The sequence below is a fragment of the Mustela nivalis genome, assembly GCF_964662115.1.
Source record: "Mustela nivalis genome assembly, chromosome: 8".
NCBI lineage: Eukaryota > Metazoa > Chordata > Mammalia > Carnivora > Mustelidae > Mustela > Mustela nivalis.
This window is the reverse complement of record NC_139027.1, coordinates 5785976-6293133: the sequence shown is the minus strand read 5'-3', so window position 1 is coordinate 6293133 and position 507158 is coordinate 5785976. Positions and strand designations below refer to the sequence as shown.

At 48.5% G+C, this 507158-nt stretch overlaps 6 protein-coding genes, 7 long non-coding RNA genes and 1 pseudogene across 34 annotated transcripts; 8 read left to right on the top strand and 6 right to left on the bottom strand.

Moving 5' to 3' along the window:
- The first annotated feature begins 7811 nt into the window (after window positions 1-7811).
- LOC309871994 lies at window positions 7812-11015 on the top strand. The gene is made up of 3 exons (XR_014315604.1): window positions 7812-8228; window positions 10326-10593; window positions 10810-11015. It is a non-coding gene; the product is annotated as an uncharacterized lncRNA (long non-coding RNA).
- Window positions 11016-94868: 83853 nt separating this feature from the next.
- On the bottom strand, window positions 94869-103971 carry LOC309871064. Its single transcript, XR_014315001.1, has 7 exons — window positions 103887-103971; window positions 102999-103188; window positions 102285-102418; window positions 100324-101305; window positions 99788-99994; window positions 97966-98071; window positions 94869-96845 (listed from the first exon to the last, which is right to left on the bottom strand). It is a non-coding gene; the product is annotated as an uncharacterized lncRNA (long non-coding RNA).
- Window positions 103972-124530: 20559 nt separating this feature from the next.
- On the top strand, window positions 124531-163449 carry YWHAQ (tyrosine 3-monooxygenase/tryptophan 5-monooxygenase activation protein theta). Its single transcript, XM_082743667.1, has 6 exons — window positions 124531-124791; window positions 125182-125539; window positions 157224-157347; window positions 159979-160142; window positions 160350-160445; window positions 162373-163449. The coding sequence occupies exons 2-6, from the start codon at window positions 125246-125248 to the stop codon at window positions 162430-162432; spliced, it is 738 nt and encodes a 245-aa protein (XP_082599793.1). The 5' UTR covers window positions 124531-124791; window positions 125182-125245; the 3' UTR covers window positions 162433-163449.
- On the top strand, window positions 145333-149962 carry LOC309871023. Its single transcript, XR_014314953.1, has 2 exons — window positions 145333-148146; window positions 148357-149962. It is a non-coding gene; the product is annotated as an uncharacterized lncRNA (long non-coding RNA).
- Window positions 163450-181564: 18115 nt separating the features above from the next.
- On the bottom strand, window positions 181565-188917 carry LOC309871019. 2 transcript variants are annotated; one of them, XR_014314948.1, is made up of 3 exons: window positions 188665-188917; window positions 182164-182324; window positions 181565-181887 (listed from the first exon to the last, which is right to left on the bottom strand). It is a non-coding gene; the product is annotated as an uncharacterized lncRNA (long non-coding RNA). The 2 variants fall into 2 exon arrangements; XR_014314949.1 differs by lacking the exon at window positions 188665-188917 and adding an exon at window positions 184426-184962.
- ADAM17 (ADAM metallopeptidase domain 17) lies at window positions 185012-238080 on the top strand. Of its 7 annotated transcripts, none has more exons than XM_082743660.1 (19): window positions 185012-185164; window positions 197421-197553; window positions 201888-202018; window positions 203422-203510; window positions 210863-211031; window positions 212341-212474; window positions 214280-214369; window positions 216764-216877; window positions 218420-218564; window positions 218672-218760; window positions 220309-220461; window positions 225203-225402; window positions 226444-226547; window positions 230468-230602; window positions 232101-232231; window positions 233059-233137; window positions 233870-233958; window positions 235832-235882; window positions 236342-238080. In XM_082743660.1, the coding sequence occupies exons 6-19, from the start codon at window positions 212382-212384 to the stop codon at window positions 236687-236689; spliced, it is 1821 nt and encodes a 606-aa protein (XP_082599786.1). In that variant the 5' UTR covers window positions 185012-185164; window positions 197421-197553; window positions 201888-202018; window positions 203422-203510; window positions 210863-211031; window positions 212341-212381; the 3' UTR covers window positions 236690-238080. The 7 variants fall into 7 exon arrangements, with proteins under 7 accessions (XP_082599786.1, XP_082599784.1, XP_082599785.1 ...); XM_082743658.1 differs by having other exon boundaries at window positions 185130-185386; XM_082743659.1 differs by having other exon boundaries at window positions 185138-185473.
- Window positions 238069-247744, bottom strand: IAH1 (isoamyl acetate hydrolyzing esterase 1 (putative)). The gene is made up of 6 exons (XM_082743666.1): window positions 247609-247744; window positions 246334-246386; window positions 242691-242839; window positions 241358-241519; window positions 239717-239838; window positions 238069-238533 (listed from the first exon to the last, which is right to left on the bottom strand). Exons 1-6 carry the CDS (start codon window positions 247687-247689, stop codon window positions 238351-238353), a joined length of 750 nt encoding a protein of 249 aa, XP_082599792.1. The 5' UTR covers window positions 247690-247744; the 3' UTR covers window positions 238069-238350.
- Window positions 247745-248412: 668 nt separating this feature from the next.
- Window positions 248413-251881, top strand: LOC309871022. The gene is made up of 2 exons (XR_014314952.1): window positions 248413-248969; window positions 249302-251881. It is a non-coding gene; the product is annotated as an uncharacterized lncRNA (long non-coding RNA).
- On the bottom strand, window positions 250123-294263 carry CPSF3 (cleavage and polyadenylation specific factor 3). Its single transcript, XM_082743665.1, has 18 exons — window positions 294049-294263; window positions 289534-289597; window positions 288297-288394; window positions 283867-283995; window positions 282482-282659; window positions 280791-280880; window positions 279090-279240; window positions 273291-273466; window positions 271893-272051; window positions 270946-271092; window positions 267922-268074; window positions 266059-266167; window positions 263416-263514; window positions 262205-262299; window positions 260094-260181; window positions 255248-255317; window positions 252645-252741; window positions 250123-250585 (listed from the first exon to the last, which is right to left on the bottom strand). The coding sequence occupies exons 1-18, from the start codon at window positions 294096-294098 to the stop codon at window positions 250484-250486; spliced, it is 2055 nt and encodes a 684-aa protein (XP_082599791.1). The 5' UTR covers window positions 294099-294263; the 3' UTR covers window positions 250123-250483.
- On the top strand, window positions 263528-271162 carry LOC309871021. Its single transcript, XR_014314951.1, has 3 exons — window positions 263528-264255; window positions 266922-267025; window positions 269111-271162. It is a non-coding gene; the product is annotated as an uncharacterized lncRNA (long non-coding RNA).
- A 66-nt stretch (window positions 294264-294329) lies between the features above and the next one.
- ITGB1BP1 (integrin subunit beta 1 binding protein 1) lies at window positions 294330-306522 on the top strand. 7 transcript variants are annotated; one of them, XM_082743670.1, is made up of 8 exons: window positions 294330-294491; window positions 297558-297667; window positions 298667-298770; window positions 300992-301070; window positions 303008-303144; window positions 304906-304998; window positions 305696-305845; window positions 306283-306522. In XM_082743670.1, the coding sequence occupies exons 3-8, from the start codon at window positions 298699-298701 to the stop codon at window positions 306352-306354; spliced, it is 603 nt and encodes a 200-aa protein (XP_082599796.1). In that variant the 5' UTR covers window positions 294330-294491; window positions 297558-297667; window positions 298667-298698; the 3' UTR covers window positions 306355-306522. The 7 variants fall into 7 exon arrangements, with proteins under 7 accessions (XP_082599796.1, XP_082599797.1, XP_082599794.1 ...); XM_082743671.1 differs by having other exon boundaries at window positions 297558-297709; XM_082743668.1 differs by having other exon boundaries at window positions 297555-297667.
- Window positions 306523-307133: 611 nt separating this feature from the next.
- Window positions 307134-474003, bottom strand: ASAP2 (ArfGAP with SH3 domain, ankyrin repeat and PH domain 2). 8 transcript variants are annotated; one of them, XM_082743651.1, is made up of 28 exons: window positions 473491-473982; window positions 415177-415249; window positions 395331-395476; window positions 378966-379040; window positions 377220-377269; window positions 374687-374816; window positions 370220-370305; window positions 363710-363785; window positions 363356-363442; window positions 355738-355841; window positions 355577-355646; window positions 350302-350389; window positions 345625-345673; window positions 345376-345542; window positions 343112-343245; window positions 335083-335177; window positions 328952-329141; window positions 327567-327652; window positions 325731-325846; window positions 324781-324848; window positions 323409-323522; window positions 321164-321416; window positions 318634-318768; window positions 317226-317397; window positions 312732-312781; window positions 312210-312301; window positions 311639-311761; window positions 307134-309623 (listed from the first exon to the last, which is right to left on the bottom strand). In XM_082743651.1, the coding sequence occupies exons 1-28, from the start codon at window positions 473614-473616 to the stop codon at window positions 309549-309551; spliced, it is 3030 nt and encodes a 1009-aa protein (XP_082599777.1). In that variant the 5' UTR covers window positions 473617-473982; the 3' UTR covers window positions 307134-309548. The 8 variants fall into 8 exon arrangements, 7 of the variants coding, with proteins under 7 accessions (XP_082599777.1, XP_082599779.1, XP_082599778.1 ...); XM_082743653.1 differs by lacking the exon at window positions 473491-473982 and adding an exon at window positions 459463-459481; XM_082743652.1 differs by lacking the exon at window positions 318634-318768 and having other exon boundaries at window positions 473491-473981.
- LOC309871020 lies at window positions 364332-371447 on the top strand. Its single transcript, XR_014314950.1, has 4 exons — window positions 364332-367654; window positions 367956-368113; window positions 370300-370417; window positions 370887-371447. It is a non-coding gene; the product is annotated as an uncharacterized lncRNA (long non-coding RNA).
- On the bottom strand, window positions 408249-408787 carry LOC309871018 (large ribosomal subunit protein uL24 pseudogene; annotated as a pseudogene). Its single transcript has one exon. The product of its transcript is annotated as a large ribosomal subunit protein uL24 pseudogene (transcript).
- Window positions 474004-507158: the final 33155 nt, after the last annotated feature.

The following is a 507158-nucleotide window of genomic DNA, read 5'->3' as shown; positions in this document are numbered from 1 at the left end:
TCTCTTTCTTTCATGGGTGTGATCAGTCCTGAGGATCATTGTCCAGATCTGTTAATTCACGCAGAAAATGCTGCGTGTGTTCATTAGTCTTCCCGGGCTGTGATAACAGGATACCACAAACCAGTGGCACCTGGATGGCTCAATTCTGGATTTTGGCTCAGGTCATGATCTCAGGGTCATGGGCCCGAGCCCTGTGTCAGGCTCCCACTCGGCACAGAGTCTGCTTCTTCCTCTTCCTCTGCTCCTCCCTCCTGCTCCTGCCTGTGCTCTCTCTCTCTCTCTCTCTCTCTCTCTCTCTCTCTCTCCCTCGAATGAGTGAATGAATGAATGAATGAATGAATAAAATCTTTAAAAAAAAAATCACAAACTCAGTGGCTTAAACAACCGAAATGTATTTTCTCACTGCTATGGAGTCTGGAAGTCTGAGATCAAGGCCCTGGCAAGGTCGGTTTCTGGTGAGACCTCTCTCCCTGGTTTACAGACGCTAACTTTTTCAGTGCATCCTAAACTTTTTCAGTGCATCCTCAGGAGGCCTTACCCTCTGTGAGATGATAAAAGAGATCTCTGATGTCTCTTCCTCTCCTTATAAGGACACTAGTCCTAATAGATTAGGGCCTCACCTTAATGCCCTCATCTAACCTTAATTATCTTCATAAAGGCCCTATCTCCCTGAAGGCCAGGGCTCCAACATGAGAATGGGGGGGGGGCAAAATTCAGGCCACAGCAGTGATATTTTAATTTCTATCATTCCTTATTTGTTTATTAGTTGGAATAAGTAATTAAAGAGAAACATTTCCTCGCCACCTATTTGGTTTAACTCTGAGGTATAAGTCATATCAGGAAAAGCAGGAAAAATTCTTCATTCTTTCCCCTTCTTTATCCATTTTCAAAATGATGAAGCAGTTTCCTAGCATTGTCTAAGCGGGAATCAGTACTGTCTTGGCATGTTTGTTCTTTCGGTATGATTATAAACTCACGAATATAAACACATCGGATTGTTTTCATCGGTTGCAGTGATCAACCTTTTTAATGTGCACATCGTCTTATCTCTGGCCTGTAGGGGTTTCTTTAGGTTGGATGCCGTCCTCTAACCTGAGTGATGTCTTCAATCGCTTCCTTGTGATCTGACCTACTTCGACCTGGAATCCATCGTGACCTTCCCCAAGGACGGGACCATAGGCAAGGCTGCAAAGAACATCCTTGTCCAAGGGGAGGGCTGGAAGGCCTGGGTCATACACTGGGTTAACCTCATGGAGAATTAGGTTAAATGATTCGATTAAAAGTTTCCAGTTCAGGGGCACTTGGAGGCTTAGCCCAGGTCATGATCTCGGGATCCTGGGATCCGAGTCCCACATCTGGCTCTCTGCTCAGCAGAGTCTGCTTCTCCCTCTGCCCCTCCCCCTGCTCATTCTCTCTCTCCCTCTCTCTCTTTCTCTCTCTCTCAAAAAAATAAATAAGTAAATAAAATCAATCTTGAAAAAAAATGTTCCTGATCATTCCAGGAGATGGCCGCACGAATTCACACTCTCGCCAACAGCATAAAGAGCCTTTACCCACTTCCTGCCCTTCCCCAGCGCTTGGTTTTTTCAGCCCTTTGGTGTGGGAAACCAAAATTTTGTTTTTCTGGTTTCCTTTTCTCTGATTGCTGATGAATTTAACAGAGTAAGCTTGCTCGCCTTTCAGGTTTCTTTCTTGTAAAGTGCGAGTGCATCTTTGGAAAACATTATATGGAGTGAGGTAAGCAACGAGTTTATTTATTTTTTTCCCTGTATATAGGGAACCAGTTTTCCCAATACCATTTACCTAAATACATATATACACACACACACACACCATATATATAAAAATCGTTTCCCTATTCATAGTGATGCCAGTTTCTTGAACTAGGTTGCCAAATATTCATGGGTCTGTCTGAGTTTCCATGCTTTTCCCTTGGTTTATCTCTTTTAGTGCTATTTTTATTAAAACGGCTTTGTGGTCTGTCTTAATTTCTGGTAAGGTCAATCATCTTTCTTTTTGGTTTTAAAAGTTGACTGACCCAGTTGTCTAGGTGGCTCAGTCTGTTAAACATCTGCCTTTGGCTCAGCTCATGATCCTGGGGTCCTGGGATCGAGTCCCACATCAGGCTCCCTGCTCAGTGGGAGTCTGTCTTCCCTCTGCCTGCTGTTCCCCCTGCTCGTGTGTCATGCTGTCTAATAAATAAAAATATAAATAAAATCTTAAAAAATAAATAAAAGCATGAGTTCATTCTGATACCTTTCCTCCCCATTCAGTATCACAAGGTTCTTCACTACCGTTATGGGTTTAACTATTTCCCCCCAAAAGATGTTGAAGCCCCCAGTAGTGAATGTGACATTATTTCGAAAGAGGGTCTTTGCAGACGATGAAGTTCAGAAGCAGTGGTTAGGGCAGACTCCAGTCCAATAGGGCTGGCATCCTTACACAAAGAGGAAATGTAGACACAGACCCAGAGAGAACACCACGTGAGGATGAAGACAGAAATGAAGGAAATGCTTCTATAAGCCAGGGAATGGCCATGACGGCCAGCACACCACCAGAAGCTGGGCCAGAGGCCAGAACAGATTCCTTCTCTCAGCCCCTTAGAAGGAACCTTGATCTTGAACTTCTGGCCTCCAGAACCGTTAGACAGTATATGTCTGTTGTTCAAGCTCCTCGTCTGTGGTACATCATTCAAGTCACCTGGGAAACAATCTGCTGACCTTTCTCCATTCCTTACTTCCAGCTCTTTTCTCCCACAGTGAAAACTCCAGCTCCTGATGTCAACGTGTTTACCCATGTTCTCAGTCTTAAGATACACAGAAATTGTTGCAGAATTGTTATGTTTGTATCTCTCCCAACCACAAAATTAAGTAAAATTCAAGATTTTTTTCCAGTTCTTTTTTTTTTTAAACATATTTATTTATTTGAGAGAGAGAGAGTGCAGTGGAGAGGAGCAGAGCAAGAGAGAGAGAGACCATCCCTAGCCGACTCCCAGCTCAGTGTGGAGCCTGATGCAGTGCTCGATCTCCGACCTTGAGCTCATGACCTGAGCTGAAATCAAGAGTCAGACACTCAACTGACTGAGCCACCCAGGTGCCCCTCCAGTTCTTTTCATATTTAGATTGAGGGTATAAAGTACTGTGTTCAAAATTATTTAAATTAGTTCTTTATCTTGTGTGGTTATGATATCCATTTGCTATAGAGGTTAGTTCCATTGTTTTGGCTTTATTCAATTTGAGGGCTGACCTCCCCATTCATACCGATTGAATCTTTTTTGCTGAATGTGTTACACATTAACAAGTTTGCAAAGTTTGTTAAAACTATGAAGTCAGAGAACTATCCTTCTCTCTCCTTTCCCTCCCACTCCATTCTGACCCACCCCATTAGGTCATTTGTTTTATTAGTTTCTAGTATAACCTTCCTGCATTTATTTTTTGCAAAAAGAAGCAGATTTATATCTATATCTTCTTATTTCTCTTTCTTACACAAAAGCTAGCATTTCACATAGGCACCTTTTTTCTACTTAATAGATTCTGGAAATAATTCCACGACAGTTTTTAGAGGTCTTTCTCATTGTTTTCACAGCTGCCTCATACTCCATTTAGTGGGAATGCCACCTTTAATTCATGCCATCTTAGATTATGGGATTAAGGCAGTTTCTAGGGATTTGCTGTTACATATAATGTTGCAATGAATATCCAGGTGCATATGTATTTTCATGTTGTTGGGAACATATGTTCAGGATAAAGTCCTAGAAATGGGATTGCTAAGGCAAGGGTTAAATACATACCTAGCTTTGCTTGGTATTGTCAAATCATCCCAAAAGTCTTTACCATTTTGATTTTCACCCACAACGTATGAGAACACAACTTTTCCATGGCCTCTCCCATACAGTGTGTGCTCAAGATTTTGAATTTGTGCCAGCCTGGTGGGTGAAGATGCCATTTTATTATTATTATTTTTTAAAGATTTTATTTATTTATTTGACAGAGAGAGATCACAAGTAGGCAGAGAGGCAGGCAGAGAGAGAGAGAGGAGGAAGCAGGCTCCCTGCTGAGCAGAGAGCCTGATGCGGGACTCGATCCCAGGACCCTGAGATCATGACCTGAGCCGAAGGCAGCGGCTTAACCCACTGAGCCACCCAGGCGCCCCTGAAGATGCCATTTTAGCATTGTTAGAATTTGTATTTCTCTCATGATGAGTGAAGTTGAACATTTCTTCATGCCTTTCAAGGGCCATTTTATTTCATTTTTTGGTGAATCGTATGTTCATGATTTTTTTTTTTTTTTGTCCAGTTTGCTATTGGAATTTCGATCTTTCCTTCAAATTTTAAACTTTTTTTTTTTTAAAGTAGACTCCACACTGGGTGTGGAGGCCAGTGTGGGGCTTGAGTTCACGACCTTGAGATTAACCAAACTGAGATCAAGAGAAAGACACTTAACCACCTGAGCCCCACAGATGCTCCTCTTTCAAATTTTAAAGAGTTCTTTAACTATTAACCATATTAATCTTTTATCTTTGATATATATTATAAATACTTTCCCCCAGTATGTCATTGTGACTTTCCTTATACTTGTCATATAAAACTTTCTTTTCTTCCTTTTTTGCCATTTATGTAGTTGGATTTATTGGATTTTAAGACTGCATCTGGATAGTATTTGGAGTGTTAGTTAATAACATCCTGGTTAAATCCTTTGCAAACAAAATGCTGGCTTTACTAGATTTTGTCAAATGCCAATAATTCTGGCCTGAGCTAATCTGCTCCTCTGCCTAAAATTATTATGGCAAATAATGAACAAGAAGACTTCCTCCAAATACAGTTGCCTTTGTAAGAGGCAAATATTATCGGTCTTAGAGCTACAGAGGCAGAGTTCTGAGCTGGCCTTGATGAAGATTTATCACAGAACCCTGAATAAGTGACTTCATCTCATTGAGCCGCAAAATGGTCCCTTGCTCTGGGTTCAGACTATAATCCGCCGTCCAGTTTCAGGACAGGATCTGGGGCAGAGCAGAGCTGAATGCTGACAGCAGGCCAGCTGGTCAACATGCTGTCCCCTGTGAATTAAGCAGGAGATGGCCTTGGGAACCAAAGAGTCCTGGGGTCCAAGGAAGCTGTTTTTATTGGTGACTCTGTGGGTCTCTTTCTCTGATAGGATTAGAGGCACTTCAGAAGGCTTCTAGCTTCCACAGCTGGTCATCCCCCAATTGGGGTCTGCCGTCCTGCCTGATATTTCATTATTAGGTCACTGCTTTGGACTAGAACACTGTACACGGGGGGCTAAAATGCCTGTTAAATGGCTCCCATCCCCAGACAGTGCTGTGTGTGCCTAACTTGCTAACACAGTGGCACAGACTGACAGGAGGGCTCGTCAGCTTGCTCTTAGGAGAGCTCTGAAGGAATGGGAAGTATGGAGGACACACTTTGATGGGAAGACCAAGCATGGGCTCAGGACTGGAGAGGCACTGAATGAGGCAGTGACTGGGGAGGTTGTGTCCTTGTGCGGCGATCCAGAGAAGGAGGTGGGCAGCAGTATCAGAGAGCTGGACCAGAGGGCATTGGGAAAAGAGGGATGGGTACAGTCACTGCTGACTTCTCTCTGCCCCCTTCCTCACCCAGGGCCCCAGTTCAGGACACAGCTTCTTCCACAGTCCCTGCCTTTCCCCCTCATTCCCTCACATGTAGCCTTTCTGAGGCTTCCCATACGGAGTTTGGAGCAAACTCCATACCCTGGCCTGTCAAGTCTGTCTGTCTAGGATCTTGTCCCTCCAGTTTTGCCCACAGACCTAGGACTAGTCCCTGAACAACACTGAGGCATGTGAAATGACAAGGACATGGACAATGACTGGGGAACTGTGGTTTTAAACTAAGACCTTTCTCATGAATCCAGGCTCAGTTCCATCAGCCTTGGGAACTGTTGAAAAGACACACTTTCTCAGTCGTAGGTTCTCACAAGGCTCCCTTGGCTTTGAGGATCCTTTCCCCCATCACTGGGCTCACTGAGCCCCAGCATTCTGAGGTCTCAGCCTAGAGCCCCCAGGCTAGTCGCCCAGTACAGGTGGCCCCAGTTGGCCCTGGTTGGGGGGACGCGGGCACCACCTGGTGGCCAAGCGCTGTCATCACACCAAATCCAGACAAAACCCACTGGTCTGTGGATCCTGAAGCTTGGGGTCCCAGGATACTGGGTGGGAAGACCCACCCTGCCAGCCCGCGTGTCCTGACACCCCACCCCTATCAGGACAGGCCACTAGGGGTGCACAGGGGCTCCTTCCAGGAAAAGATGGTTTTAGCCCTTGGAAGGGGAAGGTCTCATTTGTTGGTCCTGTTCCTGTAGGTGGTGATGCCTTTCCCTTCTCCCCACCCTCTCCCCCCACCACAGCTTTGCACAAACTCTGCAGCCACCAGTTAGAGTGCAGTGTGGGTGGGACTGCAGTGTGCAGTGGGAGACGAGGGAGAGCTTGGGAGGCAGAATCTGTCCGTGCTTCTAACAATCTTCTGACTCTCCATCCTCGGCCTTCTGTGGCCTTCTGCTGTCACTCCGGTCTCTGCCACATGGCACTGTCTCCTTGTGTCTCTGTCTCAGATGGCATTTCCTCTTATAAGGACATCAGTCACATTAGATTAAGGGCCAAATTTCATGGCCTTATCTTAACCTGGACTACATCTAAAAAGACCCTATTCTAAATAAAGTCATACTCATAGGACAAGAACATATCTTTCGGGAGCAGAGGGCACAGTCCAACCCCATAATAGGGAAGAAACTGAGCTGTGGTGAGATCAGGCACAGAGGTTGGAGCTGTGAGTTCCAGATCTGATGTTTCTTTGAAGTCTCAGTTTTTAATCTTAAACATCCCTATATTTTTAACACCCTTTGCTATTATAAGTTCATGTTTGTTTTGATATGAAATAGTATCTCTTCAGATCTTTGACATTTTGGTGAAGGGACTTGTTTAGCTATGGCTTCACAAGCCTTCAAGGCATTTCTGAACTTTTTCAAGTGAATTTATAGCCCAGTTGGAAAAGTATAAACCAACATAAATTCGCTTAGTTCCTGTACAAACCCAGCAAGGCCAGTATGTTTAACTGAAGAGGAAACTGGTTCAAAGTGGTTAACAAGCTGCTGAAGTCACATCCTAATTGACCAGGGGCAGGATCAGAACTCAGTTCTCTGGTTGCCTGATCTGCTTTTCTACATCTGACCCAGGGGAGATAAGAGGACCATAGGGAGCACACGTGCCCGGCCAGCGTTCCCACACTGGGGAGAAGGATTTGGGTACTTGTGGAGAAAATCAATTCTGTGAAATCCGAAATATAAACACAGCGTTCTGCCCGGCAAAACCCATAACATTTTCATTAAGATAGAAAAAAAAAAACAACCCACTCACACCATATTCAATTACTGTATTCCCAAATACTCACGTTAGAAACGCCCTTCCAAGTGTCTGTGTGAAAGGAGGGGGCGCATAGTTCCTAGTTCTGCTTGTTATTTGGAGGTTGCTTAAAAGATCGTTAAGTGGGCTCTTTTTAGAGAGTGGTTTCGGGTCACTACCAAGGGCGTCTCTACCAGACGTTCCATGTAAGGGAGGCGCCATCACTACCCTAACCCCGTCCCCTCCATCCACGCAGCAAGCCTCCCCTGGGCACCTAGCTGCACCAGGAGGTTCGCCACCCAATGACATAGACCCCTGCCCCTGCAGGAAGCTCATACACCAGGACAAGCATCCCGGTGCCTTGAAGAGGAACAAACGTGCAACCACGTGGAGGGGGGAGGCGCTGGGGAAACTGTGAGGCTGGGCAGCGTGTGCGCACATGTGCATGGGAGTGGGCGTGCCCCCCGCCCCCCATTAGCCACGTAACCGCTTGTTGTCCTGCCGGGCCCCTCGCATAATCTGCTTGCTTGGGGTAGGTGAAGCCGGGACACCTGCGGTGGACGTGAGCACCTGCCAGGTTGCCGCGCGTGCGCCTTTCCCAAGCCAGCCCCCGGGGGGAATCCAAGCTGGGACACCTGGACACTCTCCGCTCCCTGGGGGTTTGGGCAGCCTCGTCCCGTCTTCCTCCGCATTGCCAGGCTGGGGCCAAGCAGTCTGGATCCCTTTTTGCTCCCCGAAGCCGTCAACCTTTGGGGGTTGTGGGAGCCCCTGGTTTTCACCCACAGGTCCAAGGGGTCTCCAGGCGGGGTTTGCTAAAGGAAAGAGGTAGCTAAGGCGGCACCCATTCTGGGAGGATCCCGGTGAGTTTGTGGCCTGTGTGGGAGGCTGTTGTTTCTCAGTTACACTATCTCGTCGGACGAGGGAACATCAGCTGCTGGTTCTGAGTGCCTGTGTGCTCGCCCACTGCGGACACTATTGCTAACCCAGTCAACAGGAACCGCAAGCAGGAATTACCTGTTTGGTTTCGCAGAGAGGTGGAGTCCCTTGCCCGATGTCTCCCCGCCCAGGAAGTGGTGAAGCGGGGCTGCCTGCTGTACCCTGTGGCCTCTTGGCGATTTCAGCTCCCCGGTCCTACCCTGGGAGAGAACGACCACTAGCCAGAAACCAGCCAGTGGCGACCCTGGGGACCGAGTGTCCATCACGTGGCTTCTGGAGCCCAAGGGCAGGGTTCCCAGCTGAGTGGCAGGGGCAAGCCAGGAGAAGCACGAACAGCAGATGCCAACGAGGGGCACCCGGAAAGAGTCCAGGGGACCCAGGGGCATCTGGATGGACCCCAGATGGTGTCTATTACAGGGAGCAAAGCTGTGGAAGGAGCCAGGGGCCGGCCAGGCTAATCTTGGACCTCAACGGGCCCCCACTCTGACTTGATCCCCTTGTCCTCCCCGCCCATCTCCAAGCCTGGGCCTGTTGGGCTCTCAGGGGACTCTTACTGGGGACTCCCACGGGAGGGAGGGGAGAGTCTCCCGGCCGCTGTCCTGCTCTGGAGGCCCTTATGCGACACTTTGGTTTTACGTCTGTCCCTTTACCTTCATTTGCTTCTAGTCTGTGAACGCTCACTCGCTGTTCTCTTTGTCTCTGTGTCTCTGCCATCCTCCGGGGGGCTGGGGGAACCGTGGGTGATATGCACGGGGCCAGATCCGTGGCTGCACGGGGATCCAGTGCCCTAACTCGGCTCCCATCAGCCTGCCTGGGAGCAAGGCCCATCCCGGGGTCAGAAGCAGAAGCAGAGTTGGGGTTTGGAGCCAAGGTTCTGAGTCAAGCCGAGACAGGGCTTGAGGGAGAAGTCAGGGTGGACGGCCGAGTCTCCACGTGATTGCTGGACCAGCCCGAGAAGTGGGGAGGCCAGGCTGGCCAGCACAGAGCCCACAGAAGCTGGGGCAGGGCTGGGCAGGGCCATCCTTGGAGGCCAGGCCTCAGGCTGTGGGGTCAGGGCACATCCTGGAGGAGCGTGCCTGAGGAAGCTGGAGGGAGGGGGATCAGCCGTGGAGGTCCAGGCCCTCAGGAGCCGAACGCAGGAAGTCAGGGGAGACAGGAGAGGTGGAGGTGTGCGAGCGGGTTGGGAGGCCTGGCAGACAGAGTCCTGGCACTACGGCAGAAGCAGTGCCCACTGTGGTCAGGACTGAGGGCGAGCTCTGCTTTGGCACAGAAGCTGCTGGTCAACAACCCTCCACGATGGCTCCCGGTCAAGGTGGGCTGTCGGCACTACAGCCCGAGGGGAGGCTAAGCGAAGCCCGTGGGCTGGGGAGAAGAGGCCCGTGGGCACTGGGTCACAGAGCAGGAAGAAAGTGAGACGGATCCTCCCAGGGCTCGAGGGAGTGTCGCTCTGGAGGAAGCCACCCAGGGACATGTGGGTAAGAAACATGGCAGGCTTTCCTTGAGGAAGCCTGGAGACCAGGGTCTCTGCCCCTTGTGGGAGACCGAGTTAGAGTTCCATTAAGATTCATCTTTGACTGCACCATCGTGGGGAGAGGCAGCCCGTGGGCCCAGCCACACAGCCCACAGTGGGACCCTCTGCAAAGCCCATCCTTAACTCATCCTACGGTGTGAAGGAGCACGGAGCGAACAGCCAGTGCGGGCAGGTCAGGGACGGGCAGGTCAGGGACGGGCAGGGCGCCGCGGGGACAGACAGGCCTGCTCCGTCCCAGAAAGGCTGCTGCAGAGCCTGGCCCTCTCAGCCGTCCAGGACTTCCGCGCCAGAGCCTCGGATGCCAGCCTTGCAGGCTCAGAACCAGATCTGCCCACTTGCCGAGATGGATCCTTCCCTCAGAGGGGGAGTCCAACTGCCCCCGCTCACGGGACTGTTGTATCAAATGTCAACACATCCTGTTCTGGTGAGAAATGAAGGTCCTGAAGACCCGTTTTTGGCATAGGCGCGATTAGTGCGTTCTTATTTCTAGGACACAGAAGTGCGCTTGATGAGACTGGAATCAGAATGTGGGACTTGGACCGCCTGGACATTTAACAACATCAGACTGTTCAGCCGAAGGAACAGTTTCTCCACCGGGAGGGCTTTGCCAGCCAGATAGTCCCGAGCTGGGTTAACTAAGCCCCTTGGGCAGTGTCTAAGGGATGTGGCCAGCCCAGCCGCTGTTGTTTCTCTTTTTCCTGTTTCCATGCTTGAATAAGCTCTTCGCCCTACCAATGAGCTCTTTTAAGAAATAAGAGGTGAGGGGCGCCTGGGTGGCTCAGTGGTTTAAGCCTCTGCCTTCGGCTCAGGTCATGATCTCAGGGTCCTGGGATCGAGCCCCACATCGGGCTCTCTGCTCAGCGGGGAGCCTGCTTCCCCCTCTCTCTCTGCCTGCCTCTCTGCCCACTTGTGATCTCTCTCTGTCTATCAAATAAATAAATAAAAACTTAAAAAAAAAAAAAAAGAAATAAGAGGTGAGGGCGCCTGGGTGGCTCAGTTGTTAAGCGTCTGCCTCCAGCTCAGGTCATGACCCCAGGGTGCTGGGATCGAGCCCCACATCGGGCTCCCTGCTCAGCGGGGAGTCTGCTTCTCCCTCTCCCACTCCCCCTGCTTGTGCTCCCTCTCTCACTGTGTCTCTCTCTGTTGAAGAAATAAAATCTTCAAAAGAAGACAAAAGAAATAAGAGGTGAAAGTTCGCTTAACATAAGCAAAAGTTAATTTATCGGAAGGATATGTGAGAGACTGTATTTGGGTTCTCCAGAGGAGCAGACTGAGGCTGGTGGGTGGGGGAGAAAGAGATTTATTTTAAACAATTGTCTCGCGGTTGTGGGGGTTGGCAAGTTCAGGTTTTGCAGTTCTCTGTGGCAGTCTTTTTTTTTTTTTTTTAAAGATTTTATTTATTTGAGATAGAGAGCAGCGGGGAGGGGCAGAGGCAGAGGGAGAAGCTGAGCAGGGACCCCGACTCCGGACTCGATCCCAGGACCCCAGATCATGGCCTTGGCTGGAGGCAGACGCTTCACCGACTGAGTCCCCCAGGAGCCCCTCTCATGGATAGCTGAGGAGAATTCCTTCCCGTCTGTGTTGTTCTCACATTTTAAGTTCTGGAGGCCGGAAGTCCAAGGTGAAGGTGTCAGCAGGGTTAGTTTCTTCGGAGGGCTGAGGGAGAGTCATGTACTCCGGGTGTCTCTGCTTGGCTCGTAGACGCTGCCTTCATGCTCGTTCTCGAGGTCTTCTCCTGATGCCTGTGCCTGTGCCCAAATTTCCCCTTTGATGGAGATGCCCATCCCAGTGGACAAGGATCCCACTTAACTAATTCTATCCACCATTACCCCATGTCCAAATAAGCTCGTATTCTGATGTCCTGGGGGTTAGGACTTCAATATATGAATTGGGGGGAACACAATTCCACCCATCACAGAGATAAATTCAGAGGAGAGTAGAGAATCAGGCTCGGGCAACAGCCAAGGCGGTTCTAGAGGCTTTGGAACAGGCCTCCCATCTGACTGGGAACCATCAGGGTAAGGGAGCTAAGAGAGCTAGGAGGGCGAGCAGCTTCCCAGGAGGGCTGGCCCACCATGTCCAACAGTTTTGTCCCTCATTCAAAATTCAAATCCTAAGGGGAGCAGGTGGCTGGCCTGGTTGAGGCAAGAGCCTGTCCCCGAGGCTGGCGGGAGGCAGTGGGGCGATGCCTCCAGGACGTGTCCTGTGTGGGAGACGTCACACCCGTCTTGCACACGGGGGAGCTGTGAGGAAGAGGGAGTGGGGGCAGGTTGCGACTACGCGACTACGCCCAGTCTTGTCTCCCTTAAGAGGCTGTCACCCCTCTTCTCGGTCCGCGTATGTTGACTTCATGGCCTGGTTCTCAGGTTGCCCAGATGTGGACTCTGAGGCTCAGAGGCGCTCGAGCGGCCTGCGGTTTGAGCAGCCAGAGGTCTGGCTGGGAGCCAGCAGGCCCAGGGGGGCCGAACGTCCTCCGGTCAAGCCCTGGACCGGGGCCAGGCCTCCCTCACAGGGAACATTTGGGCCAATGAGCTCTCAACACCTTCTGGTCTGAGTATTGACACTTGCAGTGTGTGCGCAGAAAGCTCTGGGCCGTTGCTTTAGCTGATGAGCCCCCCCTTCCCCTTTCCTAATCTCTTACAAAACGAAGGCAGCACCCCTCCTGCTGGCAGGGAGGGAGCCCAGGCCCCATTCCAGGGTGGTCTGGCATGGTGAACGCAACGGGCTGTCAGGACTTCTCTGCCAAGACCCAGGAGGACCCAGCGGGCATCCCTCCTGGAAACCCTCCACCTGCTGGCCCAGGCCAGGCCTCCCGCGGAGCCCGGCCCCCTGTGCTGCCCGGGCTCCCCTCCGGTGTTTGACGGGGACATCCAGAGCATTTCTGAAAGTGGCCTGCTGCCGTGCAGACCGCCCTGGAGATGGAGGGGTGACTTTGCCGCAGAGAGGTAAAGCAGAGACCCCAGCCCCAGGCACGGCCCCACCCCCACAGCCCCCCCCGTTGCGCCAAGAGGACTCTGCCCGCAGCCAGCCTGCCACGCAGCCCCTCCGGACGCAGCCACAAGCCTGAAGCCCAGTGTCCGGGGGGCCGCAGGGCCCGGGATGCGTCCGAGGAATCCCAGAGGCAAAGACGTCCAAGCTGGAGGAGGACAGGGGTAGGCACTTGGGCAGCGGGCAGACGCCAGGCTCGTCCCCAGTCGTCCACTTGCGCTCTCTGCACGTTTCTCAAACGGGGTCCTCCTGAGTCCATCTGAGGGTCCAGGAATTCTTTACAAAGAATTTGAACTGGGCGCTTGTACTCCAAGAGAAATCTAAGAAGAACATCATTTCCATGTTCCAGGCCATCCAGGCGAAGCTCTTATAATGGGTGCTTTTGGGGGCTTGGGGCGGGGGCCACCATGGACTGTCAGGGGCCCCCACCCTGCACTGAGGGCACTGATCAGGTGCGGCCGTTGGAGCTGTGGCAGGCTGACAGGAGCGGAGAGAAGCCCGAAGCCCGATGATGTCATGGCCCGAGGGCGGCCAGCGGGGAGGGCAGGGGTGGGGCGCGAGCCTGACGGAGGAGGCTCCGAGGTCTGTGGGTTCTGGACAGCTTCTGGCCACTCCTCAGCATGTAGTTTCACTGACACAACCCTGTGACTCATGGCTCATCCTGGCTCAGCTACTGGAGCCCCAGGCCAGAGGCAGAATTTTCTAGGCTGTGTGGCAACAAGATCAGCCATCCCGAGAGAACTGGCTGTGCTGAGGTTGGGGGGGTGGGGTTGGTTGCGGCAGAAATGGGGAGGCTCTGAGTCATCCCAGGGCAGCAGGGGAGCAGGAGGACGGGGGTGGCGGGGACTGGAGGAGTCACGAGGAAGAACGGGCCCCAGACACAAACATGGCACCCTCCATCGCAGGTTCTTAAATTTTCCATGCCCCTAATGCCTCTATGGGGTGCTGCCCACTCCCTACTCACTGAGAAGCATCTGGCACCGACTTCTTCATTCGCTGTGCTGAGGACAGTTTGGGGGGCGGCGGGGGCGGGGAGAGACTGAGCCGGGCAGATACCAGAAAGCCTGTGGCCACGCTCTGTGCCCCGTGTGAAGCCGGACTCCTCCGGGACAGGTAGAGGTGCTCCCGTGGCAGGCTGCGTCTCTGTGAGGTTGGTCACGGATTCTCTCTGGGCCTCTGAGAAGCCACGCTTTGCCCTGCCCCGGAGGTGTTGACAGAACGGCCTGGAAATCTGGGTCAGCAACGGGCAAGTCCCTACAGGTGGTCTCCGCTGCCGGGAGAGAGACAGGCCTGGCTCTAAGGAAGCCGTGAGCTCAGCTGGGGACCGAGAACCTGCTGGTGTGACACATCTTGTTCCGTGCCTGCCCAGAAACCCTTTCTGTGGAGGCAGCACCAGGAGAGGACAGGAGCTTAGCAGTCACCAGGTCTGACTTTGTCACGGAGTCCTCCATTCCCTGGGGTTCGGATTAGAACATTTTAGGGTCCCCACTGGCAGCGACTTCCTCTGAATCTGGCTGGCTCATCCTGCAGCAGGACAAGTAAAACCTCATAGGTCTCAAAATTCTTATCCTCAGCCTCTCTAGGACAGCCTAGACCACAGCGAAAGGTTCCCTAGGGCTGCTGCCCTTGGGGGTCCCACAGAGACAAGGAGCTTCAAAAGAGGAACAGGCCCTGAGTTGACTCCAACTGAAGCCAAGCTCCAAGAAGTTTAAGAAGTTTAAGAAGGCTTTAGGCACTAGGCATGAAAATGCCTTTGCTACCAATAGAATGCTCTGAACAACTCGTGAATTTTTCTCTCGTGTATACCTCTATCCACCTGTGTATTCCTCCTGCTCCTTGCTCGGGGACAGCAGACCCAGCTTTTGTCCTCGAGTGGCTGCAGCAGCTCCCAGTTGAGCCAGGAGGGGAGTGGGAGGCCTGTGCTGAGGGTCCCAAATCTCCAGGGGGGAGAGAGACGCATGTTATTTTCCCATTTTACAGATGAGAAAACTAAGAGAGAAAGGTGTCTGGCCCAAAGGCACGCAAGGTCACGGCTGAGTCAGGAATCTGGAGGGCAGAGAGGCAAGACAGGAGGGAAGAAGGGAGGCCGGTGGAGCTGCGGCTGGGATCGGCACAGGAAGCGCTGACATGCTCCCCACCCCAGACTGGGCCCACCTGGCCTTCCTCCCTCCAGAGGGCTGGGGCCTGGATCCTGGGGTCTGAGGCACCCACCCCGCCCCACCTTGTCCCCTGGATCTGCGGGTGCGCCAGCTGCTGTGTGCCCCTGCCCTCTGGTGGCAAGATCTGGAAACGTCACCACTGCACAGCAACGTGAGTGTCTGATGGCAGCAGGATTCAGGTCCGTCCAGTACCTTCTGTGTGCGGGGCGCTGAGCTCGAGATCAGAGAGAGAGGAAAATGGCCTGTGTCTTAGAGCGCACGATCTAGAGAAGAAGCAGACCCTGACAATACAATGAGGAAGGGGCTCGGCTGGGGTGGAGTTTGGGGTGTCGCTTGATGGCACTGTTTTAAAACAGTGTAGCCCCTAATCCATGGGTAGGAGCCTTTCCCTGCCGAAGGTCCCACCGGATCCAGGAACGTTTTGTCAGCCCTCGCTCTGGAGCCCTGGGCCGCCCAGCAAGGGTGGGAAGGGCCCAGGAGTGGGTTCCAACGCCAGCCTCTAAGGCCAGAGCCCCAGAGCCAGAGGGGACATCTGAGTGAGGTTTTTAGCTGTGTCTGCCAAGGAGCCTCAGGGCCCGTGGGTGCACAGGCTGGCTCCCACTCCTCACCGTCTTAACCCAGCCCCACCCTGCAGAGACCAAGGAACAAGATGGTTAAGGGCCTGCTGGAGCGGCTCGGGGGGAAGGGGTGTGTCCCCCGGGGACGCGGTGCGAGCTGTGGCCGAGCCAGCCTGGAGCCCGAGAGTCAGAGTCAGCACTTTACCAAGAGCCTGGCCGATTGGGGTGCACGTTACGGACGGAGGAGTGGGGGTGTCTTGAGCTCCTGGACTACGGCGGGCGATGACCTTCAGGGTGATGTGTGCTTTCCCTGCGCAGCTACTGCGCCAGGGTCTAGAAAATTCGTGGGGTGTTGATCTGGGCCTCCCCGCAGTCCCCACGGCACTGGCAAGTGGGCACTGAGATGGAGGCAGGCTCCAGTTCCCTGCGAGCGTCCATCCGCCCTGAGGAGTCAGGAATTCAAGCTGACACTCGAGGGGACAACTGGAACTGACCAGGCAGACCCATGCGCGAGGCCAGCCTGGATGGACCAGCTCCCAGGCCGCTGTTTCCAGAGGACGGAGTTTTGCAGACCTTACCTGAACACTGTCAGGACCCAGGGCCATTGGAGGCCCACGTACTCAATGTCTACACGTTCAAAAGTTTTAAAGCAAGCTCACAGACTATTAAACCATGTGCCAGCCTCTTACCGTGACAAATAAGCTTCACGGGGACCTCTCTCGTCCACCCCTCCATGGGGGAAGCTGACTGGCCAGGGGGCCTCTCCTCTGCCCCGCCAAGCTGGAGGGAGGAACAGGGATGTTCAGGGTCAGGGAAGGACTGTCCCGGGACGGTTCTCCATGCAGGCCACAGGCAGGGAGGGAGCCTCTTTGGTGTCAACAGTGTCCTCTCCCCCAACCTTGGCTGCAATGAAAATTCCTGATTCCAGGCCCCACATCCGACCATTTCAAGCTGTACTCCAGGAAGCAGGGCTTGAAACCTGTGATTTTAAAGTGCAGAGGTGAGGCTGCAGCCGGGCGGGGAGCCCCCGGGCTCGATGTTGAGGTCAGGCGTGCGAGACCGGCGGGAGGCGGGGAATGGAGTCCGGACCTTAGACCCACGCAGACCAAGCTGCCGTCCTGGGTGTGAACCTTGGTTCTGTCTCCCAAGTTCTATAACCCTGGACACTTCGCGGCTCCGAGCCTCGATCTTCCAATCCGTAGGATGGAGACAAGGACTCCAACCTTGAAAGGTGCGGTCTCTCTCCTCTGCTTGAGTCTGGACTGGCCTGTGGCTGCTTTAACCAGGAGGGTGCAGCAAAGGGACACAGAGGCAGCTCTGGGCCTAGAGTTCCAGCTCCTCAGCCTCTTCTCTGACTTTTACTAAGGGGAGTAAGACTGAGAGGCCGCTCGCCCGGGGAGAAGGGGGAGCAGCGTTCGACCCCTCGCTGCTTTCCCAGCTCTGAGGGAGGAAGAAGCAACATCTGGAGCCACAGACTGGGTCAGGATTTCCACGTCTGAGTCGTGGTTCTGCCACTCCCCAGCTGTGTGAGCTCGAGCTGGTTCATGAACCTCTCTGTGCAGATGCCTCCTCTTTTTGCGAAGAGATGGTAATAATGGGCTGTCGTGGGGTCTCACTGGGAATGGCACCCAGCTCCTTAAGCGCTCTGTGTTCGCTGTTAGGCTCGCTGACTTCCGCGGGCTCCTACAGGCACTGGGGGGCAGGGAGGCCTGCTCTGGTTGGGGGCCCCTTGGCTCGGTCCTGATGCCGAAGCTGCAAGGTATTTGTAACTAGGAGGCTCTGCCAGCCCTTGAGGTGAGGTTATTTGGGGTCTAGCCACAGCTGTGCAGGTCTGTTGGCTTGTTTTTGAGGGGGAAGCCTGGAAGGGCCTGGAAAAACCCTCTATTTCCCACCGGTCCCCTCTTTTCCCCTCTGGAAACCACAGAGCCATCCAGGGGGTGTCAGGGTGGGGCAGGATTTCCCCTCTTGGGGAACCTTGGGGATCCTACCCCTCCAAGTGAGTCCTGGCCTTTCTCGGAGCTTCTGGCAGGGGAGGAGGCTTCCTGAGCAGCTCAGACAGCTTCTGCCTAGAGCCCTTCCCTCCCCACCCCTCCACCTCTCCACCTCTCCAGCTTCGGTGTCTCCTCTGTTTACCCCGCCCCCAGCTCAGGGGGCTCCCCTCTCTCCCCTCCCCCAGCTCAGGGGGCTCCCTTCTCCCTTCTCTCCTTTTCAGAACTAAAATCTCAAATCTCCCCTCTGTCCTGCTCAGAACAACTTCCACCATCCTGGAGGCCCTGGGGCCTGGGGTCACTTGAGGTAACCCCCCCCCACCACCACCAACAAAGACAGTCCTTCCCCTTTGCCAAGAGGCATTATGATACCCGTTGCTAAAATGATGTTAAAAAATCCTTTTCACCTCATTTTGTAATATTTGCATTTAGCCTTTGTATGTATTTCCTCCTTTGACTTCTCTCTCTGTGGGAGACTGTGTTTGGAGACCACGAACCCTAGGGGAAGAGCTGCTCTCTAGTGTTTAGTGAAAACGTCCCCTTCCCTCTGTCCCCCCCAGTTTGTCCACTCTGGGCTGCGGTGCTCACCAGGGACCCCGGACTTGGGCAGGCCCTGCTGCCCTGTCTAACCGCGGAATACCCGCATGGCTCCAAAGTGCTCCGCAGAAGGGGCCCCGGGAGCTTGAAGGAAGGAGCACAGCACAGCAGACAGCGTGTAGAATCCGGTGCCGGAAGGGGCCTGGGAGACGATCCGACCCAGCAACTGGTCAGACCGCCTATTATGGCAAACTAGAAACAGGATTTACCGTCTTAACCATGTTTCAGTGTACTGTTCAGTGGCAGTGGGTTTTTATAGCTAAGGTAACATTTACGCAAATGAAATCTTAAACACAAACCTGATAGGAAACCATTAATGGCCAGCGGCCCTGGGGAGCGCCAGGTGCTGGAGCAGGGACCGGCAGCCCCTCCCGGGCAGGGAGGGACCGGGTGAAGGGCAGGGAAGGGAGGGCGCGACTGCCCCCCAGTCAGATATTTGACCCCCTCATCCCCTGCCCTCCAGGCATGGTCCCACCCTGGGGCCCCGTATCTACTTGGGGATCTCCAGCCATAGGCAAAGGCACTTTGGAGAGTGGCTTATGGTGGATTTGGGTGATGGACAAGAAGGTACTAGGTCTAAGTCTCCCAAGGAGAAAAGAGGACCGTGAGATGCTTCTGAAGCCCATTTGGTGAGGAAGGACTGCTGCCAGGCTGAGCCCCATAGAGGCGCACTTGAACCTGGCCCTGGGTCACTGCTCCCTACCCCCCACCTCTGCACCTGGGAGTCCCATCCAGGAGTGTTGGGCCTGACCAGGGCAAAGGGGCTCCACTGACCCTTCGTGCAAGGTTAAGACTTTGCCTGCTTGATGAGTTTCTCCTGACGTCCTCCAAGTGGAAAGCAGGTCAAAAGTGAATCCCATGGGTTGGGTCCTTCAGTCCTCTGTCCGTGCCCAGAGGAGGTAGCAGACATGAACCAGGGAGGAGCCTGCAAGGACGGAGAAGGAAGCCCCATGACCTTGGTGGGCAGGTTGGGCTTCCAGCTGCTGGAGGCATCTCTGAGCCCGGAGAAGGAACCTCAGGAGGGAATGTGGTACATTTGTCCTCCTGCAGTGCACACACCACACACCCTGACATGCTCACCAGCAGCGCCCGGGTCTCGGTGTGGCCCTGCTTTGGTCCCTAGGCTTCCCAGAGGGCCGGTTGGAGCTGGAGGTGGCTGAGCTGCCCCATCCACCACCCTCATGCACCAGACACAGTGCTGCTCTGTTTGGGCAGTGACCAGGGCAAAGGCAGAAGGCCCTGTTTTGTAGAACCTGGCCTTCGCTCCCCAACCCACCAGGGGTCTGTCTGAGTGTGGTGGGGGGCACTTGTCTGGGTCAGAGTTCTAGAACATTCCTCAGGGTTCCTTGTGCTCAGCTATTATAGAGAGAGATACGGCAAACACAGCTGCAGGGCCCTTTGGAGCTGAGGGGAGCCTGATGACAGCCCCCAAAGTCCCTTCGCTCTGGTCCTGGAGCCGGTGTGCCGTGATCTGCTGGTTTGAGGCAGGGGTCAAGACTCTGGGTTTCCCTGGGAGCTTCTGGTAGGCAGCGCTGTAACTGATTTTACAGTAAAAGAACCAACATACTTTAAGGAGGGAAAAGAGCCAGCCAAGAGGTTTTCTGCCCGAGTTGAAAGCTGTGGTGAGTCAAGGGGACCCTGGAAGCCACCTACTACACGCTTGGCAGCACTTTATACAGATGCCAACAGACCCAGCTCTTCACCTGACACAGTCGACCTTCTGGAAAAAGAGCAGAAAAGTGACCCCTGAGGCTTTGTTCCAAGGACCGATGCTGGCTGCCTTCACACACAGACGATGCACTGAAATCCCTCCCATCCCGAGGGTCTGATGCCAGAAAACTTCCTGAAAGCCTCTCAGAAGAATGTAGAACAACTTCAGAGACAAGCATGTGGAGGTTTGGATGAAAACGCCCATCTTCGGGAAAGCCAGGAGACAGCAGGAGGAGGTTCTGGAAGAGAAGGCGCACAGGGAGACAGGGTCTCTGAGGGGACGTAGGCTGAGGAGACACCTTTTCCTGCTCGCTTGGGAGAACGTCCCACCGATGCTGCTAACCTGCATCCAGACAGAAAGAGTGAAATGGGGAAAGGAGACCAGAACTTTCTGTCAGAGGTCGGTTTGCAGAAACTCACGGATGCTGTCAGCTTGACCGCTTCCGCTGAAAGGCTTGGGAAGAGGAGCGTGCGGAGAGTTTTCTGAGCAAAGTGCTTACAGCTGGACAGTCTCCAAACTGAGCGAGCATTTCAAACAGGCCAAATTTCAAATCCTGCCTGAGCTTCACTGAGAAGGCGTCAGGGAACTCAGCCGAACGGCCGTCGAGGAGGGAATGGGCCGCTGAGCAAGGGAGAATGTCTCTTCCACCCCCTCCCAGCGGCGTGGCAAGGTCAGCAGCCCTCAGCAGGGCGCCTCCCGTGGGAAGACAGCCGAAGACCTGGAGGGAGATCTGGAAAGAGCCACCTCCTTCAATGACAACTCTTGTTCTCTCAAAGGAGAAGAAAGCTCCAGAAGGTGGTGGGCAGCCCTGCCCAGCTCAACAGGTAAGATCACACTGACACAAGTTGGCAAAGGCAGACGTAAGGCCCAGTTTTTCCCTCGTGGCCTCTGCACCCCCAACTCAGTCCAGGGCAGAGGTCCCCAAGGGAGGAGGCTGGCTGAGCCACAAGGGCTCAGGGACCAAGGTCTTATGTGGGTACAATTCACAGCAGCAGGCCCTGCATGTCCACCCAGCAGAATGTTGGACTCGGTTCTCTCTTAAAAGCAATTTTGATCGGGGCGCGATGCTCAGTCAGTTGAATATCTGACTTGATTTCAGCTCAGGTCATGATCTCGGGGTCATGAGATCAAGATGTACTTCAGGCTCCGGCTCAGCCCAGAGTCTGCTCGCCCCTCCCCCTCCCCCTGTGTTCCTCCCCCGCTTCTCTAAAATAAACAAATAAATCTTTAAAAAAAGTAATTCTGATCGGTATTTTTAGTTTAATTGCTGCCATTTAATTGATGCCACACTTGCTCTTATTGAAGACCGATAGAACTGTATTTCCTAAGATAGCATTCTTCAAGTATAGTATAATTATTATGAATGTGTTATTTCTACTCTATTGGTCCCTCTAGAATTAGATGGGATAAGTCTTGTATTTTGATTGAAACCAAACGTCCAGCAGTGTCCTGCCCACCACTCCCTTGCAAGGTACTCAATAAACTATCTCCTTTAGAAGGAAAGAAAGGAAGGAAGGAAGGAAGGAAGAGAGAGAGAGAAAGAAAGAAAGAAAGAAAGAAAAAAGGGAAAGAAGGAGGAGAAAGAAAGAAAAGACCCACTATTACTTAAACCATATTGGAACTTGGACGTGCCCAGATGGAGAGGAGTAAAACAATAAACACTGTTTCAATTCACTATGAGCTTCTAGAAGAAATATGTAGGCACCTCAGTAGATTCTGATGAGTTTTAAAAGCCACGTACCTCTCCCCAAAAACCACAATGACATCCCCAGCTGAACCTGTCAATCATTATAATGGTTTCGCTGCAAATTCACAGACTAACTGAAGGGAGTTAACATTTTACCATCATCAGCTCCTCGTGTTTGATTTTCTTTCAACCTTCCTTATTCTATGCAGGATTGTGTTGCTGCTGTAGGGCTTCTACATTTTATGCGCTCAAAATGGAAGTTTTTTGCTTTCCCCCTTGGGAGAAAAATGGATGAAAGTCAGCCTCACGCCCATAGTGCCCTGTGAGGGGGGGCTCTGAAAGCCTGAGGACTTTTCCACGGACACCTCTGACCCCTCGTGTTGCGGGCGGGGAGACAGAGAGGCAGTGACTTCTCCCATAGCTGAGTGACATCCATGGCAGCGCAGAGACGAGAAGCCAGGTGTGCTGCCTGGAGGAGGGGGAGAAGGCTCCTCGGCTCCCAGCTGTGATGCTGAGAAAATTTAGTCAGCTTCCTGGTGATTTCCAAGGTAAGTAAGAAGAACCAGCTCTTCTACCTGTTTGCAGCCTGGCCTCGTGTTACCTTGGCAACAGCAGTCAACAGGAACATGGCCTCCCGTGGGGCGGTGGGTCCTTTCCTCCAGGAGGGTGGTGCAAACTGGTGTGGGCCTCCCAGCCCCAGCGTGCGGGCTCTCTTCCGCTGAGGTCTGCTTATTTAGAACCCAAAGGAAATTTGCCCAAGAAACAGGATTTCCGCACTTGCTGACTAATTTTTCTTTTTATATTCTAGAAGAACTTAACAGAGAGAATTTTGCCTCTTGAAGAAATTGCTTATTTTTAACAGGCAGTATGAGACCAGAGAGCCTAAAAATGGGATGTTTCCAGATCCGGGAGGAAAACCCACTTCCCCTCATTGCACAGAGGAGGAAATGAAAGCCCAACAGGCGAGCTGATTTGCCCGAAGTCCGCATCATTTATTGGCAGGGTAGGACTTGAACTGGCTGCCTTTTATGGGGTAGGGATTTCCGCCGATCTGGTTTGCTAATGGTGCCTTGTGAGAAACATCCTTCAGACGGATGGGCACAGGCTACTTTGTGGACTTTATTAGCGGTGGAGATCAGTCTGGGGCTGCTGGAGACATCTCTCCATTCTCCTGCCTCCCCACCTCTCCTTCTCTTGTCTGCCAACCGTCCACCAGCTGCTGGAAACCTGGAGTCTGCAGGGTTGGGTCAGAGGACAGAACCGAGTGGACTGGGCTGCGTGGGGCTGGCCAGCGGGCTCCTCTGTCCGCTAGCGTCACACCCCACCCCTGCCTGCCCCTGCTCGGTCCGAGTGAGGCCAGAGCCTGGAGGATGTGCTGTCTGCTCTCTCCCTGCTCAGCCAGGGCCTGAGGTCTGTCCTGGTGCCGAGGCCCCACCTGGACTTCTGCAGGGGTCCCATGCAGCCCCTGTGGTTGGTCTGTGTCCTTCTGTGGGGGGAAGGATTTGACCTCCCCCCCTCTCAGGTCTTCAGCAGGGCCTGAAAATTAAATGGATCTACAAGGATTATGGGAGAAGAGCACACTGATATTTGTAGGTACATGGGAGCCCCGTAGGGAAAAAAAAAAAAGCAGCAAAACCTAAGTAGTTACCTGCGGAGTAATGTGAGGCAAGTAGGGAAAGGACAAAGGTTACGGGGGACACTAAAGGCGGGCGGTCCTCCTCCCGGGGTCTGCCGCACAGAGTTCTCTCGATCTTGGTCCCCGTCTCTCACTCCTGGAATGGGGCGCTGTGCTGCCCCCCCCCGCCCGCGCATCATCCCATTCTGATCCACAGGCAGCAGGGACCCCTCGGTGGGTTGGGGGCAGGCCACAGGTACCACTCCTGAAATGAACGCTGAAGTCGACCTCCCAGCTGTCCTTGCCAGAGGAGAGCTGGGCCCCCCCGCTCTGGGCCAGGGGTGGGAGCTGCGGCTGGCCGGCCCATCTGCCACCGTGGTCCTTTGTTTCACACAACACTGCCTTCCCCACCAGCCCCCCCACACCCCTGACCTGCGGTGACCTGCTGGGTGACACGCTCATGTCTTTAAAAAAGCAGTTGAGACACGGTGTCCCCTGTGGGCTGCCTTGCTCTGAGGGAGGAGACGAGCTTCCAGAGGCGGGGGCTGGCAACCAGAGCCGCACCGCAGGCCCCTCCAGCCCTCTCCTGCGGGCTGTTCAGAGGCGCTCACTCCTATCACTTTACAAGGACTGTCTGAGCACCTCCCCCCTCTCCTTTTCCTGGAAAAATTGTGTTCATTCTCCCAGAACCGGTCACTGAGGAGCCTTTTCTCCAAAAAATGTCCCACCAACTAGAGTCAGGGTCCAGCCCGGGACTGATGTTTCCCTCCGGGCTTTCCGTCACCGCTCCTCGTGCCCGGTGGCTGTCCCCAGCACCTGCCTGCCTCCTGCTATGGGCACGGGAAGGCAGAAGTCCCCGACTCCTCCTCCAGCTGCGGGGGACCTGCGGTGTGCCCCAGGCTGCCATCCAGTGGTGGCCGTAACCGTGACCGTGACCCAGAAGAAGAGACCAAGGTGTGACAGCAGCAGGGCCCAGCCAGGTTGCGGCTTCCTCTGACTGATCTCCCTGGGGCTCCCTCGATTTCTGCCTCTCTGTGACCCCTCTACGGTCCTAAATGGCAGCAACAACAAGGAAGCAAAAAACCAAAACCAAAACAAACCACCCAACCACCCCCCACACCCCCCACCCCCGCCACAAACACACAGACCAGCCCTTGGCGGCAGACGACCAGCTTTGGTTCCTAGTTTTGCAGCCAAGAGCCCCCGAAGGATGAAGAATCCTGCTCTGGAGAGTCTCTGCTTGGCCCTTCTCCGATGTGGTGCAGGCACTGTGATGCTTCTACCAGAAACAGTGGCCATGACTCCTCGAGCTGAGAACGGGGAACTTGACAGATGTCCTCACATCGCCCCTGCAGGGTCTAAGACCTAGAGCGAAGCCCCCGGACTTGGGAGGAGCAAGTGGAAACGTGCCGGCATCCCCTGACGGCTCGTCACGTAGTCAAATGCCGCCTGCCTGCCCAGACCCTCCGTCGGGCCCCAGCTGCCGGGACCTCAAGTCCCACTCCTGGGACAGCTCCGTCTGTGGTGCACCAGTGATGGCCACACATCCTTTGACATTCTTTCCACTGAGTGAGGTGTGTGTCCCCTTCCCTGGAGTCTGGGCGCGATGCTCCAGCATGGCTTTGCCCATGGAACCCAGCAGAAGGAGAGCGGGTCTGGTGTCTGGCTGGGCCTGGAGAGGCCAGTAGCTTCCATGTTCCCCCTCTGGGTCGCTGTCTCTGGGAGCCCCGAGTTACCCCAGAGAAGACCACCCACCCCGGGGCTGCCGTGGACGTAGTCGTCAGCAAACAAGAAGTGTGTATCGGGCCGTGTGCTAGTGCCTGTTTATGATCCCCGCAGTGTGTCTGGGGAAGCAGGGGGCTCCGCAGGACAGGGCGAGCTGTCTCATTAGGAACTTGGTGCGGCATCCGGCCTCTCCTTGCCAAAGCAAGTGTCAGTAAGATATGTCTCCAAACTCGCCGGGAGTGCCTTTCTCCCAGGTGTGAGCCCCAGGGCGTCTCTGCAGCCCAAAGCAGGCTCCCCGCTCCCAGCCCAGAGGAAGGCTCACTGAGCTAGGCCTGGGCAGAGGGCTGGTCTGGGACCCCTGCTTACGCTGCCCCTATCTGCTGCTCAAGCACCTTCCGCTCTCTGGACCTCAGAGTCCCCACTTCTAATCAAAACGGTTTCTGCGGCTCTTTGTCCTCCTGCTGCGCCACTCGCCCCGCCCAAACCTGACACTTGGGTGCACTGCCCTGGGGTGGAGGCGTCTTTTCACATCAGCCTCTACTGATCTTCCCAGTCACCCTGGGGAAGAGCTGGAGTTACCTCCACTTTCCCAGATGAGGGATCAGGGTTGGAGAGAGAATGTCATTGCCTGAAGTCACTAAGTTTGGAATCCCCGAGCCCTCCCTGCGCACGCCTGACGCCTGGGACCACGGGCAGAATGGTGGCTGAATTTTCTCAGGTTCATCTCTGAGCTCTCCCGTTGTGCCCCCCTGCCCCCCAGGGAAAAGGCAAAGGGGCCCCCCCTAAATACGTTGGAAAGACTTCTCTCTTCCTCTCCTCCAAACCCCGCGTCTAGGGGTTGGAGCCCATACACAGCATCTCTGTAGGGAATTGCTCTGTTTTGGGGACCAGCTGTGGGTTCCCACACTACCATCTGTCCCAGGAAGGAAAACTCAGGCTCACTTACAACCTGACCTCATTTTCAGGAGAGGGTTTTTTTTTTTTTTTTTTTTTTCAACCCAGAGAAGCTGAACCTAGCACGGAGGCATTCTTAGTTGGGGAAGCAACTTTGTGGGGTCAGACTTATGACCTTTGTAGTAGCTTCTCTGGGTGGAAATCGGGGTGACCACGACTTGCCCCTGGCTAATGACCCGTAGGTTGCTCCAGAACCTTGGGCACATACATGACTTTGCTAGGTTTCTTTATCTATAAAGTGGGGTAACCATCTCTCCCCAGGGCTGTCCAGGTCCAACTGGTTAAAGGAGGCCAGGAGAGAGTGGGAAGGGTGTCGGGTTCTGGTGGCAAGGCAGACCTTGATTCCTGCCCTGGTTCTGTCACTTACGAGCTCGGTGTCCTGAGAGAAGTTACTTAATAATACTGTTTACCTCCCAGGATTAGTGGGGGTGGGGCTAACTTGATAGAAAGCATTTTAAGACGGCAGAGCTCCAGGGGCGGGTGGGGGTGCTGGGTTAGGGGTTATTGTTACCTACAGACCCTCGCAGCCAAATGTACGAACAAGGGAAGCAATGAATGCCCCAAACAGGCTGAGGGGTTCAGGGCCAAAGGCTTAGGGCCTGACGACCTTCTTGGAGGGAGACGCGGGCGCTCAGGCCGGGAGTCTGGGCGGAAGGTGAGGGAAGCGGGCGGGGTGCATGTGGGTGTGATCCGGCTCGGGAGCGACACCTTGAGCTGTGGGTACCCTCCGGGGAAGCTCCAGGGAGGGGACCAGGACGGGAAAAGTCCGCTGAGCACGAGGGATAAGTGCACGAGGAGGTTCCTGAGCCCCTCGGAGAGCTGGTCTCTCTGGCTGCCCCCAGGGCCGTGTTCTGAGCCCTCCGCTCGGCTGCTTCCCCTAGAAAAGACCCTGGTCCTTTCCAACCTGCAGCTTTGTGAGATGGCGAAGGGACCGCTGGGGGCTGCGGTGGGGGAGAGGAGGCCCCCGGCCGGTGGAGATTTAGGGAGCTGATCCAGAGGCCATGGGATCTCGCTTTCCCCCAAGCAGTTTCCTTCCTTCCTATGCCTCTGGGTCATTTGCTCCCCTGCCTTTTCTCGAAGACCTGTTCCCGAGGGACAAACATTCCGGTAGGTTGTGGGCCAATTGTGTGTCAGGTCTGGGCAGAGACAGGACCACTGCGGTCGTGGACCCGAGGAACTCTCCTGGTAACTCTAAAAGGACGGTGTCGTGACCCCGTGGGCCCAAGGGGAAAGGGAGCCTGGGCGAGGCCGGGGACAGAGGGTCTGACCATCGCCTCTCTCCACGGCACCAGGGCCCCAGGCCTCTTTGTCCAGCTCTCCTGAGGCTTCAGTCCTCTCACGCAGTCCTTCCGGGGACAGGTGGGGACTGACCAAAGCCAGTCTTGGAGGCTTTGAAGGAGGAGGCTTGAAGGGAGGGCCACTTGTCCCTTTTCCAGCCAGAGTTTTGGGGCTCAGGGACTGTCTGAGGGGCGCTGCTACGACGAAACTAAGACCCTTCCCTCAGCCCTTGCTCCCACATACGACTTTAAAAAGAAAACTGGAATCAAAAATGAAGAAAGCTTCTATTTTTGGTGAGGCGCCAATGAAATGGAGGTTTTTAAATTATTAAGATCCTGAAATAAATTATTTATTTGGGTCAGATATAAAGCCTCCTTTAATTTCCTGAACACCAACCTTGCTAGCACACTGCCACTAATTTGCCGTGTGCCCTGGCAAGTCTGGGCCTCCGAGTTCTCATCTGTAGAGTGGGTGGGGACCGGGCAGGGGGCTGGGCTGGATGGTCTCCACGGATTCCAGATGCTGGAGGAGCCTCCCGGGGCCCCTCTGTCTCTGTTCTCTCCACCCTATCTCTCTTCATCCCACACGCTTTGCACTTGGGCTCAGACTCTCCCTCCTGCTCACACCTTCTCTGAGCAGCTCAGACAGCAGGAAGGAGGCCAGTGCTTGTTGACAATCATATCACGATGGGCCAGGCCTGCACAGCGGTGGACACAGTCCCACTTCTCCTCCAACAATCCTGAACAGTGGCTAATGTTATGATTTCCATCTTACAGATGAGGCACCATAGAGCCAAGCGCCTTGCCCAGGGTCACCCAGTTGGGAGTGACACAGCTGGAGTTCAAGTGTGGACAGCCAGCTGGACTCCCAAGCTGACCTCTGCACCGCAAGGGCCTCAGACCCACCTCCCCCCGATGATGCAACTTCCTGGAGCTGTCTGCGCCCCCTTTCCTCTCTGCCTGCGCACTTGCTGTTTCCTCTGCCTAGGGTGCTCTCCCTGGAAAGGTCACCTCCTCCAGGAAGCCTTCCCACTTTCCATTAGCATTCTCCTACTTCCCTGTGAAAGTCTTTACTCTGCAAATCCTCATCGTTTACACACCTGTCTTTTCAGCAGACCGTGACCTCCTTGATGAATTTCCTTGATGAATTTCCGCATCCTCAGGACCTAGCACAGTGCCTGGTGTGGACCAATAAGTGGTTGATGAGTGAATGAGTGAGGGAGGGAGTGTTTGAAGGGAGGGGTGTGGGAGGAGGTTATTGGTTGCTCTAGGGCTGGTGCCCAGAAGCCCCTAAATTTACCCATTCCTGGCATCTCTGAGATTATTCCCCTGAAAGTCACTTAGGTTGGTAAAGAAGACATTAGGTTGCCATGGTGACAGAATTTTTTTCCTGCCACAGCAAACACTTCCACAGAAACCCCAGTGGATGTCTGCGAGCGCACTGCCCCCTCCTCGCACAGCACACCCGCCTCCCCCAGCACCTGAGTCCAGGCCAGCGCTTCTCCCACCGTGGCCTTTGGCTTGGCTCAAAGCTGCATTCAGCCCACTTCTCCTCACCCCTCCCCTGCGTAAGCAAGGGGCACCCCAGCCCCAGGCTCTCAGCACTGGGGAGTCAAGCCCTGCCATCCTCAGCCAGGAAACATTCGCCCAGAAAGGGGAAGGTGCAGGGCTCCCACGCCCTGCCCAGGTTGGTTTCACTCTGCTGCCTGCCGGCGCCTGATGCCTTGCTTTGCTTCCCTTTTCCCTCATCTCCCAGGGACCCTCTGGACTCTTGTGACAGAAGCCAGGGACGGGCACCTGGAAAAGGACAAGGTCTCAGGCCAGGGAGGAACAAGGGGAAGAAAAGGCATCTGTTGGTGGAAGCTGAGAGAGGTCCAGCAGCTTTCCCAAGGACACACAGCAAAGGAGTGGCGGAGACAGGATCGGAACCCTGCTCTCTGTGGAGACGAGGCCCAGCCTCTACCCACTATCCTGCCAGGCGGGACTCCACCTTCCCTGGCACAGAAAGGGGAGATGGACGGCCCCATCAGGAAGTTCAGACAGAGCCCCTGGTTGTGAACGTGGGGTGCTGACTTGGGCAAGGGTACAGCCCATGGTGTCCACACCTCCCCATATGTGGACCGAGGAGCTCATCAACCCTCTTGACTCTCAGACCAGAGAAGAGGCGAAGTAACTTTGCCCAAGAGGGGCCAGAAAGCAGGGAGCTGATCTGTCAGATTCTGAACACAGCCTCTGTCCGTACCCCTGGACTCCAGCTCTCCCTGCCTTGGTGGAGGCCGTCAAGGAGAAGGGAACGGGGCAGGTGGAAGTTGCGGGGGCGGGCAATGGCCCAACCCAGGCCAGGCCAGGGACCAGCAGCCAGGAGAGCCCCTCTCGTGCAGGCAGGAGGGCCCTGCTGGCTCCGCAAGCTCTTCCTAGAAGCAGCGGGGGGGGGGGGGGGCTGGGACGGTGAGGACCGGAGAAGCTGATGGGCAGGGACTCTCGGGCCCTACCAGAGGGGAGCTGAACCCCAGCTGCACCCTCACCGGGGGTGGGTCTGAGTTTGGGACGGTCATTTACTGGTTCTCCCTGAACTACTGTTCTTCTCACCTGTACAATGGGGGTAACGGAGACTAAGGGCCCCTGGCTTTGTACAACAGGTCAGGATGCATTCGGGGGAGGCTCCCCAGACTATCATTGTTTTTCTCTGTGTTTTGCTTCCCACGGAACACCCGAGTGTCTGCGGCTGCTCTGGACTCTATGTATGCATGTGGCGCTTAGCAGGTGCTCACCAGGAGCTGCTTAAATAGGCTGACACCGGAGTCCATTTAAGCTGCCTTGTAATCTGTTACTGACGTGCTGCTCTCCCCTGCTCTTTGCTGAGAGTGATGAGAGCCGAGCCCCGCGTCACTCTTGTCTGCTGACTCCCGGGAGCTCCGGGCCGCACTGGCTCATAGTAGGTGCTCATTGTCTGTCAAGTTGAATTCACTGGGGACCAACCACAGGCTCTGCTCAGGGCCACTGATGGGCCCCGCAACTCTGGAGGTGGGGGTCAGTGTTCTTCACCCCACCTCACAGCTGTGAAGTCTCGGGCTCAGCAGCGGTGGGTAGGTCGGTCACTCTCAGAATCAGTTGGCAGCAGCTGTCCGCGGAGTTGTTTCCCGATTCTGACCCTGTGATTTCCATTCCACTGGCCTGCAGGAGGGAAGACGACAGAGAGGCTGGGGAGCCTGCCAGACCCTCACTGCATTGCTGCTTCCCCAAAGCTAGTTACTACCCTGCCCTTCTAAGCCCCTGCTCTGATCTCGCTGTGGGCTTGGCCTTGGCATTGGAATCCGCATGACTGCCGTGAAGGAATGGGGCCAGGGGTGGTGTGACACCGAAGGGAAGACAGAGGCCCCCTAGTCTGGCTTTGTGCAGCTGGCCAGAGACCCGCTAGCAAGCTCCATCCAGCCTATGACTCAGGCAGCTGGTCCTGCCATCCCAGAGCACCGCAATACCCCCGACCCGGCCCCCAGGACCCCACCTCCATCCCCGCCCAACCCCTCTGAGCCTTGCCCTCCCTCCCCAAGACCTGCGGATCTGTGGTGTTCTGCCGCCTACACAGAGCCTGCCTCCCAACGCGGCATCTCTGGCTCTCATCTCCATGGCAACACTCGCCACCCCCGCAGGACCGCAGGACTGCTGTGCGCTGCCCGTTTGGGTCATTTGGGTCGAGGGGACACCCACGCACCTGCTCAGGCCAAGACTGGGAGTTCACTTGTGCACCCACTCCCTCCCCCACGGGGCAGAGCGCTAGTGTGTGTGTGGAGGGGGGTGTATACATCTGGGCGGGGCTGCTCACAGGTGTGCGTGTGCATGTGCGTGTGTGCGTGTGTGTGTGTGCCCTGTAGGCGCAGGTGCTGTTATCCGGAGCCCAGGGGCGGTGGGCAGTGCCTCACTGTGTGTTGTGTGTGTGTCCTCTGTGTGGGTTTGTGTCTGACCATGTGCCTGCGCCCCTCGGGGTTTGGGCACTGTCTGTGGGTCTGTGTCTCTGGCAGAGGCTGGGAGGGGCCAGTCCCACTGCCTGTCTGTGCCAGAGACTCGGGGACCGCAGCTCCTCTCACCGCACCTGCCCAGTGGCAGGAGAAGGACCCCAGCTCCGGCCTGTTCGCTCAAAAGTCCGGGGCCCCGCAGGGGCCAGTGGGGGAGCCCACTTGCCATCTTTGCTGTGCTCTCCCCCAGGGCCGGGAGTTCATCCACAGACACAAGATGCTGGTCTTTGGCCCTTAGACTCCACACTGTCCTCTCCTGAACCACCTCCCGACTCCATCTTCCAGTGCCAAGAATGAAGCCATGGAAAGGGCCATGGTCGTGTGTCAGGAGAGAAGGGACATGTCGTCTTGGTTCCGTTCACAACTGGCCATGGGACTTTACACGGGACACGGTCTCTCCGGCCCTCAGTTTCCCTGTTAATGATTTCTCATGGACTTTCTAGTTCTGACCACGCAGAACCCCGTCAAATGACAATTGTCTAAGTGCTCCACTCTCGATGCAGAGCATCTCCTCTCCCCTTCATGACAGCAGCCCTCTGGCTTGTCTGTCCTCTCCAGCCGATGAGGAGGACATGAGAGCACAAAGGAGTGAGGTCACCCCGGCGGCCTCGGAGGCAGGGGTCAGCCCCGTCAGCCTGACCCCGAGCCTTCGCTTCCTTCTCCCACCTGCTCCCCGCGCGCTCTGCCCACAGGCGCCAGGGCCAGCCCGGCCTCTCCCTCCACAGATGCTCGGCCGAGGGACAAAGGGCACCAGCCAGCTCTGCTGGGAGGCCCCTGCTCACCCCTGCTGGCGACAGGGCCATAAATCAAAGAGGGAAATGTCAGAAGGGAAAGAAAAAAGGCAGAGCCATTATGCCCCTCCAGGCTGATGCGTAATAACTCATGGAGTCACGAGATCAAGGACTTCACTGCAGGGGCCTGGGGGGGACAGGCAAGGTTCAGACTCAGGTTCAAACTCTGTGTGGGTTTGTGTCTGACAAAAGTGCGGGAAGCAGAAGCCTCAGAGCCAGATCAGGAGGTGGGAAGGGGGTGGGGGTGTGCTGTGTCAGGGCGAGAGGAATGAGGCTCCTGGGCTCCGAGCAGGGGTGTGGAGCTGCGGTGCTCAGACTTCCTGTGCACATTGGTCACTGGGACTCTCGTGTGCGTGTGCTTCCTGGCCCAGCGGGTCTGGGGGGTGCCTGAGCTTCTGCATTTCTCACAAGCACCCAGATCATGCTCCTGGCCTGGTCTGGGACGTGCTCTGAATTCCACGAGTGAGGGCTCAGCCGTCCGACCGCCTCGGTGTGAACTTACATCTGCCCCTAAAATTGGTTGTGAGTCCCAAACCACCATGCCTTAGTTTCCTTACTTATAAAATGGGGGTAATCCTGGTAGCTGCTTGGAGGAGGTGGTTGTGGGGGTTAAAAAAATGAATCCATGTTAGCACACACGAAAGCCTATAGATAGTGATTGGTGAGCCGGTTATTCTAGAACGCTGGGCTGAACGTGAGCTTTTTGCTGAGGATAATGGGCTGCTGTTGAGTTTTAAGAGAGAATGACCTGACCGAAGTCTTATTTAAAAGACTTTCTCTGGGTGGTGTTGGGAAATGAGTGGGAGGTGCAGGGCAAGCCCAGGACAGAGCTGAGTCAGGCCTGTTCCAGGAGGGGGTGAGGGCTGAGGTGGGGAGAGAGGAAGCAGCAAGCGAGTCTGGAACAGCCGCAGGATGGAGGGAGAGAGCAGCAGGAAGGACATTTCTGAGTGGCTCTAACTCGAGTCGGCCAAAGGCTACCCTGAGGCTGTGCCCAGGCCAGGCAAGGAAGCTTCTGGACCGAGCCGGGGGCTCCCAACCTGCTGGGCTGCTCGACCGTCCTGATGCCCCCAGCCCAACGCTTGCCCTCCGCTGCCTCACCTGCCCGCAGGTTCTCAGGCCCCCAACTCAGCTCACCTGCCGGGACCCCAACCCCGCTTGCTCCGCCAGGCACGGTGAGAGGGCCTATGCGCCCCGCGGCTGTGTGCGTGGGATTGTGGGGCGTGCTGCCTGCATGGGGGCCGCCCCGTGCCTGTGGTCTGGGAGAGGAGAAAAGAAGGAAAGGCCGCTGCATTGCTCAGGTGAAGAGTGCAGGGAACGAATTAGGAGTATCCGTTCTGTCTATAAAGGCCTTTCATGAATGAGCTTGTTCCTTAAAACGTTCCCAAGGACCCACTGACTCATTCATTCACAGGCAAATGAAACTTTGACCCTGCTCACCCCCAGATCCCACAGTAGGACGAGGAGACCACATGACCACACACGACCACACACACATACGCCAAAGTCCTTAGAAGACGGATTCTCAGACCTCCCTGTACTATTGACCCCCTGGGATTCTGTTAAAATACCGATTCTGGTTTGACCCATCAGGGCAAGGCCCGAGAGTCTGCGTTTCTAATGGGCTCCTGGAAGATGTTCCTGCTATTGAGGGTTCAGGGGAGACTTCATTTCTAGAAGATTCTATCCCTCTCTGCTTGTGTGGACTTTGAGCCAAAGGAACCCCGTTCACAAAGCAAACTAGTTCTATGGAAAATAGCATGCCGTCCTTCTCTGGACAGGCGCACTTCCCCACCCTGAGAGGACCTGGGAGACATATGTCTGCCTCCCTCAGGTCTCCATCCAGCTGGGGACAGTCACAGAGGCCTGTGCACTCTGCTCCCAGCTGTTGGAGAGGAGAGCCGCTGCGCAAGGCCCCTCCCTTCAGAAAACGCCTCCTTTCCTGCTTCAGCTGGGGGTGGGGGGCATCTGGTGGGCTCAGCTGAGCGTCTGCCTTCGGCTCGGGTCATGGTCCCAGGGTCCTGGGATTGAGCCCCGCATCGGGTTTCCTGCTTAATGGGGAGGCTGTTCCTCCCTCCGCCTCTGCCTCTGCCCCATTCTTGCTTTCTCCCTCTCTCTTATAAAGGAAGGAAGGAAGGAAGGAAGATTTGCAAAGGAAGAGCCCAGGACAAAAATTTTAGTCCAGGGACTTCTTCCTCCCCCTTCCTCCCTCCCTCCCTTTCTTCTTTCCTTCATTCCTTTCTTTTTTCTTAAGTCGTCCCCATGCCCAGCGTGGAGCCCAGCGCAGGGCTTGAACTCAGGACCCTGAGACCAAGACCCGAGCTGAAACCAGCGATCCGTCAGTTAACCGACTGAGCTCCCCGGGTGCCCCCCAGGGATTTATTAACCATCTGTTAACAAGTCACTTGTGGGTCTAGAGAATGCGGGGAAGACCCCAACTCTCTCGCTGACGCCAGAATCGTGGGGCTGGAAGGACATGTCCAGCTGCCTCTGTTCAGTACGCCCCTCGCTCAACCTGTCCCTTGTCGCTGGCCTTTCTCTGCTAAGTAAACTATTTGATAATGATTAATCATACTACAGAGCACTGCTCAGTGGGGTTCTATACAGTTATGCTTCACAAATGACAGGTGTGGAAATTCTGTGGCATTATGGAAAATGCTTAGCATATGCCAAGCGAGAAAAGCGATATGCAAGATGAGATCATCGTGTAAATATGCGTATGGAGAAAACAAGGGGAAAGGTAGTTAAAAGGGTAACCTTGCCTCTCGTTGGGTGTGACAGCAGGCAGGATTCTGGAAGAGGATTGTCTATGGCTTTCAGCTGTTCTGCACACCGTGACCTTGACTCCAGCTCTGAGGAAGAACCAGCCCGTGAAGAGATCTTTCTGTAACAACCCCTTGCAGGGGATTCATGGGGAATGCCTGAGCGCGGACTCCAGAAGATGTAGGTCGAGTTTACGCACCAGTTGACTTGGCCATGAATATATACAACACATCAAGAATATAAAATACAGCTAATTTTGTTACTAATTCCTGCTTTTCCCCATGAGACAATTAAAGACAACTGTGACCAGTAAGGTGAAGCAGAGAACTTCTATTCGAGTCGCAGCCTGTTCTTACCTCCCAAATATTGCTGATCCTTTCCGTCGGTTTCCTTTTCCTTATGTCATGGCCCTAGAGAGCCCATAGGATCCTTTTGTGTGAATTAGGGAAGGACGGGGCTCTGGACAGCCCCAGGGCACACAGCGCAGTGAGTGGGAGGCCGGCCGGATTCTAGCCCCACTTGCCAATATCACGCAGTCACCATGGGGAGCGGGGACTGTGGGGGACGCTTTTTTCTTTCCCCCACACTTTCTAGAACGCCATGCCGCTCTTATCACCTGAATTAGAATTGACGAGATCAAACAAAGTAATACAGAAACCTCTTTGGACTGGGGTTGTTCAGCCAGAAGAAATCTACCTAACCACACCGGTGTTGTGTCCCGCCAGACGACCTGGGACCAGATCCCAGCTCTGCCACTTATTAACCGTGATCTTAAGGGAAAGTTATTCAACCTCTTGGTGCCTCTGCTCCCTCATCTAGATAATAATAGTAACTACGTCAAGGGGTTGTTAGACTCAATAAATTGATATATGTAAAGCTCTTGAGACAGGTCCCAGTACATGGCCAGTGCTACGGACCCATGATCTCTGGCTCCGGTTGACCGGATGAGGAAGAGAAACTTGGTCAAGTGCCTTGTTCATATCCAGATTCTCTCCTCTCTTCGGCCTTCCCTGGTTCCTGCGCTCTAAAGAAATTCCTGTGTCTTTGGGGTATCTTTTACATTGTTTTCTGGTTTGTCTTTCACAACTCCTGGGTCAGTGTCCCTCCCTCTGTGGCTCCATCAGGTCGCCCTGTCTACTGGCCGAATACAGGAGCTCCTGGTGGGCAGGAGCCATATCGCCGTCCATCTTCATACCAGCGCATTCATTAGCCCAGTGCTCAGTCCAGGACTGCGGGAGTCAGGGAGGGCATGGCCAAGGGCGTTCTTGTCCCGTCCCCGCCCCACCCCTACTCCCATCGGGCACTGGGAGGTCTTCAACCCTTCTCTCTGACTCAGACTGAATGTGTTCTGGAAGTTCATGACCAGACATCCTCACTGATTCAGTGTCCTGGAGACCCCTGATGACTATGAGCTTTTTCTTCCCCAAAGGGTGCGGTAAAACCCTAAAGGAAGTGGTCGTTCCTGCCCTCCCAGATCCACTGATCACCTGATAGAGATGCGGCCAGGGCTGCCCCACCTACCCCAAGGTGTCCCCAAGGGGTTGGCAGAGGTGTTTCCTGTTCAGCTCACACGCTGCCCCGATACCCACGGCCTCCCTTTCTGGAAACACTTAGGGTTTCTCTCCGGTGCATTGTTCTCCTGGATGATAACTGTAGAAACCCATTCTTCCGCCTTTTACCATAATAACCCAATTCCCGGGAGTCCAGATGGAAAATAGCAGCTTCAAAGTCCAGACTGCTGGGGCGGGGGAAGCCAGACCGAAGTGTCCAGCTCGGGGGGTGGGGGTAGTTCTCCCTGTGCCCGACCAACTGCATCCAGCCCAAATGACTGCTTGAAGCTTTATGGGAATTCAGGTGGCCCCGTCGTCACTACGGTCTTTGAGCAGGGAGGCCGTGAAACAATAAGGCAGATTGTGCCTCGTATGCGGGAGCTGGACCTGGGAGCCTCCGAGCTGAATTACAGCTGGCGAGCCTGATGTCTGGGAGCTCCCGGGGAAGCACTCTCTGGGGGAACCACAGACCAGTCTCCCCAAAAGGAACTAAAGACGGGCTCCATTCCACGGTGCAAACAAAAGTAATGCGGCTTCCCAAAGGTCTTTCTGGCCAAGATAAAGCCGGGTTTCTATTAGTCACTGAGGGCCACTTGCCTGGAAGCAAACGGCCTTACTGGACTGGACGACTTTAGTACAACCTCTGCCTGGAGGTTTGGGGAAACAGACAGCCCCCGGCGGTGTATATGATAAGCATTAGGTCTCTCTCCGGTGGCTCTGAGGCTCAGCCCATTATCCAAGGAACAAATGGAATCTGAAAGCCGCACCAGGGCTGCCAGAGCCCGTTAAGAAACGTATTATGAAACAAAGTCCGTGCATGGCTCCGCGGCGCAGGAGCTGGAAGCAGAGCCGTGCAGGGAAGCTGCCCTTCTGTCCCCAGCACCTGTCACATGGCTCGCTCTGTGATTTCCTGCAAGTCCCCATTCAGTCCCCTCGCCTTTCCCCATCACCCAGCGCTCAGCCTGAAAACAGCGCCTCGTGGATAGAATTTCCGAAGGCCCCCCGTGGCGCAGAATCATTCCCATTGAAAAGCAAGACATTCAGTGCCTTTTCTCTGACTCCTGATCAGAATAAACATCCGGTTGTTTCTGTTTGCCTCACCTCAGCTCCCTGAACAACAAAGAACCAGCTGACGTCTTTCTTTCTTAATTCACATGCCGCACACGTGAGCAGAGCATCTTCTGACCGACCTCCTTCTCTGTGCTGACCCTTCTGAGCCTTCTCTCCCTCCTGTGTTCTCTCTCCCGAAGCCTTGAGGTCAGGAAGCCCTCCCTCCCCTCCAGGGCTTCTCCAGCCTGGCTGTACCTGAGGGTCCCCCAGGATCTTAGGAGAATTACCGCTGCCTCCTGCACCCCAGACCAACTCAGGAGGACCGAGAGTCCGGTCTGGGCCTTGGACCCCCTTAGAGGGATCGTCTGCTTCTCCTCACTCACCCGCCCAGCACCAGGGGGTGTAGATCTTCCCTGCTCGGCTTTTCTCAGTTCTCCGTCCCCTCCTCCCCACCCCAGCCACTGCTTTCAGACCACTGCCCCTGTCACTTGGGTGATGACAAAGACACTGTCACCGGTACCTCCCCACCCTGGGGCCCCGACAGACCCTCTGCTGGCTTTCCTCCATTTGTGGCCAGGACGATCTTTCTCAGACGGCTCGCACAGCTCGTCCCTGCCTTGCCTTCCCTCCCTCTCTTCCTCCCCGATTTCCCAAGCATCCGCGATGACCCAGCGCCGCTCTAGGTCTGGAGAACTGTAGGTCTAGAGAATTAGTCTCTGCTCTCGTGGAGATGATACTCATTTGCCCCAGGGAAATACTGACTACCAAACTATGACAGTAACTGTCTAATGACAGCTGTGATTTGTGCCTGGAAGAAGGAAAAGATGATATGAGAATGTTTCCCCTGCTGCAAATGTCCCAGTGGTTCCTGGAGTCCCAGGGCTCTGGGCGGAGGGTTAAAGTTCAGTTGTCCCCACTGTCACTGTGCTCACCACTGAGGTCCCTTGAGTACACAGTGCTCTCAAGTCTCCAGCCTCACTCTGCTGCCTGGACTTCTTTCCATTCCTTCCCTTATCTTTCTTAAATGTCACCCCCTCCAGGAAGCTTTCCTTGATAGGCCCAGCCTGGATTAGGTGTCTCTATTCTGTGCTCCCAGACCACCTCCTGCCTTCCATTGTCAGTCACAGCATAGATGTCTGCTTTGACATGGTCCCTGGTGCCACCTCCCAACCACGCACTGGACTGGGAGTACCCCACAACAGGCCAGAGTCTTGTAACTATAAATGAACAAATGAAGAATAAAGCTAGTTAGTGGGAACACTGAGAAAATTCTAGAAAAATGAAAAAGCTTATTTATTTACCATTGAGACTATACTAAAGTTCTAGAAATTGAGAGACTGAGTCTCCGGGCTCCTGCCTCTCATAGAAACGCTACATAGAGTTGAACCCTGATAGGCTCTTCACCAGGATATGGAGGAGTTAACACAGCAGAAGAGAGCAGCATTTATAATCTGATATTTGTGACTTGTCTCATTTCCTACAGGTTGTATTTATGAAAAATAAATGGGGTTATTAAAAATCACATCCTAGCCAAGTATGTTGGAAGCCTTGCTCCCTGGTTTCAGAGCCCTGTTGATGTAAAGAACGCCCTAAAATGGGAGTTGGGCTGTCCTTCTAGAATCATGGCCCTAACACAGAGGTCACGATTGTCAGTGCAGAAGCACTTTATAAACCACTGGTGCTAAATAAATGCTTAATGTCATTCACAAAATTCCGTCCTACAGCGGTGAGCACACTTCTTTTGCAAAATACCCATGTTTAACCAGAGGAATTGCTTTCGGCCAGCAGCACTGAAGGAGCAGGAGGCTGGCTGAGGACAAAGCAAAAGCTGGCGCCTTGCACCCCCCCTTCACCTGCTCCCCTCCATATGTGTGGCATTCCTCAGGCACCCCTGACTGCCATAAAATGATAAATGGTTAACTTGCTGAGACATTTCAGCACCAGGTGCCTTCAACAGCTGGCAGGTAAGTCACCCCACCCCTGGTTTTGAGGCTTACGGCGACATCTGAGGGGCTGGAGGCAAAAATGAGTCTTTCCTAAGAAGGGCGGAGTGAGGTCTGTCTGGGAAGGAGCTAAAAGCAGCTGGGGCTCAACAGTGGTCACTCCATCTCAGAGACCAGAGAGGGTGAAGGGAGGCGACGCCGCTGACCGGAGAGTCAGCTCCACACTCTGCTTCCACCCGAATCCCACACCTACCGGGGACCGGGGACCTCCCGCCTCAGGCAGCCCCACCGTCGACGGAGACCAAGGGATCAGAGCACAGTTTCTGCACATGGACGAGACCATGGAAAACCTGCTGTACTTCAAACCTACTCTGGCTTCCTTAATTTTTATTTTTTTAAATTTATTTTAGAGAGAGCATGCGGTTGGGAGGGGCAGGGGGAGCGGGACGATATCAAGCAGACAGCGCTGAGCACGGAGCCCGACGTGGGGCTCCATCTCAGGACCCTGAGATCATGACTCGAGCTGAAATCAAGGGCTAGACACCTAACCGACTGAGCCACCTGGGTGGCCCAAACAGGTGTTTATCTTGCCTGTAGCTCTGAGTTCGCTTCCGGTGCCCACCCTGCTTGAGCCTGTCTGGAGCAGAGAGGAGGCAGCCGGCCAGAAGGCATGGGCCTGGCTTCGAGTCCCTGGCCCTCCGGTCCCAGTCCGGGCTCCTATATACATCCAGTGCCTCCATCTCCGCAGCCCCCCTCTCTGCAGTCCAGTGGGCCCCACACCATCCCTGACCTCAAAGAATTCAAGGGGGGGCCTAAAGACACAATGTCCATGGGCGGTAAATTGAAGATTATTTAACCAAACTAACTTCTACAGGTCAAAAGGAGTATGAACCAAGGGGCCCACATGGGGCCACAGAGGGTGCTGGAAGGATGCAGGATTCCCAAACGGAGCCACGGAGGGAAGGGCCATAGGCCTTGGCCTGTGTCTGGCTGAAGAACGTTAAATGGGGTCACAGTGGAAAAGGCACTGCTGGGGGAGCGGGCAATGCGCGCGTGAGCCCCGGCAGCACCCCACCCCAGGACCTGCTCCTCGGCTGTGGGCAAACGGCCGGGCCTCCGTTTCTTCATCTGTGATACAGAGAGAAATAACATTGCCTACGTCCTAGGGCCACTTCCCAGTGAAATGAAGGAACGGGTGTGGAATGCCTGCCCTCGGGGGGGCAGCAGCCCACGGCCCCATCTGTCTGTCTGTCCCGGAGAGAGGAAGGGGGGTACCGCCGGGCAGCCTGAGGCTCAGGGGGGCCGTTTCACTGCGCTCCCGGGGAGCCGCCCCGATCCCGGTCTCATTTGACGGATTCAGGGGATGTTGAGAATTGGTCGCTATGGTTTCCTTATTTTCTCTTCAGCAGAGAACAAATGCGCGAGGTTTAGGAAGTTCTTTTCATTACGCCCCAGGGGAGGAGACAGAATGAGGCAGAGGCGGTGTTCAGAGCAGGAGACGCTGACAGGAAGAACTCCGGGAACCCACCCCCGGCCCCCGGCCCGGCACCCCCACCCCAGCCGCCCAGAGTGACGGCGACCCCACTCTGTGCGTTCCTGTCATGGGTCCCCCCCCCCTTCTCATGCCGTCCGGACCGGATCCCACCGCAGGCCATCGTGTGGACATCCGACGGAACCCCCGCTCTCAGACCGGCTGCTCCAAGGAGGAGACAGGCCACAGTCAACCAGTGACAGAGCACAGATGGGACACTGGAGGGAAGGGAGGGATGAGGATGTACGTGGGACAGGTCGGACAGGAAATGTGGGTGGCGGGGGCAGGCCGTGGCGGCTGAGTGCGGCCTGAGGAAAGTGGAAAGCGGACCGTGGCCGGTCCTGGGCATGGCCTTGTGGAAGGGCTGCCTTTCTTCCCTGCTTCCTCTTTGCCTGTGTTCTGGCCGATGCCTCGAGCTAAGCCCTTTCACACGTCACAGCCCCTGTAGCATCTCAGAGGTTCCTAAGACCCTGCGGGGGTAGCAGCGTCCCAGAGGAGAGGGGCTCCCCTTGAGCTGGGGTCCCCTCCACTGAAATGTCCCCCCAGAGCAGGGACATCTGTGAGTGCAGGTGTGGATGATGAAGACAGAGCATTGGCTGTTTGGCCTGTGAAGCCTCATGTGGTTAGGGAGGGAGGCACAGGCTGGGCGGGCAGGGTGGGTTTGACCTTGACCGTGACCCAGGGCTGAGGGAGGAGCAGCGGGCACTAGGGTGAAGGAACCACAGAGCTGAATACAGACTGGGGCCCCCCACTTTCTCCCAGTACGGGGATTCCTGGAGGGGGCCTGCACTTTGGGGGAGCCTGGGGGACCGTGGAGTCACGACTGTGAGCACTACTGAGAAAGGGCAGACGAAGGTTCAAAGTGTGGAGACTGCGTAGACCCCACGCTGACGAGCTCATATCCAGATACCCTGGCGGGGGTGAGCCTGGGGCGAAAAGGGCTGGTGTGGGAAGCGCCCACATACTGTTGGGGCCCTGATGAGACACAGAGGGCAGCCCGCGGAGCTGTAGGGGGCATCCTCCGGCCCACGTGGGAAGGCTGGGCAGAGCGGTCGGCCCCAGCTCTCTTCCCACATCGACCGGGAGGCCTGGGCTCCGACCTCCCCTCCGCCCTCCCTCCTTTCCTGGGAGCTGCGTGTGGACAGGTGTGTAGTTGGACAAGGAACAGCGAAGGGAAAGAACAGAAACCAGCTGTGGATGGCCACTTTGGGAACTACGAAGAAGGTTCAAAAATTTGGCGTCGAGGGCTTCGGGACCCACTGAGAGCTGGGTGGGTCTGGTGGAAGTTTCCCGGAGATGCCGTGTTTTAGGAAGCTAGCACAGTCCTCGGCAGACAGAGCTCCGCGGGCACCAGTATTTCCTGAGCCCGTCTGGGGGCAGAGCGTGGCTCTCGGGGCACGCCCGCTCGGGCCAGCGCGGGGGAACGTAGCACTGAGACAAGCAGTGACACAGAGGGCGGCACTGGAAGCTCAACGCCAAAAATCTGGTGTGGTTCCCAGAGTTTTGTGTTGCGGTCGGCAGAAAATCCCTTGCATCCATGAACTTGTAATAACATAATCCTTTGGGGTTTGTTTTTGTTTTTTTTAAATCTCCATCCTGTGTCTCCCAGGGCTGCTGTAACAAAGCACAAACTGGGGAGCCTCACACAACAGAAGCCCGTTGTCTCCCGTGTCTGGAAATAGGAAGCCCCCGAGGGAGCGAGCCCCCCTCACCCTCACGCAGTGCTCTCCCTGTGTGCCTGTCTCTGTCCAAATTCCTGTTCTTATAAGGACACCAGGCGGCCTGGAAGAGGGCCCAGCTTGATGACCTCATCTTAACGAACTCAAGCTATCAGGACCCCAGCTCCAGATAAGGCCACACTGTGAGGTGCTGGGGGTTAGGACTTGGTGTCAGTTGGTCTAGACTCAGAACCAAGCACCACAGACCGGGCCATGCCGGTGACACACTGCTCCTTTCATGGTTCCGGGAACTGGCGATCCCAGGTCAAGGTGTTGGCAGGTTTGGTTTCCCTGGAGGCCTCTCTCCCGAGCTCGCCCGTGGCCGTCTTCTCCAGTGTGACACTCTGAGTGTCCCAATCTCCTCTGCTCAGAAGGACATCGGTCAGGCTGAAGTAGGACCCACCTTCAAGGCTTCATGTTAACCTTATCAGCTCTTCAAAGGCCTCGTCTCCAAATACAGTCACAGGAGGCCCTAGGTAGTGGGGACAAGGACTTCAATATGTACATTTTGGGGCACAACTCAGCTCATCACAGACTTCAGCATATCTTTTGAGGGTTTGGAGGGGGGACGCCATTCCACCCATGCTCGTAGCGTGTATATAGCGTGTTTTTACCTTCAGGCCTCAACGTCTTCTCAGCCCTCGCTCTGCGCCAGAGCCTGAGGGGCACAGGGAGAAGCCAACAACGAAAGTGCCGTCCTTCTGGGAGCCCCCGGGCCACGGGGGAGGCAGACCCATCCTGATCACCGTCAAACGAGAGGCTCCATTGTGTAAGGACCTTCCAGAGCCGAGAAAGGGCCCAACTCGCTCTGCCTGGGGAGGGGAGGAGGGCTGGAGTGGGGTGTGTTTCAGATGGGGCTGGACCCCCAGATGCTCACAGCACCGGGGAGCCTGGAAGGTTCTGGCAGGCGTAGGTGGCGATGTGACTAGCGTGGGGGATGCGCTCCAGGCAGCGTCCAGCTGTTGGGGTTTGACGGGGAAATGTGGGGAGCTGGTAGGACAGTGGACATGGCGGTGCATTGGTCAGACGGGAGAGGTGATTGATGAGTGTTTGAATGCACGGAGGAAGGAGTGACTCCATTAGTCACGCTCGTGTGCTGTGCTAGACACAACAGATAAATCAGAACTAGTAAAAAGCAACGTCCAGTCCCCCAGAGGCCGGAAAGGTTAAATACTTTGTCCAAAGCCACCTCACTGGGAAGTGGCAGAACCAAAATAAGAAACCAGGTCTGCGGGACCCTAGTGCAGCCCGCTGCACTGCGCCCCCCACGCTGTCTCATTTTCTACACTGATGCGCTCAAGAAGACCCGTTCCTGGCACGAAGGCTTTGTCCTGGATCCCAACAGGACAGGTGGGTGTGGGGGGTGGAGGGGAGCCAGGAGGGAGCCCCCCCCCGTGTGTTTCTCGGCCTTGCCATTCCAAACCAGAGCCCTTCCCTGCCTCCGCTGGGTTCCTAAATTGTGTCAAAGGCCTTTCTCTGGGGCCTTTTCAGGTTCTACGGCAGCCATCCGCCACCAGCTTTCCTTCGTCCCTCCAGCACGCCTTCGCATGGACCCCCTCCCGCCCGCCGGCCTCATCCTCGGGGAGGCCCAGCGGAGCAGCAAGGCTGAGCGCGCTGCTGGCTCCCGTGGGGGCTCCCTCCACCCGGACGGCGCCTCTGATGGGTTCTTCCCACCCCAAGCATCTCTTCTGGCTCTTTCCCTTCGGGACCATGTCCTGGTCTCCTGTCTTTCTCTGGGCAGAGTGTGTGGAAGGACCAAAGACCTCCAACGTGCCCCCCGCCCCCAGGGCTGGCCAGACTTCCCCCTTTCCCGAAGGTTCTTCCATCCTGTGCCCCCAGAACTTCCTCTCTGCCCAGCCCTGCTTCCTCTTCCTTTATCCTCCACAGGTAGCTGGCATCTAGCAAAGGAAAGGGATTCCTATGTGCAGCAATTACACCGCACGCGGGTCTGGGCCCTAGAGTTTCCACAGCTCAGAGGAGCCTCACCAGACTCGCAGGCCCACAGGGTAACACGTTTTCTGTGTCTGCGTGCCCATGTGGGGCGAGGAGGAGTCGATGTTTATTGAGTACCTACTATGCGTTGGGTGCCAGGCAAAGCCCTTTGCTGCATGTTTGTGTGTATGTGGGGGGAAGGTTCTAGTTTCAGCCAGAAGGGCACACCTGCTATGCTCAGAGCTCACTTCAGGGACTAGAGCAATGGCTCCAACGAGCACCTGTGTTCCGTGAGGGACTGAGGAGCCCCCTAGATCCTGAGGGAAAATCCAGCAAGCCAGGCAGGCTTGGCCTGAAAGAGAACCTAGTCTTGGGGAAGGACTGAGTGACTCTGCGCCAGAGCTCAGAATAGCCATTCGACGTGTCCTCCAGCCCAGCCTTTGTGGGCTCAGGTCTGAGTCCCGAGGAGAGAGAGACCGCAAGGAAACCCAGAGGTGCTGTGGTCACTAACAGCCAGTACCCCGTAGAATGTCGAAGAACAGGGGGGACACACCTTCCACCAGCAGTAGACAGTGTCCAGAGGGGGATGGAGCCTGGTGGGGGAGGGAGATCCAAATCTGAGCCTCAGAGACAGGGACCAGGCCCCTCGCACCGAGGAGACAGAGGAAGGCCTCCTGTCAGTAAACATCACTGTGGACAACCTGAGTGGGGGCAACAGGGCTCGTCAGAGGCTTCTGGAAGATGAGGGACCTGTGAGGTTTCCAGTTGCTCCACGGCCTGGTTCAGACTTGATGTGGTCAGTCTTTCTAAGCGTTGACCAGCCCAGGGAGTGTGGGGAGTTATCTCATCGAACACGATTTGCATTTTCTGGTGACTCAGGAGTCTTGCTTCACTTCTATTGTCTGGTTTGTTCCCACAGCTTCCTTATGAGGTCGGAGGATTAGTCCCATTTCCTTTCGCAAAGAGGAACTTGGATCAGAGCCCTCGAGGAACTTGCCTGAGGTGACCCAGCTGGTGAGGAGCAGAACCGGAGTTGCCCCTCGCTTGAGCTCTTATTCCCGGAGCTGGCAAATGCTCCGCGACCCCATTAACTCTGAGCGGCTGCTGGGCCTCACTTGGGCTGAGAGCCCAAGAGCTTCTGGAAAGGGATGTGTCTGAGGTGAAGAAAAGTCAGCCGGGCCTTCCTCTCAGCTCCATCCCACAGGCCCCATGTCAGCACTTAGCATAGCACCTGGCAGCTGCCTCTTTCATGATGTTGAACCCACCTCTGGCCGCTCCCTGGGAGAGCTGCCTCCACCTGGGGCTTTCCCGAGTCTCTGCCCAGGAAATGCTCCCTCTGTGCCCCCAGTTTCCTCAGAATCACCACCCCCTGCTCCTGAGGCAGTTTTGCTAGAGCGCTGGCTGTTGGCTGCCTCTGGCTGTGGAGAATCTCTTGACACCGTGGGCAAGAGATTCTTGCCTGTTGGGGCCTGTTGACTCCTCGGGGGGCCCAGGTCTCCTGGGGGCGGGGTTCCAGATCTGGCTTTGTCCACTTCAGACATATCTCAGATTCTGCTGCTGGACAAAGTTCTTCTGAGTCGGTGGGGAGGCCACCTGAGGGGACGATGAAAAGACAGACAGCTCCAGTAGTCCCTTGGACACCCCCACCCCGCCACAGCACACACACACACACACACACACACACAACAAGACTAGCCTTCTTAGAGTACAGTTGTCTTCTCTGGGATAAACTATCCCCCCAAAGTCATGGGGGTCAAAATCTAATATAAGAAGTTTCCAGGCCCACCAACAGGACTGTCCCAACAATGGTCTTTCATGGAACTGCCTCTTCTTTCTCTCTACCTGTCCTTGACTCACACCACCCCACCCTGGCCCAGGGCCCAGGCCACCCGTGAACGGGTCTCCTCGACTCCCTGGCAGGAGACCCCTGGAGTGTGTCCTCTCAGGGCCAAGAACACAGCTGGAGCTCAGTAAATGCTCCTGGAGCGTTGGCCTTGTGCTCACCTGAGTTTCCTTTTCAGCTAAAAGCTCCGTCAACGTCCAATGGTCAGTTTTGGACCCTTGGCAATCGAGGTCTGAGGCCCAGCCCTGCGAGGAGTTCTCAGCAATCCCTCCCGTCCCGTGCCCGAGTGATCTCTCCCCACGTCTCGCTCGGGTCTTACTTCGCATCTCACTAGGTTGAGGAGGGAGGGATGCATCCAGGAGCCTTGGAATCAGCTGGGCCTGCATTCTGGGTTTGAACACTATTTCCCGTGTGCTCCTGGCCGGCTACCTAATCCATGAGTCAGGTTTTCTGGATAACAGGCCTAAGAAAGCCTGCCTGAAAATCTGGCTTGATGAATAAATTTAAAGAGCAACAGTGTATTTAGAGCCCATCTGGAGCCTACGAGATGGAGTTATCTACAGATTTTGTCCCCCACTCGGCCCGCTTCCTTGTGTCCCACCCCTGCCCCAATGCGGTTCTGGAAAAGTCATTCTCAGCAGAGGCTGAGGGCAGTGATCGGGGAAGCTGTGCCTGGGGTGAGCCCCAAATAGTGGGGGGGCCTCAAATGCCGTGCCGGGAGTCCCACCTTCAGGCGGCCAAAGCTGGAATAAATGGGCAGAGAAGAGCTCCAGGGGTCCTGGGTCCCATCTCTTCTCTACTCCTGTTAGAAGGGGTGGGGTGGGGGGCCCGGAAGCGGACCGCTGTTTGACAATCATCAATCAGAAAAAGGTTCAGGCAAGTGTTCAGATGTTGAAACAGCTGACCTGCTCTAGGAATTCTGTAGCTGTTTTGACCAAAAGCAGGGTCACACCCCAGTCCCCATCGCCCCCCAGAGCAGAGAGCACTGAGGCCACGCACAGCCGCAAAGTCAGAACCCAAACCCTCAACCACACAGCCCTCCTGCTGCCCTGCTCAGCTCTTTGAAGGGAGTGATGTGGGCAAAACCCCGAGAGATAGGGCTGGGGGTGGGGGGCAGCGGGGGGGCGGGGGGAGGGCCAGGAACTCCCTCCCTCCCCTCCCCAAATACTGGAAAGGGCTGTATCAGAAAGTAACCAGAACAAAACCATCGTCTTTCTTATCTGGATTTTTCCATTTCACATACAAAACAAAACACCTCTGATTTTCTCCCTTGGAATTCTTCCTTCTAAAACACTCATCCATTCCACACCTAGTTATTAGGCACCGACTACATACAGACAGGAGCGGCACTAGCCGCATGGTTCCACTCACTTAACCTCAACGGTTCCTTGCCAGGGCCACAGTATTCTCCCCACTTTACAGAAGAGCAAGCAGAGGCCAGTTAGGTAGGTTGCCCAAGGTCTCCCAGGGGGTCAGTAACTGGCAGACCTGGGATTTGAGCCCACGTTCTGGGGCTCCAGAGCCTGAAGCTGCACCTTTGCCTTCCGTTGCACTTTCTTTTCTAGAATCTTCAATGTGATTGGCCACTTGGAAAGGAGGAAGAAAATGTGCCTGCTGCTAGTATTATTGCCTGCTGTAAATGGATGTGACACTTCCCCATGGGTGAGGCAGGCCCTCAGCATTCAACTGAGCCGCGGCAGTCACTGCCTAGCCAGCTTTCCTGTCCCCAGTCTACTGTCACATAAATCCTCTGCCACTTCCCAATCCATTTCTTAAACTGAAACTCATTATAGCGTTTCCCCTTCTCTAGAACCTTTCATGGCTCCCCAGTAACCCACTGGGACGAGTGTAAACTCTGCAGCCTGGCCATGGGGTTCAAACAACCTTCCATTCCAGGCCACCAGCCTTTTCTGGCTGGCCCCCTTCACCCCCCCAACCGGTTCAGCCTGACTTCCTCACTGCCCCCAGCCCTGATGCCCAGCCCCCCAGCTTTCTTTCTACCTCCCTGAGTATGAATCTGTCACTGCCTGTCTCAAGACTTCTTAGACCACCCTAGAGGAGAGCAGTCGTTTGCTTTGAATTTCTGAGGCTCCTTCTGTTGACGACAGGAATGGGTCACCCTTGCTATACCTGCCTTATCTGATGCCCAAACAACCCTGAGTCCCACCCAAGGTCACCCTAATGGTGAAAACACCCGAGGTCACCTGGCGCAAAGTCAGTGAGGACAGTGTTGCTTTGGGGTCAAGTCCTAGCTCTGTGGCTTGCAAACAGGATTAGCTGGCATCAGTCCCTTCCCGGCCCCGAGCCTCAACTTCCTCACACGTGAAATGGTGATAGGAACCACATCTTTGAGATGCGCGTCTGCTGCCTTCCCGGTGGAATGAGCAGTGGGTGTTCCATGCAACTGATGAATCACTAAAGTCTACCCCTGAAACTAACAATACACTATATGTTAACTAACTTGAATTTAAATAAAATCTTAAAAAAAAAAAAAGAATGCCCAGCCCCTCCGCTGGGATTCTATACTTAGAGTCAGTGTTCAGAGGTGCAAAGGGTACGAGAACACCTTGTACCCCTAAACAGACCAGGTCTGGCTATGCACTGCCGACCAAACTCAAAGGCAGAGAAGCGAGCACTGATGCAACAAAGGAGTTTTCATGAGGCCGACCCCAGGAAGGCAGCAGACTCACATCTCAAACACTGTCTCCAAAATGTGAAAAACACCTCCACGTTTATACAAGGAAAATGCGGGGCAAAGGACAGTGGGTCCGTGTAGGTAGGCAGTGAAGGTTGGATCCATCCTTGTCTTTGAGTTCATCTTGCCGGCTTAGGGCAGTCCTTGTTGCTTGAGGGGGTAGTTTTGGTTCCCATCAGGGGATGCTTTGCCCTCAGGGTCTTTCGCCTGAGCCAAGAGCCCAGCTGGAAAGAAGAACCCAGCTGGAAAGTTTGAGGTCAAAATGGTGGCAGACGAAGTCTTCCTTCGTGCTCAGTAGCCATGGGAGCCAGACTCCAAGATGGCGCCCAGTGATTTTGCTTCCCAATGTAACGCCTGTCCTTGAGAGTGGACTAGATTTAGTGAGTACAGCAGAAGTGATGCTCTGTCACTCCTGAGGTTAGGTTAGAACGTTATAAAAGACACTGTAACTTCCATTTTGGCAGTGCTCTCTGTCTCCCTCGGTCTCTCTGTCCGTCCATGTCCGTCTCTGTCTCTCAGATTACTCACTCGGAAAGAGCCTGTTGCCCCGGAGGGACCCAGGTGGCGGCTGCAGGTGCCCAGGGAGAACCTGGAGGCCCTCAGTCGACAGACAGTGGGGAACAAAAGACTCCAGCCAATAACCATGTGGGTGAGCTCTTGGAAGCGACCCCTCCAGCCTTTTCGAGCTCCCGATAATGCACATCTGGCCAACAGCTGGCCTGTGACCTCACAAGAGATCCTACTGTCATGACCAGCTAAGCCAATCTCAGACCCCCGACCCTCAGAAACTGTAGGAGAGAAAAAATGCTTGTTGTTTTAAGCTCCTAGGTTTTGGGGTACTGGGTGTAGATCAGCAGATAATACCTCAAGCTTCCAATTTCTTGCTGCTCACCCCGGGGGCCCGGAGCACCCCAGAGAGCCAAGGCACCCTCTGTGCCCCATGGCACCCCGGCACATGCAGACATCTGTAAGGACTTCCGGTAGTCACCGGGGACGGCTGTCCTTGAAGGGTGCCGAGCCCCCCAGTGAACACCATTTGCTCCAGGAGACTGTGATCATGTTCTTCTCCTTCCGGTGCTCTGCCCGGGGAATATGTGAATTTCACGTCCGCTGAGTGCACCTCTCAGTGTAAGTCCTCCCCAAGGTAAATATTATAAACTTTTAACACGATGCAGTTTCATCTAATATTTACGAAGCACTTACTAAGTACCGGGCACCTGATCCCGCGGAAAGCCCAGGGAGCCGGAATTACACATCTCATTTTCGGATGTGAGAGGTAAAGGAATCTGCCTCAAGTCTCAAAGCTAGTGACAGGCAGAAGAGGAAATGAACCCCCATGTCCTGGGATTCTAAGTTCTCGTGTCTTTCTACTGCTTCCCTGGGGTGGGGGACAGAGAGAGAGGGTGGGCAGTCCGGAGCGGGAGGTGTTTCTGGATTCATGAGGGTGTTGGTTAGCTCCGTCTGGAATCCTTTCTTCTCCTAGGTCCCTTGGTGGGGCTGAGGGAGAAACCGGACAGATCACAGCAGGGAGGGAGGGTGGGACCCTCAGGTATGTGACCGGAGGCAGAGTGAGACGCAACGTGACTTCAGGCTTTCCAACAGCCAGAGCTGACTGCCCAGCGGCTGCCTCCGAGGACGACGGGGTGGGGGTGGGGAGGCTGTCACCCCCCAGTAAGACCGGCCCCTGACATTTTGAAGGTACTCCTACAGTACGTTTTGTAACACTGCTTTATGGCAAAGCCCCACATGCTGGTAGCTTTGCTTTTAGTATCCCTCAACTGAGAACGTGGGCAAGGATGAAATGTCATGATAAATTTAGTGATGCCTTTAAAAGGTTATATTTTATTAAACACGACAGCTTCTACAGATGTGTTTAAAATAATCCTAAGGGCAGAGCAAAGCTTGGAAACAGGCCGGCCCCTCCATGGGGCTGAGGGCCTGGGGGCAAACCTGTCACCCGCCCCCCCACACCAACCAGGCGCCATCAGACCGGAAGTCAAGCATCTCGGTGCCCACGTCCTGCGGCGGTCCTGAGGTGGGTCCAGACCTGCTTCAGTTCCTCTCCCAGTGCTGAAGGGTCTCTCCACGGGGCACTAATCCAGTAGAAAGTTTCAGGTTCCCAGGGAGCCCCCAACTCACGCAGGTCCCTGTGGATACCCCCACTCAGCCTGCCTAGCTGGAAAGAAGCCCATGGCCCGTGGGACTGGCCAAGACCGGCCGTGGCCCTGACACCTGGCTCACTGGGGCAGCATCCCTGCGGCCTCCTCTGATGCTCACGGGGACTCCCCAGAGGTCCCTGATAGGGCTGGGCACACTAACCTCTCCTGAGAGCTCAGAAGCAGGTGCACGAGGCCCACAGGTATGAGGGTGATCTGACCGGCCCTGGAAAGATTTAAGAAATGCTAGAAAGGCAGAGCCCCTTCTTAAAAATAATGGCCCCTGCGTCCCTGTGGCATGGTGCCAGAGAGACCCCCACGAACTTGCCCCCATTTGTGGATTCCTTTTCAAGAGACCCCAGCTTGAGCACGAACAGATGCCCACGGCGAGGTTAGAACCTTGAACATGCATTGGTTTTGGTGTCTGGGGGTTAGTACTGTGGTCCCGTGCCCACCCCACAGCTGGGGCTCCGTGCGCTCCAATGAGCGGACCAAGGAATGAGCGCATGGACCGGTGAGAGTGAAAAATACACGAGTAGCGGGAAGAGGAAAGTCAAGGTCTGTGTCCTTGTCTGTTTCTGAGAAAGAAGCGCATTGTTCTTGACCCACTACCCTGTTTGTGCCTGGGAGGGGGGTCCCAGGACCTTCTCAGTGGTGCATGCATGACCCCACCGGTCGGAGCAGAGGTCAGGGGAACGTCCGGCTGCCTCAGGCTCCCGAACACCCTCCTCGCCTCGGGAGTGCCTCCACAAATGGCGGAGATCACGGCTCTGAGCCTGGGGATGGGAGAGGGAGTAGGAATCCAGAGACCTGGGGCACCAAGTCACACCTTTCCTGGTCCTAGTGGGAGAGCGCGCCCCTGCTTTCAGGAGGAGGGGGCGTCCGGGTCAGTAAGGGGGGCTGATTCCTTCTGGGGGCTCAGAAAATCAAAAGGGCCAGCATTCCTAAGCAAAGTCGAAACAGAGGCAGAAGGAGCCCAGGTCCATGGGACCCGCCTCTCCACAGGAACATTCTGGAATGGGACGCAGGACCCAGTGCAGAATCACCTCTGATCAACGGCAATGAGAGAAAACCCCGCCCTGAGGCCCTGCCTTCCCGACCACAGCTGCCTGGAAAGGGAGGCCAGAGAGCCACCTTGCCCCTGCCACGCCGCTGGGGGCCTCCCCCTTGCCTTGCAGGGAGAGGAACCACTGCGTGAGTGTCTCCCCAGCCAGTAAACCATCGTCGGGACATGCAGTCGCCCGAAGGGGATGGTGAGAGCCACCTGACAGGACCATGAATCTTCCAACACCATCAGCCTGAGACTGGCAGAGAGAGGCCTTAACTTCCAGACTTGCCAGGTGGCCTGGGGCCGGGGATGCAGGCCTATCCATCACTATTAGCTGAGCTTGGCCAAGGAACTCCTTGTCTTTGTCTTAGTTTTCTTATTTACGGAATGATAATAGCCTCTCTGCTGTAAGGTCACAGGGAGAGCTAGAAATCACACGGGCCTGGCAGGCCCGCACCCCTCCTGGCTGCCCTTCCCTGCCAACAAGTCAGAAGCTGGTTTTATTCAGGTTCTCAGGCAACCTTAGGCTTCAGGAGAAGCAGCGACCCTTCTTCCCAGGCCCCCAGGGGTGGGTCTTCATGGGTCTAAGCCAGTTATGGCGACCCCATTCTTCTCAGTTTATGAACAAGTGTGTCACTTCATTCTGGCTAAGGGAACATAAGGGCAAGTCTCTGGGGGAATTGGGGGCTTCCCTCATCTTAATAAGAACCATAAAGAAGGGACTTTCTTTTACTGGCCTTTGGGAGTTGCTGGATGATGATGTGATACTTGGAGCTGCTGCAGCCCTGTTGTGACATGGAGGGATATGCTGCGCACAGAAGCCAAGAGGCTAAGGATTGGCAGGGCATAAAGCTCATGAAAAGAACCCCAGTTCTTGGTGATGAGGGAATTGCCCTTGGCCTGTCCTTACCTTGGGACATCTTGTTAAATGAGAGAATTCTAATCTCTGGTTAAATTCATCATATGGTGGCAGTCAAGAGCAAAGTCTCTGGAGCTGGACTGGCAAATCCAGGCTCCACCACTTATGCCTTTTGGCAGGTTTATTACACCTCTCTCTTCTTAGTCTCCACATCTGTAAAATGGGCATGGAGATAGCACCTAGGTCTACTTTATGAGATTGTTGCTGGGATTAAAAAGTGGATGCATGGAAAGTATTGCAGATAGTCTCTGGCACCCTGTAGTGTCCTGTACTTGAAACCAGGTACAGTGAGTTGGGGAAATATTCTGACTTCCTTGGGAAGACCGTCCTGATGGATGTGAAAGCCCAGCAGTGCCTCTTGTGGATTGGGAATTGCCCAATGGCAAACAGAAAATTTCAGAGATTCTGGAATTTTCAGACCATGCTGTTCCCCTGAGTCATCTAGCTTGATACCTTCGCCTGCCAGGAGGGCAAAGAAAGAAGAGGAGTTTCTCAGTGAATCTGAGTCATTCGGGGGCATTAGCCCCACCCTCTCATCTTACAATCAAGGAAACTGAGGCCCAGCCAATGTAAATGACTGGCTTCAAGCTGCTTGGCAGCCTGCGTGAGTATGACCCAGTCTCCACATCTGATTCCCTTTCTTCCTCCTTATTTTCCCATCCCCAAACTACCGACCTGCCTGTATCACTGGGAAGCCAACCCGCAAGTGCCTGTGTCGCCTTCTCTGTCGTATCCAGACGATGTTCCGGACTGTCACAACCTAGCATGACACCCCCCCCCCCCCAGTTCCCGGAGTGAACTTTTCCATGTTTCCAAAACTCGCCTTGATGTGACGGTTTCACAACAGCAGAATTATATGTTTTCAAGCGCAGCTCTTGTAAAACATGCAATTTTGAAAAGAACATTGGTCTCGAGCTTTAACAATTATTCCCTATTCAATTAGGAAAGCTGAGTTCGGCTCCAGAGCAAGTCAAGAGTTTTAAACGTTCATGACAAAATCTGCATAAACACTCATTTCAAGTAAAAAAGAAAACCCAGGCCTCGGATGACAGGCTTTGCTTGAACACAAACTTCCCTGAATTTTGGCTCTAATTTAATTGTTTCTCTTTGGAAACACAGGTTTCTGGGTCCTTCGGGCTATACCAGCTCCTTGCGGAGATAAAGAGGAGGATTTTTGGAGCCAGAGCTGGCTGTGGACCAGAAACAAATCTCAGATTCTGTCTTACACTGCACCAGCCCTTTGGGGCGCCTGGAATGACCCGGGTCAGTGGATTCCGGGCAAGGAAGAGAAAGGACCACCAAAGACTTGCCCTGAGCTTCCCCGGGGTAAGATGTGGGGTGCGGTGACCAGCAATGAGTTGGCCAATGTTTTGAGCTTATCCAGGAAGGAGCTGTACAGAGTTGGCAAAAGACAGGAGATGGAGCATGTTCTCTGCCTTTATGCAGACCGAAGCTCAATGATTGACCCTGGACATGTCACTTACCCTCCCTGAGACCTCTTTTAGTTCACCTGTTCGGCGGCACGCACCATGGATACGACAAGCATGTTGTAATAACGAGATGGTAGAGACCCTGCCCAGAAGGGGAGAGGACAACATGATTAGGGGAAAGTGGGGAAGCTAAAACCCTCAAAGCCTGGAAATGAGTGAATTCTGCTGTGGTGACACCAGAATTTTAAACTTGCTCGTGACTTGACCTGAATTGCTCTGCAGATGGATCTGAGCTGACGCACTCACTGCCAGGCTGGGCACCACTTTGATGTGGACCAGATATAAGGCTCTTTCCAAGGGTCTGGGGGTGGGCACAGGGTATAGCAGTGTATTGGATTAGAAAGAGCACTGAATGTGGGTGTGAGGTCCACTCTGGTCTTAACAACTATGACAGCTCAGACATTTCCATCTCTGGGGCTCATTCCCATCTCTCTGGCCAGAGCAGTGGGCGTCAGCCCTGGCTGCATTTAGAGTCACTTCAGGAACTTTAAAAGAATATCAGCACCCTGGCCTTCCCCAGAAATTCTGATTTATCTGGTCTGGGGTGGGGCCCACACATGGGGATCTCTGGGTGAGCATTTGGGCAGCAAGATAGAGAAACCCCAGACCAAACACCCTCTAAGGGCTGTGCCTTCCAGGAGGCACCTTCCTAATGCCAGGAAAGGTATGATGTAGAACACAGGGGAGCCGGCCCACCTGGGAGTCAGCAGGCTTCAATCTCATTGTCTTGCTGTGTGGCCTTGAGGAATACATCCTCCCTTTCTGGCCATCAGCAGCAAAGTGGAGAAAGGGGAAGACTGGGGGGTGCTGATTTCAAATTATGTGGGTCTAGGAGACCCAGACACCCTCTACTAAGCAGATCCACCAGGAGAACTGAACTCAGGAGGTTCTAGCTCCATTTTCCTAGAAACTTTGGCCTAAGAGGTTTGGTGGACCACACGCTCTGTGTCTTCCAGGGGCTTGAATAAGAACTCCTGTTGTTTTTCCTCTTGAGTCCAAGAGGACAACTGTCTGGGTCTCCCATTTGGGGATCTTGCATAGTAAGCAATTTAAGGTATAGATTTCCCTGTATTTGCCGGCATTTCTTGATGAAGAAACCCAGTATTAAGGATCTCTCCATATGCATGCATAGGAGACCAATAAAAGAGAAAGAAAACCCTGCTTGTTCCCTACCATGGGCCCTTGGAGAGCTCACCTGTCCCAGTGTCCCCCGTGGAACCACAGGGAGAGATCTCTAGCTACCTCCAAGCCCGGAAGGAGGTACCATGGGTAAAGCACTTAGCACATAGCAAGTGCTCAACGGATCTCAGCCATCTCTTCCATTTGGGGAAGACTCCCATGTTCCTTGCAGCAGGCACCCTCCAACACACGCGCAGGTGTGAACTCGGCTAATTCTCATAAAGTCCAATCAGGGAAGTGCTGCCATGATCCCAATTTTCCAGATAAGGAAGCAAGCACAGAGGGGCTTAGTAGCATACCTAAGATCACACAGCAGGAAAGAGAGGGAGCTGGGATTCAAGCTAAAGAGTTGGATTCAGGGCTTGCTTAGCTCTATTACCTCCTTGGGTGGTTGAGAAAGTACACTCAGCTCTGGAGGGAGCCAAGAGGAAAGGCCAGGAGGCAGGGCCGGGCACCTCTCCTGACGGCGCCTGGGCCCTCTGTGGGACTCTGGGTGAGATTCAGAAGGAGGTGCTCGTGTGACTTGAAGTTGAATCATGAATGCTGCTGTTAGAAACCTTCCTGTACATGTCTTTGGGTGAACAGATGAAATGTATGAATATGTGCGCAATCGAGCTTGTATCCAGAAGCAGAACAGCTAGGGCATGGGAGATGCTAACACTCAGCTTTAGAGCTGGTCGGGAAAGCCTGCGGGAGGAGGTAGCTTGTGAGTCAGGGATGGGGGAAGGGGGCTCAGCCCTGCGCCATCCACCAAAGATGGGCTCAGAGAGGAGAAGCCAGTGCAGGACCCAGGCTTTCGAGACTAGGAACGGGCAGGTGGCCGGTGCCTTGGGGTGGGGGGAAGGCAGAGGTGGCGGGTGGAGGAGGAACCCAGGAGACTCCAGGCTGCGGGTGGGAGAGGAGCCGGGCAGGAGCCCTTGTGCGGGTCTTAAGGACACTGTACACGTGAGCCTGGAGTTCAGGGAAGGGTCTGGAAGGGGATCTTGAGTGTAGATCCAAAAAAAAAAAAAAATGCTAGTGCATGTCCACGCTACGGGGAATAACCCCCGGAGGGAAAGCCGACGCAGGAGGGAGGCGCTAGGTGGGGTTGTGCACACCGAGAAGGGCTATGGACAGTTCATGAAATCAGGCTGGGGGACGAGCTGCTGGAGTTCTGGAGGGACGACAAGGGCTGAGATGGTCACCGAGGAGAGTGAAGGAACAACGGTGAGTCGCCACTTGAGTCTGGCGGCTGTGGACCACCTCTGTGATCACCCGGAGTCGCTGTCACCGCTAGTGACAAGGTTAGGTCTGATGGCTACACTGGATCCTCTGACTTATTTAATCCGACGCCCATGGACGCTGAAGCTGTCCCCACCTGTCTGCAGACCAGCAGGGCTCCAGGGCTGCGACGAGCGCCTCCGGCAGGCACGGGCCTTCTGCAGGTGCGGACGCAGCTGGAGGACAGATCGCAGGGGCCTGGCGGGTCCACGGGCTGCGCACTTGCACTCGAGGTGTGACGGGTGTGCCCCACGGATCTTCTCCGGTGTGGGATCCGTTCACACAGTCACCAGAAACCCAGGAGCTGGCGAATCTGGCCCCTCCCTCTGCATCGTGCTCTGAAACCGTTTGCTCCCCATCTGTCTGCTCCGCATCCGTCTGGTAGCTGCGAATGGTGTCCCCGGTAGCCTGACTTTCCATTTCTCTCACCATCAGTGAACTGGCGTCTTCTCTTCCATTTGTGGGCAGCCCTTACCTAGTTTTGTGCTGGTTGTTAAGTCTTTTTTAAAGTGATTCGTACGTACTCTTTATTTATTCATTATGGCACATTTTTAGTTAATACTTAAGTCTTTCTTGCTGTAAATAATAAAAACGGTGCCCTTCCTTTTAAAAGCTCTGCCTGGGGCGCCTGGGTGGCTCAGTGGATTAAGCCTCTGCCTTCGGCTCAGGTCATGTTCCCAGGGTCCTGGGATCGAGTCCCGCATCGGGCTCTCTGCTCAGCAGGGAGCCTGCTTCCTTCTCTCTCTCTCTGCCTGTCTCTCTGCCTACTTGTAATCTCTCTCTGTCAAATAAATAAAATCTTTAAAAAATAAAAAAAATAAAAAATAAAATAAAATAAAAGCTCTGCCTGCTGTGCTGCTTTCTTTTTCTTATTTCTTTAGAGAGGGAGAAAGTGCGAGCGAGGGGAGGAGCAGAGGGAGAGGGAGAGAAAGAAACCCAAGCAGACTCCTTGCAGAGTGCAGAGCTCCATCTCCTGACCCTGGGATCCTGACCCTGAGCCAAAACCAAGAGTCAGACGGTTAACGTACTGCTGCATCCACGTGTCCCCATTTGATGCGATGTGCCCGTTTGTACGACAAGGACCGGAGGATGGCACTTGTCCCGCCTGGGGGCACCACACCTTACTAGCCTCTCGATAACAATCCTTTTCTTTCCTTGGCTCCTCCAACTGCTCCCTTTCCCTTCTGTTCTTCTAACCCTTCTGACACCTTCATATCCAAAACCCTATATTCAAGTCCCTCTGAAGTACAATGGTTCCTGTTTCCCCAGACCCTGGACTTGACACTGACCGTCTTAGTTCAGCTGTTGTAATAAAACACCGCACACTGGGGGGCTCACGAAGCAGAAATTTACCACCCACAGCTCTGGGGGCTGCATGTCCGAGCTGAGGGGGCCAGCCAGCCGAGTTCCGGTGAGGCCATCCTCCTGGCCTGTGGACGGCCACCTTCTTGCCGTGACCTCCCATGACGAAGACCAGTGAGCTCTGGTCAGGCACTAATCCCATCCTGAGGACTCCTCCCTCATGACCTCACCTAGACCCCATTACCTCCCAAACACCTCACCTCGGAATACTATCGCCTTACAGATTAAGGCTCCAACCTGTGAACTGCAGAGAGCCCAAACATTCAGCCCGCAGCACTGACCGACACACCTACTGTGACCTAAAGGTTCTTCATGTCTTCCTCCTAAATTCACCTACTGCCACTCTCCTCCCCACTCATTCTACTCCAGTCATATGGGTCTCCTTTTCCTTCCTTGACCATGCACACCTTTCCTGCCCCAGTGCCTTTGCACGTGCAATTCCTCCTGCTTAAGGTGCCCTTGCCCCTGTGCCCTGCCCAGGGGACTCACTGTAAGCCTTCATCTGCTCTGAGAGAGGCCTGTCCTCACCACACCATCTCAGTAGGTGTAGCCCACAGACATACTAATCTCTCACTCGGTACCCTGTGTGTTTCCTTCACAATGCTGGTCAAAATTTGCAATTATTTTATTTCCTGTCTGAATATCATGGACGATTCTGATGTTGCTTTTGTGGTGATTATTGTTAGCCTTGTATTATTTCTTTCCACTCCTGCCATGGCGTCCTGGGCCCCCCACCGGACTTCATTTTCACATAGGCCCAGCCCTCACTGAGCTGGAGGGAGGGCTGGTGGCTGCGAGGTTACCATGACAACGGCTTGCCGGTGAGAAGGGTAATTAGAGCCCCTCCGTGGCCCACCTGCCGTCTGTGGCGGAGGGCAGGGCAGCTCTTGGGTACTGGGGGGCCTTATTCACGGACTTCGTGGTGGGCCCATAAGGGGGCTGCAAGTTCCCCCAGGAGAGTGAGACCCAGGCCTGTGGTCTCCACAGCTGGGTGGCCAGGTTGCTGACAAACAAGGACAAAACACCTGTGCTTGGCAATCAGGGAGTGATGAGCAAACAGACAGAAGCTGGTGATCTGGGGTCAAGTCACCTAAGAGGCAGCCAGTTCCCAGCAGAAAGTCAGGAGTCCCCGAACGCCCCTGGCCAAATCTCACCCTGGCCCGTTTTTGTTAATAAAGTTTTATTAGAAGAAACTGTAACCTATTATGTACTGCCTCTGGTTGCCTTTGAGCTTCAGTAGCAGAGCTGGGTAATTGGGACCAAGACTGTGTAGGCTCCGTAAAGCCTGAAATATTTACTGACCTGGACCTTAAAGGAAAAGTTGACCAAGCCCTGGGTAGGAAGGGTTTGAAGGCTGGGAAAAGGCCAGAGATCGTGTATACAGCCTCCTATGGAAGTCTGCGTTTTCATGGTTAACACTCATTGAAAGTTATTTTATCCTTTAACGTATTACTCCCATTCCTTTTTACAGCAGCCCTACTTTGGCCTTTTCCCTCTTTTAATTCAAAGAATCATTACAATTGCCAGGTGTCTTATTCTGCTCTGGCTGCTACAGCAAAATGCCAGAGGCAGGGCAGCTTAGAAATAGCAGAAATGTATGCTGCCCGGCTCCGAAGGCTGGAGGTCCGAGCTCAGGTGACCCGCAGCTTGGAGTCTGGTGAGAACCCACGTCGCGGGTCACAGAGGGCTGGTCTCTGGTACGAGGGCGCTCATCTCATTCATGGGGGCTCTGCCTTCCCGACCTGCTGCAAAGGCCCCACCTCCCAGTCCCATCACCTTGAGGGGTAGGATTTCGGCACTTTGTCTATAGTACCAGACTTAGCAAACATTTCCTGGGACATACTTGTACTAAAAAACTATTTGTTGTTGGGGCGCCTGGGTGGCTCAGTGGGTTAAGCATCTGCCTTGGGCTCAGGTCATGATCTCAGGGCCCTGGGATTGAACCCCCTGTCTGGCTCCCCACTCTGTGGGGAGTCTGCTTCTCCCTTTCCCCCTCCCCCACCATTTGTGCTCTCCCAAATGCATTCTCTCTCTCTCTCTCTCTCTCAAATAAATGGATAGAATCTTAAAAAAATAAAACTGTTGTTTATCTGAAACTCAAATTTAACTAGGTAGTCTACATTTTATCTGGACACCCTATTAATAATAAATGCTCTAGCTCACACAGCCGGTAAGTGGAAAAGATGGTTTTTCACCCAAGGCTTAAAGCCCTTGCTGAAAAATATCATCGTGGGCAGGAGCAGGCCAGAGAAAGTCCCCTGACTTAGAAGGCAGAACTGGAGTTCTGGTCTACCACGAGCAAGCTATGACCACAGGCAGGTCATCTACCTCTCCACGCCTCCAGCTGTTAGGCGCATAGAATGAAATAAGCTCCTTTTCCCTATCTTGTTGATTAAACAAACTAAAAAATAGAATTCTCATGGCAGTGCAGCCGTGTAGAAGAGAAAACACCCGGGAGCCCACCGAGGGTTTAATGAGGAAGTCTCTTGTCTTTCCAAAGTGGCTCCTGTTCTCCAGAAACATCAGGAAAAAACCTTTCCCAGAGAGAATTTTCCCTCTCCCAGATCCACAGGGCTCAGCGAGGCTTCTGCTCACCGTGCAGGTGCTGGCCTCACCCCTCTTCCCTGGCCACAGTTGGATTCCTAAGTGGAGAAGGGACAGGCTGAGATGACCCCTAACCCTGAGGTCATCACGGCGCTGACTCGGGACCGGAGAAGAGTCAGATGCCGCGTGCCTCCCCACCTGCTGCTCCTCTCAGCCAGAAGCTGCTCTCTCCAGCGGAAATCCTGATTCAGGCTCTGCTCGCCACCTGCCGCTGAGACCCCAGTGAACCCGTGGGTGGAATGAATCCCTTGGGATTCTGCTTGGCAAAATCACCTCCATGTAAATGAACCGAAGTTTCTTAGTTTGGCATTCAAGGCCTACACAGGATAGAAACCACCGTCCCCATTCTGAAACCGGAGAAACTGAGACTCAGTGAGACAAATGGGCTTGTCCTTGGGTGGTCTTCCAGCTGGTGAGAGCCACAGGCAGGGCAGGCCAAAGGTTCCACCCACAGCTCAGCCCCACAGAGGACCTACAGCCCCGCAGAGTCGCGTGTACCAAACTACAGCTCCCAAGGCCTGGGTAGCTCTGAATTGTTGGAGGGTAGGCTGCTTCCTCCGGGAAGCCTCCCAGACACACAGAGCTCCTACAGGGAGATGTGTCTGATGGGTTCTGATGAGCCTGGTTTACAGTGGAGAGCCAGAGACATGCCAAAGACCCTCATTGACACTTACTCCATGCCTGGCAGAGAGGCATCTAGAAGGTCCATTCTCGAGGAACCAGGGAGAATACCCCGTTCTTAAAGGTATGCTGCTTCCCGCCAGCCAGTCAGGAGCACACAGTGGATGCAAACAGCACCAGCTTTGAGAGTGAGAAACCTGAGTGCACACCAGCCACGGCACCCTTGGGATCACCTGACCTCTCCTGACCTCTCCGTTACTTCCGTGAGGATCAGAAAAAGGCAGGTAGAGAGGCCACTCCACCAATGAGAGCGTTCACAAACTTGCACTGATTTTATATACTTTACATATTTATGCAGAGGAAAGTATAGAAATAAAGATAAGGGGAAAACCCCATAAAAAACACCCCTAATCTCACCACTTGGAGATAAACCACATAACACGCTCGCACCCACCCGACTGGAACGGGGCGGAGGGTCCTGTCTTCAGGTCAGATTAAATAGATTTCATTTTATTTTATTATCATTATTATTATAATTTTTAGATTTAACAGATTTTAAAAGGCAAATACAAAATGAGACAAAACTCACTCTACCATGCATGCTGGTGATTAGGTTCAATCATACAGTGGCGTTTGCTTTCCCCACTTGTTTTTTTTTTTTCTTTTTAAATCATATCTTCACTGGTTGCACACTTTAGGTTTCCTGGTCTTTCATCTAATTTGCAGACCTCAGATAAAAATATAAAATAAAATCTGCATATGAGAGAAATCTTAATGATTTACAAAAGCTTTTCATATATATTCTTTTTTTTTCCCCAGAGAGAGAGAGAGCCCACAGCAGGAGGGGGAGAGAGAGAGAGAGAGAAACTCAAGCAGACTCTCCGCTGATCACGGAGCCTGACGCAGGGCTTGATCCCACGACCCTGAGATCATGACCTGAGGCGAAACCAAGAGTCGGTCCTTAACCGACTGTGCCACCCAGACGCCCTCCCGTATATAGTCTTTTTTGTCAGAACATGTTAGTGAAGTAACCTGGAAGGAAACTGTCCCCATCTGACGTGAGTGCTGAGTCTTCAGGGAGAGAAGTATGACACCAAGTTCCCCAAGGGGTAGAAACCACACTCGAAACCAGATATCCAGACTTCCGAGTCCAGAATATTCTCCACGAGCCCCATGGGCAGAGCAAGAGGTCAGAAACTCGGCCTTTAGAGCCACGGTGATTGAGCTCCTCGGCTCTGGGTCTCGGTTTCCCATCTGTGTGTCCCTGCAGCATTAGCCATGAGAGACCCACGTGGACAGAAGGGATTGATGACGTGTCACTGCATCTGGCTCCGTGTGGCCATGGCAGTCGCCGTCGTCAGCAGGGCGGGGAATTGCCTGCTCTTGAGCCGATGCGGCCGACATCCCCGGCCTCAGCTTCCCAGAGGCCTCCCGCCGACACTCATCCCCACGGCCCCTCTCCACGGGGACAGTGCTCCCCTCTTCCCCATGTCGCTGCACTTCCATCACTGTGCGTTTGTCAGCAAGTGGCTGAGTCTTGGTTCATCCCTCGAAACGTTCTCGAACCTTCCCTGTGCCGAGCATTTTGCAGGCTGCTGGGGACAGAGGCCAGAAAGATGGTGAGATTCCTTGTTCTTTGGAATCCTTCCGCCCCGAGAAAGACCCTTACGAACAGGACCCCCGGAGGGATCCCGAGGGAAGCACAGAGGAGGTGGCAGGGGGCCGACTCGGCTTCACGGAGGGAGGTGACGTGGGACCCGGCCATGGCAAAGCCAGGAGGAGCTGGGCAGAGGGAGGGGGAGGGAAAGGCTGGAATAGCTCAGCCCCAGGAGCAGGGCTCAGGATGACGGGGAGAAGTGCGTCAGACTGTGAGGGAAAGTGGGGTGCCCAGGGTGCAAAGAGTCTCGGGAGCCGGGCCGGGAAGCTGGTGTTACCCCGTCCTCCTGCCGCTTGAGCATGGTTGGCAGTCAGATTTGCCCAAGCCCCTCACTCTGGAAAACACCAAGCGGAAGGGGGAGGAAGAGCCAACTCCCAGAATCCTTGCAGGGGACTGGCATCCATGCAGAGCCCGACTCAGGGCTTGGGCCGGGGGTGGGGGCACCGTGGGGGTGGTGATGCCCAGCCTAACACACCCAGCCACGCAGCTGATTTCCATTTCCCTGGGCCTTCAAGGTCACGGGCAGAAGGTGCCCACAACATAAACTGGAGGGCTTCCCCTGTGGGTTGGAAAACCCTCTCCTCTGCTTTGGGGTTGAATTTTTCCAGCCAGCGTGTCATCTTACTGCTGCACAAGTCCTATAAAGCACTTTCCTGCCCTGGTTAAGGCTACATTAGACAGTGCTCGATGTTCACGCCCCTGCCAAAATGACCTCAGTAGCAACAACAGTAATAGTAACAGTAACAGCCACCATGTACCAAGGGCAACTGATGCGTCAGGCACCGCCCAAAACCCATTCGCCTTGGCTCCCTTGACCATGAAACTATCTGCTTGTCCATCCCTCCACGCGGGGACGCCTTCACACTGATGTGGCTTTAAATGAGGCCCTTTAAAGTGCAGAGTTTTGCCAACTAAGTCCGGTTCGAATCCGAGTCAGCTGGGCAACCACGTAAGTGCGGCAGCCAGCGCTCCGAGCAGCAGTGACTGAAACCGGAAGCGAGTCGTTCACTCCCACATGGAAGTCCAGCAGACCTGCTGCTCGGCTGGGCTCCGCAAAGCCTTCAGGGGTCCAGGTTCTTTCCGTCCTACTGCTCTGCTCCCCCTAAGGTGTCACCTGCTTCAGAGGACCTGTGGTGGACTTCCCTTTAAGGACACAGCACGGACGTCCCAGGGACCCCCTGCCCTCAGATCCTAGAGGCCGGCCCCTGGCGTGGGGCTAGCACAGCAGCGAGGTAGCATGGAAGGCTAGCGCTGGTTCAACCAGCAGGCCCGTTTTTAGCTGTGTGCCTTCATTCCAGTCTCCACACAGCAGTCACCATGCACCAGCAAGACTAGCCGTGCTAGAGATTTCTTAGGGCGATGCTGGTGAGGAAAAACGGAGCGGGACTAGGGGAGGCTGGGAGAGCTGTCAGACCATGAGGCAGGGGTGAGTGGGATGAAGGGGGGTCTCGGGTACATTCTGACAGGGTCCAGCAGGGGCCAAGGATTCGGAGCCAGAGGCACCCAGCGGAGGAAACCCGCCTCTCGCAGTGTGCCCCATCCCTGGTCAGCTGGTGCGGAGCAGCCCTGGGCAGCCCGGCTCACGGAAGCAGGTGTAGGGGCGGCTGCGGGCCGTTGGCACAGAGCTCCCTGCGTCGGAGAGCTGAGAGAAGTGCAGGTGCGTGGCCCCTCCGGTAACTCTGGGCAAGCAGCTTAATCCGCAGACCCCCATGTCCCCAACTCTAAATTGAGGATATGGGCTCTCACATGGGGTGGGCGTGAGGATGAGAGATGGAATCTGTGACAAGCTTATCCCTGTGCCTGGCACCCGGGAGGCTCCCACTGTCGTTGTGTCAGTGCGGATGTCGTCGTAATTCTTTATTCTGGGCTTCCAGGCCAGGGGCCGACGTGAGCAAGAGCTGTGCCTTAGAAAGTTTCGGGCAGCAGAGCACTGCTGCGCCCGCCCCCCACAGGCCTCTGAGAATGTCGCTAAGCACTTGCAAGGAGACATCCCTCTCCTTTCTGAAATGACCGAGATGACAGGCCAGAGAGGGCCCACGCGGAGGAGGCACAGAGAGGACCTGGAAATGGGAGCCGTGAGGCGGGGCAGAGGTGGCGGGGGGCAGCAGGCAGGAGCTCTGGGCAGCCTGGTGGCCACGTCCCTGTGGCTCCGTGTGCTCCGTGTGCTCCCTGGCCCGTGCCCCGTGGCCCCATGACTCCGTGGGCTTGAGCAGCAGCCCGGCCTCCCAAGGGCCACCTCCTGCCTCAAGGGTGGGAGGGTCACATGCTTCTGCGGGACAGTTTGTCTTTCCAAAACTGCTGACTAATAAGGCACTTTTAAAATAAGAAGCCTGTTTCTTAAATATCCAATTCAACTCTATTTGGGAAGTATTTGCCCTTGGCTCTTTGGACTTGGGCCCTGGGAATCAGGGTGAGCAAAATAGAGTCCGGCCCTGGAGGGACCCCCAGGCAAGACAGGCAGCAGCAACAAACACTGGACAGCAGTGCCTTGTGATGATGGGCCTAAGGGACAGGGACATACAGGGGACGAGGAGTCCCAGCCAGGTGGTTAGAGAGCTAGCAGTCAGTAGGGAGGGAGCCAAGAGGCTGTGAAAACACAGAGGGCGTGTCCCAGAGGCAAGGCCCTGGCCGGGTGTGGGCTGCTGGGAGGAAGCAGACATAGGGTGTGGTCTGCAGGGCCCAGGGAGCCAGCACCAAGGGCCTGAGGTCAGCAAGGGCTTTCCGGTGAGGCACTGGGGAGCCACTCGGAATACAAAGAAGAGTGGTGGGGTCGGGTCTGCATTTCAGGACTGTCGTGCCAAGGAGCGCGGTGGGCTGGGCAGGAGGCACGTGCTTCATCTTACCCCCTACCAGATCTCGAGCCCCCTGAAGCTGCCTTTCCTGGTTCCCCACTGCCAGTTCGCTGACGAATTCACGTGTGGATGCGGAAGAACACATTCAGGCCAACGCTTTCAAAAACAGTCCCAAACTAACACAGGACTAGCTGATAAACGTCTCAAAGGAGGGACCAACTTGCCTGTTATCTACTTCCTGCTACTCCAGGCCAGGCCCTCACCTACGTGATCTTGTCTGTTCGGCACTGACAACAGCCCTCCCCCCCCCACGAGGTCACCACGAACACTGAGACTCAGAGTCGCTTTCCTGTGAACTTGGACCGGCAGAGACAAAATCCGAAATTAGCTCTTCTTGTATTAAATTCAATGTTCTTTCAACCAGAGGGCATATACCTGCATGAGAATAAGCACAGATTCAGGCTTTGTAGAAACGCAAATTCTGTATCTTCTGTGAGTGCGTGCATGTGTGCGCATGTGTGCGGGCACACGTGTGTGTAAGTGCATGTGCGTGTGCGCGTCTGCCAGCCATCCTCTGAGATCCTCCACTGAATTACTGTGTGAACGGAGCCCCCCCTGCTCAGGACAGCCCTGCTAGGTTCCCGGAAAAACCCGCCCGAGCTGTCCATGGAGATTTCTGGAAACCCTGGGCCGCCCGGGTTAGCTCACCCAGAGGCCGTGCAGCTGAAGGGAGAATGGAGGGCCCTGGGGCTGTTTACAACTGCGTTCCAGCAGGAATGCTTGTCTGTGCAATGATTTGCCTTCTAAAGCCTGATTCTCGGATTAATCCCCCTTCCCAGCAGAATGAGTCCCCTGCCGGGATGATAAACCACAGCAAGGGAAAGGGTTGCGCAGGCCCCTCCTGGCCGCTCTCGGGGGCTGTCCTGTCAGGGAGGCTGGAGGCTGGGGTCCGATGGTGCCCCAGTTTGGGTCAGCGCTGTGGGGACAGCGTGGTGACCAGAGCGGCCCTCTGCTGCAGGGAGCAAGCCTTTGTCTGCCAGGGAGACAAAGCTCCTATGGAGCCTGAGGACAGGTTTGTAGCCTCATTGCTTGCCATCTGCCCGGGTTCTCAGAGCACTTTCCACAGAGCTCCCCCACCGTAGTGGTGTTGTCAGGGCCCAAGTGAGGAAACTGAGGTTAGCTGAGCCAAGAGCAGCCTCTGGCTCTCGATATTGTCACCAATCCCCACCACAGCCCCAAATTGGCTGTGGTCACTGCCTTTTCCACAGGAAGAAACCAAACACTGCAAGATTTAATTACTTGCCCCACGCCATGCGAGCAGGAAGTGACAGAGCCAAGAGTTGAACCAACTCTGGATCCAAAACCATGGCTTCTGGAAGCCGAATTAGAGGGTTAGGCCTGTGAGGTCCAGTGCTGAGTTCACCTGCGAGATAATCACACTTTGTGGACATGTGTGGTGTGTGTGGTATATGTGTGTGTGTGCGTGCACATGGTATGTGGTATGTGGTGTGTAGGGCCGTGTGTAGTGTGTGGTACATGTGTGTGGTGTGTGATGTGAAATATGTGTGTGCTGTGGTACGTGTGTGGTGTGGCATGTGTGTTTTGTGTGGTGTGGTGTGTGAGTGGTGTGAAGTGTGTGTGGTGTGTAGTACGTGTGTGGTATGGCATGTGTGTTTTGTGTGGTGTGAAGTGTGTGAGTGGTGTGAAGTGTGTGTGGTGTGTAGTACGTGTGTGGTGTGGCATGTGTGTTTCGTGTGGTGTGAAGTGTGTGGTATGATGTGTGTGAGTGGTGTGTGTGTGGCGCATGTATCTGATGAACAGGCTTTAATGTGACACCTGCGTAGGATGCACAAGCTGGAGGGCCTCCCGGGACACGCTTGGCCCCCCCTAGAGTAATTAGGTGCGCGAGAGTCACTGTCTCTCTGGCTCTCTGCTGTATCCCGAGAACCTAGAAACATTCCTGGCACTTGTAGGGCCTCAATACAGATTTACTGAACGAAGAGCTCAGTAGAGAGTCATCATGTTTATGGCTGTTCTTGTCACGAGGTAAAGAGCGTGGAAAGAGTCGAGGTGTAAGGCGCTTGGTTTTCCAAAATCCCAGGGCAGACGAGGGAAAGTGGGGAGCACACATCGGGGTCTCATCCCTGGGACTCTGATTCACACCCTCCTGAGTAATAAGGACCTCCTTCCCCCAGAGAGAACCGGAGGCCCCTTTTCTCAGCCCTGCACACTCTCCTTGACCTCGTCCCCTGAGCAAGCCCTTGGGCTCCCACCACCCAAATCTCTCCAGCTTCTGAAGACAGCTCCCCGTCTCCCCCTCACCCTGGTTTCCCCTCTCCTATACCTGAAGGAAGCTTCTGCTTCAGACTCCCCGCACAGGTGCCTCCAAGGCCCTGGCACAGGCAAGCAGTGTGTTCACAAGGTCAAGGGTGTTTGTAAAACCGGCAAAAGTAAGCTGTTTTAACCCTGGTGGGCTCAGGCCACTGTTTCTTTCCGCTCTGGCTTACCCTGTGTACTGGGTTGAAGAGTGTCTGTGCTAGTCAAGATATAAACGATGTCTGTGGATATATCAGAAGGGGAGATGTATTGTAGGAATTTTCTCACACAGTTACGGAGGCTGAAAATTCTCACCATCTGTCATCGGCAAGCTGGAAACCCCAGAAAGCTGCCAGTGTCACTCAATCCATCGCCAAGGCCTGAGAACGGTGGTCCTGATCTGAGTCTAAAAGCCAGCGAACTGGGAACACCGATATCCAAGGGCAGGGGATGGTGGGTGTCCCTACTCGAGCAGAGGGTGAGCTCACTCCCTCTGTCTTGTTCTGCTCAAACTCTCAGTGGACTGGATGACGTCCACTCACGCTGGCGAGAACACCTTCTTAGTGCATTGATTCAAAAGCTCCTCTTTTCCAGAAATATCTTCATAGACATACCCAGAAATGTTTCACAAGACGGCTAGGCATCCCTGAGCCCTGTGAAGCTGACACACAAAATTAAGCATCCTGGTGGTCCCTGCTCTCCCCAGATTTCATGTTCTTCCTAGAACTTCAGAATATGACCTTATTTGGAAATAGATTATTTGTAGATGTAACTAGCTAAGGTAAAATGAGGTCACACTGGGGTAGGTGGCCCCTTAATCCAGGATGACCGGTGTCCCCATAAGAAGAGACGAGACACAGGAGAGAACACTGGGACAGAAGCAGAGATTATAGTGATGGGTCTACAAGTCAGGGAACACCAGAGGCTAGAAGAAACGAAGGATCCTCCCTTAGAGCGCTCGGAGAGGAGTGCGTCCCTGCTGACACGTTGACTTCAGACTTCCAGCCTCCAGAACCGTGAGAAAATGTTACGTGGAGGCACCCAGCTCGTGGCAGTTTGTTACGGCAGCCCCAGCATCAGGTGACATTAGAATAGCCATGTGGGATCCAGCTAAGAGGAAGTGGAGTGGGGGACACTTTCAGCTCAGATTCAGTGGGACACCTTTATGTGATTCATAGCTGCTTCCTTGTAAAGTTTAGGCTTGGGAATAACATCCCGTTGTACAAACTCTCCCAGCTTGCAGCATGGAAGTGAAGGACAGGAGGTCGTATCCTGAGGTCCGCCGGAAGTGGGTGGCGGTGGAAGGAAACAACATAGGATATGAGCGGAGCCGGAAGAGAAGCCCTCCAGCGATCTCACGTGTCACCTCCCTAAATGGGAAATCTGTTCTCATGAAAACTCAGCCAAGACAGAAATTCTCTGCCATCGAGAGCAGAGTCCATTCACACGTATAAACATGCCATATTTTTTTTTCTCTGTTGGTGGGAATTGCACAAAATAAAGTTTATCCAAATTTTTGCCTTTGTAGAGCACAGACTGTAGTAGTTCTATAAATAGCGAGTATGACTTGGCGTGAAGTCACATGCTTATTCCAAGCCAATTACGCATCCCTGTCTCTCTAGAAAACAATACAAAACCATCGTCCTATGAAGAAGCATTCAGAGAGAACAGGGCTTAAAAATGATGCAGAAAAAGTATTATGGAAATGTGTCGGGCAAGGAATTAATAGAAATACGTTATTTTTTTGGATTTTGTGTGATTTGTGATATTTATCAGCTTTTAAAATTTCGTAATTCTCGGGGCGCCTGGGTGGCTCAGTGGGTTAAGCCACTGCCTTCGGCTCGGGTCATGATCTCAGGGTCCTGGGATCGAGTCCCGCATCGGGCTCTCTGCTCCACAGGGAGCCTGCTTCCTCCTCTCTCTCTGCCTGCCTCTCTGCCTACTTGTGATCTCTCTCTGTCAAAAAAAAAAAAAAAAAAAAAAAAAAATTTCGTAATTCTAAATATTACTATCACACCCAATTTTGTATTTCTATTTTGTTCTTTTCTTCATAGAGGGCCTCCCAAGGCTGGACCCACCACGGCTTACCCCCATTTGGAAATCTCCGAATCCAGCTTGAACGCCGAGTGCCTTTGGACTCTGTGTCCGTCAGGATCTGAGCAGCTGTGAAATCACTTGATGGCAAGGAACTGAGAGTCAAAGGACCCCTATTATTGTCACAGCTCCCCGTCTCTGTGACAAGTCACTTAACTTCACTCTGCCTCTGAAAATGAGAATGTTGGTGCTTTGTCCTCTCTACTTATCAAAGCAGAGGTGGGAAATGAATAGTGTGTCCGTCCCAGTGCGGAGAGTGCCCAGAAAACTGGAAAACAGGACAGGAGAGATGTTTAAAACCTCTTGTTTAGTCTAGAAAAATGAAGGAAAGTCAGGGGGAAGCCCACCCGTAACTCTAACACTGAATGAAACCACTGTTAACGTGTGGACATATTCCCCTTGAGTGTTTTCTGTGTGGTCTTTCTCTGTGTGGATCATGCTGGTTACACAATTTCACGTGCTATTTTGCCTTTGAACACAGCATTGTAATCATCTTCCCGTGTCACTGGACATGCTTTGGGACCCATGAATATCCCTGTGATGCTTAACTTCTGGGAGCCCGAGTTCCTCCATCAGTAAAATGGACACACCAGGCAGCTAAGCCAAGTCAGGACAGGCCCTGTCTTCAGTCCTCGGATGGAGAGCCTTCTGGGGGTTCGGAGTAACCTGGGCACTGGTGAAGTCCTTGAGGTCTCAGTTTCACGGACACTAACACTGGCAACGGAGAGGAGGCCCCAAGGCTGTTTCCGGGCAGGCAAAGGATGAAGAGGCCACACCCACTAAACCCAGCTCCTTGAGAGATTGGACCCGTTCCTCTTTGTAGACCCACAACAGAGCCCAGTGATGGACAGACCAACAGACAGATGGACGACCAACCTAAGGGACCCACGTGGCAGACCTCATGGGAGTTGGCTGGACAAGCCACCCAAGCAAGGCTGTCCTGTGGGTTCAAGGCAAGGCTTCAGTCTCCCACTGAAAGCCCTGCAATGCGGGCCTGGTTCTGGGCAGAGAAAGACTTTCCCTCAAGACCCCTCTGGCCCCACCCGGGTGTCCAAACAAGACACTGAGAAAGGGAAACCCTTAGCTGTGTTCCTACAGCTCACCTCCAACCCCTCCCTAAAGGGGACATGTCCTCACAGGATGCGGCCCACCAGCTGCAGGGCGGCCGGGGTCAAGGTTCTGGGAAGAGCACAGCCAGGTCCTGCTGGCCTGATACCCCCGCGTGAGCTCCGAGCCCCTGGCGGTGTGAGGCTCCCTGTCCTCCCACACACCCCCCATGAGGGGGAGGTGCTCCAGGACGCGTGACCTTCCCGAAAAGTTTGCTTCTGCTCTGACAGGGAAACCGGAACGGGGGAGACACCGCCTCCAGCGAGCACGAAGGGAGCGCTGACAGAGTGTGGGGCGCCGAGTCTCAGGGCTCCTTCAACATGGGATTCTTATTACCCGCTTCACAGATGAGGAGCCCGGGGGGCAGGAGGGTGGGGAGCAGATGTTGGCCCGGCCCCAAGTGGAGGCGTCAGAGTCCACCCAGACCAGAGATGGTGGCAGCCCGAGGGTGTCCCTCCCGGTGTGAGGGTGTTAACACCCCCACAAAACTGTGGGCTCAGCAAGAGGTGGAATCAGGTCTCATCCGGACCTCCCTACTACTCGCCCAGCGCCCGGCACAAAGCAGGTGCTTCGTAAATGTTTGATGAATGAATGAATGACCGAGCACTCGGTTTCGGAGGCGGGAAAGGTTTGATGTGGTCAAATCTACAAGCAAGTCGGGGAAACGTAAACTAGAAAAAATAACCACCTGAAAACACTTCCGCAAACACTGACCCTGATGCCGCCACGGAGTAGCCCGTTGTCGGGAGTCCGCTGAGCCCCTGCCGCACCCCCCCACGCCTCTCCCCTCCTTGCCGAGCCCCTGCCAGCAGCCTCCCCCCAACCCTGGCTGAGCCTCACCTGGCGTCTGGCCCAGGCAGGCCACTTGGCCACTGTCATACCAAGTGCCCGCACCTGCCACCTGCAGAATGGGAGTCCTTCAGGAAGTCCACTCCTGGTTTGCGGGGACAAAGTGAACTCGCCGCAGGGGGTTCCGAGAGGAAGGCGCTCTCGGCCCTATTTGGGTCAGTGAGGCGTTGGGTCGGGCGTCAGGGAGACGGCGGGAGATGGAACGGAGCTCACGGGGTCCATGGAGGAGAGACCAACCCAGCCTGATCTCAGACCGCGAGCCTCATCCTGGTCCCCCTGGCCACCAAGGTGACCCCCCGTGGGCCCTGGGGACAGTGCCCCACGCAGCGCTTGAGGCCTCTGCCCGGGGCTTGTCTGCCCCTCCCTGAGCTGCCCTGAGCGGAGCCCGACACCCTCGCCTGCCCGTCCTGCAAACGGTGCCTCTCGATTTTCCAGCTGTGGTCACTCTGTTCTGTCCCCTGCTTCTCCCCCACCTAGTGAACTCCTACCCACCCCTCCGGGCCCAGCTCAAATGTCCTCCTCTCTGCCACGCTTTCTGTCCTGCAGGCAGTCGGTGGCTGTGTGCCCCTCTGTCCCAGTCTGCATCCCGCAGCATCACGGCTGTTTCCTCCTGTGTCCTCTATGCAGCCTCATTTGTCCCTTGGCCACTGAGCTCAGACTCAGCAAGCGGCTACTGAATCACAGGGAGGAAAGGTCACAGGAAAGGGGAGCCCAACGGGAGGCTTGTCCCCAGGACTTTCCTTCCTGTCACTGTCCACACCCCCACACGACCCCCGCTACCCCCCTCATTGGCTGATCCTCACTTGCTTCCAGAACCCAGCAGGAAGCAGTGTGGGGGTTACACTGCAAAGAGCCCCTCTAGGAGCCCAAGGCCACAAAGGCCTCTGGCAGTGGGCCAGGACTCAGACCTAGGACTCCCTGGCCTGGCCCCTTTGGCTGCCCTGGCCTTGACTGTGCACAGCTGTGGTCACCCCAAAAGTCCAGTGCATGGAGCCCAGTGGGGGTGGAGGAGAGTTGGGGAGAGTTCTGGGGGGTCCGCTGCTATTTACACTTCCCAGCTCAGGCAGGCAGGCTGTGGTCTGTGGCCCTGGTGGGGAGACAGTGGGGCGCCAGTGCAAACAAAGGGCAGGAAGGGGAGCTTGGGGCCCCTGACACCTGAGCGTTAATCGCCAGCCATCCACAGCTTCCCTGGACCGGGCCGCCCAGAGCTCAGAGCCAAGAGACATGGCGTGGGTGGGGGGGAGGGTGGCAGGGGCGGGGGGCCCCTCAGGAAGCTGAGGTCCTGCTCTCAGGCCCCAGCAGCACCCCCACTCAGGGCAGAAGAGCTGGCGTGCGGGTGACTCTGGCAGAAAGGGCCGACCGCAGCCTCGGTGCCGGGTGTGGTGGGTGTCGGCGGCCCAGCTCGGGGAGTGGTGCTGACGGCTGCCTCGTTTCCCTGGCAACACAGTGGGGACCGGTCCACAAATACCAGCCGGTGGGCGCCACGCGGGGTGGCCCGGAGGACTGAGGTCTCAGATCTGAGTCTGCCCAGCTACTGCCGGAAGCCTGCGTCCTCGGAGCCCCTCTGGCCCTGGCCCCCTCCCCGGGGGATGCCCTCTGCCGTGGGATCTGCGGGGATTTATCCTCTCATCCAGAACATTCCTGCCATCCACCCACGAACCACTGCATGGCATTGTGCCCTCCCTGCTGGGAGTGTCCTTTCTCTGCTGGCCGTGAGCTCCTTCCCTAGCCTCAACGTCCACTTCCAAGAGCCCCTGCCGTGGTCACATGACTGCCTGGCAGTCAGCTCAGAACAGTCAGTGGAAAAGATAAGCCTTATCGAAAAGGCTTAGAGGAGCCGTAGACGAGCAGATCAGGACCGAGAGCTTGGGTGAGGTGAAGGCGCAGACTGCCAGGGTGAGGAAACCATCCCTCTCCGTCAGCCATCTGCAGAGGCATCACGGAAGGAACTGTGTCTTTCTCGGACCAGCCTGCGACAAGCCCCTTTACCTCTTTGAGCCCCAGGATCCCCTCCCCTGACATGGGGACATTGAAGGGGACAGTTTTCAAGGTCCTCCTGGTCTGACAACTTCAGGTCCCCTCTCCCCTCTCTCGGAGGGTTATCTCTTTTCCCAAGGAGCTTACATGGCTCCCATCCGACTCCCGGGCTGGCCTTGTCCTGTTGGGCTTAGCCCAAGGCAGAGTTCGCTCTGCTTGGCTTTCTAGCCTGGGATCCCCAGGCTGGGGGCTCCCTAGAGAACCCCACAAGTGTCCCCAACCTATCTGGGACTCTCTGCCACTCCCATCTGCGCCCTGCCAGGATCTTCCCAAGGACCTACAACAGCAAGTCACTTGTTTTCTTCTCTGCTTCTCTCCAAACACTGACCCCCAGTCTGAAAAAGTTCTCACCAGCTCTGCGATAGGAAAAACACTGTGTATTGATGGTGTGCACCGATGCTCGGAGGCCTCTGGACTTCACACATACGGCAGACTGAACAACTAGATTGAATTCCTTGCAAAACCCTCCTGGAGGTACAGTAAAGAGGTTCATGTGTGTGCATATGTACACACACACACACACACACACACAGAGCAAAACAGACCGTAACAGTGTTTCAGAGACTGGAAAGCAGATGGAAGAAGAGCAATGGACTTAGAAGACCCAAGAAAGGAAACTCTCAAACCCACAGTGAAACTCTCAAACCAGCAGTGGACACCTCAAAATTCTCAAGGAAGCTCTGGGACTCGGGACAATTGAGGAGGATTAGTTTAAAGAAAAAGTTGGGTCTCCTGGTCCCTTCTATCCCCTGCTCATGGGCATCCTGGGTGAACACCGGAGATTTACACCCTGGAAAGGGGTGAAAAGTGGCTCTTGGGATGCCAGAATGCCAGGCAGAGCTGAGGGCCTACCTGCTCCCCACGAACAGCGGGGCTCAGTGAACGTGGGACTTCCGAAGCCAGGACAGCTGCCCCCACACCCTGCCCGAGACCAAAAAGCTATGTCTTCACCATCTGGAGACCTCTAGAGAAAATTCAGACCCCATCAGGGCTCATCACTGTGGTATTTCAGAATACCGTGGACCAAGGGTGGGTCCTGTAAGCTTCCAGGACAGGAAACAAGTCACATTCAAAAAGCTAGACATGGGGACGCCTGGGTGGCTCAGCTGGTTAAGCACCTGCTTCTTGATCTCAGCTGAGGTCTTGATCTCAGGGTCGTGAGTTCAAGCCCCATGTTGGGCTCCATTCTGGGTGTGGCACCTACTTAAAATATGTACATAGATTCTGTGACTCAGCACAGAAGAGCAGCAGAGGAAGGTCCCCAGAAGAAGCAAAAACAGATGCCGGGTGACAGCTGAGCCCCAGATGCAGAGTGACAGGTCCAGAAGGTAAGAAGGAGCCAGAGAGATGGACTTCAGGAAGACAAAACTGAAAGAGCTCCTGATGCTTCTGAAGATCTTCAGAGGACATTTAGACAAGTGCAAGCCTGCATGGAATTAGTGATAAGTATACAGAAAATCAGACTGTGAAACTGAGATGATAATTAACCTCAGGGCTAACGAAGTCCATAGAGCAGGAAAAGGATTTGTAATTCACTCTATTTTTTTTTTTAACTGTAGGAAGTGTTTCCCTGGCTTACTATCATGGACTTACTCGATCTAACCAAAGTTGCATCCTAGTTCAATAGGGAGGAAGGGCGGTCCTCACGTCTGGGAAGAGCAGGGACGGCAAATGCGCTCAATTTGCATCTTCCTATTGGGAAATCAGTAGATAGCGTCCACACCGAAAAACTGAGGAGTGCCCATGCAAGCGTGTTATCTAGAGATGTGGAAGTCACCCCAGGTCATAGGGTGGGGGGGAGTGAGAGTGGCTACTTCAGGGAGGGAAGGATGGGTGAGAGGGGCAGGGGAGTCCCGTTGTGCTTTCACACAGACCTTCTAGACTATTTGACTCCTTAATAGGTCCTAGTCCATAAAAGTAAAAGCAAAGGAGAAAAACGAGTGGTGTGGCTTATTATTACTGTCTTTGCTCTAGCAAGCAGTGGCGTTCCCGTGCGGAGACGTGAGGCAGCACTGAGGGGCAACAGGCGGTTGACTAGAGTCTGCTTCTTTTTTTAATTTTAATTTTAGGTCGTTAATGTACAGTGCAATATTGGTTCCTGGAGTAGAATCCAGTGACTCATCATCTACGTACAACCCCCAGTGCTCACCATCTACGTACAACCCCCAGTGCTCACCATCTACGTACAACCCCCAGTGCTCACCATCTACATGCAACCCCCAGTGCTCACCATCTATGTACAACCCCCAATGCTCACCATCTACATGCAACCCCCAGTGCTCACCATCTATGTACAACCCCCAATGCTCACCATCTACGTACAACCCCCAGTGCTCACCATCTACGTGCAACCCCCAGTGCTCACCATCTACGTGCAACCCCCAGTGCTCACCATCTATTTATTTTAGAGAGCGAGCACGAGCAAGAGGGGCAGAGGGAAAGGAAAGAGCATCTCAAGGAGACTCAGCACTGAGCACAGAGCCTGACGTGGGGCTTGATCTCACGACTCTGAGGACACGACCTGGGCCAAAACCAAGAGTCAGACACTTAACCAACTACACCACCCAGGTGACCCTATTTTTAACATTTAAGGATCGTCCATACTGTTCTCTGGAGTGGCTGCCCCGGCTTGTTTTCCCCCCCACAGTGTAAGGGCGCTCCCCTTTCTCCACATCCTCGCCAACACCTGTGGTTTCTTGTGTTGTTAATTTTAGCCATTCCGACAGGTGTCAGGTGGTAGCTCATCATGGTTTTGATGAAATCCCACCGCATCACTTTTAATGAGTGATGCTGAGCATCTTTTAAGTGTCTGTTGGCCGTCTAGCTAACCCTTTATTGGATACGTCATTTGCAAATCTCTTCTCCCATTCTGTAGGCTGCTTTAGTTGTGTTGGTTGTTTCCTCTGCTGTGCAGAAGAGGTTATCTTGATGAAGTCCCAACAGTTCATTTTCACTTTTGTTTCCCTTGCCTTTGGAGACATGTCTATCTAGAAGTTGCTGCGGCCAAGGTCAAAGAGGTTGCTGCCTGTGTTCTCCTCTAGGATTTTGATGGTTTCCTGTCTCACGTTGAGGTCTTTCATCCATTTTGAGTCTATATTTGGTGTGAAAAAATGGTCCAGTTTCATTCTCCTGCATGTGCTGTCCAGTGTTCCCAACTCTATTTGTTGAAGACACTATCTCTTTTCCACTGGACATTCTTTCCTGTTTTATCAAATATTAGTTGACCATAGAGTTGAGGGTTAGGGATCTGTTAGATCTGTTCCACTGATCTCTGTGTCTGTTTTTGTGCCAGTACCCTACTGTCTTGATGACTACAGCTTTGCAAGTTTGTTTTGTTTTGTTGTTTTGTTTTTTAATTTAATTATTTTTTCAGTGTTCCAAGATTCATTGTTTATGTACCACACCCAGTGCTCCATGCAATCCATGCCCTCCTTAATTCCCACCACCAGGCTCCCCCAACCCCCCACCCTCCTCAAAATCTGGAGTCATGATGCCTCCAGTTGTGTTTTCCTTTTTCAGAATTGCTTTGGCTATTCAGGGTCTTTTGTGGGTCCATTCAAATGGTGGGATTGTTTGTTGCAGCCCTGTGAAAAACGCTGGTGGTGTTTTGAGGGGAATTGCACTAAATGTGTAGATTGCTTTGGGCAGCACAAAGCCTGAGCTTCCTGGAGGCAGCCACCGGCAGAGAGGCCCGGAACCAGCGAGAAGGCCTCTTGAGTCAAGCCAGCCCTTGACCGTGATGCACTCGTGAGGCGGACATTCTGCCTCAGTGCTGGGCAGTGGTGGAAGGCAGTCACACACCGTCTAATGCCACTCTGCCTTCCGCCCCTCCCGCGGCCGGGCACCCAGTGGGCGCTCGGATGTTTGTGGAATTCTTGTCATGGACAAAACATTGAGCTAAATTTGATCTCCAGTCTGGTGTGGATGCGCACTCAAGTCTTTCAGAGACTGTCTTCGGGCTATAAAAAAAAACAAAACAAATGCATATATATCTATATTGTGCTCCCAGAGGCCTACCGCTTCTGACTCTCACATCCTCCCAGGAGGTCTAAGGGAGGCGTTTTGATTTTTCTCTTTGGGAAGAAGACAAAACAGAGAGTCTGGGAAGTCAAACCAGGTCAAGGTCAGAGGGTTCCTTGTGCTAGTGGCTGACTCTCCCCTGTGGATGGAGCATCGGATTTTTATTCTTTTATCCTCCGCTTGCAGCCAGCCTCATGGAAAGGGGGAGGTGGGAGGTAGGAGGCCTGGAGCTTGTCACCCTGCGGCCCTGACCTAGGACAGGGCGGTGACATGTTCGGACAGACGGTCCATGAGCGGCTTCTTCCCTGCGGTGACCGTGCATGGTTCATTAACGAGGACCTCAGGAAGCAATGTGGGGAAGAGCTTTCCTTCCGCAGCCCACATGGGAGTCCGAGGGGAGGGACGAGCAGCAGGAGCCCGGGTCTGCACCGTTGTGCGCCAGAGCCCTCCCTGGAGTACCAAACAGAGAGGAAGGGTCTGGGAAGGTAGGAACAGACACAGCCTGAGCCCCTAGTCTGGGTTATGCGATCTCATCGACTCCTTCCAGTGACATTATACCTGGGAATAATTATCCCCAATTTCCAGATAAGGAGACTGAGGCTCAGTGGCTCCTGACACGCCCAGTTCAGCGGCTGGGAAAAGCGACTCAGCAGGAGCGGGCCTCTCCCCTCTGACCGCCCTGACGAAGCAGGTGGGGTGGCTGCGAGTCAACACGGCCAAGTGTGGCTTGTCCCAGGCCCTCATGTGTGGCACCTGGAAAATGAAGTGATTCAAGGCAGGGCGTTAGCCGGGTGTCGGGCCCGCGGGAGCCCGATATTTTTAGCCATTGTGTCATTCAGACCAGGATGGGAAGATGAGAAGCCACAGGGGCTGGCACAGGCCTCGGGATGGACTCATGAGCCCTGCACGGGGGAGCCAAGGCCCTCAGACGCCGGTCGCTGCCCAGCGTTGCTGTGGCTTCTTCCTTGCTTTCCTCAGAGCCCTGGACTCTCTTAAGTCAAAGGCTGTGTGAGCCAGCAGCAGCCTTCAAATTTAAAGAGTCGAATCCCTCTCCACACTAGTGCGGGAACTGAGGCCAAGAGAAGGGACGTTGCGTGGAAGCGAGTGGAAGAGCCGTGACCCCATCCGGGTCCCCTGGCCACATCTTTGCCCCGACACCCTGCTGCCTCACCCGCCAGCCCCCACCCCCCAGCTGCCATCCAGTCTCGGGGTGCGGGATGAGGCGGGGCGTGGAGACCAGAGCTCCACACCAGGGCTTAGAAAGCACTGGGCTGATTCAAGCCCGTCGCTTACAAGCTTAGCGACCGCAGATCTGCTGCCTCACTTTTGTGGGGATGCCCATTTCCCAAATCAGGATGTCCCGGCTTCTTGGGGAAGTCCACAGAGACAGCATGTGGACGTGACTTCCTGTCCCACCAGCTTCAGGGAATTTCTGGGAGGAAGGGGGTGGGGAGCTGGTGCGGGAGACCCTGCTGACAGCTTCCCAGCAGCTCATTCCTCCTTCCCCCCTTCTAGAAGGACCACACAGTGTCTGGTACCCACTCTCTGGCCAAGCGCCCCAGGGCGGGGGCAGCCCCTGGCACCAGGGCATTGGGACAATTGTAGTGACGTCATTCTCTGGCCACTAACTGTCCTGTCCAGCACAGGCTTGTGACACAGTTCCGGCCAATACAAGGGAAAAGAAGTCTGCTGGGGGCTTCCAGGGAAGCTCCCTTCCTGATTAAAAGGGGGAAAGGCTCACAGGAGGAAATGGTCACTGTACACTGTCCTGGAATGTGGTTGCGGGGTCTGTTCGGGCTTTATCACCACCGGGGCTTTACCTGAGGGCAAAGGACCGCAGAGCAGAAGGACAAAAAGAATCCGGGTGCCCCCTGAGCGGCCCGCCCTCTGACTGCTGGTCAGAGGTCAGATTTAAAGATCATTCCAGCCGCCGTGAGGGGTCCCAACGGATGTACATGGTGATTGTACTTTCAATGCCAAGCCTGACTCAGGACTTGACTCTCCTCGCGGCCCTTTCAAAAGGCGTGCAATCTCATTAATCCAACAAAATCTCCCTCTTCTGTGTGAACTTCCTGACACAGCCCTTCATCTCCTGGCCTGCTCCCAGGGCCTGCGCTTCCTGGTCGAGGCGGGTCACACCGAGAGCATGAGGTCAGGGGTCATCACGATGCCAGCACACATGGTGAGTGCTTGCACGGACGGCTGTTAACCCAGCACGGCTGTGCATCCTTGGGGAGCTTGGCACCAGGACATCCCAGGACAACTCACAAGGTGGGCAGATCTGTCTTCTGGGTCCCTGCCGGCGAGGTCCCCTCCCCTGGCAGCTCCCCTTCTGCCCTGCGGGTCCCACATCCTCCTTGCGCTCCATTCCTCACCTAGCATCACCCTCAGACGGTGAGCAGGGTCAGGCTCTGGGTGGCCATTGCCAGAAGTTCCTAGGGAAGGGCCAAAAGCTGGATTATAACAAGTCCTGCTTCAGCCAAAAACAGTTCTGCGGTTGTCTACCTCTGGGTTAGATCTTGTTTCTGGTCAAAAAAATTAAAACCCAGGGGACAAGATCACCTGTAAGGGTCCTTCCAGACCTATGGCCTTTCCTCCCCTGGTGGGTGACTGGGAACTGTCAGGCAAGGTCTGCAACACAAATATCCACAGGGCAGGACAAGGGGCAGGATGAATATCCATCGATGGGAACAAGGGAAGGGGCCCAAGGCAGGCGATAGGGTTCGGTGTGGACTATGGCCAAGCGGGATACGCTCATACCTCCATAAAGGCCTGCTGTGTTTTAGCTATTGCCTTGAGAGAATTCACTATCAGGGCTCTCAGAGGTTCTGACTTTTTAAGAGGAGCTGGGAATCTGGAAATCTATCGGAAATACTGGGAAATAAGGTGAACAAAGCAGATCCAGCCTGCGAGCTGCCAATTTGTAATCCCCTCTCTGACCGACTCCCACACAGAAGGGCCTTAGGGCCGGGAGAATGAATCAAAGCATAAATGGAGGGAGTCAGAGTCTCTCGAATGCCAGGCCCTGTACTAGGAGCACATGGTTCCATGCCATTCATTCTCTCCACCCTCCTGGCAACTTTAGGGGATACCATAGCCCTCCCTTGTGGGTCCTGGTTTGTCTGTTCCTCCTGGAGGAGGCCAGCCTTGTGCATGACTCTCAAACGGCCTCCCCTGCACTCTGCCCTTGCAAACAGAACCAGGGAGTTAAATTGGGGAGACCACAGGAGAGAGGCACATGAATAGGGTGCCTGGCCCAGGAGTGTGGGGCCCTACCAGCAGGGAGAAAGAGCTGTAACCAAACTGTCAGTTCCTGCTAGTCTTGACTCTATTCTCTGCCCTCAAGGCCCAGGTGAGTAGTGTAGTGTGGAGATGAGAAACCAGGAGAGGAGAAAATCAATAGTTACCGAGCAACCACTGCGTCCTGGGCCCTGTCTTTCGTGCATGGTACTTCACTCCGTCCTCTCGACTGAAGGAGGCTGATGTCCCCATTCTACAGATGAGAAGACTGAGCTCAGAAGGTGGAAAGCATGGCATGGAGGCCAGGAGTCTGGTCCGTGTATCTCCAATGCCTGTACTTCTGACAGCATCCATGGCTCTTGATACCACGTTGAGGACAGGCAGTGCATTTGGCCGGGCGAATTAGCAACAGCTCCCGTGCTAGAGAAATTGGACTGCCCTTGGCTCTTCAGAAAAAATAAATGTGCTTATTCCGGAGGTCTGGCCCCTAGGAAGAGCGAGGCTGCCGGCTGCATCTCAGAGCCCCTGCTTTTCTGGATGCACTGGGGAAGTACGTTTCTTTCCTCGGTTCTTGGCCTCCAGCGGCCCCAGTCCGAGCCTGCCGGTGTCATTCCCAGCCGGTTTCCCACGATCAAACCAGCAGTGGCAGGTGCTCAGAAAAGCAGAAGAGCGTTGCTGTTGACGTACTGAACTCTGGATGTGCCTGTGTGTCTGTCTGTCTGTCTGCATGTAGGGAGCACCTGACTTGGTGGGAGGTGAAACTAAAATGTGAGTGTGTGTTTATTTACATGGTTAAGTCCCGAGTGTGTGGAGGGGGTGGGGGGGGGCTGGGTTCCCGCCAGGCCCCTGTGGCGGGAGCAGCCAGGCCCTCGCAGCCGACACTGGGAGGGCTGGCAGCCCCGCGGGATTCCTGGCGGAATCTGCCAGACTCGCCGTGAAGCTACACAGCTTTCCTCCCAGATGGGTCTGGACAGGTCTGGATGAATCACAAATTCTGAATCCCCCGCGGCCGCCTTCCCTTCTTCAAATTCCTTTCCGTCTGCTGGAAGGAGCGGAGGAAAAGCAGATGGAGGCCGCATGGGTAGAAGCTTCCTGAGATGAAGTGACCTGAGGCCACCCCAGAGCGTGCTGTGTTCCTGGGGTGTCGGGGCCACCGGAAGGCACCCACGCTCTTCCTGGAAGGTGGCCAAGGTCGGACCGTCACCTCCTCACACTCCTCTCTCCTGCGGCCCCAGCCGGGAAAGACACGACCACACAAGCGCGCAGAAGGCACCAAGGGCCACCACGGGGCCGCACAACCTTCTGTCTTCCTATTTCTCTCTCCCAGTGGTGTTTGCTAAGGGACTCTGGAGCTGGTGCCTACCTCACTCTTGCCTTCCTTTAATTTAATTTAATTTAATTTAACCTTATTTTATTTTACTTTATTTTATTTGGCCTTCCCTTTTAAAGACCCTAACCCTCCCACCCACCCGCACCCACACCCCAAGCTCTACCTGTCACCGGACCCCAGACCTCCACCTTCTCAGTGGATTTCCAGCCCCTCCCCCACCCCAGGAACCCCCACACCTTCTTCTCAGGCCTCGTGAAGCACCATGGCGTGTGGAGGGGGTAGTCATCTGGGTGTTGGGACCCTGACCTGGAGTCCAGACTCTGCCCCTCACCAGTGGGGGGGTGGGGGTGGGCCGCGGGGGAACCCTGAGTCAATCAGCTTCCAGAGCCTTCTTTCCTCATTTGTAAGTTGGGTAAGGGCTCCTCGTGTCTCAGGTGAGATCAGCACTTCTATTATTTATTTTCCACATTCCTAAATCTTTATGTTTTTGATATAAATAGCATAAAGTGAGATTTTGTTTCTTATCTAGTCTTACAATTTTTGTCTTTAACAAGACTATTTAGGGACACCTGAGTGGCTTAGTTAAGTGTCTGCCTTTGGCTTAGGTCATGATCCTGGGGTTCTGGGATCAAGTCCCAAATCAGACTCTCTGCTCAGTGGAGAATCTTCTTCTCCCTCTCCCTCTGTGCCGTCTACCCCACTCATGCCCTCTCTCTTTCAAATAAATAAATAAAATCTTTAAAAAAAAATCCATTTATGTGTAACATAACTTCTGATGTATTTCTATTTAGCTATACCACTTCCGTGAGAACAGTATTGTGGTGCCATATTTTTAAGTCCTTATCTGATAAAGATACATATTAGGATATTTATGAATGAAATGATGTGATGTCTAAGATTTGTCTTATTTTTATTTATTTATTTTTAAAGATTTTATTTATTTATTTGACAGAGAGAGAGCTCAAGTAGGTAGAGTGGCAGGCAGAAGGAGAGGGAGAGACAGGTTCGCCATTGAGCAGGGAGCCCAATGCAGGGCTCGATCCCAGGACTCCGGCATCATGACCTGAGCCGAAGTCAGATGCTTATCCACCCAACTGCCCTAAGATTTGTTTTAAATTATGTTAGGAAAAAAAAATGAAAGAGGGAAATGTAGCTAGAGCACTAAGTGCTAGGGTGATGGGGGCATGAGTTCTATTATACTATTCTGTTCATTTGTGTACATTATCTAAATTTTCTATAATAGAAAGTTTTAAGAGGCACCTGGGTGGCATCTGCCTTTGTCTCAGGTCATGATCCCAAGGTCTTGGGATTGAGCCCCACAGTGGGCTCCCTGCTCAGCGGGGAGTCTGTTTCTCCCTCTCCCTCTGCCTCCCTTCCCCACCCCCCAACTCGTATTCCCACTTGCTCACTCTGCTCTCTGTCTCAAATAAATAAATAAATAATATGTTTTTGTTCTGCCCATTTTGTTTCTTCTTCTCTCGTATCTTGCCTTCCTTTAGACTGATTATCTTTTAGCATTCAACCCCCCCCCCCATTCATTTAGGAGTTACATATTCTGTTTGAATATATTCAGACTTTACTTTGAAGTGACAACATGCATGCCTAGCCTAACCAAGTCTAAGTTCAGTGAATATTCTTTCCTTTAACCCCATTGCCTCCACCCTCAATTTCTATGCAGTTGTCACCTATTTTATTTTATTTTTTAAGTTTTTTTCATGGGTTTCTTTCTTTCTTTTTTTTTTTTTTTTTTGTAATCTCTACACCCAACCTGGTGCTTGAAATCAGGACCCCAAGATCGAGTCGCCTGCTCTTCCGACTGAGTTAGCCAGGAGCCCCGGTTGTCACCTATTTTAATTCTTATTTTTCAAATCGTACAGGACATTATTAAATTGCCTAATATAGTCCATGTGACATTTAAATTTATTCATACATTTTCTAGTTTCTTTGTTCCTCATTTCTTCTTGCACTTCAGTCTTTCCAGCTGGGGTTCTCTTTCTTCTACCTGAAGTACATCTTTTAGAATTTCCTTCAGTAGAGGGCTTTGTGTGACAGATTCTCTTGACTGTCCTTGATGTGAAACTGTCTTTATTTTTACTTTGATCTTGAAAGATGTTTCTATTTGTGTGTAGGAGGCAAAGTTACAATTATTTTCAGCGTATGGGATTCTATTGTCTTCTGGCGTCTATTGCTGCGTTGAGATGTCAACTCTCAGTCCAGCTGTTGCTCACGTGACGTTTCCTTCTGGCTGCTTTTAGGATGATCACTTTTGGTGTTTTTCTGAAACTTCACGACAATATATCTCAGAGTAGATCCAGCATGAGATTTATTGCAATTCTAAAATTTGTGAATCAGTATCTTTTATTTGTTCCAGAAAATTCTCGACCATTATCTCTTCAAATATCACTGCTGCCACATTATCTTACTCTTCTTTCTCTAGGTCTCAAATTATATACATTTTATATATATTTTATACATCTAGACACGCACTGGACTTTTTCACTCTTTGCCTCTTGTCGTTACAACCTGAAATTTCCATCTTTCTGTCTTTCCGTGTTGTACTCGAGAAGAATTTCTTCCTACTTATCTTACAATTCACAAATATTCTCTTTAGCTATGTGCAGTCTGTGGAGCCCATCCTTTTAGCTCTTTTCTTCTTTTTTAAATTCCAATATAGTTAACATAAATGTTACATTTGTTTCAGGTGTACAATATAGTGATTCAACTATATATTCAAGTATATATTCAACTATATATATTCAAGCTCACCTCTCTATACATTACTCAGTGCTCATCATGATTCAGTACTCTTAATACCCTTCAACTATGTCCACCACCCCCCTCCCACCTCCCTTTAAGTAACCACCAGTTTGCTCTCTATAATTTAAAGACTCTGTTTGTTTATTGTGTTTCTTAAAGTTCACATAGGAGCAAAATCATACAGTATTTGTCTTCCTCTGGCTGACTTATTTCACTTGACATTATACTCTCCAGAACCATCTGTGTTGCTGCAAATAGCAAGATTTCATTCTTTTTCATGGCTGAGTAATAATCCACTGTATGGACATACCATCTCTTCTTCATCCAGTTATCTGTTGATGGACACTTGGGCTGCTTCTTAGTTCGACTATTGTAAATAATTCTGCAATAAACATAGGGTGCTTATATCTTTCTGAATTTTTTTATTCTTTGGATATCCCTTTAGTTTTTATTTCAATTACTGAACATTTTTGTTTCTACAAGTTCTATTAGGTTCTTTTTCTCATTGGCCCTATGACTCTTGTTAGCTTTCTATTCTCTGAGGACATTTCCAAGCCTACCTTTGTTTTGTAAACATAACATAGTTCTCTTACAGTCTGGTCTTGTTCATGGAGCCTATTTTCCTTGGGAGCCTATCTGTGACTGTTCCAATCATTGCATTTAGAAAACCACTTGTGGGAATAATTTGTCACCCATGCTAAAAGATACCTTCCTCAGAGAGGATTTCCATTTGTTTTTCCAGGCACCTGGGAACATTACCAAGTTCAAGGCTTGAGAGTTTCTGACTCAGGGGCTTTTCCACTTTCAGGTTTTTATTCTCTATTTCTCACCCTGAGAATCTGTCAAAACTCGAGTTCTAATTTTCCGGATTTACCAAACCACTTCAGGGGAAAAAACTTCTTTAGTTCAAGCTCACCTCTCTGAATGAATGTGCCCTTCATGTTGAGTATGGTAGTTTCTTGCTGTTTTGAAATCTTTTCAATGCGTTAATGAAGATAACACCTTACCCATATTTTAGTTTGTCTCAGTAGGAGAATTAATCTAAGTAACTTGGCAACCATACTGGAAACTGGAAGCCCTTTTGAATTTTAGACTCTGATTCTGAAGTGCTTCTCCTAGAGCCGGGCCTCACGAACTTTAATGTGCTTACAAATTACTCGGGAATCTTCTCAACATGTATATTTTGACTTAGTAGTCTAGAAAGAGGATGATGAATTTGCATCTTTAATGAGCCACAGAAAATGCTGAGGCTGCTCTGCTGGTCCATGGACCACTACTCGGAGTAGCAAGTCTATAGAAAAAAATTCCCCAAAAATAAAACAAGATGAAATCAGAGATGGAGAGAGACTGCAGGAGACTCTTAATCCTAGGAAACAAACTGAGGTCTGCTGGAGGGCAGGTGGCGTGGGACGGGGTAACGGGTGATGGGCATGACGCAGGGCACGCGATGGAATGAGCACTGGGTGTTACATGCGACTGATGAATCACTGACCTCTAGCTCTGAGATGAATAATACAGCATATGTTAATTAACTGAATTTAAATTTTTTGAAAAAAGAAAACATTTTCCCAGAAAATACTGGGAATCTATACATTCCTAAACCAGGGCCTGTGAGTTTTCTAAATTAGTGTTATAAAATTGAGAACCTAAGTGAGAAGAGAGAGAGAAAAAAAAAAAAGGAGGGTCTTTACTCTCTCTTCTTGCTTCATTTAGAACCTATTGATTCAAATTTATACTTAAGTTTAACAAACCTGAAAACCAGAAGTGTGTATGTGCATGTGTTGGGTGTTGAGACTCTGCCAGACATGGGGACATAGATCATTTGCACAATGGATCTTTGGTTCTTTTTTTTTAAAGATTGTATTTATTTATTTATTTCTCAGAAAGAGGGAGCACAAGCAAGGAAAGCAGAGCAAGCTGAGGAAGCAGCAGGCCCCCCGCTGAGCAGGGAGCCCGATGCGGGGCTCCATCCCAGGACTCTGGGATCACGACCTGAGCCCGAAGGCAGACGCTTCACCGACTGAGCCAAACAGGTGCTCCTGATCTTTGGTTCTTGAATGACCTTGAGCCTCCTGTGTTGTCCAAAGTAGGTCAAGTATAACAACGAGGCTCCAGGTCCGAGAACTGATTATCTAGAGCAGCGATCTTCGGATGCTTTCGTCTCAGGACATCTTTACGTTCTTAAAAATTATTGAAGAACCTGGGCTGCCTGGGTGGTGCAGTCGGTGGAGCCCCTGGTTCAGGTCGTGATCTCAGGGTTGTGAGATCGATTCCCACGCCCAGCTCTGTGCTGAGTACAGAGTCTGCTAGAGTTTCTCTCTCCCTCTGCCCCTCCCTGCCTCACTCTCTCTCTCTCTCAAATAAATAAATAAATCTTTTAAAAAATTTATCAAAGAACCCCAAAAGCTTAAAATTCTGTGGGCAGTTCTATCAATAGGGACATATTGGAAAGCAAAACTGATTAAATTTTAAAATACCTATTGGGGCACCTGGATGGCTCAGTGGGTTAAAGCCTCTGCCTTCGGCTTAGGTCGTGATCTCAGGGTCCTGGGATCGAGCCCCGCCCCATGTCAGGGTCTCTGCTCAGCAGGGAGCCTGCTTCCCTTCCTCTCTCTCTCTTCCTGCCTCTCTGCCTGCTTGTGATCTCTCTCTCTCTCTCTCTGTCAAATAAATAAATAAATAAATAAATAAATAAATAAAATACCTATTAATGAATTTAAAATAATAATTACCCATCACATGGAAACACAAATAATATATGTTTGTGAAAAATAATTATACATTTTAAACACATAAAAAACTTAGGAGAGGGGCGCCTGGGTGGCTCAGTGGGTTGAAGCCTCTGCCTTAGACTCAGGTCATGGTCCTGGGGTCCTGAGATTGAGCCCCGCATCGGGTTCTCTGCTCAGCAGGGAGACAGCTCCCCCCTCTCTCTGCCTGCCTCTCTGCCTACTCGACATCTCTGTCTGTCAAGTAAATAAATAAAATAAAATAAAATAAAAACTTAGGAGAGCAACACTGTCCTAGACTCACAGCTGGAGTCCTACACCACACACTTTGAATCCATCGGGATATATTGGGGATATATTGGTTTGTTTGAAGAACGGCTGCACTTATAGACAATGTAGTTTAAAAAGGGAACAGTATTGAAGTAGCCTTTTTCAGACTATTGTAAATATTCCTCTTCGACAGTATTTCTCAGTAGTTTCTCGAAGATAGTTGCAACGTGGAATCTGCATATCCATATCCATATCAATACTCTTTTTATACCGTTACATTAAAAATCTGTCGTTTTGTCTTGAACTTTGAATGGATCTTTTATCCATGCATGATTTTGTAACATAATGCATTTGTTGTTTGGAAAATATTGGTTCTCCGAGTTATACAGCTTCCAACTGTTGACACATTTCATCACACGATATTAAAAAACATACACTCACTCATTAATTTTTAACCACGTCTCATCAGTCTTTAAGTCCTGGGAGGCTACCGAGCATACGGTGGCAGATAGAAGGTTTCCAAAGTCTAATTTTTTGCTTGAAAACTTGAATCTTCTCATTGGCAACAAACACTGTCAGTTGTTTTGCTTGAGGAGACAGTTCACGTCTTTCATTCCGTGGAAATATTTGCCAAATATCAAGTCGGAGTCATCGTCTTCTGCCTATCAGCTGTGCTTTCCGAGCCAAAACGATGTTCTATGGAAAATGCAGCTAGTTCTGCTCGCAAGCTGGTCCCGCTGTGCCTTTCTTCCCCCACCATGTTTCAGGATGTGTAGATGTGCTTTACGGTCGTTTTCCAGTTTCCGACACAGAAGATTGAAAGGCTGTGTATTTAAAATTTGAGATTTAATAACATTAGTAATTTCTACTGCTTCATCAAAGACATTCTCAAGTGAAACTGGACTGTTTTTCCATTGTGGGGAGCGGGGTGCTGAAGACCTCTGTGGCCACTGGAGCACTATGGGGGTCCCTGCCTGATGCCTCACTGAGGCACCAGCCCTTTGCCCACCGTGTTCTCGAACCACCCACAGAACTGTCAGCACAGTGGCAAAGGCAGAGCGGCTCAGCGTCGGTATGAAAATAGCTTTGATTTCAGGGACTCCCTGAGGATTCCAGATTTCCTGAGGGGTTTAAGGACCATGAATATTTGAGAAGGTTTCATGTAACATTTTTTAAATGATGGTTAACCCTAATGCCAAGGGGCAACTGGGTACTGCAGTCAGTTAAGTGTCTGGTTCTCGGTTTCCGGTCAGGTTGAGATCTCCGGGTCGTGGGATCAAGCTCCATGTCAGGCTCCGTGCTAAGGGGGTGTCTGCTTTTCTCCCTCTCCTTCTGTCCCTCCCCCTCCGAAATAAACAAATAAATCTTTCAAAAATATCCTACTGGGGCACCTGGGTGGCTCAGTTGGTTAAGTGTCTGCCTCTGGCTCAGGTCGTGTCAGCCCCACCACCTGCTGAGACCCGGGCTGCTCAGACTCTCCCGGTCTGGGTCCCAGAGGGGTCCTAGCCTGGGCTGGGCTTCTCCCTGCTGCTCAGATCCCTGTGCATGGAGGAAGGAGGCCAGAGCTGGTGCCCAGCGGGGCGGGTCCCTCAAGGTCTGTGAGGCCAGAGAGCCAGGCCTTGGGGCCTGCGTGGTATCTGGGCAAAACCTAAGCACTTAGTGTTAGTGCCTTGGGCACTGTGGGGGACGGAGAAGCAGCGACAGCGAGTCTAGCTTTCGATGTAGTTGGAGACATAACATCACACATGAGAAAATAATAATGTAGCGTGTAAATTCTAAAATGTGGTACAGGCACCCCAGTAACTTGTTTATTCTTCCGTTTATTTACTTCTGTGTAATAAGCCCACGTTCCCAGAAGCCCCAAGAACGTTGATAGAGTTACCTACTGACTTAAGACTTGGGTGTGGGGGGGCGCCTGGGTGGTTCAGTGGGTTAAGCCTCTGCCTTCGCTCAGGCATGATGTCAGGGTCTTGGGATCGAGCCCCGCATCGGGCTCTCTGCTCAGGAGGGAGCCTGCTTCCCCCTCTCTCTGTCTCTGCTTCTCTGCCTACTTGTGATCTCTGTCTGTCAAATAAATAAATAAAATCTTAAAAAAAAAAAAGACATTGGTGTGTCAAAAATAAGCAAGAAGCAAGAAGAAAGAAAATTAAACAAAAACTAAAAAAATTCACTGCATATATGAAAACAGACTAATGTCCTTACAATAGGAAGGACGGACTTCGACAGATCAATAGGAAAGTGAGAAATAACCAAATATGACAACGGACAAAGGACATCATAATGACACAGTTCATAAAAGAGAAGTGGACATGGATAAAGTGCCTGGAAAGTCAACCTCCCTCATCATAAATGAGTGCGGGTCGGGACAGTGAGTTACATTTTTCAGACTGATAAAAATTACAGTTTGATCAGACATCCCGCTGGTCCGGGTTTCTAGAGAAAGCCACTCATACTCCATACCCAGGAATTTAATTAGCTGCCGTGTTTCTGCAGAGCATTGAGAAATTCCAAATACCTTTTTTATGTCTTGGGAGTTTGATTTCTAGAAAGGCATCTGATGACTATCCCTGCCCCGGGGGCAGAAAGGTACATAAAAATACCCTCCCTACGGCCTTGTTTTATATGTGAAGGGAAAATGCAAATCCCATCTTCGCGAATACGGGATCCCGTAAACATGTTTCCTTACGCTTACCTTACGGTGTGTTATGCTATCTATAGAAAGAATGAGGCTGATCTAGCCATACTGACATGGGAGTTATCTAAGATACACTGATAAAAAACAAAATGGGAAGCAGCGAACCGCGTGTGTCATGTGACCTGCGGGGTGCACGTTGGCTCGTGAGGTCTGCTTGTCCATACAGCGAACACCCACAAATGCCTCTGAGGAGTGGGGTGGAGACCGGACAGGAAACAGGATTTATTGTTTTATTTATTATTTATTTCAGACCCTTCTGCAATACTGGAATTACTTTTCAAACCAGCTGGAAATAGGTGGTGAGCGCCATTCTGTACCTAGCACTCTGTCGGGCCCTGGGAGAACAGAGAGGAAGGTCACACGTGCTGACCTTGAGCAGCCGCACAGATAAGACAGGAATATAAACAGACGGGGGGGGGCACCTTTTGGGAGTGACAGAGTGGGCAGGGTCTGCAGCGAGGAAGGGAAGGGGGCTGAAGGGGGAGAAGTCTACCTTTGGAGGAGCCCATGTGTGAGTGAGAGCTGAGGACTCAGTGAGGGCAGGTAGCGGACCCTAGGCTGGGAAGGAGAACGTGCACAAGGGCATAGAGATCTGCCTGCAAGCGGGGTGCTTGGGGGGTACTGTGGCTTGTGACGGCAGGTGGCCATGAGCACGTGAGGAGAGGCATTGCTGTGGAAGGAGGCCAGAGCACATGGGCCTGGGACTTCCTGCAGGCGGTGGTCAGCTGCTCACACCCCAGGAGTTCTGAGTATGGAATCATTTGGGACTGCAGCAAAAATGGAGGCCACTTGGAGGAAGAAGCTTCTGGTAGCTTCTAGAAACTTCTAGGACTGTCTGAGCAAGATCCCAAACGCCATCTCCTTTGTTGTTGGTTTTTTAAAATCTTGCTGTGATGGGGAGAGTGTGAAGGGCCGAGCAGAGAGAAGCCAGAAGCTGGGATCAGGTCCTCTTAATCACTCCTTTGTAGAGGACGTGTTTCCGCAACTGACTCTAGGCTGCTGTAAGTGAAAATTGTGGAGAGAGTTTGCAGGTGGGTGTGTGGGTAACAGTTCCCCCAGAGGCCTGGCTGTGAACATGGCTGAGGTCCTTCTTCACAGCTGTCCAGGATGTCCAGGGCTGTGTGGCTTCTTGAAGCCACCTCTGTGACCTCTCAGCTGTGGAGGAAGGACGGGGGAAGAAGAGCAGGTGACACGTTTGTAAACGTGTGGTTCCTTTTCGTTCATCTCTGCCTGCATTTATATCCAGACTCTCTGAGGGAATCAATTGTGGATGACATCAGCAAGCCCGAGGAGTGCGACTCCTGAGTCATCCTCAAGGGAATGGGGTATCTGGTTAATTGAATTCTATGGCTCCAACTGAGTTACCACAGTGACAAAGGATGACAGATGTGCCAGAGCTGAGAGCATTAAGACATTAAGAGTGAATTCAATGCTCCTGCCCCACGATGGGAATTCAGTCTTGCTGTGGGAGTTCAAGGAACCCCAGCGGTTCACAAGGCCTGACTCATGGGCCTTGTGATGACGGGCATCAGTTTTCATTGCCCAAAATTCTAGACCTAAGAGGTGCTGGAGTTTGGACTGAATCAACAGTTTCATGTATGTCTTAGCTCAAACCCCTTCACTGGCTCCCCGGTTCGGATGGCCAGACTTAGCAAACAGAAATGCAGAATGCCTGGTTCAGTCTGAATGTCAGATACTAAATGAATAATTGTCTAGTGTCATTATGTCCATGCACGTGTTAGTTGCTGTTTATCTGAAACTAAATTTAACCAAGCATCCTGTATGTCATCTGGCAATCCTATTCCCAATGGCTACAAACTAAAGCCCAAATTCTGGCATCCAGTTCTCCAGGATTTAGCCTCGATCTGACTTTGCAACCTCATTTCCCACACACTGTTCCCCTTCTGGTCTCCAGTTTAGTTTCTAGACAAAGCTTACTACCTCCTATGTGTTGCTTTGCCTTTTGTTTCCTGCCTCTCTAACTTTGCCAACACTCTCCCTTTGTTTTCCATCTTAAAGGTCATGTCTAGTCTGCCATCCCTAATCGCCAATGGGGCAGAACCTCTCTCCTCTTTAAACATTCTTGGTATCCTTTTGAGTGAGCATCTACAATCGTAGAGGACACTTACGGCTTCATTGGCCTGGTACCTCTTCCTTCACCTGGAGAAAAAATCCCTACTTTTGACAATTGTTCCTCTGACTCCAACCACTTGATTCTGACAGGAGTTTCCATACTCTCCTTGACTGCGTCCTCTGGTCACAGATCATTGGCCCAAAAGTGGAAACATGATCCAAGCTGGGCCAATGAGATCCTTCCCTAGGTGATGTTTATAGCTCATCTTGTCAGGCACTCAGCCCAGACCCCACTCCAACATCTGAACTGAGCACTGAGCCAGGAGTCCCTCTGAGGTCAAGGACGTCATCATTTCACCTGTAATGATCTATAGTCCTAGCTGCCCTGTCACCTAAGGACACTCACCCCCATGTGACCCTGGTGATGGAAGAGGATGTAATGGGAAAGGCACTGCCCCAGGAGTCCAGAGGGAGACCTGGGCTCTAGTCAGAGCTCGGCTACTAACTCCCTGCAAGAGCCATCATCGCAACAGTCGGCAAACCCTTCAAGAGCAAGACCGCACCTTACTCTTCGTAGCGTCAGCTACGTACACTCGGCAGGTGTTAGATAGATGGCAGAGGACGGTGGGGATGATAGTGACGGTCACAACGACTGAGCAAGAAACTGCCTCCCTCTGGGACTCCGCTCTCCTGGCTATCAAACTGGGGAATTGGATTTGATGAATCTTAAGAGCACCTCCATTTCAAAGAGTCTTGTCACCACCAACACCAGCCCTGGAAGACCCTGATGACCGCCTCACAACACCTACAGGCCACTGACCCACGACTGACGTGGCTGTCAAAGACAGAGCCATCTTGGGGCCTCTGGGTGGCTCAGTCTGTTAAGCATCTGCTTTCGGCTCAGGTTACGATCCCAGGGTCCTGGTATCGAGCCCGGCGTCGGGCTCCCTGCTCGGTGGGGAGTCAGCTTCTCCCTCTCCCTCTCCCCCTGCCTGCTACTCTGCCTATTTGCGTGCGTTCTCTCTCTCTCTCTCTCTCTCTCTCTGTCAAATAAATAAATAAATAAATAAATAAATAAAATCTTTAAAAATAAATAAATAAAATAAAACCCGCATATCTCAGCAAAGTTGCACTTCAATTGAACTTCTGCTAAGGCCAGACGTGTAGTGGTGTTTATGTGGCATTTAGTCCTTTTAAAAAAAAATTAAAAATGACAGGGCCTGTGAGAAACCCATCAGCCATTTGTGTCATAGTCAGAGAGTCACTAATGGCTTTGCCCCCCTGGCTATGGCTGCCCAGAGGGTATCGAGAAGGATTAGAAGGTATCAAGGGAGTAATTCTAAGTTGAGACTTCAAATGCCTTTAATATGTCACGGTGAGAAAATGAAAGAGCTTGTACATCTCTGTGCTGACCAGAGGGCTTTGAGACACATTGTCAGGAAGAGCCAGAAATCCCAGGTCAGGGCCGGGAAGCTGAAGTAGGAGCCAGGCTGAGGCTGGGGCGGGGGAGCTGCCTGTGGGAGGGGGCGTTGCCCACAGCAGGTGCAGCAAACGCCAGAAGTCCAGAAAACTTGGGCAGAGGAGGCTCCGAGGCATGAGGAGGGGCTCATGGTTCCTTCTGGAAAATAAGATCATGCAGCTGAAGAGTCTTCCGGGCCATCCCAAGAGTCGGGAATGTTCTGTCAGTCGTCCGCTGCCTAAAACGGTTTACTTTGTAAGTAGAGTAAATATCTACTCTTCATTCAAGGAAACAAAGCTGAGAAAGTCAAAGGCAGCAGAGTGTAAACTTGCTGACTGTGGTTTCAAATCTACACATTGTAAGCCGAGAGCCGTCTCCAGGTGGCTATCTCGTCCTCAGGCTCAAGTCACCAGGACCTGGACGCAGTCCCGCCAGAAACTGCCTCAGCTCCTCTACCCAAGCCTCGGGGTCTCCAGACAGCCCCCGAGAAGGACCTGCCAGTCAGCAAACCAAATCCTCCAATAGGGTCTGGCCCCAGCCCAAGGAAAGCAAACGCAGGCCAGGCACGAGCAAGGACAAGACAGAGGCCATCCCAACAGACTGCCCTTCCCAGGCTCACCTCCAGAGAGGACGCAGTGGCCACGACATGTATTTTCCCAATCAATTCCTACAGAGGGTCTCATACTTTGTACCTTGAGAGCGAAGAGGGTAGCTGCAGAAAATCGTCCCCACGCTCTAGAGTGGACGGGTCAGGTGCGTCTCTTTACGCGTGTGTGTTTCTGATTACTCAGACGCAGGAACATCCACAGAGAACGGCAAGGTCACGCCTTCTGCCTCGTTGTGTCTGAGACGGCAAGATGGGTCCCCGGAGGCTCTACTGGGGCGCCATCCAGGGAAATCTGGCCAGGGTTCTTGCTCTTGCCGAGTCTGCTCTAACCAGCTCAGTCTGAGCCAGTAACGAGGCCACAAAAGATGCCACTGGTATTTCCATCAGGACGCAGCGGACACAGGCTGCGTTAGGTTGGATTAAACGAATTTTCTTGAATGGGGTCATCCAGGGTCCCTGCCTTCATGCTGATTCATTGTACATAAAATACAAATACTTTAAAAAAGATTTTTAAAATTATGAGTGTATTAATGTGAAAAAATTAAATTTAATTTAGAGGTGGCTCCAGATATAAAGGTCCATATAAACACACAAGCAGAATAAAAGTATGACCGCAGAGGGAGTCTGGCATGACCAGCCAGGATCACCCCGGTGGGTGTTGCTTAAACCCCCAGTGGGCGGCATTGGGTGCCGTCTCCCAGTTCCAGCCCAGGTCAGTTTTTCTCATCACCGTCTTGGTGTTTGATCCATTCCAGCCCCAAAAAACCATGACGAAACAGGATCTGTTGGTGTCCATGAACTCTACAGAGAGGTCTCCTTCTTTCTGTCTGCCAAGTCCCATCTGAGCGGCCGCGGCTGTACCCGCCGTCCTCCTGCCTGGATGTTTCCCTTTGTCCTGCAGGATCTGTGTGTGGATCCGAAGCTGCCGTGGGGACGGCTGTTCTCTCCCGGCACTTCCTTCCAGGGGGAACAATTCTGAAAACCTTCCTCTCTATATGTCGGTCACAGCAGCAGGGCCTGGGGGATGTTTTGTAGACTGCCTTTCTTTACGCAGGAAGACAAGTTCTAGAGCGGAATGGAAGACCTCCCTCATCCATGGCTTCTTCTTGTGTTCCCTTGTTGCGCGGTCCGTTAGTGGGAACGGTCAGGGTTCAGCACGGTCCCCGTTCTAGTCCCTCCTCTCTAGGGCTTTGCAATATGGCCATCTCAGGCCCGGATCACCTACGGTATCCTCCCCGCAGTGACCCATTAGTCCCTGCAAAACAGAAGACCCTGATTTAAAGCTCCCTGTGGAAGTCTCGTCCAGAACCCCAAACCCACCAGGGCATATGGGGAATCCCCTTCTCCTCCTCCTCCTCCTCTTCCTTGTTCTTCTTCTTCCTCCTCCTCCTCCTTCGAGAGACAGAGAAAGACAGAGAGTCAGAGAGCAGGGGGACAGAGTCAGAGAGGGAGAGGCAGAGGGAGAGAGAGAATCTGGCTCCATGCCCAGTGCAGAGCCTGATGCAGGGCTCGAATCCCATGACCCTGAGATCATGATCTGGGCCAAAATCAAGACTTGGATGCTTAACCGACTGAGTCACTCAGACACCCCATGGAGTCCCTTCTTTTTCACTCAGATGAGCCATTTCTGCCAAACACAATGGTTGCTAAAGTTGTACCCAAGTAAAATTTGTGTAAATTGAAATTCTAACAGCAACCCTGCAAATAATCTATTATTTTCAATTTAGTGTACTTTGTTGTACAATTGCTTAATACCTCTATATTTTAGGTTTTGTGAATTGTGTTTTTCTAAGAGTGTGTAGTTTTAAAGAAGAAACTATCTCTGGAGACAAGGTTTCACTAAACAGTAATCAAGATAGAAAGGGTTAACGGCAGAAAAATTAAGTAACAGAAGAGCATTGCGTCTTGTCCCCTGGAAGCAAGACCAGGTCCCAGCTGGAGGAGGCAGCCTCAGTCTGAGGGCAAGGGAATGAGGGCTGGAGCAAATGTATGCGTGAGAGAAGAGGTACACTCCCAGACCGAGAGTGGGGGCCTGCGGGACCTGCCAACAACCCGAGTCACATAGACAACATGAGGTGGCCTGTCCATGGCCTGAGGGGCCTGTCCTCAGCCTGGGCCTGTCCTTTACGATGGGAATGTATCCTGGTCAAATTTCCTCCATGGTTCTTTGGTCTTGAATTCTCTGAGCCACTTTGGGTCCCTGGCTAGAGACTGTTTACTCATCAGTGCACTTCTGTTGGGATGCAAAGTGCCCCATGAGCATTGTTAAATGGAGTTCCTCCAGCTTGTCCAATAATTTTCTCTCTTGCTGGGTCACATCCCTGAGGACACACACGGCCATCCTAAGGCCCACACTTTGTCTTTATAGGTCTTACCTCCAGACCAAATTGTCCATTGCTACTGCTGTTTCGGGACTTCAGCAAGTTCCTTTTCCCGGGGAGGCAGCTTCTAAGGTCTGTTCAGCAACTATTTCCTGGATGCCTATAATCGAATGCAAGGGCGTGGGACACCTGCTACAAAGGCACACACCAGTAGCAGGTACACTTCCTGCCCTAAACATCCTAGAACAATTACAAAAACAAGACAGGTGCTGTATTTTGTTGCAGAGATCTTCCCCGGGCAAGCTGACCACAGCCCACACAAAGCCCCCAGCAGACATGATATCGACATGGTCACCACATTCGGTGTCTGATCTCAGGCAAACACCTGAGACTGGTTCACACGACCAAGCTCCTGAGACTAGCAGATTAGCTGGTCACCCGTGTGTGAGCTAAAGACCCAAAGACGGCTGTCTAACATCCCAGAATGTTTGGATCAACTCGCCAGCACCCCTGAGGGTGTCTACATAGGAGGCAGATGCCAGAGGAAGGTGGAGGAGTGAGAGACTAGGCCAATGTCATCAGCAATGTTTGTCACACATCTTCATTTCCGCTGCAAGGCAGGCTGTCGTGAGGACGCTGAGCTCATGTCACCTGGTCAGGGCCAAAGACACACTGCCTGTGATGGCCTCTCTCACCCCTGCTTTTCTATAGTCCGTGTTCACTTCCACTGAAACATTTATTTTTATTTCATCCATTAATTCCACTGAATGGATTACAGTCAAGTCATGAAATCATGCTCGTCCTGCTCCTTTCCTGAGAGAGGTTCTTCTGCCTAGGAGATGATTCTGTCTTTCAGTCGCTGCTTTAACCAGCTTGACTCTGGGACTCTGACATGCTTCCCTGTCACAAATAACCACCTTCACGGTACAGACTCCATTGTGCCAACTCAATGAAGCAGGCTGGGTTAAGTGTCCAGCAGGAGAGCTATGGAAGGACAGAAGGGAGAGGGTCACCGAGATGCTCTGAAGACCATCACGGAGGAGATGGTATTGGCAGAGGGCTTTGGGAAATGTTGCGATTTCAAAAGGCAGAAGGGGGGAGGATGTTTAGATGAGCAGAGACTTGGAAGAAAGCAAGCAAAAAGTTTTGGTGGTATTGCTAAAGAGACAGTTATAAAGGAGAGTCTGGGGAGATGGAGATATGGAGGGGCAGAGCCCCAGGAGTTGGTTCCAAGGCAAGGAGAAGCCGTTGAAGGGTTTTGTACGGGACAGTGACACGATCAAAGTAGAACTTTAAGAAAATGAAGTCAGCAATGGGAGAGGAAAAGCCCAGTTTTAGACAGACTGAGTGCCAAATAAAGGATTCCCAAAATAGAATTATGGTGTTTTCACAAGTACAAAGACCTTTGCCCAGAGGGAGTTTAGAATTTGTTACAAATGGAACCACAAAATGGGTAATAAAGTAATACTGAGCTTCTATATCCAAAAATAATCTCTGGCAGCAGGAAATTGTTTTGCAAGTCAGGCTGTTATCTAAGGAAAAGATTTTCCAAATTCCTTTATTCCTTTGGTGTATCAAATATGGGAGCTTGGAGTTCTCCCCCGTGGTCTACAGAGTTCCCATGAGGCTTGTAGGAGAGATCTAGTTCATCACTGAAGTTTAGCTGGAGGGTCAGTGAGACAGATATGAGGTAAGGGAAGGACAGGAAAAGTCCACCCTTTCCCTGGTTTCATGGATGGAAGAAAGAGAGGGAAGATAGTGAGGAGAAAAAGCACATGATATGCGAGTCCCAAAATCCACTACCCAAGCTCAGACATGGACAGGGAAAGAGAGCACCCAACCAGTTCAAGGTGATATCAAAGGCAGAAGGCCTTACCTAAGGAGGTTGTCGGGACAGGAGGACAAGAACCGTGGCAGAACTTGGGGAGGGAAGCCAGGCATGGCAGGGTGCCAAACAGGGCAAACACTCAGGGATCTGCAGTCAGGGTGCCCGGCCAAACCCGTGCCAAGTAGGCAGAAGGCAGGTAGCAAGTTCCATTAGCTTCAGACTTCGGCAAACAGGAGGAGTCCAGGTAGACCAAACCTATAAGCCAGGGACAGAGAGGAGAGGACACCATCACTGGGCATCCCAAGTCCCCACTGTGGCTAGAAACAAAGGTACAGTCTTCTCCATACACCCATACACCATCTCAGAGCCCGAGAGGCAAAAGGAGAAGAGTCTTATCAATTGACCATCTTTATCCAAACAGAAGTTCCCTAACAGGTCCAGTTAAATGGACAGATCAGACCATGTTTAAACAGGATTCAGTAGTAAATTAATTGTTGTCATTAATCAGCAAGTGGAGGGTGGAGGAGAGAGGGTACCAGGAGGAAGACCATATTAATTATGGAAAATCTAAAAATTGCACTTACTTTTCTCTGCACGTCTAAGTGAGTGATACCGAGTTACATTTTCCACCTCTCAAGTCATGGATGAAACAGGAGAGGTAGCCGCTATGGGGCTGACTAGAACTTCGAGACAGAGACAGAGAGCTTACATACAGCCAGTAGAAGACGGAGGGCCACCTCTTGGAAATGCCCTCTGACTGTATCTAGCAAACCCCGTGACCTTGACTTTAGTGATCCTGTGCGTGTAGTTGATTCTACCAAAGCCACTGTTAATTGAAGCCTCTGCCTGTCCAGCCTATATGAAGTGGGCTTCCATGTGGCAAATTCCCAACAGCGACTAGCACTTGGCAATAATCAGTTTACCGCCTGGAGGGCCAACTGTACGTATTGCAATGCCTTGTCTGTCAAAGAAACAAGGCCATAAGCTGGGGGCAGCTCAGCACTTCACAGCCTGTGTTATTTTGAAGTTCTTATGTCAAGAAGACAGCATCTCTTTTTCTCCTGCGGAAGTCAGGTCTGTTGGCTGGTGGGTTCAGAGGCAGGATGAGTGCTGGATCATGGTCTCAAGAGAAACAGAAGTGGACAAATTAGAAATAAGCCTGTTTCTAGCCAAGAGCGCAGCATTCTCCTCCCCTGAGGACAATTCACACAAATAGGATCAGGGATGGGGCACTGGATGAGGAGACTCGCACTGTAAAATCTGGCAGAAGAAGGGTGAAGGAGTCCTAGCAGCAAAGAAACATTGCACAGGGTTTAGCAATGGGCCACTTGCTAGAGTCTTGGGAATCAACTTTTCTGAAGGCAGAGAGAGAGAGAGAGAGGCAGGTGTCCACATTACCAGCACCTCTGACCTGCATTTGCTTCTTCCACTTTGCAACTGGATCCTTCTTGGTGTAGCACACGGAGATGCTGGTCAGGTTCTGGGTACTGTAACATCATTCCCTGAGGAGTTCTTGTTTTGCCTGTAAGTATGTATCTCAGAATCCTTGCTGCATTTCTTAAGTTCCTTTCAGGGAAAAGTGTTTATAAATAAAAATCACCTATAATCCCAACCCCAAATAATCCTTTTCTATTTTGCACATTAGTTCCCAGACACACAATTCTCTTAAACACTTCTAATCAAGCACGGATACAAGTTAGCCTGCTCCTTTGCTTTTCATTAGCATATATCAAAAGCATCTTCCCACATTTTCATCAGAACTGTTAGTAATGGTTACAAATGACTTCACTCTGTGGCATTCCATTGTTTACATGATTTCTGTTTTAGAGCAGAAATGATCTATGTCAGGGCACCTGGGTGGCTCTGTTGTTAAGCATCTGCCTTTGGTTCAGGTCATGATCCCGGGGTCCTGGGATGGAGTCCTGAGTCGGCTCCCTGCTCAATAGGGAGCCTGCTTCTGTCTCTCCATCTGGCCCTCCCCCTGCTTGTGTTCCCTCTCTTGCTATCTCTCTCTCTCTCTCTGTCAAAAAAAAGAAAAAAGAAATGACCTATGTCCTGTCTATTATCTGGCCACCATGATACACAGCCACTGTCGTTCCTCGACAAGTATCTGTCAGGAAGTCTTGGTCAATAATCAATAATCAATAGTATGACAGCATCAGTGTTTATTTTGGCCTCCATCAGCCTCCCACCTCATCCCACTGGTGCTCCTGCTTATTGATCTGGGAATCTCCTCCCTCAGTGTTTCCCACCATGGACATGGAGACACCAGTGGCCCACAGACCCAGCTTCCCACAAGGGGGCACAGACAGTGACTGGGCCCCTCAGCAGCCCACCCAGATGCTGGCAAAGGAACAGGGCCCACAGAGAACCATCTGGTAGCAAGAGGTACCAACTGCCCCAGGACACAAACCTTTCATTCCAGAGCAAGCGGCACCGTCCCGAGCTCACAAGTGGCCATGCCAGTGTCCCAAGTCCATAGCACGGTCTTGGCCATGACTGTGGTCATTGCCCAGAGCTCCTCCTTCCTGATCCTCAAACTCACCTGTCAGGTCTGAAAACCTCTCGAGAGACTGTTGAAAAGTGTCTTGTCTCCTTCTCTTAGGCTGAGTCTGCTCCTGTTGTTCGCAACTAAGCACCCTGTCTGGTTTGATCTCCTTCCTTTATTCCTATCAAAACCTGTCCGAGGAAATATTGAAAATCCACCACTGAGACAGGAAAATATCCCCGTTTGTTCATACAAGCTTTTACTATTGACAGTATTCTTTTTTTCATAATGCACTCTCATTTCATTTATTAAGTTAAAGTGTTCTAACACATAGTTTTATTATACCCAACTTAAAGGGAAGAAAAATCAAGCCCGTAGTGGTTCAGCGACTGCCCAGGGTCACACAGTGAACCATCAGCTCGTCTAACTCAAAATCCCATGCTATCCTCCCTACGGAGCTACCTTCTACCTTACCGTGTTCCATTTCAGGCATTTTGCACAGGGAGGGGGTGGATACTTGGGGCTAATGAGTGGAATAAGAAGGGGGAAGGCTTTTCAGAAGGAAAAACTATTCTAAGTAGGGAGTGATCTGTACCACCCAAGGGGAAAGAGGTCTTGTGTGCACATGCACCCGCACGCGCACATACACGCACTCACACGCCCACACTCATGCCCTCGCCCGGCCACCGTAGTCCCCCCTCTGCTTTTCCATTACAAGGTGCTAAGCCTCCCATGAATTGGTTAACAGCCAGACAGCTGAGCAAAACACACCTTGGATGAGCTTCTATTTTTGTGATACCAAGTGTTCCGTCCACGAGGACTTGAAAACACACAGACCCCCAGCAGAAATGACTCATGCACGAAGGCTCTGTGGAGGGGGGGGGGGACCAAATGCTGCTGCTTTGAGAGACACATGAGGGGGCTGGACACGTCACCTCCTGTTGAACGGAAAGCGAGCTACCTAAAGGCAGAAAACATCTATCAGCAGTGGAAGAGCTTAGCTATAAATGCAGGGGGAGTCCGTCCAGAATGGTTGCAAGGTAAGATCAGAGGAAGGCTCTGGAAGCTTCCCGCTGGATCCCTGATATTCTAAGGCACAAATACTAGCAGGACCCCATCGGACACGCTGCCGGGGGCAGTAAGGGACAACAGAAAGCACACTGCAGCACCTGAGACGCCAAACTACCAAAAAGAGAAAAAAAAAAGGATCCTAAATCTGGCCAACCCTCTAGAGTCACCAGAGGAAGGGCTTGAGACGGGGGTTTGGGGCAGAGGGTTTCACTTGGGAGATGGTCCCCGGAAGAAGTGAGGGAATGAGGAAAGTGAAACCTGGGGGAACAGAAAACAAAGCAGTTGGTCACCCTTTATTAATACATTAATAACAAGACCAATCAGGGATGGTTACCCCTGGGTGACTGGGCTCAGTCCGGCTGGGGGCCTTCTGAAGAACCATCTAGAACAGGGCCCACAGAAGGTGGGGAAGCTGGGGAATGTATCTGTCCCTGGTGAAGGGTTCCCAGGAGTTAGTCCTCCCTGTTTCAACATGGGGCCACAACTTTTGTCATTTAAGCTACTCTGAAACAAGGCAGGCCCGCACCAGGAGGCCCAGGGCGGCACAGACATCTGGCATCCTGGGACGGGGGACCTGCCAAATGTTACCATGCAGGTGCAGCCGGCCAAATCCGAACCATGGGAAATATCCACGGGAACCATGACCTGGCTTCTCCTACCAAAAAAACGGCATCTAAAAAAAAAGGGAGAGAGAGAAACTTAGAGATGAAAACAGACATAGAGACATACCAATCCAGTGTCACATGCACTCTTTTAGGGTCCTAATTTGAGCAACACAGCTGTAAAAAGAATCTTTTCAGATAGTTGAGGAAAACTGTATCTGGCCCAAGTATTAAGATGATATTAAGAAGGACACCTGAGTGGCTCATTTTGTTGGGTGTCTGCCCTCGACTCAGGTCATGATCATGGGGTCCTAGGAGAGAGTCCTGCATCGGGCTTCTTACTCAGAGGGGAGTCTGCTTCTCCCTCTGCCCCTCCTCCCACATAAGCACATGTGTGTGCTCTCTCTTTCTCTCTCTCATAAATAAATAAAGTATTTTTTAATCCTGTCCTATTAGAAGTCTATACTGAAGTCTTAAAATTTCATGATGACTAAGATTTGCTTTTAACTACTCCAGCAAAAAAACAAAGCTGTTGCTGCATATGTCGATGAAACAAGAAGAGCAAAATGATCATTGCAGAAAGGGGGTGATAGATTTTGGTGGTCCATATGCAATTCTCTCTACTTCTATGTAGAGAAAATGTCTATAAACAAAAGTGAACTTGGAAAGAAAGGCAGAAAGCGGTAATAGACTCAGGCAAGCAATGATCCCTCCACTGCTTTTCTACTGGGCAGCTGTTCTGTCCAAAAATGACGGAACAAATCTCTACCCTGTGTGAGTTTAAGAAAGGGAAGCATTCAGAGGCATCCGGGTGGCTCAGTCGGTTAAGCGCCCAACTCTCAGTTTCGTCTCAGGTTATGATCACAGGGTTGTGGGATCGAGCCCCGTGTCTGGCTCTGCACTCAGTGGGGAGTCTGCTTGAGACCCTCTCTCTTCCTCTGCGCCTCCCCCTACTCACAGGCTCTCTCTCTCTCTCTAAAATAAAAATCAATAAATTTTTATAAAAGAAAGTAAAGTACTCAAACGTCACATGGGCATTCAGTGATTAAGTGACAATACCAGACAACAATAGACAGTCCCTTCACATTTGTGATTCATTAACTTCTCTAGGAGCAACTGTGCAATAAGAAACATATATGTATATTGTCCCTGGTTCCTGACACAGAGCTACTAAATCCCTTGGGATTTCCTGCCGAGGGGAGCATCTCTTGTTCTGATGAGACGACTCTCCCTGGGCTTCACGGTGGCTTCGGAAACGGTCTGGTCACCAGGAAGAACCAAACCATGATTAGAAGTGTGGAACTTTCGAACCCAGCCCCCATCCTTCGTGGAGGAAAGAGGGGCTAGGATTAAGTTAATAATGGATCATTCCTACATGACGAAGCAGCCATAAAAATCCCTACATTATGCAGGTCAGAGAGCTTCCCGTTTGGGGAACACACCCTCATGTGGGAGGGCAGAATGTCCCAAGGCCACAGGGACAGAAGCCTCTGCACTTGGGGCCCTTCCTGACCTTGCCCTGTGTACCCCTTTGCCTGGATGTTCACCTGTGTCCTTCCTTATCTAGTAGACTGGCGAGTGGTGTGTGTAATATTTCCTCGAGTTCTGCGAGCCATGAGAACGGATTATTGAAACTGCGGGTGGGTATGGGAACCCTCAGCTTGTAGCAATATTAGAAGTACAGGCGAAGCTGGGGCTCCACTCCTTGCTGTTGGCATCGGAAATGAAGGCGGTCTTGTGGTACCCGCCCTTCGTCTCTGCGATCTGCACTAACCACAGGGAGTCGGTGTCCAAACTGAATTAACTGTAGGAACCCAGATGGTGCCGAGTGTTGGGAGAATTAGTTAGTGTGGGGTGAAAACCCACACATTTTGCACCAGAAGTGTAGGTGTGAGTGTGAGTAGAAGAAACAGGGGTTTTTCTTGTAGTAGCGCTGACAGCAAGTGCTGGAGGAAAGCCAGGCTGAGAAAGAGAGGAAAGTCGTGGGGCCTCGTGCCTTCCCCCAGTCAGGACCTGTGACTTAGTTGCCCATATGGAAACCTCCCTTCTAAATCCACGTTTTAAAAAGATCCCAACCTATTTCTGATTTTTAATTTGATTTGATTTTCTGTGCATTCTGTTAGCTGATATACTCAAGTGGTGTTGTTTAATGTCTTTAGATCTCCTGGGAAAAGCAGAACTGGGTGGTGGTCAGAGGTTGAGAAGAGAGACAGGAGATGATGGGGAAGCTGGAAGTGGGTAGCTTGGTCAGAGTTCCACAGGGTTCATTCGGGACGGGGCCCACACCTACTGAGAAAGGAGGGACCAGGCTTGCAGGGTGGGGTGAGAGTCCTGTTAGGTTGTATCTCTGTAGCCCACAGACTGAAAGGGAAGTCAACACCACTAAATTCCACCCGATGGCTTTGAGACCTGCTGTGTGTTTGGCTGCTTACCGTATCTGGGGAGCACGAAGACGAAGAAAGCACCATCTTTGGTTGGGTTCTTTGACTGTAAGAGGTGGAAGGGCCCTCTGACTGGGTACCTCACAGTGTTGACAGAAGAGCTGAAGAGCCAGCTTCTCAGAGGAGAAAACCCAAGGAGCCAGAGGACGGGCTCTTCAAAACCTGGTTCCAGACATTTCTATCTTTTTGTCACCAAGGACCAAGGAAGGACAAGGCCCTTTGATCACAGTTCCACCCAACAAAGCCCGGAGGCCGTCTCAGAGGAGGGAACGGAGGCAGAACCGGCAAACAGCAAGGTCTGGCTCACATCCTAACACACAGGGCCTGCCTTCACGGAGCTTGACCCAGTGCGGAGTTGGATGCGCAGAGGAAAATGGCGCTGGGTAACGTGTGGCAGTGGCGGGAAGGAGCCCAGGGCCCGCACCAGGGGAAGGCGATCAGCAGTGTGCTTCCTGGCGGATGTGTTCCACTCCAATAAAAAAGTCTTGAAAAGGGAAAGGTTTGAGCACCCCTTGGCTGTTGCGTCTCTGGGTTCTGGAGAGTGTGGGGCTCTGAGCAGGGGTGGGGGGCAGCCGAGCATGGGGTTGGTGGGGGGGGTGCTGGGGTGTGCGGGTGTGAGCCTTGCTTCACATCGCTCATGGAGGCTGTGGTTTCTGTTTACAGTCAGCTGTAGGTGAACTGGGGTCAGGCCTGCGGTTCTCACTTCAAAGTCTGAGATAATTTGCAAATGGTTTTCTCCCTGGTTTCCTTTCCCAGCAGTAGTTAACCAAAAAAACATAAAATAAAAAAATTTTTTGCAGGAAGGGGGAGGGTCAAAACTTGATCATTGATTTTGCTTTGTTTTACAAGTTTCTAAACAATGTTTAGAATCATGCAGCAGATCCCAGCCCACCGAGGGGGCTGCCAGTTGTGTCTGTAGGGCCCAGTGGCAGGAAGCATTGTGAGATGAAAGAGGAAAGTGGGTAGAGGAGGGAGGAGGGAAGGAAGAAAACGAAGAGGAGAGGAAAAGCCAAGGAGGAAGGGCAGGTGACTGTCAACCCCCACTTCCGGTCAGGTAGGTTCAGCTGGAGCTGTGCCTGCCCCACCCCCACTCCTTGGGAGGGCTGGGGTGGGCTGGGCTGTCCTGGGCCCATTACCCCCCCTACCCTGTGCACCCACTTACCTGCAGGCTCTTTGAAAGCCTGGCTCTTGATGGAATCCGCAGCTTCTCAGCTAAAGCTGCCCAGGAATGGGGCCCCAGGGAAAGGGCAGTGTACACAGATGACTAGGGGAGACTGAGGCAGCTCAGACTTGGAGCTGGGGTCCAAGGACAGTATCTTTGGAAGCTGCTGGCCCTATCCAGTCGGTGGCCACTGTGCTGCCAGTAGGAGGACACACTTCTGAACTCATCCCGGGACTTGCTCACCTCATTCTGGAGCCAAGGGAGAACAGATACATGATGAGTAGAGCAAGGACCAGACGCCATTTTAATTAACAAAGCACTTTCGTATTCATTCTTTGGTCAGTTCACTGGGACTTGTATTTCCCCATTTCACATATGCACCAACTGAGGCTCCGAGAGACTTGCTCAGGGTCCATCACAGCATCACACGGGGAGCGTCGTCCCCTAGTCGTACAGACCACACGCTTTAAGGGCCAAAGCCCAGGCTGTGTCTCCCATACCTTCTCTCCCAGCCCAGGAAGAGGGACGCTCCCGTGCCAACTTTAGCAGAGAATTAGGTGAGGGACCCAGGGTCACACAACGAATGAGTGACAGACTCCGGATTCACCACCAGCTCTGTGTCTACTTGATTTATTGGGAGGTTTCCTCCCATGCAGATAGAACACCCTATTTAGATAACAATACAAATAATCTGCATGAAAAGTCTGTTCTGTTCTGCTCTTGTGCTAACTCCCTAGTCTGTAGAGCTCCAGAAAACAAAGCGTTTCACAGACATCCAATGCAAGCAATGAGAATGTCCTCATTGTCTTTTCAGTGACGTGCTCCTAAGAGGAAAACTGATGGGCCAACAAAGATTGGCCCCAAGCACAGAATCTATATGAAAGAACAAAGGTTTAAAAAAAAAAAAAAGGCTTTGTAAGCAGAATGCAAAATGGTATGCTCAGTGTGAGTACCACTGAGTGTAAAAAGCGCATGCATACAGACAAAGGCTGGAAGGGAAATGCAAAGATTGAATCGTTCTATGGTAAAGAGATGGTATGCTTTTCCTTCCTTAAAAATATATGCAATGTTTTTATCCTACTGGTGCAATAGCAAAAAGACTGCTATCGTGCGTGGAGATTCATCACGTGAAATACGAAAGATCTTCATGCGGTGCTATAAAACCCAAGAAACAGCCACTGGAGTTCCTGGGAGGACTGATGCTAGGTTGACCACATTTGACCTTGACCAGTCCCAGTGATGGTCACTATAGAGATAGACAGGAAGAGAGAGGGGAGGGAGCTGCCTTTCCACCCAGCCGGTTTGCTGATTGCCTGTTAGCCGTAACATTCTGAATGCAGACTGTTCCCCATGTATCCATTTCTGTAGCGCTTCATGGCCAGGTCAGAATCAACTCATTGCTGTCAAGTGCACCTACTGTCTACTGAGCCCGGAGAGGTGCAGACAATATAGGACAGGATCTCTGCCTTGTGAGAGCTCACACCCAATTCAATTCTAGTTTTTGGAGCCCGTGGAGGGGGACCTGTGTGGTCATCGTATACCCCTTCCTCCCACAGCCGATCTCTCCCTCGTCCCCAAGCAGAAGCCCTCCAGAGTTCGAGGCTGTCTCTCTGCATCTGTTGTGTCGAACTTTCAGACAATGCCAGGCACATGGTAGACACTCGGTATGTATTTATTAAACAAATCTCAGCTAACACCTGCCCACTGGAGGCATGACCTAGGCAAATCTCCTGAACCCGTGCATCATTCTATATACAGCTAAGTTATGAAGCGGGCGCCAGGGTGGTTCGGTTGGTTAAGCAACTGCCTTCAGCTCAGGTCATGATCCCAGAGTGCTGGGATGGAGTCCGCATTGGGCTCCCTGCTCAGCGGGGAGTCTGCTTCTTCCTCTGACATGGGCTGTGCCCAGAATCTGAGTGGCCTCCGGCTTGCCTCCCTTTCCCTGATCCCATTTTGGTCTCAGAACTTGTCTCCCTTCTGGGTGGACCAGAGAATGATGGAGGCCTGGCTCCGGGCGCCAAGGAAGAGCCATCCTCCCAGGATATAGTAGGTGGCATCTGGCCATCTGGGAACCTTTTTCAGAGGGAGACGTTGATTATTTAATCTGGTCTCCTAGAAGACAAACAAAACATTTTAGAGCCAAATTACTTCAAAATTAAAAAAATAACAGAGTGCAGAAAGTACCTCCTAATCCCTCTCCAAATTGTGCTGAGTAATTCCCCAGGTTTTTCTTTTGTTCTGCCACTGGATACAGAGAACTATCAGGGAAGGGAGTAGATATATTTTATCCGTATCTGTGGACTATAATACCGGCTTCTGGAGAATAAGCATTGTGTATTATTTGCTACATTCTTGGCACAAGACCTAAAGCTGGCCACAGCCAGAACCACAGTGCTTAGTGTTTGCTGAGGTTTGAGCATCCACAGTGAAATCTGCATGTGCAGAGCAGAAGGGGAAGGGAAGGGTGGTCGGATGGATGGATGGATGGATGGATGGATCATGAGTGAACGGGTATGGATGGACAGAGAGGTGGATGGTGGGAGGACAGGTGCATGGATGGATGAATGGAAGGCTGGCGGGGGGATGGGTGAGTGCAAAGGTAAATGGATAATAAGGCACATCCAGAAACAGAAGCACAAATTGGGAAACTGGAGAGAGTGTAATCAAGAGCTGTTTACAAAGAGGTGGACAAGCGTTTAGGGAAATCAACAAGATAGGGACGCAGTTCCAGGGCAAAGGGGAAACGTAATTACCAGAACCCAGGAAGAGTAGCTGACAGGAGAGGAAGCTGTGGCTGCCAGTCGCGGAGAGCAGTGAGATTGGGGAGAAGGCAAGATCTTGATTTCAGCTCCTGCTGAGGTACGACATGTTGAATTATATCCCCCAGAGGGAGCTATTGAAATCCTGACCCCAGTACCTCAGAATGTGACCTTCTTTGGAAATAGAGTCCCTGCAGATGTAATTAATTAAAGTGGGGTCGTACTGGAGTAGAAAAGCTCCTTAATCCAATAGGGCTAGAGTCCTGGTAAGAGAGGAAAATGCCACGTGAAGACAAAGACACAGAGGGAGAGGATCATTTCCACCGAACGATGCGCTACAAGCCAAGGAGCATCTAGTGGCAAAACAAAAAGCAAAACAAACAAAACAAAACCTAAAAATCAAATAGCACCTGGGGAATGACTCAGCACCAGGGGCCTGGCCATTCGAGAGACAAAGAAGTTTAGGTTTGGAAAGAAGGAGTAGCTGTCTCAAGTCACCCAGACTGTAGTGGCAAAGCCAACGCCAGAAGATCCTGCTGCATCCACAGTCTACACCCAGTGCTCCCCCAGCATGGAGCCCCGGGGCCCGGGCCAGGTGTGGGAAGACGGCATGCTCTCTCTGCGGCATGCCACCAACAGCCAGTCCAGCCGAGTCTCTAGTCCCCGCTGGAGCCAGCACGGGAGGGAATCGAGTGTGTCTTTGAGTTCCAGCTCCCAGTCAGGACTAGCCACAACTCAAGGGTTGAGTAGCCACATGTGGTTCGTGGTTACCATAGTAGACAGCACTGGTCTACACCTATTTCAAAAATAGAGGCCCAGAAAATACAGGTAAACTTTCACAGTCACACAGCAAGTAGAGCTGAGATATGCGCTTTGTCTATGTGACCCCAGACCAGGGCATCGCCCACCACCCCGCACAAGCAGGACGTCTCAGGGTGCACACACCCAACCGGTCCTGAGCATCCCACACTGGCTGGGCAGAGGTGCTTCCCACTGCCTACCAGGTCAGGAGATGGCCCTTGAGATGGGGTGGGGGGCCCAGAGGAAGGAACCTGGGGCAGAAGTTGCAGTCCCACACCTGGGCTGCAGGGAGGAATGGTATTAAAGCATCCCAGGAGTATTTAAGGAATGAAGCTCTCAGCCAGAGACCGCCCCCCCCCCAGGAAAGGCCTCCACAGACCCTCAGCCCAAGCGCTGGCCCCTACCTCCTGCTTACTTCTGTCCCTGCAAACCCAACTTGGTTGCAGGGCCTGGCACCTTCCAGGAAAAACCAGGAGCACACAGCTTCGAATCTCCCGTATTTGCTGTCTCTGCAAACCAGCAAGGCCGCTGTCAGCAGAGAATGCCGATGGGGAGGATGGCAGGAGAGGGCGACTTTGGGAAAGAGCTGGCGGGGGTTTGAGGGCACAGCCACAGGTCATGACGTCAGTTTGGGACCCAGGAGAGGCCTCACACCGTGCAGGTGGACCGCGTGCAGGCCAGCAACAGACAAGCCAGCCTCCAAAGTGGGCCTCTAAGGGAATCTGGAAGGAGGCGCTTGCAAGCAGAAAGATGCTGATGAAATGGACATCTGTTCAACAAGTCATGGACTTCAGATTCCTGAACCTCAGATGAGAGTCTGGATTTCTTTGCCCTGAGTGTCATTTCATGGCCCTTTTCGATTCCTAAAGAAATAAGAAGCAGTTTCAGCCTTGAGGGGCTTGCTTTGTCCACCAACTATAAGGCACCGGGAAATCTGGAGATCTAGCTACCAGTCTTGGTTCTGCCACTAAGCCATCGGTAGCTCTCCGATGTCACACTCCCTAGTTGGAGTTCAGTTTCCTCATCTGTAGAATGGGTCTCGACTGTGTGGCGTCTCAGACATCCCCAGGAATTAGCGGCAGAGGTCAATGAGGACGGAGAAGGTCAGAAGACAAGCAACTTGCATACAGAAGGAGCTCAGTAAATGACAGTGAGCTGAATGAGTGCGGCGTGTAACTCACAGATCTCTCTGCAAACATGAAATCTGTTGACGGTCTGTCTGGCTCTCCCTCCCGCCTCGGTCTCCAGCCCTGCTCCTCGTCCCCCTGCCCTGGATGTGAGGCCCCCACCTGTTCATGCTTTCCCGGGGCCCACTGTGTTCCCACATATGATTCTCTGACTTTGCATATGCTGTTCCCCCAGCCTGGATTTTCTTCCCCCCCTGCCCAGGCTGGGCTGCATTTATTCATTCTTTAACACCCAAGTTAGATGCCATTTCCTCTAGGAAGTCCTTCCCTCCTCCTTCCTTCCATATTGCTTGGGGATGTCCTTTCCTAGAGGGCATTCATCTCTTTCTCTTTCTTTGGGGCTACCGCAGTGTCCGGGGCAAGCTTTTTCCTCCCGTACACCCTGTATTGCACTGTAGCAAGGTTTACGCCCCCCCACCCCAGACCTGGGAACTCCTCAGGGGCACAGGGTCCCTGTTCTCCTCTGTGGCCCCTGCTGGGACAGGGCTCAGGAAAAGTGGCCACCACTCTGACAGGCCCTTGGCACCTGTTTCTCTGAAGAGACCTGAGGGTGTGACAGACACCCTGTCTGGGGAGGTCCCTTCCTTGTCCCTGAAACCCTGAGACAGGTCCCCTGAAGGGTCCCCTGTCCCCAAACACACCCTGTGAGACGTGAGCCTGCACTGAGTTATGCTCTCCCTGGCCCGACACACAGCGGAGACCGTGGGGCTGGGCAGGTGGAGGCCGGGTGAGGAGCCCTCCTAGCGGCCAGGAACCCCTGAGACTCCCCCGGCCTTCGGCTGTGTCCACTGCTGCCCTCCTCCCTCCGAGGCTGTCCCTGTCTGGAAGGGGAGCAGGGCTCCCGGGGCGCTGGGGACCTTGGGGTGTAGACTCTTTCCTTCCCCGCACCCCTGGCCCTGGCCCTGTAGTTCTCTTTCTCCTTGAGGCAAACTTTTGTGAACAAGCCGCCATGTGGCCCCGTCTCTCAGCTAGCTGCCCGGGGCCCAGAAACAGACACTGTAGTCCGCGGCTTTGGAGAGGCCACAAGAAGGAAACCACGACTGCAACAGAGGGCGCGAAATGCAATGCCCGCGGCTTCCAGGGCCTGAGCACGCCGTGCGGGGTGATCGATCAACAGGGCCGCTGTGTCCTACCAGGCCGAGGCTGGGGGGGACAGGGGAATGGCCTCCCAGATGACCTGGTCGGGGCTGCATCAGCAGGGACTCTTCGCGGGCTGTGTCTTCCTGAAACCTTGCAAAGACACCACCAGGTGCGTGGTGGCCATGGGCTCAGGGAAGTTTGGAGAAGAGTCCAGGTAAGTTTGAAAGAGGAGAATATTGGTTTTAGAGGATAAATGGATCCTCACTGGTCACAAAGGTGGCAGATGCTGGAAGCGGAGGAAAGGCACAAGTGCAGGGAGGGAGGCGGGCAGGAGGAGGCCAGGAGCAGGAGGAGGGCCGGGAGGGAGGCAAAAACCAAGAGTGGGGGCTGGGTGCCTCACCTGGAGGTTCAGAGGTATCCTGTATCCTGCGTGTGAAACCTCAGAGAGGGGGGCGCCTGGGTGGCTCAGTAGGTTACGCCTCTGCCTTCGGCTCAGGTCATGATCTCAGGGTCCTGGGATGGAGCCCCGCATCGGGCTCTCTGCTCAGTGGGGAGCCTGCTTCCCTCTCTCTCTCTACCTGCTTCTCTGCCAACTTGTGGTCTCTCTCTCTGTCAAAAAAATAAATAAAATTAAAAAAAAAAACAAAACACCTCAGAGAAGTTTCCGCTGGGGAGGGTCCTCATCCTGTCCTTCCCCCGGTCTCTCTCTCTAATCACTTCTCGGCTGTGCCATCGCTTCTCAAGGACGCCAGCTGAGTAAGGGTCAGCACGTGAGTCCCCAACCACCTGTTGTCCCATCATGAGGTACAAGTCCCTTGTAGCAACTGACATCCCGCTCCTGAAATGCTCATGGGCGTGGCTCCCTGGCGCATCAGCTTTAAGCCCACGACCCAGCGGTGATCGCCAAAATATTTAACCACCCAACGCGTCTGCCACCAAATGATACACTTAAAAATGGTTAAAATGGTCGCTCTTAGGTCCTATCTTTTTTACCATAATAAAAATAAATAAATAAAAATAGGGGTGCCTGGTTGGCTCAGTCGGTAGAGTATGTGACTCTTTTTCTCTTTTTAAAGATTTTATTTATTTATTTGACAGATAGAGATCATAAGTAGGCAGAGAGGCAGGCAGAGAGAGAGAGGAGGAAGCAGGCTCCCTGCTGATCAGAGAGCCCAATGTGGGGCTCGATCCCAGGACCCTGGGATCATGACCTGAGCTGAAGGCAGAGGCTTTAACCCACTGAGCCACCCAGGCGCCCCGAGTATGTGACTCTTGATCTTGGCATCATGAATTGAAGCCCCACATTGGGCATAGAGCTTCTTAAAATTTTTAATAAAGAAAGAAAGAAAGAAAATAAAGAGAATCTGGTGATTCCTAGTGGTCTCAGGATGCAACACCCATTCTTCAGAAAGACAGGCAAGTCTCCTCAGAATGTGGCCCCGCCCTTCATTGGCGATCCAGTCTCCCACTTCCTTGCAGGCGGCCACACCCTCACACCAAGTCTCGCCCACTCTATTACCCAGACACACTGCGCTTTCTCGGTACTCCCTGCCTTTGCCTACGCTTTACTCCTCTCTAGAGTGTATTTCTCCCCCTGCCCCCAGTGATCAAGATCATCTTACTCTCCAAGACTCATTTAAACCAGGTCACCTCCTCTGGGAAGCCTTCCCACCTCGACACACCTGGCACAGATATGACCTTCTTCTCTCAGGCACAGGCCCTGCCTTTGTCCCCTCAGTCTCCCCAAGGCCGAGCAGACACTCAATAAATGTTTGTTAACTGTTTAATGAATAAGATTTTTGTCTCCATCCTGGGGGAGCTTTGCAAGACATACATAAATGAAGTGATTCATTTCTTAAAAGTATGATGCAATCTAAATGTGGAATAGCATCTTCCATGAGAGAGAGAGAGATCTTTGTGGATCTGGGAGGAAGCCAAGTTTAAGTGGGGACAAGGCTTCCAGGTGGAGATGTCAATGACAGCAAAGCCCCGTCTCCTTCTTCCGGAGAAAGATGGGATCCAAGCTAAGTCTTTTCCCAGACTCCAACTTTCATGTGCCCCCAAGCTTTTGCCCAGTATAACTGCAAGCGACATGGGCCGTTTCCAGGCTGCCCAGCATTTGGAACCCCTTCTGCTGCTTGAGGAATTCCTCACTTTATGAGTTTTAGTGGGAGGTAAAGCCCCTTTTCCTCCCTGGAAAGTCAATATTCCTGACACCTCCTTCCCCACCTCTGCCTTACCCAGAGTTGTGGTGCCTGACTCTGGCTTGGCCAGACGCCCTGCCCAGGATTTTGATTCTAGAATGAAAGACCCGAAGAAATGGGGATGGTGGCGAACAATCCCTTCTGGGGCAGCAGCAAGGCTGCCTTGGATTTCAAATGAGGACGGAGCCAATGCAGGGTCTAAGGCCCAGTGTCTTATGCCCATGTCTTGTTCCAGCAGCAGGGGCGGGTGTCTGGAGTCCAGTGGCTGGAACAGCAGGGATCTGAGCAAGGTCTGCAATGTGATTTGGCCTGTGGTTCCAGCTACGTACCTGCCCCAGTGCCCGGCCATCCTAGACGCCTGGTTTGCCAGCCTTTCTCATGATCAGTAAGAAATAAGGTAAGTTGACGTGAGTCAGTTTCTATGACTTGCAGCTAAGGCCTCTGATGTAATAATTAGCTGGGTCCCAGGTCTTCCGGAAGGGGAAGGGAAACCTGAATTTCCTGAGCACCTTCTAGCTTATATGGCTACAGATGCTTTTCTCATTGAGGCTTTAAGGGTCCTTCGGATGCTCTGATGCTCTGGTCTGGGCCAGCCTGAGCATCAGCAGGATGCCTCCCAATCCCCCCATACAGGCAACCAGAACCTTCCATCAAAGCCCCAGCCCAAAGGCTTCTGCCTGCCGTTGGTGAACAAAGTCTCATTTCACTGACTTGCTGGAGGCTGGGGTTTTTTAAAAATCTCTCTTATTTTGGTTTCGTGTTCTAAAAACATTGGGTCAAGAAACGACAAGTTGCTGCCTTTCCCCCTTTATTTCCAGAAGCTGTGGGGCAGCTGTTGCAGCACTGAGCACACGGGCTGGCTGGCCAGTCTCCGAGCTTCAGGACCAGGAGCAGGGAGAGGACCTGTGCAGCCTTTGTCCGCTGGCATTGATTAGAGCGATAGTGGTCCCCGGGCCCCTCGTGGCATATTCCGGGGGGAGCGGGGTGGCGTGGGCGCCTTTCTTCCAGGGGCTGCTTTTGATGGAACACACTTTCCTGTGTTTCGTTTCCATGTATGGAAACAAATTTCTTACCTGGGCTTATGCTGGCTTTCAGGAAATCCAGAAGAGAAACTGTCCAAATTAATCAGGGAGTTATTACATTCAGAAGAATTCCTTTTTCTGCCAAAGGCTGCTTGCCTGGGTTTTCTTTGTTGGCCGCGCCGGGGCAGTTGGGAGTCAGTTTACAGAGCTGGAAGGGACTGCGGGTAAGGGGCGCCCTAGGGGGCTGCTTGGAGCTTCCAGCCCCTCTCGCCTGGAGTCATGGGTGCCTCCGGCTGGGGGCTGGACCCAGGCCAGCCTCAAAGCCTTCCTGAGCAAGCAGCCTCAGCTCACCCTGTCCTGTGGCCTTGACTTCTCCCACCATCCATCGTTGGTACATGTGTCCACTTGGCCGTTGGTGTCTCGGCACCCAGTGTATCCATCGAGCCCTCTGCCGAGCGCTGGGCCAGGCACCAGGGCTACTTAAGCAAATCGCAGAGGCATAATCCTGCCTTCCTGGTGCCTCAGCCTGTCAGGGGGTCGGACCAGGAGAAGGGATGTTGTGGGCTTCACGCTCAGGGAGCTCACCCAGCTGGGAGGGGAGAGGAGGGTCATTTCTGCTGAGACCCTGGAAATGGGAAGGTGAAGATGTAGGAAAGAGGGTATCAGGGGCAGAGCTCGGAGGGAGCAGAGGCCCAAGAGGAAGAGAGGAAAGCCAAGAGATAAGGAGAGGGGCTTCAGGAAGATCCCTGGGGGCTCGTGAGTCCCCGGAAGGATTCTGAGCTAATTCGATTTATCTCAGGAGCATGTAAATGGCACTGTTCAAAGCGCTTGATTGATATGAACTCATCAAATCCTCCTATTGGCCCATTTGAAGAGGTATTAATGTAATCATCATCCCCATTTCACAGATGAGGAAACTGAGGCATGGACTCATTCGGGGAACTTGCCCAAGATCACACATCTAGTGAGTATCAGAGTCAGGACTCAAACCCAGGCCGTCCCAACTAGGAGCTGCTGCTAAGTGCTGCCGAAGGATTTTTCAGCAGGAAAGTAATGCAAAGGTCTGACTCGCATTTTTTACAAGATCCTTTCTGGGAAGAGGCCAGGAGGTAAGGGTTCCCACCTCCCCAGTGTGACTGAGCTGGTTATGGTCGAAGGAGGTAAAGAGGCAGAAGAGATTCTAGCTCTGGATACCGAGCTCCCTGGGTGGTCTGCGTTCCAACACGCTGTCCAGAGCTACCTTCTTGGGGCCGGCCCTGTCCAAAGCTGACCCCACACAAGGAGAAGCAGAGGAAGCCTTTCCGCCCTTCCAGAGGCATCCACTGGGGCAGCAGACAGGCGGGAAACACAGACCTGCCGCCTCTCCGTGGCTCCCCTTTTCCTACCGGGACCCTTTTTCTTCCCAAGCTTTCTGATGCGTGACATCTGTCGGCGCAATCTCTCCAGCCCACGCTGGAGTCTCCCTTCTCTCAACTCGCACAGCACTTACTGTGAGAGCCACACAATCGATGCCTGTGTGCATTGTTCTCGAACTGTTCTGTGTTCGTTCCGCCGTTCAACTGTCCTGAATTGTCTGCTGATGAGTCATAATTTGGGAGACGGTGAAGATTTGTTGCTTTGTGGACCAAAACTCAAATACATAGATATAGATAGAGTGTACATAATGGACTTCTTCAACAGCAACAACACGAGAACATCATGAACATTTTTGTGTGATGATGAAGGCCCATGGTTATACCCCTCAGCCCTGTCCAAGTTATCTTTGCCCTGTGCCCTTAGACTAATGGGTACCAACCTCTTGAGCTTTTTCATGTGTTTTTTGTGGGTTTGATGTCTCCACCCTGACAAGTGATTGCCTTGCATAGAGGGAATTCCCAGTCAGCTCCTGGGGACAGGCCTTCTAAAGCCTCAGCTGTCACTCTACTTGAATCATCAGGTGAGAAGGTTCAATGGATTCGGAGGGACTCCCAGGCACAGTTCTACTTCTGCCTTCTAAACAGCCATCTCTAGACCCCACAGGCTTGAAGCCGGGTAGGCGAGCACGTGAGAACCGGAAAAGGGAGGACGAGCCTCCCTGCTCCTGCTGAGCTCCAGGTTTGGCACCCGCATTTGGGCTCTCCTCCAAGGTCATCGTAGGCACAGGTTGTGTCTTAATCATTTGGGGGAATCCCAGCCTCTAGGACAGTATCTGGCGCGTGGTAGCCCCTTCAATACTTTGTTGAAAGATCCAGCAAGAAACTGATCCTGACTTAGGAGTGTAGGGCATACAAGCGTGTTTGTGCGGGAAGTTAAGGAAGGATTTCTGATGGCTCAGCGACTTTCCGTGCTAACTTCAAAGCTCTTCATATACTCTTCATAGCGCATGCAATCCTGTGTTTATGGCATTTGTGAATATCCTACCATTCTAGTGATTTCATATATGGTTTGGTGCAAACAATAGCTGTTATTGGAAATGTCCCCTTGATGGCCTTGATTCACTCACAAAACAAAACTTCGCTAAATACCTTCTGGGTCCGTCAGACACCAGGGACATGGAAGGCAGAGGAAGGCCTGCCCGCTGGAAGGCCATAGGCTAAACGGAGAGATGGGCATGTAATTAACTAAAGGGAACAGACAGGACGGAGAAGGTGCCCTTTCCCTGCAGATGTGTTGAGTGTAAAAACAGACTTCCACCCACCAGCGTCAAATGACTAAACATTATTCCTGGGCTGCAAACATCACAGCTTCTGTCTTCTTCCATCACAGGTGGCTCAGAGTCTGGTTTATTGTGGCAGAAGTAGATGGAAATCAGACAGGCCTGTTTGTGAATCTTAACTCTACTGCTTACCAATTTGGACAGGTAATGTAGCCTCCCAAAAGATCAATTTGTTCAACCATACAGTGGGAATTATAATACCTGCCTTTTGTTGAGAGGATAGTAGACATACAAGATCAAAAAAGAACTCTTGGGGCACCTGGATGGTTCAGTCCTTAAGCGTCTGCCTTTGGCTCAGGTCATGATTCTAGGGGCCTGGGATCAAGTCCTACATCAGGCTCCTTGCTCAGCAGGAAACCTGCTTCTTCCTCTCCCACTCCCCATGCTTGTGTTCCCTCTCTCGCTGTCTTTCTCTGTCAAATAAATAAATAAAATCTTAAAAAAAAAAAAAGAAGAAGAAGAAGAAAATGTTGGGGGTGCCTAGCTGGCTGGCTGAGTTGATAGAGCATATGACTCTTGATCTTGGGGTCATGAGTTCAAGCCCTACATTGGGCATAGAGCTTATATTAAAAATTTTAAAAGTGGGGCGCCTGGGTGGCTCAGTTGGTTGGGTATCTGACTCTGGATTTTGCCTTAGGTCATGATCTCAGGGTCCTGGGATCAAGCCCCAGGTTGGGCTCTGCTCTCAGCAAGAAGTCTGCTTTAGTATTCTCTCTCTCCCTCTCCCTCTGCCCCTCCCCTGTTTGGGTATTATCTCTCTCTCTTTAAAATAAATAAATAAATCTTAAAAATGAAAGGAAGGAAGGAAGAAAGAAGGGAAGGAAGGAGAGAAGGAAAATTCTTACCCTCAGGAAGCTCATAGTCTTACTGAGAGAAATCATTATGTCATAGACATATGCTTAAAGGTGTTTAAAAATCTCATATCATTTTTTGGGTAAAAAAAGAAAGTTATTGGTTGTAATAGTCAAGATTCTCCAGAGAAAGAAAACCGATAGGATGTGTATACATACAGAAAAATACTTATTGCAAAAAAAAAAAAATACTTATTGCAAGGAATCAGCAAATCCAAAATCTGTAGGGTGGGCCTATGGCCTGGAGACCCAGGAGAACCAATGTTTCTGTCTGAGTCTGAAGGCTGTCTGCTGCAAACTGAAGAAGAGCTGATATTTCAGATGAAGTTCAAAGACCATCTGCTGGAGAAGTCTCTCTTGCTCAAGTGAAACTACTCTTTTGTTGTTTTCAGGCCTTTGACTGATTGGATGTGGCCCACCCACAGTACACAGAGCACAATCTGCTTACTCAAAGCCCACCAACTTACACGTTAATCTCTACCCAAAACACTGTCACAGAATAATGTTTGATTAAGTACCTGGGCACCCCATGACTCAACCAGGTTGAGCCATTAAATTAGCCATCACACTGAACAAAGTGAGGAATGCCATCTCATTAATGTAAAACCACATACATGTATCCACACAAAAAGAGAGCTCTAGAAGGCGATCAACAAAACACTAGCAGCGGTCACCTCTCAGAGTCAGGCTCTCAAGATCTTTGGATTGTCCCTTCAACATTTATGTATTGTTTCCTTTTTTGGTAGAATGAATGCTATTTCATTTTCAGTTAACATTATCGTCACTATCATCATTACGAAAGCGATCAAACGTTTTAAAAAATACTCTGTTGCCTGGCACATAGGAAATGCTGGGGAAATGGCAGGGTACCGGGACCCTTCCCCAAGAGGCCAGGTGACCAAAAGCTGCTTCAGGAAGCCTGACATCCTACCAGTGAAGTTTTGTTCTTCAAATGGAAGAGCTAGCTTACTCTCCTCTTAAAACACAAGTCGTGACAGAAGTATTGTTTGAAGACTTACGTGTTTGTTTGTTTTTAAGTAGGCTCCACACTGTACTCAATGCAGGACTCGAACTTAAGACCCTCGGATTGTAACCTGAGCTGAGGTCAAGAGTCAGATGCTTAACCAACTGAGCCACCCAGGCGCCTTTAGACTTACATGGTTTTTAATGAAGGAATGACCTGGTATATTTTTTTCCTTAAAGTACACAGTTATGTGGCCCCAGGGATGTCCAGGAGATGCCAAAAATGGGGTAACTATGGGCACAGAGGAATGCCTAGAGATGGCAGGAATAAGCTTCTCCCATGGCAGGCCTGATGGGAAACTGAGTCCTGACCTTAAGCCAGGGAAAGTCTGGAAGACTTCCCTGACCAAGCTCCCTTGATTTCTCTGCCTGTCTGGGCTCTATGTGGATCTCATTTAGTGCCTCCAGGTAGAGTGAACAGAGGGGGCAGCTCTTCAACAAGCCACTAAACAGAAATATTGATCATGATTACACAGGGATTCAGGTGAAGAGTCTTACTCAAATGTTTGTTTGTCGGTAAAATATCCGCCATATGGCGGGAGAGGAAGAAGTTCCTCTGAAATGACCTACTGCTCTGTGCAAATAAACCACCGAAACAATTTATGAGTAAACTCAACTGGGAGGACTCATTCATTCTGAAATGTACACTGACAGTGGCCATTCTGCAGGCCATTAACTCCACTAATTAGGCAGTGATTCAAGCGATGAGGCTCCTTGCTGTGGGCGGGCATCTTCCTCCTCCTCTGTGTCCTATCCCCAAACAGAGGGAAGGAAGGAAGAAAACTAGCCTTTACTGAACATTTGCGATACGCCCAACATCTTCCTATGTGATAGCTCTACAACAATCGTGTGATGCACCATGATTTTTGCGGGTTAGGGAACCCTGGAGGGGATCAGGGTCAGACTGGAAATAAATAGCAGGGCTGGAATGTCAGATCTTCAGGCTTCAGAATCAGTGTGCTTCCTCTGGCTCCAGCAGCTTCTTCTCACCAAGGAATTTAGTGAAAATAACAAGAACATCAGACAAATAAGTAGTAAATTGTCAGTACTTTCTTTGCGAGCTGTCTGTTCCCTAGAGGGCTTGCCAGCACGTTGGATGTGAAGGTTTAACGTATTTATCTTTACAGGAGGTGAAACTCCTGGAGGACAGAGAATAGTCTGGTCTTTCCTCGAGTCCCGACAGCACCGAGCAAAGATCTGGCAGACCGGAAACAGAAATGGGCTTGGGTGCCCAGATCACCTGCAAAGGTCCACATCCAGCTAGGAGTTCTGCACATAATACTTAATCTCTCTGTGCTTCAGATTCCTTATCCGTGAGACAGAGGGGATGATTAGAGTAGTGTGGACTTCACGTGGCATTAGGCAGATTAAATGAGTTAATACAAAAGACTTAAAATGGTGTCTGACGCATGTATTCACTCAGTAAGTGTTAGATTTTTATGTGTCGGGGAACCTGAAGTGCCCAGGGCTTTAATTTTCTCTTCCCAAGTTCTGTCCGTGTAGAGGTGTTCAGGTATGCCCGTGTCCCTCGAGACCCCCATAAAATACTTTGTAATTTCATAGTGTGCCATTATTTTGAAGCACATTTCACCCACGATTGCAGATGATTGTAACTGTATGAGCTGGTGCTCAATGAATATTTGATGATTGAAGGAAAGCAGACATTTTAGAGACTGAGTTACAGAGAGCAGCAAAAACTTGCCCAAGGTCACCCAGGGAGATGGCAGCACAGCCCAGACTTTCCAACAACGAATTAGTGTGCTTGCCCCTTCCCTCCCTGCCTACCACAGAGGGCCAGTCCCCTGACGATTGCCTTCAAGCGTCTCTGTCCCCTGTCTACCCCCACCGGTATGTCCCCTTGCCTGTGCTGTCTCTAATTTCTAAGCTTGAAGTTCACTGGTTATACAGAAAGCATTTTATCTGACCTTCCACATGCACATTCTTTCTATTGGGATTTCTTGGTGTCCGGCTCCATCCCAGCCCACATGGCCATAAACACTGTGTGTCTGCAGCTTGGCCCCAGGAATTCCAGAAATAACAGCAGGGCCCTATGTTAGAATGCTAGGACATAGTGAGGCATTTTTGCATTGACACGGGCCCTTTCCAACCCAAGCCTCTCCTGTCCATCAAAGCACAAAGCAACCTTTACAAGTTAAGACAGGGAGGGGCACATAGGAGGGAGTTTACATTTCTGGAGAGTCTGTACCTTCTCCTGCCATCTGTGCGAACTCTCAGATCATCCATTCTAGAGATTCTCCAGATCTGCTCCAGCCGCCCTAGTACCATTGGATCTGAAATTCTTTCTCTGCTGTGGCATTCTTTGGCTTTCAAAGATCCATTCCCTTGGACTCGCTGGAACTGAAATCACAGCAGTGTGAGCCCAGATGGCAATTTTCATCTTAAGATGGCACAGAGGCCTCTTCCCGGATACCCGGGGACAGGCACCTGAGTTGTCAGGCCAGGAGAGAAGGGAGTGGCTGGAGGGGTGTGCCTAGTGTAAAGAGAAAAGAAAGTGCTAGTGATGACCCCGATAAAAGGCATCTGGGGCAAACTTTCTCACTTCTGAAGGGTCTGAACAGGAAAAGTCTAGGAGAGTCTAAAGCGAGCATCTAGAAGTCTAGGTTTTCCAGTGTCGCCTCAAAAATAACATCAGAAAATAAAATCCATTTACACATAAAACGATGTGGAAAAAAACATGTATTTAGACAATAACCTGGAAAGACTAGACGGAGATATAAGAACAGCTGCTTTGGGCGGGCAGGGGAGTTTAATGCGTGCTTTACTCCGGATTATCCCGAGTGTCAGAATAAAATCAGAATACCCGGCCATTGCGGGAGAGACCTGCCTGGAGTTTCTTGGGAATTTTCCAAGGGAATTTTTGGCTTTGGGTGCCCGTCTGAAAGCTTGAGCTGATCCTAAAAAGTCGTTCTTAAGCGACTTTCTCCAGGGACGAATTCCTCTTCAGTGGGGATGGGATTATTTCTAATTCGGAGCTCCAGTCGCAACGTCATTCAAGGCTGGGTTCAGGGTATGGAACTCCAAACCTTTGTCACGAACGGGAAGGTGGAGGAAAGAACGGAGCTCGTGCGACCCGCAGCCGCTTCTGTCACCATCCCGGGCCCTGCTCAGCGGAGCCGAGGAGAGCCGCAGCGGCCTTAGCCCGCAAGATGCACTGCACCATCTGCAGCGGTGCGGCAGCAGGGGACGGAGCCACCGCCGGAGAGGTGGGGCGAGCCTCCCGCTCCCGTGCCGCACCCACAAGTGCTGGGGGTGGCGGGGAGGATGAGGGGAGTTGGTAACAGCATCGCCATGGCAACAGTGACGTCCTTTTACCCTGGATCTAATTGGAGGAAACCCCGTGGCCGAAGCCGCAGCCTGCCGGCCAACCGAACTTGCCCAAGCCGACCCACCCTCCTAGCCTCCGCTTCCCCTCCCGCCCCGCCCTCTTTGCCCCCTTCCGCGCGCTCAGTCTTCATTGGCCAGCCGCCGAGCTGGAGGCGGGACTCTCGGGAGCAGCGCGGCGCGTCATTGGGCGGCAGGAGCGAGGGCCGCGGCGCGGCGGCCCGCCCCTCGGCTCCGGGCTAGGCTGAGACGGGAGGGTCCTCGGCTAAAGCCAAAAGCGGATCAAAGTGGTGGGACTCGCGCCGCGGCCGCGGAGACGTGAAGGTGAGCGCCGCCGTCGCCCCTGGCCCTTCCCGGGCCTGGCCGGGCCTGAGGGCAGGGCGGGAGGCCGGCCCCCGGGAGCGGCCGGCCTCGACGCCGCGCTCCTCAGGGACGGCTCTGGCGGCAAGGTGTGGGCCAACGGCCGCTTCCATCTTGGGCCGGGCGGGCGCGGGAGCGGCCCTTCCTCCTCCCCTGCCGCGGGCCGCCTCCGCGGGGCGTCCCTCGGCCTCCCGGGCGCCTGCGGGGAGCGTGGGCGGGGGAGGGAAATTCAACTGGGCGGCGCGTGCGGGGACGGACAAAAGGGGCGGCTGGCGGGCGGCGGGCGGCCCGGGGCGGCGGGCGCATTGTCTGACGGCGCCGCCCCCGCCTTTCTGTCTGCGCCCCCGCCCGCAGGCCGTCCGCACGCCTCCTCGCGATCCGGGTCGGTGCTCGCCCTCGCTCTCCTCTCCGCGTCCCCATGGAGAAGACGGAGCTGATCCAGAAGGCGAAGCTGGCCGAACAGGCCGAGCGCTACGACGACATGGCCACCTGCATGAAGGCCGTGACCGAGCAGGGCGCCGAGCTGTCCAACGAGGAGCGCAACCTGCTCTCGGTGGCCTACAAGAACGTGGTCGGCGGCCGCAGGTCCGCCTGGAGGGTCATCTCGAGCATCGAGCAGAAAACCGACACCTCGGACAAGAAGTTGCAGCTGATTAAGGACTATCGGGAGAAAGTGGAGTCCGAGCTGAGGTCCATCTGCACCACGGTGCTGGTGAGTCTCCTGCACTGGTCCGGGCTGGGGAGAGACCGGGCGGCGGGAGCCCGGGAATTGTGCGACCGGGGCGCCAAGGCCCTTTTGTGTGTGAAGCCTTTCATTGAGAATTTCGTGGGAATGGGAGAGAGACGTGTGCGCCGGGGCTTGCTGAGTCGTCTGCCAACGTGTGGAGGGTTTGACAAGCTTAGCCTTGGCCCTCCTGGATGTGTCGTTTCAGTTCTTAACACTCAAAAAGCTGCTTTTCCAAACTGTGTAACTTTGAAACATCCAAGTAGGTTTGTGCAAGACTGAAAATCCTTTTCTCAGGCGTACTGAGGCGATCTGGGAACCCCTTTAAACGAACGGAATCAACTCACAGGCTCCCGCCTGTTTGAAAGAACGTGCAGGCACCTTTTCGATAGAGACAGTATGTGTGTAGTAGGTTTTCGTCCCAAACCTAGTAATGGAAATCTACTTCGCAAATCTGAACAGATAACTTCATTTTTCAAGTAACAGTTATCTGTTGAGCTTTTCCGTGCTAAGAGGAGTGGAGGGGATGGGGAAAGTTCGGTAACTGTGAAAAAGGTACAGATAAATCCGAAGGACAAAATGTCCTGATAAATTTCAGTATTTGGTAACATTGTCTTGCTGTTACTTAGTTACACTTAAATACTAATGCGTGGAATCAAATTCATTTCTGGTGTGGAGCAGGCAAGGAAAGCTTTCCAGGTTTTGAACTGTCCAGTCTTAACAAGGGCGGCTATTGGGTGGAGTAGGTGATCCCTCTGATTCACTCTTACTAGTGGGAGAGAATATTTTTAGCTTTGTCATGGCATTGGAGCTTTTGATCAGTAACTTAAGTTTTTAAATTTTAAATTCCAGCATTATATCCTCGAGTGGTTTTTATTTTTTTTAAGTACCATTTTTACAAAAGGCCTGTTGATTCTCGGCATTTTAGGTGGGCTTTGAAAGGCAAGCGTGCTAGATTGGTGATTATTCAGGAAGCAGTAGCAGAGAAAATGCTTCTTTCCCAGCACTCTCTTTCTTGCCCCATCAGATAACATGTGGCAGGAAATTTTCCTTTTTACTTCTTTAACCTCGTTTTTTAATACAAATAATGGGTGATCTGGTCAAAATTATGGCTAATGGAGCTAGCAGGTAAAGGGGCAATGCACAGAGTGTACTTTATGTTATATTTATAGGTCTTAGCTCCACTCGGGCTGGCATTGAAGAGGCACTTTAAAAGCTTTTCAAACTGAATTGCTGCAAGTTGTCTTCAAGAAATTTGCCAACTTGAAAGTGATGGCAAACTTCAGTAGCATATTGTAATGGTTATACATACCACTGACTCTGTTAGCAGATTCCCTTATGTTAAGGAGAGGCTTCTCCCTGTATGTCCTACTTTGGTGGCTCTCACAGCGTGTTTCAGTCTCTTTCTCTTCAGTTTTATTACTTCGCATTTTATTACTTACCTTGCCCCCATTCAGAATTACCACAGAGCTTTTCCTGTTCTCCCGCAAGTGAACTTTGGGCCAAAGGAATAACCTTATTTTGTGGTTCTTAGAAATTTAGTTTTTATGATGGCATGAGTAGAGAAGAGTTGTGTTTAGTTAATAAGTGATTTGAAAGAGATGGCAAGTAGAGGAGAGAACCCCTGAAATGAGGACAATTTTTTCCTGCCAAGTGAAAAAGAATGGAGTTTGATTAGAGATGCCAAGGGTGTCTAAAATATTTTTACTAACAAAATGTGGCTTCAGAAACTAGTTGCTACTTGATGTGCAGCCTATAAAGAAATCCCAGGAAAGCCGATCTTCAAGTTGGCAGCTGTATTTGAGAGCTATGTGCAAGGCACTTTGCTAAGCAGTATGGGGAAGAACAAAACCAAGAACTGTAGATTTTGTCCTCTAATAATTGATAATACGGAGTGCCTGTGAAAAATCCCAAATAAATAATTCCCATAGGGTGCTCATGAACAAAATGCTACATAGTTCAAAGGAAATTGAAACCCTCAGGAGAGGCTTCACAAAGCGTGGTTTTTGGAGTGAGCTTTGTTGGAGGAGAATGAGGAAAGGGAGGTGGGAACCATACAAGAGAAGGTCAAGAGTGAGATGTTTTCATTTGGTTGACAGTGAGGGAGGTGAGGATTTTTGAATGGTGTACATGTTGCCGTATCTAGAATTCATGGTTTGAGTGCTGATTACCTGCTGGTAGCCTTAATTGACAGACAAGGAGGAAGTGATAGACTAGTGAGCAAGAGTTTGATGATCGGTAAGTTAGTAATTTAATGCAAAGTCTACCAAAATAATGAGGAAAGAAGAGTGAGATTTCTGAACCTGGGTGCTAAAATGAGGTTTTCTCTTTTTTCCTTTGGTGAGCAGGAAGATGAATCTCGTGCAGAGAAAGTGAGTACAACTGACTTGTTACAGAAGACCAGTAAAGAGTAACCTGAAGGATGGGCAAAATTTTCGTCCTAAATGCCAGAGATTCTCAGCCTCTTTCTCTGTTACAGAGCAGTGGGTCAGGAGTGGGGTTATTTGGACTGTTTACTCAAAATGACCGTGGCGGGTGGTCACTGTACTGAGAGAGGATACTGAACGGTAGAGGCAGGGAAAAATGTTAAAATCCAAATGAGTAAGCAGAAGAGCAAAGCAGATTAAGAGGGCCCAAATGGCCAAGACTAAACTCTTTTTATCTCCAAGAGTTATCTTAGGTTAGAGATTTCACACAGTTACCCGCATCTCAGTGTTCTTTGTAAAACCAGAGTGTTGGGCTAAATTTCTGGGTCACTTTTCATTCTCATTTTGGAGGACCAGAAAGTTCTACATACAGGTCCTAGCCATTTGACCCCTGTTCTGACTTTCTCCCAACTCTAAGATGAGTAATTTTTAAAAGTCCAGGTTGAAGAACATGTCATTGACAGTGTATGTATGTAATGTTGGAAAACTAACAACTATAGTGAAACGGTTTCAGGAGAAGGAGGTGATGCACCAGTTGTTGGTTTATGGGGAGGAGCAAAGTTGAAGCAAGAAAGATTAGTAAGTTACATGACGGCCAGCCAGAGTAATAGCATGTGTGGCGTGTTTGGGAGTCATTAAGGACTTAGGTGTAAGATAAGGGCAAATCAAAGAAATCCAGAGTTTCACCAGAGCCTTCTGGGACTTGGGAACAAAATCTGTCTTTACAAAGTCAGTGACCTTGGAGTAAGAACAGGATACTTAGTGAATGTATACAAGATAACCTCTGACTCAGACAACCCTGTGTTATCTTTGGATGTTGATGGTCTTTTAGTAGACTAATTTTAATAAGCTGCTTTGGTATAACATATAAATAATGTCTGAAACTAAGGTACATATAAATAAGAACCATTTAAAATGGGATAACAAAACTGAACTTTGTCTATGTTCCTGTATAAAAGCGGTGTGACCTTAATTCAGTAATACGCTAGAATTTAGTTAAGGGTTCTAAATTAATCTTTACTGGAAATGTCTTGTGTTGGTTATTTTGAAGTAAGACTGATCTTGATAGTTAATGAATCTTAATGTAGTTTTATTGACATAATGGAAAAATTATGGACCCTGGAATCATACGGACTGTTTTTGAATCATTGCACCACAACCTTACAGTTTTGTGACCACAGGCAAGTTTCTTAATCTCTTGGCCTGTTTCTTCAGCTGTAAATTGGTGATCATGGTGCCTGCCTTAATGGGCTTCTAGTTAAAATAATACCAAATCACTGATATTTATTGGGCACTTACTAAACACTAAGCACTATTTTAAGCATTTTATATTCACCTTGTTCCCATAAATTAAGTTGACTGTTATTACTTCTGTTTTAAACTTGAGAGATCTGAGGCATAAGGAAGTTAAGTAACTTGGTCAACATCATGGAATTAGTAAATGGTAGAGCAGGGATTTGAACCCAAGGGGTATGACTAGATGAAATTAAATGAAATCCATTTGGCCCTAAATATAGGGTCGCTGACTGAAGATGACGGTGTGAATCTCTGTTTCAAGGAATTTGTTCAGTTTAATATAAGCCATTATATTATGTCTGTAAGTTGTGAAGGAGGGAAGATAGGTCTGTGGTGGGCAAAACTCCTAGAGTCTTTAATTTTAAAGCCCTCCTTATATACAGGATATTGCAATAAAGTTCTAAAAGTTCTTGACTCTAGCATCTTTTGCCTTTAGATTATTAACTCCTTGAAGCCAAGAGTTGTTTTTTGAAGAGTGAGATGGAATGGAATGTTGTGCATACAGACATACAAGTGTAAAAGTTAGATGAGTGGTTCTCAGCCAGGGTGAATTTACCCTCAGCAGACATTTAGGAAGTTCTGGAAACCTTTTTTGCTTGTTGAGAATGGGAGGGCTACTACTAACATAGGATGTGTTAGAGGTCTGAATGCCTCTAAGCCTTATCTTATGCACGAGAAAAGGCACAACAGTAAAGAATTAGCCCAAAGTGTCTGTGATGCCAAGCTTGAGAGGCTCTGGGCTGGATCATGGACAAAGTGAGCGGTATTGCATTGTACTAGATTGTGTAATGCTTCCTTCGGGTTCTTCTTCTTCTTCTTCTTCTTCTTTTTTTTTTTTTTTGAAGATTTTATTTATTAGAGAGAGAGAAAAACAGGGATAGAGAGAGAACAGGAGCAGGAAGGAGAGAGAGAGAGGGGAGCCCAAGGCAGACCCTTAACCGACTGAGCTACCTAGGTACCCCTCCCTTTGAGTTCTTAGTAACATGCTGCCATCTTGTCAGAACGCTTTGTCTAGATTTCATTTTTTTTTTCTTGTTATTATTGTGTGTATGCTATTTTAATTCTAGAGTTCACTTTTCTGGAACTTAATCATTGAGTCCTGTATTTTCAAGGATGTATATCGTGTGTATCCAAAACTCTAAGCTTTGCTCTTTGAAAAATTTGGCACAGATTAAGAAGATGCAGCTGAAATTAAAATGAAATTTATTAGATAGAGGTAATTAAAATTGATGAACAGCAAGTGTTCCCCTCTCATTTGTAACATGTATGCTATTTTTATGTGCATATGCATATGTGGTTTTAGGCATTTAAACCCTTGGTGTGTGTTTATTTGGATGTTGCTTAATTATGGTAATTCCCTGTTGAACATTTACGTTGTAAACAGTTTTTCTCCACTATAAACAACACTGGGAAGAACATCCTTGCTGCATGCTTTATGCTGGGATTTACTTAGGTTAAGTTCTTGGAAGTGAAATTTCCAGATCAGAAGATGGGCTTTTCTTTTTTCCACATGGCCCTCTGAGAAGATTGTGTGCATTCCACTGTCAGCAGCAGTCGTGGAGAATGGCCATTTCTCCTTATTTCCAGCACAGATAGGTTTTTAAGGCTAACAAAAATCTAGTGACTGGAAGGGTTCAAATTTTACCTCCTTGTTCAGTATTGGAGGTAATGAGAACTACCTTTGTTCTTAGAAAGGGATAGTTACCAGACTTTTTTTTAAGTCTCGTGTATAGTTTCACTTATAAAATGGTACCATAGCATGGGTTAGTTAATTCAGGGTGCTTAACAGTTGGGAGATCGGCTTGATCATACTGATATTTTTATGTGATATTTCTCAATACCAGGTTTTGTGTTTAGCTCTAGTTGTTTAAGAGTAAGAACAGAATATATCTTTGTACTAGTCACTAGGTATTAAGGAGGGGTGGTAGAGAAGGCATCATTTAAAAGGTATGAAGAGAAGAAAAATTGTAGTTTATCCATTGATACTTTAAACTCTTAATTCATATAGGTAAATCAATGATGAAAGTTTCTTGACTATTTCATGAAAAATAATCTGACCAGATTTGAAAACATTGTTTGCATATTGAGGTATTTAAAGAAAAAATGTTGTTGATGCTATCTAGGACCTCCAAAAAATGGGTGGGGGCAAAAATGAAACAAGAGGGTTTCTAAACCAGTACAGGGGGAGCTGGCTTCACTAGGAATCCCTTATACTGTTCTCTCTCATGCATATGTTTGAAATTCTCCATAATTAAGAAGGTTTTTCCCTCCTAGAAATTTCACTCCTAAGTATTTACACAAGAGGGATGAAGGGACAGGTCCAGAAAAAGACCTGGACAAGAATGTTTATGACAGCTTTATTTTAAGAACCAAAAACTGGTGACAGTCCATTAATAGTAAAGTGGGTAAACTGTGGTATATTCATATGCTGGAATACTACTCAGCAGTAAAAAGGAATGGACTTGGTATACACTATGATATAGATGAATTTCAAAAATATAAGTAAAGGCAGCTGTGCAGAAAAGTACACAATGGGGGCACCTGGGTGGCTCAGTCGGTTAATTGTTTGCCTTCAGCTCAGGTCATGATCTCAGGATCCTGGGATCAAGCCCCCCATTGGGTTGATTGTCTGCTTCTGACTCTTACTCTGCCACTTCCCCCTCTCCCCCGTTGCTTCTGTGCGAGTGCACTTTCTCTGAAATAAATACAATTTTTTTTTTTTTAAGTACATTATGGGGATTCCTGGGTGGCTCAGTCGTTAAGCATCTGCCTTTGGCTTGGACCATGATCCTAGGATCCTGGGATCGGGCCCCATATCCAGCTCCCTGCTCAGCTGGGAGACTGCTTCTCCCTTTCCCACTCCCCCTGTTTGTGTTCCCTCTCTGGATGTGTCTGTCAAATATATAAATAAAATCTTCAAAAAAAATAATGACAAAAAGATAAAAAGTATGTTATGTAATTTCATTTATATGAATTCTAGAGCAAGCAAAAGTAGTCCATGGGTGACAAGTCAGAAGAATGGTGGCCTCTCTAGGGATGGAGGCAGAGATTAACTTGACTGGAGGGAACTTTTTGTGGTGATTGTAATGTTCTTTATGTTGATACGGGTTTGAGTGCCACAGGTGTATGCATTTGTGAAAACTCACCAAATGTACATCTAACATTTATGCCTTTCATTTTATTTAAATTCTGCTTCAAGAGGGAAAAAAAAAACAGTGATGCACATACTGGTGTGTTCAGTTTACACGAAGACTTAACAGATGGTTGGGTATGTGATAAAGCAAGTGTGGCAAAAAGTTAATAGTAAAATCTTCGTGGTGGGTATAGGGGTGTTCACTGTAGCTGGTGGTAGCCGTGAATTAGGGATTTGACATTTTACACTGCTGTGATTGATTGTCTTTAAAACTTATGGCAAGTAAACAGTGAAATTTAGGTCTTACCGATGTCAAGATAATAAACATGTATATAGAAAGGTATCAGTATCCACCTCAGAGAAAGGACTGGTTGGTAGATTTGGCACCAAAGCTTTTGTTTTATTTGGTGATGAATGTTAATTGGATTGATGGAGTTACGGGTTACAGTGCAAGACTTCCTAACTGAGTATTGGTCAGTGTTTTTTGTGGCAGTGTCTTTTTTTTTTTAAGATTATTTATTTATTTATTTGACAGAGAGACATCACAAGTAGGCAGAGAGAGAGAGAGAGGAGGAAGCAGGCTCCCTGCCGAGCAGAGAGCCTGATGCGGGACTCGATCCCAGGACCCTGAGATCATGACCTGAGCCGAAGGCAGGGGCTTATCCCACTGAGCCACCCAGGCGCCCTGTGGCAGTGTCTTTTTGTCTTTGTTTTGTTCTTAGTAAACTGTATGCCCAAGGTGGTGCTCGAACTTACCATCCCAAGATCAAAAGTCCCATGCTGGCTGAGCCAGCCAACCCTACCTCTAGGGCAGTGGTTTTCAAACTTACTGGACTCAAGAGACATCTTTACAAACCTAAAAATATTGTGGAGCCCGAAAGCTTTTGTTTGTACAGATTATACCTGTAGATGTTTACATTAGTAGAAATTAAAAGTGAGAATTTTGTAATCCATTTAGAATATGTTTAGAGTAATAAACTCATTAGAAATTAACATACTGTGTGGCTTTAAAAATTGTGGTGAAATAGGGGAGCCTGGGTGGCTCAGTTGGTTAAAACCTCTGCCTTCAGCTCCGCTTATGATTGCAGGGTCCTGGGATCGAGCCCCGCATTGGGCTTTCTGCTCAGCAGGGAGTATGCTTCCCCTTCTCTCTCTGCCGGTCTCTCTGCCTACTTGTGATGTGTCTGTTAAATAAATAAAATCTTTTAAAAAAATTGTGGTGAAATATACATAACCTAAAAATTTACTATTTTAAGTGTGCAGTTCTGGGGCATGAAGTACATTTACTTTGTGCAACCATCACCACCGTCCATCTCCAGAACCTTTTTGTCTTCTCCAGCTGAACTCCTTATTCTCCCCTTCTGTCAACCACCATTCTCCTTTCCATCTCTAAATTTGACTACTCTAGATACTTCATATAAGTGGAATAATAACTTTTAAGAGAAAAGTAAGTATCGGTGTTGCTTTATGTTAGTCTATTGCAGTATCCCATCTCTTACAGCTTCTGGAAAACTCCACTCATCTAACAATGACCATGAAAGAGCAAATAGCATCTTAATATTGTGAAAATGGTTTGACTTCATGCCCCTTCCCCAAAGAGTGCAAGAGAGACTCCTAAAGGTCCCCACATCACACTGAAAATTGCTACTCTGTGGGGATTCTGCACTGAAACTTGCTAATCATTGCCTATCATCACCAGGTGTTGGAGCAGTTTTCTGAGTAGTTGTCATTCATTATGTGGTGATAATGAAATTTGTAAAGCCTCCTCCCTTCTCATTGCCCCATCCCTTCATCCCTTAAATTATTTTAAGAATATAGGTTTGGGGACCAGGAAAAGTCACAGACTTGGTAACAAAGAAAAAGGAAAAGTTGATTTTAGATATCGAGTAATACCCTATTCCTGAAAAAAAATTAAAGAATTGGTATGTTGGAATGACTTCTGCTTCCTTATATTGAGAATGGTAGTAAAAGATTAAGATGATCTCTCTCTCTCTTTTTTTTTTTTTTAAAGATTTTATTTATTTATTTGACAGAGAGATCACAGTAGACAGAGAGGCAGGCAGAGAGAGAGAGAGAGAGAGGGAAGCAGGCTCCCTGCTGAGCAGAGACCCTGAGATCATGACCTGAGCCGAAGGCAGCGGCTTAATCCACTGAGCCACCCAGGCGCCCCTAAGATGGTCTCTCTTTTTACTCCTGAATTACCAACCCCAAAGTAGAGTTGGCATGAATGAAATATGTAGGTAATGATCTTTTGCAGTTGGTTTCATTTAGGTTTGAAAGTTACAAAGCTTTTGGAGATAGGTCTGCTATTAGCCAGCACGACTGAAGACTGAAGTGTCTCAAGGAAACTTGTCTTTCACACAGATCTTCACTGTCTATTTCACATGAGCTGTTTTCCATGATTTTTTGTCCTCTGGACCTTTTATTCCAATTGGATTTGGTAATAAGCATGTCTCATGTATTATCCTTAGTTTACTAACTTTAACTGAACATTCCTTCCCTCTCCTGTATGTTTACATAGGCTTTACTTGGAGAAGTGGGGAAACAGTGGTACAGGTGGTAAGAAAAAAAAAGTCTAAGGACTTTTTTTTTTTAAGGTTATTTGTTGGAGAGAAAGAAAGGAGAGAGAGAGCACAAGCAGGGGGAGCAGCAGGCAGAAGGGGAAGCAGGTGTCCCACTGAGCAAGGAGCTTGATGCAGGACTCTGGTATCATGACCTGAGCCAGCTGGGCACCCCGACTATAAGGGCTAATATAAACTTAACGTAAATGCTTGCTTCTTTTTTTTTTTTTTTTTTTAAAGATTTTATTTATTCATCAGAGAGAGAGAGAGGGAGAGAGAGCGAGCACAGGCAGACAGAATGGCAGGCAAAGGCACAGGGAGAAGCAGGCTCCCTGCCGAGCAAGGAGCCCGATGTGGGACTCGATCCCAGGACGCTGGGATCATGACCTGAGCCGAAGGCAGCTGCTTAACCAACTGAGCCACCCAGGCGTCCCTAAATGCTTGCTTCTTAAAGGGCAGTCTTAGATCACTGTTTATAAATATCTGGGTAACCATGCGAAACGAGTGGGGAAGTAAGTGAAAATGCTTTAAAACTAATGATACTGATGTTTAGATTAGACTTTTCACCGGCCAAGATGCTCTTGCTGGCGTTACTCAACTCGTATTAGTACTCCCATTTCCGGTATTGTTTTGCTTATTCACCAAGCAGCATTACTTGAATACGCTCAGAAAAGTTTTGTTCTTTAAAGGACTACTGTATTAGACACCTGCTAAGACACACACATACACACACATACACACAGAGAGACACACTGAGAGCATTCTGATCTTTCAGCTTGGTACTATTTCCAAGTATTTAACAATATATTATTTATTTATTTATTCAAGGATTGTTTTAAAAAAGTACTCTGCATCCAGCGTGGGGCTTGAACCACAACCCCAAGGTCAAGAGTCACATGCTCCATCGACTGAGCCAGCCAGGCACCCCTAGCAATATATTTTTTAGATCTTCTATGCACGTGTTCCCCTGCCATTATTTGATGGACTAGGGATGAGGTTAGAAAGGTTACGGTTAAGGGTTTATGCATCCTTTAATCAGGAAATAATTTAGATTATTCAAAGGCTCATTACAGAGACCAGGTATTGGTTCTTGGTGATGTCATAAACTTGACATCAAGTTCGGCATGATTGAGTGTCAGTTAATATAATCATGCTATATGAAAGTTATTATTAATGTAATTTAGTTTTTACTGTATTTAATTTTTAAATAATAATTAAACATCCAGGACTGACTTTTGAAGTGGGAAATGGTGCTATGTTGAAGTGACTTCAAATGGAGATGGGACCTTTATCAGATACTGATTTTCCCCGGAAAGTTTTAATTTCTTCCTCCTTCCCCATACCTGCCAAGATATTTGAGGTAGAAGAAAACTTGGGAACCATTTAATTAGCGACATGATCAGGAGAATAACAACTTCAGTCGATGGCGGAAGGAAGTAAAGGAGTGTGCATTGGCTGTGTTCAGTGGCAAAGTTGAAGAGTAAAGAAAATACTTAAATAGTAGTGTTTATTTGTTTGGCAAATATCTTTTCTATATCCAAGTTTGCATTTCATTTATTTTGCACAGAGATGAGCTTTGTCAAGAAAATGACATTTTTAAAAATTATTTCTTGTTACAATTTTTTGTCTTTAATTATTACTGTGTTTAAATATGCTGAACAAGGTGCCTGGTTGGCTCAGTTGGAGGGGTGGCAACCCTTGATCTGGGGCTTTAGTTCGAACCTCATGTTAGGTATAGAGATTACTTAAAAATAAAATTTTTTAATTTTTTAAAAATTTTTTTCTTTTAAGATTTTATTTAGGGCGCCTGGGTGGCTCAGTGGGTTAAGCCGCTGCCTTCGGCTCAGGTCATGATCTCAGGGTCCTGGGATCGAGTCCCGCATCGGGCTCTCTGCTCGGCAGGGAGCCTGCTTCCTCCTCTCTCTCTCTCCGCCTGCCTCTCTGCCTACTTGTAATCTCTGTCTGTCAAATAAAATAAATAAAATCTTTAAAAAAAAAAGATTTTATTTATTTCTTTGAGAGATAATGAGTGAGAGAGAACAAGGTCAGAGGGAGAAGCAGACTCCCCAAGGAGCTGGGAGCCCGATGCGGGACTTGATCCTGGAAGTCCAGGATCATGACCTGAGCCAAAGGCAGCTGCTCAACCAACTGAGCCACCCAGGTGCCCTAAAATCTTTTTTTAAAAATAGATTAATATATAGTGTGCGCAGAGTAACCTGGTACAGTTTGAATAACTAAGCAGGCTGTATCTCTGTTTTATTTATAACCAGCTGTACATTCTTGGGAAGAAAAAAGGTGATCCTCTTTATGTAGATATCAGAAAAATGCTTCGTGATTCATTTTTGTCTGACAAGACTTCTGAGAATTTCTGCTTTTAATGTAAATGGCCTGGCAGATGTTTATAAAACTTATTTCGGCTATTGATGGAAATAATTTCCTTTCAGTTTTCTTTGAAGATACCAAAGCAGCATATCCCCGAATCTTGAGTCTTTGGAGGACCTACTAAGAATTGTTTTAAAATATTTTTCTATAGGAGGCTCCTGGCTGGCCCAGTTGGTAGAACATGCAACTCTTAATCTTGGGGGTCATAAGATCAAGCCTCATTTGGGCATAGAGCTTACTTACAAAAATAAAATAGGAGCACCTGGGTGGCTCAATAGGTTAATATCTCAGGTCATGATCCCAGGGTCCTGGGATGCAGTCCCATATTGGGCTCCCTGAAGCAGGGAGTCGGCTTCTACCTCTGCTCCCTCCCCGTACTTGCACGCATGTGCGCGCGCTTCTTGCACGCATGCTCAAAAATAAAAGTTTTTTTTTTTAAATAAAATAAAACACATTTTTCCATAAGATACAATACTGTCTTTCCTGCGGTAGAACTTATGATTAGAGAGTTTATGGGGAAAACAGGATTGAAGGGATGGATGGAAGTTAAAAATTAATCTCTAAAACTCTGAACAGAATTTAACAAGTGTTCTCTGATCATCTGATCCTGTGTGCTACTGTTGTTTGTTCTGTTTTTAAATATTTCCTAAAATAAGACAAAGACAATGCACTCAAAATTTTAGTGATATTTTACTTCTATTTTCAAGTTATAATAATGAGTGCTATACAAGTAATTTCCTTTTTTCCCCCCTATTCTTCCTCTAAAGACACTTAATGATCTTCCTCTAGTTTCGAAGAAATGCTTGCAAAGTAGTTTGTCTTAGTTGCAGATACTCTTTATATTAGAGAAGTTTCTTTCTCCACTATCTTTCTTTAATGACTTGGGAGTATCCGTTCATATTTATCCTTTTTTTTTTTTTTTTTTTAAATTAAACTCCATGCCCAGCATGGGGCCTGAACTCTTGAAGCAAAGATATCAAGAGTCTTATATACTCTATTGACTGAGCTAGCCAGTTGTTTTAATTAAATATAACTCAAATACTCAAATTCACCTATTTAAAGTATATGATTCAGTGGTTTTTAGCATATTTACAAAATTGAGCAGCACCACTATTCTCTGATTTATTTTCATCATCACAAAAATCCTATGCCCATTAGCAGTTATCCCCTCTCTCTACTTCTGCCAGCCCCTGACAACTACTAATTTACTTTCATTTTCTGTAGATTTGCCTATTCTGGACATTTCATCATATAAATGTAATAATACACTCTATTATCTGTTTGACTTAGTGTAATGTCTTAAAGATTCATCCATGTTGGGACACCTGGGTGGCTCAGTGGGTTAAGCCTCTGCCTTTGGCTTGGGTCTTGATCTCAGGGTTGTGGGATGATGGAGCCCTATGCCAGGCGCTCTGCTCAGCGGGGAGCCTGCTTCCTTGCCTCTCTGCTTACTTGTGATCTCTCTCTGTCAAATAAATAAAATTAAAAAAAAAAAAAAAGATTCATCATGCCTTTTTATGCCTGAATAATATTCCATTGTATGGATGTACCACATTTTTTATCTAGTCATCTGTCTTTGGACATTCGGTTGCTTCCATCTTTTGACTATTTGAAATAATGCTACTATGAGCATTCATGTACCCTTTTTTCTATTTTTTTTTTTTGAAAAATTTTAAAAGATTTTATTTATTTATTTTAGAGAAAGTGAGTGCATGAGTGGGGGGAAGCATAGAGAGAAGCAGCGAGGGAGAGAAAGATGATCTCCAGCAGACTCGTCGCCAAGCACAGAGCCGGATATGGGGCTTGATCCATGACCCATGAGATCATGACCTGAGCCAAAACCAAGGCTTAACTCACTGGGCCATCTAGATGTCCCTGAGATTTTATTTTTAAGTAATCTCTCTACCCAACGTTGGACTCGAGCTAACAACCCTGAGATCAGGAGTCACATGCTCCACCAACTGAGCCAGCCGGGGCCCCCCCAGGTACGTTTCTGTGTGGACATCTTTTCATTCTCTTGGTCCTATCCCTGGGTCATATGATAACACTGTTTAGCCACTTGAGAAATTGCCATAGTGCCAGAGTGCCTGCACCATTTTAAATTTCCACTAGAGTTCCAGTATCTCTGCATCCTCACCAACAGTCATAGTGGATATGAAGTGCTTTTGATTTGCATTTTCTAGATGATTAATGGATGTTATGCATATTTTCCTATGCTCACTGGCGATTTGTCAATCTTTGTAGAATTGTTGATTCAAATCCTTGATCATTTTTTAATTGGGTTGTCTTTGTTGGGTTGTAATAGTACTTTATATATTCTGGATACCATACATTTATCAGTTATATAATTTACAAATATATTCTCCCATTCTGTAGGTTGTCTTTCACTTGCTTGATAGTGTCTTTCGAAACACGAAAGTTAATTTTGATGAAGTTTGGCTTTCTTGTTTTCTTCGGTTGCTTGTGCTCTTGGTGTAATATGTAAGGAACCATTGTCTAATCCAAAGTCACAAAGATTTACACTTACGTTTTCATCTAATATTTATAACGTCTTGGGTTTTACGTTTAGGTTTTTGGTCCATTTTGAGTCCGCTTTTGTATATGGTGGGAAGAAAGGGATCCAACGTTCGTTCTTTCCATGTAGTTATTCAGTTGCCTTGCACCAGTTGTTGAAATGTTAATTAGTATATCCTTGATCTGCAATTCTCAGTTTATGGAAAAAATAATCAAATGGTTTGGCATAAAAATTCACTTAAGGAAAACTTGTGGCTACACCATCCTAATGCTCCAGCCAATTGTTTGCCCAAAACACTCTGGAGCTTGTTTCCATCCCTCTGCTTACTGCTATTCTCACGTGTACAGCTTTCCGTCTACTGTTTCTGTGTGTTAAAATCACATGTGTCCTGCAAGATAATTTAGGTGCCCCTGCACTTGTTCTGTAGTCAGTTACAAGTTATAGCTTATTAATACTTTCACATCTGTTATCTTAGACTATTCTGCGTGCAATTATGGATAAATGAGATGTGTTTACTTGTATGAGAACTGAGGCCAGTTAGCTGTGAACTCAAATTCAGTTTGTCTAGAGAAGTGCTCTTTGGGGCGCCTGGGTGGCTCAGTGGGCTAAAGCCTTTGCCTTTGGCTCAGGTCATGATCTCAGGGTCCTGGGATTGAGCCCCGCATTGGGCTCTCTGCTCGGCAGGGAGCCTTCTTCCTCCTCTCTCTCTGCCTACTTGTGGTCTCTGTCAAATAAATAAATAAAATCTTAAAAAAGAAAAGAAAAGAAAGAGAAGTGCTCTTTCCGTTTCCACTGCCTTTGTTGTAAAGCCTCCTTCTGCAGACCCCATTCTTCGGAAATCCGCTCTCCTTTCTCTGGATTCTCTTATGTGGAAATAGGGGCAAAGTGGGGCCTTACGTAAGCACGTTCTTCAGCTAGAACAGCTGCCTTTTATCTCTTTCGATATATGCTTCTATTGCTTTAGAAGACTTGGGGGAGGAAATAATCACTGACTGTTAGAATTTTGTAACTATTACCATGTCAGGAGGAGTCCAGGTTCCTGAATGGGACTTAGGAGACTCTTCAGCCTCTTTTCTCGACCTTCCTTCCCTCTGCTCCAGCCACAAGGAACTACTTCCTGTTCTATACTGTGAACTTGCTTACCTTAGTAATTCTTTCCCTTGTGTAAGAATGTGTTGTTCTGTTAATGTAACATTTTCTTTCTCACCAAGCCTTGTCGTGAGGCAAAATTCCGTATGGTTTGGAGTTTACCGATGTCCTGAGTTCCTCTTGTGGCTGCCCCCAAAACAAATTACAACCAATTCAGATCAGTATTGGTAAGCTTTAAGGGTATGTGGGAATAAGGACTTCATCTTTCTTTTCTCCTCTCTATACTATAAGCACTACTTTATTTTTCAAGGTTATTTTTTGTGCTGTACCCAGTAGTTCAGTTGAATGTAATCAGTCAACCATACAAATTTGGTTCCAAATGCAGAATAATTTTCTTACCACAGTTTCTTTTTCTTTCTTTCTTTTTTTTTTTTTTGTAAGATTTTATATATTTGTTTAATAGATCACAAGTAGGCAGAGGCAGGGGGGAGGGCAGGCTCCCTGCTGAGCAGAGAGTTGATGGTCTGGACCCTGGGATTATGATCTGAGCTGATGGCAGAGTCTTTAACCCACTGAGCCACCCAGGTGCCTCCTTACCACAGTTTGTTAAATTCCTTTTGACTCTGTTCTTCTCTTTGTGCCCTGTAACAGGGCTGGTAGACTAGAGCTCTGTGTACGTGTGTGTGTGTGTGTGTGTGTGTGCGCGCTTATGTATATATTGCAGAGGTAATTGTATGTGGTATAGCTTAGCCACAGATGGAAAAATTAGTCTGCAAATAATTATATAATTTCTGTAATGTAGAAATGGCTTAATCCATTTGTCATAGACTTAACAAAAGACAAAGTTCATATGAAAGTATACTGGTATTTTGCTAGTGTAAGCTATTACCTTTTTTTTGGTAGTTTTCCTAGGATATCTCAAAACTTGACCCATACACCAAGTTAGCAAGACAGTTTTAACCTGTTTTTAATTACTAGAACAGCTTTCTATTAGGTATCAGGATGTCTGTCAGTACTAAACTTACAATTTGACTTCCTGTTTTGTTTTGTTTCCTTTAAGGAAAATTTGTTTTTTCACTGTCATTTTTCTTTTTCTTTGCAAATCAGTGGCTAGAGTAGTTTCTGGATACCAGTAAATTACAAGTTCTCTAAGGGGAAGTAAGTACAGACAGTGGTATTAGCCTTGGTTCTTTTGGGAGCACTGATCTGTAAATGTTGGTTGTCTTGTGGTTGTGTATGTGTAATTGTTTTTCTGTACAGATTGACAAATTTAGAAAGTAGTGTTGGTACTACCAGTTGGGTGTATTAAACTGTCGTTCCAAACCTGCATATCTTGGCCAGAGAGTTGAGAATCTTTTTTTTGTTTTTTTTTTTTGGAGAGTTGAGAATCTTTGAACAGAGAGTCTAACATCCCTATTTTGCTGTTAAGACCACTAATATGTGAGGACATACAGCAGATAGGTCAGAGATCAAGGACTGAGCATGACATTTGTTTCTCATATCTGGAATTGGGTCAGCTGCTTTGTGTGAAGTGAGGGTACAGGGACAGTGATTTTCTTTGATGCTGGCACGTGGGCGTCCATAGACACCCCTCTGTGTGTTAGAGTCTTACACTCTGGTCTGTGTCTTCAACACCGTAGTCATAACAGCTCTGTAGCCGAGTTGGAAGAAAGGGTGAACATTCTATACAAGAGCATTTTATTCGTTTTGGGTTTTGTGAAGGACTAATTGTTGAGGGGAGCAGAGGGAGTGCTCTGTGTCATAGAAAGGCCATCTTCGCCTAATATGCTCAATAAACTTTGCTTTGCTGCCCAGCCTTCTTCCCCCACCCCCTGCCCAAATGGGGAGGAGGCAGAGAAATAGATAAAGCTTTTTCTCTCTTACTGAATATTGAGAGCTTTGGATTTTTTTTCTGCCTTTCCTCTCTGCTTGTTTATCGTGTGATTGATTGATTGATTGATTGATTTTGCTCTTTACTTTCTTTTGCCCACAAAAATAATTAAGCACTTGATTGTATAAACTAATCTGGCTTACTTTTTTACTTTCATTATAACTAGAGTAGCACATACCCCTTTGGGTCTGCAGAATCCATATTTATTCTCTAACCATGATGACAATTTATCATGACACAGTAGTCATATTGATTTGTAAATTTGACAAATATCCCAGCCAGTGTTGAACTTTATGTCTTTGTTACCTTTAGAATTATGTTTCAAAAGTTTGAACATAAATGGTGGTTTTTAGTCTATTACTAACAATTCTTTCTCCCAAGAATGCACATGCACATTCATGAGTACCCTGGAGTTGTACGAATTTTAGTAAATAGCGACTATTGCTGTAATGGCCTAATAACACTTTTTCAAGGATTCCCCCACTGCCACCAATGTCAGGATAAAGAATTCGTTTGTTTGGTGGGAGTGCCAGATCACTAAAACAACAGTAGTTGTAGTGTCCAGTTATGGTCCAGGATTTGTCCCCTTAGATGGGCTCCACATCTAATTTGTTGGTCCAGTGAGAGTGGAACTGAGAGTATGATGGTCTAGTCATGTTTATTGCCTACGGATACATTTACAGGAGGAATCGAATTTAGCATTTGGAAATTGGTGAGCATAGAAATCCAACAAAAGGCAATAGTTGGATAATCTCAATGACTCATTACTCTGACACCTGCTGCATTCAACCTCTGTAGAGGTAATCTGCTGTTACTGTGTCAGTGGACTGTGTTCGTGGACCTAAGTACCGTCTCTTCAGAATAGTGCTAGAGATTACTCCGTGTTTGTTTTCGCACTCCCTCCAGTACCTGCTGTTGCCAGCTTCTACTGCACCGCTTGCCGGTACTCTTTCCTTCTGGCATTTGGGAGGCACCTCATTGTTGCTCCGTCCTCTCCCTGCTGTGGAAGGAATGGTAAAGGTCGGGCATCAGTCAAGACAGTGCTACCCAGTATATATGATACAGTGGAGAAGGTGGATTTTTCTCCCAGCTTCACCTTGCTCGTGCGATGGCAGCGGGGATGAGTATCTCTTTACCATTTATGTGAGTTGGAGGCTGTAGGTTAGAGTCTGATTCTGGAGGATGAGAAATGTGAGCCTAGAAATTTATTCTTTCTTTAACCAGCCCTTGGGATTTTTGAACAGGAGATTATTAACAAACCCAGAATGGAATTTAAGGTTAATCTGGCAGCAGGGTATAAAATGGATTAGAGAGAGAAGACCGCTAAAGCCTGGTAGATCAGTTAGGTGATTGGATTAGTTGAGGTGAAATGATACGCTTAACTTGGGTAATAGAAATAGGAATGAGACTGAGAAGATAGATCGACGCACTGCTACAGAGGCAGAATCAGTAGCGCTTGACATCAGGTGGTGGGATGGGGAAAGGAGAGTGAAAGTCAGAGGCATTGCTGGTGGCTTTGGGTAGCTAGGAGAGGGAAGAGGATGGTGGAATAGTAAAGTAGGAATAAGGAATGTAAATATAGAAACAGGTTTGGAAATAAATTTATTTCTGTTGAAAGCATAGTGAGATCTATTAGATCTAATAGAAAATCATTTACAAATGTACGAGGATACTCAACTATGTAACGCTACAGGGAAGTTGGGAGTGTGAATGGATTGCTGGAGGGGTTGTATTACCTCCCAGAGTTTCCTGCACTTCAGAGTACAACCTTTATCCTTGTGGATTCAAACACACTGTGGTTGGGGGGGTTGGTTCAGGGGTAGATCCCAAACAGTCAAGATGTTGTGACTGGTATATAAAACCAAAAACATTATTCGTCTAGAGTAAGGGATAACTAGCACAAAACTTGACAGTACCTGTGTTGGTATGACCAGTATGTTCTCTTTCAGTAGGCAGATAGACTCACCCAGAAATCTAGTCATCATCAGGAAGTTACTTCATAAATGTGGCCTCATGATGAGGAATTCTGTGGCTGTTCAAATGTGTAATGGCCATGATGTCTACAGCAAGGCATGCGTTTGCCAGTGGGTTGATGGACTGTGGCTCACACTCCTTGCTATATATTGGATTGTTTTCTTCATCCTCTTCTGTTCCATGTCTCTTTCTGTTCTTTCTGATTGATTAATCCTTATTTTTAAGGTATATTTACTTTCCATTATGTCAGATTATAGTCAAGTCTTGCATTTTTATTAATTTGCTATACAAATTTTCATATATCAAAACTAGAAAGTCTTTTCCTTCAGTGGGTTACAGTTCAGGAGAGGAAGATGCATGTTCCCAAAGTATACCATGCTTATTGTTCTGAGGTTTCCAAGTGAAATCTGGACTTGGATAAAATTACATCCATGGGTTTGGGTCGCTGAATATCAGAGGGCTAGGGGAGTAAGGCCAAAGGAAATATCAGGATGATACCCATGTTTCCAACCTAAGGCAACTGAGTGCTTTTTCTAAGAAAAATTGAGTAGGGGAGGAGAGTCAACACATTGTGTTCACAAGGCAAATTTTATTTTTTAATGAGTAAAGTTTAAAGTCCTAGTGGCCCATCCAGGGTGTTCTGTGTGTGTGTGTGTGTGTGTGCCCGCGCACAAGTGCATGTGTTGAGGAGCCCTCAGTCTAGTGTGTGAGAGAAAGATGTGTGTGTTGGTATATGTTCTTTGAGGTTTATGTACAAGCAGTATTCTGAGTAATTTGAATTAATTCACTTAATCTTCACGACAGCCCAGTGAAGTAATAGTGATTGGCATTAACTCTGTTTTATAGATGAATAAACTGAGGTACAGAGCTGTAAAGTAAATTGCCCAAATAAGCAAGGGACAAATTTCTGAGTCATTAACATGTAGATATTGGTTAAAGTCATGCCAATAAATACCTCAAATTAACCTATACCTTGTCAGTTACTTTAAAATGGATGTGAACTCTTGAAATATTTGAGATTCTAGGTTATTCTAATGAAACATTTCTTCCTGATAGCAAATTTTCATAGTCATCAGAGTTTTGAAAGTGTAGTCATAAAGGCAGACACTTGTTTAAAAAAATTACTATACTTAAAAATGTAGATAATCCTCTAAAAGAGAGTTGGGAGACACACGTCCTTTTATAGCCAACTCAGTTCTTTGCACATACAACGTTTGAGAGAATTTCTGTCTTTCTAGGTAATCTGAAATACTACCCACTACACACATTATGTATCACACATGTATTGTTATTCAGAATCTTCACAATAATGCTGTGTTGTTACAGTTTTAGGAGTGTGGAAACTTCACAGATTAAGACCAGGAATTTTTCAGTTACTTGAAATTTTAGTTACTGTAATTATTCTAATTGGTGCCTTCTCTTTTATTCCATTACTTCTTCCTTCCCACTCTAAAAGGGTTCTTTCAGTATAGGTCTGAGTGGGAACTTCTGTCTTTGTCTGGATAGATAATTTATTTTGCAGCTGACAGTTGCTTTTCTCAGCACTTTGAAGATACTTGTTTTCTGATGAAAAATCAGTCGTCAGTCATATTGTTGTTTCTTCCTTTATAGGTAATGTGTCATTTCTCTGGTTGCTTTTAAGAATTTTCTTGTCTTTGGCATTCTTCAGTTTTACATGAGGGTCTAGGTATGAGTTTATTTTTATTTTCTTTCTTGGGATTCAATGTGTGTTTCTACTCGGAAGATTACTGTCTTCTGTAGTGTTACTGGGAGAGCCTCAGCCTTACTCCTGCATTCGTGAATAGCATCTCTTCCTCATTCTTTCTCGTCTCTCTAGAATTCCTATCACATATTATCTTAAACATCTTTTTTTTTTTTTTCCTTGAGAGAGTGAGACAGAGTGCGAGGGGAAGAGGGAGAGAGAATCTTAAGCAGACTCCATGCCCAGCTCAGAGCCTGACCCAGGGCTCGATCTCATGACCCCAAGACCTCTACCTGAGCCAAAATCAAGAGTCAACGCTTAACAGATGGAGTCACCCAGGCGCTCCTAAACATCGTATTTTAGACCTCTGTTTGCATCTCTAGACTTATCCATAATTTTCTCATCTTGTTAGTTATTTGTTCTGTGTTCTGATTAGTTTCTTAAAATGGGCCTTCTATTTTACTAATTTTTTCTCTTTTCTTTTAATTCTAAAAACCTTTTCCCCTACCCCTTCACTTCCAGACTTCCCCTTTTTAAAAAAAATTTATTGTATCATGTACTTCCCCCTAGCTTCTTATTCCTTTTTTTTTTTTTTTAATCTTTTTTGGTTATTTTAATCAAATAAAAGTGTCAGACTTCTACAGAAACAACGAGAATGTTCTAATAACTCATAACCCAGCTTCAGCGATTATGAATTGTGTTTTCTTTATATCCCCACCAGAAACACTCCTTCCCATCCACCCCTCTTTTGAAGCTAGTCCTGGGCAGTAGCATCTGTTTAATCCGTAACTACTAAAATGTGTATCTTTAATCATTTTTAACATGCTTATTTTATGTTTTGTTACACACTCATTTTCTGAGTTCTTGGGTACTAACCTCTTGTTTGCGTGCTGATCCCTCATTATGATGAGTTTGTTATTTTCAATAGCAGGGATGTAGTTTTTTCCATGGAACTTGTGTGTGTCTTGGATTGTGGAAGCGTCTTTGCAGTGGTTTGGTGATTCGTTTCTGCGGGCACACTAGGCTTTGCCCCATTTCTGTGTACATGTTTAGCTTGTGGACTCACACGTCATGTATGGAATAAAACTCTGAATAACACCTGCACGGGACATGGGTTCAGGTTTCACTTTGTTATGGGAGACTCTGCGCACCGGCCTCAAAGCCCAGGAAATAGTTTTCTTGCTATTTCTCAGCGGTGACAGACGGAAGTTTTTCTAGGCCCCTACTCCCTGTACACAACCATTGTCATTATTATAAACTGACACTTTTAGCTCTTTGTTTTATCTTTCTGTCCAGCACCTCAAGATCTCCCTTTCTTCTTTTGGAGCTCTGTTACAGTTTTTCTGTTTTATTTGCTTCTCTTTGGGATTTTGTTTATTTTTTAGAAGGGAAAGTCTGCTCAGTCTCCCTGTGCTGCCAGAATCAGAAAGTCTTGTTTTTGCCCATCTCTTTGAAGATAATGAGTCACAGATTTCTGAAGTACTCCATATTAAATTGATCGAGGTATGTTCTGTCTCTCTGTGTGGAGGTATTTTTTTCTGATATACTGCCATTTGGGTAGCAGTTAAAATATGTTACCGTTTGGTGAGGTCAGGTGGACAGCACAGTAAACCTGCATTCAGACTTGTATTTTATTTTATTTTATTTTTTTTAAAGATTTTATTTATTTATTTGACAGAAATCACAAGCAGGCAGAGAGGCAGGCAGAGAGAGAGGAGGAAGCAGGCTCCCCGCTGAGCAGAGAGCCCGATGCGGGACTCGATCCCAGGACCCTGAGATCATGACCTGAGCCGAAGGCAGCGGCTTAACCCACTGAGCCACCCAGGCGCCCCTCAGACTTGTATTTTAGTTAGAAGTCTTCTGTTCGTGAATTTTGTGTTCAAATTGAATAAGTCCCATTAATTTGTGCTTCTCATATTGGTCAGAAATGTTGGTAATATGATATATGATTTAATATAATAGAAGATATTAACAAATGCTGTTTAATTGCCAGTCTTTAAAATACATGAGATTTATATAAGATACATCTGGGAACTGAACTCATATCATGAACTTATAAAGAGTTTCTACAAATCAGTTTAAGAAAATAGCAAATGATGTAGATACAGTGTTAACAGAAAAGGACATTCAACTGGTTTGACTTCATTTATAATAAAACTACAAACAAAACTCTAATAATATATTTTTCCCTTACAGACTGGAAAAAAGAAAAAAGAATGTTTTTTTTCTGAGTTCAGAAGATGTTGAGAACTAGAAACATTCAGAACATTGCTAGTGGGATTGTAAATTGAAAACGGCCTCCAGGGAGGACAGTTTATCCTTAGCATAAAGTGTACATTTGGTGCATTGTGGGAAATATCAAAAGTTGCCTGTTTGGTGGACTACTATGCAGTCATCTGTGTACAAAGAGGCAGTTATATGGATATGGAATGATTCAGAGGGGTTATTATATGGAAAAAGCAAGGTATAGAGCAGTGGTATAGTATGGTGACATGAGGGAGGGAGAACATGGATTTTTAAATGTATAAAATATCTGGGGGAATGTACAAGAAAGTAGTAATGATGGTTTCCTTGAGGGAGGGGAAGAACTGGATGGCTAAGAACCCAGGGAGAGGAGAGAAGCTTTATCACTTTCGAATTTTCTGTGATGTCCATGTATTATGCATTATTTTAATAGAAACCAGAGTCTTACTGTGCTTCGAGAAAATACAGATAAGGAAGGGAGAATCCTTCCCCTAAATCTAAAGATTTTATTTCTTTGAGAGAGAGAGAAAGAGAGTGTGTGAGTGCATTGGGGGGGGGGTGTGGAGCAGAGGAAGGGGGTAAGCAGACTGCTGAGCAAGGAGCCCAGTGCAGGTCTTCCCTGTTCAATTATTCTTTCAAATAACCCCATCTATAACTAGTATTTTCTGTGTCCTTAACTAAATTAAAATGAAGTTAGTAAGTAATATACCTACACATAATTTTAAATATACATTAAGACTAATGGGAGAAATAAAAGGAATTTGTAGTAAAACAATATGTATTTCCATATGTAAGTGTATACATGTCTAAAGTGTAAAGCCTAACAAAGTCAGATGTGCCCCTAAGAATCACCGCGAGTGCAAGAACCTTCAAATACAGATTCCAGTCTGTACTAGAGTCTCTCCCTCTGCTCCTCCCACCCGCCCCTCCTTGCACACATCACTCTCCCACTCTCTCATAAGTAAATCTTTAAAAAATAAAAATAAAAGCTGTTCAGGGGTGCCTGGGTGGCTCAGTCAGTTACGTGTCTGATTTTTTTTTCAGCTCAGGGTCATGATCCTCAGGGTTGTGAGATTGAGGCCCAAGTCAGACTCCTTACTCAGCCAGGAGTCTACTTGAGATTCTCTTTCTCCCTCTCCCCTCTGTCCTCTCCCCCCAATAAATAAATCTTTTTAAAAAAATAATAAAAAACCAAAAATTTAAAAATGTTCAGAGAAAGAACCGTTACTATTAACATGACTTCACCTTCCATTCTCAGCACATGCCTAAAAATGTTAGCACCTTCTATGCGAATGTTAAGTGGTAGAGCAAGAGATGTAGTTCCTTACTTTTTAGTATTGAAATAAAGCTCTGAATTACGACTGATGCCTTATCTTGAGAAGGAGTATTTATCTTCTGAAGTGGGGTACTTATTAAGAATGAAATATGTAGTGGCGCCTAGGTGGCTCAGTGGGTTAAATCCTCTGCCTTCGGCTCAGGTCATGATCCCAGGGTCCTGGGATCGAGCCCCACTTCGGGCTCTCTGCTCAGCAGGGTACCTGCTTCTTCCTTCTCTTTCTCTCTGCCTGCTTCTCTGCCTACCTGTGATCTCTGTCAAATAAATAAATAAAATCTTAAAAAAAAAAGAATGAAATATGTAGCATTAGTACTACACTGGGACAGCAGGCTTAAGCTGGGGCCGTCCTGGGCTAACCAGGACATACTACTCCTGTGGTACAATTTACTGTTGAAATTTTGTTTGTTTGAAGAGTCTTGAGATTTGATACAAGCTTTCAAGTAAAGGAAGTAAGGACCAGAATAGGCTTTGCAACTTGAGTTTGAACTGTAACTGATCTCATCTGCTGGTGTGATGTCCACTAAATCACACAGCCCTTGGGATCTCTCACATTGGTCATTGACCTCTTATTTCTGAAAAGCTTTACTACATTCTTTTTTTTAGCCATCCACCAGAGTTGGAGTTCAACACTTGGATTCCAAGACTTGACAGTTCTAAATCAGTAAAATTTTTGAATAGTGCAAGAGCAATTAATTGTTCAAGGCATTCATTTTATTAAGGGTAGAAATTATTTCCATGGATTAATTGATGCTGTGAAATCTGATCAAGTTGGATCATGTTTTGGGTGACTTGTTGCCTTTAGGCAACTCAGCCCTAGCCTCCTGTACTTAAAATGGTAATTTCTGAGAATGGAAGGCCTTTGGATCTTAATACTCATTATATATAAAGAAACAGAGTTTTGAGAAGCTGTGATTTGTGACAAGATCAAAAGCTAATGACAGAAGTCACTTTCATGAATGATAATCTATTTCTAAAATCATACATTCTAAAATAACCTAAAGTTACTCTTGTCCTTTATCTTTGTCTGTCTTGGATCCACCCTGTAATTCCAACCTGTCATGAGCAGCTTCTGAAGGATCCCCTTGGCCCCCTCAAATCGGGGTGGTTATATTTGCATAATTTCTTTCTGGATGAAATATGACTTCCTTCTTGAGTCTTGAGTTTTACTTTGATTTCAGTGTCTTCGATTAATCAACCTGAGCAAGAGACAGTCACTGTCTAGAGACTGTTCTTCATACCTACCATGTCAGTGGCTCTTTGTACCGTATATAATACTTAAAATTAGGGTGTTAGAAGTTTAGCTTTTACCACTTAGTAAATGTTCCAGTTGTTAAATAATTATATTGCCCTCTGCACCATATTCTTTTGTTTGGTTTTGTTTTACTAATTATATATCTAACGTATAGCCAAATGCTCTTAGATATTTTGGGCTATATTAATCCTTATTTTATAGGGTACTAATTAGAAATACTGGCTCTAGTTTCAGATTCTGGCTCCATTTAATTTTATGATTTTGGACTTATTTCTGGACTCTAGTGTTTGTTTGTTTTTTTTTAATTGTCAGTGGTTGTTTATATGTAAGTGATACAGAGAGTGCTCAGGATGGGAGTTGGCACATGAAGGACACTGGGATCTTGCTGAGTCAATAGACACAGTTTTTATATGGTAATGTGTGCTGATTAAGCTGATAAAAATATGCAGATGATGATTAGTATATATGCCCTAAAGTCAGAGATCCAGTGTGTTTAGTAGTGTTTTATTAATGAATTTCAAGTTACTAATAGGAAAAAGAATATTTTTTGTTTTCTTTTGATTATTTTGTTTGTATTTTAAGGCTTTTCATCAGTTAACCTACTCTTCTCAGTAAATCTGTTTATTAAGCTATATAATGAGGGACAGAAGCCAGTTTATTTTGTCTGTAAAACAGAAACCACTTAAATGAATTTAAGGTAAAGATACTGTTTTAGCTTGTTGAATTCCAGGGAATATTACCATCAAAGCCTGATGAATTGTTCAGCAAAACTGTTGATACTGGGTGCCTGGGTGGCCCAGTCCCTTGGGCCTCTGCCTTGGCTTAGGTCATGAGCCCCGGATCGCGCTCCCTGCTCTGTGGGGAAGCCTGCTTCTCCCTCTCCAACTCCCCCTGCTTGTGTCCTTTCTCTTGCTGTGTCTCTCTCTGTCAAGTAAATAAAATCTTTAAAAACAAAGTCCAAAAAACTGTTGATGTGATGGTAGGATTATTATATGCCAAAATAATTCACTCTTAGAGTATGAATGAAGTTTTGTTTTCTTCCTAGCCTTTTCTTCAAGACATGGGGTTGAAGAGGAATGGTTACTATGACTAAATCTGCGTCAGTATTAGTGCTGGACATTTTCATTTCTTACATAGTTCTTCACAGTTTTTCTGATACAATTCTCTTTTTTTTTTTTGCCATCCTATCTGTATGAGATTAAGCTTATTCTAAGGTCCTTTAGCATCTCTTAAAATGAGCTGTATAGGCACTGATAGTTTTTCCTCTGACTTTGCTCAGGTTTGAGTTTCTGTGGTCTGGAACTCAGTTATTAGTCCGTCTTGTAATTAGGGCAGTCCGTCTTGTCTGACTCTTGGTTTCATCTCAGGTCATGATCTTGTGGGTCATGGGATTGTGCCCTGTGTCGGGCTCCATGCCCAGTGGGGAGTCACCTTGAGATTCTTGAGCTCTCAAATAAATAAATAAATCTTTAAAAATCTTAAAAAAAAAAAAATCTATGGGGCACCTGGGTGGTTCAGTGGGTTAAAGCCTCTGCCTTAGGCTCAGGTCATGATCCCAGTGTCCTGGGGTTGAGCCCCACATTGCATCTGGCTCTCTGCTCAGTAGGGAGCCTGCTTCCTCCTCACTCTGCCTGCTTCTCTGCCTACTTGTGATCTCTGTCAAAGAAATAAATAAAATATTTTTTAAAATCTTTAAAAAATCTAAAAAAAAGAATGCATCACTTGCCTTCTACCCAAGTCATTGTCTGTGTTGGAGGGAACTACCAGCTTAGCTCCCCAGACCTTCCAGGATCATAAAATCTGTGGGTTGAAGATCTACAAAAGGGATCTCAACAAGAGTAACACACAGGAGAAATTAGCAGGGGAGCTTTTAACTGTGTAGATGTGGTTAACAGATTCCCTTTCTTGTGACTTCTTACAAGTGACCTTATGTGGAAAGATTTCTTATGCATATTGAGTTTTTTTAATGATTTTTTTCTGAAGTTGTATACTTAGGCTATATATCTTAAATATTTATAGTCCTTATTCTATCTGGCATTAATAATTAATACTGGTGTTGATACTACTTGATAACAGCCATGATCAGTTTGGTAATACTGAAGCAGAATCCAGTCTTTTGGGGCTAAAATACACACCTGTGCTACTGATAGCATGTGGAAAGACAGAAGTGTTCTGTAACTGTTGTTTTCCTTCACAGCGGGCTAGTGGCAGATGATGAGGAACCACGTGACCTGGCTGACCCTCCAGGAGGGAAGTGATGTAAAGTCACTTTACAAAAGCCGGTGTTGTCAGTCACATGTAAATAGGGAAAGGAAGAGTTTAAGCTCGAAAGTGGCTGTAGTTACTAGTGCAATAGCTGTTAAGCAGCTTTCCAAAAATCTTTGCAAGGCCAGGAAGCCGTCGTCATGAGCACGCGCACATCTGGCTGTGGGACCGAGAGCGGCAGATAGTGCTAGAATCACATCTCTCCTCTCACCCCTAGTCCTCACTCCACTCGGGCTTTCTCAACCTCTTCTCCCACGTTTAATCACCAAGTGCTACGTGTTAAAGGTACCGAGTAGCCTTTTTGTGTGACTAAATGTCTTCACCAGAGTTGGCACCTTTTTGGAGATCCTCTGAGATCTTGTCTTAACAGACTGACTCACTTGGGAGAAAAAGAAAAGTGAGAGGCACTTTGTTTTATGTTACAGTTTCTCAGTTTGGGTACAAGCAGAGGTGGTGATTACCATAGAATAAATACTGTGTTTGCATTATTTTTTTTTTTTTTAAAGATTTTATTTATTTATTTGACAGAGAGAAATCACAAGTAGATGGAGAGGCAGGCAGAGAGAGAGAGGGAAGCAGGCTCTCCGCTGAGCAGAGAGCCCGATGCGGGACTCGATCCCAGGACTCTGAGATCATGACCTGAGCCGAAGGCAGCGGCTTAACCCACTGAGCCACCCAGGCGCCCTGCATTATTATTTAATACAACTTCTCAGAATCCACTCTTGTTTGGTTTTTCTTTTAAGATAGGGGTGACTAGGGCACCTGGGTGGCTCAGTTGGTTAAGTGTCTGCCTTGGGCTCAGGTCATGGTCCCAGGGTCGTGGGATCAAGCCCCACGATGGCTTTCTGCTCATTTGCTCTCTCTCACTCACCAATCTCTCAAATAAATAAATCTTTAGGGGCGCCTGGGTGGCTCAGTGGGTTAAAGTCTCTGCCTTCGGCTTGGGTCATGATCCCAGGGACCTGGGATCGAGCCCCACATCGGGCTCTCTGCTCTGCGGGGAGCCTGCTTCCTCCTCTATCTCTGCCTGCCTCTCTGCCTACTTGTGATCTCGGTCTTTCAAGTAAATAAATAAAAATCTTTAAAAAAAAAATAAAATAAATAAATCTTTAAAAAGAGAAGATAGGAATGACTGTGAGTCAGTTTGAGATTTGAGAACAAGTAAACTTTTTTGGCAGTCTCACAGGGTTGTCCACCCTCCCTACAAAAATCCTAAATTCAGGTGTTCCCCAAAGTAGTTTTTGAACTGAAAATCATCTGTGATAGATAAAAATGGTATTTGAGTAAAAAGTTAAAGTTGTACAAATTTCTAAGATTCTGAGAAAGAGTTTCTCAAGTTTATTTATTTGACAGACAGAGATCACAGGTAGACAGAGAGGCAGGCAGAGAGAGAGAGAAAGAGAGGAGGAAGCAGGCTCCCTGCCGAGCAGAGAGTCTGATGTGGGGCTTGATCCTAGGACCTTGGGAACATGACCTGAGCCGAAGGCAGAGGCTTTAACCCACTGAGCCACCCAGGTGCCCTACATTTTAATAACTGTTAAAATTGGTGATGTTGAGCAGAAGAAATTCTTACAACCCAGTCTTTTGAATCTTGTCTCAGTTAAGAGGATGGTGGTTTGGAGGCATTAGTTTCTACACTCGCTGCTCTTGTTTGGGTGTGGCCCTTCCTGACCTCTATTGCTGCGTTCCTGGTCCAGCAGCTTTCCAGACTGAAGCCATAATTTTGATAAGAGTTTGCCAATTTTATAATATATAGCCTTCAGGGGCTTTGTGAGCTAATTTTAAAATTAAGAATTTTTCCTGAGCTTTAGACTCTTTTTTAAAATATCTTTATGTAAACTGTTAAAATTAAGAATTTAAAGTATGTTTTTCTTTTTTAACATTTTTGTTTATTTTCTTCAAAATAACTTACGGATGTAACCACTGCATTTTGTTTAGGCCGTTTTTAGATAAACAACAGGGAAGTTCTTGAGTTAGAACTACATTTTCTAAACTTTTCCTTAGCCTTTTTTAAAAGTCTGTAAACAATCTTTTACTTCTTTGGTAATATACTTAAGTGAATTTGAAAGTCTTAACTGAGTTCCTCCAAACTTGTAATTCTGTATTGTAGTTGGTATCTTTATGTAATGTTTAGTTGATAATATGGGCGGCTATTTTTCCAGAAAGCAAGCATGGCTGTGTCAGTGCCTTGCTTATACTTTGTAACTAGTGTTGCATTGTCTAGATCAGTACTTCTCAAACTTTGCACCTAGGCAGAAGAGTGGGAGCACCTGGCTGGTTAATCACTAACATTGAGTACTTAATATGCGGAAACTATACCATGCTTTCACATCCATTTATTGGTTTTATTGCCCAAACAAACCTGTGAGGTACAGGTATTAGTATCTTAAAATTTCTATGAGAATTTTATTTTCTTCCATAATATTTTTCATTACAAAACAATTTTTACTTACCATCACATAAAATCGATAGTCCAAAAAGATCTGTCATATTTGACTTCTGTGACTTTATTGTTTTAAGTGATCTCTACGCCCAGCGCAGGACTGGAACTCAAAACCCGGAGATCAGGGCTGCATGCTGCACTGACTGAGCCCGCAACTTTTTATTCTTCTGCACACCTTGTGCATATCCCTCAGTTTGAGAGGCACTAGCTCACTGGTTCAAGGGTACGTTTCTTTGAATAAAATAGAGAATGAAGACGTACTTAATTGCTAACCCGATTTTTTCAAGTAATTGATTTGACATGACTGTCAGATTGCTCTGTGTGTCTCTAGACTGCTGTCTCTTGGTCCCTGTACTTAACCTTATTTCGGATGAGTATTGCTCTGCAGAAGACCTTGAAAATAGTCAGTCCTGCTCTGGGCCATGCTGGCTGACTTGTTCTGTGCCTACCCTGTTCTTCATACTTGATGTCTTTCCCCAGTCTGAAGTGGCTGGCTGGCTCAGTCAGTAGAGCAGGTGACTCTTGATGTGGGGGTTATGAGATCAAACCCCGTGTTAGGCCTGGAATTTTTTATATACACACACACACACACACACACCCTAAAAAAATATGACTGCACATCCCACTTTCAAACTGCTACAATCCTGCTCTCTCCTTAACAAGTCAAATATTTCTTTAGGGGCAGCCTGTCTGCGGCAGCCATCACCAGCACAGCCAGATGCTCTCTCTGTGCCACCATTGTCCCTTAGTCACATATCTCTTAATGCCTGGCGTATGGTAGTGGTGTACTTACTGCTTTTCTTATTAGACTGTGAGCTCTTTGAGGGCAAGAACTTTGTTTTCTTTATATCCCTTCTGGCTAATACAGCGCCTGGTCCCCAGCCAGTACCAAGAAATGCTTGAATGGAGGGTGAATAGACTTGACTTTTTCTGTTTAGTCTTTGATGCACCCTGGCTCTACTGTTGGAAACTGTGCCTTGCTGTGAGCCAGACCATTCAACTCATGACAGCCACAGGGCCCCTGCTCTCGGCCCAGGCTTCAAGTCCAAGGCGGGATGGTTGTAGTTACTGTGGTAGTTCATGATTCAAATGCATATCGTTGTTCTTGTCTGTAATAAAATAGCTTTTTATTAGTACCTGATATTTTATCTTCTTTCTTTCAGGAATTGTTGGATAAGTATTTAATAGCCAATGCAACTAATCCAGAGAGTAAGGTCTTCTATCTGAAAATGAAGGGAGATTACTTCCGGTACCTTGCTGAAGTTGCATGTGGTGATGATCGAAAGCGTAAGTATGTTTGGTTTATGGGTGAAATTGAAAATAAAAAAGGAAGGGAGGATAAGTGGGACACTGTAACAGTAATCTCTGTGTAATCTCCAGGCCCTCTGTAACTTTTTAAATATCTTGAAATCCTTAAAAAAAAAAAAAAAATCTTGGAATCTTTGTAAAAGAAAATTAATAACGTTACCTTAATGTTCTGAAAAATAAAAACAGTCTCAATTTACATTATGTGCTGTTTTTGAAAAACTCAAAAGCTCTTTGATAATAATCTGCTAAGATATTATTTAAAGGAGGCTTACTCTTGGCAGCCTGGGTGGCTTAGTTGTTTAAACACCTTTAAGCATCCTACTCTTGATCTCAGCTCAGGTCACAGTCCTGAATTCAGGCCCTGCGATGGGCTCCACACTGGCGTGGAGCCTACTTAAAAAATAAAAGAGGGGGGGCGCCTGGGTGGCTCAGTGGTTTGGGCTGCTGCCTTTGGCTCGGGTCATGATCTCAGGGTCCTGGGATCGAGCCCCGCATCGGGCTCCCTGCTCCGCGGGAAGCCTGCTTCCCTCTCTCTCTCTCTCTGCCTGCCTCTCTGCCTACTTGTGATCTCTGTCTTTGAAATAAATAAATAAAATTAAAAAAAAAAAATAAAAGAGGCATAATCTTTTATACCTTAGAATTTGGTTCAGCATTTTTTTTTTTTTTTTTTTTTTTGGTTCAGCATATTTTTGCCCCCTAGTCATTTGCATATGATTTGAGAGATTGTATTATAACATGGCCCTTTGTATCATTGTACCTTGAAACTTTTTTTTTTTTTTTTTTTTAAATTTTGTTTATTTGACAGAGAGTGAATACAAGTAGGGGGAGCAGCAGGCAGAGGGAGAGGGAGAAACAGTCTCCCCACCAAGCAGGGAGCCTGACGCGGGGCTTGATTCCAGGACCCTGGGATCATGACCTGAGCTGAGGGCAGACACTGAATAACTGAGCCCCCCAGTCACCTGTGTACCTTGAAACTTAATTGGAAGTTACAATCAGATTAAAGAAACAGGATGTTGTACTTCTTCTGTTTGACACTGTTATTTATTAACTACTACCTACCTATTTCGAAGGATCATTACGTGTACTGCGAATTTTATATAACCAAATTTCTGAGGAAGAGTGGTGAGATGAGAGGATTGCTGGTATATAATTTGTCTTAGAAAATATAGACACAGGGAAGAGAATACCTTAATTGCTGGACTTGATTGTAAAAAGAAAATCAAAGTGATTTATTAGCAGTGGACTCCGTCTCCTGGAGTTAGCAGTAGCTGAGGTCCTGTTAAATATTGTGTATGTGCCTGCTCATACTTACAAGTTCTAGGTAGAAGTTGCACCTAATTCCTTATTTCCAGTAAGCTCATTATTCTTGTTTTTAATCTTGCCCCATCCAAAAAGAGTGTGTATTCTCAAGGAGTTACCGTGGCTTTGTGCCCTCACAGAGGTACTAACAAGAGTGGAACAGTTTTACCATCCCAAATACCAGTGTAATTGTGAAGCTACAAAGAGGACACTGTCGTATTCTTCTGTGATAAAATTTGTATACTTAACTTAATGATGCCTAATTTCTGTTGCCTTAAAGATAGCAAAACTGAAAGTGACAGATATTTGCAAATCATAAGGGATGTCTCTGGAATACTTAGTTCCAGCATTAATCTGATTTAACCTTCTCTGGCTCATGGCATTTCTGTTCCTATCCATAGAATACTCCAATAGTCTGGGTCTATATTTACAGCCTAGGAGCTGAGACACCTTACTGTTACTCATGATAGTATTTCCTTCTGTGCGAAACAGCAAGAACTCCTTACTATGTGAGGGCTGTACCAGCTATATTTAGATCAATAAATGTGCCACTTCGAGGGAAGAAAATGCACATATTCACACCATAAAAGGCTCACTTTACATTTCTGTTTGGTCAGTATTTCTAAAGCTGTATGTAATGGGCCAGTGGTCTCTCCTTACCCTTTTGAAAGCATGGGTACAATCAGAGTAGTATTGGTCATACTTATTGAACAGTTTTTTCAGGAAGGTGACATTTTTGTCAGGCCAGTATTCAACCTCTGGTCAGAGTAGATTTTGTTCTTTATACTGACACTTTTATATGGCCTTTCACATAATACATCTTGATAGCAAGGATCAGTATTGTCTTCACAAATCACAAAAATAGAGATTTTGGTGGTGGTGATCTTTGTAAAGTGTTTCTGTTATTTTTAGAAGAGGTATTAGAGCCAATTTTTTTTTCCTAGCGTTATTGAGATATTATTGACATGTATCAAATTTTTTTTATCAAATTATTTTTAAATTGATGCATTTCCAGTTAGTAAAATTAAAAGATACCAAGAAAGAAAATTGTTTTAGTCACAGATTTCGAAAAATCGATTGAATTGTCTCATGTTGTTGGGGTTTTTTTAAAAGCTGAAACAAGCAACTTGTTAAAGTAGTTTCTCAGTAACCCAGTAGGAGGTACTGTTTTGGTTTGCTGCTATGCTTTTAAAAGAAGGCCACAGAAAAATCTAGCTCTGCATGAGTTAGTAGCATAGTTTAAAGGCTAATACGCTCTCTGTATACTTGACGGATATTTTCAGTATTGTGCTTTTATTTCCCCCTTCGCAGAAACGATAGATAATTCCCAAGGAGCTTACCAAGAAGCTTTTGATATAAGCAAGAAAGAGATGCAGCCCACGCACCCAATCCGCCTGGGGCTGGCTCTTAACTTTTCTGTATTTTACTATGAGATCCTTAATAACCCAGAGCTTGCCTGCACACTGGCTAAAACGGTAAGTTTCAGGTCATTCTCAGAAATTCTTTCCCATACTGTTAAGATCGTTATCATAAACTGTGAAAATGATTCCACTGAATTTTGTTTTTAATTGATAGTAGAACATAAAGTGGATGCTTAGCTATTTTATAAAAATGGTTTGTAATTATAATCAGTTTGTGTTGACACAGATACTGTTTACCATGGGTATTACGATTTTTCTCAGGCTTTTGATGAGGCCATCGCAGAACTTGACACACTGAATGAAGATTCCTACAAAGACAGCACCCTCATCATGCAGTTGCTTAGAGACAACCTAACAGTGAGTTGCTCATTCTTTTTAATTTCATTTCCTTTTTAAGAAAAAAGGTATTTACATTCTACTTCAGCCTTCCTGTCTTTTGAGGTGGGTTGTGTAAGAGCTATACTCTCTCTCAGAAAATGAATATAGAGATATGCAAGTAAAAGTATTCAGTGCTTGTTAGTATATTGTATTGGCCAGCTGTTCTGCGGGCCGATTTCCAAGTTGAATGGGCATTTTATCAGACCTAGCCCTTCCCGAGAAGGTACTAAGACTATAGGAACTCTTTTTTTTTTTTTTAAAGATTTTATTTATTTGTCAGGAGCGAGATCGAGCACAGACAGACAGAGTGGCAGGCAGAGGGAGAAGCAGGCTCCCTGCCAAGCAAGGAGCCCGATGCGGGACTCGATCCCAGGACACTGGGATCATGGTCTGAGCCGAAGGTAGCTGCTTAACCAACTGAGCCACCCAGGCATTCCTAGACTATAGGAACTCTTAATAATCCTCACTATATCATTGGAACAAAAATGTTGATAAATTATGTTAATATAGAAAGTTGTTGTGGTTGCAATATTTTCTTCCCTTGGGTAAATTAGCTACAGCAAGTTAGGCACTATAAGCTTTCCTAAAATCACTTTGAAGTGCTTGGTTTTAATAAACATTTATCTTGTGAAATCTACCATGTCTTACAGGCATTTGATGGGATTAACCCTTACCCTCCATTTATCGCACCTATGCCTCTGGGACAAAACTTGTTCCATTTAATTGTCTTTGTTTTCTTTTGTTTCTCTCCCTACTTCTTGGATGGGCAGATAATGAAGGGAAAAGTAATGGAGAAAAAAAAAAAAGAATTTCAACTTTACTTAGCTTCTTTTATAGGTGCGAATAAATTTGATATGTCAAAAATTTTAGACAACATGTGGCAGAGGGCACTGTGCCTTTTAATGTGAGTGTGATTCCCCACGGCCTCAGTTTGGACCTTTATCTTTCGCTGGAAAGGATTTTTTTTTTCTTAAGTTAGTATCGTATCTGTTCAACTTTGCTAAACAAGGAAATTGTGACACTTCATTCCCAGCCATTAGAATTCCCGGTGCTCGTGGTGACAGCAGAACCATGAGCATAAACCACTTCCATAGAAGAAAAGCTCTGAGCCAGTACCCCTCGGGAATACCGTGGAGCTGCTGTCTCTCTTAGCTGGCTTTGTTTTATTTCTCTTTTACACTGCTTTAGAGATACTTGTTTTTGTTTTTGTTTTTAAATTCATTTTAGTACATTAACAATAACTTAAAGATCTATAAGATTCTAGCTTTTCTAGAATGCTGGAAATACCACTAGTCTCCTGGTGTTGCTGTAGGCTGTGGTCAGTAGCTGTTGATGATTCCCTTCTTTTGCTTCGTCATTCCATCCTACAGTTGGAGAGTTCCTTGGAGATCTTAACATCCTGGCTAATGCAGGAAGGCTTTGTGCATCTGCATGCCCGCTGCTCCTTTGTTCTCACTTCGTCACCTGCTGCCACTTAACCCTCGGCCAGAGGTGCAGTAGGTCTGCCCCTTTTCCATACGGTGGACTTTCAAATATTTGGAAACTGCTATCATGACGGTAGTTCGCCTCCCCCTTAAAATTTTTTTTTGCCTTATTCATCTCATAAATTATATTTCAGTAGTGCTTTCAGAAGAGCATTGGGCTGCTGCAAATGGAGAGAACGTTAAATTCTAAGGATATTGCCTTTTTTGTTGTTTTGAAGTTACACTTTTTTAAAAGAGAAAGCTTGAAAAAAGTACTCAAATAGTGTATGATTGTGTATCAATTTTAAATACATAGTGAAAGGTTTACAAAGATACACTTTGGAGGAGTTGGTGGTGGTTGAGATTTTGAGAAATCTTAACATCCGTTCTTAGTCACGGTCTCTGTTGTCTGGATAACATTATGATTTTTTTTTTTCCCCTAGTTATGGACATCAGACAGTGCAGGAGAAGAATGTGATGCGGCAGAAGGGGCAGAAAACTAAATGCATACAGGGTGGTCATCCTTCTTCCCCTCAAGAAACCTTTTTACTCATCTCCATTCCTTATTCCATTTGGATTTCCTATAGCAAAGAACCCACTCATGTGTATGGAATCAACTGTTTATAGTCTTTTCACACTGCAGCTTTGGGAAAAACTCCATTCCTTGATTTTGTGTTTGTCTTGGCCTTCCTGGTGTGCAGTTACTGCTGTAGAAAAGTATTAATAGCTTCATTTCATATAAACACAAGTAACTTCCAAACACTTCTATAGAGGACTAAAAATGTATCTGGTATTGAAGTAATCTGAACCAGTTCTGCAAGTGACTGTGTTTTGTATTACTGTGAAGATATGAAAATGTAGTCATTACAATTTACAAAGTGTTCTGCATAACTTCCTGATTTCTACATTCCCTCCTTCCCTCTTCAGGGGTTTCCTTTCCGTAAGCAACTTTTCCATGCTCTTAATGTATTCCTTTTTGGTAGGAATCCAGAAGTATTCGATTGAACGGAAAAGCATTTGGCATTTCTGCGCTGGGGGTCACAAATTAAAATGCCTCCTGTATCATATATGATGGAGGTCTTGTGTATCTGTGACAACAGGAGGTTTCCTTATTCTTCATTTGCTGCTGTTTAAGTGGACAACTTCCCTTCCCAATAAAAATTCACTTACACCTTCTGCCTTTGTAGTTCTGGTGTTCACTTTACTGTATAATAGAAATAGCACGTTGCTGCAAGTGTACAAGCATTGCTTTTGGCAAATGAAAGTGCATGTCATTTCTTACTACCCTAGAAAGGGGAAATCAAGTATACAAGTCCAGGTCTAAAACGTTACTACTTTTCCAAGCAGATTTATGCACATACGAGAGGGTGTCTGGTTTGTCTAGTGCCTGTCGTGTAGAGAGTTGAACCACAATTGTGTGTTGCTGATCATTGACTGTAGTCCCAAAAAGGCCTTGTGAAAAATGTTATGCCCTGTGTAACAGCAGAGTAACGTAAAATAAAACTACATTTTATAAACCATTCACTATGGCTTTGTAACAGTTGCACACTCATTTTAAGGGGCAGATGAATTTACTACTTTATGAAGTTTATTGATAACTTCCCTTTTATCTTACGTAAACTGTAGTAATGATTTGTACCTACTTTGTGATCCACTTGTCTAGGGATGCCTGGAAATGTGTAAAATTGGACTACATGTCTTAAGAGCTAGTGTTTTACCAGAGATCGGTAGTGCGAGCCATCTCTTCTTCAGATGTAAATGATGCCTAGTTACGTGTTATAGGGAATAAAGTGGAGATTTTGAAACTAGAAAAGTTAATTATGTGAATATGAGTGCTTTGGCTGGTGTTAGAAGTATGTTTCAGTGGGTATTCAAGCAGAATGCCAAAATTTGAGAGTATATTGTTTAGCTTTCAAGTAATTCAGTTTTTGTAAACATTGAGTTGTACCATTAGAGAGTTTCAGATAATTTTGGTTTTATAATATTACATGGGCTGTTATACTAACCTTTCTTAAGTATTGTTCTGAGAATTTAAAGTTACAGTTTTATGTAAAGCTGTATAGCTTTATCTCCTAAAATGTGACCATGAAGAGAATTTAATGGGACTTGGGGGAATATCCATTTAAATATGGACTTCGGTCCCCAGAAATCTAAATCAGTAATACTGCTTTTTAAATAAAAATTTCAGTGAACATAGGAAGAACATTGTGAATTAGAAGAAAGAACTATCACATCTTAACAAGTACTGGTAAGTACTGTGTAATCACTGAGTTACAAAAGCAGCCTTCCTTCTTCAAGTTTTGTTTTTGTTTCTGTTTTTTTTTAAGATTTTATTTATGTATTTGAGAGAGCAAGCATGAGCAAAGGGGGAGGGAAGAGCAGACTCCCTGCCGAAGAGGGAGCCCGAGGCAGGACTCCATCCCACGACTCTGGGGTCATGACCTGAGCCAGAGGCAGATGCTTAACCAGTTGAGCCACCCAGGTGCCCCCAAAGTAGACCGCCTTCTTAAAAAGCAGATTATTCTCAGCATTTAGTCTCATTGAAATCTCTCCTTGCTTTAGGAGAAAGTGGCATCTTTAGAAGGAATGCAGCCTTGTGGTATCTCCTCTGACCCTCTGATTCTGGGACTTGCCTGCACTAGATGTAGAGGATATTTGTAGATCACTGCTGAAAACTGAGTAGGAGAGAAAACACCTTTTCACAGGGGAAGGGAATACGTGAGCAAAGTTTCTGGTGGAGGGAAGGTTCAAAGTCGTGTTTGTATTTGAACTTTTTAAATCACTTTCAGACCTCAGAAATGTTAAATGTTAACACCTATTTTGTAGTTTGAGCTTAATTGGCAGGGTGGTTTTTTTTTTTTTTTAATGTCCTTTCGGTTTTGATAACAAAATAATTTGGGGGGGTTGCATTCTGACATTGACTACCCAAAATAGAAACATTTGGAATTTCTGTTCCAACATACAGTGTGAGCTATGATTTGTTGGTTTTAGATTGGAAAAGAAAAACTTTCGTTGTGGGGGCAGAATTGGCCAAATATATGTAGGTATATAACTTTAAATATTGATCAGTAGAGATTGTTCCTTTGGTTTTTTTAAAATCACGAAAACTCCCTAAGGGGGGAGCTGTGTAAAAATTCTAGTAGAAGAGCAAAATAATTTGAGAAAATCAGAACTGTAATTTTTTTTTTTAAAGATTTTTATTTATCTGACAGAGATCACAAGTAGGCAGAGAGGCAGGCAGAGAGAGAGAGAGGAGGAAGCAGGCTCCCTGTGGAGCAGAGAGACTGATGTGGGGCTCCATCCCAGAACCCTGGGATCATGACATGAGCCGAAGGCAGAGGCCCTAACCCACTGAGCCACCCAGGCACCCCAGAACTGTAATTTTTAAACACACTGATTTTTATGGAGTTGAGCCAAACATTGAAAAACATTTGAGGCCTATGACAGGCATGGACATGTGATTGTTACTGTCACATTGTGAGCTGGATTTTATTTGGACTGATTATGGGTGAGTGCCATCTGAATATATTAAAACTAACACTTAACCATACCATCATTCTTTACATAGTTCAGGAAGATTTTCACTTTAAAGTGGTGAAGGCATTTACACTGTATGTTTTCTTCTGACATGCATCTGTTGTCTTCCCTTCTCAGTTTGTATTTGATGAGCTTTGCAAGAGGTCATCATGTATGTATGCCATGTGTAGTACTATGGAATTTTGATGACATTGCAGTTAAGTTCCAATATAAACGACAGTGAACTTTTTTGGATCCCTTCAGCGGGAGCTAAGGTAAGGGAACCCACAGTAATTGAAGACACGAAGATCATCATCATCATCATCATCGTCGTGAAATCCAATTTGAAGCAGACGTGCCATTTACTGCTTATCCACATTTTACTTGTCAGTGACTATATGCCTTCATAACTTAGGTTTTGAAGGGAGTAAGTAGGAATAAATACCCAGGGAAGAAAGCTGGAGGATTCCTCTTCACTTTAAAATTATAGCTCCTGGAGCATTTCCGTAAATGTTCCAGCCCTTTTGCCTTACAGGGAACCAGTATTGACTAAGTAGATTCCGGCACCTGGTCAAGTGCCATGCACATTGATATTTAATCCTGTCAACCGCCCTGCCAAGTGCATTTCCCCTTGACTGATGGGACATCTGATCAGAAAAAAAATGAAATTATTTGTCCAAAATTATGTGTGTTTATTAAGTGGTAGACCTAGAGTTTGAACGCAGATGTCACACCAAGTTCATTTCATGCCACTGTTCTGCTCTAGGTGCTTTGGTTTGCAGAGTGAATAAATGACAGTGTTTATCCTCCTATCATATTTGGAAGGTTGGGGATTTTTTTGTTTTTGTTTTACCTCTTCCTCAACCCCCACCAGTCCCCTTAATCTGTCAGTTTTGCCCTTTGAGTAAAACTGAAGAAGCAGCTTGAGAAATTGTGGGATATGTTAAACCTAACTCATGGTATGGAAACATTCAGAAAGACCAACTGACTTACTGAGGACCCAGCAACTAGCTAATGTTTGGCCTGAAAATAGAAGAACTAGATGCAAATAAGCAAATTCTCCGTAATTCTGTACTGGCTAGGTTGAAAAGGATTTTCAATGAAAATTACTCTCTTCTGGTCACTCAGATTTAGAAAATGAAGGCTTTAATGTACGTTTCTCTGATTTATTTTTTAAGGTGTGAGCCCTTTGACAATCTTCAGAAAAGTAAGGAAATAACATTCATTGCCAAGCATTATTTGTCAAATTTACAGTTTAGATATGTTGTTTGTTGTGTATGCTTCCCGTTGAAGGCCCTTGAATAATCAGTCTTCGTCATTATTCGGTGAGTACAGTGGGAGGGCCATCAGGCCGTTCCAGCCCAGGCTGCCGTGCCTGCTGCTACATGTGGTCTGGGGCCAGCCTATTGAGGCCTGACTTTCCCATCTCAGCAGTTTCCGTTTCTTAAGCATCTTAACAGATAAAACTCTGTTTCATGAGATTTGGAGGTTAGATTTTTCTCCTGATTTTTGGAGGAGAAAATTGAAGCACAGACGCCAGGCAAGGTAGTGGTGTCAGGATTTGAAATGGAGTAGCCTACTTTCAGGTTGGTGCTCAGCTGCGGCACTACCTTGCCCTTTTTGGAGTTTAAACCAATGATAGTAGATTGCTACTTATATCATGTTTTAGATGATGTCCAGGTGATGGATCGTGGGAACTTTGTCACTGGCAAGTTTTTTGTTGTTGTTGTTTTGTTTTTTTCTTAAGGGTGGAAAATAGGGTGCCTGGTTGTCTCAGTAGATAGATCGTTGGACTTCTGATGTTGTAGTTTTAAATTAAAACTCCCCTTGGGGCACCTGGGTGGCTCAGTGGGTTAATCCTCTGCCTTGGGCTCAGGTCACGATCCCAGGGTCCTGGGATCAAGTCCCGCATCGGACTCTCTGCTCAACAGGAAGCCTGCTTCCCTCTCACTCTCTGCCTGCCTCTCTGCCTACTTGTGACCTCTCTCTCTTTGTGTCAAATAAATAAATAAAATCTTAAAAAAAATAATAATAAATTCAAGCCCACCACTGGGTGTAAAGATTACTTAAAAAAAAAAAACTTTGGGAGGCGCCGGGGTGACTCAGTTAAGCATCTGCCTTTGGCTCAGGTTGTATCCCAGGACACTGGGATCCAGCCCTAGAGTCTAGGTCCCTGCTCAGCAGGGAGTCTGCTTCTCCTTCCCTCTATTTTCCGCCTCCCAAGTCATGCTCATGCACCTGCGCACTTGCATTCTCTCTTGAATAAATAAAATCTTTAAAAAAAATCGTTGAGGGGTGCCTGGGTGGCTCAGTGGGTTGAGCCTCTGCCTTCGGCTAAGGTCATGATCCCAGGGTCCTGGGATCGAGCCCCGCATCGGGCTCTCTGCTCAGTGGGAAGCCGGCTTCCTCCTCTCTGCCTGCCTCTCTGCCTATTTGTGATCGCTCTCTCTCAAATAAATAAATAAAATCTTAAAAAAAAAAAAATGGGATGCCTAGCTGGCTCATTTGGTACAGCATGTGATTCTTGATCTTGGGGTCGTGAGTTCAGGACTCATGCTGGTTATAGAGCTTACACTAAAATAATAGGATAGAAAATACATGACATGTTAATAAGGGTAATAGTTTGTAAAAATCAGTTTATGTAAACAGTGGATTATGTAAAATTGATTTCAAATGAGTTTGGAAACCGTGTCTTTTAGGTGATCTTACAGGGTTTTTTTTTTTTTTTTTTATCCATGCCCTTGGACTATAAATTCATAATTTTCCTGTAGTGAATAATACCAGTTTTTAATAGTTGGTCCCTTCCATTTACAGTATTGTGATCATGGCAACACTTTCTACTTTAGAATGTGCTGAGCAATGAGTCCCTTAATGCCCTTTAGAAAAAAGAGGATACCCCCTCTTTTGAAAGTGATGCTTTTATTCCACATTACGTGAATGATTATGGAAAGCTTAATTCTTCTATCTTTCCTTTGTCCTCAGATACCGTTTCTGCAACATGTCACAGCCTTGGCCTGAGATTCCCAAGGAAGTACTTAGATGCTGGAAGGAGGGCGGGGTTAGCATTCACTCCACTAGCAAAGAGGCTTATCCAGGGCTTTCCTGCAATATGAATTCTAAGTGCGATCCCTTTGAAACTCTGGGTTGAGCTCCGAGTTTAAAAAAAAAAGTCCAAGAGACCTTACAATTCTAGGCCCTTCATTTCCTTTGTGTGAGCTGGAATACAGCTGTTCAGGGATATCTGGGGTTCTCACTCAAATGCTTATCAAAAGGGTTAAGTACTATAATTTGAACTAAAGGTTTAGTAATTTCCTTGCTAATTCAGACATAAAATTACATGCTCTAGGCTCATCTGTTTGAGATGCTGGGCTGTGGGAGGCTGGCTCCGTTCTCTGCTTTGCTAGGGCATTTGCTCTGCTTTTCCTTGTGATAATGTGGATAGCTGTCACTGTCACCTCGGCTATTTAGAAATGCCCTGTTGTTATTAATAGATACTTGACTATATAGACAAAAATCAGTTTTCTGGGGCGCCTGGGTGGCTCAGTGGGTTAAGCCACTGCCTTCGGTTCAGGTCATGATCAGGGTCCTGGGATCGAGCCCCTCATCGGTCTCTCTGCTCAGCAGGGAGTCGGCTTCCTCCTCTCTCTCTGCCTGCCTCTCTACTTGTGATCTCTCTCTCTGTCAAACAAATAAAATCTTTGGGGAAAAAGGTCAGTTTTCTTTCTGTGACAGCCTACCGTTGTTTCCTAGATGTCATTGGTGAAAATGTGAAGAGGTTTGTTTAAAGCCAACTGAAATTTAACTTAGAGGGCAACCTCTATGGCGATGTAGAAGAACTAAGGAATTAAGTTGATTCAGTGATGCTCAGGTTAACCTCATTTCTGAGTATGCGTGGTTGTGTATCCTGGAAGTTGGCATTTATTGTAAAAATAAACTTGTCATTCAGGACGCCTGGGTGGCTCAGATGCTTAAGCGTCTGCCTTCAGCACAGGTCATGATCCCAGGATCCTGGGATCGAGTCCCACATCATGCCCCCTGCTTTCTGGGGAGCCTGCTTCTCCCTCTGCCTCCCTCCCTCCCTCTCTGTCTCATGAATAAATAATAAAATCTTAAAAAAATATATGTGCCTTTCATTCAATAATACTCTCTGACTTGAAGAACTCAGACACCTGGCAGAGACTAGACGTCCTGTTTCTCATTTTCAGCCGACATCACAAGGGTGTTTTTTAACCGTCTGGACTTAGTACTTCGCTCTCTTTCTCCATCCTAGACCTGAGGGTCTTCAGAGGAGGCCCTACATTTTGGCCATTTTGTCCTCGACAGATGGGTGTTCTTTCAGCTATTCTGGAACTTGATAAGAACCTTGGAGGATTCACCGCGAAGATCTCCGAAGACTTGTGTTCTCTGATTGTTGGCAACACGGCAACTTAGAGCTGGGACAATGAATGGGACCAGATTATTAACTCCTCCAAGACTTGTCTGTTCCCACAGTTGCATAATATGAAAGACAGTGTGACCTAAGTGGAAAGAGTAGCAGCCTAGAAGTCAAACGGTCTAACATGTTCATTCAGCTGTTTATTCATTCACTATTGAATACCTACTATGAGCCAAGGACTGTACTCGTCCTAGAACTTGCAACTCTGCCACCCTCCGGTTGTAGGCTTAATCTCTCTCAGCTTCAGTTTTCTTACCAATGAAAGGTAGACACCTGTTTTGCCCATGAGCCTATATGTGTATTTCCAAGGGTAAAGGGTTGTGGAATATATGTATGTGCAACACTTACATGGGACAGAAGCCTAATTTCAGAATTGGAAAGATCTAATAAAATGAAAACAGTCTTGTGGTTCAGAAAATCAACCACACTTTGAACAGACCTATTGCCCTAGATTTTCAAGGACGTAGACACAAAAAGAAAATGACAGTGTAACTTGGGAATGCAAAGTTAAAAAAAAAAATTTAAGCAGTAGTTTTGCTTCTAATTAGCATTCTCTGGTGGAATAAAATGGGGAGAGGTCATTGTGTTAAAATTAGAAAAATCAAGACCCAGAGAGTAGGCATATATAGAAATGCTTCCCTTTCTCAAGAGTTAACTGATAAGTGATTGATGGTGGCTCCAGGTCGTAATGATCAACTTCAGGCAGCCAGAGTACCTGGAGGGCGTGCTGAAATAGTTTTTGATTCAGTGGGTGTGGGAGAAATAACGTGCATTTGTAACAAATTCCAAAGTGGTGCTGATGCTGGTCAGGGCTTGGTAATTCTGAACCATTGCTTTAAGGAAGCTCGAACAATTATTTAACACCAGGGAAGTACAAAGTTAACAGGATTCTGGGCGGAGCAGGACACTTGAGATCTGTGCTCCTCTGAAGCTGATGAATGAGAGGATCGTCCTTTCAGCAACTGAAATCGATTGGTTTGTATATGCAGAAGAGCACCAGAGACTGGATAATTCTGTCTCGGCCCCCAGTCATTGCCCAGGTCAACAGTTTTTTATTAAAAGTAAAAATAAAATACAGCTTTACACTTACCCTGACCAAGGAGATTTCATGATACAATGTTGAAAACTTAGTGACTTTATCCTTAAGAACACAGGTAAGGAAGCCAAGGATCTGGGTGCTGGGTGAGGCCAGAAGTCTGTATTAGGTGTTAGTGGGAGATTAGTGTTGATGGGAAATTGTCCCCAAGCTTGAGGCAGAAAGCCAGGGATGTATCTCAGCAATGGGCAGGAGGCCTAGAAACTTGTTAGGGCATTATGTAAGCTAATGGTTCTGTGGGTCATCAGGGCCAAACTGGGGGCCCAATATTCCCTTTAGAAGTAGAGCACTTGAGTTCCTCTATATGTATTCACCAATCCTTCCTGCTTCTCTTTTTAAAAGATCTAAAAGAAGAACTAATATGTAGGCATATAGTGTTGTGTTCACATATTTCATTTGCTTCTTAAGGTGCAGGGCTAGAGTAAAAGGATTAGAAAGCTCTATCAGGCTGGGCCACAGGTGTTTCCTGGAGGGGGACAGATCCCGAAGTGAGCTCTGCAAGTTTTGCTTAAGTTTCTAATAGAGGAAATAAGGAGGACGTTGCTCACCTGGTATGTTTCCAGTCCTGTGTTTGGCAATAGGATTTGATGATCTAAAAGGGCTGGCTTCACTTCTCAAATGTTTGGTCTGAGGGGATGTGTGTCATAAACACCTCGGACACCAAAAACCCAAAATGATGTCGCACATAGTGGCTCAGTAGATCTCCGTAAATGGAACGTGTGGAGTGTGCTAGCAGAAATGGTTTGAGTTTGGGCATGGGACATGAGTGCAGCCGGAAGAAGTGTGGAAAAGTAGGCTGATCTCCATATTATAGGATGCTGGTTAGAAGGTTTTACCACCTGCTAATAGAGGTCGCGAACTTATGCCAAATTCTTCAGGTGTTTGTTATGAAGGTGAAGTCAAATGGCTCTGGATTTCAATCTTGCGACCTTGGGTGAGTCACTACCTCATATGTAAGATAGGGATAATGCTTCAAAGGATTACTAGAGGATTAGATGCAGTAATTTATGTATCTTGCATGCAGTCAATATTTGATTGTGACATGCCAGATTTTTTCCCAGATAAACAGAACAAGGACCTGGTTTAGGCAATAGTAGGAATCTGGTAGATGTCTCCATAACATACTGTGTTTCATGCCACTATATCATTTTGCTTTAATTCTCTTTTTTTTTTTTTTTCTAAGATTATTTATTTATTTATTTGACAGACAGAGATCCCAAGTAGGCAGAGAGGCAGGCAGTGAGAGAGGAAGGGTCCCCGCTGAGCAGAGAGCCCGATGCGGGGCTCGATCCCAGGACCCTGAGATCATGACCTGAGCCAAAAGACAGAGGCTTTAACCCACTGAGCCACCCAGGCACCCCTATTTTTAAATAATTTATTATCCTTTGCTGAAGTATTTTGAAGCAAATAACAGACATTCTGTATTTTTACTACTACATAATTCAGTGTGCAGCTCTTAAAAAATAGAGCGTTTTCTGTTAATAACAGCCATTTTCACACCCAACAAAATCACATTCATGCTTTGACATCGTCCAGTCAGTTCATAGTCCTGCTTCCCCAGTTGTCTCAAAAATACGTTTCTAGTGGTTTGTTGGAATCTGGGTGCAGAAAGGGACCACATGTGTTTGTTGGCAATGTTCTCTCTTAATCTAGAGCACGCCTCTTTTTTGGGGAGGGAGCATAGGTTTGCTGCATAAGCAGGGGTAGGTTCCCTTAGAATGTCTCCCATTTTATTAAGGTTCAGCTTATATGGCAAGAAATCTTGAGCTGTACTGTGTGCCTCACTGTGGCCCATCAAGATGTGCCCTGTGCCTGTGGGTCTTTATCAGTACTGTTCCCTATGACTAGAATGTCCTTCCTTTCCCTTTCTACCTCGCAAACTCATTGGTCCTTCAAAACCTTGTTTCATTGGAGTAAAGCTAGAGAAAACCCACTGTAAGTTATTCAAAGTGAAGAAGGTTCCTGATGATTCTGGGGAGATGTTACTTCTTAGGTAGAAATGGAATACTAATCATTTTCTCCTCAATTCTTTAGGGGTTAAACCAGAGTAAGAGAGATTACAAACCCAAATTAGGCTGCCCTCCCTAACTTTCTCCTCTTCTTCTTCTTCTTCTTTTTTTTTTTTTTTAAGTTTTATTTATTTATCTGACAGATAGAGATCACAAGCAGGCAGAGAGGCAGGAAGAGAGAGAGAGGAAGGGAAGCAGGCTCCCTGCTGAGCAGCGAGCCTGATGTGGGACTCATCATGACCTGAGCCAAGGCAGAGGATTTAACCCACTGAGCCACCCAGGTGCCCCTAACTTTCTCTTCTTAAGAAGAATCTTAAGGGCAAATATCCCCCTACCTCTCCAGGAGCTGAGAGCTCCTAACTGTATAAAGAGAACATTGTACCCTCTTGCATCTCCCAAAACTCATTTTAATTTTGTGTAAAGCACTTAACTTTGCCCTGTTACTAAGGCATCAGAGGTGACAACTGGTGAATAATTGGCCTTCCAGATGTTCTTTTTGCATATACCGTGCTGTGTGGATGTCCCTGTTACTACCAGTGTTGGACTGCACGCTCATCCTACAGTTGGCAATCAAAACCTAACTCCTCTCAGCTGGGACCCAATTTTAGGAATCCTCTAAAGAGTTAACCAGTGTTTAAACGACAGAGCCCCCAGACTGGAGATCAGAGGCCTGAGCTATTATTCCTGCTATTAACTTTCTGGGGACTTTGAGAAAATCCCTAGATTTTCTCTTTCTGGAGCCTCTTTCTGGAAGTTTCAGGAAGGCTTAGGGATTCTATGAAGATGTTTTGTGAGTATTTCAGATCAAAGGCTCTGCTTTGGTCTATATAAAATGGATTTTTGCATTGTTTCTGCAAAAGATTCCTTTTGGGGAGAGAGTGCTATAGCTAAAAGTAACAACAATCCAAAAAAAGGGGGGCTTGAAAACATCACTGAACTAGATGACAACCATGACCCCTTGTATATTTAAAAATCACATCCATGTCATTAACTGGAGGTTTGTTTTTTCAGTTTTCTGTTTGCTTGTTTTTTAAGTACTCTCCACTCCCAACATGTGGCCAGGTGCCCCATTACCTGGAATTTTTTTTTTTTAATAGAGAGGACAGAATCTTTTTTTTTTTTTTTCTTCAAGATTTATTTTAAAGAGAGCAGTGGGAGGGGCAGAGGGAGAATGAGAATCCTGAAGCAGATTCCTCACTGAGCACGGAGCCTGACACGGAGCTGGATCCCAAGACCATGACCTGAGCCAAAATCAGAGTCAGATACTCAACTCACTGAGCCCCGGGTGCCCCTACCTAGAATTTTTTTTTAAGTTTTTTTGAATTTATTTGAGAAAAAGAGAGAGAGATCACAAGTAGGCAGAGAGGCAGGCAGAGAGAGGGGAAAGCAGTCTCCCCGCCGAGCAGGGAGCCCGATGTGGGGCTCGATCCCGGGACTCTGAGATCATGACCCGAGCTGAAGGCAGAGGCTTAACCCACTGAGCCACCCATCTACCTAGAATTTTTAATGGATACCTGCTTTGAAATTATTTCTAGAATACTGCAGACTGTAAATAAGTCAATATATAACTAAATTGTCATACTGATGAAGTATTAAGGGCTGTACATGATGCCGGAAATAAGCTAGTGTTGTAATGCAGAATGAATTTACTTATCTGGTCTACGTTGTTCTGAGTAAGCCAATAAATAAAAGGTCACTCCACCCCTTCAGGTCTTAATGTTCTGGCTCTTTGGTGTGATCCGTCCCTCAGAAGCAAAGTACAGGACTGCGCAGTGACCACATAGATCAGAATCAAGGAATTACCACACTGGAGACGCCTGGGTGACTCAGTTGGTTAAGCGTCTGCCTTTGGCTCAGTTTGTGATCCTAGGGTCCTGGGATTGAGTCCCGCATCACGCTCCCAGGAGCCTGCTTCTCCCTCTGCTTGTGCTCTGTCTCTCTCTCTGTCTCAAATAAAAATAAAATCTTAAAAACAAAAATAGAAAAGGAATTCCCACACTGGAGAGAGGCACCACTAGACCAACAGTTCTTGCTGGTTTTCATGGGCAATCTGAATGGCATGAAAACAAGAGTGTTCCTTTCTGTTATCTAGATGCTACAATGGTTCTATAAGCGTAGCTCGCTGATCAAGATCCCAGACCCTGACCTCTTGGCTCCCTGCAGTGATGCCATGGTCAGATGTGTGCACTGTGCACTGCCCAACTCAGGACGCCATTCACATGGAGTGTTACCACCTTAGAGCAAGGAGTCGGCAGCACAGACCCCCAGCCCTGTGACCTCTTTCTCCTAAACCACATGTTGGGTAAAAAAATCTGCTTTTGTATAAAAAGGACAGACTCATTCCTAATCAGAATCATTCCTAATCAGAACTCGCTGAGCCTAAATTTGTTTCTCTCTTTAATAAACTTTAATTGAGCACCAACTGTGCATGGGGCTCCTCTCCTCTGTCCCTCAGCTGACCTGGTTTATGGAAAATTATTGAGTTATTTTAAAGGTGTAAAAAGCCCTCTCCTAAGATCCTGACACTTCTCCTTCAGGACCTACTTACCTCCAGCTTTGCTGCTTTCCTCTCAGTCTCCTGCTGCCTGATGTCTGGGTTATCTTAGTTACTCTCTACCAGCAGGCCAGCCAGGGGGAGGGGAGGGGCAGGAGGCCAGGCACACAGCTACTTCTTAGGACTTTTGGCAAGTGGGTGAGGAGATTAAATTGCTGGGCTAGGTCAAAAAATGTGGGAGTGTGCTGTGAATTGTATTGTTTACCCTCAAGCAAGAATCAACTGGAATTTTCCCAAAAGCAAAGAACAAATCATTCAAGACTGTTAACCAGTTATTTTAGTTTCTGGGAACAGATGCATGAACCAAGGTTCCTTAAATGGAGTCAGTCCCCATGCCCACTAAACGCGTTTGCTCTGAATGGTGTATAGACAAGGACAGGGACAGCTTTCCCCCAACTGGGAACAGAAGCAAAGAGCTTGGGTCCATACGGCCCAGGTGACCTGGCCTCAGGGATTCTTAGAGAGCATGGAATCAGTTGAACAATGATGATTAAGTCACAAGAGCTTTACTATTAAAATTTAGAAGAAGACAGGGAGGAGTGGAAAAAAATGTAAATTTATTCTCTTCATTGCGGCTACCTGTCATTGTCATCATCCTTCTGTCCAAATGGCTTTGAAAGACCAAATATTTGCATAATGTACGGCTTTTTTGTTTCTGCTTTGATCGTGCTACCACCCCAAATTGCTTCCGAACGCTACAGTTATTTTCCTGTGTCCCTCCCAGACAACACCGGCCTTTCATTTAAACCCAATGAGGCTGGTTCTCTTAACTCCCTGTTTTATATTTTTTTTATTTTTATTTGAGAGAGAGAGAGTACATGTGTACACGAGAGAGAGAAAGAGAGAGAAGTAGGCTCCCCGCTGAGCAGGGAGCCCCACATGGGCTCGATCCTAGGAGCCCTGGATCATGACCTGAGCCAAAGGCAGACGCTTAACCCACTGAGCCACCCAGGCGACCCTTAACTCCCTGTTTTAAACATGAGGTGACTCGTCCAGTTGCCAAGTGTTCAAGCCCAGACTGTGTGGCTGCAAAGTCCATACCCTCCTTTCTTAGCCATAATGAAATCGTCAAAGAACAGAGCAGAAACTAGAGGTAAAGTGTAAACAAAGGATGAGACCTAGCTCCTGGACCAGACAGCATTTGTCCTTCTGCACCTTTTGATAGGAGGGCTGCCATGGTTGAAAATGACACAGTATTTAGAAAAACCCTGGGGGGGAAATACTGAATAATGTTGAAATTAATTAAATCTGCATGAAAGCTTCACTTTGGTTTGGATTAGGGGACTGACTAATTCTCATGGACACTTTGTGTCCAGCAGAAAAATGTCTCCTAAACTCCCCTGGTTAACTGTTCTCTGCCTACTCTTTTTCAGTTACCATGGAATCTTCCAAAGGTGAAAAGTACTGAAAAATGGTCCAGGAGATCTGGAATCTACATCAGTATCTTAAGTTGGCCACTGAAGTGTAGTTAAGGTTTTTTTTTTTTTAAGATTTTATTTATTTATTTATTTGGCACAAAGAGAGATCACAACTAGGCAGAGAGGCAGGCAGAGAGAGAGGGGGGAAGCAGGCTCCCTGCTAAGTAGAGATCCTGAGATCCTGAGGCGGGGGCTCGATCCCAGGACCCTGAGACCATGACCCAGGGTGAAGGCAGAGGCTTAACCCTCTAAGCCACCCAGGCGCCCCAAGGGTAGTTAAGTTTTTGATGGCCAGAAATACGTTCTAGGCAAGAGGAATTCCAGAAGAAAAGGCAAAGGGGAGGAGACATCCCAACCCCCACCCGGGTGTTCCATGGAGGTCTGTGTAACAAATAATCACAAACTGGGTGGCTCAAAACAACAGAAATTTATTCTCTCACAGTCCAGTTGGCCAGATTCCAAAATCAAGGTGTTGGCAGAGCCATTTTCCCCTCTGAAGGCTCTAGAAGAGAATCCTTCCCTGCCCCTTCCTGGCCTCTGGTAGTTATGGGCAACACTTGACATTCTTGGCTTGGGGCTGCATCACTCCAACTCTTTTTTTTTTTTTTAAAAGTAAGCTCTGCTCAATATGGGGCTCAAACTCATGACTCAAGAACCTCATGTTCCGCTCTGAGCCAGCCAGGTCCCCCTACTCCCAACTCTGCCTCTCCATCATCATATGGTGTGTGTGTCTCTGTGTGTGTGTGGCTTCTCTTTCACATGAGCTCTAGTCATGGGACTTGGGGCCCACCTAATCCAGCATGATCTCATCTCAGCTTGATTACATCTGCAAAGATGTTCTTTTCAAATAAGGTCACATTTGTAAATTCTGGGGGTTAGGACTTGAACATATCTTTTTGGGAGGACACAGTACTACCCACTACAAGCATTAAATTACTTAATTTGTTTGATTAAAATGGGGAAATTGAAACATCTGGCTATATGTCAGATAACTTATTCATTATTTAATAAACACCATTGACTTCCTTATGCATAGCAGTGTTACTTGCTATGGAAGGCAGCAGGGTCCCTCCCTTTGGAGCTTTCGCTCTGATGGAGAAAAGTGAGATACTGTCAGTAGACAACAAGGCAGTTAAAAACAAATGGACAATAAGGGCACCCCTGGGTGGCTCAGTCGATTAAGTCTCCAACAGTTCAGCTCAGGTTTTGATCTCAAGGTCATGAGTCCCATGTTGGGCCATTGCTGGACCTGGAGCCTACTTAAAAAAAAGAAAAAAACAAATGGATGATGAAAGCAGCAAGAAACAGGCCACGAGGAGAAGACATTTAGCCAGCCCAACCTAGTTAAGTTGGGGTGTCGGTAGGGAGCAAGCGGAGGCAAGAAAGTCCCATCAGAAGCTATGAGAGCAGTGCAGAGGGGAGGTGGTGAGGGATCACACTGGACAGTTTCCTTGAAAACCAATTAAGCAAATTAACTCCTGCTTCTCTACAGAATGAACTATTTAGAAAGCGTTTATGAAACCTAAAGAGTAAAACAGTGTTACTGGGACACTGGGGGTACCTGGCTGGCTCAGTTAGAAGAACATGGGACTCTTGATCTCAGGATCATGAGTTCGAGATTACTGCAAAAAAAAAAAAAAAAAAAAAAGGTCAATGTAACTAGACGCAGCATGGTATCCTGAGTTGGACAGGGAAACACAGAAAGATTATGAGTAGCCAAACTGTGTGATCCAATTAGGCTTGCTAGGTCCTTGGAGGGGGTAATGGAGAGTGATTTGGGTATGGAATTTTCTTTTGGGGTGATTAAAATGTTCTGGAACCAGATAGTGGTAAAGGTTGGACAAACACTATGAATGTACTGTCCCTAATGGTAAATTTTGTTATGTGTTTTATCACTGTTTTGAAAGGCCACAAAAAGACACAATATCTTAAAAGTTATGAAATCTGGCATTAACTTTTTAGTTTTGACAAATACTATGATTATGTTAGATGTGAACATTAGGGGAGGCTGGGTGATGAGTGTGTGGGAACTGTGTATGAACTTTGCTACTTTTCTGTAAATCCAAAATTATTCCAAAATGAAAATTCTATTTTAAAAAAATATGAAAAAAATGCATGTGTCCAGGGTTTTTTTTTTTTAAGGTATCACATTGTGTGTGTTTCTGTTTCTATGCACCTTTCATCTTCTGAAATAGAAGTCCTTTTGAGGGCAAATGTACAATGTGGGTCTTTTTGGTATAATTTTTCCCCCAGCTTTACTGAGGTATAATTGACAAATAAAAATTGTGTATATTTAAGATGTACCATGTGATAATTTGATATACCTATACATACATTGTGAAATAATTTGCACCATCAAGCTATTTAACACGTCTGCTACCTCGCACAGTTACCATTTGTATGTGTATAGTAAGAACACTTACTCTCAGCAAATTTCAAGTATAGAATACAGTATCATTAACTATAGTCACCATACAGTACATTAGATCCCCAGAACTATTTTATTCTTAAAATACTAGTAGAATTGCCAGAGTTTAAACATTCAACAAATGGAGTTCTGCTAAAAAGTGCTAAATAGAATGGGTTTTCAGTGAGGGTCACTAGCCACTGTAGAATCTGAGGAAAATCAATGGCCTCCTCTCTGGGGCCTGTCAAACTAATGACTTGTGGCCACTTTAGACCTGAGGTCATTTCAAACCAGCACAAGTTTTTTTTTTTTTTTTTTTTTTATCCAGTCTACTGTCCGTGTTTAGTTATTCATATAGCTTAATTACTCTGAGATCTCAAGGGCGAAAGAAAGGATTGAAGAACATAAAGAACCAACCCAGCTTCCTATTTTCTACGGCATACAATATATAGGAGGTGTGATTTCTCTGCTCACCATGTCCAGAGAGTGGCTGCAAAGAATCCTGTGATAAAGATGCCTGATAAGAAAAAGGCATTAAGGGGCACCTGGGTGGCTCAGTGGGTTAAGCCTCTGCCTTTGGCTCAGGTCATGATCCCAGGGTCCTGGAATCAAGTCCCACATTGGACTCTGCTCAGTGGGGAGCCTGCTTCCCTTCCTCTCTCTCTGCCTGCCTCTCTGCCTACTTGTGATCTCTGTCTGTCAAATAAATAAATAAAATCTTTTAAAAAAATGAAAGAAAAGACATTAAAAAAGTGTGTGTGTGTGTGTGAGAGAGAGAGAGAGAGAGAGAGAGAGAGAAACAGTTACTAAAATTTTATAAGTGAATCTCCTTGAAATAATATTTTCAATGAAATGGCTGGGTTCCTTTTCTCTTTGAACTTGGGGGGGGGTATTATTCAATTTTCAACTAGGCCTGGCTATTTCCTTTCCCAGTTAAAAAATTTGCAAAAGAGTCATCTGTTGATTGGCGAGGACCCTCACATATTATGCTTTGCCCCACGCATGATTTTCCACTTTTCTTTCTGAAAGAATCTGAAATAGGTTACCATTTCTGACCTAAGATCTCAGAAACTAGAGTTCTTGGTCAATGATTTTGTAGATAGTTGTATTTCAGCAGTGGAGTTTGTTATTGGATGGAGATTTATGAATGGGCTCATGTTTCTTTTTTTTTTTTAATATTTTATTTATTTATTTGACAGAGATCACAAGTAGGCAGAGAGGCAGGCAGAGAGAGGAGGAAGCATGCTCCCTGCTGAGCAGAGAGCCCGATGGGGGACTCGATCCCAGGACCCTGAGATCATGACCTGAGCCGAAGGCAGCGGCTTAACCCACTGAGCCACCCAGGCGCCCATGGGCTCATGTTTCTTGAAGTGCTAGCTTCACACAGACTTGTTCACTGGCAAAACAAAAACAAAAAACAAAACCAAAAAACAACAACATACAGATGCAGCAATAATCTGCACTTTAGAAATGGAGGGAGAAAGGCACTATTCATCTAGAAGTCGTGGCAGGACTAGAATAGGACTGAGAGCGGCTACGAAGAGAAAGAGAGCTAGGATGACAGGAAAAAAGCCCAAACTCAGCCAGAACCAAAGAGCTATTTCTCTGATCAGTTATACCATCTTATCAATACTTGTACAGATCTGGTAGTTAACTCTAAAACCATATGTGGTGATAGGTGTTTAATCATTGTAAATATTTTACTCTTTGTAATTTACTTTACTCTTTAGTTCACTTATAATAAGTATATAAATGATAAAAAATTCATTTTTTAGCATGAGATTGGTGAATCCCAAGAATCTTTTAATTACCTTTATTGAATCCTAAATTAAAAGAACCACTTCTGGTGTTAAGAAGAGGATCCTAGGGGGCGCCTGGGTGGCTCAATGGGTTGAGCCTCTGTCTTGAGCTCAGGTCATGATCTTAGGGTCCTGGGATCTAGCCTCACATCAAGCTCTCTGCTCAGTGGGGAGCCTGCTTCCCCCCCACCCCTCTGCCTCCTTGTGATCTCTGTCAAATAAATAAAATCTTCAAAAGAAAAAAAAAAAAAAAGAGGAACCTAGGATCCAGCCAACCCGCTCATGTATTATTATTATTTTTTTTAAGGAGGTGGTATGCCCAACATGGGGCTTGAACTCATGACCCTGAGATCAAGAGTTGCACGCCCTACGGACTGAGCCAAGCAGGTGTTCCTGGCTGGTGTTTGTTTGTTTGTTTGTTTGTTTAAGCAGATGATAGTGGCTGTGTAACAGATTACTTCTAACATAGTAGTTTAAGACAGCATTTATTCTCTCCTACAGTTTTTGAGAGGAATCAGGGAATGGTTTTGGGTCCCCAGAGGTTGCTGCCAAGTTGTTCCGTTGGGGAACTAATGTCACCTAGAAGCTTGCCTAGGGCTAGAGAATTCACTTCTAAGCTCACTCATGTAGTCTTCTGTAAGTCTCAGTATTTGCTGGCTGTGGGATGGTGATCTCCATTCCTGTGGGCCTCTCTGGAGGCTTCCTGAATGTTCCACTGAGTGTCCTGTGAAAGCAAGCAAGCAAGAGAGCGCCACAGATGGAAAAAGTAGTCTCTTAAAGTCTTGGAAGTGAAATATGATCACCTCTGCTCTATGCTATTGGTCCAATGTGTTAGGAGACTGACTATACGAGAGTGCAAATATCAAGAAGCAGGGATCATTGAGGGGGGTTGTGTGGGAGCTGGTGACCACCGTGGTTACCAAATCTCTCAGATATTTATATCCTATTTGGTAAACTTAAAAGAACAACCTCTAATAATTTCAATTTTAAATGTACTTACATTATACATTATGCTGCAAATTTCATTCTGATCAGTTCTTTTGGCGATAATGTTTGAAGATCACTGGACTAGTAGTTCTTCTATCCAGTGTGTCCCTCTTCTGTTCCTCTTGTCCTTTATCTCTCCCACGTGGTGTTAATTTATCTTGAAGATAGGGACTGCTGATAAATGAAAAGACAAATCTCAAATTGGAAATCCTAATCTGAGTATGTATTTGTAAATGGGAGAGACTGCTTCATATTGGACTATCCTTGAAAATCTAGGACTTCTGGATATAAATAAGAAAATTACTTTTAAATAAACAGCATTTATTGTGTCTTCTGGCTGGCTCACTGGGTGGAGTATGTGACTCTAGGTCTCAGGGCCATGAGTTCAAGCCCCACGTTGAGCATGGAGCCTTCTTTAAAAAAATTAAAAATGGGGGGCGCCTGGGTGGCTCAGTGGGTTAAGCCGCTGCCTTCGGCTCGGGTCATGATCTCAGGGTCCTGGGATCGAGTCCCGCATCGGGCTCTCTGCTCAGCAGGGAGCCTGCTTCCTTCTCTCTCTCTCTCTCTCTGCCTGCCTCTCAGTGTACTTGTGATTTCTCTCTGTCAAATAAATAAATAAAATCTTTAAAAAAAAAAATAAAAAAATAAAAAAATTAAAAATGGGGGCGCCTGGGTGGCTCAGTGGTTTGGGCTGCTGCCTTTGGCTCGGGTCATGATCTCAGGGTCCTGGGATCGAGCCCCGCATTGGGCTCCCTGCTCCGCAGGAAGCCTGCTTCCCTCTCTCTCTCTCTCTGCCTGCCTCTCTGCCTACTTGTGATCTCCGTCTTTCAAATAAATAAATAAAATCTTTAAAAAAAAAAATTAAAAATGTCATTTATTAAACAGCTAAGTGCCTCCTATGAGCAAGACACCTTAGGGCTGTGAAAGACAACAAATGAATATAATCTAGGATCTACTAAAGTTACAAGCTACAGAGTATGGTGCCTGGATGTTTGGGAGATGATATTCTAATTGTGTTTTAAAATTGTATACAATGGTCACATTTTTATAGGATACAATTGATACAGTTTTAAAATCTTCTATCTTACTTTTTTTAGGTAGGCTCCACACCCAGCTTGGAGCCCAAAGCAGAGCTTGAACTCACAACCCTAAGATGAAGATCTGAGCTGAGGGGAAGGGATTAAAAAAAAAAAAAGATGAAATCAGAGAGGGAGACAAACCATAAGATACTTTTTTTTTTTTTAAGATTTTATTTATCAGAGAGAGGGAAGAGGGTGAGAGAGCATGGCGGGGGAGGGGCAGAGGGAGAGGGAGAAGCTAACTTTGTCCTGAGCAGGGAGTTAAATGTGGGCCTCTATCTCAGGACCCCGAGATCATGATCCAAGCTGAAGGCAGACACTTAACCCACACAGCCACCCAGGCACCCCTCATGAGACTCTTAATCATACCTCAAATTGAGGGTTGCTGGAGAGTATGTGGGTGGAGGGATGGGGTAACTGGGTGATACGCCCTCCTTAATGCCCATGGTATAATGCGCACTGGGTGTCACATGCAACTGCCGAATAACTGAATTCTACCTCTGAAACTAATACACTGTATGTTAGTTAGTTGAAATTATAAAAAAAAGTTTCTACAAAAGCCCCCCAAAACAACAACAACAACAAAACTGGGCTGAGATCAAGAGCCAGTCACCCTAAGGAATACAATTTTTTTTAAAGCTGTGTGCAATTTACAGAGATGAAATCTGCTTACGTTTCCATTAGGTAAGCCACGTGTTTATATTTAATGAAGGCATAGCTCAGATGAACGTACCAGGTTCACTTAAGCCAAAAACGCAAAGCCAGTAACTATGGGTAACAACTGTTGGAAAGATGCTGAGATTTTACTGAGGCAAACCACAATAAACCTGTTTAAACCAGTTTGTGTATTTTATCAGGAACTAGCCTCGAAAGTTCACCGAGCAAGGCTACATTCTAGTCCTAACAATTTACCACTTCATAGTGGAGAAAAGGCAGTTGCACTCACTTTTAAGTGGAAAATGTGCTATGTCCTACTTGTATAAATCTTAGTTGAACCAAAAGAGCAATAAGCATCCAACGCTGTTAGAATGTTTTCTTCAGTACTATAAACACTCTCACTCAACTACACGAGCTAAAATTATGGAAAGGATTGCAAAACAAAACACAAACTGCTTTGGGAAATCTCCAGTCGAAGCTACACGAAGCAAGCAGAACTTTGTAAAAAGCCGGCCGAAGAGTCTGGCTCCCGCGCTCACCGGATGAGAAGTTAGGGCTGGGGTTCTGGAATCTTTGTTGCGTTTGCAGACCCCCTGCCTACAGCGGGGCCGACAAGAAAACGCGCGTGCAGACAGCTCGCGATCATTTCCCTCCGCCGAGCCCGGCTCGCTTCGACGGACGCCGCCGGTGGCCGCACGCTGGGCGCGGACAGCCGGGCGGGACTCTCCACTTGGGTCCGGGAGGCTGGCGCGTGCACGGGCTTCTCCGGGGTCAGGCGCAGGGCCTCGGCTGTCCTGCGTCCCAAGAGCTTCGAGGCTGGGTCGTTCCCCGGAGCACAACGGGCCAGGCGCCCCTCCCCGTCCGCCCTCGGGCGCAAGGTGGTACGATAACGGGGATCCTAACCAGAAGGAGGACCCAGACCACGGAGGCGGGAGGACGCGCCTCTGAGGGCCTACTCCCGAGCTCCCGCCTCCTTCGTGGCGGTCACCCGGGGACACACGCGAGGCCACGATGGGTCGAGTCAGGACGTTCCCGGCCGCGTCCGAGCAGGCGCCGGCCGCACCCAGGGGGGACGAAAGGGGAAGGCGGAGGGGCGGTGAGGGGGCGGGGCGCCAGCAAGGGGCGGGGCGAGCGAGGGGCTCCCGGCATGCCGCGCGGCGCCCGGCTTCCGGCTGTGGGCGGTGCGGGGGTCGGCGGCGGCCGGAAGCTGGCTGAGCCGCCTTCTCGGAGCGCTCCCTGCACTTCCGGGGGCCTAGAGCCGGGCTCTAGAGTCTTCCGGTAGGCGGCGCGGGAGGAGAAAGGCTTGAGGGGCAGGGCCGGGCGGTTCCCCTTCTCTCCCAATGTGAGCAGTGTCCCGAGCCCCCGTCAGGCGAAAGGCTGCCTAGAGAGGTGGAGCCGGTGGCCGGGCCGGGAACATGAGGCAGTGTCTCCTCTTCTTGACCAGCGTGGTTCCTTTCGTGCTGGCGCCTCGACCTCCGGGCGATTCCCCGGAGCGACTCGGTAAAGACCCGGGAGAGTTGGCTTAGGGCCGGCCGGGCGCCTGGAGCGCGCTGCTTTCGGGGAAGAGCGGGGGAGCAGAACTTTCAGGTGTTTAGGGGCGGGGTATTGGACGGTGGCGCGTCCCAAAGTTTTCGGTGCAGAAAGGGGGTGTGGCTGTCGGAGTTAGGGAAGGCCGGGAGAAGGGCTTGTCCTTCTGAATGGGAGAGGGATACGGGCAGGGCCCCCCGGTGGTGACTGAGGGCCTGGGACGGGTCCGCCTCCAGAGTTGGTGTTCGGGGAGTGTGTTTTGGAAAGCGGTAAGGGGGGGGTGTGGTCCAGGTCCCTGCCCTACCAAGGTGTTCTGCCAAAGCCGGGACTTGGTGTGTGTGGGGGTGGGGGGCTGCGGATAGGAAGGGCCCAAAGCTCCACAGCTCCTTCTGGCTCTGCAAGGAGCGAACTAGAATTTCTGCTGTAGGAGGTTCTTTATGTAGTAATCTGGTTGGAAGGCGGTGACTGGAGAACTCATCTTGGACTGGGTTTTGCGACCTTTGTAAGCGTGTTAATTTACTTAAATTGCAATTTATGGGGGTGCTGGGAGGGGGCGCTTGAACCTACCAGGCCAACTCTTTTGATACTGCTTGAATGGCTTCCTTGCCATTTTAAACAAAAACATTACCGGGATGACCAGTTTGAACAGTTTTGAGCCCAGGAAGTAGAGGGTTCTTAGATTTTCTTTCTTTTTAATTTTTTTTTTTCAACTGACACTTTTAAAAAAAATTTAAATTCACTTTAGTGAACATATACGTTATTACTAGTTTCAGGGGTAGAATTTAGTGATTCATCCGTTGAGCATAACACCCAGTGCTGGTTACGTCAAGTGCCCTCCTTAATGCCCATCACCCAATTATCCCTCCCCCCCCCTTACTTAGATTTTCCGAAGAGATTGGATTTTAGGATGGACATACATTAGAAGATGTGCAATTTGTGTAAGCTTACAAAGTCTTAAGATTCTTTGCCTTACGGAAGTTGACATATAAGACAGTTTAGTAATTAAGAATGAATCACAGTATATTTTCCCAGTGTTCAGAGTTGATGTTTTACGGTTGTATTGGTCTCCAGATCCCACCATGATTCTGTGCGTCGTGGTGTGTTGGTTGAGACACCATGTGGGTTTTCTTTGTAGCTAATTAAAACTTTCACATTAGTTTACCTGGCAGCTTTTTAATTTAATGGACAGAAATGGTAAGTGACTGAGGGTATTAAAGCTGTTGAGTGTTCTCACCTGAACAACTGCTTTGTGGTTATCTCGAACTGAAATGGATTACAGGTGACGAGTGTAACAAAAGGCGAGGGAGCTTGTTAGGAAGGGCTGAGATGTGAGAAGTCAGTACATACTGAAGGGAAATTTTGAGGTAGTGATGGTCAGGGTGGAGGGATCGAGTAAGGATCTACTTCATAAGAATATATGTTAATATAAACAAATGTACTTTGAGATACTAAAATTATATTTTTACTGTAGCACAGCTGTATCATTTTTATCATCATGCTCTTGTTCACAGGTGGAAAAATAGGTAGCAGGAATCCTAAGGAAGCACATAGTATAAAGGAAAACCTTACTTTCTAGATGAATCCTCCACAACATAGAGGTTTTTTTTTTGTTTTTTTTTTGTTTTTTTTTTTTTAAGATTTTATTTATTTATTTGACAGAGAGAGATCACAGTAGACAGAGAGGCAGGCAGAGAGAGAGAGGGAGGGAAGCAGGCTCCCTGCTGAGCAGAGAGCCCGATGCGGGACTCGATCCCAGGACCCTGAGACCATGACCTGAGCCGAAGGCAGCGGCTTAACCACTGAGCCACCCAGGCGCCCTAGAGGTTTTTTTTTTTTTGTTTTGTTTTGTTTTTTTGGCTGTGTTTTTAATTTGCAAAGTGCTGACCACAAGTGCCAGAAGAAAGCATAGACTTACCATGTGTTCACGTAATGTTAGAAGAGACTAGCTCTTCTAACCTGAACCTAGCCTGGGAAGGTTATCAAAGGCTCCCTGAAGGAGGCGGAACTCAAGGCCAGACTTTAAGTTTAGGTAGGTGAAGAGGGAAAATAAGAACACTCCTGGTGGGGGCACTTAGATATTGTAGTGTTGAAATAAACCTTGTAGATCATGTTTTAGTTTTTAAAATAAAACAGTAGGAAAAGAGTCTCAGAAAGGTGTACTGAGTTGTCATATTTTCACAGTGATAAATATATGCCTTATGAGTAATTTTTTCTTTTGAAGAGTGACTGTGTGTGTGTTTTTTTAAATTTTTTTTTTAAGATTTTTATTTATTTATTTGACAGACAGACATCACAGTAGGCAGAGAGGCAGGCAGAGAGAGGAGGAAGCAGGCAGGCTCCCTGCTGAGCAGAGAGCCCGACGTGGGGCTCGATTCCAGGACCCCGAGACCATGACCCGAGCCGAAGGCAGAGGCTTAACCCTCTGAGCCACCCAGGCGCCCCGACTGTGTGTGTGTTTAATGGCTCCAGATGTGAATAGTTGCTTAACTTAACCTTACCATTATTTAGATGGTCAAGATCAAAAAATAGTTTTATAGTTAAAGAGCATAGTTTATTATAGCCTACTGGTCTTAAAATGTTATTATAATTTCAGTATTAGATTTTTTAAAAGTAAACATTACCCACCATGTGGGGCTCAAACTCACAACCTTGAGATCAAGAGATGCATGCTGTACCAGCTGAGCCAGCAAGGTGCCCCTCAGTACTAAATATTGATTAGGGATTTGATAACTTTTTAAAAAAGATTTTACTTATTTATTTGAGAGACAGAACAAGAACAGGTGTAGGTGCAGAGGGAAAGAGAGAAGTAGGTTCGCTGCTGAGCAGGGAGCCTGCAGTGGGCGGTGGGGGGGACTCAATCCCAGGACCCCGAGATCATGACCTGAGCTGAAGGCAGATGCTTAACTGACTGAGCCACCCACGCCCTCCCCCGGCCATGGATTTGACAACATTTTTCTGAAGGATAGAAATATATACTAGAATCCTGGCTTCTGGAGTACTCCTCAGGACACCCAAGATGATTTCAATTGAACTGTTATGAATTGCATAATTCAGGAAAGTTATGAGTCATGTGAACTTAGTCATGATGATATCTTCTTGAAGTTGCAGCTGGGGTGTATAAGTCTCACTCTGATTTCAAAAGTGTTTTCCCTTTGTGTTACTTTTAATAAAAGAGGATGTTGTGGGTGGAGGGAAAAAATATAGGTCACAGATGAGGGATGAAGGTTTGAAACTTACATTTTGAAACTTACCTTGAGGTTATTGGTGTGGGGATTCTCCACATTGCAGTGCTTGTTTTTCATTATTGACAGCCCCATTTTGCTCAATATTTTGACATCTGGCTTCCTCTTTTGATGTTAATTTTGCTTACAGGCTGCATTCTTTTGAAACTGAAACACTTAACCACCCTGACTGTTCCAAGGGAGATTTCATGCCAGTCTGCTTGGAACTAGTCAAAGAGAAGACTCTAGTTCTAGAATAGAATGAAGAGTTAAGCAGAGAGCCATGGTGGAGACATTGGGAGAAATTCTATAACTTTTACAGAGTTTCGAGAATATTAAGTGTCAAGTGTCATTGAGGCCAAGTGTCATTGATTTTTGGGTTTTGTACCATTTTTGTATTTGTGAGGGATGGTGTTTTCAGTTGAAAGTATAATTTAAAGAAAGTCTGAAAAAGATTGATAGAGGAAAGGAGGGACTGGAATAGGAAGTGGGTTTTACTGAGGTAGGGAAGTGAAATCAAGTGCTCTTTCATATATCCCTTAACTTAGCCCTGAAATCAACCAAGGGCATTGGTATCTACCTGCCCATACCGCTTCTTTCTTTCCTTTTTCTTTTAACATGAGTTGTAGGCCTTGACATGTCCCATCTGCTGCCCTGGTTTCACTTACATTTGACTGTATTCTGATAACTGCTAAATATATATTCTGATCTAGACTTGTTCTCTGAAAGGCCAAACTCATGTATCCAACTGTCCACTTGTTTTTTCCCTCTCTGTGTTCGCAGGCACTTCAGATACAATATGTGCAAAATTACTTCCTGTCTACTTGTTTGATGAGAAGGAAGTATAGGATACAATGTTTAGTCTAGGAAGAGACAGAGGTCCTGGAAATTGTGGAAGTAGCCTCAGTGCCTAACTGGGATTTGTGTATGGACCAGTCTGTTTCCTTAGAGGGTCCTTTGGACTGTGCTGATTTTTCTTGGGCTCAGCATTTCCATGTGATTGGTCTTGCTGGGGAATCTTGTCCCTGCTGAAGAGTTCTTGGTGGGGAATTACTGAGGTAGCTCATCCTCCATCCCCCACTAACTGGTGTAAACCCAGAAAATTAAGTTTTTAATTCCCAAGCTCCGGGTCCACCGCCTAGCAGAGAGCACTGCTCTCCTTTTTCTCATCCTTTAGTCACAGGGAGGGATTCCCCTACATCTAGGGCCTAATTCACGGTACCCTGGCCAGGTCACTATCTTCTCTTGCATAATTTGGGGAGTCCTGAAGGACATTCAGGTCCCATGGGTCTACTGCACAAACATACTGAACACTTTACAGCGGTCCTGGCTTTTTCCTTCTCGTTTCTGACGCCAGAAGTGGGAACATGGCACTGAGAGTGTCATCTTGGGAAACTGCGTCACACAGCAGAACAGTGGAGAATGAGAAGAGGGCTACTGGGTTTCTGCATTACACTTGTAAGTTGTATTCCAAGAATATTCAATTTATTGCAAAAAGAAAAGAGAAATTAAGTAAAAAGTCCACAAATGTTCCTGGACTTATTTTGTACAACAGTTGATTGTTTTTATCCTGGGACACCTAACACAGTGGATTAAGTATCTGCCTTTGGCTCAGCTCATGATTGCAGGGTCCTGGGATCAAGTCCGGCATTGGGTTCCCTGCTCAGCGGGGAGCCTGCTAATCCCTCTGCATTCTGCTCCCCCTGCTTGTGTGTGCTCACTCTCTTTCTGACAAATAAATAAAATCTTAAAAAAAAATTTTTTTAAAACCCTTTAAAATATTGGTTTTATCTTAAAAGTGTTAACTCTGAGCTTGACAAAAGAAATATGGATATAGTTTGTCATTGTAGAAGTCAGTGGCGGTAAAAACATATCCCAGCGATGAAACAATTTGGGTGTGAACGAAGGGTGGAGTGGCAGGTTTATCAAATCTGTAGGCCACTTCACACCTCCATGGAGAAAGCCAATTTATTGCAGGCCTGGAGCTCCAGCTTTCTCCTTATTCTTTGAGAACATATAGAAGGAATGAAGTAGGAGCTGCTTTTTACTGCTCATGTCAGTGTTGAGAATCGTACAAAGCACATTTGATTTCTTCCTGCTTAAAATCACTGTACGACTTATCAGTAACATAACTGCAAATATACGTTGACTTAATGCAGAAAAGTCCTTTGTAAATGAACAGTGTAATTGCACACTATATAAAGAACAGGATGTAGTTGGGAACTCCAGAATCTTTGAGCATCCAGCTGTCCCCTTCTGTCAGCTCCTCCCCCCAAACTGTTCCTACACATGTGTCTTTTTTTTTTTTAATCTCAGTGAACGTGGTGCCACTATCTACCCACATACCCATGCCAGAAACCTTGGGGGTCTTTGGGTGATCTCTGCCTTCATGGCTCGGGTGCTTACGAGCTGATTTCCCAGACTCTGGCCTTGTTCCTCTCTAGCCCACGCTCCACACTGCGGTCCCAGTGAAATTTCTTAACAGCTGTTGCCTGTCCACAGTCCAAAATCCTTAACTTAGTTCCCTGGCCCGTTACAACTGAATTCTGCCTGCCTCCAGTCTCACACCTCTTCCGATCTGTGTGCCATTGCCGCCTCCAGCTTCAGTGAGTTGCATTTTTCTTTGAAAATTATGCTCTGTTTCTTGGGAACCTCAGCGAATGTGTTATGCCCTCTACTTAGAACCCTGTCCTTTCTTTCTCTTGGCGGTCTCCTCATCCTTCTGGTCTTTTTTTTTTTTTTTTTAGTTCAACTTTATTTATTTATTTATTAAAAAAATTTTTTATTTATTTGCCAGACAGAGATCACAAGTAGACAGGCAGGCAGAGAGAGAGGGGGGAAAGCAAGCTCCCTACTGAGCAGTCAGCCCGATGCGGGGCTCAATCCCAGGATCCTGGGACCATGACCTGAGCCAAAGGCAGAGGCTTTAACCCACTGAGCCACCCAGGCTCTCTATCATCCTTCTGGTCTTAACTTCAGTACTGTTTCCCTGGGAAAGCGTCCTTGGCTTGCCAGGTGGGGCCCTCCTCCTGCTCTGTCCTTCCATAACTTCTTACAGCTTCCTCTCTCTTGGTACTTTACATACTTTACGATTTTTTGTGTGGTGTTCTTTCCTCTGGTGTCATAATATCAGAAATACATTTCTCTTTCTTTTCCATTATATCCTTGGTGGCTCGAAGGTGGAACACTTCCAGTCCATGTTGAAGAAATGACTAGGTAGAGTGTGCTGGAAGGGAGGAAACAGGTGCAGGATGTGTATGCAAAAAGGGAGCGGTGGGGTGGCAAATTTACAAGAGCAGTAAGGGAGGGCAGGTCTCTAAGACTAGAGGAGGCCAAGGGAGGGAAACCATGGCATGTGGCAGAGAAGAGTGGGGAGGGTTGGGCAGGGAATACCTAAATAAAGGAGTACTCTAGTCTAGTCTGACCTTTTGAATTGTGTCTGTTGTTTTCTAATTTTGTGTTTGTAGCCAGCTAAAATGAGAAAAGCTCAGTTGTTTACAGGACTCCTGGGACAACTTGGAGAAAGCACAGAAGGTGTTTTCATTCTAGAGAGTGCTGGGCAGCCATTGTGGAGTGCTAAGAGAGATAATAAAGTGGCTTATACTTAAGTTTATTGAGAGATTTGGATATAGATAAAAGATAAACTCCTGGGAAGTGTTTCACATTCTGTTGAAACAGCTGTAGAAAGTTGAGATTACCAGTGGTTGGAATTTGGAGGTGAAGTACAGTGAGGTGGCTGAGGGGGTCCTTGCTCGTGAAGGGCAGTAGTGAGCACGGACTCTCCGCTTGTTGCAGGAGGGAGCGCCTGTACCGTGTTGTCTGGGATGGCTCCAGGGCATCCAGTGTGCGATATCTAGTTATTATAAGAGGACAAATTACAGTTGAAACACATTAGTTAGGTATTTTGAAGTGCTTTAGCAAGCTACATTTTCAAAGTGCTTATTACGGAAAATACACTTAAAGATAAGCAGTGATGTTACTATCGTGCTCTTTCTTTTTTCTAGACCTATTTTTTTACATAGTTAAGATCATGCAATACATGGGGCACCTCGGTGGCTCAGTGGGTTAAGCTTCTGCCTTCAGCTCGGGTCATGATCTCAGGGTCCTGGGATCGAGTTCCGCATCGGGCTCTCTGCTCGGCGGGGAGCCTGCTTCCTCCTCTCTCTCTGCTTGCCTCTCTGCCTACTTGTGATCTCTCTCTGTCAAATAAATAAAAAAAAATCTTAAAATAAATAAAAAAGATAAAGATCATGCAATACAAAGAGTTTTTTAAATCTACGCTTGTTTGTTTAATATGATAGTGTAAGTATTTTCCCATGTTCTTAAAAGCCTGTTGTTACCAGCATTTTTAATGACTGTAGTTTTTTTTTGTCATTTGGAAGTGGCATATAATTTATCTGTTTCTCCATTATTAATTTACCTTCTTTCTGATTTTTGTTCTTGAAAATAATGCAAGGCTGAATAAGGACCATCTTTGTGCCCAAAGCTTTTATCTTCACTCTGAGCTGCTTCCTTGAGCCTAGTTCAGTGGTTCTCAAACCTGAGTGCATCAGCATCACCTGGAAGGCATTTTAAACACAGATTGCTGGGTCTTAACCCAAGGATTTCTGACTGAGTAGGACTGAGGAGACCTGAAAACTGGCCTTTTTAAAAAAAAAAAATCATTTTTAAAAATTATTATTTTTTAAAGATTTCATTTATTTATTTGACAGAGGGAGATCACAAGTAGGCAGAGAAGCAGGCAGAGAGAGAGAGAGGGAGAAGCAGGCTCCCTGCTGAACAGAGAGCCCGATTCGGGGCTTGATCCCAGGATCCTGAGATCATGACCTGAACTGAAGGCAGAGGCTTAACCCACTGAGCCACCCAGGTGCCCCAAAACTGGCTTTTCCCAGGTGATGTTGCTGTGTGGGGACCACACTTCAAGAACAACTGGCCTGTGTTATTGACAATGACACTACAGTATTGAGGTTAAGTTTTTCAGGCAGTAGGAATGATTATGATCTTGAATGAAACTGAATTCATGTACCAACTTGTATCAGGGAAGTTGAAGAGCTGTAAAGGGTTGTATCAGCATCTCAGCCTTGAGGATTTGTGCGGCTTGTACACACGGCAGTGCTGTTTTTTGCAAGGTGCTGTGCTAGGTTTTGTGAGATAAGGGTACTGTGAATAATGCAACCCAGCTCCCTTTTGGCTGTTTTACAGTCTGTGAAATAAGACAAATAAAACAGAAAGCCAGAAAAAAGGTATTAACAAAGGGCTACAGAATTCAGAGGGAGAGGAGATCATGTTTGGTTAGCACATCAAAAAGTAGGAGGTCAAGAAGTAGAAAAGGTCCAAGAAGAGCTAGGATTTTTTTTTTTTTTTAAGATTTTATTTATTTATTTTGACAGAGAAAGTGCGAGAGAGCAAGAGTGCAAGTAGGGGGAACGGCAGGGGGAGGGAGAAGCAGGCTCCCCTCTCAGTGAGGAGCCTGATTTGGGGCTTGATCCCAGGACCTTGGGATCATGACCTGAGCCAAAGGTAGACACTTTACTGACTTGATCACCCAGCTGCTCCTAGAATATATATATTTATTTAACTTAAAAAAATTTTGTTTAAAGAAGGCTCCAGGCCGAATGCGGGACTTGAACTCATGACCCTGAGATCAAGAGTCACATAGTGTACTGACTGAGACTTCCAGGCACTCCAGAGCTAAGATATTTTTAAGGAATTTCGGAAGTATGATGTCAGTGAAGCTTGGGGTTTTCAGCCAGAGAAGCCCAAGTTCAAATCTTGGTTCTGTGCTAAATTAGCTTTGTGATATATTTCTCCTTGAACTTGTTTCTTCATCTGTAAAAAGGGGATACTATACCAGGTATGTTGGTGTAGCTTACCTGACAAAACACACACTCAAAAATTATTGAATAGGGGCACCTGGCTGGCTCAGTTGGTAGAGCATGTGAATCTTGATCTTGGGTCCATGAGTTTAGCCCCACATTGGGCATGGAGCCTACATTAAAAAAAAAAAAAAAGTTGAATAAATGGTAAGTTTCTTGAAGGTTTTTCATTGGTGCTGCTAAGTATTGTAATTAACAAGGCCAAATCACCAAGGCCCATCTATTGGCATAAAAGTGATTGATGCCTTTTGAAACAGCCTTTCTATGGATTTTTTTTTTTTAAAGATTTTATTTATTTATTTGACAGACAGAGATCACAAGTGGGCAGAGAGGCAGGCAGAGAAGAGGAGGAAGCGGACTCCCAGGACCCTGAGATCATGACCTGAGCCAAAAGCAGAGGTTTTAACCCACTGAGCCACCCAGGTCCCCAGGATTGTATTTTAAAGGAAATCTTATTGATGAAAAACTAGCGGTAGCAAAGAAGTGTGAACTTGCTGTCATTTTATTTAATATTATCTTGAGTTAGAGACTTGGATGGCTTTTTTTTTTTTTTTTTAAGATTTCATGCATTTATTTTAGAGCGAGCTCGAGCACACTGGGGGAGAGGGAAAGGGAGAGAAATAGACTCACCACTGAAAAAAAAAAGCTCCACACAGTTCGATCTCATGAGCCTGAGATCATGACCTGAGCCAAAATCAAGAGTCAGTCGCTTATCCGACTGAGCCACTCTGGTGCCCCGACTTGGATGGACTTTGATGGAATTTACTTTTATCGTATAACTGCTTGCTTACCTATTGTTTTCCTCAGGTTTGCCCAAATATCTTTCTTTTGACCACTCTTTATAAACTGGCCCTGCCTAGTCCCTGTCTTTGCTATTCTGCTTTAATGTCCATGGCACTGACCTGTATTGTGTATCGCCTGTCTGTGCTACTGACGTGAGTGCTGCAGGAAGCAAGGACTTTGCTGTATTTAATGCTGTATCCGCACTGAGACCAGAGTCTGGCATGTAACAGTGAATTAATGATTGGGTGAATGAACCAATTGAGGATCATATTTAGGAGAAGAGGGAAGAGAAGAGTATTGGGTCAGTTCTTTTAAAAGTGGTTTTATGGGCATATTTAACCTCAGTAACAATATACTTGTATTTTAAGCTCCTGGTGTTATATTTTTAAGGCCATTCTAAGTCCGGTGGAATGATTTTGAATACCATTCCCTCTGTAGTGATATTTGTTGAGAGAAACGGAAAGCATCAGTTCACATATTTTTAAGACAAGTTTGTACAGAGACTCCAGTCACCAAAATTGTCTTCCAAAAACCCTCCTGGTTTTGGAAGAGGTAGCAGAGTTGCTGATGAAAAGTGACTTACATTGTAGCATATGCTTTATGGTGTTTACTTTTGCTCTGTACCAAATAAAAACATTTTGTTTTATCTTTGGGGCAGCACATCTTTGCTTTCCTTGGGTTCCAAGTCAGTCGGGTAAAATAATTAATGTTGGTTTTTATTCAGGGATTAGTTTGGTCATATCACTTCTACTTTCTGATGTCCAGTGGATTGGTTGTTTTGCTGTGTCTGTTGAAGGCAGCAATGATTAGGATATTACCACTTTTTTGCTCTTTAATTTGGAAAATGTAATTTTTCTGTAAAGATTTTACCTTTGGTTTACTGAGGTCATTAATACATTTGTTGCTGTTTCATACTACACATTAATTGATAAGGTATTGATACAGCCCCAAGTTAGCAGTGGTCAGGTCAAGTTGGTCACCTTCTTCTTAGAAATTCTAAGCAGGCAAGCCAGAAATGCCTTTAATTTAGAATTTAGCTGATTGTGTAATATGATGTAATGTGATACTCCGAGATATCAAAATTATTACATCTAGTATGGATATGAACTCATGATTCCCTAATTGTCACAAGTATCTTTACTCATTGATTTGTTTGATCTAGGATCTAGGTTCACACATTGTGTTCTTGTCTATAGTAGTCCCTACTTACCTGTGGGGGATACGTCCCAAGACCCCCAGTGGATGCCTGAAACTGTGGATAGTACTGAACCCTAGGGTAGAATGTTTTTCCTTTACATACAAACCTATGGTAAAGTTTCATTTATAAATTAGGCATAGGAAGAGATTAATAACAGTAATAATAAAATAGAACAGTTATAACAATAGACCATAATAAAAGTTACATGATTGCGGTCTCTCCCAGAGTCCTTTTTTTTTTTTTTTTTTTTAAATGAGCTCTCTGCCCAGCATGGGGCTTGAACTCACAACTCCAAGATCAAGAGTTGCATGATGTATCATCTGAGCCAGCCAGGCAGGCGCCCCTCCTAAGGTCTTACTATACTTACCTGTCTTGTGATGATGTGAGATGATAAACTGCATAAATGTTGAGATGAAGTGAGGTGAGTGATACAGGCATTTTGACCTAGTGTTAGGCTCACATACTGAGAGCCCACACTGACAGACTCACTTCTGATAGACCACAGCTGACTTTCGGGAACTGAACCCTCTCAACTGGAAACCGCAGATAAGGGAGGACCATTGTATTATGTCTTTGCTTGTCCCTTCTTTCCCAGACCATTTATTTCTTGACGAAACTGGGTTGTTTAAAATTTTGTAGGGATTCTGACATTCTGGATGCAACTGATTGTTTTCTAAGGTTGTTAGTTAATTTGGCAATCTAATCCCTTTGTGTCTTAAAAACTGGAAGTTAGGTCTTGATTAAATTCAGCTTAATTTGTGTTTTTTTTTTGCTTTTTATTTATTTTGGCAAGAATGCTTCATAGGTTGTGCTTAGCACTTCAAAATGCATTATGTCAGAAAGAGTTTCTTGTCAGACTTTATCATTCTAGTGATACTACAATTAATTAGTAAGTTTAGGTGTTAATAACCTTTTTACCTTTGTTTCAGAAAAGCTTGATTCTTTACTCTCAGACTACGATATCCTCTCTTTATCCAATATCCAACAGCATTCAGTAAGAAAAAGGGATCTACAGGCCTCAACACATTTAGAAACACTACTGACTTTTTCAGCCTTGAAAAGGTAATTTGGATTATTTATAGAAAACTTTGCGGGCAATGGGGGCTTAGTTTGGCAAAAGTAGAAGAATAAGGGTGTTTACTGGGGTCTTAGGAAGTTACATTTTAAAAATTTGTAATATAATTACAGTCAGTAATAATTCTTATATTGCTTATTGCTTATTCCAAAATTTATAGTGATGATTATTAAAAACAAACAAATGGGTGTTCCAAAGGTATTAATGATGGTAATGATGTTTATGGTATTCTAAAAAAGGATTTTAATTAATTGAATGGTTTTTAATACCCTAAAATATTTTTTTCTACTTTAGAACCATCAGCTGTGTACTAACTAATATCTTTATTTTATGTATGAAGACACTGAGGTTTAGAAATCAAAGATTTGTTCAGGACCCCATAGCCTTGTGGTAATAAATTAATATAGTGCCATAAATCGATATGGTCTCTCTGGGTAGTAATTTTGCTTTCTCTTAGTTTTGCAGATGTAAATCTATTAGATAATTGCAGGTCTCGTTCTAAAGTCTTTTTAGGGAGCTTTACTAATATCAAAACACACCCTGAGAGAATGTAAATGGGCTGAATCACTCTGTATTTGAAGGCGAGGCTACTTCCCCAACAAATGATGAAGGCCTGTTTTTACTTTTTTAAATCTTTTTTTTTTCTTTAAGATTTTGTTTATTTATTTGAGAGAGAGTGAGAGAGAGAGAATGAGCAGGGGGAGGGGTAGGGGAGAAGCAGACTCTTTGCTGAGCAGGGAGCCCGATGTGGGGCTCAGTCCCAGGACTCTGGGATCATGACCTGAGCTGAAAGCAGTTGCTTAACTGACTGAGCCGCCCAGGCTCCCCACAGCAAATATTTTAAAAAAAGAAAGTAATACATTCACTTGGTTTAAAAAGCGAACTACGGAGGGTATAAGAAATTTTCAGGTGCTCCTCAAACTTTGCAAATGCATAAGTTTCCCAAATTTCTAAAAGATTTTAGTGCATATTTTTTGCATATAGATCTGTGTACATGTAGGTAATACAGGTAAGTAGATTTATCTCCTTTTTAACAGCTGCATAAATATTTCTATTTCATAGAACTGTAATGGTTTGTTCGCTAATAACCCATAGATACATATTGTTTAACTGAAGTGATTTTTGTTTTCTATAGCAAACAGCGCTCTGATAACTATCGTTGTGACTATACCTTATTTAGGTATTTTTATAGGATACATTCATGAAAGGAGAATGAGTCAAGGGTATACATACTGTAAATGTTTACTGTTGTTACCATATTTCTTCCTAAAGACATTAGCCCAGTTTGTTGTTCTAGCAGCAGTGTATGAGCTTACCTATAACCTGTAAGGTTATCCTTACAGGATATATGTAAGGATAAGGATATATCCTGTAAGAATAACCTTACAGGTTATAGGTAAGGATATACCTTACAGGTTATAGGTAAGGATATATAATCCTTGGCAATACTCGTTTTTATCAGCCCTTAATTTTTGTCCCTGTGAAAAGGGAATAGAGTCTCATAGTTGTCTTGATTTTCATTTTGTGTGAAATTGAGCATCTTTTCATGTGTTTGTAAGTCATTTATTTTTCTGTGTCTACCTTTTTGTATCCTTTTATCATTCTTCTGATTGGTTTATTCTGTCATGCTTAGTATATTTATCATATGTATAACTGATATTTCATGCAAATATATTTTATAATATCTTTTTTGGCTTTTTTAAAGTTACTGCCATTATCCTTAGATTATTTCTGAATAATTTCTTTCTATCAGAGTTCATAAATTGTTGTGTTGTTTGTTCCAGATCTATAGTAAATTTGAGCAGTGATGATATTAATCATAGTCCTAGTTTGTCCGTTACTTTGTGTAATTCACTTTGTGTGTGCTATCTCTAATTCTCATTGTGCTCCACAAAGTTTTCGTTCCTCTGCTTTTGGGGGGAAAAAAATTGAGACTCAGAGAAGTTGGGTAACTTGCTCAAGGTCACTCAACTAGTAAGTGGAAGATAAAGGATTTGAATTCAAGCCTGTGCTATTTTAGCTGTGCTGATAGGGATTTTGGTGAAGGAGCAGGTATAGTAGTAAAAGGTAAATAGGAGCAAAGGATAAGGGGAAAACTGCAAAATAAGAACTCAGAAGTTAGCTTTCTAAGTTTCTTTTTTCAGTTTAGGTTGGAGGTGTCTTGTAAAGTTTTTTCTATGGGGGAAATACTCCCATAACCTCACACATTCCTCTCTTCTGGGTCTTATAGATGTCACTGATTTTTTTTCTTTTTTCAATTTTATTTATTTGCAGGGAACACAAGCAGGGGGGAGTGGGAGAAGTGGGAGCCCAATTCAGGGCTTGATCCCAGGACCCTGGGATCATGATCTGAGCTGAAGGTAGACGCTTAATGCCTGAGCCACCCAGGCGCACCAGATGACATTGATTGTTTAAGAGAATGTTCAACAATATCTGTGTATTATCTCTCTGTGTAAGGAGGCAGGGAGGTTTGTAATTTATCTTACAGAGTTTCCATCAAGTTTTTTTTTTTTTTTTTTAAGGTTTATTTATTTATTTGACAGAGAGAGGCATAGCAAGAGTGGGAACACAAGCAGGGGGAGCGGGAGAGGGAGAGGTAGGCTTTCTGCCAAGGCGGGAGCCTGATGTGGGGCTCGATCCCAGGAGTCTGGGATCATGACCTGAGCCAAAACTAGATGCTTAACCACTGAGCCACCCAGGCACCTCCTCTGAAGTGTTTAAATGGAGATGTATCTAACCGTGCAGGAAAACTTTGGACCAGGTACTTTAAAATAGTTTATTTCATTTAACCCTCCAAAACTATTCAGTTAGTAGGTGGTATTATGGTATTATTTTCATTTGTAGATGAAAATACTTAGGTTCAGAGGTAAAGGCCAAGATCAAGCACTAAGTGGTGGAGACAGGATTTGAGCTAGGTTTGTCAGACTCCAAAACCTTTTCTGTTACACTGTGTTGTTAAAACAAAGCGGGATATTTGAAATGATCAGTTTATATAGGGCCGAACTTACCAATGTGAAGATGCTCATTACTAGATGGTAATTGTAAAAGATCAGATTTTCTGGTTTCTGAAACTGAATAATGCATTTAGAATAGGCTTGCCTTTTTTTTTTTTTTTTTAAAGTGTAACGGAAAAAATCGTAGCTGTGAATGTGTGGGAAGATATGTTTTAGGAGAACAGGAGAAGATGGTCTAAGGAGTTTTGAAATAATGTTCTATTGTCTCTTTCCCTCTGACCATTAAAAAACCACCAGCGAACTAAAATTACCTTGTTTTGCTCAAAAAGTTAAAAATACTTGTTGCTATGGAGACAGCCCCAGTCTAGATTCTTTCTGGCAGTGTAGACTTAGGCAAACCCACGGGAAGTAACATTTCATAGTTTCAGCCTCACAGTTGACAAAATTTGTTCCTGTGGTTGAGATGAAAAACATACCTTTATCTTTGGTATTCATGGGCACATTGAAAGGGTAAATAATAATTGAAAAATTCTTGCTCACCACACCCAGATTTATGTCAGAACTGAAACTGGTAGAAAACAAAAGAATATTAAGCTGACTAAATAACTAAGTATGTATTTTAATGTCTATGTTGGATATCTTACATTTATTTTCCTTGTAGGAATTGCGGATTAATTTTTTTAAAGAGACGTTCTCTTTAGAAGGAGAAAAAAAGCATGAGTGCTTTTAAATATAGAAAGTAGCAGTGATTAATTTTGCAGAGCAATAAAACCGGCTTGATTGCTAGAGCAGCACTGTGTAGGCTTTTGAAATACAGCATTTTGGTTTCCAGGTTCATCCTTTACTAGCTGTGTAACCTTGAGTGTGTTGATTGACCTTTAACTGGCGATATTTACTGTGTGAAGTGGAGACAGCATAAGCAGAGCATGTAGCACTGAGTAGGTGTTCAGTAAGTCATACCTAATACCAGGCATTGGTAAGTTTTTTAGACAAGCAGGATTTGGACTTAAACTATCCCTGTGTGTTTCCTTATTCTTCAGTCTCCAGGAAATATGAACCCATAAGCTGTTTGAATCTTTTTCCTCCTAATTCTAGTCTTTTGTTTTGCTGAATTCTTAACAGCCTAAAGAAATTTGTCAAAAAAATTTTTGTCTATTCGTCTTTGTAGGTGACATAATGCTAAGTACCTAGTAAAACAGTGATAACTTGCATAGTCTTTTATTAATGTCAGCTCTCAAGTTATTTTTAAGTAAACTTAATTTTATGTGCTTAGAATAAAATTTTATGTGAAAATTTTATGTGCAGTAAAATTTTATGTGAAAATTTTATGCGCTTACAGTAAAAAGTGGATGCATGTTTTTCTTTAGGCATTTTAAATTATACCTGACATCAAGTACTGAACACTTTTCCCAAAATTTCAAAGTCGTGGTGGTAGATGGTAAAGACGAAAGTGAGTACACCGTGAAATGGCAGGACTTCTTCAGGGGACACGTAGTTGGTTAGTATGAAGCTTGTTTGTTTGCCCTTGTGTCTGGGGGTATTAGGTGCCCAGATCTAGTTTGATTCATATTCTTTTTTGGTGGGAGGAGGAAGGGGTGTCAAAGGACTGCTTTTTGTTGTATCTAAGTTATGTAAGTTTGAAAGGAGGAACATTCAAACAGGAGGAAATGAGGATTATCTTAGCATGGATACTGATTGTCTATTTTAATGATTACAGTGAATTTCCTCCTTTTTTTTTTTTTTAAGATTTTGTTTATTTATTTGTGAGAGAGATCACAAGTCGGCAAAGAGGCAGGCGGTGGGTGGGGGAGGGAGGGAGCAGGCTCCCTGCTGAGCAGAGGGCCTGGTGCAGGGCTTGAACCCAGGACCATAAAATCATGACCTGAGCCACCCAGGTGCAGTATTTCCTCCCATTTGATAAGAATTTAACCTCTTGTCTCCAGGGAAGGATCGTAGGCTTTCTTTATGAGATTTTAAACAGGGAAGCTAGGAGGTAAAATAATTGACTTTATGGTTCTGTTAAGTACTTATCTAAGATGATGTATCAAATGAGCAATTGTGGGCTTACTTGTGGAACTTCCTCTGCAGAAAAAGAAATGGCATTAAAATCTGCAAATAGGGCGCCTGGGTGGCTCAGTTGTTAAGCATCTGCCTCCACTCAGGTCATGATCACAGGGTCCTGGGATTGAGGCCCACATTGGGCTCCATGCTTGGCGGGAAGCCTGCTTCTCTCTCTCCCACGCTCCCTGCTTGTGTTCCGGCTCTCTCTGTCAAATAAGTAAATAAGATCTTTAAAAAAAAATCTGCAAATAGAGCAAGCCCTGTGTGTTCCAGATTATGCTTTCAGCCCTCCTCTTAGTTTATTTGTGTTCTCTCTCTCTCTCTTTTTTTTTTTTTTTTTTTTTTTTTTTGAGGAGGGGGTGGAGGGGGCAGAGGCAGAGGGAGAGAGAGAATCCTAAGTAGACTCCACACCAAGCGCAGACCCTGTGGGGGCTTGATCTCACAACCCTTAGATCATGACCAAGCTAAAATCAAGAATTGGACGCTTAATCAACTGAGCCACCCAAGCACCCTTCTCTTAGTTCTTTCTTAACCAGTAATAAGTGATGTTATTTCGGAAGAACATCTACACGTTTGTTTTTGGTTTTGTTTTATAACACACTGGGAAATTTTTACAGGAAGATTGAGGGAAAGAGAAAGGTTTCAGATGAGTTGAGGCTACTCGGAGATGTGACTATCTTGCTGCTTACTGGGGCCTCTGTTTCTTTGTGGCAGATTTCTACAGTACCTAGGCGCATTCCACTCTGATGAAGGACTCTGTTGATTTTTATTGATACTAGTGCATAGTTTATTTTTTGATATAAGTATTTCTTAATGATGGATTTTTCTTTTTCTCTTAAGGTGAGCCTGACTCTAGAGTTCTAGCCCACATAGGAGATGATGATATTACAATAAGAATCAACACAGATGGGGCAGAATATAATATAGAGGTAAATCTATATGTACATTTTGTTGGGGGTAGAGGGAGCTGTTAAAAAAGCCATTTCCCAGTTGTTTTAAGAAGACAAAGGTCTTTAATTATACTTACTTCTTTTTTCCTTGTGTTTGAAGTTTTTTACCAGTGAATTAGATGATTTTTTAAAATAATTAAAAAAAATTTTTATAAACATATAATGTATTATTAGCCCCAGGGGTACAGGTCGGTGAATCGCCAGGTTTACACACTTCACAGCACTCACCATAGCACATACCCTCCCCAGTGTCCATAACCCCACTGCCCTCTCCCTACCGCCACCCCCCCACTCCCCAGCAATGCTCAGTTTGTTTTGTGAGATTAAAATTCTCTTACGGTTTGTCACCCTTCCGATTCCATCTTGTTTCATTTATTCTTCTCCTACCCCGCAAACCCCCTATGTTGCATCTCCACTTCCTCATATCAGGGAGATCATATGATAGTTGTCTTTCTCCGACTGACTTATTTTGCTCAGCATAATACCCTCTAGTTCCATCCACGTCATCGCAAATGGCAAGATTTCATTTCTTTTGATGGCTGCACAGTATTCCATTGTATACATAGACCACATCTTCTTTATCCATTCATCTGTTGATGGATATCTAGGTTCTTTCCATAGTTTGGCTATTGTGGACATTGTTGCTATAAACATTTGAGTGCACGTGCCCCTTCGGATCACTACGTTTGTATCTTTAGGGTAAATACCCAGTAGTGCAATTGTTGGGTCATAAGGTAGCTCTGTTTTCAACTTTTTGAGGAACCTCCATGCTGTTTTCCAGAGTGGCTGCACCAGCTCGCATTCCCACCAACAATGTAGAAGGGTTCCCCTTTCTCTGCATCCTCGCCAGCATCTGTCATTTCCTGACTTGTTAGTTTTAGCCATTCTGACTGGTGTGAGGTGATATCTCATTGTGGTTTTGATTTGTATTTCCCCGATGCCTAGTGATGTGGAGCACTTTTTCATGTGGCCATCTAGATGTCTTCTTTGCAGAAATGTCTGTTCATGTCCTCTGCCCATTTCTTGATTGGATTATTTGTTCTTTGGGTGTTGAGTTTGCTAAGCTCCCTATAGATTTTGGACAGTAGCCCTTTATCCGATATGTCCTTTGCTAATATCTTCTCCCATTCTGTCATTTGTCTTTTGGTTTTGTTAACTGTTTCCTTTGCTGTGCAAAAGCTTTTAAAAATATGGAACGCTTTACAAATTTGCATGTCATCCTTGTGCAGGAGCCACGGTAATCTTCTCTGTATCACTCCAATTTTAGTATATATGCTGCCGAAGCGAGTACTAGATGATTTTTTATAAAAAAGAAGGTAATATTTTCTACACATCTGAGAAGCCGTCATAAAATGCACCCTGTATTTCTAAATGCCGTAACTGAAAGAAGGTCACACGTGGAATGGATAATGGGAGGAAAAACTTTCTTTCTCTCCTGATTCATTTTTTAATTCTTTCTTTAATAATTCTACTGTAAGTATAAATGTCTTAAAGCCAAAGTCAGGTCTTATTTCTCCTGTTCCCTCTTAGATGCTCAGGAAATGCAAGATCAATAAAAGGTGATAGTTCGTATTCTGAGAAGTTAAAAGAGGAAACTAAAACTCAGGCTCTGGGCTGCGCTTGCACTGAAGTACTAGCAGTAGAAACCAAATTAGCTATTTTGTACAGGCTGTATAACCCTGTGTCCTACACTAAGCCAGAAAACAAAATGTTGCCACAGATTTGTGGATTGAAGCTTCTGTTTCTAGGAAGATGCGAATACTCTGGGTGGTCGTGACTCTGAACCAGCAGCTATGGGGAAACAGTAATTACGGTTGGTCAGATTGAAAGTTTAATGTGGGGGCGCCTGGGTGGCTCAGTGGGTTAAGCCACTGCCTTCGGCTCAGGTCATGATCTCAGGGTCCTGGGATCGAGTCCCGCATCAGGCTCTCTGCTCAGCAGGGAGCCTGCTTCTTCCTCTCTCTCTCTCTGCCTGCCTCTCTGCCTACTTGTGATCTCTCTCTGTCAAATAAATAAAATCTTTATAAAAAAAAAAAAAAGAAAGAAAGTTTAATGTGTATCTGAGTGCTGATTGGGTTAGGACCACATGCTGGTGCTATAAATGCTGTAAATTTTTTTTTTAAGATTTTATTTTTTGACAGAGCACAAGCAGGGGGAGGGGCAGAGGGTGAGGGAGAAGCAGGCTCCCTGCCGAGCAGGGAGCCACATGCGGGGCTTGATTCCAGAACCGTGAGATCATGACCTGAGCCAAAGGCAGATGCTTAACAATGGAGCCACCCAGTGTCCCAATACTATAAATTTTAATAACATCTAGTTTGCATGGCTGCTAGTCATTTGTCCATCCTTGTGAAAGAGAAGTCTGTCTCTGGCCTTGCCGTCTATTTTGGTCTGCTAGTATGTAGACCATCTAATGTCAGTGTTATGGGGAGCCTAGCTTACCAGAAAGAGTCAGAAAATTAGCACAAATTAAATGAGCATTTACTTCAAAATAGGCGAATTAGTTAAGTCTTAAATTTACTTATTCTTTTAGTTAGTCCATTTTTAAAATGTACCTGTATTTTAAAAAGTGCTCCCAGAAATTTTCAGAAAATATATCTGAAATCTTACTGAGAGATGGAACTACTGTTATCATTTTGATGAGTATCCTTCTAAACTTTTTTCTGTACATGTATGCACACTTAGGTGTTTGTACTTTTTCCTATAACATTAGGACCATACAGTATGTACAGTTTGTTGTCATGCAGTTTTTTAAAAAGATTATTTATTTGAGGGGGGAGGAGAGAGAGAGAGAGTGAGCACCAGCAAGGGGGTGGGGCAGGGAGAGAGGGTGAAGGACGATCCTCTCTGAACAGGGAGCCCGACACAGGACTTGATCCCAGGAGTACACGGTCATGACCTCAGCAGAAGGCAGCTGTTTAAGCAACTGAGCCACCCAGACACCCCTGTTGTCACATTTTTTCTAAATTTTTTTTAAAAATTCAGTTTAGTTAACATATACTATCATGCGTTTTTTAAAAATTTAAGTATAATTGTGAACATTTTTTCGTATTAATAAATGAAGATCCAAATTAGGGTCGTTAAAAATATTTTATTTATTTATGTGACAGCAGACAAGCTGGCAGAACAGCAAGCAGAGGGAGAGGGAGAAGCAGGCTCCCCGCTGAGCAAGGAGCCCTAGGTGAGCCAGGACCTTGAGATCATGACCTGAGCCAAAGGCAGATGAGTCACCCAGGAGCCACTAAAGTTTTTAATAAATGCTGCCTGTTGGTTCCTTGAAACATGGTACTGTTTATTCAACCAGTCTCCCATTGATGTTCATTTTTTTGTTTGTTTGTTTCTAATTTTTTGAAATAAAAAATGCTACAGAGGCTCCTGGGTGACTCATCGGCTAAGTGCCCGCCGTTGGTTCAGGTCATGATCCGGGAGTCCTGGGATTGGGCCCAGTGTCAGGCTCCTGAGCCTGCTTCTCCCTCTCCCCCTGCCACTCTCCCTGCTTGTGCGCACGCATGTGTACGTGTTCTCTCTGTCAAATAAATAGTATGTTAAAGTGCTCTAGCAAACAGCTTGGGCACGCCTTTCGGTGCATGTATTTAGGTAGGACAGTCTTGGTGATCGGAAATCCTGTGGGTTTGGGGAGGACACCGTGTCGGCTGAGCCAGGGTTCCATATTAGCCGCTCTCACAGCTAGGCAGCTGCAGAGCTTTGTTCCGTCCCCTCACCGAGGTGGATGTGGGTCGGGTCATCCTTCTCCAGCTTGTAGCTCTGATGTCTGGACACATCCTTCAAGGTTGCCACAGATTGGAAGTGAAGCTAGAGAATCCTGCAGGGGCTTTTAAGGGCCAGACCTGGAATTGGCTACATCACTTCCACCCAGGTGGGACTGGAACTCTTGTCTCTGACTTGCCTACAAAGCAGCCTGGGAAATATCCTCTTGTCTTGTGCTCAGAAAGAAAACAGTGTAGGGAATGCTCAGCATTGTTTCTGCCACTGTGCCTGTGTCTGCTTATTTCCTTAGAAGAATCTATTCCTTTTTAATTCAAAATGTGTACATGTAGGATCCAAGTTAAATTTACTCAGATTCCTCACTTTTCCAAATAATTTCTTGGGGAGAATTAGCAATTCTGTTTCCATCCATATCTCCTTGTCTCACTAAATAAAAAAAAAAAAATGGATATAATTAATATTTTATTGTGTGATGTTTACTTAAAAGTAAACTCAGCAGATTTATTGAAGGACTTCTACATGAGATTAATAATCTTTTAATAGAAAAAGTGGTTTACTACAATGGCAGTTTTCATATCCTTTATTATATAATTCTTACCTGCACTTAGCCTGATACAAAAATGATAAAATCTTAGACATCAGAGTCAACAGGAAAATGTATATATCTTATTTTTAATATTTCACTATTAAAAATTTTAAGCCTTTACTGATTTTATCACCAAAGTTTGCTATTTATATAAATAAGCCTAGGTTAAACTTTAATCATAAGATTATTTTCTCATTTTCTCTATTTCAACTTGCTTTGAAAATGTTCAGATTTACAGAAGAATTATAGAATACCCTATAACCCTTCATTAACTAATAATGTAATACCATGTTTGCTTTATTGTCCACCCCCACCACCAATCCTTTGAAAATAAGTTATAGACATCAGGACACTTCACCCCTGAATGCTTTAGTGTGCATCTCCTAACGGTAAGGATATTCTTCTACATGGCCACAAAAACAATAACATACTTAAGTAAACAAACATAATCTAAAAATGCATGGTCAGAACATCTAGTCATCCTCAAAATCTCCTTCATAGTTATTTCCCCCGCAGTTTAGGGTCCAAGAGGTTCTTGCCTCTTACTTAGTTATTCATCAGATGACTTTTTCTGGCAAATTGTTAATAGTGGTGAAAATAGGATTTGCTTTTATTAGCAGTAATGGTAGCTACTCTTATCTTGAAATCTTAGTAAGTAACTGCATTCATTATTTTACGTTATCTTCAAGATAGGTGTATTAGTACTTTACCCAGTGAGAAAAGTTATCTTCAGGTAAGTTACTTGTTGAAGATACACAGTAGTGGTATGGTTGAGGTTTAAACCTGGGTATCCCTGATCCCAAATCCTGAAGTTTTTTTCTGTGTCATACTGACTATATCAGGAAACTTAATATGAATTTAGAAATGTTCGTCCAAAAAAACCATTTTTGTCTTTTACTATTTGTAGGCCAGACGAAGGTCCCTACAGCCAAGGTGTTGGTTAGGTAACTTTCTGAGGTTTCTGCTAGCTCTGCCGCTCATTGTTTCTTAAATCTACCTCATGTGGATTATGAAAGAAGATCCACACACATACCTTTGACCTTTGAACAACATGGATTTGAACTATAGGGGTCCACTTTATATACAGATTTTTTTCAGTAAATGTATTGAAAGATTTGTGGAGATTTGCAACAATTTGAAAAAACTTGCAGATGAACCATGTAGCCTAGAAATAATGAAAAAATTAAGTTAGGTATTATTGTAAGAATATATTGTATAATACATCTAATGTACAAAATATGTAAATTGACTGTGTTGTTGGTAAGGCTGTGGTTAACAGTAGGATGTTAGTATTGTTTTGGAGACATCAGAGTTACATATGATGGATTTTCAGCTGCATGGGGGGGGGGCGTGTCAGTTCCCCTCACCCTGGGCATTGTGGAAGAGTCAACTATATTTAACAGCTTTATTGAGATAAAATTCACATACTATACAGTTCACTCACTGAAAGTATGAAATTCATTGACTTTTAGTATATTCTAGAGTTACGGAAGTCATCACCACCATCCATTTTAGAACACTGTTCTCACCCGCAGAAGCAGTACTGGACCCTTTAGCAGCCCACCGCTCTTTGCGCCCACATCTCCAGCCCTAGGACCACTGATCATGGTCTCTTCAGATTCGCTTGGTCATTCACAGAAATGGAATGGCACTATGCGGTCTTTTTTATCACTGGCTTCTTCCAATGCTTCTAAGGTCCATCCACGTTGTAGCCTGTGCCAGTGCCTCATTTCTTTTTCCTGCCGAACACTGGTTTGCTTTGTGGTGACGCCGCGTTGTGCTTACTCATCAGTTGGACGTTTGCGCTGTTTCCCTTTTTGACTGTTAAGAAGAATGCTGCTGTGAATGTTCTCGAGCAGGTTTCTGTGTGAGCATGCGTTTTCAGTTCTCTTGGGGTTATACCAGGAGTGGAATTCCTGGGTCATATGGTAACTCTATTTTTAACCTTTTTTTTTTTTAAACCTTTTTGAGGAACTGCCAGACTGTTTTCCATGCTGGCTGCACTGCACATTCTCACCATTTTACATTCCCTAGAGTGTGAGGCTTCTGACTTCTCCACATCCTCACCAAAACCTGCCATTACTTGTCTTTGACTCCAGCCATCCTGGTGGATGTGAAGTCACATCCTTGTGGTTTAGATTTTCATCTCCATGATGGATATGGAGGGAGATTGCATATATCCATGTATATATAAAATACAGGGGTGTTTGTATGTGTGTGTACCTATGATGTCTTTTTTGTACTTTCCTCACAAGCTCCCTGGTTGGATGAGACCATCATCCTCATAGGAACTTGGTTCTTGACTTGGTTATCCTTTCAAATATGTTATTTCTGATTTACTATGACCTTGCAACAGGGGAAGTGAAGATTTTTTTAAGTGCTTTCCCTGAAAGAGGTACGTTTTAGGCACATTGCTGCAAGTTTTCAGTCTTCTCTCCTGTTTATAAAACCTGTATGGCAAGAAGATACTAAGGAAACCAGAATGAGAAGTGTACAGGGACAGAAGGCTCATCTCCCGTTTGTTGCTATAGGTCGTCACCTGGAGTGCGGTTGGTGTGCAGCAGGTGTTACATAAATGTTTTTGAGTGAATGGAAAAGGTCATGTATTTCTTTTTCTGGATCTTTTAAAAGATTTCCTAATTTGTACAAAATAATGCTTTTTTTGTATACAGATATAATCAAAGGGTGAGTAACCCATGTATTTATTTATCAGCATAGAATCTAAGAGAAATTGAAATGATTTATTTATTTTTAAGATTTTATTTGAGACAGAGTGTAAGAGAAGTGTGGGGGTCAGGGGAAGCGGGATCCCTGGATGCTGGGATCATGACCTGACCTGAAGCAGATGCTTAACTGGCTGAGCCACCCAGGGGCTCCTGAAATGATTTATTTTTGATAAAATGACGAGTTAGTTTACTTAACTTGGAAATGAGTGTTATTTAAAAGCAAAGGATGTTGTAAGAATTGAGTATTTAGGAATTCTTATATTTTGCATCTCAATTATGTATGTTTTCTGTTTTAGCCACTCTGGAGACTAATTAATGATACTAAAGACAAAAGAATTTTAGTTTATAAATCTGAAGATATTAAGAATGTTTCACGTCTACAGTCTCCAAAAGTATGTGGTTATATAAAAGCGGATAATGAAGAGTTGCTTCCAAAAGGGCTGGTAGACAGAGAGCCACCTGACGGTAAGACTTAAAAATATATATCAAATAAGAAACAAACATTATGGCTGTCTTCAGTAGGGGTGGTTGTTAATTGATGCATAATTACAGTATTTGACTTGAAAATAGAGTATTCAGAAATTTCTTTAATTATTTTGCCTATAATGTAAGAACTGAAAGATACTAGAAAATAATGGTAACAGTAAAGATTGGAAAAAGTCTACAGAAAAAGGAAATTGAATAATCTGAGGGAAATTTTCTTTTTTGGTAAATAGATATTAAAGAAGGATTGATAATATATAGTGCTTAAGTGGGTGAGGAGAGGAGGGAAAAATATTTTTCTTGGGTATTTAGAAATGACAAAATAATACTGTTGGAAGACAGTCTTTAGGTTAAGTTTTTAAGAAATTAGTTGGTTCAAGGAGAGGTCTGTACTATTTAGAAAGAGGTTTTCAGTCTTGGGACAGATCGCTCTATATATTTGTATAAATATATGTTTTTAAGATTTTTTTTATTTTTAAGATTTTATGTATGTATTTGAGAGAGAGAGAGAAAGCGTGTGCACATGTGTGCACGCATGTGTTGGGGGAGGGGGAAAGGGAGGGAGAGGGACAAGCAGACTTTCCGTAATGCGGGGCTCCATCACAGGACTCTGAGATCATGACCTGAGCGGAGGTCAGACGATTAACTGACTGAGCCACCCAGACACTCCCAGGATTTATTTTTAAAGTAATCTCCACACCCAGTGTCAAGCTTGAACTCACAACCCTGAGATCAAGAGTCACCTACTCTACCAACTCTGCCAGTCCAGTATCCCAGGGCCATTAAAAAACTAACCATCTGGGAGAAGTACTCTACTCTCCTGATTTTTGAAGACTTAGAAAATATGACTGACATTTTTGTATATAAATAAATTCTCAGTTGAATATTTGATAAGAAAAAGGACCTGTTACCATAAACTAATTTTAATGTCTGATTATCTTGATAGTTTTATCCCTTTGCATAAATTATAAACTTCTAGAAGAAAAGGACTGTTTCATAGTCCAACAATAAATTAGATGATTGTTTTACTTTAAGTACTTTTTAAGTTTCCTTATTTTAAAAATTAAGGAGGCCCTTTTCCTTGGTTTTGAATTCTATGATTTTAAAACCTCCTATTACTTTTTACTTTTCTGTCTTCTTCCATATGGTTTTTTGGTTGAAGATAATTTTTAAGGATACTAAGCTCAAATAATGTTTGTTTCAAAAATGTGCTAGATTTAAAGTGTTACTATAAAAAAAACTCCTTGTTTTGGTGAATTTTGATTTAATAGTGCATACAAATTCATATTAGAGCTTGTTCATCGAGTGAAGAGAAGAGCCGAGCCCAATCCCATGAAGAACACATGTAAATTGTTGGTGGTAGCAGATCATCGCTTTTACAGATACATGGGCAGAGGGGAAGAGAGTACAACCACGAATTACTTAGTAAGTATCAGATATTGGATCAGGTCACTGGACACAAAATCGAGGTAGGTAGGCATATTCCATTTAAGAGAAGACTTCTGTGTTGTGAAATGTAATGAAATGAGATCTGTTTCAGTTGCTCTGTTATTTTCTAAGATAACAGAGAGCTCTCTGAGGTCTTACACTACTCAGTAGAGAGTCTAGTTTCCAATTTTTGAAAATCCACTTTACCTTTGAACTAGTGTTTTCTGCACATTAGAATTTTCATGCGTATTAAGGTTTAACATTTTTTATTGAAGTGAACTCTTCGAAAACATCACTGCTGTAGTAATGGCCATGACACATGGATGGATGTATGCTCCAGAGCGAAAAAAAGTATTAGTCTGGACTTGTGTGTGTTCTCTGCTTATAAGTATATTTCAGAGAAGATGGTCAGTTTGGTGTTTATTGTATAAAATAGCTAATTGTTGGAATATAACTTCGTGAGTAGATGGGACTCTTATGGTCATAACTAACTGTAGGGCAAAGATTCAAAGGAAGGGCTACAGAAGTACTGACGCTGGGTGTTTGTGCCTTTGCTATTATAATTTGAAAAACCAGGGAATCCCATTTCATTGACATTTTTTGTTAGTATGATCTCATTCGTCATTATATCTTTGTACTGACAAAATGTTGCTGTTGAAGGAATAAAAGAGAATGCAGCTATTCATGAACCAAGAGCACAGGCCCCCAAAGACGTCTTTCTCATGGCCTTGCTTTTTCCATTCCCTGTGTTTTATTCATACTCTCCCTCACCCTGCTTTCCCTCCCCTTCCAATGTCAAGTGAAAGAATTTCTTATGAGGGTAGTAGGAGTAGTGTGTGAAATCACTGTTCTTGTTCCTAAGTAGGAGAGATTCTTTCTTGAAAATGTTCCTTTCTTAATGCGGGTTTTGTATTAAGGGGTCTTAATTTACTTTTTTGTTCATTACCCCACAAATATGAATATAACAAGAGGCCTAGTCTTAAAAATTGCATTTCTTAGTTTTACACTTAGTATAAGTAAAGAACAGTTTTTAGATCACTGATATGCTTCACAGTTGCTAGAACAAGCCTCATGCAGTGAGTTTGTGAACAGTGGACTGGTCCGTTCGAGGAAAAGATGGGTAATGAGCATTTTGTTTTTATGTAGTTGGGGTCACCCTTGTTCCTCCTCCATCAGTATCCTGTCTACCTTACCTCCCATCTGAAAGCAGAGGACGGAAGGAAGGGGGACCAGTGGAAGCTCACTCTCTCCTTCTCTCTGCCCGGGCCTTGGTGCTGGACTTTGCCCAGTGAGGGCTGGGGGTAGGTTGAGCAGCATCTGTCCGTGCCCTTCCCCTCTTTCTGAGGAAGGCATCTGAGGCTCTTGCCGAGAGATGGAGTGGCATTGGACTGCTTCTTAGAAGGGCAAATTTAAACAAAAACAAAAACCAAAAAAAAAAAAGAAGGGCAAATTTTAGGTACACCGGTTGACTTTTAAATTTCATTTTTATAGTTGAATGGCAGTTTTTTAGAAGCTGTTATTGATATTTTGGTTCATATGCAATTGATATCCTAAAACTTGAAACAAACTATCCTGTTTCTTGATTCTGGTAATAATACTCTAAGCTCGAGGCGAGGAATAATTCTTTGTTTAGTGTCATCAGTGATGAAGAATACCATCTTAATGCTAGTTTTGTGAATCAGTGGAAACTTTTTACAGTGGTGTTTTCTCTAAACTGACCATTTTAATCCCTGCAGAATTTATTTCATGTTGCAGAGCGGTAAACATACACGTCTTTCTCTCATTTTCTGTTCTAAACGCAGATAGAACTCATTGACCGAGTGGATGACATCTATCGGAACACTTCATGGGACAACGCGGGTTTTAAAGGTTATGGAATACAGATTGAGCAGGTATTTACCAATGGATGTGGCTGTGGCTGTATAACTCCGCTGAGTGATGCGATGCAAATATGTGTCACTTGTATTCAGAACCCAAAAACTGATCTTCAACTCTAATCTTAAAAATTTTCAAATGCCAGTGATTTTCATCTGATTTGTATAGTGTTTTTGAATTATTTACAGATTGTGACGTTTTTTGTTCTTAGGCTCATTGAGGCAGGAAGGCTTTTTAGGCTGCTTTGATCTCTTCTTTTTTTTTTTTTTTTTTAAGATTATTTATTTATTTATTTGACACAGAGAGAGAACAAGTAGGCAGAGAGGCAGGCAGAGAGAGAGAGAGAGGGAAGCAGGCTCCCTGTTGAGCAGAGAGCCTGATGCAGGGCTGGATCCCAGGACACTGAGACCATGGTCCGAGCCAAAGGCAGATGCCCAACCCACTGAGCCATCCAGGTGCCCCTGCTGTGATCTCTTCTTTCTCTGAAGTTATGTTTTTATCCCCCTTCACTGTTTTACTTTTTTGATTATGCTTTATGTCTTCAGTTAGAATGTTGGCACATATTGTTGAATCCTTAGAAATTTACTCAGAAATACTGTGTGGGGGCACCTGGGTGGCTCAGTGGTTTAAAGCCTCTGCCTTCGGCTTGGGTCATGATCCCAGGGTTCTGGGATCGAGCCCCATATCGGGCTCTCTGCTTGGGGAGCCTGCTTCCTCCTCTCTCTCTGCCTGCCTCTCTGCCTACCTGTGATCTCTGTCTGTCAAATAAATAAATAAAATCTTAGGAAAAAAAAAAAAAAGAAAGAAATACTGTGTGAACATTTGAAAGGAATTTATGCATATAGAACCAGTAGATCTCTTTTCCTCAGAATTTTCTGGTTTCTTCTAATCTGTGAATAGAACATATCCATTGATGGTGTATTGATGTCATTTTAATTATATCTCATAGTAAACATTGTTTGAAAATTATAAGACTAATTAAAAAAAATTCTGAAGTTGGGTATTGCTTTGGACAGATATTTAATATACAAATTATTATCTCTTGTTTTTTCCAGGTTCTTTGTGCTAAATTAACCATGTTCTTAAAGGTTTTATAGTATAGAACTTAGAGGTTAAGAAACAAAATTTTTGAAATCATGCATATTATATAAATGTTAAACTTTTATAGTACTTGTATAAAACTAAGAGAATTATTTTTCCCTTTTCCATTCTCTTTTACTGTTTTGCATTTTCTTTTAAGTTATTATTTGACTAGGTAATATATACACATGGTACAAAAGCCAGTGAAAAGTAAGTCTCTTCAACCTCTACTCTTGTCAAACCAGTCCCTTTTCCCAGAGACATCCATGTCACAATCTCCTAAGTACCATCCCGGAGAGATTTGGTGCATGTGTAGCATGTGGATGTGTATGTGTATATTTGACACATGGTGATGTGCTCTACTCTTTGCACCTTGCTTTTTCATTTTGTGTATATGTTGATGGTTGTTCCATTGTGGTACATAGAAAGCTGCCTCACTTGTCTAAAACAGCAGCATCATGTTCAGATTTTAGGAGACCAATAAATAAAACTCCGTTTTGCCGTAAGAAGTTGGAGCTACTTGGAAGAATGGTGCAGTGTAGATTTGAAATGCCAGCTTTGTAATAATGATCATAGGTGGATGGGGGGGGTGTGATTTAGATGTGCAGTCACGCTGGGGTTCCATCTGTTTCATCCCAGAATTGGTCTTGACCACCCGCCACCAAAGCTGCAAAGCCCTCCCCTGTGAGCATGCCACGTGGTGGCCGAGCGGACCAGATTACACCCCCCCAGGCAGGCACATCCAGAAGAGAGGCCAGAAATGGCTAAGCAGAGCATGGCTTTGTTCTTTTCCTTAAACACACTCACTGGTTGATACGTTTCATCTCCTTTGGAGGAAAGCCCATTTGTTCCTTTTTGTATTAAAGCAGGATTAACATGAATTTTTACTGTATGTCCAAGGAAAAGCCCCTGTTCTTTATCATCTTTTATTTCTGTGGGGTGCAGTGACAGACATCTAGATCTTTGTCTCTGAATCATTGACTGTGGTTGGAGTAAATATTTTAGGCTTAGGAACCCAGGTTCTCATTTTATCAAACTAAATGTAGAAGAAATAAGAGTTTAGGAATACATTTATAAATTGATCAGTAATATAATAATAAGTAATAAGCCATTGACATACATGTTTACCATATATCATACCAAGCATATTATATACTCAGTTTTTTTTTAATGAATATTAGAGCTGAAGAATTTTATGGAATTGTAGTTTTAAAACATTTTTTCTAGAATGGTGGATGATCTTATTTTGCATAGCTAAAACAGTGCAGTATTGTTTCAGTCTTTTGACTTTTTTCTGAAGTGTTCTAAGTATATTGTCTCTTTAAGTATAGATCCGCATTCTCAAGTCTCCACAAGAGGTGAAACCCGGTGAAAGGCACTATAACATGGCAAAAAGTTACCCAAATGAAGAAAAGGATGCTTGGGATGTGAAGATGTTGCTAGAGGTAGGTGGTGGAGTCCCGGATGTGGTGCTGCTGATAGCACGCTTGGTGGTTTCTCTAGCACATGGGGCATATCTGCATCAATGAAGGGGCGCGCTGAGAAAGGTCACTGAGAGCCAGGAGCAGTGCATCCCAGTAACCCAGCGGTGACTCTTTAGCGGGGCTGACAGCAAGACAGGCCAAAAGGTTGTCAAAATGAAAAATGCTAGAAGGCGGTTCTTCTTGACCTTAATATCTTCAAGAATCCAGTTGAAGTATCGAGACTTTAGAAAATGTATACTCAATATAAATATTTTTTGCACACCATTCTGTTCAGGTTTCTTTGAAACTTATCAGTAGATCTGCTAGGTCAGTAATTGTCAAACGGTATGAAGATGAATCAGTATTAATATAACTTGAAGATGTGAAAGTTTTCTACAGGATTTAAAAATCTTCATGACTATATTCTAGTTAGAAATCTGAAGATAGCCTAAACATTCTGTGCCTTATGAGTCTTGCCTTGATGGGTATGATCGATCCTTTTTGCCACATATTTCAGGGTCTTGAGTTTGTGTATGCAATTGCTTTGTCGTAGAATTGCCTTCCGGGAAGTGATAGTGATCTTCTGATATGTTCGTGCGTGTGTTGGTTTCCTCTGGCTGCTCTAACATGTTACCGCAGATTTGCAGCTCATAACAATGCGACTTACCCAAGTTGTTCCTGTGGGTTAGTCCACGTACAGTGTGGCTTATGTCTCACAAGGCAGAAATTAAGTCTTCAGAGCTTAGAGTTAAAGGATATTGCCAGCTCTTCATCCAGGTCGAGATGCGCAGGGTGCTGCCTGTGTTACCTACTCTCCATGTCTTCTGGGCTGTGACCCGCTGCCCGGCCAGGTCACTTCTCAAGAGACTCGGCCAGGGGAGCGGTCCGTCAGGACTGCTGGTAACGAAATGCTGTACACTGGCAGCTTAAACAACGGAAATTTATTTCTCACGGTTCTGGAGGTTGGAAAACCAGAGCAAACTTAAAATGAACAAAAACCCTGGGCACCTGGCTGGCTCCGTCAGAGGAGCACACGAGTCTTGATCTTAGGGTTGTGATATCGAGCCCCATGTTGGGTGTAGAGATTACTGAAAATAAAAAAAATAAATAAAATAAAAAACAAAAAACAAAACCACGTACAAAACCAGTGGAGTCCTTGAAATACTTCAGGGGGTTCTGTTTGGTATTCGGTGCTGACATCCCGTGGACAGAATATCCAGGCTCTGAGACTTACGGAATTGGAATGTCTCCAGGGCTGGGCTGCACGGCTTCACACCAGCCCTCTTGGTTTTGAGCTGCTCGAAAAAGCCCCCAAGTTTTTCCCTGTCCTGTCCCCCACCCCAACTAGATGGTACTCCTCTTCTTTCCTGTATCGGTGGGTGCAAATTGTACGCAAGCGTTGTGCCGTGGGTGTGTGTTCTGATGGAGAGCTGCAGTCAGTCACACGGCAGTGTTCTCCAGGGTCTGGTTGAAACATGTGTGATGTAATTGTTAATCTAATTAAGAATACTTTTTTTCTTAAAGCAATTTAGTTTTGATATAGCCGAAGAAGCATCTAAGGTCTGCCTTGCACATCTTTTCACCTACCAAGATTTTGATATGGGAACCCTTGGGTTGGCTTATGTCGGTTCTCCCAGAGCCAACAGCCACGGAGGTGTTTGCCCAAAGGGTAAGTTTTCTGTTCGTTGTGCGATGTGTGAGAACGGCAGGCTGATTAGATTATATTGTTATCCTGTGTTCAATAAGCAATTCGTCTCCGTCTCCTTTGTCCTCTAGCGTATTATAGTCCAATTGGAAAGAAGAATATCTATTTGAATAGTGGCTTGACCAGCACAAAAAATTATGGTAAAACCATCCTTACAAAGGTATGTTCTCTTATTTTTTAAAAGGATAGATTTTGAGTTTGTTTTAGTAGAACCTTAGCTGTATATATTTATGTAGGTATCTTTTTAAAAAGTGGTATATACTTCTGTTCGCTTCTGCTTAAAAAAACACATGTGTTTTGGTGGGAAATGTGAAAATAAAAAATATAAAGAAAAAGATAAAAAGCTACCTGTGAGATTTCTTTGGAGACTGGTCAGGGTCCTTGTTTTTCGTGACGTCACCCCTCCTGGAGCCCTTCGTCCTGTGCTTTCTCTGGGCTGCACAGTTCCCAGTCCTGCAGTGTCGCTGTCGTTAAAAGACTTCCCAGACTCTCTCGTTTCCGGACCTCATGTTCTTTCTTTTTCTTATCTTAAGATATTTATTTATTTGAGAGATTGAGAGGGAGATAGCACGAAGATGGAGTGGGGGGAGTGGAGAGGAGGGTCAGAGGGAGAAGCAGACTCCCCACCAAGCAGGGAGCCTGACGCGGGGCTTGATGCTGGGACTCTTGGACCATGACGTGGGCTGAAGGCAGATGCTTCACTGACTGAGCCACCCACGAGCCCCTGCTCATGCTCTTTTTTGATTTATACCGTCGTTTTGGTATAGCATATCTTCCAGGAGTTTCCTAAGAAAAGGATACATGAGAGGCAAATTGAGATTTTTACATATCTGAAATGTCTTTACCCTACACTTAAATTTGATTGATAATTAAATTTTTTCAGCATTTGCAGGCATTGCTCCATTATTGTCTTCTAGTGTTTTGTGTTACCCTTAGAATCTGAAATCACTCTGTTTTCTCATCCTTTGTATGTAACCTGATTTTCCTTTAGAAAATTTTAGGATCTTGTTTTTGCCCAGATACATCCATTAGGAATGTGTTAGGCACATTCCAGCAAATTCATAAACTGAAAATCCAACAGTGACTTCTAAGAGGTGTATTTGCTTCAGTCAACCACAGGGTCATGGCAGCGTCCTGTGGATGCTGAAGCAGCTTAGAGATGCTCCCTTGGGGAACCAGGATCTTCCCGGTTTTCACTCAGCCCCTCTGAGCACAGGCCTTTGTCCTCATGCATATCCTCTGCTCACAAGATGGTTCTCTTCTGTGTTGCAAAAAGGAGGACAGAGCCTCATCTGTCCCTTGTAAAAGAAAAAAACTCTGGAAGTCCCACCCCCTCTGTTTCTATCTCACTGGACAGCCTGACCTACCTTCAAAGAAATACGGGAAGGGGATATTTTAACAGTACACTGCCAACCTGAGCAGGATTAGGATGTTTTAAGGAAGGAAGAAGGGGAGAATGGGCATTGATGGGAAATACTAGTTTCTGACACACTGGTAGTTTGGCTCCAATGTTAAACGTGCTGTAGGTTTTTTATCCCACTGTGCGGGGCCCTTCAGTCTGGACACACCGAACTCTCACAGTCCTGCTGCTGTCCTGTTGTTGATCTGGTTCATCAGTACCCCATTTAAGAAAAGCAGGGCCTCACTGGCCACAGTAGCGTATGGTTGGATATTAAGTTATAGCGTTTTCTTTGCACGATCATTTAAGGAAGCTGACCTGGTAACAACTCATGAATTGGGACACAATTTTGGAGCAGAGCATGATCCGGATGGCCTAGCAGAATGTGCCCCAAATGAGGACCAGGGAGGAAAATACGTTATGTATCCCATCGCCGTGAGTGGAGATCATGAGAACAATAAGGTATGTATCTTCTGGAGCTTTTTTGGGTTAGGAAGGAAAGAGGCTATTCCGTTTAATTATAATGAGAGCTCAGAAGAGCCTTCCATTCCAGGGATGGGATTGTGAATTACAAAGTACCCTCAAACTTGGTTGTGTGCTTTAGAGTGAGGTGTGGTGTATCGAATCTGGTTTAAGTTATCATTTGGACTGTTATCAAAGTTAATTGTGTTGATGGGACTATATGGAAAATTAGTGATAGTAGTGGCTCATGTTAGAGGTTTGGATGATAGGGTCTGGTGCAGGTTAAAAGTTTCATGTCATCTCTTTTTTTAAAGATTTTATTTATTTGACAGAGTGAGAAAGCACAAGCAGAGGGAGCACCGGGGGTAGAGGGAGAGTGGGGACTCAGTCCCCAGACCCCAGGATCATGACCTGAGCCAGAGGCAGACATTTAATCAACTGACTTAAGTCAGGCTCCCCCAAAATTTCATGTCATTTCTTATACAAGCTGTTGTTCCTTTTAACTCTACTTAATTTGCATGTTTTCATCAACTTTTGCAACAAAATACATAATTTGCCAGATTATAAACCCCTTTGGGAAAGGCCCATGCTTGTCTTGTTCACAGCTCTGTCTCTAGTGCCTAGCAGGGGGACCTGGCATGTAGTATATTTGTTGAATAAATAAATGAAGTTTACTGCCAGGGGTTTCTGAGAGTATACTAATCCCACGGGAGAAAGTAAGCCTGGCTATGACTGACTCTTAGATTTCTGGCCTGCAGGTGTTCACAGGTGTCTGTTTTGTGCATTTTACTTGTTAGGCAGCACAAAGCGTCAGGAGGAGAACACACTGGCGGTGGTGCCGAGTTAGAGAGGGCTGGCTCTAACTGGGAAAGATGGTGAAGTATTTCTCCTGCTTCCATTTTGGAGCCAGGCCCTGGCTGTAATTTAAAGCCTGGCAGGGAGGTAGACGAAGGGATTATTTTTGCGTTTCCCTGGCCCTGACCCTGCTTTTGGAAGTTTCTTTCTTCTATTCTTTTTGTCATCTTTTTCCTTGGCTCTTACGTATAAACGCTCTCTTCCTCTCTTGTTTTTTGCACCTTAAGCTCCATATTTCCTCTGCCGGACAGCTTGTGCCCCAGGCGCGCTGCCCTCCCTGTCGCACTGTTCCTCCTACTTGCCACGTCCTCTGTTTCTCAGCGTTGTCTCTGCATTTTATTTATTTTTTTTAATGATTGATTTATTTTTTTTAATTTTAATTTTTTAAAAAGGTTTTATTTATTTATCAGAGAGTGAGCGCAAGCAGGGGGAATAGCAGTCAGAGTAGGCAGAGGGAGAAGCAGGCTCCCCGCTGAGCAAGGAGCCCAATGCGGGACTCAGTCCTAGGACCCTGGGATTATGACCTAAGCTGAAGGCAGCTGTTTAACCAACTGAGCCACCGAGGTGTCCCTGATTTACTTATTTTTAAAGAGAGAATGCATGCTCCAGGGGGACGAAGGACAGAGGCAGAGGGAGAGAGAGAATCTCAAACAGACTTCCTGTGGAGCCCAGCACAGGGCCTGATCTCACCACCCTGAGATCACAACCTGAGCCAAAGCAAGACAAGAGATGCTTAACTGACTGAGCCAGCCAACCGCCCTCTCTGCATTTCTAATCGTGTACATTGTACTTAGCGCTGTTCAGTAGAAGGTTCTGGGATGACGGAAACATTCTGTGTTAATACAGCAGCACTGGCCATAGGTGCCCGTTGAGCACTCCAGATGTGACCGGAGAGACCAAGTAACCGAATTTTAAATTCTGTTTATTTTATTTTATTATTCTTTCTAACTTCTGTTTTATTTAAATTCAATAGTGATTGCCTAGGGCTGGAGCTGGGAATGGGAATTAACTGTAAAAGGACATGAGGGACCTTCCTGGGACAAGAACATGTCCACAAGCTGATTTGTGGTGATGGCTGCCCTGCTTGGTAAAGTTATTGGAAATCACTGACTTGGACACTTGAAATGGGTAAATTTTGTGATATATAAAATATGCCTTAAATAAAGCTATTAAGAAACAAAGAACAACAACAACCCAGCGTGAGCGGAGGTGGTGAGGGCGCAGAGGAGGGGGAAGCCGTAAGGTGATGGTTGTTGAAGCTGGGGAGGAGCATGTGGGCATTCATGATACCATTGTGTCTACTTTGCAGCTGTGTGAACATTTCTATAATTAAAAAGTCTGAAGTATGTGGTGAGGAAGAAGAAATTGAAATAGCCACATTTGGCTCCTGGCTGTAGTTTGGACAGTACACTCTCTAGTCATTTGCTTCTTTGTTACTGAGGATGGTTTGAGTACTTTGGGGGAAATTGTCTTCCTTTGTAGACTTGTACTCTACAAGTTCTCCTTGTGAAATTTCCCCGAGAGCTCTAGCTCTTCCATGGCCTTGTAATGACTTCTAAGGAGAATAGTGCCTGGCTAGAGACTTTTTTTTTTTTTTTTAATTTAGGGAAGTAGGGGCACCTGGGTGGCTCAGTCAGTTAAGCATCTTCTTTTGGCTCAGGTCATGATCCCCTGGAGTCCTGGGACTGAGCCCCATATTGGGCTCCCTGCTCAGTGAAGATTCTGCTTCTCTCTCTGCCCCTCCCTACTTATGCTCTCTCTATAACTCACTCTCTCCAACAGATAAATAAAATCTTAAAAAAAAAAAAAATTCAAGAAGTGCTAGTCATCCACATTGGGCATAGAGCTTTTTTTTTTAAAAAAAAAAAAAAACAACGAAAAAACACAGGCAACTCTCGGGGCACCTGGCTGGTTCGGTCAGTAGAGCATATGACTCTTGATCTCAGGGTTGTGAGTCCAAGCCCCATGTTGGATGGGGAGCTAACCTAGATGAAAAGTGAGGGACAAGAAAAGAAGGTGCTAGTTTATCAAATAAGAACAATTTATCCATTTATTTATTTTGTCCTAAGCACATCATGTTTAGTGTATTTTCTGTTAGTTTGGTTTTCCCAAGAGTGATCCTCTTATAAAAAGATACTGGGTGGGTCGCCTGGGTGGCTCAGTGGGTTAAAGCCTCTGCCTTCGGCTCAGGTCATGATTTCAGGGTCCTGGGATGGAGTCCCGCATCGCATCGGGCTCTCTGCTCAACAGGGAGCCTGCTTCCCCCACCCACCCCCTGCCTGCCTCTCTGTCTACTTGTAATCTCTGTCAAATAAATAAATAAAATCTAAAAAAAATTTTTTTTAAAAAGGAAAAAAGATACTGGGTGTCTTCTAATCTACATTTTAATTGAATTTCTTAATAAAAATGTTTGTAGCTAGGTAAAAAGCGCTCCCGTTTCCTTGACCTCAAAAGACAGGGCCTGGCACCTCGCATAGGCAAGCTGCTGAGGCCTCAGGCCTCACTGTGCTCACGTGGCACAAGGGGGGTGAGTTCGTAGGAGGGTTTGTTGGCACAAGAGGAGAGGGTGTGGGAAGGGTGCAAACAGAAGGCCAGAGGTCTTCAGGCAGCATGAAAATTGTTCTCTGAGCTCTTAGCCCAAGGGCCCCGGCCCTCGAAGTGTAGCTGTGGCAGGTTAGTGAGGAGGCTGCTTCCTGCTTCAGTGTGAATTTGATTGCCTAGCATCTGGTCTCACATGCGTGCACTGCTGAGTTCGCGAATCTGCAGTACTCGTGAGTAAACCTAGCAAATTCTAACTGCCCGAGGCCTAGACTGAAATAACCAGACCCCTTAAATATATCTTCACCATAGAATAAATAGGAAGATCCTTAAAAAAAAAAAAAAAAAAAAAAGCAAAACAAAGATCTGGTTAATATTTCTGTTAAGGGTGATAAGGTCTTGGATATCATTCTAAAAATAATCCTTTCAGTATCTGATTCAGTGATCACTATTCCCTTGGGAGGGTCCTGTGCCCTCCGCTCCTCAGGGGCTCCATGGCTGTCATCTGGGGCAAAAGGGAAGCCATTTTAGCAACTGTGCAATAGTTGTGGAGACCCTGTCTTGAGGAATCACTGCACAGGTTTTCCTTCAGTCTCTTACTCCCTTTCTTGCTAATTGCAGATGGTTTGGGAAATGGACTCCATTTCAGAGCTCCTGGTAAAAAAACCCAGATTTATAAGGAAGCCATTTCCCTGGTTCTGTATTGCAAGTAGAGAAGTGAGGGTAGAGGCTTCCTGTGGAACATTGCTCACCTGTAAAAATCTCAAACTTAAAATCCTGGAGACCCATGTGAATGTTTAGGTAACAATTTGGATTTTTATCGTTTAGTAGACTGTATATCCTACCTCTTACTCTGCTCATCTCTTTAAAAACCTGAAACATGGGTCATTGGTACACACAGCCCTGGAAAAGGAGGTGAATCAGAGATAGACTCCATTTTGCCTTTCTGAGTCATCCTGTGCAGGAAGATGGCGGCGTGTGCCGTGTTCCCCCGGTCACTGCCGCGGCGCTGGGTGCCAGCGGGCAGTTTGGGGGGTGGGGGTCAGAGCGTCGGCCCTCTGGTTGGGACTGGCCGGGATGTGCGCTCTCCGTCTTTGTACAGCCTGCCTGGGGAGAAGTCGGGCTCCTAACCAGACGCACGCCAGCTTTAGTGCACCCAGCCAAGGGGGACTGCTTGATTCCACGTAGCCGGCTTTCTGAGGTGACCGTGGTGGAATGTGGCAGACCTTCGAGGTGGCTCTGCAAGTGGCTCTTACAGTGAGAGTTTGTCTCCAGAGAAGAAACACAAACACTGCTTGGGAATGACGTGGTGTCATTTTGGTTCCTTTATGGCCCTTCCTCTTGTAAGATGTTCTCGAACTGCAGTAAGCAGTCCATCTACAAGACCATCGAGAGTAAGTCCCAGGAGTGTTTTCAAGAGCGAAGCAACAAAGTGTGTGGGAACTCCAGGGTGGACGAAGGAGAGGAGTGCGACCCCGGCATCATGTACCTGAACAACGACACGTGCTGCAGCAGCGACTGCATGCTGAGGGCCGGCGTGCAGTGCAGGTGAGCGCGGGCGGCCGTGGCCCAGGGCGGGGGGGTGGGGGTGGGGGTGGAGGGGGAAGGCTCACGGGCGCCATTGTGTCCTTTTCTCCTTAACAGCAAGGAATCTGCTTTCTGGGAGGCAGTATGACTTTGGGTCACAAAATCTCTAATCTTGTAGACTTTTTGATTCAGGATCCCATAGCTCATAAGGAAACGAGAGAGGTGATTAAATGAGGATGTTCACAGCTGCATTCTGCTTCTTTTTTTTTTTTTTAAGATTTTATTTCTTTGACAGAGACACAGTGAGAGAGGGAGCACAAGCAGGGGGAGTGGGAGAGGGAGAAGCAGGCTTCCCGCTGAGCAGGGAGCTCGATGCAGGGCTTGATCCCAGGACCCTGGGATCATGACCTGAGCCAAAGGCAGACACTTAACAACTGAGCCACCCAGGGGCCCTGCTGCATTATTTTAGAGTAACAAGATATTAGACCCAGGTGACAGTCCTGAGATCTAAATTGTTGTGTTTCTATGCAATAAAACCGTGTGGAAAACTGTGTTCAGTGGCATACACTAAATGCAGAGGAAGCAGGTTACAAATTAGAAGGTACTGTGTTTGCATGTTGCGACGGGTGCCTGGCTTAGCATAGAGGAGGAGACGTCGAGTTGGTGGTGAGTAGCAGATGTGAACGATGTACGGTGCTTACTGCGGCAGAAATCCTGCTGGGACTTGGACTCCGGCTGCCTCGTTTCCTCCCGTTGAGGGCCTTGCAGGCATAGGTCTTCCTTTTTTTTAAATTAGTGTATCAAGTTAATGAAAACCAAGGACACCAAGATGTTCCGAGGTCGAGTCCCCTCGGACTTCTCTGTGCTCCTGCTTGATGCCCCCGCAGGAAGGGCAGACAGTGTGTGCAGGCGGGCCAGCGCCCGGGAAGGCTGACTTTGCAGGATCGGGCGGCCCAGCCGAGGGGCCTTCCCCGCCATCTGCAGGGCCCGCTGACATGACCGTAGTGTTTGCTGTGGGGCTGACATTCGACTGGAACTGTTCTGTCTGCTCTGCCTCTGCAGTGACAGGAATAGCCCTTGCTGTAAAAACTGTCAGTTCGAGACTGCCCAGAAGAAGTGCCAAGAGGCGATCAATGCTACTTGCAAAGGCGTGTCTTACTGCACAGGTGAGTCCTTCTGCTGGTTCTCTTGGGATGCTTTTGCGCAGGTGAGCATGTGTATGTTTGAAACAACACTGTATTTCGTTCAGAGGAAAACAGCCTTCAGAACCATACTCCTTCATTTGAGATGCACTTACCAGTGGCCGGCGCCAGGCCCGTTGTGCTTGCTTGCTTATTGTGTCCGCTTCATTCCCATCACCTCCTCCTCTCACGGGCAGTGCTGTAATGCGTCTAATATTTGCCTGGGTATGTGTATTTCCTTGACGATAATATCGTGTTAGTTTGTGTATATATGGGTTTTTAACATGCCAGGATAATACTCCACTTTAGATCTTTTTTTAAACTCAGTGTCAGTTTTTATGAAGTATCTCTGTCATGCCATCTGTGGTGTGTGTATCTGTGTCTGTACATGGTCATTGCTTGGACCCCTGCTGAGTTTACTTGTGTGCTCTAGGGTATCGTACTCACCTGTTCACTAAGTGGCGGCTTGGACTGCCTTCATCTTGGGGGTACCGCAGATAGGAGTTCGACAGATGTCTCCCACCTGAATCCCAGGTGCTGTAAGGGTTTCCTGGCTGCACGTGGAGGAACAGAGTTGCTTGGTCATAGGAAGTGGCCCCGTGTCGATCTCCCTAGAACAGTCATCATGCACCTGTAGTATGTGTGGATTCCTGTGTCCCAGTGTCCTCATCAACCCTTGCTGTTACTCAGATGGTCTTCTGTTTTTTGCCAATCTGATGAGTATAAAGTGATCTCTCATCCATATTTGCATGTTTCTTGAAGGTACCTGTGTCTCCTTTTATCTGTTAGCTATGCAAAGTTTTTCCTTTTGTCAATAGCCAATTCATATATTTGGTCCTTTTTAAAATTTTTTTAAAGTATTCTTCATGCCCAACATGGGGCTTGAACTCACAACCCTGAGGTTAAGAGTTGCATGTTTTGGGGCACTTAAGCAGTCCAGCTCTTGGTTTTGGCTCAGGTCACAGTCTTTGGGTTGTGGAATCAAGACCCATGTTGGGCTCTGTGCTCAGCGGGAATTCTGAGATTCTGTCCCTCTCCCTCTGCCCCTTTCCCATATCACCTCTTGTGAGCTCTTGCTCTCTCTTCCTATTAAATAAACCTAAAAAGTCGCATGCTCTAATAACTGAGACATCAGGGTGCCCCTATATGGTTCATTTTTAAAAATTTGGGTTTCATGTCTTTTTGATATTATTGACTTAGAGGAGTCATTGTATGATAATTTGATTGGTTTATAAGTTGCATATACCTTCCTTCTATCTGTTGTCCATCTTGGAACAGAAACTTTAATTTTTCTTTTTAAAGATTTTATTTTTATGTATTTGTCAGAACAAGTAAAGGGAGCGGCAGGCAGAGGGAGAAGCAGACTCCCTGCCGAGCAGAGAGCCCGATGTGGGGCTCCATCCCAGGACCCTGGGATCATGACCTGAGCCAAAGGCAGATGCTTAACCCACTGCGCCCCCCAGATGCCCTGCTCACCCATTTAAAGCGTACAGTTAGTGGTTTTTAAGGTGCTTGCATTTGTGCAGCTGCCAGCGGTCAGTGTCAGAACGTTTCCATCACCTTAAACCTGTGTCCCGTAGCCATCAGGTGTCCTCATTCCCCGCCGGCCCCAGAAAACCAGTGATCTTTTTGTCTCTGTGTATTTGCCTGTCTGGACATTTCATATAAACAGAATCCTACAATACATGGCCGTTTGCAGCTGTCTTCTTTCATTCGGAATCAGGTTTTTGGGACTCCTCGTGTCATAGCATGAAGCCGTCATCGTCTGTCCTTGTCACTGAGGGATCGCCCGTTGTGTTCCTCTGTGCAGCATTTTGTTTCTTTTGTTCATCAGTTGATGCACTTTGGGATTATTTCCGCTTTCTGAGGACTAACACCGCTGTGGATATTTCTGTACAAGATTTTGTGTGGTTGCGTGTCTGTCGTTCCCCAGTCGAGACCCAGGAGTGGAGTCGCTGGGTCGGATAGTAACCGTACCCTCGTTTGAGGAGCCTTGGGGCTGTCGTGCTAGCGGTATCGGTGTCATTGCGGGCCCTCGCTCGAAATGGACGCTGTTGGTCCCTCCACCGCATTCCTCCAGGCCCAGGGCCCCAGCGGCTTTGAGGACAGGCGCAGTGACCTGTGCCACCTGCTCTGTCTACCTGTGGGATCCGATGCACCCAGAGCCTTGGGAGCCTGGGGACTAGGTGGCTCTGTGTGTTTAATGCTTGTCCTCTGCGTATGGTGCCCTGACGTTAGTCTGCTGAGAACACGTGCGCAGTGGATACTTGTAGGACATTTTGCACGTGTGTGTTCAGGGCAGCAGCACGCACTGAAAATACCGGGGAGTGCGGTCTCCCTGTCACTGACAGGCTGCCCTGTCCGCATGGCCTCCTTTCAGCAGCCGCACACTTGTTACGTGTCCGTCCTGTTGACCCCGAGTGCCCAGCAGCATAAATGGTTTCGTCAGACCAGAGGCACAGGTGATGTGCCCGCGTCAGTGTGTACTGGGTACTTCGTGGAGGGCTTCTTTTGTTTGAGACAGGACAGGTTCCTCTGAGTTTCCTGTCACCACTCCACTGACTTGCAAGTCCTCAGTTCTTCCGGACTCCGGGCTATGGTCCCACTTGTCAGGGGAAGGGCCAGGCCTCTGGCTCTGGCCACCGTCTGCCGTCCGCATGTGGTCATGTTTAACTGCGTGTGCTGCTCGCTTTCTAGAAGGAGCCCCTCACCCCATCCTCTCACTTGAATTTAACATCCTTCTGTGGCTTTTCTTTTGTTTGGAAGAATCATTAATTCATTTAAGAAATACTTGTGGGGTACTTACGGCGTGTGATAGGGATTAGACGTAAGTTGATTTATTCCTAGTTTTGATCTTTGCTCTCGTGGAGCTCACCAGTCTGAACCGAAACCACATCCTCACATAGACGTCAACTGAGGGGCGCCTGGGTGGCTCAGTCAGATGAGTGCCTGACTCTTGATTTCAGCTCAGGTCATTTTATTTCTTTATTATTTATTTGACAGAGAGAGAGCGGGCGAGCACACAAGCAGAGGGAGCGAGAGAGGGAGAAGCAGGCTCCCCACTGAGCAAGGAGCCCAGTGCAGGGTTTGATCTCAGGACTCTGGGACCGTGACCTGAGCTGAAGGCAGACGCTTAGCCGACTGAACCACCCTGCTGTGCCCTTCAGCTTAGGTCTTCATCTCAGGGACGTGGGTTTGAGCCCTACTTTGGGTTGCCCACTGGGTGTGGAGCCTACTTAAAAAAAAAAAAAAGCCATAAATTGCAAAACGTGTGCTTGAAGTAGAGAAGCAGCTGTAGGGAAGGAAGCAGTGGGTGAACGTAGGGCCGCGGGAGGTCTGAGGGAGGTCTTGGAGCCAGATCTGAGGGTGAGAAAAAGCCCGCCAGGGCCCTCCAGGGCAGAAACGAGAACATTCCGGGTAGACTGAACAGCATATGTTACAGTTCCGAGGGAGAGACCTTGGAGAGGGGAAGACACTGGAGGCCGGCCGAGGGCTCGGGAGTGGCCGCTGGTGAGGTTGGAAGGGCCCGGCCGGCCGCTGCCGTGAGCCTCCCGCAGAGCTTGCTTCTCAGGCCGTGGCGGCCCTGATGTCTGCTCCGCAGTGCGTCTGTGCTCCTGTGTGCGTGTCCTGTTACCTGTAGTTACGTTTCACAAGGGAAAGGTAAAAGCAAGTTGTTAAATAGTGGCTGAGGGGCGGGGTGGGAGCGCCGGGGTGTGCACCGCACGGCGCTGGGCGCGCAGCCAGGTGCTCGCGGCTCGTCGGCCGGCTGGGCCCGGGCCGCTGGCGTCCTGCCCCCGGGCCACTTTGTGCCCTTTGTGAAGCGCGGTGCCAACTTCTGTGGGCACCCGAGGCCGGCTGCTGCTGCGTGACTCACGGCTACCTGTGTGCTTCCTGCATGCTTGCAGGTAACAGCAGTGAGTGTCCCCCGCCCGGCAACGCCGCAGACGACACAGTGTGCTTGGATCTCGGCAAGTGTAAAGATGGGAAGTGTGTCCCCTTCTGTGAGCGGGAGCAGCAGCGGGAGTCCTGCGCGTGTAATGGTGAGTGCATGTCCGTGCCGCGTCCTTGCAGCCGGAGCGTGGCCCACCTGCAGGGCCACGCTGGTGGTGAGATCCCAGCCGGGGGCGGGGCGAGGCAGCGGGGTCCGGGGGCGCCCTCCAGCTCCGCGTCTGGTCCGCTGACTTGTCTGTGAGAGCCGCCTGTCGCCTGTCGCCGTCCTTCCTGCTCCACGTTCAGGCCGAGTGGCAGGCTTAGGGGTGGGAGAGGGGGGGGGGTGCGGCTGAGCGCGTGGGTGGAGGAGTGTCCTCGCTGCGCCCGCTGCCATGTGGTACCCCGCGTGAGCGCGGCAGGAGCCCGCTGCGGCCACCGGCCGGGGACTCCTGCTCCTTGGGACTCAGCCAGAGGGAGCCGGTCCCAGGGTCTGACCCTGCCCGTTAGGGTGTTTGCTCACCAGGGCTGAGCCTGCTGCCTTCTGCTCCCTGCCTGATGTCTGGGGGAGGGGCCTCGCTTAGCGATGGTTGGCGACATCACGCCGGCTTCTTAGACACTTGTCCTCAGGTTTCCACCTTCTATTTTTGGAACTCCCGAGCCTGAGAAGGGACCGACTGGGTTCCAGGCTTCCTGCCCTGTCTCACCTCAGGAGGCTTCTGTTGCTTTCAAAACCATGCAGAAGTCGGAGCCAGTGGGCTGGGAACCCCCAGGCGCACGGTGTGGGGAGCGACTCTTCTGGGGAAGCAGCAGTAAACACCGGGGATGACACACGGTAGATTCCAAGCCAGTCATTTCCCGAGGGAGCGGCAGGGGACCTGGGATGCCTGGAGGGACCCATAGTAAACGCCCAGGAAATGCTTGCCCGCCGGACGAATGATGGAAATGTATGTCTCTTTTCCCATTCGAGCGCTTTTGCTGGGTTTTGTGTTCTAGTTGATTCCAGGTTCTCCCACTTAAGTGACCAGGGATTCCTCTGGGTCATATACTGTCCCGAGTTGCGTTGCCAGTTGACATTTTGGCCATTTTTGCTGTTGGTGTGTGTGCCACATGGCCTGTGTGGGCCTAGTTGGTTCCGTGACCCACATGCTGTGGGCGGTAGGTGTAGACGGAGCTTCAGCCCCTGCGCTCATGTCACCCCGTAGCTCCCTGTGGCCCGCACCCAGCTGTTGTGTCACAGTGGTACTGGCTCTCGCTGGAGGCTTGGTTCTCTCGGGGTGTTTTTGAAACGGCGACACCGAGGGTTGAAGTCAGCAGTGTAACAAGAATGTTGGGATGAAGAGAAACGTTGAGAATCATAAAGGATCTGAAGGAGAATCTTTCGGCTTTTACTCCGTTAAGGCAGGCTCTTTGGTGTAAATTGTTCTTGTCTTGTGGCCTGAGGACTGAGGAGCCTGAACTCAGAAGTTAGTCTTCGGGGTGCACGAAGGCTAGTTCGCTGTTGGAAAACACAGCATTTCCTTCCCCGTGGGGAGCGGGGTGGGGAGGGAGGAGGGGAGGAGGAGCGAGTCCGCGGTCCGGCTGCCCATGACCTCCCCGGTTCCGTTCCAGAAACTGACCACTCGTGCAAGGTGTGCTGCAGGGACCCCTCGGGCCGGTGTGTGCCCTACGTTGACGCCGAACAGAAGAATTTATTCTTGAGGAAAGGGAAGCCCTGTACGGTGGGCTTCTGTGACATGAATGTGAGTATTTACTTCCATACAGCTTTTTCTGTGACAGCCAGACGGGCAGTTTTGATACTATGAGGACTTGATTTTGCCAGGGGAGAGAGTCCTGCTGTGCCTTGTCACCCGCTGCCTGCTCTCGGCTGTCCGGGCAGGCCGTGGGGATGACGCGAGGTGAGGCGCCGGTGCTCTCGGGGAGCTGGAGCACGCTCTGTCCCGAGCAGGGGGCCTTGAATCCAGGGACTGCGGGGAGGGAGCTTTTCTAGTAGAGTCAGCTCATTTTAGGCTGTTTGTGTTAATGACTTGGTTTTCTAGATTAATTATATAATTGACTAAGATTGTGAAATTGCAAGTTTTGATTTAAAACCAGTGCTGATAGAGGAAAGACCCAGAGTGGCTCGACGCACCTCCTTAGGCCCTCTTACCCTCCAGTGAAACACATTTCATTCCCATGGAGTCACAGGCGTGGATTTAAAGGGGTTAGGCCGGCTTCCCAGGCGGTCTGGTTAGGTTTCTCCTGGTGCGTGTGTTTGCGCGCGCGCATGTGTGTGTGTGTGTTTGTGTGTGTGTGTGTGGTCAGTGCAGCCCTTGCTAGAGGGCCCTGTCTTAAACAAAATTGGTTTTCTCAAGTTTTGTTTCCTGGGAATTCTAAATTCACTTATAAAAATGGGCTGATTGTGGAAGTGGAAGTGACAAGTGTCTCCTGCTGCATTAGTTCCCTGTGTCCAAAACTGGGCCCCTGCAGCTGTGATTTCCTGAAGCCTTACATGTCCATCCCTTGTACCCAGCTGTGCCACTCCTGACGCAGTCCTTTTCGGGCACTGCTGTGTGTTCTGTGTTCACAGGGCAAGTGTGAGAAGCGAGTACAGGACGTCATCGAGCGGTTTTGGGACTTCATCGACCAGCTGAGCATCAATACTTTTGGTAGGTGATTTCCCCGGCATCTGTTTGCTTGGAAGTGAGCAGAGTTTGGTGATGACACGAGGAAAGTGTGCTGTTGGGTTAATACGTCGGATCCTGAAGCAGATGGAAATATTCACGGCGTTTGCTGACGCAGCTTTGTCAGTTGAGATGAAGCACACACCCGGCTCTCCCGCTGTGGCGTGCGGATGCGCAGGTTTTCAGACAAGGGAAGTCCACACGTTGTTGAAATTCTGGCATCTTTAAGAAGTGGACACTGGAACCGTAAGCCTGGTTCAGTCCTGTAGGTGGTAAATCTGAATCCAGTTTCATGTGAGCCTCAAGACAGACAAAAACTGGGCCTCAGGTTTTGCAGAAGCAGCAACATATTCTGTCTTGCAGGGTTGGAATTCACTGTCAGAAAAATAGTACCCGGATGACAGTGACTTTGTCCTGTCACGCATTGTCGCAAGCAGTAGCCTTCCGTGTGCTTGGTCCCTGACACCAGCACTCAGGGGTCGTGTTGAGCACCGTGTGATGCGGTCACGAGGGTCTCGGGGCTCTGTCCGGAGGAGTGTTCGTAGCTCGGGGGATGGTGTGGGCTGGCACAGGGGACACTGACGCTGCTTGGGCTGCCTTCGTAGTGCCACCTGGCCGGCAGTTTGTCGCATTTGACACCATGGTAATCTACTAAGAGATTTAATTTTGTGTCTAAAGTACTTGATCAGAACACTGACTGTTTGGAATTGTTCACAGGGAAATTTTTAGCAGACAACATCGTCGGGTCCGTCCTGGTTTTCTCCTTGATATTTTGGATCCCCTTCAGCATTCTTGTCCATTGCGTGGTAAGTCACCAACTTGTAGATAATGAGACATTTGATTAGAATTTTGAGCAATTGCAATCTTACAACTTTTGGAAAAGATAAAATTGGTTCTTAGCAAGATCTGACCTGATGTTTCCAGTGACATTTTTTGGTGTTATTCCCTGGGAAAGCTTATTTATTTATTAAAAGATTTTATTTATTTATTTGACAGAGATCACAAGTAGGCAGAGAGAGAGGCAGGCAGAGAGAGAGGAGGAAGCAGGCTCCCTGCCAAGCAGAGAGCCCGATGCGGGGCTCGATCCCAGGACCAAGGAATCATGACCTGAGCCAAAGGCAGAGGCTTTAACCCACTGAGCCACCTAGGCGCCCCCTTGGGAAGCTTATTTTGTGAGAAGTTTAGCTAATCGTTTTTTAAAAAGAATTATGCTTTTTGTATGTGGATATATGTTCTCATGTGTAATTGGAGGAATGTTATACTTCTGAGCCCGGGAGACTGTTTCACTGGACTTGCCTAGGGCCTCCGAGTGAAGCTTTGAAACAAGAGCGTTTCAGGCTTTGTTAGAGCAAATATCAAACCTCAGCATGCCGCAGACGGCGCCCCTCTACCAAGTGGTTTCTTGTTTGCTTTATTGCTTCCCTGTCTGGTAAGAGGGAGCAATCTTTATCATCTTTCTTCGAAACAACTAACCACTAACGAGGTGCATTGGGCTTTCCCCCGTGAACTCCATGTGATTCATCAACTTGGAGACTTTAAACAACTCTTACAACTTCATTCACCTGGCTTCTGTGGGAAAAAGATGACTTGTCTGCTATCGAGACGAGAAATCAGATCCAGGCTTGCAGACTTGTGTTCTGGAACTCTTGGGCATGCCTCCTCACATGAGCACTTGGAACATTTGGGCGCAGCTCCGTCATGAGGCGTTACTCCTCTGCTCCGCTCTGGTCTTGCCGGGGCCTCCCTGAGCAGCTCGTCCCGGTGGTGCGCGTGGTGGCAGCCAGAGAGTGCCCCCACCCCCGCTCCCCCGTTACCATTGTTTGACCGCGAGGCCAGTCTGCTTTGTTTGCCTTGAGAGTTGCCACTGTGCACCGTGGCCTGACCCTGGGTCTTGGAGCAAAGCCGCTAGATAGGCGGGAGGCTGGTGCCTGGTCGCTGACCACAGAATGTGTGGGGGCAGCTGGGCTGGAAGCCAGGCCTAGATTTTCGGGCTCCGCGTCCTGCCTTGCCCGCTGTCATCTGTTCCATGCCGGGCAGGCGCGGGGCGGCGGCGGCTGGAGCCGTGTGTGCAGCAGGCGCTTCGGGCTCAGTTCCTCTGAGAATTTGGGCGACAGTGAACTCTGGGAACAGCTGAGTGTTGAGGCGGGGCGGGCTGGGGCATTCGGAGGCCAGTCCCAGGTGGGCGAGCCCGCAGCATCCCTAACCCCCGGCAGCTGGCCCAGCAGTCAGCAGTGCCCTGGTGTGACCCTGCCCTCAGGGACCTGCCTCTGGGGAACTCCCCCAGAAGAACCATACTGAAGCGTTTCTTGACTAGTTGTTTACTTGACATCAAAACACCGATGGCCCCAAGGGCAAAGGAAGCACTTCCAGGCTGGTGGCAGAACTCACAAAGTTGATGTAAGAAATTCTTGTCACTGGGGCACCTCGGTGGCTCAGTGGGTTAAGCGTCTGCCTTTAGCTCAGGTCATGATCCCAGCGTCCCAGGATCGAGTGTCTGCTCCGTGAGAGCCTGCTCCTCCCTCTGCTCCTCACCCTGCTTGTGCTTGCTCACTCTTTCAAATAAATTAAGTCTTTAAAAAAATTCTTCTCATCTACTGGCCCTGCTGACACTCAGCACACTCGTGTTCCGAGGCAGTTCATCGCTTAAGGATGACCTTTCCCTGCTCCTTTAACCCCTAGGATAAGAAACTGGACAAGCAGTACGAGTCCCTGTCCCTGTTCCACCCCAGCGTAAGTACCCGCGCGCCGGTCCCGCAGATGCTCGGGCCCCTGCTGGAGCCAAGGCTGCCCGTTGGTCGCCCCAGCGAGGCCCTCGGCCTCTGCAGCCGCGCGTCTCTGCCTGTGGGACGTCCTGCAGTGGGAAGGGTCCAGGCTGGAGCCGCCCTTAGTGGCGGGAGGGAGGCTGAGCGGAGAGGGAGGCTGTACCCGCCCTGGCGCGGACTTAGCTGGTCAGCACTGACCTGGTTTAACGTTTTGACTTTCCCTGTCTTGAGACCCTGACTTGAGGATTGTTTCTTGAGCGCTCTTTTGGGACTCACGTGGCCAGTTGTAGGACACGTGGAAGGTGGGGGAGCCTCACCTCTGGCTTTGTTTAGCGGGAGGGGTCACGGTGCCCGAGGGGACTGCTACGTGTGCGGGACGGGTGGATCTGTGGGACCTGGGTCGGTGTCTGACTCGGGCTCTTCGCAGAACGTGGAGATGCTGAGCAGCATGGACTCCGCCTCGGTGCGCATCATCAAGCCCTTCCCCGCGCCCCAGACGCCCGGCCGCCCGCAGCCCCTGCAGGTCGCCTCCGCGCCGCCGCCCCCCGCCGCCCCCAAACTGGAGCCCCAGAGAATGGACACGATCCAGGAGGACCCCAGTACGGACTCGCACGCGGACGAGGACGGCTTCGAGAAGGACCCCTTCCCCAACAGCGGCACCGCTGCCAAGTCCTTCGAGGACCTCACCGGCCGTCCGGTGACGAGAAGCGAGAAGGCCGCCTCGTTCAGGCTGCAGCGGCAGAACCGAGTGGGCAGCAAGGAGACCGAGTGCTAGGCTGCGGCTCCCGGCGTGGGGCGGCGGCCGGCGCACTGGGGAGCCCCGGGGCCGTGTCGCCGGGGGACGAAGGGACCGCGCAGCGGAGGCCGGTCGCGGGTCTGGACCCGTCACACTCGGGAGTTGCTTGTGTGCCGAGGCCCCTGTCCTTTGGAAGAGGTGAAGTGAATCTGGCTTATTTTGAGGCTTTCAAGTTTTAGTTTTTTTTTTTTTTGGTTTTTAAAATACCCTTCAACCTGTGGTGCAGAAGCAGAAAATACAGCTGGATTAGGTTTATGAATATTTACATTTTTGTAAATTTACCTTTGTATTGAGAACAGCACTGATTAAGATCAGTTTTGGGGGTTTTTTTGTTTTTTGTTTTTTAATACACTGTAATGATCCGCTGACCCTTGGGAGGCATTTAGCAGTTACTTGTGAGGACAACTGGAACACAGAGTTTATTTTTTGCCTTCAGGGAAAGACAAAGGAGAGAAAACGGAGTTACAGGTTCTTTCTAAACCGTGGGTTCTGTCTTTAGGCATTCTCAGAGCCTCCAGCAGGGAGAACCACCCAGCTTCTTCCTCAAGACAGATGTGTGAACACGGTTTCCCAGATTCTGAGGTTAGCACTTTCTAGAATGAGAACAGTCTAGCTTACAAGTAGCCAAACTGAATGTACAGACTCCTGCCAACTGTTTAGGGCCCCAGTTCGCCGGGAAGTTTTATATTTTCTAAGTCTGTCTAGTACCACTGCTGCCCTTAAAACGAGCGCCATTCACAAAACCTGAACGACTTCGAAACGAGAGCGTGGTTTCCTCTTTGCAAACACTAGTGGCCACGAGGTACGTGAGCTGGTTCTCATCAGAGAACAGTGGTCGTGAAAGGCCGAGCTGCTGTGCTGAGCAGGGAGGGCCCGCTGCTTCCCTGGGGCCTGCGGCTTTCTGCCGCCACAGCTGGCTCCTGCACACCCTGGGTGGGGACCGCAGGGGACACTGCGTTACTTCCTGCTTTAGGGCTTCAGGGCTGTGTGCATTTACTTTGTGAAGGATAAAAATCATCAAACTGAACTCTGATTTCCTTAAAATTAAGACTTAAAAGCTCCCCCCGCCCCAGTACTGAAATGAGCTCGCAGCCGACACATTCTAACAGAGATAATTTGTAAATTTTGAGGGCAATTAACTGAACCTGTGACAAATCAAATCTTTTCTTCTAAGGACGTTCATTACGCAGATGCCTGTTACACTAATACTTGAACTGATACCTTGTGGTGTTTGCTGTCTTAACTAGTCGTCATATAGTTTAACTACGCTCCTGGAATCTGATAGGTGAGTGGGTGTATGTGAGAGTGAACGGTTCCCAGCTCCATGTAAGAAAATCGTTTTTTATAAAAATTAAGACTTTTTAAACAAATCTTGTCTTTACTTTTTTTTCCATGTATACAGTTAGCAGGCGACCCAGGGTTGCTTCCGTAGCTGGGCACCGAGGACACTGCCTCAGGCAGCTGTCACAACACAGCACACCGAGGGGCAGAGCTTCCCTAAAAATTCTAAGGCTTTTATTGATCTTGGTGGCAGAGGTTCCGTGTTCCAGGGTCACGAGCACAGATCTGACCACGCATCCTGGGATCTTTGTGGCACTGTCCGCGTCTGTAAGTCACCGGGCAGACTGGCTTTTCTGCGGCTAATGGTCCCCGTCTCCCAGGAGACTCCGTTCCGGCCGGGCTTCCGCTATGTCCCGCCAGTACGGGAGCAGCAAGGGCAGACAGGAGACTCGCTTCTCGATGAGAGGCCAGAGGTGAGAGAACAGAAACTCATTTCCCTTTGGCGACAAGTGCAGCCCGTCGGACAGGTAGGATGAGAAGTCCTGCAAGGGAACAGGGAAGTTAACCGCGGGGGTCCGCTGCTCCCCAGCCCTTCGTGGGCTGCCGGCTCACTGTCCTGTGCACACGGAGCTCCGTGACCCCGCGGGCCGTGCAGTGCACCCTCCCCCCGCCCCGAGCCATTGTTCCGGCTCCTCAGACGGAAGAGGCCGAATGAGCCGACACGGTGCCTTAATGTCAAAACCATGACCTGTTGTTAAGAGAGCTCCGGGCCCGAGGGCCACAGTTTCTGACTCCCCTAGTCCAGGCAGGTTTCCAGGTGGAAGGAACTTGTACCCCCAGGCCCAAGCAAGAGCCGCTGCTCCTGGGGAGCAGGCTTTGCCCAAGCCCACCCCTGTCCCTGCTGGCGCCGGCTGGGCCACAGCTCGCCCAGACCAGCGCTTCCCCAGGCCTCGGTGCCCCCCCCTCCATTTTGGAGATCTCAGGAAAGCCCCCTCCCACCCCACTCTAGAAAATCTCGAAGAACCTTGTAAGAGCCCCCCACGGCAGTGCACGGTTCCCTCCTGGAGCAGGACAGCCGCCCCGGACCTCCTGGATGGACGTTTAACCCAGACGAAGCCAGGACTCCGGCTGCTCCTGGCCTGCGACGCCCCAAGCGGGCCAGGCCCAGCCGAGGTCTGGGAGAGGCCTGGAGGCCCGGTGCTGGGCTCATAAGGGAAACACCCAGCACGGTGGCTGCCGGGTCCTGGTCCTGGGGACACCAGATACGGGGACGCGTCCGACTGCCGTCCTGGGGCTGTACTGCTCTGTGGGGCCAGCTTTCACCTTTGATGGTTGCAAGTGGGCTTTCCGGCTTCAAACAAAAGATTTGGAACCACCTCCCTCCAACTATGAATTTTAGCTCCCCACCCCCGGCCTGCTTAAGTTCATCCTTTTACCTTTTAATGAGTTTTTTAATAGGGGTTGGGGCAGTACAATAATTTGTTGGCCTGCATGTCCTTGAATGTGAACCATTTTTGGCTCATTTCACTCTGTGCTCACTCCTGACTGTCCCGGAGATGGACGCCAGCCGCTGGGTGCAGCCGAGGAACCGGGCTGGGGAAGGGGTTCCCCCGCCAACCCCGGCTTTCTGGTTTAAGTGGTGACAGTGACAAGGGTCGTGCCTACTCAGAACGGGGTCCCGTCTGTGGGCTTGTGCTCACCCTGAGGCCCGAGCCAGCCACGTACCTGAGTGTCTTTCTGCATCAGGGTCCACAGGTCCAGCACGTCGACCCCGCAGTCCTGGGCTACCTGTACACAGGCGCCCGCGTATTCGCCAACAACCGAGTTCAGACGATTTAATTTGCAGCCTGTTGAGAGCGAGTGTGTGGGTGGCTGCTGGCCCTGTGCCAACCCGCTGACCCGGATGCCTCTCTGGGCACGGCCATGGCACGCTCCGACGGCCCCAACTGGGGGAAGATGGTCCCCGCGTGCTGTGCTACCCGACGCGGGACCAAGGACTGTGGGGATGAGGGAGCCATGGCTGGTCCCCACAGGGGAAGCGGACCGGAAGTCAGAGGCAGGAGAGCCCTGCTGCGGCCGTCTGCTTGGCTGGAACGCAGGCCAGAGGTGGCCAGAGGGGGGCCGGAGGCCAGCAAGGGGGATGCCAGGCAGAGACCCCAAGTTGGGGTATGTGAGGAGAGACCCTGGCACTGGTGTGAAGCTCGCTGGGGTTCAGCCAGAGAAGGGAGTGGGGAGGGGCTGTGGACATGTCTGCAGAGGGCTGGGCTATGACTGTGGGGACTGTACAGGCAGCTCCCACCCGCCCTTGCTCCAAGACCACTGTGGCCAGGAAGACGCCTATGGGCCTGTCTTCGGGAGAACTTGCTCGTAGCCTGTGGCTCAAAACCCAGCTGGTGAACCTCTGCGGTCCTCCCAGGCCTCCAGCCGCATTTACAGGAGCCGAACGCGTCTCACAGAGCGAGGCCTACTATGTCCCAGATGCGGACTTTTTTCTGTTCTCAAAAAATGTCACGCCCAGTTTTGGGACCCACGGATGGGTTGCGACCGGCAGTCTGAGAAGCGCTGACGTAGCTCTAACTGGCAGCCTGCTCGTCCAGGCTTAGCACGAACCAGCTCCCAAGCCATGGAGGAGGGCCGCTGGGGGTCCCCACTTCACCCTCCAGAGTGAACGACCTCGATTCAGCCGCTTCTTGGGGCTGCCCTTCAGATGCCGTGGACAGTGGAGGCCCCTTCCTCCCTGTCTGCCCTCTTAGGGTAAACTTGCCCTGTTTACCTCCTTTGGGGAACTTTCTGGACATCTCTAGATTCTGCTTCCACACTGTGAATGACGGTTTCAGTCCGTCCGTCAGACCCCCACTCGCACTGCTGCCCTCCCTACTGCCATAGGCAGGAACCGGATTCCGGTCACTTCTGTGTCCAGAGCACCTGGCCAGGTTCTGACTTAGCACCTAGAGGTACCAAGACGAGCAGCGGTGGGGACAAAGTGCCTCCAGGTGCAGCAGGAGAGCCACACATGGTCCCCTCTACCCCAGGAGGACAATAGCGCCTGCCCGTGCCCACCAGAACGCAGAGCCACCTTGGTCCAGGCGCAGAAGCGGTCCCGCTGCCAAGGGCGGGGGCACAGGCGAGGCAGAAGGAGCCACGTTCACACACAAATGAGCAAAGCAGCGGCTGCGAAGTCCAGAGGCCACCCCGTGTGGGGACATCAGGGTTCAGCGCCGCTGCAGGCTCTTGGCCACGTGTGCATGTGGGCTCCTGCGGGACCAGCTCAGGCCCCGCAGACCCGGCGCAGCCAGAGACCCGTGGCAGCTGTGGCCTGAGCCCGGGACCCCCATCCCCCCGCCGCCACCGCGGCCCGGCGCTCACCCTGCAGCAGGCACTCCTGCTCCCACGCGGCCTCACAGAGCGGGGGCGGCGTGACGAGGACCACGCGGCTCGCGGGCACGCCGGCGGCAGACAGCTGTCGCACCATGGTGTGCAGGTTCGCTGCGTACTCGGCCAGCGGGACGTGCTGCTTGGGGTTCTCGTCTGTTGGGGTGGGGGGACACACACAGACACTGCACACACGCGCCTGCTCCAGGTGACCGCAGTGAAGGTGGAGATGGGGTCACAGATCCCGGGACTCCTGACATTGCTGGTTTGGCACAAGGACAGAAACCAGGCCGGTGTGGGCGGCTCTTCACGCCGCGGACCCCCAGACCCCCGAAGCCCTGGCTGGGGGCCCTGCTCAGCCTCTCCGCGCTCACATCTCACGGGTCACACGAGGGGGAGAACCGGGTCCCCCCATAGGGACCGTGGAAACGACCTTCACGAGGCGCGTGGCGCACCGGAGCCGGGGCCGCGCGCTCACTGGACACGCGGCCACTGTGGAGTCCACTGTTTGGGCCGTGCAGGCTCCCCGCCGACCCGGCTCCCGTGCAGTGTGCGGGGACTCTCACGGGCCCCCAGCAGGCCACACGTGGGTGCAGTGACAGGAGCAAACCCAAGCACCCGTGGTTCCCCCACGCAGAGCTCCCCGGCGGCTGCCGGATGCTGCGAAGCGCTTCGTGTTGACCCAAGCGCCTCCAAACACAGAGAGGACACGGAGCGCGCGGAGCCACCCTGTTCTCCTCTCATGGAACACGGGGGCACTTATGTGTCCGTGAGTGGCCCTCAAACACGGTCGGCTGCTGGGGGACCAGCTCGGCGTGGCCACTTCGCCACGCGACTCCCCCGCGTTCACTGCTGGGGAGGCTCCTACGGGTGTCGCGGCCGCCTGGCCGCCGGAGTGTCAGGCTGCATTTCTAGGTAGCGGAAGTCCTTTGACGCATGCCGCCAGTATCTTTCCAGAAAGATCCCAAGTTTCCCCACCAGTTCCGTAAGCGTGTGCCCATCTCACTCCACACTCGGCAGCTCCAAGTATGAGAGCTTTGGAAATCCCTTCCAGGGCACCTGGGGGACCCAGTCCGTTAAGCATCTGCCTTCGCCTCAGGTCATGGTTCTGGGGTCAAGCTCCACGTTGGGCTCCCTGCTTCATGCAGAGCCTGCTTTTCCCTCTGCCCCTCACCCCACTTGTGCTCTCTCCCACATAAATAAAATATTAAAAAAAAAAAATCTCCCTCTCTGACCCCGCCCCCCCAGACGTGCGTGCTCACACACATGCACTTTCTCAACACAAAATAGCTAAAAATTAATTAGAAAACCCTAAGAATGCCTTTACCTTTCAGCGCACTGTCATTGGCACCAAAGAAAATTGTAACTGCTGCTGGGCTGTCCAGACTGTTCCCTTTCGTGATTAATCTTGGAAGAATGATTTTGGCCCATCGGGTATTATAACCTGAAAATCCGCGATTCAGAACATCACATTTTCTGAAATGAAGAATTTAAAAAATGAATTGTGGGCAAAGAACAGTTTCTAGCGCCTCTGCAATGAGCCCCCAGTATGCACCCTCCAGGCCGTGGCACCTGCTGATGTCCCGTGGCTCTGAGCGGCTTTCACTTTTTAAAACTTTAAGTCCCCTCAACACCCAACGCAGGCTCAAACTCATGACCTCGAGATCAAGAGTTGCAGGCTCTCTGGACTGAGCCGGCCGGGTGCTCAGAGCAGTCATGTTGTCGAACGTGGCATCCTTAAGTCTTTCCAGAATCTAGGTTGTCTTTCCTTGACGAGAAGGGTGATAAGTAACAGCAAAGGGGCCAAGCATCTTATCTGCTGACTCGCAGACTCATGTCGGGGGTGGGGAGGGAGGTCCTGTCACCGGGAGGTCACAGCAGACTGGTGTCAATCTGAGCAATCCTGGGCAGAAAGTCAAAAGCTGGGGCTTGAGGCTAACAGTGGTTATTTGGGGACATCATATATAGATTTCTGGGACTTTTTTACAGACTATTTTTTGAGAGTCATTTTAGGGGTGCGGCAAATGCAAAGGAACAGAGTTCCTGCACACTCCTGCCCCCCATATGCACAGGCCCCCCTCACCCCCTGGTGGCACAGTTGTTGAAAGTGATAGACCTACATGGACACATCATCATTGGTGTCCCCCCCCCCACCCCGTGGTCTTGAGTCAATAATTTTAATATATATACTTTTATGTACATGCCTGTAGTGTTTGTTTTGCTTCCTTAAAGACATGGTTTGGGGGCACCTGGGTGGCTCAGTGGGTTGAAGCGTCTGCCTTTGGCTCAGGTCATGGTCCCCAGGGTCCTGGGATCAAGCCTGGCATAGGGCTCTCTGCTCAGCAGGGAGCCTGCTTCCCTTCCCCTCTCTCTGCCTGCCTCTCTCCCTACTTGTGATCTCTGTCAGTTAAATAAATAAAATCTTAAAAAAAAAAAAAAGCAAACAGCAGGAGCTTTAATAAACTGAAAAAGCTGAGTTTATTCTAACTCCTCCAAATACTTCAAGTGTTTTTGGTTAAAGAAATACTGACATACGGCTAAAGAACCCAATGAAAATATATCAGTAAAATTTAAAAGGATTTAAACAGATTTAAGAATTATTAGAATGCTTAACGCTAAAACACAGACGATGTCCCTGTGGGACACGATGATGTACTTGAGTTCCTGCTCTCCATGCAGCCAGCGCACGGACGGGCACTCACAGTAGCGCCTAATTTAACTGTACAGCTTGGAAACTGGGTTACATTTAACACTGAATCAGTCCACCTGAAACTAACATAACAGTGTATGTTAATTACACTTCAAAAAAACCACCAAACCAGCCGTGAATCAGTTCAGGGCTGTGCAAGCGGCTGAAGCAGACACTGAAAATTCACCCCGAGGCGCCTGGGTGGCTCAGTGGGTGGAGCTTCTGACTCTTGGTTTCCACTCAGGTCCGGATCTTGGGGTTGAGATCCACCGCCCCCCTCCTCCCTCCCCTGCACTCCGCGGGGAGTCTGCCTGTGCCTCTCTCTGCCCCCTCCCCCATCCACTCATTTTTTTTCTCTCTTCCTCTGAAATCCTTAAAAAGAAAATTCACCCTAACGGCTTGCATAGCTAAAGATGGAAATGCCCACCTAAGTGCCAGTGGTTTGGGTGGACCAGAAAGAACGCGGTTCTGACGCTAAAAAGGGAGGGGGGAGTGGAACTGCCTGGCCTCTCACCCCCGCAGCCCCCCATACCTGTCAGCACCAACCATAGCCCCCCGGTTCCCCCGGTGGACCCAGGGAAAGTACAGGGGCCCCCTACGCCTGGGTTCTGCTGCCCCACTGTGGCATTTTAGTTTCTAATACTCCAGTGAACAGGGCCGGGGTGCGCATGCCCAGCAGAGGCGGGCACTCCAGGCAGGGGTGGGGTGGCGGCGGCGGGTGTGGAGCCCAAAGGGGTAAGAGTTCACTGAGGTGCAGCCTCTCCGTGGGCTCAGCCAGCAGCCACGCCGCCCCGCGGGCCTCAACAGGATGCTTGTCCGCAGTCGGGAGGCAACAGGCCAGACCACACACGGTCTCCGACTGTCTTTTCTTGTAATTGCTCTCAATTCTGAAAAATAACTTCTGAGTGGTCTTCTAGCAAGCATAGGTGTAAACTATCAATTCTCACAGGATTTTAGTACTAAAATTAGTCACTAGGAAACATTTGGTTTCCTGGTAAAAATTATGTGTTGGTAAAACATTTGAGATGCGCTTTCCAGGCTACTTGAGTTATTTAGCTTTTCAGAAAAGGTTAATAGGCCAATTAAACAGTTATGGGATTACTAAATGTAAAAGCTACTATTTAGTGAGCACTGCCAAGTCCCAGGTGCCCAAGCGAGCTCACATTAGCATTTCCAATAAGAAAGCAGGTGACCTTGTCTCCGGAGGCTCAGGACCCAGGGCTCAGGAGCCACACCACCTGCCACTTCTTAGCTGTGAGTGACCTTGTTAAAACCCTCTCCATCCCAGGGTGGTTATAAAGATTCAATGAGTTAATGCACATGAAGCATTTTAGTTTCTGGCACTTGGTAAGCACTCAGTAAAACTTAGCAATTATAACTCTCCCATTTTACAAAAGGGAAAACTGAGTGATAATTCCATGTTTCTAGATTAAGCCCACTTAAATAGGGTGGAACTTGGGAACAGAAAAAGTTGGGAAGGTCAATTTTTTCATTTCTTGTTTAGGGCATAAAAATGAAGGAGAAAGTGAAGACATTTTAAAACACATTTCACATTTGGAAATAAAATACATTTTCATGGTATATTAATTATACTGGTGAAAATTTTCAAATATTAATAAACTGGTAGTACATCCTGCTTATTTCTTCTAAAGGAGAAGACAAAACTCCGATCTGATCAGTGGACCGATATTCTAAATAGTTGTGTTTAGTGTTTTAAATGTGGAAAATATTTCTAAGTATTTTTTAACCTCCTGAATTGGGGCAGTGTTCCCTGTTTGATGACTTCCTTAGCACAAGCTTACACTACGTCTGGCAAACAGAATGCCAAGATCATTACTATTTCTGACCTATTTTATAAAGAGAATCTGGGGGGACAAAATCCTCTACCCAAAAATGACTCTAACTTTGGTTTATGAATATACTTTGCTTTCTTTCAGTTGAATTCCTCACTACTTGTTTAAATCATACCCCACCCACAGTAATAATTGAAAAAGAACTTGTCTTCTTCAGATGGTCAATAACTGTGTTTGGCTCCAAACCCCCAGTATCTTTTCTACAACTTTTAGGGTTTGATTTCATATCCACAAAACTTCTGCTGAACCCCGAGCACCTGCCCTTCCCCCTTCCCTTCCCCAACCCTGTATATACTAACCAGGAAAGGCCTGCAAAGACAAAGGAGGGATTTACCGTTTGAAACGCTATCATTCACGCTCTCTTCTGGGATGCAGCTACAGCTTTCCATCAATAAACACTCGATTATCAATCTAGAAACTATTCTCACCTGACCAGCTTGTCAGCCAGTGATGCTCCCCATCCACCCTGCTGGAAAGAAAACTGAAAAAGGAAAAGTCCATTACTACTTATGGATGTAATTGGCACATGTTAGAAAGGGATATTTTGGTCAGCAGCTCCTTTTGTTTTCCTCTCCTCCTCCCAGACTTTCTGTCCCTATCAACTGCATCTGAGACCGTCGTCTGCATTTTATTGAGAACTAACATTGGTCATTTTTACCTAGAAAAGCTACTTAAAATTATGTATGAGAGAAAAAATCGATTGTATGTTCAGTTAAGAAAGAGGGTCCAGGCTGAACTGCATTTCCGTAATCGAAAAGAATCAGGAAGTTAATCACAGAACTCGGGGTGAACCTTTTTTAAACATACATTCTTATAAATCTGGAGAACCCTTATTGCTCTATTTGCCTAAAAAGTGGTACATACACAGGAAAGTGGTTGAGGAAGTCATATTTGAAGAGCCAAATAAGGAAAAAAAAAAAAAAAGCCGCCGCGGGAGTCATTTTTGAAAGCGTCCTTCCTGCCCGCAGTAGAACGTGTCCTTTTCCTTAACCGGACGGGGTGAAAACGGGGTCCGCCCCGTTACTCCGGAGACGCTGTAGTCCTCCCCAGCTTGCTCCGCCAGAGGAAGCAGAGGCGAACCTGGCTCCAAGTGTTTTCTGCGAGGAACGGGCTGCACGAAACCTCAGCAGGGGACCCAGGCGCCCCCGCGCCCCCGCAGGGAAGCTGCGCGCAGGACACAGAGCGCGGTCCCCAAAAGACAGACTCTAAGGTGAGCACAAGGCGCCCCTCCTCGGACCGGGTCTCCGACTATCCCGAAACCTGACGCAAAGCAGCGACCTCGGACTTTGACACTCCGAGGCGCGGCGGGGGCGAGTCCCCGCACCTCCCCCCGCCCGAAAAACAGGCTCAACCGAACGGCCGTGCAGGTCCCGCGCCACCCGCCCCGGCATCTCGAAGGCGGGGGCAACCAGAAAGGGGACCGCTGCCGGGGCCCCGAAGGCGCGCTGGAGGCGGCGGCTGCAGGAGGCTGCAGGCGTCCCCGGGCGGATCCCGGCCCGGGGGCGCTCCGCCTTCCGGGCAGCCCGTGCGGGGGAAGCGGGGTGCGGGGAAGCGGGGTGCGGGGAGGCGGCCTCGCTAGCCGCGGGGCAGACGGCAGGACGGGGGCCCGGTGCGGAGCTGCCCGGCCCGCCGCTCTCTCAGCGGGGCAGGGCGCGGCCGTGGGCGCCCGAGGGACCCGCCACGTGAGGACCGAGCGGCGGTACCTGGGTGATGGAGTCTCCGAAGAGCAACACCCGCGGCCAGGCCAGAGAAGCCCCGCCGCTCGCCGCCTCGCACAGCGCCATATTGCCGCCAGCCGAGAGACGGCGCCGGGCCGGATATCCGGGGCGGGGCGAGCGGCCGGGGGCGGGGCCGCGCGCGGGGCTCCGTCGCGGTAGCGTCGCCCGCGGGGTGACTGCCCTCGGGGCTCCCGGGGCAGCACGGACTGAACCCCTTTGGCGACCGGCCGTGCGCTGGCCGTTGCCCCGTGGGACGCTCGTTTTTGTCCGTTTCCCAGTCGGACTCGCTGCTCGTCGTTCGTCCTGTCAGGCGCGGGGCGCCCGCAGCCCTCTGCCCCCGGGAGCGCGCAGACCCTCCGGGCGGGGCGGCCTGGGCCCGCACCTGCCCGCGCCCCGGCGGGGGGCCCGAAGGGGGCGTGGCCTGGCGCCGCCCCCCGAGCCAGCGCCGACCCCACGCGGGGCCGGAGGTTTCCGCCAAAGGCCCGCGTGTGGAGACCGTGGGGAAGTGCTTCCGAGGGGCGCGGCCACCGCACGGCCGCCGCGTTCAGTGAACGGACTCGAGCATTTATCGAGGTTTTGACCTTAAAGAACAGCTTGAGACGTCTGTAGAAGGCGGACCGGTCAAGGACGAAGATGGGGTTTGCAGGAGCGGGGAGACATGAGGGAAGGGGGGCCGCAGCCGACGAGCAGGGTGAAGGGCAGAAGCATCTACGATCACTAGGAACCGGGTTCTTGCTGAAGGCGGGCCGGGGCAAGATGGGGGGCGGGGGATTTGAGCAGGTGCCCGGCCGGACGCCCGAGGGGCCAAGGACCGAGCCACGGGGCGGGTGGGGTCGGCGGCGGCTACTTCGAAGACCCCCAGGAGCTCCAGGGCTCGAGTGTGCTCAGAGCCCTTGTCGCCCCAGCTGCGGCCCGCAGGACGACGGCCGCCGCTAGAAAACGAGCCAGAAGCCTGTTCTGAAACACCTGAGCACGGAGAACCCGGCGGGCACGCGCCGCGGCGCCCCGCAGACCTACCGCGCCGCGGCTGGGGCGTGCGGGGCGCCTGGCGGGAGCCGGAGAGGCGGGAGGCGCGACGCACAGCCTCAAGTCTCCGCGCCAGCAGCTCCCCATCTTCCACTAGAATCGTGGGGAGCTTCCGAATGTGCTCGGAGAGGACCCTCACTCCGGACCAACGAACTTGACGTCCGATGCCGCGAGGTGCGCCTCCGTCAGTTTTTACTGCCCGCAGGCGACTCCCGCAGGTAGCCAAGGTTGAGAACAGCTGGCTTAGCTAAGGCGTTTGGACTTGACCCTAAGGACAGCGAAGCTCTGGCGGGCCTTCAGCAGGGAGGGCTTGAGAGCAGGTGCGTGTGTTTCCGGAGTCCAACGGAGGGTGTGTGTGTGTGTGTGTGCGCGCGCGTGTGCTGTGGCTGTGTGTGTGTGTGTGTGTGTGTGTGTGCGTGCGCGCGCGTGCTGTGGCAGGAACCGGAGGGGCCAGGCTGACTGGGACTCGGAGCCACCTTGAGAAGACGAGGGGAGACTTGAGCAGTTTAGAATCCTTAAATCGGTCACCTCAGGGAGAGGGACTAGGGGGAAAGGCACATTCCCTTTTTACTGTACATATTCTGTCTTATTAAGATACATAGTTTTTTTTTTTTTTAAATTAAAATCTCTCGTTTTAAATCTCTCAAAACAGGGGCGCTGGCGAGGCTCTGTTGGTTGAGTGCCTGACTCTGGATTTCGGCTTAGGTCGTGAGATCGAGCCCCGCTTTGCACTCCGTGGTGGGCAGCGGTCTGCTTGGGATTCTCTCCCTCTCCCTCTGCCCCTCTTGCTGGTTCTCTTGCTTTCTGTAAACTAAAATCTTTTTTAAAAGTCTATCATAGCAAAATCTTAGGTGACACAAAAGGTGACCCTTAGAGCTTTGGTTTGGGCCAGAGACAAAAGTAGGGTATCTTACAGAAATAAATAATTAAAGTAAAATTTCGGATTTGTGCACTCAAGCTTGTCACAGCAATGCAGAGAAGGAGCGCTTGGTGGCTGCAAGTCACTAACAGGGTCAGTGGAATTTAGAGACTGTGGCGAAGACCTTCAGCTTGATGGTGCGTGTGACCGACTCTCAAGGTGGGCGTGAAGGTGAGGGCAAGCTTCCGCGCGTGCTCGCTCCCTGACAGGGCAGTCAGACCTGTGCGTGTAAGCGGACCCCAAGGAACACCCCGACTGACTTGCTCCCACAGCACACCGCCCCCCACACTCCTGTGTCCAGTTATCACAAGTCTGAATTACAGGCGCTTCAGGAAACTGGCCTAGTGATTTAATTTATACACAGAGCAATTCCACAACTCACACCTGAATCCCCTGGAGCTTGAGGCATAAAAATAATAGCCTGAGTATTTCTGAATTGCATGTGTAGATACTACACAAAGAAAGTATCACTGAATCCCAAAAGCCTTAATTTTTCAAATGTAAAAATTAAGGAATTTGCCAAGAGTATCAGGAAGGAAGAAACCGAAAGGCACTTGAGTGATAATCTCTATTCCCACTCAGAATACAAAATTGAAAATACAAGCCATCATGCGTTTTCTTAAAAAGGACACCAAGACATTCTGATTGGGCTGCTACAAGCAGATCTGGAAGGTTTCACTGGCAGCAGCACACGTGCCTAGAAGCAGAATCAAATTCTAAAATAATAGTTTATTCAGTAGTTCTGGAATAACGGACACATTAGTTGCTAATTTAGTAGCACTCCAGCTGCTGGAATTGAGGCTATTCGAGATCACAGGTAACTAGGCTACTCCCAAGAAACTCATGTATTTTAAGTAACAGAAGTGGAGTCAAGCGTTAAGAAAAAGCATTCTGGGATCCGGAGCCGTCTGGTCGTCAGTGAGCGGGGGTGAGCGCCTCGTAGAGCCTCCGCGCCGCCAGCTCCACCATTTCCCGCAGCGACTCGTCGTCCTCGCTTCCTTCCTCGCAGTCCACCGTCTGCAAACGAAAGCACAAACGGCCCCTTCGCCCTAAGTGTCTCCCAGGGCTACGTGGAAGACAGGCTGATCCTCTTCAAGAATCCTCTCCCCACAGGGTGGGGGTCACAGAGGCCTGGCCCTGGGGGACCCCAAGCTGCGGCCCTCGGGCCTGCAGGCCTGCGCCACACACGTATCCCCGACAGCACCATCACCGGTCTAATTAGGGACGCACTTTGGGAAAAGGAATAAATGGACAATCTATATGTACTTCAAAGCACATACTCTGACCCAGTAAATCACACTAGGAACTCAGTCTGTGTAACACAAATCACTTAGCAAGCGATGGGTGTCCTCGCACTCAACATTTGCTATTAAATCTGATTTAGACCAATAATCTAGTTATTTCCCAGCTACAAAACACTATATGCTGTTTAAAATTTTTTTTTTATCATACTGTAAATACTGCTCATATAACAACTTAGGGAAGAAAAAAATAATACCCTTAATTCTAGAACCTACTAACTCCTGTGAACATGTCCGTGTATAACCTTCTAGACTTTGAGCTACACATACGTATTTCTTTAAAACCAAAATAGGGCAATTTATCATACTTGCGATCTAACTTCTCTTGGCCCTCACTAATGCCGGGGGACAACTGTGCCCGTCAGTGATGCATACTGCCGCCTTCCCGACAGCTGGCTGTATGGGCCTGTGTCAAGGTGTACAACATACACATAATCTGTTTATTCAGTGAGTTACTGTCTCATACTCTTGCACAATCTGGTCTCTTGCAGTTTTGTCGCTATTATAATCGATGCTAGAGTAGAAACCCACGTACATATATCTTTGCTCCAATTATTTTATCATTAACTTGCCTATTCGATTTTACCTAGTGAGTGGAATTGTGGGTAAAGGTATTTACTTTTCTGGGCCTTTCCAGGCATTTCACCAAACTCCCCTGCAGAAAGAACACGCCACCTCATTTACAGTCCCCTCCCCGCCCCAAAATGCCCTGAGAATAAATGGCCCGGTTTTCCCCGGCGCCAGGTCCCCGCACTCTGGTTCATCTGGGTCTGCGTGATGAGCAACAGTGAGGCGGTGGCCTTTGATCAGTATTTCCTCTAATTATCAGTGGATTGAGCTGAACATTGGCTTTGTGTGCTTGCTGGCTGTCCAGATTTCTTCCCTAGTGAACCACTTGGTTATGTTCTTAGCATATTTGTCTAGTGGGATAAAATCAACTAGTATCTCCTCAAAGAATATAAAAGAAATTTAAAACCTATGTTATTTAGTAGAACTGTTTGAATCTTCAAAATCAAGCCTGAGAGATATACATATTCATTTATGCTTAAATAATGATGCAGGGTTTGTAGTGTGAGAACAGGGCAGGCCCCACGATCCTAAACCCTGCCGTCTGGAAAAGGTACTTGGACCTTGCTGGTAAAGCCAGGAACAGCTTTTCGGAAAAAATCTGGAATCAACCGGAAACCAAACAAGAGAAAGGCTGCGGCGGACTGAGGCCTCTCGTGGAAAAGGGAAACGATAGAAAGTGCACATGGAGACGCCCGCGCAGACGGGGAAGGGGCAAGAACGTGCGGCGCCCGGCTGGCTCAGTCAGCAGAGCAGCCGACTCTTGATCTTGGGGTCATGAGTTCAAGTCCCACACTAGGTGTAGAGATTAATAAAAAAATAAATAAGCTTAAAAAGCAGGATTTGGGGCGCCTGGGGGGTCTCAGTGGGTTAAGCCTCTGCCTTCAGCTCAGGCCACGCCCCCAGGGTCCTGGGACCGAGCCCCCACATCAGGCTCTCTGCTCAGCGGGGAGCCTGCTTCCTCCTCCCTCTGTCTACTTGTGATCTCTGTCAAATAAATTAATTAAAAAAAAAAACAAAACGCAGGGCTGTGTAACTTCACATATAATAACAAAGAGCCTGTAAAGAGCAAATGTAGGGGGAAAAAGCAAAGCTGGAAGGAAATGTCAAAACGCTAAAGTGAGCTGTCGGATGGGAGACCAGAGATTACTTCTGTTTTCACTTTCTCTTCCAAGTGCCCTGAAATGTGGGAAGAAGCGGCTACATACCCGAGTCTCCAAGTTGATATTAGCAGTTTTCCCATCCACTGTGACACTGAGGACAGAACCATCTTTCACACTTACACAGTCTTCTCCAAATATGTCCCTAAGGTAAACAAAGACGCCAGATTAGTGCAGATGCATTAACATGTAAGTCAAGTACATTTTTATGTCCTGGGGGAAAAGTGATATTGAAGACGGCCCTTGTTCTTTAGTAGAATATGTCTACCTGTTCCTGAGATGTACTTAATTTAAATTTGCTTATTAATTTTATAAAATGGGTAAAATACACAGCTGTCATTAAGACTGCTTTCTTCAGGGGCACCTGGCTGGCTCAGTCGGTAGAACATGTGATTCTTCATCTCAGGGCCAGGAGTTCGAGCCCCACGCTGGGCCAAGAGCTTACTTTAAAAAAACCAAATAAAACAAAAAAAACGTTGTTCAGCTGGCCTTATGCATGCACTTCATACAAACAATCTGAACTTACAGTAACTTACTGAGAAGCCCCGTCCACGCAGGAGGAAAACAAGACACAGGGAGCCCCTGCGAACAGCCAGAGGCCGTGGGGCTGGTGCTGAAATCCGGGTATCGCCACTGAAAGGACTCAGGCCACGCTGTCTGCCCCCCCCTGGATGGATTTCAAATGCCTCTTTTGAGTTAAACTCTTTTCACTGAGCATCTGCTATGTGCCGTCTTCTCGGGGATGGACGTCACTAAGACCCTGCGCCTGTCACCGAGGAGCTAGAGTTTAAGCACTAATTTCCACATCCGTCCCCGTCAGGTACACAGGCACCTGCCACCGGCGTCCAGGCAGCAGGCTGGGCACAGGCCGGGAAGGGCAGCCCGCAAAGCCGACAAGGCAGCCGGTCAGCCCCCGATGGGCCCTCGCTGTCCACGTGGAGGTCCACTGGGCCGCGGGGAGGGCCGGCCAGCCTCCTGCTCTCTCAGGTAATAACGGTAATCAGTTAACGGCAATCTGAGTAAAACTGACTGGGGAACCTAGTTACTAAGGAAAAATGCTGTATTTTAACCAGAACTATATTCAAAAGGTAGGGAAAAATATTTCATGTTCATGTAATCAATTATTGGTTTGTTTAAAGAAACCAATAAACGTATTCCTATACAATCCTAAGTCCTAAGGATTTAAACAACTGGAGTTTTTATTTTATTTTTTAATTTTCTAAAGATTTTATTTATTTATTTGACAGAGAGAGAGACAGAGATCATAAGCAGGCCGAGAGGCAGGGGGAAGCAGGCTCCCCACAGAGCAGAGAACCTGATGCAGGGTTCGATCCCAGGACTCTGAGATCATGACCCGAGCCAAAGGGAGAGGCCTAACCCACTGAGCCACCCAGGGGGCCCTAAAGAACTAGAGTTTTTAGATTATGATCGACTTGGGAGATTAAGTACGCTGGTATGGCACGTTCAGGAGGTCAATGTAAGCTTTAGCTCTTTAGTCCACATTCCTGTTTGTCACAGTTCGAGGCTGTGAGTGGAAGTGTGAGGAAGACGGCCGGGGCGGTGGGTCTGGGCGGGGCGGTGGGTCTGGGCCGGGGCAGTGGGTCTGGGCAAGCAAGCCCTGGGAGCTGCTTTCCGGTCTGTACGACGGAGAGGCTTTTCAAAATCAAAATGGCAGCAGCAAGAACATTTTTCTGAAGCCGTGTGGTAGCTTCTTCTAGCAAGGTCACCCTTGAAAGCCTGTCCATTTTTTAAAAGCTGCTAACTGGCTGCCTTAAAAGATTGTCGGTGAGGAATCTGGCAGAAAGAACAGAAATGTTAACGCCAAACCTCCAAACATACAGAGCACCTTCTTTTTTTAAGATGTCTAGTCAGGTAATTCTCAATTTAAAAAATAGAGGCAGTTAGTGAAAGTGGAAAAAAGTAGAAGCAGTCACTTATTCAATAAGAATGAGAGATACTATGTTCAAGGAACTGTGCTAGATGTGGAAATTATAAAATTAAATTCAAATCTTTTAATTTTCCTTTTCTTGGCATAATATATAGCTTAAATGGTGGTTATCCCCTATGATGCAAATCATTATTTTACCTGGGTAAAAAACCCCAAGTCAATATTTGAAAGTTTTTTTATTTTAAGGAGGCTCCACACCCATTGTGGGGTTTGAACTCATGCCCTGATTGAGCCAGCCAGGAGCCCCCCAAAATCAGTCTTAAAGAGTACTACATATCTGGTATTTAGAAAAATACTGAGTTTAAAGGTAATTCATAGTTTGCAGACTTATTATCTGAGATGAGTCCAGAAGAAAACCACTCTTCATGCAGAACTGACACTTGAGGAAAATATATATGTAGTAATTCTTAAGGGCACAGTAACACCAGGCGAAGAGTTCAGTACTTGTCCTCAGTAAAGATGGGTGAATCGTGGTAGACTATGCCAGAAATGGCTAAGCAAGGTCACAGGTACTTGGGACTAACTAAAGTGTTTGCTGGAAGGATGTGGCTCAAACCACTTTATGGACACAGACACAGACCCCCAGAGCAGCTAAGTGACCTGCCCAAGCTTCACCGCCATCGGTGAGCCAGAACCCAGTCCCGGCCTCCCCCTACCCCCACCCTCGCCACCCCTGGGGGGCAGTCATGGGGACAACACTTACTGCAGCATGATCTCCAGCCTCTTGCTATAAACGTGCATTTCTAATTTTTTGGAAACCTTCTGCACCACACCTGGGGGAAAGAAAGCCACAGAGTTCAATTTCCAAATTCTTACTGAGATGCGTTCCTGAGTGGATGATCAGAACACAGACCGCCGCGGAGAAGGGAAGGCGGCCACCGTGGGATCCTTGCAGGGACAAACAGACCACCTTCTGGAGGCAAACCGCCGTTTTCTTCGCTTCGTCTTTTGTTCTTGTTAAAAACAGAACCACAAGATGACATTTATTTTTGTAATGTTACATTTTACACTTTATTTGCAATGTTCCTCAAAACTTCTCTATCTCATTTTTGAGCGGAAGAGAACTTGTAATTCAGGATTCCCAGGGGCATGTCTGGGCTCTCCAGAGCTTCTGTCTTACCTACAACACGGTTTAACTTTTGCATTCTCCTCTATGTAACGCACCTCTAGTGATTTTAATAAGAGTACTGTTTAACACCATGCCCCAGATAGATTACTTAGCTTCCCACCCCCAAACACAGGAAGCTGAGAGTTCAGGAAGGGGAAGTGGAGTTTCAAGTGTGCCCCCGGGACATCAGGAAGTGCCTCCCCGCCCATCACCAGCAGCAAAACTGTGCAGAACTGTCTGGCAGGTCCTCTGTTAGCATGTGACCTAGCATCTCTACTCCCACATGCAGACTAAAAGAACTGAAAACACGTTAACACAAAAACACGTACGCGAATGCTGAGAGCAACGTTATCCATGACAGCCACATGGGAGAAACAAGCCGCGTGTCTATCAACTAAGGAAAGGAGAAACAAACTGTGGTACGTCTACACAATGGAAAATTACGTTGCCACGAAAAGGAATGAAGTCCTGAGTCATCCCACAACAAGGATGAAACTTGGAAGCGTTACGCACAGTGAAAGATGCCAGTCATAAAACCCCACGTATTACAATTCCATTTTTATGGAAGGTCCAGAAGAGAGAAAGTCATAGAGAAAGTGGGAGGGAAAAAAAAGTAAGCAGATTGGTCGCTCTCTTGACTGGGGGCTTACAGCTAAAGAACACGACGTTTCTTTGTGGAGTGATGTTGACTGTTTCAGGTTGATCGCAGGGAACCTACCCTGTGGGAAAGAGCCAGGCTGTCATTTCTCCTCAATTATTCTGTTGACTACAGGTACTCTGATTGCTTTTAATTCATGATGTTTTTCCTTCTTTTTTAAAAATGCAGATCTTAGTGGCATAGGACATATCAGTTTCAGGTATACAACATAATGATCTGATATCTGTATATACAGCAAAATGATCACATGCGCAGTTAACCATCCATCACAACACAGTGTTGCGGCAGAAAGGTTTTTTTCCTTCTGTTGAAATAGTCTGAGTTTTAACTGAATATACAATGAACCAGATACCAGCCAAGAAAGCTACATAATACAACTTCATGTTTTAACTGTAATCATTAATTCTATTAAGTATTAAACAAGCATTTAACTGACATGTAAAATCTCATAAAATACACTAAAAACATCAAAGTTATGAAACTCCTGGAAGGAACTTTCCAAACACATTGCTCATGCCTGCCTATCTGCTTATTTACCACTGATCTTTGCAACACACTCCTGAGATCCGCACGATCGGAAGCGGACTGCGTGAAATCAGACAGTTGCTATGCGCGCCTGCCCAGCGGGGGTGCAGGTCAGCACCCAGACGTGCTGAAAACAGGCGCAGGGCCAAACAGAAGGACGTAATGCAACAGAAGAACATAAAAGAACCCATTTAGAAACTGCTTCAGCTTGGCTGTGTGTCCTTGACGAGAACAAGGGAATACGGAAATTGAAACTGGGGCTAAACACACACACAGGGACAAACACAACTTGTGTTTCCAGAGTCTGGACCCAAGTCTTGGCAGGATGAGAAAGGAAAGGGGAAAGGATGCTCGCAAAGCAGACTCGGCCCGGTCGCAGAGCGCGTCTCTAGAAGGGACCCAGCCGAGCTCCGAACGCAGCCCGATCGCATCTGAGGCTGGTGAGCCCCGCGGTCTCTGCTGTAAGCAGCCGGCTCGGCTCCGCTCGCGGGACAGCAGCGGCAGGCGCGACACACACATCACCGTCTTCCCATAGGACTTTACAAGGCGGGGAGGGCTGGACTTGGCTTGTGGGCGCGGGTTGCCGACTCTGTTCTAGGAGTTCAAAGACCGAGTCTGGATGGGAGAAAGTTCGTTACACAACAAGTGTATGTGATGACCGTGCTCCACTCCCTCACATGCGGCAAAAGGAAAGGGAGTGTGTCAGCCTCGTGCTGTTTTTCATCTTCTGTAGAAGCAAGTTCTACTTATTAAAAACCCTGTCACGTCGTCCCACGGGTGACAGCTTTCCAGGCTCATGTAGCGTGAACACTCCTCGGGTCACTGTCTCCCCTCTTTCAAATTCATCTCGTCTGCTCTCTCTCGCCCTCTGTATCTGACCCAGCAGGAAAGACTGCGGGCTCGACCTTCCACCTAGCTCCAGAACCCAAATACTCTTGGCCAGCCCCTCGCCCGCCCCGCCACGAGCGCCCCGGGATGAAATGCCTGCCTCCTTACTCGCCCTCCCAGTCTCTTAACGAACGCCAGCCTAATCCTTTAAAAACCTTACAACGCAACCCACTTCACTCAGACTACAAGGCCAAAGTCCTCAAAGTGGTCCATAAAACCCCCCGCTTCTGCCCCCGCTCCAAGCCCTACGAAGCTGCCCCAGCGCTCACTGGAGCACCAGCTCCCTGGGGGCAGCCACCTGCTGTGTCCTCTGCTGTGCCCTAAGCACCTAGAAATACCCCTGCCCAACAGAAGGTGCTCGATAAATATTTGTCAAATGAATGTCAGCTCTGCAAGCACCTCGTTACTCCAGAAGAACAGACTCTCCTTTGCTGAATACAGCACAAAGCAGCGAAGAACTAGGGAACCCAGGGCGGCCTGCTGATTTAGCACAGTTAGCTCGGGGACCAACCCTCCTCCAACCTGCGTGCACGGAATCCCTGGGAAGTGCCCAGAGGCCAACCTCAGGAAGCCATGTCTGCACCGTTACTCTGTTATTAAAAATGATCACTAAGGATAGAGTAGCCATCGTCAGCCGGCACAGAGCAGGGAGAGGGCGCCCTCCCCTCGCACCCGAGTACGAAGAGGCAGCCAGGCCGCTTCATGGCAGCTCCGCACTCGTGTGCTCCGCCCGGACAGACACGTCTGCTGACGTCTGTTTTCGCTTTCCAGCACAGTCGCTAAGCGGCGGCTTCGTCACGGCTGCAGGCGGCATCAGGACAACACAGCGGACGGTCCCAAGCCCAACACGCCCCGTGGTCCCTGGCCCCCCTCACGGTGAGGCACGGGTTCAGGGTGGCTAATACATGACTCGGCCCAAAGACTCCCCAGCATCCTAACCGGCCTAGAAACACACCATTTTTGCACAGACGTCTCATTTTTCAGAAGAGTAGCCACATATCTGACAAGAATACTGACATCAGGTGTTATACCACAAGACAGACTTCCTCTTACAAAAGGGTTATCAAAGCGCAACGAACAGAAAGGAGCCCGGGAGGTTAAAGCGATTCAGGTCGGAGCGATCGGGCTGAGCGGACCGCATCCGGGTCGGAGGGAAGGCCGTGCTCTCAGGGAAGCGGGCGTCCGTCCGGAAGGGCGCACCCCGCAGAGCTCTGGGTTTGAACCTTTTCGTGTTCTCTGCCCTCCGCTCTGTCCCTCACCGCGCCACCACTCACGGGCTGGGACAGCCGCACAAGGAAAGCCCGCCCTCCCACACACGCCCCCACCTGGTGCTCTGCCTATTCTATTTTTATCACCTAAGAAAAATATAAAATAGTAAATAAAATATGAAAAACCTGACAGCCACCCTTGGAGCTGTTCTGTCACGTGTGTACTTTTGCGTTCAGGGGCACAGACTGTGACCCTGAGTGAGACTCGTGGAGACGCACCGCTCCCTCCGCCACGCAACACGCACACGGGGGTGTCTGTTCCCCATGAGCCAATTCAACGAACACAACTCATCAGCGGTGTCCACAGGAACGTTTTCACAGTTTTACTATTCCTCAAAACAAATTCGAACGCTTACCAGCACCTCAGATGAATAATTTAGATTTGTCTACGTATTTATTCATCTCATTACGTAGATGCAGTCACAAGACGATGGATCATGGATCCAGTGAAACGTTTTCTCCTCCTGCAATCAAACACTACCTATTTGTTTATTTTTTGCAATTTCACGACAGAAAACCGTTCTCTGGGGGACAAGACCTGGTACGAGGAGGAGGGTAAAGGCTGCGGGGCTTCCGCAGACTCTTCAGGGGTTAGCGTCCGTCCGTGCCACTGAAGCCTTACCCTGAATTATGCATAAAATAGCACAGCTGTAAAGAATCACACACCTGTCTTCACTAGTGTCTTCTGTGACTGAAAATGATGACTTAGAAAAGGAAACATAAAGTGACTGCGAAACTGCCCTGAAGGGAGATTCCACTCTGTTCCATAGGTTTCACCACACCCCCAGAGGGCCGCAGATTCTCTTACTAGACATGCTAGCTCTGTTCAGCAGTAGTTTGGAATTTCTGATTAAAGTGGTTTTGAGAGGACCATGACTAAGGAATTTTATCCTAGTGTTCAGGGCAACCAGATTTTGGGCAACAGCACAAATAAAAGACCCACGACAAGAAATAAAATGTAAGTGACATGCAGTGTTATGCACATATTGTATCATGAAGGCTACAGGACGAGAACAAGCAGATTTCAAGTTCTAGGATTCTGTCTTCGCAGACCATGGGAGACATGAAAGAATCAACTGATCAAAATGCAACCATTCCGTACCTTTCCTTATTTTCGGGTTGGACTGGACTTCCAGTATCACGGTTGTTACTGTATCTGCATACATATCATTGGAAGGGTTTGCCAGCCACTGCAAAGCAAAAGGCAGAATTAGGAAGGCGTGAATAGGGCTAACCACAAAAGCCGTGAGTGCTCCCCGCTCATCCACGGACTGTACACACGTGACTTCCGTTTTGTGCATTTTCTCTATGAAACTAACCTGAAATTAACAACGCTGGGCTTTTCTGCGATCTGCTGAGCACAGCATGAGCACAGCCTTTGCGGCAAGGACTTTGTGGGCATCCCCTCACCTGACCCTCAGAACACCTTCCTTTTTCAGAGGTCACGCATGAGCTAAGCCAGCAGTAACTCCGGTGCTGGGACTCAAGAGCAGATCCCTGAGCACTGGGCCTCATAAGCACACAGCAGTAGTTCTAAACACTTCCTCTGGATTTCCACACGAAGCTTAGGACCCTTTGCTCCTCCATACGCCCAGGGCTCCATGACCATTTTCCTCGGGTGGGACCAGGTGAATTACTTCAGGAACAAACGCCTTCCTTAATGTGTAAGGGTGCCTGAGGACTCAGTCAGCTGAGGTTTCGACTCTTGATTTCAGTTCAGGTCGTGGTCTTGGGGTTGTGAGATCGAGCCCTGCACGCGGGCTCTGCACACAGGAGGGAGTCTGCTTTAAGAATTTTTCCCTTTGGGGGCGCCTGGGTGGCTCAGTGGGTTAAGCCGCTGCCTTCGGCTCAGGTCATGATCTCAGGGTCCTGGGATCGAGTCCCACATCCGGCTGTCTGCTCAGCAGGGAGCCTGCTTCCTCCTCTCTATCTCTGCCTGCCTCTCTGCCTACTTGTAATCTCTCTCTGTCAAATAAATAAATAAAATCTTAAAAAAAATAAAAAAAAAAAAGAATTTTTCCCTTTGTCCCTTTCCCAGCTTGCACATGTGTGCTTTCTCTCTCCTTCTCTCTAAAAGAAATGGTTAAAATCTTAAAAAAAAAAATGTGTAAGAACAGAACAGTGAACCATCTGGATGGGGCAGTTACATCAGATTCTACCCCAAGGCGGAGAAACAGAGGAGGTATCTCCCTGGCTCATTTAGTCCCAGGATTCACTCTGAAAGTCCTTCTCCAAACTTAACAGGTGCCAAGTTATCAAATTCAACCATCAAATTAATCTGGTGTCTGGGTTCCAAATTCTACCAGTAGGAATTTAAAATTCTAATAGTAGAAACCATACTCAACGGTTTCTAGCCTTTGTGTATTTGGGTCACCTTACTTTTGCTTATTTGGATTTTTAAAATTCCACTCTCTAAAGAGTGCTGCATGACCAGTCTATTTGTTTCAATGTAATAGAATTTGATTTTTATCTTGGAACGTGGGCTCTTTTGATAGAACTGAAGATATCCTGGGCGATCTCAGAATTAGTTGAAACTTCTCACATGAGACCTATATTCACTACATAAACAAAATATTAAGCCTTAATTTAATATTAATTTCCTTTCTTTTCTTTTTCTTTTCTTTTTTTTTTTTTTTAAAAAGCCCGCCAGCGAGATGAAGTGCAGCGGTTTCTTTTCTTTTCTTTCTTTCTTTTTTTTTTAAGATTTTTTAATTTATTTGACAGAGATCACAAGTAGGCGGAGAGGCAGGCAGAGAGAGAGAAGGAAGCAGGCTCCCCGCTGAGCAGAGAGCCCGATGTGGGGCTCGATCCCAGGACCCTGGGACCATGACCCGAACCGGAGGCTGAGGCCCTAACTCACTGAGCCACCCAGGCGCCCCCTTTCTTTTCTTTTCAACCAGGTTCCACACCCAGTGTGCAGGCCAACGTGGGGCTTGAACTCATGGCCCTGAGATCAAAGCCCGAGCCGAGCTCTACAGTTGGATGCTCAACGAGCTGAGCCACCCAAGGTGCCCCTGATATTAGTTTCTATGTTATTGGAACTCAGAGAACATGCCCAGCTGTGTCATATTTTAAGCTGATTTGGGCAAGAAAAATATGCACACACACATTATATATTTTTCTGACTGAGAAGAAACAAATTTTCTCTACAATTATATGTGAAGTCTAGAAATTTTTTCCCCCTCCTAGTTAAGGTAAATAATCTTATCTTACTTCTAACACCACCATTCCTGGCTCCTGTATGACAGTAATATTCTTGAACACTTTCAGAGCAGGCTTTTCTTGAATTTCTAATTCTTCCACGTCACCTGAGAAAAAGAAGTAACATTAAGATGTATATAATTTTCTGATAATCTTCCAGAGGCATCATTATTCCGTTTATAGACAGTTGAAATAAATTTGATATACAGTAAGAAAGTTAATTTACTCATTTATGTAGCCAGATTTCAAATAACTAAGCTTTATGTGAATGTTTGTAGCAACTGAAAGATCTCAACATGTATTAAAAAAATAACAAAGCAGGATTTACCTCGGACCTTCAACATTTTATCAGTCATTAACTTTGGTGACTGTCAAACATTTGCATTTATATAAGAGATTTACCCACTAGCACCTTAAATTTAATATGAGACTAGTCAGCTACTACCAACTAGTCACTTCTGCCTTCATCACTCTATAGGAATATTCTGCTATGAGGAGACTTTTCTGGTCCTCCCAGGAACCTTTTAATTAAGGGTTAATTCAGACATATTTTATTAACTTTCTGTGCTAAGACCTATAAATTCTAACAGGAGGATGTGAAGTTAAAAAAAAAAAAAAGATTTTCTTTCTACTGGTTTATTTTATGGTGGTATTTTGCTACCTGAATTATGAAGAGCATATTAATAGAAAATGTAACTTGTTACTCAGAGTTCCTGCTTATTAGAGGGAACCCACACCCTTTGACTTAGTCACTGCCCCTCATTATGTCCATGCACAAAAATCTCTAACTCAGAATAGTCTAGTATGAAAACAGAACAGGTTTACTGTTCTACTGGCCTTTGGCCAGTGGTCATGTGTTCTTGCAGAACCTGCTGTGTAGACTGGTACTTGATGGAACCAGGAAACTTATTTTCTGAATAAGAAATAGATGAAATTTAGCAATAGTTTACAACAGCAGATTTTAAACACACGGGGCAAAGATTACGGATGTTCTTAGAATTTTCAGTGAATCAAGGATTAAAAAGTATAACATAATTTAACAAATTTATGAGTACATTTTCAAAAATTCACCTAAAGCTGATAACATGTCCAAGCAAAGTGCAAATAAAATTTGTACAAATTCTTGGACCATTACCCAAATTAAATAACATCCTTTCCCAAATATATACCTATCTTACTCAAAAGCAGAAAACAATTTGGTGCATTTTAACAAGTATACACACCTGTCAATTTCTGTAGCTGGTAACAGAGCAAATTAAAAGGGCCGGTATAGGGAATGGCTTGGGTCTGTTTCACAGTGCTCATGGCCAAGTCAGTATAATCTGAAGAGGAAATCAGAATAAATAAACTTTAAGTAACACTACGAGTTGCACAAAATATAATCTGCAACGTACAATTTGCATGTATAGGGACGGAGGGGAGTTAAACAAGGTAAATCCGAACATGTTTCTCAGGAAGCGCATGAGGTGCTCCTTAATTTGTTCCCGCCCTACATTTCCCCCCTGAACTCCCATGGCCCCCCTGCTCCCTGACTTATGCTTATGCTTCAGCAGTACGACAGCAGTCTCAATTGCCCTGGAAACATCAGGTCCCTGAGGGTCTCCCGGCCAGCGCGCCAGCTGTCCTCTGCTGTCTTCTGGGCTTGGCCACTTCCGACAATCCTTCACTGTGAGGTGCAAGTGTTGCCTGGTCTGCAAAACCTTTCCCGACTCTTCTAGGCCGGTTCTCTCCTCGTATACTTAGGCACTTCTCTGTGTCACTCATCAGCACGGTGCCGAGCTCTGGACAAGAATGCTTCTCCCAGGAGGCAGCTTTCCAGGGGCTGGAGCTGGGCTTTGTAACGCATGTCCGGTCCTCCGGCACCCATGGCTCGGAGGAGGCCTGCTCTCACTGCTAGAGCGGGGAACAAGGTATACCCCACCGCGGCATGTGCCAAAGCTGACGGCTGGCCCAGCTCACAGAGGACTACCTAAATGCTGCTGTTCCTTGTCCTTCCACAGGCCTGGTCCAATGGTGGAGGAGCAGGAGGTCTAAATTTCATCTGGGCCCAGAATTTCAGCAAGGTAGTTATCAAACCATTCTGAACACCTACGACCTCCACAGGAGACGGAAGAAAAGAACAGCAGCAATTCTAGGAACAGAAAGGCGACCACTTTCTGGAAGGTGGGACGTGCAGAGAGGTGAATCCGAGGAGATATACGGGAAGACAGACCGTGGGGCCGGCGGGGAGAGCCTCGTCAGCTGGCTGCCAGCAAGCGAGAGAGGAGCAGAGCACAAAACTGGAACTTTTAGAAGTCCGCTCCACGGAGGGATGTTGCTCTAGAGGCTAGGCAGGGAGTGGAACCCTTGCTGGGACAGTGTAGTCTCAGGACCCTTAGGGTGACAGAAAGACCAGGGTTGTCTGAGGGTGGCAGAGCCCCCAGGTGTTGGAGCAGGGACGCTGGCTGTAGAGGTGGAGCCGAGGGGGGCTCTCAGCTCGGGGTTGCCATAAACCACCATCCGAGGCACGCTCGGGCCACTACTCTTCGAGCAGGGACCCCACAAGCGGCAGATCCGGAGAGACCACCTTCCTCCTCCGGGAGGAGCAGCATAGCATGGGAACACGGCAGGAATCTGCTGGGTTTGGAGACTCCAAAGGGGGCCGAGCGCCAGAGACAGAAACGCTTGGTCACAGGCCGGGTGAGCTCGGAGCGCGGCCGGAGACCAGGGAGACGGGAGGGACTGACTGCTTTTCTCTGAGGGCGCAGTGAGGAGTAGGGCCCCGAGCTCTCAGCTCTGGGACAGAGATGGGGAGGCTGCCCATTCCCCGCCTCTAAAGCTGTACAGAAAGGTAAAAGCATTCAGGGAACAAAAGCTCAGGAGAGGAAACTTGAGCAGATTGCTTAGCCTGGCCCCTGGGAAGGGCGGGGCAATTCTGCCTTGGGCAGAGGCACTGGAGAATCACAGCAACAGGCCCCTCCCCCAGAAGATGGCGAGAACACCCAGCCAAGACCACGTTCACCGATCAATGAGAACCACAGAACTCCAGAGGGAGGGGAATCCGGCACAGAGAATTCATGGGTTTCCCCCATGATTCTTTAGTCTTCCAAAGTTGAATTTTTTCTTTATTATTTTCTTTCTCTATTTTTTTCTGAATTTTTCTTCTTATCAATTGATACTTCTTATCAATTCCTTTTTAAAAATCTTTTCTAATTTTCATTTTTACAGTCAGATTCTATCATTTCATTGTCTTTAACCTTAGTTTTTATATGTGTGTTTTTCTTTCTTTAAAATTTTGGGATGTAGTTTCTTCTAACAGACCGAAATACACCCTAAATCTAGTGCATGGCTTTGTTCTATTCACCCGACTGATCACATTCTCTCCTTTCTTTCAATTTTTCTGTTTAGTTTTAAATTTTTCTTCTTTCTTTTTTCTTATACTTTCATAAAGCACTCACACTTTATTAGCACTGTATGCATAAAACGGAGCACAGTTATTTAACCTAATGCCATATGTACTGCAAAAGTAATGGCCCCCAGCATTTACACAGGCACACGACATAGAGGCCCAGCAAGCGATGTGGAAGTCTAGGTCTTAAGAATCAAAATGGACATGTGGGGAGTCCACAGTTACTTCAGAAAATAAAAGTACAACAACTCCATTGTGAAAGGTGGAAAACAGGCTTGTCAAGGGTCAGCAGGAGCGGTTAACCTTGGAGGTGAACGTATGCTCCCAGTTAAGAAAAATGTTCACCAAGAACGGGATTATTAACTCAATTCTATTACTTGGCTGTTACTTAAGATTTGGCCATTAGGAAGAGAAGTTTTCATAGCTTTTCTTTCAATGTGAAAATCAGTTTATATTTGACATTTAATAGTATACTTACTGGAGAGGTCACACGGAGAAAGTATGTGATAATTAAAGTTTCTTTTAACAAGTATTCCCGAGACCCGCTGGCCTTGTTCTGGTTTTTTGTCGGCTAAAAAGCCCATGACCTATTAAAAAAAAAAAAAAAAAAAAAAAAGGAGGAGGAAATAGAGTTTTGGAAAATGCAATTATTCAGATAATCATAATAATGACCATTAGGCATTTGAAAAGTTGGACACTTAACCAATTGTGCCTCCCAGGTGCCCCTCTAGTTAAAAAAAATGCAGCTGGGTGGCTCAGTCAGTTAAGTATCTGCCTTCGGCTCAGCTTACGATTCCAGGGTATTGAGATCGAGCCCTGTATCAGGCTCCCGGCTCCGTGGGGAGCCTGCTTCTCCCTCTGCCTGCTGCTCCCCCTGCTTGTACACACACTCTGTCAAATAAATAAATAAAATCTTAAAAAAAAAAAAACCAACTCTGAAAGTCCTGCTCTAAAGATATCAGCTTAATTTTGTTCAACTCCGCCTCTCCTAAATTTGTAAGACTATAAAATAGTCGCCCCTCCCCAAATCTCAACCAGCAGGGTTGGGGAAATTCAATTCTTAGATTCCTCACTAAATACATTTTTCTATAGGTACAGGGTCGCTTCCATTAAACTGGCTGCTAGAAAGTTTTGTGAACAGGAGTTAACTGAGGAGGAAACCCAATCATCTGTCCTTCTTTAGCAACAAAAGCCTCACATCTTAGCTTTTGCTGACTTTTTTTCCTCGTGAACTCACTGCAAGGAAAGATATTCGTCATTTAGCCTTCTCACATCTGGCTCACTATACAAGAATTGCTGTAAAGTTGCTCATTAATACATGTCTGATATTTAAAACTTCAGATAAATCGTGAAAAAGTTTTCCTTAGACGTTTCTTGAAAAAAAGTCTTAACAGGAAGGACAAATACAAATACAGATACCTTACAGCGTCCCTCTAAAATCTCAGGTAAGATTTTTTTTTTTTCAAAGATTTTAAAAAGAGAGGGAGAGTGAGAAAGAGAGAGAGCATGAGGGGGAGGGTCAGAGGGAGAAGCAGACTCCCTGCCAAGCAGGGAGCCTGATGCAGAACTCGATCCTGGCACTCCAGGATCATGACTTGAGCCGAAGGCAGTGGCTTAACCAACTGTGAGCCACCCAGGCACCCTCAGGTAAGGTTTTTAACTATTTTATTTTTAAATCCTGAAAACACTGTATATTGCATCAAAAATGGACAAATTTTTTTAGTTTTTTTAATATGTTCCATCATTCCACATTTATGTTTAAACACATGAGCCATCTTTAGATTCTTCTGGAGAAACAGCAGTGGACAGAACACTATTAGATATAGTAGGAAAACAGTAATAAATATTTGTTTATTCTCAGACCAGGGAAGAAAGGGAAGTAGAGATGAGGATTACGAAGCTAACAAATGCAGGGGCGCCTGGGTGACTCGCTGGTTAAGCATCTGCCTTTGGTTCAGGTCATGATCTCAGGGTCCTGGGATCGAGTCCCACATTGTTCTCTGCTCAGCAGAGAGGCTGCTTCTCCCTCACTCTCCCTCTGCACTCTCAAGAAGTCAATAAAACCTTAAAAAATAAACAAAAACAAAAGCTAGAAAACAAAGCTATCAAATTCAACTGCCCTAAGATCTAATGTACTTGAAAACTTTCTGTGTAAAGAAATGACTTAGTAGGACCAGAAGACCTAAAAAAGCATATGGATAAAATTCTTTCACTATACTAAGTAGACAGAAATCATCATTAAGGACATTATCTTGCTTTGATGAAAAGAAGACTATTATTTTTAAGAAGCATACATTTCCTTTTAGAAAGACCTGGATAAGATTATAAACCACCTTTTTACCTTGGCTAGTTTTTCTCCTCTGAAATTCAAGGTCACAGCTTCTGTATTCCGAGGATTATGAACCTCTATGTGAACTTCATCGTTGTCCTCATATTCTCGAATCAGGGCTGCTTTCAATCTGGCCATTTCGTTTTGTTCTCCATGGACTAAAATCTACACAGAATGAATGTAAGAGGCCATAGGGAAACATCCTGAGTGCGGCTTCACGATGGCCCCCATCTGACTTCAGTACGTGAAACAGACATATACTTGACGTTATTAAACTTAACAACTTTGAGGGCCTCCTGTCAGTCAAACTTGTACAGTTATTTTCATTCTGTTTGGCTTTAAAAATCCTGAAGCGGAACTATTTTAAGAGAGTAAAGACCCTTCTACTTCAGGTGTTCCCACTAGTGAGATACACAACTTTATGGAAGCTGGACTTTTCCCCCAGACTTCTATGCTCAACTGTAAAGGACTGTGCCCGTGACGTCTGTAACCCCCACCGGCTTCAGACGCAGGATTCTTGCACGAAACCATTGCTCCTCTTACTAATGCAGAGTTTCCTTTAGGTCTCTTAATACAAGACATTCAAAAGAAGCTTCTTATGGGGAAGAAAAAGACTTCTGGTATTTTCTTCCATTTATTATAGTAATACCAAATAAGATATTTCTGAACCAAATGAAACTGTCTTTGAGGGGTATTTACAGTAACTGTATTAGATACCAGCCTCTTTCCATTCACTTCTATAATCTGTATTTGACAAGACAGATCATTCTTAACCTACAGACTCCTGGTCGATGATTTCTCGCCTGGGCTCACAGAAGCCTCTCCGGCAATCACTACCGGGCAGAGGCGTTTGGCCAAGTAAGGAGCCCCGACCTTGAGGTCTGGCACTCAAACACGAATCCTGGCTCCTTAAGCACTTCTGAGCTACGTCAACTTGGGCAAGTTACTTAACATCTCAATTTTCTCATCTACAAACAGTTGTTGGTTGTAAGGGGTAAGCAAGTTGACACACGTAAACCAGAGTACAGGCTGCCATGTTGACTCAGTCGGTAAACCCTTGAGCTCAGGGTTGTGAGTTCGAGCCCCGTGTCAGGGGGAGAGATTACTTAGAACATGGGTACAGTACCTGGCACATGGTAAGTAATAAACACTAGCTTTTACTTGTCGTTACCCTTAACACTACTATTACTCTAACATGCAGATCATACTGTTGCTGACCTGGTTACTGAAGGAAAGCAAGCATCGAGTTCAATCCAGGAATTTAAACTGTCGGCAGAGAGCGAGCCTGGAGAGCAATGAAATGGGACTGAGGAAGAGGCGGTGGAGCTGACAGAAAGGGCAGTGCGGTCCCTCCTCGCCGGCGTCTACACGTGCAAGCGCATCCGTGACCCACACACAGGAGGGGGCCTGGGAGGGGCCCACACGTCACGAAATCCACCAGTTCGCCAAGCTAAAGAGGAGGCGAGAAATCTTTCTCCACCCAAGACTTTGCTTACTGAGTGAGGGTCACTGGGAAAGGCCTGCAAGGACTTCCAGGCCAGAAATCACTCAAAAATTAACACACGAGCACAGGAAAGGACGCTCAATACCACGAGTCATTAGGATAGTGAGAACCAAAACCACAAGATGCTGCTTCACGCTCACTAGGAGCAGCGGTGATTACAAAAGGCAAATGGCAAGTGTTGGCGAAGATGCGGAGGAATGGGAGCACTTGTGCCCTGCCTGGGATGCGGGGGGTACGCAGAATGGCGCAGCCACCTCGGGAAGCTGAACGAGCCTCCGAGCCGGCGAGCCCACTCCTCGGTTCATATACTGAAGGAGTGAGGACAGGGCCTCACACAGAGGCTCACAGGTCAGGCTTCACCGGGGCGTGTGTACACCGCGTGCCTGCGTGTGATCTATACGGACAGCGCAATGTTGTTCACCCACACAGAGGATGGGAGTCAGATTCGTGCGACTATCAGACCAACCTTGAACACATTCTGTGCAGTGCTGTAGGATTTCACTGACATGCACTGTCTACGCCAGGCAAATCCAGAGAGACAGAAAGTAAACTGGAGATTACCTGGGGCTGGGGAGGAGGAAATGGGGAATTTTTGCTGAGTAGGGAGTTTCTGTTTGGGGTGATGAAAAAGTTTGGGAATAGGGGTTGGTGACGGTTGCACAACACTGTGAATGTGATTCACACCATGGAACTGTCCAGATAAAAATGGCAACTTCCATGTCACATATATTTTACCACAATGAAAAAATTTAAGGAGAAAAAGACTAGCAAAAGGCTGTTTCCTCTAAACTACTTTTCAATAAATCTAGGAAGGGCACTTCATCCTTTCTTCCCTGTCCCAAATTCCCAAAGTGTCCTGTTGATTAAAAATACTTTTTTTTTTTAAAGCTTTCCCCTTATCCCTCCCCAATCCCACCAAAATAGAATTGTTACTTTTGTATTACATGAAACTTACAAATATAAACAAATCACATCAGTAAGGAGCTATGTGATTTTGTATCTATTTGGATCTTTAATTTTTACTATTAGATGATCTTTCTCTTCTTTTCATTTTACTAAGCATTTACTCCCTGCCAGGCACCATATTACATGCTTCAGATCTATGTTCTCTCATCCCTTCTTCACAATTACCTTATGAGGTATTATTATCCCTAATTACTAATAGGGCACAGAGAGGTTAAGTAACTTGCCCAAGGTTACCCAGCAGGTAAGAGATGGAGCTGAGATTCAAAACAAGCAGTCACAAGCAAAGCCTGTGCTCTTAGGTTATGGGAGAGGCTGCAGAAAATGACAGAAAGAGCACTGGAGTTGGGATTAGGGGATCTGATGAGGGACTTTGGCTAAATGGAGACAGAGTGCACAGCTTGCCTAACTCAGAAGGGAGCTGCAAAGGCCAGGTCCAAGTGCTCCCAGAAACACTCTGTGAAAAGGGCCACCTTAATGATAGGCAGTGTCTGATTTGAAAACCAGCTGTGGTTTCTTGGGTATGTTTTCTTCCTCTTTAATGTTATAAGTCAAAGTCATAGACTAACCACATGAGGCGGTTTCAAAGCACGAATAAATTCACTGGTTTGCTGGTAATCTGTGTGAGCAGAGAAAGAAATGTAATCAACAGACATTTTCAGTGGTAACTTCTGTCCAGACATGGTAGTGATTTCTTCTGGCTCAGACATGATATGCTGTTAAAAAACAAAACAAAACAAAAATAAAAGAAACAAAGCAAATAAACTACCCAATCAGAAGAGAAAAGTACATTTTCTATTTGTTAATGCAGCCACAAACTCTTACGTTAAATTTGGGACCTTTAGCACGAAAAGCATTCTAACCATCGACTTAGTAAATATCAAATACTTATTTTCTTGGTCAAGCAAGTATTTAATCAGGAAAGTAAGCAGGTTAACTAAAATTCAATGTACTTAGAGTACTGGAAGTGGCAATTGTAACTTATGGCCAGAAAGGCAAACTTGGATTCCCAGCTATTGTCCTGCTCTAAAAAGTCACCTTTCAAACAGATGTGTTTCTGTTCTGGAAATCTATTTTAAATACATGGCCAACATTGTGTGACTTGAGAATACCCTAAAGTAATAAAAAACGGTCACACTGGGGAATCACAAGGTATTTTAAAAACTAAGGCAAATTCTACAAAGAGGAGCTAAGAGGATGCGAGGCTGGGATGTTCAGAAACGGCTTCTGGAGCTCTGCACGGATTTCCCACCACGTGCACATCCCCGAGCTAGCATCGACTGTGTATCAGCAGGAAGACAGGCAATCGACCCAGACACCTCCTGTGACTTATCAAGAGGACACACACTGGCAAACTTCTTCTTCAGTGAATGAGGGCATCCATGGTTTTGCATCTGTCTCAGATCGGTTCCTTCCCATAGTTTTTACTGAGACCGATGGGCGCTTCTCAGGCTTTAATGTGCCACCTTGGCAATTCTGATTAGGAGTAACGCAGTGGTCTAAGACCATGGCTGACCTTGGCAAGTGTCCCTTCCACACAGTACCCTGCTATAATGACGCCGTTCCTCTTATCCGTGCACCAGCTTTCGAAGAGCTCCCTGGATAAGCCGCTCTGCATCATGCCTGGGGAGGCCATGACGACGCTGGGACCGATGTCGTCGAAGTGGTCCATGCTCTGGGGGGGGAACAGGAAAGGCAGACGCATGCGGAGTACCAGCGCTTGGCAAGGCATTCCTCGTTTTTAAAGAACAAAAAGCTAGGTAAAAAGATGAATCACACTACTGAAAGGGTCTCGGCGAGACTTGTAAATATTTTAAGTCCAGTTTCTAAGACCCTAAACAATTTAGGCTAGGAATAAAAGGGGGACAAAGTGATAAAAGGCAGTTAGTTCACAGGGACCTTTTCAATCTCCTGCTGGTATTAATGGGCAGTAATAGGATCATTTTCATTGCTAGATCTGCAGGCCGGAAAAAAGCAAGAGTCAAATGGCTTTCTATCTGCCCAAGATAGAACCCGGAAAGAATTTTCCCCGCTCACAATGGCCTTGTGTGCTTCGTGAGTGTTTTGAGCTGGCCTAGAAATCCAACCAAAAGGTTCAACGTTGTTTCTAGGGAAAACTTGGCTCTAATTCTTAAAAATTAACTTAAAAAAAAAAAACAGTATTTTATGAATAGAGCCCATTTATAACTAGAAGATGACTTATAACCTCAATTATTTGGAGCATTATTTCTAAGATTAAAGCATTAGTTTTAATAAAACAGTATTTTTCTAAAACTTTTTTTTAAAAAAGATTTTATTTACTCATTTGAGACAGAGAAAGAGAGAGAGCGCGTGCATGAGCAGGGGGAGAGGCAGAGCAGGGGGAGAGGCAGACTCTTCCCTGAACTGAGAGGCCATTGTGGGGCTCGATCCCAAGACCTGGAGATCATGACTTGAGCTGAAGGCACACGCCCAACGATCTGAGCCACCCCAGAGTCCCTAAAACTATTTTTTTAACTAAAGAAAATAAGGTTTTATTGTTTATTGGATGCTCTACAAAAGTAAACATGAAAGTTTTCATACATGGAATGGGTAATGGGAATCGGAAAGATGATTAGTTAGAGCAAGAATAGAAAAACTTGATATATAACGTAAGATATTTTCCTCATCAGGACTTCCTGTTTCTACAGCAGAGAGACCCAACTTAATCAGTAGAGTAAATACTGAGAATGTATGCAGATTTTGAGCAAGGGGCAAAAACTGTTGAAGCAGGAAAGAATGCCAATTGCTAAACTATTGTCTTCCTGCAGAAAATTGGGGCCGGCTAGAGAAACAGCGAGACCTCAGCACAAAGGACTGGGCCCCGGAACTGACGGCAGGCAGCTGTGAGAGCTGCTGACTCACCTATGACCCCGGGTCCCTCCCCAGCACTCACCTTGAGGTTACTAATGTGCTTGAAAACAAAGGGATTATTGATGTTGATCTGTTTGCGGATTTTGTCATTCATGGCATTTACATACGTCTGGTACACGGCCATGCACTTCTTGGCCAAAGAGGATGCGTAGTATATGGGAATGTCATGGAGTTCTGGGTGATTCTGCCAGTACTCATCTAGACAGATTTTATAAGAAACAAATTTCGTTTTGTTATGTGGGGTAAAAAGTTCAAATAATAAACGACAACCAAGAAATAAAAGCATAGAATTATGTATATATGGATTTACAAAAGTATATTATAAATACTTACGTATTTATACAACTACATATATCTATCTCCCTCTCTCGCAATTTCTATAAATGACTAATTTATGTGTTAATAGCAAAGATATCAAGGTTTGGAACCCCCTGTTGTGTTAGCAATACAACTGGTAATTACGAGCTCACAATTTCTTCAACATGCCCGCTGTCTGCAGAAACTGTCACCCTGGTTAAGGGTGAGCCACATTTAAGACACTGCTGTGCACGGGGATGGAAAGTGGGGGGCGGGGCTGCTGGTCTTGGAACTTGGTTGTTTTCCGTGAGGCCATCTCCTTTCTCCGGTCCCTTCTGGGCCTCTCAGCAGGAGGCCTCCTCCTTGTGGCTCTGCACCTGGTAGGCTTCTCACAGGGCCTGGCCCGTGGCCCAGCCTGTGGATACCAGGTAACAGTAAGTGGGGGGGTCCTTCCTGGGACACATTCCTAGCGGATCTCGCCTCCTGCCCACAGGAGAGGCCCTGCTCCGTGCCAGCTTCCCATTTTTCCTGGACAGTCTGGGGACACGCACACCTTCCTGTACATTCAGTCTTGCTTCGGTCAGGCAGCTTGCTATAGGCTGCTTGTAATCCAGGCTCTAACTCCTGCCCCTTGGTTTCCCTAGTGGCCCTGCAGCTCGGAGGCAGGGAGGCGAGCAGCACAGGCAGCGGCTGCCATCCACTGGGAGTGCGGAGCAGGGTTCCCAGCGTGTCGGCACCCACAGACCGCATCTTACAGAAGGAACAGAGGCTCAGAAATATAAATCCCTTGCACGAGATGCACAACCAGAATGTGGGCAGCTAGGATTTGATACCCACGGGTGGTCCAAGGCTCTGGGATGCAGCCTCTGGTTGGAAAGGATGATTCTTCATTCAACACATGTTGGCCTCTCTTGTGCTCTAGCTCTGGGGCAAGGGGTAGGGGCTATCATGGAGCCAAGGGAAGGATTTCCAGACTCTGAAGGTTTCCTATGTGCCCAGCCCTGGCTAACATTTTTTTTCAAATTGAGGTACAATTGACATATGATATCCTACTAGTTTCAGGTGTATTTCACAGCAATTCAGTATTTTTTATACACTACAAAATGATCCCCATGGTAAGTCTAGCTATCACCGGTCACTAAAGTTCTTACAATACCACTAACTACATTTCCAATGCTGTGGACCGCATTTCCGTAACATCTTTATCATCTAACTGGAAGTTTGTACATCTTAATCCCTTTTACTTATTTCGCTCGACCCCTAAGACCTCCCTTGTCTGGTAACTAACAGTCTGTTTCCTGTATCCAAGAGCCTCTTTCTGTTTGGTTTGTTTGTTCATTTGTTTTTTAGATTCCACATGTTAAGTGAAGTCATACAGTCTTTCTCTCTTATTTTGCTGCTTAATACCCTCTAGGTCCACACGTGTTGCAAATGGTCAGATAGTTCTTTATGACGGAGTAATACTGTCCATTGTCTCTATGTACCATAAATTCTTTATCATTCATTCATCAGTGAACACTTAGGTCATTTCATGTCTTGGCTACTGTAAACAACGTTGCAATGAACTATGTCTTTACACTGGTGTTTTCATTTTCTCTGATAAAAACCCAGAAGGAGGGCTGCTGGGTTGTATGGCCTTTCTAGTTTTTATTTTTTTGGAGCCTCCAAACTGTTTTCCAGTGGCTGCACCAATTTACATTCCCACCAATAGTGCACAATGGTTCCCTTTTCTCCATATGCTCACCAACATCTCTCTCTCTCTTTTTTTTTTTTTGGTCTTTTTGGAAATAGCCATAGCCAATCTGGCAGGTGTGAGGTGGTATCTCACTGTGGTTCTGATTTGCAGTTCCCCTGATGACGAGTGATGTTGGATATCTTTTCATGGGCCTGTTGGCCATCAGGAAGTCTTCTGTGGAAAACGTTTCTTCCAGTCCTCTGCCCTTTTTTTTAAAATCAGGTTTTTTAAAATTTTAAGTTGTGCAGGTTCTTTATATATTTTGGTTATTAACCCTTTATCAGATGTATGATTTGTAAATATCTTCTCCCATTCAGCAGGTTGCCTTTTCATTTTGTTTAACATATTTTAGAGTTCAAGAAAATTAGCCTGGCTCTAAATTAAGCTTACAAAATCAAAACTTATTTCCTGAAAAGAATATTGTGATCACATGGAAGCTTTTAAAAACAATAGAAGTTTACGGTGAGTAACAAATCATAATTTATTACCCTAGAGGGACCCTAAATTCTGGCATAGCTTTAAATAGAAATGTACTCTCAATATTTCAAAGACTTATCAAAATTAGGCTTTTTGTAGTCAGACTTCATTAGTTACAAAATAGGACTGCCAGAGTTAAAATTGTTACAGAACACTTAAAAACAGGATAGTCAGGGCCCCTGGGTGGCTCAGTGGGTTAAGCCTCTGCCTTTGGCTCAGGTCATGATCTCAGGGTCCTGGGATTGGGTACCGCATCCAGCTCTCTGCTCAGAAGGGAGCCTGCTTCCCCACTCTGCCCCGCTCCGCCCCCCGCCTACCTCTCTGCCTACTTGGGATATCTCTCTGTCAAATACATAGATATAATCTTTAAAAACAATAACAACAACAAACAGGATAGTCACATTCTTGTTTGACTATATTTTTTAAAAAGCTGCCAGTTGCTGATTATAAAGGAAAACTGTATGGGCAATACACCTTTAAAGGAAGTCTCATTTTAGAGGAAAACTCTCATTAAATTCCAAAATATTATAAGAGTAGAATGACCAAAAGATATAATTTATTCTCCTAGGCACACCTGTATTTAGGAAATGTATTAAGTGCCTAGTATCCAATTTACATTTATTATTTCCTTTTTTTTTAAGATTTTATTTATTTAATTGACAGAGAGAGACACAGCGAGAGAGGGAACACAAGTAGGGGGAGTGGGAGAGGGAGAAGCAGGCTCCCCACTGAATAGGGAGCCCCATGTGGGGCTCGATCCCAGGACGCTGGGATCATGACCCGAGCTGAAGACAGATACTTAATGACTGAGCCACCCAGACATCCTACATATTATTTCTAATTTTTAAAAACAACCTTATGAAGATTCATCTTCATCCTATAGATTAGGAAACAGGCTTAAAAAAAGGTTGAAGAGTTGGGAATGTTATTTTTTCTACTTGTCTTATTAGTGAAAACTCTGTAGAAGGACAGGGACTTTTCCCGTCATACAACGTAACAAATCTATTTCCTGCTTTGCTCTCTGGTTTATTCTGCTCATGTTTTTACAGATGTAATTAAAGTTAATAGTGTCAAAGTTTTCTATACACTTTCATGTATTTCTCAAATACCTTGCAATGCATACTACATCCCAAGGTCATATCACTTCTCATATTTTTTTTGTATTTTTATGGAAAAATTTCAAATGTCAAAGAAAAGTTAAATTAATTTGGCTTCAAGATCATATGGCTAGAACACAGAAGAGGTTTGAAACCACTCGTCCCAATGACCATCCTGTCCGTTATGCTACATCGAAAGGGAGAATTTAGGGGAAAAGGAATAAGCAACCGAGTAGAGCAGTCCTGGTTCAGAAAAGGAATCAGAACACACGCCTGACGGTAGACTCGCCAGAGAAAAATGCTGAATGCCAAGTTAAACTTGAATTTTACAGAAAAGAAAAAAAGGTTTTCAGGGTAAGAACATGTATTAAATATTTGAGACACTTGTGCTAAAATATTGTTATTTATCTGAAATTCAAGTTTAGCTGGCTGTCCTATATTTTTATGCGCTGAATCTGGCAACCCAGTGTGATGGTAACAACATGGTTTCCCCTTCCCAGTTTCCTCTGTTCTTTAAGTTACTTTGTTATGGAGAATTTTCATTTATTAATTTACCTTATTTTTAAAAAGATTTTATTTATTTATTTCACAGAGAGAGACACAGCGAGAGAGGGAACACAAGCAGGGGGGAAGTGAGACAGGGAGAAGCAGGCTTGATCCCAGGACCCTGGGATCATGACCTGAGCTCAAAGCAGGTGCTTAACGATTGAGCCACCCAGGCGCCCCTATTTAGCTTATTTTAAAGATTTTATTTATTTTCAAGAGAGTAGGAGCCAGGGGAGGGGGAGAAGGAGAGAGAGAATCTCAAGCAGGTCCCCCACTGAGCACAGAGCCCCACGCACGGCTCGATCTCACCATCAGTTCAACACTTCTAAGGATGAGTCTGACGTGCAGTGAGAAAAAAAGGCCTGGAGAAACCCGGAGTGGCTAGCGATGCCAGAAATGCTGCTCCTACTACGTCCTATCGCTCACAGATGATCCTCCCCATTTTTCCTTTCCAGTGTAATAGGGACAGACTTATCTTTATCATCCTACAGATGGAGGTGAGGGCAAGAGCTTGATGTCACCATTTCTAGCTCTTCAAACTGAAGCTGCCAACACAGTCTTTAAGGGGAGTGCTTTCCACAAACAGCGTCACAGAATGTTCTAGTTAGAAGGATCATTAAGTATAAATATACGCAGAAAGCGACACCCACTGTCCTCTGGTTACAAACAGTTACATATGCTCATTGAAGCATTTGGAAAATAGAGAAAAGCAGGAAAAAGAAATCATCCACTTTCTCACTGTCCAGATTTAACATCTTTCCAGTCATCTGTATGTTTTGTTTTTTTTTTTAAGATTTTACTTATTTATTTGACAGACAGAGATCACAAGTAGGCAGAGAGGCAGGCAGAGAGAGAGGGAGGAAGCAGGTTCCCCGCTGAGCAGAGAGCCTGATGCGGGGCTCGATCCCAGGACCCTGAGGTCATGACCTGAGCCAAAGGCAGAGGCTTAAGCCACTGACCCACCCAGGCACCACCATCTGTGTATTTTTAACTAGGACTGGAGTATATACTGTTTTGAACCCTAATTTTTTGTGCAAATGATACCTTATGTGAAAGTATACAATTACTCAACTGTGATAAGACTTTTTTCCTACAAGGTGATATTTACTGGCATGATAGTTCTTTAAAAATACTAAAATGATGGGGGCTCCCGGGTGGCTCGGATGAGCATCTGACTCTTGGTTTCGGCTCAGGTCGTGACCTCATGGGTCATGGGATTGAGCCCTGCATTGGGCTCCTCACTCCGTGGAGTCTACTTGAGATTTTCTCCCTCTGCCCCAGCCCCCCAACCCGTCTAAAATAAATAAATAAATAAATAAATATTTTTAAAAACTACTAAAATGATGAATACCCTTACTTATAAAATTTTCTTTGTATCATTTATTCCCACAGGCAGTATTGCTGGGTCAAAGGGTGACATATTTTTAGGACTCAGCTCACTGCAGAGTTCTGAGGCTGTTGGCAACTTCCAGTAAAGGGCACCACTTATATTCCCAGTAGAGGTGCCCAAGGGTCACTGTTCCTCTGGGCTTTTATAGCATTACATATTTTTAGATGCAGAAACTGAAGCCCAGAAAGGCAGAATGACCTATCCGAGGCCAGGCAACTACCTTGATAGAAAAGCAGTCCGAGATTCTGAGAATCGCCCCCGCAAAAGGAAAAGGCATACCTAAAATCAAGAGCAGCTCCTGAGCCCTTCCAAGAGCAAAGACGGGAATGAGACCTCTGCCCCCTCTGTTCACAATGTCGTGGACAGTGTTACAGAATCTTGCTTCTCGCTCCTCACGCTTCTCATGGATATGGGTCCCATAAGTAGATTCCTAAATGACACGTCGGAAGTAAGAGACCGAGAATGACGACTCCCAATGAATATGAAAGTTAAACATCAGTAAGATGCAGCGACAAAGTGACTCATTTGTCCATTAACATGCCATTTACTGAACACACTGCTATAATACTAACTGGAAAGAAGAGCAACTAAAAATGTTAGAATTCAGATCTGCCTCCGCAGTAAGAAATTTTTAGAAAGAGGAATCAGGAAAAAATTTAAAACTGAATCTTCCCTGTTCAAGATAATTCTTTTTTAAACCATCTTGCTTTCCATGGATGGGAAAAGGGGTATTTCTCCCATCTTTGATAAACCAGAGCCTGTAAAACACAAATAGATATTGTTTCTAATAGTTCTGTTTAAGAATATCCCTTAAACCTCACTAGGTCTGGCCCACTGGCCAGCAGCATGGGTGTCCCCGGGAGCTTGTTAGACGTGCTGAATCTTAGGCCCCAGCCCAGACCTACTGAATCCAACTCTGTATTTTAATGGTAGGACCAGATGATTCATATGCAACATCAAAATTTGAGAGGTACTGCTCTAAAGTACCAGATATAATGAAAATAACTTTTTTCTGATGGTTAATAAAAGCAACACAAAACTTCCCTTAAATTAAGATCAATTTATATGTGGGGTACCATTAGCTGAGTGAAAATGAATTCCTTTATGTGTTGCTTAGGGATAGCAATATGCTGGGGTCTCTCATACTTGGGCCATTGGGGGATGTTACAGGTGGTGAGGGAGAGACAGACAGTTCTTCCTTCTTACTAAATATATTTGGTGTATATATACATATATATATATACACCATATATATATATACCATAGGCCCAAAAGATCTCTCTCCTAATCCCTAACCTCACTGTCACCAATACACATTTTTTAATTTGTTTCTCATCAGCCGCCATCCTACCGCTCACCAAAAGCTCTGGGCAGTGACTTGCAAACTAGCAGGCAGCTGGACGACACACACAGAGAAAGTTAGCAGGGGCGAGGAGCTGAAAGACAGCGACCATGGAAAAGGCAGTGGGGTCACACCATTTCTATACAACCCCCTTAAGATGTTCTATGAATTCGGGGAAATTCTCTTAGACGAAAATACTTAGTCTTTAGAGGAGGTGGCCTATCATCTCTGATAGGAGACCAGAGTTAACACATTAAACAGCAAGAAGGTGGAGCTGTGCTAAGAGAAGAAAAAAAAAATTAAAAATACTAGTAGGGGCGCCTGGGTGGCTTAGTTGGTTAAGAGCCTGCCTTCGGCTCAGGTCATGATCCCAGTGGAGTCCTGGGATCGAGCCCTGCATTAGGCTCCCTGCTCAGCAGGAAACCTGCTTTTCCATCTTCCTTCACCCCTCTCCCTGCTTGTGCTTTCTCTTGCTCTCTCAAATAAAATCTTAAAAAATAAATAAAAATAAATTTTAAAAAACACTAGTTCATTTACATCTGATAACTAGTATTATGAAAATGGTATCATATTTTTCCCCCACTGGAAAAAATCCTGCTTCCATTACACTAATTAAAACAAACAGCACAAATACTTACAATAATAAGAATATCAGGTTTAATATTGGGAATTTCAGCTGCCATTAAGTGTCTGTCTTCTTGTCTTGAGAAATCACCTGTATACAAAAGCTGTGAAAAAAAGCTAGACAGTTAGGATTTTGGAAGGTTTTGTTTTACTCGTGAAGACATTAAACTCATAAAATCTAAAGGTGAGGTTCAGTAGAAAAAACAGCCTACAACTGATGAAATTTAGATGCAATACTTAATTATGTGTAATTAAAAGTATTTATGTATAAACACAAGATGTATCTCAGTTCAGTTACACAAACCGTGCAGTGTTTCCATTATTCACTCTAACTTGGGGGAATGATACACTCCCAGACGCACCCAGCACAGACAAGCCGTGCATTAATAAACCCAAGAAGTGCTCTGAACACCGGGGACAAAAAGGGCATGATGAGGAAAGAAATCTACTGAGGTATATGGAAAAACCATCTAAAGCATAAGAGAAAAACACAGGGTATGCATCAAATTTCACACGGGAGTTCAGATCTGCATTTGGGCTCTCTGCTTATTTTTTGTGCCTCTGAGCAAATGGTAGGGATAAATGATTGAGTAGTACTTAGTACAACTGGATGTGTAAACAGTTCAAATCAATGAGCAGCTGCTAACAATTCAAGGCAATATTACTCCAGAGCATTGACTCTCAGCTCTGCCTACACAGAGGAATCACCTAGGAAACTTAAAAAGGAAGGAAAAAAAGACCAAGGCCATACCCTCAGAGTCTGATTTGATGAGTATTTTTTTTTTAAAGATTTTATTCATTTATTTGACAGAGAGAGAGAGATCACGAGTAGGCAGAGGCAGGCAGAGACAGAGAGGGAAGCAGGGTCCCCGCTGAGCAGAGAGCCCGATGCGGGGGCATGATCCTAGGACCCCGGGATCATGACCTGAGCCGAAGGCAGAGGCTTTACCCACAGAGCCCCCTAGGCACCCCTTGATGAGTATTTTTAAACAGGGTCTCTAAGTGTCTCCAACATGCAGCAGACGTAAAAGCTGGTGCTGTCCTCCATCTACGTTTTACAAGGATGGTGGCAAGGATTCTGATGAACACCTGTCACTCATGCAACGCCCCGCCCCTTTCCGGGGCTTCCTGGTGAATCCCAGAACACCAAGGCCACAGGAATGCCCAACGAGGGTTGAAAACAAGTACAGCCACAAAGAAAGCTCTGCCCTCATCATTTTTCTAAAGGACCCTGGAGAAAATCAATCCTATGGCACTGTGAAGAAACTTTAGTCTTTTGAGAAGCTTACTTTACTCTTTCTAATTTTGATACAGGAAGTCTTACTGTGGGGGTATGAACTGTGATATTTAAAAGGAAAAAGCAGGGGCGCCTGGGTGGCTCAGTGGGTTAAAGCCTCTGCCTTCAGCTCGGGTCATGGTCCCAGGATCCTGCAATGGAGCCCCACGTCGGGCTCTCTGCTCAGCGGGGAGCCTGCTTTTTCCTCTCTCTCTGCCTGCCTCTCCGCCTGCTTGTGATCTCTATCTGTTAAATAAATAAATAAAATCTTAAAAAAAAAAAGGAAAGGAAAAAGCATCATAGGATAAATTTTATCCTATGTTCAGTGTTTGACACCTTGCAGTCCTAGGGAATTTCCTTCAGTGTTACTTCGGGGCACAGAGCTCTCGCGGATTTCTCTCGGGGACGGAGCTGTAAGAGCAGGAGTACCTTCACACCCGCGATCTCAATCATGAACATGGCAGCTCCGAGGACGTGGCCCGCGTGGTAACACCAAAACTTGATTCCTGCAACTTCTTTAACTTCATGGAAGTTGATGGTTTCAATTTTGTCCATGCTCTCTTCCAGATCTGTCTCCGTATACAGCATGTCGTCTGCTGATATATTACTAAATATTTAAAAAGGCCAACACAAACAATTAAGGGCAAGATTTTTTAAACTCTTTGAACTCGAAGAGACTGTCTGTGAACGGAACAGCCACAAAAGTTCTTTCACTGTATGGATTATGCAACTTAGAATCTCTTGGACATTTTGGGTATTTTTTGACTCAGTAGTTATAATAAAAAGGTTTGGTGTGTACAGCTATAAAGTGTGATTTTAAGCAAAGTGCATAGTACTCTCATGATGGTATTTCTCAATGTTTTTGTCTGCCCCAACACTCCTGAGATAAACTCGCTCAAACACTCACACATACTGAACCACAGCAGAGTTTCCCATCAGGATGTGAAAAGACTTCTCTACAAAATGTAGTGTAAGTTTTCTCCTGGAAATTATGCTAATGTACTTCTAAAAAAGCAAAAGGGAGTAGTGGTTAAGGCCACAGAGTCTAGTGCCAGATCGCCTGCGTCCAAATCCCAGCTTTGTTTCTTCCTATGACCATCACATGCAAATTACCTAATCTCTCTGTGTCTCAGTTTGATCACCTGTAAAACGGGATTCGTAACAGAACCTACAGCATGAAGTCAAGATGAAGATGAGTTAACATATGTTGAGAAGTGAGGACTATGTCTGCACATGGTTAGCATTATTTAAGCGGTAAGCAGTATAATTACTAAGGGTAACTCTTCCATTCTTTTACATTTATATGTGAAGAATAACAAATTACCTCTGAGCTACTTTTGGAATACACAGATGTAAACTTTTGAAGGCTAATAATTTATCCCGTAGGTATCACAAAAATGCTTCTAATTTTTCTTATCCTCTTATAACTAGAAAAAAAAATCCTCATTTACGATAGTAATCTGCTTTGATCAAATACTCTAAAATAAGATTTCAGTCTCTTATTAGTATATCATACACTTGATCTCAAATTTTAATAAAATAATAAAATTCTGTTTACAAAACATTGTTAGCATACATTGTAATTCACCCAAATTACAAAAATTTAAGGATGTAGAAACTTCACTAACACTTTATGGTCAGGAAGGTGCTGTGTTCACAATGGGTATTTAAGGAGTTGAAACTGAATGACAAATTAATGACAGCCTTGTGCATAAAAAAGAGTGTCTCACTTCCAAACACAAAACGGTTCATAACTTGAACTTTATGTATCCTGCAGAAGCAAATTCCTGTATGAATCCAATAAAGCAATTCACCTGACTTTGACGTAATCTGAAAGAAGCCATCTATAAATAGCTTTCGTGGCATGAGTCATAAATGTTCTTCCTTTGAAACTCGTCTTCTGTAGAAACCAGGGCAAGGCTCCGCAGTGATCCAAATGGAAACTTAAAGAGAAACAAAAAGATTCAGTCAATTCTTAAAATACTACCCATCATGTACCATATGGAATGAAACTGCTGCTCATTGTACAGAAAAGCCCTATGTAACAGTTGCATATGAATACTTTTGGAGCATCAAGAGGAGGTTATGTACAAAGGAAAGGAATGGAGCACCCCGTTCTGCAGGGCTGGTGGCAAAGGGATCCTAAGACCCAGATCACCACCCCAGCTGCAACTAAGAGCCAGAAGCTCAACTGACTGTTCTTTTGGTTTCTATTTCCTTGATTTCTGCTCTGATCTTTATTAAATCACCTCTCTTGCTGGGTTTAGGCTTTATTTGCTGTTCTTCTCCAGCTCCTTTAGGTGTAAGGTTAGGTTGTATATTTGAGACCTTTCTTGTGTCTTGAGAACGGCTCACAGTGCTATGTACTTCCTTCCTAGGACCCCCTTTGCTGCATCCCAAAGGTTTTGAACAGTTGTGTTTTCACTTTCATTTTCTTCCCTGAATTTTGAATTCTTCTTTAATTTCCTGGTTGACCCATTCATTCTTTAGTAGGATGCTCTTTAGCTTCCAGGTATTTGAGTTCTTTCCAACTTTCCTCTTGTGATTGAGTTCCAGGTTCAAAGCATTGTGGTCTGAAAATATTCAGGGAATGATTCTAATCTTTTGATACCAGTTGAGACCTGAGCTGTGACCCAGTACGGGATCTATTCTGGAGAATGTTCCCTGTGCACTCGAGAAGAATGTGTATTCTGTTGCTTTAAAGACAATGGAATGCTCTGAATATATCTGTGATGTCCATCTGGTCCAATGTGTCATTCAAACCCCATTTCCTCGTTGATTTGTTAGACTATCTGCCCATTGCAGTTGAGTGGGGGGTGTTAAAGTCCCCCACTATTACTGTATTATTATCGATGTGTTTCTTTAATTTTGTTGTTAATTGATTTATATAATTGGCTGCTCCCACATTAGGGGCATAAATATTTACAACTGTTAGATCTTGTTGGATAGACCCTTTAATTATGATACAGTGTCCTTCCTCATCTCTTATTACAATCTTTGGTTTAAAATCTAATTTGTCTGAAATAAGGACTGCCACCCCAGCTTAGAACAGATCAACGAAACTAGGAGCTGGTTCTTTGAAAGAAATAATAAGATTGATAAACCACTGGCCAGACTTATCAAAAAGAAAAGAGAAAGGACCTAAATAAATAAAATCATGAATGAAAGAGAGATTACAACCAATGCCAACGAAATACAATTATAAAAACATATTATGAGCAACTATATGCCGACAAATTAGGCAATTTGGAAGAAATGGATGCATTCCTAGAGACATTTACATTACCAAAACTGAAACAGAAAGAAATAGAAAACCTGAACAGACCCATAACCAGCAAGGAAATTGAAGCAGTAACCAAAATCTCCAAAGAAACAAGAGTCCAGGGCCAGATGGCTTCCCATAGGAATTCTACCCAACATGTAAAGAAGAATGAATACCTATTCTTCTGAAGGTGTTTCAAAAAAATAGAAATGGAAGGAAAACTTCTAAACTCTTTTTATGAGGCCAGCATTACCTAGATCCCAAAACCAGGCAAAGACCCCACCAAAAGGGAGAAATTATAGACCAATGTTTCTGATGAACATGGATGAAAAATTCTTGCCAAGATATTAGCCGGTAGAATCCAATAATACGTTAAAAGGATTATTCACTATGACCAAGTGGGATTTATTCCTGGACTGCAACAGTGGTTCAACATCCACAAATCAATTAACATGATATACCACATTAATAAAATAAAGGACAAGAATTGTATGATCCTTTCAACAGATACAGGAAAAGCATCTGACAAAGTACAACATTCTTTCTTGATTAAAACTCTATAGTGTATGGCTAGAGGGAACACATGTCAATATTGTAAAAGCCATCTATGAAAAGTCCACAGTGAATATCATTCTCAATGGGGAAAAACTGAGAGTTTTTTCCCCAAGGTCAGGAACACAGCAGGGATGTTCACTCTCACCACTGTTATTTAATATAGGACTAGAAGTCCTAGCCTCAGCAATCAAACAACAAAAAGAAATAAACAGCATCCAAATCGGCAAAGAAGTAGTCAAACTCTCACCCTAAGCAGATGACATGATACTTTATGTGGAACACCCAAAGACTCCACCCTGAAATTGCTAGAATCATACAGGAACTCAGCAATGTGGCAGGATATAAATCAATGCAAAGAAGTCAGTTGTGTTTCTATACACTGAGACAGAAGAAAGAGAAATTAAGGAGTCCATCCCATTTATAATTGCACCCCAAATTTTAAGATGCCTAGGAATAAACAAAACACACAAAGACACAAAGACACTAACCAAAGACACAAAGAATCTGTACTCAGAAAACTATAAAGTACTCATGAAAGAAATTGAGGAAGACAAAAATAAATGGACAAACATTCCCTGCTTAAGGACTGGAAGAAGAAATGTTAAAATGTCTATGCTACCTAGAGCAATCCATACATTAAATGTATGTCCTCTCTCTCTGCCTGCCTCTCTGTCTACTTGTGATCTCTCTCTGTCAAATAAATAAATAAAATCTTAAAAAAAAAAAAAAGATGAAATCTTACCATTTACAATGACGTGGATGGCAACAGAGGGTATCATGCTAAGTGAGATAAGTAATTATCATATGAATCACAGAAAAGTAATTATCATATGATCTCACTCATATGTGGTATTTAAGAAACAAAACAGGGGAGCATAGGGGAAGGGAGGAAAAAACAAGATAAAATCACAGGGGGAGACAAACCACAGAAACTCTTATCATAGGAAACAAACTGAGGGTTGCTGGAGGGGAGGGTGGTGGAGGGATGGGGTAACCAGGTGATGGATATTAAGGAGGGCACGTGATGTAATGAGCACTGGGTGTTGTATGACTGATGAATCACTGACCTCTACCTCTGAAACTAATAATATATTATATGTTAATTAATTGAATTTAAATAAAAATTTTTTTAAAAAGCTCTACTGATATGAATAATGGTGAAGAAATAGGTACTGGTTCATCTGACATTGCATTATCTTAATGGATATATGTTAATATTTTATGAGGAAGATGAATTCCATTTAATTGGAAATTGTTATTGCTTCAAAATAATCAGTGTAATGCGATACTCTTCAATTTTAATAACTGGTTTGGTGTTTTTTTTTTTAAGATTTTATTTACTTATTTGAGAGAGAGAGAACACAAGAGGGGGAAGGCCCAGAGGGAGAAGCAGACTCCCTGATGAACAGGAAGCCCAATGTGGGGCTCGATCCCAGGACCCTGGGCTCATGACCTGAGCCAAAGGCAGATGCTTAACCAACCGAGTCAACCGGGCGCCCTCTAATAACTGTTTTAACACAGATCTTTAACGGAGTTTTTAACACAGTTATTGAAATATGAAAGAAACAGACAACAGTGTGTAATACTGTCTTTTTATAATAAAGCCTTACCAAGTGTCCACTCATGGGGACACAGTTTTTGAAACTGAAGAAAATGCTGCAGTCAAAGAATACGTTGCAAGAAAAAACAAACAAATAAACTAAAGCCTGACCTTTGAAAAATAAGTGGTGGAAAATGGCCCAATTAAAAAACAATAAAAAAAATTCAACCAACTGAGCCACCCTGGCGCCCCTAAAATTCTTTTTATTAAGCCTCCAACTCTTGGTGTTGGCTCAGGTCATGACCTCGGGGTCGTGAGACCAGCTGCACAATGTCAGGCTCTGTGCTCTGTGGGGGGAGTCTGCTGGAGAGTCTCTCTCCCCGTCTCTCTCTGCCCCTACCCCTACCACTCTCGTGTGCTCTCTCTAAATACATAAATCCTAAAAAAAAAATTTTGTTTTAATTAAGTAAACTCTACCCTCAATGTGGGACTCAAACTCATGACCCCGAGATCAATAACCACATGCTCTGCGGACTGAGGCTGCCAGGTGTCCCAGAAAACACACTTCTAAAACACCAGAATCAGGCGCCCGAGTGGTTCAGTCAGTTAAGCGTCTGCTTTCGGCTTGGGTCATGATCCCAGGGTCCTGGGATGGAGTCCCGCATGGGGCTCCCTGCTCAGCCGGGAAGCCTGCTCCCCCGCCACCCCCTCTGCTGGCTGCTCCCCCTGCTTGTGCTCACTCTCTTGTCCAATAAATAAATAAAATCTTAAAAAATAAAATAAAACCTTAAAAAATAAAATAAAACACCAGAATCTTAAAATCTGATAATGATCTTTATAGCAATAGTTCTTGAAAAAGAAAGTCGTTAATAAAGAAAATAACTTACTGACTGATTAACAGGAGATCAATCTCAGCTGGGTCAATTAAATCGATATAAGGAAGAGCGTCCATTCCTTCTAGGCCAGGGTGGATCCCGCAATCCAGCTGAAGGAGCAGAGAGAACAATCACAATCCCCTACACGTTTTATTAACACTTGCTTAATAGCCAGTATTCATAACAATCTACCAACACAATAATCAAGAAGGACTGTATACAGTAACATCCGCGATGCAATTCTTATTAAACATTTCAAATATGCCATTAACAATTCTCAATTTCCAAAACAAATAGAAAATACAGATCACATTAAAGCCATAGGATGCAAGATAAAAGATACCTTCTCTTCAGCTAGTTTTTGTGGTCACTCTAACAATGCGTGAACTCTTGTTCAAAAACTTTGGTATCAGAAGATGGTGAGCATTTTAAGTTTATGGACTCACTACTCCCAGATCTGGCTCTAGTGAGAAGAGTAATCAGAAATGGGAAACTTACCAGAAGAGAGCAACTGAAGTATTTTAAGGCGATGGGGAAGGAATTCTTAAAGTCAGCCATTCATGACTTACCTGTTCATTCCGGGGACATTACTAGCACAGTAATACAATAAATGACTAAAAAACCAACGGTACCTGACATCTGCCTGTTCTGGAATGATTCAGAGAAGCAGAGAGGTGGGACCACAGGAACACCATGAGCCTTCGAGCCTTCGAAGTACCTATCTCGCGAGGACTATGTCATCATCTCTTCTAATCCCTCTGTCTCTCAGGGAAGGAAATGGGCTTAGAGCCCGACTGCCTTGCCCAAGGTCAGGGGCCCTGATGCAAACTTAGGTATCTAAGCTGCCGAACCAGGGCTCTGTCACTCCAGGCTGCACGGGGGTTGCTGGAGCTCCCCATGGGCGTGGGCACCCAGTTCCTTGGTGCTCTGCCACTGGGGGTGGGGGCACCTGGGAGGGCAGTTAGGTTGGCTCGACCCTCCAAGAGTAGAAGAGGGACCTCGAAGAAGCAATAGTTCAGGAGACTTGGTTGACAATTTTACAATCTTGGGCTACATCTTCTCAGTTTAATGCTTTGTTAAATTACTAAGTCGAAGTGTACACTATTACTTACATTCACGTTACAGCACAGACTACATATACCGACTATGACATTTTTCTGGGAGCTAAACAGAGAACTACAGTTCTAGAAAAGATCGAACCCCCCAACCAGAAAGAGCCGTACCATTGTCCCAACTACAACATAATTACCATTATTTTTCTTCCTTTGAACTCCAGGATAATACATGATCTTCCTACTTCCTGCCCAGCTCCACTGCAAACATTCAAGGGGAGAAGAAAAGATGATTAAAAACAATCAAAATCAAGCCCAATAAATCCAAACATTTTTACAATGTAAATTATGCCCCATTTGATGAGAGCACTTATCTGAGGCAGCTAAGAGTTTGAGAAACTTACACAAAGACAGAGAAGAACATGTCTAAATGGGAAAAGATGGAAAGTGACCCTTGGGAGTTGAGGGATTTTACAGCTGCTAAGCTGGTGAGAGGAGATGGCACAGATACAAGAAACCCAAGGTTAAGCTCAGTCTTCTGAAGGTTAAGGTTAAATCATGATGTAATGGAAATCTGGCAGTTATGCAGACGATGGGCTCATACTTCCAGGATTAGCACTTAAATGTAAACCTGTAAGCACTTCAAAATTCTTTTGTTGCCTTTAAGAGCATAATATGTATTTACATTTTACATTATAGCTTAAATTTAAATAGACATTTTATTCATAGCCGTGCATCTCAGTCCCTTTGCCCTCTAACTTCTTATTTCAAGACACTGGATGCCAAGCACTTCGACAATTTTCCTTTCTTCTTAAATGAGTACAACAGCCTTAAATTCCAGTTATCACAAGATGCACCTGAAGTTCAACCTCACCTGTTTTTCCAGCCCCTCACCTTCTCTGATGTCTTTCCCCACTCATCTAGGTAACATTTCACTCACTCATTCAATACCACAGTGCAGCACATGGAAACGCCGTGATCTCAAGGAACCTGGGCCCCTTCCTGGGAGACACACACGGGGTGGCTCCCCAAGCGGAGATCCTAGCGCGGGCACCATGTGATACAGAAAATCAACCAACCGCGGCGCTACCCTGAATTCCTCGCCTCCCGCTCTCACTGGCCCACCAGGCAACCTCTTAAGCATCCCGAGCTCGGTTTCCTCTTCTGGTTTCCATAGCAACTATTGCAAACTTTGTCCCCGTTCCCCATTCTATCTTCCTCTTCACTCCAGGCAAGAGCCTTCTACAGCTCATCTTTGCCTGTTTCCTCGACTTCACTTACCAACCCAGCAGCACTGTGTCTCCCTCCACTTTTCCCGGAGTGATACGGCGGAGCTCGCTTACTGTCCCAGGCCCATCTTGCCACCATGTTCTCCACTCTACATGCTCTGTCCTCCTGAGGCCCCGGACGCCGCTGCTTCACAGACTCTGCCCTTCCCATCTACCTTCGCCTCACAACGGACACGTGCTACTGCGTTCTTGCCTGAAAATTAAAATCCTTCCACTCTGATTTCCTTTAGTCCTGTAATTCCTTTCCCCGGCCCCCTAAGAGCTGTGCTCGCTCCCGCTGCTGGTTCCTCACCTCCCGTCCCTCGGTTCCCCGCAGGCTGGCTTTGGCTAACCTCTCCCCTGGATCTTTGTTGCCAAGTGCAAATAGCCTTTCCCGCCCTTCCCTTGCTCCCTGCGCAGCCCGTCACCCCTTGCTGACATCCCTCTCTGAGAGCTTCTCCCTTGACATTTGAGTCGTGACCCTGGTTTTCCTCCGGAGTTTCCTTCATATTCAGACGCCTCTGCCCACACTTCAAATGTTAGTACTGCGAGGGGCTCTCCTTGGCCCACTTCTCAGGCTTTGTGATCTTTGGTCTCAGGTTTTTGACATGCTGATGACTTCCCAGTCCATATCTGTAGCCCAGACGGATTTCTGAATTCCAGACCTCTGAAATACACTTGGCATTTAGCTCTTTCTCCTGGGCTATCACACAGACACCTTATGTTCAAATGTGTCAAACCAGTTTTCACCTCAAGTCCCTTTAACTTGTTTTTTCCCCAGAATAGCCCTCAGATATTGACACGATTGGCTCCTTTGTTTTATCTGGGTCTCAGTCCAAACGTCACCTTCTGAGCCTCCTCTTTTTCTTTTTTTTAAAGATTTTATTTATTTATTTGACAGAGAGAAATCACAAGTAGATGGAGAGGCAGGCAGAGAGAGAGAGAGGGAAGCAGGCTCCCTGCTGAGCAGAGAGCCCAATGCGGGACTCGATCCCAGGACCCTGAGATCATGACCCGAGCTGAAGGCAGAGGCTTTAACCCACTGAGCCACCCAGGCGTCCCTGAGCCTCTTCTTGACTACCTTCTCTCGTTTGCCCTTCGCACAACTCTATCATAACATAACTACATGAAGTTACTCCATCTACGTGCTTACGGTTTGTTCCTCACTATGAAAATGAAGATGCCGTATGAGCAGAGACATCGTCTATGTTGTTAACTACTATTCAGCTGCAGCACCTGATATGGAAGAAATCTCAAGAAATACCGACTAGAAACTCCCAAATTATAAACTTTGGAAACATTATGCTAAGTGGGAGAAGCTGAAGCCAGTCATAAAAGGTTACATATTATATAATCTCATTTAAGGGAAATGTCCAGAATAGGCAAATCTATAGAGAAGGAGAGTGGTGGCCAGGGGCTGGGGAAGTTGGGGGGAAAAGAGAGTGACTGCTGACGGGTTCAGGCTTTCTTTCTGGAATGACAAAATGTTCTGGAATTAGACAGTGGTGATGGTTGTACAAGTCAGTGAATATAGCAGAAATCACTGAATTGTACACGTCTAATGAGTTGTATAGTATGCAAAGTATATTTCAATAAAGCTGTTATCAAACAAAAGAATTCCCAAATTTATTCCAGACCTGCCCCAGCTCCCGCACTCCTCGCGTGAATAACACAACCTTTTACCAGTTGCCCAACCCAGGGATCCAAGGCATCCTAACACTCCTCTCCACAAATACCCCTTCCAATATATCCGACGAGCTACAAAACTATAAATAAAGATTTCACTTCCTTAGTTTCTGAAACCTACTTCTTTCCGACTCACTGATGTTCGTTTCATTCATTGCAAGCTCTCACTGCTTTTCACCGGCATTATTTCAATTTCGTCCTCCTGGATTCCCACCACCAAACCCACTCTTAGTCATCTGCTACACTGCTGATAGCAGTGATCTTCCTAAGCACAGTTCCTATTATATCCCTTCAATGCTTAAGCCCTTCATTGGCTCCCTAGAATGGACATGATAAATACACAGACTCCTTAGTATATATTCAAGCTGGTCCCTGACAGCCTCTCCCACCTCATCTGCTAATCTTTCAGCCACAGCCACGAGGAAACCAGCCACAAAGTGTGACCACTCTCATTTTCACCTGTGCCACTTCTGCTGCCTGGAGCATCCTTGCCCAGCACTTGACCTGTCTTCAATTCCTACTTGTTCTTTAAGGTTCAGGTCATGCACTGTATTTTCCAGGATGCAGGAACTAGCCTTCTCTTCTCAACTTGTAGAAATCCCTTTTCCGTAACTCTCCCAGCACTCAGTGCATGCCGATGTGTACATACACTCAAAATACACCACTTACTGAGCACCTACTATGATCCTCACAGTAAGTGAGACCATACTAATTTCATGTGAGAAAAACAGGTTTGGGGAAGTTGCTGTCCTAGCAAGTGAGAGAGTAGGGACTGAATTCCAAGTCTGACCTAAAGTAAGGGTCTCCTATTATTCCAAACTGTCCTTCCGGAACTTTTCACTTTGCACTGCAATTCTTTCTGAAAGGGTGAATTCAGTTAACTTGGCGCTGTCTTATTCACATCTCCAGTGCTTAGTGCGGTGCTGGACACTTGGCCAGTGTCTGCTGAACACAGGGAGAGAGGGCGACTAGGCAGTGGGAAACTTGCGGTCGGTTCCCAGGAGGTGCTCAACTAGTCCTCACGAATGGATGAGCAGACGCCATCTACCTTCTGAAAAATGCACAAGTGAATGAGAGGCTAACCTGCATCTAATTATATGTCTGTGAATTCAAATTGCTTGTCTATCAGGAAAGGTTCTCCACGGCTCTTTCCCCCTCTTAGCCCACTTCCAGATCTGCAAAGCGTTTCCCGGGCAGAAGGCCATCGCCCCCGGAAGACGAGCCTTCTCAAGGACCACCGAGAGCTGAGTTTTTGTCCTTAACACCTCTGCTCTTTCCCTCTCCCGTCTGTCTTATTCTGCTGGGGTCTGAAGTCAGAACGCCCACACTCACAGCTAACCGATTCCCTCTTTCGCACCTGGCTTGGCAAACGTCAAGTCCTGGAGGAAATAACGAACAGATTTAGTTCTCCACACCGCCGCAGCCTAACCCGGGTCCTCCTCTCATCCTGCCGCCACCAGCATCAGCGCCTTCCCAGGCTCGCCACTCTGCAGCGCCCTGGGGCCCCGACTGTTCTTCCCGCCCCCGCGGCATCTTCTGAGATCGAAGAATAAAGCCAAGTCCCATTCCCCCCAGCCGGCCCGCTCCGATCCACCGCTCTCCAACCCCTTCAGCCTGAGAGGCCTGGCCGGCAGCTGCGGAACGCGGCCGGCTCCAGAGGCCTGCCGGCGAGGGGGCGACCTAGAAGGCCACCACCCGGCCACCCCGCCTCGCCTCCCACAGCCCGTGGCTCCGTTCCCTCTCTCGCTGGGCCCTTACAGGGGTCGGATCAGCAGCTGGTCACTCTCCTCAGCAGGAATCGCAGACATCTCGGAAGTCTGAAGGCGACGCGGGGCTGAGGAACAGGTGGCGGGAGTCTTCTAAGTAGAAAGCAGAGCCACGGGGAACCAATGGCAGAAAAACCCCATCTACCAAGGGCACAGCTTCCGGCACTCTGGCGCCCGCGACACTAGGCCCCTCCCCCCGACTTCCGGTCGCCGACCCTAGGGCGCGAGGTTCCTCCCCCAGTGGAGCCCGGAGATCTGGGGCGGGCTCAGACCGCGCCTGCGCGATGTCTCGGAGGCGGGGCTCGGCGGGCGGGGCCGGGGGCGCCGGAAAAGCTGGCGCTGGAATTAGAACTGGAGCGGCTGCCCCAGTGTCGGGTCCCCTGGGTGTCTGACCCCGACCACAGGCGGCCCCGGCGGCGCGCCGGCGGCCGTGAGGTGAGAGCCGGGCCCTGGCCGAACCGGGTCTGAGCCTGGCCGGGAACGCCGGCTCCGGAGGCGGCGCGGGTGGGGAGGCTCGCTGTGGGGCGGATGGGTGGGGCCGCGGGGGCCGCGGTCTCCCCCGGGACCCGCCTTCCCGGGGTCCGCGACCCAGGCCTCGAGGCGGCGCGGCGCGGGCCCGCGGGAGGATGCGGTGCCCCCGGCGCGCCGTTCCTGGCTGGGGTGGGCGGGCAGCTCCTGCGACGACAGGTGTCGTGTGTGGTTCTGCCCCGTGGGACTCGGCGGCGGGAGCGGGAGCTTCCGCGCGGCTGTTTCCCGAGTCAGGCTGTGCCCTGCGGGGCGTGAGGAGCACTGCCTTTTCGTGCTGTGCCTGTTGGTTTCTGCACCCTCCCGCCCTACCCCCTTCCCTCGCCGCGAAGGGCCGGGGTGGAGTGGGTCTTGTTTGCTGTCACCGTGCGCACCTGCACGTGGCAGGCGCAACAGAACAGCGTGGACTAGGTGGGAAGCAGGATGGGGTCTCTCTAGGTGCCGAACTTGGCCCTATCCATGAGTAGCCTGGCCGACCTTGGCCAAGTCCCTTGGAGTTTTGGCTTCTTCGTTTGAAAGGGGCTGTGCCACTGCACCCTTGCTGGTCGTTAGCGAGGGTCAGGGGTATCTGGAGCACCTGGCACTGGGCAGTACACGGTAGGTGTTCAAGACAGGAAGTTCTTTGGATGTCATCTTCCCAGAAGGTTCTTCAGGTCATTAAGCATGTCCTCTGCCAGCCTGTGCCAGGCATTGGGGTCACAGAGGTGAATTACCTCGCCCCCATCTTTGAGAGCTCACAATGAGATAGTTCTAAGGTAGTTCTAAGTAGGCAACAGCAGGCTAATGCTAGGGTCCGGGTATATGCTCGAGGTGTGGAGTACCAGTCCTTTAGCCCAAACCAGAGGTCCAGCCAAAGCTTTCTAGTTAAGAAGCATCCTGAACTGAGTCTTGGAAAGTGAGTAATTAGCTGACTGCGTAAAAGGTGCAAGGGCATTCCGTCCAGGCAGTCGGGATGGCAGGAGCAAAGCATGGAAACAGAGCAGAGTGCATGTTCAGAACCTGGAAACGTTTTGCATTCCTGAGAGAATAAGGTATGAAGCTGCTTGTGGAAGATGAAACTAGAGAGGTAGATAGGAGCCCTGTCATGCAGGACCTTGTGGGTCCTGGCAGGGCGCTTTGACTTTGGTCTCTAATGTTGGTGAGCCAGCGAAAGATTTTAAGCCCGATAAGGACATCAGATTTGAGTTTGAAAGAAATCATTTTAGCTGGAGCTTGGTGGTAGATTTGAAGTGGCAGGGGGTCCCGTTGGGACACGAATTCCTTAAATGGCACGACAAACTGTGTATCTGTGCATTGTTACGGGTTCAGGATCCAGCCACTGCTATCATCAGCTGATGAAAAAGTTTCCTACACAGCAGTGGTCTAGTGATGGCAATGGCCTGTTCGAGGCGTGGATGAGTGAACTGTTCGGGTGGTAGAGTCAGTGGATCTTGGTATTTCATTCCACGTGGGGCCTGGAGGACTTTGCACGGTTGGTGATTTCCTGGCTTCTACCAGAAATGCTAGAATTTCCTGAAAGGAAGAGAGGAGAGGTGGAGCAGATATGGAAGGGGAGCGGAAGGGTTGGCGTCAGGCATTTTTGCATTTGACAAGTTTGGAACATCCAAGTGATAATCAGTATCTTTGGCCTCATTTTCATGCATGAATAATTTAGAGACAAGAATGATTTGCTTAAGAATATGCATCGAAATAGCAGCAGATCTCAAAGACTTTAATAAAATGCCTTTCCCTTCCTCAGCTCCTAGACTGGTGATGGAAAGTCTTAAGGACTTGCAAAGACATGATAATACCAATGGGGTGATTTTCAAAGCATTCTAGTATTCTGGGGGCTTATAGGGATGCTTCAGGATTTCACTAGCAATAGAATCAAATTTTATTTTAAAATCGCATTTAAAATAATTACATATATTGAAACATACATATATTGAAACATACATATATTGAAACACACACTTAAGATATAATGTCCTTAAATATAATACATACCAAGATTTTGACCAATCAGAGAGTGCTAACATGTCACTTTATGCTGCTCGGTTAACCCAGTTTGTGTAGATCTGGGAATAAGGCTCTCTTGCCATCTCATCCGTCTGAACATGGTCCCTTGAAGGCTAGGTGATCGATGGCAGCCAGCGATCCCCAGTATAGCCTGAGAATTCATCTCCCTCTTTTTATATCCCATGCAGCGAGTTCTCTACCTGCAGCTTATCATCTTCCTGAAACAGAAGTCTCATCCTATCACTTAATTGCTTTTTAACAGTACCTTTCTGTCAAATGCAAAACAAACCCCAGACTTTTGTTGCGGTTTCCAAGAGCTTCTGTGGATCTTTCCCTCTCCCTCCTTCCTGCTCCAGTGAAAGCCACATTGGCCTGTCGCTGTTTCTTGCAGCTGGCGTGTGCCCTCAGGACCTTTGCACTTGCCCTACTCTCTGCCAGAAGGCTTTTCCTCTGCACTTATGTGGCCACCCTCCCTTCCTTCTTCAGGTCTCCTTACTGTTCACTTCTTCAGAGCATCTTTTTTTGTCTAAAATGCTTACCCTTCCTTGTATCAGTTGCAAATCCTGAACTTGCTTCTCCTGAACTCGCTTTTGCTTTCCTTGTATCAGTTGTTTCTAGCCATGTGTTTGGTTTTCTCGTTGGGCTGTCTCATCCCTCTGAGAATGGGCTCCCTGAGGTCAGGTCAGGGGCGTTATCTCCCCCAGCACCTAAGAGATGCTCACTCAGGAATGAGTGAACAAATCAGATTTTCTTGCTACTTCACGAATCAGCAAAAACCTAGAAATAAGTTGTCTGATGGAGCTAAAGAAAAAGAGGCAGCTTGGGCTTGGGGAGTCAGTCTCGGGCAAGTGGCCTAAGGTCAGACCCTGGGGAGTGGACTGAGAATGGGGTGTCCAGATAGGGTGGGAGAAACTTCTGATGGGAGCAGGGACATTCAGTGACTGCCCCATGGTTGACTCATTCCTTTTCCTTCAGCAGGTACCCCGTTTTTCTGAAAAGAATTGACCATGTCAGAATGAGAGGAGGTTCTCTGTGCACACTGCCAGCTGTGGGACCTTTGAAGACAATAAAGTAGTATTCATTCTACCGTAAGCAGATTCCATCATTCCCGCTGTAGGATCTGATCTTCGGTAAAAATTTGTGAGGTTATCTTACTCGTGACGCCTCCTGAAAAATGGGTGACAGGTCTGTCATCTATAAAATGCAGATTATAACCTCCCTTCCAGAGGCCCGCTGAGGCTAGCGGCTAGGAGCCGCCAGCATCATATGCAGCGCAGGCGAGGAAAAGCCTTAAAAAAAAGAAAAACATCTGGAGCACCTGAATGTGTCACCAGGTTGTCGTGGGATAAAAGTGACATAATATCTTTGGAAACATTTGAACAATGAACTATTATGCAGCTTAGTCAGTAATTTTTCAAGTATAATAGATGTGCTCCTGTGAAATGCGCAAGGATAAATTTTGTTTCCGGGGCATTAACAATGACTTAGAAAGGGATACATGTAAGACTGACTCTGGACAACTTAAGGTCGCCTCCTTCGCTAGCCTTGTGGGAGAGAGGTGGCGCGTGGGAACATTTTTGTGTCAACTTTTAACTTAAAGATCACTCAGGACATTGAGAAAAATGCCCCTTTCTGAGAGGCAGCCATGTCCTCTGTGCTAAGTGCCGTGACTCACAGGATGCCAGCCCGAGACAGCAGCTGAGTGCCAGGATCTCGGTTGGTCAATGAGTGCGGTACCTCTTTTGCTCATTCTTGAGCTGATTAAAGAGAAGAAAGGTGCTTGAGTGTTCCGAGTGTGTCTGTCACTTCCGAGAGCAATGAAAGGCATTTCACAGCCTTTCACAGCCCCAAGTTCGACAGGAAGGTTGCTGTCCTTTTGGTACATTGGGTTAGATTTTTGAAATCTAAAAGGAAAGAAAGAATGAAGCTGTAGCGTCCAGATTCGGTGGTCAAGGAAAAGATTTCTGTATCCAGTAGGAGGAATACACCGCGGCCAGGGAAGGAATTGATGATTTTTATTCCTGTTGCGCATAAAGTGATCTCAAGTTGGTTTTCTTGCTCTGACTAACCACCATTTGTTCTTCTAGGGGAGCTCGTTGGGATCCAGCTATGGTGAAAAATGTTTCGGAAAGGCAAAAAGCGACACAGTAGCAGCAGTTCGCAGAGCAGTGAAATCAGTACTAAGAGCAAGGTAGGGGGTGAAACCAGGACCGGAATCGTGACCCAGTGAGCATTTGGGTTCTCTTGACTGATTCTGCACAAAGCATACTAACCACCTTGGACTCGGTGTGTTTTGACATTCATTTTTGGCACTAGAGACACAGTCTGTGCTTAATTTAATTTTCTTTTGTTCTGGAGAGTTCCCGAGGTGATTAAATTCACGAACCCGGATGGCACAGGGCGTGTGAATGGTCTCACTGAAACACTGATTTTTGAATGTTCTGCATGATCGGAACTGTAGGCCTGTGCAGGGGCCAGAGCTCTTGAACTCCGGGGTGTGGGGTGTGTGCGCACCACCAGAATTCTGTTTACTTAATAGCGAGTGAGTTGGATCGTGAGGCAAATGCCATGTTTAGGACGCTAAAGAAGTGGGCTCTGTGACTGCAAAGGGACCGTCGAGGCCTGAGTCCTCATCCCTGGTCCCGGTCCGTGGTTCTCAGTTTCCACCCTGAGAGCATGCGAGTGCCAGGACGCCACGAGGCCGGGGAGGAGCCCGTGGGCACCACCCCGGGTACCCGTGGCCACACCACAGGGAGTGGAGACGCACGTGACCGCCACTCGGGACTTTGGCTGAGCAGAGATGCTCCTAGCCAGAACCATAGAAACTTGACGCTGTAGGAATCCTGCCTTCGAGTGGAAAGACGGAGTTTTCTTGAAGGGTTTTGAACTAAAGGTAGTCAAGGCCCTCCCTGCTGTTGGCTGTGTAGCCTTGGCGTGAGGCCCTCAGCCTGGGAAACTGGTCAGGCCCACTTCCTATTTTCCAGACCAGAGAAAGGATGAAGGGAGACTTGATGGCTCGCTGTCGGCGGAGTAGATTTTCGGATTCCCAAGGGAACTTGCTGGTAGCTTGAGATGGTAGCTCCAAGGCCTGGGTTCTCCGTTCTGGCTTGGGGGCTGGGGGCTGGAGAGGGGCAGAAGGGGCCCCCTGCGCGGGAGGACGCCCCCCGGAGATGGTGGTGACCCTCCGTGTGGTCTCCAAGCCAAGTTGTGATGGTTGGGTTTGTGCTTTAGGTTGAGGTAAGCTTTCCTTGCTGTCTGTTCGGGACGTGGGAACAGCAGACCAGTTTCTCCCTTCCTGCTGTGCTCGAGCAGAGAGAGGTTCGCTGGGGCCGGGTGGTTTCCAGCGTGGGCGAGCAGATCCGAGCACAGAAGCTCACTGTTGCTCAGTCCGCGGCGTGAGCTCATCCCGGACGTCGGCGTCGGGCTGTAGCAGCATCCTCGTTCCGGGTCCCTCCCGCTCCCGTGGAGAGTGTGCGGCGCCGCCAGTGTCCGGTCCCGCGTAGCGTTCCGGGGAGCGTCTCTGCCTGCGGCTCTCCTCTCACTGTACGTTTTACTCTAGGAAGGGCCGTTACCGGAAAAGGGAAAAGACGGGTTTATAAGACCTGATGCATTTCGCATTCGCCTCGATGCACTTCTTGAACATGCAAAAAATCTGAGTATCTTGCTCTTCTAATATCTAATTTTGACTTGAGGTGCAAAGAAGTGAGGGACTGTGAAATCAAAAGTTTTCACAGAATGTCGTTTCCAAAGGAACAAAGCCTACCCCGAGCACGGTTCTGTGGAAGCCGCGCCGGCACGCATGAGTCTCCGTGTTTTGCTTAACAACCGTGTTGGTTTTCCTTCGCATCTCGCCCTGGTCATTGTGCTCCATCTGTCGCGTGGTCTGCACGTGACCGAGCGGGCCAGGCACCCATGGGACCCAGGGCAGAGGCACGTGGGTGGGGAGCAGCAGACCTTGAGGGGGCTGGGCGAGTTCCCTGATGTAACCTCGGGTAAATCGCTCACCCGCTGGCCAGCTCTGCTCGTTTTATCGTGTAGAATCATACTCGCCGCCTGCATGCCACGCGGGGTTCCTTTTGGGCATCACGTGGAAGCAAGGTGTAGATTTTCACACCGACCCAAATACCAGGGGCCTCACGAGGAGGCAGGGGTAATGGCTTTGCTCATGCTGGGAGTGTCCACACCGCAGTTACCTGATGTTGTCTTCTGGCGAGGGCAGGTGGGGCTACCTGGGTTTTGAAGTTTGCTGTAGAATTTGTCTTTAGAAAAATCTGCCCCAGTCCATTAGTCTGCCCTGCTTTTGTCGACGCTGATGCAGCTGTCCCCGTTGAGTAATGCGAATACTTGGCAGAGAACTCGCGAGAAGACGTGTCTAATTCTCTTTGCCTTTGTGTGTGTCTGCTGCCTCTCAGTCTGTGGACTCCAGCCTCGGCGGGCTCTCCCGATCCAGCACCGTGGCCAGCCTCGACACGGACTCGACCAAGAGCTCAGGTGCGGAGAAGCTGAGACGGCTCCGTGAGGCTCACGTCCTCACCGAGCGGCGCCGTGAATCCCCGCGCACTTGAGGTTTCTCGGTCTCCGCCGTGTCTGGCGAGAGTTTAGAAATGGCCCAAGATCTGGTGGGACGTGGGTTGGCGGGAGGGGGTCGGCCACTTGCTGCACGGGGGCGATCGGCTCTTCATGGCGCCCGGAGCACAAACGTGTGGCCAATGTCGTGGTGATAGTTCAGAGGTTTCAGACCAGCTTTTTAGGATATGGGGTAGCAGAGTGTGAGTTCTACAGGAATTGCATGGCTCGTGGGGTGCAGGGGAAGCCTCTTGCGGACTGAAAGGGTGGAGGAGCTGCTTCCGCAGAGACGCAGCCGCTGGGGGCCCGCGGGAGCTCACAGTCCTTAGGGCAGCCCCGGCCGCGGACCTTTGCAAACGTGCGTGCAGCCTCCTGAGATTAGTAGCTCCCTACAGGTCAAAAGGTGGCTTCTAACCCAGGCTAGAGAACAGCTAGCATCTAATTGGAAATACAAAAAAATATTCCTTTTCTTGTCTACAAAAAAGTGTCTTTATACTTTTCCCTTTAGAATCTAGACTCGACAGTCTGTGGAAAGTGGGGACAACAGAGGGTGGCATGAAGACAGGAACCATATCGCGTACGAGGGAGCACGGTAGTGTCAGGTCTAGAGGCCTTAAAAATATTAAAAATGTGGGCATCTTTTTTTTTTTTTAACCATAAGCATAACCTAGAAGTAGCCACAGAGTATCGCTTTAACGTGGCAGATACGGGGACGCATGGTGGCCGTGTTGGCCCTGGATCAATTTCCTCGCACACGGTTCTTCAGCCTGTTGCCTGTGTCATGTACCCTAACATCTGTTCGTGTGAAGGGACTTCCTGTCTGGCATTATTCTGCAGGAAAAAAACCTGTTATTATTATGTAGACCAGGTTTGCTGAGTCAGGAAAACAAGTTAACAGTGAACATAGTAAAGAGGGACAAAAAAAACAAAAAAAGCTTAAATATCTTCATGTATCGTGAAGGTACTCAATCATTATCTAGTTGACATTTTATTTTTCTCCTGTTTTAATTTACTCTTTTTTTTTTAAAGATTTTATTTATTTATTTGACAGACAGAAATCACAAGTAGGCAGAGAGACAGACAGAGAGAGGAAGGGAAGCAGGCTCCCTGCTGAACAGAGAGCCCGATGCGGGACTAGATCCCAGGACCCTGGGATCATGACCCAAGCCAAAGGCAGAGGCTTTAGCCCACTGAGCCACCCAGGCGCCCCTCTCCTGTTTTAATTTACTCTTTTTTTTTTTTTTTAAAGATTTTATTTATTTATTTGACAGAGATCACAAGTAGACAGAGAGGCAGGTAGAGAGAGAGAGGGAAGCAGGCTCCCTGCTGAGCAGAGAGCCCGATGCGGGACTCGATCCCAGGACCCTGAGATCATGACCCGAGCCGAAGGCAGCGGCTTAACCCACTGAGCCACCCAGGCGCCCTTAATTTACTCTTATTGAGATTTTTTTAAAAAAGATTTTATTTGAGAGAGAGACAGACAGAGTGAGAGAGCATGAGAGAGGAGGTCAGAGGGAGAAGCAGACTCCCCACGGAGCTGGGAGCCCGATGTGGGACCTGATCCCAAGACTTCGGGACCATGACCTGAGCCGAAGGCAGTCCAACCAACTGAGCCACCCAGGCGCCCCTCTTATTGAGATTTTTATATGTCTAGTATATTATGAGTCACGGAGGAGGAGGTTAAATTCCAAGTTCTTTCCTATTACTTCAAGTAATCCTGCATTAGATTTTTTTTTTAATTTTCATTAAAGGTTAAGTTCTGATGACACAGTGTTTTTTATTTGTGAAGGGATTGAGGATACTCTCTAATGTAGATATTTCTTTTGAAGTCTTACTGTTAACAGTTTTTCTTTCACCTTTAGGACAAAGCAACAACAATTTAGATACCTGTGCGGAATTTCGGATAAAATATGTTGGTGCCATTGAGAAACTGAAATTCTCTGAAGGAAAAAGTCTTGAAGGGCCTCTAGACCTCATTAATTACATAGATGTTGCCCAGGTAAAAAAAAAAAAAAAAAAAAATTAAATTTTAGAACATTCTAGAGAATCGCTTTTATCACTGTTAAATATTTACCAAGCACTGTGATCATAGGTGGCACAGGTGCCTAGAGATGGGGAGTCCCACGGGAACAGAGAGTTCTTTCTTTCAAAAATAGCACTTTTTACTCTGTTGGGGCTCACTGCCTTGTTTAAATGAGGAGCTGAGCGCGGTGACGGGTTATATGCACCGTAGGTCTGTCTTTGAAAACTTCTGCCGGCCTTTCCAGATCTCCCCCCAGCTAGCCACTGCCCCTCCAGTAACGGGTCTCCTAGCCGAGGTGACGTGTTCGGGCCCTCACACCGTTAGCAACCAGAGTTGAGGGGAGGTGGGCTTCCAAACATACCCCGGTCAAGAAGTTCAAAAAAAGAAATGATTATGAAGGAAAATTAAGAATGAAAGCGACGACCAAGCCAAGGTGTGAAGTCAGGGCCTCAGATACTGTAAGATCTGTACCCCTGCCAGTGTGGGAGTAGATGGGCCGAAACAGTAGTGCTTCCTGAGTTTCCAGAAAATGCCATCGCAGGTCTTTGTGTTTGTTTAAGCGAAGGGTCATTACCCCAAGGGAAGATTCCCTCGCCCGTTCTTAGAGCGCTGGTTACTCTTCGGGTTGTGTGGCTGGTGACTCACGGAGGAACAGGTCACTAAATTGGAGGCTCCGTGTCCTTGGAGAGCACAGGAGTCTCTCCCGTCTGAGGGGAAGCAGCCGGCAAATGTGCGTCCCACGAGACCTTTTGCTGGTCCGGGTGCAGGCAGTGTCCTGGCGTTTGGTTTGCATCTGTCATCCCAATGGGTGCAAGCAAGCCCTCCCCGAAGTATGACACTGAAAAGGTCGCTCATGACATCTGCGCCCCAGAAGCGCGCCAGGATTAGCTTCCTGCCGTCAGGACTGCTGAGCTGCTCAGGGCCGTAGACTTCGGGCCTGTGAAAATCCCCTCAACACACTCGAGTTGGTGTTATCCCAGCTCTTGATTCTTGGAGTGCTCGAGCCCTCCTGTGAGAAACCACTGGCCAGAGGTTCCCGTAGCCACGTGAGGACCCAGGAATCGGGGCATGTGGGCACGGCTGCTTTACTAGAATTTCTTCAACGCGGGCAGGTGGTTCCACACAGTTGAGCACGGACATGGACTGATGGCCCGCTCTCCGTTCTGTTGTGCATTAGGCAAGTTAAGCAGCGTTCTGGTTTAGGGGATAAACCTGGATAATCTGCTAGGGAAGCCATCAGCTGTCACCTGCCGCTTTGTTTCCCAGGAACCGCGCATCAGGCTCACAGCCCCGGGACGTGGGGGCAAGCAGACGTGCCTGCCGACTGGGACGGATGTAAAATGGCCTTCAGGAGTGGGTCCTGCAGCCCTCTTTCCTGATGGTTTCCTGTGCTGACGTCAGCACAAGCCTTGAGTATTTTGACAGCTAAATACCTTTATTTTTCTAATGTGAATATTTAAGCCTGGCTGGGATCTGTGAGAGGGATCGCCATTTTAGATTAGGGATAACATCAAGACAAATGGCTGTGAAATTTGCTCAGGTCTGTGGACTGTGAAAACAAAACCAAACCAAATCCTGGTGACAGTTTTTCTGCTTCTTTGAGGAACAGTTTTTGCTGGGCTGTTGTGAACCCACGTTCTTGAAAGGGTTTGGATTTGTGATAGCCAGATGTTAAACTTGATTAGTCAGATTTATGGATTTTTAATGTAGCTCGCATGATTTATTTTTACTTCAAAGCAAGATGGAAAGTTGCCTTTCGTTCCTCTGGAGGAAGAATTTATCATGGGAGTTTCTAAGTATGGTATAAAAGTATCATCATCAGATCAATATGTAAGTAAGAAAATTTATTTATTTAAAATATTTTATTTATTTGACAGCAGATTACAAATAGGCAGAGAGAAAGGTGGGGGGAGGGAAGCAGGCTTCCTGCTGAGCAGAGAGCCCGCTGTGGGGCTCGATCCCAGGACCCTGAAATCATGACCTGAGCCAAAGACAGAGGCTTTAACCCACTGAGCCATCCAGGTGCCCAGTAATAGAATTTATTAGGGGAAAAGGGGGTTCCAGGCTGGGAGTCTCTGCTTATTTGCATAACTGTTGGTTGGTAAACAATCCTGGCAGCTGGTCTTAAAAAAATGATCGATTTCTTAGGGTGACTGAAGAGAGGCCTTTGTGCTGCTCCTGGATGGTGGGGCCTCCCCAGCCAACACTCCCCACTGTGGGCCCCTGATGCGGTCTTGGCTTAGGAGCCTGTTTCGGCGCAGGGCATCTGTCAGCTTGGATGCTGGGCACAAAGAACAGGACCGTGAACTCAGATCCTACTCCTGTCTTTCTGGAATCTTAAGTAGGAAGGGCTAACCCTGAAGGCAGACAGCCCCGTAACTGACCATTCTGGAATATCCCTTTGGGGGGAAGAAAACCTCTACCACTGTTTTCTGCCAGATGCATAGATACACTCTGCTCAGAGCCTCAGAGTAAATTCTGCTCAGAAGATGCCCATATGTCACGCTTTCCTTCCCTGACTTCCCAGGACGTCTTACACCGGCACGCTCTGTATTTAATCATCCGCATGGTATGTTACGACGATGGCCTGGGGGCAGGAAAAAGCTTACTGGCCCTGAAGACCACCGATGCCAGCAACAAGGAGTACAGCCTCTGGGTGTACCAGTGCAGCAGCCTGGTGAGGTTTCCTGCAGCCTCGCTTGGTCCCATTCATAGGGGGTGGGTAGAGCCAGAGGAGCCAGCCAGTGTTCTCAGCGGCTGGAGACGGGGCAGCCCTGGGCCGGCTGATGCTCGGCGGTCGGCCGGCTGCCTGGACCTGTTGCGCATGGTCCGTTGGGCCAGGATTAGCACTCACCTGTGCAGTTATCTCAAGGGCAGGGCAGCCCCTTATGATTGTCACTGTCGTCCCCATGTTCCTACATGTTGCCTGCAGGGGCTTCTCCCAGAGGGAGCACAGGAGGCGGTCCAGGGGATGTGGTGACCAGCCCTCCCAAAGCTGTTGGTGTGCAGGTGGAGGGGAGGTGCTGAGAGCGGCACATCTATATATTTGCTGGCCACGCTAATTTAGGAAGAGGTCGGTGAAGTCTCTCACTGTGCGTTTTTCACTTACTGCAGGAACAGGCTCAAGCCATCTGCAAAGTTTTATCCACCGCTTTTGACTCTGTATTAACATCTGAGAAAGCTTGAATTCTGCAGCCCAGTGGAAGCCAGCCGCGTGCGGAAGGGCAGTAGGTCTCCATCTGTAGAGCTGAACTACTCTGGAGATCGAAAGTGATCCCTTGCTTGAGATTTTCTGAAGAAAACCAGTGTATAAAATAGTGGTCATTTGCTTTTCTATTAAAATGTCTTATTACAGTTAAGTCTCAATGAGGTTGTCTGTTTTCTGGGACTAAAAAAGAAACCTCACCTGTCACTTTTATTTATGAGAGAGAGAGGAGAGCAAGAGAGAGCACAAGCCGGGCTGGGGGCAGAGGGAGAGAAGCAGACTCTCCGCTGAGCAAGGAGCCTGATGCAGGGCTCGAACGCAGGACCCCGAGATCACGACCTGAGCCGAAGGCAGACGCTTAACTGACTGTGCCCCCCAGGTACCCGTCCTCTGTCGCTTTTAAACCCAAATGTGCCTAACACCTAAGTGTGACAGACGTGCAGGCAGTGAGTGGGTGAGCAGAGAGGGCTCTCTGAGGAGGCCGCTGCTGTGGGTTGTACAGCACGTGGCTGGGAGCTCTGGTCACCCTGGTTTGGAAGAGCGACACGGCCAACTCAGGTCACAAAAAGTAAACCTTTAAAAGTGTAGGTCAGGATGGCATGCTGGTCAACCAGAGTCTCTACCTCAGAGAAGAAAGGTCACCGCATGCATCAGATAGCGTGAAGAATCTCCTGTACAGTGGGCCGGTGGGTTTTTCTACAGGACCATTTTCATATGCAGTAGGGCCTGAAGGATTAAAAGCATCACAAATAACACCATGTCCGTTTAAAAGTATTTTATTTTTTTCCAGTCAAATGACTAGTGAACAGGAGGAGTCAACTTACTGAACATGCTCAAATTATAAACTAATTATAAATCACCGCATTACGGACAACGAAAATAAGAATTGATTCGGGTTATACAATATATACAGTTGCGCTGCAACTAGTTCGAAGTAATCAAGTGAACGAATGGAGTATCGTACATCTCACATCACTCTCCCGGCTGCGCAGGCTGCTCCCTGCCCCGGGGCGCACCACCCGGGACCCAGGAGTCTGCACGCGGGAGCCCTCGCCCCTACGAGTCCGATCTGATGGCAGACAGCACGCAGGATGCCAGAATCCTGCAGCGAAGGTTCATGAAACGTAAACTTTAAGTATAAATAGTTATCTACAAGGTTTTCCTTCCTCTCAGTTGTTTTTTAATTTGCAGAGAGCAAATAACTAGGAAAGGATGTTATCAGGGAGGTTAATATAATTTCTCCTCTGGCAAGAGTAGTAGTAATTACTGCACAGTAGCACCACCGAATTGTCAACTGGAGGAAGTATTTCTGAGCTAGTTCTGTACCAGTGAGCGTGCTGGATTAGTCTGGGACCGGTGTGAAAGGGTGCCGGGAATCCACTTCACTTCCTTGGGTAGTTGGCGCCAAGTGGCCAAAAGGCTGATTATAAGACACAGATGCGAGAGGACTGTGTTAAAATACACATAAGTGCGCTGTGCAAAATCTATTTACTTTCTTAAATCTGTGAGGGAATTAACTAAATGAAGGGTTCGAACAACAGAAATTAACAATTAGTGAAAACAGATGTAGTGCTTTAAAAAAAAAAAACAAACTTTAATTACAGAGCTGACACATTTTTACCCAGAACTCTGAGAGGCTTTAAAAAGCAATCGCCACACAACATCATAAAACATTCCAGTTTGTTCTGTTTTCCTTTATAACAGCAACAAAAAGTATAACGCAATTAAAAAAAAAAAAAAAAAAAGAAGCTCTGCACTTAGAAGGGTCTTGCCTAATGAAGACGGGCTGCCCCATCAAATGTACCATCGTCACCACGGAGGCATCACTGCCTCGCTTTCCAAGCCCAGACCTACGCTTACCCTTTCACTCCTGGTCCCAATCCGAGTGGGCATTCAAGGCCTATTTATCCTCAAAGAGTGCCAGAGTGTCCAATATTCCTGCCAAGAGTCGTATGCTCACAATTACTAAATAGAGATATGACAGTCAAGTTCGCGAACTACTGAATTCCGATTTTCTGGCACTCAACCCAACCCCCCCACGCCCAGTAGCTTCGTTGAAGAATGACGTCATGGGACTTCCGCTGTGGAACTGGGATGTCTGTTCGGGAGGATTTTATTACCTGGGACCTACAGATTTCAGCTATGTTCTTGATTACAAACAGATGGACAGATTCGAGTTCAAAACAGTCTATCTACCATTCCTGTTGGTATAATATATAAATACAAGACACTAAATTGAGGAAACATTCCGGGGGCCCGAAGGGGAAGGCGGAGGTATGCTCAGTGGGAAACAGCAGGTGTGTGTGAGCAGTGGGGCTGGCCCTCCGTCCTCGGCTGGGGCACGCGGGAGGGTGGAGAAGCAGAATTCCAGAGCACCTAAAGCTTATACAAACTAGTTTAAAGAACTGGTTTTGCAATCCATCATCCTTAGTTTTTAACCAAATTCAGGAAATGCAGGTTTCTAGAACAGGAACTGAATTAGCTGCTATTACCACACGCGGTAATAAACCACGGGCGGGTGTGCTAGGTGGGACCGCTCACAACAGGCTACACGCACATGCAGAACACAATGAGAGCTGCGACCTCACAAATTAGGGCCGGAAAGCACGATGCTAAGGTGTAAGTTTTCAAGTTGCTTTAACTAAACCTCGTGTGGATTCCAAAGGAAATCTTTTAAGTGTATCTAAAAAAAAAAAAAAATGTCTTTAAAGGTGAACTGATAGCGTTTCCTCTAGGAAGTCCAGGGCTGGGCTACTTCTAAAGCAAGTTTACCGACTTCCTAAAATCCTCCACTGAGGGTCACCGACTCTAGCAGCGGGACAGGGAAAGGCCAGAAGAATGTCTAATACTCAGGTCCTTCTAGGTTCAGCTAATTCTGTAGACAGAAGATCTTGATTACATAGAGTTAAAATAACTTTTCAGTTCACCTTTTAGGAAATTCAATTTTTCCCTAATAAAAGTATGGCAATATTTCATGAAAACCACAAATTATAAAAACAATTCATTTATACATACAAGTTGCCTTTGAGCTTGTAAAAGAGAAGAGCAGGGTCAGAGAGAAGTGGGCTACCAGACAAGACATTTCATGAAACTGGTCACCTGGCAAGAATTTTGGTACCAATAACAGACAGGAACATAACAACTGATAAAAGAAGTGTTTTTGTTCAGTAGCAAGTCAGTCAGCGATAAAGTGCACAAATGATACGGGAAATGCTCCTTTGCGGCTGGGGTCTCCGTCGATGTGGCCAATCTGAAATGGATAAAAGTTTAGGTGGTTATCAACATTCTACATGTTAGAGACTTCAAGGAACAATGCTATAGCACTTGGGGAAAAAATGTGTTCAGAAGAACTTTTTCTGAGAGAGAATGACTTAGAAAAGAGAGAACTTTTTCTAAGACATCGATAAACTGTTTTCCCTTTTTTCTTTGCCTCATGTTTCAAATACGTTGAGCCCTGACCACATGGAAGTTCCAAGTGCCACCCCCACCCCTGCAGTTGAAAATCTGCATCTAGCTTCTGACTCCCCACAATCTTAACTACAAAAGGCCTAGTGCTGACCAGAAGCCTCACAGGTAAGGCGGGCAGTCGGCTAACACACCCCTGTGCATTACATGTACGCCACCTCCTGTGTTCTTAAAAGAGCTAGAGAGAAATTGAAGAAAATCATAAGAAAAAATACATTTAAGTGCTATCCTGCACTTATCAGAATACGCCCCCATGTAAGCAGACACACGCAGCTCACACCCGCATTTTTCAAGGGTCAAGTGTGGTGCCTGCCAACTGTCGGGGCGCTGGGGCAGGCGGGCCAGGGGTCTGCACGGAAGCACACGCCCCAGGGTCCTGGTGTCCTTGGTAGGACAGGACAGGAGCACAGGCAGGTCAGCTGTCCGACTCCTGCCCCCTAGCGTGCATCTTTTCTTTCCTGAAGAAACCGAGTGTCAGAAGTCTGTGAGGTGCAAAGTCACAGAAAGTGGCCAATGTGTGAGTTGGCTCCTTTAAATGTAGTCAAGCGTTCACCAGAGGCTTCGAGACTCCCTGAGTTTCACTCTGGGTAAAGTATGTCCGTTACACACCGTGTACAACCTCAACCACATAAAATTACGCAGGTAAGTAAAAGTCTAAAAGAAAATCACTGTAATATAATTGGTAAGATGGGGGGGGGGGCTGGGATTACGGGCAGCACCGATTTTCTTCTTTACACCTTCCTGTATTTCCAGTTGTGGAAACAAACAGGTATTTTCCAGAAGGCTGAGTCCACTGCCGGGGGAGCCCCACCCTCATGCCGTGTTGTACACAAGCCTGAAAGCCAGACCTGCTGCAGCTCTTGGGGCAGGGGGCCGGGGGGGCGGGGAGGGAGTTGGCTGAGGTCCAGCCACCCAGTGAGGGTTCAGGGAACAGAGGCCGGGCACACTGGCCCGAACCAGGACCACGGGCAGCAGCCCCCTTCCCTGCCTGGCTGCTGGGCGCCGCAAGCCCACAGAAGGTGGAGCTCTGGCCAACGGACCCCTGAGTCCCATAAGGGGAAAGAGCCAGCAGTACCACAGGGCACCAAGGTCACAAAGCCCCTACCAGGGCCACCACCTGACGTGCCTTGCACTCAACAGAGCAGAGTGACATCCGAGCTCCACCTATGGCGCTGGGCCCTTCGTGTCCCCTGTGGGGCGGACCCCGCCAGCCTCCCACGCAGGGCCCACAGGCCTCGTTTTTGACAGCAGCCTCTTACTGGGGCCTGCGGTATCGTCTCTCCGGTGGTGCTGAGGTGACTTCCCTTTCACAGACGAGGGGACTGAGGTTTAGTGACATGACGTCAGCAAGTCTGTTAAGCGCTGCGTCTGGATTCCTAGGGTCACACCTGGTGAACACCCCATTCACACCGTCCCACTCCCATGTGGATGTTCTGACTCGTTTCAGGACAAAGACCAACACCCACGGACTCCGGCCCCGGGGCAGCTGTCCGTCCGCCTCCCTCCAGCACGCGGGCCATGCTGGGGAGGACCGCGCCTTCTCCGAACTCACAGCCTCATTTCAGACCCTGAAGTGCTCTCTGGGAACGGCACCCTCACGTGGGAGAGCCCCAGCCGGGGAAAGTGAGGCCCACGCAGAAATGGGTGTCCGCGGAAGAGACATCGGAGGGGCAGAGCAGCCAGCAGTCCTGGGGTCGCACGGGCAGCGGGCCTGACCTGGCAGCGGGCCTCCCGGGCCAGGCGGGCAGGGATTCAGCCCCGCCCCTCCCAGGCACAGCCGGGCCCGGGCCCCGGACTCACCCACCACTCTTGGTCCTCCTCCCCATCCACGATAATCACATCCCCCTCGGAGAACGTCAGCTCGTCTGGGTTGTCAGCCACACAGTTGTAGAGAGCTTTGACCCGCTTGGGCTTTAACTTGGTCTGATCGGGAAGAGGAAGGGTCAGAGGTCAGTGTGGCACGGAGGCTTCAACTCCTGAGGCAGAGGATGGGGCTGCCCTGTTTCTAACTGGTCCCAGGGGTCCTGACCCCAGGCCCGGGAACCCACACGTGTCAAGTTGGGTGGATCGTGCAGCTCGGGGCTGGGGGACTTCTAGGAGGCCCAGGGAAAAGCTAAGCCATCCCAGCGGAGTGCGGAGTGCTTGGAGTCAGGCGGCCTGGTGCCTGGGGCGCATGTGGGGTTCGGTCCTGGAGCTGTGCTGGGTCTGCTGAGCCCTCCGGCTGGAGCGCTCTGGGCTCGAGTCCTGCCGGGGTCCAGGAAGAGGCCTCCCACCCACCCCTAGGGGAAGAGGGAAAGACCTGTTTCTCGGAGAGTCCTGCTCACTGCCGGCCGGAGCAGAGAGGCAGGAAAGGAGGGGCTCTTCCACTTACTGTCTGTGACTTCCTGGGCATGGGGGCTGGGGGCTGCAGGGCCGCGGCGTTGGACAGCGCACCCAGAGCGTCCGGTCCAGAGAGCTCCACTCCTGCAGGGCCAGAAAGAAGCAACGTCACAGGATGCCTCAGGCGTGACTAGGGAGCTGCAAACAATGACTGCAACCGCCTCGCCAGCCCGAAAGGCAGGTTTCCAGAGATTTCCGGATCTCTGGAGGGGAAAGCCCCTCAAAGGCCCAAGCGCCTGTGACTTCCAGGCAGCCCGTCCCGTGTGCAGGCATGTGAGTGTCACGGAGCGGGACAGATGCCGCCAGCTCCTCCACAGACGTGTGGGTCCCTGCCTGGGCCTCCCCGCCCGGCCCCCACGAGAAGGGGACAGTTAGGCAGGACCCGGTCCAGAGCAGCGCGGGAGCAGGAGCTGCAGGGGCTCTGGGGAAGACAAGGCACGGCCGCGGCGGGGAACCCCTCCCTCGCTGCCCCCACGGAAGCAGCAGTAACCCCGGGTCCAGAGGGAAGAATTACCAGGTCCTCTCGGCTGGCCTTTGTTCATCAGTGGGGTCGACTTGTCAGCCCTAATAAAAGGGGAAAGTAGATTTACTGATGCCTGAGGCCCCCCCAGGCACGTTCTCGACCCCCACTTCACCCCCTTTCCAAAGGAGCCAACTGTGCTGTCTCAGACAGAAGTGAAGAAAACATAACACTGAGTTTATGCCTATTTTCAAGAAACTGAAAAGACTCACAGGAAAGGCCTGATTCTCGAAGACACCAGTCAGCGAACCTTTTTTCTGAAGGGCCAGAAGGTACATTTTCCAGGCTCTGGGGAGGAAACCCCACGCTGCCGCCACAGCACCCGCCACAGAGAACGCGGAAACCCGTAGGCAGGGCCACGCTCGCAAATGCTTTATTTGTGGGTACAGCCGTCTGAACTCCATGTAACTATCATGTGTCATGACAGAGACTTCTTTTGGGTTTTCTCAATCATTTAAAAAACCGAAAACCATCTTAGCTTGTGAGCCATACAAAAATAGACGTGGTGGGGGTGCCTGGGTGGCTCAATGGGTTAAGCCTCTGCCTTTGGCACAGGTCCTGATCTCAGGGTCCTGGGGTCCTGCTTCTCCCTCTCTCTCTGCCTGCCTGTCTACTTGTGATCTGTCAAATAAATAAATAAAATCTTTAAAAAAAAATGGGCGTGGGGCTGATCAGGCCTGCTCTAAGAGAACACGTGGAAAAACCCAGAAGTTCACCCAGGGTGAGATTAGGGTAGAGCTTCCTTTACCAAGCAGCCCGGCAGTGTGCTGCTTCACAACAGAACAGAACCCCCCAGGCTGCGAGGACAGGCCTCCACCCACCCGAAGTAGCATCACCCACTCTGTCCCCCTCCCCAGCTCTCCCTCTGGTCACACAAAAGAAGCAGCTCCCAAGAAGCAGGTAAGACACTGGACAGGGAACACTCCCAGCACGGCCGTGCCCAACCCCGGGCACTGGCAGCCAACACCCCCTGTTTTTGGAGTTGCCGGCCGCCGCCAGGCTGGCATCCAGAACTTCAACACGGGAGCTGGTGTCTGGCAGACCAGCCCGAGGAGCAAGTCTGCAGCAACGATGGGGGCAGAGGGCAGCAAGCTGAAGCCGGACGCAGACCCCGATGCAAGAACCCGGGGAAGCTCCGCCTGTGGGCACGCGGTGTAGACGGTGAGTGCCCCCCACCGTGGAATTCAGCAGCCAAGGAGACCGCGGACATGCTGCTCCCAACAGAGAGGTGAGGATGTACACATTACATTGTTGCAAGAGATCTTACAAAGGAGCATTAAAAAAGTTCTGAGAGTCTTCTGGTTAAAAAAGGCAGACTGAAATACATTTACTCCCACTTTCTCCCAAGGAAAAGATCAGAAAAAAAACGAAACCAAAAGAAGTACAAAGAGAACCTGAAGAGGAAACATTCTGGAAGTGGCCACCAGAGGGACAAATCCTCACCAGGCCAGCTTGCCTGTGGAGGGGGACCCCACACACTGAGGAGACCCTGAAAGACCCCCATCTGTGCTCTGAGCCCCCAAGGCTTATAAGCTCCGGGGGCGGGGTTGAGCTTGGCAATAAACACAAAGATTGGCCCCAAATCTCCTCAAGGAGGTGTGGAGCCCCTGGATTCCCAGCCCAACCCGAGTAGCCTTGCAACTACCCTCTCTCAGCCCACTGCAGACAGAAGTTTCTGTTCTTGGAGAGGGCAGAACAGAGGGTGTCTGGACTAGGGGGTACACCAGTGCAGTTTTGAGGAGCATCTTTAAAAAAACGGGGACTAAGTGTGCTGGGTGGCATCTGACTCCTGATGTCAGTTCAGGTAATGGTTTCAGGAACATGAGCTCGAGCCCCGCATCAGTCTGCTTGAGATTTTCTCTCTTCCCTCCGCCCCTGCCCCCACCTCTCTCTCTCTAAAAAAAAAAAAAGGAGGGGAACTAAGTAAAAGCTCAACTTTATTTCTTTATTCAACTCCTAGAAAACCTGATTCCTTCAGGCGAGAGACAAAGACTATTCGCTAAGGAACCTGAGTTGTTCTTCAGGTTCCCCAGTGAAACTGCCCAGTGAGACGCTCGCCAGCCAAGCCCACGCTGGCGGCTCTGCGCCGAGGGTGCGGTGTGTGGTCCGTTTCAATGCTGCAGTGGAAGTGGCAACTCTGGGGCAGGAACACCAGATTTACAGGAAAGAGCCTCTAACATAACAGAAGTGAAAACAAGACAAAGGACATGGAAGAAACAAATTATTCAGAAAAGCAAAAGCTAACATAAATGAAAACACCGCCCCAAACCCATCATTAATAATCTGAGATGAGAGAAAATGACTCCATGAAACAAACAGGATACTATTACCTTGAAAATTATCTGACACCTGGAATGAAAACTCAGTAATTACTAAGAACGGGAAAATGCAAATGAAGAAACTCTCCTAGAAGGCAGATTAAAAAGCAAGCCAGCCCGCCAGCACTGCAGAAACCGAAGCTAGAAGGTGGCCCAGCGCAGCCCAGTCTGGGCTATGCAGAGCTGCATTTCCAGCCCCGGCCTCCAGGTGGAGCCCTGGGACTGGCTCTGGCCCGAAGCACGCTTCTCAGAGGCTCCTTAAGGAAGTAAAGGGCAGGAGTGGGTTAGGAAAGTGGCAACAGGAGTAGAAGGGGGTCCGGGTCTCCCACTCAGCCCTCAGGGCCGCTGATTGTACAAGCAACAGAAAGGGCACTGAGCTTCGTGTAAGAAGTCAACTGCTGTATGTTAAACCACTGAGACTGACTCAGGGAAAGTCTGTTAGAGATGTCAGCTTATTAGAATAAAGAGAAAAAAGATGATACACATCCAGGAAAGGCTAAGGGAGTCTGACATCTGAATAATATGAATTTGATTAAAAGCAATAAAAGAAGAAAACAGAAATTCAGACATTAAGAAAAATCAACGAAATTTCTTAGAACTGAAGGATAGATATCCTTTTGAAAGGCTCCATCATCTACCTAGTGGCCTGGATGAGAAAATACCTGCCCTGGGGCAGGAGGAGGCCTGACGGGGCAGGGAGAGAGCCCCACCAGGGGGAAGACCTCCACGGGGTACTGCAGAGCTCAGCAGGGAGAGGAAGAGATGGAGACAGATATGGGAGCCAGATTTCTCACCACTGCCAAAGGGAGTAAGGAGCACAAAGAGGGAGAGGATGAGAATGAACTCTGGTGCTTTGAAAACACTGCCCCCAAATTCTTTTCTGAGATCTGGAATCTGCGACCATCCTGTGCTCCTGCACCGTCCCCACCTCTACCCTGAGTCTGGGCTCTGCCACTGTTTGACCAGGGACACACGGCAGAATTTTCCGGGGCCGTACCTGTTTCTTGGGACTCGTGCTTGGGCCCAGCCACCAAGACTTGAGGAAGCTCTTGCCACATGGAGAAGCCATGTATGGGTAAGTTTTTCAGCCAAGAGCCCCAGCCAAGAGCCCCAGCTGACAGCCAGCAGCAACCACCAGATACGTGTAGCGGAGAGGGAATGGGCCCGTCATCTACGAGACCCTTTCTGTGCCAAGCCATGCCCGGGCTCGGAGACGTCACAGCTAGGGCTACAGATCTTGTGGAGAAAAGACAAGCTACGCTCACTCTGCCGATCCAAATTCCTGACAGACACCTGGGAGCATCATAAATGGTTGTGTCTTAGGTCCGTAAGCTTGGTGTGGTTTGAAATGAGAGACAGTGTGAGCTCATGGACTTCAAGATGAGACGGAAATACAGAGATAAATGTCTTCCTAAGTGTGTATCTACACGGATGGTCACCTACACATACTCATGTGTGTATCCCTGGTTCTGACCACCCAGGGGGCCTGCCTGGGAGCGGCAACCCTCAGAAAGCCATGAGCACAGGAAGCACTCATCTTGGTTTGGAAAATCACTGTCACTAAAAGAAACCATTTCCCACCATTAGGATCCAGCCTGAGACCATGAACTGGATCCCTCTCTGGTCAAGGATGTTCTATGCACAAGCGGCAAACCTGGGGTTGGGGTTGCTGAGAGTCAGAAGGTAGTGATGCGTCTTTGCTCATTTTCCGACTGTGCTGGCTGTACTGTGTGGATGCAGGAAAACATCCTAGTTTGTAGGAAATATGCGCCCCACACTGCAGAGGAAGCAAGATAACCTTGTGCATGAGCAATAAACTGGAAGTAGAGGCCCGGCATCTCGACCTTAATTCCCCAAAATGCAGTGTCTCCTAAACAGAGTCTAAATTCATTACGTGGATATAAGATATACATTTGTGTGAAATTTTTACAATTTAAAAAAATGCTTGGTAAGTTATTTTTAAGATACTTGACCCTGATGAATTCATTAGGTGACACCTGAGTCAAATGTTATACCGTAGAAGCTCTGGAGATTTCTAATGTTTGCCCAGAAATTTCAGCAGATGAAGTAATGGGGCCATTGCCCCTTGGAAGCTCCCTGAATGCAAGAAGCAAGGATGACAATTCGGCCAGACCCTGGGGGGGCTTGAAGGCAGGCTAGTTACGGTTACCCGGGGACAGGCCTCTTCTGGGGGAGGCGGCTGGGCGGCTGGGGCGGCAGGGGCGGGGGCGGGGCCTTGCTCAGCTGGATCCCGGGCTGGGCCGGCTTGCTCTGCTGGCTCAAGGCTTCCATCACACTGGGCGTTTTTGCTACTGGAGGGGGCGGTGTGGGAGCCAGGGGATCTGCGGAAAGAGAGAAGAAGAGGAATACAGAGGGTCAGGCTTCGTCCCATCCCCAGCCTTCTCATCAGAGGCTCTCTGGTAAGGGCTTCTTTTTCTCTTTTTTTAAAATGGCGATTTCATAAGGGAAAGCATCCTCCTTTCACTGTAGATTTTTAGAAAACCGGATTGGCACGGAGTCCTTCTAAGCCTTAGGTTAGGATTAAAATGTCTCTATGAGCCCATGAGGATCTTCCTCTGTGGGGAAGCCACCCAGAGACCTGGAGAGCCAGCGGCAGGGTCTTGCCCCTGGTCCCGCCCCCCCAGGCGAACTGGGCTGACCGTGGGTCCTCCCCATTCCAGCAGACTTCCTGCAGGGCAATCGGAGAGGCCTGTAAAGAACTAACAGTAAAGGCTCCACAGTCTGTGAGGGGAGCTGCAGGGCAAAGAGGTAATTGTTTCTCCACAGACTCGGAAACTTAGGGAGTTGGTAAGGCAGGGAGCTGGGCCCTAAGCCCCAGGCTCCTTTCTCTGCTTGCCCCTCTGTGACAAACATTAGCGCCGCCCCCCAAGATCCAGTGTCCTCACGCCCCATCTTGTTGAGGCCGCCACCATGCTCAGGACAAGACAGGGACCCCAGGAGCCTCGCAGGCCCCCGCGCACGCGCACACGCCACTGTCTGCAGCTGCGGCCAGGCTCCGCTGAGGTTAAACCACAGGAACAAGCCGGGTATGACCCGCTGCTCTCCGAGCCCTGCTGGAGAGGCCGGAGCTCCTCCTGCCACAGCCCAGCCACGCGGAGCAGGAAGGGGACAGGCTCAGGGCTGGCCCCACTGATCCCGTGAAGACATTCCTCTGCCCCAGCCCCCTCCCCCGGCCCTGGATCTTTCACCCACGTGTTGACATCGGAGAAAAACACAAACCAGATCACATCCACATGACTGTGCCCCAATACCGAGAACCACCAAATGGCCAGGGGAAGTGAAGCCCTGGGCTGGCGGGAAAGGACGGAGTGTAGCTCGAGGGCTGGGGGAGACAGAGGAGAGCGCGACGGCCCCCCGGGGCGAGGGTGCGGACAGGCAGCAGGTTGCGGCAGGGCAGGGCGGCTGGAGGGGCTGCCAGGGGCCCGCATGGGGTCGGGCTCCGGGCGGTGTCTGCCTGTGGGCGTGCGGCAGCTCTCCCCACGCGGCTGCCGAAAGCACCCCCCAGCCATCCAGATCCAAGAGCCCACTGGCAAGAAAGGAAAAAGGCGAGAACGTACTGGTAGATGTCACGCGGAGAGGGGGCAGCGGTGGATGGACAGCTGGCGGATCTGACGAAGATCGCTGCCTGCTTGCACCGTCCACACTTACAGAGTTTGTCTTCCACAGGGCGGTAGCGGAGGAGGCGGTCTGAACTGCACACGCACACATGCACACGCATACATGCACAGGACACACGCACACGTGCATGCACACACACAGGAAGGCACGCACAAGCACAGAACAAAAACAGAAACAGAACACTGCATTATTGACCCTCTCACTCGCAAAATGGGCAGTATGACCCTTCTAGAACAGCATTAAGACCACAAACAGAATCCTGATTTTTAAAAAAGAATTCCTGTCTCTGGCATCTGATGGACGATATAGACGGACCAGACCAAGGATGCTTCTGGAGGAATTACCAGCTGGTTTTCACAGTCTTGATTTTTCCTTCTCAAACAGAAATATGGGTTTGAAGAGAGAAACGAATAGCCACAGGCGTCCCGAGCACGGGGCTCAGGCTGTAGGCTCCCACGGCTGTGCACACCCCTCCCTGGCCCGGGGAGCACGTGTTCTCAGAGCTCGAGGACAGAAGGGTGCAGAAGGAGACAGGTGAAGGGCTCCCCGCCTCCTGCAAACCTTTCTGGCTAAGAGCCAGCACGCATGACACCCAGGAGGCTCAGCTGACACACGGGGGACACAGCAGCACCGAGGTCGCTGTCCTTCCTCTGCCCCCACAGAGCTCTGCGCACAGCGGTGACCCGTGCCTGAGGCTGTGCGCAGCCCGCACAGGGGGCCAGGCCTGGGGAGAACGTGGGCGCCCCCGCATGGGGCGTTTCTGCTGTGCCCAGTGTCTGTCCTGGTGCGGGCGGCGCAATGCTAACTCCCTTTGTGGTGTTGTTGGGTGGGACTCGCTGCAGGGCCAGGTGTGGCCTAGAGGACAACAATGGGGACTCTCTGCGGGGCTACTGGGATGAAGGACTGTCTACACCCGGCTACTGGGATGAAGGACTGTCTACACCCGGCTACTGGGATGAAGGACTGTCTACACCATCAAAGGAGGACATGACGCTAACTACAGAGATAGTAAAAAAGAAAAAAAAGTAAGAAAAAATCCCAAACCCTCTCATTCTAAGACTCTACAAAACCAAAAGCAAAAGAAAAAAAAGGGAAAAAAATGAACAGTTTTCTATTGCTTTTACATGACGAACAGAGCAAAATAGAATCTTCCTCCCGTGACACACAAGTGAATAAAAGCCCCTAACAGGGTGGAGGGACCACATCACTTCAGCTCTGGATTACAAAATTAACCCCCGCACACAGAGTGGGGAGGCTGCGGAGACAGTAAGGGGCCCCACAAGGACCCGAGCGTGGCTGCTGCCCTCCGCCGCCCGGGGGGGTGACAGGGAGGAGGGCAGCCGTGGAACGTGGCCTTGCAGCTTCTCTCCTGCCCAGGGGTGGCACTGCCTGGGTGAGGGCACACAGGGGCCACGGCCCATATGGGGGAGGTGAGGCAGTTATTTCTGGGGCTGGCCTGGGCAGCGCCTGCTCTCCTCGTAGGGGCTCATCCCTGGGGGTGTGAGTCAGTGACCTAAACAACAGGCCCATCAACCTTCTCTGGCCTCCCTGAGAGACCTCCCTGGGTGCTGGAGGCAGGATCACGTGGGGGGTGAGGCACAGGGCCAGCGGATGGCAGCCGCCATATTTGCTGCCCGACCCAAGCCACAACCGTCAGTCACACCCCCTCCCAGAGAGCAGCTGCGGCCCCTGTGCACTGCAGGACCTCCTTCTGGACCAGCAGCAGCCACAGCAGCCACAGAGCCCGGACACCACACCCTGGGGGCTCTGGCCCTCCCTCTCCTGGGATGCCCCCTAAAGGCCACTGACCATGAGCTGTGCCGGCCACTTGCTGGACCCACCTTCAAGGAGCAGAAGGATCAGTTGGTCCTCAGCCTAGGAAACTCACTTAACTTTTGGGGGCCTCAGTTTCCATTTTCATAAAAAGAAAAGCATCTGTTGAGTCAAACTCATACTTCTGGGACCGAGCAACTAAGGTAAGTGTAGCTGAGTATCCTTCCCTAAATTAGCATCTTTTTATCTTTCATTCCATGGGGATTACAGGTACAAATGAATCAGAGGTACCACACGCTGGCTGACTGCAGGCTGGGTGAGGAAACAGGAGAGAATGCAGGCGGGGGGTGGGGTAGTGAGTGGTAAAAGCAGAGAGAAAAGGAACAGAAAGAAGATCTGCAGGAAAATGTCTCGCAGGACCAGCATCACGAGCCGAGCCACCCACCTCAGGCCTGCCCGGGGGGTCCCCGCACTCCCCACGTGACACGCAGAGGCCACACCTCTGCCCAGAACAAGGATTAAGTCAGATGCTCTACCACCATTCAGCACTCTAAGAACGAGGAGCTCCTTTAGGGTACCAACAACATAACTCTAAGACAAAAAATCCCCAAATGTCACCTAGCAGGGGGCACGGCAACTATAAACTTCTCAAAGCAAACACCAGACCACACCCTCTGAGCTATGGCCGCGCAGTACCTTTGGCAACGTTTCGTGGGGGCAGCGGGGGTGCGCTGGAGGTGCTGGGAACCACAGGCTGGGTGGGAGGCGGGCTGCCGCTGAGGACCGCGCCGTACGTCTCGTTCTGCAAGATGCTGGGCACGAAGGACCTCTGCTTGTCCTTGGCCAGGCTGGTGGCGTCTCTGGCCAAAGACGTGGCGTTGGACTGCAGCTGGCCGGAGCCCAGCTGGTAGAAGCTGACGGGCCGGTCTTCTCGCCGACTGGGGCTGGGCTGCAGAAGGGTGGGAAAGGCACACACACCGACCCCTCGGTCACAGCATCTGGGCCACGGGTGACCACCTCGTGCACATCGCGGCTACCTGGGCAGGTGCGTTTTGGGCTCTCAACTGTAACAGGAGAGCTGTGAGATTTGAAAGTTCCTTTTATCTTCATGGAGACACCCTCTCCCACCCCCAGTGCTGCAAATGCCATAATTTATAATTTACAAGTCACCATTCTGGGAAGGATTGAGAGCCCAGTCTGTTTCACCTTTACTCGCCGGCATTATCTTAACCTATATCTGTTTCCACCGCACTTCCTGTTTGTAAACACACTTCCAACTGAGCACCTCGCGGCAGCCAACCCCCAACAGCGGGGCACCAAGTTCCGGAGACATCAGGTGCTCTTCCCAAATGAACTGAAGTCTCGAGATTCCTCTAACTCAGGGATCAGCAAACCATGGCCCGTGGGCCACCATCTGTTTTTATAAATAAAGTTTTATTAGAACACAGTCGTGCCTGGTCATTTAATATATTGTCTGTAGCTGCTTCCAAGCCACTGGCACGTCTGAGTAGTTGCAGTAAAGATGGTGATAATTTAGGCCCACAAACCTGAAATATTAATTATTTGACCCTTTTGGTTTGCTGACCCTTGCTCCCCTTGAAATCAGGACTCGTGTAATTCAGATCTAATTCATTTCCAATATCAGCTTCATTCTAAGAGCTACGATCTTGAGTAACTACCTTAACCTTGCTGACCAGACCCCTCATCTTTTCAGTGGTTAGAAATGTGCTCCTCTCACACAGCCCCCAGGCTTCCAGGAACAGTACTAGCTGTGATACCGCCCTGCCCCTCGCAGGGCCACCTGCCCACCCAAGGCTCTGGCCAACCCAATGGCTCAAACTCAGCTGAGCTATGCAGAACCTGATGGCTAGTTCTCTTCACACATATTTTAAATTCAACAAAGCCCAAGGCCGTATGAACTATAATTCCCTCTGCTGGAAACAGAGCGAGTGGGAGGAAGAGTGTGAGCTCTTGCTGTCAGACTTTTAAGTGGACAATGGGACCGGCTGTGTTGGCTTGACCTGGGACTGATTATTTCCAATCTTTTTTTAGGATCGGTAAGTATAACAATAGTCAGTCCCTCTCACTTGGACACCATTTTATAGGTAACTCAGTGGAGGAGTTTCTTAGTCAAAGAAATAGCAAGTATGAATGTTAACTGAGCCACACACAAGGAGAGTCAAGGTTTTGGAAATGCCATAAATATATATAATCAGACATCGTCAGTGTACCTCAGGACATTCGAGTCCTACAGTAAACAAGAGGAAATGAGACATGGCATTCCCCACAAATTTCCTAGCAGCTGGGAGTGGGGGCTCTGGAGTCAGTCTGCTGGGGTGTGACTAAGCTCTGAGACCCACGTGAAGATGGTAACCAGCCAGGGGTCCCCCAAGTGGGCCAGGTAGAGTGTTGTGAGCAGGGAGCTGGACTCAGAGGCCAGCGCCCTCTGGCCTCAAGCTGGTCTCTAAATATTGGCTTCACCGCTGAGTCAACCTCTCCTGAAGCTTCCATGACCCAATCAGATACAGGAGAAGGCTGGACCCAGAGCTCTAATGGTCATTTCATTCTAGTGAAGGTTTTAAAGATCAACTAGTTGAACTTGACCTGTGATACTGGGGAGCCCTGGCTCTTTACCACATCCACGGCACGGGGCTTCCTCTAAATCCCATTAGAAACAACCCCCTCCCCAATATCTTTCCCTTAGATCTAAAGGTGAGCAGCTGACGACGCCCCAAGTAACGTTGCTGTACACCCACACGCACAGGAGCTGGGAGGCAGGCACAGCTGCGGGACGGGCAGAACCAGCTACTGAGGTTGGAGCAAAGAGTTAACTCAATGTTTTGTACAAAACCACCCTGTGCCCTAATCACACTCTGGGGTCCACCCGGCTTGGAGCGAAGCCCCTCAGAACCTCCCCGACAATCTGTGGCCCGGCACCAACCTGCAATTTCTCATCCACATCGTCGTCGCTCTCATCCAGGTCTTCGTGGAGCAACCGCCACTCGTATTCGACGTGGACGTGTGAGTTAAACCTCCCAGACAAGGCCTGGGTCAGCTGAAAAGAGGAAGGGCTGTCGGCGCCGCCGCCCGTGAGCCGGGCACCCGTGGGCGGTGGTGGGCGGTGTGGAGAGGGGAGGCAGAGACCCTTCAGGGCAAGGCCAGCCGACGGAGACCCCACGCCCTACCTTCACCGAGGACCCTGCAACGCCCATTTAGTGCTCTGCAAACTGTAAAGCGCCACAGGCCAGGGCTACTGGAGATCTAAAGGCTAACGGCCGGCCTGCAGGTGCTGACGGGCACACGTGGGAGCAAACTCAACAGAGGACGCCGCACGTGTCACTAACGGGAAACCAGCCCCGGCCCGCAGAGCAAGCATGGGAGTGAGTGTTTTCGCCGTTCTCTCAAGGAAGGCGGATACCCAATTCCACGTGCGCTAACAAGAGAGAAGCGAATTCTTTAGACTCAATGCGAGTCTTAGCATGTTAGCCCTTAACTCTCTCCCCAGCCAGAGTAGCTGTGTGCGCTTGGGCAAGTTCCTTAACCTTCCTGCGCCTGTTTCCTCATCTGTAAAATACGGCTAACAGAAGAAACCAAGTCAGAAGGGCTATCAAAATTAAATCAGCAGTTATCAAGTGTTTAGCATAGAGCACCCCTCACTCTCCTACCCTTCCAAAGCAGTCAGTTAGTTCGATTTACTGCGCACTTGCTCAGTGTCACAAAGCACGACGCTACTTCTGAATGGCTAAAGCGGACTCCACCTTACAAACACAGAACCAGTGGGAAAGCTGGCATCGGCACGACTTCCTCAGCTCTGGGCAGGAGCCCCTACACTGCCTGACCCCGTGGGCTCTGTCCACTGGCCGCACTGCCCCTCCTTCTAGAACGGGACAGGAAAAGATGGTGGGGAACAATCCAGATGACCTGGGACTGGGGAACGAAATCCGCACACCAGCTTTGGATGCTGCCCCAAGGGGAAGGGCTGGCAGCTCAGAGACTCCAGAGAAGGGGCAGAGCGGCGGTGGCCTCCGGATCTCTGGTCCATCTGCCCCAGGCGGCGGTGGCCTCCGGATCTCTGGTCCATCTGCCCCAGGCAATGCCATGGCCACCAGCCACATGTGCAACCAGCAAATTCCAACTTGTATTCCAAGCGTCACTATGATAGGGGTGGTCCCCTCCTCTCAAAGGACTCCCTGAGAACACTTTCTCCTGCTTGTCGCGTCTAGGGTCCAAATGGGACCTTCCTCCCAGAGGGCAGGGCCCCTCCCCACCCAGGCAGGTCGGCTGCATCCCATGCGAGCCGGAGGGAGACTCACCAGCTCCTCGCAGTGCTCATGCCTGAGGCGTCTGGCAATGTCCAGGGGCGTCTCTCCCGACTCGTTGGCTAAAAGGCAGGACAACACACGGAGGTGTTACGGCCAAAGCAAGCAGAGGTCTGACCTCAAGAGGCAGTTACAAGAAGACACAGGGAGGCAGCACGAAGCGGAATTGAGCTGTACAGTGTGGGGCGGGGAGGCCCGACCGTCTCCCCATCCTAACACACCACAGCAGCACACAGTCGGCAAGATTTTAAGCCAGTCTGTGCTGACCACGGAAGCAGAACCGAACCCCTCCTCAGCAGTCTATGAATCTGAAATTGTGTATTTTCTTCCAAATAAGCATCCATCAGCAAGGTTTGGTTATTTAAGAAAAAAAAAAAAAAAAAAAGAAAGAAACTTGGCCAAGCAGGCGTGCACCGCCTTTCTGTCCTTTGCTCTCTGTTCAACAGTTCAAGAACACTTCCTCACGGTGCAATCACAGCTGCCCGCCCTCAAGCGGCTGCCAGTGCTTCAGGGTCCCCTAGTAGAGGGAGGGACAAAGGCCCAGCAGATCAGGGTCCCTTGTGGAGGAGACTCGGTGCCAAGAGGGGCAGTGATCAGTGACTCCCCACTGCCCGGTAAACCTCCCACCCAGAGCCAGAAAGGAGTTAAACCTGATCCTGGGTGGGTTCTGAAGAGGAGGGTAAGATGCCCCAAACCTCGTTCAAGGTCACCTCAGCACAAGGAACTTGTGCAGGGTCTGTGCTCTGCCTCTCATAATCTCTATGATACCTGCCCATGACAGAAAGTCTATGTCCCAGATGGAGGGAACCCGCTGACCAATATGGGACCATATCAGCCTTGGCGAGCACGCAGGCGAGGCCCCCCGACTTCAGATGGTAGGATTTGGGTCTCCCTGGCTGACGGGAGCCCAGGCCAGATGGCCAGGCCGGCGGCCACCCGCTCACCGGTCTCGATGGAGGCCTTCCCCCGCAGGAGGAGCTTCAGACACTCGGCGTTGTCCGTCAGGCAGCAGTAGTGCAGGGCTGTGCTGCCCTTTCCCGTCTGCTTATCCAGGTTCCCGCTGGCCAAGAACAGGAACCGAAGAAGAGAAAGATCAGTGAGTCACTGGCCAGGGGACCAGCCCTGCCTGGCGGGGAGGGGCCTCGGTGTGAGACCAGCAGGGAACCAGCAGTAAGAGCATGAAGGCCGGAGTGGGGCACTGTGTTGTTGCTGAGCGGGGGCCGAGGGGGGCTTAGCCTGCTTCTTCCTGGGCCGGTCCCGAACTGCGGCACCCCTCCCGCTTCCCCATCAGCACCCGGAGCCTGAAGTGTCCGCCTGGGCCTCAGGAAGCCTGTGGGACTTGCCATCCTGTCCTGCAGGGCAGGGAGAGTTTTCCATCCTATTACTGACATTCTCACCAGGAAGGGGAAGAGCCCCTCTTCCAAAGCCCAGAATGCTCAAACGCCTGTGTGTCTGTGGGCCCCAGGCTGCCCTGCAGACAGCCGGCGGGGCAGCCCTGTGATCTCTAAAGCCCTTCTGGTGAAACACAAGAGCGGGTTACCCCAGAAGACACTGTGCTTCTCTTACAAAGCCACTCAGCCTACTGGGGGAGGCAGCCCGGAAACGTGGCTGTCCTTCTGAGCAGGAGGGACTGTGGAACTTTGTGGCCTGTGGAAGGACACGTGGCAGGGGGCACCGTCCCAGGTGATACCCACTGCTCTCATCAAAACAGAACGTGCTACACTCTCGGGGAAAATGAGCCTCATCTTCTGATCTCTCCCTCTTCCTGCTGCCCTCCTTCTACTCCAGAGAAACCAGGATTTCCCTTCTCACACTCCAAGAGTTTACGCTGAGGGAGGATGGCATCACGGGGCTGTTTCATCCACGGTCTGCTGAGCCGCTGGGACACCAGGCGCTGGAGGGCGTCCAGGCTCCGCAGAGGGTGGCTTCCACAGAGTCCGGCAAACTGCTGACCTGCCTCCGGCTCCTCTACCCCTGGCCATCTCCTCCCCACCATGAACAGCAGGGAAGGCCAAAATGCAAACTATGACCTTGCTTTTGCAGGTGGAATTTTCCACTCTGTTTGGCACAATTTCAGTGGCTTTTGACCAGCACCTCCCCCTCCACACACCCCCAGCCATGATCAGGGAGTCAAGATACACGGTGCCAGGCCTCTCTGGTCGGCCTGCTGCCCCAGGTGGGTGCCGTACCCGGGGCGGAATGCACCTGACAGGACTTCGGAGCCCGGGTAAGCAGGCACACACATTCTTGAAAGGGAACTTCCAGTTAGAAAACAGAAACAACTTTTCAAACCAAACAAAATGCCTGCAGTCCAGTGATGAGGTTTCCGATCCCAGCTTAGGTGGGTGGTCCCAGTATGGATCTGCGCGTCCCTTTCACTGTCCCCACTGCTCAGGGCGCCTGCCTATGTCCAGTGAGACACTCTGAGGGCCAAGCATGGGGACGGCTCTGTGCACACCAGTTGGGGGCATGTGGAGGCCACAGATAGTCCCCCAGTGCCCACAATTCAGATATACGAGCCTGACAGCTCCTGAGTCCCAGACGCTAGAGGACAGGTCTTTCAGGTGCCAAGAAGGGTCTCTGTCTTCACACTCTAGGGCTTTTTGGGGACTATGCTCTAATAGCCCACTTCTGGAAGTTCTCTTCCTGTCCCACAGCTCATGTTCAAGGCTTGGAAAAAATCCCAGCATCTTGGCCACATAATGAGGCAGGAACCTGATCCTTCCTTGGAAACACCAGGAAATAAAATCAAACGGCTCCCCCAACTTTAGAACACCTACCTGTTCTGAACTAAAAAGTCTACGATGTGGAGGGAAGTCCGGTCCACCGATCTGACTGCAAGATGGAGGGCAGTTTCATCTGGCTCCTGAAGACCAAACAGAAACATTTCAGAATCCCAAGGACAGCATTCAGTTTGTGTCCAATGCGAGTGAAATCCTGTATCTCTCTTCCGAAAGCCTTTTATCCTTTCTTTCAAAACATGAATCTCTAAGACATGCGGCCCCTTAGTCTCCAGAGGAAACTCTGCCCTTGGCACCTGCGATTTCAAGACTGGTCCTCCTTCCTCCACAGGAAGTAGTAAGAAATTCAGGGTCTCATCTCAGAGTCCCCTCAATCTCTAGGTCCTTATCCCAGGACCAACAACATATAAGGGGGGTGCCCTTTTGTTCAAGGACACCAGGAAGATTCCCCAGGCCTCCTGTACACAGTGTCTGATACGTGTGTTTGGGTTTTCTATTCCACACGTATAGGCAGGCTGTCAGCGCTAATGCCCACAACTGCCTTCCGTTGAAACCAGGGGACACCTGACCCCAATGCCTTTCCTGAAAGTGAATTCTGGCAGGTGAGGGCTGTCTCAGGTAGGTGGGTGGGCGAGACAGCAGGAGGCAAAAGCAATATCCATGCAATGGGGAGCATGGGGCAAAGAGGGGCGTGTCCCCAGTTCACCTGCCTGGCCTGCCCCGCCAGCCAGGGCCACCCACTGCCCCCAGCCCCCGCCGTGCTCTGGCCGCGGCACAGCTCCCTGCGCCTTCATTACAATGGCAAGCAGCTTTCATGGGACTGCGTGTGTGTCTCTCCAAAGTCACCCATGGAAGAGAATTAGGATACATGCCAACCCGGGACACTGGTAACCGGTATCCTGACAGTAAGACCCCACCCCACCTTGAGACCTCCCGGCTCAACAAGGTTCTCCCAGGCAACTGGAGGGTGTCCCTCTTCCGCTCCTCCCTCAGGGAGGAGGGCACAGGCTGCGGGGCTCTCACTCCCAGGGAGGCCCGGCAGCTGCTACTGAGAGTTTGGATCTCCGCTCACCGGAGACAGAACCTCGCGCGGGTCACTCGGGTCCCTGAGAAGACGCTCCCTCCCCACCCAGGACTGGCCTTTCTTTTGGGGGCTGGCATTCGATTTTTGGTTTAAGGATAAAATGCCCACTGGGAAGTGTGTAAGCCTGAGGATTCACAGACCTGTACCCCTGGGGCTAGAAACACATTATATGTTTAAAAAAAAAAAGTAATAAAAAAAGAATAAACCGCCCATTTCTTCCCTACAACTCGATGCTCTCTTTCCTCAGAGAACTGTCCCGCTGTCAGCACTTCTGATTACGCGGCCCTGGCACTCCCCCGCTTGCTCCTCTTTCTTGAGAAGGAGCAGGCCGCACTCTTACATGTCCGTTGGCCAGTGGGATTTTTTCTGTAAGATCCACACCGTCAGCATACGCTTGGAGTAATCCAAAAATATCTCTTGTTTTGACGGCCTCACAAAGGCTGTGAAGCTTTGCTGCATTATCTGCGTGCCTTTTCCTTGCGTATCTCCTCTCGATGTACTTGGCAGTAATGTAGTCCTTTCTGGCATTCCTGAAATCAAGCATAATTGCCTTGTAAATGATTAAGGGCCTCTATTCAAACATCCAACCTTCAATCATCAGGAACAATTTTTAAAAATCCTGCCCCTGGCGGGTAGGAAGGGGGCCGCTGTGTGACTGTGGCGGTGCCTATGTCCAGTGACACCTGAAGCGCCCCTCCCTTTTTTAATATTTTATCTATTTATTTGACAGAGAGAGAGAGAGAGAGATCACAAGTTGGCAGAGAGGCAGGCAGATAGAGTGGGGGAAGCAGGCCCCCCCACCGAGCAGAGAGCCCGATGTGGGGCTCGATCCCAGGACGCTGGGATCATGACCTGAGCCAAAGGCAAGCGCTTCACCCCCTGAGCCCCCCCGGCACCCCGAGCCCTTTTAAGAAGCGCTGCCATCTTCCGGTTTCCGACCTAAGAGGCCTTGAGGCCTGGTGCAGGGTGCCTGGGGCTTACTCAGGGGCCAATGGGAGCTGGACCAGATGGGCAGACCAGGAGGTCCTCCACAAGGGGAAGACACGATCTCCTTGGTCACGGGCACTGTGCCTGGCAGGAAAGGCGCGCACCACTGGTCTCGTGAACCAGAACAAACTGCCAGTCTCTGCGGTCTATTTTCTGGCCTTCCCGTGGCACGGCGTTCACAGACTCTACCTCCCCACAGAGCATGCAATGGCAGCAACTCTGGGAAGCCAAGAGCAGCACAGGTTCCAATCCCGCCCCCACCACACCGACGGGACAAGCATCCTACCCCTGGAGGCGTCAAGTCTTATTTGTGCAAGTGTGTAGCATGCCCCCTCAAGGAACTGTGACAAGCACGTGCACTGACACTTGCGGGGCACGTAGTAGGTCCTTAGGACCCTGGACTTGCTGATGAACTTCAAAGACAGGCAGCAAAGAAGACAGGAGCTCCTGGTCAGGTCTCCGCACTTTACTACAAGGACCTTAAGGAGTAACAGCAGAACAATAAAAGGCGTGGAGAGGATTTGTGAATGATGCTAACTTCCTTGAGGCCACTGGGCGAGAAGGTCAGGAAGCAATCCGGAAACGTACCAGCTGATGAACGGACAGACAAAATGCAGTCTCTCCACACAGCTGTGCAGGGGACAGAGTCCCGGCGGGCCGCGACGAGGCTGACACTACTCGGGAGTCAGAGGAGCCCCACAAGGCCATACACTGTATGATGCTGTGTCCAGGGGATGCAGGGAAGAGGCAAGTCTCTGGAGTCAGAAGGTGGCTTAGCAGGGCCTGGGGTGGGGGGCGAGGGGGGGCTGTTGCTGGTTAACAGGTGCAGGGTTTTGGTTTCAGGCGGACGAAAATGTTCTAAAATCGTGGTGATGGGATGCCTGGGTGGCTCTGTCAGTGAAGCGTCTGCCTTCAGCTCAGGTCATGATCTCAGGGTCCTGGGATCCAGTCCTGCGTCAGGCTCCCTGCTCAGTGGGCGCTTCTCCCCCTGCCCCACGCCCTACTCGTGCTCTCTCTCTCTCAAGTAAACAAAATCTTTAAATAAAATCGCCGAGATGCAGGCACACTCTGTGAACACGCTGAACAGTACTGAACTGACATTTAAACAGCTGAACTGAACGCATATGAACTGTACTTCAATAAATCTGTTAGCAAAAAGCATGTCAGGACAGGGTGGCTGGGTGATGGATGTTGGGGAGGTACGTGCTATGGTGAGTGCTGTGAACTGTGTAAGACTGATGATTCACAGACCTGTACCCCTGGGGCAAATAATACATTACACGTTAATAAAAATAATTTTAAAAAAATAATAAAAAAAGAAAAAGAAAAAATCATGTCAGTGAAAACTAAATTCCACCAACACTACAAAAACCTAACTTTAGCCAACAGATGCACAGAGACACAGGGAAAATGGCATGACAGGATCAAGGTCCTGGGCTCCTTTCTAGGAACTACTTTTTCTGGAAAGTGAAGTGCCCTGAAGTTTCAGAAAGTTGGGCGGGGGCGCTGAAGGGAAAGCCAGGGCCTTCTGCGTCGGCTCTAAGAGACGGCACAGCCCAGGCTCTCGGCTGGATGGCTGCTCAGACGGGCTCTGTCGCCTCCATCAAGGTCACAAAGGTGCAAAGCCCTTTCTGTGACAACACACGCTCACAGGGCTGCTGCAGGTCAGGTGAGAGAGCACATTTAGGCATGGAGCACAGCATTCTAGAAACACCAGCATGGAATGAGCAGGCTTGTAGTGCCAAGTGGAACTGGGGCAGCTCTTCTCAGCTCCCAACCCGTCACCATCCTGCCACCAGGGCTGTGCCAACTGCCTCTGCTGTCCCAACCAGTCACCAAGCCCCTCAGGTGAGCACCCAGGGCCAGGAGCGAGCAGGTCCCCTTCAGGGTCCCAGAGGGTAGCTGGGGCGTCACTCCCCACTGCGGACGACCTGACCTAAGGTGTTTGTGAAATGCAGACTGTGAGTACTGTGCTAACTTATGTGTGTCACCTCCCAGACGTGCACCGCTATGGGCTTACAGGTCGAGCTGACACATGTAATCCTGTTGGTCCTCGAACCAGGGCTATGAACTCTGTCTCCACCTTACAGCGAAGTCAACTGAAGTCTACGGAGGGACATGAGATTCTGTTTCCTCACACAGCAGGCAAGTTGCCGAGGGGGCCTTCTAGCACAGTGTGGCACGCAGGGAACGGCTCAGTGACCTCCTGAGCCTGACGACAGGCCATATCTGATAGTGATTCAAACTCTACCGGTCTCATGATGAGCGGTTAGTCTAGATGGCTGTCAAGGTTTAGGGAGTTTCAATAATCCTTGCGGGACCATCACCACGGTGACCTCTCCCGCCTCCCTGGGAAGGAGCTAGAGAGATACTGGCCCCTTTATTTATTTTTTTAATGCATTATTCATCCGTCCAGAGCTCTGTGTCCCCTGAAGGTCATTCTTCCCCAAGCCCGGGCACAGACCTGCTTTATGCACCACCGCACTCCACAGCTTTGTGAGGGAAGTTCCCTCCGACAGCGCTGATCCCTCCCAGCCTCTTGCTTTTTGGAAAGGCTTCGACTTTTGGAGAAAAGCAGTGAACTTAGAATAACAACACTTTTGGCCCATGTTCAGGAGAGGTTTCTCGTCCTTCTGAAGGACGGGCCTGTGTCAGGGTCCCGAGTCACACAGGAGGAGCAGCATGGCCTCTGTAAGCAGACACTAACCCGCCTGCTTCCCCCTTTCAACAACCCTCTCTCTTGGCATACCCCCCAATCCAAAATCTGGGGATTCACAGGCCACTAGAGAGTCTCTGGCTTCCCTTTTAACAGATTTATCTGCAGATGGCGTGTTCTCCTGAGATAAAGCCAGCAGTGGCACACGCCTTCTCACGTGCAAGTGAATGCCAGCCTGTTTAAGTAACCACAGAGCTGGGACTTCAGCTTTGACTCGGCCATTCATTAAGTGTGCACTGAACCCCCACAAGCAACACGCTGGGGCGGGAAATACAAAAGCCTGGAAGATGCAATTTCTCAGAGAACTAGGTACCAATTCCTCAGTATGGTAAGAAGTGGGATGAAAGGTTTTATTTTTTTTTATTTCTTTTAAGATTTTATTTATTTATTTGACAGACACAGATCATAAGTAGGCACAGAGGCAGGCGGAGGGTGGGGGGGGAAGCAGGCTCCCCGCTGAGCAGAGAGCCTGATGTGGGGCTCGATCCTAGGACCCTGAGATCATGATGTGAGCTGAAGGCAGAGGCTTAACCCACTGAACCACCCAGGCGCCCCAGATGAGCCAAATGCCCAGCAGAGAGCCCGGCACTCAATTCTACCTGAGCAGGTAGGAGAGCAGGAGGCATTTTGCCATCACACTGGCCATCCACCCTCATTTTGGAGGGAAAAAAGAGGGGGAGGGCTACACTTCCCTTTCATTAGTGTCACGGTTGGGGGGGTGTCTCAACGCAGCAGAACGCTTATATGGAAGGATTTGAAGCAGATAGTGTTCACTTTTTAGAAACATCTAGCCCCAGAATAAACAAACTGCCCGCTTGGCACCCCAGGTACTTGGAGGAAACTACTTTACTTATCATACACTTTGTTCACAGCCAATCACTATTACAGCAGTCCAGGAGGCCGGTGCCTTTTGTCTGAGCGCAGGTATCGGGCAGACTAAACGTGCCATCCTGGACCCTGGAGCGTCCTTTACTAAGCTTGGTCTTCGAGCTATGCCGGGAAGAGCTGGCTCGGCTCTGAGTAACACTGGGGAAACCCGACTGTGAGGACCCTCAGTTTCCGGGGTCTGCGGGATCAGCGTGCAGCACTCACAGTGCCTCCACCGCCCACCCATGGCCAGCAAACAGGCTGCCAACAGCACCGAAGGGCTGGTGTGGCCTCACCCACACCGATGAGCATCCCAATGGCTCCGGGAGCAGGGGGCGTGGTCTCCTGCTCCGGTTAGAGGAGAGGCTTCGAGAAGCCCGCAATCCTGCCCAGGTCCCACCATAGGGGAGCGGCTACATCTCCAGGTCTGGGTGAGAAAACAGATTTCCAGCTCAGCTCTTCATCCAGAGAGGACAGCGACCTCATGCCTGGAATCAACCTCACAGAAATGCTACAGCACAAACAGCAGCTGTAGGACAGTGTGAACCGACTCTAACCCCACACCCACTGAGTGCTGGGCTCAGATACGGGATAGCGACAGTTGGGGCAGGGTTCGCGCCCTTAGAGGTCGAGGCTGTCTAACTGCACTAAGTTACCTCACCTCAGTGCGAAAGAAGTCAGATCCTACAACCTCAGCTTCCCAAGGGCTCGTCGCAACGAATGGGTTACAAACACCCAAGTTCTCAGCTTTTGGAATGGGCCTGAGTGCAGCCTCCCGGTGCAGCAGCTCTTCAAGCACAGGTCACTGTCCTTGCTCACGTCCCTTAGGAGCACCTGTGCCATCCATGCCCTCTCAAGCATCTTCCAAAGGCGATGCTGTCTCTGTAAATGAATTTTCCTACTCTTCCTTATAACATTTTTCTTATGTCCTCCTCTCCTGCTGGAACACCTGGATCCAGGCTCACCACTGGAAAGCACTTTACTGCCCTGGGGACACCTCCCTCCCTTCCGTCTGCCCCCACTCTGCATCGCAACAGACCCGCAACAGACCCGTAACCTCACCCCCGGCGCCCAGAGCCAATAGGACAGCCGCTGCCCTGACCTGCTGCTCCTCCCTCCACTTCTCACTTTTTTTTTTTTATAAAGATTTTATTTATTTATTTGACAGACAGAGATCACAAGTAGGCAGAGAGGCAGAGAAAGAGAGAGGGTTAGCAGGCTCTCCACTGAGCAGAGAGCCCAACGCGGGGCTCGATCCCAGGACCCTGAGATCATGACCTGAACCAAAGGCAGAGGCTCAACCCACTGAGCCACCCAGGTGCCCCTCCACTTCTCACTCTTAAAGACCAGTGTGATCTGGGTGATTATGCTGTTTGCTAAGACTGGCAGGAAAATCTCCTGTTATCAGCTCTGCCTCATCGGGGCCACGGGATGGAGGGTGAGGCATCAAAGCTTCTCGGCTGGGTTTTGTGTCAACAGTAAAGCAAAACCAAAAACACTCCTGTTGAAGAAAACACTCCACATTTGCAAGGACCCTGAGAAAGAAAGTGATGTGTAGTCATGTCTCTATGACAACAAGCCTCCCAGTCGCTGAGAATTTATGCGGAGAGGAGAGAGAACTTCCGAGGCAGAAGGCGAGGGGGTGACCGGCTTGCTGTTCATCCTCAGACATACTGCATCGGCCAAAGTTGCCTGCCTGTGGCTTCTTCCTCAAAAAGCCAGTCACACCCAAATTTTATTTGGACACCCAAGAAGGTGACTTACAAAAAAACAGGCAGGCTGATTTATTCCTTAAAGAAGCAACCACTGGGATACCCCAGGCTTGTTAGTCTCCTGTCTCTCGGGCTCAAGTACAAGCCAGTCTTTGCTCAGAGAATGAGAACAGCCAGTTTCATACTTACATGTCGCTGCCCGGGTTGGGTTTGACGGAGTCCTCAGCTGGAAGACAACACTCCATAATCTCATTAAAGCCTGCATTCCCAATATTCTTGGCAAGCTGCAAAAACAGAAGTCTATTTCAGGGTACTCAAGTATTAATCCATTCAACCGTTACACACTACGCACGCATCTGATGACTGATTTAATGGCTACTAAGAAATACAGCAATAAAGTGGTTTGCCGTTAATAAAGACGGACAAAACTCACACCCCAAAGGTACTCATAAAACCAGCAATAAGAAGTAAGACGTGTCTGTTACAGAGGAATGTTCTCGTAAAATATCCCCTGGAAAGAGCACCTAGATGGGCAGGAAGCAGCAGTAACTTGGTCCAATCTGAGTTTCCATCCTTATCCACCCCACAAAAACCTCACTAACCAAGTGAAATGGATCTAGTAAGACCTATTTAGGCCAGCAAGGAAGGGCTCTGACAGTGGAGAGCGTGTGGGGCCAGGAAGCCAAGACTCAGGCTTAAATAACATTTTGATTTTCTGGTTTTGTGACCACATGCAAGTCAGTTCCAAGTTTCAATTTTTCATCAGGAAAATGGAATGACACCTACCTTGCTGGGTTGTAATAATAAATTGGAACAATTTAGGTGAAAACATTCTGTAAACGGAAGCACTAAAAATGCATTTGTTTCAAATATAAGGTCCTCACTCAACAATCAACCTTCTGATTTGTCAGAAATTAAATGAGAACATTTCAGTTAACCCTCATTGAACACTCAGCACTGTGCTCCACGCAGCAGATGGGAAGACAAATGTCACGGCCTATCTTAGACCAGCGACAAGGACGGTGGCTGGCATCTCCTGACTGGATGCACCGACTCTGAGTGACCAGGGTCCTGAAAGGCCAGGGTTTAATTGTCGTATCCCGGCACCCAGCCCAGCAGCACCTGACAGAGACGAGCTGCTTCCGTGTTTAATGAAACAAAACTGAGGGGGAGCCCCGAGCACCGGGCTTCGAGAGCAGAGCGATTTTAACTTCTGTGTTGACAACAGCACGAAAGGGAGCAGGGGCCTCTGCTTCTGCTCTTGAGGAGGGACGTGGACACAGAGTAACCAGGGAGGTTCTGGGAGATTCCTGCTAGAGCAGCCCCTTCTCTCTCCATAGGGAGCGCACTGAAGGAGCGGCCGAAGGGATCGGAGTCAGAGGAGGCGGAACTTTCCGGTGGCAGGTAACACGACACAGCGAGATGGGATTACGAGGGACGCTGAAGGACTGGGGACATGTATCAGGTTTAACTTTGTGAGGAACCTTCCTAATTTTACCATCCTGGTAAGTGAACAAAGCATTCTAGATGGCCTGGAGCACCAAGCACTAACTGATCCCACCTGGGTCCCCAGTCCTGGCCTGGGGGTCTCAAGCCATCGTCAGGTGACAAAACCCCAGGGCCTCGCTGCCGTTTCCCCAAGAACGAAGCTGACGGGCAACCATGTCAGGTGACAGAACTGACGTACCACGGAGTCAACACCTGCAAAGGATTTCCTGGACCGTCAGTGACAGATCCAGGACTGACCCTCAGGATCAGACTGCTGTTTAGACCCAGCTATGCTCTCACGACCCCGTCTTTCAATCTAACATGGACACCGTCCCCTCGCCGAGCACTGTCCTTTTCAGAAGGGAAAGGAGAGAAAAGCCACGGCGCCCCTCTGTGCGCGGGGGGCCCACATGCCTGGGAGTCCGCGGTAAGCAGATGGGAGGGGCTGTGAGGAGGAGAACTCCCCGGGACTTGGAAAGCTGCTTCCCTTCTGCTTGGACTTGGCTGGTTTACCGGGGGACAGCTGGTCCAGGGAGCCACCACATCCGTGCGTCACACTCATCCAATGCAGAGAAATGTGCCGCCTCACGGTTCTGCCAACTTCCAGCAAGTATCTCAGGCTGCAGAGAACGCCTTCAGGACCCCCAGCAAAAGCAAAGCATCTGCACATGGAGGCTGCAGGGTCATGTCAAGAAAATGTGGGTCCCTGCGGGCCACGTGGGCAGGAGCCAAGGAAGCAGCAAGGGAAGCAGCCCCCACCACGCACACCCTCCACTCCCAGAGGACCCTGAGGCTGAAGGGATCTGTCCCAGGCAGACACGGGGCCAGCTCAGATCTAGAAGGGTCTGGGGCGTCTGGAGTGCCACGTCACTTGGCGAAGCAAACGTCAGACCTCTCGATCCGCAAACGCCCACTGAGTCCCGGGTGTGCGGGGCGCCGAGCACGAGATGCGACCCTGCGTGGCGAGAGCTCAGTCTAGCGAGAGGGACGCCGGCAGAGAGATGCACGCATCGAGGGCGGGAAAGTGGCCTGGGCCGAGCACTACGAGCACGGAGATGGCAGACGCACGTCAGCAGGGCGGCTCCCCGGTCCAGATGCCGCTTTAGCCTGCTGGCCTTGCGGGGACCCTGTGTGCCTCTCCCGGGGACCAGGGGTCCCACATTCCCAGAGATCTGCAGCCCCTACTGTGCGGGGTCCACGGAGCCAGAAAGAGGCCTTACGTGTTACCAGAAATTGCGCTTGGAGTTGGGGTGAGGATGGGCAAGACTCCTGTTTCGTGTTTCCAGGTGGAGGGAGGAGACCTTCCCTCTTCTTCCGCCCCGCCCCCTCCCTGCCCGGCAAGGGGAGGGGTGGGCAAATGAGGGCAAGGACTTCCGGGGAGGGACCCCAGCCCCCCTGTGCTCACAGGGTGCCACACTGGGGGCCGGGGGCTCCTCCTGCCGGAGCCTAGAGCTGTTACCACGCATGTGGGGCTCGTCAACGCATCTGGCTTCTCCCAGTAACAAAGCGGATTTTTCATCTCTCAGCTGCTTCCAGATCCACACAGGGAAACGGGGTGTTGTTTTCTGGGCGGCGCACATCCCAGCAGTGCGGAAGGCCAGGGAGCACGGCAGGCCGTTCCTGCGCCGTGGGTGAAGGCCCCGGGAAGTGCGGGCACTGGACCCCGCAGGCAGAGAGCTAAGAAATGCTGTGAGCTCACGATTGTGATGTCCGAAAGAGGGAGCACAAAAAAGATACTCTGGGGAATGTTGGAAATTATGTTTTCATTAAAAAAAATTGTGTTTTCACCCAAGGCTTTAGATATCCTATTTTTGACATATTTTACAAAGTATATAATATGCTTCTCAGTAATACTGCTGTAATTATAAACTATTATACACACACACACATACACACACGTGTGTGTTGGTGTTCAGTTTTGGGTATTTTTTTCCCCAAGTTTACTTTTTTCTTTTGAGTAATCTCTAACAATACAGGACTCGAACTCCAGACCCCGAGATCAGGAGTTGTTAGCTGTTCCAACTGAGCCAGTCAGGCACCCCTTGATTTCTTTCTAACAGAGTTTGTGGCTAAAAAAAGGTCAAGAGACGTAATTTAAAAAGAAAAAAGAACACAGGTTCTGGGGTCCAGGGTCCAGAGCGTAAATCCTGGCCTCACCTCTCCAGCCCTATCTTGTAAGACCGGATCCTTGCTTAGGTTAGACGCAGTGTGCACAAAGCACCGAGGACAGGCCTGAGCCCGAGATGCTCAGTACGTGGGAGCTGGTACCAAGGCCTCGCGGCCTCTGCTTTCCTGGAGTGGCCTTCATTCAGTCCCAGATGAATGTCGGTCCCCACACGCCTCCCCTCCACGCGCGCTCCTTCACACCGGCTGTCGGCTGACCCTACTTCACACTGCACAGCTTGTTAACAGCCTCTTGAGAAGGGAGGCAGGAGGAAGTCAGGGAACACAGGCTTCTCAGTCACGAATATGTGCCCCCGAGCTTCCCGACCCTGACCTTCAACTTGACGGAAAAGATATTAAAATTACTGACCCCAATTCAATTTCATAATATCAAATTTTCCTTTCTTAACTTCATGTAGGATGTCAAATGGATCGTATGATACAAGGACCTTAGCACTAGTGACGCCGTTCTACATATGAACAGAAAATCAACCCTGAAATGATGACCTCTGTTAGGGAGGAAATTCACCTTCCCCAAAAATCTATGTTTACCAGGAGGATTTCAAAAGCAGATTTGCTTTAAAATCTAAGGATACTAAGCAGTTTGGCATGCTCGAGTACCAGCTCCAATGACATGGCCTCCCGGAACTAATGAGTACCCTCAGGGACCCAGCTTCTCTGTGCTGAGTAAGCCGTGATTCCAAAAGCAGGTGGAGAGGAGGAGAGATGACGGCTAAGCAGCCACCTTCACGGACGCTGCTGAAACCCACTCAGTTAATACGGAAATCAAGCATGCTTCGAACCCAAAATAATAAAAAAGGAAATGGTGAAATTGCCACAGCATTCCATCCAAGGGAACCATGTGCAAACCTAAGACCAGAAAATAATTTATAGAATTAAGCAGAAAGGTTTTTATCATGAAGAACATGGTGAGGCCACATGGGAGGACAGGAGCGACGTTCTACGTGGTGACTGTCTGTCTCGGAGCACCGTGCCAGCCAGAGTACGAAAGTCCCGGCTCGTCACAGCCTGCCACCCTGGGCCGTGGGCTCTAGGGCTGATTCACCTGGAGGACAGAGACTCACTGAGCCTGTACAGCAATGTTGCCCAGGACGCTCCCGTGAAGCCGCTGGAAAGTTACTTTCCAGGTCACCCTCTTAAAAGGGTGTGGAGCAGTTTGATCAACATTTGCTGCACAAGGACAGACACCAGGACGAACAACTCAACCAAAGGGCCGGGGTCATGGCTCTGTGCCCCCTGAAGGTTCATACGTGCAGCAGACAGCAGAGCTTAATCTCCCTGTGGATTCACACACTAGGACACGTGGATCGCTCTTCCAACAGGATTTAAAGGCATCTTGGAGAATAAGGAGAGCTCATCCTTCACGGTTCTTACAATGTGCCAGACGTAATTCTAAATACACACACAGAGACATCTATGTGTCAAGCCTTCAGGACATCCTCTGTGCAAGCATTCGACCATCTACGCAGAACAGAACTTGTGTGCTTTTAAAAGGATTGGACTCATACGGGCGCCTGGTGGCTCCGTCGGTTAAGTGTCCGACTCATGATGTGGGAGGTCGTGATCTCAGTCAGGGTCCTGGGCTCTGTGTTGGAAGCTGCTTGAGATTCTCTCCCTCTCCCTCTGCCCTTCTGCCCATTTAAGCACGCACCCTCTCTCTCTCTAAAATAAAGCTTTTAAAAATATGTAAATAAAATCTTTTTTTTTTTAAAGATTTTATTTATTTATTTGACAGAGAGAGAGAGATCACAAGTAGGCAGAGAGGCAGGCAGAGAGAGAGAGGGGGAAGCAGGCTCCCTGCTGAGCAGAGAGCCAGATGTGGGGCTCAATCCCAGGACCCTGGGATCATGACCTGGGCCGGAAGGCAGAGGCTTTAACCCACTGAGCCACCCAGGTGCCCCCGTAAATAAAATCTTTAGAAGGGCTTGAACTCATGTTTTATAAATGAAGCCTAACCCCTGACACACACTGTCCATGCAGCGCCTGACTTACCAGCCGAGCGGTAAAGGTTGGGGACAGGATGTCGGGCCCACCATCCTGGCACACAGTGGGTAGGGCTGGGGAGAAGCCCAACTTCTGTGAGCAGCCACATGACCACACGGACAGAGCTGAGGGGCAAGCAGAGGGTGGGAGAGAACCTCACAAGATTCGGGGCCCTTTTCCCTCTGTTTTTCTTTTTTTTTTTTTTTTTTAACACAGGAGAGCGAGCACAAGCATGGGGAGAGACAGAGGCAGAAGGAGAAGCAGACTCCCTGCTGAGCAAGAAGCCCAATGTGGGGCTCGATCCTGGAACCCTGGGACCGTGGCCTGAGCCCAAGGCAGGTGCTTAACTGACTGAGCCACCCAGGTGCCCCGACCCCTCTGTTTTTCTGTAACCACGAGGGAGGGTCTGGAACTACAGCAGAGGTCAGGTTCTGGAAACTCACGCAGATACTACATAAGCAGGCTCTGTCTGACGGCTCCCCAGCAGGGCTGACAGCTGCCCAAATGTTAAACTCCTGTGAGCACATGTAGACAGAGGCCCTGGGAGAGAGAAACCGGATTCAAACCCGGCATCAAGCCACCTCATCGTTTCACGGAGATGTGAACGTCTTCTCTTCCACCTTTCTTGACCTTTTCCTGTTTAGTGGGCAAGAGTCTCAGCTTCGATTCTGGGACACAGTTAAGCAGATGTAATAGATGTGCTGGGGTCAGGTGCCCACTGGCTCACAAGAGCCATCAGTAAAATTATATCATATAAACTCACCGTGACATAAATTATATTAAAAACAAAGTACAGTCAAAACTCATCACTGAAACATTTTACTGCCCTGTTTCTGAAGTCACTGAGGACCACGGCGTATGAGGGGGACTCCCCATAGGGGTGCGTCACCGAGCCCTTCTCCCCCACATAGAGCCGGTAACTCATGCTGGTTAGTGATGACGGCACAGATTTGACAAAAAGGCCACGTGGGAGGATTTGACACCATGTGGAGAGGCGGTTCAACACTGGCTGGGCACAGGGATGGGGGCAGGGACAGGAGGGATGGCAGCGACGCTTACCACGTGCCAAGACTCACCTCTGCAAAGGCCATTTAATGTTTCGGGCTGCTCAGAGGTTAAGTGTGAGCTTTGGGACCAGATGAAAGGGGTCCCGCCCCCGATCTTACACTTCAATAACTATATAACCTTGGGCACATTGCAACATTCTAAGCCTCAATCCTGCCCTTGTAAAGTGGGGATAAATACCAAGGTCACTGGGCTGTCATGAAGGGCAAATGAGCTAATATATAACGATTGCTCTGTGAAGGGCCTCATACGAAATAAGCAACTCTTATTCCCACTGTTTTGAGAAAACCAGCAATGCCGCTGCTGGAGGTGACCAGAGAATTTGTGTTTCTCTGAAAACATATCATGGGAATCTCAAACCTATGCCACCATCAGCTGCCCAGGATACCAGCCCTTGGACACACGTGGCTGTAAGATGTAGGTGGAGCGCACCATGACCTTAACAATAACCCCACCGTGGAACCTAGGATACACCGCTGGAGTCTTGCCAAGTCCAGCTTAGTCCTAACCTTGAAGTCATCAAGGACGTCACTAACCGGGAGACCAGAATTCACAGTCGTTTCTCCCAACTTTGTCTTTCAAGACCATCAAGGAATCCTCTGGAAAGACTGCAAGGATTTGACAAGACAGTTCAAAATGGCTTCTAAGTTCAGACACGCTGGTTCCAGAGTAGTCATCAATAAAACATACGGCCCCTTGAGAGGTATACTGACCACAGTAATTGATTTCCTGTCAAGACTACGGCTCTTTTCATTACAATCAACAGCGATCTGTAACCACCTAACGTTCACCGTCCAAAGCCCAGCTACACCAAGAGTTCCAACACTGCTTCCAACCAGCAATTACAGACTCTGAAAACAGTTCACAGAAGCTCCATTTAGGTGGCCTCAAACACCTCATGTGATGTGCCTTTTCCTTAGCACAGCCAGTCTCAAAACTCTAGACGTTACGTGACAGAAAGTGCTTCAGCCTCCCAGTACCGACGTACGTCGCACTGCACAGCTTGCGTGCGTCCCCGAACCGAGAATGAAAGCCTTCCTTAGAAGCGAAGGCAGGAAAAGCAGGGACCAACATCTCCCGCAAAGGGCGACAGTAAGGGGCCGAGGAAGAGCACTGGAGGCTTGAGCTGAGGGATGACCACAGACTTGGCAGGAATCTGTGGGGGGCTCCAAGGGAATGCGTCCCTGACTGTCTCTGGGCTCCCGTCCTGGGTGCGGTTCCGGAACGGGGAAGGGGGTGAGCGAGACGCCGCCACCACCCCAGTCCACGATCTTACAACTGTCTCAGCCTTCGTTTCACTTCACTTGATTCAATTAAGAACCAAGTTTTGCAACAACAAGTGCCCTCAGCTCCCAGTAGCCGAGAAGGTTCTAATTGCCCAAACCCATCTGGCAAAAATCAGCTACCATCAAGTGCAGTGGAATTTCAAGAAACCAAAATAAAAACTCAGCTTTCAGCTCACTCATTTCCATTTCAAAATCAAGGATTTGAGAATTACCAGCAGCTCAGATGTTCCTAAGACATCTAACGTGAGGGACTGCATCCGGGAATAGTGAACCCCGAGCTCCCGGTGGATTCCAGAACACTCAATGCAGGTCAGGATGCCCAGATTGGTGGAAAGCCATGTAGGATCTGCCAAAGAGAACAGGGAAAATTGGAACTTGCAGTAAGCAGCGGCCCAGGGTCACGACATTTTTCCTGTAGAGTTACTGCATATGGAGTTTTGGGCATGAGCTAGTCAATCCTCGACCCAGCGGGAGCTCTCAGTCACCATTCACTCTGCACTAGCACCGATTCACACACAATGCTCACATGTGCACATCTCTGCTCTCCCTCTTCATCCCATCCCTTCATTTCTTTACTCATTCTGCACCCACCTTGTCCACCCTTCCATTCATTAAGAACTTCCAGGTGACAGCTGTCAGGTAGAAGAACACACGGCACACAGCGCCCTCTACGGGGCACGGGCCTTTGAGGGCTCTCCTGAACACCAACCACGCCCATCGCCAACCTCTGTCAGATTAGCAAAGGGGAAATTTAAAAAAACACCACAGTCTAGGGCTGGATGGGGAACAGATTTAAAATTTGTCTCTTCGCAAAATTCTAACAGTAATGATGGAGAACACCTACTACGTGCTGATGCCATACTCTGTGCTCAGCATACTGGGGGCAGCAGGAGGAGTTCTGATCGCAAGAGCTTCAGAAATTATAGATACTGACAGAACTCATTTAGCAAGTACAAAAGCACCAGCGGGTGACCAGGACAGGTGTCTTCAGAGGGTTCGACAAGAAAAGCCTTGCTAGAGGGTGTGCGGGACCAGACCGCAGCTCCACCTGTCCTGAGGCCCAAGGCCATGCTGGCCTCTGGTCACTGTGCTTCTTGGAGCAGCTACGTACCCACTGAGGCATCCTACTAAGCGCTGGCTACACGGCAGACACTCAAGATGTGCTCGACAGATGAAAGCTAGATTGCAAATGGGGCATTCAAAATAAAACCTACTCGAGCACATCATCAGAACCTGAAAGTACCATTCTCTTTGAAACGGCCTGCTGCCCTTGGAAACTCACAGCAGGGAAACAGCATAACCTGGGTCACCAGATTATTATCAAGTACTGTTTGTAAATGTTCAAGTTATAAAACATTGTATCCATTAGGAAATACTCCTGGGCATCTGTGTTTTCCCTCCTACTCTATCGGCTGTACACCCTCTCCGCAGGTAGGAGTGCGTTTCGACTGCTTTATATGGAGTTTCATGTCAGCTGTCTTGTTTCAGCATTTGCAAAGAGAAATGTACAAAGCTTTGACTTGTTTATGGGAGCGTTTTCAATGTCCAAGTGCAGCACCGTCCTCATCTTTTCTTAAGAAAAAGCACGATTCACTACTTACCACTCTTGTCCTCATCTCTTGCCAAAACGTAATTTTTACTGGGTCTCTGACCCTGAGGGAGTTCCTCAGACTGCCCCGAGATATATGGCTTTCGGGGCAACAGAACCTCCTGGCAATTCTCAACTGCCCGCTCTATTTTTGTTGTGTTCATTTTTTTGTAAGAACTTTCATAGAATGCGATGAATGAAAAGGTAACTGACCATTCCATGATCTTTTTCATTTTGTAACTGTCCAGAAACAGCTATTCCAAAGCTCCCTGACCTCCCAGCACCATTCCATCTTAATCAGAAGAAATCCACTCCGTAAGCTTTTACAAAGCTAGCTATTAAAATCTATGAGGATGCTCTATGTCAGTTAAAAAAATGAAGCCCCAGAGAGGCTTCATCACAATGCAGAAAGAAACATCTCATTTCACAGGACGTGGCACCTGCAAAGGACCCGAAGACACTCCACACTGGTTCCGTCGTCTTCCATACAGGAAAACCCAGACCCAAAAAACAAAGTGGCTCTCCCGGAGCCACAGACGAGACAGAGGCTCAAAGCTGCTGCACAAGTTCCACAAAGTAGCACAAAGGGGTGGGGGAGTAAATCCCAGGAAAAGCAGCCCGGACATGGCCGCGCAGCCAATACAATGAGCGGATGACCTTGGTTTCACCCGCCTTCTGGGCTTCCGTTTTCATTTCTCAAAAAGGTTTAAATCTTTTCAGCGCCATCGGGCCATCTTTGCGCGGCCCTGCTTGGCGGGGCCGGAGCAGGTGTCTTCCCACACTCCCCTCCACGTCTGCACACAGCCCAGCATGCAGCCACGCGCCCTGTGAATCAGAATGACATGTGACTATCCCAGAGCTGGGGGGAGGGAGGAGGACGGGTGTCACCTGGGGCACCACAGTCGCAACACACGTCATTGCCCGTCATCCTCTGCACTTCGGAGATGATCTCCTTTGTCAGTTCCTGGACGATGTTATTTTCCCCGGTATTGTCATCCCCCTTAAATGCATTGTTTAAAGCTTCTTCTTTGCTGTTCTGAAGCACAGACATCCATCTAGAAAAGTAATAGAGATGCTGTGTTAAATCCCCAAGGACTATGAGGTCCCGGCCCCAAGGCCCACCTCCAAGGAACTTACATTTGACACTCTTGCTCGTCCTCTGCTTGGAAGTGGTACGTCCGGTCATCTGCGTGGCAAGAGGAGTTGGTCAGTTGTGAGCCGCAGGGTAATCCGCACACAACTCCCAGAGGAAGCGGTTTATAATTAACCTCGGGAGTAACAGCAGCTCCGGGTGAGGCCTCCCTCGAGTCCTTCCATGCCTTGCTTGCCCTTGCTCTCAGGGATCATGGCTTTGTCATCCCAATTCACAAGTCTGCCCCACCCTCCACTTCAGTTCCCCCAAACTACAGCTATTCAAGGATGGAAACCATCAACAGCTTTTCAAAAGCCTGCTACAAAGCAGCCCCTACGGAAGTAACTGTTACAGCCCTTTGAATAATAAAAGCCTTCCCGCCTGAGTATCTGAGAAGTTTTCTGGCCTTCTTAGAAAGTTCCAGCAGGCTGAAGGAGGCTGTGTTACAGGGCCCAGCAGCAGGAGGAACAGCCCAGCAAAGACAGGACACGAGATCTTCAGCTCACACACAGCCGTGTGCAAACACAGCCGTGTCTACACGGCCGGGCCAGACTGCTGACCCCGGTGCACGGAGCAAAGACAAGGGGCATGGGATGTGCTATTCCTGCCAAAAAGGCCAACTCTGGGCAAGCATCAGGGAAACCCACGTTGAGGGACATTTGACCAAAAAACCCATCAACCTTCTTCAAAACAAGTACCAAGATTATGGAAGGCCAGAGCAGGCTCTGACACTGCTTCAGCCTGTACAAAGAGGAGGTGAAAACGGACGGCGGGACCCTCAGGGAGTCCCAGAGCACCCGTGGAAAGGCCAGTGAGAACCCTCGTGAACAGCATCTGCGATGTTAATTTCCGGGTTTCCACGAGGTAACCATAGCTGGTAACACGAATTGTGCGCTACTAGACAAGCCATGGGGGGCTGGGAGGTCAGTCCAAGACAAAAAGGAAAATTAAATTTAAAATCAAACAGAATGAAAAAAGAGAGGAGACCCAACTTCTCCAGAGAGCAGAGCAGCAACTGTTCCTGGGGACACACAGAACCCTCCGGGCCCCTCTGAAGGAGCTCAGTCAGTCTTCCAGCGGTGGTCTTCACAGCCCTGGGAGCAGGCTGGCTCTGAGCGCGGCTCGGGCAAGCTGGCTGGAGGGTCACCGAGGCCCATGGAGGGAAAGCGGCAAAGACGAACGCAGCCAGCAGCGGAGGACCAGGGTTTTTGACTGATGGTCCGATTCGCTTCTTCCCACCCAGTTCCACCCTTTTCTGGCACTAAGGGAGAGGGACCAGACTTAACAGATTCGAGTTCAGAAAAATGAACTGAATTTCAGGATTCGGATGTTAGAGGCTGGGGCAGGTGGAAGTGCCAATGCTGGAAAGAGGGAGCAAGGTCCCTCCACTCCCACCTCCTGCTCTGATGGGAACGGCCTCATGCAGAGGCGGGACCCGGAGGGGCAGAGCCGCACCCCGCGCTGAGTGGATCTAAGAGTTCTTGGAAAGCTGTGCTGGTGGCGGGTAGGGCCAGGGGCCGTGTCCTCTCACTGAGTTGTCTCCCCACCAGATGGGCACAGCTCAAGGAGGAGAGTCAAGGAGGCCAGGGAAGCAGCCCATTTCCTCGGACCAATGCTATATTCTGACCAGTGAGGAGCGAGGGAACGGCCTGTGAAAACTCCCAAGTGAGAACTCCCTCCTACAGACACTCTCGAGATGCTCCTGAACTCAAGAACAGTTTCCAGCAGCTTCAACTCTGAGAGAAGAAAAGGCAAGAGGAGATGGTAGCTGGGGGCCAGGAAGGGTTGCCTCTTTCCCTGAGGCTCGAGCTCCAACCGGCCACAGACCCAGTGCGTGGACCTGGAAAGACACCGGCTCCCAATGGGCCCGTCCTATTCAAGGCACTGATCTAGGTCACCTCCAAATTCTCCTGCACCTTCCATCCTGCCAAGCGTGACTGTGTGACTGAAGACTGGCACAGGACTTGAATTTGCAAAGCAGGGGGGGTCAATCTGAGGGCAACAGAGCTGGACAAGCTCCTGATGGGCCAGCCTTGCCCCAGAAGCACCCTCCTTGAGGAGCCCAGGCCCAGTCAGAGCTGGCTCCGAGTGGGGAATGCCTGCTGGGGGAAAGCACGGTGACGGAGGGCCCTGCAGGGAACCAACTGAACCCAGCTGTCAGTCCCTTACTCTTCCGGGTCATTTCGGAATGGCATCCCCGGGGGGAGGGGGACTCTGGGGGCCCGAGAGACCACAGCTAAAATATCTTCCTCATTCCCCAACGTGCCGCTGGACTTTTATTTCCCCAACCACCCAAACATCTCAAGAGCTCAAACACATCTTCGTGTTACGTGTCCTACTAGCCTGGCCAGCAGGCAGGGGAGGAACAGAGAGGGTGACAGCCTCATTTCCCGAGTCATGACATGACCCTGAGCCCCAAACTTCCCCGGACGTTCAAGAAATTGTCTTCACCACTTGGCAGTGTCTCCCTGGAGGACTCCTGGCCAGCTTTCAGGCTTCTCTGTGACAACCAAACCCACGCAGCACAGCGACGAAGCATTTTCGCCACAGCTACTCCCAGGAGAGTAACACCTTTTGAAAACTAGGATGAAAAATTCGTGGGATTGGGATTCACTCTACCCACTGAAGGACAGTGGGAAGAAGAAACGAGCTTTTTTTCAAAGAAAGACAACAGACTCTGGCAAATTTACAAAAGCACCTCAAACCCAATCAGGAAGCCCTTCTGCACGTTAGAGGTAGGAAGCCCTTGCCCAAAGACGTTTATTATGCATTAGGTAGTAGAGCAAAATACCGATGGGATCTTTGCAAATGCTGGCTCACCAGAGCGTTCACACGAAACCAGATTTACACAGGCCCGCCTTCCCACATGTCCAAGGAATGCAATAATTCATGCTTGGTAGCGAGTGAGGCACACTTACCATCTACTGACCCTCCTCAGGGCCTGAGCAGTAGTTAAAAACGTGTAGGCTGGGAGTGCTCTGGGGCTGTTTACGAGAGTGGAATAAACGATCTCGTGGTGGTGGCGGACTAGGGGAGGGGGCCCTCAGGGCCACTGGACGGACCAGGGCAAGTGGAGGGAAGTGTTCGCCTCTGCCTCCCCGTGTGCGTGCAGCTTGGGCACGCTCCGTTAACTACTCAGTGCCCCTGAGGTCTTGAAGGGCGACACGCTGCTTACCATGAGGCACTGCTTCAGAAGAAGAATCGGCCAAAAGCCTCCAAGTGGTCCCCAGTCACTTGCCGACATCAGTTTATGGCATCAAGTTCTCTCCCTTCACACACAACTCGATTACTCTCTGGAGGCAGGTAACCCCAGGAGCAACCTCATTTTATTATTTTTTAAAAAAAGATTTATTTATTTTAGAGAGCGAGAGGGGGTAGAGAGGGAGAGGAAGAGAGAGAGAAAGAATCTCGAGTAGACTCCCCACTGAGTGGAGACTGATGTGAGGCTCAATCTCCTGACCGTGGGATCATGATCTAAGCCGAGATCGAGTCAGACGCTCAACCCCCAGAGCCACACAGGTGCCCCTCGATCCCACTGTAAACTACAGTCAGTCCTGCACGTTTCCACTCTCTCGTCTGGATGAAGGATCTGAGGGCAGAGAGGGGTAAACACATCTGTGGCCCTCATGAGACCGAAGAGGGACACGGGGTTGAAGTAGGATAAGGTCCATTTTTATCTTACAAATTAATCTAGAATCTGAAGGACGGAACAATTCCCAAAACCTTTCTGCACATCATACGGCTCAAGGCTCTCCTCCAACTTAGCACAGCGCACACTGCAACAGGGACAGCGGGGTACGAGGGCGCAGGGCCACGGGCCTCCGGCTCCTCACCCAGAGGCGTGGAGGTGGTAATAATTCCCTCCTAAGCCGGCTGTGAGCGCTAATTCACAGAGGAAGTACCGTCCTGGCCCTCAGTAATATAATCCAGCAGACATCCTAAAAAGCAGCCACGTCGCACTCTGGATACTTAGGCAATTAAGACCGTGCTCACCTTCCGAAAATGCGTGGTCTAGACTTTTCCTCTATAAACACAACTCTTGTGCCTAAATCCCTTAAGACCTCCTTTTGAAAGGGGATCTGCCCTCTTCCTTCCCCCAGACTGTAATCCTACCACCTGAAAGTGCCACAAGCAAAGGCCAACCCTGTTTCTATTATGACACACTCATCCTTTCCTTGCTTCTTAGAGATGCTAAGTAGACACTCGTCATAACAGATGGTTCTGTAGCAATTCTTCTGTGTACGCCACGGGGTGGGGGCGGGGGAAGCATACAGAAGCAGAAAGACAAATCCTGTGGTGGGGAAGACAGACAATTTCAAAAATGAAAGTTTCCAGGTTTTTGCTGGGACCTAAGCATGTTAGCTGTCCAGCATTTTGAACATCACCCAAACCACGGAAGCCCTGACAACAGAATCGTCCTTTTTGATCGTGAAGTGAGGAGATCCAGTATCATCTCCTAGTTTACGAGACCACGAGGAGAGCGGGGCCACCCTCCGTGTCAGCTCCTCAACGGGAGGGTTGTTCCGGCGAGCAAACAGTGAGGAGCAGAAAGAGGAAGCATGTGTGTCACTTGAAATGAAGGCATTTCTCCTTGAAAATTAATTCTCTGAAATGGGACTGATGTCTGAGCAGAGAGCTGAAAATCATTTCTCTGTGGCCTAGCACCTGAGAAACACACTTACGTGAAATAAGGTCAAAACACTTTTTCTCTTCGGGGTTGGTCTTCACTTGGCAGGTTAGGAGGTTGAGCTTCGCAGGAGGCCGGTTAGCCTGTTTAAGACAGAGACACAGGGAGATGCATGGGAAGGAGGGAAAATCATAGGGCATCGCTTCTCATTAAAATGTAGCACGAACATGGGGCGCCTGGCTGGCTCAGTCTGTTAAGGGCCTGCCTTAGGCTCGGGTCATGATTGCACAGTCCTGGGATGGAGCTCCAGGTCTGGCTCTGTGCCCAGCTGGGCTTGTCCCTCTGCCCCTCCCCCTGCCTTGGTTCTCTCTCTCTCTCTCTAAATAAAATCTTTAAAAGTATATATATAGCAAGAGGAGAGTTCCCATTAGTTTGCAAAGGCAGCTGGCAGAAGGCAGACTTTACGCGGGAAGGCATAACACAGCATTCCCTTAAATCTCAGCCCCCTGGAAGGCAGCTGCCACTTCTTGTGAGGGACACTTGGTGGCTCCCCACCCACCCGGCCAGGGGACAAGTGATGCTGGCTTTGAGGTCGATGGCAGTGGGCTCCCTGAGATCAAAATGCTCTACAGCTAATGCTCAGAGACATTCTGTCCCAACTCCTACCGATGACACAGATGGCTGGCTGGGTGACTCGGGCACCCAGCTCAATTTCTGGGGATCTCAGAAGTATCTTCCTGAGTGTAAACACTCACTTCCAAGGAAAGAATCTCACAGCACAAAAATGACAGAGAAATTATTTTCCTTACTGTTTGAAGTCGCAACGGATAACAGATTGATAATCCTAAATGCTAACCATTTGTCACCTGAGTTTTAACAAAACCCGTCTAATTCACGGAAGTCCCCCAAGTCCCCCAACACACTGGCAACAAAAGATCATTATACGTTTTTGTCAGAGAGATGTCAAAATGGGAATTTTATCGCAATTTCAAAAACCACCATAATTAGTCCAAAAAAAAGCAAAGATCAAAGAATAAGATAATTTTAGGAAAACAAAAAGTGCAAATGGTAAAATGTCTCTCAGAAATCTTGGATAAATCTCCAAATATGAATGGGCTTATCTCACCCACCTCCTAAGCTGCTGAACGAAAAGATCAAACAAAATGCCATATATTTCAACCTCTTATTGGCCCTACCATGGCCACCAGCCGCATTTATAGGATGTGAAAGCTTGGATTTGGGATTTGTTGAGAAACACACATGAGAGCTCACATTTTGGCAGACCTGTGGGACCTTCATTCATTTATGGACCCCTTTCCACTAAACTCACAGAGGAGGCGTAAGGGAGCGCAGGCTGTTAAAAGAGGACGGATCCTTGTAACGAGAACAGTTTGGGTTTGATAAAAGGAAGGTGGGATACGCAGAAGTTGGGTAAACAGGGTGGACCAGACTCTCCTGGTCGGTGGCCATTCTGTGCTCATCTCTTATATGAAATTCACTGGATATTTTCTGTAGTCAGCGACGCCTCACAGAACCCTTGGACCTTCAGAAATCAGTATTAAAAGACTTCAAGCTCTATCCAATCCTGCAAGCTTCAACAATTCCGAGTGAAAGTACCATCAATCCAATTTTGGATCCTCACCAACAGAATTACCTGGCTCATCCCGGAGCCCATACACTGATGTATTTCTCCAGCGCCAAGCGGGAGACTAGACCATGATGCAACCACGCACTTCACCACATCAAGCACGTGTCTCCCCATCGCCTGCTGTGACCACACAACTGTGGATATGCATCTAGGAGACGTTGCTGTCCTACTTGCAAACTGCTGGTGTCCGCCGAGGCTTGGCACAGGTACTGGTATATACACAGGGCTGGTGACAGACTGGTAAACAGGATGCGCCTTACAGAGTTTGGGGGCAGTGGAGCAACACATGAGCCAAGCAGCCCAGGCTCAGGGCACAAGCTCTTCACTGCAGCTCCTGGCCTTCCGTGGAAAGCAGAGGCGTGGGCCTGGACATACCTGTGCACACCTTCCACTGCTGCGAGGCAGCACAGCGCCCCCTAACTTCTTCTCCTTCATGTTCCCGTGCCCCGGGGAGAGCTGCTCACTCTTACCAAGACACCTACCATCCACGACCGACTATCCTTCACAGCGTACAAACACCACAAGGCATGGGGAGATATTCAGTGCCTCTATGTGAATTGGAAGAACTCTAAAGGCATGAAAGTGGTCCCCAAAATTTAGAACGGCTGATACTGCTTGACGTCAGTCTGTTTTACATGAATAATGGTTTGTTGTTTGTCCATCCAGGTTAAGGAGCAGCTGACACCAAAGCCATGAGGAAAAATCTAGGGGAGGAAATCTTTAAATAGAGAAAATGCTATCCTTTCAATTCCTTCCCCGGCTGCAATTTGGGGGAAATGGTGTCATCACTGAATTCAGTTACAGAAGAGTTCTACCTAATGCAGCAGACACCAGAGCTCTTTGAGAGCTTAATTTGAAAAGCTCTGGCTTCATAGAAAGGAAGGAGCGGGAAAGATTTTTGTATTTGACTCCAGGCACTGATTATCAGAGCTCCTCTCATTTTAATAATGCTATTCGATTTTTTCCCATTTCTCAAGCTTAAAATAGAAAGTATGTATTCTTCATGTCCAATGATCATTAAACTAAAAATGAGACTACGTAAGAACCAAGGGACATTTCTTCCAGTTTAAAAAGACCCCAGTCTTTGGCAGTGTGGCAAAGGGATGCACTTGGCAAAGATGATCCTCAATTAGTTATTTGGTCCCAAGGATCCCTTCTTCCCAGTGCCAGAAAACACAATTAATCTTGGCTAATGGGGAATACCAACTACGGCTTTCACTGAATTCATCTGGATGTTATCACCGTCTCTCTGCTAGAATGCAGAACACAACAGTCTTTCTTCGCAAAGGCTGCCAGCTTCCTGGGAAGAAACTGGTTTTCCAAACCGTGCAAACCCACCCTGTGCTTCCGCTGCGTCAAGACCTGATTCTCCGCTGAGCACCAGATACTGCTCCCAGGTCCCCATTTACTCCATCAGGTCTGTGAACAACTGCCCTTTTCCCCAGTGGTAAATTAGCCAGTCAGGGAGATGCTGACTACAAAGGTAAGTTACACAAGGAGCCAAATCCAAACCAAATCAAACAAAAAGGCATCTCTCAAACCCCCTTCTTGGCAGAGGCGAATTCACATCGCTGCACGGGAACACCGTGTGGGTGCAGTGGCATGCGTGTGTGTGCATGTGTGCGGGGTGGGGCGGGGGGGAGATCCCGCCTTCCAGAGTGTGCAGAATGCAGAAGAAGGAGAGAAGGACAGCGCTGTGGCGTATGCAGAGCTCCTGCTCCAGTAACTCTCTGATTTTCCTGGACAGGCCAAGGGCCAGAGGCAACGGCTGCTCCCGCAGCTCCCAGCCCAGGCTGCGAAGGCAGGGTGAGTCATATGGGGCGCGCACAGGTTCCCGAGAGGGATCCCCCCACTAAACACACAGCCTTGTTAAATACGAAAGTTGTGTGACAAGGTGAGCTGTGGGCACGCTGATAAAGCTGGCTGTAACTGTCTCATCTGCCCGGCACGGGAGCGACCCACCGGCATTTAAAGGAAACAGAGCCTCTGTGTCTTCTAGAGAAGCTCAAGTAATGCACGTGCTGTGAGCCCAAGTTCACACCCGAGCAAAGGATTCCGAGGCCTGTTTTCACTTTTGTCTCAGAGGGAGAACTGCTCACTGACTGAGGCTGAGGCCCTGGGTCTAGCAGAATGCTTTAATGACTCAAATATACCAAATGACTTAAGAGCTGTAAACAGGCACAAAATGAAACTTGGTCTTAGTCTGTGAAATTTTCTGCATGGAGGCAATGAACCTGCATTAAAACAGCAACTGCGTAGAAAGCCATCATTTGAAAGCAGGGCGCAGAATTAGGCATTTGGGGCAGGGAGGGACCCTGGCCATCATCCAGTCTGTGGTCTTAATTTTAAAGCGGCACAGTGACTAGATACACTGGCCTCCTGTGGCCTGAGCACTCCTCCCCAGCACTCCGGCATACGTCTACACGGAAAGAACGTCACATCAGGATCCAAAGTGCACAGCCCGGGGAGTGATGTCATGACCACGGAGGAGGCCAGTGAAGGCTGGTCTTTAGAAAAGAGACACGATCTCTATTTGCCCAGGCTAAAGACACATTCAATCCCTAGACCACAGGTCCCAAGATACACCTATGGACACTGGACGTATGCTATGGCCCGGTCTCTCTTCCCCACGCAGAGTCTGTGAAAACGAAGGGGCCCCCAGTGGGACAGAACCCAGGCTGCAGCTCCTGCCTCACGTGGGTTCTCCTCTGTTTCCTCACACGAGTCACGAGAAGAGCCGTTTCTCTGGAACCCACGTTGAGCCACAACCTGTCTACAGCTATGCTCCTGCCTGCTCTGCCTGTCACCAGGGGAACTGGTGGGAACTGGCAGGAATGGGGATGGGGGGATGACAGAGACTCGGGGTTATCTCCAATCCCATGACCAGTCTGGGGCTGCTCGAATGCACAAAGTATCAGGCCTCCTGCTTGGGGAACAGAAATGCCGGCCACCATCAGTGTTCTCATCAGCGCCAAAACAGCAACAACGCAGCCTCTAGACCGTGTCAAAAATGTCTCCCAGCCTACGTGGTATTTCTCAGATCCTCTCCTACCAGTAAGGTGAGGACACAGCTGAGCCACTGTGGGAAACAGCATCATGGTATGAACGGCTATGTTTGTGACTATGGTTAAAATCCCTGGTCTGAAAGATAGATTAGGAAATCATTTTATTCAGACTGATTGGTCTAGCAATAGGCCCCACATAGAGGCTTCTGTTTCTTGCAAAGATTCTTACACACAGGATGACAGAAAAAGGTCTTACGGTTGGGCGCAGCATGTTAGATTTCTACAATAATGTGACTGAAATCTCTGTTTCTTAATTTCGGAGTCTCAGGGTACTGACTACTGAAACGCTTCCCCTTTCATGGAAAAGTAGGAATCTCCCCAAGTGGGATGTTCCATTTCCAGAGACAAAAACACCTGGGAAGTGGGGGACTGTGTGTTTCTGGAAGCCACCGGCATCTAAACGAAGACCGCCAGACCAGGTCAGGCAGCCAAGGACACAAGGCTCTCCCAGCTGAAGCAGCATCAACAGGGGTCAGGTGCCCCACGTCAAGAAGGACCCCAGATATGCTCCCCAAGCAGGGAGGGCTTTAAAAGGCATTGTCAAGGCCAAACCGTGCCCAGGGGCTGGCGTCCCCCTCACCTCACTGCAGCAGCCCACGATTAAGAGAAATACTTACGGTGCCATGGGATATGGTCAGGAAACCGTTTTTAACCGAACATTTCCTTTTCTGCCACACTTTTCGGATCCTTACAGATAAATGGGGAGAAAAAAAGAGCTGAGCAATTTTGGACGCAGGAGATCCTCACGCACATAACCTCCAGCCACAGGGTCACTTACCCATCACTCTTCTTGTACAGGTTGCCGTTCCGCTCGGTCCCGTGCTCTTTGTTTCCCTGAGGCTGGTGCAAACTATAGGCTGTACTCTGCCGAAGTTGCGAATCCTAAAAATGGTCGAGAAGTTGTTTTTAATCCTGTCCAGATTCCAAGTTTTAAAAAAGCTGTCCTTAAGGAGTTTTTTTTTTTTTTAACTAGCAAAATGTCACCTATCGGCACACCAAAAACAAAACAAAACAAAACAAAAATGGACATAAAACTCATACTCAGGAATTCATTAATGCCACCTGTGAGGCTGGAGAAGTAAATGTCAAACCAGCATCCCCCAACTGGCTGATGAAGAATGAGCCATTTGGAAGTTACGGATTTTACTTAATTATGAGATTTAAGTCCCTGATAATGGCAAGAAGCAAAAGCAGCCTCCAGAAGAAAGGTAACAGATGTGTTAGAAAAGGCAGCATGTTTAGGCAAGAAAAATCCCCAATGTTTCTACCTCTTACTTTTAGGAAAGTTACATAAGCTCCCTGCCTCAGTTTCTTCCTTGGAAAGTAGGAAAACAATACCCAGTAAAACGGTAACTAGAGTAAGGCCTGAGTAAGAGAACATGTGCGAACACCTGGTACATAACAGTACTGAACCATATTCCCTTCCTGACCCATCGACCCAGCAGAGGGGTTGAAGCACTGAACCCAACTGCCTCAGACTCGGCGGGCAGACTGTTCCCTTGGCCAGCAGAGAATCTGGCGGAGTCTGCCCCAACTGGAAACTCTAGTCTTCAGCTTCTCAAGGCCAAGGACTGTCAACGAAACCCTGGGTCTCCAGTGGGTGCTCAACTATTGAACAGATGATATCTGAAGCCCCAAGCCAAGTGTGGAAAGGAGCTGTCCATACTAGCACCGGAAATTCTGGCAGACATAAGGAAATGGGGGAGCAAAACACAGAGTTCACAGGCCAACTGTTTACTGAGAAGCTTCTACCCACTCCATTTTGTAACACAGGAAGAAGAAACATGATGAACCTAAGTGATTTAGTTAAGATGCAGAGCCTGTTCGGGCCAGAGAGGAGAATGGAAGGGAGTTCCAACGTTCCCCTCGATGCTCCTTCCCTGCGCCCTCACCAGAGGATCTCCCGAGACACTGTCTCATCTCCACTATCCTTGGGGAAACCAGGCCCTGTCGAATGAAGAAAGAATTAATGCACAACCGTCAATGTGACCCAATCAGGAACACAAACACTCTAGAAGTGAAGGGCCAAGTGGAAGAAGCCGCAGGAGTCTGGAGGGAGGGAGTTTTCAAGACGAAAGCAAGAGGAGGAGGAGAATAAGGACAGGGCGCTCAAGGTGGAGCGGACAGCGCCTGAAGGCATGGAGAGGCAAGCAGTGGCTGCTGTAGTCCTCTAGGAAACCAGGACAGCTAGCGTAGCCAAGATAAAGTAGGCCAAGGGATAGAAGGCGCAGACAGACTTGAGTCAGAGTTCCACCTTTATCTGAAGATGATGGCAAGCCCCCTGACTTCTTGATAGTTTTAAAGGTTTTTGAAGCATAGCATTTTAAAATTTTGATGAAATTTATCTACTGTTACTTTTGTCATTTGGACTTTAGATGTCACATGTAAGAAACCATGGCTTACTCAAAGGTCATGAAGATTTATACCTATGTTTTTGTCTTAGAATCTTTCATGGAATGCCTGGGTGGATCAGTGGTTAAGCAAATGCCTTTGGCTCAGGTCATGATCCTAGAATCCTTGGATCGAGTCCCACATCTGGCTCCTTGCTTGGCAGGGAGCTTGCTTCTCCCTCTGCCTCTGCCTGCCACTCTGTCTGCCTGTGCTCTCTCTCGCTCTTGCTCTCTGACAAATAAATAAAATCTTTTAAAAAAAGAAAAAAAAAAAAAGAAGAAGAAGAATCTGAGTTTCAGCTCTTACATTTAGGTCTCGGATCCATTTTGAGTTAATTTTTGGTTATGGTGTGAGACAGGGATCCACATTCATTCCTTTGCTTGTGTCCATCCAGTGGTCCCAGCGTCACTTATTGAAAAGACTGTTCTTTCCTCACTGAATTGTCTTAGCACCCATGTTGAAAAATCGACTGGCCATATGTCTAATGGTTTCTTTCTGGACTCCCAATTCTGTTTCACTTATCAGCAAGTCTGTCCTTGTGGCAGTACCACACTGTCCTTTTTTTTTTAAAAAACTGTGTTATGTTAGTCACCATAATGTACCACATTGTCTTGATTATTACAGCTTTATGGTGAGTTCTGAAATCAGGAAGTGTGAGTCCTCCAACTTGTGTTCTTTTTCAAGACTGTTTGGACTATTCTGGGTCCCCTGCATTTCCTTACGGATTTTAGAATCAGCTTGTCAATTTCTGTAAAAAGGAAGAGGGGAGTTTGAGAGGGACGGCACTGAATCTGCCAATCAGTCCAGGGGCTGTGGCCATCTGAATGGTATTAAATCCTCCATTCCATGAACATAGTCTGTCTAGCACAGGCTTTTTTTTTTTTTTTTAAATATATATGGGACTATAAAATATATATGGGACAACTCTGAAAAATAAGAAAATTAAAAGAAAATCTTGATCTGAGAAACAATAATGTGCTCAGCATCCCATTATTGAACTGAGAACAAAGCCTAAACAAACAGACCCCAAAACAGGAGAAATGTCTTCATTTTTCACAGAGAGTTCACACAGCACTCCTGCCTCCAGACAACCAGGGCAAACAACTCATTCATCCGGTGAGGACGGTGCCAGTTTCCACATTCTCTCAAAAGGGCAGAATGTTAGCACTAGAAATCTAGAACAAACCCAGCTTTAAGCACTACTGGGAATAAAGGTGGCGGAGGAGAAACAGAGAAGTTGCTCACCTATACAAATGTCTGTGAAAGACTAAAAATAAACCTGTCAAAAGACTAAATTGCACAACCAAGAAATACGACTATTGATTTAGGGAGAAAAAAAGCCCTGCACAAAGTGAGTGGGGAGTCATGTGACAAAACTGCTGGAAGTGCTCGTGCCAAGCATATTAATCAGAACGCTCACAGGCCTTGAGAGCAGCATAAAGGGCGTTCCTCTCTTCAGCAGAATCAGACCCTTCACCAGAGACTTTAAGGAAGAAATTATGGTTTTATTCTTTGCACCAGGCATTTCCTGAATCAATTAAAACATGGAAGCAAGTCTGCAGCTGTACAATTTAAAATGTGTAAGAAAGAGGAACGTAATCTGTTTGACATGAAATTGACTCTGCTTTAGAACTAATTATTTCAGCATCTTTAAGGTGACCTCTAGGCGAGCCAACAAAAACGGCCTCTCTTCACCTGCTCATACAGGTATTTTATACAATACCTGACCAGGTAAAGGGGCGACAAATGAAGTCTGTGTTTTCACATAACCAAGACTGCAGCTCAATGAAATATAATCCAAGAGAAAAGAGCCTATATTTCTGAGGAAAAGAAAAATCTAACACACAGAGAGGCAAGTGGCTGGGGGCTGGGCTATCCCCGTTACCCGGGCTCTCGGAGACTCTCCATCACACTCTCCACTGCCCTAGAAAAGCCAAGGAAGTCTAGGACTTGACTGAGCGAGTCTTACAACATGGAGACTATCCGTGTTTCTAAATCACACAGGTGAAATGGGCATTTTCTGTATGCTCACAAGGCACATATCGTCTATCCTGTGACATCCATGCAAGTTCTCAAACTTGGAAGCCTCCGTGACCCTAAGGTTCATGTGGCCATATGAAGTGCTACACATGGTTCCTGCCAAGACAGAGAACGCTCAGATGAGCAACAGATTTAATATTTGAGGAACAGGGGGAAAAAAGGTGATGACGTCACGTATGTTATACACATAAAGGTTTACTCATTACATCAGAAGTAACCCTGAGATCCCTAAGATCCTAGAACATCATAAAAACTTACACACTTTAAGGGTGCCTGGCTGGTTCAGTCGGTTAAGTGTCTGGTTCATCTCAGGTCATGATCCTGAGGTCCTGGGATCGAGCCCCACATTGGGTTCCCTGCTCAGCAAGAGCGAGGAGCCTGCTTCTCTCTCCGTGCCTCCCTCAGTTTGTGCTTGCCCTCTCTCAAATAAATAAATAAAATCTTTTAAAAAAAGAGAGAGACAGGGGCGCCTGGGTGGCTCAGTGGGTTAAGCCGCTGCCTTCGGCTCAGGTCATGATCTCAGGGTCCTGGGATTGAGTCCCGCATCGGGCTCTCTGCTCAGCAGGGAGCTTGCTTCCTTCTCTCTCTCTCTCTCTGCCTGCCTCTCAGTGTACTTGTAATTTCTCTCTGTCAAATAAATAAATAAAATCTTAAAAAAAAAAAAAGAGAGAGAGAGAGAGACAGAAAGAAAGGGGGGAGCCTAAAGCTGACATAAAGAGAGACCACACCTGAGATGTCCAGAGTGGGAAGATCATTGTGGTGTCAGCCCTCTGGCCTACCTACACCGGCTCCCAGAGGCTGAGCCCTCCCGCCAGAGGCATAAGTCTGGGTTCTCAACAGCAAACAGGAGAGAAGCCACACACCAACAGTGAGGTTTTGTCAGAGAACCTGCCAGCACTGCAGTGGAATCTGTCCCACAGGACCCCACTGAGCTGGGACGTACGTGGATGGGGAAGCAGGAGAAGGCTCATACGAGAATGAGCAGTACCGGACGGCTGTCACCTTCCCACGTGTTAAAACTACGATGCATAAGGGCGCCTGGGTGGCTCAGTGGGTTAAGGCCTCTGCTTTCGGCTCAGGTCATGATCCCAGGGTCCTGGGATTGAGCCCACGATCGGGCTCTCTGCTCAGCAGGGAGCCTGCTTCCCCCTCTCTCTCTGTCTGCCTCTCTACCTGCTTGTGATTTCTCTCTGTATCAAATAAATAAATAAAATCTTTAAAAAACAAAAAAACAAAACCAAACAAAACTACGATGCATATATAGGTATTTACTGCAGTTATTTCTTCTATAAGCCTGAAAGATTTCGTAATAAAAGTCCAAAAATCAAACATCACAATCTTCTTTACAGACATCAGAAATACCAAAAAATACGAATGCCAGGAGATATGGGGGCACCGGGATCATAACGGCACAGTCTTCGTCCCAAAATGTGACAAAGAGAAGCAGCCCAAAGCCGCCATATACAAGAGCCATGTTCTTCACGAAGACCACATGACTGAGGTTTGAGATCCACAAGAAAGAAACAGGAGAACGTCTCCCACCAATCATCAGTGCAGCTTCCCTGGGGCACGTTACCTAATTCACATGAACTGCCATTCTTTAGTCGCTTAACTGACTGAGCCACCCAGGCACACCGTGAACTGAAATCATGTAGCGAGAATTTTTGTAAACGTTAAATAAAAACTATCAACACCTTCAGCTTTCTAAGACTAGAGAGAGAATCCAAAAAAAGGGAATAAAAGCTAAATAAGGAGAGAGCCCAACGGTCAATTCTTGCTGTAACGGGAAGGGACGGGACATGAATCGTAAAATGTTTTTAATAATGTATAAAATTCCACTTTCCCACATTTCCTTCTTCCCGGCGCCTGTGTTCAAAGACCATCCGACCTACGGAACGCCGTCATCAAAAAGCAATGCAGGGATTAATACAACCAGTACGACTCAACCACGGGCAGAAGACTGGAGAGTTCCATCTTTGGGGGAAAGCCGAAGAGGAGCAGTAAAGAAGGTTCTTAGGATCCCTCTGGGCAGTTGTGGGCAGCTGGGCTGGTCAACAAAAACACATGAACTCCACAAACCGTCAAGACTTCTGGTGTGTGCCGATGGGTTTGCTACACTTTTCTGCAAAGCCATAAATCAGCAGCTGAAGACAGGCAGTTTCCCCAAACCTCCTAATTCGGCTCAGCCCAAGTAAACATGGCCTTTGTACTGTGCCCAGAGGACCATTCAACTCCAGCCTCTGCTCTCCTTTATTGTAAACCTGAGATTGGCTTTGTGGGTTTGATGTTCCTTTTCAGACCAGAGTGGCTCTCAGCGCCCCCAAGAGTTGTGCTGGGGAACCGGCTGCTCTGATAGTGCTGGGGCTCCCACACCAGCATCAACACTTCTAGTCACATCTAAGCCACTATTTTCTCCATACTCCAAGATCTTTTTCTCCTTTTTATTTTTCTGCTTATCGCCCACGTTTGGGAACATCCACGTGTCAGGATCTATCTTCTCCAGACTGGGAGGAAGCCCCCATCCCATGGGTAATTTCGAGCACTCACATACGACCTTGATCTGCCAACTTCATTTAGCTGACCCATGTCTATCGAAAGCCTAGTAAATGAGCAATATGGTCCCACAATGCAATGGCCGGCGAGGCACAGAAGGCAGGAGGGCATCCTCAAGCTGCTCAAGGTCTAGCTAGAGAAAAAGCATCTGTGTACTTGAAGATACAGCCAATAACCCATAAGGAGTCTGTCCTGATTGAAAGAACAGGAACTCAGATCACCGGGGCTGGGGTGAGCAGAGGCGGTCTCCAGAAGCACATGAAGAATTCAGCTAGGCAGCGGAAGGAAAGGGAGGGGGTGAGTCACTCTGCTTCCAAGAAGGGACAACAGCAAATGTATAAACCTCAAACTTGGAAATTTTCCATTCAGTTGTATTTGTGAATCCAAATTCTTTACCTTTTAATAAAACCCACAGAAAGGGTTAAAATTAAAATTGCTACTGGCAGGGGCGCCTGGGTGGCTCAGTGGGTTAAAAATGCTACTGGCTATTAATGTATGCAAGGAAGGAAGTAATTTAAATTCATGAAGAAAGCATGCAAAACTCTCCAATTGATTAAAATGCTGAACTACTTACTCTCCTAGACTTCGGTCACAAAGGTAAATGCATTTGGGAGAGAAACAACAATATTCAGTTTTAGTACAGGAACTTAAAATTGAGCATAGCAAACTGCCGACCATGAACTTCACGCTCTGCTAAGTAGTTTAATCATTATTTATGTGAAACCGACTAGCTATACATTTAGATACATTCCTTTATGTACAAGGAAGGGGATTATGTTAAATTTCATATTATAATATCCACCCTGCAGTAAACAGATTGTAAAATTACCTTAAAAATTTACTTTTTAACATGTTTTTAAAAATCCTCCAAAACACTGTCACAGGGAATGTGTCAGCATGCAGGTAAGGGATTATAGGAAAGAGATGATCCCAGAGAAACTGAGGGCTCCTGCTCATGGAAATGCCACTGTAAGAGCGTCTAGGCCCCATGTTTTACAGAGTGGGATCTCAGGGCTGAGGGTGCAGGTGGCTACCCAGTACCTGGTGATGCCCATGTGGGCTGCGGCCACATATACTGGGCCACGGAAATCACAAAGTTCTAGGCAGAAAATCAACAGCACTGATACCGAGTATCCATGTAACAGAGACGTTGAGAGCGGAGACGGGGTTATACACTGCCATGAAGGCTGGGTCTCCAGTAAACAAACACTTGCCCCATGAAATAAACAGATCTAAAAAGATGGGTTTCAGAAAACCAAACTTAATGAGTAAACCAAACACTAGGTGCTGGCCCAACAGAGCCCCAGAGTGGACCGTGAACTCCTGGAGGACCTGAATGTCACATTCACCTGTCCCAAAGCCTCCGAGACACAGGTATACAAGAGCCATCTTTCAAAATTAAATCCCCTCACCTCTTTCTGTTCAACCTGCAAAGCTGATTTCAGAATATCTCGAAGCTGTATCAGCTGCCTTCTTTCTTCATCCTGGGCCTGTTTGATCTTTAAAAAACAAAACAAAGAGAGAAGCAGGGCTGAGGTGCAGGGAGGTGCTGGAGGTCACAGGGCATGGCCACAGAAATGCAACAAATGCTTCCCTCCCCACCACCAGCCAGGACAGCGATGGCCATGGGGACTCCATCGTCCATGGGGTACCACCCGGCTGTCAGCTTACAAACATGGGATCATACAGAAGCAACGCTTATATCAAAGCATTCGTTGCATAAAAACTGTTTCAACACTCATTTATGTGGGAGGGAAGCCACTTACTGTGTGAAGGTCGGTTGAAAGGGTCTCAATGGAAGGCTTGAGGCTCTCAACTGCTTTCAGTCCGTCCTGGAAAAAACTAAAAGGAAAAAAAGACAGAGTTAGTGTTTCATAAAAGAGGAAACAATTCTACTACATGGAGAAAACACTCGTTTAAAAGAAAGTGAGTGAACTCATGATGTAATTCCTGGGGGAAAAGACTATATAAACCAAACTTCAAAGTATCAGGCCAACAAAAAATAAAATGACACTTAAATCGGCAAGAAGTGACAGAAAAGGACCCGCAGTAAGTGTAAGTGTTTCTAATTGCTCTTGACCCGTATGAAAGGAGCCCTAACTTTTCCGTGTATAATGGGAAGCAGTGTATACTGATAAAAGGCAGTGAAGGGGCTGGTTTGGGAATGGAAAAGTCTGAGGTCAGAAAAGCATGGGACATAAGTAAGAACTAGACACTAAGAAACCTTCCTGCACAGTCAATAGCTAAGTGGAAAAGAGAAGGCAAAAGGGGAAACAAACAAATAAAAAAACCCAAAAACAAAGCAAGTCTGGCGCAGGTGAATGGCCACACCCCATCTACAGAAGAGGGAAACCTGGCTGGAGAACTTGAGATCGCATATCAAAAGGAAACTTTTTAAAGCCCAGAACTCCATGCTTGTGAAGTCATTTATAATAAGTGATGCAGGAAATGTAAGAGGAGCTAGACAAGTTTCTCTGCACCACGGCGGGTGGATGCTCTCAGCACTGGCTCTGATGCATGCCACAGAACCCTTTTGAGGGGACAATAGAAAACACTTTTCCATAAGCTCAGAGCAAAGTTCAAAACGTAACAAGGCCTGTTATGCCTATATGATTTGGCTTCTGCCAAATCTATGTCCCCAAGCTTCTGTGTCCCCAAGCTTTAGGTAGCATCATTTGCCCCTTTCATTCTCTAGATTCCAGAGGTAACAGACTTCTGTCAATGGCCATCAGATCCTTCCTGCTTCAGGCCCTTTGCATATGCTATTTCAGTTTTCTAAAGAGTTCTCCCTGCAGATATCTTCTGTTTTGCCTAGATTATTCCCACCCACTCTTCAAACTTTAAGTTAGCTATCACTTTGTTAGTAAGGGTTCCATGACCTCTTAAAAGAAGTCTCCTTGCTATAATGCCTCAGAGCACTGTCTCTTGCTTCAAAACCCTTAGCACAGGGCACCTGGGTGGCTCAGTTGGTTAGGCAGCTACCTTCATCTCAAGTCATGATCCCAGAGTTCCGGGATCGAGTCCCGCATCAGGGTTCCGGCTCCCCGGGGAGTCTGCTTCTCCCTCTGACCTTCTCCCCTCTCGTGCTCTCTCTCACTGACCTCTCATGCTCTCTCTCAAATAAATAAATAAGATCTTTAAAAAAAAAACACATACACACAAATACCCTTAGCACAACTAGCATTATGTAGTCATTAGTGTGATTATTTAAAATATACCCACCCTCCCTTAGATCCAAAGTTCTAGGAGGGTGAGGACATGGTATCCACAAAGCCTGGCACATTTCAAGCACATGGTATTTGTTGAATGAAAACATTAATTAATGAAGGAAGGAAGGAGTCTCCAACTTCAGCAGGTAACTGGAAGGAGAAGATCTTCAAAATGTGATCTGGTTTTCTCACGTGTTCATGTGAGATGATGTTCACCAACTCTGAAATTCAGCAAGGGTCCTGCAGGACCTTCCAAGGTGAAGTATGCAAGAACAGACGGGGCTGTGAGGGTAATGTGGCATGACACTGAATACAGCAGTTCCAAGGAGAAAGGAAGCGGGAAATATACACACAGGATGTGGGTTCTGAATCATTACTAGCCAGGCATGAGGAATCACAAAACCTGCACTGTGAGAATGTTCGAGGCTTAATTTTTAGATATATGCGTAACTCTTTACTTTATATTCTCATCCCGACATTTTACTTAATGCTTTTTTCCTGAACATGGAATATGCTTGGGATATGGCAACGGTGACTTCTCCAGGGCTCTGTGTCCACTGTCTTCTGACCTCTGAAACCCTGAGATTATGACCTGAGCCAAAATCAAGAGTCAGACACTTAACTAACTGAGCCATCCAGGTGCCCCAAGTACCCTCCATTTTTTTTTTTAAAGGTATTTTTTATTTGACACGGAGATAGAGAGTACACGTAGGCAGAGCCGCACCCTCCTTTTTAAGGCATGTTTTGGCACCTAGGTATGCCCTCCCTCAGGGAGGGAGTTTCAGGCCTTAGAGAAAGTTTCAAAGAAAGGGGCTCTGTCACTGCTTTGCTAGCTGTTATCACTGTGACATTTCTTTTTTTTTTTTTTTTTAGATTTAAAATTTTATTTTTTATTTTTGTTTTTATTTTAAATTTTATTTTCTATACCCAACATGGGGCTGGAACTCACAACCTTGAGATTAAGAGTCACATACTCTACCAACTGAGCCAGTAAGATGCCCCAGCACTCTGACATTTCCTTTTTCCCCCCTTTTTAAAGATTTGCTTTATTAGAGGGAAAGAGAGAACAAGTCGTGGGGAAGGGCAAAGAGAGAGAGAGAGAGAGAGAGAGAAGCAGACCCCCCGCTGAGCAGGAAGCCTGATGTGGAGCTTGATTCCAGAACCCTGAGATCATGACTTGAGCCAAAGGCAGACACTTAATCAGCTGAGGCCCCCCCACCCCTGTCCCATGGTCGCCCCCACGGTGACATTTCTAAGTACAAACCCTGGCACGTTTTTCTTAGGTTGAACCATTAACACTTTCCCAAGCTTCAATCAAACAATGTTTACCATCAATATTACTAAATACCAATTTTGTTTTTTATTAAATGTTTTCTCCCCAGCCTGACCAAACTCTCAAGCCTTTAAAACATGCCCACAGCGTTTCAATCTTCAAGCTCCCACCGAGCAGGGTGGCCTCTCCCTCTGGCTACAGGCTTAATGAGAGCAGCCCTTCCTCATGGCCCGAGATCCACTGCCCTCTGCACCCTCATGCCTCATTCAACAGCATATCCCAAGGACACCAGGCAACAGCCGGGCATCGTGGTTCTCAGCAGGTAACTGCTCAAAGAACAAGTGAACTCAACATTCGCCACCACTATTTAGAACACGGCTGCTTTTATTTTATTATCCTTTTAGAGACTGCCCTACTTCTAGATCCCAAAGCCTCAACCTTCAGCAGCAAAGGCTAATAAGACAGATTTTAAGGCTATTCCAGGAGCTAGGCAGAGATTCAACTTCTTACTTTAAACAAAATCAAAAACAAAGAACATGAAAATTCTTCAAGAACACTGAAAGTGAAAAGCAAAAATGAATAAAATGCAAGATAATAGATATCTAGGCGCTTCTAAGGGTGACCCCAAACATGACTCCAGAGTCCAGTCTACACCAAGAGGCCTCTTCACACCTGCAGAGACAGCAGCGTGGGAGAACGGGTGGTGGCCATGCAGGCTGCCCCAGGCCATCGGTGCACAGCGCCCACATGGGGTGAGGACAGGAGACTGGGAACGCTAACTGGGGAACATGCAGGAACTCCCAGAACAAACAATGCACGGCCACATGGTCCTTTGTCCAATGGCTGAGTCACTCCAGCTCTGCATTTTATCCCCCAGATTGGGAATTAGGAAAGTCAAAGCTGTGCAAGTGAGCTGAAGAACAGGCAGTACACACACAGGCAGTGTACACACACACACACACACACACACACACACACACGCAGGAGGTAATGGAAGATTCATCGTTTTTAAAGGTTACTGAGCTCATGCCCATAAAAGGCCAACTAGTTCACTTTTCCACAAGTGGTCTGTTGCTACCCAACGGATCAGTTTGGGCAAAATAAAGAGAAAAAAGGAAATCCCAGAATAGTATCTTAGAAATAAAATATTAGCAAGGAAGCGACCCACTTCCTAATCTGCCTCACAAGAGGTTACAAGCATGAGAACCGAAGAAGTCATCTGCATGACTGCAAAATCACGAAGCTAGGATTTTGAGTCTCTATAAAATAGTTTGTCTCAGAAATTCTCGGAAACTAGGGGTCTTTCTCCATCCTCCGAGACTCTTCCTCCAAGCCTGGAGCCCTTCCGCTAACACAGGACAAACCACACGGCACAGCTTTCTTCGCTGCTGGACCTCCATTGCTTCACAGACGCACAGTCACCAATGCTGTATCACAAATTCCAAAGTCAAGCTGAGTTCAACAGTGCAACTCACCGCGACAACTACGTGCCAGGGACATGGCCCGCGCACTGAAGATGAAACAGACCAGTGTCATGGCCTCGTTCCACAGCGAAGACGTAGTTTGGTGGGAGACACGACAGTGTGAAAGATACCATCCTGGAGATACAGAGCTGGGAGAGTGATAATGCAGAAGGAAGAGAAGTAATTCCAGCGGGGGAACGCTGGGCGACTTCAAAGGAGCAGCAGGTAGGTCTCAGGGATGACCAGAAGCTAGGGGAAGGCACAAAGAGAGCAGCAGGACATTCTAGCAAAGAGAGCTGTGTGTGCGAAGGTACATCAGTGTGGGACACAGCCTGTTTGGGGACAAGTGACAGACAGGTGGGGCAATTCAACCTCCAAGGATTTCTCAACAGCTGGCTTTGTCAGCAGTCTAGGCCAAGACAGCACTGTTCCCGGATGGTGCCGGGGCAGGACTGTGTCCTTAAGTGGTCGCCCACACCCCTCCTCTTTGTCCCTTATGACAATAGGAATGGAACTGAGAAGTCTTCCCAGATGTTTCCCATCAACTCTGCCCCCCTCCTCCCATTGCACTGTTCCACCTGTTCACAGCCACGCCCACTCCCTAGAACTGCTACATATTTTCTCCTGTGTTTACTGCTTACCCAGACCATCAAAACCGAAGGTTCATGTGTTCGAAGTACCATGAGAACCTCAAATAGTGCCTGGCACATAGCAGGAGCTCAATATCCACTCAATAAATCCCTTCCTTAAAACGTTTGAGAGCTTCCTAATACACTCAGAATAAAATCTAAAACCTTTCACAAGGCTCTAAGGCTGTCCACATTTCTTGCCTTTCTGTCGGGTTTCATGTCACACTACCCTCCCCCTCACTCATTGTACTTCTGTCACATTGGACTTTTTCCTGCCTTGAGATCTAGACTTTGCCTGGAATGTTCTTCCCCTACTCCTTATCTGCTAGATCCTTTAGATCTCCGAATACATATCTCCTCAAAGAGGCATGCAGCTAGTTCAAAATGTATTTGAATATCTACTATGTGCTAGGTACTATGTCTGGAGGCTGGAGAACACAGCAGGAAGAGAAAAAAAAAGAAGAAAAATCTTGTGTCTCCCCTCAACCTTGATTTCAATCAGGTCCTTCTCTTCTATTCTTCCTTAGAGTCCAACACTTCCAAACATGTTTCAAATGTGCAATCATAAACCTATTGCTTAAGCCCACCTACCTACCTGATTCGAGCAGGGACTATGTCTGTGATGTACATTCTTCTATCTCCGGCATCCAGGATGGTGCCGGACTCACGGCACCCGCTCAGCAAGTGAAGGTGAGCCAGGGCCGGTCTGTGTAACGACTGGTGGTCAGGCAGAAGTTGGGGAAGCGAGCGAGCGAGCGAGCGAGCGAGCGAGTGTGGCCCGACGAGGGTCAGGCTGTGTAGGGCCCAAGTGCCGGCCAAGCTGAGTACGTGAGGTAGCCCCAAACATGGAAGCTTCTCCTCTGTCATATTCAGCCTCTTTAGCTCAGCATTATCACTTGCTATAAAGCAAGGATAAATAATATATCAGGGCGCCTAGGCGGCTCAGTTGCTTAAGTGTCTGCCCTCAGCTCGGGTCATGATCCCAGGGTCCTGGGATCGACCCCAGCTTGGGCTCCCTCCTCAGCCAGGAGTCTGCTTCTCCTTCTCCCTCTGCCCCTCCTCCCTCTCCCTCAAATAAATAAAATCTTTAAAAATATACATATGTGGAAGTATTTCTTCGATTTAATATACTGCATTAACCCCATCTAATTTCTTGCAAACAAAACCCATCTGTGAATCATGTGTTAGATCAAATAGTATGCCCCTCTGCAAAAAAGAGCAAAGTAAATACACTTGATCAGTACTATAGATTTTTATATTGTTTACTTTTATTTTGTATTGAGAAAGATTCTTAAACCACAAAATTTGCCCTTTTAAAGAGTACAATTCAGTGGGTTCAGTATATTAACGAAATCGTACAATCATCAGCGCCGTCTCATTCCAGGACATCTTCACTCCCCCAGTGAGCAGTCACTCATTCCCCACCCCCCTGAGCTCTGGCAACCATTCATCTGTAGAGCTGCTTACTCCTCATCTCCCAAGTAAATAAAAACCGACAGGATATGGCCTTTTGTGTCTGACTCCTTCCGTCTAACATGTTTTTCCAAGGGTTGCTGTGTTAATAGCATGTGTTAGTACTGCACTTTATGAGACTTTTAAAGGAGTATTTATTTTCCCTGATCCAACACTCTATTATCTACCAAAAGTGGCCATAAAGACAGAAACAGCTGAAATAACATCACAACAAAGAAAAAGAACTTACTTGCACTGGGCATGAAAATATTTGATCAGATTCTGAAGTAAATCCACTCCCTTTTTAATCTTAATTTCATTGACCTTCAGCAGATACTGTTAAGAAAAACACAAAAGGGTATGTCAGACCCAGAACAGGCTTCTGAGCAGAGATCAGCTTCTCCACTTCTCGGACAGCTTTCACTGTGGGGAGAGGTCACGGCAGGTGGTATTTTCTGAAACACCAGAAACTACACATTTTTCTCAGTTTGGTGCCAAATGAAATATCCGACGTCCAGGTAATTAAATATTTAACTTAAGGCACCAAGAACTCCTAATAGTAAGACGCTGGATCTTAACCCGCTGGAGCAAATTGTCTTGGAGCTGCACAAAGAAGGCAGATGGTTAGAGTGAATGGGCTCTTTCCGTCCGCATCCTTCTGTACCACCCGCCGCCCCTTCTCCGGGCAGGTCATGGTCTACAACACGAACTGCCACTGTTCAGTAGTTGAGACTCTTGTCACCACGTCTCTAATCCTGGCATGTTGAAAATGGGATTGTTATAAAAACGAAATTTTAAATCAAAATGAGCGAAAGCCATTTTTAACTTGGAGAACTCAGGAATGATCACTAAAATACCAGGAAGTCCCAGGAATCTATAAAACCAGCCTCAGGAAATCCATTTGTTCTTTGCTAAAGTTTTACAGAACAAAGGATCCATAAATTCCCTGGCCCCTCCTCTGTCAGGAAGTGGCATAAAGAGCTCCGAGAATATGTCATCCCCGAGACTGGATGCCCCCGAAGAGCGGCCACCCCTGCTGACCACACAGGCTTTGCAGCCATAACCTGGGAAGCTCACGGTCAAGTCGCAGAGTCCAGCCGGAGAGAGGAAGCTGCTCTGAGACAGTCGACAACAAAATCTGCTTTTCCTACATCAAGTGCCTTTACGTGTTCTCTTTCCCTCGGTCTGACACTTACTCACTGTTAACTGAATAAGATGCTTGGCAAAGCCTCAAAATGCTTAAGTGGTTAATAAGATGGTTCACTTTGACTTACGTTTAAGTCAAAACGTAAAATGTAGACCTTTTGACACAGAAATTCTACTTAAGGGAACTTATTCTCCAAGAGGATAATTGTAAAAGTTTACAAAGATGATTAGAAAACAAGGTTCAGTGCAGACTGTTTGTTTGTAAAAGTAACAAATGACAACCCAAATGTAATGAATGGAAAATTAAAGTATGGTTCAGCCACACACAAAAATTGCTATGTAGCCATGAAGCAAATAAATCAGAGACTTTCCGGCACCGAGAATGCCCATGACATACGAGTGAATCAAAATAATCAGGTTACAAAGCACCAGTAGAGAACAATCCTGTTTATACAAATTATTTTTATGAAGGTACAGAGGAATATATGAAAGATGTCAAAGCTCTTATCTTCTGGTGAGTAAAATTTGGGGTGATTTTTAACTTCACATATATAGACTAAATTTTAAAAGAGCCTATTTTTATAATCACAGAAAAACAACATGATCTCTCATACATTCCCCACGCCCAGATGCTCTGTCCTACCTATTTATTAGGGCACACTAAATTTCTCTAAAAAACTCATTTTGCATTTAAAATAAACACCTGAAAGCCATCCTTCTAGCTTCGATTTTGGGCAACTAAAATTTTAAACATCTAAACGGTGGAAAGCATTTATGAACCTTGAGACGTCCCGTGTGAGGAACTGGTTGAACAATTTTACCATGATCAAGTTCAACCATCTATTCACTCTGAGATGTCAGATTTGGCAGGCGGGGGGGGGGGGGGCTGCTTTTCAAGTGTTCCTCCTTCCCCCGCGGACAGCACATTCCAGCCCACTTCTGTTTGGCCCGCGTGGCCATCCTTCATGGGATGTGTCCTCCTCTGGCGACTCCGCCTCTGCTTCTGAACACGTCAGGCTAAGAGGCTCAGCACACCTAAGGCCCCAACCTCCCCACCCCCCGTACCCTTCGGTGTGTGACTGAGGGCCAGCCTCTAGACAGTACCTTTCCACCACAATGGACTACTTCACCAGTGCCCAGGATGCATTCACCGAGACCCGGAGGGGAAAGGTGGCCTGTCTGGTGCACAGCACAGCGAACAGTGCGGCACCCCTCAGTTCACCCCTTACTTCAAAGACACACTAATTGAGTTTCACAATTCAGTAGACGTTTTTCAATAAGCAGTCTTTTGACAGAGTTTAAGCAAATGTGTTTCCTCCTTACCAGCCAAAAAAAGAGAACATAACCTGAACACAACATACATACATACACCTGTTCTAAACCCATTCTTTGTAAAATACCGCTATGTAATTTTACTGCAATTATACAAAAACAATACCTAGTATTTGTGTAACAGACAGCAACTTCCCAACCCATCTCAGACCTCTGGGCTGATTCCTCTAACACCATGTGAAATGGGCCAGGCAGGTATTGTTACCTATGAGCTCTGTTTGCAAAACAAAGTAGATCTAAAAATATCCACTCTCCTCTCTACAGTAAGACTGAGAGCTTAGTTAACTTTCTAAATATTCACTTAATGAAAAAAAAAAAGCAAAGGAAGAACAAAGGAACAAAGAAGACAAGAGACACAAAACAACAGACAGCAGACTTAAATAAATGCAACCACATCAATAGCAACATCAGATGTGAACAGATGAAACAATCCCATCAAAAGGCAGAGACTGTCAGACTAGATGTAAAAAACACTGTCTACAGGAAACGCACTTCAGATTCACGGATACACACAGGCTGAAAAAGAAATTCCAGGCAAACAGAAAAGAAGAGGGCTGGAGAGGCCGGCAGGCTAATAGCCTATCCTCCATCCTGTAACTGGTTCTGCTCCGCTGACCAGTTAGGAGATCGCTCTGGGAATAAAAAGTCATTTAAATAGATTCCTAAGATAGACACTTCTAAAAGCTAGACCCCCACTGCAATCAACAAACATTCTGAAGTCCAAAAGTGCCGTGTGGCTTAGCTCTGCTGCTGTCTGCTCCCGGGGAACTGAGAACACGCTGGGTCTGATTCAGAGGCTGTCACGGTCGTCCCCACACTGTGCATGCGGAAAGCTGAAGTCTGCACGGCCTTGCACGTGCGCCGTCAAGCTCAAGGGGCTTCACTACCACTGCCAGGTGAGTGAACCCTCAGGCAGAGCTGGGTGTGGTTTCCAGAGGTGTATTTTTTAGAAAGACCCACAAGCAAGGCATAAAAAGGCTGGAAGCAAAGGCCTTCTGGATGGTCTTCTGGTATTTTCTACCCCTCGGCCTCTAGCAGGGACCCGTCCCAGAGCATCAGTGCTGCCCCTTTCCCTCCCGTCCCCAGAGGCAAGGGCTAAGGCAGCAGAACAGAGTGGACCAAGGAGCTCCGGAGGGCCTCCTGCCTTGAGGAATGAGTCTGGGGAGAAGCACTTTGCAGGCAGGTGGCTCAGCTTCCTGCAGAACGTGGTTCACTCTCTCTCACTCAGACCACGAGGGCCCAGCTGCAGGTTTTCTAGCTGCTTCTCCCTGGCCCTCCTCACAGATTCCATGGTAAAATGGGAACCAAGACGCCTCATTAAAAACACTGACGGAGAGACAATTATAGCAATATACCAGCGCCAGGTGAGTCTGGGTATGTGTAGGAGGCCAGACAGGACGTTTCTTTAGATCCTTCCCTACCTTTAATTAATAGCTAGTGTTAGATTCAGTTCAGCCCACCCTCCAGGACACTCAGGCTCCCCTAGTAAGAGAAATTGGACAAATGGAGTCCACTGACGCACTGGTGTGCCGTTGGAAGCCTCCGGGAGGTGTGCGCTCCTTGAGGAATTCACAAACCAGTGAAGGCGGGCTGCCTGCAGCCCACCTAGAACCCATAACCTGCTGGAACCTGGTCGGGCCCCTTCCAAACCCGGCACCCCGGGGCTCACCCTGCACATAGGTAGCTGCAGCTGCACCCTCAGGGCTCCCCTCGCACATCTGGAGCCCAAGTCCACACTCCCCAGCTCTCCTCGCACATCTGGAGCTGGAATCTGTACCCCCGGGGCTCCCCTCGCACATCTGTAGCTGCAGCCTGCACCCCTGGGCTCCCCTCACATATCTAGAGCTGGAGTCCGCACCCCCGGGGCTCCCCTTGCACATCTGTAGCTGCAGCCCGCACCCCCGGAGCTTCCCTTGCACATTTGGAGCCAGAGTCCATAACCCCAGGTCTCCCCTCACACATCTGTAGCCGGAGTCCGCACCCCCGGGGCTCCCCTCACACACTGGAGTTGTAGCTCCCACACCCCACTGTCACCTTGCACATCTGGAGCCAGAGGCACACCCTTGGGGCTCCCCAAGCACATCTGGAGCTGGAGCCCGCACCCCTGGCTATCACCTCGCACATCTGTAGCTGCAGCCCGCACCCCCCGCTATCACCTTGCACATCTTGGGCCTGAGCCCACACCCCCAGGGCGCACCCTGCACACGTGGAGCTGCAGCCTACACCCCGGGAGGCTCACCTCGCACATCTGGAGCTGGAAAAGCCGCCGCTCCTTCTCCATCTCTTCAGCGATTTCAGCCCCGCTGATTTCAGTGCGAATCATCCCATGCAGCTTGGCATGCTCCTTCTTCTCCTTCTCAATTTTGGTTCTGCAGCGGGAAAAGCAAGGATGAGCGGAGATGCCTCAGGCACAGCACTCCAGACTACACAGGCTGCAGGGATCCCGCTGCCTGGCCTGCAACACAAGCGTGCGGGAGTCTTTTGGAAATAAGATGGCCTCTTACCTTACTGGAAAGTTAAGTGCGTTTGGTCCTAAGAGTGTCAAATCTGGCCCTTCTTGTTGAGTACTGGCTCAAAAAACACTTTCCTAAGCACCTACTCTGTGCCAGGTGCGGGTCAGAAGGACAGAAAGCCTGTCCTACCTCAGAGGTTTCCTTTAGGGCGGCACTTTGTCCGTCTGTCCGTGTGTCCGTCTGTGTCCGCTGAGCAGCACAAAGGGGGGCTGCGTGGTGCGAGACTCCCTCCCTCGCTCCCTCCTCCACGCTCTCTCTGCTCCCCGCCACCCGCCTCCTGGCTGAATGAGGTCTTGCGGGCTCTGCCTCGACTAGGACAGTGCTCGTCGTTGCAGAACAAATCTCGCACGTAAATGGTGAAAGAGTCACTTTCAAAAATGTATCCGAGAATTACTTGATGCTTTCGCACTCCCAGGTTCTAGGATTTTGTAATTCTGTCCCTGCTCTACATATGTTCTCATTGTACAGAATTTGATCTCATTCTCCTTTCAAAGCTTCTCCTTTCAGAACGAGGAGTCTCTCTGACAACCCTCTTCAACCCCTCACTCCCCAGGCCTGATAAAGTGCAGAAGCATCTCGTCAGGGGCACTCAAGGGCGGCGGCAGCGGCTGAACGGGAAGCCACCTCCTGGCACTGGCTCAACGACCCTCTTGCTAGCTGAGCAGCAGCAAACCACTGAGTCCTGGCGTCTGTCTATAAAGCAGGAATGGTGGTCCTTTCCCCGTCGAGGGTGCTGCTCCATATCCAGAGGCAGCATGCTAAGGGCCAGGAGCTTCTTTGGCTTGAACAGACCTTCAGACACTCTAACCCTCTCTCTGTGCTCATCCGCGAGTATATGCCATGGGTGCAATCAGGAATCTGGGGAGCCAAACAAGTCTGAGCATGGAAATCTGGGCATGGAAATTCAGGATTTTCCGGAGGGACAGATATGAAAGGTTTGGTACTCCTGGGCTTGACCTTTGTGACCCTTCATCCACGGCTTCATCGGCCCGATGCTGGACTTGATCCTGGCCCCTGGGATCATGACCTGAGCTGAGGGCAGACACTTAACCGACTGAGCCACCCAGGAGTTCCCCAGGGCTGGTTTTAAAAACAACACCCCCCACCCCACACACAAATCCCAAGTCCAATTAAATACTTAGAGCTACATCTGGAACAGCTTTCTTCTTAACACCTCTCTCTGTACCAGATGGCTTCATGTTGAAGCTTCTATTTCCACTCAGAAAACTCGACATTGTTACCCAACGCACAGTAATTACAAAGCAAACATGAGACATTTAAAAATATTTTCTGTCTCTCAAGTATTTACAGTAATTGAAACCACCATCCCCACAATCACCAGCCCAATCCCAGTGAGCCAAACCCTCCCCTGCTTGGAAGGAGGGACTGTGATCTGAAGTGTGCCGAAGACTGCCAGAAGCCAACCAGGAGCGGTCCCGTCTCCAGTGGACACCGTGCTGCACGTCCAAGAACCCACCGACACTTTCTTCCTGTTCTAACGGCAGACCAAGCCATCAGATAAGGCTAACGCGGGGAGCCGCGACAATCTCTCTTTTCTCTCTTACTACACCAAGGGACTGGTGTTTCAGGGAAAGTCAGACACAAAGCCAAAAGCAGATGACTCTTGCAAATCACCAGGAACATGAAGTCCAAAAATGGTGTTGCCACCGTAAACAGTGACAAAGTGGGGAAAACTTTTTTTTTTTAAAAAAAGGAAAGAGGGGCACCTGGGTGGCTCAGTGGGTTAAGCCGCTGCCTTCGGCTCAGGTCATGATCTCAGCGTCCTGGGATCGAGTCCCGCATCGGGCTCTCTGCTCAGCAGGAAGCCTGCTTCCTCCTCCTCTCTCTCTCTACCTGTCTCTCTGCCTACTTGTGATCTCTCTCTGTCAAATAAATAAATAAAAATCTTTAAAATAATAAAAAAAATTAAAATAAAAAATAAAAAAAGGAAAGAAACATCTCTCGATAAAACCTGACCTTAATGTCCTTCAAGTAGCTTTTCTGAAAATTACATTCTGTAACATTATGACATTGCAGAAAAGGGACCAGGACAAACCCGCTGAAGAGGCCCACAGTACTGCTGAATTCAGACGCCGAGTGTGAAAGCATCTGGCCTCGTCATGAACCCCAGCAACATGGGTTTAAGTGGATTCTTCCCTAGGCAAAGGTTTATTTAGAAAATACCTTCAAGCAATTAAAGCTCAATTTAAAATTAAGATCTCCAATTATCTGCATTAAAAAAAATATGGAAACACTCACATTTTTGTTTCATAGTCCTTCCAAGCTTTATCAAAAGGCTTTTTCAGATCCTGTAAACAGAGAGGCATAAATTAAACAGAACTAATTTTGGCTTCTGGGCAAGACAACTTACTCATTCCTACACTAGTCTTGAAAGGAGCATTAATTTCTGTAATAAATGATGCACACGATCCCACGAAAAATAAAGAACTTAGAGCTCAGGCTTTGAGTCCAGCGGCATGCCGCACACGCACGGAGGGAGCTGCCTTGGGGCGCACGTGTGGCCCACTACAGTGCGTATGAACCCAGGGCCCACGGTGTGTGACCTACCTACACCCTCCCCAGAGAAACACCTCATTGGCAAGAGTTTTAGTACCTCCCTCCACAAATAAAAAACAGGGGGGATTCTGACTTTTTCAATGAACAGGGGAATGTCCCCTGAGAGATGTACCCCTGATTTGGGCCCAACAACAACGATATCAAAGGCTTTCACTTTCTCCTGGGGTCTCCTGATTCTGCTCTTCAATCTGGAACTTGGGACCTCGTACGCTCTGATAAAGCCTGGCTCAAAAGTGCATACTGAGCCACTGGAAATTCTATCAAGTGGTTCCTACGTATGTGTGTGCCCTTTAACAGGGTTCTTTTGTAAGAAGAATCTCATTTTTGGGGGGAGGTTTATTTTTTATTTTTTGGCTCTTCACTGGCCTTACGACAAGGCTGAAGCTCGCGGCCCGGCATCTGAGGCCTTCCAGGAACTAGTCTGCCCCAACCCAGACTCATCTCCCACTCCTGCCCCAGACTCAGGGCTTCAAGCCAGACTAAAAGCCTCAGAAGCAGCGCCCCATCACGCTTCCCCCCCACCTGTAGGTGTGTCCCTCTGCTGTATGCACCCTGCCCTCCTACCCCACTGGCTAACTCGACAGATGTGTTCTCCAGGACCCTGGCCCCGGACAATGAGGAATGTTCCTCAGTGTCCTAACAGCTCGCCGGGCCCGGTGCTCTGCAAGACAGGCTCTGGGAGCGAAATACTGAGAGGTCCCTGCAGAGGTCGCGGGGACTGGCCAGCCTCAGCTTCCGGATGAGCCAGATGTGACTGGGAATCCCGTGCAGATCCAACCGGAGAATCTGATCTAAGAACCGGGGCACAATCCCCTGCCCTTCGGATCACACATCTGCCTATGCTGGTGACGGGCCGGAGCGGATACTGCTTGGCGTCTGCGACAGACCCCACTCGCGCCGCTCTCTCCTTACCGGTGCACGCAACAACTCAGCGTTGGTGCTGACTGGTGGCAAGGCGTTCCCCGAACAAGGACGTCCTTTGGAGGACAGAAACATAAAGTGCGCTCGAGCCTTACTGGTGCAGAGTTTCCTGCTGGGAAACTACATCCTTGCAAGGACACTCTTCTGTCCAGCGGTCAACCAGTGACACACCGGCCAGAAAATCACCTTTCCCTGCACAGGCTTCTCCACTCAGCTGAGAGAGGGTGAAAACCACTTAAGGGCCTCAAAGGAGCTTCTTTCCCGCCCCGCCCTCCTGCCCTTCCCACGTTTACAGCACCAGCAGCATGACCAGAAAGGCCACGGGTCACAGCAGTAGAGCTGAAAGGTGGTGCGAACGTAGCAAAATGAGGGAAGCTGAGGCAGCAAGCAGCCGTCCTGCCATCCAGTAGGAAGGCGCATGTATGTCGTGCCTGGACAGGCCGGGATGACCGGGACTCTAACTCCCCCAAGGACTGTCCCCGGGAAGCAGGGTCCCGGACGGCTTACCCCTTTCACTCCTTTCAGGTCCCCCTTCAGCAAACTGTCCAGAGGGAAGGAGATGATGTTGTTCATATTCTGAATCTAAAAAGCAAACAAACAAAATTCTTATTTGATGTCCTTTTTAATCTGAAGAAAGGACAGCAAGACGCTAGAGAACATCTGGTAATATTCAACCTTCCCTGAAAACCTGGCCGGTGCGAGTGCCACAGCCTTATTGATTCCTACGCTCCACTCCTCGTGGTGGACTCACCTTGCAAATAAAAACACAACTCACAGAAAGTCTGTGTCTCTCAACTCTTCACAGCAGTAACAGCCTTCTACGATTAAACTATGAAGTTTGCAAAAAAGATCATCATTATGATGAATACAAATTATTTTGAAACCACCAATGGCAGAACCACTTTAAAGATAACGAATAGACTCACAAACACACACTTCCTCTCTCACTCACAGCTCCAACATCCTGGGCTATGTTTTACTGAAGTCTCAGGCCCACAGACCCCAATCTTCCCAGAACAGCCCCCCGCAGGGGAACTCAGAACGAAGAAGAGAACGAGGGGACCCCTGTCTCTTCGTGAATGTGTAGGAGTCAATGTTCAGAGAGAGGAAAAGAAACGAGTATGTGTTGCACGTGTTGTGCATGTGAAGTGTGGGGTGTATATGGGACGTGTGTGTGTGTGTGTGTGTTGCTGGAAAAGGAGGGAGGAGGTCTTGAGGTACTTTGTTCTTCTCCCTGAAACACAAAGGCAAGGGATGGAGGCTTAGCACGTTGTCACCACAGATTAAATTGACTAGAATCAAGCCTGACACACACTCGGAGCACACTCACAGCGAACAAGGCTGTCCCCGCTGGCTGCCAGTGTGGGAAGTGAAGACACCAAGCTTTGGCTGGGAACCATTAGGCAATGGCTCCCCACGTTCTAAGGCCCACGGAGTCCCTCCCCCGCCATAGCTGAGATCTACTTTCTCCTCTCCCCAGCTCAGCCCATCGTCCTAAGTCAACACAACTGCCAGCTGGTACTTCCAGGGCCTTGTGGCACGTGTGTCACTTGGGGATACGCACACCTAGATGGTGGTCTATGAAAGAGGAGGGGCAAGTCAGGACTTCGGAACCATGTGCATTTATTCTTACCACTGAGCAGAGGAAAATTTTAATTTTAGTAGAATTACCTTGAATAGGAAAACTAACTCTGGGCCCAATTTTTCAGGCAACATGGGATCGGATTTTCATACACTATTCGGCATATGAATCCTCAAAATGGGAGGAAGAAACTGACTTGAAAAATAGTACAAAGGTGTGTGACAATGCCTGCCCCAAACCACCAATCCTGCCAAATAAATGATCGATTCATGACTGTCGTTACAGAAATGCCTTTTTTGGGTAACAATGGTCCAAGGCTTCCACAGCTCAGTGTCTGTCAGGCACCTGGCAGCCCTCCAAGGCACCACGGAATCAGCAGGGACTTGTGAGGATTAGCCGGAAGGGTTCAGTTTTTGGAACACGGAGAAGCAGAGCTAAGGCGAGGTCTCAGGGATGACTGGAAGGTACAGTGACGAACGGAAGGCTGTGCCGGTGAATCACGTCTGACAGCACACACACCTGGTTTCCGCCGTAAACCGTGGCAGGAGGAACCCCGAGTGCAGAGGCTGCCGCACGCCTGTCTCCTTCTACACCTGCCCCCGCCCGGATGCCTGCCGCAGCCCCACGGCCCAGCTGGCTGCCATCCCGCCAGCCCTGCTGCCTCTGGCAGGTCCCCGCTGCCGGGCTCCTCTCTGCGCACCAGCTGCTCTCCACCAACTCCCCACGTGCCATTCTCGCTGCCACATTCCTGGGTGGGTCTCTCAGCACCTCTTCTGAAGGAGGCTCCTGGCCACCAACAAGTGACTCCTCCCCTCCCCTGCAGTGTTGTCGGATTCATCTCGGGTGGTGTCCCTGATAAGGGCTGAACCGACTCCTGCCCTTGGGACCCTCCACGGTCCAACCTCCTTGGCCACTTTTCATCTTCGTATCCAGCCAAGTGGAAGTCCTTGCTGTTCCCTGCTTGTGCTCAATCTGTTCCTCCCTGCCGCGGGTCCTCCCGCACCGCCGTGTCCAAAGCCTTCCCATCCATCCGGCTTTCTCCAGGTGCCACCTTCTCCACTGACACCCCCCATCCAGCTGCCAGCACGAATGGATCCCTCCCGCCCAAATCCTCCGATATTTTCTTTTTTAAAGATTTCTTCAGGCACTTGACAGGTCCTATCCTGCTCCATCTCATCTCACCGTTATCCTAACGGACAGCTCTGAGCATACTCATTTTATATTCTCCATGGCACCTAGAACAGGACTTGGCCCAGAGCAGGTGCTTGAGAAGCATGGAAGAAATCAATATACTGCAGTATTTTTTGGAGCATCTAATACATAAGAGACAGTTTCTAGAGATTCACTGATACCTTTAGAACAAACATCATAGAGCAAATGCACACATGAATTCATTAATCTGTCCATCCTGTATTTACTGAGCATGTATTTTAAAGACAGCAACTAGCTGCCTACAAAGATAAAAACACAATGCTTGCCATCTCAGAGGAAGAATAAACATATATATCCCCCAAGAATTTAAAAAAAAATTTTTTTTAGTTTCATGTATTTATTTGATGAGACAGAGAAGACGGGGTAACAGTAGCGGGAATAGGAGAGGCACACTCTCTGCTGAGCAGGGAGCCTGATGCAGGGCTCGAACCCAGGACTCTGGGATTGCGACCCGAGCTGAAGACAGATGCCTAACTGACTGAGTCACCCAGGTGCCCCTATACACACCAAGAATGAAACAAAGAAAGTCTAAGACATCACACATGCGTCTTTAACTCTGTGCAGACATCAATGGCTCCTTCTGGAGAGAGACAATGACTCTGGCTCTGAGCAGCCAGGCAGGCTAACCTGGGCTTGGGACGGAGGGGTCTGTGCTGGCTACTGAGCCCCATGATGCTGCCCACTCATCCATGCGGTCACAAAGAGCCATGGCTAAGAGTCAGACACAGATCAGTTTGGTCCTGAACACTGCCCAGAGAGGAGCCAACACTGCGCCATCTTGGACGAGGCAAGTGCAAGAAAGGGCAGCAAACACAGCCCCAAGGGGAGCATCAAAGCCACCAGCACAACTCGGTTATACAGTAGGTTCAGGGGAGAAAAGAACAAGGTGTTTGCAGATTAAAAATCTTATTACTCGAAAGAAGTCTACTGCGTTTGTTACAAGAGGCATGTTAAGTATGAGTGTATGCATGAATAAGTGAGGAAAACAAGATTCTCTACAGCAGGGGAAAAAATGCAGAGTCTGGTTCATAAATGTATTTTAAGACCATCTTCTATTTAATTCAAGTAAGAACACAGGTACTGATGGACAGGAGTCAGGTCCAGGAGAGAGAAACTAAGCTTTGGCATCTAGAATGAAATGGGAAAGTTGAGTGGACACCGACGGCTACCCAACTGGCTGGCTCTGCTTTCACTCTCGATGGCGTGGATGGGGCCCAAAGCCTACAGTGACCAGGACAAGACAGCCACCACAGCTGCCAAGGAGACGCACAGGGTCCTTAGGGAGTGACAGATGAAGCTGAAGAGGCACAGAGGGTTAGCAGACAAAGATGGATTAGACAGAACCTCAGTCCCAGGGACTCACTGGCTAATAGGAAAGATAAAGCCCAGAATTAAGTAAGCAGACCGCCCTGTGAGAACTCCAGAGAGCCATAGATAAAACACCACGGAACTTTGAAGAAAAGCAAATTACTTTTAGCCCGGACACCAGGGAAATCTTTGCTGATCGGGGGTTATATGAGACACACCTTTGAAAGAGGGAGCATTTCATCTTGCAAGATGAGGGGAAGCTCATCTTCCCGGCAGGAGCAGGACAGAGAAGTGGGCAGAGGCCCACCGCAGCCGCGTGAGCACAGAGACAGGGAAGGGCAGGGAAGACGATGCTGAGCAGGGACGTCCGCGTGCCAGATGGACCAAAGGGGGTCGGGCCTTCGTTCTGGCGGCTTTTTCTTGCTGGAGTTTTCAAATGATCTAAAATAAGAAACCAGGACTTCTCTAGTCAGAAAATAATTAGCTTAATTATTACAGAAGAGACAGAAAGCAGATCATGGTGGCCTGGGGGTAGGGGCAGACTGTGAGAGGACTGGAGGGAGCTTACTGGGAGCAGAAACCATCTCCAGACGGATGTACAGTCACAGTTATGCCACTTGGCAGAGTTACTAGAAATCACGGACTTATATACTTGAGAGGATAAGTAAAATATACCTCAATAAAGCTGTTTTTTTTTTTTTTTTTAAATATACCATTACAAATATAAACAGAATCCCAATCAATGGACCGACTCATTAATCCAGCGTTGTCCTCCTGGACACGAGCCTCTGCACTTTGAAGGCTCTATGTTTTGACTCAGGGTGAGCGTCCCAGGAAATGACGTCTCTGCCGGGGCTGGAGAACACACACAGGAGCCCAGGTGCTCTGTCTTGGCAAGAGTGCCCCGCGGCACAAAGGTCGGGCTCTGACTCTTCCTCCATGTGTTGGGGCAGTCCCCTATGCCTTGGCGCCTCAGCTGAATGAACCATCTTCTGTTCTGGCCCACAGGGGTGAAAACCACAGCCCAAACCAGTACATATCCTTGTGCTCAGCAGCCCTGGCCTCAATTCATGAGTAATGAAATTTTTATGACCTATGGGAAGAATTAAACCATCCCTGGGTAATCCAACCAGAATATTTCCTTAGTGCCAGCAAGCACTGGGCTTTCTTGTACTCTGACTTCCTTTTTAACACATGTATTATGTAACATGGCTTTCTGAAACACCTAGCATGATCTGATTATAGACTATTAAGTTCAATCACTGCTATTGACTAGGGATCTAATACCAACAGCAAATAGGGAGTCTTCTTTTTTTTTTTTAAGATTTTATTTATTTATTTGACAGAGAGAGACACAGCAAGAGAGGGAACACAAGCAGAGAGAGAGGGAGAAGCAGGCTTCATGCTGAGCAGAGAGTCTGATGCAGGACTTGATCCCAGGACCCTGGGCTCTTGACCTGAGCCAAAGGCAGGCGCTTAACGACTGAGCCACCAAGGCCCCCCTACCTTTTTTTTTTTTTTTTAAGATTTTATTTATTTGAGAGAGAGCAAGCATGAGAGGGGAAAAGGTCAGAGGGAGAAGCAGACTCCCCATGGAGCTGGGAGCCCGATATGGGACTTGATCCTGGTACTCTGGGATCATGACCTGAGCCGAAGGCTGTGGCTTAACCCACTGAGCCACCCAGGCGCCCTGATTAAAGTTTTTATTTAAGTAATCTCTACACCCAACACGGGGCTCAAACTCATGACCCCGGCTGGGATCAAGAGTCGCACGTTCTCCGAGTAGGCAGGTGCCTGCATATAGGCAATCCAGAAAGTAACAATCCTCTCTTCTTCCTGTCTTCACTTTTCCTGGGTTCACTTGGAAAAGTCTGACAAGATGAGTCAGTAAGTAGTCAAAGGTTTGTGATCTCACAAGGAGAAATAAAATGATTCAGTCGGTGGGGCAGACAAGGCTAGGGAGCGGAGAGCAAGAAAAACCTCAGTACGCGATTGCCACCGACTGGGGAACAGACACCGACAAGGAGATGAGTGGGGGGGGGGGGCGCATAGCCATCCAAAAGCCACCCTTCCGTGCTGCGCTTCCCATTTTTTGTCTTAAAATTCCTTGTCCCTGCTTTGTCACTTCCATACTCTATAAAATCTTTCTACTTTCCCTCCTATGCTTCCTGAGCTCCCAGGGGCACTGCCTCACCTGCTCCTTTAGCTCTGGTCACAGGTGACCACCTGCTGCTGACCTGGCCAAGGCTCCATCTTGGTCCCACTGTAAACCCTGCCTGGGAACCTCAGTGCTGCCACCTCCTTGACTTAGGCAATGAGGAAACTGGTCTGCCAAATGAGAATCCCAGACAGGATTCTCTTATCAGAGCTATTTTTAAGAAGCAGCACAAGAGAGAATCGTAACAGGGAAAGTCACTGGGCAGACTTCCTACCTCCAGGCCTATGAATCTAGAAAAGAACAGGTCTTCCCAGGGCTTCCCTCCAAAATCCTTAACTGGGTCCAATTCTCTTTGGGGATAATCAGCTTGTCCTTAAGAGGCCAATGTATCCCTATATAAACCACAGCTAAAGAATCTCACTGAGACCTACCTGTGTCACAGAAGTTTATTTTAATCTGCCTCGTTCATGAGAAACCTCAGAGGCAGATGACACTTTGAGATCCGTGAAGTTTTTCTTTTCTTTTTAACGTGAGCAAATGCTGCTCAATCACAGAGTCAAATAAGTAAAAGCAAGGCTTCAAAGAAAGGCCAACCACAAGGAGGCCCAGCACCTCCTTGTCGGGGTGGAAAGTTGCAAAAAGACCTCAGACCTCACTGATTCAAATAAGGGCACAATTCTTCACAGAGGTTTCAGTATTACTAAGCATAAGTATGTACGGAACAGTCACCACCTGTTGGAAACCTCCAGTTCTCTCCAGGAGCCAGAGCCTAAGACCCAGGAGAAAGTGTGGGTGGTGTTGCTAGATGTGTTGGGGTAGCGGGTACAGCTATACACCTGTGCTGTCCAGCGTGCTAGGTGCCAGCTACACATACCCGCTCACATTTAAATGGGTTAAAATTAAATCAGGTTAAAGACCGAGCTCCTTAGTTGCAACAGCCATATTTCAAGTGCTCAAGACCTCCACGAGGCTACTGGCTTATTATGTGGGAGCAGATACTGGCCAGTTCCATCCATGCAAAAGCTCTACTGAATGGCAATGCCTTAACCCAACAGCTTAAACAAATTTTAAGCAACTTTATTAAGGTATAATTAACATATAAGAAGCTACCCACATTTTAAAGTATACAATTTGGTAAGTTATGACATATACATACACACACCCACATCAAACCCTTGTCCAAATCCAGACAGTGAACATATCCACCCCCTAAAAGTTTCTTTGTGCCCTTCTGCAAGCCCCACCTCCCAGCTCCTCGGTCCCTGGGCAGCCACCGATCTACTTCTGTCACCAGAGAAGAGTTTTCATTTCCCCAGAACTGTACACCTCCGGAATCCTGCGGCACGCACTCCTCTCTGTGGCTGCCTGCCTGGGGAGTGAGCACTCCCTACTTGGAGAGCCATCCATGCTGCAGCACCAACAGTGCACTCCTGTTCCTCGCTGAGCATGCTGCACGGTCCCGCAAGACTACAGTCGGGGGATCACGATGCCTGTCACAGGCTGCGGAGTTATTTTCAGTTTGGGGTTACAACAAACTTACAAAGAAAGGTGTTATGATGATTCAGGGGCTGGGACTCTCAAATCAGGGTCGGAAGGCCTTTTGAGAAGGTGACATTGGAGCAGTGGAGGGAGGGAGCCACAGAGCCAGGGGAGATCCGGTGGGAGAAAATTCCTGCAGAGGGAATTCCTAACAGGAAGGCACGGAGGCAGAAGTGTGCCTGGAGGATTCAAAGAAGTTTTCTATGTGCTTTCCAAAGACCGCTTATTTAAAAGAATGAGCATGCAGGCAAAAAGGTTTTTGTAGAAGCAGATGGTATTGGGTACAATGGTCTAAATCCCTAAATGGCCCTGGGCGGTTTGCTGTCATTTAACCCTTACAACTACTCTGAGAAGTAGGTGCAGTTATCCCCGTTTTACAGATGGGCAAAGCTAGACAGGGCTAAGGTGCCCACCTGGTCCCCAAATCCCAATGAGAAGAAGCAGAGTTGAGCAGAGAAGCCGAAGCCACAGCTTGTCCCAGCATTTCGCTGCCAGAGACAGATTCATCCCCCAAAACCAGAGCAGGAGGAGCTGGGAGGCTGAATACGCGCTCCCTCCGAGCGGCCACCTACATCGGAGCTCCCTTCTGGTTCCTTGTTACACAAGCGGTTCAACAGGAGAACCATCCAGGTCATTTTCGCTTCTGGGGTCAGTGCAGAGACTTCTTCCCTGGCCGGCGAGGGCGCTGGTTGGGGTCTGCAGGACACACCGCCCCACACTCACCCCCACCCCCACCCAGGCCGCTGCCTTTGGCCGAAGAACCACTCTGCTGGTTTAATTAAAAAGGGAGGGGGGTGCACCTGGGTGGTGCAGTGGGTTAAAGCCTCTGCCTTCGGCTCAGGTCATGATACCAGGGTCCTGGGATTAAGCCCCACATCAGGCTCTCTGCTTGGCAGGGAGCCTGCTTCCCTTCCTCTCTCTCTCTCCCTGCCTCTCTGCCTACTTGCAATCTCTGTCTGTCAAATAGATAAATAAAATCTTAAAAAAAAAAAAAATAAGGCGGGGGAACCCACACTGATCTTGAGTTCAGTTTAACACAAACTGAAAGATCAAAACCAGCCAGCTGCCAAAAACACACCCCAGCGACTTTCACACCAGACACGCGGCAGGCTACAGCTTAGCGGTCGGTTTCTGCCTTCCACGCTGCGTCTCTGCCAGTCACGCTGTTTTGATCTTTCACGTTCTAAGTGGAGAGAAAACAGTGACCCTCCGCCCCTCTCCTCCATTAGGGGCGGGAGCTTCACCTCCAGCTCCGCGCAGCTGTGCCGAACCCCGCGGACAGCCGACTCCAAGGCCCCCGAGAGCACCAGAACCACCCAGGATCCCACAGCGTCTCCTGACATGAAAACTACGCCATCAACCAGGGTGTTTCAAACTTCTTGCCTCCTAGAATCCAAGGATGGGAGATACTTGCGAGCCGCAGCGAGGCCTGAGCATTACCGTCCCCGTCTCCCTGGGGGTCAGCCTCGGAGGCACCTCACCAGCTGTCCTCTACGATGGTCGGCTCCTGACCGGTGACATCAGCATCACGGGGAAACTCAGCAGAGGTGCACATGGTTAGGAACTCTGAGAACAGGCCCAACAAAGTGTTCTAACCACCCTCCCGGTGCTGCCGCTGCACCAAAGTTTGAGAACCACCATTCAGCAGGTGCAGCGTGGGGCCGTGATTTTTATTCTAACAAGTTCCAGATGATGCCTGTGCTGCTGGTCGGGAACCGCACTTTGAGAACTACTGCTCTAGATTAATGCTTCTCACCCTCTGGGGATCTAACAAAAAGGAAGATTCTGGTGCAGGATGCCTGGAGAAGGGCCTGGGAGTCTGCATCTCTAAGAAGCCCCAGGTGATTCCACTGGAGTCCAGGCTAGGGGCTCTGGGGGCAGGGATGAGACAATGTCTAAACACTCTTCGAGTAGAATCTGAGACATGCAGGTACTGATGCGATTTGCCAAGTTTTCGATTTCAAGGAATGACTGATTAATAGCTGAAAATTCCCAGACAGAACGGAAGGTACACGGAGGAGCTAGGACCTTGAATTTATCTACACAGACTGGCGGATGACTCCCCACAGAGGGGCGGGGGCCCGACTCCGGGCTGAGCCCCCCACCAATGGGAGGAGACACGGGAAGCAGGGCTCGACAGCTTACAGACCCCCTTCTGTATCACCACCTCGTCCAGCCACCAGCTCTGGCCCTTCGTCACTGTCTTCTCTCCTTACCAACCTCCCCTGGAACAGCAAATACCTGCCGTCTCCTCCTCCCCCTATGGCTTCTCCTCGAGCTACTGCAACTTGTCCCGGCTTTTACCCAGGCAGATCGGTCCCTGTGGCCTCCCGATCACTGAGGCCGCTCATCCGGCCCCCTCCTGCTCTGCGGCGGCCAGGACAGCTGACCCTCGCCTTCATGCACGTCTCCTAATCCCGTCTGTCCACACATTCTCACTTAGATTTCACAAAGTCCCCTATGTCATGGCCATTGTCCCTTTAGCAGCCACCAGTTGAGAGAAAACAGGATGGTGAGAGAGAACAGAGACAAACCCTGTCTGGAGCTCACTAACGCTTCAACTGATTCGTCCCTAGTACTGCATCCTCCACGCATCTGGCAAGTCATTAGAGATTCATGCAAGGCACGTGTTCATGAACTTGCCACCATGTCCACATGCAGATGAGCCTGAGGACCTCGGGATGCCCACAGGACTCCCTGGCCCCACCTCCAGCCCAGGGACCCAAGGACCCAAGGCGGGGGCCGCGTCCTCAGGCTCTGTGGCGTTCGCACCGTGGCCATCGGAGCACACGGTGCTTCTAATAAAAGCATTTGTGTGTCCCTGGCCAGAGGGCAGTGCTCACCGCCTGGACAGCGCCAGAGTGGGCCCAGTACCCAGCGCGCGATTGGTCAACCCCTCTGGAGGCCTTGTTCCCAGCCCCAGCTTTTCCCACGTTCTCTCGCGTCTACAGGTCCGTGTACCAGGAGGATTACATGAAGGGAGCAATGTCTTCCAAAAGAAAAAGAAGGGAAGAAACAGTATCAAAATACACTTAGACGTATTAGGTGTCTGTGCTACAACCAAGACACAGAGGCTCTCACATTAGCTTTACTGCTTTTGTTGTTCTGGTTAAACTAAGGACATGCTTTTATTTTTGGTCGGGGACTTGGGAGCGTAGGAAGCAGCTTACAGGCCTGAAGACTTGCAAGTCTAAGACAAAGAATCTCCAGCTGCACATGAGGCCAGTTAAGAAGTCAGTGCGAAGGTTTCTGGGCATCTGGAGTAACCAGCAGCTGGCCTGTCCACAGACTCCATCCGCCCAGCTCTCCAGCCCTCGGCACTCAGAGCTGGAAGATCTTTACTCTGCATACAAGAGCCTGCAAGCCAAGCCAGCCTGTGCTCCAGCTCCCAGCGCTGTGGAACGAGAAACAGTGGAGGCAGACGCCGGCAGCAGTAAAACCCAGCAATCAGCAGGCACAAGAGTATCAGAATACTAAAATGTCCGAAATGGAAAGTGGGTAGTCTGGCACCAGTCTAGGGGCAGAGACGGGCCATAGACCACGTGCAAGATGCCAGGGGTTCTCTAAATTTCGGCATAGTTCAGTAATTTAAGCCCAAAACAAGTCTTCCTCCCAAAAAGAAGAGATCATGATCAGTGCCCCTGTTATTAATAAGAAGGTAAGACATTTTAATGTAAGACATTTTCAATAAATGAAGTTAAAAAAGAAGTAGTACGGGGCACCTGGGTGGCTCAGTGGCTTAAGCATCTGCCTCCAGCTCAAGTCACGATCCCAGGGTGCTGGGATCAGGCCCCTTGCTCAGTGGGGCGCCTGCTTCCCCCCTTTCCCTTCCCTCCCTCCCCCTGCTTGAGCTCTCACACATGTGCACATGCTCACTCTCAAATGAATAAATAAAAAATCTTTAAAAAAGAAAGAGAACGAGAGGAGACATATGTGCAAGTCTGGAGGGTGAAGACACCTAGCAGAAAGCTCTCTGTCCTCGAAGCGATGTGACACGCTCTGTTAGTCTGGAGACTGAGCTCAGTCGGACCACACCGGAGAGCGTGGCAGGAGAACCCGGCTGATATCGACACGGCAGGCTGGGACGCCTCTGCCAGGCTCTGCCCACTCACAAGGACAAGGTCGCAGGCGGCCCCACACCCCAACAGAACCTCACTAGCGCTTTGCTCTGCTCCTAGAATATCTTGTAACACCGATTAGCTGCCTAATGAATGAATGAATTCTTAACTTAGGTGTATGTTGGTGGAATTTTCAAATTCCTCCTTCTTTCTGTTTTTTTAAAGATTTTATTTATTTATTTATTTATTTATTTGTCAGAGAGAGAAAGAAACAACAAAAGCAGGCAGGGTGGCAGGCAGAGGTAGAGAGAGAAGCAGGCTCCCTGCTGAGCAAGGAGCCCGATGCAGGACTCGATCCCAGGACTCTGTGATCATGACGTGAGCCGAAGGCAGCGGCTTAACCCACTGAGCCACCCAGGCGCCCCTCGAATTCCTCTTTCATTGTGAGTGAAGTAGATTTCCTCAGCCCCAAGGCTGCCCCCAGATCTCACATCGGGACTCCATCCTTCCCTGAGCATCTGCTGGTCCTGTTTTCCCCCGGGGCAGCTCTGCGGACAGGAAGCACATACATATCACCCCCAAGTCTCTGAAAAAAAGACAGGGACTGCATATCTGGGAATGACCATTCTGCAATCTGTCCTCTAATGCAGCCACTCGTTAGAAAGCTACCTCCCAGCACAGAAGTGGTCCCTGGAAAATCCTTCCAGGATTCTCACATCCATCTGGTAAGAGGAAAAGAACCTAAGAAACTGGGCTGACTTCATAACCAGTTTCATTTCACACGTTCCATTTCTGGAGCTGCCTTATTTCTCCCCTTATCCTGCATAACTGCAGAGAAAATTCATAGGCTCTGTGAAGGTGAGAATCTCACCCATTAGTAACAAAATCTCACTCTATATTAAGTTGGCCTTTCTCTGGAGACGCTCCAACTGCTTTATAAACATCCTCTCTCGCCACAAAGCAGGTAGGTGGTCATTTTCCTTTGTGGACAAGGGCAGAATGGACCATCTTAGCCACCCAAGATGGAAATGTTTTTAAATGCCTGAGAGAAAGTAAAAGCAAGGCTTTAAAAATAAGAGATAGGACAGATGTGACCAAAAATAGGAGTAAGAATGGTATACAAAATACCAAAAAAGGAGAATTCTCCTGTAATCAGCTCACTCTCAGCAACAGCTTCTTAGAAGCGGCCCCTTCGGTGCTCTAGTGGCTGGATGGCTTCGCCATGGGCCCTGGCCCAGAAAATCAGGCCTGGTGAATTTAATTTTGGCACAAGTAAGAGATTTTCTCCCTCTCTCTGATCTTTGCCAGAGCCAGGATCAACAACCCTAACTCCATAAAATACAAGCTGAAAGCAAAGGGAGGCACCCAGACTCAAAGCCACTACCACCAGGACTTGGGTTCCTGTCTCCTGACAACACCAGGGTGTCACCCGCGAGCTGGGCTCTCGCTGACAAAGAACCCCCCCCCCCAACCCACCGCTTTCCTCTCGATGCTGGCCCTGAGTGGGCCTGGTGCTCCCACCACGAAGGAAACTGAGGCCCCACCGCACAGGCCACTGCAGCTCCGCCCAGTCCACGTCTCCCTTGAAGCTTTCCCTGCACCGCCGACCTTCCTGCTCCGTCTTTTTCCCTCCAGAAGAGTCGACAAGAAACTTTAACTTCTTTAAATGCCGCCATGGACAGAGCATAGATTTGGCGGTCTCAACTCTGTTGCTCACTGGCTACAGACCAGGGAAGTCATTTTTTGAGTCTGTGCCCCTGTTAGATGAAGGTAGCAGGCGCTGTCCTGCACAGGGGTCAGGAGGACCGAGAGAGTGTCCCCTTCACACCTAGCTCACAGCCTGCCACCCCATGCGTGCTCAGCAGCGATGGCCACTGCCGGCTTCCTCACGGCAGAAAAGTGGGCAGCCGGGCCTTGCTGCTGTTCCTGATGCCCGCAATGCTCAACATGGCAAAGCCGCCGTGGCAAGGTCCCAACCTACCTGGTCTTCAGTTTTGCAGGAAACCGAGAACAGAAGGGGCAGTTTTGTTAACTGTACAGCAGCTCATGTTGGCAAGGAAGCGCAAGCTGGCCTCCTGGGGATTCCACCGTGGGGAAGGCTAAGGTGGGCCCTTCTCCACCATCCCCAGCGCCTTCTCAGTTATCTGGTCTCCAGAGCGGGAGAACCGGGCTCCCTCCAGGGAGCTGTTGTAAAGATTAAGTAAACGAAGCATGTCAGGCACTCACTGGAGTCTCTACACAGAACCAGGTATGACACTCCTCCCTCCATTCTACACTGAGAAAAGCCAGGTCTGGGCAGCAGCTGAATGGAGAGGAAGAGGAGCGGCTTTCAGGGGGGCGGGGTTGGGGGTGAGGGGGTCGGGGAGGCCCCTGCCTGAGGCCCTGCTCATCCTCCGGGGATCCCTCCCGCCGCCTCCCTTCTGGCTCAATCCTGTTTCCTGACTCACACATCTTCCTCTTTCTTGGCTTTCCTTTTCATTTTGCTAAAGCACATCCTGAAGGAGTTTCAGAGAAATGACGCACAGGAGCTGAACGTTTTGAGCCTTGCCTGACTGAAAACAGCTCTGGTTCTACTCGCATGCGCAGCTGCCTGTGGCTCCAGGTTGGAATCCTGCTCCCCAGGAGGTTAGTGGACTTGCTCCACGCCTTCAAGTTCCCAGTGCTACTGCGGAGACGTCCGAAACCACTGATTCCTAATCCACCATGTGCCTTCAGGAAGTGTGAAGACTGTTTGCAATTTCACACAGATGCTCAGAGGCCTCCTCCCTCCCTGTGCTGGGCTCTGACCAGTCTTCAATCTGGAGACACGAGCGGTTGGAGTTCAGGGACCATCTTGTCCTCGTGACACTCTCCTGTCTTCCATTCATTCTGAGGCGCCTGTCCACTGACTGACGGGCCTGAAGGATTCATCATCATGTCTGTGATCTGTTTTCTACTTTTCTATTGTTTCGCTTTGTTTTTTGAAACATTTTCTGACAGACTCCTATTCCAGCCATGTCACCGGATTTTTTCTTTTATGTTTTCTTACATGAATCATTTCTCCCCTTTCTTTAACCATAGCTGCATCCCTACTCCTGCCTTCTGATATAAAGTCTATTCCAATCTCTCAAAAAAATTTTTTAAAAGATTTTATTTATTTACTTATTTGACAGAGAGATCACAAGTAGGCAGAGAGGCAGGCAGAGAGAGAGGGAAGGCTGAGCAGAGAGCCCGATGTGGGGCTCGATCCCAGGACCCTGAGATCGTGACCTGAGCCGAAGGCAGAGGCTTAATCCACTGAGCCACCCAGGCGCCCCATCACTCAGCAGAATTAAATGTAGTTTCTCTTCTTTTCTTTCCTTTTTTTTTCTTTTTTAAGATTTTATTTATTTATTTGAAAGAGAGAGAGAATGACAGAGAAAGAGCATGAGAGCAGAGTGGTCCGAGGGAGAAGCAGACTCCCACTGAGCAGGGAGCCCAATGTGGGACTCAAACTCAGGACTCCAGGATCATGACCTGAGCCAAAGGCAGTTGCTTAACCAACTGAGCCACCCACATGCCCCTAAATACAGTTTCTTTAAAGCTTCTTCTGCAGTCTGCATTACTCCTGTTTCCTCTAAGTCCTCACCTCTGCTTGTTTTGGTCTCTTTCACTCTGGAGGCTGTTCACTCATACTTTGGCGTGAGGTGCCCAGAGTCACGGAGGGGCTGACCCACGAAGGGGCTGAGGGGGTGGGCTGTGGGCTGACAGTGTCCCAAGAGGCCCCCACAGGTCTTCCCTGGGGCCATTCGGTTTCTCCAGTTGAAATAAAAAAAGCTCCAATCTGACTCCGTGGTGAGAGCCTAATAAGCATGTCTGCCAGGGTCCAGGGAGCAGGGCTAACGGGAGACCAGGGATCCCCAGTCAGGATGCTTGCCACCAGCTTGTTGGAAGCAGGAAGAAATGGGTGATGAATTCAACAAAAGTCCCCAAGAGATTGCAAATGAGCCCGAGTAAAAAACTTAAGAACAGTAACGACTTTTTAATTTTACCATTTCCAACTGAAATCTCTTACAAGTGAAGACGGGGAGAGAGACCCAGAGCCTTAAGGATCTGGTTCTTGTCCTTCCGCGTTTTAACTCATACACAATGTTCCCTTCTTTTTGCCCCGCCACGGCCAGACGTATGAACCTGCCATCATCACCATTTCAAGAATGATAAGCTACTTTTTCACTTATTATTTGCTTGCTGACAGGAGAAATGAGAATGGCACTGCTGTTTGAGACCTTGACCTGCTCCGGTCACCCATGACCTTTTGAAGCTGGGGGAGAAAAACAGGAAAGGGAGGCTGGGGCCATCCCAGTGTGTATTCCCCTTGTGGAAGAAGCCAGGCAGCGGGGTCACAAACACCCTCTCAGGCTGCCCACTTGTTCAGAATTCTGTTCCCACAGCGAGGAAGGCACAGAGCTGCCAAGCACAAGAAAGAACCCCATTCACCCACGTTACCCGGCACCTACCACAGGCAAGAGTCCCGACTCCACATTCCCACTTGCTTAAAAAGCGACTTTTTTTAGGCTTTGCATTTGGGAGCATAAAAGGCCTTTAAATATTCATGGCAATTTCTGTGCTTTGATTATAGGTTACCTTGCTGTGTAAGACAGGCCTGGAACATATTTATTAAATATTCTAAGTTTAAATGCCCACCATAATTGCCAGAAACAGATGATTCTATGTAGTTTATAAACTTAAAAACTGAAGTCAGGGGCCCTTAAGAAGATGAACGCATTTATCCATTTTGTCCCACAGCTGTGTATATTTAAAACGCGCACTTGAATTAAAAAAGCCATGTTACCGTAAAAATTACAATTCTAAAATTTATTCCAAAGTGACCAAATGGGTATAGAAAATATAATTCCTTTAGGCACCGCATGAGCTTTGAAATGTATTCCCAGATGAGCACAAACCTCGGCTACCCTCCACGGGCTACCTTTCCGACTAAAGGAACTGCATGCGCTCGACCCGCGGCCCAACAGCTTCCTGTGTGTGAGGACACTTACCAGGTTTTTGAAAAGTGCTGTCAACTCCTTTGTAAACACCGAGAACTTGAGGAACGCACTTCCTAAATCCGGGTCATCTCGGCACACGCAGTTGCCCCCAAACTTCTCCAGAGCCTGGGTGTACTGCTCCTCGTTTTCCACGTGAGCTACAACAGCAGCGGGAGACGCCCCGTTAGTACAGCAACCTCTCCATCCTCGCGCTTAACAGCTTCTTCCTAAGTTGTGAATAAAACTGAACACATTAGCAGGATACGAATCTGAAGTGTCGAGCTGCACCGGAGCAGAAATCACTTTGCTGTCCTGACAACGGTCCCGCTGCACTGGCAACGGATCCCAAGGAAGGAGGGCCATGACGACCAGGATGGGAAGAGCTTCCTTGCACAAGCCCCCCCGCCTCCAGCATGTCGGATGAGGCTCCAAGGGTACCCCGAGGCCTCCCACATCTCCTAGGACCCCTCTGTGGTGTACAAGATGGCAGGAAGCACCAGCCCAGCCAACAGACTCGGTCCTCTCCTAGAAACTCAGGAAGAGATGCCCACTCCTCTCAAGCGTGAGCCCTGAACCAGAGCCACAGGCCACGGCTCTCCTTTCCACATGGCAGGAGCTGTGCACCTTGGAGCATGGGCTGGGGCCACAAAGGTCAACTGAGTGTCTCTGTGTTCTTCTCAGACACATCCTCTGTTCAGGTGCCTGCCTTCCCTGACTGCTATACATCCCACAGATGTCTTCTTCCTCCAGGAAGCCTTCCATGACTCTGCCCTGTGCCCTGTCCTTGGTCTCAGCATGGACATTGAAACTGGGAACGTATGTCTCGACGTTAGACATGCTTAGAAGACAGGAACTAAATTTTACTTATCTTTGTGCCTGAAATACAAGACAACAAGCTTCTGTCCCAATAACAACAACAAAAAGCAAACCCCTGTAATCTATCTGACGGCATTTTACTATCATTAGGCCTTAACGCATGGAAACCTGGATTCTGGGTCTCCAGCTCAGTGGTTCCCAATCCCTTTTGGACACCAAAATGATAACAAGCATCTTATCAGACTGTACAAGCTGCCACCCGGCTTCAGATATTTCATTCAGAAATGGAGGCAGGTGGAGGGGCCCAGGTTTCTAGTAAATTAATGTGGTTGACTATAATCCCCTTACTTCTAGGTCATTTCTAAGTGAATCCAGCCAGTCTGTGATAAAACAACTGTTGTTTGCATTAAGCACCTGATTTCTTTTCTTTTCTTTTTTCTTTCTTTATTTTTTTTTTTTTAGATTTTATTTATTTATTTGTCAGAGAGAGGGAAACAGAGAGAACACAAGCAAGAGGAGTAGCAGCAGGCAGAGGGAGAAGCAGGCTCCCTGCTGAGCAAGGAGCCCGATGCGGAACTCGATCCCAGGACCCCAGTACCATGACCTGAGCTGAAGGCAGAGGCTTAAACGACATCTGAGTCCCAGGCGCCTGATTTCCATGTTTTCCTCATTTCAACGAGAAATGTAACACGACCACTTTGTATGCACAACGGGGCAGACAGACATGTAGCATAAACTTGTATGTGAATGCCATCAGATTCTTCCTCAGGTAAATTAAACCACTGTCAGCCAATGCCAATTCCTGGGCCTGGTGACCGGGGAAACACAAGGAACATTTATTTGTGATGGGCAGCCCTTGACCCCAAGCCACATTCCATGAACGGTGTGCCTGTCCATCCTACCAGTGAGGAGCTATGCCCTAGACCTCCAGTACTGGCCTCTGGGGATTCCAACATTGGCCTCACAAATATAAGAGAAAATTAATTTCACTGTTTGAGCCCTTTTCCTTGTTTTTTTCTTTACCATTTCAGAAAAGGACCTGAGAGTTCTAGATAAATTAAATGCATTTCTGAGACTACACTCAGCAAACAAGACAGAAAAACACACACAGGGGCCCTGAAGAATGTGTGTCAGAGCGGGAAGAGCTCCCAGAGGATCTGGGTTCCAGGCCCAGGCCTTCCGCGGAGCGTGGCACTCTGGTGAGTAAATGGCCAAATGTCTCAGCCACGTGAAGGTTGGAGATCTGCTGTGAGATACTCACAAGGTTAAGGTAAGAAGCAAAGAATAGAGCCAGGGACACAAGCTCAGCCACACTCAGCAAAGATCCAGCAGCACACACGGTAAACAGAAGCACGATGTCATTTCTACGGAATATGGACAATGTATGCTTTTTCTAAACCGCACAACAACTTTGTAATAAGACCTACGCATTCTTCCCCATCATGGTGAACATAAGTCGGGGCGCTCAAAGAGGTTAAATATTTGTCCTGGGAAACAGGGCCAGCAAGCGGCCAAGCCAGGCTTCAAATCCAAGTGCATTTCACCCCAAAGCCCACTGTTCTCCTCTGTACTAGTGTTCAGTTCTACAAGAAAATCAGCTTCCCTAGCCCAAACAGGGGCCCACATTTTAGATTTTTTTAATTCTATTTCAGAGATGGGTCAGTTACATTGTCTAGTTCACTTCAGTTAGAAAATTCTAGCACATGTGGTTTAACCGCAAAGGAAAGCTCCTTCCAAACCACATGCTCTTCTATAACTGTTTCAGGGTTAGTGGTCAAGACATGGGCAATTCCAGTGTGGCTTTGCAAGGGAGTGACAGCCACAGCAGACATCTGGGGCTGAGGTCTCCACTGGGTTAGAGAAACAGGACACAAAAGCCAAAGTCGCCTTGGGTGCCCCCCAAATCGTGCCTGGGCCGCTCTACGTGAATACCCAAAAGGCTGGGGGGGGGGGGTTCCCTTTCATTAATGCCGATTAGGTGGCCTTTAAGCCTTTGTTCAACTTAACTTGATAACAGTGTGAGGTCTTAATATTATCATCCCTATTATCTTCTGAATAAATCCAGTAGAATTCAGAGGGCTTAGAGACTTGCCGGAGACCACACAGTTGGTAAGAGGTGGGCAGGAATCCCCACTCTTTTCACCTTGCGGGCTGCCTCCCTGCCCATGGTCACCGGTGGGGAGGAGGAACCTATCTTTTCTCTTCACTGGCAGTTAGCCCAGCACATAGAGGAGGAATAGCAAGACCTCACATTACGGCACCAAGTGCTAACAAACCTCCTATCACCCCTCCTTCTGGGCTTCTCAACTGACTGGGTATAGGGTGTTTTTAAAAATTCTTTCCCTTGGGCGCCTGGGTGGCTCAGTGGGTTAAGCCGCTGCCTTCGGCTCAGGTCATGATCTCAGAGTCCTGGGATCGAGTCCCGCATCGGGCTCTCTGCTCAGCGGAGAGCCTGCTTCCCTCTCTCTCTCTCTGCCTGCCTCTCCATCTACTTGTGATTTCTCTCTGTCAAATAAATAAATAAAATCTTTAAAAAAAAAAAATTCTTTCCCTTACAGGGCACCTGGGTGGCTCAGTGGGTTAAGTCTCTGCCTTGGGCTCAGGTCATGATCCCAGGGTCCTGGGATCCAGCCCCACATCGGGCTCTCTGTTCAGCAGGGAACCTGCTTCCCCCTCTCTCTCTGCCTGCCTCTCTGCCTGCTTGTGATCTCTCTCTGAGTCAAATAAAATAAATAAAAGTCTTTTTAAAAAAATTCTTTCCCTTATAAATCTTTGAAACAACGTGTTGATTCCCACACTCCAATCATGATCTGTGAAGTTGTGAGCTCATCATCACCATAATTTCCTTATTTATATTTAAAGTGTTCTGGTCCACTGTAATCTACTTTTTGATGCTCAAATTGTCCCAGCTTCAGTCAGTGGAAGCTTCTTCATGCTGATCTACTTGGGGTTTTTAACACAAATTTCTCTTCTTGCAAACAGATTTGTAACTTCTTGATAAAATATGATAGCGCCGTATGTCTCCGTGTCTTCCTGAAACACCCAACAGGGTCCCCACAGGAGGAACAGTAAACCCTCCACTGATATGTACTCACTGACTGAGCTACTGCTCCAGATCTCCCGAAGTCTGAGATTTTCCTACTAGAGAACAGAAAGTTGTTGAGTGCCTTTATCTTTCTTTTGCCAGAAACAAACTTAAAATAGGAACCTGAAATAAATAGCTTGGGAATAAAGTTTCTGGAAAGAGCCCAAACTGGTCTATCAGCTTTTATTTACAAAATTGTTGAAAGCTGTTTCTCTAAAAAGAACTCACTCTCTTGCTTCCCCCGTTGTTCAAATAGATCTTAAACTCTGGTTCTTATTAATGATCCAGATCCAAACGTCTTTGATGTGGGAGGGACTTAGGGACATGAGAATCCAAGTCCCTGAGACCACAGCAGGACAAGAAAGACCCCGTTTCTTCTCCATTCTAACCCCACAGCCCTTCCATTTCCCACACCTCACAGCCCCAAAGTCCCACTTCCCACCAATCCAATCAAAGGGATGAAATGAGAGATTCGCACTGAAAAATCTCTTATGAAGCCAGCAAGCACGCATCCATTCTGAATTTAGAAGGACTGCATTTTATTGTGTGCTTTTTAGTTTACTTGATTCTGTGGTTTTAAAAAAAACAAACCCTCCTATCAAGGAGAAGGCCTGATGCATATAGTTCAAAAGCTGGATCCGAAAAGGACAAAAGGCAGCCCCTTTGCGCTTCCTCAGCAGGCCCAGCACAGGGAGGAAGCAAGCCCAGGGCCCCAGCACTGCCAAAGGACAGCCCGGGCCCCAGTCAATTCACCCTCCACCAACCTCTACATCCACCTCAAGTATTTCGCTCATCACCTCCAACCCTGCAACAGGGGTAAGGCTGTACGCTGGGGCGGGACACACACAAGAGTGAGCACCGTAGCTGGCATCAATGTCTAGGGAAAGACGAAACCACACCACAATGGCCTGCAACATGGCAGGTGTGGGGATTCGGAGCCTCCAAGAAGGGGACATCTGAAGTGAGGTTCCAGAGTTAGGCAGCAATTTCCAGAGAAGGAACAGGCAGGTAATCAACCCCAGGGAGCAGCACGGAGCCCCACGTGTTCAGAGGCTGTGGACGCTTTTGTAGGTTTCCAGCTCCTGCGTGCCCGTAGCTCTCAGCTCTCCACACCATCCCACGGCAGCCCAGGCCCCAGGGGCCATCCGCACCCACTGCTGGGTCTTTTCAGTTGAAATGGGACCTGGTCCGGAATCCTGCCTTTACAGACAGGGAACCAAAGCTCAGAGAAGGTGCTGACTTGCCCGCATTCACACAGCAGGTGTGCGGCAGAGCTGGAACAAGATCTCTGGTCTCCTGACGCCCAGTCTTCCAACGTTCCCCCACGGGTCCATCACAGCCACTACTCTCGGCTCTAGGCTAACACGAATGTGCTCCTGGCCCCCAGTCAAGCACACGCACTGGTAACCCAGACACCAAGGGCCACAATCAGAGAAACGGGGGTTGGCAGGCGACCCTGACTGGGACAGTCTAAGCCCCTGCTCCCGGCCAGACCACGGGCCCCTCGGGGGTCCAGCTGACACAAACACCTGCTGACACCCCCACATACCAACCACCCACTCAGGCCGCTCTGCCAAGGGCACGTTTAAGAAGAGACGTATGTTCTCTACGGTAGTAGCTTTACAAAGGCACTCCCGATGGCACACTGATTAATATTCAACCATGTGCCATCATTTTAATGTCCACACAATCTGCACAAGTGCACACGAAGGAGACCACTTCCCCTGGCGCTGGCGACCCCACACATCGCCTGATTTTGTGTCCAAGTTGGAGCGCACAGTCTCCTGAGGGAACAACTGCTTCAAGTCAAAGATAATCTTGTTTCCGACAGGATCTCTGCCCTGTGATCTTTCATCCCGTGGGAGAAAACCATTTTTAGAGCTTTATTTCCAGAGCCAGCCCAGATGAAAACCTTTCAGTTCACCATCTGGTAATCAGAACCAAAAGTCTAAGACATTTTTGACATCCCATAATCTCACTTCTAGAAATCCATTCTAAGGAAATAATCCAGGTGATCAGAGGTGTGTGTGCCAAATAACTTGTCAAGAGTGAAAACAGAGTGTACAAAGCGCCAACAATGTGCAAATGAGTGAAGAGCTGTCTCTATAAAATGGAACATTCTGGAGGCTTCTGACATCATGAAGTAGGAATATGCTCAGCACAGAAAACATGTTTAAGAAAAAAAGGGGCGGCAGGATATGAAACTGTGTATTTAGTCTCAACTTTATAAAGTTAAAAGTAGAGAAGAGGTTGAAAGGAAAATCCATCAAAATGCTAAGCGGTGGTGAAAACGGCGAGTGCGCCACCAGGGCAGCTGGCGTATAGGCCGGGGGCCCCACTGTCTATGCAGCATCACATCCTCCCCCAGTGGGCGGCCTTCAGCTGTGGGAGCTCCCGTGGGAGTGGGAACAGCCAGCCTGGGGGCCGCGGTCACCGGCCCACACCCCCACACCGCAGCCTGTCGCACACAGGGAGTGGGAATGGCCCCCAGCCATGACTCTGTGCTACTACACCTCTCAATCTTCTAAACTAAGCGTGTATCATCTTTATAATTAGAAAACAACATGTAGAATCAATACGACAGAACAGACTGAAGTGTCCACTGCCATGGCTAGGGCATTCTGGCTCTCTGTGCCTGTGCCTGCTGAGGGTATCACAACGTGAATTCTTCACCGAAGTCTCTCTCGGACAAGCCGCCACGACAGAGGCAGTCTTTGGAACCCGAGTACCTGCCTGAATGGCTCTGACAAGACAAAGGGTTTGATGCGAACACCCTTCTATTTGACAACTCCTAAGCTCAAGACATGCAAGACAAGAGAAACGTGGTCCCTCTCTTGGAGCTTCATCACCTGCCATGTTTCCAACATTCTGTGCTCTTTTCTATTTCAAAGCTCATTTTCTTTAACCCTTTCCTGGGGCGTCCCCTTTGACATTATGGAAAGCACCAGTCCTTATGGAGGGGATCACGGACATATCTAGTCTGGTTACGTCCAACACAGGAAGCGAGCGATGAAGTTATTAATTAACGTCAAGGTCTGGCTACTGAAACAGGAATACTTTCATCGGAGATCACCACGTATTCTTTGATCCTGCCCTTGATAAACGACAACACGGTGACGTCGGAAGTCTGTGTGCAGGACCCCACACAGCTCTAGCTGCCTCAATATAAAACACCCACTGCTTGCAAAAGTGCATTCGGGTGTGTGTGGGGGGGGGGCTGAGACTGATGCACTAGACGAGGTTTATTTTTTATGCTAGCTTTCTTGTCCTTTTAGATTACAGGCTCAGAGTACAGAAAGCCTATCAAGGTTCACTTTTATTTACTCTTTACTCTTCCTGTATTTCCCGAATACCCACTCTCGGTCAAGAACATTCTTGGTACTAAAGGGTAAAAATCCAATCATGTTGAAATCCTTTCCGGCAGCAAGCACTGAAGAACATGGATATTCCGGAAGCAGAGCCCCTCCCTCAAGAAGCAAAGCTCCGCAAGGGAGAAAGACGCACAGGCTGTCAGTTTGGTGCAGAGAGCACAGCCAGAGACAGAACGGCCCTGGGAAGCTTGGGGGCGGGGGGACAGGTGTGGCCGGTCAGTTTGGTGCAGAGAGCACAGCCAGAGACAGAACGACCCTGGGAAGCTTGGGGGCTGGGGGACAGATGTGGCCAGAGGACAGGGAGCAGCCGGCAGGGCCCAGATGCATCCCAGGTAACGAAGGGCCCCCAAAGGCTGTAAAGTGACATGGTAAGACTTGCATCTAGGAAAGCCGGATCTGGAGGGACAAAGATGAATAAAGCGTGGCGCCTGCCAATGCACAGCTCAGCACGACGACGAGAAACGAGAAATGCTCGAGAACAATCCATTACCACATACGTTCCAAGAGGGAGACTGCAGCTCGAAATGGAAGTGAGCACATTTTCTAGGGCTGGGGATGGAAAAGGCTTCCCAGAGGAGGTAAAGCTTATGAGTTTGGTCCTTTGGAAGCCGGTCCAGGAGATGAGAGCCGCGAGCAGCCAGCTGCCTGACTCACCCCAGACAAGTTCTCCAAAGAGCAGCTTCCCGTCCTACGGTTGCTCTGCGACCACATCAGAGGAGGGAGAGGCTCTGGCTCTCCTTTAGCCTGGAATCCCCAGGTATCTGGCACGGAAACAGGGAGGCAGACATCTGCTGACTGGACTCCCGGCTACTGGAAACCTTACATCCAATTACACAGATGCCCCCTGTTGGCAAAGCGGCTTGACCAGCCACATTACACAGTGTGCATTTTGTCATGGCAAATTGCTTTCAGCCTTTTCCCCTCTTGATTTCTGCCTCCCTATCCCTAAGGATACAATTCCCATTACTCACAGATGCTCACCAGACTCCTCCCCCCGCCACCCCTCTTCTTTGAGAGCACTGCAGACCAGGGGAAAAGACCGCTCCTGTGGTGTGCCAAGACCTCCCAAGTCGTCACACCCAAAAACCAGCAGCCTTGAAAAACCAATGGTCTCCAAGCCTCAGGTAATAGCTGCTACTCATGCAGGCAAGATTTTAGATCAATAAACACATATATACATATGTACACACGCACACGACCTTTCAGCTCTGTGACTCTGGGGGAGTGGACAGAGTCTGGAGACTCCCTGAACAGGTTCAGAGACCCCCTGAATAATGCTGAATAATGTAGTCAAGGTTTTACAGTAAGTAAGGCAGATAGTCAACTCTGTGATGATATCCACATCTGTAAAATATGGGGGTTTAGCTAGATCACTGGTTCTTTAATCTTTTATCACAGACATCAGTAAAAATCAGAACAATGTTTCTGATTACCTCAGGACAAAGCATCTTTATATAACTTCCCATACAATTTTCAGGATGCACAGACCCTTTAAGTCTGTCCACAGACCCTACTCACCAGGTGAAAAAGCCCAGCCTAGATGAGCTTAAACTCCCTACCAAATAAATACGATGACCCTAAGTATGATTCATGTTAATACGTGGGACTTTAAGAGTCTTAGTTAGCGTTCCTTCTGATTAGCCATCTGTCTGTGATTAATATGCTGTTCACTGCTGACAGGATTCCACAAGTTACCCACCTAAATTCCAATCATTCTTCTTAACCAGCAAAAGAGAGACCATAAGCATTTCAGAGACTCGTAAGTAAAAAACATCTCAAGGTCTCAGAGTCCATGACCCCACCACCCCTACAACTTCCGTAGAGGAAGCACCAAGCCTTTGCTGAAATCCTTCCAATGACCAGCTCACTTCTCTCTCATATTTGAGTCAAAGCTTGCTCCCATGAAAATACCCTTTAGAGAGAAACAGAAAATACACTTCACTTCCTGGTCCTAGAGAAAGCCTTCAGATATGCCCTCTCCCTACCTCCCAAGCTAAGTACTAGGTCCTTCCAGGGTCCTCCTATGTTGAGGTTTTCAGCTCTAAGATTTTGAGGTCCCTCTTAAAATGTTGCTTTTACAATTCAATAAAGGGGTAACCAACTTTTTTTTTTTTTTAAACATACTTCCCCCAACGTCACCTGACTCAGCTTTGAGCTTCTCACACACTGGTTCATGCTGAGTTGTGGTCAACCAAAACCACTTGGAGTTCTTCAAAAGGCTCACCATGGCTCCGCCAGCTGATATCCAGGAGGGTCCCACAGCCTTACTGCTTGCTCATTCTCCACTGTGGACCCTCGTTCGCAGCTGGTGCACCGAGCACTGAGCACCGGGAAGTGGGGTTCCACGGTCAAAAGCAGAGATGGGGAAGCAGGTCTGGTTCTGAATCTCAGCTTCTGTAATTGCTAGCTGAGAACCCTGGAGATTACTACTCTGTGCCTCACTGACCTCACCTATAAATGGAGTTGCTGATAGTACCTAACTCACAGGGCTGTTGTGCAGACTGTATTCATGGAGGTAGTTGTCTAGCACAGGGCTGGCCCCACAACAAATACTTCTTGGGAGTCAGATTATTATGCCTGCACTTTCAAGTTTATGAACATCCACACAGAAACCTTTTCTTTATCATTTGTCATAATCTCCTATTCCTTTTGATCACAGACACAGTAACATGTATTTTGTATCCTGAGTTTTATAGTCTGAAAATGTCATCATAAGCATTTTTCTTCATGTTGCTACATAACCATAGTTCCTTCAAGCAGTATATCCTAATTCAGTTATTGGAGGCTTTCAGGTTTTCTCTGAGATAACTGGGACAATGCAATGAGCATCTCTGGGTATCTTTCCACATAAAGAGTTTTATTTCTCTTGAGGTGAACCACCAAACTGCTTTTTAAAAATTCCATGCCCTGGCTTTCAGTGCCACAACAAAGCAGCAGAATAGCTGTTTCATCCTACTCATGCCAATCCCTGGGGATTACTACGATTCAGTTATTTTCTCACGTAATGGTAGAAAATCATGCCAGATACAGTACCTTCTTCGTGCACAATGAAACATCACTTCCTCAACTACTGCACAGGTTTATTTCAAACTGCTCTATCCTTAAATTATATAGGTATAATAGAAAAAGTTCTCTGTATTAATTTTAAGCTTGGGATTAATTTAATAACCATATTCTAATTAGCACTGTAAAAAAGGGAGAAATACATACACAAAATTATTAAATTCTCATTTTCTTCTGTAAGGGGAAGATGGTAAGGGTTTACAGGAAAATCAGCATTTCTCTCTTTGTACTTCTCATTTCAAGGAAGTGACAACTACTCTAGGACATTCAGATAAAGGGTAAAGAAGATGTCCCTCTCTCAGAAGATCTGCACCAAGTCTTCAAGATAGAGTAATTCTTAGAGAAGTGAAAATGAAAGTTCCCCGTTGTTTCCTTCTTGATAAAGAAGAATTTTCCACCCACTGCTAGGTCAAACAGCTAAAACATGTTAGCTCCAACTTCCCAGCGCAGGGGAGGGGGAGAACACCTTTGGACTGAGAGAGAGCTTGAGACATTTTAAACTAAAAAGTTTTAGAACAAATACAAACTGGATGTTTTTAAGAGGTCAGAAAGCAGCTTATGATGAGTGGGAAAAATTACTGTAGAAACTGTTTCTCAACAAACCATTATAATAAAGGCTTCTGCAAACCTATACACAAGATGTTCTAGAAAATGAAGATAGCTGGACTGTCATCGTTTTTGAAACATAGGAGCAAATGTAATATACTTGCTATTATGTAGAAAAACTTGCTTTTTATCTGTGGGGACACACATGCTACACTCTGGCCAAATGTTTAAAGTCACACATGCGTGTGTGTGCATGCGTGGGGGGGGGGGGTTGTATCCTCAAAGACCAGCAGCTTCAGCGTCACCTGGGAACTCAGTCAGCAAATACTTCATCCTCCAGGCTTTATCCTATAGCTACTGAACCAGAAATTCTAAAGATGGAGCTGCTCAGCACCCCGTGTTTTAATAAGACCTCCAGGGGATTCTCGGGCACTCTGAAGTTTCAGAACCACTACCCTAACGCAGAGCTGGGCAAACTTTTTTCCTAAAAAGCAAGAGAGTATATATAACAGGCTTTGTAAGCCAAGAGACAGTCCTGAGGTGACTCTGTAGGTACCTGGGAAGAGGGTGAAAGCCAGCCTCAGCTCCCTGGCTGTAAAAACACATCTGGCTGCCCTACAGCATCTTGGACCCCCCTTCTGCTTCCATCTGTACAAACCCTCACCCAGCAGAACACAGCAGTCGGCCGCAAGTAGACTGCTCACATCTAAAATGCTAAGTTTCTCTCCTACACGAGGAGACAGTCTCAGAACTTGCAGCAGAAACACGACAACACACAAAGGAAGGTTCAAGAAAATGGACAACAGCTCTGCGGCCTTGGTGTCCGCCGCTGAAGGAACACACGGCGAGCATGTTTGCGGCCACCGTGCCTACCGTGTGCCCTGAGCCATGCCTATCACTTCTGCCTTGTTGCTCAGTTAATCTTCACTAATATTTTCAAAATATTAATATTCCCGCCTAATGTGTGAAGAAAGGGAGGCTCAGAAAGATTCGAGAATTTCCGGTGACAGGCTTTCTGAGGGGCACATGAACTTCTACTCCAGGCTTCTCGGGTTCTAACACCTACGCGTTCTTCATCCCAAACTCCACTTGCCTCCAAGAATTAGTCGCTGACCTCAAGGGCCTGCCATCTAACTGAGGGGCAAAGCCCAGCAGACACAAACCTGTTCGAGAACAATAAAGAACAACATTGCAAGGGTAAACAGGGCCTGTGTATTAGGAACTCTTCCAAAGGACTCAACTGCAAAACTCCGAATTTTGAGGTGAGATGCAGAAGGCAGAAGAACACCCCCTCCCGCCCCAAAGATGAGCACATCCCGAGGCCTGGACCCCGTGAAGATGTTCTGCGACCTGACAGATGGGAACTGTGGTTGCACTTGAAATTCAAGTCATTCATCAGCGGAACCCGAGATGGGGAGGCGATCCTGGGTCACTGGGGTCGGGCCCAGGACGCTCGCAGGATCCTGAGCTGTGCACGAGGGAGGCAGAGTCTGTGGGTGCTATGGACAAAACGGTGTCAGGGAGCCCCCGCCACCCCGTGTCCCAAGGTGATGGTATGTGGAGCGAGGCCTCCTGGGAGATAATCAAGTCTGGTTGAGATCAGGAGGGTGGGGCTGCCAGGGTGGCGTAAGTGCTCTGACAAGAAGAGATGCCCCAGAGCCCACTCACTGTCCACCCCGACAGGACTCGGCGAGAAGGCTGCCACGTGCTGGCCAGGGACACAGCCTGCACACAACCCAGACACGCAGACCCCCTGGCCTCCAGCTTCCGGCCTCCAGAACTATGAGCCGCAGACACCCACGGATGAAGCCACCTGGCCTGGGCGTTCTGTTAGGGCAGCCAGAGTCACGGTGACGAGTGTGAGAAAGACTGCACCCGCCGTGACAGGTTTTGAAGATGAAAAGCCACATATTGAGGATGCAGAGCTAGAAAAGGCAAGGAAGCACTCTCGCCTGGACCCCCAGGAAGGAGCACTGCTGATGCCGTCACCTTAGCCCCACGGGCCCCATCTCTGACCTGAGCTCTCCAGAGCCATGAGCTAAATCTGTTTCTCATTTTCACAGTTTTTCTCGAAAGTCGTATATGAGATTACTTTATTCCTGCACCTTCTCAATTGTCTCCTGGTGTCTGCCCTTTTCCTTTCCTACTTGGCGAGATTTGGCTTTTCCATCCCAGGATCGTTTTGTGGTCTCTGTCAGGTTTTGGTCCAGTGATAACCATCTCGCGAGGGTGAATGCCCACATGGACAGCTGTGCCCTGCGCCCTGTCCCGCTGGATGTACTCGCGCAGTGTAGACGCCGTAGGTCTTCTTATAAACCCGGACCACTCTGTCAATCTGCTGACCTTTGGAGTGAGCTGGCACAAACCCGGACTCTACCACGCTTCGGATGGGCTTGGCTCAAACACTGTACTTCTGCCTCAGCTCTTTGCAAAGAGGGGGAAAACATAATCTTCCCACAAATGTGGGAGAACACATCGAAATGTCTTTCACAGTTCTGGTTCCCGTCAGAAGTCACAAAGGGATTAAACTTCATCTTGGCCACTGTGGCTTCAGTGAGGGCCACAAAAGGGAAGAAACAAAATTTGTCATTTTAAGGCACTCACTTTATGGTAAGTTGTCCCAGCAGCCACAGAAAACTAACATAAGAGAGTAAGTAAAGAAGGTTAACGTCTTCAACAGGAGCCTGGGACAGGAGGGCTTGTGTCCAGACCAGGAGTGGGGCTGGACGGCAGACGGTGTACAGAGACAGAGACAGCCTGCAACAGAGAGACACTGGGGACAGGTGGGGATCAGTTAGAGGTCAGATGGGGCCAACCCATAACAAATCAGGAAAGCAGGCAGCAAAATCCCAGTCTCAGAGAAATTAAGGAACTCAAGAAGGGAAAGGTATGAGGCAGTGTAAGGCATGAATGGTGAATTCTTTCTGTTGTTCTTTTAATCACAGTGAAATGAGTGCTCTTCCTAAGTGAGCAGTGGCCTTAGGACATAAAGCACACTCATGATCAAGCCACACGGGCCTCCTCTTCGAACTAACCGCCCTGAGAGACAGCATGTGTGGACGCTCACAGGGCCCCAGCCCGACCGCGGGCGCCCGCGGCTAATCCCTTCCTGAATATGCCCCACTGATTTCTGGTGTCTGGTTCTAAAAAAGTTTCATTTATCCTCACACTCCTCTAACCAAAAATATTCAAAGGAATATGAAACTAAAAGCAGTTCTGGAGAAGAGTTCCAAAAATGTTGTGAATGGTGTCAGCACATCCAAAGAAAAGGTATGGGTTTTCCTCCAGAAGTCACCGAAGAAGGTGAATTCTTTGAAGCAACCACAAGGCTCTGAAATAAAGCCTTTGGGATCTGTACTCTGACTTTAAAATATTCCAGATCCATGGCCTCATAAGAAGTCAAACTCGGCAGGATCTACCAGATGGGTAAGAGATGACAGAAATAGCAGCTCCCCCCCCAACCCCGCCACCAAGGGCTCGCTAATGGTCAGCCTGCTGTGCAGCGCCTCAGGAAGGACACAGGTTGGGTGCCTGAAGTGTGAGGTGAAAATTCCAGAACCAGCTTCTCCCTTCCTCAAGCCTCCCTTTCCTCTAAGAAAGTGGCAAAACGCCCTTTCAGGCAGACAGAAGAGCAAGTGCAGAGGGAGAGGGCCCAGAATGTGGCACACCGGGGAAACCACACATTACTTCCCAGAAGGACCCCCGGAAGGCAGCCTGGACCCAGGAGGTGTGAGGGGCTCGGTCTGCCTCTGGCATCCTGCTGTGTTTACGGAGCCGAGGCTTACGCTGGATCGGTGAAGGGAGGCAGTGGCGATCTCATACGCAAAAAGATCTGGAAAAGGCTAAGAGAGTCCTCCTCCCACACTCCACAGGGGCAGGCTGAAGGCTCCAGCCCGTCCGGCAGGAACGACACCTGCTTACCTGTTCTTGACCCCAATTTCCCTACAATGCTACAGCCCGCGCCGGCCTTCCTCATCTCTCCCAGGCTCTGCAACTCGCCTTCATGAACGTCAACGTGGATAATGAGAAAACGCTGCAGACTCTCGAGCACAGAAGTAACATCACTGGGCTGTATTTTAGGAAACGACTCTGGGGCAGGTAAAGGAAGGAGGTTTGTGGCACACGCTAGACAATATAGGTCACAAAGGCAGATGTGACACAAGTGTTACTAAATCCGTACAGGCTAGTTTCCTGACACTGTGTGTTTACACCTCCTCCCTCTACGCTGGCTTGTGAAAGCTATGTGGCCGGGTACCGGGCTAGCCTACGGGGACATGCAGGTCCTTCTCAGGACTGGCCATGGTCACGTGGCCAATGCTGGCACAAGAAGCAGAGTCCTTCATTTTTATTTCTGATCAGAACAGAATCAGCCTTCTCGACACGGGACTTCAAAATCACTCTTGAAACCCATTAGAATATAAAAATTCCCTCTTTTAAACTAGCCTTAAATTATAAACTCAAAAGCCCAAGTAAACATGGTTAAAAAACAACAACAACGAAAAACCACTCCTGAGATATTTTTTGAAATCTATTGTTTGTCAAAAGAACTAAGCATCCATCTTTGAGTGATTTCTGGAAATCTTGAAGATGCTCAGTGGGCCAGACACCCCGAAAACATGGTGGCCTCAGAACGGAGCAGGCCCAGCACACAGTCCCGGGCAAGCAGGAAGCCAAGTTCCACGGAGCAGCCCGGGAACACGTGCAGCCCTCTGATCTTAGGTGGCTCGTCTGTCAAATGAGAACAGTCAGCTGTAAAGATGAACATAATGTATGGAAAGCACAAGGTTTGTAATAAGTGTCCAAAAAACCTGCAAATGATCATGATACCTCCCTGCCCCCTCACGACTTTAGAAAAAAGCTGGAGGCAGGTGACCACCTCTTTGGAGAGTCAAACATTTGTTTCAGCAAAGCTCGGTGTTGAGTGAAGAGGTTTATACTCTTTGTTATTTCCTTTTAAATAAAAAGTACTTTCCTACATACATTTATTTCGTTATGTGTTACTCAATGAAAACTAATTCTACTTCCTTCATAAAATCAGTAGTTGGCAGTAATCAATCAATCGATGTTTATGCATGTGCAAGCTAAGCATGGTGGTGGTTTCTGGTTTTGTGATTTAAAAACAGTAGAGGACTGTGACAGCACCTGTGGCTCAGTGGGGTGGGCATCCGACTCCTGGGTCCAGCGTGGGTCATCATCCCAGAGTCACGGACTTGCTCTCTGCACTGAGCCCCATCCATGCTCAGTGACGCATCTGTTGGACAGTCTCTCTCTCCCTCTCCCACTGCCTCTCCCCATCCAATAAATAATACAATATTTTTTTTTATTTTTTTAAGATTTTATTTATTTATTTGAGAGAGACAGAGAGGGCCAGGGGAAGGGCAGAGAGAGAGGGAGAAGCAGACTCCTAACCCGACATGGGCCTCAATCCCAGGACCCCGAGATCATGACCTGAGCCAAAGGCAGACGCTTAACTGAGTCACTGAGGCGCCCCAATGAATACAATCTTTTTAAAAAAAAACAAAACAAAGACTCTGAAGAACATCGGGATGAATTTTCAACCTTGGCACTACCGACATTTGGGCCCAGCTAATTCTTTGCTGGGAGCTGTCCTGTGCGTCATAGGATTTTAGCAGCATCCCTATCCTCGACCCACAAGTGCCCACAGTCCGTGCACACACCCGCCTACCTCTCAGTTGTTAGTAACCCAACTGGAGGGAGCAAAATCACCCTGATCCGCATTCTAACCCAACTGAATTATTTCAGAGACAAGGAAGCCAGGGCTAAAACATGCGAAGCGATCTGCTCCAGGGAACAACAGAGAGCGTCACGAGTTCCAGGTCCAAAAAGCTTTCGAACTCCGTGGGGACAAGCAAGCTTAGTCACGAACAACTTAAGTCCCTCCCACCTCTTCTTTGCTTTCCTGAACGTCTTTCATGTTCTTTTGGAACTTAACCATCAATAACTGAATACCTGTCTAATCATGTAACATCAATACGTTACAATAAAATAATGAAAAATGAAGGGGGAAAAGTATCTATAAAGTCAAAAATGCCAATACAGTCATTTTTTAGCATCCTGCCCCCAAATCTTTTTTCCTATATATATGCTTTTTCCCCCTCTTGATAAATTTTTAATCTTCTCTTTATCCCTGAGGTCAAGATAGGGTATGGCCTGAGATATGTACACATGTCCACCCATAAACACACACACAGGCACACTTGCACACATACCACACAGTGTGTATGCACATTTACATGTGTGTGTATAATCTGTTTTCCTTACACTTCAGCACTCTCTCAGTCTGAGATCTTATTTTATCTTTTATGGAGAGGCCAGTGGGGGGAAAAAGGGAGAGAAAGAGAATCTTAAGCAGGCACTGCCCAGTGCGGAGCCCCACACAGGGCTCTATCTCACAACCTTGAGATCATGACCTGAGCCAAAATCAAGAGTTGGACGCTCAACCAACTGAGCCACCCAGGTACCCCTCCAACCTGAGATCGCAAATCTTTCTTAAGTTTTTTGAGAATCTGTCAGCTATTACTTTTTTTTTAATTTTTTTTTAAAGGTTTTATTTATTTATTTGACAGAGATCACAAGTAGGCAGAGAGGCAGGCAGAGAGAGAGAGAGGAGGAAGCACACTCCCTGCTGAGCAGAGAGCCCGATGCGGGACTTGATCCCAGGACTCTGAGATCATGACCTGAGCCGAAGGCAGCGGCTTAACCCACTGAGCCACCCAGGCGCCCAGTCAGCTATTTCTTTTTAAAAACTCTCCCCTTTTCTACTTTTCCCCAAACGATGGGTGCTATATTGGTCCCTCTCAGTCTATTTTCTGAGGCTCCTGATTTTTATTTTGCACTGTCCATTCACTCCTTTAACTCATGTCCCGGCAACACGGGGCATCACTAACCCTCTCCTCCTATGTGGGTAGCTTGCCATTTAGTAAATTTTAGTCTTTATTTCAACAATTACATATCCTTCTATTTCCATACCTTTTACTGGCTCTTTCCTGGTTCCAGTAACTAAATACCTCCCTTGCCTTTTGAAGGGTGTTAATCGTACACTCTTATTTGGAGTCCTCCCCTGATTGCCCTACTAACTTAGTTTCCTCAACTATGAGCTCTCTACCTTATTGCCCGGGGACCCGCCAAACGTTAGGCTATTCTTAATAGCATTTTTGAGACTGGGAAGTGTCTCATTTTGAGGAAGTCTGATTTAACAGATTTTTTTTCTTTTTACACTATTGCCTTCTGTGTCCTTTCCAAGGAGCCTTGCCTGCCCCGTGTTGTAAAGATGTTCTTCAAGAAGCTTTACAGCTCTAGTTTTTATGTTTGAATCTACGATCCATTTCACAGCTCTGCTTGCGTAGGGTGGGAGAGAGGGCTGTACTTCCTTTGTTCTGATGGAAAGATCCAGTTGTTCCAAGACCATGTGCTAGAAACACCTTCTTCTCCCGTGGCTCTGCCTCGGCAACTGTGCTGACAGTCAGACAACTCTCAGTGAGGGTCTATTTCCAGACTCTGTCTTTTGTTCCACTCATCTCTTTGCTGACCCCCTGCTGGCAACACAGTTGAGACCACCACGGTCTCACAGGACCTGAAGTCAGATGGCCTAACTTCTCCAACTTGTCTCTGTCCCAAGATGACTTGGGACAGTCCAGGTCCTGTGTATTTCTCATAAGTTCTGGAATCGGCTTATCAATTTCTCCTGCTGGAATTTTCATTAGGACTGGGGTGCACCTTGAGATCAATCTGGGGGAGAACAGACATTGTGACTCCGTTGAGTCCTCCAACCCACATACGTCATATACCTCGTATTTAGGTAATTCCTGCCAGTGGTGTTCTGTAGTTTTCAACATAGAGTTCCTGCATATCTTTTGTTAAACCTGTTCCTAAATATACTTGCCATTCTTGACTATTGTACCATCTTTGTAGCTGACATTTCCTACTGGCCTCTTGACAATCTTGGCTTGCACAGCCCTCCCCAGGGGAGGCAAACGCCGTTCCTGGAGCTGCTGCTCACAACAGCAGACCAGGGTGGGGGTGGGCACAAGAGGTACTTCCAGACCCTTCTGTGCCCCTCCCTCCTTTTAACCACCTGTAGCATTCCCTGTCCTTCTACTCCAGTTGCTGCTGTCATCAAAGGGAACACCACGAGGGTGATCCTGTGGCCTGACAGCATCTGTGGGCACAGATCCCAGGCCCTGTCCTCCTCCCGGCCACCAGCCATGAGCAACGGGAGTGTCTCTGCCACACTCGGCAGCGCTGTGCTCTCCCACAAGCCAGCCCTGCTCTCTGCAGTCTGTCACCTGGTTCCACGGTCTCTGGGAGCTCTCACCACTGCTAGCCCTCCAAGGCTGTCACTGGCTTGTTTCTGAGAGACACGACATAGTCACTTCATGACTTAAAAAAAATTACTATCACCTGTAAGGTTCTGAGCAGGGGGCAGACCCGCCACATGTGTGCAGCCTGAAATCTTTAAGTCAGAAAAAAGTTTATGAGTTTAGCAGAAATTACTTCAAAAAGTTGATGGTGCTTGTATGTTAATCATCATCCCCAACAAGAAAGGCAAGCACTGGATGAGAGCAACGGAAGGGCCATTCTGACGTGATTAACACACACACCAAACAACGGAGGCAGCAATGAGGCCGGTGTCCTTGTCCACCACGTAGACAAAGCTGGTTCATGCAGGGCTGTGGTGGGAAATTCAGCCGCACTTCAGAGAACAGGAAGCAGCACGGGGGACCGTGGGAGGGTGGGGGGCGGGGGCGGGGCGGCAGACGCAGCGCCATTCCAGAATTAGACAACTGACAAAACACACTTCTAAAAACGAAACATCCCAACTCAACTTTACAATTTGCATGACAGGAAAAAGAAAGTTTGGTTGATTATTCATTAATGGGGATCTCTATTAGGGCCTCAGTCACTGCTAACACCAGGATGTGCACAAAGAAACCCCTAGGAAAGAATGCATACTCACCCAGCCCAGAGACATTTATTGCTTTCACGGATTTCTTCATTTTGTAAAGAACCATCCGGTCCACATCCAAAGCCTAGAATATAGAGAAGTGGTATTAACACGTGTTTGAGGTTAGATCACGACTATGAGGGAATGGCCTTGTGACGGCCACTCTGGAGGCCCCGGTGAGCGGCTTCTGGGGGACACATCCTCAGTGTGGTGTGCCGATGGGGTCATCCCCAAAGCCATACCCTCCCGGGTGCCTGACCCACACCAAGCACGGAGCCACCTCTGCCCACGATGCGCACTGGCCGCTGGCCCCCTACAGCGAGGAGTTTCACCTGGGACCGACTCCACCTCCACCCTGTCTCAGTCCTCCCTGGCACCAAGCATGGCTCTGATCTGTGCCCACCTGCCAGGTGTTCCTTCCCAAGAGAGGCGAAGGGCAGGGAGCAGGGGGAGGAGCAACGAGAGGGTGGTAAGGCAGATCTGCCGCTAGCGTGTTCCCACCCCAGCCAGACCACCCCACCCACAGGCAGCAGGGTCTGGGGGAAGGCAAACCCACTCCGGACTTGCAAAGACCCCGACAGGAATTTTTTGGGTTAGAAGGCAGGTTCTTAATCCTCTCCGAGCCCAGGCTTCCTTCCAGAACCAGGGCGTAACAAAACCTACTTTGCAAGGCTGAATGATTAATTGGACACACTGAAGTACTTAATATTCCTCTATTATACTCCGTTTAATATCACACTTTAAGAGATCAACCCCCACACAGTAGTAGCACATGGCACCTGGAGAGCCTCGCTCACAGGAAGCACAAGCAGTACCTGCTCAATGACCACGCAGATCAGGAATTCTAATTATAGCTCTGCTCTCACAAAAGTCACGGGGGGTAAAATGTCCTCTGAACCCAATTAAACACTGCAGAAGAACAATGCGTCACTCTCGGGTGTGACACGAGGAAGGGAGCATGTGTGAACTGGGAGAGTGACAGCTATCACAGGGTCACTATACAGAAACCAAGAACTGCACCAGCCCAACACCTGCTATGCAGTGACACTCAGTTAAGAACATCATTATTACTCGCCACGAGTTTTAATCATAAAGTTTCAATCACTGTCATCAGCAGAGCACACCACCTCAGCAGAGCCCCTCATGTCCAGCCTTCCTGAATCGCCTTCACATACTTATATTTTTAAGAGTGAGCATGCAAGCCAGAGGGGGGCAAAGGCGAGGGAGAGAGAAAATCCCAAGTGGGCTCCGTGCCCAGAGTGAGCTTAACTCAGGCGCCCCAGATGAATCCCTTCTTGAATCCACTTTCAATATCAGCATGCTGAGTCCCATTCTAAAGCAGCAATGACTATTTTTTTAAGATTTTTATTTCTTTATTATTTTAGAGAGTGAGTGAGAGAGAGCGAGCGAGCGAGCACGGGGAGGGCAGAGGAGAGGGAGAGACAAATCTCAAGCAGACTCCCCCAACACTGAGCCGAAACCAAGAGTCCGCTGCTCACCCGGCCGAGGTGCTGAGGAGCCCCAGGAGAAGTTATGTTCTAAAAAGCATTATTGGGGGAGGCGCCTGGGTGGCTCAGTGGGTTAAGCCTCTGCCTTCAGCTCAGGTCATGATCCCAGGATCCTGGGATCGAGCCCCACATCGGGCTCTCTGCTCAGCGGGGAGCCTGCTTCCTCCTCTCTCTCTCTGCCTGCCTCTCTGCCTACTTGTGATCTCTGTCAAATAAATAAATAAAATCTTTTTAAAAAAATAAATAAAAATAAAGATAAAAAGCATTATTGGGGCCCCTGGCTGGCTCCACTGTAGTGCAGACAGCTCTGAATCGCAGGGTGGGGAGCTCACACCCCATGTTGGGCACAGAGTCTACTTGAAATTTAAAAAAAAGATTATTTGCTGACATACTATAGGAAGGTAGGTAAGGATTGACATAAGAAAGTCCAAATTTCCTGTAGGGAATAAGCTTTTATTTTCCTAGGCCATCTTTACTCTGTTCTTGGCCTTCCCTTGAGATGGGAAAAGGGATCTGGAGAGAGAAGAGAAGCCATGAAACTCACCGCGGAGCTCCTTCTCCGGAAGCGTCACCCACCTTCCCGCCCCAGGCCGCCGCCCAGCCATCAGGACCCTGCCCTGCGAGCGCCCACTGGCTGGGTTCTGCCAGTGGCGGCGGGACCAGGAGTTGTTCAGGCCGCATCAGAAACACTGGTTCCTGAAGCTCTATCCACTGTGTGTCCGAGAGCACAACCCTCACAAAGACACAAGTTCAATGAGTCATCAAAGCTCTAGAAGGTCCCAATCCCCAGGTGAAGGGCCATTACTGAAAGACAGATTTGATCGAATCAACATCTACTCCCCCGCTTGCAGAGTTTGGTCGGGAATTGCTAGAACAATCTCTGCCCTGCATTCAGGTAATGACACCTGCTCCTCCTCCTAAAGCCTCCCACAGGCAGCAGCAGACACCCCCACCAGCCCGGCTAGCCTCCACAGAAACGTACGTCAGCCAACATTCCGACCAAGCCCTTTCTGTGGCCCAGGAGGTATGAAGGGAGAAAACGGCGCTCGCGGAGGAGAGAGATGCACCGCACAAGTTCAAGGGGCCGTGCCCACCCAGGACGCTGCTGCTGTTTCTGCACATCCTCAGAACAAGGCCGCGATTCCACAACGGCTTTGAAACGGCTTCGCGATCTGGCCTCACTGCTTCTCCAGCCCCATCTCCTGACCCCCTTCGTTCCCCAACTGTACCCTAAGCTTCCGTCACAATGAGCTCCTGCAACTCCCCCCAACCTTCCTCCTCTTTACTTCTGAGCACTGTGCACTCTCCTCCCTCCTCAGCATACTCTCCCTGCCTCCTCTTGACCCAGCGCCAATTCTGCAAGTTGATTTAGGGACATGTGCTCTTCCCGAAAGCCTTCTCGCACAGGTTGCTCACCCACTTCTCCTGTAGCATCCTGTGCTTAACTCAGTAGTTCAGCTCATAAAATTTACTGAGCACCTACTATGTGCTAGGTACTAAGCCAGGTGTTAAGAGCTACAAGGGTGAGCAAAACAGGGCAACGCCCATGCCTGCTAGGAATTCACAATCTAGCAAGATAATCCTCTAAATAAACACAAAGCCAGCAGTCCTGGACTGCCTTGTACCGGGCTGCTTTTCCATTTGTCCCACTCGCCACAAGACCTGTGCTGCCCACTGGGGTAACTACAAGGCACATGTGCCTAGCGACATATGGCCAGTGCCACACATTAAAATGATAATATTTTGGCCATATTAGGTTAAATGTTAATAAAATTAGCTTTTTGTATCTTTTTACTTTTTTTCAGTGGTCTCCTATAAGGGCCGGAACTTGCTCATGGCTGTGTCCTCAGTGCCCAGCAGAAAGCTGACATACCACAGGACCAAAAACAGCTCAGTAGTGCCCTGAGACCAGAAAGCCAGGCAGGGACTCAAGAGGCTGACAAGGGTGTCTGGCTGATCCTGGAGACAATGGGCAGCTCCCGAAGGTTTCCCAGCACAGAAGGGAGAGAGCTGTACCTTGAAGGTCATTCAGGCCCCAGCAGGAACAATGGACCTGAGCAGGCAGGAAGTGGATTCAGGGAAAGGATATCCAAGGGTGAAGGACCTGGCTGGGCCCCATGACTGGGAAGCCACATGGGATCGGTACAGGGCACCAGACACTCTGGAAAAGTCAGTGAGTAACAGGGAGACCTATTCTGCCTTCTCAAGGGATTTTGCTCTCCAGCCTCTGGCACTCTGAAAGATGACAGAGTAATCTTGTGCCCACAGGGGTTTGACTCAATTGTGCTGAGAAAAATGGGCACCAGAATCATTGTCTACCTCGGTGTGGAAGGCCGACCCACAGACGAAATACGCTTCGGAACACCACTGAACTTGGCAAATTTCCTCCCACGTTATACTGTGGGGCACACCCCTCCCTGATCTCTTCCTGCATACAAGTCTTGTAAAAATAGGCCACCATATGGAATCTTCTAGCTCTGCTATTAAAGGGGCTGTGCTGTTTCCTGAACTCAGGAAGAGTGGATAAGCGGTAACTACTGCAGCTTTTCTAGGGGTCTGTTCAGAGCCTGGAAATAAAGGTGAGGTAGGCACAGAGGTAATTTTAAATTAAAAGTGCAAGAGGGAAAGGCGATTACCTCCCCACCCGGAAACACACCCTTCATTATGGTGCATATTTACAGATAAATGAGATTAAACTTGGTCAGGAGAAGTTAGAATGATTAAGACTATAGTGCCAAAAAAAGTCTTCTGTCAATTACATACAAAAACATCCCTGAAATCCTAAAACAAAAAAACAACAAAACTTGAGAGCCTCGGGACGCCTGGGTGGCTCAGTTGGTTAAGCAGCTGCCTTCGGCTCAGGTCATGATCCCAGCGTCCTGGGATCGAGTCCCACATCGGGCTCCTTGCTCGGCAGGGAGCCTGCTTCTCCCTCTGCCTCTAGCCTGCCACTCTGTCTGCCTGTGCTTGCGCTCTATCTCTCTCTCTCTCTCTAACAAATAAAAAAAAAAAAACTTGAGAGCCTCAAGAAACCAAGGGTGTCTGTCTGTCATCAAGCTGAGATTCCTAGCAGACCGGGCACTCGCCCACCCCCTCCTCTCCCCAGATCTACCCAAGCTTAAAAGGAGGAAAAAGAGCCAGAGCCCCAGCCAGAATGTGTGTATAAAAACCATAAACATGGGCCAAAACTGAATGGCCAACACAGACCTATGTATGCGGGAACAGAGCAACAGCTCAAGTCCAGCCAAACCACATTAATTCTGAGGCTCTACGCCACAGCCAACCTGCAGTTTATAAAACGAGCTTCCCAGAGTAAATTTATCACATAAACAAGACTGCAGAGATGTGTCTCAGAAGTTATAGAGGAAAATAAACAACTGTTTCCAACCACTCCAAAAGCATCTCTTTTGATCCCTGAGCCACTGCACACAGGGCCCCGGGTCTGATTTATCTGGGCGAGCAGCGCCCCGCTGGCCCGGGGGCTCATCCACGACCACAGCTCCTGGGAGGGCTGCAGCTGGCCAAAGGAATGTGCCCCTGAGACCCACGGGGCATGAGATCCCCGACTCGCTCCTTCCCTCCTCAGGCCTGTGCTGTCCAGTAGGGTAGCCCCTAACCCCATAGGAACATGGAGAATACAATTAATTAAAATGTAGTAAAATTAAAAAATCCAGCTCCTCACGTCTCCCCGCCTTTCTCAAGAGCTGCAGCCCCACATAACACCGTTTCTAAACGTGCCAGCCCCTCTATGCGCTTCCTCTGCACCTGCAGACCCGTGTGTGCCATCCTCGCAGGTGGTCCTGTAAGTCACTGGTGTCATCTGGGGGGTCCTCTCCTCTCCCCCACCCTGCCCTGGGCTCGGCCCAGAGGTGACCATGGGACACACCTGTCTCCCTTGAGAGGCTGAAGTTACTCTGTGTTCCCAGAGTCCATGGCACGGAGGCCCCCCACCTCCTCATGCTGGACGGCGGGACGGCAGGGGCCAGACCCACAGTATCTGAGGAGCTGAGCAGGGAGCGGGTGGGCCCCTGCGGCGGGCTGCGTTTTGTAGGGCCGCGAGCTGAGGAACTGCACAGATGGATGTTTCCAACCCATACGACCATGAGTTGAAGGGGAGTAGTAGCTTTGAACCTCACTGCAGGAATCTTCCCAGAACGAACTCCCTGATTCTGATGAGCAGACCAGCGTTACCGAAAACCTGTACTGCATCCAGTGTTATATTTTGAACTTGGTTAAAGTTATGGAAATTTATTTTCTCTCTTATTAATACAAGTATCTATATAATATGTTCCATTTTGTCTCCAGGCCTGCAAAGCCTAAAATACTCACTGTCGGGCCCTTTACAAAGTCTGTTGACCCTGGCCCCAAGGATTCACACAGAGGTTTCTCCAACCCTGGCAGCCAGCCCAGTATGCTCTTGGCATAGCACTGGTTTGGCCGCCAGTAGTTCGAGCCAGCAAGGGTGGGGTGGGGTTGGCTTCCTCCTTGGAACCCAAAGATGCTGCCTGAAGGAAAAGAAAATGGCAGACCACAGGTTCCCCCCCGACCCCCCCCCAACGGTGGGCCGCCTGGGAGTCCTGTTCCACTCTCCTGTCCCAGCTCCTCTCCCTCGCTCCTTGTATGAAAGGCTAACCTAAGAGGCAATGACATTTTTGAAAGACACAGACCAAATGACAAAACAAAGCAACACTCAGATCTGTTGGCTTTGCCCAAGGATGGCTTTGCCAAGGAAGAGCCAGACAGACATTTAGATGGCAGCTCTGCCTCATCGCACGTTTCACTTCACTTTTAAAGTAACACAAAACATTAATGACAGCGTCAAACATTTCCAGAAGCCTTCTGGGATGCACAGAAATGCACTGTGGCCTACAGGCTCAGTTTAAGGCCAGACCAATAATGGATCGACTTCCTTCTGGGAATAAAGCAGAGGCCTGGAGAACAGCAGGTGTCACAGAGAATCATGATCAAATAAATATGCAAACTAAATCAGCCGTGTGAGACACATATGCGTCAGGACACACTGGAAGGGCACACTTGGTGTTCTTCAATAAGACTGAGGGTACTCCTAGTACATACACATCTGCACCAGAAGACAAGGGGGTTCGTGGCACTCTTGCAAACAGCTGAAAACTGGACCAACCCAAATGGATGAAATGTTACATGGACACAGACAAACATTACCCACTCAGAACATAAAGGAATTTCACAAAAATGGTAAGCAAAAGCAGCAATTTGCAGAAGTCTACATGCAGTATACTACCACAGAAGTTTAAAGGGATAGGAAAAGCTGGATTATACGGTTTATGTTTAGGGATGAATAATGTTGCTGATAAAACTACAAACAGAAGCGAGGAGATGTCTATCACATGGTGGGGCATGGCTGGGCATGGCTGGGCACGGTTGGGCACGGCGGAGCGAGCAACCACCCTGAGGGTGTTGACAGGCAGGCGAGCCGGGAGTGCTCTCTGAATGCTGACCGTGACCAGAACGGCTGGATGAGGGTCTGTTCGTAATTGCTCTTTAACTATAGTATATTTCCTTACGTGTGTGTGTGTGTGTGTGATTTGCTAACTTGAATAAAAATAAATTTAAAGTCTTCTTTATGGAAAAGAAATTAAGATCAACCAGAGTTTGGAGGTAGAGCCAGAAAGGCTGCCAAAATGAAACTGCCTCACAGGGGTAATTCATGAGCTCAGCATTTTGGTCACACACCATGAGTGAAAGGAACTTAGAGATCCCCTAGTCCTGTTTCCAAGACATCCGAGAGCAGAGGACACAAATCAGTAAGCTGGAGACAGAGGTGAAGACAGTCATCAAGTCTGCCAATTCCTAAAGCAGCCAGCTCTTGAGGACAGGCAAACAAGATACATTTCTTTCATTTTTCTCCAACACGTTGTTTTTACTCCTCAGAATGTCTCAAATTCTGTGCGTTTCTGCCAGAACCAGGTTGGTAGCTCAGTGGGCATCTATTCAGAGGGCAGCCAGCCCCCTGACCCCAACCGTCAACTAGACCTTGACTATGTCCTCAATCACATACGTGAAACAGTGCATCCAAACCTGGGGCTGAGGTTGGGGGGGAGGGGGGGATCATCAGGGAAGGGGGCAGCGTCACACACCCAGCCTGTGGGCATGTGGCTGACCCTGACCCATGTGGGTATACAGGGCACAGAGAATGCAAAACAATAAGGCAGCTTCCAAAGGCCAAAATGTAATAGACCTTTCTCAAAATACCATCTTGGGAAAGCAGGAAGGTATAAGGTGATTTACTGAACCAACTGAACACACACACACACACACACTTGAAACTAAGAAATAAACTGTTATAAACTAGAGGACAAGCAAGTGTTGTATCATACACACAAACTGTGTATATAAAGATATAGAAAACAAATAATTTTTGTAATAATTTTTGTTGTCTCAGAAAGTAGGGAGGGCGTTTTGGATTTTTCTACTTTTAAATTATCATCAACATGAGTACATTATACTTGAAATTTTTTAAATTAAGGAAAACAAAGTTCTTCAATATCCTGTATCATTACCTTTTATAGTTATTTTCAGATCAAGTAGGATATTTAGGATTTGAGCATAAAAATGTGCCAAAGAATCTGATTAAACAATAAAGAAAAATACTCAAAATGGCATCTTTCCATATATAAAAATGTACACAGAAAAAAAATCCTGGAAGACACACGAATTTGGCACAGGGGTTCCATAAGGAGACAGAAAAGACCAAGAAGGAAGACTTCATTTTTTGGTACTGTTGGAAATATTTACTACAAAGATCTATTTGTGTGTGCTCTATGGCGGGCAATAGCTAATGGAAGATCACCAGCTCTCTGGAGTAAAAGGCCTGTAACCCGGCCTGACTGGCTGTAACCCGGCCTGACTGGCTGAGAGCAGCAGAAGCTGCACCCAGGAAGCAAAGACCCCGTAAAAACACAAAAATCTCTGACGCCCTGGGGCAGATAAAAGAAATACCAATCAAAAGAACAAAGGCACTGGGGGGTGGGTAAGGCTGAGGTTTGAACTACAAAACAGGGCACCTGGTTGGCTCAGTTGGTAAAGGATGTGACTCTTGATCTGGGGGTCGTGAGTTTGAGCCCCACAGTGGGTGTGGAGATTATAAATAAATAAACTTAAAAAAAAAAAAAAAAAGAAATACAGAACAAAACTGGTGTCACCAAGCTGCACCCTGACTTGGCAGCTGAAGGCACCGTTGCCTGCTCTGGTCTTCCGGAAAGTAAGCTTGCCAGAGCAGCAAAGGGCTTTACCAGAGCTGTTCCTATCCTTCTGCCTCCTGCCCAACTGCAGAAACACAGCCCTGTGGCCTCCCTCCTTTCCACACAAGTTATTTCCACAAAGACGTTCTCAGCAGGACTTCCCCAAATGCCCAACCAAGGGGAGTAACCACACAAACGACAGGGCATTCGCACGGTTAGATTCTGGGCCGTTGTTAACCATGATCGAAGTGGACTGTGTCACACTACATGGAAACATTCGGTGGAAAAAGAACACAAACTATGTGAAAATGCCATGTTAAGCAAGGAGAGCCTCGAGGCTCGTCCAGCTTGAAGAACCAAGCCTCCAAGGGGACTCCCATGAGCCCTACCACTGGAGACGTCAGGCAGGAACTCAGGCTTTTCTAGTTCACTCTCTCAAAGAAACGGAACCAGGGGATAATGAATTCTAGCTTTATAAAAATGCTTCACATCCTGATTTCTACTTCGGGAGAAAGAGCTTCTGAGAGATCTGGGGGAGTTGAAGAGAGAAAGGAGAATTTTGCCAAGACGGCTACAATACCCCAGCAGCAAAGAGGGGCACCCCTGCTCTCTGTGGCCCTGGTGCCCCGTTCCCAGAGGAGGGCCTGGCCTGTAGTCCCCCAACACCTCCCACACTGCACTACTCAGCTCTGCTCCCGGGACTGACTGCAGAGCCCAGAGGCAAGCAGGAAATGGGCCCTCTCAGGGGAACAATCCCAAAGGAAACAGGGGACATCACACTGGAAGGTGCTCGCACAGCCCTGAAAGAAGCAGGAAGGGAAGGGGTGAGGCCATGCACAGGGCCAGGCGCTGGAGGCCTGGTGACACAAAAGCAGCTGGAGAGGCTGGGAAGGTGACCTTCAGTCGGGAGTGAGGTCAGCCTTCCACATCTGTCCCAGTTCCAGAAGACAATGTAATCGCGAGCCAGGCTGATTTCCCCAGGAAACCGGGATCCAACCATAGGAACACTTCAGTAACACAAACAGAAGAGAGGAGACGTGAGAGCTGTTTTCTCCGAGCCCCACGTGCAGGCAGGGAATACTAAGCAGGACCTTGCTTCCAGGGGCTCTGGAGGTCCGCCCAGAAACCATCGTTCCTGCTCCCTCTGTGGGTTCTGTCCCCGGCCTCGTGCCTTTTAGCCTACTGGCTCTACCATGCCAACCACGCCCTCGACAGGGGACTTTCTGCTGTCAACTCACTGCCACGTTTGGCCTTTATGCATTCTTCCAGAAAGTACCTCTTATAACGGGAGCTACACTTTGGGTGATACCCACACTGGAAAGGGGAAAAACCATCACTGCATTCAGGCCTGCTCGTTCCCTCTCACCACGCACACCCCCAACTCCACCATGTCACCGCCAGGGAGACACCAAAAGGAAATGAATCCCACAGAACGTGACCTCAGTTCTGGTCCCTCTGGGCTGGACCTTTTAGAATAGTGCAGTGGCTACAAGTCACTGGTTTTTTTAACCAAACAGATGGGCTTCTAAATCAGACTCCACATAAGGGCAGCATGAGCTCAGAAAAATAGCCTCCCCTCCCTGACCTCAGTTTTGTCATCTTGAACTTGGGAGTGCCACTGCTGGCTTCTTAGGGTAAATCATCAACGTGCACAGTGTCTGGGACACTGGGGGCACTCCATCATCGACAGCTTCCACAGGGGCCCTCTGGGTCTCCAAGGGGCCACATGCCGAGTAAGCGGGGCTGCTCTCCGGGCACACCATCACCCCAGTACTGTTGCAATTGGTAAGAAAAATATTTCCAGGCCTGATAATGATATGGTAACACGGGAAAAAAAACGGAGAAAAAAATACCTTTGTAGCTCATGCCAGCCTTTCACTTGCATTAATGAGGTTTCCCAGCCCCTATCAACATTTAAATTCTTCAAAACATTTCCTGATGTGTTTCCAGTTCCCCAAAGGGGTGACATGGGCAGAGGCAGAGCCACACAGCAAGTGACAGAGCAGGGCGCTTTGGGCCATCTTGGGGGGGGGGGGGAGTCACTGGGGTCCCCTCTGGACTTTCACACACAGGGTCTAATGGGACAGAATGGAACCAGGGGAACCAGATGGGCAGCAGTGGTCAGCCTGCCCCCGGCTCCCCCATTCTGCAGATTCCTTGGGAACCCCACTTACAAAGCAAGGCCTCCAGGCAGGCCTGCCCTCTCGCACCTGTGTGACACGTGCGTCGGTCCAGCACAGTCCACGCTGTGTCCCCCCTCCCCCCACACTGAAATGAGGGGGTGGTCCTGGATGGTCTCCAGGCCCCAGGGGTATTGGCAGAAACAAAGTGACTCAGGTAAAGTCATTGGCAGTTGAGAGAAAAGCCTTCCAGTTCCAAAGACAGCAGCAGCTGCGTGGTCTCGAGAGGGACGTCGAGGCCCGAGAAGCCTGGAGCATTCCACATCCCACAGCCACACAGAGCCTCCACTACCTCACCCAGCATCTGCGGCATCTGCGAAACCACCACCCGTCTCCCCAGCTCAAGATAAAAGAAACTGACTCAAAGAGCTGGACGTGCCCAGAGCTCTGGACGTGCCCAGAGCTGTTTATTTGGCTTTGAACGAAAGAAAGGCCAGCAAAGCGCCAGCAGACCGAGGAGCAAGCATCCATCCCCGCGTGGCCCCGCCCCCGTCCACCCTCCCGCCACAGCTTCTAAGCGCTCAGGGACCAGAGCCAGGAGGAGCGCAGGGCCCCTCTGGACTTCCACGGCTATCTCGCCTGATGTTGGGGGGTAAGTCATCCCCTCGTCCCCGTCCCTCAGGCTTCCTTTAAGCCCCTTTCCTAGTCCAGGGCTAAAAGCACTCGGGGCTGCTCCTCCCGTGCCTGGGATGCCATCTGCTCCTGGTCCGCGAGAATGGGGTTTCCTAGCCCGAAGGACTGCCCAGCTCCCACGAGCCCCCTGTGCTGCATCTGATGTTCACCAGGAGGCGCAGGCGAACCCACCGAGACCACCTGACGTGAACAACTGTGTGGTTTCAGGACCTTCCCACAAGCCAGGGCGCCAGGGGAGTGGACAGCAGGCAGGTGGTGGTGGTGGTGGTGGTGGTGGGCCGTCCGCCGCCATTCGCCTGTGTCCAGGTTGCACACTCACTCTTGGGCTTTAAGGGGAAGACGAATGACCACTGTCTTTAATCTCGTCATGTCTTGATCCTCCACTTCTCAGTTCCTGTTTCTCATCCAGACACCTGGCCCCTCTGCCCTCCCATGGAATGGGAAGTAGGGAGGAGGAGGGAAACCCAGAATGAGGAAGGGAGAAGGAAGGAAGGAACCCCCAGGCTCGTGCAGGCCCCAAATGGCGCGCCATACACACAAAGCCAGCCCCCAAATTTCTTCCAGAAAGGAGGGAAAGTGTGCAGGAGGCTGACACACTCACGAGACCTCTTGTGCCCCTTCCCCTACTCAGACACACAGACATCACAGCGCCTTCCCTGGATCCACAGCTCCCTGCCCCCAAGTCTGTCGTCTCCAGGAGCTAACCTTTAGTTTCTGTAATACAAGAAGTGCAGTGAGGGGAAAGAGAGAAGCTGCGCAGGAGCCGCCAGGCATTCTTCCTGCCCCCAGACAGCAGACTCTGCACCCCGTTTCATCCTTCTCACCCAGGCCTACCATGAGAGCCAGCGGTGCAGCAAAGAGAAGAGACCATGGGCTCAAGAGACACAGGCCTGGGCCTTAGTTCCCACAACTCCTCACACAGGTTCCTTGACCTCCTGGCCCCAGTGTCCATATCCCTAAAATGGGGAAATTAACACCCATTTGATATGGACCTTGTGACGCTCACACGCTAGGTATGAGCACAGCCCCGGCCACGGGCAAGCATCTGGGCTAACGCGAGGACACTGCCTTCCCCCACCCCAAGAGACAGCCCAGCACAGCAGGCAGGTTGCCTAGTTAGTAACTGGCTCTAGGGCAGGACAGGTGCACCAGGGACCCGGGTCTTGCTCTAGCTCTCCTCCAGCTGTCCCCCTCACCACATATGGTAAAGGCCAAAGGCCAAAAGGGCCATACTACAGGGAACCCACGGCTCCCCCTCCTAGACCGCACTAGGAACACCCAGCACCCCTCCACCCCCTATACCAGCAGACTGAGTCTGGTGGGCTTCTTCCCTGAACTTTCTTTCCCCAGATGCATTTAACCCCAGGCCCAAAGGGTAGGGAGAAGGTGGACAGAGCTTGGACAGGAGGTGTGAGCAGGTAAAGTCTGCCCAGAGACCCTGCTTTTTAAGTGGGATTCCCTATACCAAGGAGTCTACAGGGTGGGGGAGCAGGGGACAGGTTGACGTGTGTTCCCCTTGCTCCTAGAACTGGGGTCCCCCACTCTGCTCTGCTTGACCCTAGGACTATGCAGAACCCTCCAGGGCCCAGGTGTGAGAGCTGAGAAGAAGGTGTGGAGAAGTTCAGTAACCCACTTCCAGCCTCAAACACGGCAGGGCTGCCTGGCCGGCGTATGTGACAAGCATCACCAGCGTTCATGTAAAAGATGCCCCAGCTGGAAACACAGATGCCAACACGGGGTCCTCCTGCCTGGAAGGACAGGAGTCGACACAATGGTGATGCACTGTGAGCGGCGTGCTGGCCTCAAGAGTGCGGGGGGGTCTGAGAACCGCTGGGGAGCAGTGTGGGGGTGGAGAGAAGGGCCCATCAGAGATGGCCACAGCCTCATTCCTTCTTCTGCCCTCTGAGTAACTGTCCTCACCCAGGAAGCAGGAGCAAAAGATGGGACCGAAATTCGGGAAAGGCCAGCTTAGGAGGAGCCCAGAGAGCATGGCCAGCTGGCCGGAAGGACAGGTCACAGAGCCAAACAAGGCAGCAGGGGTGAGGCCAGGAATAGGGGGAAGAGGGGACAAAGGCAGGGTTGGGTCGCTGTCACTGAGGAGCAGTGGGAGAGGACGGGACACGCAGCAAAAGGCATGAATGGCTCTTGGCTAAGGCAGCTCAGAACCTTATTGGGCTTCTGTGGCTTACTAAAGGCTGTTAATTTTCAGGATTTGGGGATGTGAGCATTTCTCCCCCAGGAAGGGCTTCAGACCATTCGTCTTCTTTATGTGGTCTCCATCCAAAGAAAAGAAAATTCGAAACCCCGGCTGATAAAACAGGAAGGAAAGAAATGGTGTGGCTTCCCTGAGCCACCATACTGAGGGGTGGCTGCCCTCCCGGCCACATGCTGGAAGCAGACAGGACCAGATCCCAGGGCCACAGTCATCACGCTTCCCTACCACGGAGACACAAGGCCCTGCTGCACCCTGTGCTTCCCAGGGAACCCCACAATGCTGAGTCCGAAAAACAGACACTGCACATAATGGTGCTACTGGTTTAGGGTGAAGGAGGAGAGAGACAAAGATAAAGACAGAAGACGTACAAGTAAGGATTGCCCAGGTTTCTCCAGAGTGCTCTCGGCCTTGAAGCTAACGTGCAAAGTATTTATTTCCTGACCCTTGAGAAAGTAAATACACAGATTACCCGCTAATCCTCCTGAAAGCTAGGGACCCGGCAGTAGCCTAGGGAAGAGAGAGCAGCGTGATGGGTTCTGCTGCCATAAGCCATATGGCCCAGGGGCACGAAAGGCTTCCATTTATTAGCAACAGAGAATGCCCTGGATTGTAGAAATAAGGGCCTGGGTGTGGTAGCAGGGAGGCCAAGACCACTGGACCCCACCCGAGCTGTGTCACCCCTTATATTTGGCCTATAACCAGTGATTTCTCCAAAGTTCCAGATGTAAAATTGTATGAAACTGCTCTTCTCACGACACTGCTTCCCAAGAGCAAGTACAATTATGTTCCAATACATGTGATATAAAAGTCAACTTTCCAGATGAAATGAAAAATCCTGCTTGCAAGTGTCATTAAAACCAATTAATGACTAACTATTAATATTATGAAGAATCCTATCCCATATGTAAAAGCAAACATTCGGTCACGACAAAAAAGTAATTTTCAACAATTTTTTAAAATTCCACTGCATTTCTCTGGCGTGGATTTCTCAGACAGAAGGGAAGAACAGCCAAGCATCCGTGGGGACCGCTCACTGGAAGGTCAGCTACACACAGGACCATTTTTTTTTAAAATTTATTTTTATTTATTTATCAGAGAGAGAGAGCGCGCACAGACAGAGTGGCAGGCAGAGGCAGAGGGAGAAGCAGGCTCCCCACTGAGCATGGAGCCTGATGTGGGACTCAATCCCGGGACACCGGGATCATGACCTGAGCTGAAGGCAGCCACTTAACCAACTGAGCCACCCAGGCGTCCCCACACAGGACCATATTAGCAGGGATCGTGGTGGTGAGAGCAGGCAATCTCTTTCGTCCACGCAGCACTAGGAACCAGAAGCGCTCTTCCACGCATTATAGCTGGTGATTCCTAAACTCTGGGGGAGGCAGGTGATGTTACAGCAAGGCCAAAACTAGGCCTGGAAAGGAAGCGAGGTCACTTTTCCAAGGCCATAGAGCAATGATAAAACCAAGGTGCCATCTCTGAGATTTCCTTTTCAGTTCAAAAATGCCCCCAATCCTCTTAGCCTGTTCTTTCTGGAATCATATGTTGTTTCCTTTGTCTGCACAAAGCAGACGACTGTTTAAAAGTCAAGAAACAAGGAACAACAAATGGAGAAAACAAAGCTATTTTCATCTGGCGGTAAAACCTGTGAGCATTCCAGAAGGCTGACTGGACGGCTACTCTGTTCATGTAGTCGTCTGAGATTCTGTTGCAACCACTGTTTGTGATACAGCAACTGAGACTTCCCAGCAACAGAGCTCCAGGGGATAAAGACAAGAAGACCACCACCCTCCTACTGGGGACCCCCAACTTTTGTCTCTGCAGCCCCAGCACCTGGTACAGCGCCTGACACCTACAGACGCTCCACAAACATGGAGTGCGTGAAACCCCACACATCCGGCCTTCAGGGCTCACCCACCACCATCACTACCACCACTCGCTCTGCCCGGAAAGGCTTCCTGCAGGAGGTAAGCGGATATGACAGGTCGTTGGAAGGCAAGGAACCGCAGGCAGAGAGATGGAACAGGCAAGATCAGCAGAGAAGCAGGGCTCTGTGGGTCTCCCCTGGGCACCCAGCTGGCTTGGGGTGGGGGGCGTGATGCATCCAGGAAAAAGAGCAAGAATGTGAATGGGCAGGACAGGTGGCTGAGAGAGAGCTGTGATGGATTTCGTTCACTTGGTGGCAGTTTTTTAGAACACAATTCGTCTGTAGGCAGTGGATTAGAAAGCTCATCTTCCTAGTACACAAACTGTTTAGGTATTTAAAATCACGTCCTACAACGCGACTCAGTGAGACAATGAGGCTGTTTTCATTCATTGAAAATTGGCAGCGTGGATGCGGACGGTCTGCACTTTCCCTTCAGAGCTCTGAGTCAAGATGGGGAAAATTCTGATTTGCACATATAAATAGAAACAGATGGTCACAAACATTCTTTAAAAACAAAACAAAACCAAACAGCCCAATACTCTTTATTTAAACTAATTCAAAAGCTTTGAAACAGTAAGACATTAATCTCAACTCCCTACCACGCCATCTAATATCCTCTGCAAGTCCTTACCTCAAGTACGTCCAACAACTAAGCTCCTAAAACTTAGTCACTGCTAAGCACACGTAAATGCCACGTATCGTGGCATTAATTTGTGAAACAATAATTCCTTCTTGTACATCGAATACTGCTTTGCCTGACTTTTAACTGAAGATAGCATATGCACATAGACACACGCTAAACACCAATTTTTTTTTTTTTAAACTACAGTCTCCACACCTAGCATGGAGCTCAACACGGGGCTTGAACTCAGAACCCTGAGATCAAGACCTGAGCTGAGACCAACTGACACTTAACTGAGCCACCCAGGCACTCCTAAACACCAACTTTTAACATCTTGGGACCCACGCCAACGTTTTTTCTGTCTTGGTTACCCCAGAGTTGTGTTTGGCACATAGCTGACACTCAATACAATAATCACTGAATGAATGAATTGTGCCTCCAGATTAACCTGCTTTCCTCCCTCGAACAGCTCTTCTTCTGCAATCTCTGTCTGTCTGAGCCTATAATTGTGTCACCGATTAGGAAGGCTGCTGATCAGATTCTCGATTGGCATTGGTCATTCTATGAATCGAGATCTACATATGTTCCTTCATCAAAATAGGGCATTACAAGTTACCTAACCTAAGAGCTGTAGCCCTGGAACAACTCCACGTAATAAGTGTTCCTCGACACCAAATGAACCACCAACAGGCACACAAATACGGACGGTGAATTTGCACTCCACTCATCGTGATTGGGAAAGTCCACTCTTACCAGGAGTTCAAAATGTTCTGGGACATGACCTTACTGCTAGGGAGGAAAGAAGACAGTATAAATCTTGCTTCTGACAATTTTTTTTCCTCTTTTAAAAAAATGTTACTTATTTTTGTTTTCTCTTATTCTAGTGTAGTTAACATACAGTGCTGTATTAGTTTCAAGTGTACATTATAATGACTCAACAGGTCCTACTTCGTGCTCATTAAGACAAGTGCACTCTTGGGATGCCTGGGTGGCTCAGTTGGTTGGACAACTGCCTTCGGCTCAGGTCATGATCCTGGAGTCCCAGGATCGAGTCCCGCATCGGACTCCCAGCTCCATGGGGAGTCTGCTTCTCTCTCTGACCTTCTCCTCGTTCATGCTCTCTCTCACTGTCTCTCTCTCAAGTAAATAAATAAAATCTTAAAAAAAAAAAAAAAAAAGACAAGTGCACTCTTAAGCCTCTTCGCCCATCCCCTTACCCTCCTCCCCTCTGGAAATCAGTTTGTTCCCTGTAGTTAAGAGTCCGTTTTTTGGTGTGTCTTTTTCCTCCTTGTCTTCACAGTTTTGTTTTTTAAAGTTCCACATATAAGTGAAATCATATGGTATGTGTCTTTCCCTGATTGACTTACTTCGGTTAGCATGATACTCTCTAGCCCCATTCATGTCATTGCAAATGGCAAGCCTTCCTTCTTTTATGGCTAAATAACAGTTGTGTGTGTGTGTGTTCACATGTCCTTTATTTTTTAAAAAATATTTTAGGGCGCCTGGGTGGCTCAGCGGGTTAAGCAGCTGCCTTCAACTCAGGTCATGATCCCAGCGTTCTGGGATCGAGTCCCACATTGGGCTCTCTGCTCAGCAGGGAGTGCTTCCTCCTCTCTCTCTGCCTGCCTCTCTGCCTGCTTGTGATCTCTCTCAATAAATCTCTCTCAAATAAATAAATAAAATCTTAAAAAAATATATTTTATTTGAGAGAGAGAGAGCATGAGAGGACAGAAGGGCAGAGGCAAGCCAACTTCCCACTGAGCAGGGAGCCCAATGTGGGGCTCAATCCAGGACCCTAAGATCACGACCTGAGCCAAAGGCAGACACTAACCAACTGAGCCCTCCAGACGTCCCGCCACATCTTAACTATTCATCAATCCACGGACACTTGCACTGCTTCCGTACCTTGACTACTGTAAATAAGGCTGCAAAAAACGTAAGGTTGTATGTATCCCTTCAAATCAGTGTTTTCATTTCTTTTGGGCAAATACCCAGTAGTGCAATTAGTGAATCACAGGGCAGCTTATTTTTAATTTTTTGAGGACTTTCCACACTGTTTTCCACAGTGGCTGCACCAGTTTGCATTCCCACCAGCAGTGTCGAGAGGGTTCCTTTTTCTCCACGTGCTCACCAACCCTTGCTGTCCTTGGGATTTTTATTTTAGCCACTGACAGGTGTGAGGTGATACCTCACTGTGGTTTTGATCCACACTGCCCGGACGATCACTGATGTGGAGCTTCTGTTCATGTGTCTGTTGGCCATCTGTATGTCTGCTCATGTCTTCTGCCCATTTTTTAACTGGATTATTTGGCTTTTTGGTATTGAGTTGTGTAAGTTCTTTATATATTTGGGATACTAACCCTTTATCAGATATATCATTTGCAAATATCTTCTCCCATTCCGCAGGTTGTTAATTTTATTGTTTCCTTTGCTGTGCAGAAGCTTTTGATCTTCATGTAGTCCCAGTAGTCTATTTTTGCTCGTTTCCCTTGCCTCAGGAGACGTACCCAGAAAAATGTTGCTATGTCCAATGGGCTTCCAATAACTTTTTAAGTTGTTGGTAATATTAAAGATAAAAATAATATAAAGAAACCCTGAAGAACCTCCAGGGAACCCTAGGGTCTCTGCATCTGCCCCTCAGTCCCTTCATAATACTGGGCAAGTTGCTTCACTTCTGAAAACTGCGAGGAGGTAAACTCCACACCCTGTAAGGCACCACCTAGAACGATCCATGGCTGTGAACACACAGAACCAACATACTACCACTTTAAGCTCCAGTGTTCATCGACATCAAATCATTCCACAATGGCAAGATGATATGAGGTCATCTCCTCAACACTCCACAGAATTTTTTCAAGTAAATTGCAGGTTATGGATTCTTCAAATTTTTTTCTGGTAAGAATGATTTATCCCAGATCCCCGGAATATCTGCAGCATTTTTCTGCAGAGTGCACCTTTCAGCATTTTGTGACAGATGACCGTTATTTAAATGTTCCGCTTCTCTTGAACGGCCCCTTCCGGTGACAGCCAGTTGACACTCACTAAAATCTCTGCTCTCACAATGCACTGCAACGTGGAAAAAGCAACTTACATGGTCTAAGTAAAGACATGCAGATCACAATGGCCAACGAGAAACACGAAGAGATGCTGAACACCATGAGTTATCAGGGAAATGTACGTAAAACTGCAGTGAGATTCCACTACGCACCCGCTAAAATGGCTGGTGATGCCAAGGACATGAAGAAGCGGAAATTCTCCCGCACTGCCAGTGGAAGTGAAAAATGGCAAGACCACTTCAGAAAACAGCACGGCCGCATCTCTGAAACACACAAGCAGCCTATGACCAGCGATCCCATCCCAGGTATTTGCCTAAATCAAGAAAGAAAACAGGGCGGGGTTATGGACATTGGAGAGGGTATGTGCTATGGTGGGTGCTGTGAAGTGTGTAAACCTGGTGACTCACAGACCTGTACCCCTGGGAATAAAATACATTATATGTTTATAAAAAAATAAAATACAAAATTTTTTAAAAAGAAAAAAAAAACAAAACATATGTCCACATAAAGACTTCCACTCAAGTGTTCACGGTAGCTTTATTCATAATAGTCACAACCCAGAAAGAACCCCACTGCCCACCAACTGCTGAGTGGATAGATTGTGGTATAATGCAACAGAATATACCCTGGCACCCTAAATTCCTAAATTGAAAGTTCCAAAGGCCTTTAAAAGAAAATTCTCTGGATTCGCTGGTTCTTCAATCATTCATAGTCTAATGCAGTTCCGACAGCTGTCGGCTCCAACATCAACAGCCACCCGTCGGCCCTGCCTGGCCCCACTGCCCACTCTGGGCATGGCACCTGTCAGCGTCTGTGCGGTGTGTGTTAATAGTTGTCCTGTGGGGCGCCTGGGTGGCTCAGTGGGTTAAGGCCTCTGCCTTCGGCTCAGGTCATGATCCCGGGGTCCTGGGATTGAGCCCCGCATCGGGCTCTCTGAGCCTGCTTCCTCCTCTCTCTCTGCCTGCCTCTCTGCCTACTTGTGATCTCTGTCTCTCAAATAAATAAATAAAATCTTTAAGAAAAAAAAAAAAAAATAGCTGTCCTGACGCCGGGGAGGACCCTACTTCCAGCATCTCCCAGAGGGGGAGAGTTCTGCAGCATACCACTCACTCGAACCTCTACTGGTCAAACCACTGACCAAAGAATTACGATAATTCCCATGATAATTATTGAAAAAAAAATGTAAGGAAAGGAAAAATGAGAGATCCTGGCACACACTGCCCATTCCTCAAGTCTCCTCTCAGTTCACCTGGGGCCCGCCCTGGCCCTGTTTACCACACAACCGCCTCCTGTCAGCTATTAATATCTCTCAGCTAAGGTGACTTCCCCTTTCCATCACTCCTGAAGGCCTCCCATCTTCCCAAGCACTCTGCTCTCCAGCACAAACCAAGGGCCCCTGGAAAGATGCCTGTCCTCTCCATTGAGCAAGGTTACTATCCCCACTGTTCCTTCTCCTCCTCCCAAGGGGCACTGGGTCCCAGCACTTGCCAGTCAGGATGGAGGAAAGGAAAAATGAGATGAGGTAACACATTTTTAGCAGATGCACATTTTCTCTTTAGTTACTAAATATACTAGGTCCCACTCAACGGACCCTAGGGTTGAGCGGTTCTGCACCAAGCTTCTCAGCTTCTGCACGGCCTGTGCGCGTTCGGCCAAGTTCCCGAGCTGTCAGCGCACACTGGGAGGACGGAGAGCCCAGAGGCTGCCCCACAGGGCCCTGCGCCAGCGGTGCAACCATTGAGGCACCTGAGGGAGGAAGTTCAGTTCTCAGGAAGAGACCCGGTGAAAAACCAGCAGGCCCATTCGGCTCATAGAATAAAACCCCTTAATGTGACAACTGAAGCTCTCAACACTCTGACCCCCTTGCTCTTTCCAATGCCTATCTTCACAATCCCTTCGCCAACCCACCATACTCCATTCCTACCAGACAGCTCGTTCCCTGAAGAAGCCGTGGGTTTCCACACCTCAGCCTGTGTGCCGAAGCCATTCCCTTGAGTGGAATGCCTTTTCCCACTTCCATCCCTCCTCCAATTCAAACCCTTCAGCCTTTGGGGTGTCTGGGTGGCTCAGTTGGTTAAGCAGCTGCCTTTGGCTCAGGTCACAATCCCAGGGTGCTGGGACCAAGTCCCGCACCATGTTCCCTGCTCCACGGGAGCCTGCTTCTCCATGTGCTGCTCCCCCTGCTTGTGCCCTCTGTCAAATGAACAAATAAAATCTTCAACAACAACAAAAAAAAACCCTTCAGCCTTCAAGATCCACCCAATGTCACTTCGTCTGAAGACTCCCCATCCCCTTGGGGTCCCCAGGGTCCTCTGATCCTACTTTTTTTTAAAGATTTTATTTATTTCTCTGACAGAGATCACAAATAGGCAGTGAAGCAGGCAGAGAGAGAGGGGGAAGCAGGCTCCCTGCTGAGCAGAGAGCCCGATGCGGGGCTTGATCCCAGGACCCTGAGATCATGACCTGAGCTGAAGGCAGAGGCTTAACCCACTAAACCACCCAGGCACCCCTGATCCTACTATCTTTTTTTAAAATTTTATTTATTTATTTGACAGAGATCATAAGTAGGCAGAGAGGTAGGCAGAGAGAGAGAGGAAGGGAAGCAGGATCCCCGCTGAGCAGATAGCCCGACTCGGCCCAATCCCAGGACCCTGATATCATGACCTGAGCCAAAGGCAGAGGCACCAACCCCACCGAGCCACCCAGGTGCCCCTGATCATACCATCTTTTTAAGAAAATCTATTTTACCCTGCCTTGTTTTGTAGTTCATTGTTGAAAAACTGTCTTCCCCACTAGATCTGAAGTTGCTCGAGGGTAAGGCCTGTGTCTTCTCCAGCTCTATAGCCCTACACTGCTGGCCTCAGTGTGTGGCTCACAAATCGTTCGGAATGGTTGCGTTTAATTGACTCTCTGTGACACCTTTCCCCTCCAGCAGCTACTGTCTGATTCTCGAGGCACATTAACAGGAGATCAACATCTCAGAGGCCGAAACACCTCCCCTCCACCCAGGCTCTGAGTGTAGTTCCTGAGTGCCACAGCGCATTACCTGTCCCCCTCTTTGGCTTGCAGCACTTTCTGTGGCATTGGATGACTATTTGTGGACTTGGCTTCAGCCAAACCACCCTGCTGTGTTATTCTCGTTGGGGACCAGGCAATGTGCCCTGCATCTTACATCCACCGCAGCACGGGAAAACGTGATATGTTCCAAGGCTTGGGAAGTGATTAATGATCCAAGGCTCTAGTCATTGCACAAGGCATGGATCTGACATCTTTCAAAGTCACACTCGGCACCTGGAGCGCTAGGCAAACTCTGGGCCTTCTAGAAACAGCCGTGTAATGATCCTGCTTTACATTTCTTGTTTTTTCCCTTTGCTTAGGTTGAAGTCTGCGGTCAAATACCATCAGCTGAATCCTTAGCAATAATGACCATGAGTGTAACACACCTTACAGTAACGGATTTTTACCCAACAAACGTCGAACACCCACTTTGTGCTAGGCAGCATGTTAAATGTTAAAAGTGATGACGACAGGTTTCTGCTGAAAGGAGATCCTGTGTAACGTTTTAGCTTCACAACAATCCTACGAGGCAGTGGGGTAGGTATTAACTTCCTCATTTTACAGACAATGAAACTGAGGCTAAGGATATAAAATAAATTTTCCAAGTAAGAAATTGGTCCAAAAGGGAAAAGGGAAAAGGGGTAAACCCAGATTTGCCGCTGCTCCTTTCCCCTCCCCGGGCACACGGCCTATGAGGGGTGGGAGGGAGCATCCTGACAGGCCTACCCTCTCCCCACCTAAGCAGGACTGGCCCCAAACAAAAGCCTAGAAACTTGGCCGTCTGTTTTCATGGCCACCTCTCTCTGATCAAGCCCCTGGGGCATCCTCTGCGTGTCCCCTGGGAAGGTTGTGGCTTTCTCTGGAGCCAGCAGGGCACCCAACTCAACTCAGCCCACAAGGGTTATACTCAGCTGAGCGCCAGGCATGAGCAGTGGTGGGCAGGTTCCAGCTCCTGCCAAGATTCCAGGCTCCCAGGCTCCAGCCCCATACAGGCTGTCCACGCTCTGCCCTCCATTTCAACACTGTGTTGCTCTATCTGCTAAGGCCCCGTATACCCATCTGTGTGACAAGTCCCCCCATCATTTCCTTTCCATGAATCATCCCCCATGATCTCTGCAAGGTCCTTCCTGCAGGACAATCCCAGCAGGCTTATAGGGGAGTGTTTGTGGCAGGCCGGGCCTTCTGATACCCCCTCAAGTCGATTCCCATCTGAGAATAAGGCAAATCCAAATGTGCGACTCAAGTTCATAAGTATGAAACCCTTCAGACACTGCAATCATCACAGACATGGAAATTGCTAAGAGGAAAGCCGTGCCATGCCCTCTGGGAACATGAGGGCAGAAGGACAGGGAGAGATTAAGGGGCAGCACTAAGCAATGGAGCCTAGTGCACAAACCAAGTTCATGCTAAGAGTTCACTCCACATTTAGGGTCCGAAGTTTCATAGCAGACAAACAAGACACTAAGCCCCATCAGCGTTGTAAAGAGGGAAGAAACCTGGTCTACACAGATACCCAAGGACCAGCCTGGCCCCACCACTAACCAGCTGTGTGGCCTTGCCTAGCAGACAACCTCTCAGCCCCCGTCTGAGCTGGTCTATCTCACAACACCCAGTTTGTCCACAGGAATGCTAAAATAAAGTCTCGGTCAGACCTAAAACTCTAGGAGTCTGAAAGTCTAATGTGCATGGGGACAGAGTGATTACAAAAGTCGGAAGCATTACTTAACACAAACTTCATCCTCTGGATTTGGGGACAAGGAGAATTCCTGGTGACTTTCAAACACCAGGGCCTGCCTCACTCACTGCCAACACTGAGCTCTTGGCAGAGCCAACAAGAGTGGCAGGGACCCCTGGGGATAGAAACCATGATCAGGGACAAGGTCCCTCACCGTATAGAACTTACAATCCAACTGAAATATACAACTGCCATTTCAAATGGTGTAAGAAAATTTACACAAAGGTAAAGGTGTTACTCTGACTTACACAGAGTAAAGAGCAGGAATGAGGAGTGAATTTCCACACGTACCCAGCTCCCGTATCTGACACCTGCATGTCAGCGTCTCGCCGATTCTCCTGGCGACCCTGCGAGCTAGGTGGTATTATCCTGGTTTTGTAGAGGAAGAAATGGATGCTCAAACAATTAACTCTTGCTGGATCACCTAGCAAGTAGGTGGCAGGAATCAAAATATCCTAGTATTTCCCTTATACTTAAAAAATGGAGAGTTCCACATAAATTAGTTATCCAGGAAAAAAAGACAAGGGTTTTTTTTTTGTTGTTTTTGTTTTTTAATGATCTTGGTTGTAATCCGAGAGAAACAAATTTTGTATTTTCCTGGTTTTTATAAAACCTGTGTATTTTTTTTGTTTAAGTAAGAGCCATGCCCAGCATGGAGCCCAACACGAGGCTTGAACTCACAAACATGAGATCAAGAGTCGGACAGTTAACCAACTGAGCCACCCAGGCACCCCTTTCCTGTTTTCTTAAATATAGACTGCTCAGTGTGATTCTGCCTTGATACTCAGGATTACGTGCAGAACGAAAGCCTGGCTGTCTTGTAACGCCGGATGGTCGGCCCGGGAGACGGAGCTGCCGGCCGCTACGCTGAAAGGCCCCACTCCTCAGGGCGTTTATCCTCTCTGCGGCCAGCTGTTCCACCTTCCGTCAGCGGCCTTCCCCTTCACCTGCCGTCTGACCTAGACACGAGGACCGTGGAGCTGAGAGGCCTTTTCTGTTGACTTCCGGAGTCTGAATACGTTCCAGATGGCAGAGACTGCTAAAAGGCTGACCTCTAGCTAAGAGGAGCATAATTAAGCCTAAGAGCTGGGGGACACATCATAAAGAAGTTACGAGTGTGTGTGTGTGAGTGTGTGTGTGTGTGTGTGTGTGGAGGGGAGCAGGGAACAAGGCCAAAGAGCAACAGTTTCCTAGATCAGCCAAACTTAGCACCAGACTTTATTTTTTTTTTTTTTAAGATTTTATTTATTTATTTGACAGAGAGAAAGATCACAAGTAGGCAGAGAGGCAGACAGAGAGAGGGGGAAGCAGGTTCCCTGCTGAAGAGAGAGCCCGATGCGGGGCTCGATCCCAGGACCCTGAGATCATGACCTGAGCGGAAGGCAGAGGCTTTTTTTTTTTTTTTTTTTAAGATTTTATTTATTTACTTGACAGACAGAGATCACAAGTAGGCAGAGAGGCAGGCAGAGAGAGAGGAGGAAGCAGGCTCCTGCTGAGCCCAATGCGGGGCTCGATCCCAGGACCCCGGGACCCTGACCTGAGCCGAAAGCAGAGGCTTTAACCCACTGAGCCACCCAGGCGCCCCAGCACCAGACTTTAAACCCAAGAGCACGAAGTACAGAGTAAGGAGGAGAGAGACTATGCAAGGGCAGAACTGTTAGCCCGCATGGAATAATAATACAAGCTCCCGTTCACTGCACACCTACTCTGCCCGACGCCAGCCTGTGTGCTCTCTGAACACCATCTCCGTTAATGAATGACTCAGGATCGTTCCTAAATTTCAGAAAGCGGAGGCCTGACTGAGCTTTTAAAACCAAAGACAGGAGACGTGAGACAGAATGAGCAGCACAGGTGGGATCCAAAGTGTGGAATGCAAATGCCATCCGAGTTCCTTCCTCCATGTCACACCACCTTAAACCCCCTTCTAACAGAAGCAGCCAGAAATTCTAGAGAAGCACTCAAATCGAAACATGGAGCTACGAACAGAAGGAAGCACAGGAGAGAATGAGATCCCCGGGAGCACAGCCCAGCACACAGGCAAACTGGTAACATGATCACCTGGTGCAGAGGAAGACCGCGGAGGGCATCCGGCTTCCCCAGGCACCAGGTGACTTGGAACCATTCCAAGATGGCACCTCTCCGGCGAAGGGCGAGGCCGTCTCCGTCACTGAGGAGCAGAGAGTTCGTCCTCAGCAAGATTTCCAGTCGCTGCCCCCTGATACCAGACCCATGCAAGATGTGCTAACAAAAAACTCACAGACAAACTGCCGTCAGCCAGGAGATCACTCTCAATTCAAAACATTACTGGATGATTCTTCCGCACGCAGCCTTGCGCGGAAGCCATGAACTTCCCAAAGACGAGCCTCCCCTACGCCGAGGACCCATCAGGGCTGAAGGATTTGGATGTGCAGATAAGGAGCAAGAGCATCAAGGAGAGAAAAGCAAGAAAGGTGTATTGTATAAGATTCCTAAAGACATTTTGCAGGTTTCTGGAAGTCTGGACCCAGGATGAGGCCTCAGGTACGGCTGAATGACCAGACATGTCACAGGGTTCACTTGCTTGGTAGTAGATGGGTCACAAAAAAGGTCACACGCACGTCAAGAGGCGGTTAGGTGTGCCTATTTTAAGCATTTAGGGAATAAGGGCTCCGAAAAGACTTTACAGAGAATCCCAGCCGATTTTCCACACAAACGTGAAGAGTTGTTCAGAGTCACACAGTCTATCAGGGGCAGGGCCAAGGCCCCTAAATCAGGTTTGCAGGGCCCAACCCAGTGCTCCTTCACTGCCCAAGGGCACACCACCTGCCTGTCCTCCTATAAAACTTAAATAACCACACGCTCTACACACTGCTTGTTAAAGGCTTGATTACATGATATGACCAAAGGTGGGGCTCACCCTTCTCGCATCCGGGCCCGAACAAAATATTGACCAAGAACCAGTCATGTTCCGGGCACTGCTCTGGCCGCTGGGGAGCGGGGGGCAAAAAAAAAAAAAAAAAAAAAAAGAAGAGTCTGCCGTCATGGAGCTCCTGGCGTTGTTCCGGTGGACAGACAGACGGTGACCGGAGAGGTGCTCGGCACCTACCGTCAGAGGCGACCACCAGGAAGGAGAAAAAGCTCACGGCAGGTGACAGAAGGTAACGTGAACCGTGCAAGGCAGGGAGCCCTGCACCACCACCACCACCACCACCACCCCCCGGCGGCCAGCGCACCAGCAGCAGCCAGTGTGCTCAGTAACTACTTTTTGACTGAAGGAAGACACAGCAAGCGGAGAGTGCGGCCACTCTAGACAGGGAAGTTAGGAAGAAGCGAGGTGGTATTTGAGCAGTATGTGCAAAAAAAGACTTGGAAACCGAGTGTGTTACAGAAGGAAACTGCCATCACTTGGAGAAATGACCAAAAATAAAGTTATGACTCATCTTTCAGGGTTTGTTTTTACAGAAAGTTCCCCATCTTGTGCCGTGAATGGCCAAGCAAGCCAGCTCCAAGGGAGGCACCCCCTCACCCTGGGCGTCTCCAGAACCCCCTGACAGCAGCAGCAACCCTGACCTTCCACACCACAGCCACCAAAGGGTCCAGAAGACCGTCCTCCTCAGCAAGGACCGCAAGTCGTTTGCAGACCAGAAGCTCTTGCGTGGGAGGATCCTAGCTCTGCCCTCAAAAGCAAGCCCAGTTCCTGGAATCTCGATCAGTGACAGGAATATCTCATTACCGCCTGGTACTGAACCTTGTACTGAACCCTGCCCGTGTGCACGTGCAGCAGGAAGCAGAACATGCGAGATTACACTTGACCTCCCGACAGTTCTGCAGAGTGGGAAACACAGTCACTTGGCCGAGGCCACACTACCATTAAAAGGGCAAAGTCCACATCCAAACCCGAGCTTGCATGACTCCCGCCTTGCCCTTCTACCCTACAGGAGGCGTAAGTGCAAACGAACTCGGGCACCATCCTGTCACCAAGTTCAGCCGCACTCGCTTCAGCACGAAGGCTAAATAACCAAACCCAAGCCATTCTTTCGATGACGCCTTAAAGAGGATGTAGTGAAATGTTTTTCCTTCATGTCAAACAACCCAATTATACTGTAAAAAAAAAAAATACACATTACATCCATCCCCCGCTCTTTCTGTAAACACTGATGGGTGCTTGGTGAAGTATTCGGGGCACCGTCATTACGTGCTGTCTACACTGTCACACCACCTGAAAGCACCAGTTACTGCTTCTGTCCTCGAACCAAGCAAACATCAGAGCCACTGAGGCAGAACGGCTCCACCTGAAACGTGCCTCAGCTGATGTGGTATCGAGTTCTGCCAGGAGCGCTGACTGAGCCACACGCTCTGTGCTGGAAGCTGTAACTGTGCTCTCGTACAGGGCGCTCTGTTCCACTGGCATCATAAACCCTAGACCCTTACTCAAGGATTTTCAGAGCCTTCTCCGCCTCCACAAATTAACCTTCACGGGGTACTCCAAAATCAAGCATTTTAAATTAATCCTAATCTTAATGGTGTGTTAAGGTACTCTCTATGTGAAGGCCTGAATATACTCAAATTCCTTTAATAATGAGTTTAAAGTAATTTTTCTAATTCCCAAAAGGAAAATATGTGTGTGTGTGTGTGTGTATTACACACACACACACACACACACTTCATAAAAACCAACACACAGTACCACCTCTCATTTTGGAGAACAAAATTCGCTGGCTATTTTTACCATACTATTTCCTAATGACTTGTTTCTGTCTCTTAGGACCAGACTATGAGCCCTGGAAGGTCCATATTTGTAGAACCCCAGGCAACAGGCACCGTACACACTCCAACTGCTTGATGAGTAAATGAACAAACAAGTGAAGGAACGAACGGATGCATACCTGCGAGCCCCAGTTGTAAGTTCACTATCTCACGTTAGCTTAGATAAAAACAAAACAAGCTCTAGCTTCCCTAAGTAGAAATGCTACTTCATTTTCTAATCCATACCCTCCTGCAAAATGTAGTATATCTTTGACTTTCCATCGAACTAGATCTCAAAAGTATTTTAAGTGAATTAATCTGCTTGACATATAGAAAGCAGATGCTTTTTAAAAAATCATGATAATAGTTCCTTCTCTGATTTAGTCACATTTCCCATCTGACTTCCTATACCAACTGTGATTGTAATCTATGAACAAAAATGTGCTTTATGAAAATTTTTTCAAGGCTAGCTACAGCAAACCATTCCTGTTCTTGGAACCTGAAGTACAAACTTTTGTTAAGCCATATGCCTTCCCTCCATAAATACTTAAAGCCATTATTCAGATTAGGCCAAAATAAAGCAAGCACACAAGACTGCTTATGCATCCTTTTCGAGAGAAAAAAAAATCATAAATTACTGGGCCTTGGTTACATCCAGGGAGGAGCTAATGTTCCCCAAGGTCTCATACCTAATGGTCTGAACATATGAAAGGGTCTCACCTGACCATGTTCACACGATCATAAGTTGCTTCCCCAATATCATATGCCCTAGAGGAGGCAATTTTCATCCATAAAGAAGGCAGGAAAAGAAAGAAAAGTTGGAGCAGAAAAGGAAACAGCAAAAGAGTGATCATATGGTGATCAGCTGGATTCCCGCCCTGGCCTTACAAGGAACTACAGGCCTCTGGGTCACCTCCTTCCTACAGTGATCTGGCCACCAACTTATCTGCCCAAAGTTCTGCACCAAGAAGGCTTGGAGGACAGAAGCAACACTCTGTTCCAACACAAGATACTCATTCCAGGCCAGGCTGGAGGCACATCAAGCCCCCCTCCCCACCAGGCCAGACAGAGCTGCCGCAGGGCTGGGACGATTCCCGGTCTGCAGCATCAATTTCCCAGGGGCTGATCCTCCCAGAAGGAAAGACTCATAGAAGCAGAGACCCAGAGGTCACTGTAGAATCTTCGTGTACTGAATCAGCAAACACCTAACTACAACCAACCTGCCGGTTTGGGCTAGGCGTCTGCAGAGTCAGCTGAGTCCCCGCAAGGGGAATGAACCTGCATTTCCCCCCAGTCCAGGCCAGATTCGATTCCACCTGCAAACCACCACAGTCTGCTCTCCTCAAGATCGCTGCCCACACAGGACACTTGCCATCACTGCATGGCCGAAAAATCCGGTTTCATTCCAGCACACAGCACAGACCTTTCACCACTTCTAAGACAAGAAACACACACTGAAAGCCTGTACCTCCATCTTCTGCTTTCATATGAGGAAACTAGAGCCAACTTGCCCAGAAGTACGGAGCTAAGAAAGAGTAGAATCTGGTTTGAAACTCACACGTGTCCATCCAATCACACAAAGCTTTTAATCTAACATGCTCCCCTAATAAATGAACTTATTTGGACCCTAACACATGCAACCAGAGAACCCTCTGCCCTCTTTTTTGTCTGTTGAATGCATCCGTTAAGGCCCAGATCAAAATTTCATTTTGATTTCAAAATTTCATTCCTTTCTCTTCTCCTCTCTTTCCATGACTTAGCATAGTGTCTGGCATAAAATAGGTGTTCGGTCTATGTTGGCTGAGTTTGAAATATCCAGTCCACCACAGGAAAATCACAGCATTTTTTCTTTCTTTTCCTTTTTTTTTATTTTATATATTTTTTTTTTTGCTGAGGCATGAACAGGTACTTCAATCAATCAGCTTCATTTTCACAGGTGTACGTATATACTCAACTCAGACTATGTGTCTGGAACTCAAAGACCGCATAACCATAACCCCAGCTTAGCATAAAGTGGCAACAGGGCAAAGGCTTCCCAGAAAACCTTCCACTGAAAATTATCAGGAAAAGAATTAATGCTTTACATGCCTATCAGGTCAACCAAAATTCTGCAAAAGCGTTGCTTAATATAGATAAAGTATCTTCCTGAACCTAAGCTGAGTTAGGAAGAAAAACGGTTGTTCTAATAAATATATGAGCTAATAATCTTTAGTTTGGGAATTTATTTATTTATTTATTTAAGATTTTTATTTATTTATTTGACAGACAAGAGATCACAAGTAGGCAGAGAGGCAGGCAGAGAGAGAGGAAGGGAAGCAGGCTCCCCACTGAGCAGGGAGCCTGATGCGGGGCTTGATCCCAGGACCCTGGGATTATGACCTGAGCCAAAGGCAGAGGCTTAACCCACTGAGCCACCCAGGCGCCCCTGGGAATTTATTTTTGTTCTCATCGTTGTATTCAGGTAAGTCTGTGAAGACCCGCTGTGAAAAATCTGTCTACCTCTTGTTTTAGGAGATGGTCTAATTTTTCTCTTTTTTTTTTTTGAAGATTTTATTTATTTATTTGACAGAGATCACAAGCAGACAGAGAGGCAGACAGAGAGAGAGAGAGAGGAAGAACCAGACCTCCTGCTGAGCAGAGAGCCCGATGCGGGGCTCGATCCCAGGACCCTGGGATCATGACCTGAGCCGAAGGCAGAGGCTCTAACCCACTGAGCCACCCAGATGCCCCCAAGAGATGGTCTAATTTTTCATCCTGACTAAAATCCTCTCTCCTTAAACCACCCTCAAAGTAATAACCACAAAAGAACTCAACTTGGAAACAGAAGATCTGAATTCAAAATCCAGCCCTCCTTCTCACCAGCTGTGTGGTCTTGGGAAAGTCACTTTCTTCACCTACAGAAATGAGGATGCTGCCTACTGAAAAGCTTTTGTACCAGGTCAGATGGATCTAAACGCTTGAGGCATTAGTGGTGCTCAGTTAATGTCAGATGAAAGAAAATTTACTTACCTCCAAGAAACAGGACCTCAATTTCCTTATTTGTAGAGTGAAGGAAATGGCACCCCCGCGGGAACTCAGAGGTCCTACAGTCTGGCATACAACAAAACCTACAGAAGGGTCTGCTCTCTCCCACACAAACACATGGCTTCGCTCTACCCCAAATAAAATGAAGTTGTAAAAAGGTTAGCAGAGTTACACTTAAACAGACGAGACCCTACTGGAATGACTATGTGGTGTAACTGCTGTCAAGAACTCTTGAATATACTAGGAAATTATGAAGTGCAGAAGAGCTAATCCTCAAATCCCAATATGCTGACACAAAATCCGTGCTTACCCTACACATAAGGCTTCCATACTGAAGGGTAGTCGCAGCATTAAAAATGTAATGTAATTCACCACATTAACAAGCTAAAAAAGGAAAACCATATGGTCATTTCAATCGATGCAGAAAAAGCATCTGACAAAATTAAACAGTCATTCTCGAGGGAAACTCTCAGCAAACTAGAAATAGCGGAGAATCCGATGAAGGGGTTACACGAAAGACCTGCCGCTACTGCCACACGCACCAGTGAAAGGCTGAATGCCTTCCCCTGAGGATCAGCAACCGGACCAGGATGCCCACTCTCTCCACAACCACCCAACATTTCACTACCCGCAGCCTGGAGTATGCCTTGAAGCAGAAGCAATAAACGAAGGCAAACAGATTGGAGAGGAAGAAGAAGGTACAACTTGGTATTCGCAGGTGACATGACGATCTATGTGGAAAATGCTAAGGAATCTACCAAAAAAAAAAAAAAAGGTACTAGAGCCACCAACTAATAAGCTCAAAGCAGGAGAGCACCTCTCCGGATGCTGGGAGTGTTTCACATTGTAATTGTGGTAGTGATCACACGACTGTACACTTGTCAGAGCTCACCAAATTGTACCCTTAAAATCAGCTAAGTTCTCGGGGCACCTGGGAGGCTCAGCTGGTTGGGCGATCAACACTGGTTTCAGCCTGGGTCATGATCTTGTCGTGAGATCGAGCCCTGAGTCAGGCTCCATGCTCAGCGTGGCATCTGCCTGGGATTCTCTTCCTCTTCTTCTCTCTCCTCTCGGCCCCTTGGTGTGCGCACTCTCTCTCAAGTAAATAAATATTTTTTTTATCAGTTTTATTATACGTACATTACACCACAATGACGGTGACCCAAACAGGAAACAACACTTGAGAAGTCCTCGCTCACAGGCTGCAGCCCTGCACGCCCGCCTCCCCCACCCCACACACGACACAATACTTATATCTGAAATACTTGAAGCTTTGTGGTTTCCCATCTGGAGGGGAATTTTCTGACTTATAAATAAGAAAACCCTGGAGAAAGAAACTTAAAGTAATATAGGAATGAGAGCAGCTTTGCACCTGAGGTCGGTTGAAGTGATCAGGGTTCTGCACATTCTTAAGACAAAGTTCTGCAAAGTGAACACGTCAGCTGCTACAAAGGCTGAGCACAAAGACATTTGTTTATAAAACCCTAGAATGTGAGAACTGAAACCAGGGCTCCTCTGTCTCTCTGGTGTCACAGAGGAGAAAACTGAGCCTCCTGGAAGAAGCAGTGACTTGCCCAAGAACACAGCAGTTTTTACCAAAGCCTAGAAGGATAGCATCTAAGCGTTTCAGTTTAAGGCAGAACTTTAATTAAGAAATAAATTAGAAGTCAGCACACCCTCAGAAGAAAATAAACACCTTTTATCTGATGCAGGAAAGAAGAACAAGAAAGAAAAGCAACAGAAAAAAACAATTTTTAACTGTGCTGGAAATAAATTATAGTTCAAATTTCAAAGGCAGGGCATTTTTTCTTTAAAAAAGTAAAATGCATCATGTGTAGCTCACACACACCCACCCCTCACACACACATATGCACACGCAATAATGGGGTAATACGCTGCATTTTATTTATTTTTTTATTCTATCAATCTTTCAATTTCCCTTTAAGTCTCAAGTGGAAAGTTTCCTACTTTCATATATACTGAATTAAGATTTTTCAATACAGATAATTATAAAACCAAATTAGAATCAAGCTCTTTGTAGGAGTACTTAGGTAATTTTAATTTTATTCATCTTTATAACATAAAAGTATCAAAAGACATCCCAAAAGGAGGTCATCTGGCATTCTGCACAGTGCAAGGTTAAAACAACACAGGCAGAGATGAGAACACGTGAGGAGTCCAAGATCAGCATTTTAACGCAACTCTCTGGAGATCTCCATTGACTTGGCATATCCAAGTGCCCTGAAATCTCGATCTTTCTTCATGGCACTTGATTAAACTTCAGCTTATGAAAATTTCTAAATCATCTTCATCCTGTCCAACTTAAGACACAATCGGGCCCGTCAAGACCCTCCCTCCTCTCACCAGGACACCGTGGCCCAAGAGGAGCAAGGTGTACAGGGCTGCCTCCTGCACCCGCCAAGCCCCCAGTTCCTTGGCAATGGTCTAGCCCCGAGGCTCTGGGAGCAGCACCAGTGACACCTAGGCCAGGCACTGCCACAGGCTGAGCAGCACCCCTGCCTCTCCCCAGCCCTCCCCACTCCCCGGGGTCACACACTTCCCTGGAGCTGGCCAAGAGTCCCCTGGAGGCCAAACTGCCCAGGCTGGGATGCTCTGTTCGAGCCCACTCTGGCGGCCCCACCACGGTTCAAGGGACAGCCTCGCCAGGCTCATCCTCCAGCAAAGATCTCCAGGTCCCACTCAGGGTTCGAATCTCTGGCAAGACAGCCTCCCCAGCATCTTCACTGTCCCCAGTGCCCTGTCCCCAGGCCAGCCCTCCCCGGGCAGCGGCCAGCCTGTCCCGCACCAGCGCCCGCTCCCGTCTAAAGCACGGCTGGGCCTCACTGTGCGGCCCTTTCCACCACTCGAGCCCTCCCTCTGATTTTTCTATTATTTCCCTCCCTGATGTATCAAGCTTTCCAAGCAGCCTGCCAAAAGGCCTCAGGCTATACAAAAGAGAGCTGCTGCGCAGTGATTTAAAACATCCGGCCTCTGTTAGAATGAGCGAGGCCTATCATAAAAACTGAAACACCAGCAAGCTATGGTAAAATCAGACCATCCAAAGGAAAGAGCCAACAGAGTACACAGCATGTGCTCTGTGTGCCCTGAGAGGCAAGGCCGCCTTCGCTGCTTCTTATAATAAGGCTCTGACAGCAACTCTGACCAGGGGAGCAGGGACATATTCTGCCACGGCCACCCTGGCTCACACGAAGACAGGCCATCTGCTTGGCTCAAAAGGTCATCTAACTCCATCAGGTTCAAAACTCCAGGCCCCATCTCTAATTTGATTAACTCCATCATTAGTCACTCTGCAGCCGCACACAGGTCCTGCCTACGATACAAGACAGAGAATTCCAGTCGACACAGTCCAGGTCAAGGCAGTGAAACAGTGCACCTGGAGCAACTCGACTCACGGGGGAAGTGAGGCAGGTAGGGGCAGTGGGCGTGCCAGGGGGAAGCAGAGGAGCAGCTCCCCCTGCCTCCCCACTACTCCGCCATTCATCATCAGGAACGCACTTCGCACCACTGCGAAATTCCTCTCTCAACACTTCCCCAAACAGGATGTGTCCGATCAGTGAGTCATGAAAAATCGGTTATTTCTAAAAATCCTCTGGAAGGAAGGTGTGGGAGAAAATTTCTAAAGGGAGAGAACAAAAAGACAATAAGCAAAGCTAATGAAGCATTCAAAAGGCCGGAAGTGGGGTGGTGGGGCCCTCTGTGACCTGACCCCACAGTGGCTGCCTGGCCTTTCATTTCACTCCCCACACAACCGCCCACCCCCCCAACCCCTACCCTCGCTCAACTCAAGAGTGCCGCCCACTGCATCCCAGAACAAATCCATCTTCCTGCACCTTGTCACACCCACTCAGCTAGTCAAACCCTGGCTTTTTAACCCATTAGAGCCCCAGCTTCTGGATCTATCCAATGCCTGTCCTCCCCTCTCCACAGGCATCCTAGCACCCCTAGAAATAATCTCTGTTATCCATGCTCCATAAGGACACTTGGCACACGTTGCCTTGTGGCAGAATCTGCACCCCATCTTACCTTCCTCTACTAGACCACAGCAGCAGCACCAGCAGCCGTGAGTCCTCTCCAAGGGACAAGCTCAGGCTAAGTGACCTACGGGACTTTTCTCATTTAATACCTACACTAATCCCGCACCCAGGCAGCATTATTAGCGGCTCCCAGTTTACGGATTTAGGAGGCTCAAGAAAGCTGAGAGGCAGAGAGGGAGTATCGTGGTGAAAGCAGGAGCTTCGGAGCGCAAGGGCCAGGGCTGAAGCTGGCTTCACTCCACCCAGCTCCGCCATCCTGGACAGCTACTTCGCCTCTGTGTCCCGGTTTCCTCTTCTTTGAACACAGATGACACCTGTACATGACCATAAGGCGGTCAGAAGGATTAAATACATCTAACTTTTGAGAAGCTCTTAGTGCTTGGCACTAGGAAGTGTTACATGTTTGTTAAATGAGAGTGAATGAGCCTCCCCACCCAAGGTCACGTCAGTATTAACCTGCTGAAGTCAGTGTTGGGAGTCCGGACCCCGCTGGCTTCAGCACAGATGCTCTCATCACTGCCGGGAGCTCCTCCCGGGACCTGCCATTCCTCCCGCATCCCTGAACTGCAAAACACGCCGGTCCCATGTCACCACACAAGTTTTACAAGCGTTACTGAAGAGTGAAATGTGAAGAATTTATAAAAAGCTGTCTCTGAAAAGAGATCAGAAACACCGAAGAACTAGCAGGTGTGGTGTGACCGTTCACACGCTGACCGCTAGTCCCAAGAGGGGCGCCACAGAGGCGGTGCAAAGCCGGGAGAAGGACCTAGTACCGCCTCCAAAGATGCGCCTCTGAACTTTCTAGGACGGGCAGAGACGAGAGAAGAGGAAGTGGCTCTGCCAGCTGAGGTAACGTTCACGAAAAGACAGGGATGCAGGGTGGGGTGATGCGTGGAGTGTGGCTGCTGGGGAGAAGGGGGATGGGCTGGAGAGGCTGGGGCCAGAGTCTGGTCATGAGCCTAAACACCGAGGGAGTCCCAGTGAGCTTTAAGCGCCACCGTTAAAGCCCACGTGTGTTTCCGGATGAGCTCTGTGACTGCAGCCCGTGGGGAGACAGAGTAGAGGTGAGCTGAGAAGCAACCAGTGCCCACTGCAGCCGAGGGAGTGGAGAAGAGTCAGGGCAGGCGAGGGGAGAGGACTACTAACCACTGGGACGTGTGGCTTCACAGAGCACTTTCCAATGGAGCGCCGGTCCAGATCCGACAGCGGCGCGCGTGGCCCTGACCCCCCCGCAGCAGGAAAAGGCAAGGCTGCCGGAAGACCCCGCCCCTCTTCACCCCCTCCCCACCCCTCCCCACCCCAGCGATGGCCGAAATGTTACGATGGCAAAACGTTCAAGTGCAGGAAGTCTCCAAAAAGCACTACAGGAGGGGTCACGTCCAGCGACGCCAAAGGACCAGCCAGCCAGGCCTCCTGCTGCAGGGGCGTCCGTGAGCAAGAACATGGCCCTCAGACTGGCAGGGGCGACAAAAGCCAGGCAGGGGTGGGCAGTGAGGGCAGGCGTCCTCCGTACAAGCTGGGCAGGCAGTCAGATGTCTGAACATGGGTACCAAGCAGAGCCCAGGCCTCCAGACTGAGGCGGCTTCGTCGTGCAAGTAAAAACCATTTATCGGCATTTGTCACGCAAGCGGCAGGCCCAGGTCACGAATCATGAAGCCCAGGCTACCACCACCACACGAGACCCCACTAAAACCGGGGGTGCAGACCTAGACATGACTTCATCGAAGTCCTCTAACAAGTCCCTCTGGACCGAGGTCAGAGGGAAGCTAAGCAAGGGAAAGTTGGAGCAGAACAAGATGCAGAGCCTCCAGCCCAGGCAGGAGTCCGAGGGAGACTGTCAGCGGCTCCCAGGAGGGAACAAGTCTGGCCGGAGAGCTGGGAGGGGCAGAAGCATGCAGGACACCCCCCCCCCCGCCCCCGTCAGATCCTGCTGGCAGGAAGGGGAAATGCTCTTGCCCAGGCTGGTATAGGACAAAGGAGGAAGGAAGTGGCACAGGGAAAGTGACCGACACATAACCACAGACCAAGCCGAGCCAGGCCGTATCTCCCCTCTGCAACTGGGCAGGTTTTCGTGCTGCCAGGAGACAAGAAGCTGCGAGACGAAGAGCCTCCCTCACACTCCACAACTCCCCGGTCCACGAAACCCTGCGGCCCTGTGCTCACGGCACTATCAACCAGGCCCTGCACCTGGCCCCCGGGTCTGCCACGGACACCGCTGCCACCTTAACCTCTGTCCTCCCAGCGACCCACACAGATCCTGTCTGATCTGACGGAGAGGGCTGCTCCAGGGATCGGAAAATGCAGATGTCTGCCTAACACCTCCCCTCTGCTTTCCCCAGCCCTGCCCTTGCTCCCGGCCGCAAAGGAAAATAAGAAACATCCTTTTCACCGAGTGCTGGGGAGACACAGCCTCCTTACCAAGCGGCTCAGGAGATGCAGGCACTGTACTTGGCAGCCTGGCTCTCGTCGGAACCCGGGTGCACTTGCAGAGGCTGACCTCCACGCCTCCACCCCTCCACCCTCCCACCCCTCCTCTTCAGGAGGCTGCGTCCCCCCAGGGAAAGCTGCCCGCAGTCTGATTACAGGACTGTGCTCTGGGGGGGCCAGTCATGGCACAGTTTTTCTGGCTGGTTCCACAGACTTCCCAGGCCCCAGACTCAGCCCGAGAGGGGCTATAAGACTCCTCCACGGTAAACCTGCACACCCAGGGCCGGGCAGATCCCAGCACACAGTGGCTCGTCTGTACTGTATCACCGGGTTCTGCACAAGGCCCTGGGCAAGCGAGCCCGTTCACTCCCGCACGTTGTTAGGAGCAACTTGATGTTGCCATAGCGACCGCCTTGGTCTCTTGCCGCATTTATCAAACCACATCCTAATTGTTTGTTTACGCATCTGTTTACACCCCGAAACTGTCAACTCCTAGAAATCCAGAACGCTCTCTTTATTCACATTAGGAAGGGCCTCAGTGCCTGAACAGGATAGGCAGAGCTCCAGTGAATGATGTAAAGTAAGCAAACACAACAACTTCTTGCAAAATCATGAAGCTATTCCCAACCAACGCCTTCCTTTCCTCTTCGAGCTGGGTGAGGACCTCTCCTCACTCCACACACGTCTCCACCCCAGCCCACAGGGACCAAAGGCCCAAATACCTCCCCTGCCCAGATGGAGAGGTGAACGCAGTACGCATGGCCCTCCCCAACTGAGCCCTGCACTTTTATTTTTTAAGATTTTATTCATTTATTTGAGAGAGAGAGAGAGCATACGCCCGGGAGCATGGGGCAGGGAGGGATGAGGTGCAGAGGGAGAGGGACAAAGCAGACTCTGTGCTGAGTGTGGAGTCTGATGCGGGGCTCCATCTCACGACCCTAAGATCGTGACCTGAGCAGAAATCAAGAGTCAGACGTTCAGCCAACTGAGCCCCCCAGGCGCCCTGGCTCTGCACTTTCTTACCTTTCTCCAGGCAACTCGTCTTGCCCGCCCAGGCTCAAGTACTCTGTCCCTTCCAGAACGCTCTCTCCTATCTCTCTGTTACCATCTGTCTGCACTGACTCCACAGATCTCCTAGTGGTGTTCGTGGGCGCCAGGCCTCGTTCCAGGCAACCTCCCTCCTGCTTGCGCTTCCAGCCCCAGTGAAGGTCCAGGCCCTCGCAGGAGGCCGTGCTAACCAGAGCAGTCCCATCCTCCCTCCAGCACGGGCTGCCCTCCCCCACCGGGCTAGCAGCACACGCGGGAGGGCGCGCACATCTCTGACCTCCCGCACAGCTGCCGCAGCGCCCAGCTCAGCACCGGCTCAAGACAGCATTCGGGCTGGGTATCAGCAGATGCGGAGACTCCTCCGTCAAGGCCCAGGAAAGTTCATGAGGTGAAGACAACAGAGGTGGAGCTGACACCCCTGCTGTTGCCACTGAGTGACACATTCCCACACCAGGAACAATCATGGCCCTTAGCAGAGAGCGGGGGAGCACTCCCTCCAGGAGACACCGAAATCTTCCACCTCTGGTGCCGCTGGAAATGTCACAGAAAATCATCAGGAAACAGGACTATCAATGTACTTCAAGATTGTGGCAATAAGGCGAAAATTTTAGTTACAGAGCACTATTCAGGAGGAGTACCACTCACAGTGTCTTTGTCAACAGAGCAGCATAAATTTACATATATTAGGTACCAATAGACATAATTTGCATGTGGGTGTGCCGGCTCACAAACACATTCTGTCGTCCCTCGGGATTCTCAGAAATTCCATGTTCAAATGCACCAGTAGCTTTTGCCCATGTGACAGCCGGCTGGAACGGTGGAAATGACCATCCACTCGTCATTCGCAATGAACTCTGCTCGGGAGGAAGGGCACCATTTACTTTGTCCAACGTAACAAAAATATATCATCGGCCTCCAAATGGGCTCATTTCTCCCGCAGCCACCCAATCGCCTTTCTCCAAAGAAAAGAGATCTAAAACATCAAAGCAAAGGAACCGAAAGGAATGAGAAAATCATAAAAAAAGGGATTACAGACTCAAAGACTGGGTACCACTCAGCTACCAACTCGAGTCCCCTTCTCTTCTTCAGGATAACCACCAAGTGAGTGGGAGGGATGTAAAAAGGGAACATGCGACATAGCCAGGATACTGTGACACGCGACAGAAGCATTTTTAACACTAAAGAAAGATAAGATTCTCTCAAAAGGATATTTCATTCCAATGATAAATAATTCAAGAGTGATGGCGTCTCATGGTTGTATGGTCAGGGAGTACCTCCTGTCACAGACATGACAGAAATGATGCTTACACTCAAATTCGGAAGCTCTTCAAAACATTTTAATTTAAAGATTCCCCCCACTGCATTTAAATTATAATTACACCTACACTCATGTTATCTGAGCTTTCCTTTCCAATCCTGCTATTATCTACTTATTATGAATAAACAGTACCTTTTCCTGGAACAGCTAATACCACTAGTATTAATAGTAACGGCTACTATTAGCTCTTCTCTGATGTGCAAATATTTCTAAATTATCCGTCCTCTCTAGTCATTTCTACAGATAGCAACATGTAACAAACAATGCACATACAACAACTGCAATCTCTTTTATTATTTTTTTAACTTTAATTAGAGTAGCCAACATACTGTACATCATTAGTTTTTGATATAATGTTCCAAGATATATTAGAGACTGGCCAATGAGGTTTCTAAGTGTATGAAGTCTATGGCTGTGCACCTGTACTCCTCAATGTTATACCTACACGTTTTCTTTTTAACTCAATAAAACGGTTACTGAGCAGCTCTCAGCTGCTCAGATGGTTCTAGGTAACAGAGCAATCATTCACTGGGCAAGAGCTATAAATCCTTGTTCAAGTCTCACAACTATCCCCCAAACGAAATATCTTATTTTACGAAGCCATTAAATCTCTGGGAGGCTGTTTGCTCAGCTGCAAAATGGGCATAAGACTCATCCCGCCCAACTTGTGTTTTGAAAAAAATTAAGTAAAAATAAAAATAAGAACCTTACTTTAAAAAAAAAAAAAAAAAAGCGCTCCTGCTCTCGGGAGTTTGCAGTTTGGCTTCAGGAAATAAGCACACAAATGCAGGAAGCGGCCCCAGTGAGAACGGCGCTCTGGCTTCATAAGAGATCAATCATCCAAAGACGTTCAGGGAGGGCCTCAGTGCCCAGCACTGAAGGGCACAGGGCGCAAGACACCCACGCCGTCCTCTCTCTACACACACACTCTCATAAAGAAGGGCTAAAGGTGCAGCAGAAGCGAAGTGTCCTCAGGCTGTAGGACAGGGAGCATTCGGAGGCTGAAGTGATGGATGGAAACTTCTTAAGCACAGCAGGGCTGGAGAAGGACTGAGAAGGTAAACGGGTAGGATTATGGAGCCACGCAGGGGAGGAAATCCTCTGCCATCTCACAGCTCCCCAGGCACACGACTCTCGAGCATCCCGCCTGGGTTTGCACACCCAACCCCCCATCCTCACCCCTCTGGGCTGGGCTCACTGACAATCACCCGGCCCCAGCCACCCTCCACGTCTCCGTCAGGCCCGGTGGAAGGGACCAGCTCCGAAACCAAGGGGTGCTCAGCCTGCAGTCTGACTCTAGGAGATGGCCGAAGCCCGAAGACAGGTCTGACGAACGGGTTGCCGCCATTTCATTCCCTTGCAGTACGCAGCCCCTTCCACCGTATTCCCACTGCCCTACTTCAGACCCCAATGAGCACTTCTTTGGGAAGGGGCCATTGCTTCCCTATTGGGCCCCTGCCTTGGGTCCTACTCACCCTCCCACCCATGCCTAACCATTCTTCCTGAAGCCTGGCTCTGCTCAGTTCACTCCCCTACTCAAAAGCCTTTTCCCTGCAACCCTGGACAGAAAGACTGCTTCCACAGGGAGCAAATTCCAGGTCACCACAGCAAGCAGAGATGTTTAAAGCAGGGGCTCCCAGGACACGTGGGCCGCTAGACTAAGCAACTCTAAAGCTCACTGTACCCACATTCGGCACAGGCTGGCAAAGACTCTGTTCTCATACTCCGTGCTCTCACCCAGAAGTGGGAAAACTTTCTCTATAAAGAGCCAGACAGTAAATATTTTAGGCCTTATGGGAACATATACAGTTTCTGTGGCATACTCTTTAGATTTTTGGGTTTTTATAACTCATTTTATACCTACAAACACTATTTTTAGCTTACTTTTTTTTTTTTTTTTGCATATAAAACAAGCTGTGGGCTATAATATGCCAACCTCTGCCTTGACCAGAGAGGGGCAGCTCCAAGTACCCTAAACCCAAACTGCATTGCTGTAACTTCCACAACACCTCAAGCTACACCTTCCTGTGTCCTCCTTTGACGAGATTCTTGCTTCAGAAGCGTGTCAGCACTGAGGAGGGAAGCAAGGCCACCCCCAGCATACACAGAGCACCCACATTTGCTGGGCTACCACACTCCACACATGCAGAGCACTTTAGGCTCTGGCACCTGAGACATCCCAGGTCTGTGCCACGGATGGATGGATGGACGGACGGACAGATGGACTGATCAACCCATGGATCAAAGGACAGACAGACAGAGGAATGGAGAGATGGATAAAAAGGGACCAACAAAGTGAGTCAGAGAGTAACTACTTTAAGAATTCAAAGAAAGTGGTCCTGATGGACTGGGTATGTGAGGGAAGGGTTTACAGAAGAAAAGACATGATTAATATATTTTTCAACAAAGAAATTAGATATTAATTAGGATGCTTTTTAGAGCAGAGATCTTGATAACTCTGAAAAAGATTTTCCTGTTTCAAAGGATGACATGACAATCTTGACTTGGCAAGTAAAAAGAAATTTATTTCTAAATACACAGAAAACCTTCTGAAGGGAAAGATAATAAAATCACAGAATCAAAACAATTACCTGCACTCTCGCGCTCTCACATTCAATAGACACTTTTGAGAACTACGCGCCGGGCCCCATGCTGGCCGCTGAGGATTCCAAGAGAAGTAACACTTACGCCTTATCCCAGGCACAATCTGGCGTGAAGGTCCAACACGAGAGCTCGGAATTGCAAGCAGGGGAAACTCCGGATCTGGAAGCTCCCTCACCCCAAAAAGGAAGTGCCAAAATACTCTGAGGTCAGACAGGAAACCACATGGCTCATTCTCCCCCTTCTCACACTCTTGAAGAGCAGACAACTGAGGGCCAAGGGCTGTCCCCACTTATGTCTGCGTGTTCCAGAAACAGATTTCTACATCAGGCTACCCACGGCCCAAACTCCATCCTGAAGACTATACCAAAGGCCTCATTTGGGCCAACACCAACGGAAGAAGGTGTTCTACAGAGATTAATTTTCTCAGGAAACTAAAGCTCATCAAAATTACACCACAAAACCCAGAAGCTATTTTCATGCAAATTCTCCTCAGGGGACCGTATGCTTCCCTGCCCACCACAGCAGAGGGCACCAATCTGGACTTTTCTTCGTGCTCTGCCACAGCATCGTGGGAGCCCCAGGAATTCCTGCAGCAGGGGTGGCCCCACATTCGGCAAGAGTCTAATTCTCTCTTTTCCTCTTCCACTGGCCTCAGCTGTTGAGCATTGGTCTCTGCTATTTCTGTTTTACTACTTTTCTAGAACCCTGAGGATGGCATGACCTAGAGAGAAACAAAACGGGGTTCCTAGCAGCTACTTTACACTTACTTGGGGGGTCTTTTTATTTATTTCCCAGTTATGGTCCCCAGCTTTAATTATTCAAGCTAATGCTGTATTTTTCTTTGGAAAAAAGCAGTAACAAAATCCTGAAACACTCATTGGCTGACACTAGTACTCCCTAATCCAACCCCAAATCGAACAGCGTCAGAACCCTGTAGCAGCTCACCTTGTGTCAGGGCAGAAATAAAGCCGGGAATGGGACGTGTCAGGCTCACTGGCTTCATGCACAGACGCTTGAGGAGACACAAGGTGGTTCATAAATTAAAAGAGCAAATAAAACAGGAGCCCTTAGGAGATTTCATATTAGCTATGACTAAAGCAATTTTGTCCTAAGATCAATCAAGCCTCCTTTACTTTGCTGGGACCATAAAGAAAAAAACTGTGCACTTCAAAAATTAAGTTCCTTCCACATTGCTACATAAGATAATAAATCATTTTTTAAAACACAGAACAATAAACCCAGTTCTGGAAAATGGAGGCAGTATGGCAGGAAAGAAGGCCAACTTTAAATGTCATCAGCAAAGCAGCAGCTTACCAGTGGGTCTGGAGAGATGTAGGAAGGCAGGCCTCGGCCGGAAATCCCTGTTAAAGCTTCCCTCCTGAGTCCCCTCTGGCTAGAATATCATCTTCTAAAAAGAAAACACAAGGCAGCCCCTCAGGCCTGGAAATACAAGGAAGGAGTGAAGGTAGGAGAGAAAGCAGGGGAGAAGGAGAGGGAGAGAATTTTAAGCTTCAGACACCACCTAAATTGCAGCAAAAGCAACTTGGTTCCAAGGAAAAGATAGAGACAGGAGCGTGGAAGACGGAAGAGGAGGGTGAAAGGGTGAAGGACTGTTCTGTCTCCTTCACCATCTCTACCGCGGGCCACTCCTGCAGGCAAGCAACCCGGCAGCACCACTTCTGAATCAAAAGCTGGCGACCTGGCAAGCCACAACCAAGCCAAAGAAAAGCCACAGGTTCTGACAGCCCAACAGCTCCAGCAGTAAACACACCTCATTCCTATGTGCCAAAACAGAGATTCACAAGGTGAGAAGAAAACCAGGAATCCCAACAATTACCTTCTGTCAAAAAGTAAGTGGTCTCTGCGGTGAACAAATCATGATGCTTCTCAAAAGGAGCAACGCAAAAGCCACGTTAAGCAGCGGAGACAATGGGCTGTTCAGAATTTGCTGCTACAGAAACAGACAAGGCCGTCTCCTGGGCCGTGAACTTCCCAGGTGGTTGCTGAACATTCAGGCTGAGCGAGGCAGATATCAGAAACCCACTTACCAGCCCAACCTTACTTTGCAACCAGAGACCAAGCAGACCAGTCTTCCAATTTCCTTAGTATATTCAGAGCCCAGATGAGAAGGAGCAAAACAAATTAAACATAAGGACTTTTGGCTATACATACAAAATGTTTTCTTAATTCTAAAGTCAGTCATCCCACAAAGTAATCAAGCCCCTATTCTGCACAACTCACTGGGCATTTAAGGATGATTAGGAACTGATCCAGCAACTACACAATACAAAGAAATGAAAGACACCCAGATTGTTAAAGAAGAAATAGAACTATCTCTATTAGCAAATGACATTATCTTAAATATAGACCATCCTAAGGCGCACAAGCACACACACGACTCTATGAGAACTAATGAAGAGACTCGTCGAGATTGCAGAATATAATATATACAAAAGTTTATTATATTTCTATACATTAATAAATAATCCAGAAAGGAAATTAAGAAAACAATTCCATTTATAATAGCATCAAAAAGAATAAAACACTCAGGAATAAACCTAACAAAAGAAGTGTAAAACCTGTACACGAAAACTGCAAAACATCATTAAAAGAAATTAAAGGCTTGGGGCACCTGGGTGGCACAGTGGGTTAAAGGCTCTGTCTTCAGCTCAGGTCATGATCTCAGGGTCCTGGGATGGAGCTCCGTATGGGGCTCTCCGCTCAGCAGGGAGCCTGCTTCCCTCCCTCCCTCTCTGCCTGCCTCTCTGCCTACTTGTGATCTCTGTCAAATAAATAAATAAAATCTTAAAAAAAAAAAAAAAGAAAAGAGAAGAAATTAAAGGCTTAAATAAATGAAAAACATCCCAAGGTAACAGATGAGAAAATGCTAAAAATGGGTTGTTAAAATGTCTGTACTTCCAAAATTGATCTGCAGCTTAAATGCAAAATCCATCAAAATCCCAGCTGGCTTTTTGGGCAGAAATTGACAAGTCAATCCTAAAATTCACATAATAATGCAAGGGACCCTGAATAGCCAAAACAATTTGGGAAAAGAACAAAGTTTAAGGACTCACACATCTTGATTTCAAAAATTACTATAAGCCTACAGTAATCAAGACTGTGTGGTACTAGCATAAGGACAGACAGAAAGATCAATGGAATAGAACTCAGGGTCCACAAATAAACCCATATATCAAAGAACAAGTGATTTCTAAAAAGGATACCCAAAGAATTCAATGGAGAAAGAACTCTTTTCAACAAATGGTGTTGGGACTACTGGATATTCACATGCAAAAGAATGAAGCTGGATCCCTACCTCACACCATACACAAAACTACCTCAAAATGGATCCGGGACTTCAATGTCAAGGCTAAAACTAAAAAATTCTCTGAAGAATATATAGGTATAAATCTTTGTGACTGTAATTTAGGTGATAGTTTCTTAGATATAATACCAAAAGAACAAACGAAAGATAGATATTCTGGACTTTAGCTAAACTAAAAACTTCTGTGCTTCAAAGGATACCACCAAGTGGGTAAAAAGACAATCCACAAAACCGGACAAAATATGTGCAAATCACATATTTGCTAAGAGTCTAGTTTCTAGAATATATGAAGTAGTCTCACAGCCCAACAGTAAAGACAAATAACCCATTTTAAAAATGGGCAAAGGCTCTGAAGCAGAATTTCTCTAAAGAAAATATACATATGGCCACAGGCACATGAGACAATGCTCAGGACCATAAATCATCCACTAGGAAGATGCAAATCAAGCCTATGAGATACCAGTTCACAGCTACAAGGATGGCCATCATAACAAACAAAAACAAAAGACAGACAACAGGGGCACCTGAGCAGCTCAGTTGGTTAAGCAAACGACTCTTGATTTCAGCTCAGATCATGATTTCAGGGTACTGAGATCAAGCCCAGCATCGGGTTCTGGTGCTGGGCGTGAGGCCTGCTGAAGATTCTCTCTCTCCTTGTGCCCCTCCTCCTTCCCTCTTGTTTAAAAGAAAAAAAACTAAATTAAAACACACACACACACATATATATATCAATAACGTGCACTGACAAGGATGTGTAGAAAGCACAAAAATGGATGAATCCCATGAAATGTCTAGAATAGGCAAACCATAGAGACAGAAAATAAATCAGGGGTTATCAGGGGCTGACAGAAAGGGGAATTGAGTGTACCTGGTAATGATAAGAGGTTTCTTTTTGGTGTGATGAAAATGTTCTGGAACTGGACAGTGGAGGACATAAAACTTTGTGATTAAAATAAAATATCAATGAATTAGTTTAAAAGGGTGAATTTTATGATATGTGATTTGTATCTCAATTTATAACAACAACAATAATAACAAACATTCCAGGAAGCCACAGAAAGGTCTTTAAAAAAAAAAAAAAAAAAAACTCAAGTTGAAAATACAATTCAGAACCTACACTTTATTTTCAGGACTACAAATTAGCCATTTCTTGATGATTTTTATTGCCACCACTTATCCTAGAATCTTTCAAAGCCAATATATGTAATGCAAAGATCTGTGGGGTTTTCAGGCTGGAGAGAGTAGTCAGAGATCAGTTAATCCCAACCTCTCAATTTAGAGACCAGATGTTCAGGGCAGTGCCTTGGCCAAGGTCATAAAGCAAGGTGGAGACCAAATTAGAACCAGAATCATCTCTTCTAACTCCTTGACAAGTGCTCTTTCTCCACTCTATCATATTAACAAATCCACGGGACTTCATAACACAGAGTGCAGCTTCCAGTGAGGAAAATACAGGCTTCCCAAAACCTAGGGGAAAGCTATGAGAACGCGGGTAGCAAAAGACCAGTATTTACCTCACGTTCAATCGTCCAAATCATTTAATGAGCACAAAAGCCTGTTATATCATTTACACAACCTGCTTTTCACCAGCAAAGCAAAGCAAGACAGGGACAGAATCAACAGACCAAGACACCCAGCAAAGACCGCAAGAGCTGCTGCACCAGGAGAGGTGGGAGCAAACAATACTGCCCCACTTGCCCCAAACTTGAACTAGAACTTCACCTGATGACATCGCAGCTCAAGAACCAACGACACTGTTGAGTGACACCAGCGGTCTTCTGGGGAAGGGACTCTCCGAAGGGGAATGGAAGAGGTGAAGCTTATTTTCACCTTCAACCTCTTGAAAAGTATGAGCGTGAACAGCTAAGGGAACGAGAGTAGAGCAGGTGATCAGAAAAGAGCGGCAAGAGGCAGGTGAGCTGTGTTGCGGGCGGCTGGACACACAGAATTGTTAAGAGCTGGAGAAGCCCCACAGCTCAGCTGATCCTGCTCTCCATTCCGCAAATGAGGCCGCTGAGGCTAGACCAGAAAACGCGGGCCCGGGGTCCATGAGCTGGTTAGCAACAGGTCAGGGCTATCGGCAGAATCGATCCGGCATGAGGACTGAGATTCCCCCATTCCTCTCAGAATCTCCCCCCAAGTCCCCTGACTGGCAACAGGGAACAGAGCCTCAGCCCGAGTCTGCCTGGACACGCCACATCTGTGATTCACCCTCCAGTGACCTTCTCTCAAAGCACAGATTTGCTGACAAAGAGGGAAACCCGGACGGCTCTGATCCCCCGGCCTGCTTGGCTGTGGCATCCTTTACACAGAGCCGCAACAGTGTTTTCAGTCCTTCCGCACTAAGGAAGCCAGATCTCTCCTTTTCACTCACTTCAAGGCAGTTAAGGTCACTTCATAGACACCTCTGACGCCCAGCACCCCCCCCGGGGCCCAGTGTCTGATGGTCCTGTCCGGGCAATCACACGTCCTCTAAGTCAGCAACAACGGGGGCCAGCCCACAGAAGGTCTACGGTGATCAGCCTGCACTACAGACCCCCGAGAGACCTTAAGAGGAACAGAGACACCAGCAGGAGAAGTCAGGTGATGCACGCAAGGACCAAGAGGCGTGAGAGCCAGGACGGCTGAACTGATGTCAGCGTGTGGCCCAGGGTGCCATCAATTAGCGGTGTGGGATGGGGAGCAGCAGCCAGGTGACCTGTCTGCTGCGCCCTGACTTCCTCAACTGTGAGACAGAGACAACTGGACCCACCTCAAGGATCACTGAAAGAATTCAATCAATTTAAAACACAGCACAGTCCTTAAGACACAATTAAGGCCCGACTCAAAGAAATGTCAGCCACTGTTGCAGTTTTAAATATATATATATATATATATATATATATATATATATATATATATATGAATGTAATTTCTTGTGGGAAGCTCATGAAAGAGGCCTCTAAATCCTGATCACCTTGCTAGAATCCTAAAAGACAAGGACATCCATCATTAGAGGGAGCTGTCTGCATCGGCTGCCTGATTTTATGGACAGCATCTGTGTATAAAATCACACTGACAAAACCATCTTTGGGATCGAGCAGAAAGGTGACATCATTAATAATACCGTTAGTAGGGCGGGCCTCCTGCAGGGTGTGAGCAGAGCCCTGGGCCACTTGGCTCGGCAGGGCTGGGCACGCCGGGCAGAGCAGTGAAGCGAGGGAAGAGAAGCCATTTCTCCAGCAACAAGGACAGAGAGGAAGCAGAAGGGCAGGACGGATCTCCCAGAAGCCGCCACTCTAGAAATACAACCGAAGCTACACACTACCGCTAACAGCAAGAGGGGTGCTGCTGGCCACACGGCATCAGCCCAGACAGCCTCTCCAGGCCCAGGGGAGACAGAGGAAGCTGCTAGGAGCAGCTCTCCGGTCAGGACGCTTCAGTGGAAATCCTGCCTCCACTTCTCCCTGCTCTGCGATCTTGGTAAAGCAGCATAGGTCCTCTGAATCACGTAGGGTTTTGTAATAATTAAACAGGGTAATAGTACAGGGAGAGATCTTAAAGCCTGTCGGGCACGCAGTAAGCACCCCAACAATGCTAGAAAGACGAGAGGAAAAAAGTGACGGATAAGAACACTTCAGGCATCTGCGGACATCCCAGACGCACGCATCATTGCCAACACGTCATCTCAGCAAGAACAGCGGTCGGGAGGTCTCCCTTCAAACCTGGGCAGCAGCTCCCTGAAAACGTCCCACTGCTTCACAGACAAGCTTGCCCTACAGAGTCAAGGAGTGTGTGGTACGTGCTAGTGAAACAGGGAAGGTCTAAACAGGGGAACTGGCTTGCAGGGCAGCAGCCCAGTTCAGGGGCCCAAGTACAGGCCTCACAGGTGCATTCACAGTCTTGCTGACCCTGGAGAAACGCCAAGTGCATGAATGAACCTATGGGACCGGATAAGAAACTCCCAAGCCCCAACCCTGAAAACGGGCAGGTCCACCAATGGTTGCCAAACCATAGCTGATGGCTCCACCCAGCACCCCCGTTCCTCCCAACACCTTTGTTACGGGATCACCTTAACACTGGCTTCCGGCAGATCACTTCTCAGCTGGACTTGGGGAACCCGCTCAGCCCAACGACGCGATAATGACTGGGAAGCCTGCTTAAAGAGCACTGTTCCAGAGTCCATCTCTCCGTCCAAAAACAACTGAAAGAATCCTACCACAAGCCTTGAATTCTTTGTCTGAATTCAAGGGGTCCATAAACCTGGATTGGAAAAAAAGAATGACATCTGCATTTCACTCGTCCCTAACTGAAATTTAGCATTTTCTTCAATTACAAATGCAAGCAACATGCCATGGTTCTATTAGCAGCATCTGTGACTCCAATAAAAGATATATTAATATAACTTCGGAGTTTAAAATATCTTACAGTGTTGCTTACACTCATCGGTATTTCAAAAATATAGAACTTATTATTAGACCCACTACCAAATCTTGATATTTAATGTTTTAGTAAAGAAGTATATCTTAAAAAAAAAAAAAAGTATATCTTGGTATGACAGATTTTGCAAAGATTTTGCTAACCGTATTTCGGGATATTTGGTTCCCTTTGAATCCCTCTGTACTGTATTTGATGCATTAAGACGTCTTTCTGAAAAAAGGCCCACGACTTTCCTCAGAGTATCAAAGGGGTCTATGGCACAAAAAAGGCTAAGAGGAAAAACCATAATTGCACCTAAAAGATATAAGTGGCTTATGGGAACAGAGCTAGCCCAGTCCACTTGCACAACGCTGGCCCCTGACAGAGACAATGGATTGGTAGGGCCCAACATACATTTACAAATCAATAAACTCAACAAAACCAAATACAAATAAAAATCCAGCTGGAATACTCCAGCTCTGGTTAATGGCCCATTTATTCTACAACATTATGCACGTGATAAAATGATAATGGTACAAAAGCACCCGGAAGAGCCCCGGCAAGAGCATCAAGGCCATAGGACACAATCAAGTGTAAGCAAAGGAGGCAGGTTCCTATTGCAGGATAGTGACGAGGTGAACTCAGCACCTCTTTTTAGTAGGGAAAGAGGAGCATTTGGGGAGCTGGATCAGGGACAGGATCTCAGGCATCTGACACAGCCAAGAAAGTGTCACCGGCCACCCTCGGCCTAGAAACCACAGAGAGAAGCCAGCACGGCCCTCCAGCCCAGGTCGACGTAACTCTCCTTTAATATTCCCTGACCCTGGTCTGCCGTGAAACAAAAGAAACATTCAGGACTGGTCCTAAGAGAAGTTCCTGAACAGGCGAGGCTGCACACTGCCAGCTTCGATGCTGACACAAAGCAGCAGCAGAGCGCTTCGGCTTTGCCAGAGACACCAGGGGTCTTTCTCCCGGTCACCTGGGTGCACCGGGTTCGACGGCTGTCTGTTCTGCTCACCTCTCCCCAGCACACCACACTCTCCACCAGGCCACCCCTGGAGGCCAGGACCCTGCTGGCCTGGATGACTGCACCAGATGCCCAGCCCCACTAGTCTCCCGCCCTCCTCTCCAGTCTGCTCTCCCTAGAACGATCACTGTGACGTTTGTAAAATGTCAATCAGATCATGTCATTCCTACCCAAACCCTCTGCTAGCTTCCCATCCCAGCAGAACAAGGTCCAGTTCCCTCCCAACCCCATGGAGGCCTGTGTGACCTGGCCCTGCCCACCCTTGTCCCTCCCTCCTCGCCCACCGCCTTCTTCCTGTCCTGAAATGCCCCAGCCCGCTCCCATCTTCCGGCGTCTGCACAGGCTGTTCTTCCATCCTAACTCTGCCCTGGCTGGCTTCCTCATTGCATTCCAGGCTCTGCTCTAATGTCACCTCTTCAGAGAGACCTTTCCTGATCTGTCTCCCAATCTTCCAAGTTCCTTTCTAGTCCTGAATTCCACTCAACTTTTATCACTTATCACTGATACCGTACTGTCACTTACACTATTACACTACGGGATTATCTGTTTACTGCAGGGATTACCAACCCCATTTGCAGAAAGGCTTTAAAAATGCCAGTGCTCCAGGCCCCACCCAAACCAGTAAGTCAGATATCTGTGTTCTACAAAATCCCAGGAATCTGTGCTCTACAAAATCCCTCCACAACCCCAGCCCCAAGTGATTCCAAGGTGCACCCGGAGTCACACTCTTAGAAGAACAGTGCTTCTCAAACTTTAATATGCAGGTAATACAGCTGGGGATGTTAGTCAAACGTAGTCAGCTCCCGGTCTAGGTGGGATCTGAGATTATGCAGTGCCAACAAGCTGGCAGGGGGTGCCAGTGCTGCTGGTCAGTGGGCCCCGCCTTGAGCTGCAAGGGTCTGAAACAGCATTGTCCGAAAGGACTTTCCCCAAGGATGAAAATGTTCTAAATCTACACTGTCCGTACACACCGATACTACAGAGCGCTTGAATTTCTGTTAGTCCAGTGGAGAAATGGAATTTTGAACCTTAGGCTACCATGTTAGAGAGTACAGGCCTACGATGTATACGCTCCATGAAGAAAGGCAGCAGTATCTAGAAACGTGGAGCCCAAGAGAAGAATTACAGATCCCTCCGAATTCTTGGCCTGAGCAGCACTCTATAAATTGCACACCGGGAAAATCCCATCAGAGGCCTAGTTGGCCACCATCTCAGGAGTGGATTAATATTTACCTAAGGCAGGGAGGCAGACACAGACCATTTTGCGACTTCAGTGACTAAAGCATGTGGTAACCTACAGACGACCACCTTCACCTCATGACTCAGTCACACAACTATACAAAGCCCTCCTAACCACAGCCCCAAGCACACTTGACCAATGCCATCCCCGGGCATCTGCGGTGCTGGACAATCTTACAGCCAAAGCCCTCACACTAATTTGGTTTATTGCATGAATTTGTTTCTAAGACGTCTGCTTCACTGTCTTCAGTTGCAGGTTCTTTCAAAAGACAGAACTTACTCCGCTTGCTATTCCGTTCCCATCACCCAGCGCGCAACAAGACTCAATGAAAACTGCAGGACAGAGCCTGCAACCTACCAGGAGTACCATTAGTATTTCCACTGTTAATCACAAGAAACAGGGAAACTGAATTGTGGGAAGGGGGGGGGGGTTACATAACAGAAGATCATTTCCTCCTTAAATTACTCAAAAATTTCCAAACACACTAAGTCCAGATTTCAGAACACAGCATAAATAAGGTGGCCCTATCTGACCACACAACCTCATTTCCAAAAACTCAAACCCATGGGCAAAAAAAAGATGATGTCCTCTGACAAAAGACCCAAGATCCAGTAGGCTGGGATTTGGAAGAGCCCTCTTCACGAACAGCTAAGATTCAGAACCACATTCTTGCCTGAAGAACACATGGGCCAGGTTCGCACTCTATCTGGTGGGAGGGGCATTTGGCCCCAAGGACAGCAAGGCCCCTGGGAATCTGGGCAGCCCAGATGCTCATTTTACGCCGCAGTCAGAATCCTGTGCTTGTGACAGCAATGAGATTTCCAAGGTAACCAAGGACAACATAGTAGAGAATTACGGCCCCGGAAGGAAGTAGATTAAATTTTAATACTTACGAGTCAACATCAAATTTATTTTTAAAACTACATATCTAACAAAGCCAAATAAGCAAAACAGAATGGATGATGCACTACAGGAGGGTTTTATAAACACAAATATTCCAAGTACATATACGATTTTTTCCAATTTTGAGACTATTTTAAAGAGCCTAGAGACTCGAAGAAACTGAGACAGAAATAACACCCCCCCCCAAAAGGGGGAAAAAGCTCACTTTTCAGAGTTATGCCACAACTACTTATTTTTTTCCATTATTTCCAAAAACACAGGGCAGATTCCATCTAGTGGTAACAGCAGACTTTGCTAAAATTGCGCACAATAATTACTTCACCCAGAGAAAGTGATCACCAGGCGAATATTTTAAAACATAGCTATGTGCTGACCTGCTGCCAAGACAACAAACTGGTTAAAAAAAAAAAAAAGCATGAGTTAACAGACATAGTTTTTCCATTCACTTAACTCATTCAACCATTAATCCATTTCCCCGACTCTTCCTACCTAACTCCCATGTTGGTGCAAAAGCCCTCACCAGTTTCCATGGATTAACTATAATATAATCTGTTAAGTAGTTAGCATTTACTAGTCGTCTGTCGGGTATGGCGCTGTGGATTATCTCAGTAGACCCTCCCCACAACTCTCTGAAGTAAAGAAGTGTTGTCATCTAGCATTTAGTGCTGGGGCAAGTGAGAAAACGTTAGGTATCTCACTGAAGTTCAGACAACTGGCAAGTAGTAGAGTCTGAACTTAAACTCACGTCTATCTAAAAATGAGAAATTCAAAGAAAACAGCAATTTTTTTTTTTTTTTTTTTTTTTTTTTTTAGAATTCAGCATTATTAGAAGTAATAAAAAACAGGAGCACCTGGCTGGCTCAGTCACGACTGAGCACGCGTGGAGCAGGCGACTCCTGATCTCAGGGTTGTAAACTCAACCCCACCTTGTGTGTAGAGGTTACTTTAAAATAATCTTAAAAAAGAAAGTAACGGGAAAGAGCAACACTTCTGAAAACAGCACAGAGCCAAGTTCAATTCCAGCTCTTATCCTGAGTCTCAATTTCCTCATGTATAAAGCCAGGATGAGAAACAGATATAACAAATGTGACATTTATAGTGTAAGATAGGGACCCAGTAACTACTAACAGTCCAGCCGCAGGTATGCGTAGCAAAAAAGCACACTGCAGTTGTAGTGATTTCTATCAGACACAACCTATATGGGGAATAATGGGTTCACAAAGCTTTATCAGCTTACAATTAATTTGCTCATTTCATGACTCATCTATTTAAACATGGAGTCACGAGCTTGCGAATTTTATTTTATTTCTGTTAAATGAATAAGAAGTCACAATACCCACTCTCTGTCTCATTTCAGTATGAAAAGTAGATGGTTGTTGAAAACCAAAATATGCGGGCATCACTTCTTAATCAAAGTGTATACGGAAAAACTTTTGGTAATGGGAATGAACACTGAACACCTGGGAACAGAGCATTCTTTAAAGGAATCCACAGTGATTTCTGAGAGTCAACACCTTTCAGACAGAGTTATCTCATAAATCCAAACTCACAAATTTCATCATCATACTATGAATAGTGGCTTTACTTAAAGTGAAGACAGACCTGTAACGATTTCAATTTTTTTCATTTTTGAGTTTAAACAATTCATGTGCTTCGACGACAACATGGAACAAGCTTGCAATTTAATAAAATGACCAAATCCGGTCTCTTTTTAATCAGCTCAGTTACTGAGCTCTCGGGTAATCTCCTGCACAGCTTTGGAATTATACACAGCAAACTAAAATTAATCAGAGGAAGGGGATGCCCATTTTAAGAGCAATTCCTATTTGCCTAGCTTCCCAGCATCTGCCAGTGGTAATATTTATTTTTTTTAAAGATTTTATTCATTTATTTGACAGACAGAGATCACAGGTAGGCAGAGAGGCAAGCAGAGAGGGAGGAGGAAGCAGGCTCCGTGCTGAGCAGAGAGCCTGATGCCGGGGCTCAATCCCAGGACCCTGGGATCATGACCTGAGCCGAAGGCAGAGGCTTTAACCCACTGAGCCACCCAGGAGCCCCTGCCAGTGGTAATATTTAAGTGACAAATTGCAAAAGGGAAAAGAAACAGAACTTTACACACAGTCAAGCCTTCTTTAAGGCATCACGTACAAAGCTTCCTTGCCTAAGGAAATGCTCAGCTACTTTTTTTTTTTTAAAGATTTTATTTATTTATTTGACAGAGAGAAATCACAAGTAGATGGAGAGGCAGGCAGAGAGAGAGAGAGAGGGAAGCAGGCTCCCTGCTGAGCAGAGAGCCCGATGCAAGACTCGATCCCAGGACCCTGAGATCATGACCTGAGCCGAAGGCAGCGGCCTAACCCACTGAGCCACCCAGGTGCCCCATCTCAGGTACTTTTTTTATTGCAATTCTTCCATAGACATTATTAATAGTGTATTCTCAAAACATCTAGAAAATGTTCCCCTTGCTTTTCAAACAGTACTTCTGGGAAAACTTCGTTGGGTCATCCCCATCTGCTTCTTTCAAAGCCATCTTTTTATGCCTTGCTGACACACGCAGAATTAAGTGATGCGGGATTACAGAACTCACTACAAAAGGTTGACATGAAGCCCTCCTCCACCAAATAAAGAAGACAAGGAAGGAGGGAGGGCCAGACAATACCCTAGGTATACTTAAAACATTCAAAATGCTGAATCTATTACTTATAATTTTGCCTATTATTGACTGTTTATGTCTACAAAGAAAAAAATTCTCACTAAAGGAAACATTCTGGATCCCCCCCCCCCCCCCGCCACCGCCCCAAACAATTCCTAACAGCAGCTGCTTTGTTCAAGAGGGGAAAAAAAAAATTAATGGCATCACTTAATTAAAAGCTCTGGGGTGACCTTCCCTCACTCACTCTAGCCCAATCACCATCTTCTAAAATCCCTACAATACCCCCATTTTAAGGCTGTAACTTGACATTCTGGCCAAATGAAATTTAATCATCTATTCTACACGGGCACACGTGTGGCTGGTAAACCGATTACCTATGATGAGCCAAGCAGAGTCGAAGCACCTTACACACGGCGGCGTCTCTAACCTTCCTAATAAGCCGGGAAAGAGGTATTACTAGTCCCGGTTGCTAGGTAAGGAACATGAGGGCAGACAGGTGAGGAGCTGCCCCACACCACACAGCCAGCGGCGGCCCTGGGCTCAGAAACTCGGCCCTTCACCGCAGGCTGCTGGGATTGTGGACCTAAGCTTGTTCATTCCCAAGTGTTCTCTCCGCAGGATGTGGAGGGCTTACCAGTTAGCACCAGGCATGATGACTTTGCACCTTGAAAGCACTTGACTAAAATCAGGCCTTTCCCAGGCTGATGGGGAGGGAGGCGATCAGGGGTTCAAGCAGGTGAGACACACGCACCTGGGGGAGGCTATCAAAGATCCTGGGAGCAGAAGCCCCGGCCCCGCACACGGCTCCCCGCACTCGGCTCCCCGCACACGGCTCCCCGCACTCGGCTCCCCGCACTCGGCTCCCGGGCGCGGCGAGAACGCGCTCAGGCCTCCCCGGCTAAGGTGTGCACACCTTTCCTGGACAGCCGGGGTCCTCCCCCCGCCCGACCGCGGGGCAGAGGCGGCGAGGGCTGCCGCGGGGCTCGGAGCACACGGCTGCAGCGGGGCAGGCTGCGGCCAGGAGCTCTTCCAGAACAAGTGGGAGATGGGCGCCCGGCGAGGGTTGGCGAGCCTACGACCCCCGCCGCGCCGGGGGTCCCCGCTCCCCGCCCACCCCGCCTTCCCAGCGAAAGTTGGCCGCGCCGCGGGGAGCCGCCCGGCCCCCGGCCCCGCGAGGAAAAAGAGCCCGGGGGGTGGGGAGGGTCTTAAAAAGGCCCAAGGTAGCCATCAGCCATCTCCTCGGAGCCACCTACACGGAACAAAGGGCTTCTGTGTCGGGCAGGGGGGACCCGGCCGCGTCAGATTTTGAGGAAAAGAAACTTTTCCCGGGCTGCGGGCGCCGGGGGCAGGCGCGGGGGCGGGCTGCGGGCAGGGCGCGGGGCCACCTGAGGCCGCGGCCGCCGGCCCGCCCGCGCGGCGCCGCTCACCTCCTCGATGGCCGCCACGGTGTTCCGGCACTGCGCCGTGCGCGTGGTGAAGCTCGAGGCCGTGGGCGCCTTGTAGTCCTCATGGGTCTCGGCCACGAATTCCGACACGGAGATCTGGTCCGGCATCGCCTCGGCGCGCGGGCGCGGGCGGCCGGCCGCGGGGGAGCCGCCGCCTCAGCCGCCGCGCGGGCTCCGACCGGCCGCTCGGACGCCGCCGCCGCCGCGCCCGCAGCTCGCCCGGCCCGCGGACAAAGGGAAGCGCCGGGGCGCGGGCCGCCGCCGCAGGAGCCGCAGGAGCCGCCGCAGGGCGCGGGTCGGCCGCCCGCGGGGCCCGGCGGCGGGAGCAGGGGCCGCGCGCGCAGCCCCGCGCAGCTCGGGCCCGGCCGCTCCGCCCGCCGCGCCGAGGGCTCCGCCGCCTGCCTTGCCCGAGCGAGCTGCGAGGCGGACGCGCAGAGCCGGCGGGAACTGCCGGCCGCCCAGCCGCGGGCCCCGAGCGACTCCCGCGGAGAGGGGCGGGTCCGGCCGGGGGCGGCGGCCGGCGGAGCGCGGGGCGGGGCGGGGCGGGGCGGAGGGCCGGGCCGCCAATCCGCGCGCTCGCCGCCGCCGCCGCCGCCGCCGCCGCCGCCGCCGCCGGGAAGCCGAGCCTGCAGGAAGGAAGGCGGCGCGCGCCCCGGCCCGCCGAGCCGCTCTCCCGCCGCCGCGCGCCGCATTGTCTCGGCGTTCGGGGCCCCGCGTCGCGCGCCGTGGTTCGAGGGCGCGCCCCCCGGGCCGGGCGGGCTGGCGGGAGCTCAGTCCTCCCGATCTAGGCCGAGCCGCTGCCCACCCCTGTGGACCCTACGCCCCCGGGGGCTTGGAACCTTCCTAGGGTCCCCCCCCCCCCCCCGCCTCGCCAAGACCGCCGGGAATGCCCGTCCGGGCGAGGGAGAAAGTATGAGCAGCTCGCCCCCTGCCGGACGGTGCCCCCCCCCCCCCCCGCCACCCCGGGCCCGCACTGCGGGACAGATGCGTCCCGCGCCCCGCGAGGCAGCACCCCCTCGCCAGTTTGGGGTTCGGTAACAGTCACACGAAATGAGCATATGGCGAGTGCTCCGGTGCTCTCCGTAAGGTCGCCTCACCCTCGCAGCCTCACGAGGCGCGTAGAGCGAGGGTTCCTTGCTGTATACAGAGAACAGTTTGCGGGAGAGCACACAGTGAAGGCCCCCGGGACGGCGGGGACTCAGTCCCGCTGCGGGGCTCACAAGGCCCTAGTGAATGTCCCAGTCTTGTTCCCTAAGCTTATGGAAGCATAGACATTTCTGGGTTCCTTGGGAATAGTTTTAGGGTGCTGGACCAGGACCCATGGGGGCGGGGGGGATAACTGGATGCTGCGAGGTGGAATTTCTGTAGGAAAGGCAGGGAACCCGGGGAGGGCATGGGAGCCCGGAGGAAGCTCTTTTTCATGTGGTTTCAGAGAGAACATGCAACAAGGGCAGGCCGATCTCGTACATAACTGGGCCAGTACAGAGTTTGAATTCTTAAACAGATTTTCACCTAACAGCTCTTAAGGAAACTTTTAATAGTTATTTTTTAAAAATCCAGAAGCTCGGAAGACACGAGTCCTATCAAGTCACACCCTATAACTCTACACCAGGCATGTGGCATGGTTTCTGTAGCTGCCAGCCATGAAACCAAGAGAAACTTGACAAAACCCTTTTGTGCATCTAAAAAGGAGGAAGTGTGAGAGACACTGGAAATTCAATATGTCAGACAAAGTGGTCTCCTGACAAAGCTGCAGGACAGTGGACCAGTCAAACAATCTTTTTTTAAGCTCCCATGTAAGAATTCGCTATATGACATGACAGCTTGGGTCAGACGTTATGTATGGCCTTTGGTATTTTAGTAGCATTTAGTGAAATTTAGCTGTCCGGAATAGCCGTATGAGTGGATAGCTTTTATGAATGACTTCACCAGGCAATAAGTTACAGTTTTTAGAAGCATAGTATCTCTGCTTCTATCTTTTATGTGTTTTCACTCTTCTGGGTTTCCTCTATGAGCAAATTTGTACAATCCACGTCCCGCCCATGTATATTACTGCATCCTCCGCTGCACCAGGCCGACTCTTTCCCTCCAGCTAGTTTTCCAGCGGCAGCTCTCGTTGTTGACATTGGAGACTATTCTGGTTAATTTTTCAAGTCTTGACTTTTAGAGGACTAGTGTCTAGCAGGCCCATAGGATTTAAGACAAGGAAGTAGTGTTTTTCCTTGGTGTCTAGTGCAGCGTTATCCAGACTGATCAAGACTTCTTTTGCGGGGACAAAGTGGAGTGTGATGTTCTTTTCCGCTCTCTCTTCATAGGCCATTCCTGTTCTTGTTTCCTGTAGTTTAATATAACTTTTCAGGTATCTTTACAGGAACCTTTAGTAGCCACAGAAATAAAATTGCAAAGCTGCATTGCATTATGCAAGTGGATAAGAGGGCTGGTGGGAAGCAAGTCATTGTCAGGTGCTTTGGTGGTGCAAAGAGGACATTTGTGACACGAAAGAACAGAACATGAAAGCAGTGTTCTCACAGACATTCCTGAGAATTGCAGAAAACCTTGCTCCATGCAAACGTGGGGAAATAAAGCAAGATCAGAGCAAGATGCAGCTCATGTGCCTTTAAGATTAATATAATGAGAATGAGTAGTTTCCAACAAAGAATAAAATTAAAGTTGAACGTGGCTTGAGAAAACATTACACTCACACACACACACACACACACACACACATGTTTTTTTAATGCACGAAGGGAAGAACTTGCAGATAACGTCATTAAAGGCCTGTGCTCCCTTTATCAAGATCTTTCACATCTAAATAGCACTGAAAACCTCAAGTTTTGGAAAATCTCAGTTGTGAAATCGACCTGAAATGAACTGACGTGAAGCTTCATAGTCTTGTTTATCCCACGTCATATGAATATTCATGTTTTGCTGCAAAATATAAATGTGCTTGATTATGGGGTATTCCCCCAGACGCTACTGGGGTCGACTCAGAATGTCCAGTGTATGTGCTGTATTACCATTCTAAAAACTGGAAAGTTCTAAATTCCACACACATCTGGCCCCAGGAATTTCAGACAAGAGGTTGTAGGCTTGTATTACTTAAAAATAAAAAATAAATAATTAATTTTGTAAAAAAAAAAAAAAGAAGAAGAAGAAAGAAAAGAAACTTGGTGTTGCAGACTTGTCATTTCTAGGGAAGAGGAAAGAAACTCTCCTCTCAAAAATGACATTTTCAGCGGCTTGCTGAGACTGGCCAATAGCCCATTTTGCAAAGGAATTTTCTGCTCCAGTAGTTCTCAAGAACCTGGGATTTTTCACTCTCAGGTCAAGGTGTAAAATATGTTCCTAACTCTGAAATGTTTTTGAGGGTTGGCTGGTTTAACACAAGACTTGCCCAGTTCACTTGCATTAATCTGTGAACAACTACTCTTAGAATGAGTAGATCTGTGCCTTTTAAAGAATTATGGTAAACAGTATAATGAAATAAGGAGGGAAAAAACCCCACAACAACCCTAGTGATAGAACATGTAAGTATAACCAGAAGTTTCTTTTCTACAGCTTAACAACGTTCTCCCCAAAACAGTGTTACTAAAGGGAGAAGTTTGAATATGTGTACCACAATGATCTCACCTTGCACTTGAGGGGGAAAAAATTAGCACACAGAAACTAGGTTTACAAATGAAACAAGGTTTACAAATGAAACCTTGAGTTTTGATATCAATTTTGCTTCTCTGTGATTCTGATACCTAAATTAAATTCTCTGAACTCAGTTCATTTGTAGAATGAAAGAAGTTGGATGAGCGGGTTTTGAATCCCCTAATTTCATGATCCAGTTTTCATGTTAGTTTGGGCACAAAAGGGTGTCACAAGGGCCATATTATTACTGAGAATCTAATCATTGATCCTAGACATGTGAGAACGAGCATGTTTTAGAGGATGTTTAAAGCTAATTTTTGAGATGTCATCTTGTTAAACTGATAAGTTTAGATGACAAACTGATTTATGCATAGCTGACTTCATATTAAGATACATGAGGTCTGTTCATTTTTTTGTTTTAAAGCAGTTTCTCTGGGTAACACTCTGATTGCTGAACTGCAAGAGACAGTTCTAGAAAGTTGAGGCATACTCAGCACGATGCTGGAGCCAGCTAGAGCTGTTTGCAAAGAATGGACAGTTAGATTTTCAGAAAATTTCAAACTGTTGATTGTGTCTGTGTGGTAGAAACACTATTCTAGTGGTGTGCTACTACACATCTCTTCCCTGGTACTTTGAAATCGTCCATGATGGGAATATTCACGAAGGTTAAAAACCAAGGTTTTATATTTATTGTCGTGTTAATTGTCTAAACTTAAATAAGTGGTAGAGAAAATGTTAATAACGCAGATTAAAAGCATGTCATGTCTGTAACCCTTATGTTGTGAACAGTGAAAACATCATGTTCTAGTATTGGCAAACGGATATGATTCAGCAAAGAGTCGATCATGTCATTGACAGATGATGAAGCTACAACATACATCTTTATGGCTTCACTTTTGTTTTACTTATTCACATGGACAGAAATATCAACCAACATTCATGTCAGAACTATATTCATTTGTCAATGACATGAGCCACTTCTCTGAGCTGGATCATAATCAAGCACTTATTCATAGTCTTACTTTGTCAAATCATGATTGAGTCGCACACACCGATTGCCGTGAATACAAGAGTTTGAAAAGAAATGAAAGCATTCTGTGAGAATCAATTAGCTGTATGGAATTTATAATCAAGAATATTGTATAATTTGGTATTACTTATAAATTGTCTACTGCATATCCCTTATATCAGTGAGAGTTAAAATAAATGTATGCATACACACATTCCACGCCCCCCCACACCCCAGCAGTTGTTAAACATTTACCAGCCCACTCCCGAGTCTAATTGTGTCTTCCCTGCCAGGAGGCAGAGCATGAGACCTTCCCACTCTGAGTCATGCCGATAGGATCAAGCCGGAGTGGGACAAAAACCTCAGTAAATTGGACTGTACACGCAAAGTCAACTTGTGTTAATAAAAATTATCTTAGGGTAATTAAGCAAATGCCATTTGTTGTTTTCAAGTACTTAGAACAACACAATTAAGTGCCAACAGAGGGTGTGGTCTGTTTTAATGAAAAAGCAAAGAAAGTTTAATTAGCACTCTGCATGTAAATAGATTTTGCTAAAGAGAACTTGCGTTAATTTATTTTCTTGCTGCGAATCACCGGCTTCCCCCTCAACTTGGCTCCATTTTCGGGCTTCCTGGGATGCCCTCAGACGGCACGGATGTCCACTCGTGTCTCATGTGGACACCGTATCCCGGCCCCGGACGGCTCTAGCCTTTCCCTGTTGGCCACGGGATAAAGCTGAGACTCAGTCACAGTCTGTGCTGTGCTTGTCCCCAGCTTCCGCCACTACTACCTTCCCTCAGCCTCGCTCTCCCCCAGGGTCCATAAACTACAGCCCAGGGGCCAGGTATGGCCCACAGTCTGATTTTATACTGTCCTTGAGCTGAGAATGGTTTTGACATTTTCCAATAGTAGAAGAGGAGAATACCACTTCGTCACACATGATAGGCATCTCACAGGCGAGCATTGATAAAGTTTTATTGGCACACAGCCGCACCCATGCACTTACAGATTCTCTGTGGGGGCGGAGTTGAATAGTTGCCACAGACCCCCACACCCAGAGGCCCACATACCTAAAATGCTTACGGTATTATATGGCCCCTTACAGAAAGAGTTTGCTGACCCCATTTTAATTGCACTAAACTTCTCGTTTTTCCCAAATCACAGAGCCCTTCTGCGATACAGGGAGTGAACGTCTTCTGCCTTTCCTCTGTTTCCTGGAGGGCATGTCCTAGCTCCCAGCTTCCCCTGGGCTCTGGCCTTATCCTCAGCCACTCACCTTCCCGGAACCCACACCTGGGCCAAGCCCAGCTCTCCCTGTTTGCTGAGTTTCTAAGTACTTCCTCACCACAGTGCTCCTGAGCCCGGAGCACTCTAACCTCCTGTCCATCTGCCAAACTTCTGATCATCCTTCAGGATCAAACCCAAACAGCCTTTCCGTGACTCTTTTATTTATTTATTTATTTTTAAAGATTTTATTTATTTATTTGACAGAGAGCATGAGAGAGCACAAGTGGGGGGAATGGCGGAGGGAGAAGGAGAAGTAGGCTCCCCGCTGAGCAGGGAGCCCGAATCGGGGCTCGATCCCAAGACCCAGGGATCATGGCCTGAGCCGAAGGCAGATGCTTAGCTGACGGAGCCACCCAGGTGCCCCTCCTGTACTCCTTGAAACATTCTAGGCTAAGGGGCACCTGACTGGCTCAGTCTGTAGAGCATCCGATGGGATCCCAAGTTCAACCCCCCACTGGGTGTGGAGCAGACAGACGTTGTAGGCTGAGTCAACCGTGTTCTCCTGTGCTTCCGTGGTGCTTTGGACATTGTCTCCAGTGCTCTGGTTAGGATATGATATGGCATGCTGGTCTCCATACCTTAGTACGCTGTGAAAGGCCTCTCCTGCCCTTGGTCCTCCCATGCCCACCCCCTCCCCCATTCTCTTTGGTGTGTGAAGGAACTAGGTCAGCCAAATAGAGTCAGACAAGATGGGCACACTCATTTCACTGAACTGATCGGTCTCCGCTTCACTCTGGAAATAAAATGCTTCAGCTGCCCCAGAGCTCTGGATGCTTCCATTGCAGAAATGTTCACATTGTGTCATGACTAGCCCATTTGTTTCCTCGTCTCACTGGGGTCACTGGACTAGACTCCTGGAGGAGAAGGGGAGGTCTGTGTACCTCTAGTTCCAAAACACAAGACAGGCACACAGTAGGTGCTCAGTAAATGTTCATAGAATTGAATCGCATATAAGTGCTTCTCTTTCAGCATACATAATGAGAGAAGGCATAGCAATTCAACAGAAAATCCATAGTTTGGGATATAGGAAAGCATGTGGACTTTTCCCACAATGGGGCTTTCTCTGTTGGCTCCAGTATTCTGGAAGAGAGATGTTTGTAGAGGCAAATCTTGCACTGGAAGGTGGAGAGGTGGGGACTGTTTCATGACCTGACCCCTCCAAGACTGAAATGTGGAGATTTCTTTCTTTGATATGGGAGGACTTACTAGGTTCAAGATGGCGGCGGGGTGACATCATCTCATGTGAACTAAGGCGCTCCTGTCCCCTTACTCCTTGCTGCTCCAAGTGCGGTCCCCAGACCAGCACCACCAGCATCACTTGAGGGCTTGGTGGAAGTGCAGAATCCCAGATCTAGTGAATCAGACCGTGCACATTAACAAGACCCCTAGGTAATTTGTCTGCATTTTAAAATTTGAGAAGGATTTTTCCTACGTACATAAAGGATACACCACTTAGCTTTTTCATCCTGTCAGAGGCCCAATATTCCAAATCATGTAAACTGTGCTGTACTGAAGGGACTTGGTAAAACCCGAAGGATGAAGGTTCTCTCCAATCCCGAAATTTATGAAGGTTTCTGTCAGTTTTGAGGCACCGTGCGATACTACGCTCTAGTTGCTGCTCTGTTCCATTGCTCTGGGACTCCACTAGTACTTACCTACTACCTACTGTATGCCCAGCACCGTCTCCAAAACAGACATGTAGCAGTGAACAAGCCAGAGAAGGGCACTGCTGCTATCAAACTTAGGTTTTAGCAGACAGAGAGAGATGGTAAATACATAAATAAAAAGGTTTCATGTGAGTCCCCTTGCAGAAATGAAACAGGGTGATGTAATAAAGAGGATTTAGGGTGGATGAGGGGCTGAGACATTAGAGAGGGCAATCAGGAAAGTCTTCCTGGAGGAAGCAGCATTTGATCTGAGTCTAGAAGGAAGAGAAGAAAAGGAGGATGTATATTACAGAGGAGCTGACAACAATGGAACAGCAAGTGCAAAGTCCTTAAGGAAGGAGCTAGGTAGACCCTTCGAGAAAGGTCTTAGAGAAAAGAGCAGCTGGGATGTTTGAGCCAGAGAGTGTAAGATGATGCTGGAGAGGTGGATGGTGCCAGATCCCACAGGTGAATATTTAGGATTTTCCCACGTACCTGGCCCTGGCAACATTTGCTTTATACTTTGAAAGAGATCACTTTGGCTGCTCTTGGAAAACTGACTGCAGAGGGGCAAGTGTTAGAGGCAAAGTAGATAGATAAAACACTAATTAGCAATATATACATTGGACTTCATCAAAATTAAAGAATTTAGTGCTGACAAGGATACATCAAGAAAGTGAAGAAAGCCCCCAGACTGTGGGAAAATATTTGCAAATATCTGATAAGGGACTTGCATCTAGAATATATAAAGAACTCTTACAACTCAATAATAAAAGACAAACCCATGGAAAAATGGGCAGCAGATCTGAATAGACATTTCTTCAAAGGAGATACACAAACAGCCATGAAGTGCATGAAAAGATGCTCAATAAAAATAGTCATCAGGGAAATGCAAGTCAAACCATGACATGATACTACTTCAAACTCACTCTTATGGGCATAATAATAAAAACAGATGATAACAATGTTGGTAAAGATGTAGAGAACCCAGATCCTTGAACATCACTGGAAAGATTGGAAAATGGTGTAAGTGCTTGGGAAAACAATCTACCTGCTCCCCAGAAGTTTGACCACGGACTTCCGATATGAGCTGACAATTCCACATCTAGGTGCGCACACACCCAAAAGAAACAAGAGGACATGTCCACACAAAAACTTGCTCTCAAAGGTGGATAAAAGCTTTATTCATAATAGCTTAAAAGTAGAAACAGCTCGAATATCTAACAACTTACAAGTGAATAAACAAAATGGGGTAAATTCACGTAGTGTGTCTTCGTTTCCTGGGGCAGCCATGGCAAAGACCACAAACCAGGTGGCTTAGACAGAAATGTATTGTCTCATACTTCTGGAGGCTAGAAGTTCAAGATCAAGGTGTTGGCAGGGTTGGCACCTTTGAGGACTGTGAGGGAGAATCCTCCGTGCCTCTCTCTGAGCTTCTTAGGAATGGTGGCTACCTTCGGCGTTCCTGGCCTTACAGGCACATGGCTCTCATCTTTTTGTGTTTCCATGGTCTTTATCCTGCATCCGTGTCTCTGTGGCCAAACTTCCCCTCTGTATAAGGACGTGGATAATACGGGAGTCAGGACCCACCTACTCAATATGGCTGAGTATACGTATATGACCTCCAGCACGACTGATTATATGTACAGTGTTTCTCCAAACAAAGTCACATTCAGATGTGCCAGGGTTTGGATTTCAACATATGAGTTTTGCAGGGACACAATTCAATCCAGGGATGAATGTGGGTGGACCTTGAAAACACGATGCTAAGGGAAGGAAGCCAGACACAAGAGGACACCTATTGGATAACTGAGTTTATGGGAAGAGATTCAGAATATACGAATCTATAAAGACCAGAAGTAGATTAGTGGTTGCTTATGGCTGGGAAAGGGACCTGGGAATAAGGGAGGTAATAGTAAAAGGATATGGGGGTTCCTTTTTGGCAATGAAAGTGTTCTTAAATTTATTGTGACGATGGCTGAACAACTCTGTGAATACACTAAAAATTATTAAAGGCTGCATTTTCCATGGTTGGATAGTAGGGTATGTTCATTGCATCTCAGTAAAGCCGGTACCAAAACAAAACAGAAATTCATGTTATAAAAAGTGTTAAAGACGCCCCCCCCCAAAAAAAAGAAAGAAAGAAAGAAAGAGAGAGAGAAAAAAAGAAAAAACTTCTCCAAAACTTCTAAGTTTTGGAGTCCAAAGTCCAAATCCTGGCCCTGTAGCCTTCTGTTACCTTGAGCAAAGTTCTCAAAGAGCCTGAGCTTTGTTGGGAAGGTGCAGATGGGGCAGGGAGGTAGGGCCACAGACCTAGGAGGGGCTTCTTAAGAATTGGAGACTATCTCAGTCAAATACCTGGCTCATAGTAGTTGCTCAATAAAAGATACTGTATTCATACATTTTATACCCCAACCTAGAAAATAGAGTGTGAGTCCCTCACATCGTTCTTGGGGTCATTTATTCTTTTAACTGGTCCAATAAGGGATTTTTAATGCCTCTCAGGAAGCGAACTCCCCAAATGGAGCCAAAACTTCGAAGGAAAAACTTACCCCCTCCTGTTATTCATGCCACAGGAGGACCCAACTCTGCTGCTTTTCTGCCTCTGACATCTCTTCCTGACTTTTGTTTTGATTCCTTGAGCTGATAATTAAAGCTGTCAGAGAAGGCTCACACAGCTCGGTATTTCACTGACGAATTCCAGCTGGGACTTCTAGGGTCTGTGGCTGAGTCGGAGAAAGAGAGAGAAGGCCCCTCAGGAAGGAGCCCACAGTCAAGGCGGCGGGGGATTGGAGCGTCTGGCAGCTGACTCAGTCTGAGCCAGGAGGGTTCTCAGCGCCCGGTATCCGAAGGGACTGGTCTGAGTCAGCGCCCGTCTGGAGAGCAGCAGGAGGCCAGCAAGGCACCTGCAGACCAAGTCGCTGACACGAAATTAGAGTAGACAGCCATTCCTGCCACGGACGAAGCATTTCCTGACACGTTCAAGGGAGAATGAGAATCAGATAGTGCTAAGCGCAGATTAAACCTCCCCCAAATCACATTTCCTCCTAACTCTCCAGATGGTCTCCCTTGTTTCATCCCACCACCGTGCCCTGGACAGGTCCTGGCCAAACCATCCTATGTTCGTGACTCATAATCCGAGCAGTGACAGCCTCTTTTAGCACAGCTTATTCAGGAATGATCTCCTGGTGAACTCGGAGGAGATGCAGAGTGGTCGGCAAACCCCCTCATCTCTGAGCTGAGTCCTTCTTTCCTTCTTCTGGAGCATTCCTCCTTAATGTCCCCATGCCTTGCATCGGCCTCTCCTATGACCAGATCCTTGTAGTCACCCAGGCCAGCAGGATCGCCTCCTCATTGTGCTCACTGCTCACCTGTAGGGGGTACTGTGGGAGGAGAGTAGGCTGGTGGGCCCCTACCTACACCCGCGACCGCCGGCTAGAAAGCATTGCTATTCCTTGCCTAACCATGAGAATTTCCAGGCACGTTGTTAAAACTCAGATTCCGGGAGGCCCTCCTATAAACCTACTGAATCAGTCTTCGGGGGAGGGACCTGGACACCTGGATTTTTTAACACGTTCCCCAGGAGATTTTAGAGGAAGCAAGTTTGGGGAGCAAAACCAAGGCTTTTGGACTTCTTTACAAGCATGTGTTGGGGCAAACCCTAGAGGGGAGGGTGGTTTTAAGTGGGCCAGCCCCCTTGCATAAAAGCACTAATTCTTTTCAGCTCCCTGGGGAACCACTGGCAAAACTATGATCTGAGAGCAAAACGTTCCCAAGGGATCTGAAAGTGCATAATAGTCATTCTGGAAGGGCTTGCTTAACAGCCACCCAGGGAATGGTGAGTTTGCCTGCAGGATTTGGAGCTGTGGACAGTTCTGCCTCTGTGCAGAAGTACTAACCCCTAGTCGTACAAGGGACCTAGTCATGCCTTTAAACAGAAACTTCAGTTTCCAGTTCCATGGAATTCCTGAAGTCTGTGTGACCGAATGTGTGACTCTCCTTGGAAAGGGTTTGTGAGTTGTTTTCTCAGGTCTTTGAACCTGACTGGAGAGCAGCATTTGGCGAACGGCTTTGGGCAGCCTCAGGAGCGGGTACCAGATGGGCAAGGGGGGGCAGCCTCTGGATTTGGAGTGACCACTTTTCCTCCAAGGGTTCCTTTTTCAGTTGTTTCTAACAAGGGCTGCATCCTGGTTCCGTCGGCTCCAGTGGCCCCTTCCTTCCCTCCTTGACTCTCCCCCTCTGTTTAAGGTTCTCAGCCAAAGTTGACCTCACTTGCTGACTCCACATCGCATTTTGGTGAGTCCCAGTTACAGATGCCAAGAAGTGAGCCGTGCTGTTTGCTCAGGCCCTGTTCAAATTTTCCATAAGGCTCTGGGCATAACAACTCAGCCTGGGCTCCCAGGCTCCACCAGGGGCTTGTCCTGAACCTTCTCTGGGCGGTGCCCAGCATGTGGAAGGAGTCCCCCACCCCGCCCCCACCCGCAATGGACCCGACCTGTGGACATGGCTGCTGGGCACCCTGGGTCAGCCCCTCATTGTGCTGGAGACAGGACACGGCAGAGGAACGACCTAGGAATATGATGGCAGGCCTGCTGATCAATGCCTTCTTTGTGCCTTGCTCTGTAATACAACACAGCAGTGCAGCCTGGAGCTTGTAGAAGCCAAGAACGCATCTTCGAGACTTCGAATCAGATGGAAAGGTGCCGGTGTTCTAACAGGACCGACTGACTCACCTGGGTCACAGACGAACAAGGGTTCTCACGCTTCTGGAGTCTGAGCATCCGTGGCAGAGCAAAGGGCAGGTAACTGTTGCTTCCTTGCTCACCAGGAGAGCAGAAAACATGCTTTTCCTTCATGGAGGTCCCAGTGTCTAACAACCCAAAGGAAATAGATAATTTGCTTCATAGTCCTATTGATTTAATTGGCTAATTTTCCTATTGATTTAATTGGCTCTTTTTCCTCATCTGGTGGTCCAAAGAGAAACCAGGGCAGCATCCTAAATCCTCCTCCATATCCCACAGAACCGGTGAGCCCCCAGACCCTGATGTTTCTGCTTGTTTAACAGGCCCACAGGGGTGCCCTGCCCTATTTCCCCTCCACATCCCTATCCGATCCAGGCCTTCGCCCTCCCAGCACTGAGAATGCAGCTTCCTGAACGAGCCCTCCTATGTCCAGCCCAGACAGCCTTCCAATCCATCCTGTTGCCACTGGTGCCAGTCCTATCTCTCTGAAAGTGATCCTTTAAAGATGCTAATCCAGTTACAGTGCTTGCTTAAAAATCTTCCAGTGGCTCCCCATAGTCTGTGAATAAAATCCAAATGCCTTCACGGGCTACGTAAGGTCCTTCACAATGTACCCCGCCCAACTGTTCACTCTGATTTCTCTGTGGACCTCACTCGGCACATCCATCCATCCAGTCACTGAGTTTCTGTTACGTATCGGCTCCCCACCCCAGGGTCTCCAAGCATCCAGTGGTGACCAAGATTGTCAGAGCTTTCCTCGAGCTGTCAGTCCAAGGGGCAGGGCAGACTTTAAACAGAAGGTACAGCCAAGTTCAGCGGGTGCTGTGCCAGACCGGCATTTTTGGAAGATCTCTGGCTGCACGTTGGGAAATGGGTTGAACCGTGTGTAGCTCCCCACGCTGCCGTGCAGGTCTGCACAGCTGAGCCTCAGCACAAACCTTTTCATCCAGCCGGGATGCCCTTTGGGTTCTGTCTACTTGGTTAGTTCCTTCCATGTTTCAAAATGCAGCTCAAAATCCTTCCAATTCACCGCCCTGCTCAAGCTGGGCATGTCTCCGTCTTCGCTCCCACGATGCATCATTCATCATTCTACTAGCGTGTTGTCCACATCACGTGTCAGTCCCCATCGCTGGGCTGTGAGATCACAGAGGGAATCCAGTCTGTGTCCCACGCAGCTTCATACCCCTGAGGGCTGGCACTTAGTCAGTGCTTTAAATATGCACCTTGAGGGCACGGGGAGTGGGGAGGAAGCGTCCAACTCTTCGTCTTGCTCAGGTCATGATCTCAGGGTTGTAAGATGGAGCCCGGTGTCAGTCAGGCTCCAAGCTCAGCATGGAGCCTGCCTAAGATTCTCTCTGCCCGCCCTCCCTCCCTCTCTAATAAATAAATAAATAACATAAAAAATAAAAATATTTTAAAAAACATTCCTTGAGTAGATGAATTTATACCAGGGACAAGAGAATACGGAGAAACTGAGATTCAAGACCTCTAGGACTCCCCATATTATGTCTTTCTCCACTGGAGGGGCCCCATCCACCCTAGACTCCTAAACCATGCAAGACTTTAGCATCCCTGAAGGCTTTCCTCTTTCACACAAAGTACATTTCAACAAATGGGCTCCTGAGGGAATGGGAAGCTCTATAGTAGCCTTCCAATCTTTTGTGATGGGGGAAATCCTCAAGTTTGGACAAAAGTCTGGTCAGGATGTCTGACTTTTGTTCTCATTGGAGCGGCACAAAGCAGGTGAGTAAGTCAGGCTCAGCATCGATTATTAAGCTTTTGTGGGGGACTGGGCAACTGGGCAGCAAGTGTCTTGAGAGAGGGGTCCCCTTTCCAACCACATGAACACCTCTATCTGGGTTTGAGAGTCTAGAAGGAGCGTGTCTCCAGTGAAGATGTTAGAAACTTTGTTTAGTTGACTGTTTATTGTTTATGGCAGCTTCTAGCAGCCTTCAGTGAGGACTAATTTAAGGAAGAGTGGGCTTGCCTTTTTGGAAAGGGTCTTAACATCAGCCAGATGGAGGGGTTTGATTTACATCACCTGCCTTCAGTGGGGAGCGGGGATGAGGGTTCTGGAGTCTCACAAGTAGTAAATGACTTTGCCGAAGTTACAAGCTGTTCATGCATTCATTCAATCCTTTATTCACTCACTTATACGTGGAGGCTCTCTTGGGGGCCAGACAGTTTGCCATTTGCTTTATACAAGTTATGTCCTTGCAAAGTCCTTGTTATGCAGGTATGGTCGTTCCCACTGCACAGCTTATGAATTAAATAGGAAAGGGGAAGTCCTATGCAAATACCCATGTGTTTAGGACACACTAGAGCCAGGACTCCAGCCTAGGCCCTCTCTCCAGGGACTTAAACTCTTCCAGGGCAGACAAAACATATAGAGAAATACCCATATAAATGCCATAGAAAGGGACAAGTGGCCTCCATAGTGGTGCTCACAGTGTTTCTGGGGGTAGGAGAAGAGACCATTTCTGACTGCCAAGATACGAGAGGGCTTCCTGGAGGAGGTGGCATTGGAATTGGACTGGATAGGATTTGGATACGCAGGAGGATGAGACCTCCCTCTCTCTCCAGTTCTGCAATGGTGGTTCTAAAAGCTGCTTTGGAGCTTCAAGTCTTGGAAGGATGCAAATATTCTGAAGTAGTAAAAATGAAAGGCAGAGCAGCAGGTCTAATTATTAGAGAATCTCTCTTGGCGCAGTTCCGTGAGAAAGCATACAAAAAGCCTTGGCCCCTGCCCCAGTGGCCAGCACTTTAAGAGGCAGACAAGTGGCCACACACCATACAAGCCCGAGGTCAGGGAGAGGGGCATCGAATTAGCAGAACAACATGCAGGAGCCAAGGCAATGTTTGATTTTATCTTCATAGGCAATAAAATGAGAAGCGTTCTTCTCTGGCACCAATCAGAAAGGCAGATTGCTGGCTTTTCCTAATTCTCTGGAGTTTTATAGCATGTCAGTTATCATTGCACTTCTTGCAACGAAGAGGTACCTTGTGCCCGGGACAGCTGAGTGTGCAAGATGAGTGTGGGTAGGGGTTTCGGGTTTGTGCCACGCACTTGGCCTTCAGGCTGTTTTGCCTCTTCTGAAATACGTTCAACTAAAGAGTTCATCTGGTGTGCGTTGCAGACCTCTTCTGGGAAATGACTGCTTGTATTTAGGTGCATGTTTTACATGAAACCAATTATGATAATGTTTCTAATGTGGAAGCAACATTGTTACAAGCACTGCCTTAGTGCCCAGTGTATTTAAGTGGGCGGAGTTGCCTGCAATTCAAATGTATTATGCTTTCAAAAATCTTGGGATGCCTGGATGGCTCAGTGGGTTAAGCCTCTGCCTTCAGCTCAGGTCATGATCTCAGGGTCCTAGGATTGAGCCCTGTGTTGGGCTCTTTGCTCGGCAGGGAGTCTGCTTCCCCTTCTCGCTCTCTGCCTGCCTTTCTGCCTACTTGTGATCTCTGTCTGTCAAATAAATAAGACCTTTAAAAAAAAAAAAGAATCCTTCTCACACAGGATCACTTTATGTTTTATTTCATAGCCATTTGTGGAATCAGGTTTGACATATGAATTAAATAATCATCACATAGATTCTGATGATTGTCTCTTCCTCTTAAGTAACCTCTTTTAATCGAGAGTTGTGTTTTTTTAAAAAATTATTTATTTATTTATTATTGTTCAGAGAGGGAGAGAGCCCACAAGCAGAGGGAGAAGCAGGCTCCCTGCTGAGCAAAGATCCCATATGGGACTTGACCCCAGGTTCTGGGATCATGACCTGAGCTGAAGGCAGCTGCTCAACCGACTGAGCCCCCCAGGCATCCCTGGATGTATAAAGTGTGTAAGAAGCAAGAGTTCTTATAAAAAGTAATAACATCGCTCATTGGATGTTGTGTGTGTGCTCTTTTTTATTTAGGGCTTCTTTATTATTATTCTTTATTTAGGGATTCTACAATCTGTAAGGACATTGGCCCTTGTATTGCAGAGAAGAAAATGGACTTTATGAACTGATTTCCAGGGACACCCAAGTAGTGGGGGGCTCAGCTGGGACAGCGTGCTTGGGTTGCGGGGCTCTGACGCCCATGCTCTCCCGCTGTTCCGGGCACTTTCCCGTGAACAATCTTCTGCCAGTCGCACCCAGCGGTCAGGTGCAGCGCTGAACCTCCCGCCTTCTACCCAGACAGTTAAGACAGGAGCCCCAGTGATAAGGCAATTGTCCCTTCAAGTTTCTAGAATTATGTGGCATGTCATTAAAATTAAACCTACTCAAAAATCATACCTTCCCTGTCACAAAAGGAAAAAAACCACAAAACCTCGTGAATCAGGAAGGAGAGCAGCTGGCTGTCTTCCATTTATCCACAGAAGGAACATGTCACCATGTGTCTGGGTACAGCCCCTTGAGGAAGGTGTTTCTGGGTGCCCTTCACCAAGCCATCCCCCACGTCCCCGGCCCAGAACAGGGACGGGGCCACTGGCGAGGGAAAGGCTCTGTGCTGCCCAGCCCCGCTTCCTGTCCTCACATTTCCCGTCACGCCACGTCAAAGAGAGAACATCTTGGTGGAACAGTAAAGGGGAGTCAAACAGGATCTGAATACCAAATGGCCGCTTTTCTGATCCGACTATAGAGGTCCGTGACCCCCCGCAGGCCTGCTCCAGCCCAGAGACACCACCTCTGTTCGGAGGTGCTGGGCGGAGAGAGAAGCCGCCGAGAAGCACGCTCTGAGCTGGTGTGGGGACAGATATTTTGTCCTTTTTGCTTTCCCCGCGGCGCCAAGTTCTAGGTTTTAACTGTGCCGAACCAGGTTACTTAGCAAGTCACAAACGGGAGGAACTAGGCCGGTAGAGGTCCAGGGGGTAGCTTGCGGGCTTGTAGCCGGATTGTTGGGGGTCCATGGGACCTTGGGAGGCTCCCATGCCAAGGGGGCTGGCTGGTCCTGGCCCTGGGCCCCGGGAGAGGTGAGGTCCCTGCTGCAGGACGGCCTGGCCCAGAGGCAGCATCAGAGCCCCCCAAGGTCGCTGCCAAGGACCCGCTAATAGCTGCGTCTACCATCCGGGGAAGCGATTTCTGGGGCGGTTAGATAATTGACTTCTGTTCATTGCGACGCATGAAGTTTGGACACACCTGGGCCCATGCCTGTCTCTCTCATTAGTGACAGGCTCTGACTTTGGGAGGGCTATTCGGTGGGAGAGGGAGAATGTGTGTTCATGCTTTCATCCCAGCGCAGGGGGCAAGCTGAGATCTGATGTCATTATTCCTGTCATTTAGGGCCCAAGTGCCCGCTGTCTTCGCCTTTGCAGTTATGCAAGAGACAGTGATGCTCCAGAGGTTCTTACTGAAAGGGTTAACAATTACTCGCAGCACACACTGTGCAGCTCTTCCGCAGTGTCTCTGATTTTATGACAGCCCTCACAGCCCCCTGTGGATGGCACGTAACGGTGACTTCATTTCCCTTCTCTCTCTGCACGGCAGGCAACGCTAGACTAGCGCTCTTCTCCGCTCTGAAATTCAGAGAGGTTAAGGGACTGGCTCAGTGTCCCGGAGCAGCAAGCGAGACAAGGGCACCGAGGGGACTCCAGTTCTCTCCCTCTGCTTGTGAAGTGTCATCCTAAACACTGCCACTTCTTTCCTGGTCCCTGGTTTTCAGGCTGCCCTGCTATCTGTCCCCTCGTCCCTGCTCTAGCGACGGGGGTCCCCCCACCAGGTGGCTAATGCGCCCCACTTCATCCTGTCCACCCAGGACAAGGCACACAAATGCAAACCAGTTGGATTTCCCAGTACACCTTTTTGCCACCATCAGGAGCTGGGTGCCGGGAGTCAGCAGGCGCTCATCACATTGTTTTATCCATAATCCTCCTTCAACAGTATTTCCTGGATGAAACTGTGGGTGCGCTCCTCAGGACGGCGAGTGTGCTGGGTACACCAGTGGGAAGCCGCCACCCAGCACAGGGTGCATGATGGCACCCCAGTGTTGTGTGTGCGACAGGATCAACAAGAGGCTGCTTGTCGGCATGCACATTTTCAAAGGCTTCCTCTCCCCAGCAAATCAGTGTGCAAACTGCTTAGCCTGACATTCGATACTCTTTACAAAATATTTCTGCCTTAGAGATTAAAAACCCAATTCCAAAGAATTTAAGCATAAAAAGGGGGGAATTTATTGGCCTGTAGGAGCAGAGGTCTATCAAGAATAGGATCTGGGTGCCGGAGGCAAGATCTGGGAGGTAGTCATGGATGCTGAGGGGCAGAGAGGGTGGGGGATGGTAGGGCAGGGGGGAGGGTGACCTACACTGAAATTGCTTCAAGGAAATCCTGCGCTCTGGGTTTTCACGCAGTCCCTGGACATTGGTCTGAACAGGGGAGGATTGTTCAAAGCAGCCTCAATGGGTAACACCCTGTGGGGTTTAAGGACTAACGGCCAGGACGCCTCAACCTGGGCACGGGAGGGCAGGGAGGTGCTTGGAAATGGTGTACAGGAGGTAGAATTAGTCAGGAACTTCTGTCTAGTTAAGACAGTCATTCTTAGGTAATATCCTTACCCAAGTGAAAATTGTTGTCTTCCCATCAAGAACATCAGCCCTGCTGGGTTCTGGGATCACTTACACACACACACACCTGGAACCAGGGACCTGCCCCGGAGGGCTGTTTCCTGTGCCTTCCACCGCTCTGATTTCAGAACTGGTTCCAGGGCAAAGGGAAGAGACCTGTGGGTGATGCGCGGCGGCTGTATTTCCTGGAAATGTGCACCCCACTTGCCAAAGCTGGGCCTTGGTTACGAAGCCAAGGTAGTGTAACACCTCGAGACTGATGTTAACAGTAAGTTCTCCAGGTGATACAGTGTTGGATTCCAGTTGTCTGTTGTTTGAGTGTGGATGTGTTAGGAACCCACGCACGTGTGTATGTGTATAGTAGGAGCTCCTGCATATATATGTACATGGTATATGTGTGAGGGGACACCACTAATGTCAATCCAGAACATTTCACAATAAGTTACTATGTCCTAAAGGCCTGCTGGATACTCCCCTTGCTTTACTCCACACGCCTACTGAGCCTGAATGACTTCCCCCTACTGAGCCTGAATGACTTCCCGAAGCCTGAGGGAGTAGAGTCAGGTCCCTGGAGGGTCTGCTGGGCTCACCTGCCATTCAAAGCCAGCCCACTCCAATGGCTAATCTTCCCACAACATGAGCTGGCCTCGACCTCATGCGGCAGAGTGACACACCAAGACTCAGAGCACATAGACTGTCAGGAGGAGAGCCCACAGTCACACCCACATTCCCTGACTCCATGGGGAGTGCTCTTTCCACCTCACAGAGCCCAGACGTTTGTACCCCAGTTATGCCACGTCCTCGCTGGGTGACCTGGGGCAAGTGACTCACCATCTCTGTGCCTCAGCTCTTCATCTGGAAGAGTGTGAGAATGAAAGGAGTCATTGCACAGGGACCATGGTTCGCACACAGTAAGCGCTATCTGAATGCTCGCTTATCTTCGGACGATTATGACATCATGCTGCTGAGAATGACTTGCACCCAGAGAAACAACATTCTAGAAAAACAGGACTCCTCTTTTCAAATGGAAGCCCAGGAACACTGACAGCCCTGGGAAAGCTGGCCTTCCCTTCCCTGTCTCAGTCAGCAGGCCCCCCACCCAGGACACGGCCCTCACGGGGAAGGTCAGGCGGAGACCTTCGGCGGGTCTGTCCTTAGTGGCCTAAATTAGTTGGTCTGATGGCCATTTGGAAAAATGCACCACATTCTTTATGAATTTTCCTCATCAAAACACGTCTGTTTCGTTCTCTTTTAAAGGGCATTCATGAGTCATTCGGCAGGAACAAAGAAGCTTTAGTCTGAAACTTCCATGGGGAAACAGTTTAAACAGTGTGGGCTCACAAGGTTTTTTGAAATCTGAAAACATGCCTTGGAGGTGCCCTGAAGCACCTGATAGCAGCTGTTGTCCCCTGACAACCGGATTCCTAATGTTAATGCTATTTGTCTGAACGTGCTGGAATTATTTGCATACAGATGTGAACAGCTCTGTGACGGGGTGTGCTGGAAGCAGCTGGAAGATGCGCTCTGCTCCTGCTGTCCGGTAGGGCCCAGGCTGCGTTTCTAGATGGGCTCACGGCAGTGTCTCATGATGAGCTCAAGAGCCAGGCCGGCATCCTTTCCCTTCGCGGGGGCAGCTCCCCAACTCTCGAATCAGTCCCCAGATGACAACACAAAGGCCAGCACGGCGGAAGGGGACGAGTGGGGGGTGAAGTCCTGCAACCTGGAGCTGGGGTCCAGACACCCCGATACCCAGCACCTGCACCCCAGCCTGTGTGGTGCAGACACCCCTCTCTCAGCTCCCTGCACACCCGAGCCCACCTGCCCGGGCTCAGGTGCACGTTGGTGGCAGAGCGAGGTGGTCTGTGATTCAGGCACAGGCCACTCTTTATTGAGGGATTTGCACACGGAGTTTCACCAGCTTCTAACAGAGGATAATAATGTAACAACGACCCCTCACAGGGGTGAGGGGAGGATTCAATGATGTCATGCACTTGAAATGCTAACCCGGTGTCCGGCACAGGTAAGCGCTGGGCGCCTGTCACAGATTGCTCAGTCAGCAAGCCCCAGAGCCTTCGCCGGTTATTCCATTGACTTCCGACGGACCTCCTGTTCCCAGCCAATCCCAACCCCTCCTCACCTCAGTTCTGAGTTAGCGCCCTCCATTCATTGACGGGTCTCTTGTCTCCTTCCTAAACCCTCGGTGGGATCCTCCTGCTTTAGGATACACACAGGAGCTTCTATGCCTGGTTTGCAATGTCGCGGATGGTCTCTGTCCTCCTGCGCTCCCTCATTCATTCACTCACTTATTCACTCACCCATTCACTCACTCTCTCTCTCAGTCACTCACTCACTCACTCACTCTCTCAGTCACTCACTCACACTCTCACCCATTCACTCACTCACTCACCCATTCACTTGCTCATTCGCTTACTCATGGACTCACTCACTCCCTCAGTCCTGCATTTACTCACTCACTCCCCACATATATACTTGAAGCTCAGTGTGCTCCAGGCCCTGTACTAGCCCCAGGCAAAGTCCCCGTTCCTGCCCCTTATGAAACAGGGGACACAGGAGGAAGGACCTCGAGGAAGTGATTTCTGAGCTGAAATCAGAAGGATGAACCGGATTTAATCTGGTGGGGGTCCAGGAGCATGGCAGGTGCAGGTTACCTGATCAAAGGCTAAGCAGGAAGGCCAGGCCCTCTAAGATCCTCTTGGGAGGGTCCTGCGTTCCAGAGAACCCAACTCCCTCCTCTTACTCCTTTCCTGCCCATGCCCAGGTCGTCTGCGTGAGCCGGGCTCTCTGCTCAGAAGCCTGTTCTCCTTCCCAGCCTGCCCTCCCCACTGACCGCCTCCCGTCGCTCCAGGCTCTGCTCCATCCCCACCTCTGGAAGACTCCTGGGCAAACTCCCCTTCCCCCGGATGGCAGGAATTATCCTTATTTGGACCGTCCCTTGGGCTTACCTCAATCAGCCTTCCTGCTCTGTATCTGTCTGTCCCCTCAGACTGTGAGGTCTTTGCAATAAAATTAAAGTCTTTGATAGCAGGCATTGCCTCATTGTGGTCCCAGAACAGACCATCTTTTTTTTTTTTTTTAATATTTTTATTTATTTATTGACAGAGATCACAAGTAGTCAGAGAGGCAGACAGAGAGAGAGAGGAGGAAGCAGGCTCCCCACTGAGCAGAGTGCCTGATGCGGGCTCGATCCCAGAACTCTGGGATCATGGCCTGGGCTGAAGGCAGAGGCTTAACCCACTGAGCCACCCAGGTCCCCCGGGAGCAGAGCATCTTAAGGCCTCTTCAGTGCCCAGAGAGCACCAACGGAAGGAATGGATGGTCCGGGTAGACCACCCTTGCTTGACACACGCTTTCTAAAACTATTCTCCAAAGGTAACTGAGTTCAGCCTTGGATTCAGCTTCTTTGACTTTTGTTAATCTCTCTGGAGCCCCCTGGGGCACGGTGGCTTGTTGGTGTCTGGTGTTAGGGTTGGCCAGAGGTGACGGTCAAACATTTCACAGCTGGAGAGGACCAGGCATTGACCACTTGAAAAGCTGGCCGGTCCCAATTTAAACACATTAGCGGGCATAGGGGCTGCTCACGCTGAGGAAGGATGTCACGTCCCCAGCTGTGGGTGCGACAAGATGCGATGATTGTGGAAGAGCATGTCTCCTAAGTATGGGATTTTCTTCACTCTCCCACGTATTTTGTCAACTTTGGCTGCCAGCAATTCTAAGAGCAGGAAGAGCAGTCATGAGACACCGAATTGGCTCAGTGGGATGACCCTTCCTTCTTTCCTTCCATAAGTGGGCATAGGGCGCAGGGGAGAGAGGTTTTGGAACTACACAGACGAACATTGAAATCCTTGCCCCACGACTATATGTGATGTGGGGCAAAATATTTAAGATCCTTGACCCTCAGTCTCCTTGGTGTGCAATGGAAATAATACATTGTATCCTATCTAGCGGCTGTGAAGTTTAAATGAGAAAATGTGCAGCATCAAGAAGGCACACAGTCAGATGAGTTCCCTCTTTCTCTGGTGGTGAGTGGAGCTCATTTACCTGCTAGTTTAACAGACGTGCTTCTTTAACTCTAAAAACCCTATCGGCCCTGCCACCAAAGAGTGGAAGTTCACGGTCACCAGGCTACTCCCAAGAACATTCTCGTACCTCTGTTTCTGTCGGTAGAGCTGTACGCTTCCTGAGGGCCCGCTGTTGTTGTCCAAGCCTGTTTCCGCCAGCAGCGCCCGCTAATTTAATTATAGAGTTTAATCACGTGTAATGCAACCAATAACACATGAGGGTATAAATAGAGTTTTCTAGAAAAGAACCTTATTTTAGATAGAAGACTCAAGGGTGAATTACTACATGTGGATTCCAGTGAGATGTGAGGAACTCCAATTAGGTACAATCACTCAAAATATGAAGGAATAAATGCACGTTTTAAGTTAAAAGAAGATGTTTAAGAATAAATAAAACATTTTCCATCACTCTCTGCTTTGTCCCACCCTTGTGGTGGAGTGACCACTGTGGCTTCTGGTCCCAATTTAAACACACTCCGTATCTCATTAGAAGATTTACGTCTGTGTCTCATTAGCCTCACCGCAAGCTAAGATTAGCTGGAACTGTGTATGACCAAAAAACTTAACGTAAGATCGGTTTAACTAAGATGACATTTTTTTCTCACATAAAGGAAGTCTAGAGGTAGGGACAGCTGGTGTTCTCAGAAAGCCTCGCTGCTGGGTCTGTTTGTTCTTCTTGCTGCCTCAGCCTTGGCTTCCATTCTTAATTTCTTCTTTAGTCCAAGGTGGTTGCGAGGGCTCCAGGTATCATATCCTTAGTTCCAGGGACCCCATCCTTGTTTCGAGCAATGGGGAGAAAGAGGGGCTGGGAGCAATAGGGAGGGCTATTTCTCTCTCTTTGTAAGGCTGGGGATTATAGTCTTCTCTTCCCTGTGGCCATATGACCAGCTAAAATTTGGGGTGTTGTGAGCAGGGAGAAAGACGAAAGCGGTTATTAGGGTTGACAATTAGCAGTCTCTGCCACGTATTTTATTTTATTTAAATTCAATTAACATGTAGTGCATTATGAGTTTCAGAGGTAGAGATCAGTCTTTCATCAATCTTCTGTGACACGCAATGCTCATCACATCATGTGCCTCCTTAATGTCCATCACCCAGTTACCCCATCCCCCACACCCACCCCTCCAATAAACCTCAGCTTGTTTCCTATGATTAAGGGTCTCTTATGGTTTGTGTCCATCTCTGATTTCATCTTGTTTTATTTTTCCGTCCCTTCCCCTATGATCCTCTGTCTTGTTTCTTGAATTCCACATATGGGTGAACTCCCATGATGATTGTCTTTCTCTGACTGACTTATTTCATTTAGCGTGATACCCTCTAGTTCCATCCATGTTGTTGCAAATGGCAAGATTTCAATTTTTTGGTGGCTGTGTAATAGTCCATTGTGCATGCATATACATACACACACACATACACACACATCACTATATATATATATATCTATCTATCTCACATCATCTTTATCCATTCATCTGTCGATGGGCATCTGGAGTCTTTTCATAGTTTGGCTCTTGTTCTGTTGCATATTTTTATGCCCATTTTGCAGCGAGGAGCCAGAGAGGACAGTTCTCCTCTCTGAGGAGGCTCAGAGGACAGATGGCACAGCTCGTGTGTGGCAGACTGAGACTCAGACACGGGGCGGGGGGCAGAAAGACCTGACGAGGTCAAAACATCCTCCGGCGGTTGAATGTTTGCCACGGCAGCACTTCCCCACTGTCCTGGGTCGCCTGTCTCAGAATGCCTGTGTTTACGACCCTGAAGTCCGCCCACTTGAGCACTCAGTGGAGAGCAGCGCTGACTCTCAGTCGTGTTTGTCTGTGGCGGATTTTTAGCTGGTTTCCAGTTTTGCGAAGTGCTTATAGCAGCTTTGGTCATGACATGATCTGGGTCTTCAAAGCGGTTTCTTGTTACAGGAAGACAAAACTGTCAGAGGAAAGAGTCGTGAGGATTGGGTTAGAATAGAATCCGTAGACGGGCTTGCCTTACGGGGTCTAGATGGGAGGTTCTCAACTGGGGGCGATCTGGCAATGTCTGGAGCCGTTTTCGGATGTCATACTGGGAGAGGGCACCCCTGGTGTCTAGTGGGAAGAGGTCAGGGATGCTGTGACGCATCCTACAATGCACAGCACAGCCCCCTACGACGACAAGAAAACACCCAGAGTACCCATATAGAGAAACCCAGGTCGCAGCCATTTGGACTATTGGAGCTAATGTCATACTGATATGGCCTCTGCTGTTTCACGCCGATGTTCTAGTAAGAATCTGGGGGCTGGGTCCTCGCCTTTCTCTTTGTTTCTGCTCTTGGATACAGGGAAAAGAGATCCTACAGAAGTCTCCTCAATGATTGTTTGGTTGATACTCATTTTTTATTTTTTAAATATTTTACTTATTTATTTGAGAGGCACAAGCAGGGGGAGCTGCAGGCAGAGGCAGAGGGAGAGGGAGAAGCAGACTCCCTGTGGTTCAGGGACTCGATCCCAGGACCTGGGGATCATGACCCAAGCTGAAGGCAGACGCTTAACCGACTGAGCTACCCAGGCGCCCTGCTGATATTCCATATTGAGAGAAATACTCACGACCGTATCTTTTAAAATCAATCATTAAGGACTCAGGGAATATGTGAGTAGCAGATCCCATGCCGTTCCACGGCATGGAACGTAAAACCCGTTTGCCTTTCCTCTTCTAGTTCAACCCCTATTACTCTCTTGCTAAAACTAGAATCTGGGTTTTGCAACTTCCCGCCTACTGTTCCTTTCCCATGCTAGAGCCAGCAATTTCATTTAACATCCATTATGGCTTGAACTGTCCCCACAGGAAACTAAGTCCCGGTACCTCAGAAAGTGACCTTATTTAGAGTGTTTTTACCCAGGCAATCAGAGTAAAGCGAGGCCACAGAGATAGACGTGTGCAGAGGGAAGACAGCGTGAAGACGCAGGGAGGAGAGAGCCATCCGCAAGCCTGTAGAAGCTGGGACAGGGGGCCTGGGACAGAGCAACCTTGTGTCCCTCCCCTCCCCCCCACCCCCGGCACCAGCCCTGCTGACACCTGGATCTTGGACTTCCAGCCTCCAGAGCTTTCTATAGAAGCAGCTACCCGCCCTGTCATGATTTGTTACCGCAGCCCTAGCAAACCCCTACAGATGTGCGGACGGTCCCTTCAGGACTCGGCAGGTACTCACTCCCCGCCCCCGGTGGGTGAGGGAAAGAGACAGCAAATAAAACACGGGCTAAACGAAGATAGGCACGCCTCAGAGAAGTCCAGGACAATGAAAATCCAGAAGACTGCTCTGAACTTCCACCTCATGGGCCAATCCCATCTGCGTCTCCAGAGCCTTCTAGACCTGATGCCACACCCTGGACTGAGGCGCTCACTCCCTGGCTGCTGGGGGCGTTGGTGGCTGAGCCCTCTCAGACGATCCTTCAGGTGTGGCCCTTAGTCGTAGAAAACTTTCTCACCCAAGGATATGCCCTCCCCAGGGGCAGCCTGCACCCAGCGATCGGTTAATGAAGGAGGTACACGTTCTTGGTGCCCCTTGTCAAGGCAGACAACTCTGGAGGGCCAACCGAGTCTAGCCCTGCCATGGGGCAATGGGGCCGGCTGAAGTCTTCACTGCGATGACCCCTCACAGCACACTTGGGCTCTCCCCTCTGCTTCATCCTGCGTGTCCCTTCCTTACAAGTGCTGATTCTCCGGTAAGCCTCCTCCGTGAGACTCTCTGTGTGTCTGAACGTGTTACCTACAGGGGATGCCTAACATGTGAGTACATACAAGGCAGACACATCAATGTTAACATACAGTGGATTTTTAAAAAAAAGATTAGATTGAGAGCATGAGTGGGAGGGAGAGGGAGAGAGAGAATCTCAAGCAGGCTCCGTGCCGAGCGAGGAACCTGATGCCGGGCTTGATCTCACAACGCTGAGATCATGACCGGACGCTTACCCAGCTATGCCACCCAGGAACCCCAACATACAGTGGGTTTCTTAAGACATTTGAGTTTAATGTATCAGGATCCCAGTTGAGAAGGGCTGTCCGGGGTGTGCGCACCCATCGTTCCCGTCCAGAAAGCCTGATCTGGGAGCACATGCCTGGCTCCTTTGACTTGGGTCTGCTGCCCTGTGGCTCACACTCTGGTGTCCAGTAGGTCCCGTGTCCCTGGTCTGTCTGGCATCACTCTGCACCCTCTCTCCTGCTCCTAGGGTTCCTCCCCAGCCTCCCCTCTGGCTGCTGCCTGCCACATCTGGGCTGCCTCAGCTCAGTCGCCCTTACAAGGGTTTTCTTAGCCCGTCACTCACCCTGACTGCAGGGGGCGCTACTTATTTAGCCCTTAGGAAACCCCGGCGAATTGTCAGAGAGACAACGTCTTGGAATAACCGCAAGAAGAGAATTTCTCCCTGGAAACAAAACAAACCTATTTCTGTACTGTGTTGTTCCTCCTATTCTTTTTTTTTTTTTTAAGGGTATGATTCTTCTTCTTCTTCTTCTTCTTCTTCTTCTTCTTCTTCTTCTTCTTCTGTTTTGAGAAAGAGTGCATATGTGCATGAGACGTGGCGGGGGGTAGGTAGGGATGGGGCACAGGGAGAGAGAAAGAACCTTAAGCAGGCTCCGAGCCCAGCGCAAAGCCAGAAGTGGGCTCGATCCCACAACCTTGAGATCATGACCTGAGCTGGAACCAAGAGCTGGACGCCTAGCCAAGTGAGCCACCCAGGCACCCCTTGTTCCTCCTGTTCTGAAGAGGCAGGGCTACACCCTACCCAGACCGGGAGAAGGCATTCTTCATGTTTCTCCTTTTAACCATTTGTTACTCTGTTTGCTGATTTCTTGTGCCTTGCCCTGGGAAGAGGCTACACAGTGCATTTGAACTTGGTTATTTGAATGACTAACATTTAGCTACTACTGGTCAAGGTGCTGTTTGCAGCATGGATTTTCAAAAAGCTTCTAGCACACTAAAGGTTCACTCATTTTTCGTGATCCAGACACTAAATCTCAGCTTTACAATGGGGGTGTGTGGCTGAAGGACAAACTTAGGGGCAAAATTAAAACTCAGCTCCTTCTTTCTACCCAGACATTGATCTCATGCCTTGGGATGTGAAGTACCTTGACATTCCCAGACAAAAATCAGCTCAAGAAAAATGCCCTATTGCAAAGAGAATGCCCTGAATTTCTATTCATCTGCCCATCACATGGGAAAGTAAATAGCCTTAGATGAACTAGGAAAAGCAGACTTCATGCAGTATCGTGAGAGCCAATCAGTGTGATCGCTTTAGATTTTTTAAGCGTTGGTCAGCTCACAGGGAACTAAGTGTCACATGTCCTTGGATCTCTGAAGTCAAATTTGACAGCACAGCCAGGAGGATGTGTTGCTTTCAGTGTCCTCCTAGCTAATGATGTGTTTGGGGACCCAAGCTGGAAGGCGCTGCCCTGTTTAGCTGGGCTGAATATTGACAGAAGGATCAAGCTGCCAGAGCCGAATGCACTGTCCTGAGATGAAAGCAGTCCGTTCTGCAAACAGACACGGTTTATAAAATGACACAGGCAGAACAGCAAGCCACTGACAGCTTTCGTGAGATCCGAGAGCCAGAAGTGACCTTCACGATCACCAAGTTCAGCCTGGCGAGCAGCAGAGCCCTGGAGAGAGCCGGGCCCCCCAACTTGCAGAGCCCCCCCTCGGCTCCAGCTGATGCCGGCCGGCTTGCTCGCGGACTGTCAGCTGAGTCCGGCCGGGCTGCGGACCGTCACGCCCCCTTCCCATCCAACAGGCTGCGGGGTGAGCATGTCGAAGGCTTGCCCTTTTCCTGGCCAGCTCTCCTACTTCCTTCATTCATGGTCCCTGGGAAGTGAGTCACCTAGATGAAGAGACGCTCCTGTAGATGCTGGGATAAGTGGAATCACCGCTAAGTCCTGCTGTGGCTTTGTGCAGGGCGCATCCCCTCTTTGAGGCTCAGATCCTTTATCTGCCAACAAGGACCCTGGCTTCAAGACGGGGCTCCAGCCCTCCCAACTGTGCTTTCTAGAATTCTGCTCGCCCAGTTTCGGCCAGGTTAGCCTCCCTCCACAAGCAAGCCGAGAAACACAACGCGCGGCAGGAAGCCTCAGGTTTCAGCCAGTGTCTTAGGTGGTACGGGGAATGCTCGGAACAAAGGCATCTTGGGTTTTCCTTTTCCTGGGCCATGTAGTGAGCAGGGCGGGAGGCGGTGTGAGCTCCCTGAGAGAGATGGCAGGCAAGGGCCACCAGCGTCTCCAGCCTCTGCCACTCAGCCCTGCCCTGGCCTCTGCTAATATCACTGCCCCTTCTCCCTCTCCCCCAGGGAGAGGGGCTCCCTGCTGTCGCACGTCCCCGGATGGCTACACCATCTGTTTGCTTTTCTAGCTTCTCTGCCATCTTTGGAATCAATTCTGTGTATTAAATTCTCTGCTTTAGTTAATCAGAGCTGTTTGTCTTCCTGGTGCAGCCTGTCTGATCACACCAGATGACCACAAGCTCCCTCCCTCCTGGATCCAATGCTCTTTGTCTTCCAGACTCCTCTGCTCTCTCCATGCCTGTCCCCGGCAAACCGACTGGTCTTGGGCAATCACTTCTCTCTATAAAATGCATGTTTGGTCCGGCGTGGGCTTTCGTTCCTTCCCAGCGTAAGAGCTCCACACCCGTGACCAATCCTGGAGGCTCACCTGGGGAGTCGAATTCACCCTTTAGCCCAGCGGACGTTTGCAAACACAGCCGGGAGCATTCATTCCAAAGGCAGGGAGTAGGGGTGCCTGGGTGGTGCAAGTTGGCTCTTGGTTTTTGCTCAGGTCGTGGTTTTAGGGTCGTGGGATTGAGCCCCACATCGGTCTCCGCGCTCAGCGGGGAGTCGGCTTGAAGATCCTTCTACTCCTCCCCCACCAAAATAAATAGGTAAATCTAAAAAAAAAAAAAAAGGGCAGGAAATACAGGCTCCAAACCTGAAGTCTATGATGCAGTTGGTCTGGGACAAGGCCCAAGAATTTGAATTCTCTCAAGATCGGGGGGGTAGGCATCCCACTGCCCTTTCTAATGACCCGGTGACTCCAGTTTATGTGCCAAACCGCCAAGGCTGTGGGACGGTGTGGGAGAGCGTGTGGCTCCTCTCCTGCTCGCTTGGTCTTCGGCTGGTGCTCCCGTAATCCCGCGCTCGGCTGGTGCTCCCGTGATCCCGCGCTCGGCTGGCGCTCCCGTGATCCCGCGCTCGGCTGGCGCTCCCGTGATCCCGCGCTCGGCTGGCGCTCCCGTGATCCCGCGCTCGGCTGGCGCTCCCGTGATCCCGCGCTCGGCTGGCGCTCCCGTGATCCCGCGCTCGGCTGGCGCTCCCGTGATCCCGCGCTCGGCTGGCGCTCCCGTGATCCCGCGCTCGGCTGGCGCTCCCGTGATCCCGCGCTCGGCTGGCGCTCCCGTGATCCCGCGCTCGGCTGGCGCTCCCGTGATCCCGCGCTCGGCTGGCGCTCCCGTGATCCCGCGCTCGGCTGGCGCTCCCGTGATCCCGCGCTCGGCTGGCGCTCCCGTGATCCCGCGCTCGGCTGGCGCTCCCGTGATCCCGCGCTCGGCTGGCGCTCCCGTGATCCCGCGCTCGGCTGGTGCTCCCGTAACGTCCATCTTCCCTCGCTCTTCCTCCGGCTCCAGCACCGATCAGGCTCTCGGCTTCAAGTAAACAGAATCCATCAGCTCCGGCTAATTCTAGTAGAACAGGACTGTATTTGTAGGCCAGCGGATAACTCACAGAATCTCCAGAAAGGCTGGGGACCAGGCTCAGACACCCCTCAGCCAGAACCACGTTCATGCTGCAAAGCAGCTCTAGTCCTCCCAGGAGGCCGTGGACCCTTGGCCTTGGCCGCCGGTGCACCGTGGTGCCACCGGGAGGCCGGGGATTTTATCTCACCTTCCGCGGCTGGCGCTGCCAGAGAGAACCCTCTCTGCTCTTTTTCATTATGAATGAGCCGCGGAACCGGCTTCTCCTTCCCACCCCCTGCCCTCCCCACCTTCTCCCGCCCCACCCTTTCACCTTCCAGACTGGAGGTTTCCATGGCTCCGAGAGGGTTACAGCAGAATCCAAGAACAAAGGTTCCAAGTTCTTGATTTTAAAGCTGTGATGTTCAGCGGTAGACCCACGTCAGAGTCACTTGGGAGGCGGGGAAGCTATCCCTGCTCGGACCAGGGAAAATGGGACCTGGACACTAAGTATTTTATTTTTATTTATTTTAAAGATTTCCTTTATTCATTTGACAGAGAGCACAAGCAGGGGAGAGAGAGGGAGGAACAGGTTCCTTGTTGAACAGGGAGTACGACATGGGGCTCGATCCCAGCACCCTGGGATCACAACCTGAGCCAAAGGCTTAACCGACTGAGCCACTCAGGTGCCCTTGGACACTAAGTATTTTTAATCCCCGAGTGGTTTTAACATGCATCAAGGCTGAGAATTGCTGCTTTCGTTTCAAAAGCTATGATCAAGGCGTACGACAGGCAGAAGGGTTTAGAACAGTGTGTGATTCAGCAGAAGTGTGTTCTCCTGCTTCCGCTTGTGCTTGGCTGACTAGAGAGGGGTCCTGAGCTGGAGAGAGTCAGGAAGAGGGCCCAGGATGGGCCACCAGTGGGGGACCTGCACACCGCTGTCCCCAGGCTGAGCCCCAGGTTAGAGTAGGGTTTGGGGGCAAGTCCCAGCTGTGACTATGACCTGAAGGCAGAGCAGACTAGGCTTACAGATGAGGCTGCTCAGAACTTCTGGAAAGATTCCCTGAAGGCAGCCTTGCAGTTGGGACCACGACACGGAAGTATGGAGAGTCACCAAAGGTTTTTCTTCATGTGGCGAAGATAGGCTCAGGACGAATGGTGACATCAGCAGCCTTGGAAAATCCTTATGGCCTCGAAGACGGGATGTGGCGGGGACCTCAGGGCTGATGGTCACATGGAGGGACAGCTGGCTGTGGCAGCTAAGAGCACAGAGAGCATGAGCACAGAGAGAACCGCCGCCTCGGGGTGTGTGACCTTGTGTAAGCTACATAACTGCTCTGTGCCTTACTCTCCCCGGCTGTAGGATTGCTACAGTACTGTGGCCACGGGATAGGATCGTTCTGAAGACTACTATTGCTTTTTGTGAAGTACGGAGAACTGTGTCTGGCCGACAAGTTAGCACTGCGTGGGAGCATCTTATGCAAATGCAGAAATGGGCATGTGGACCTCACGCTAGCTCAGACGTATTTGATGACCAAGAACCTGACACCGACCCTCATCCCCTAATGCTAAACGTCCCCCGGGGCCCTTAACTGCAACTGCAGGGAGAAGGTGGAGAGCAGAGAGACAGGAAATGTGTCCTTTGGTCATGAGAGCAGAGTTCAAGTAGATGCTGTTCACTAAGGACACAGGTGAGCAGAGGCGGGGGGCAACAGGGATGTTGCAGACCCCAGGGCTGTGCCAGCAGGCCACAGACCAGCGGCTACAGGACCTGGGAAGCCAGAGTAGCATGGAGAGGGCCTCCTGGAAAGGAAGCATGGCCTGCTCACGTGACCCACAGGGAATACGTTTCCTGACCTCTCTCGCTCCTTTCAATCTCTACCTGGAATCCACATTGGTCAAGCCCAAATGAAGCCGAGGACCAGAGAGACCAGGCCAACCTCCGTGGGCAGAAGGTAGAGGGGCTATGGAGAAGTGGTCTGGAGCAGAGCAACTGGCCGTGTGGAAAGCACTCTGGCGTGAGGGCCCAGTTGGACACGAGTTATTTCTGTGAACTTAGGAACGTGCCTCCCTCTTTCCAGGCATCAATTTCCTTAGATGTAACAAGAAGAGGTTGGACGGGGTACTTGCCCTGAGCTTTTTCATATTTACCATGCAGGGGTCATCCCACTGCCTCCTTAATGGAGTTGGCTACTCCCAGCTCCTTGAGGTTGAACTTGGCTGCAGTTAAGAGATAGCACAAATAGTAGTACCTTAAAGAAGATAGGGAGGTATATTCCTCTTTTGCAAAAAATCCAATGGAGGGTGATCTAAGACTGACATGGCGGCTTCTCAGAGACCCCGGGTCCCCCCATTCCTCCTCATGGCTCTCCCTGGTAGGGATTTGTCACCCTCTGTTCACAGGCTGCTGGAGCTCCAGCCATCATGTCGTCCCCGTCCAGGAAGACAAGAGGGGAAGGTTAGAAGGCGGAAGGGGCTTTCCTCCAAGACTGGCTCGATATCTTCTCTTAGAATCTCCTTTGGCAGACTGTGTCATGGGAGCACATGTCATTGCTGAGTGACTGGGAAATTTAATTTTTTTTAGCAAGACACATTGCTTCCTTCAATTGAACCTGGAACAAGGTTCAGTTGAACAAGTGAACAAGGAAGAAAGAATGGTTATTGGGTTGGACTCTACCCCTGGTATAAGATACTAGTCCAGAAGAGAAGACATGGTCGACAACAGCCCAGGACTTGGTTAACTTCCCAGCAGGTGCCAGGGGCCCTGGCGACGGCTTTCCTGGGCCGAGCGTCTGAGAGAGGCTCCTGACTGCTCCCGAGCCTCTGGGATGCAGCTGTGCTCTGCCAGCTGACTTACGTCCAACCGGCCACTCCTGTCCCACATCTGACCCGTCACACTTGGACCCCGTACATCCCCACCGTAGCCCTTTATGACATCAACACATTGCACACTTGGATGCCATTTGAGTGAGATTGTTTCATTTCTGAATTTTAAAGTATCTGATTTAAGAAAAATGACCTATAAAAG

Excerpts from the sequence above, each read along its gene's own strand:
- YWHAQ (XM_082743667.1), top strand. The coding sequence starts at position 125,246 with ATGGAGAAGACGGAGCTGATCCAGAAGGCGAAGCTGGCCGAACAGGCC. Across the intron at positions 157,348-159,978 it reads ATGTGGTGATGATCGAAAGC|AAACGATAGATAATTCCCAA; the intron begins GTAAGTATGTTT and ends CCCCCTTCGCAG. Across the intron at positions 160,143-160,349 it reads CCTGCACACTGGCTAAAACG|GCTTTTGATGAGGCCATCGC; the intron begins GTAAGTTTCAGG and ends GATTTTTCTCAG.
- ADAM17 (XM_082743658.1), top strand. The coding sequence starts at position 185,302 with ATGAGGCAGTGTCTCCTCTTCTTGACCAGCGTGGTTCCTTTCGTGCTG. Across the intron at positions 202,019-203,421 it reads CTTCAGGGGACACGTAGTTG|GTGAGCCTGACTCTAGAGTT; the intron begins GTTAGTATGAAG and ends TTTTCTCTTAAG. Across the intron at positions 233,138-233,869 it reads GCTGAGCATCAATACTTTTG|GGAAATTTTTAGCAGACAAC; the intron begins GTAGGTGATTTC and ends AATTGTTCACAG.
- IAH1 (XM_082743666.1), bottom strand. The coding sequence starts at position 247,689 with ATGGCGCTGTGCGAGGCGGCGAGCGGCGGGGCTTCTCTGGCCTGGCCG. Across the intron at positions 246,387-247,608 it reads TCGGAGACTCCATCACCCAG|TTTTCTTTCCAGCAGGGTGG; the intron begins GTACCGCCGCTC and ends TTCCTTTTTCAG. Across the intron at positions 242,840-246,333 it reads CTGGCTGACAAGCTGGTCAG|AAAATGTGATGTTCTGAATC; the intron begins GTGAGAATAGTT and ends TCTTCATTTCAG.
- CPSF3 (XM_082743665.1), bottom strand. The coding sequence starts at position 294,098 with ATGTCTGCGATTCCTGCTGAGGAGAGTGACCAGCTGCTGATCCGACCC. Across the intron at positions 288,395-289,533 it reads TCAAAGGAAGAAAAATAATG|CTGGATTGCGGGATCCACCC; the intron begins GTAATTATGTTG and ends CTGCTCCTTCAG. Across the intron at positions 262,300-263,415 it reads CCAGCTACAGAAATTGACAG|GTGACGTGGAAGAATTAGAA; the intron begins GTGTGTATACTT and ends TCTTTTTCTCAG.
- ITGB1BP1 (XM_082743670.1), top strand. The coding sequence starts at position 298,699 with ATGTTTCGGAAAGGCAAAAAGCGACACAGTAGCAGCAGTTCGCAGAGC. Across the intron at positions 303,145-304,905 it reads ATTACATAGATGTTGCCCAG|CAAGATGGAAAGTTGCCTTT; the intron begins GTAAAAAAAAAA and ends TTTACTTCAAAG. Across the intron at positions 304,999-305,695 it reads TATCATCATCAGATCAATAT|GACGTCTTACACCGGCACGC; the intron begins GTAAGTAAGAAA and ends CTGACTTCCCAG.
- ASAP2 (XM_082743651.1), bottom strand. The coding sequence starts at position 473,616 with ATGCCGGACCAGATCTCCGTGTCGGAATTCGTGGCCGAGACCCATGAG. Across the intron at positions 355,842-363,355 it reads TGCAGGTTGAACAGAAAGAG|GATTCGCAACTTCGGCAGAG; the intron begins GTGAGGGGATTT and ends GACCATTTTTAG. Across the intron at positions 312,782-317,225 it reads CAGAAGAGGCCTGTCCCCGG|GGCTGACAAGTCGACCCCAC; the intron begins GTAACCGTAACT and ends CCCTTTTATTAG.